Raw genomic sequence first — 575,501 nt, 5'->3', positions numbered from 1 at the left:
TTCTGCTCAGTTTTTTTCCAGTCCTCTTGTTATGCGTGTCTGTCAATTTATGTTGGAAAAATACAAATCCTTTAAACAGCCTTCAAACAGCCCAGCACTTGAAGGAATTCTTAGGAAATGATCACGTTAAGGTAAAGTTCATACCGCTAGTACCAGACGCTAAGCTGACATATTTCAGCCAGTTTGTATCCTTATTACAGGTATACATTATTATCATTCCTGTTACAGCTATTATTTCCAGATTATTTTGGATTGAAAACAAAGAGTTAGCAAAAATCTGGACTCCTTCCAAAGACTAGCTCAAAAGCTCAAAGGGGTTCAGTCACCTTGTCAATGTTCTGCTTTACGATCTTTAATTTTACGGGGTATAATACTAAAACCTCTCCCCAGCACCCCTCTGAGCACTTTTTGAGGAAGAGTTGAGTGATAAAAAAGAGGACTAAGAGCAGAAAGACAAAGATTTTATTTCCCTGATCATGGAAGCCTTTGTTTCTGTTTTTTAAATCCTTTCATTTATTTATATGGAATGGAACCACTATTAAACAAATAGTCCTGTTCTTAGTTACTGGCTGTATGTATTTGATAATCCACATGGTATAATCTTTAGTCGCATGTGTCTCAAATGCTCTACTTTGGAATCTTATTAGATGAAAAACAAAGGCTTTGAGTAATGATATGATGGATTATTGCACCTTTTGGAGCTAATCCAAATGATCAGGACATCAAAGCTTTAGAATTTTACTTTTTTTTCCTGTATTCCCCTCCGCTTGCTGCTCAACGGCAGACCTTTCATAAGCATCTCTCATTTGCTGGCTGCTCATCTTTATGACCTCCCTGTATTTCCTCCTAGCCCCTTCAAGGCACCAAGTTCAGCCACAAGCCCTTCAGTTGCATGCTGAAGAGAAATAGTTTGTAGTCTGCAATTTGCTCCACTTATTGTCTGATGATAAAGGCCCTAATCCCTTTCCTGGATCAGGACCTCCACCAGCTTCCTTTCATTGTGCACACGGGCAAACAGAGCAAGAAGAAAGATAATGCTCCGCTTTTTCAGCACAACTCCAGCACTTATTTTCTCTTTCATGTTTTAAGTCAATTTGATTGCTTGCAAAACCTGCCAGAAAAAGACAAGTCTGATCAGAAAGAGCATGAGCAGAGAAAGTCCAGTTTCCCAGGTACTTCATCTCAGGGACTATTTTCTACTGAGGACAGAGCATATTAATGGGCCCAGTAAGCCTTAACCTCTCACAAATCAAGCAAGCATTCCTGCATGTATGAACATCTAATAAAGATTTTGCAGTGAATACGTTGGTGCAACACACTATTTTCTTTTACTTAGTAGTTTGCTTATGGATTTTTTTTTTCCCCTGAATCTCCTCATGGTACAGAATAGCAATAACAAATTCAATTCATGTGTTTTATATACATTAAATAGTAGGAAATACATCTGTGTAGAAAATGTAGCTAGTTCCTGTGCTTGCAGAGTCTCTCTGGATTTACTGTATTAAAGCCAAATCTATTGTTAATCTGTTTAGCACTGATTGTATTCCTCAAATATGTTTGGTGTTTCCTTTCAGAACTGTCATATACATGTGAGTATTATACCTTCATGAAGTACTAGCACAGAATCACTAGAAACAGGTAATTGTAATCTTGCTGATAAAATACCTATAATCTCACTAATTCATTTTACTGAGTGACCGGTTGAATCATCGGTAACAATTTAGCAGGATGTCTGCTGAGATTTTTACCCTTTTTTGTCAGATGCTATGCACTGAACTGTTCCTCTTAATAGACAAGATACGTAGTAAAAGAAATCAGACCGGATAATTATAAGGCAATTCTACCTAAAGTTAGAAACATATACAAACATTCAGTTTAGGTCTTTCTTAAGAGTAATTTGCTTGCAACACAAAAAGAAATGCAGTAATCGTCTTTAAAAATGTTTCTAGGATATTATGTAGCAAGAATTAGGAGATGTATTCTCAAAAAGCTTTCTTAATTAATAGCACTTCTGAACAGGTTTCACTATCTTAAAGGACAGAATTAAATCACAGTGAGGTAACTGGGAATTATGGTCTAGTTAGTGAACTTTACCATGAAGCTAGTGGCAAGTTAAATCCTTATAATATGGAACAGTGCTTTTTGACGAAAACTGCTGGAAGTCGAGCAGTTTGAGAGCTACTGACTTCAAAGAGGTTAGAATTTCAGTCCCATTTCCAGAATTCTATAATCGTTATAATTGTAGCTGCATTTTCAGTCTGTTATGCATTCCTGCTCAAAGCATTAAAAGTGAGCAATCTGCATTTGATGCAAATAAGCAGGTTACAACAGAACACTGTGAATATAGGTTCAGACTTTTACACACACATGCACAAAAGCCCTGCTTCTGTAATCTAAATCTTTCACACCTCACAGTAACTGTGTCAACATTTTTAAAATTACACTCCGTTAGAAAGTAATAATTCAAGCAGTATTTTTATCAGCCTGACATTTTATATCTCACTTTTTCTTGTCTCATTTGAAAAATTATCATTGCTGTTTAAGAAATAATTTTAAAGGCTTGTATTTCTTCCACACAAGTCATGAAATATCTTAACATGGAAAAAATACTTAAGGGGCATGGAATAATAATAACACGAGTTGGAAACTTCAGAGTGTCTGTAGTAAAACATCAGCTACATTAAGCAAATAAAAAATGACACTTTCCTTAAGCGCATCCAACACACTACTAGATTTCAGTATGACAAAGAAAAGTCAGATAATTATAAATTAATTGCTAAGTCTTCATTACATTTGGTACAAGCAAATGAATTACAATATAATATCTCTATTTGGTGAGACAATTAGCTTTCACAAAGTTGATGGCCAGTGTGAATCAGTTCTTTGGTGAAAGTATTCAAGGAAAATTTTGAATGACAAATTTAGATTGCTAGAGAGCATTTTAATATCCATCTCAAAAAAAGCCCAGCAACTACCAAGAAGAAAACACCTACACTTTTGTTCAAAGTAATAAAATGACTTAGAAAGTACATGAAGGCTGATACTAAAACAAAAAAAAAAAAAACCAAAGAAACAAACAAAAAACAAAACAAACAAAAAAAGAAGCAGGGAAAAAGATAGTAATTAATGTAAATCAGAAGCTGGAAATTAAAAAGCATTGATAAAGAAAGCCAAAGATCACAAAGGGAAAACAGACATTAGGATAATACAAACTTGAAATACAAAATTGAAATTATATTATGAACAAAAAAATCTTAACAATTGCATTACTCCATTATTAAATCCAAATTACTTGGACTTTTTGTAATAGCTTTTTTATTTTGGGTATTCTAAAATAGTTTTCCTCTGTATTTGGGAAGAAAAATTCAAATGATGTATTCATATCAGATGATTATGATGAAGCTCTATTTCAGTAGTAGCACAGGAGAACGTTAAATAGCAGCTAATAAAACTAGACATTTTTAAAATCAGTAGACCTGAATAATTTGTACAGAGGTATTTTAATACATTTGGCAGAGAATCTGTCTGCACAGCTAGTGAGGATTTTTACATCTTTTTACATCTTGAAGAACTAGGGAAGTTCCATGGAACTATGCAAAAATTTTTGTTAATTCTTAAAAAGAATAAATGTGATGACTTAAATGTCTATAGGCATTTCAACCTCACATTGATCTCAAATAAGGAATGGTTTCTGGGAGTATCAGCTCATTTTAGTCAAAGCAGTGAAAACTGAAATGTATGGAAAATTATTATGCCAAGGTTAACTAGATGCCATTTAATAATAGTATATGTTTGGTAAGAGAAAGATAATTTCAGTAGTATTAAAAATGCAGAAGAGTACTGGAAAGACTTTTAGCTATTAATCATAATATTTTGACGTATAAAAATTTATTAAAATCAGTATTGAAGCTATTAAAAAAGATTCAAATCTGACTTTCACGTACTTGGGAAGGAGAGAATAATAATCAGTGAGGCTTATTTTAATAGTGTCCCACAAGTCTATGGCCCTGTTATTTTTTCCCCAACTTTGACCCTTCAATCAATAGTAAGAAAAAATATTTAGACAGTTTTCAGTTAAAATGATTGGAACATCAGTAAATAAGGAGAGAGCCACCATGGAACGTGGATTGCTCAAGAAACAGGCTAAGGCTAAACAAACTGCAAATTTCATTTCAGACAAATGTAAAACACTGTTTTATTAACAACTTCAAGTCACTGCTACAAGGGCAAGGGAGTTGTCCCACCGCCTGAAGTTGATCTAAAAAAGACTAGCATGGATAATGGGCTGGGAAGAGCTCTGAACACAGGAAGGTAGACGTGGGTCTGGTACAATCCATGCACACAGAACCAGAGAAATATACGGTATGGTTGTTACCTCTGTCCTTGGCACAGATGCAATCAGTTCTGGAATAGTGTGTCCACAACTCAAGAAAGATTGTTGTAAAACTGGAAAAGGTTCAGAGGAAAGCAATGAGACTGATGAAAGTACTGGAAAACGTTCCTTGTAATGAAAGACTCGAGGATCTTGATCTATTTAGGCTATCGGAGAAAAGTTTAAAAGGCTACCTGATCACAGCTTATAAATAACTATGTGAAAAAAAAAGAAATTTGATAACACTAGGCTTTTCAGTCTGGTGACAAAGGTATAACAGAAGCCAGTGGTTAGAAGATGAAGTTGGAGAAATACACTGGAAGGTTTATATCAAAATCAAATGCTTTTCTCCATTAAAATCTTTGCTACAGTTAAGCCCCTTTGTTTCTCCTCCTCCTCCCCCTCTTCCCTCTCCCCCCCCCCAAAAAAAAAGTAACGCGTAATTGAGAAAAGTTGCGGTGCCCTTCACACAGAGGGGCAGACAGAGCAGATGACCATAATAGCCTCTTAGCTTTATAGGCCAGGAATCGACGGCTTTGATTGCAGGCTTCGCTGTTCTATACTTTCTGACGCCATCACTGGGCAGATCCAACCAGCACATCGTTAATGGGAACCAGGTGGAGCCTCTTTGTGCCGCACAAGGGAGCTTCCCCCTGAAGCTACATTGGTTACCACCAGAATTTGACCACACTTTAGGAATTCATATAGTATGAAAAGCCTGTGTCGTTCGTATTGACACCCATCATTTCTAATTATTGCAAAATTCTTTGATATTTCAGTGGTTATAAAACTCTGTCTTCAGAGGTGAAATGTGGTAAATTTTATGTAAAGCGGATTTAACCCCCCCACAACACACACCTTATCAGTTCCAGAGAAAAGAAAGGAAAGGGAAAATTATGCACAAACACACACAGCTCTGCTAAAGTGAACCAGAGTTCTGGAGAGAGAGCTTACTTCTTCAGTCTGTTTTCTTTGTGCTCTTGAGAAGAGAGTAGGTCTGAACATTTTCCTTCAATCTCGGACAATTCTGAACTAGCATTCTAGTTAGGATACAGGTGGAGCAACAAAGGAAAGATAAATGCTAACAGGGAAAAAAAACCTAACACATATAAACAATGCAGGACACACACCATATGCCAGCCTCACTTTTTTCCCTCTCTCATGGTCCAATAATACCAAACATATAGAGAGTTATTTGCACTGTCTATGTTAGGCATCTGATGGAGGTGCTTTGAATAGCAACCACCCCTTACCCACTGTTTTCCATCTTTTTTTTTTTTTTTTTTTTTTTTTTTTAAATGATTGCTATGGACAAAAAATTAATTATTTAAATTTCAGAGGTATAAAAGTACAGGAAAGTTTACAAATTTATGGCCAGGTCCAAGCTGATACAGTTCATCTATTGGCATTCGAATAAACAGATTGATTCCCATTTGCCCCAGCAAAAGTGCAGCCTTCAAGTTGGTTTTATAAACCAAGTTGGCTATCTGATTCTGCTGAAAGCACAAACATTTTCATAAAATACAGAAAAGAACACTTTACAGTGTAAGTCCATTAAGAAAAGCCTCAGAGGAGGAAAAAGAAAAAAAAAAACAAAAACAAACAAAACAAAACAAAAACACAAAAAGAAAAAGTTGTGTAGGAAATGGCAGCTACTGCAGACTGCAGAAAATACTTCCCTTGTAAAAGCAGGGAAAAAGGGGTGAGAGATCAGCATCTACAACATTTGAAAATAATCTATTTTTCTGAGGAAGATTCTTACTTCCCTTCCTAAATAAACTGTCATTTTTCTTAAATAAAAAAAAAAAATAAAATAAAATAATAAAAAAAAAACAACACTGAATACTCTGCTGCTTCACATCAGCTAATAGATTCGCTATATACTTCACTTGTGCTGGGTGGGACTGCAACACTCCAAGCGAAGCAGAGCATGTGGATTGCAGCACACTGTAAAGCTGGGTGTTTCACAATAGCAGTAAGGGAACTTTGCATAAGTATTAATGAATGACAGTGAAGAGGAAATTCTGCATCTTCAGTGCAAGTTCTGTAATGCTAAGATATATCAAAATGTTCCCTATACTTCAGAACCTTTCTGCTAAAACGTCTCTAACTCTAGGGACACATTGTATAAGGCAGTTATGCACCATTTAAATGCAAAAAGTGCACACTTTACTTGGAAAAAGATGTGTGATGTGAAGTGTTTTTAAGAATAATTGAATGATTTTGTGATTCATTAAATGCTTTTTCCTCAGCAAGCAAGTAATGGCTTTTCCACTAAGCACCCAAAAGGTGAAAAGTCAAACAGTTAGAAGGAGTAAAGCGTCTTTGGGAAAAGGATCATTTACAGAGCTTTTTGTTTTATTTCTTATCTCTCTTTTTTTCTCTCTCTCTCTCTTTTTTTTTTTTTTCTTTCAAGAGGAATAAAACAATGAGGGAGGAAAAAAATGTGAATAATTCCATGTAGAAAATTTAAAAAGATTGAGTGCTAGGGACAAAAGTGTATGTGGCAGTTGTCTATTCTTTGGTTTAAGAGGAAATATAGAAAAACTGTGGCACCTAAGGCTTACTGAATATGGCTTCACATCCATATCCCTGCTGAGACCATGGGATCAGTTCTTTTATGGGAGGAAAAAAAGAGCTGTTTTCATATATCCAATATATCTGTAAGCTAAAGTGTAAATCTTTAGTTTCTTTCCCTTTCTTTTCTTTTTCTTTTTTCTTTTTCTCTTAAAAAAAAAAATAATAATAAATAGGGAAACAATACACACCTTGACTCCTGCAAAAAAGATCTTTGGCAAAATCACAAGACGCCTGCTTAAGTAATACCCAAAAGGTAACTCCATGCATTCCACTGGCCAGAAATAATTCACAGCACGATGAATCCACAAGAAAGTCAATAGGATATTATAACAATCTTAGGGGAGCTGTAGCCATAAGAGCAATGTGAGGCAATGCCTTAGCATGAGCTATCACTTTATATATGTGCTGTATACATGAGCATGAATTATATTACAACATTTGACACGCTCTGGCTTTTGATCTCATGTGACTTATGACCTCTGTCCTATTGTGACCTTTATACCTAAACCTGTAGAGAATAGTTCAAACAATAGAACATACATAATAGATGACACTTAGATAGAAGTGTATGAGGAATATAAACACTCATGCTCAGGGCAATAGCTAGACAAAAACTGCCAGAGGTTAGGAAGATACTTCCCCTGGTATATGATATAAAGAATTTTCTTGCACCTTCCTCTGAGGCATTTGGAGCCAGGATACTAGTCTAGATGGACCACTGTTCCGATTAGATATGGCAGTTCTAATATTTCTATGAACATATGCTAGTGTGGAAAAATACAGCTTATATGTTTAAGAGAAAGTTCTTCATAAAACAGGAAGGGCTCTTTGACCAGTGATAAAATCCTTGTGAGCACTTAGCTGAAAAGCCAGTTGAACTTTGTATAGATTCTGTTTCCACCCAGATCAACAGTGATTTCCAGCTGATTTCAGTTGGAGCAGGAGGAAAGCCGCAAAAAAGCCTCACATACTGTCTCATATGGGGTGAGCACTGAGATTTCCCACAAACAAATCAAAAATTAGCAACAGTCCCTGTACACTGGGGGTCTCATGAGATTTTCCAGGTAGCCAGCTTTATTTCCTTCTATGGGAGGAAGAATTTGAAGGTAGCCTTTTAGAGCTCATCTTTATCAGCCTCTGTTGCTGCTCTATTTTTCAACAGATCCTATTTGGTTAGCCTGTGCCAGCAGCTTTCCAGCTGCAGTCTTGGACTCTGAAGACCTGGCTTCCTGATCATCAACTACCTGGCTCCACATAATAGTCCAGGGAACAGACATTCATACGCAATTAAATTGCTCTCCAAAAGAAAACTGGAGAGCTAGAGGTACTGTTGGCATGCTGTAGAACAGCAGGAAGATGAAGAATCAACTGACAGTCTATATAGCAAAAAGCTGCAGTCTTTGGCTAAAACATAGAATTATACTGCATCTTGGAAAAAAAGCATGGACAGGAAAGCAGCCATGGAATGAAGGTATCCATAACACCTCGGCTGGAAAAGTTTTCAGCATTTTTCACCAGATGGATATAGGCACATTAGTAAAACTTTGCTCATAAATCATATTTTCAAGATTATTGTCGCAGCCTTAAGACCTGAAATTTACTATATATTTATAAACCAGAAAAGATATTGCTTGGCTGTGAGAGGTGTAAATATAAATTTATAAATTAATTTAGCTAAAGTGATTTAGAGATAAAGAGAATAGAGCAAGGATAGACTTCAGTTTTTGCTAAAACTGAATTTATAATTCAGTATATTTCAGCTTATTAGTTAAAATGAAAAAAAGCTGCTGAAACTGCAGCTGAGCCTTGTATAACAGTATTTTTATTTGTTCAAAACAAACTGTATATGGCTAGATTCTCTCATACTGTTGGCTGGGCTGTAGCTGTGTTGAAAATATAAGGAGTTTACCCCAAAGAAAACATGGTGTAGGACAGAAAGATACTCTATTAAGCAAGACCTAGAGATGGCAGACTGCCCATTCTGATGGAATATTTACATATATGCAAGCTATTAATACCATCTACTATGTGTAACAAAATAAACAACCCCTGGGTCAGCCAAATCTCAGGTAATACCTGCCATCTACAGATTAGATATTCCTGATGTGCTACTGGCAGTGTGATATGAAGTGGTGCTGGAAAGTGAGATGTTGCAAATTAGAATTTGGATGGACTGAATTTTGCTGTCCTCTTCTCATGATAACTGCTCTTATGGGGGATAGACACAAAGTTTGCTAACTTCCTCTGTCTTAAAATCATTATTACAGAAAATGGCCAACTGTAAATAAAGCCCATTTTCTAATTTATTACATTTCTCTTGATGTATTTCTGCTCTCAGAAGTAAAACTAGATATTGTTGTGCTGGTTAAATAATATAGAGGTTAAAAACAGGTTAAGTGGTGAAAAGATTAGGCATCCTGAACTGAGATTCACCTCATGTAACTTAAGCCATTTGTGGCATAGACGACAATAAGCAAACCTGCAGTTGGAAGAAGCAGACACTTCCAAGCACAGCTCGTCTGACTTACTGCAAATACCTACTTCACAGAGGTGCTCCCCAGGCTCTGCTGCCTAAATCTCCAAAGAGCTCATGGTAGCAGAAGCAGAGGCCGGTGAAGAGGTCAGCTCTTTCCACCCTGTTGCAGCAATACTGTTGTCTCCAGAGCCCCGAGAAAAGACAACACTTCTCTCACCGTTGCACTACTAGGAAGCAAATCTACAAATATGTGGATTGCATGATATCCTGTCAATAATATAGCTGAGCAGTTGAAGTGCACAGTTATCTAAATATATAAGAAAGCACATGGGTTGTAAAATAATAGGCTGTCAGCAGCACATGCCAATCTATTTAGCATGAATTGAGACAGAGAGGCATTACAGAGAGAAAGCTGACACCAGTGGAGTTTCTATTCCCCCTATGACACTGAGCATGAACCTTGCCTCCAGACCCTTTGTCTTCACACTTCTTTGACATTGTTCCTTTCCCTGTGTTCCTTCTGACTCTGCTTTCAAACTGTTCCTCAGACACCTGGGCTTTTTTGATAAATTTCCTAAGCAGTGCTTTGGAACTATGCATTTTTGATCTCACAGATGTATGAACTGAGACATCGTATTTAGTTTAAAGAAAATAAAATGTCAAAACTCAGTATATACTCAGAGCAGAATTGAATGATATAATTTGTTCCCTGGAAAGTAGTTACACTGAACAAATAACAGGGACTTTAAAAAAGAAAAATGAAACCTGAAAAAGTGCAAAACATTCTAGTTGTTCCAAAACACATTTCTATACTCTCTTACCCAATGTGACACAAAATACACAACATTCCATTGGTACAAAATAGTCTATTTTCATGGGTATGGGGAGAGGAGAGGAGAGGAGAGGAGAGGAGAGGAGAGGAGAGGAGAGGAGAGGAGAGGAGAGGAGAGGAGAGGAGAGGAGAGGAGAGGAGAGGAGAGGAGAGGAGAGGAGAGGAGAGGAGAGGAGAGGAGAGGAGAGGAGAGGAGAGGAGAGGAGAGGAGAGGAGAGGAGAGGAGAGGAGAGGAGAGGAGAGGAGAATCAAGGGCTATGATTCACAAAAAAGGAGGAGTATTCATACCTATTTTACACAGAATCAGGGCTGATGTTGTTGCCTGGGGAGAAGTTTTGATTCTCTTTTTGTCATGCTAACATGGTGCATCCCCTCTTAAAAATATCTTTGTACTGAAGGCAGAAAATGTGATATTAGATATTTAAAAGTAAGAGATGGAAGTGCAGTTCATTAAAATGATTCTATAGCAGGGAGATAAATAAAAGCTAGAATGAACAGAAAAAGTGGTGGATAAATGAACTGAAATTACACTGGGTGTTCCTTAAACAAATATGAGGATACAGATAAAGCTTACTTGCTTTTTGACAATGTGGTTCACTAAAACCTCTTTAAAAAGCCTAAACAGCCACATGAGAAGACAGGAAGTTTTGCACCTTATTCAATTAAAGGAAAGAGACAATTCACTGGTTAATTTTCAAACTGGGAGGAGGTCTTTGTCTGAGCCCTCAGAAATGCCACTACATAAATCTGTGCTGTCCCTAAATATTGCTTCCTGCATACAATTCCACTCATCTCAGTATATACATTTTCTGCTTGTCACTATCTGCAAGAAAAAGAGAGTAGCAACAGAAGATGAAGCTCATGGAAAAGCTACTGTGAAAGGCTGCTTAAAAGACTAAGACTTAGCTTGGAAAAGAGGCAACAAGGAAGCAGTATGACAGAGTTCTTGAAACGATAAGTGGTGCAGAAAGGGCTAATAAACAGTGACTGTCTCCTCCAACAAAGGAACTGCTGGGAATCAAATGCAGTAGGCAGTAACTCCAATATGATCAGAGGGAGGTAGTTTCTCATATAGATGGAACAGATGTTGTGGATGCTAAAAATCTGTAGGGATTCAAAGAGTCACCAGTGGAATTTACAGAAATAAGCAGTATGTGTATGTGTCCAAAGTGCCCCTTCATGGTCACAAAAGTACAGGGTTATCTGCAGGCTGTTACTTTCTTCACCATGGACACAGAGCAGATTTGGCACATTTGGATCTGGAGAAGTGGTTAGGTCAGGCATATTGCAGACATACTGATGTAGCAGCTGTATGGCCACTTCAAAAATTTTTATCTTTGATTGCTGGCAATCCAAAACATTACAACATCTCCAAAATAATTTTATGCATAGTAAAGGGGAAAAGTCCCTTGACTATCATACAGATATTCAAAAAAGCAGTAGAGTATGAGTTTTGTTTTTATATTTTTTAGAACAGCAGTTCCTCTTGTTTGATCAGTGTAGCTGATCCCAAAATCACATGTGGGCAAAGAGCAGAATGCCATCAGCACCACATCTTAAGCTATGTAAATGCTCACAAAATGGAGGAAATAGAAGTGATGAATTAAGTGAGAGGCTTTTGTTATGATTCTTTTAGGTTTTAAGGGTGAAAAATTGAGAATGGATCTCCTCAGAGAGGAAGGAGAGAGAATGGCACATCTAAAGGACGCAATTTATCATCCTGAACACTGGTGACATTTCCATAGGCAGCTGAAGACTAAATATGTCTGTTTTTTTCAACTTGTGCTGGTAAAAGAAAGGAGCCTTATGCTCTCATTTTTAAAAGGGATATCCACAATAAAGTGAGCATAAATCAGTATACAAACTACTAGTAGAGTTGTAGCTAGCATGCTTAGCTCCATAGCATTTTCCTGTATGGTTATTTTGGAACGAAAGGAATTTGTTTATTTTTGAGTGCATTTTTTATGCTTTTTATTTAAGAGGCCTGTGATGTGTTAGAAAGCATCATGCACACAGAGGAACTGCAGCTCTTCCTGTAAATTCAACGAACTGGTATTTGCTGAAAGAGACCTCTGAATGATTTACTTTTTTCACAAAGAGAGGTGAAGAGTAGAAGAGGGGTGGGAAAACAACAGATTTTTTAAATTATATTAACACTCACTACCTGCAAAAGCATTTGTAGAGAGTTACCCAAATCTCTTGTGGGCATTTCAGCATAAGTCCAATGCAGAAATGCACCAGAAATGAATGACTAGTTGATTGGGCTACGGGCCAATCTCAGCTACAACTGTATGGTATCATAAAACACCTTGGCCCCTTCCACAAGAAGAAATAATCAAGTCTCCAAGATACTGTGTTCCCAAGCAATGTGGTTTTTCCAGGTAATTCTCATTTTCTGAGTCACTGTTAATTTTCTTTAGACCAATGTACAGTTCACATTCCTGCTACAAAGGGCAACACCTTGAAAACGAACTGAGATGGTCAGAAAGCAATAGAAAAAGAATGCTAGGAGCAATTACTTCCTCCAAAGACACCAGGAGTCACTTGGGTGTTTTAAAAACATAGGTTAGATTCAACCAGGAGGCTCAGGAAGCCAACCTGGTTTCCTCCCCCTTAGTTTTCTCCCCATGTGGAGCCAGCAGTTCCCTGGACAAGCCCTGCCAGCAGCTTGCACCACTGCTCCACTCAAGCAGTCTCTGTCCTTCTCAAGACTCTGTCCAACTGGGAATGAATGGTGTTTTGTTACTAAAGTTATTGCATTAAGACTCACCACCATTGACAAGTCAGTAAAATTTTCTCCCTATAACTTATTTTAACCACACAAATCTATCAGAAAAAAAAAAAGAAAAAAAAAAAAAAAAGACCCACATGTTTCTATATAAAGTTGTTCCAGCAATTATTTTAATTAAATGATTATTATCTTCTCTATGTTATTAGAATACACAGTAGTAGCCCAATGCTTGCAAAGATTTACATTTGTGTTGGAATAATATTCATGAATTGGGAATTAAAAAGTCTCACTCAAACGTGCCTTCATACAGTGGGCCAAATAAAGCAAAGTTGTTCAACAAGGGACTTCTGTGTTAGAGACCTTGAAAATAATGACTTAACAGTATGCTAACTTGTTGAAAAGAATCTCATCAGAGGTCTCTCCAGCTATGACATGTTATGGATTTACTTTGGACTGAGCCAATGGCCTGAGGTATGCCATCACGATGAAGGAATACAACTTGAAAGATATATATGTCTGTTTTAAGTAGGAATGTTCATTCATTAGCTCACTGCTTCATTCACTAAGCTATGCACAAACTGCTACACAAATGAATGATTCAACACAGATGCCTACAGCACATAGCAGCAAGTAAGGAGCAAGGTGCTTGCCATCATGACTCTCCTGGTGAGACAGGGAAGCAATTTCTTTGTGACTGTGTTGCAAGACAGCAGCCTAAAATGGAAGAATACAAACTAGACCAGGTAAAGCATTTTTCAAACAAAAATGACCCACACATTTATAGGCTGTCAATCCCTCCTCACATGTCTTGGATGACATGAATTTATTGGGAAAGGGGAGCAGGGGGTAGAAGAGGAAAGTCATTTCAAGGTCCAGGCTGAGCAAAACTGCTCAAAATAGCAGCTCCAGGGGCCACTGAAATAATATACAAGCTTTCATGGTGCAAAGTATGCTAAAGTGAGCAATGCAATTTGTTTCCACATGTTCCCACCCTGAGAGTGTGTCATTTTCTAAATGATACAGATGAAATCTTTGAAAACTTTCTTTAGGGGGCCAAACTGTTCAAAAATGGACAAAAACTGTGCAGAATAATTTTCTAGGATGTAAAACCAAAAGAAACAAATAAAATCACATAGTCCTTGTATTTAGAATTTTCACTGTTAATATAATAATTTGTCAAAGCTTAGAGAGAATGCTCTTTTTCCTTGAAAGTTTCCAAGTTTAAGAAGTATTCTAGAGGAGAAATTTTAACAAATATCAAACACTGGCAGGAGAATCACAAGAGGAAGCAGAGAAAAGACCAAATGATGTAAATGATAAAAGTTTTCTAGAAAAGAACGGTGAAATGGCTGCCTATTTTGAAGAAACATTACATTTTACCTATTCTTTTGAAGGCATAAAGTGCTGTAAGACTATTAAGAACTCAGTTTGGTAACCGGCTCTAAAAGGTGTTTTAATAAGAGGGCTTAGAATATAAACAACTGCAAATTCTCAAAAGGAAGCAGTGCACAAATTCTGACTTTTTTATTTTTGTAACTAAAAAGAAATCTGCCTATTACAGTAGAAACAGTAGAAGGTGCATTAGATAATGTTATATAGAGATGTGAGCCAATAGAATTTTGATTTAGCCCGTAACTGTAGAACAGAAAACACGACTGACATTTTAACCTGTAGACCTTCCCAAAGATAGTGCTAGAGGACTTAGGTTTTCTAAAAGCATACATGTGCTATTGCAGCTTTATAGCGATTTTTCATCATGATTTTTCATCATAGTTTCTCTTAGGAAAAACAAACAAACAAGTCCCAGACTTTTAATGGCCTCCCCTAGCAAAATACTGTAACTGCTAATACTCCCGTTGAACAATGGAGTAGAATGAAGTGCCAGTGGAGGGCCTGATTTAAGAAGGACAGAAGATCATAAACACACATGCACTATATTTGTATACTTTTTCTTAGGCAGATCAATCTGTGGTCCAGCTCTTTTTTGAGTAGCTAAAGGAGAATTGCACCTCAGTATATACAACCATTGTACATTAAATCTAGTATTTTTTTTTGCAGTGGACACTGTGTTTGATATGCATGCTTTTAACTTAGCTCGGATACACCAGTCTAGACTGCACCAAACAAAAATGATTTGAATTGGAAAAAATAAGGAAGTCAGATGCACTCAGAAGCAAAAACACAACCTTTTGTTTGTGACAGATTAAAAACAGTCCTCCTTTCTTCTGTCATTTAACATGATTTTCCATTTTACTTTTTATTGTGACAGTGACATTCAGAGTCACTGTTGTCTTTCTTACCACAGTGTACCTTGGTTACTTTTTCTTTAGCCATATTATAAAGCCCAGAGATGGCTTTTAGCCCTCTAACTTGACCAACTGTAGAAATTAGAGAATGAGAAGCAACAATTTCCACATCAGCTAAAATACCTATCTTAGACTGGGTGTTCTTCTGAGAGATATGCTGCAGCTCAATTTAAGAATTGCAGCAGATGGAAAATCCAGCACATTGGTATGTCAGAATTTATTCCAGACATTAATTAGTATAACTTGATACTTCTGCTCTGTTTCCAGGCCAGAACTGTCAAAGTTAAATTTTCAGAAGTTCCGTTTTTATTATTAACTAGTTAATTATCAAGTGAGAATAATAACTGATATTTCAACTCAGTTGAAATATTTTATTACGTAACTAAAGAGAAATGATCAAGAACATCCTTCCGTGAAGGATAATGTGATAAAGTCTACAAACTTGAGTAAATCAGTTGAGTTTCTTTGGTGGCTCAGTACAGGGCACATTTTCCAGACCTCATTTTTTTTCTTCCAGCTTTCTTCTGAGCTCATTTCAGTTTGTCAGTGTCCTTCTCGAAGTGTAAATGCCAGAACTGGACAGAGTATTCCAAGAATGCTCTCTCTAATGACATAGACAGAGGGAATATCACCCTCTCCATCCACATGCTTAGACATGGAAAGACTGCATCTGACATTTTAATCACAGCATCACTCTGGTAGTTCAATTTCAAAGTACTATTTGAGTTTTTTCTAGAGTACCTGCTCTAGAAGATTCACACTACATAAATTCATGGTCCTTTGGCCTCAGATCTGGCTATGCAAATATATCTTGTTTTAATGAATCCACCCCAATGAGCACCACCGATTAGCTCATTCTTCTTTTGTCATCATTAGTTGTTTGTCTAATTATTATGTCACCTGTAAGTTTTGCTATTAACATTTCCACATTTTCCAGATTTTGCTAAAGGTACTGCACAGTATTGGACAAAGATCCGATCCTTCCAGGACTAAATTAGAAATACCCTGCATGGTTATCCCATATCTATTCTTATTTCTTTAGTGCCTCCATTTTAACTAGTCTTTTAACTTTTTAAGTACATTTCAATTGCAAATATCAGCATTAATATTTTCTAGTCCTTTGCCATTTCCCCAGTATTCTATAAATGAAAAAATGATCATTATGCTGAAATAAATCACCTTTGGCAACATCAAGGCTATTATCTGTTCCTTCCTATTGGAAAAAAAAAAAACAAAAACACAATAAAACAACTAGCATATGTGTTCAGCATTGCTTCCAGCTAGCAATGGGATAGAAAATGCTTATCACTAGCTTCAAGATAGAAATCAATCTTGGTGCCTTATTCTAGAATAAGAGATGTGTAAGTACATCTACCTTTTGCACACCGTGATCAATGATTTTACTTTTCTCTCTGAGTACTGGATTTTACCCATTACATCAGAATTTTTATATACTTAAAATATTGTTTCTTATTTTCTTCGGCCCTCTAAAGAGTTTTTCAAAGATACTTCCAGTTTCCTGTATCAATTGTTCATATTTCCCTAGAGCTGCTTTTAAGCTCACTGCTATTACTCTTGTTTTTACATTTGTGATTTTTTACTGCTGCCTTCATTTTTCTTCTCAATCAATAGCATATTTTTAGGCTGGAGATATCTTTTAGAGTATATTTTGACGCTGAATTTATCAAGTATGAATTATATTTCAGTTTCCTGTTTAAACGTTTCCTGTCACATAATTTTACTCACAGTTTTTCTCAATCTTGAGAAATCAGTTTTCTAAAAGGTCTAATATATACATTACTAGTAAAGTGTTGTCAAAGCAGATATTGGCGAATCATATAGATATTTCTTATGGGAAAAAAATAACAATGTCCTTCTTCTATTTCCAAAAACAAACACTGAAATAGGGATAACTGTAAAAATACCCTGGGTTTGTCTTTTTGTTTGTTTTGTTTTAGAATCTCTCACCAAATTAAATTAGTAATACCATGTGTCCTAAGAATTTATCAATTTAATTCATCAGCTTGCACTGATTTGTCCTACAGAAAGACATATAGTAATTTAGAAGTTTATCCTAATCACAAGATCCTTTACCCTGCTCTGATTGATGTTCTTTGTGATCTTGAAAACGTCATTCAGTCACTCTATGCCTCAATTTCCCATCAGTTAAGTGAAAATAACTGTTAATATTGCATACACATGCATAAAGTCAATCATACCAAGGATTTTCTATTTCCTTTCCTTATGTAGAAAGAGTTCAAAACATTACAGAAAAAAAAAAAAACAAACCCTCTGTATTAATATATTCTACAGAATTTTCAAAGGCTGTATTAGTAGCACTGTAGTTAATTTATGAATCTGTGGATTATTTGACTTTTCAGTGACTGTCACAGAAAGTAAGCTTAGACCTCGTTGTTTGGATCTTAAATTTGACTGAGTTGTGTTAAAAAGCTCATACAGCTAGGCATGTGACGGCCTCACTGAGTATGCTGAAGAGCATTACTTATTCCTTCCAAAATCAAGAGTAAACTGGCATTAGATTTTCCCTTTTTCCAATTAATAGCCCAGAAATAATTTATGTGCTTTGAAAAAAAAATAGAATCACTTGGGGCCAAACCCACACTGTCTCTTGGAGATTCACCAGTGAAATTGGAGAGAAAATAGACATAACTTTTACAGAATCATAGAAAAATGGTGAATGTAAATGTGAAATACTGCCTGTCATCAGTCCTCAGATTCTCAGTTTATGTTAGCTGATCTGACAAGCAACATTGTCTTTACACATTTAATTAAAATGTACATAGGACAAACACTAGCCGTTTCATACAGGCCACCAAATGTGTTTCTTGTTACCACAGCTTCAAAAGTGACTTGCTCAGATTTAGCTCCTATGTCAAGAGCTCTTTTTTGTTTTTTCCTTTGGATAGCAAACGCATATCCGGCATACAACCACTTCAATTTTCACAGGACAGATTTTGTCTTTTTTTCTACCAATTATTACAGATCTCAGCTCAAATCAGAGTACATCTGCCTTTAAAGTACACAAAGTTCAAACTCCAAACCCAAATATTTTAAATTTTAGCATCTGATGCAGATTTTGAATGCTGAAGAGTTGGCGTTTCCATTCTAGCTTGAAGTTTTATGCAATAAAATCAGGAACATCAGAGTTCACAGGTGTTCTTACATGTGTGTACACCTTTCACTGTGTTTAAATAAGCTTATATAATCAGGAACTCGGTTAATAATATCTCATTTATGAATTTGCCTATTTAGCTGAAAATACCCTATTAATTTTAGTTCTCTAAAACATAACCCAGCTGTAACTTGACCCATTTTGAGTAGCTATACTTAAACCAGTGTTATGTTTTTAGTACTAAAGACTGATAACTTGATAGCTCCCCAGGGTTTGTTGGTTACGGTTTAAGCACAGAGCTGACATTACATGCTATTTTTCTGAAAATCCCAGCAGTAATATTACTGATGAGATACTGGTATGTCAAAACATATTCAACAATAAAGTTGGAATGTGAATATCTTCAAACATGTAGCATCATTCTCCATCCTACAATTTAATTCATTTTTAGAGCTCTTTAATCCTATGAAAATGGAACTGTAAACCCTAACAAAAACAGTAGTTCAGGAGTGTTCTTTGGGCCAAGACAAAACCAGCCTGGATTTTGTCATCCTTACCAATGGTGAACAGTAAGTTACACTGTAAATAGTCCTCATTATTTCAGTATGAATAAAGGTCACAGAAAGCTGTGCTTAGGGATTACATAATAATTTTTCATCTGCATTTCCCAACGTGTTTAGCATGCATTATTCATTCATCCCTGCTTCTCAATTGGGAAGCTGATGTAAAGTTAGATCAAACGAGGTATCCTACGTTATTCAACAAGACAAAGGGAGCCAAGGACCTTATTTTTTCTTTTAAACTGACTTCAATAGAACAGGGTTGTATTCTATTAACATTTTTTTCTGCTTGACATATCCCAAAAGCTACATTTCAAAGAAAATAGAGGCCGCCATGTCTATCTTTATTACTGTCATTTCTCAGCACATCAATGAATGCAAGCAATGATGTTGCCTGATCATGACAAACACTTCAGTCCAAACACAGAAGAAAAAAATAACCATAGGTAGCAAATCTATGAATCTGAATGATTTAAGGCTTTCATTCAGATTAATGGAGGGTTTTATTCTATTTCCCAGAATTTATGTGTTTGTTTTTTCATATTAAAGGAAGTTTCTAGCTTCTGGTTGTGAAGATAGCCTTGACAATGTAAACCAACATACTTTCATCTTGTTGAGCCCTCATCCTTACCAGCTAAAACAATAGCATCAAGCACAGTTAACTTCCCCCATTCATCTTACTGGAGTGTCAGCCTTGAAGCATAAACATGCACACTTAAGTACCAACACTGTTAACCAATTCACTGCTTATTATAACATGAAAGATATCCAGTCAGCACAATGAGTGTCTGGATGTTTGTGATGTTCATCCCATGCTATCACTTAGAAATCTTTAACAAAGTAATGTATTCAAAATGAATATAGTGAAATAAGTATGCATATAGTGAAGCTTTAATAAAAAAGTAGAGAACATTCTACTAAGTCTAAGGTCTGTTTTTCTGCATAATGTTGCATACTAAAGCTTTGGCATGCTTTTCAAACAGCTCCTCCTGCATATCCAAAAGTCTCCAAGCAGTGATTCACCTACTCCCTACTTCTAACTCTTGCAGTCCATGATCAATTTCTTGACTTCCATAACAAAAAATGTCACTACACATATGTTTAACCTCTTCAAGAGAAGTATTCAATATTGGCCTGAAAGGACCTGAATACTCATTTATACTGAAATGGTTGAAAAAAAATATATATATATATATAAAATTAAGAGAGAAATCATAAAAAAAAACCACACCAACATCATCCTGGCAGTACTGAAGTATTGCAAAGATGATGAGGGAGACAAAGAGACTACAAGAAATTTGCCCCTTCTTCTTATTCAGTTATTATACATCAGAATCAGTTTTTCTCTTGAGAAACTGAAACACTTTAATGTGCCCAATTTACAGATGAAGAAAGTGAGGTTTTAACCTGAAAAGGTCATTCAACAGGAGAGCATTAACAGAGACTGTGAAGAATGCAAAATTCCAACACATCTGTCACTTTACTGAATCACTCTACCTCTGTTCAGGTGGAGTTTTGTGCATTCATTGCAAACTCTGTTAATATCTGATAGGAAAGAGGCTAAGCTGCCCTCTGGCCTCCTTACCTTCAATCTGTGAATTGTAACATGAACCCACAGCCACAGCATCAAACACAAATGCCAAATCTTGCTACCAGAAAGCAAGAAATATTTATGCTTTGCCAATACTGCCAGCCTGACAGAGGACAAGGCTGGTGGAGGAAATCAGCCTCTATTATGAAAACATTTCATGAGCTCCCCAAAACAATGGAAGTAAACTTTAACAGGAACCAAAAGCATATTCCTGATTCCTCTCTCTGTATTGTTCAGTGCTCAGACCAGGAACAAATTAATCTAATTAATACTCACTGTGTGTACCTGATTCCTGGATGCATATCTATGTTTCCCACTAGAGATTTTCCTTTTCTCCTTATCTGCATTCATTTCTGAACAGAAGTTTATAGGCAGCTTTTCACTAACCTTTTTGCTGCCCACATCTTTCCAACCCTGCTTCTTACATGAGGATACTTCAGATCAACATTCTTACACTGAAAATACAGTTAAGCACAGAATACATTTAAAACTGCTACAACATGAAGAAGTGGGGTGTATTTTTTATGTAAGAAAAGTGAAAAGCACCTGGAGTATGCATCTTTCAGGGGAAAAAAAATGTATTTTCAGGCATAGTCCTGAGAAGATATCTTGGCTGTTGATTTTATTGAACAACACCTGACATAAATTCATTCAACAGTCATCAGGATAGCACTGAAGTCAAGTTTGTATGGCCCTATGTGATTAGAAGCTTTAAAAACAGATTTCAAAAATTGTATTTACTTTCACTGGTTTAGCTCTTGCAGAAGGAATCTTTCAATCTAGTTTTTATTGAGAAGACACTTTTTGCTTTCAGCGCAGTTAACAGATCCAGTGAAGTACTACACGACTTGCACGATTATTTTGTTACTGCATTTCTAGTTAGGTATGCAGAGCAGCACACAGAACCGCAGTTTGTGTGGAGAACACGAACGAAGGAAAGAGAAAAAGATACCAGATTGGCAGCGATCCCAAGCTGCTCACACGCTGATGTTCAAGACAGCACATGTGTGTGCCACATGAGCAGGTGAAACTGTGATCCTACATGTGTGGAAGGGAGAATAGTAATTAAACAATCAGATGTGCTAAGTGCATCATGCTGGGACACCACTACGCTTCAGATGGGCTACGAGGGTTGAAACCTGACGCAATAACTCAGGAGGCAGCCAAGTTACAGTTATGATCATAAGGATTTCCATGAGGTCCCTGAAGTGAAACGATGCCTGTAGTGTCCTGACACACTCCCCAGCAGAAGCCAGACACTTCAGCTGCGAAGACGCTAGGATTTCACTCTGGATTCGTTCCACAGCTCCTCTCCTGCCTTAACGGGCTGCAGCCCTCCCCATTGAGATTCCCCATCGCTGCCTGCTCCCCAGGACTGTGACTTGCCCTAGCAAAGAGGCGAGTTCGACAGGCCGGGGCTTGGACCTGTCCCAGCGGGCTGAACGCTCTGCCCTCTGCCGGGCCAGAGCTGCGGTACCACAAGCCACGCACCGCTGGCTGGCGGCAATGGAGGGGCACAGGGAGCCCCCCGGCAAGGAGTTATTTCCTTCTGATTTTAATTGTGGCTGTCAAAAGGGTAGTGAAAGGGGTTGCAATACAGCCTGAGGAGTTAAAATCTGTGCTTGCTTTAACAGCTGTCAAAAACTTTCATTCCAGAGCAGCATGGATTTCTGCATCCTGGTTTGTACTTCCCTCTCCATTTGGACTGATAATATTTGCCCAGAATTTTTTTATTTTTTATTTTTAACTAGAATGTGATCATTATGTTAAAATAATTATTATCATTATTTCTTTTGATGTAGAGGCTATACTGTCTGGAGAACACGGGTTTAGGCTTTGCACTGTCACTGAACTATTAACCTAAACTGCATGGACACGCTATGCCAAATAGCCATGCATTTGTTCAGCTGGTCATGGCCCTTTTTAAAGCAAAACACGGGGATTTTCTCAAGAAGAGATACAGCAGAGGGTCACAGAGGGCACCTACCCCTCTGCTCCAGCCGTGACCTGAGGAGCACCACTGGGGCCCTGTTGTTTCTCCTGTCCGAAATTACACTCAGAGGTTGTTGAGCACCACAGCCCTGATCTCTTGCACCATCTCTGAGAACTGCTGTCATGTGAGTAATAAATGTCCATCAGTGAATATTTCTCTCCACTTTCTCTTGCTGAATGCAAGGCAGTTTGGAGCTTTGCCTCTTGTGATAGAAGCCTTGTGTACCATGAACCCAAGCTGAACACAGACTACCTGCCTTTTCTTAACTTTGCGTAGAATTGCCTACCAGGAATCCCAATATATTTTATATGTCATTAATGAAGTTAACATTTCTATTAAATACTTCTCCTTTCTGGGATTCTTACTCAACCTTGAGGATAATAATCAAGGAAAAAAAACTTTCTGTCAAACATTATTAAATGATTGAGTGCAACAGTATAGAAGACTCAGGTAGCACAATGCCACAATGGCATCTTTCCAGTATAGGAAATTTTTTCCATTCTTTTTTTTTTTTTTTTTTTTCCCCAAGTCAATACATTGCAAAACAGTTGCTTTCTTTAATATCACAGATTTATCCAGAGTTTACAATGCAATCACTGCTCCTTGCTATTGGAAATGATTTATTTAGCCAGTTTTGGCGTTCATTCCAAAAGGCTGAATGCCAAATCATTACAGTGTATCTGGTGTTCTGTTGTCAGAAAATATGATCTAGCATTAAGATACTACTCAGAGACTCTGAAAGCCAGAGAAAATAATTGTGGTAAATCAAAACCTCATAAATACTTTATAAAGTTGTTTTTAATGTCTGTCCTTATGTGTGACAAAAAAGTACCAGTTTACATGCAATGAGAATACATGAGTTTGGAGGCTTCATTTCCTATACTGTCTAAGTTTTAAAACCCTATTATAGTCAATCCCATATAGATGCAGAAGTTAGGCAGTTGTTGTCACATTATATTTTCTGGTACTACTGCATTTTAATAAGCCAAAAGACACTAAACTACTTTTCTAGATTTAACTCCAAATGATATATTTTCTTTTATCTTTTATCTTTTTTTCTTTTTTTAAAGAGAATACCAAGAGTATAAGAATTGTATATATGGCTCTGAAGTTGGGGCCACAACCATGCAAGCATATACACACAGTAAATGCTCAAGGCAGTTAAAGAAAAGCACATGCCAAAGACTTAGGAGCAGCTGGCCCCAAATTCTGGCCTCAACACACCATGTGAAATTGAACATGTGTGGACTAGGTTTGACTCCCTTCAGATGCCTCTGGAACACAATAATATCTCACTGGGTAAGAAATCTGTTCTGTCTTCCAAACTACTTATGCCAATAACTTAATATTTCTCCACCAAAAAATCCATAACAGTTTTCCTGTGCAGCACATCACTGTGATGGATCACGATGATTGCCGGAAGCTTGGAAATGGTAGTATATCGGGGATGGATATTAAATTGACTCTGTCTAGAGGCATGGGAATCATGAGGGAGAAACAGGCAGAATAATAAACTCAAGCAGAGATCATATCCAGATCTTGCTCTGTAAATATTCCACTTATTTTTGGAGAACCAGAAATCTATCGTTTACCTTTTATGGTTATAAAATTGCATTACCCACAAGAGAAGTGGGGGCCAGAGAAGTTGCTACCTCACATTGTATTGACTACAAATTCAGAAGCAACTAACTAATGCAATATGGAGAGGTGCTTTCTGCAAAAAGGAAACCACAGAGTCCAGGAGGGAACATTGTGTTGAGAAAGGGGGCTGGGCTTGGAGGTAGAGTTCAGCCTGATCTCACTCAGTTGACACTAACAGTTTAAACCATGGCTTCATTCCAAAGGAGGACAGAACTTGTTTGATCACACTCATGCATCACTCTGAAAGAAACAGAAGGCAATGAAAACACACAAATCTCTGATGTACTTGATAAGTTATAGAAGCAATAGCAATTTCACTCAGCTTTGTTTTTTTTGTTTGGTTGCATTATTGCTTTTTTGCTAGCGAGGAAAGAGACTGATCTATATGTTCCAGGGTGACCAATAACTTTGTGGTTCTGGCTCAAAAGAAACAAGAATCCTATTTCATAGATTGTAAGCAACTTTTATAAGTGTTTCATGCTGATCAGTCAGCTCCTGACACATTCAGAATCTTTAAACAATTTTGAAAATTCTGACCATCGTGTGGACTTCTTTCTAGCAAAAGTAGTAATTAGCATCTCACCAAGAAACCCAAAGTGAGGAAGAAGGAATGTGGGGACAACCATACAAACAACAGTATTTCTGCTTACAGTCTGCTATCAGAGTTTTTAATCTGTCCCGATTTCCTTGTACAACAATTTGTTTTCGAATAAGCCAGCCTCTCTACTGACTCTGCAATGACAGTCTCATTTCAAAAAAATTGAAATCACTAGCTTTAATAAATGTTGAATCAAAGCCCAACATTCCAGAAAAATGCTTGGCTTTGATCCACATATATCTTAAGATAACAGACCTGCAGAGTAAATTCCACTTTAGAAGACTGTAAATATGAATTACTCCCACTTTATTGGGATTGTGGAATAAGAACTTTTCAGTTGAAGACTGGTCTTCAACGGTCTTTCAGTGCCCTCAAAGTTTGATGATAAGTATGAAATGAAACACTAGCAGTGTAAAAGGGAAAACATGCATTATACAAGAAACAAGATTTTCTTCAGTTACATTCAACTTCTAAGAGATATAAATAAAGCTTTGTACCAACCAAAAATACTTTTCACTGAAATATCCTATTTAATCTCTTTCATTAGGCGATTGAACACTGTATTTACTTAATGTCTCTGTTTCATTGATGTTATTCTTAAGATAAGAAATAGTCATCATCCATATTCTTCTATAGAAGTATCAGAACAGCTTGGGTTGGAAGAGACCCGAAGGATCATTCAGTTCCAGCCCCCCTGCCATAGGTAGGGCTGCCGACCTCCAGATTTCATACTAGACCAGGTTATCCAGGGCTCCACCCAACCTGGTCTTGAACACCTCCAAGGACAGAGCACCCACAGATTCTCTGGGCAGCCTGTTCCAGCACCTCACCACTCTCTCTGTAAAGAACTTCCCCCTGACATTCAACCTAAACCTTCCCTCCTTGAGCTTAAAACCATTCGCCCTTGTCCTATCAACAGAGTTACAGGCATCAGCTAGATCTGGCAGACACAATTCACACAGTAGGCATGATTTTTAAAGTTCTACCTCAAAAGGTATTCTATTGTGTTTAAAATAACAGCCCCATTCAGTATAGCTACAATTTTAGGTGTTAAATAGTTCTGCAAATTAATTTGCCACAGACTCTGCCATCAGACACCCAAAACAAACAATACACAGTTACTGACTGTTTCTCAGAAGGCAGTTTTAGTAGTCTCCTGGTACCAACCCCAGGAAGCAGAAGTAGGAAGATAATATCAGGCATCATGAAGATGCTATACATGCAAGACTATTTTTCCATCTTCTGCAGTCCCTCAGTACAACTTCCAGGCTCTGCAACAAGTGAGAACTGTTGCTTTGCTACAGTATGCAAATTCAATCTTCTAACAAGTTCTGTCTGAATACTGACTTTTTTTTTTTTTTTTTTCTGCTGAAATAGGAGATAAACAGGCAAGCCAAACATTTCATAATTAAAGTTGCCTGAAGGGTTCAGGTTATCTCTGCATGTTCCATAGGAAATTCTGCAATTAAGAAATGAACATACCTCAAAAATCTGTATAAAAAAAATAAGCTTTTTGAAGCTAATCTGTTTTAATGATTCCAACTGTCTATAGTTTTTTATGTTACATTTTTTTTCAAAAAAAAAACAAAAAAAAAAACCACAAAGTGACAAGAATATTAAACATTTAATTCTGAAAACAAGATAACAAAGTCATGCAGCAGTATCAAAGGACCTTCTCTCCTCCCCTATTACCTAAGGAAATCTTTGAAATGGGCAGATATTAACATAAATTATCCTCAGCCAAGGTTATGACATAAGCAAAATTTTGAAAACTTTAAAAGCATTCTCTTAAGTTGCTCGTCTATATGTGATTTTCTACTTCTCTTAAAAATGCAAGCCATAAAATCAGAAGCAAAATGAAATTCTGTCAGATGGTGTTAGATTATCATCCATGTAGTTGGCAACAGGACTGGAACATTGAGATCTTTTGCAGACTAGATACTGATAGTTAATGGAGGAGCTAACAGCCAAAGGAATATTTATGTTTGGGTTTCATTTCCTGTCAAAGAAAAATTGGGATAACCAGGAACTCCAGACTCATAGAAAGTTTTACACTACTATAGTCTACAGTTATTCCATACTTTTTCATGATTTCTTGCTTGCATTTTCAGAATATGTAATTTGCTTGTGATTTCCCCTAAAGATCTATTTGAATTAAGAACTGTTTTGTGTTTATGAAGTACAGCAAGGCCAAGTGGAAGGTCCTGCACCTGGGTCAGGGCAGTCCCAACCATAAGTGCAGGCTAGGCAGAAAATGGATTGAGAGCATCCCTGGGGAGAAGGACTTAAGTGAGTTTGTTGATGGGAAGATCAACATAAGCCAGCAATGTGCTCTTGCACCCAGAAAATCAACAGTATTCTGGGCTGCATCAAAAGAAGTATAGCTAGCCGGTCAAGGGAAGGGATTCTCCCCATTTACTTTGCCCTTGCTTCTCATTTTTATTTCTCAGCATTGTGCTGCATGGTAAGAAATATCCTTTTGACCAGTTTGAGTCAGCTGTCTTGGTTCTGTCCCGTCCCAGCTTCTTCTGCACTCCCAGTTCCTTTACTGGCAGGGCAGTATAAGAAGCGAAAAATCCCTGACTTAGTGCAAGCACTACTCAGTAACAACATTGTGTGTGCTATCAACATTATTTTCATGCTAAATAAAAAAAAAAGATAGCACCATTACCTCTCACATTCCCAGTTTCTGTTGCAACCATGTGTTTTTGAGTTCTGAATTCTTTTTTACAGAAGTTTTGAGGAAATACTTATGATAACAACATTTTTTTTTCATTGTTAACTATCAGTGAATACTTCATGGGGAGAAGGGATAGTAAAGAAAAAAGCACGTTCAAAACAGGAAAAGAAATTTTCAGTGAATTTAGTTTTCTGATTTCAGCTGACAATATCTGAAACTCTTTACTAATTTTGTGCAAGATGATTGGATTACTAACAAGATGCTTTGAAATACTTTCTCTTGGTAAGGTTCTTAATTTTTAATCTCAGAGAAAGAAAAAGAAAAACATAGCAATATTCTCCCAAATACAATGCTCTCAATCCAGAAGAAAAATGAGTACTAGCACAGTAGGTGGTCGCCTTCCTGCTGAATCACTATCAATGCCTGCACCATCTGGATTTTCCTTGGAGACCTCCTATCCAAGAACTGACAAGACCAAACCTTACTTATTTATGTGACAAGATCATATGTATGCAAGCAAATAAAGTACCACTTGTTAAGTTTACAAATACTGGATGAGACAACTAGTGTGTAAGTAGGCTTTATGAAATTCTATGTCAGTGAAATTTTGTGTATTATTCAGTTTACATACTATTTGTAAGAAAAATGTACCCAGTAAATAAAATAAGATTTCATTTTTGTTGGAAAAAAATATTAAAAAATATTTTACTAAAAATGGATAATGTTTTGTAATTATTGCCTGTGCCCATTTTTTTCATCACGCAGAACATCCAAAAGCAGTAGGTCAAGTGGTAGCATAACAGCCTACAAAAAATGAGTTAAACAGAGCTTATACAATGAAATTAAATATTTTGTGTCCAAAAGCTTTAATTTATTAAGTAATTTAACTTTTTAACTGCAGCTTAATTTTATTTTGTTTAGAATTTGAGAAAAATGTATATCCATGTTTAAAGGATTTTAAAAAGAAAATTGTATTTTTTAAACTCTGAAACAATGCATATATGTTTTAGAAGAACCTAAATTACAAACAGAAATCTATAAAGAATTATGAATGATAAATGAGAGCAGCAAGCTTTTCAAATCTCTGAGCAATGTCGCCATCACAAATATCCCATATAACTCAGAATTAAATATTTCATTATGTACAGTTTTATACTAATATCCGAAAATAGGGAAGTAGTGGAAAATCAAGTTCAGAAGTTCATATCTAGGTTTAATACAAACTGAACAGAATTACAAGGCACTACAGTTCTGACCTCCTACTTGCTCATGAATCTTTCATGGAATCAAAAGACTTCTTCCCTCTTCTTTTATAGTTAGTAATCTGGCTACTTTCCCAAAGAAGTGTTTTTCTACTAATCTAAATGTTACCTACTAGTTTTTCTCTTTTCTTTTTTTTTATTTGCTATTTTTTCATTATCATTAATCTGATTTCTTTTACCCTTTTCCTCCTCTTATTAAAAAAAAAAAAAAAGAAACAAAAAACCATGAGATCAAGCAAACGGGCTTTGATAGTCTCCATTAATATTCAGTAAAGACATAAGAGATAAAACTCGTGTGGGATGGAACAGTTTGGGTGGAAGAGACCCTTACAGATCTTCTGGTCCAACATCCTGACAATTCAGGGCTGAGGAAAAGTTAAGGCATGTTACTGTGGGCAATATTCAGTGCCTAACAACGAACAATTTCTCATTTAATTTCCTGTCAAAATTAGAAATATATGTGGCTTCTGTAGACATACACTGGATAAATACTTTAGGTAACCAATTGAGGAGCAGCATCTCTGCATAAAGAGAGGCCAGAACAAGATTTCCTCCACTGCACCACTCAGGCTATCTAAATTAGAAGGCACTGTCTATAGATCTACAACTGCATGGTGATAAGGCGTTCCTAGAGTTGAACCAGGCCTCAAGTTAAGAGAAATAACTTTAATCCCTACTTGTTCAGTAGTACTAAGGATGATGTTGAGTCTGAATCTGAGAAATGAGGATCACTATGAGCTGCACTGCCAGCTGCTCTCAAACATGCTTGCTTTATAGCTCAAGCTGACCTCTGCATGCTGAAGTCAGCAGCTCTTATTATACCGCCGAAGAGACTCAGTATAGTTGAACTCAGTTGTGAAAGCACAATTTTTCACCTGCCTAAAGAATAAAGGGACATTTCTAGTCACTGCAATAGAGACAATAACAATTTCCATACTGTAGTTATACAGTACTCATAAATAGCCTTCCAAGATTGTTGATGACTATTGCCTTCTCTTCTACGTGGCAAGAACACTGCAACACAAATGATGCCTTCTTACAGACAATTCATTTCCTACAGATGGAACCCTGCAAAAATGAACAGATGTCTGCAAGAACATGACAACATGAGGCACAGACTTGTCAGTCATTCTGGCCCAGCTCAGCCACACATAATCTCTGAGCGTATCAGACAGTTAGTAGGGATTGCAGAGTTTGTCTGAAGCTTAGTCTTACAGGAATGCTTAACCTTGAGCTCTCACACATGAATTTTTGTCTAGATCCAACTCACTTGCTTCTTCCCTATTAGTACTGTGGACGCTTGCCTCTTCTGTTACATGCTCAGTTATTTATAAAATCATTTTCAAATGTTTTAATTGTCCATTTTCAAATCCTGAAGTATATCACAAACATTGTGCGGCCTTTTTTTTTTTTTTTTGTAAGAGGCCATTTAGAATTTAGGTGCTTAGTGGTTTAGTTAAGGGGGATGAGAAGTACCCACAGAGTAACAAACAAGCAAGAGCCAGTATACTTACTACTAGCAGATGTAGCTGGATGTTTTGTTTCTGACTTAAGGCTGTTGTATAAAAGGCGTGTTCATATTAGGAATCAAATTAAGGCTAATAAAGTAAGCCAAATAATATTTAAATAATTGAAGCCCTGTTTGTGCTAAAACACATTCTATTTTAAATTAATGATCATTAAGAGAAATAAAATTCAGACTTAAAGTATGCTTTCCCTTTGCATTCATACAAGCAAGCAGATAAGAACACAACTGAAGCTATGCCTTACAAAAGTATCATGACCTCCATTATTTAAAAATCACTAAGATAGAAAACAGAGTTCTGCTTCTTTCAGATGCTTTCTTTAGCTTAGAATCAATAATCAAATGTAAAACGCCTAGACATTTTAAATCAGTGAGATTTGTAAACACACAGCAAAAGATCATACAGATGTAACCATGCATTTTCAGAAACAGGTCTGAGCAAGAAGGATGTTCTGTTTCTGAGAAAGGAAAGCAAGAGATAAATACAGTATTCACTTTTTCATCTGTTACACAGTTACACAACCAGGTAGAGCATTTTGAAAAGCACAGAGTTATATTTATGTGAAAGCCCCCATTCCCTCTATTGAAAATATACTTATGAATCATGTGCTATCATATCTCAGTTGCAGAGACAACTGCAGTATGCAAATGCATATTCCTTCCTTTTGCTGCAGCCTCAGACTGAATCAGACATATGGTTTGCAGAATGCTTGCAACTGTCTCATTTTTGGCACTTCAAGTACAGGAAGCAATACGTTATTTGTATATTCTGTTAGGGACTAATACAACACAAAGCCTACTGAAACAGTTCAACTTTAGATCATACCTTTCAAGTCTCTCCTGGCTCGTCTACCCTGTTTCCTGAAAAGGACTCACTTAGATTTTTTTGTAAAGGTAGTTTGACATCTGCTCTAGTGGTCATCACTAAGCTTAAGGCTTCTTTTGCATTGTTCTCTGTTTATGCTGCATTTTGTTTCCATTGCCTCTGTATTAGGACCCAGACCTGAACTCAGTGAAGACAACAGAAATCTTTCCATTACTTTATGATAAAGGATTGGAAACCAAGTCTCCCTCTGGGATGAGAAGTGAATTGCATGATTTCCAACCAGAAAGGCTACAATCTGCATCAGAATGCTTGACTGTCCCACCGCACCCAAGTTTCTGAGTATTTGTACAAAAGCTACAGATTTGCTGTGTCAGCATGTTAGGCAGCAATGCTTCTAAAGACAAGAAATAAAATGTGTTTCTCTCATTCAGTGTCAACAGTATTTACATGTCAATACCAGTTACGTTTAATTTTAATATGGCTTAAATTGGAGTAATCCAATCACAATTTTATTTCTCCTGTGCTTGTTTTAGTACCAGAGAAGTTGCCTTTTTAAAAATCTGACTGATCACAGGGAGCACAATACAAATATTACACCTTAGTCTTTTTAAGCAGTGTACACACACATTGGTCATTAATTTGCCCATTAGTAAAAGGGTACTTATCAGTTGTGTCCTCTAAGATCTAGAGTAATGTCTTTTCTTTGAGGAAGAAAACAGGTTAATAAATAATCCAAATTCTGAGGTTTATTGGCCTTTTTTGTCATTCACTTCCAGTGGGAATTATAGCAAGGAACAGTTGCCCTTGTTAACCTGCAAACATTTTTCACTCAGTTAGGTCATTGCCTCTGGCTCAAGGGTCCAATTTTCCTTTCATTCATTAAGCACATTGGGAAGCGGAGTTCCTAACCCTTTCCAGTCTAAATGTGGAACAATCACATCCCCTCACAATCAAGTGCCCATGTGCTGGGACCTTTACGTTTCACCGTGATCTCTCAGTGACGCAAATTTTTAACAATTGAAGGATATTAAGTCAAAAAGTCGTTTTCTAATTGGAGGAGCTCAGGGGATTTCAAATAATGAACTCTTATAAACTGGAAGCTGGTACATGTGCCTTTTTAATTACTATATTTTTTTTTAAATTGGGGGAGAGGGCACTGCTAATCTCAGAAAGCAGATTCCAGAAGTTCTGCATAGGAATAAAGGAAGGCCATGAAGGATAACAGTTAAAAAACAGCATAAAAAAAATATTGTTTTCATGAGTTGAACTGACATATTCTCATATGACATTTTACTGGATGGTGTATCTGCTAGAAAACAACGCCATTTTAGTTTTTCAAAGTCCATGTGACATAACAAATTCAGATACTTTGGGGGTATTCATATAAAAGGGAGAATGTCTTCTTCCTATTGCTAAAAGACTTTACTACAGTGAGTCTCAATGGATGCAGAGATGGATAAATGATGATGCAGCCTTGTAACTGAGAGCTGAGCACTTGAGTTCTATTTAAATAGAGTTTTCCATGCATAGAATTGCCTGTGCCAAAATATAATAAATATCTTATCTCTGTAAGAATTGAGCAATAGTGTTTAAACAGAGCCAATGATAGTAAGATAAGCAGAAATAATCACTAGTCCTTCACAGCAGTATAATTGAAGACTTTGTAATGAAAAGACTTAGAAATGGGAAAAACTGCAAGGGGCACCTCCAAAAAATTGCTCAGAAGGAGCAATAAGGAGAAAGATAGTTGAATGAGAGAAACATGGAATGTCGAAAAGATTGAATCCAACATCTTCGTACTGATTTCTGATCATCCTGATTCCTCAGTAAAAGTACAGGAAGGATTCCTCATGAGCTGTATGTAATGACTTCACGGCACAGTGTGGAGGGGTAAACAGGGAATGAGATAAGCACAGTGTGAAGTTGAATTTTGACAATAGAAGACAGGGAAGGGCATGCAGACTAAGGACTGAACAGAGGGAAACAATATACAGAGATCTGTGTATTGTTTGGGATGTGTGGGATGCATGTAAATAACTCAGTTGCAGTCAGAGGAAGAGAAAAAGATTGATACAAACACTGATGTTAAATAGAAAAAAAAGAGCTGAGGATGGGAGGCTGGCAGAAGAAAAGCTGCTAAGGATCTTCAACTTCCAAATACTGAGCTTATTGTTGTCTATATAGAGATTTCCAGAAAAGACTGAAGATATGTCAGAGGAAGTAGAATTTTGTTCACTGGGGAAAGATGGAAAGGGAAATTTTGGAATTATGTGTTGGCCAATTGTGGAAGAAATTGGAACTGAGTCAGATTTTCAGAGAGATTCCCAAAGACAGGGAAAAGCAAATTTGGTGTTTTTCAAAAGCACACACAACCAGCTTCCTTCTTATTAGTACAACTTATGTCTCAGTGTCAACATTTTGCTATTTCTAGAAAAGAAGAAACATTTTGTGTGACCCAAGTGACTATCTACATGCAGACAGCAGAAGTGAAGAGCTCAGCTAGAAGACTAGCACAGACAATTTGTGTTCTTTCTGGAATAAATTACCAATGCAGGCAGGCTATTTAGAATTTCTTACATTCTCAGTGTTTCAGAGGAAGAGATTAATCAACCATAGAGTAAGTCAAAAAAATTTGGAAGAAATTTTTTTTCTTCATTTGGGTTTTGTCAAAATTAATTTTTTTACATTTATATATACAAAGGTCGCTCCCAAAGTAACGCCTCCTTCTTACTTCCATGGAAAATATAACATATACAAAGAGTACAATAACACTATATGATAAAGAAAATTATCAGCTAAGAAACACTATTTTTCAACATGTGCACCACCATTACTTACGCGTTTTTGCCTTCATGCCATACTCATAAAAATTTGCGTCAGCTGTGCATGGCTGTTTGGAACATGGCTTGTCTTTCACATTGCTGTTGCCACTGTTGAAACACAGTCTCTCTGTGCCCACGTTCACTGTTTGGTCTCCATAAATATTCATATCAATGGGTGCATTTTTTATTTTTTTTTTCATGGAGAAATACACTTCCACACCTTTGCTTCATATGCTAATCCATGTCAGATGCCATTTTTCCAGGCTTCTCCCTTTGCTGCCATCTGCTATCACACAGCAAAAAAAAATTTAATGGAATATTGGTGGGAAGGTTCACTCTCCACTTCCATACCACCAACATCCACCTCAGATGTCAGGGGCCAACATAATAAAATGGGAGGCATTACTTTTGGAGCAGCCCTCATATATTTATGTATGCACACTATGAGAAAGAAATAGTTTTACATTTATTATAGTTATAACTCTTTATTTGTCAATACTGTGCCAGATACCGGGTAGATTCTAGATGAGGATCTTTTCTCCTGTTCAACTATTTTTGCATCCAGTCATGCTGGTATAAATTGAGCCAAATCAGGGAGCCAAAAGAAAGAGCTGGAAAATCCTCATTATCCCCTAGGGTTCAGGGCAGGCAGATGTGGCTAGGAGACTGTGCTTCCTAAAGCTTCCAGCCTCCTACTTATTCCGGAACAATTTTTTTTTTTTTTTAATAAATATTAAAATCTTTTCCATACAGGAATGAAACAATGCTTGTAAAACTTGTGTGAGTGTGGCAGATTTATGCTGGGGGAATCCAACTGTCTCTCACTTAGTGGCTGTTACAAAGCTTTGGTCATCAGAGATTCAAATTCCTGTATGGACTATAGGGCATCAGAGATTCAAGTTCCTATAGGAGCTCTTTCTGTAAAGCATAGTTCTACTTCCACACAGCAAAGAGAATCTGAGTGGGACCCATCTCTTCTTCCCAACCTGGGCCATGAATATTTTTTTCTTTTACTGCCCTAAAAAGCAATGAAGCAAACACAACTCATTTCTGAAAGCTTCAATTTTGAGAAAACACTGCCTTTTTTTGGTCCATTGCAGTGGAGCTTTTTAATTACTTTACCCGAGCTCTTTGGAGTGCCTGAATGGCATTGTTACACCAATGCCACTTTCCATGTGGACTTCCTCTGAGTACAGATACCAAGTAAAACTGCCTGAAAATGAGTACATCTATTTCAAAGGGAAAGTGTAGACTTATTTTTGAATGAATAAAGATAAATTTAAAAATATCAAAATACTCTCTGAAATAGGATTGCTGCTTTCTGCCTAATTCTAGTAAAAAACACAGGTGTTACTAGAAGCTCAGACATCTCAGCTAAAGTGTAAAATGAATGATAGAGAAAGAATAATACTACTGTCAACTTTTTTCCCAAAACCAATGATGCTTTTGCTGCAGACAACAAACTTTCAAAGTCAGCAGTTATTTTAATTTTACTGCAATTCTACAGCTATTTGGAGGTGTTCATGAAAGCTCAGCTTCTGGAATCTTGCAGAGATGTGAATTTCTGTGTAATTTTCCCCTTTAAAATAGGTTTGTATTGGCTAGCTCTAAATTTTAACTCAAAATGCTCAACCATCACAAAGCAGATGGAAATACCTTTCTCTTCAATATAAATTTCTTAAAAGTTCATGAATTTTAAGGCAGTTCTCTGAAATTCTGGAGCTCAATTCATAAGCTTTGAGTTCTCATGCTTGGCAACACAAGATTTTTTCTTTGCCCACACACAAGCTGATGCAAGCAAATCATGAAAAAGGCTGAATACATCTTGTTGTAGTGTGCTGCCAAACCTTTGTTTGCTGACAAGAGAAGTATTTTGGAAAAGCCTGAGAAGTGCTGCAAATTTCTTTGCCAGCTTTAAAAAAAAACTGAAGTTGCACCTCTGTATTTCAGGCCACACAGACTGAAATCATTTCTGAAATTGAGATTACACAGGAAAGAATGTCCTCATATACATTTTTTAAAGGACTGAAGCCCAAATGCAATACTGACTCTTTACATAATAAGTCAAAGTTACAGGACAAACTAATTTTTGTGAGTGTGTATGGTAATAGCAACAGATTGTGCTAGTCTGTTCAGGAAGAAACACTTGTAGGTTAACTTCTTGATCGCATTGAGAAATTATTTAAGAAACACTGTTAAAGTTGTTTACACTTTCCATGTACTATACATAAATATTTGTTTATGGAGCAACTGTGTAGTGCTTTGCCTTTGTCAGCAACTGGAAATTGTTACTAATAACTACATCCAGGGTTTCAAATTCTATAACCTCTATCTGACTCCATGTAATACTTTCCAAGAAACTGCAAAGTGAGAACTCTGGCTTGGACTTCAAGGAAAAGTTATGCTGAGATACACAAAAGTGTTCTGTGAGAAACTTGTTAAGTATTTCCAATACTGCATATTACCCCCTATCTCCACAGCCATGTAGAGAAGTCCCTATATTCTTACACAAAATGTGTTTATAGTGTCAGACAGAAGTTTGAGCCCATTCTTAAAATCAGTCCGAAACCCTACAGTACGATATAGTATCACATCATTCCTTTCTTCTCTACCATCGAGTTTAAAAAGCTCCTTTTTTCTTTTTTCCATCTAAATAAGTCCCTGAACTGGCCAGCTCTGTAGGCTGGTATTTATACAACAGTAGACATATAAGTCCCAAACTTTCCCCTTCCATTTTATTTCCATCTTTTACTCTTTGGTAATTGGTTCAACACAGTGAATGTTTACTTCCTGTTATTACATGTTACACAAATAACAGAAGGTCTGAAGTGTGCTTTTGAAATTATCTTGTTTGTTTAGTTTTAAGACATCAGATCTTACTACATTACCTTGCTAACTTAAAGAGAAACTTTAGGTATCAAGACAGACAAATTAGCTGAGGAAAGCATACAAGGCATTCTGTTGTCCCCCTTCAAGAAGCACCATTCCCAGATTCCAAAAGCTATCCGAGATAAATTAATACAGTATTTGGCTCATTGTTAGCATTCTATCCTTAACAATATCTAGCATAGAACAATACCCAGTGGATTTTGTGGGTTCAGCTTTCTACAAAACTATTCTTTTCTTCATACCAAAAAGGACAAAAAAGAAGAAAACACAGAGGCATGGGAAAGTAAGTTAGGCAGGAAATTCACATTTGTTTTCCAAAAGAAAAGCATATTAAAAAAAAAAAAAAAAAAAAAGATACATACAGATATATACTTAAAAGTATAACTTTTTAGCATTTAATTACTATTTATTCAGAGTCCAGTGGGATAGAATTAATGACACATAACAGATCAGAAAGCTTTGAATATCCTTAAATTCACACTCATCAAGGTAAGAGCCAAAAACATTGGAATTGGGTATTCCTTCCAATTTTTTAACGTGCATTTAACCTAGGTTGTGATTTGAGAATAGAAAAGCATTAGGGAATTCATATCACGTAAGAATTCTTAGGAGAAGAGTTAATTTCACCTAATACTAGAAAAGCGGTTTCAGAGCAGTTCACTCTCTACTACTTAGAAAACTCAGGAAACAAATGATAGTCCATAGAGTTTGGGTACAGCATAATTAATTGATGTTCATTTCACATTCACGATACTTGTTGAAAACTGAAAGTATTCAGAATGTCACTGTATAGGAACTAAGAGCAGTCTGATGGAGTCGTGAAAAAAAAAACATTAAACAACTCACAAGCAGAATATATATATGTGAATAAAGCAAAACATCACTACCGTTAGACTCAACCAAGTTTCTTATTAGTTTCTTACTGGTAGGTGATTAAGCCCTAGAACTTTAGAAAATCCTTCAGTGACAAAACATTCAGATTTTTCTTCTCCAGCATCGAAGTCCCCAAAAGTCTTCGCAAGTTTCAGAAAACACACCTACTAACCACTGTCATGAAAATAAAAGGTGGAGAGATTCTCTATAGTACCTCCCTAAAATCCAAAGAGAGTTTATAATCTCCAACAGAGAGCATCATACCTATTGGCCAACCTTTCCCATTACTAAAACCTTATCTGCAACACTGTACATATTTCTCTTTATAAATTATCACTATCATCACTCAAAATCCCTTTTTTTAAATTTATGTTGTTCCAGATGGGAGAATACTGCTCGGTTCAGGCTGCATTTTGGAGCACCCATATCACACACTTAAGCTCTGGCTTGAATTTCCAGAAATCTTGTCTATATAGTCAGCTGCTGACAATGTACAAAACAGTTTCCGTACTTTTTGCACAAGCTGAAGTGTGCAAAGGGATTAAATACCGTGGCTGGATCAAGTAAAGTGGAGAAAGGGGGGCTGTGCACACACGCTCCAAACACATCATTATATTTCTGAGCAGTCCACTTTGCAGACTTTCTGGCTGGAAGAAGTTATAGCACAGATCCCACTATGCTGCGTGAAAAAATTGCAAGTGAGAAAAAGAGGTTTCTCTTCGTCACCCTCCAACATATATATGAAAAGAAAGGAGAAACAATTCCAATGAGGATCTGCTTTTTGAGATCACAGCAATACAACAAGATATTACTAAAATGGTACACTTGGTTCTAATAGCATAGCTAATTGTTAATTCTCAGAAGGATTTCTTTTCCTAGTATGGCTTTGCCAGTAGGAGGGTAGAACCATAAAGCTCAAAATATTTCCTGAGAAACATTAAAATTTAAAAATAAAAGACATTTTCAGGGCTATTTGATGCATTTTTCCATTCAAACAGACTTAAGTTTTGCAAACAACATTATTATCAGCTTAGAATCATATTCTATAATCCTGTGAAAGAGTGAAAGGGTGGAGATAGTGAGTTATTCTTTTATTGCTAAAATTTAAGTTCTCCACCTAATTCTGGACAAGTGGATGACAGAATTTTGGAAATCCAATTTCCTTCTGATTTTCCTTTTCTAAATACATTTGCATTAGCAAATTGTTTGACTCTTAAATTATATCTCAATTTCAGAAAGAACATGCATTCCTCTTATAAATCAATCTAACTCCTTTGAAGTGAGCCTGCTGTGTGAATAACAAAATCATTTTCATCATATTCCAGAGAGGATATCTAATTAATTAATTCCTAATTTTCACATGTTTTCTGAACGCACTTAGATTTCACCCTGAAGACATGCCCCATATGTCTATCTGTATTACCTTCAAAGGTGTCTTAGCAGGTTTTCCAATATCAGCTGTTTCAGAATTCCTCTCAAGAATATTTTTTTTATTGCTTTGATTCATATCATTCCAAAGGTCTGCATTTTTCCTTATTCTATTTCCCCTTCCAGCAGCTGTAAGCTACTTTGATCTGGGTATATAACTTGATAGACTAAGTTGCAGTGTTCTGGTTCCTCTCCCTAGAACCAAAAGGGTCAGTCAGCCACATGTGCTTACTTCTCAAATGCCCAAAGGTAAATAGCCATAATTTTGACAGTTACTGCCTGTATTATCTTTCTGCTCTTCAATCCTTGGTAAAGATTTTAGATAATATTATTTTTCTATTTAAAATGAAGAAACATTTTCTCACTGGTGTGTGACAACGCTCAGAATTAATTTTCTAAATTACTGTCACAAAAAGTTCATCGGTATTTCAGACTAAGAATCCAGACCCTCTTGAATACAGAAGACAAAAAGTATAAATGCTAATTTGTGAGTACAGTTATTTTTTATCCATAGACAACCGCATCCACAAATGTACACTTGTGAGGAGAGAACACAAGAATCAAATGTTAGTGTGACAATTTTTTAACACTGTCCTTTGGGGTCCATGGATCAATATCAGTTTTGAAACTAGACCTGAAGAGCAGGTTGGTACCTGCTCTTTGGAGCCTTCCTGACCACATCTTCTTTTTTCTTTCCTTTCTTTGTCAGACAAAAACTGAAGGTATTCTCTTCTCATTCCTAACCACTTGCCTCTTGTACAACATATTTATTTCTTGTCTTTCATGTTTGCATAAGAATCTTGTAGCACTCAAGTACACACATTGAACAATAAAGATTAATCACATAAACTGAGAACTCAGAAGAAAAGAATCAACTGAGCTAAAAATGTTTAAAGTTCTGCAAGGGTTTAAAGTTTACAAACTAAAAGGACAAGGGTTTCTGGAAGCAGACTTATGAGTAAACAACCTCACCATGACCTCATGCTCATATAAGGAGTGAAGAGGAGGAGATGGACCCGTCTGGCAGGAAGTTGCAAGAGATCTGCTGAGCTAAAAAACAGCAGATAAAATAATATATGAAGGTCTGCAGTTGAATCTGAAGAGGACAAATCTCCAAGGTCTAACTGGAAGAAGAAACTACATTACAACATTTTCCTGGCCTATAAGACTAAGTGAGGAAGTAAGCAAAGCCCAGACCCAGTGCCAGATCATTGGGATTCACTGAAACTTTCTGCCTGCCAGAACATCCTCCAAATTGAACAAGAGGGAAAAGAGGCAACAATGATTCTTTCTTCATAATCTTCATTAACTAGGAGCTGTAAAGCAGCAAAACCTAGGGAGATGGTCCACGTGAATCTCCTGAGCTGTCCACAGAAAGAAAATTCCCAGAACAATGAACAAAAGGGCTGAACTGAAAGAATTAGGATGTCTATCTAAACATAGAGAGTGAGGTTCAACTCTCCTACCAGACAGGATACCCAGTAATGTTTGAAAGGAATTTCTGCAAACTGACCTTATTATTTTTCTAGCATGAGAAAATATGCCAGGTACCTAACAAGTGAGGAGACAATACCAGTTCAAAGAGCATCTGACCTTAATATAATGTGACACCAGAAGCAATGCTGTGGAGAGAAAAGATTGGAATGGTAATCAGTACCTATTTATATTCAATCTAATTGGAAAAGAGGGCCAAGTAGCTAGTGAGGAAATGTGGTTAACTGGAAAAGCACTATGCTAAAGTCAAAAGGAAGTATGAAGGAAATATGAGGGTTAGGAAGGAACAGGAGCTAGGAAAAAATGTTGCAAGAATCCAGAAAGTGTTTATTTTAGGGAAAATGTAAGGAGTCAGGGCATGGAGATCCAGTAACAAATCCAGTTACTGTTTTAGGATGCAATGACATATGAACAGGTACATAATTAATACAATTAAATAAAATCAGCCTTCTCAGAGCAATGAACTGATTTCATATGGTAATTCAGATTCATAAAAGTAGATTTACTGAGTTCTGCCCAGAATAATCCACATGTTCATGTCATCCATTCCTTCAGTTTCAAATTTATCTCATTCAGAATATTTGCAATGTCATATATACCTGTGTTTTCCAAACTGAAATAAAAAGAAAGGAAGGAAAAAGTAGAAAAAGAAAGAAGAAGAAAAAGGGAAAAAAAGAAAATAAAAAGGAAAATGAAAAAAAAAAAGGAAAAAGAAGAACAAAAAAGGGGAGGAAAAAAAGATAAAAATATTCTTTTTTTTTTTATATATACATTTTCATATAATATAAATTTGTGGAAAAAAAATAGAACTTACAGAACACAGCGTGGAAGCATAGAAGCATTTCACACTACATATATTATCCTACTGACTTAGGATCCTGTCATCCTCCCTAATAATCCCAAACTGAGTAGAAAAAAACAAGCAGATCTCAGACAAATCAGAAGTGACCTCTAGATGAGACTGCATCACTCATTAGTATACATAAGGAGTTTGGAAAGGCTGATCTTTCAGGTTGGGTGCTTCAATTGAGTGCCCACTGTCAGACACGGCGTGACTGTCCTAGACCAACTGTCATCCCATTGGTCCAGAGACTAAGGCAGGACAAGGTTTCAGGAATCAACTTTCTATAAAATCTGATTTCCCAGACTCTGGCCTTTACTTCATATTGTAATAACGAAAAAGATGTCTGTACATACAGACTGCATAAGGTCAGCATTTATGTCCTGCCAACGAGTCCCTTAAAAATTCTCCTGTGCTCTTGAATCAGTTTGTGGAAGTATTTCTTCCACATGAACATTTGCCTCACCACACTTGTCCAAGCTTGTTACGTATTTCTTTGTTCAAAAGCTTGGCTTCTCATTTCATAGCAATTGTTAATGTAAAATACAAATATAAAAGCTACAGGGTATATTATGTATAACTGCTTCCCATTTTTGAGCTGCCAGGTTTTCCTCCACACATCGTTATGACAATCATTTAACAAAAAAGATAAAGAGAGAAATCATCTTCCTGGAACGTTGTAAATGTCACTGGTGCCAGTCAGTAAGAAGAATGGCCACTATGAGATAAGAGTGGAAAAACCTTGCAGAAGTGAAGCATGTGGAAGCTGAATGATGGAAATTCATAGCAGCAAGTTCAGAGAAGCTAAACAGGATGCAAGTGGGGTAGCAGGTAGGTACAGTATATAAAGGGAGTAGTGTGTGTGTGTGCGTGTGTGTGTACAGATACACATGCGTTTGTTTACTGTAGATGAAGGAAAAGAGTGAATTCAAAGCTTTATGACTCAAAATAAAAAGAGCTAAATTCATAACATGTATTTGTGTGGCAGCCTTTACCACACATGTCATATCTGCAATGGTCTGTGCTCCAGATGGCTGGATAATGAGAGCCCACTGGCCTGGCCTGGACGAGGTTCCCAAGTCTCTTCTTAAACATTAACTCAGGGTGCCAGTAGGCACACAGCTGCACAGGCCATATATATATATGCCTAAAACAAGTGCAACCTCTGTAAATTATACTACCTAGGGCAGGTAGGAATGCAATAACAAAGATCGGAATAACCTTCCTGTGGTGATGTTATGGTGAGGGACTTCACTAAAGGAAGACTAAGAAAACTGTGATTCTCAAGAAAATATGATCTAAATTTCAATAAATTTGTTTTCTATGAATTGCCAATAGTTGACTGCTCAGCAGTCAAAACTATGGGGAGCAACCATAAAAATTTCATATCAGTACTTGGGTACTTTAACCTCATTCATTCATTTTTAAAAGTGGTGTCAAGCTGTTGGCTCTATTACAAAAATTGTACGAGCTAAAGAAAGACATGTGAATTCAAGCCTGAAGCAGCATTTAAGGGGAAACAGACTACACAAAGTATTAAGGCTTGTGATGGTGATGGAGACACATGCACTCTAATTCAGAGTCTATTGGCTAGTCACAGTAAAGGAGTTTCTTGTAGGCAACATAAACTCCTGTCCTGTTATTAATATTAGTAATTCATTCTGGATGATCTTTTGTGCCAGCCCCACCTATCATTCACACTTTGTGGGTTGTCCAATTAAAAATACTAACAGCTGCCAGCTTTATAACGTTAAAAGCAAACAGTTGTTATTAAAATAGAAAATAACAGCAACACTTATCATCAGACCACCATAACATTGCACAGCTTGGCATAAGTCTTGAAGTCTCTGCTGTACTGAGGCCCAGTACAGACCACACACACAGCCTGAATTAGAACATAAATTTTAAAAAACAACAATAATGATAAAAATAAGACGGTATGTCTTAATCAGGATTTGCTATATATCCATCTGCTTTACCTAATCTGGAAGTGGCAGAGCTGCTCAAACATGAACTTTCCATCCCAGGGGAAAGTCTGATATTCTGATACTTACTTTTATAATTAACTGCAACAGAAGTTTAATATTTCTCTTCATTCTTTTTCAGCTATTTCAGCTGAATTATTTCAATATCTCTGAATCAACTTATTTTATCTGTCAAATCCAAACTGAAATAAAAGCATCTATTCTCTCTACTACGACGGATCCCCAGGGATTGACTGCCAGGCTGTATGGAAAACATAGTCCAGATGCACAGCATCTTTTCCATTTGAAAAAAGGGAGCATGAAAGATCCAAACAATTTATCTATGTCTTTGCTAAGCTTGTGCTCAGGCAGAAATTAAACACTGATTGATCTGAAATATTTCTTTCTCCTATGAAACTTTCCCTAAAAAATAAATAAATAAAAAAATCTATTTTGATAAAGCTGCTTTTACTAATATGTTAAATTCTGACTATATTTCATCCGCTCACATATTAAAATCACTGTAAATTCTAAACAAATGTAAATAAGAGACTCTTCAGGATGTGTACATATGGATCTAAAAACAACACCAAAAAACTACAGTAGGAACCTCATTCTGCCCATTTCAGAATCAAGCACACAACAGTTAAATCTGCAAATCAAACATGTTTGTATTACAGCTCTCTTGTGCTTGCACACTGTGATACAATCTTTAATCTTTATACAAACACTTAGTATTTTTTCTACAACCCCCCTCTATTTCATTCAGTGCACAGAGTGAAAGGTAATTCAGAAATGAATCAGTGTTCTGCAGTGAATGAACCCATTGTCTGTTGGTCCCTTGCCTCACTTGCTGCACAGCTTAGAAGGTGTCCGGTAAATGAGGCAAAGGGTTGCAGGAAGAGGATTGTTCATCCTGTGCTCAGTGTGCCTCCTAAAAGTATGTCTACAATTACACCATTAAACACAGTAATTGCAGTTCTCATGCACAACAAGCCCAACTTGATGTCATCTGTATAAACATCGTGATTGTTTTCTAACATTTGAAGAGCTAAATTTGTAATGTTCTTTATACACAGATCAGTAGGACTTCTGCACTTGATATCAGACTCTAGCTGGCTCAGACTTTCTGCAGAGAAAGGGACCATTCACTGAGAAACCTTAAGCCTAATTCACACACACACAAAAATAATAAAAAGGAGTGAGGGAAGATGTGAAATAAATTCCTATAATACTTGAACCAAAATTACTCAGCCTTCGAAAAAAAGTGAAATCCAGTTTGCAACACTACTTCTAAGAGGGCAACTGCTCATTTCAGTATCAGAAAGCTTGTTATGTTGTGTGAAACTGACATTGCTGAAGACTACCAAAGTGCTGATATGTGAACCTAATTTGGAGGATTTGCAAGCTGCGGAACTAGTAAGATCACAGATAACAGAGGGATGGATCTATTACAGACTTTCTCTGGTTTCATCATGACATAATGCTCCAAAAATCAGAAAGTAAAATACAGAGTTGGCTCCAGTCCAAGCATCCAAATATGTTAACTACAAACTTGGCTTAGTGGATGCAGTAGCCAATAGATTTCATTTTTTCACCATTTCGTTTTTAGAAAAATAAACACAATAAACATTACTGAAGACTATAAGAGACAAATCTGGTTTCTTCAAAGCAGAGGGCTGCAGTTTACATTCAGGACCGCTATAGTCCTCCCTTCTTTTCTTTTCCCCTCCAGTTAGCATCATTCAGCACACCACAGACTCTGGGTCACATACAGTCATATGGTTTGCAGAGCTCCACTCCTTGTTCCCCTCTACACATCACAACTGTGCTTACTCCCTGCCTTCTGCTGTAAAATACCTCCAGCCTGAACAGAAAAGATAATTTATATCATTAAGCAGGATATTCTGGCTCCAAGTCCATTCAGGCTTTGGCAGTTTTAGTAAAACTGTCAAAAAACAATGGAAATGCATTTGCATTTACTGTAACGATTTTTGTAAATACCTGGTGTTGATGGATCAGATATTTTTCATAGGCTGTATAGTGATTTTGATTGCTCATGGCTTTGGGCTTTGAACTTTGAACATCTTATCATCAGACTTTTTTACAGGATATATATTAGAAGCTGAGTGAGAAAGGATCCAGGATGTATTCATACACACACAAAACAAACAAAGCCTTTTTCCTATGCACTGTTCTGATGAAAAAGATAACTTTAAAGAACTTTGAGGGTGTACAGTAATAGAATGGGACAAGAATAACCAACATCCCAAGATGATATAAAAGAACCAGGCTCAAATCATCATCCTGAATCTGAAGCATCACAGGCTCAACATCTTTTTACCTACTCTGAGGAAGAAGCACCCCAGCCACTTGGCCAAATCACATCCAGGTCTTTTGGCTTGGGTTTCTCTTACTAAAAAATCCATACTGTACCTGCAAAGCCTCTCCTGAGAAAAAATTCATTGAAATTAGCATGCTTCCCTGCACAGTTTGATTTGGTTTCTGCAATTTCCAGTATAAATAATCATGCAAAAGTATGAATTACATTATAATTTGTATCTCATTAATTAACTTGGCACCTGAGTTACAAACAAATTTACTTGTAAGCATAAGAATCTCTCAACTCAACATACCAATTTCCTCAGCAGCCAACCTCCTGAGTTTTGTCTGATTTTAGGTCTTAAACCTGATGAGAAACAAGACATTTGGCTCCTATTTCCAGTTATATCACTGAGTCTGACTTGCAACTTGGATAAGTCATTTAACCTCTCTGTCCCACAGCTTCTTGATCCATTAAACAGATACAGCAGTATGCAATCTGAGAGTATTAAGACGCTAAATTAAAAGCATTAAACAAAGGTTTGTAAGTGTCATTTCCCACCCACCCCCCTCCTTTTTTTGCTTGTTATAAGATCAAAGTGAGAGGGAGTGCATTGTGTTTATAAGATGTGAACTTCTGATAAGATTTATAGTGGTTGCCTATATCACTGCAATGTTCTTTTAACCTAATGTCCCCTAATTACAAAATATATACATATAAATGGAATTATATATGAGAACAGAAGTGCAAAAGACTTTCCAAGGTGGAAAGTTACATTTATTCAAATTCCTTTAACTTTAGCGGGAGTGTGGCAATCACTACAAACCACAGTGGACTTTCCATTCCCCAGTGTTTTCTGAAGACTGACACCACACATGTTTTCAGTGTGGATGTAAACTTGTTATCAACCAACATCATTTGGCTTGATTCCACAGTTGTTTCTTGGATTCATTAATACCTCCCTGAAATTAAGACAAAATGGCAGAAAAATAAACACATTTCTTAAGTTCCAAACATAACTGTGCCATACCATACTGATACCACAGTTGTATATCAGATCTTGCAGTTATACGCACATACGGAATATAAGGAACATTACTACCAAATCTGCACAGTGTCACACAGTAAAAAATTGTTCTCATATACAGTTCAATCTCTGATTTAAATATTTGCCGTATGTCTTTACGGTGCATGTCAATAGAATCTAGGAACATACACTTATTCACACTGTCATCAGAACACTATCCCTTCAGAAATATTCATACTTTCACTGAAATAACTAAATGAAATAACCTTAAGTATGCTAGTCAGTACAAGTAACTTCTCTTATTCAGCACCGATACCTAATGAAAAAGCCTACATTTTTGTTTACTGTTGTAGGCACAGTATATCGTACAGTAGAATAAGTATTTAATTGTCTTCTACAATGTCGTTTCCTTCTGGGTTTCTCTTCCCCTTGCACTGTGCTTCCAGTGGAATTCCCCTATCTACATGCATTGTTTCCAAATTTTTCGTGTAACGATCTCTATCTTTTATCTAGCTATGCTGATCATTTGGACCTGGTTGGTTTTTTACAACTGCATGATTTTCCACAGATTCTAGCTTAGATACTGTGATATTTCAATTAGATCAACACTTTTCAATGATTTTACTTTTCCAAACATTTCTAAATTATTCTTGGAACAAGAGCCATCATTTTGCTAGTGGCATATAAGGACCTGAAGCTCTATCTTTGATCTAATAAGAATTTGCTTTGACCACCTGAATGTTACCTCAGCTTCTGTTATATTATTATGTCTCCAATTCTTGTAAAAATAGAAATTCCACCTTAATCCACAGCTTGGAACCACAGTTTGCAATATGAAATAGGCCTTCATTTCCTATGATGCTGAATAAATGAGATGATACTCTTCCAACTGAACTTATCATGATACCACACTCTCTCCCATATATTATACGTAGTTCAAACTGCCAAGAGCTGTCAACAGATGTAAATGCAGAAATACAAAACTAGACTCCATACATTTATCTTATGCCCTACTTGGGTCAAAAGAGACAAAGGCTGAAATTACTGCTGACTCATGAAATGTCCATTACCAGAAAACCACCTACTTCTTCAAGAATTAGATTTTCCAGTATAGTCCATATTATTTATACTTGGTAACATGAAAATAGGCTAAAGAGACTTTTTAAAACAAACAAACAAACAAACAAAAAGCTATAGATAATTAGATGATGAAGAAAGGCAAAAATTCACAAATTTTCTCAAACATTAAAACAATGTCTCAAAGAAGACAATACTATTCATTCTGAGAGCTGTATTTTGCACTCTTTTAATGCATGTATAAGGATCGATAAAGAAATTATCTGGTATATATATTGCTGAATTCACTTAGAGAATACTGGGAGACTGCAGTGTAAAGGACTAATATTGAAAAATGTTGCAAATAATGTTTTTTCTATCTTCACTGGTATTTTCATGACACTTATCCTGTCCAACGCCATCCTGTATCCTGTTACACTGATCTTATACCAACTGATTTTCAGCCTGAATACACAATGAAAATGCTGTCTTGATTGGAGATTCAGTTTAAGACAAGTTTCAGGCACAGAAAGTTATGCTGCCATGCTAAAACGTAAAGTGGTCATTGCAACAATCTCAGCCCTTCTATTCTAATATCCATGCCTCAGGGCACTAGCATCTATGAAACTACTTCAAATCTGGGATGAGGAATATACTTAGTAACTGTCTTACTCTGTAAAAGTGAAGCTCTCTATAGTAAAGTTTTTTCTAAACAAGTGATAGCAATTTCTCACAGACCTTTCAAAACTGAGTCCAGTTACCAAGTAACATCTTTAGAAATGTTACATCATTTTACTTGAGATCAAAGCACATTTCTCTGAGTTGCACTTGTATAACTGTATGTAGAAAAAGAGAACAAGTAAAAAAAAAAAAAAGTTCTACCAAAAGATATCTGAACATAATTTTCCCTATGAGAATAACAAGCAAATATCCCATGAAATAGTTCAGTCCCTTACTGAGAGTGCTCAGATACTGAATTCAGGAAGCTAGTAAAAGAACTAGGACTGAAAGTATACACATACAGTGGTAATCATGCAAGAAGAGCATCTCAAGGTGAAATATCCACAGATCAGAAATGCTCCCCATTTAACTATATTTATTGTTTGATCTCTCACCCCTAGGTCAAAGTTCAGAATACAGATTTAAAAGTTGCTAAACAAAACAATCCAATATAATGTAGAGAAGTACCTTTGCAAATGTTCTTACATAATTTTGCATGAATGTACTCATGGTTATTTTACTGGGAAAATCATATTCCTTTGATTTTAGCTATAATTCATCTTTTAAAGTTTATTTACCTATACAAGCATTTCTTTCTTTTTTTTTTTTTTTCTTTCATTTTTTGATGCATCTGGAATTTTCAGGGACGAGACATAGTATTTATTGTAAAAATCCTATGTCTACACTAGAAGAAATATAGTAAGCAAAGTTATTACATAATTTCTATTTGAAGATTCATATCAACTCTCACTAACATCATAAGCCCATCTGCTTTATTTGACTTTATCCCTTTGATTTTCTCTGATGGTGTTTTAAATCCCCTGTCATTTTCTGTTTTCAGCCACATGTCTACCATATGTATTGCATAAAAATAAAGGTTATTTTTTTACCACCCACCTATAAAGGCTATTTAGCTACTACTACTGAAAATTCTGCTTGGTACTTTAAACAGAAGATAATCAACCTGTGAAAAACCAGTCTATTATATACGATAATAATTCTAAAAGTTGACAAATGAAAGACAAACACTTGACCAAACAAACATGTTATTTATTACCTATCCTGGAATGAGAATCATGTCTCCAGAGATGAAGGACTAAGGCACTAAGCCCTGATTCTAGGGCTGGAAAAGCTATTTGCACATTGTTTACTGGTTTGAATCCTTTCTCTGTTTCACAGGAAATTCAAAACTCAAAGAACACTTCGGTTGTATTGAAGCCCTTTGGGTTGAATTGGAAGAGTTCTACTCATTGGATATGTCACACTTGCAAAGACTACTTTAAGACAGAAGATATCTTCATTCTACAGTTTTCCTACTGCAATCTAAGTTTGGAGGACACTCAAAAAAGCAGCACTGTGATCTCACATTTCCTTTCCATGCCTTACCTGAAACATTCATAGAAACACAGCATACAGTATTCCATGTGAAAGAAAGTTATGAGCTTTGATTTCTTAAAAGTGTCTATTGTTCATCGTAACTGTACTCAGAATACATTATTAAAATGTATAATTTCTGTGACTAAGCCAACTAAATAAATCTTTTATTTCTACCATGGTGCAGTGCTGCTCAGAAGCATGCAAAACAACAAACAGAACAAATTCTTTAAATAACAAATGTGTATATATATATATATATATATTTTGCTTATGTGGAGTTTTTAATGTCAAAAAACAATTTTCTTGCTTTCGCGAGATAAATCTGATGACACTTGAAATATATTTCTGCTGTATGTTTCTTTTATCTCCTTTGTAGCATTCTCTAATGTGACTGCCAGAATGCTGTTCTAATTTGGGGAATAATTTTCTATACAAGAACTGTCAAAATGAAAATAATTTCAAAGTTCCAGGAAATAATGAGTTCCCGATTACATGTCTGAATACTGTCAGCTCAAGGACTTTAGAGAGTTCAGAAATGGAGGACATCACTTTTCCTTTCAAAAAACAGGGAGCCCTGAGTTGATGGCACAGGGGGAAGGTTTCAAGCCGTTTTAAAACCTCTCCTGTTCTACATGAGAGTTATTTTGAGGTCATGTTTCTAGACTGCATAAGATTCTCTAGTAGAGACATCTGAGTCTTATCTGCCTATTTCTGGCTTTGTTTGAGAATGTTTATATTATTCAATGTGGGAGACTTGAACTCATGACAAGAAACATGATAAATTTTCTTAATCAAACTGGGTATCAAGAGGTGGTCTGTCATCATTTCCCTTTTGTTGCACTGTGAAAGAAAGCAAATAAGGAGCATCCAGTGAGATCCCCACTTCTGTTTTAAGTCTCCCCATCAAGTCATTAAACATTCCCTGGCCTTTGTCAACAGCCTGGTAAACATCCAGAGAAAGAATCAGAATAAAATAGTTTATTTAACATTCCTCTCCTCCAACTGCTGATTAGGATAAATAGTTTGTATAAAACGCCTATCTGATCCAAAAATCACAAAAAGAAAGGATTCAGCTATCAGTAAAGTTTAGATTTGGTTTCAAATATTTTTAAACAGCAAAAGAGTTTTCTGTGCTCTTTGATATTTTCTCCATCCTCAGCACATCATGTTAGCACCGTGTCAAAGCAAAACATCAACATCAAATGATCACTGGGTAAACTCCAGTGAACTTGAGTGAAAGGCTGGAGGCTGAAATTCCAAGCACAAAATAAAATTTGGAAAGAAGCCAGAATAGAGGTTTTTTTTTAACTGTCAAAAATGCTAAGGAATTGATACCTAGCAAATCCTTTCATTGACTTAAAGGTTTGGAAATTGTTAATCCTGGTCAGACTGATGAGTCCTTTAAGCCAAGATCATTTCCTTCGGCAGGAAAATGTGTCAAATGCTTCAAAGAAAAACAGAACCTTCTTCTTCCAACCACCGTTGTGCTTATCCATAATGAAAACAAAGCAACACCATGCACAAAAGACAGCATCTACCTACCATGTAGTGACCTGCAATCAACTCAGGAAATAAAACACTCCAAAATTCAGGATTGGCTTTTTATTTGTAACATGGAGAAAGAGATTTTGTACTCTAAATCTCCTTCCCTTAAAAAATTGAGGGGAAGGATATCCAGTAGTTAATTATGCACTGTGAAGATATTTATTTATATTAATATTTTCGCCATTTAGGTTTGCCAACTGTCCCGTTGCTTTTGTAATATTCTACAGTAAGCAAAAGAGCCAAATGATCTTAGCAGCATACAGAATAGCATTAGTTGCTTTGCCAGCGTAGATAAGAATAGCTCTACTCCGTTCAACCATCAAATCACCATTTACAGTACCGAATCACTGCACAAAGCTTAAATGATCCCTCTGTCTATGAGCTCTGTAAGAAGAAGCCAATCAGATTTTTTTTTTTTTCCTTTTTCAATTTTATATCTGATACATTTAATATTCTTTAAATTTTGGGTCAAACCACCAGCTAACATAAATCAGCAAAGTTGAAGTTACTGGATCAGTTTACAAAACTAGAATGTTGCCTGTGGCTTTCCCACAGTAATAAAGTTAGAACACATACTCACTTCAGCTGAAATATTTGAAAAAATCCAAAAAATCTGCTTGTTGGGTCCCTGAAACAGAATTGGGCCTAATCTTATCTATCTGTCTGATGGGTAATTTCCATTCATAAAGCACATATGCCCTGATGCACACACAGAAGAATGAGTGAAGGCAAGAAAATTCCACAAGTGAACACCACAAAGGAAGATTTTTATAAACACGGTCTTTCATTGAGAAATTCTAAACATGCAATTTGATTACATTTCTCAAATAAAGACTTCTGCTGAAAATAAAAATTGTGAACTCATTTCTAATTTTAAAATTATATGCTATTAAGTTTCTCTTGAGGACGAGTTACATAATGTTGGTACACTAAAAGATGCGTGGTTTAGATTTTGTGGTTAATATCCTACTAAATAGGATTAATAGAATAACTTTAATAAAACAAGCAGTTAAATATAGATCAATTATCGCTTTTGTTGGGTTTTTTTGTGAAATGAAAACTAAGATTAGTGTTTTCAAAATCCCTTTTAGGAAGTGGCTACAAGTCTGTACTACTGACTGAGTCAACCTCTGTACTTTGGCATTCAATTTCATAAAATACTCCATGACCTCTCTGAGACAGCTCAGCCCCAAGAAAAGGGCCCAGCACATCACAGAAGGCTGGCTTGGACTCGCACAAAGTGTGGAACTCCTGCTTCCAGTACACATCATTAGAGCTCAACTTACTGAGCAGGGAAAACAAATAGCAAATAGATAAGACTCAAATGAAATTAATAAAGAAAAAAAAAAAAAGTTATCTTATTCTGACAAACAGGAAAATAATGAAATTGAACTTGATTTCAGTATTTCTATCTTAACATTTTAATATTGCTTACTCATATTGGCCCTTACAATTAATAACACATTTTATCTGAATGTAAAAAGAAATTCCAATCTTTTTCTAACAGAGTATGGTTTGCTTGTATTTCTTCAGTTAGTTTCGTTCATAGTAGTGAATCTAACAGAAAAGAGTAGCTGTATACTGCCACTGAAAATGAGGTGTATCATGATACAAAAATAGTATGCAGATGGCAAAAAAATGAGAAGAAGCTAGCTATCATTTCTTAATTCTAATAGTGAGGCTGGAGCTGGAACTCCCTGAACACACACACACACTGACAAAAAAAAAAACCAAAAACAAAAACAAGCAACAACAACAACAACAACAACAACAAAAAAAAAAAAAAAAAAAAAAAAAAAAAAACAGGAAAAGCCCACAATAGCATGTTTTTTAAAATTTTTCTCCAAAAGGCAAGGCAATTTAAATACAAAATAAGCACTGGAACAGCAAAATATAAAGCACTAATTAAAAGGGATTACTTCAGTTTGGAATTCATAGTCCAGAAAAAATGTACTTCAAATTGTTGTATATTGTCTGTAAAATGATTCCTACGCATAAAACAACCTTGAGGAAAAAGGAAAGAGGGAAAAGAATTGACCAGTGGAATCCCTTGTGAAAGTATGTTTAAAAATACTGAGGTTTTACATAAACCAAAAAAAAAAAAAAAAAAAAAAAGCCAGGAAATTCTAACTAATCCTAACAACTCCATCCTGAACCCATGCTGCTGAGAAAAATAAAAGGAACAATGCTGAGATTTCAGAACAGCTCTGCAACTGAGTTTCCTGATTCCCCTCCATTTGTTAAACCGATTTAATGTTAACATTTAACATTTGAATAAATAATTACTGTATTTATAACTGCTCAGACTAAGTTTTGCAATGTTACTATAGGGTAGGTTCATTGGCAAAGCCCAAGCCACTGGGTTTAAGCACTTCTTATTACTGTGCAATTGTATCATTGTGCAAACAAACATCACTGAGGCTCTGTGAATATCCATTTTTAATGGCAACTTCTTCATATGGTGCTGTATCAAGATAAATGTGGCTTCTTCAGTTGGTCTTCTCTAGATAATGCAGTATTTTTCATTTTAATGTCTTTTAATAAAGTATTATTAGTTTATGATTTTATTTGTATGCCAAAATAATTATTCTTGACTATTATTTCTATGTTTACAGTAATGGATTTTGATTATTTGCTCCTATTATAAGTAATTAGTACACTGGTATTTTTTTACACTTATTTTGCTCTCTTATCCTGATGTTTGATCTTGGATATACTGTGAGCATATACATGCTTCTTCAGTGTGCTTATCTGTGATATTTAAATAATATTTCTGATAACTATGGTTATTTTGCACAAATTTGTTTGAAGATTATTTTACTGCCAGTCAACGCTTGGGGAAAGGAAAATTTCAAGCTTGTTCTACTAGAGGAAATTTAGTAATTTTAGTAATTTTAAAATTCTCCAAAAAAAGTGAGACCATTCCTGCTCATATTCTGATGTAGCATTAACATTCATCCAAGACCGAAACCCTACTATTCTGCCAGTCCACAATAAGCAATATTGTTATGCAAAACGAGTGTCGAAATTCAGACATCACACCACAACTTGGGTATTAGCTTATCAGCTAAATCCATTTATCTACACCTATAAAAGATCATATTGTATTGATCTATGGGTGTGCTGAAAGCAGAAAATTGACGAACAATATCTACTGAGTTATCTACCGAGTTTTCCTTTCTACTCTCACTGGCGACTGAACCTTTCCATCCAAACAAGGACTGCTTCAATAGATGTCTTGCTAAAGCACATGTCCAGACACACTGATTCCTAATCACTTCTTGATCAATACTTGAGCATCTGTCTAGCTTTATAAAAACATATTCCTTTGTTTCAGTCACTGATTTTTTAAAAACTTGTTTTTCTTCTAATTTGACCACCTGTTTGCTATTATGTTCAGTTCAGTGCATGTCTCAATAAAAACATTTCTGCTGTTGGCTGACCAAATGGACACTGATTATATAACAGCTGCATTTTGATAGATGCAAAAGATGAGCATGTGAAAAGTGTGGTAATGTGTTTTACATACTTAAAATAATAAAAAAGGAAAAATATATAAAACAATGCTTTGTTCAAAAGCAGGTACTCAGTCAAGATTGTTATGGTTATTTATGCTTCATTTTGGAAGGCAATATATGAATATTAAGCGTAAGTAAGTTATCCTAGAACAGAGAAGAATGCAGTATTGGGAGGCATACAACATTTCATGAACACAGACCTGAGCATCAAAAAGAAAGCAGAAAAGGTACAAATCAAAGAAGACAAGGGCATATGTGAAAAGACTCTCAGAGGATGGGAGGAAGCAGGAGAAATTTGGAGCTAACAGTCTATTTGCTTAGTGAGAGAACCTAGTGAAAAGCATGAAAAATTCAGCCAAAATTTTTGTTTGTTTTATTAGGTTTTCTTTGTCAGTAAGTATGAGCAAATGCTGCTGGAACTGCTATACTGGAGAATAAAAATATTTTTAGATACAAAAGCCTCACATATATCTGTTATACCTCCCGAGTGTGGAAAAATGTGATCCAAGGGTGGAACAAAGTTCCACAATGAGTGAGTAAAGAATAATTATACATTCCAGAAGTCTTTTAAAACATAGCAGTGGCATCTAGTGAGCAAGGCATCAATTTCTATTGGGAAGAAATTCAAAAGTGGTATTGAACACTGAATTAGCTAGAAAAACAACTCACAGGGATTAAAAACACCTCCAGTAATGACAGGATGAATCACAGTCCTAACCAGAAACTAAGAAAATACATCACATGAAAGATTAACTTGTAGGTTGCACCTTAATAAAGAATGGAAGAAATGGAACAGTCCTGAACCACATTACTGCACAAAGAAATGCAAACTCCATCTCCTCCAGATTCCCAGTGGTTTGCTTTAGTAACTTCTCTCTGCCTACTTAAAAAAAGAGGACTACATTTCACAGATAAAAATCAGCGACTCTCTTCTTCCAGGATTTGGTAACTGCTGCCCCATGTTGGAAGTTTTGGGAACTCTAACTTCAGCAAATTGTGCAAAATATGTTATATACAGCATAATTTATCTTGTAAAGTAACAAGACATTCAAGTGAAGGGAAATTATTCATGCAATAGTTTGGAGAACGTGCTAGAACAGCTGCAAGGACTGATTCAGATAGTTTTCTTGAAGTCCTTAAGTATCAGTAAAGACGTTTGCATCATCTTACAGCAGAACTCAAAACAATTCAGTAATTGTACAGTTTTCTTAAGAACTGTTACTGGAGCTGTAGAGTTGATCTTTTTCACATGAATATACAGAATAATTCCATGCCTATGTCCTACAACACACCATTTGAAAATGTGCTTTTCAGTCCCCACCTTACTGACATATGGACCAGTTAATGCACTAGGTGAGGATAAATAAAACAAACAAAAATATCCAAACAAACGTTCTGTGATGTGATAACAGAGTCTTACTGTAAAAAGTATGAAACTGTCAACAGGCTTTTAGGGCTTGCTTGAGGCAGAAATTACAAATAATTCCTTCCTATAATAAATTTCAAATGCATCTTGAACATGAAAGAATACAGCTTGGCTGTAGCAAAATACTATTAATTGATTCCTTTAATGAATTTAATCAGTGATTCTCCAGGTATTTATTAAACAATCTATCAGCTGCCCTTTACATTAAAAAAAAATCTAAGGCATACATTAGCTATTTCCTCAGACTCACAGCACAGTTTTGGCAAAGCTGGAATAAATTCCCGCTTTTACTTTCTCCTTTTGTACATCGGCATGAGAGTGGCTGTCCTAGCAGCTCATCCAAACTAGCCCTATCAAAACTTGATATTATTTTTCTAGCTTCTAGTTTTATGTTTTTCTTTCATCTACTCCGTTCCAGCCCTTCTTGCTTCTTAGAGAGGGAGAAAAGAAAGAAAGCAACTAATTAAAACAGAAAAAAAAAAAAACAACCAATGAAACTCCAAACATGTTAAGTTTACTCTCTGGTTTACATCACCCAAAGTGTTGTTATTGTGTTGAATGTGAAGAACCCACTTTTCTTTCAGCCCCAGGGTCATTACTGAAATAGAATGTACCCTTATGAGCAAACTGCACTTTAGGAAAGCTTGGAACACCTTGTCTGGAATTTCTCACTTCAATCTATCACAGTTTTCAAAATATAGATTATGAGATTGGCTGTAGCAAAAGAAACTCTAACAGGTGCAACATTGGACATGGAAAACTAATGACTTAGCTAACATCTAATTACTAAGGATGAAGTCTGTTCCTTATTGATATGGCTGGATTATTTTTCCCCAAAATATTTTTTCTCATATAGAATTCTGAAGAGTTGAATTTTGGTCCAATGCAATGACCAAAAAAATCCCCAAACTTTCTTTAGATGGGTAAAATTAGGAGTGTTAAGCTATGACAAGAAAGTAATCTCCACGTGCTGTTGCATTGTGCCTGTGCTCTGGGGAGGATATCAAGTATTGGAGTTCAAAGGAGAGTCACAGAAATTATATAAGGCATGGAAAGCAAGAATTCTCAATTAAAGCTAATAGCTTCTACAACTTAGCAAGCATAAGCTTGGTTGCAGACTACAGACACACATAGGGAAAAATTCTGATAATAAGATGCTTTTCAATATTGTTGACAAAGAATTTTGCAAGGTTCATTTTCTGGACACCAGCACAGTAAAATGCTATCCTTAAACATGGCAATGGCTTGTCAGCGAAGACAACTAAACATGGGAGTCAGAGAACATGATATAGACTTTCTAGGGTGAAACACTCTCTCTGTATTAAAATTTCAGTTTCATTGAGCTTCAGAGAAAATTTCTTTGGCCTGTCCTCTCCACTGATAAGTATGTTGATACATAGGCAAAGGAACAGTGAGGGGAAACTGGTCACATAGAACTGCAGCCTTTCCAAATACTATAACTGATAGATAATATTTCCTACATCCCCTCACTTTATATGCACTCATAAATATTACACCTCTGTTATGTTCCATGTTTGAAACTTCAAGATTTAAGTCTCTCATACAAAAGACAGGAAGACTTATTTCCTTTCTGCTTTACACAACACCACTTCCTTTTTTTTTCTTTTCTGTATTGTCATCTTTCCCTTCCACATCAGAAGGAGACCCAGTTGGGGATGGGTTGCTACAACAGAAAACAAAGAGAGCAATTTTTTGTGACTGTGGCTTGTTCATCTTGCTTGTAATCTCTTTCTGATCACAGACGTGGGTGCCAGGCCTATTAAGAGGCTGGGAGCTTCTCCAAAGATTTCCCAGGCATAAACAGGGCTGGGGCTGATGGGCAATATGGGGTATGGCAGCCAGGGGCCATCCTAACACCCCAGGGAGGCTGGAGATAACCAGACAGTCCTAGTCCCGGGCATCACACACTTCCCTGGGGATATGGATGGGCCAAGGTTAGGATGAGCCATTGGCCTGTAGGTGGGTTGGCCCAGTTTAGTAGCCAGTACCAAGTAGAGTATGGCTGAGCAGAGCTGGAGATCCAACCTACTATGACGCTGCCAGAGCAGAGGCTGATTGCTATGTGGGCTTTGGGAAGAGTGGAGGAGTCCTTTGGGTGCTGACAAGAGACAGTCAGGCCTGGCAATGTCCCCAGGTCCTGAGTGCTGAGTTGGGCGGTGATTTCTTGGGACACCCTGACAAGGACTGCTATGCATCATGTGATTGGATTGCTGGGATAATTTTAATGTTTTTAATTCAAACAATTGCCTATCATTTCTGGGTGACTGATATTTGCATAGCTGCTATTTCATACATCTTTGCTGTTAAGAACCAAAACATTTTGTGCAACTGTGTGGGGATAGGAGTGTGGATCACAGTAGCAGTCAGCACCAGTAGTGCAAGGGCAAAGGATACCTTTTGCCCTGATATGCTGTGAGTCATGCTCCACCTCTCATTTTTTAAATCTCTTCTGCTATACACAATAGCAGTTTCATTTTCAATGCTTAAGTCATTGAGCTAAATCCTGAGATCTTCTATGTGGATTAGCTATAACTTGTTGATATAAATGAGCAAAGTGCAATAGAGTTTATAGCACATGCACACACACACTTTTAGCAGAATTAAATGTAATTCTACAATTTGAAAAAAAGAAAATCTGCCTATGCAGCAGGAAAGTCAACAAGCAAGTTTAGCAGTGCAACTATGTTCAAACCAAGTAAAGACTTAGTGGAAGAATTGAAAACCCAGGCACCCCTGCTAGAGGTTAATGGAGAGTCAAGAAAAGAAGCAGAGCACTAAGCCCCTCCTGTACTAGCCAAAAGAATAGATTCTGGCTGGGAAAAGCAGTTCCTTTTCTCCATTGAATATATGATGCAAAATCCTTGCTCTGAAACACACTCTGCCAGAGTCCCCATTGAATTAAGAAGAAAGCTTTTGAACATACATTGATGTGCACTTCATCTCTCAGCTTAACATCAGCCAGGGTGCAGACCCCACTGTGCATCCTATCAGACAGAGAAATTGGACATAGCAAAGGTTATCCAAATCAGTTAATCTAAGTCTGTGAATAGAAGGCAACACTTCAACAGTTATTGAAAGGAAGTTGAATTGGTAGGGTCTAAATTATTTTATTGTGATACTAATGGCGGCCTATCAGTTCTTAGGCCAACTCTGTTCTAGTTTACAATGCCCAGGTAGGTCCAAAGGATGCAAGCCAATCAGTTCCCAGTGGGGCCATTTAGCTGCTTAAACTAAAAATAAATGAAAATAAAAATAAATTTTAAAAAAAATCCTCTTCCACTTCATGAAATCTCTGCTTTATCTTCAGCCCTGGGGAACTGAAGCTGCCAAGGGAAGTCTTATCCAGGTCCATCCACTGAGGCCAATTTGCAAACCTCTTTAGAAAGCAGCAGCTTTCCAGACATGTTCTGATTCTTCAAAGACTACCTGAAATCTCAGTAGTATTCCTCTCTTTCCATCCCAAGAAGACAGACTGATGAGCCTGATGATGTTCTGAGGGAACAACAGGAGGCTATCCAGGACTTCTTAAAAAGAAACTGTAAATGAGAAAGTACACACTAACTAGTAAGACAAACCAGCTTTAAGTTCTTTTCTGCCCATTGCAGTGTTTTTCCAGGCTACTGTTAGGCATCATGCAGATTTGTAATCTTTGTGCATAATCTAATACTTTACTACATGAAGTAAATTGCTTGGCAAAAGGAGACAGATTTCACAGTGGAAATACTGAAGTTTTTTTTTTTTTTTTTTTTTTTTTAATAATCTAATTTCCTTTGTTTCTTTAATAGTCTAAAAATCCAGAGGAAAAAGTTGTACAATTTAAGTGCACCATAATTTATAACATTTTGACAGCAATCACAAGGAGTCTCAGGAAAAGACTGGAAGCGCTGGTATCTGGAAAGATGCATAAAAATAATACATGCCATAAGATATCTCCTTCTACTACAACTCATTATTTAATTATTGTATGATATTCTCACTTATTGGACCACCTCCTTCCATTTTATAAAATCAGTAGCATAGGCCTCTCAAAAAATGTCAACTGGAAGCCAGGAAGGAGTGCACCAGACTGATCAAATCTAAGTTCCCCAACTATAGAAAGCACAGAAAAAAAGTCCTACCTACTGAAAAGCTTAATCACATTTTCTCTCAGTCTTCACATTTTTCTTCCTTCTTTCTTTCTCTCTCATCTATATTTCTTTTTTCAAAAGCAGCGAGAAACTTTTTAAGAATGCCATCCAAACCTAAGTTATTGATTTAAAAACATCAAATTTGAATCAGAAGGTAGAATTTGAAAGAAAACAAAGACAAAATAAAATATGTAATAGAAATCAGTTATTGAAACAGAATAAAAGTTCTTTCTTTTATTTAATAGAAAAATCTTGATTCTATTTCTCCACACTCATCTTTTCAGCACTGTACTAGTTCAGGAGGAGAAAATAAGGAATAAAATGAGGAAAAATAGAAACACAAGAGCAAACGTCAAATAATTCTCTTAGTTCATACAGGGAGAGAAAAGGTTGTGACAGACAAGCTCTGCAAGTTAAGATATAATTTAGCATGTTTAAGTACACTACAGTGTTTTTATCTTTAAGAGTCAATGGTCCTTTAAGGAATAAGGGAGTATTTTGATCCTAAGGATAAAATCACTAAGAAGTCTCCCTGTATAGTATGATGAATTAGATCTCTTTTAAAAAAGCAGTGGTTAGAATCAAGATTAAACTCCAGGACCAAACATGAAGCAATATCTTGTACTATTCCCTGCACTTCTAATGCATGGTGATGACAGTCTTTTCACAGATGTCTCACTTAGATGAAGTTCGAAGTGCCAGATCAGAATCAGAAAAAATTAAAGAATGAGTAAATCAGTGGCAATAAATTTTGATGCCCTTTGTTTCATGACAGTTACTCACAGATTTGAAAATACTAGGACTGTATCACCTTTTCCATGGATTGCTCCTGTTGTTTCCACTGACAGCTACAGCCTCAGGAATGTAACACAACATTCCTCCTGAAGGCCCGAGGTGACCAGAATCTACTGACAACTATGATGTCTTTTACAAGATCAAGTTTCTGAAGCATTTATTTTGCTTTTCAGCAGATTTCTGTGTAGACTGGTGTCAGTGAAGGTGATCATTTTGTTCACTAATGAGGGATAACTGAAGGATATATCATCCTATAAGTTAAAAGCAAGAAAAGAATCCAAAATGGTAATTTAGGAAAACTATTAAATAGCTCCTCATTTCAACACACACTTAAACCCAGCACTGTACTGGGATCCATGGAATCTCTAGTTTAATTCTGGCAAAAAAAACTTTGATTGCCTGAGATACTTGATCTATAAAATAGATGATGATAGGATATCTCTATAAAGTGTTTTGAGATTTCTAGGTCAGCGTTCTATATAAAGGAGACATTTCTTTTATAGACAGCCTTCAGAGGTGAAACATAATCTCTGCATAAATCAATCACAGTTTGCCAAACTTGCAAGATTTCATATTTGAGATTTACCGTATACGGAACAATGCTGTACTTGCAAGCTGGCCTGAACAAGAATTCTTTTTCTGGTGTGTAATTTCTATTGTTCACCTCTATTTATTATAAAGGAAATAGATCGTATTGTACCAGACCCAAAGGTGGTATTAACTAGTAGACGCCTTTGCTATTGAAGTAATAAATTATGAACTTTTCATATCAGGTTTACTAAAGAGCAACTCTACATTTATATGCTGAATAAATGGAGCATTGTTTCAGAGAAGAGATTTTGATTCAAAATGGATAACAAATTTCATTACACTGAACTGAAAACAAAAACTTTTCCCTCTTTGTTACATGATAACATACAACTACACTTAGAAAAAGTACACAGAGATAGGCAATCCCACTAGATTACTGATCTGAAACAAATAGGAAATAGTTGGAACCTCCACATTTATGTTATCATCAGCTTTCCACATTTCATCTGAATATAAATGTTCCTGTTGCTCTTACACTTAGACCCCTTAGCAGTGCAGTAGATGCAAAAAAAAAAAAAAAAAAAAAACCCACAACCTACGTCTTTTTGCACTGAAATGTCAAATTAAATCTGCTACACCTCTTACCCATTGACTGTGCTTCTTTTTTCCTCTCACTTTTTAGCCTATGTCATTTTATTTCCACGCAAAGAATTTGGCCCTATGGTGTATTACAGAGAATTCAAGGGACTAACCTTTTAGTGTTGGGAAACAGCTAATGTTCCTGCCAGTGAGCTAAAGCTGGAGTATCCCTTTGTCATGGCCAAATTTATGACATGGATCAAAAACTATAAAAAGCTGTGTTGCATCCTGCCATTAAAGAGAATTAATATTTTCAGTGGTATGTTAACCAAAGTTTTTCCAGTGTCTCTCGTTAAAAGCAGATTGTTGACTTTTCATCCTAGTGTGCCAAACATTTTCACTGAAACCCTAACAAGACTTTCATCTTACAACCATTATTTCTTAATGGACTTGGATAGGGGTAGTGTACAGGAATGGATTTCCTTTTCAGCTCAGCACAACGGCCTATCATTAGTGTGCTGGGTCTTGGAGAACCATTACACATGCAAACATTTAAAGTATTTCCAGGGTAACTACTTCTCTTTCCTGAAATGCAATTCATGTTTTATCTATTATATTTAAGCAACATTTGGTCACATTTTACCTTTCAAGTATCTCTAGTATGATCACTTCTCATTCTGCTATATAGTAAAAGTCATAATGAATGAGATCATACAAAAAAAACATTTTTTTATGGACTGGATTTTGTAGAACTTTCCCCTCATCTTAGGCAATAAATCCATCTCTAAAAACCGCAAAGCCCAAACATTGACCATTTGACAAGAATACTTTATGACAATATCACTTGCCACTTACTTCTTATTATTGAGTAGATTATACTCTTCATATTCAGACAAAAAAAGACAAAAAGAGAAAAAAGAACTACTGTTTGCCTTTTTGGTGCTTCTATTTTTAGCGATTTTCTGTTCATTCCTGTTTTACTACTGGCGGTGTCCTCAGATCTGTCGTGAAACAGCACTACTTACATAGCAAGAATGTTGTTTTGTTTTTTCTTTCCAACACAAGTGGTGTCAACTGCTTTCAAAACTGCCCATTCCTCCCGCTAAACCCGCTCATTCCTCATATGTATTTCTGAAGATTCCTTAACAATTACATACACAGATGCAGTTTTGGAAACTTTCAACCTTTGATGGTATTTTGAATCACAGCCCTATTGGCAGTGAACGAACTCAAAGTAACAACCCTGGAGTGTGATACCATCAGTTCTAAGAAGCTGTGTAATATTTATGTCTTCATTCAGACTTTATATCAAATGTAACAGGCTTTGCAACCTTCATTAAGAAAAGCTGGCACCCAGAGGTTACCATATGTTCCTCTTTTTAGGCTAGAGTTTAAGTGCAGATGTATATTTATTTTTCCACTCCGCAGTCCTCCTTGAACTGTTCTTACTGCAAAGCCAATGAAACCATTGCTTTAATCCCACTGGCCTTCAGGGTACATCATATGGTCCTTACTATTTAAGAATTCTTTTTAGTGTGCTTCCTATTTCTTTATTTCTGTAGTATTTATAATTTCCTGCTTTGTTTTTCTATGGGCATCGGAGAAACTGAAACCTTGGTAACACACTGAAGGTGTAACTAAAGCCAAATCTGCCTAACTCAGATGCAGAACAGTTCATTCCCCACTGCCCCCCATTCACCAACATCTTCTCAATTAGCTGAGCCATCCTGGATAGCCTTCATTAACAGACTTGTCAGCCATTTTTAAGTTGGGCTGCTCAAAGTTCCAATCTGAAACTCCTTCTTGTTTTTCAGTTATCGTTTATTTTCACAGCACAGTTACTGAAGACATCCGAATTCTGAGCCTAAGGTCATTACCTAAAGCTTTTTGATCGGCACTTGCCACCACATTTATGGTAGAAGGATGTATCAGAATTTTCTATTATTTCTCTTTCTGCCTTGTAACATTTTTACTTCAGGACTTCAAACGTTGTTTGAATTAGTGAAAGCATCACAAATATAGTGGGCTTTTTTTGCTTTTTTTTTTTTTTTTCCTGATGAGGAACATATTCCAGTTCACTGGAACTATGGGCTCCACCCCACAGCATTGATTCAGATATGTAACCTTTAGTCAGAATAGCAAATGTAGGGCATGCTGGAGGCCTTAAGGTCATTGCTGAAAATAGTGACTACAGATTTGGCCCCATTTTCTTCTTTTCCTTTCTGCATTGGATATTTTGCAAGAGAAGAATTCCTCTGTGCTTGATAGTAGTCTATAAGATTAGACTTTTATACTATACTTTATACTCCAGCAAATCCCACAGAACTCATTCTGTTTTATGTTTCTTCTTATAGGAGACTATTATATGTAAGCTGAATCTCTTAACTATATCAAATCCAATATAAACACCCTCTTTATAAGACGCACCTCACTCTAATGCTCAGTGTGGAACTCCTAACAAAAATTATAAATGGAGTGCTTTGTTCGGGCATTTAACTCTTTCATTCCTAATATCAAATCAAAATGTTTAAGCGGCTTTTATTTTGCACTTGAAAATAAATATAAAGGGAAGCCATAACTTAACCCATATGATGTGTTTGAGCAAATCTAGGAGAAGATTTTAACGAGAGACAAAAATTAAGATGTAACTTAGTCAAAGGTTTAAGTTGGTTTATTCTCATTTTTTTCTATAGGGGTGTCTGGGAATAATGGGGGGAAGGGGAACGTGCTAAAAGTTTGCTAATTGTTGGAGAATTCAAACCTGTTTTCATTTATTTGAAATTATTACATAATGGAAGCGGGACGCTATAATTCAACCCAAATGGACAACTTCAATAAGCGGGTGGAAATGATTCAATACATTAAAGAGAAGCTGTTTCAATAACAAATCTTTAATATAATCAGGAGTGAAGTGGTTAATTTAAGTTTTTACTGAAAAACAGGCTGGCAAAAATGTTTCCAGGGATGTGGGGATTTTTTTCCTTTTACTCAGAAGGGGTTTGGAGAGGAGGTTTGGAAGGGAAGGAGGGCTTTGGTTCCAGGATCCCCGCATTCCCACGAGTTCCATTAAGGAAGGGGGAAGGGCTTCCTGCTGAGGCAGCCATCTGCAGCTTTCTGTGAACAGCAGGAACCAAAGGCCTGGTAAAAGGAGTAAACCCAGGGTGACAATTTTGTCCACATTCAAAGGCAGAACGTGGCTGATTTTTTTAAAATTATTTTTATTAGTGGTAGTATTATTACTACTATTATTATTAAGGAGGAGGGAGGACTTCTCTGGCAGAATTAGCAGGTCTATAATGGAATATTAATTACAAGAGAACAATAGCAGTGCAGGCAGAAAAGCAGAGAGCACAAACACACCCTGACAGCCTCTCCTGGAATGCGCCGCCAACAGCAAGCTGGGATTGTCATCATCCAAGCTACTGTCGCTATGCTGCAAGCTATCTGGAGTCCATGGATTCATGGCTGAGGTCCCCTTAAGTTATTGCTTTCTAGGCTAGAGTAAATTAGACCTGGATTTTTGTAAAGTGCTGTCACTTAATACCTATTTTATTAAGGTTATTTTTATGCCCATAATTTGAGGCTAACACATCTGTTATTTCCTCCACTGCCTGGCTTTGGTGAACGTTGCCTATGGAAAGTAACAAAGAGTGACACTGGAAAAAATAACAAGGGTGTCTTAACTTCCAACATCTGGAGAAAACAATATTAAAAAAAACAGGAACAAATAGGTACAGTAGCCTACAAAGCAAAAGTCCACTTTTTAACAACAGTACATAGTTTATATGCTACAGTTGATTTTTATGATTTTAGTCTGGGCAATAAAAAAAAAAAAAGGTTGAAAATCTCATTAAAGAAGCAGCAGTTTGAGTTCTTGTTTAGGTCATCCTTGTGTCAAAAACCCAGGTATAAACAGAGCGAGAGAGAGAAACAAAGAGGTACTTATATTCCTTCCAGAAAAGAGTTTCAAAATTCCATCTCAAAAGCTTCCTGTTGTGTAGTTCTCAATAAAGTTTTATCACTACTACATATATGTCTCTGGCTGCTACCTACAGAGATGTAGATTATGCTGTATCATTTGAAACTTCAAAATCAAAATAAATATTCCTGTGGAGTGATAAATACCAAAATTAAGAGAGTGGTGGTAATTTTCCAATGGGAAAAAAAGGACAAATATAAAACATCTTAAAATTTGCATTCACATGTTTGACTATAGCAAAACAAAACAGAAAATGTATCAAGAAATCCTTTAAGGAAAGGGATGCATATAATATACAAACATCTATCTGGAAATACCACATTTCAATACCACTGTTTTTTCTTTTTAAATTTGATAGATTTATTTTTACAGTGTGCATTCCTAAACCCTCCCATTTGTTGTCTGAATTCCTGTTTGTGACCTTGGAATTCCAAATTTATGATGTCATCATCTGCCTTTTTTTTTTTTCCAAGGGTATTGTATTCGAAAATGAAAACAGTATGGAAATATTTCCCTATCCCTTCACACCCTCTCCTTTTCTCCTGTTAATAAACATAGCCTTGGCATCGATTTTAAAAGAAAAAGAAAAAAAGAAAGCAAATAATTTTATCAAGAAGGTAACTTATCCTTACCATACTCTGCAAAAAAGAAGGCCTATCTTTGACTCACAGACATCACAAATGCAGCTACTAATTTCTAGCTACTGTTTTGGAGTAAGGATAAGATTTCTGCTTTCATTTAGTATTTTCTTTTAAAGAAAACACCACACAATTCTGTGGAAAATTTTCTGTCTTTTTTTCCATTTAACTCTCCAAAGGACTCTGTTCCCAACAGCAAATGATTGTTTTAGCAGTTTTGCTCCTATGTATACTACATGTAAGTAAAATCTGTCTCTCGGCCAGTAATAAGAAGTAGATAAATGGTAGTTAATAACAGATGCTCCTAATGGCAGGACCATTTCTTGGGACAGCAAAAGCCAGAGGAAGTCATTACACACCTAACAGTGGATGTGCTTTTAGTTCACAGTACAAATAACATAGGCTACAGGTCAATAAAACTCTCCCGCATTTGAACACTTTTGGTTTCCATAGATTTGGCTTCCTTTAACTAAGCTATCTGTATAGCTCAGTGTTTTTCTGAGAAGTTTTACTGTCTGAATACATAACAGTGACTCCAGGCATGGGTGAACCAACATTTACTCTGTAGGCAGCAAAATGATAGCTTGAAGGCCATGAGAAACCTTACAATTCCAAATGATAACAGATAAAACCATAGTGCAACATGAAAGCAGAAAATGAATGACAGGCTAACCCAGAAAATCCTTTATATTCCAAAATATTTTACAAATGCTCAGCATCTCACAGGACTAAGTTCAAAGTTACCTGTACAAATAGCATTTCCTTCACAACTCTAAAATACTGATTTTCCTAAAGAAACTTTGAGGTCCAAAACTACATAAACCAAACTTAAAAATATCTATAATTGCCTTAAACACCACCAGCTGAGACCACAATGTTTGCACAGCAAACATTAAGAATACAAGAATGTTTTTCTATCTTTTCAATGTAAAATATTATTTTCCTCATACAAGTTTTTAAATGCAACACAGTATCCCAATGCCGAAATCAAAGAGCTGCAGCAACAGCTTTTTATGGAGAAAAAAAGAGAGAGAGGGAAGAGAGAGAGACAGAGAGAGAGAGAGAGAGAGAGAGAGAGAGAGAGAGAGAGAAAATTACAATTTTGTCTTAATAGCTTCACATTTTATAAGCTCAGAAGGCTGATGTGAGTATTCTGAAGCAAGAAACTCTTCCTGGCTGGCTTCATTGCTGAGCCCCACAGCAGCTTCCCCAAAGCTGCTAGTACTGAGATGTTTCCCTTCTGGAAAGGCACCAAACACTCTTACAGTGATATTTAAAGTCCATAATGTGAATTGGAATAAGAAACAATCCACATTGTGTATTGTGTATATGCTTATACCAACTTCTGTGATTGTTCTGTATTAGAACAGAAATTGTGATTCAGTAGATTGAAACTGATGAAAGATAAAGCATCTGTTTGAATAACATTTAGATGTTCTTCAGTTTGTTAATAGTGCAAGAGTTTTACTCAATAGAAATGGTTTACCTATGAGTAGCACCTCAGAGCAACATGCAGGTATAGTATATGCATTCACAAAGCAAGTAAAATTCAAAACGGAATATATAGGTATCAGGAGACCTTTCTATCACTGAGTCCTCAACGTAAGGCTCCAGTGGGATTTGAAAAATGCATGGGCTCTTTTCCAGCCCTGTGAGGTGAATTATATCCAGTGAGACTGCAGATATGTCTGCACAGACAGGTGCAGTCAGTTCTCTCAATTCCTCTGTGTCTCTGGTCCCAGCATGCTGCAATCCAGCTTCAACACAGAGGCTACACAGCCACATTTTCATGAGGGGTAGGATATGTTCCCTTGGGCAAAGTCAACTTTCAGACATACCAGCTAAGAATATACTAACTAATTCATGAAATGGATCTTCTTTTATGCAGAATGTTGCTTAGAAATCCAATTGCAGAAAGTGGTTTTTCAAAAATCATACAAATTAAATGTATCAATACAAATGGCTTTACCAAAGGTGTTCAAAATTGAGTATCAGTGAGCAATACATGACAATTTTAAAAAATATCCAGAGGGTTTATTTTTAAAGATATTCAGTCACATCCAATCTTCAATGCAAAAGAAATAAGGCTACGAGGCCAGCATTTCATTTAAATTGTAGTATCTTCCTCATTTATAATATGTGCCATAGAATGAGAGGGAAGAGGTAAATGAAGCAATGAACACCTAATAGTTTCACTTACAGCTTCTTTAGTGCCAGAAAAAACTACACTGTGTTTTTATTTATAATACTGGCAATTCACCAGCTCAAATATTGAACAATAACCCCAACTCAGTGAAGTATCTAGAGATGTTTTCAAGTATTCTTTGTGTGCAAAATAAAGCAAAAGCTTCAATTAAAGCATAGGCTTAAATTACAGTCCACATAAACTACAGATGCAAAGCAAGCAATCATACTAAAAATTACTCAAATTATTCTGAAAATCCATCACAGAAATCTGATTAATCTGTAATATGGGAAGTCAACAGGCAGACCAACATCTGTCAACTAGTGTTTGGAGCAAGATATCAATTCCCAAGTGGAGCAGGGTTAAAATGTTACAGCAACATGATCTTGCGTGACTTTCAAAAACTTACAAGTAAATGAAATACCCAAAGGAATACACTCAGGGAGCACTAGGCCACAGTTCTGAGAAGACTGGAGTTAAGTGTAAAACCCAGAGGAAATCAGAAAGAGAAAAATCAGATAGTTTTCAGCCCCCAGAAATCTGCCTAGGAATTTATAGACCAGATAAGTCTCCAGATTACCTGCACTTCAGGTCTGTCAGAAACTAACCTCTCCTTATTCTCCTTCCCTCTCCCCCCACCCAGCTCTCTCCCCTCTTCGTTACATTAATCATCAAGCTGTTACGTCTAGTCAAATATTTTGTATAGCAAATAATATTAATAACAATAATAATAATAAATAATAATGGACTTTATTCATCAGGAGGAGGCAGAGAAAATGTCAAAAATTCATCAACTCCTATTAGCCTTCCACTTCGATTTAGATAGAAAGTCATGTAGGTTAAGGGAAAACTTTTTTGAGCTCAGCCTCATGGGCTCAGCAAAAAATTGAGCAGACTTTGCAAGAGCTATTATAGATCTGAAGGAAGCGTGCAAAGCAAAAGGAACTGAGAATATTTGCTAATCCATTCATTGGCTGTTGCTCACTAGTGTACTCAACCAAGAAGCAATGATACCTCCTGCTTGGGTTCCAATGTGATAAGCACTCACAGAACAAACCACAGGAAAGGTAGGGATCATTAATTCTGTGCTTCTATTAGACCTTGTTTCTCCTTAATTTTAACATATGAACCTTGAAACAAATATCTATTTCCTTTGTACCATGGGAAGAGGTGCAGAACAAGTAATTGAAAAAAGCTATTTTCTGGCTTTAATAAGAAGTAAGCCAACACAATATAAAAAAGCCCTATGTTTTGCAACACCTGTCACAACTTCAAAGAACATAAAAAGTAGTTATTGTGCAAATAACAGGTGTCAGCTTAGAGATGTGAAGTCCAATATGTGGCAGAAGCAGAGCAGTTCAAAAAAAAAAAAAAAAACACACCACATAAAGCCCCTTAAAAAAAAAAAAAAAGAAAAACCAGCAAACTCCTTATGACACACAACAGTGGATATTGTTCAAACTCCACATTTCCATATTATCTCATAAGTAATATATCATTGAAGCATGCAAAGAGATTCAAGAATAGATTGGAACAGAACTGAGGTTGAGAAATCATGCATTCAGGGCCAGAAAAGAGAGAAATGAAGATCACTGTTTAATTTTGCTTCTAAAATATGGCTTTCTAAACGTTATAGGTGGATGAACTCAATGCAAAGTGGATCATCTGGGGAAAAAAAAAAAAGGAAAAATAGAGAAAAAGCTTGTATGATCTGAGAGATATAATCTCAGAATATTGTTTCCTTGTCATAAAGGACCTAAAGCAACACAAAGCTTCTAAACTGATCAATCCCTGATGCAGTCGTAAAACAGAATTGTCCAGTTAATCCAAATGAAAACAGCCTCAGTGACAGAAGCATTAACAACATTACAATTATTTGGTTCTAAAAACAAGTTACATATTAACTGCAAATAACATAGGAGGTGATGCTTTAAAATATACTGTGGACAAATGTATCGTAGCTGAATCTGAGGATGGCTCATTTATAATAATTTACTTGTAACGTCTTATTTTTGAGTCTACTGTCACTAAATCTCTGCTAAGGTCAAAAGTTAAAATTTCAGGGGTTAACAATATGAAATTTCCTTTTCTTTCTTTTTAACTACCCAAGAGGGACAGAGAGAGTAACATCCGCTTAGTAACAGCACTTCCTCTGTGATGCTAACTGTGAAATATGTAGCTGGCCCTGGGTATTAACAAGGAGTATGTGCTTGAAGCATAGAAACAGACTGGGTTGTCTGAAACATAGCAACAGACTCGGCTGCAGGGTCGTCCCTCACTGCTACCTAATTTGGCTTATTGAGGGATATTCATGGTCTGGGTCCCCTGAGGAACTGACACGATGACTCATCTGAGCTCCATATCTGGTGTGTTTATCATCGTGCTATTGTATATGAGAACAGGACTTGTTTTATGGAGAGGCAGATGTGTATTTGATGTAAGGTTTTCAGGAGTGCTTAAGCAACTTAGACATTCGCTCTAATCTTTCAAAAATGCTTCAAGTACCCAGGGAGCATGTTTAATGGTACAGCAAAGTCACTAGATACTTTGGAGTCCCTTACATTGGATTTAAAAAAAAAAAAAAACCATGAGTCTGTTCAGCAGTTAAACAACTGCTGCTTCCTACAAATAAAAGAGCAACTGAAACCAGTTCAAGCCACCAGCAATAGATCTCCTAGAATTAAGAGCATTTCTTATCATTTTTAGTGAGCCACCTTTTTCTCCTTCAGTACTATTCCTACATCTCTCAACAGATCTCTCTATGATTATGTTCTTTAAGCTCAAATTTCAAAATTCCCATTTTAACTAAATTTTCTCTCTTCAAACTGATGGGTTTGTATTTTGGGCAAATCAAATAAGGGGCATTCATCACTTTGTTTTGATTTCAGGAGGTGCAATGCTGATTGCCAATGGGATGAACAGTCCTGTCCAGTACTTCACTGATCTGTGCCTTGCAGATGAGAGCAGCTTTCACTTGCGACTGCTCCTTACTGAATACTACTTTAAATTCTCAGCCTGAGAGTATGTGAAGTTAATTTAAAGAGAATTTAAAGTGCCCAATTAATTCAGTTAATTGTGTCCCAAACGTTTAACAAACAACAGCAACAAAGGCTGCTATGAATTCTGTATTTGAGTCAAGGTAGTTAGAATATTATCTATACTATGCAGCATGGATATGCAATTCTAAAACTTCCCTCTCTAGTTTTAGTAGCTAATTAAAGCTAATTGTAAGTCAGTCATTAAGAAATTTAAAAATTAGAGAAAATGCTGCAAAAGTCCAATACGTAGTTCAAAAATAGATACATTTCCCAAATATCTATTTGGGACATGGAATCTGCAAAATGCAACTCCTGAACAAAAGTTCTGGGTTTAATTGCAGTAACCAATAAAAGTAACATTTCCTGATCCCTTGTGATGAATTCTCTGCATCACATGCAACTTTAACTTTTATCTAACAGTACCCCAGAAACTGTATGATATTGCAATCTGAATGAGTAAAAAAGAAAGACAAGGGAATAACTGAGGACAAGCTCTCTTCCCATCAGAGAAATAGCTATCAAAATTCTGTTTTACTCCTCTGGTGACTTCCTAACAAACTTCTCTATTTCTCTTACATGGATAAAGATGAAGATAAAGAGGAATGCTATTTCCATAGAGAAAGGAGAGCTACAGGGAGAAAACAAAAGCCCGCAGAACCAGATACTATAGTTGAAAAAACAAGCAATTCAAAAACTGTTATCTTAGTGCTGAACGTGAAATACTTCTCTCTACTGCAGAAAATTTTTGATGTTACGTTTTTGTTCATTCTCACAGAACTGCTAAACTCTGACTCAGTTGTATTCACTCCATAGGTCATGGAAAGTTTCAAGGATCTTTAATTTGCTATATATTTCTACAGAATCTATCAGAAGGATGTCTTTTTCCAAGCCTGAGTCACAAATTGTGCCCACTGACATATTTTCCTGCAATCTCTGATCCCTATTTTTTCTTAACGGCTACATCATAGATTGAAAATTATCACCTCTGCATGTTTTGTGAAGATTGTAATCAGCCTTCATAAACACTCACCTACAGTCTTCTCTTCTGTTGCAGACTGAAACAATATGGAACATGATCTTATCTTAGCTATCCTTTTATCATTCTGCAACGTTTCTCTGTTAGGACTCAAGCTAACTTGTATTAGTGGCAGAGTTCTTTGCCGTCTACCATACTTTAACAAGCAGTATATATATGTATGCCTAATCTTCAGCTTTTATTTAAAATAATTCCCATCACTTACAGATGAGAACTACAGGAAAATCTGTGCTCTTTATAAAATTTTGCTTTGCTGATTTCCTCATTTCCTCTTGTGCACATACCATCAGTTTTTGAATTGGAAGGAAGTGGAGAAACCACAGGTGGTGGTTTCTAAGCCTTAACAAATTAACCGGTCAAAACGTGCAATGTCCTCTGCATTGCAGCATTCACTACCTACATCATGATATCCATCACCCACCCTCTTCCTTCCTCCGCAGACTCTCTGAAGATTCACACTATATCCATTTCCAGAGTTCCTCTCAGATTCCCCAGGCAAATGCCAATCAAAGCTTCCTTTGTTGGTGCTATGTACATTCCTCCGTGAACTATAAAGGGTAAGAATGTTCTAACTTTCTACAGGCTATCATAGGCACGTGCAGTATTATTGTCCCATAGTTTATCTTACCATGCCCCAGAGAAATCTCATCATCCTGTTTTCTTTAAATGGACTGCAGATATCTTAGCCAAGCTTCCTCACCACTGAGTCACTGACCAAGACTGTTTACAACTTCATAATGAGTCACCTTCAGAATTTGGCTCATTGTCAGTACACGGGCTGATGGTTCAGCTAATCTGTTTTGTCTTATTATTCTTCATCTTGTCAATGTAATTGCACCTGTAGGAATTATGAACATAAAATGTCTCCCTCCTACTTTTCCTTTTATTTTCTTTGTGCTACTTCACGTAGACCAATGTCACTTTCTATAGCTAGATTGACTGCTGTTCCAAAACACTGACTTTCATGTCGTTTCAAGTTCCTGTGTCATAGGAAATCCAATTCAGATTTCTTTTTTTGCATCTAAGAGTATCAGATGATATTCAAAAGTGTTATATTTTTGGGCACATGTTAAACTATACTTAATATATCTTTCATCCCCCTCATTCTGTGAATATTGCAAATATCTAAGATACTTTACAAGTCATGTTGCCTTTTCCTGTATGATATCTTTTCACTTATTGGAATGTGTAAATGACTAAGAATTCTGTTTGCCCAATAAATTTCCTTTTCGCACTATCCATTGCCCTGAAGGTTCCTTTTATGAATGTTCTGTATTTATTAATTCTTTCCTTTTCTAATCACTATGTTTAGCATGTCCACTCAGCACCTAACTCCCTTTTAGATCTCTACTCCTTGCAATCAGTGGTTGGCTGGGATCCCAGAGTTAGTCACATTCGTTTTCTGTTTCACCTTCAGGCTTTCACATGCTGCTTCAGAGTTGTTATAGTTATGCTTCCAAACTAGGGCAATATTAATATTTTCATTATTTTCTAAATTTATCTTATAAATATGCTTTTATATTACTTTCTTTCCTTTAAATGTTGGGGTTGTTGTTTTTGTTTATATATATATAGTTTTTCACAAGTGCTTGATAAATTTCCTGTAGTTTTCCACAATTCATTTTTTCTAAAGTGGTGTTTGCTTTGTGGCACAAAAAAACCTCATAACAACAAAATTGGGACGAGAGGTAAAATACTGCTATGTATTAGGAAGAGGCTAAGAAACCAAAGCAAAGAGTCAGAATTAATCAGTATTCAAGAGAAAAGGTGAACTGTTTGCTAGGTGAAGGGAGAACGTAAGGATGCGATTAAAAATATTATTGTATTTCATTATTACTAACAATATAAATAAATCATACCTAAGTGCTGTGCAACTAAACCCATGGAAATCACACCCCCAAAAAATCTCTATATTTTCAGTCAGCAGCTTCCAACATAAACCTGATTTTAATTCACAGCCTCAACTTTTGTGGACAGAAAAACACTGCTATCTTGTTTTCAAATAGTAATCCAGTTACGTGACAGGCACATCTTTTAAGAACTACAAATCTTGTGTACACAAGACACAACTATTCTAAAAAGTGAATCCACTAATTAATTTTCAGATTTGTCTAATGGTCTTAGCTACAGATTCCTTGGCATTCCGAGTTTAACCAGAGTTGTTCTCCCACCCCAAAAATAAAGGATGTTTCTGTGTTTTCTGGTACCAGTTTAGACTAATGTGTAACTAGCCAGCACTATGATCCTGTTTATTTTTAAATCAATCTAGATAAACAAAACCTTCCATTTTTCATAGTTGTTTCTCTTTTTGTAATTAATCTTCTGAGAGGTTACACATTAAACAGTACTTACTCAATTGAAACAGAAAGTTCATATAATAGTTTCTTTCATAAAGAACAAATCACACGTAAATTCACATTTCTTGAATATGGAAGTAGTCATAGTGATGAAAGTTATACTTAATACACGTGGAATGCATGCTTCATTTTTTAAGTGTTGTTTTTTTCTTTCTACATATATATAAATATATATAACATATAGTTGTTTTTTAGTATTTTTATTATTATTATTTTATATTTCATATTATTATTATTGTGTATATATAAAAAACAACGATGCTAGTGAACTTCGAGATGATGAAAGTTTAATGGGCTCTGGAGCCTGCTCAGATCTAGCTGCTTCAATCCAAATGTGAATGTGCTTTCAGAACTGTAAGCAGCAAAATTCAGCCTGAAAGACTCATTGCCTTGGTGGGAAATATTATTTGTGCCAGTGAGAGGAGCCAGTGGCTGGTTTATGTGATTTAAGTATTGAGAACATTGGCCCACATGAGGTGTAACTCAGTTATGGACTGGATTCCGCTGTGAAACTCTCCCTGATTTTATGCTTGTCTTTAGACGAGGCCAAGAATAGTGGTTTGTATAGCCTAAGGTACAAATAGAGAGAGCAATAGACACTCACTGTGCTGAATAGCAGAGCTGAAGAATGAGCTAATAAGAACTTTTTGCTTTCAGATGCTGGACTCCACGTTGATGCTTTTCCGAGAGTAGTGCAGGGTAAGAGACCTGCAGTTATAGCCAACTAGTTGTTTGTACACTCTGACACACACAGCCATAAAAGAAAGCAGACACATTATGGATGCAACAGAGCCAAATATTCCAAGTTTGCTGGGGGGAGGGAGTACGATTAAATTGCTGTCATAAGGATCTTCATGCACTTCTGCCTTAAATGAAACAGAAATTTGTAACCTCATATACTTAACAAAAAAGAATTACATTCATAACAAGCAAGACAACATTTACCCTAGGCTTGTTTGATCAGACAGTATAGGACAAGATAATCTCAGTCATGAAGTCTAACTGAATGTTATACTATCCAACAAAATCTGGAATTATACATGATTGAAATGTAGAACATCTGCATGTCATTGAGAGTCTCAGCATAATTTTTAATTAGAAGATGTGTTTTGAATGTCTTCTCACTTAGTGGGCTAAATAAACAAGTATTTTTAAAAATACAAAACCCAAATTTATGGGCAAACTTATGGAATTCTCATTTCAGTACCAAAACAAAACCAGCATGAGTGCTGATCTCACCTCTGCTACTACAGATAATATGAAAACCAACTACCTAGACAAGTTGTAATAAGATGTCTGTTAATGGACTTCTCAATTATGTTCTAGACATCTGCCAAAGAAAATGATGCTGAGTTAGATTCTCTCCCCTGGTTCAATAACAGGGTGCACTCTCCAAATAAGCCGTATGTTAGCATGAAACCCCACACATAAAAATGGAGAGAGTAGTGAGTAAAATTGAAACAGAAAGGATCAGGCTGCTGGGGTTACTAACAGTTTCTCAAGATTTGCTACTGATTTTGTTTATTATTTTCATTAATGCCCTGGCACCAGAACATTGGAGTATGCTGAAAAAGTCTGCAGGCAACACAAAGATAACAGGCATTTGTCAGAGGAATGGATATTTGTGAAATGAAATGAGATGACATTCAGTGATGAGAATCACAAAACTTGTGTTGAAGGCTAAGAACTTTTTCTGAAAAGATTCTATAGGATCTGCCCTGGAAATACCAGAAGACTGCAGGAAGAGTACAAACTACAAAAATAATCCTTTATTAAGACAACACTAGAGGAATAGGATTAAATTCTTATGTACAATTGTGCAAACTTTGCAAGACCTCATCTGCAATACTGCATGCAACTTGTTTTCAAGGGAAATAATTTTAGCACTAGAAAAGTTGTAGAGATGTCATACTAGGACAGTCAGAGGAATTTATGTTTTATCTTCTGAGAAGAAAGTAAGAATTCAACTGATGTAAAAAAAAAAATTATTTCTTATATTTCTTAATAATTAAATAATTATTAATTTCCTTTACAAAATCATCAGGAAATCAGAATATATATATATATATATATATATATAAGTCAACAGCTAGTGCTGACACAATAATAAGACAGTGAGAAGCGATCACAAATTACATGAGGCTGGAAACTGAAAGATGATTTCTAGCTATTTAGAGTGGTAACCTCCTTATAGAAGATTTTTTCCAGAATAGATTAAAAAAAACCCTATTCTTGAGAAAAATTTAATAAACTGCAAAAATAGATCAGTAGCTATATCAAATAACTTGCAGAATACTTGCACATAGCACAGAAATTCACTTCCACTCCTACATTTCTCTCTAATGCACTCATCTAGAATTATAAATGCTCACCTGGACAGTTTTTTGTTCTAGATGCTCATTTTTTGTTCTGGAGGAGACAAACTATATTACAGAAGCAATATTTTTTTAATTGCAACAGTGAATTCTTAAGTGAGTTCTTACATAAATTAGAGGCAACAGCAGAAGAATATATAGGTTGACTATTTTCCATTGGATAACTATGCAGCCATCATCTTTAACGAAGAATATCATTTAATCCAAAAAGACGTAGGAAAAAGTAACCAGAATGAAATGATGTTCAAAATAGATTGCGCCAATGATAGAAATCATAACACAAGTCAATTCTTGATACTGCTAAAGGAGGGAAGAAAGGCTGTCTGATAACATGCTTGCACTGTACCATCTTAACATCTTTCTGTGTCTAATTAGTTCATTAAATTCAAGCAATAGGTTCCAACTGAAAGTTCCATACTTTCTTTAGAACTTCTGAAGAAATTTGCTACAGAAGAGCCCTTAGATCTTATTTTACTAAATTTAGGCCAAGTCAGAATTCTTTCAAGACCAGCAATCCTTCTCAAACAGGAAATAAAAATATAAATATTGGTTTATTTCTGATCTTCTGCATTGCTAAGATTTTGCTCTACATGCTCAGATCATTTATTCATTCAAAAAAAAATGCATGCTTAGTAACTGCTCAAAAAATGGATTGAATTCTTTAACACATTATTATTGTACTGACTCAATAAGCCCTTAGTTTACGAAAGAGGATATTTACTGTAAATATGGCACTAAAACCAGCTGCATCACATTTACACAAAAAGAAAACATACTGGATTGTTTAGAAAAAGAGGTATAATATAGTGGCAATTGCTTTTCCCTATACTTCTGAATTAAGAGTTTGAAATACTGTGCTTGAGATCCCATAAAGCTTGGTATGCCTTAGGAACAGCACTCCTAGCTTAATTTGGGCCAGGTTCATTTTTCCACTTTGAAGAAACAAAATGAGACTTTAACAGTTCCAGGAGCCTGTAGGTAAATGCAAATTGAGGACTGTAAAACATGCACATGGGCAGAGATCAATTCATAGAGTAAAGCATATTTGAGAGAGATTGAATTTGGAACAAGACTGATCTTTCTCCCCTCCTACCAATGCAGAAACAAAAAGAAATTAGCTTATTCTCTGTCTCCTTTTAAGAATTATGAAACCCTTCTTGACATAATATATGCAAGTGAGTTGCAATTATAACATTCATATCATTTAGGGAGTCAAATGGATTAAAGACAAGAAAAACAGTAAGCTTCATCATAAATTTTAGGAAGCCATGTAATATTTAGGTACAAAAGCTCCTTAGGTACAAACAGAATGGGAGCTCCCACTACTCATTTAATCCAAAAAATAATAGGCTTTCAAATCCCAGCATGGATCAGTTTCAGAGATACGCGTCATACAGAACTACGTAGCTTAAGGCTTTTAGCCAGGAAATTCAGCAAATTTGTCCTTAGGTTAAATGGTGCCATGCAACCCAATCACATTACAGCTCTACTTTGGATGCTTGCACTTGGCAAAGAATCTGGTTGAAGATGTCTTGTATTTTTTGGCTCCTGCAGAGTTTGTACTAGAAAAACATTTTGGTACAATTGGCATCTGCTGTTTACTCTCTTAAAAGGGCATGGAAATAAAATCCCTTTAATTACTCTTAGGTACGCACAGATCTTGAAATGCTGAATGCTAATTCCTATAACATGAAACAAATATACATCTTGGACTAACTTCTTGCCCAGTCAGGATGATCAAAGATGGGGAAGTAGAAAGAACGCAATAAAATTGCATCAGAAAAGAAGCATACTGTCTGGCATTGTTGTGTATGTGATAAAGACATGCCTAGACTATGATTTATAATATGCTTGAGGGAGTGTGTAGAAGCTGCAAGTAGTTGGTCAAGTGATGATAAACATAGCGACCACAGAACAAATTGTGAACTGAAAACTTAAACTTTGGGCAAATATTTAGGTGGCTAATCTACAGTGAACTCCAAACTGCCACAGGTAACACTTTGGTCACAGGATTTACATTCCTATCTTGCCATAAAGAGTAAAAAAATTCCCCACATGATTTTGTTCTAAGTATTTGAATTCAACAGTGGGAGGGAAATAGGTAACACAAAGGTGTTACTGCACTGCTTCATCTGAGACTATTTCATCAGTAAAACTAAACTTTTAAGTTTCCACAATACTTGTGTTTTTAGCAAATTCTCTACCATCTCTAATTTCTTGTTGCAGCTGCTGAGCAGTATATAAAACCCAGGCTGGAGCTTTACAAGTGAAATTTCAGAAGAGAGTTAGGCATGCTCTTCCTTACTTGACTGGACTCACAGACTGAAAAACAAACTTAAAAACCTAGAATAATAGCGTCTACTTGCTTCAACAGACCCACCCATGATTGTGTGCTTTAATTTTTCAACAAGATGTTGAGGTAGGGCCTGAGGAAACCCATAAAAATGTTTCATTTGGCTTTCTGGCAGTTTTCCTCAGCTAGAGGGCATGAAAAACACTAAAGATGCAAGACCTTGCTAAGTTTCCATAGAATGCCTGACTCAAACATTGCAGAACATTCTGTACAACCCAAAGCAGTGGACTCTATTACTCCATTCACCCTAGGGACAGCAACAAGCAGCAGCAGGTCATCAACTAGAAACTGGAAACCTGCCATCTTTTAATTAGCTGCTCTCTACTTCACAGTAATCATGTTTGAAATCCTTATAATGCAGGTCAGATTTGCTGTACAAGCTCAGATAATGCAAAGCCAAATTTTTAATTGTGTAATTAGCCAGCAACACCTTTTCAGATGTAATAAATATCATCTCCTCTTTAACATTAGGAAGCATGACATACAGCCAGGTTTTGTTCTTTCCTATTCTTAATCATTGTCCAGATAAACAAATGGGCTTCCCAACTGACTCTGAACTCAAGAACCACCCTTTTTTTTAATTATTATTATTATTTTTTTTTAACTGAAGACAACAGCTTTCTAGATCACTTAACTTGGATTTCATCATGAATTCCTTTCAGGAAGTCCTTCAGATACAAGGACCAAATTCTCAATTCTCTTACACCCAGTGCAAAGGTTATTTTAAGCCACTCCACTTTTCAGTGATTCCAAATAAACCGGTTTATGAGCAATCACTAGAAATACTGTAAAAGCAAATAACACTACCTCATACAAACTGCACACAAGACCTTAGAGCAGAAGATATCAAAGGCATCAAAGTCTTATCGTCATTTCACAGACTGTTGCTGAACTGAATAAGAAAGATTAAGTGTTACTTAGTCATACAGCAAATCAGTTCCTGATTCAGGAGCAGAACGCAGGTCTCCTGACTACCAATCCAATAGTACGAGGGCAAATGTCCTCATCTGGACCTAAAAGGAAGATTTCTCACATCTGGTCCCTTCTCCACTTCCAGCATCATACCGTGTTGCTACTTGTTCAGGGTGCTAGGTTGAAATGTGATTCTGACTGTGCATTAAAAAACAAAAATTCAAATTCAGAAGGTGGATTCATATTAATACAAATTAATAAGTTTCTTCTGTTAATACGCTGCAGTATATTGTGTAATATAATATAATCCTAGTAATATGAGCCCTTGCTACAGCTCTCTGCTATTAAATCATTGCCAAAAAGTGGGGAAAAACTGCCAACCTTATGTGCAAATTATGAAGTGTGCAGATTCACAAGATTCTGTGTTATTGACAAAAGTAAACTTTTTTTGAAATAGACTGATTTAGATAGCTGATTTCTTTAAATACATTTATTTTACCTCGCAGGCTTCATCCATTTGGGCAGGAAATTAACTTTTCAACCAGTGATCTTTTTCAAAACACCTCTTAAGGTGTTATTTTCATAACGAATGCTAGTAAGAATAGCTCTGTATGAACACACCCCAAAAATAAGTTTACAGCATCTGACAATACCCCAAATATTTTGGTAGGTGTATGCACTCAGGCACTCGGTCTTGAGTCAGAACTCAGTCCTAATTCACAAAAGAGCACAGAGGTGCACTCAGAATTTGGCAGGCCTGCAGCTTCAACTTTGCCCCAAACAGACAGACAGGCAAGCAGCCAACCTTTCAAGAACTACCTCAGGCTGCAATAGATCTCCCACCTCTCAGCCTAGACATTTCATCAACCACTGGATCATCCTTCCTCTCCAATGGATTCTGTTCTAATGAGATGTCTTGGGGAATTCCTCTTCACGCTATTCTCACTCTTTAATTCCAGTCCTCTCTGCATGATCCTGCTCTTCATCATTCATCCATTCAGGGGAAAAGAGATGAGCTTGAGGTTTCCCAGTCCTACAACAGGAGATTTCTTTCTTATACTTAAAATATTCAGGCCTGTTTATCTAACCTGCTGTGGCTTAACAACCATGACACATAGCATAAGTGTCGCCAGGGATCAGCAGCATTAGTAAATAGAGAGGAAAGGGAGCTTGTTACATTTTCCTAATGGATTCTCAGGTAGGGGCAAAATAGGAGCTGTTCTCCTACACCTGGAAATGATCACAAAACATGCTCTAGCTCATATCTTTGAATACGTCCTGTGCACTCACTGTAAAGTATATTTCTTGCTGCACAATCTGTGTCTATGTCAGAATCCTCTCAATTTTGAAACCAAAGAGTTCTCTGGAAAGGACTTATTTTTCCAATGAAATTTTTCCAATGATCAAATGGAATATGCTAATGGAAAGTCATTCTAGTGAAACGCCTGCCTCTTTCATTTGCCAAAAAACAGGAAGGTTTTGGTAAATGTCGTCAGTTGTTTGTTTTAGGAAAAAAAAGCTCTCTGCGTGTCATTTGAAAACCAAGATGCAGTTCGCATTCCAAAATTTTTGGGAAGTTTTGGGTACTTATTTCTCATAAAATCTTTGATATTTGTCTATACGCTCCCTCTTATTTCTCATTAATAATCAAAATCAATGACTTCAGAAATTGTTAGCTATTCCGTCCACAAGATCTTAATTTTTTTTTTTTTTATGTCTAAAGAAATAAAAAATGAATGAAAACCTTAACAGTACCCTACAATCTAAGTGAGAAAGCAGCTATACTGTGTTTTACCAGTGTCAATCGAGTTTTCACTTGTTCCACTTAGAAAAATAGATTTCTTTATTTGCTCTCAGTTTTCATCCACCCACCAAAAAAACATTCTCTTCATACTAGAAACTCACCTTCATTTTTCTTTTATAATGTACTGTACAAGAACTGTATTTTGCATCCTGAATTAGATTGCATTGAAGGTAAAGAACTCTATTAATTATTAAAAACTTGCCTTTTTTTTTTTTTTGTATATACAAAAAGATAAATGGCAATTTGTCTTACTAACAAGTGCAACAAGCATACACAATACGTCTGAACTGAAGTTAGAGAAATAAAGTGTCTAAATCAAACATTAGAGAAAGAAAGAGAAAAAATGAAATACGTAAGATGGCTGACAGGCCAAGAATGAGGCACAATGGGTGTATCTACACCAGTAAATTAGGTGTATCACTCCTGGCTGCTGTAAATAACAGGCATGCCCTGGCCCAAGACCTTGCTATTAAATTCTCCCATTCTCCAAGTACAAGGTACTTGCAGTGTACCACTTGGAAATGGTCACTGGTGCATGCTGTGTTCTGCACTGTCCCCAGAAATAAGTGGCCCAAACTAAGGTCATGCTGGGACTGTTGTTGCAATTTGCAGTACATCTGAACAAGTCTCAGCAGCCAAGAATATTGCCTTGACTTGTATACAGACAATGAAGAGATACTGATCACTGATATTGTGTGCACTTATCCTTCTGCTTCTCTGAAAGACACTAGCACTTCTTCAGACACGTGGCCTGCAGCATTACTAGCCCTACATTTTCTCTTCTTTGATAATTTCAAGGAAAAAGGCAAGTCAGTGGAAAGTGATCCAATGAATGATGGAACCTTTTGAAAGGACACAATAACCAAAGGAAGTAGAATTGAAACAAGATTTGAAGACATCACTTCTCATCTTTTTGCAGTTCTGACTTGGAAAACATTATTTTTAAAACTATCTTTGCAACCCTAAGTAGTACTTGCATACTTTTGCTGCCTTTCCATATATGTATGTATGTATATATTAGTACTGAAGAATAAAACATCTTTTTTCCTTTTAAGCTTATATCACAATGTAGATTTAGAAAAAGTCATTTCACTGGTTAGAAAAAAAAAAAGTAACATTGGATTTTAACTTATGGTTATATCATTAGGAATATATATTTCAGGCCTGTGACCTTACAGCTGCAAAATATAGAACTGGTTTTACTTCACAAGTTTTTGTCCAAACATTTTCTTTCATTTTGATCCAAATAGTTTCACACCCACTGAGTTAGACTTTGACTTTCAGATTTGAGCAAACTGAAAATTTCAATCAGTTCCTCAGTTAGAGTAAATTGGTATAGCTCCACAATGGAGCAAAAAAACCTGACTTCAATGGAACTACATCGATTAACACCGCGTGAGGATCAGATCCTGATCAAATTGAAACTCAATTGAAATTGCTGTGCTTCACCTGGTGTTTATTCGCACCTCACATCAAAACCATGCAATGCTATGAATTTTGCATGATTCTGATCCAAAGCCACACACTATATACGCTTAAAATTGAGTTCAGGTCATTCAGGAGTTCCACAACGCTAAGCAAATCTTTTGATAAATATGGTTTGTGTTACTAGTTTGTAACAAAACTCCACACCAGGTGACTTTTGTGTGGTCTGGTGTTTCATTGTGAACATTTTGCACTGCTCTAATGAAACTATTTCTAGGACAACTAAAGGATGAAAAAGTTTCAGTTCAGCGATTTAACCACAAGTTCCGTGATACACGCACAAACTGTGACCGCAGCATTAGGCTCCTGATGTCTAAAATTTGAAACATAATTCCCTGTTAAAACACCTAAATAACACTGGTGTGATCTTCTAGTGATTGTGTGCAGTGGAGTGCAGCTCTCATTATCAGTATAACTGCAAGCCAAAACACTTAGCCTTAAGACTTAGCATAGGCTAACATTTCATCAGAGGTTGTAAAGGAATTGAGAGGTTTTTCAGAGGTATTGATGCATAAAAATTCCTGAAAATACATATGGCCATCTAAGGCTGGATCCAGTGAAGGCACTCGACTCTTTAGATTGGGACAGGAAAGGTCCTGTGTGTGGAGTTCACCTAGTGATGGCTGAGAAGGAACTTACTGACAGGAGCCTTTTAGTTCTCTCTGGAATTTTCGTGGTAATCACAACTCTGAGCACAAAGGACCATGAAGCACGTAGAACACAAAGTTGTTAACCTAGACAAAAGTATTTGCATGCATTCATTATATGTACAGGAGGCTGCTGCCTTGCCTTTTGCATGCAGAAAATGCACATACCACACATACAATAGGCCATATAACTCCAAGAAGCTTTAAACTTTTTGCATTTGCCCTGAAGAATGTGATTTGTAGATTTGATATGTACGAACAAAATGCATGCCTGGGATTTCTGGATTGCTCCAGGCAAAGTCTACTTATAGACAAAGTAGATATATTCAGAAAAACTGTGACAAATGGCAGCCTTATGCTAGTAAGAATTGCAACGATGCTTAAAGATCTTTTCACTACACTTAACAGAACAACACAAAAACAAGACAAGGGCAAGTACTCCCATGCAGATGAGCCCACAACACGGTGGGCCACAATATATCCCTTCATAGGGGGTGAATATAGTACGTGACTCTAAGCTCTAGTCCTCTTGAAGGCCTACCATGCTTAGCCTTTCAGGAAAAAAAAAAAAAAAAAAATGACAAGAGGAGTGTACTATTTGAAGTTTCTAACCCAGCCTTGGAGAAAGTTGAGTACCCACCTCCTCAGAGTTAGACAGGCACAGCTATACAGACAACCAAAAGTGTAACCACAATTGAAAATTAAAGCCTACAGTGAGAGGACATCTGAATTCAGGCAGATCTAGCATTATATGGCACTAGGGTACTGTCTTCAGGTTTCATGCAACTCTGTTCCATACAACAAATTCCCTAATCTTTTACTGAATTTAGCCTATGACATATTATGCAGATTTAAGAACTATTAAGACACCTGCAGCTTCAGTAGGTAATTTTCACACAACCCTGGTTTTGTCACTGTGCCTCTCACAAAATGCTGCCATCTCATCATGGCTGAGCCACACAGTATCTGTTTGTACCTACATCTCACTGAGCCACTTCAGCTTAGCATTGCCCTCTATAACATTGTTTGGCACAAGACTGAACTCCTCATAAGTCACAGAGCTAAGATCATCACAAACTCATATTGTGAGACAAAGTGTCTTAGGTTTATACTAGGTTCCAGAAGCGCAGGACACCTTACCAAATCTGCAAGCCTCAAACATAGGTGTTCTATCTTTTAGCAAAGTGATCAGCTATGGAAATCCTGTGTATTCATCTCTCTTCATTTAAACATGTATCAACACCATATGACAACAGCAGTTTATGAAATAACAGCAAGAAAACAAAGAGCTGCATTACTCACTAGCTGCTAGTAAAGGTATACTTCTAGGAAAAGGTATACTTCTAGAAAAACCAAAGGAATGAGTCCATGGACCCCTGCTGCATGCTCTCCAGTGCCTTTCAAATAACTGCCACATAGCTCCTTTACTGTGATTTTCAAATGTGCTCTCTGCATCTTTGAGCACCTTCTCCTTAGCACCTGATTCCCATCACATTCTGGTGATCAATAATTTTAAAATGTGAGCAGTAACTTCCTGGTTTGTACAATGACTAGTTCAATGTTATTACAGTACTTTGACAATCTCCAACAGTGATCTGACCATTAAATCAAGCTGTAAATTAGACAGACTGCATTAACATTTTTCTATTGAGAAATAGCATGCTTCTTTACTCAGTATAAGGGCTTACTGCTGGCATGATTCTTCAGGCAGGAAGACAAGAATTTGTTTTACTGAACGATAGTACAAATTCTTGAAAAATACATTGTAATAGGTCACTCATTTCCCTTGGAAACATCTACTGCTCTTTGGACCTCAGCCACATTGGTACTTGACTCTAACTTTCACTGTCTTTCACAGAAGAATGTGATGCAGGAATTGGGAGACAAGAAGATAAAAACAGATAAGCTTTCCTCATTGAAATTTCAAAATATGAGCAAATGGAGAGAACGTTTCCTTGGGAAAATTAATCCTGTTATTCCTAGCACCAAAACCAACATCTTCTATTGTCTAATCTAAAATGCTTTCATGGGTCAAAACTACTTAATGAAAACTGTTTCCAAAGGCATTCTATTTTTGGGTCCTCAGTGTGCCCATTTACAGAGCAGCAGGGCCCTAGAATTTTTTGTGTAGCAGAGTGTTTAATTTTACTTATGCTACCATCCCTTCCCACTCCCATAAAAAGGTTTAGATACAATAGATCACAGAGACTATAAACTAAGGACAAAGACTTACACAATGCTGCTGAGGTAATCCTTTGTGCTCTGCACATACTGGTGCTGTATAATATTTGAGGAAAACCACTATAAACTATTTCAGACATCTGTTTTTAAGGTTGCAGAACATTACAATGTAAAAAACAGGCACTACAAGGACTCACATTTCCACCGACTTCAAATGATTCTGGATATTCAGCGGAAAGCACCAAACTGAGTAACTGCTCTCCCAACTGACAACAATAGCATGATGTTAAATGAGGCAGATACTCATGCTGCCACTGTGTTGTACTGTCATGGTTTCTTTGCTCTCCATATGATAAAATAGGTGTTAAGCAGAGTTTGACAACTGTGCATTTGCCTTATCATATTTGCTGTTAATTCCACTATTAGGTATTATATCAGATTTCAGTGTCCCATTACACAGAGCACAGCATCTGCTTACTAGAAGTTTCACTATTGTCTCTATTCAACAGACAGCATAAATTTTAAATAAAACTGCTTATTACATCTATAGTTCTGTGCTTCCTTCTAATACATAAACTACTTTATCCAAAACCAATTCAGGCATCATGTCATAATGAAGCTGAAACAAAGCAGCTTTTTGGGCAGCTGCTCAACATTTCTCCTTCTGCCTTGTTTTCTTTTCTGTAAACGAAAGGAAACAAAGGTTCCTGTTTGTTCTCTAAACCTCTGCCCGTAGCACAGTATCCTCCATAGGAAGCCAAAAGCACAGCAGCTGTCAGTGACATAGCTGAGCTTAGGTGAAAGCAAATACTTCACTAAGTACATTGATCCTTTCAGGGCAGTAAAAGAAATATATATGTTATATCACCTCCATAACTTTTAAGAATCACTCAGATTTTCTGTCATCTGAAGAAGGATGTTTAAAAAGTGTTCTTAAAGTCCAGGTCTTCAGATTCTAGAGAGCACAATGAGGTAAGGATGGCTTCCTTATTATTGACCCAAAGATGCCTGATTTTCCCTTAACGAATAGGAGAATTCTAAGCCTCTAGCTCCAACACACTTTCACAGTTTTTATTTATTTTTGTTTTTTTGTCTGCTTCAGCCTACTCTCCTTTTTTTTTTTTGTATACTCTTGATCCTTATTTTGATCAATCATCATGACAAACACTGCTGCAATGGACTCCAGAGTTTTGTGAAGACACTCTGCCACCTACAAAGGAACCGTAGTCTTCAGCTTCTTTGCAGTAAATTGTTCAGCAGTGGGCTTACTGCCAGAGCTCTGCATAGTGATCTTACAGCACTCCAGATCCCAGTATGAGTACATTTGGGAGGTTGCTGTTGTTAGCTTGTTTTGTTTTTTTCTTAGAGTCTCCTAAACTATACTCTTGAAAGAGTGTCTGGCTTATGTTTTCTATACTTAGAGGAATTATATAGGAAAAAAGAAAAAAAAAAAGCCAACACACAAAAACCTAGAAAAATAAAGCAGTAACCACTGTATATACCTAATCAAATGAAAAACATGTTGCATTTTCCTTCTTCTTAGTTATCAGTGAAAACTTGCCAGTATCTATGCTTGTACTATAAGATACCAGCCAACAGCTGTTAGCAAGCTAGCTTGTCAATAGCTAAGGTCCTACATATTGCATTTCTTCATGTGAGGACAGCATTTAATTATAGCCTAGGTAGCAATGCTAAAAATCTTTGCTTGACACACCCTTTCTCTCAAGCAGGTAAGCAAAAGTCCAATGTTTGGAATGAGCACAGACGGTGTCAATTACCCAGATAATTTTAGAGTAAGAACAGCCTATAACGTACATTCTAAGGGCCTGTCTTCTGGACCATTTGGTGACTTGTGACTTCATTAAAGACTTGTCTATGAGTTTTGATCCAATAGTATGCCTAACAAAATCCATATTCCATGACGATATTACAGCAGTACAGGGATAGATCTGGCTGCTCTCTTGTCCCTCATACTTCCTCCCATTCAGATACTCTCCTGGTGAAGCAAGATCTTAGAGGCACTGATGGCATATAAATTTTTTTTGAGCAAGCTTATCACTAGCGTAACCTCTTTTAATGAAAATGTGAGAATAACTCAGACATCAATTTAACTAGCCTGAAAAGGATTCAATGTCTTTATGACCAATTATGGTCAGAGAAGTTTTTGTTTTGATAATAGTGTGTTTGACGATATCTGTCCACAGAAGGAGGATGTAATGTTTCCTACTTGACATACCTTCTGTATTGTGTCTTGTTTTCCTGTGTTCTCATTTTTCCAGGTTCTATTTGCTTCTCTGTTTTTTCTTGGGTGACATCCCATTTTTGGTTCATTGTTTTTTATGCTTAGAATAGCAAACCATATACAATAAGCATTAGAAAAAAAGGAGAAAAAAAGGGTTCTGTATGTCTCCTGTGCTAAAAAAACACATGAATAAATTTACAAATTGGACAGAATTTGAATAAAGTCAAAAGTACCCTTTTAAATATCCAACTTCAAACAAACAAACAAACAAAAAAAACAACCATTAAAGGAACCTTAAATGTTTAGCACCAGGGCTTATCTTGCTTAGTAAATCTAGTTCTTTCCATGATTCATTATGGGTAGGGCATTCAAAGCTAAGATTTTCTTTGTTCTCTATTCTAGGTTTTTTGTTTTCATATAAGCTTTATCTACACAAAACAAAGACAAGAAAAAAGAGCACTCACCTACACATTCTTCAGGAGGAGGAAAGTCAAATACATTCAATTCCTGACAACTGAAGCCACTTCTGCTTTGCCCAAGAAGATGCACAGGTGCTACAGATTCAGTTTAACTGCTGAAATGATCATTACCACCTGGAAGAATTTAGCTACTCATAGTGGCATAGAATGGAGAAGAGTTTGGGCCCAGCAGCCAAACTGCGTGTAACTATCAAAGTGCCTCACTGCAGTTCTGTCTCTGCTGGTACACAAAACACACTCTGCCTGCAGACAAAAACGACAAGACAGCATAGAAATTAAGCCAATGTGCCCTACAGAGAAATAGGTAATTAGTACAGGCTCAGCAGAGCTAACGGAAAAAAGTGGTTTTTGGAGGAGAAATGAAAGGTTCCTCTTGAAGTCCATACTCAGTGATCTTAAAACTTCCTGCAACATATAGCACAGTTGCCTGCAACTGAGTGAGGAAAGGCAAACTCTTGTACATTCACAGGAGTGGAGGAGTGCAGTAAATGCATTTTAAACAGCTTGTCTGCTTTCACAGACACTTCAGCAGTTGAAGAAAATCTACATGGTTTAGGATGCCTTTCAAAATTAATGTGTCTTTGCTTTGGAAGAGTTTGATTTCTCTCCACATTACGAGTTCCTTAAAACACGTGACTTTTTAGTGCTGTGGAAGTGGTAAAGCAGAGAAAGCCTCTATATATGCAGAGAAAATGGCTGCACAGCCATAAGAATGCAGTCATGCAATGGGTCAGTTGTGCTGGACCTCCCATCAGTGTTTATGGACATATATCTATCTAAAAAGTCACTGCAATTAAACACGTGTCTGATCACAGTACAGCGTGGTCTTGAGTCAGCAAGGACCCTCATTTTTACAAAGCTGAAATCACAGATGATAACACTTGAAGGCAAATTTGGACATCTCAGCAAAGAATGATTTTTAAGCCATTAAATGTGGTTATATTCCTGTAACAATAATTGTTCGGCATGGAGCAGACTCACGGGGATAGGAACTGGTAGTTCACAGCTCTGATCTCTGTCTGAGAGCATGAATAAGTCAAGCAAGACTGTAGCAACACTTTTTGGTGCTCACACACCACTTCTCACCACTGCCTCAGCACCCTGCCCTCCCTTTCCTCTCAACATGGCCAGCTTTGCATTGGTACACTCTCCCTCTTGAACCACTGGCATCTTCTTCCAGATGTTTCCATCACAGCAGTCACATCAGAAACTTGGGCAGGACTGGTAGCACATGAGACTCAAGCATATTTGTACCCATGTGGCATCCTCTTCTGACTGCTTTTATTGAACACTCCTATATAAAGAACATACTTGTAAGAGATCAAGTTTCATTTCTGAATAATTACATATATGAAAATGAACTGAGTAATTGAATTCCAATGTATAATTCAAGCAGCTGTAATATTTGAATCTATAATCTGCTAGAGTGTTATATGATCTTATTTCCATTTGATTCCTGAGAGGAAGTGCCTTACAAGCACTGGTACATAAAGTTGTCTCTAAACACAGACACCATCCATCGTAAATGTTTAATGTCCAATCATGAATTACAGCACCTGTTTTAAGTGATCAGCTACTAAAGGATATATAAAAAAAAGAGGACGGAAATAGGGGTTTCTTTCAACGAAGATTATTTCCTGCTGTTGAATATCTACATCTTAATAAAGTGCCATATTCAGTCTTTGTTCTTGCAACATCTACTGTGCTTATAACTGAAAACTGAAACAAAGATCCTAGCATGGAATTTCAGTTACAACACCAAATATGTCAACTTAATTTTGCATGCACAATGATTTAAATCCTTTGTTACCTTTGTACACGTGATACGCTACAAAACAGGGCCCACAAAAATTTGTTCACTTCTTCAGTGATTTTTGCATCATGTTGTCTACTATTCCAATTGGTTTGTTTCTTTTCTTTAATATAACTGATAATTTGTAAAATGTCATTTTTATTTCAAGTGTTCGTATTCACCTGCAAAAAATACACTCTGTGGAGCCTCTAAAAATTTTCTTCTAATTAGGATGGTATCTTAAGAGTTAAGTGGCATGCAGAGAGTAATAAAGGATCAGCAATAAATGCTATAAGTCAGTGGCTTACTAAAAATAAATAAAATGTTTAAAAAAGTAAAAATGATGAGATATAATAGAGAATAAAAGGAGAAAGGTGTGGAGAAGAGGAGAAGCTCGCAGACTGTTTTGTAACGATTTGCATGCAGAAAATAGAGAAAAATACACAGTGGATCTGTTTCTCAGGATGTTTGGTCCAAGTGTCATTGGCAGGAGTTAAGGGGCAGACTTGAGAAACATGAGGCAAGGAGAAAGACATAAAAAAAAATTGAGTGAGGGGAAGGACTTTGTGCCACTTTTTCCTTTTGGCCTTTATGCTCTACACACATTTTCCTTACCCTTACTCATACTTGTATGTCTGGGGGAAATGTTGGGATTGGGAAGCGATCCACGAGAACGAAGCAGCTTGAAAAGCATTATATTAGTCTGTGGAATAAGTAATACTTCAACCAAGTGAAGTAATGGAAACCACTTCACCCAAGTCATTTAAAATTGGACTGAATAAGGCACTGGAGATTATGCTGAAGGGAACAATTCTACATTGGCAGGAATATGGACAAGATGACTTAATAGATCTAGTGTCCACATGCCAAATCCTGAGATCCGGATCCAGTTTTTATTACTCTATCATTACAAAAGTTGAACTTCCATTCACATTATTGGGAACTCAACCTGACACAAGAAAAAATAACCAGAAGCTTCAGGATTTATGCATAAGAACATGAATAAAAGTCTTCTCCATATAATTTAAATAATTAACTTGCTATATAAAAATTATAAATTTTCAGTGCAAAAGTTATGGATTTAAATGGAGCTCTCCAAATTGTTCCAATCACCCTTCCCAGGAAACTTGCAGAGTTTATAGAGTTTAATTTCTCAAAACTTAACAGAATGCTTGATCAGTGTGAACACTTCTTTTCACTTAAGGTAAGTTTTTTTGTGCACTATTTGTTCCTAAAATGGGTGAATATATCTGTGAATAAAATATTGTGATGAAAATTGAAGTTTACTTTGCTATGTAAATAAAGTGGGGAATATAGATGCAATCAGCAGCATTTTCCTTTTTGTTTGTACTGGTATGACTTCATTAAATACTGGTGGGGCATTTCAATGTAAATGATAATTTTATGCTAAATGGAGTCTGTTTTCCTTAGTGCAGAAATGCGTGTGAAAGAACTGAGATTGCTCAGAGATTGTGTTGAATCCTGATTTGTTTTAACTTTGAAACAAAACCTTACTAATTAAAGCAAAATAATTCCAGAAAATGCCATTAATATTTTTAAAATAAGAGACTGGAAAACAGTCAGTGGATAGAGATCTGTATGTCCCCATACATACAAGAGTTGAATGCAGTTAAATGATTCCAATTTTCACTTTGCTGCCATTCACACCAATAACTGTTGCCTATTAAGATTATTCCTGATACATAAAATGTTAACTAGTGCCCCATGGCTCACTATGGAATGATGATAGAAAAAAACAAAAGCCATATTGAGTATATTGGGAAAAAAATGTTCAGAAAGATAACATAGATAATTCTTTCTTTATTTTGTGATATGCAGAGAGGACACACACTTGATCTATTAAAGTTAAAACTTCCTAATATGAGCAGCAAGATTGAGAGCTATAGGACAGTGGAATTACTTCCTGTCTAATAAGAAAGCAATGCTAAAGGTTAGTTGGCATATTACAACAGATTTTTACATGATACAGAACATTTTCAGAGAAACTTCCTACATTTGACTTTTTATTCATTCTTATTTGTGCATCTTCTGAGCTCTAGTCTTCATAAGAAAGGGAAGAGATTATTTTCAAATCTTTCTGGAGTAGGGTTGTTTCCCAACACTATAAGGGTATGAGAAGTTGCATGCTTCCAGCATGAGTGCAAATCTTCTCTGGTTAATTCTTTTTCTCAGTTTTGGGTTGTTTTTTTTTTTTTTTTTTTTTTTTTCCTAGATCTATAAAACAAACCTAACATATCATCTTTAAAAATATCAGTAAATTAAAAAGAAACTCATTAATGAGCACATCCAGATATGGAAGAAAAAATGATGGTGATGAATTAACCTTGGAAGGATTTGCAGACAGATCTCAACCCCTACCCTGTCCTTTTCTAGAAGGAAAGGCTTAGCCAGCATTTCCAAGACTAAATAAAAAGATAGGTCTGTCAAGTCAGAGCGGTCAATGGGACTTGGGAATTGACTCTTCTTTTGCATGTCCCTGCAAGGCCACGTTTCACAGCACAGTTCAATGTTTTTCCCTTCATGGCCCCTTGCATCCACCTGGCAGGGGAACAGCATTATAGTCATGGTGTATAAAGAGAAAGGGGAAATAGTCCCTGCCCTGTTCCAAGCCAGGAGAAGACAATCCCCAGCTAGTTTAGTCTCAGCTGCACCTGCCCATAGGGGATACAGCTTCCTCCTTTCACAAACTACTTATCAAGATCGTCAGACATACTGAAAAATTGCCTTGTCCAGGACTGAAAGGTACTGAAGGAGCTAAAGAGAAAACACAGGTGGTCTGGCACTACTGGTCTAACAGATCAATTATTAGGCAGCTAGCATCAGCTGTGCAATTTCAAAGGACCACAGGTGCCATTTTAAGCTGCACCACCTACCTAAGAATCTTTGGTGTATCACAGGGATTGGGAGGACAAAAGACATTCAGAGATGGATGTTGTTAATGCTGTATTATTGCATTAGCACTTCAGTAAGACAAAAGCATGCATCAGATCCCACCATGTGCTCTTGAAGTATGAAAATTGTGTGAAATATTTAAGTATAAAATTGCTGGCTAGAGAGTTTATGTTCTATGCAATGACCAGAAATGCTGCAGTTCTCCCCAGCTTCAGCTATACCATACAGTTGCACCTGATTGCTTGGCCCATCATTATTTTTAAAGCCAAAAATAAAAAAGACTTCTGTTTCACATTTGAAAGGCATCACATCACTTTCACAGTATGCTTCATCTGGAACTGTATTTAAGTAAACTCAAGAGAGAATATTCTATGTAGGCAATGCAAAATCATGTGTGATTTTTTGTTGTTGCTTCAATAGACAGGACTTGAGTAATGTCGGGGTTTATGGCTTTTATTTTATTTGGAGGGACTACTTTTTAACGGAAGCAGGAAGCAGCCCTTGGACACAGTAAGTCACAATGTATAAATAGCTCTACTGAGAGTATAACAAAGGCTCTTTTGTGCTTTTTTTTTTTTCTCTTTTTACCAGCAGAGCCAATAATATATGCAACTTAGCAACATTAAAATACCTCATCCCTACTTATGACACCTCAACCTTATAAAAAAATTAAGACATCCACTCAGAATTTCTACCATAATCACATTACTTTCATACAATACTTAGGAGATATGATACACTATTTAAAAGTATTTGCTTTAATAATTGCAGAAAAAATTCAAAACATTTACTGTTGTCTGATTACTAAAGAGAACTTAGTTAATTCATTTTGAACTGGAATACACATGTGGAAATCTGCTTTTCCATATGGTTTCATATTTTTTCTGCAAGGTGAATACAGTGACAAGATTTCTTTTTAAAAATTAGACTATAGAAATTTTTTATTAAATCAAAAACAGTAGATTTGCTACTTAGCAAGCATTCTGGACCTCATTTTAAGCCATTTGAAGGAGTTCTGAAGTTTATTGGGTTTTAAATACTTCCTTTTTCCCCCCATCAAGGAGATTTTAAAGGATAGTTCAACCTGTCTAATTTACATTCATGAACTTCATCTTTTACATGCCAGGCTCTGGGACCATCAAATCCTTGGGCTTTTCATGCTTATCAAACATAATAAAGTGATCATATACAACCAGCAGAATATATATATTTTTATTTTTATCCAAATGCCATTTTCAAATCCAATTTAGGTCATATAGAATGCCAATTTTGCACAGTTAAGAAGCTAGACAAGTTTTCCAAAGAAAGATTAGCAGTAGTAAGTATAAACATATGTCAGTTCATTAACTCTTTAAAAATATCCAGCACATCAGGCTTCATTCCCTTCCACATTTTTAAATACTACAGGAGATCCTGTCCGAAGTTCTGTAATGTCTGATACAGATACTCCCAAAAGCAAAGGAAAGCTTTTGTTTTCCTAGTGGGGCTTGTGGTCAGGAAAACTTCAATACATCCAAACACATTATTGAGTGGGCTTGATCACATGTTGATATTTGGGACAGATAAGGGGCCCTTGCAGACCATTCTAGACACTGATTAGAACAGCTTCCAGTGAAATACTCTCCAGCTGCTCCATAACTTAAAGAATTATTATGTCCTACTTACAACCAGAGACAGAAGCTAATTGGCCTATTGTCAGTCAGTCATCCCCTCTCCCTCTCTTTTCTGCAAATGTAATACTCAACTTTTACCTTGTTAAAAATCAATACAGATTCTATAAAAGGTGTTGATTTGCCTCTCTTAATCAGTTTTTTTTTCCCCCTTGGCATTATGGTAGAGCTTCTCACTGTACTTTGAATAAGAAAGATTCTGTTATTTTCAACTTCAGGAGCAACCAAATCTAAATGCATGCAAATCCCTAAAGTCAAGTAAATTCAAGCAGCTCCTTAGAAATCGTGCTAATACTACCAATGACTTTCTTCCTCTGCTTAGCATGGTGCAAATTGATACAGACCAACGGGCTCGGTTTCCCTGTGCAAATCAACTAGTACACCAAAAATCAGTAATATGCCCAACTTGAATTATGTGCCAAGCATCTTACTCCTTGTATATACTGAATGTTTTAAGATTAATAATACAGTCATGTATTCCTTAGGCTTAGTGAAAAGTCATTGTTTAGTGGACCTTTGTATTCTAATAGGGGTAGATAGGGATTCTGCCATATTCAATACATCTCTCATTAACATAAACCAGATGAGCTACACTTTTAGCTATAGTTAAACAAAAGTTATGAGGTAGAATTTGTTATCTCATCTATCTACATATTTGGACAGAGATGACAATGCCTCCTTTCCTTGGTCTCCAAACAGAAGGAAAAGTTGATTGTGTACTGACTTCTTACAGGTTCTTCAAGCAATTACTACAGCATTAAATTGATATTTCAGATTTTTTCAGCCCATTCATTTTTCTGCAGCTAGCCAGCCATACAGAACTGATTCCCCCATGAAGCTAGTCAATCCTAGATTGTACCATAAGCTTTGTAGACTTATTTTTCTTTATTTTAAATTCAATGATATCTTAATAAAACTTACAGTGCAGTTCTCAGCACCCTTTCACAGGAATAGAGCACAACTTTCAGTCATTCAAACATTAAAAACCCAGTTCTGTACTTTTAAAGGAAAACATGAAGAACACTTCATAGGGCAAAGCCTGGGTGCCTGTGAGGTGCCTGCGTTCAAGGCACAACATAGCAGTCCTACACAAAAGTGACTAAGAAAAAGCAAGCAAGATTCAAAACGTTTTCCTGCCTCCTTTAATGAGTAATTAATCTACTCTCGGAACAGCTGACGTGAACATCTTCATGTGAGCTCATATATAGTAGGTGATCACTATGGTTGTCCAGCAAAATCCTTGCTTACCTCCTGTTGCTATAAGCCAAACTCTATATCTGATGACAGACACCTAAGGGAAGCGGGCATCCATGTCATGCTTACCTGCTATCACCTGGACGTACATGGAAGTGGGGAAGGCCTTCGTATTATTCCATCCCTATGTCTATCCAAGAATAAAGGTTGTTATGAATAGATAGCATTAAATACCCTTCAGAGGCTATGAACCAACGTACATCAAAGGTATCACAGTAAGTAAAAATATGATCTGGACCCATATTCATTTGTGTGGAGTCATCAGCATATATACAGTGCAACAAAAAGCTTTTCTTCAGGATATGAGCTGGGTCTTTTATATTGAACCTCCTAGGTAAAGCAGCATTTGACAAGACTTATAAAACTGAATACATGAGAGAAAGAAAATGCATAGGTTTAAAATCTTCTGGCCAAAAATCAGGTCAGACAGAGCGGAGGCTTGCTTGTGATCATATTAGGTAAGTATCCGTAGTTCCTGATTAAGTATGTTTCCAGCAGCTATCATTTAGGAAGTCTGCACCACCTCCACCAGAACAGAAAGTAAATATATAAATAAATAACCACTCCAATATCCTATAATATCCACACTTCCACCAGCAAGTAAATAAGATTCATTTTACATTCACACTTGAGTTATTGTTAAGCAGCCAACAAAAACAAAATACGAAGCCTTACTGAAGAGCAGTTTTAATTTGACAGCATTTCTGAAGCGTCTGGGGAAATCTGCTGTCTATGAATGCTACATAAATTCTGCCGTTGTTTTCTACAGTACTGCAAAAAGAGAACTTCCAAGTGTCGTTCACAGCAGGAAATGCCTTCAGCCTATTTCTACCCACAACCAATAATTCTTAAGTTAATATCTGGTGGGCCCCTCCAAGCATTTCTAAATAGCATGTTTTCTGCAGCGGGTTGTTAAGAACTGTATGACCTACAAAAACTGGTAGAATGATTTGTGCCATCTTGTACTGATGTATTCTCCTGACAGTTCTGTTTACTATATCACTGATGCAAGTTGCGATTAGAAAAGAAATGTAGCATATGGCAATTATGGGTTGGTTTTGCTTTTTTTGCACCTTTTTTCTTGCAAAATAGATATCTTACTCAGACCCTTGCTCTCTCTTCTCCACCCCTTCTCAAATCCCTCAGTAATAAGATGTTGATGTTCTTCAAAGTTTAGAATAAAGGAATGGGAGTTTTCATTAGACTTATCACTGCATTAAACTTGCTTCTATTTCATAAAAAATGATGCACTGTACCTATTAATGATGTCAGATTTAAAATATGTATTTCTTTACAAGTTTTGTATATGCCATAGGATTGAAAAAGTACTTACAGAGCATTCAGTAATAGTTAATGTGTAATATCAAAGACCGCATGGTTGACAATGAAAACTGCATTAATCATCTGATTTTCATCTTTCCACCAACTTTTTGCACCTTAAAGTGGGCCTATTTCAAATTCTAGCTACAGGTGTAATCAAAGTAACTTAATGACTGTGATAATTTATGCCAGCTGAGAAGCTGGCTGTAAACTTCTAGACACATCTCAATGAAAATTTTAAAAATACATGAACTACTGAATAAGACGCCACTGTTGTAAAAAACACACTAGGAAACTAAATTAGATCATTTTTAAAGAGTTTCATTTTTCCTTTGTTTTTTTTTTTTTTTTTTTTTAATAGAAGAGCATAATGGAAGATACTTTTTCAGTGAACTTTTTAAAGTTCAAATAGACAGCAACACAAAAACCACAGAGTAAAAAATAGAGCATTAAAATCATATTGTGGTGTGCACTAGTGTAATTTGGATGATAATGTGAAAAATGAATTTTCAAGCTACTTGTCCTGTACTTTCCATTTTAACCTTAGCTTCAGGATTATACATTTGAGAAGCAGACAATACCCACTCAGTTAGAAAGAGATTACCTTAAGTCTTCTTTATGAAAAAACAGGGAGAAGTAGGAACTTTAAGCTCACAGCTATGCCTGTTTTAGCTGCGTTGACCCCATTTGTATTCCAGTGCGCTGAGTTGAGAGCATTGCACTGATTTGAAAGCTCAGAGATTTGAGGAACTACTCCTCATGGACTGTTTTCTTGTTTCTGGCCATTTGATCATCGTACTTTTTAAACATTCATCAAATAGACCTGGGTTTTTAATTTTCAAAGTCTTTTTTTTTTTTTTTTTTTTTTTTTTTAGAAAAGAGAAAGTCAAATTCTTTAAATTCATAAGGCTAAAAAAGTCAAGCTGAAGTGCAAAAGTACAATTTCCCAGTGCATCTGTTGTATCCTTACTTGTTCCATTTTTGAGTGACTGAGTATTTGATTCAGCTCAGGCAGCCACCACTCCCAGTTCCTGAGCCCCAGCCAGGTCTCTCAGGCCCATTCACAATTCCAGCACTAACTTTCCATAATTATTTTATTTCCTTAATCTTCCCAATGGCTGGTTCAGCCCCAGGTGGGCCTCATTCCTCTCCAAGTTCAATAAGACAGTCTCTTACTCCCTCTGCTCTCCTGTCTCCTCCAATTTTGATTTTTGCTGGCAACCACACAGTATCTCCTCTGCTCTCCCTCTTCTACGCACACAAACACGCATAGGTACACCCACAGAATAACATGGGAAATGCTTCAACCATTTGAGAAGAAACTGCTATTTTCTACACTTTGAAAAGAATGAAAAAAATAGAAAACAGCATATCAGAGAAAAAAAGCAAGACAATAGCTCTTAAAAGAAAAGGGAAGGAAAAAAAGCAGAAAATTTAAATATAACAGCATAAAAAACACTGAAAAAATATTAGTCATAAATAAAACGATTATAAGAGATACTGAAAATGAACAGAAATGTAAAAACAAGAAAAAAAAAAAAAAAATCAAGCTCTACATAAGCCAAAGCTCTATGGAGCTAAAGTAATTTCTACCCATCTGCCTAAAGCATACCTCTAGAAGCATTTAAAGAAGTCCAAAGGAAAAAAAGCTTTTTTTTTTTTTTCCAGTTATTTTGCCTACAGAAGAGATTCTCTCAGTTTCGTTTTATCATACAGTATTACTGAGTATTATTGAGAATTTAAATGCTTAAGTCTTCCCTCAACTTTTTCCACATGTGAACCTGGAGTGCAATGCAATGCTGCATGCTACACCCTGCTGTAGCATCTAGCTGTGGTCTACAGAGACTTGTCTGTCAGCTGCAGCTTCATAACATATTTACGTACGTAGCTGATTTAAAGCTGTGGCCATGTCTACACCCTGCTGTAGCATCTAACTACAGTCTTCAGAGACTGGTCTGTTGATTGCAACTTAAGATATTTACATACAGGCTATGGATATGTCTAACCTGTGGAATCCAGGCATGCTTCCCAGCTCCTGCAGCCATGTGCATGTGTGCGTGCCCGGCTCCCTGTTAACTCCCTTCCTTCCTCCTCCCCCACACCCCTATTTCCAGCCCCACCAAGCCCCCCCAGACAATGAGGGACGCAATTATGGTGCACCCCCCACACTCCAGTCAGAGCCTTTGGGAGCACTCTCCACTGCCACTGCAGCAGCCTGAAGCGCAGCTTTAGCTAGCAGCAAATATTTTGTGAGCTAAGCTTTTTGAAGGTATCGTTCCCTAATAGTTTTGGTGTGAAAAAGCAAATCTTTCCTCACTCTCAAAAGCAGAAACAAGTTCAGTTCATATTTAAAAGAGATTACTTTAGCAGCTTGATGCAATATTTTGGTAAAGGAATATGAGCATTCAACTCAGCCAGCCTGGTAACAAAGGACACACAGACTTGGTATAAGTAAGCAGAACATTTTTGTGGCTAAATCGCAGTGCAGTGGAAGTGTATTCCTAGGTATCCCTAGTTCAGGTTTGGCCATCTGTATTTTGTCAACAATAGCAATTCACTTTTTAATGAATGTTTAAAATCTCAATTCCCCCAGGAGTAACAGCTATAGAGAGCATCAGCTATTGCTGAAAGAACAGGGATTCTAGGAATAAACAGAATATTGTAGAATGGCATAGAGGAACAGGTGACCTCATTATTCTGGAAAATGTCTCCTTCTGAACGACAAGGAAATCTGACAATTGAAAAGGTTAAGCCTTGAACAATGGAGTTTCACAGAGATAGAGTGAAAGCAAATTTGAACCCCTTGTGTACTTACAGCAGTTCTATATTATGTGCCATATATTATCATGTTGTGTTTGGCTTTACTGTTGTTGCGTCTTTATTAATGATGGGCCAGAAATAAAACCCAGATGTAAACATACCTGCACTTCCAAGGGTCTTGGCTTTAGCTAAGAATACAGCAGCTGAAAGCCATCCTGAGCACATTTTGTTCTAGAATGTTCATAGTCTTCTTTTAAAGAAAAACAAAAAAGAAAAAAAGAAAAATATTTGAAATAACAAGTAAATTTTCTGTTATAAAATAGCAATATATTATCTTGCTTGCCATAATTTAAATTAATCTGGCCATACTGATAGGTATAATGAACAAATCTGACTTTAAGAAGAAATGAAAGAGGATAGCAATTTTGCTCTCTAATATGCAGAATTGTAGGAACACAGGGTACACCATTTTCCTACAGTCAAGGATTTTCATTGTTTATTAGAGGAATTACAGACTGGTATTCTGCAGTCAGACACTGAGGTTTGCACTAGGTTATTGGGTTGTAGGACACAAAACCATATAAAGAAGGAGATGTCCTTATTCCAATTGCAATGGAAGAGAAAAATATCCACTGTTGACAGGCCTACTCACTCACAAGTCTATTGGTGTCAACATACATAGAAGTAGAGATAGAATAGCTTAGGAAAGAGTTTGTTACATCTGTTTAAAGGGAAGCGTAAGAGCTAAAGGGGACACTATATGTCAATATTTGCCCTACTGAGGAACAGCAGACATACTGTAAATGAAAGATAGCATACAAAAAGTAGTAAGTAACCACATTTATTATTTCAGCCTTGTACCCCAGCTGTAAAACATTATTTGAAGTTATTAGGTTATAATGGTTGCACAGCTGTGAGAAGGTGGGGGCCATCCATTTTACATACATATTCAAATTAAGAATGCAGGGCTGCTGGCATAGAGCACCATTCATGATGTGGCTCAAAGTTAGGAATGTGTAGAAAGACTGTCAAAAAAAAAAATCACTTGCCCTTTACTCATTTGGAGATGGCTGTGGACATTTTCATTCATCTCTTGGTTGTGCGTGGTTAGGTCTGAAGATGAGAAACAATGAGCAACCTGGAAATTTAAAGTGCAGGTGGAAACAAAATTCAGAAGCCTCAGACAAAAAACCCACATCCCAAAAGCCTTAATTTACACCAAATTCTAGTGGTACCTAGATCTCCTAGGTCTTTCTTGTTCAGTAATCAAATGAGTTTCTCAAAACCCACATCTGTCCATGGCCACAAGGGTGAACGACTGGCTCCCATTGAACTTCCTGTCAACCAAGTACAGTGGCTCTTTTCTGTAAAGCTGATTTACAGATGAGCAGATCCTAGTATATAGTGGTGCATGCAGGATGTTCTTCCCCAGGTGCAGGACTCTGTTCTTCCCCTGTTGAACTTAATGACATTCATCTTAGCCCATTTCTCTAGTATGTCAAGGTACCCCTGAAAGACAGTACAACTATCTGGTGTATCAACCGCTCTTTTATTCTTTCCGTTCGCAGGCTTGCTGAGGGTGCATGCAGCTCCATTACCCAGGTAATTAACAAAGCTGTTAAAGAGTACTGACCCCAGTATGAGGGCCTGAGGTGTCCCACCACTAGAGACCGCACTCCTGCTAGACTTCATGCATCTGATCATAATATTTTGATGGCAGTAGTTCAGTTAGTTTTCTGTCTACTTTGCTCTATCTTTCTAGCCCATACTTCATTATTTTCACTATGACAATGTTACAGGAGAAAGAGTTGAAAGCCTTGCTGAAAACTAGATGAGTGTATATGCCTGCCCTTTATCAAACACTGTCATTTCAGATGTAGGCTATCAGCTTGGTCAGTCATGATTTTCACCTTCACAAACACATGCTGACTGCTTGTGAGAAGAGTTATCTTTTCCTTCAAGTTTGGAAGTGTTTTCCAGAATTATTTGTTCCATCATCTACCCAGCATTTGAGGTGAGGTTGATCAGCCCACTACCTTCTTGCCCTTCTTGAATGGAAGAGTGGCAGTTGTCCTCCTGTTTGATCACTGTGCTCAGAATGAATCATGAGTGAATTCACTGTTAGTAAAAATCAGCCTTTTTCCTTATGGGATGTTCAGTTGCCTGTGTCAGGAAGTTAACCTCTATATACTCCAGCAAGCTCCTGGATTTCTTGTGCTCTGCTCTGGCGTCCCCTCAAGAAATATCAGGTAGTTCATATCATTCTCATGACGCTAAAGATCTTTTTATTGTCTCTGATACTATATGCAGGTCTCCTCCTGCAGAAGTTTTACTCTGCGACACAGGTCCTTCATCACTATATGCCTACTGCAGCTAGGAACAATATCACCACCAACCTCATTGAGGTATATTCCCTTCACCCATGGACCAGTAGAGCTCCATCCTGTTTCCAGAGTTCAGTTTGAGTTTATACTAAAGGAAACTTCATGAGTTGCTGTCTTGTGGCAAGTCATTACCATTAATGAGCATATGTACATCATCCCAGTTGCATTAGATTGTTTGGACTGCAATAGTGCTGTTCGTCTACTCATCTATTTGTTCAATTTGCTTGTCAGTTCTCCTTAAAACATTGCAAGGAATTAAGAGAACAAAATACAAGTCCAAACATATTCAAAGCAATTTTTTTTTCCTTAAAGTTGCATCACTAGGAAAGATATGATTCTCTCTCATAAGCTTCATGAGAAAAGATTATACTAGAGGTTGATGTAGGAATTGTAATTACACATGGTGTAATAAAAGTCACGGGTGCCCAATGTTTTGGTTTGCCTGGGCCACACTAAGTGAAAAGAAATTGTCTAGTGCCACATCTATGAATGTTGTTTCAGAAGTAATACCTCCTAATTATTTCCATAAAAATTGCAGCTGATAAAAAGAGCAACAATAACACTACTTAATAGAGCAAATGCTCAGCTACGAAGCACTCCTCAACACAGTCACCACCATTGACAAAGCATTTTCAGCAGTGATGAATGAGTGCCTGCATCCAGTTCTTGTAACAATCTGCACCAGCTAAGGTGACCTACTGTCACCCCTACTGAAACATACCACCCTCACTGTGCTCATACCCACTGTTCATACCCGTATGGAGGGTTCCCCACTTGCTGAGCATTGATGGAGAGTGAACAGTGCAGATTGTTGTTCCATATAGAGGAACCCTTCTTAGCAATGTTGTATTGCTATAATGCAATGGAAAGTACAGCAACGACAGCATAGCAACAAATTCCTAGGCTGTAGCAAGTGAGAACATTCAGCAGCCAGGGACATAGAAACACAGGAAAGAAACTACTTACCCTTAGAAGGGGGCTCAGGTACAAAGGAATCTCCACCAAGTGACTTGTCTTCACTGCCAGCCCTTAAATGAGGTCTGGGAAGGGGTGGATCATGGCTCCAACCCTTCCCAATCCTTCCATCACTCAGGTTCATTGCTTGCACCTGAGCACAACTGGGTTGGGCCTGCCTTCTCACCACGTGCTGAATTGCTGGTTCAAGCCCTGACTTAGCATTTCTGCTATGTATGGCAACAAAATGTAGTGGAGTATTGGTGGGAAGGTACAGCCTCTACTGTCATACCACCAACATCCACTTTTGACATCATGAGCCAACATAATAAAATAGGAGGCATTACTTTCAGAGCAGCCCTCATGAAATATAATATAATGTATATAAGAACAAAACTCATTTTAATTGTTAATGTTCTGGGTTTTTTTTTTTTTTAATTCAAGTATATAAAAAGAAACAAAGACATAAAACTAGCAGGATATTTGACCTTGTTTTTATGAAACTATCACATCAGGCTGGCTTGATGGAAATGGTTGCAGTTCTTAATGAGTTCTTATGACATTTATCAGAATTTTTAATGAAATCTTACTCTTCCTGTGCTTCATCCTTGAAAAAAGTTGTTCACAAATGTGCATACTGCCAAAAGCAACAATGAATAAGGTGTGATTGTGAAGTGAGCCATATTTTTCTCTGATATGAGAGGGCTGGTAAAGAGATACAATCAAATTTTAGATTGAAACTCTATGCATTCCATTTGAAAATTTGCAAGTAATGTATTTATGTTTGTCAACATTTTACTGGCTGGTTCAGCCCGGTTCCGTGACTAGCGGGACAGAGGGATTTTGCAAAATCTGTGCTTCCAGAAAAGGGTAACAGGGGACCCCAAAATAATTAAAAACAGTGGCAATGATCTGAGGAGAAACAAAGTAATTTACTGAATACAGTCAGAATGCAAGATAACACATTATAATACAATATAATTAGAATTGAAGCTAATAAATCAAATATAATGAGAGAGAGTGTCTGAAAGGTGGATAGGCCTCACCATAATGCTGAGGTGAGATGCGTAGTCTGGTTGAGCAGCAGGGAGGAGAGCCTGATGAAGAAGAGCACATCAGGTGACCTTGCCAGGGGTTATATCTCCTATCTGACCGCAAAGTCTCCTTTGTATGTAGTTCATCTTCTCTTCCGGACAGGTGCCCAGAACTGGAGCATTAACACTTTAACTCCCAGTGCCCACATGATATTATGATATGGAATACCGATAACCAAAAATCATAAAACCATGACAATGTTGACTGAAAATGAAGTTGCAAATAAAAAAAAATTCATGACATTTTGGCAGTCTTGAAACTTATTCTCAAATTCCTTTATCAAAACAGAAAGTACAGCTGCATATTTTTTGCTATTCACAGGACTGTGTTTAGCCAGTATACAAAAATCCATAAACTTATTTGTCTTAATTTTATCTGGCTCTGCACTGCACCCTCCCAGTGCCCTGGTTTCAGCCCAGATAGGTTTACCTTGTGTACCTTGGGCTGGGCCAGGCCGTGTGAGGCAGATCTGCTGCCATTATGGCTTGGGGCAGGGTGTAGTTGCAGTACAAACTGTGCTGAGGCTGCAGTTTGGACATGCCTATAATAAGAGATTAATCAAATCATAAAATAAAAGTGAATCTTAAAATAGTTTCATATTTCATTGTTAAAAAATAAATATAAAAGTATCTCAGTATATCTCACTGGATCTCTTTGATACTTCCTTGCCTGTGTTCAGTTGCAGTTGTTTGACTTCCCTACAATCTCTGCTTTGGTAACTTCTGAATTTCTTATTAGGATCAATAGGCTGTATTTATATATATGGAGATTATGTGGAAATAGCAGAAAATATGTCCAAAGGATATAGGAAGATCTAATTCTAGGCAAAGTCAAATGGGCCTAGGTATCCCTTGCTTTGAACACAGAGCTGACACCAAAAGAGGTGAGAAGCCAGAAGTCTTTAAAGGAAACAGTCAAGAGGGTAGCACAAGAAGAAATGGGGAGAATGGTTCTGGAGCATGGACCTGAGTATATCAAAAGTCAGGTATCAAAATATTGGCTATTTTTACTGTGCACATCCTTTACAGATAAACAGAATTGTACTTGCACTTCACTTTATCAAACTGAAGCAAATCTACTAGGCAGAGACAATATCAGAATAAAGGAAATGGTGAATGCAGCGTGATTGCCAAACACATTTATGTCATGCTATTTACAATGCCTGAAGATTTCCAGTCAGCTCATCAGACACTGCTCCAGAAAGACACAAGTCTTACTGCCAGCCCCACACAGCTGTCCCAGGTACCATATTGCATCTCAAATAGACTCATCATCTTTATTTAGGCAAATGAACGTAAGATGTTTGGACAGAATGTGTGTAATCTGTATAATCTTGTCCCACTTGTCATTGCAAGCTAGAACTGGCTATTTTGCAATCATATATTTATTTTCCTACATTCCTCAGCCCTCATGATTGGTTGGGATGTAACAAACAGTTTTCAAAGAGAAATCCAAAAGGAGAGAGAGGCCTCATAAATCATCCCAGACAAAAAAGAATAACCTGTTGATTCAGAAAACCCAGTGAGTCCTAAGATTTCTAATCACAAGCCAAATGCTCTTGGCTACAGAGGTTCAATCCTTCTTTATGGGCTATTTAAATAATGCTCTTCATTGTATTTAATAAGATCTTTTGAAGCACTGGAAGGAAGAGTCTGCCTATGCATTCTGCGATGGAGCATCTACCTTTTCTGAAACCAGATTGCAAATATCAGCTAATATTTAACTACCTATTCATGCCAGGAAAAAAAAAATAGCCCGAATTTAGACCATGCACATCTGCTATACAAAAGACTGGCATGGAATTGTTTCAGATAAATTTCAGTGGAAAAAGGTGTGGAATATTTTCTATGTGAAGAAGATTGGGCAGACCGGGACTGTTCTGCTTGGATAACAGACCACAGAAACAGTAATAAATGTCTATAAAAACACTGAATGGCAAGAAGAAAGTGGATAGGAATAACAGCTAATGGATTCTTCTACTGCAAGAACTATGAAATAAAAGTACTGGTTGGCAATATCAAAGTACGTTGAAGGAAGAGACTCATGTCATGCAAGGCACATGCAAGCTAAGTGAATCCTTTTTAAAAGGTGTTTCAGGAGATTAGATTTTATATTGTGTGAAAAGTGAGCAGAAATATTTGTGGTAAAATTATTAAACAATATTAATTACGCAGTTATATTGCACATAACTGATGGCAATTTGCATTAGGCAAAAATAACCCTTAGTAATTCACTACTGACTACTCTCAGACAGAAGCTCCTGGCCTGGAGAGGACACTAGTCTGCCTGGTGTGCCCATTCTCATGTCCCTTATATGCTGGAAGTAGAGCTGCACCTTGCAAACAGTGAACCCTGAGCTAACATCTGTCTCTGTGATTTTGAGCAGAAACATCATTGTGGAGTTCCAAAACTCCTTCTGAAACTTGTTCATATATTCCCAGCATTATCTGATGAAAAGAATAATAAAAAAGAACACTTTGTTTTAAAAGCCCCAACCAACTCCTCTGTTATCCAAACCAAAACTCCACACTTTCCTGAGGCTTCCTTGCCAGAACCACAAAAGCACTGGCGCTTTCTATAGGCTCAGGCACCAGGAAAATGCAATACATATCTAAAGAAGACAGATTGCCTGTCCTTACTGCAATGATTTTAAGGCCCAGTGCTCCGCAGGGGAGAGACAGAAGACAGCCAGGAAAGACATCACGAAAATAGACTATGAGCTTATAAATCATCAGTGCACTTCAGACACGGAAGCTAGAAAGATGACGTCTATTTTGAAGATTAACTATGATACATGCTAAAGCAAAGCAAGCAGATCTTTTTATATCAATAAAATGCAGAATACTCTACGGACAATAAAGGAACCTTACTTCTGCCTTCAATTGACAAAAAAAAAAAATAATAATAATCAAAAAGCTTTATTGAGACACACACTGGAATGGGTTATTTTTGCCCTGTACTGAAACATAACCTCCGGACCATAGGTGGGAGGAGGATTGGGGAACTTGCATGCAATTCAATCTAGTATGGAAAAAATATACGTTCTTATGATGATTTTCTAACACCAAAGAATTTGTCTATTTTAATAAGCCCAGAAAACCTAGGTGTCTGGTGATTTCTTGTCATAAATCAGGAGCTTGTTAAAATGAGAAAAGTATGAAAGGAAGGCTAAGATTTCTGGCAAGAGTCTTGAGAAAACAATTGAAAAGCATTTTTGAAGTTTCATACATTTTCATGCAATATGTGTAAAGGCCACAGCTCTAAGCACTAGTAGCTCTGAAGACTGCCAGCTAAGTACCTAATAGCTCCTAAACTTGCTGAATGTTGGACCATGGATTCAGTTTTCTGCTAGAGTCTGGATATTGCCTGCTTAGAGCGAAGTGCAAAGCTGTGGTTGTGGGAGGGAGGTACAGAAAGTCATGCTACCTGACCAGCAGGAAATTCAAAGTGCATCAATTGTATGAGTCCAAAGAGCTGTTGAAAAGTAAGATAAGGTTCAGAAGGGGATTACTGTGTCCTAAATGTGATATTTTTATTGAGAGGGCAGTGCTTAAATTACATTTTTATGAGCCAGCGTGGCATACCATCACTTTTTCATTTTACTGGGAAGCTTGCTGGGACTTCTCTGGTTCACAGCTGCAGAATGGATTAATTTTATCCTCCCTTGAATAAGACCTTCAGTCCCACTGTAGCTTCTAACTTGGAAACAATGTACAAGGATACTACAAGACATAAATGCTTACATCATCAGATTAGAAGAGAAATGGGAACAAAAATGGATTGTACACAGAGTTCAACTATGACTTGATTCAGTAAAAAATATTTATGTGCATGCTAGTTGTAAGCATCCATTTGGTAAAGCAGTAAAGTATGTTCTTGGGCTTAGCTGTAATTAGTGGAACTTACAGAGGTCCTGAAGATAGTCACATGCTACACTGCTTCATTAAGTGAAAATACAAATATCACAGAGCAAGGTTTATCCTCAGGGAATTCCACCTAAATACTGAGTGACATAAACCTATAAATCATGTTAAGGATATTTACTATTAAAATGCATGAACAAAAATGTGCTAAGGGAAGTGCAGATTGCACGAGAACTAAGCCTCAGAACAGCATTTTGTTTAACAAGATATCTGAGACATAAGACTTGCTTAAGTGTAAAATCAGAAGCACTAACAGTGAAACCAAGGCCAATGCAGCTGAGGTCAATATCGAACCCCAGAGAAAAAGCATGGGGGAGGGGGAGAAAAATGGAAAACAGGTCCCCAGAGAACGGGATAAATGATAATAAGTTAGGCAATATAGTTCTACTTCCAAAAGCCAGGCTTAATCCTTGCTTAGGAGTAGACACTGTGCCACGTATTTAATCTATCCCTTAGAGGGAGTCAAAGGGATCAAAAGCATCACACAGATATTTTAAGGGAAAGGTCATATTCCCATTGAGGACTAATGACTATATCCTTTTCTTCAAGCATGGAGATTTCTGGTATGGGAAGTAAAACTGCAATGTTTCCAGTGTTAACTCTGGCTGTAGGGTGTCTGCTGTCACATCAGCTTCTTGAATCCTTCCCCTTTACTCCAACTGCCCTCATGCTGGGAGCCTGCAGCTCCCTGTTTCTCCTTCAGCTTTTCCATACCTTTCAGCAAAGGGATTTCTTTAACAAAACGGAGCTCTGTGATCAGATCACCCGAAGCCACTGCTATGTCTCAAAACTACCAAAGCCTTTGTGGTTACAGAATAATTGTAGAGAGCTGCTATAATTTAAGAGCAGGGATTTTTTTTTCCACTGTAGTGGTTCAATGTGTGTTGTGTGCACACATGTGCTTCAGCACAGATGGAGATTCAAATGAATATCAGACCCTTTGGTGTGAGTTCAAATTTCCTGAAGGTGTTGGAATGTCTGTAAAACATCAGATGCCCTTTTGGTTGTTTTTTATAAATACATTTTAATTCTCTGCTGATTTGACATTTCACTTTATTTAGAAAAAATAGGGGAAAGAATGACAATATATTGAAAAATGTTGTCATAGGAAAAAAAAAAAAAAAAAGGAAAAAGGGAAGAGAAGAGGCTTGTACACCCTGGCAGCTACCTGCCTTTCTACAAAGCCACCTATGATTCTTCTACAACCACAAACAAGCCAGGTTTTCTTTGTGCTCAGTCCAGAAAGGAAGTTCAAAATATGTACATCTACTCCAAAGCTATTAATCTTTTTTACAAGATTATTGAGGGGAATAGAAAACCATTATCATCTTTCCCAAAATAAGTTTTCACAAAAGCTTCAGGATTCCCAAAAGTAAAGGTTTAATTTTCTCTTTTATGTCTTCTAGTCCATTTACCTCCTAAAAACAATTACTTTATGACAGATTTACTTTTGTATTAACTGTATCTTCAGGAAAAAAATAAAAAATAAAAGGAGAGGGAAAAAAAAAAAAAAAAAAGTAAATCTTTCTTATCTGTTGTGTTTAGTACAATCCAGAGGTGGCATTACCTTCAACTTACTACTGTCAGTCCAGTCCCTTAGGTGCACACCTCAAAGGCCAAAGGATGCATTGATTGCATGAACAGTTTCTAAATGGTCACAACACTTAAAAAAAGAAAAACAAGAAATCGTAAGCCATTAGAGTTTGCAAAATGGTTTCAGTTGCATATTAAAAGTAACATAAAGCAAAACAGCAACAGAAATCAGACTCGAGCTTCTAAACAAATGTCATCACTGCTTAGACTTCAATGACGATGTTAATTATTATCACAAAGTGAAGAAACCACAGAATTGTTGGACCAAACACAGGTTTCATGTGGAGAAAGTAATACAAACAAACCAAAAACATACATTATTTTCCATGGAGTTCAGAAAAGATCCATCTATTTATTCAACAAGCCTTAGAGATCCTCCTCCTGTACAAACTAACCTACTGCAATATAACTTGCATCCCAAAGCTATTACAGCCTCCCATACGCCTGTAATTTATTAACAATCTCAGCTATGAGATTACAACTGGAATTATTCTGAGTGCTGTTAAGAAAGAGTTTTTTACATGAAATCTACTTAGCTGTATTATGGTAGTAACATGGGAGGAGCAACTTTATCCCATGTGCTCACACTGCAATTCTTTAAGTCATATAAATTAAACTTAAGATACATAATTATTCTGCCTGGTTATGTGACATGGGATGAAACTACAGTATAAGTGTATATGCCATACCATACAGTTGAGCCATGCACCTGGTGAAAAACATGGAGTGCAATTATACCATAAGGAACAATGACACATAAAGTTCAAAACTTATCCCAGAGAAAAACCAGTACCAGGGACTTCACATTAGAAAGCCCACAGTAAGCAGCAGGTTTTGAAGAATTTAGGTGTCCTTTTCCCCCTTCAATTTCAAGATGATTTGTGACCTGAAGCTAGATAAAATGTAGCATACCCTAGTCTGTACTTAATGCTCTGTATTTATGGACAGAGTTAACAATAAAATTACATATAACATGCAGGGGAAAATAGAGATCAGGCAGTTCACTGATCTCTTCTCTCACAGTTTGAAGGATAGATCATTTCCCGGTATGAACTCACCAGTATGGACAACATTTAGAGCATTTCCTTGCTATGTACCGATATCATTTAGGATAAAAAAAAAAAAAAAAAAGCTATGCTGACAAATTTAGACTTTGGCCCTGTTACCACAACTGCCTGAATTATCATCTGACTGTCAGATCTTCTTTTTGGACTGGTAACAGGCAGCATTTTATATGTATAAACAATGGCTGTACTCTGGCTTAACAAGACAAAATACAGTTTGAATGAAGGCAATGGAAATTTGCAAGTGTCTTACAAAGGTGATTGAGCAAATTCCACAGAAATGAAGATTCAGGTCAACCACAATGAACCCTTGAAAATTCCTAGCAATACAAGACTAAAACCGACTAAGTACAATTGCTTTAGTTAAAGTAACTTTGAACTGTGGACAGTCCACATGAACAGTTTGAGACACCTCACTTAGTTTGACTTAAAAAAGATTTAATATAGTCTAGATTTTCATCAAATCTAAAACAATTCAATCTCTGTATTTTCAGCTGATGTATAAATTAATTTTTTTTAAATGCCTCATACTTAAAAATTTGCAAGCAAGCCAATGCTGCACAAACCACACCTTTTCTTGAATTTATTGCCATCTTTTTAGAAAGTTTATTTAAAAGAATATAACCCAAACATGTGCTTTGCTATGAAATGTACTTTTCAAGTTCATTTTGCCAGAGAAAATACTCATTTTCCAGAATGGCATATTTCATTTGCTACCAAAGAAGACTGACTGTAACATAAAGCTAGTGGCTCCTTTAGAAGAAAGAGAAACAATTTGACATGGTAGGTCTGGTATCCTTCTGCAATATCAAATGAAGCCCTACATTTTCAAACTGATGCATGGGAATTTAACCACGTGGTGCCCATTAAAGAAAATGCCAGTTCTCATAGTTTATGAGGTCACCAGAAGTCCTTGATGGAATTACACTCCCATCTTGCACGGCTGATTCTCTTGTATCACAGAGTCTGCACCAATGCTCGTAAAGTCAACAAAAGAATCTGCAGACATTTCAGTCACATTTGAATCAAGAATTTCCACTGGAACAAGAGAAATAAGAGAGAACTACACTACTGAACAATTGTTAATTTAACAGCATGGCACGGATCCTGTGTTGATACATATTCCTGTATAGTAGGAGGGAAATAATGTCTTCCTGTGATCGTGCTGGATGCATCTGATGGAAAGAGAAACACTGGGGAATATTCCTTGAAAAAACAAAGGACATCCTGTGAGAATTACAAAATAATCTTTAAGAATCCCTAGCTGCTGTTCTACAAAACATAAAACACAGTATACTTGAAAAATAAATATTCTTGGCTCTGTGCATCATCTGTATTTTAAGAATTTATTGTACTGGTGTACATCTCTCAATTTTCTGATTATGGGACTGAATCATTAATATCTATCACACACTAATAACATTCTCCTTCCAAATGTGAAACAATCTTTTTGTACAAAGACTTTGCAAGTTGTTTTATTTTAAAGCACAGTTTAAAAAAAGTCTACAATTTATTGGTATCTTGATTTTCATATTTTCTCAGTTGGAATATGAGGTTGCATTAGTGATAAACTGATATATTGATAGAATGCATTCCAGTTTGTTAGATTTCAGGTAGTGCCCTTTGGTTATATCAATAGAAGCACATGAACTCAATATAGAAGATCTCCTGGATCTGTGTATGTAAGATCTAATCATTTGATTCAGTAAATAGCTTTCTGTCAATCCATGAGATGATATTCAACAATAAAACAAGAAGTAGTAATTTTCTAGGAATTTGTGTGCATATCTAACATAGTCAAGATTAAATCACAGTAAGAAGTTCTTAACTAAAGAATTCTTAACTAGTTTAGTTAAGAATTTAGAGAGCAATTTGGCAATTTGTATGCATTAATACATACACACTTTGCAAACAAATGTCTAGAAAAAGGCAGACATGCTAATTGAAGGAGATCTGCACATAGCAAATTAATAATCTCTCTAAGAAAGCAACAAATTTGGAAGTATAACAGCAACAAGATTAAGATAATTGTTTCCGCAGGTGCTTGGTGTCTATGGTTTAGTTAAGTGGACAGTGCAATACTCATTTCACAGCAACTCACAAATCAGATCAGTCCAAGCAGTAAAATTCTGATGCTTCAATGTAGAAACTGAACTAGGAAATACATACAGTACAATAATAACTGTACTGCTTCTGAATTCTAATGTCTTCGTACTTATTGCCCTGTCTGTCCACAAGCTGGTTAGGTCACCTCTCAGATAAGTGTGAATTAACCATACAGAGAAAGTAGAGCAGTATCAAATGAATTTCTGAAGCAGCTGTGGAGGCTATGGCAAAGTTTCAGATCCTTTGAATAGCAAATCCCAGTGGTATCATGGCTTTTCATTTTCCAGGAAAGATTCTTTTAACAAGGCTCAAGTATATTTTCTTCTGTCTTTTGTTTTGGTCTCTGTTATTACTGTTCTTCAGAAATTTAAAAAAAAAAAAAAAGGCAGGGAAGTTCAGAGTATAGTACCTTTTTCATTACAAAGCATTGAATCACCCCGTAAAGGACAAAGTTTACAGCAGAAATCTGCGAAAGAAGAATTGTGTACCTATGTTCCCATCCAAACCTTATGATAAAGCCTGTAATATTTTACTTCTTGCAGCCAGACTGCCTTTGCCTGGCTGTGCTTAAATATGCATTCAGAATACACACAGCTGGCCTGGGTTATTCCCCTCTCCCATCATCTCTTCACTCCTCTAAACGTCAAGCTTCAGATAAATTTTACTGATTAAGATGATAATTTGCAGAAGGAAAAATATGCATTCTTCAAACTGTACAGCTGAACAGTGCTATTTCACTAATAAATAAGTCCAGGGCACCAACTTAAAAGCAGGAAAGGCAAGGGCTGGTGCGGTGGGTGGAAGTAGGAGAGGAGGGAGCCTGACGTGGCGGGCTGTGGAGGGGGACGTTTCAGACCTTGAGCTGGAGCCAATGCCAGTCACGCTACACCATTTAACCAGCACTGCCTCCAAAGTGCATGTTTATTTCTGCAAAGTGTCTGACTTCCATCAGAGGGTATTTTGTATGAGCTGAGAGGAAAGCTATCCTTTCTTTTTATAAACAACATAACTTAGGTAAGTATTTGACATGGATAAATAGTTTGCAAGCAGCATAGAACTATTAGTTTGGAATTTCCAATCTCTCAGTTTATGCTTACACTCTATTGCCCTGTTTTCAAGGAATAATTCATATCTGATACAAAGGATGGAGTATTACAACATCACAGAGTCTGGGCTTTTAAAATGATTTAAATATAGACTGCAAAGATTAAAATAAAATAAGTACTTTGAGGCTGTTATTCAGATTAAATGTTCAGTTCTTTTACCTTCATCATCTGCAGGGGCTACTCTAATGATATTGTCTCCATGTTTGCATGCATGCTCACCCATTGAGAGCTCCTCTTTTCTTCCCCACCACCTTTAATAGGCTGAAGCAACATAGCATCATTCTAACCCTCAATATTTCTTCTGTACTGCTTAGGGAAGAAACAGCCCATCACTCACAAAAGCAGATGTGTTCTAGCTCTTGGCCAAACTGAGCTAGAATCCTATGAAGAAGCAGCTTAGCTGAAACCAATAAATTGGGAGTTAAATGAGTTCTTTCTTCAGCCGTCAGCAGGCAGCAGTCTGTTGTCCCGGCTGCAGAGAGCCACTAGAGGGAGATGTGATTATCACCTTCAGGACGCATTGCAATTGCATCGTATTACAAGCGCCAAATGCATATGGAGCAAACGCTGCCATGTAGAGAACACAGAAAAAGAATTTTCTTCTTTTAATGGACAGTCCTGCAGTAAATACAATATGGAAAGTGTTAGTAAATCTCAATGTGGAGGACAGATTGGTTGCCATTTAAATCAAAATGATTTCAGGATAAAATCCAACACTCAGCCAACACATTTTGGATGAGAATGCAGAAACTTATGAAAGCCATTGTTGAGGATATCACATTTAAAAGCTAATTAAAACAACCCCTTCCATGCAAAATCTTCAGGTTGCAAATGGAGCGGCTATTAAGAACATTTGTTAGGAATTCAGCAGAGATCTAAAAGAAAAATACCTCTGTAATTCACAAGTAGCAGACAGACTTACTTTTCTCCTCCATTATAAACCCACGCTTCTTCCTAAAATGCAGCTACCTTTTTTTCTGACCCAATGTTTTTAGATTACAGTTATATTTCTTCTGCATCAAATAATTGACACGGAATGGATGCATGAAAACAGATTGATGTAATCTTTGAGATTACAGTCCTAGGGCTATAAAAATGGGGGGGGAAATGAATTAATTCTTCAGCAAAAAAAAATAATACATTCAAAAACTTATGATTTATTAGGAGTAAAAGCAACTCATGCTTTCCTGTTAAGTTATAGTATGAATGGTAGCATTTTGAACTCTTGGCCTAAAATAGTTATATTGAGCTTTGATCCTTAGGACGTTAACAGACGGGAAGCAGAGGAGTGAATTGGGGTGAATTTAATAGTATCCAGAGATAGAATAATTAACTCTTATGGTGCCTATTACTTAGCAGTTAGGATCCAGAGGAAAAGGATTCAGAAAAATAAAACCAGGAACAGAAAAAAGGCATTTCAGAGTACTCTTAGATACATACCTTATTGGAGAAAAAAAAAAATAACATCCTTCCTTAATGTGTGTGATGAAATGAAGGCCAAGATAGTTTTCTTTATCATCTACTAAAATGCATAACTGATTACAAATTGTCTAAAAGGTTGTAGGCCTCTGGTTATAGCCACTGCTCCCTCCTTCAGTTTTTGTTCCCTTCTTACACTGTTGAGTTTTTCACTCAAATTACTCTTTACAGCATACACATTTCTACATAGGATAACAAGACTTTCTATGAATTATCAACAGAGGCTCACTTTGATTTCCAACTTTGTTAATTAGATCTCTGGTCCTACTTGGATAACACATAAACTAGGTCTGTGTAGGTTGGACAGACAAACGACTTCACACTTTTATACTCCTTGATTTATTTCTAATTGTCTGCATCAGACCATACTCAGTGTAGCATGTCTTCCTTGTTATGGCAACAGCTTGAGCTCAGGCTATCTGTAAATGTCTTAGTGCCTTTTCAGAGGTGCTAATACCTTTCTGAAAAGGACTCTAAAAGTACCGTTTCTGTGCAGCAGAAATAGATCAGGCTTGGAAATAGTGTGTTGTCCATACCACAGATATGCTCAAAACACAAGGAGTCTGTACTCATGTGTATCTTCCCATTTACTTACTATGTTATATAATGATCTATTCCTATTAAAACAAACAAACAAACAACAACAAAAAACAGAAATATCAGAAAACAACATTCAGGACATATCGCATAGCTAACACAAAAACTACAGACTGAGAAGAAAAATAAAATGATTCCATAAGTATTGGAGAGATGCTCTTTACATCAAAAGAAGCATTTCGCTTTCCAAAGTCTGAAGCATCAGTACAGGTGACAATGTCTTTCAAAGTGAAGATATTAACCCACTTCACTAAAGCTATGTAAAAACTCAGAAAGATATACTTCACATGATTATGTATTATATACCGAAGGGAAAAGGGAGGAAGGAAGGAAGAAGAAATCTCCCCAGTCTTTTTGCAAATGTATACAATAGAAGTCATTGAAAAGACTCTCAGTATTTTGCAGTACTGGACAGTAAATCAATGTAATCTGCATTTCTGCAGTAGCAGGAAACTTTCCAAATGATCGCTATAAATGGAGCACATGTTTTACGTATAGGTTACTATTTTTGGCAGTCCATCAAACTCCTTTGATCTCTAGACAGTGGGGTTTCATCCAGCCAGCAAGACAAGAATAAAAGGCCAATATTCTTCCTGTGCCAAGATCCACTCAGAGTAGGAGATGGGGAGCCGGTTATGGTCACACAACTCGGCAGCTGCTCCCATGTCAGCCTGAGCCACAGCAGAACTTAGATAAGTTTATGCAGTTCAAGTACACCCAAACCAATCCCAGCTTCAGACCCCAAGATGTGCCCGTTAAGAATCAAGAGTGCTCTGCTCTGCTCCTGTGGGTCTCTCCATCACTCCCTGTGCCAGCACAAGAACTGGCACAAAGCTGTTAATGCTGCCTTGTATGGGCTAGAAGGCTCCCTTTGTAAGGACAATCCCCCAGTGGGAGGCAGTTAAGCCAGCGCTCTGCAGCACCTGCACTGCAGTGATGGAAACCAGTGGAGAGAACCTGGCCTGTGAGCCCACAAAATGAGTAAGTCAGATGAAAAAAAAAAAAAAAAAAAAAAACAACAAGCCTTGGGAAACCAGGCAGCACAGGGGGATTAGAAAGAAAAGAGCAGAAATAAATAAATAAATAAATAAATAAATAAAATGGAGCAGATCACTTCCTGACTGTAACAGAGCAGAACTTCAAAACAGATCCACACAGCCCAGAGAAAGCAGTGCATGAGTGTCCCCCTGTTCTTTGGATTCTCATTAGAGACAATGTCAATATTCATGTCTCCTCTTTTGAACAACTCTGGGAGTTTAAACTGGACCTTGGTCTATTACCCTATAAAACAGAGAGAGCAACAAAAAAAGAAGTATTTTGCCATGTGTGAACAATGCACTACAGGACACAATTAATATTCATGATTGTGTAGCTCTCAGAGTTGATCCTGACAATACAGAGAAGCCAGTGTTGACAAAAAGAATTACAAATCTCTAATTTGCCCACTACATTCCTTTTTTTTTTTTTTTACTCTGAAATTCATTACACCCCTGGTATATATATAAAATACACTTTCATTAGCCCGTCATCAAAGCACACAAATCTTAAAACCTCTCTGCTGTTCTGAGTGACATATTTCAGGAATAACTACTCAGGAATAACTGCTGTAGATGTGTCTGGCTGCTGAACATGAAAGTATGGGTGCTGCTCACTGCCTGGCAGCTGGCCCAGCATTTAACCCTGCTGTTTTAAAATGTCGTAAAATAAGCACAATTTAATCTTTTGAAACCTTTTGGTCAGTGACTGTGATTTCCGCAAAAAATGACTTCAAAGGAAAGACAGGCACCTTTTTTGATGCCTTTTTAAGCAGTCATGAGTTCCAAATTATTTTAAAAAAGGGAAGCAAAAACCTCAAAGTGTGTAACACCTCCTCAGGATTAGATGCTGAAGCGATATGTAAACTGGGCTGTAAAAATCGATCCTCCACTAGCGATGTGGCTTAGAAAGATATAATTAAAAGATAATGTCAATGGAAAAAGAATATCATCATAGACTAATGGGCTCCTCCTGACACATAAATGCCACAGCAAAGCCCCTTTTTAATGAAAAAATACCGCTAAGAAGCCAAGTGATTTTATTTTCAAAGCAGGATGTGTTGAAAATGTTCTATTTCTGTTGCTGTATGTCTACTTTGCCAAATGTCTGACATAGAGTTAACACTTCCACCTTGCAATGTTCATACAATGTACAGCATTTGTCCATGTCTTGGACACACTGTGCTGTACCTGCACAAAATACAGCTTACTTTTGCAAATAGCATTCCTTTATGCTAATACATTTTCATCTTAATATAGACTGAAGGTTTCCTTTCCGAACTTTAATGTGGGGAAAAATTTCCAAATTTAGTCACCTGACACAGATTCCATTCAACTTCATTCAGGGAATGTGGACTTTCTTAGGTCCAAGTCTACCTAGGGATAAAGATGACAGTTTTTCATCCCTCTCAAAGCTTTTTCAATGCTCTTTAAAGACAAAGGAGATAAAAAGAGACAGGTGAAGATAGCTTGAAATTTAAAAATATTTGGAAATTACAATGCATCACTTATTTTTTGTCTCAAAAAAAAAAAAATAATAATAATAACCTTTCTTGTGCTTTCAGGTTCATTTTGGAAGCAAAGCCTTTAGGTATTTTACTGTTAAATCAGAGTGATACAAAGAGCATTTGATCCATCAGTGTGTGCTAGGATGCCCTAAAGACGTCTACCAGATGTGGTCCACATAAGTCTTAGGCGTCTTCTGCTTAGTTCCTGGCTTTAGACCAGTGTGAGGAAAGACACAGCTGATGAGCTGCTCAGACCAGGCTAATCTGGTCATGATTTGGACAACTATTGTCACCTGCAGAAATTTAAAATCAAAAAGGGAGGTGCCTTGCAAGGCTAGGCGCCTCCAGGATTAGGCAGCAGCCAAGCACGGGTTTCTGGAGAGCACTTTTGGATACTGTTCCACCTACATCCTGCCTTAGGTGCCTAAGTCCTTTACTGGAGCTAGCCAGAAAGGCTGGCTTCCCATTGAAGTCAAGAGAAGGATTTACATTAATTTAAGTGGATTGGTTCAGGCCTTAAAATGAGAACCATGTGTGCATCCTTATGAAGAATCTGGTCCCTTCAGTTTATGCATTGTGACTTCTTGCTCTATTGAACCATTCACTTGCACTAAGCCACAAATAATAAGTCAAAAGAAGATTTGGAAAGTAAGAAACTTTTGGACTTTCATGTCCATAGTCTATACTGTTCTCAGTGGTTGTGGTAGCACAGCAGTCATCCTGGCTAAGTGGCCAGTCAAGTCACTTATAGTGCTCAGGTCATACATAAGCTCTAATTGTATTACTCATTTGGCTCATCAATACTTTTCCATGGAGCTGAAGGAAGGGAGGGCATATGGAATAGAGAAGCAGGAAAACTAATGAATAAGAGAATATAACTTTCAGGGTTCTGGCAATGTTTTCACATCCATTTTTTGCTCCACTCCCCTGAGGTCACGAAAGCAAATGGCATATTCATTTCCTTCCATCTGTGCTATTCTGAACAGCAAACGGGAACTAATATCTAAACTTTCCTAATAAGTAGGAGTGGGAGGAGAGCTGGGTAATAATTAGATACTGGCTAGCGATGCCTTGTAGATTATGTGACTCAGAGAGAAGTTCATTTTAAATGTATTTTTCTTCTTCCTTTTCCTATTTTGTAGCACAATGAACCTTCAAATTAAAAAAAAAAAAAAACCCTCCAAATTCTACACATCCCATACAAAGCACAGGAGTAGAACTGTGCAGAGCCAAGCCAGCCAGCTCAGCCCCCTTTTGTTTGAAAATGCTTGATGCAACCCTGCAAGCACTGGGATGTGACAGTTCACCAGAAAGACCCAGCAGCAGCAATGGCTCTCCTTCCCCAGAGAGCCCCCTCAGCTCAGCTGTAGCAGCCTCCTCCTGGCCTGCTCAGCAAGAGTGGCTGGCAAGATCTCCCCGACACCACACTACCCTAGCAGCTCACACCCCCTGCCCTAGGCCTCAGAAACCAGAATTTAGAGACCTGGCGATGCAACAAATAAACAAATGAACAGAGGTAGAGGTTTCTGGAGAGGGCTGTGGGCAGTGCTTCCCCGAGTAGAGGAGAGGAAAAGAGCTTCTGTAGGCGTCTGGCTGGCTGGGTTCCTGTCAGAATAATGATTTCAATGTTACCGTGATTTCACCAAGCGGAACACTGGGGCACCTAGAGTCTTGGTAAGCAATTTTTTACAACCATGAATGTAAATATGGTATTTAGTTAAATTAATCCCCTATTATACAGAGAAAATATAAGCTGTGAAGAAGCAGCATGCCTTGCTTCTTGAGTTTGTGCATTAGGGAGCAGGATGGGCCCTGTGAAAGAATGGGCCAGTGCTGGCCTATGTTTTTGCTTAAAAATGTGGTTCAGGTACAATAATTCTGCAGCTGGCATGGTTAACTTTCATCAAGGCTGCTCTATATCTTGATTCCCAGCCTGTAGAATGGGCATAATGATTGTACATTTACATGTGAACCAGAAACCATACTACATGATTTGAAAGTACATTAGACAGGAACCAGATTTCTGTGCCACAACAACATGCACAATTCTGAGGGGAAATAAAGATCATGTAAAAAAAGAACTTGAAAACCTGAGTTATTTTTTTAACTGAAAGTCTTTTTCAAAGCAACACTGTACTTATCTCTTCTGAAAGACTTCGTGTGAGACTATTCGCCTTTTTTTTTTCTATGCTTGAGTTGATTTGTTTTCCAAAATTCAAAGTAATTCCAAGCTAGGGAACAAGGACACTATTTTCTAAAGAGAATAGAAATGGAAATTTTGGGGCAATAAAAAATTCTTCCAGAGTTTTTGCAACAAAAAATGCATCCGAAGTCTTTTCTGTGGGAAGTTTCATTTTCAACCATCTGACATTTCTATCAAGATCCATTTCATTAAAAGTATTTCATCTAGCTGGATCCAGGAGTACTAATTGGCACCTGGGCACTGCCAAATCTCTGCTGTGCTTTATGATGTTGCCCAGTAAGCTGAGGTCAACCAGAAGGTTCTTTTTGGCTCCATGGGTATCTGTCCGATCCCTGATCCCCAAGAAAAAGCAGCATAGCACTATAGCAGAGCCTGCTGGAGTTTAAAATAAGGGTGGATCCTGACTTTGATTAGGTCACTTTTTTTTTTCTTCCTTTTTTTTAATTTTAAAAATGTTTTCCCTTTATTTTCATGGTAAAAGGTATTTTCAATATTTTACAAGAAAATACTGAATGTCCTTATTAGCTGTAGGCCATAAATGCCACAAAACAGATTTAAAAACTGGAATAAGCCCAACATAAATGCTTACTATTGGTGAATATAAGGGCATACAAAACAGGGCAGTAAAGTCACTATACAATATCAGGAAAACCATTAAAAAAATCTGGAAAAGCATCAAGATGGCTGGCCTCTTTGTAGTTTCAGCACAAAAATTGAGCCTTATTTCTAAATATTTTCCCTAGTGGGAAATAACAGCTTGAAAATAATCCCAGATGTATTCATTTGTGTAACGTTTTGCTGCTTGAAACATATAGGCATGGAAAAATTATTGAAGGTTTCAATTCTGGACTTGTATTTTAAAAATGTCAAGCTTTTGAAAAACAGCATCATTTTTCCTTAAAAGCCATTCATTTACCTGGAATGTTGGCCAGCAGGCCTACATTATGGACTTGGTTTAGTGAAGATTGAAAAACTGCCCAAAGGCAAAGGAGAAGTAGGCAATTTTTTGTGGCTTAGACTATACTAGCACAAAATGCAGCAGAGTTGATTTTTGCACTGGCATATAAAAGTTTTGCAAGTATGGGATCTTAAAAGTGATCAAAAGCTATATCAGGTTTTTAAAAGGCTCAAGGGTTTTTTTCTTGTTGTCTTCTTACAACCAAAATCTGTATTTTGAGGTATGGACAATTAGAAAGCCCTTATTAAATGGCTACTGAAAACAATAAAAATCCCTGCCCATAAGTAATAATTTCCAAAGGAGAGAAGATGAAAGTATGTTTCTGTTTGCTCTACAAAATAAGTTGTTTACTAAAATGTTCCCATTTGGGGTAGATAAATATAAAAATGCACACACTCAAAGCTACAGGAAGTTGTCTTGCTAAAAAAATGACAGTTTTCATTTACAACCTAGACCATTATCTTGAAAAGCTATTTTTCTAGACAATATTTACAGCCCAGTGTTTTCTGTGACTGGTTTTCTAAGTTATAAGTGGTGTTATCACCATGTAGGTGGCAACAAATTATTTTAATTTGTTGGACTTACCCATTTGTTTTTCAGGTTTTTTTAGCTTCTATGAAGTCTCTGGTCCACTAAGTCTTTTTGTGTGTTTGTTTGCACTGTAATAGAAAAATGAAGAAAAGTCAGTAGAAACGTAGGTGATTAAAATAGTCAAGAGCCAAAAACATGGATGTGTGAACAGACATTGTGAAAAAAGTAGTGGACATCAATCCTATAGCGCTAAGGAAAATGCATGTATTCTGAAAGGAGTAATAGGTACAAAAAAACAAGCTTGTGCTGAACTAGCCCGTTCTATGACCAGACTATTGCTGATGAATGTGTATTAGTGAATGCAACTAAGTAGTGTGGACGCAATGCCACATGTTCAGGGTTCCACTGACTCACAAAAGCCTTTCTCCACAGTACCATTATCTGGCCAGCTTGCCTGGATCCTGCCCAAGAAAGTCCTGTTAGACCCTGAGTGATGCAGTTTGTGTATGGTAAAGAGCATGGTGAACAGTGGACTTATCATCTATCCTATCCTCATGGGAATCATTGCCAAATCTTCTCTGATTTTCTGTTTAGGAGGAATCAAGTCTTAAAGCTACAATATAGAGGGTACCCTTCAGGAAATGTTGCCACTACATGGCTGGCAAAATTTATCTGGCTGGTTATTCCATGAAAAGTAATTGTCTTCCTGCTGGAGCAGCATCTTCTGCTACATTTGCAGTCTTCCTCAAATGCAGAACATTAGGAAGAGGTTCAGACAACCCAAGCTCTGCTAGAATGACGCAGAGAGCTCATGGTTCATGTCAGCTTTGCCCTGACAGTGAATGCCTGTACTCAGGTCATGTGTTCCAGTGGGAAGTGATGTAAGTGTAGTCTTTTCTTCAGTAAATGCAATACCTATCAATAACAGCAAGAAAAAGCTGTTTCTTGAATATCTCATGCTGCCCCTTGCATTGTCATATTAATAGTCCAGTAACTACGAGAAACTCAGCCATACCTCTTTCTCCCCACATGCTTCAAGAAAGATTTTAAATAGCCATTAAGACAAATTGGGAAGAGCAATTTCAGGAAGAGAGATTCTGTACATATAATACTCAACCTAGATTATATACCACAGCAAGATGTTTTGATATTTCTTTTAAGTTCTTTTCCTCTTACTGTACAGAACCACAGGTCAGTAAGAACTCTGAAGCAGAAAATGTGAATACGGTGATGGTTTTTTGCAAAAACATTTGCAAGCAGGTAAATCCTTCTGATGCCCAGAAGTGCAATCAGCCACAAAAGTGAGACTTGTATAAAAGCTGTACCCATGGCTCCCAGCTGCAGATAATTAGCATCTGAAAAACTGGATCAATAAATATTTCTTACTGCAATATAAAGAAAGAGAATCTGTGTAGACATCATTGTCATCCCCCTGTTGAGCAGCTGCAGACATCTTGGCAGATCAGGAGAAATCGGATGTGTGGCTTCTGGTTATATTCTAAGTATATAAATACTTATATAAATATAAATAAATTCTGGAATGGAGATAATCAAATAATTTGCTAGCAATTCCCTTGTTCAGGAATCTCATCACTAATACCAGGATTACAAGCAACAATTCCACCTGAAGAACAGGTTTTAATATGAGATCAAAGCTAATAGCAAACTTGCCTTCTGATAACACAGCTTCCTTCACACAAAACTGTGTATAATTCACATCTGAAGAAAATAAGTATATCTTCCTATGAAAGAATATATATTTAATTCTTAAATTAAAAAAAAAAAAAAAAAAAAGCAATAAAAAAATATTAATCTGGAAGATTGAAATAGCACCACCTGGTGACACCTGCCACACATTATGAGTGGTTGCATACTAGTATCCATGAAGGTACATTTGTTGTTTGAAGTTTTGTAGAACAGCCTGGTGTGTGACAGTAAAGACCCTTAAGAGAGAAATCAGCCCCTGCTTTTTTTTTCTATTGTGTTGCTATACCTTGCTGTAAAGACAACTGTAGACAGAAGTATGGATTCAGATACTTCATTCAGAAATTACCAGAGTAAATCAAGTTGTATTTGAGACTCACCTCACTCTAATTTATAGTTCAGCTCAGACCATTGAACTCAGAAGTAAAATTTATGGGGGAAGAGCTATAAATTAAATTGGATAGAAACATAATTTTAGTCCTCCAGTTACTTGTACAGTTCTATTTAACACATAAAAAATGGAGTATAATACTAACTTGTTAATAAAATGTGCACAGCGCTGACATGTAAAAACAGTTTTATAATTGGTTGGTCCACTCTGTTAGCCTTGTTGACAACACTAAATTTTCAAAACCTTACATTGGTAACATTGAGCTAACATTATAAATGCAGAAAGCTCATAAATGCATACAACAGAAATTCATTTGGCCTTTGATTTTTTTGGGGGTGTCTTTAAAGTGAAAACTGTAAAATTACCACATAATAAAAGCCAGTACGCTGAACACTAATTGCCCATTTATAAAAAGCTCTTTTCCTCCAATCACGTAGGTGTGAGGCATAAACTTCTTGGGTTTTACGGAGCTGCGATTTATATTTTCAGTCCTGTTTCTCTCTATTCCATTTCATCTTAAGCTTATAAAAGAAGAGCTGGATTTTATTAATCTGCATCAGCATTCATTGGACATTAAACCTACGAAGATCCCTACAGGGTTTTAATTGTGGCTGAATTGCCAACAATAATTGGGCCTCCTGCTAACCACGGAGAGCAGCCCACCCTCGCTGCCGGGCACAACTGCGAGCTCCAGCACCAGCCCCGATAGCCCACTTTGTCAGCCGCCCAAAGGGAAGTTGTCAAGTCTGGGACCCTGCTGCTTTATTCCTATAACTATGTTTTAGAAACACCTCACAAGTGGAATTGTGGTCGCCTCATCCAGAAAATGTGGAAAGGATTAATGTGGCATGTAAAACAAATCACTCCTGAGCTCAGCTGAGAAAGTGGGTATTAAAAGCACTCCAGTCAAAAGAGCTTTAGTGAAAGGGTCATGGTGATATACAGTCAGCACATGTTGGGCTGGTAAAGCTGCAGGGTGTTTGGGAATGGTAATGGTCCATGGGTGTAAATTCTTTCAAGACCTCTTAAAGGCACATGTGTTTCTTGAGCATGTTCTCCAAACAAGGACCTGTTATAGGTTAGATTCACTGGAGCTTTTAAACTTTATTGATTGGTTTGCGGTATTCCAGGTTCGCTTACTGTTGTTTTTTTTTTAATGCTGTTGATAAACACAGGAAAAGATCCTGGTTTAATCTAAATCTTATAAATCTATAAACTATGTGCTATGCAGCTTCATTGTAATATATTTCAGAATGTGTTATTTCTTTTCTTTATGCCAGTAATCACTGGCTTCACAAGAGTTAAGGGTCTACCAGTATTGCTTTTATGAATGCAGGTTGGTTAAAGCATCTTTACTTTTGAGGCTAAAAAATACAGACCTCTAACTGTTACAAAGCATTTAGTGTGTCTTTATATATGTTTGTAACATTTGTAATGTGATATTTCCTAAAGTTATTAAAAAGATGGCTCATGACAGCTTCTCTTGTAAAGCTGGGAAGACATTCAGTGCCTAGAGAAAGCTTTGTTTTACAAGATGCACTATTCCCTATTTTTTTTTCATTAAGAACTTCACTGTGATTTAGAACAAAGAATAAAAGTATGATAATACATATGACACATATAGCTATTTTCTGTCCAAAGAATTGCCACTGCAAGATGGAAATACCTAGGATTAGTTTTTAAGCAGCAGATTGCCTTGAATTCAGTCAGAAACATGAAAGTTCAGTAATTTTGTAAATTAAGCCTTCTGCGTAGGGATCACTTCATTTAAATTTGACAAGGAGACATTTCAGAGATGCATGTGTCAGGTGCTGAGCAGAACACAGCCACAGCTCCTCAGAAGAAGAATGCATCTAGTTGCTATAGCAATTGCCAGGATTTAATTAAATTTGCTAATAACTGCTTCCAACTCACACTATTTAACTGAGAACATATCCCTGCAGCAAGTGGCCTGTATTCAATTCTAAGGAAGACTGTGAGAGTCTTAGACCAAATGCCAAGATTTGGCCAGCAGTTTTGGTTACATACACTAGAGATTGGGAGCTTTCAGTCTTTTTTCTGATTGCAGCTGTTTTTATATAAGGCCACTGTTAATTATTTTCTCCAGTCATTTAACCTATACTCACTATAACAGTGTTGAAAGCAGAAGCACAGATTGCAGTTACATGATGTGGTAGGTGAAAATATTTGTTCTGAATAATAATATTTGATTGCAATCTGATTTAAAAGCACTGAGGAGTTCTTTTCTTACAAACCCACAGGACTGTTATGAACAGAGACCATGGTCAAATGATCAAAAACATACTTAGTGAAGCTAAAACAAACAAATAAAATAATATGTGACCTTGGGAAAGTTTGGGTTCTATGTAGGCTCTGGTTCAGTGCCTCTGACTTTGGCTCCAGCTACAACCATGACTACAAATATTTTTTCACAGGCTTCAGCAATGACACCATTTGTTACTTTTGCTTCGTGCAGCAGTAGTTAAAGTCAAGATCAATCGTTCTCCTGCAACATTTCCACCATGCAATGAAGTTCCATCCATAAAGAAAAGGGACACACAGTAGATATGATGTCATTGTCTGGCATCTTTATGAAAATCAGAAAACTTTGGCAATATTGAGCTTCAAACTAAGTTTCCTGTGCTCTTCCCCTTCAGGAAGGTGAAATGTGATGTGCCTTTTGCCTATCTTAAAAAAAGCTAGGTAAACAGCTGAGGAAACTGGACAAGACTCATTTCAGTGTTTTGCAAAAAGACATGTAGTCTGGAAAAAAAAAAAAAAAAAAAAAAAAAAGTAGACATAGATTGCTGTAATGTCATTGTTCCACATTGCAATAACGTGCAGGAAACTGGACAACATGGCAATCTGAAAACCAATTTGGGTGTTCTACTACCCAAGCATTTTAAAACCCAAACACCTGCAAAGACCAGCCAGACACTGAGCAGAAGACTAGTGCTTCAGTGATTTTTTTTTCTTAAAAAAAAAAAGAAAAAGAAAAAAGAGTAAATTTGCAGTTTAGGAAATGTTTATCTTTAAGCATTCTATTTCTATTATTTTATAATAGAGTCAGACTTCATAATATTCATACTAAAACCTCAAGTCATCTGTTTTGCTAGAAAACTGATTGTTTTAAGTCTTAACACTGTTAGCTTTTAAAATTAAATTCTTTATAGAACTGTCTGTAGAATTTTTCTTTTTGAGAAGAATCTGCTCTGACACAGATATAAAACTATAGATTCAGATTCAAAGGTTTTCATCAACAGAAATCTGCAAGTTAAGTAAAATTTGAAGGATGCACAAGATGAAATGAAAAAGAATATTGCAGAAGCTCTCCTTTTCTGTTGCTTTTTTTTTCAGTTTATTTTTAATTTAGTATAATGAATTTTAAACCCCAAATTTCCTTTCTGTTAGAAGATAATCCTAAAAACATCCGCAAAAGTTACACAAATAGTGAATAGGCTTAATAGAATGTCACTGGTTTATATCCTGAGGATGGACTCTTTCTTATCCAGAATCAACATTGTAGCTGCGGTAGGGCAATAACATTCAGGTATTGTCAGAAGAACAAAACCATTGGGCCTTAATCAGACATTACTCTGAATGAAAAATTGAATTTGGACAGTTCTGTTCATTAAAGCAGAAAAGAAGCACAGGGTATGTGCTTCTAATAAGCTCTCTGTGCAACTTAGTCAGCTGTCCTGGTTCTGACCCATCTCCACACACAAGAACCAGTTTAATCGAGAAAAGCAATCTCTAAAGTATGGACACCCCAGAATTACCCTTCCTTTACTCTGTTGTATTTCCTTGAATAGCAGTAAAAACTATGGTAATGCTAGGAGACATATGAATGCTAAGAAAATAAATATAATTGCTTTGAAGATTAGGTAAATGTAAGCTCTTCTAAAATCAGTCAGCTTATACTCTCCTAAGTAGGAAACCAGGTAAGAAGACAAAAAAAAAAAAAAAAAAAATCTAAAACCACAATAGTATTGTTTTTTTTTTCCCTCTCAAATTAGAAATAAAATCTTGTTCTCATTTGTATATAATGAGTACCGTTCAGTTCACTCAATGAAGCTTTGACATGGGCTGATCAAGTGTTAAGTCAAATTTTTGGTAGATCTGGGAGCAAAAATAATTGGTACAGGACAAAAAGGAAAAAAACAAAATGAAGCAGGGAGCATAAGAATGAGAGGGAGGAAGTTGTAACTGGATAAAAAGGAAAAAATATTTAGCAAAAATTCTGCTGATTAAATCATTTACGTTTGAAAAAGGGCATAATAGGAAACAAAAGAAATCATACTCTCCAACATGATTTTTTCTAATAAGAAATTAAAATATTATTGTAGTGAGGCCTGGTGCTTTATTTTAAACAGACAAAATACATGGGTATTTTACACATTTCATAACTTTGAATTTTAAATAGAAGATTTTTCATTTTACATTTATTTCTCCTTCATGTTTTCAAGAAGCAGAAAATAAAACGATAAACACTATGAAGCGGCATAGAAGACTTTATCTTAAACTGAAGCAACATCCTAAATTCAGAAAACCACACACTTTTTCCCCATTAAGTTGAACAAACATTTCTGAATCTTGGAAAAAAATGGAAAAGTGACAAATTTTGTACAATCAAAGATGCTACAATATGCAACACCTTTCTTACATTTCCTTCTGATGAAGGACTGTCCATATGCCTGCCATTGCGTGATGGGCATGGACACTGCCCAGTTACCTGTTCAAGGCAGAACTGAAGAAAAACAGGGAAGAAAGAGGCATAGCTCAGTTTTCTTTCCTCGGCTTTTGCTCATAAGCTGCTGCCAGTTCTCTCTTTCCAATTTGTTTTGTTGTTTTTTTTTTCTGTGTGGTATTCTTCACACTTTCCATGCACTTGACACATTTTACCCACAAAATCTCCACTATATTTCTCTGCAGAAAGTGTTCAATAAAGGGCATGAGCGCACATCATCTTAGAAATGGAGGCCAATAATGTAAATACACACATACATATATGTGTGTATATGTACTAAAAACATTTATCGGGGTCTTTCTGTGGCACTACTGCTTTCTTATTCATATACACCACTCATATAACTTCTACAGGCAAAATAAATTATTTGCAATTGAATGCTATTTTGATTGAATTGCATTGTTTATTCACACACTAAATTCATCAGTACAACATTTCATTTTATACAGCCAATAGGAAGTAGATTTTGCTATCGTAAGAAACAAAAACCTAGTAGATTATGAAAAGTCTAACCAGATGTTTTCTAAACAAAATAGAGTAGATACAGTAAGCAAGTGCCCTCCCTAACATCTTTAAACAGCAATTTTAAGGCAAACAAAAGGAAACACTTTTCATTATGATGCACAATTATATTATGGAACTTGTTACCACAGGATGCTGCAGAAGCCAAAAGTATAACAGGGTTCAAAAGGAGATTAGACTAATTCATGAAGGATATGTCTATCAGTGGCTATTAAGCACGATGATCCGGATGCACCTCTGGCAAAGGAAGTTCCTATTCCACTGACTACTGGAAGTTGGGAGGGATAATTTTCATGTTCATATATAGAAAAATATTATTTTAATTGTGCACCTTAGAGAATTGTTAAGTACACAATCTGTTCTTACTCCTGCTTGAATACTTAGATGTTTGTAATGGTCTACACTCAGAGCTCCCTTTTCAGGGACTTGAACATTAAGTCAGACTTTAGAGACAAAGCAGTAACATCTTTTAAGAGATTTACCTGATGTTATTCATCCAACTTGTAGAAATCTCTCTAGCTTTGTAAAGCTGCAACATAATTTCACAGAAACCTGGTAAGTATAACTGAAATAAAATGTGATATGTGCACACCTGTATAGCAGATGACTACATTAAAGTGATTAAATAGCATTTCTTTCGGTTTCATTTAATTTGAACCTTACTCCATTATACTGCATTTATTTGTAAGAAAATGTTAGAGCCTGGACTCCTCTGTGCAAACCTGTTTATAGAAGCTTAGGATGCAGCCCTTGATCTTACGAACTAAGCACAGATAAATGTTAAGCCTCGAAGAGCTCATCTTGTTTCTAATCTCTTACATTAACACTACTCTTCCAATGGCCTCCCCTTTGAAATACGTTTGGTGCCATTTATTGCAATTATAATCTAATAGGAGATACATTTGGAGTGTAAATACCCAGATTAAATATACCTTGAAAACTCAGACAGAATCAGGTTTATAGCCTAGAGGCAACTTGTGAATCCCATAAAGCACTGTTCAAGAGACCTGGTTAGTGTTCTGTACACCTGCTTAATGTTGTTTTTTTTTTTTTCCATAGTCACAAATGTCAAACTGCTCAGTAACGCATTGGGGTTTGAATGACAACCATGCACTTGAGCAACAGTTATGTTTTTTCACTACCAAATTGGACTATAAATGATGAAAAAGAGGTCAGAAAGGAAGTATGGAAGCATACAAATTTGAAAGGGGAAACTGCTAATAGTCATAAACCGCATGCAATCAAAGGACTGGCAAGTCATTGTGAATTACCTGCTCCATGAATAACAGATCTAACTGCATTATGATATGGAATTTTCTAACTCCTTTCATCTGTGGTGCAAGGGCTTCTAACAGCTCTCAGATCAAAAGCAAGTCTGCCAGTGAAATCTTGGAAAAAAACCCACAACACTGACTTTCATTATGAGCATTTATTTGTTAAACTTTTCTTAATATGTAGGCTTTGTTATTTATTGATTCACTGATTGTGTGTACTGTAAGTATGTCACCTACCAAATCTGAGGAAATAGCACAGAAATGATCAGCAGTGTGACGCCTAAGTACAAGTCAAAACTTGTAAGCATGTGCACATAAGCACTCATAGCTGTATGTTTCTCCACAGGTGGTAAAATGCCAAACAAACACAGGGTTTATATTACCTCCTTTTTCTTTTTACTCCAAATCTGAATATTTTACAATTAGTTACATATTAGAAGCTTTACTAATTGTATCAAGTTAATGAGACAATTAGCATTCACATGCCAATAGCACCAAAATGAAGACCCAGTCAATGCAAACATGAGCAATGATGAAATGATTGATGTCTGCAGGTGCTTTACATACACCCAAAACCAAAACTGATTCTAAGGTCAAGCTATAACCATACCAGCAAAGCTCAAGGCAATAAAGATATCAATGAAATCATATAAATATTTTTTTCAGTTGGATATAGAAATTTTTGTGTATTAGTGTTTGAAAAATGTTTTTAATTAATCACATTTCAATTGAATCACTTTTTAAGAATACCGAGAAAAATAGAGGTATTCCACACCTGAACTATTTTGTAATGTACTCTACTTATATATATACACATACACATATCCTGACATAACTTTTTGTTCTGTGTGTATCTGCTGAAGCAACTCCGAGTTTGGTCAAAGATGAAACATTGATTTCATTTCAACGCGATGACAGTCTGCACAGTGCATGTGTCCTTTTTTGTGCCTATCATAGAAAATAAATTCTTCAGGAATTTACAGCTGGGTCACAGTTTCAGTGTGAATGTACTTGATACTTTCCGCATAAGATCATACTTGTAAACATACAATGCACAAGCAAACACAATGCAAAGACTAGATCAGCCTGGAAAATAGGATTTCACTCCTGTAAAAAAGAGTGTTTTATAATTTTTCCTGAAGAATTCCTATTTTTGTAAAGGAAAGAAAATTTCCAAGGAAATGCTACTGCAGGAGAGCCTACCTGAGAGCAAGAGCTCCCTCTTCCATGCTTCTGTCAGCCAGCTATCCTGCACCAGAGGCTGGGCTGCGGTGCCTGAGAGCTGGGAGAGCAGCTGCCTGGGGAACAGAGGCCAGGGGATCCTGGCTGGCACGCAGCCATTAGCACAGCTTCCTGGACAGCCCACCTGCCTGCTTTCCATTGAAACTTTCAATGGAATCAACATGTTCCTGTAAAATGTTTAAACTCTATGAAATCAGCATTTTCCAACAGAGAAGTGCTCCACCAGAAAATGCTCAGCCAGTTCTAATAATCAGAGCATCTTTAATATCTCACGTAGAGATGGAGGAGTAGGACAGCGTTTCACTGACCTGAAAGACAGGCAGACAAAGTTCTGTCCCCACCTTCATCCTACATCACAGCAATGTATGTCACTATACAACTGCATATACTTACTCCATTTTTACAACATGAATAAAATGTCTGAAGAGCCGGCACCATGAATTTGATGTGGCCAGATGTAAGGTGGTAAGAAAGTCTCCTTGTGACATACTTGGAAAATGTCAGTAAGAAAGTGTCATTAAGCTTAATGAGTTTCAACTATCACAGGAATCACAAAGAACTTTTTTCCTCTCCAGTTATGATCAGGGTTTGTCTTGTGTTCATAGATATGTTGGAGCATATAAGTCTAAGTTTTAAAAATATCTTTTTGTGTCTGCACAATTTAGTTGATTTTAATATTTCCTGTAGGAAGTCAATACATAGACTTGTATAAAAGGTATGGATATTAATTATATGAAGATTTTGATCCAGAAAAGTTTCACAAGAATAACAAGAATATCCAGCAAAGTACAGAATCATTCTCACATGTTAATAGTTTCTAGCAGCTGTCAGTCAAACCACTGGCTAGAAATCTCTACTGAAGCTGAAGATTGCACCTCCCTATGTATCCTACTTTGTTTTACGTGAGACATTTCAGGAGCATTTTCTGTTAGAACAAGTTAAAAATTACAAAGTTCTACAAATACAAAATCAAGATAAACCATTTTTCAGACAATATTTTAAAGAATTAGATCTGAATGATAGTAAATTGATGCTCAAGTTTTCCTTGAGTGAGCATAATGGACCTAAATATGTTTCTTTACCACTAGAAGTACTTAAGAGAAAGATAAATGACATCTTTTCTGGTTGATATTGGATCTCTAAAAGACAATGCAGAAATTGTGTTAATCAAACTACATGATGGCAACCAGATCAAACCAGCTCTTTAATTTTTGTTTTATGACTCTTTTCATGAACCAGATTTACAGCTGTTGATGTACATCAGTTTGTTTTGTGCAGCTGTAATATTTAGGAACAAAACTCACTCATCTCACAACAAATCATGCACTAGATCAGAATCTTCTAGGGTGCAATTTCTCTTAGTCTAACTGTGACCGGATAATCTCAGGAAGAATGTGCCTATTTTGCTCTGGTAACTACAAAAGGAAGATATGGTGACAAACTTGGGGTAAACACCTACAGTGTCAATGATATAGGTTAGGCGAGATGAAACTAACCCAACTTTCTTTTAAGATAACTTTTCATGGAAAAGATTACTGGTCAAACATAGATTTTACATGACTTGTGATTATATTGATTTTAAGCTTTGCAAGAGTTTTATTAAACTGCATAGTGACTTCTGTGCTTTAAGATCTTGATTGAGGAAATTTTGAACAGACCAGACTGAGGCTCAATAAATATTTTACTACATGTGAACCCTTACAGGAGAAAAGTAAAGGGCAAAGGAAAATCTTTTTTTTTTTTTTTAAAAAAAAAAGGAAAAGGTAGGTATACACATACCTAAAAGAGGGGGAAAGATTTCCAAAACTTTTGTGACATAGGAGAATGCAAATAAACAACAGCAGATAAGCATCCCATCGTTACAGGAGGCTTCCCTAAAATAAAACTCCCAGTTTACAAAGCTCAGACTTTAAGACAGTTGAAACTGGAGTAATGCTTTGCCTCTGGCACGGCCTTGGATGCAGGACTGTGCCAAGCCCCAGACACAAATATTCCCTCAGGCACAACAGGGGCACCGGGTGCCTGGATCACCTCCAACCCAGCACCAGTTTTTCCAGGCACTCCTCATCCTGCAGACACACACAGGTTCTTATACACTGGAAGCCATATATAACATGCACGTCCAACATACACAGTAACTTTCCATTCAGTGCATTTCAGGGTCTTAAATTATTTTAAATTTTATGAAATCACGCATGCTATTCAAAAATTTCCAGCTAATGCCTCTCAAGTAGCCCCACCCCAATACACACACAAAGTAATTTATTGTAAATATATAAAGACTGAGAAGTGTAGCAACTTCGCTCTGCCTTGGGTGAAAGAGAACACTATGCACAGATAACTCAGGCTACATGGTGATTGCTGCTATCCCAGTAAGATTGGTTATAGGTCCAGGAGGGAGATATTTTAGAAAATATACCAAAGGCCAGCTATAGACCATGTAAAGATATACAGGTACAGGCAACACATAAGTACTCATAAATATATATTAATATGTATATTTCATACAAGCTGTGGGGAACTTGGGAAAGATCTCAAAACACTTACACATGAATTATACGTGAGTAATGGTGTATAAGTGGTAATGCAGGTAGATGTACTCCTCACGTGTACCCACAATGATTTGTATTTATGCTATTCTGGCATGGTTATGTCAGTGCCTGAGCCTAGAACAATACATGTCACCCTTGTGGGTAACATTTTATTATGAATTCAAGCATGCAAATATTTATGTCATAGCTGTCTACATATGCACTCCAGTTGAGAAACTGTAGTGACTTCAAGTTATGTAGCAACTGTTTTTACTCTCTCTTAAATGGTGTTTCTGTTATTTTTCTAACCTCTGCTTTCTTTCATTGTCTTTATTCTGTTCTTAAGATTTACTGCGTTTTCTTTGCCTAACTTCTGGGCAGTGATAAGAATGCATAGGAGGCACCTCCAAATTTCAATACAAAGGCAGCTGAAATTGTCTGTATCGAAACAGTCCCTTGCAGAGATACTGAGCATTTTCTTTGTCTACTCGAGCACTTTCAGGGAAGACATAACACAGCCCTATGAAGTTACCAGCGATCCTGCAGTAAGCACTTCCATTCTACTGTTGCAAAGGCTTTAAACTTTAACTTATGAATCTGACAGAATGAGGAAACCTCTTGTAGTTATATATAGTGTAGCTGAGTATGTGTGCTATGTTTGTGTGCTTCTCCAGGAAACTTAGGCAGTAATTACTTGGGTAGCTATGGGCCACAGACAGCTTGGAGAGACTGCAGTGACTGAACGTCTTCTTACCCACCATTGCAACAAAGCACTTTGAGGAGCTGTCCAGGATTGAATATGGGAGAGTACTGAGATCCTTCTAGGTAACTTCAACTGTGTCCAGACCACCTGATAAACACTAGTTGTGTACTTCAGCTAACACTCTGGGTGGAGTGCAGCAGCAGCCAGACTGCACATAGGAAACACGCTTACCAGTAGTTAGTAGAAACTGCTGCCACAGAAATGCTCTTATCCTTCTGGAGCGAGTTAAAGTACTAAGTAGATCAGGCACATCCAATCTATGGCCTGCGGGCATCATGCAGCCTGGCCCAGCCCACACTCTGGCCATCCCCTACCCCATGTCATCATGGCAGTGGCTCTGCCCCACATGGCCTGGCCCAGCACCAGGTGCACACACATCACTCAGCAGCAACTAAACATCTGTGTGCAATCAGCACTGTCTGAACTGAAACTGGGACATGGGAAGGGTGCAGTGCTAACTGAAGTTATAAATCATTTTATGCATTTTGATACATTGACTAAACATAGTCCTGTAAACAGTGAAAACTATTCATACTCTCTCTTTTTATACAGGAATGTGAAAATAGATTTCAAGACTGACAAAAAAAATTTGCAACTGCAATTGTCCAAATGGAATGTACAGAGTTGCAATCAGAGATTCAATTCAAAATTTTACTACATCTCTTTGGCACACATCTCTATGTTTTTAGAAGACCTCTCTCATTAGAGAAAAATATCACTTGCTTCACAATCGCACGTTATTGATCTCATCACTTTTTGGTAGTATATACATTTGTGAACAAATATTTTCAAGGATAACACACAAGAAGAGTAAAATTTCAATCAGATGTTCTGACAAACCTCTGAGAATTCACTGAGAATTGCAACCACACGTATTGAACCAGACTGATGTGTTAGTTTCACAAAAACAAAGACAATTCTATGTTTTTGTTGTTCTGCTATGTTTTAATAATAAATATTTCAAAATAAAATGTTTTGTTAGTCATATATGTTTACAGCCCAAAAGGCCAGTGGTATCCTAGGTACCATCGGAAGAAGAGTGGGCAACAGAGCAAGGGAGGTGAAATAGTGGTGTCCCCCACAGTTCTGCTCTTGTGAGGCCCCAGCTGGAGAATTGAGGCCAATTCTAGGGCCCCCAACACAGTAAAGATGTTTAAGACAGGCTGGAGAAATTAGACTTGTTCAGCTTGGAAAAGAGAAGGCTGCAGAGAGCCCTCATTGCAGCCTTGCAATTTTTAAAAGGTATTCATAAGCATGAGGTAAATCAACTTTTCACACAGGTAGATAGTGATAGGTCAAGGAGGAATGATTTTAAAACTAAAGAAGGGGAGATTTAGATTAGATATCAGTGGGAAGTTGTGGTTTTTTTTGTTTGTTTTGTTTTTGTTTTTAACTGAGAGAGTGATAAGGTGCTGGAACAGGCTGCCCAGAGAGGCTGTGGATGCTCCATCCCTGGAGGTGCATGAGGCGAAGTTGGATGAGGCCCAATATGATCTAGTACTTGATTTAACAGCTAACAACCCCACCATAGGCAGGGGTTGGAACTTAATCATCCTTGAGGTCCCTTCCAACCCAAGCTATTGGAATTATATTGTATATTTTACATGCAGCCCTAGAAAATTACTCTTCATTCAGTCACATAAGGCAGAGGATAAAGCTATCACTGACCAGTTTTCAGATCACCCAAGAAAGGTATCGGTTGCAATTAGGTAACAAAAAAAAAAATAGCTTACATCTTTCCAAGGATAAAGGCTCACTGGAAAACTCCCAGAGGAGGCAATCTCCAAGTAGAGACACTTCCCATTCAGCTGCTAGCCCTTAAATAAGTTAGAACACAAGATAGACCCAGGGTCCACCCCTTCCAGTCACACAGATGAATTGCTTGCACCTTTGCTCCCAGGGTTGGCCATGCCCCTTCACCAGGTGCTCAATCAGTGGTTCAGGTCATAACCTAGTAGTTCCCATACAGATATCCATTAAATAGATGTTCTGTGTAGTCTAATATAATCATTACCAACATATCAGGCATGTGCTGGCGGGGTCATATAGAATCACACTCCTTGCAATCTGAGTGTACTCACTTGATCCAGCTGAACACATCATCAACATCCAGAGATTTACCGTCTTGTTAGATATTCAATTCCCCACAATAATACAATACTATATATAGATGTTAACCTCAACTTTTTTTTTCCCCTCTCCTTTTCTTTAAAAAAACTGTCTAGATATACAACACTATTTAAATATACAAAAACTAAAAAAGAAATACAAGAAAAAAGTAAGAATTTATCTACACAAACGATCAACAGGAAAGCGTAGAATTCGCTAGAATTTAAGGAAAATAAGTATAATTGGCAAGATTCAAAAATAAGTCCACCTGTCTAAAGATGACTTCAACTGTAAACACTTTTGGGAACTCAAGCAGTTACCACCCACAGTGAAGAGAACTAAAGGAATCAAGATGAACATCAAAACAGACCTGACCCTGACTTCCCCCTGCCCTAGCACTCCCCTCACTTACTGTCTTAATTCACTTACCATTTTTTCTGAAGCCAATCAAAGAAAAGGGCACATGACGATGGCCTACACAACTTAACTGCTTGCTAAAATAGAAAAGAATAGTAATAATATCAGACTTTTTTTTTTAATAAGGATTAATAAGCATTAAGTTACTTGAAAGTTCATTTAAGGTTATTTCACTTCAAGCTAAAGGAGCTTGTGCAGAACAGATGAGAATAGAAGCAAGAATTCTCACGTTTCTTTTTACTAACATAAATTTGAAGCAACTCCATTTACCTCCAAGGAATTAAATGAAGCTCACTATTTTAAAAATGAGGTAAGAATTTGGCCCATATCATGTACAGAAACAGCCTCTTTTAACAAACTGACATTAAGATGACACTGATCAAATAAACACAGTTCTTTAGTGAACACTGGTAGTTAAAGGAAGGGTCTTCTACGAGCCTAAAAAAAAAAAAAAAGAGATATACATTCATAAACACTTATCTGTTGCAAAGTGACAGGGCAAATTGTATTTAGCCACGTCAGCAGCAAAGGCTCACATAAGGAACAGGAGAAGCAATAAAGTTCATACAGCTTGCTTTCATATATACACATACACACACATATATAGGTTTCTTATACCACGTGCCACACATTCACTTTGTAGGAATAAATACTTTAACTATGTTTTTTCTAACCGAAAACATTTTCCACATGTGAACAGACATAAAAGCACATTTAAAAAGAAGACTCAGTAATCAAATTTTAAACTTCAACTTTAAATTTGAAACAGAACTTGAAATAAGTCTTCAGGGATGTTCCTTTCTTTGAAGAAATGCACAATTCCCATTACCAGCTTCAAGCAATGTGTGGCAGTACTCAGTCACAAAAATGCAACAGAACTTCTTGGGAGTGGGAAAAGGCCAAACAAGAAATATTTTTTTTTAAAAAAAAAGTGTAAAAGCAAGCAAGATTTGGAAAAGGTTTTGAAATTTTAAACAATACCCTCAGGACATTCCTTCACTTATCAACCATTAGTTGTTTCCAGAGAAACGCTCTGGAAGTTCCCATTCCCCAGCTCCCAAACAAATGAAATGGTTACTACTAAAAATAACTTCTTTCAGAAATAGAGAATTGGTTTTCACCAAAGATATAGCCAATGAGGCAACACACAGAATGGATGGTGTTGGTCAGTTCTGTTTGTTCAGGACTGGCAGGCAACAGTACACAATAATGTCTGAATAGTGATCAGATGGCAAAAGAAAACAGCAGTTACACATCACTGGTTGTACCCTTAATTTATATTTGTGTGTGTGCGAGAAAGTCCTGCGTGAGGCACACAAGGAGGCAGGAAAGATGTATAAGGAATGGGAAGAAATGAAGCACGGAACCCTGGTCATCAGCTAGAGGGGAGTATTTTTCCTCTTCTGGAAGAATGCCTTTGCAGACCTATCTACAGTAGCAGCTTTATCTCATTTTCCCTTTAGCTTACATCTTACCACCACTCCTGGCTTTGCTAAGATGCAAGAACTTTCAGGAAAACCGCCTTCTGTTCACAGAAAAGTAGTGCAAAAAAAAAATGCAGAACATACTTTGAAGATCAACAGATGTTAGAGAAGTAGTTACTACTGCTAGAGTAGTAGTTCCCACTTGTAAGTATCATTCTGTTCTTTGCTGTGGTCTCTGCATACTCCCTGCTGCAGAAGCCTAGCTAGCAATAAAACACCAACAGAGATAGGTCCAACAATTTTAATAAGACAGCACAGGTACATACAGTTCACAAACTGAACAGGAGTAAGTGAAATCTTTTTCCATCAGTACACTGTTCAGACTGACCCCTCAAAATAAGTAACTAACTAAAAGGTAAAGAGGCCTTAGTATATCTTATCTAGGAAAATAGGCTAGGAAAACCAGCAGCAAATACATGAAGGACCTTATTTTCAAGCTCCCATTCAGGATGCCCCCACACACAGTAATTTACCTCTCTTTTCACACTAGTCCAGCCATATACTGCTGGTTTTCTTTGGCATTTAGGAACTGCCTCACATGTGCTCATGCCAGTAGCTCTGGGAAGAAGAACTCATGATAATTTCTAGAGATAACATATATACATGACAAAAGAACAAATCATTCTATTGCATCTGACTAAAGGTTCGTATGATCAAGTATCTTGTCTATAAGTATTAACACGGAGGGAGAATAAGACCAGAAGAATAAAGTTGGAATACTTCCCATGAGACATCTTTCTTGGATAATGCCTTTAAGGAAAAGGGAGAGTTTGTACCTTGCTATTTCACTGCCTTAACATACTACAACACTGAATCTCAAAGATTGATGGTGAAATGAGGTGTTATTATCGTCACTGATCTAACCAAGTGAAAATGTTGTGTCCACTTATTCTGTCATCTTCGATTGAACATCAATTGAATTAGTGCTTGTTTTTTTGCCTCTGTACAACAACAAAATACATAATTAGCAGAGTGCCATGGTTAGGCTGGTATTTTGCAGGTCATATAACTAGAAGGATTATAACAGTGGAAAGGAATAACTGAAAGTAAATGAAAATGCTCACCTATATCCTAGGCTCATAGAAAAATTCCAAAAGGAGCAATCTCCAAAAAGATATCCAGACTGGCAGTCAGCCCTTAAATGGGGTCTAGGAGAGGTGCAGCCAGGCTCCACCCCTTCTGGTCACACAGCTGAATTGCCTTCACCTGTGCTCCCATGGCTGACTCAGTGCTCACCTCAGGTGATCAATCAATGGTTCAGCCTCTAATAATTATATGTTGACAGATTTCTATAGGACACTTACAGATACTACAGACTTTGTGATTTCTATTTCATCTGTTCCTTTGCAAACAGGAGAGGAAGTGAGAGAAAAAAAAACAACCAAACAAATAAAAAAACATTGCATTGGCTTTTCTTATCATAATATGATACAGAGAATTATTATATACTCAGTTATTTGTAAAATGAACATTAAAATAATTTTTGAATCTTTACCATGTTAACATGAAACCAAACTACTGTTACTCTGGTTGGCTGTTATTGTTCAGTCCGTTTTTTTGCTGTTATTTAAGAGGAGGAGGGAGGTGGTGAAAAACAGGAATAAGCTACCAGAAAAATTCCAGTTAATGTTTTCTTAAAGGTAGTATTTATCTTGACTTCTAAAACACTTTTTTTCAAAACACTGCTGAACTGTATTGCTCTGAAGGGCACAAAACAGGCAACCTGAATGAATGCATAACTGGAGTATAGTGAAAATTTAAATAAAACAAATGCCCTTTGGGAATACATTCATATTGCAAATACCATAACAGCTGGCACTGTTTGATCCGCTTTTGGCAGTCACTGAAGCAACATCAAAGACGCAATGTTTCAAAGCAACTGATGAGTCAGCCGCAAAAAGTTGAGAGGTTTAGTTCAGAGAAGCCTATTTATTATATAATGAAATATTTCCGTAACATCCCATATTTGACATCCCATAAGAATACCAGTTACACACTAAGCTAATAAGACCACATATTACTGAAAATGTAATAGCATACCTCAGTATCTGACCCTCTTGCCAGCTGCATTTTAGGCTTGTAAATCTTTAACTATTTGGGGCTGTAATTTTTTTTTTTTTTTTCCTGTTTTTCTATGACCCATCTTTTTCTTTTTCCTTTTTCTTTTTTCTTTTTCCCAAACTAATTAAATATTGTGTTTCTTTCCAAGAAAATCTCTTGGGAGGAAATAAGTTGTTTTGTTCCTGTGAAGTAAGGCCTAATGAATTCTTTCAAGAATCTCTCTGATATTCATGCTTTGAAACAGGACTATGAAATTTGGGCTATTGGGAAGATTTGAGGAGGTTTTCATGCAACTCTCATTAAAGTATTTTATAATTAATCCAGGAATGGTTTTGAGCTTCCAGAACCAGTTCCTGACACCTGGAATGCTATTTGGACTTCATACAAAAAATCTTTGAAATAACATAAGCCATTTTAAAAATATTTCTTCCACAACAAACAAATATAAAAACAGTAAGGAGTCGAAAGGGGTAAAACACCTTCTGTAACATGAAGCATTTAATAAGAAAAGGAATTTCTTTTCATTATCTCTGCAATAAAAGTGGAAACATTTCTCTGTGTATCACACACAATATGCTTTGTGTGAATGTTTCCCACCATAATATGTTATGCGCTATGGAAGACAGGCGTGCATTCTATTGCTCTGACCTCTCACATTTACTGCATTTTCACTGGCTAGATACTTTCAGCCCTTTTCCTAAGCTGTCAATTAAAGCTTCATTTGCAGCTGTGCTCGTGAAGCTGGAGCTTCCATTGTATGATTTTAGAAGGTCTGGGATTTATTTGATCTATGGAATTGTAAAGTTCTGCTTTTGAGAACATAAAAAGTACATAAAATATTAAAAACATGAGAAGTAACTACTGCGGCTGGACAAAACCTATTGCCCCTCAGTGGGATGATGAACTGATGAACCAGCAAACACAAGGAAAGGAAGAGGAAGGCAAGCAATTGGGGTTTGTACATTTCTGGAAAGTTTGGCTTTCTAACTCAGAGTGCATGGAACAAGTTGCAGTGGAAAACGAAACTAGAGAGTATGCAAAGCTGGGAGATGAGATCATCTCCCCAAAACAATTCTTCAAATTCATAGACACTTCTGGATTCATGAGGTGAGAATAAGCAGCACTGAGGACTGTAAAACTCATTTGTAGCATTTGAATTTGTTAACATGCACTTGCAAGCTGTCTCCTCCTAGAAGCAGGGAGCAGGAGATGTCCTGGAAACCAATGACAGAGAAGCTTAACTGTTAAAAAAAAATCTTAAAATGAAAGTGACAGTAGTTTGCATCCAGACAGCCTCTCTGCTAACAGTCTACACCAATCCAATCAAGTGTCACAGCTACCTTTTAATTTTTTTTCAGCATATTATTTTGCAACAGCCCATTCCTGCAAATGGTTGTTCCCAAGTGCACAATTATTCACACACGGAGCCCACTGAAAACAATGGGTGTCAGTGCACGAGTAACTACCTGGAGGGCTGAGAGTCCTGAAATTGTTTCTGCACATGATAGGTGAGTTGCGTATTTGCAAAGGAATTTTCTTTCACTTGTGAATTCATGGTTTTGTTTCTAAAGCTAAAATGGAGATAGGCCCACATTAAAATAACCAGACAAAACCTTCTGAACTTCAACAGTGGATAGAGGCCAAACCTACAGCAAGTTCAAAATTTTGCATGTATAGTGGTTCTTTATAGTGGGCTGGATCCAAACCTCACATTGAAAAATATCCCCAAGGCAGTGGAACTTGGATCTACGCTTTCCGGTTTGAACCCAAACAGAAAGTGTTGCAAGAAATGTCTCATTAGTATATTCTGTAGCATTCATCTCCAGAAATCTGTCTTTGAACAAAGTCACATCAACATTTGGAAAGAAAAAAAAAGTAGTTATTTTTGGATAGGCTAAAGGTCCTCTAACTGTTGTAGCTCAGTATTTTTGGAAATCACAGTCTATTGCAGAGCTGTCTTAGATCTCTCTATTGGCGTAAGCAGGGCTGTGTTTTGCCACAAGAATATCAACATCACACTCAGGGTGGCCAAATTCGGTTTTCAAAGATAACAAAATGGATCCTCCTACAGAGTGAAGGTAGGGCAAAATGGAATTAATTAATCAGATTTGGGGTGACTGAAACTGAAAGCCATATGTCTTTCTTTTTCAACCCTCCTTTAAGATACGGTATTCCTCTGCCCCACTGTCATGACAGAAAGTCTGTCCTCTTCCTCCTGCATTGTCCATTTTCTCTCGGACCCTGGGAGGAGAAAGGCAGGGAGGGGACTGGGAGCAGAGAAGACTAAGAGGAAAAGTATTTCCTCCTCTGAGTTCATCTGAAGCAAAAACATATAGTGAAGCAATATAGGAGACACTGTCTCAAATTGGAAGACCTTTGAATAGTAATGAGTTTTCCACTAATTTCAACCAGCATTGGCCTTCATATTGACCCACAAATGTCTTAGCTTTTCTCCACTTGCTTTCACCATTTTCTTCTTTTTCTATGTGATTGTTTGTCTTCCTGCTTCCTATATGGAGCCAAAGTGGAAAACAAGAAACCAGTAAGGAAACGAGTACTGGGAAATTAAACAGTATTTATCTTTTACACTGTTGTGCAATTTTTGAAGCATAGACCTTGTCTTTCAGTCCAGAAATCTACTTTTTGAAAGAATATATGAAGGAATGCTGTTTGATCACACTGAATGCAGAGGGCTGATATTCTGATTCTGAAAGCATGTTGCATGAGGGGTTTCCTTGTTTCTGTTTGTTTGTTGTTGTTGTTTTGGTTGTTTGTTTGTTTTCTAATTTGAAAGAGAACCTTAAATAGACTTCTATAAAACATAAATTGTATTAAGTTTTGGCTTACTGCCTACAACTGTTTGTAACTTGTAAAAGGAAGTCATCTATCTTAACTAATGCAGGTCATATATATTTACCAAGTTAACTGGATGTATTGGATCTGATATGTCAATGGCAGTTTTTAATTTTTACCAGCAAAGAGATGTCTCTTTAACCTACACAATGCAAGTATAGCCTATCCCCAGCTAAATGTAATGAGTTTGGAAATTATAAAATCACAGGCACTAGTTCTGAGGCACAAGAGATTCTGGATGCTGACTTTCTCCATGGTTCTTACTTGCAATAATAGAAAACTAGAATTCTACAGAGTAATTATCACTAAATCCTAATTGCAATAATGTATGCATTCCGTAATTCTAACAAGATCAGTCCTCTGCATATAATCACCTTAAAAGGATGTATGGTTATTTTTGCTTTGACCCAGTGGAAATGTTCAAAATATCCCTGTGATTTTTGAAACAGTTATATGAAATTTTTGGTACTTTCCAGTATAGTACTGATTAACCCAGTAATAACCAAACATTTTTTAGAACACGTGCCTTTGGAATATTTCTGCATGTACTCTACTTTTAAGTCATTAGCTGCGTGATGAAGGGGATTTTTAAAATGTATTTTTGGAAGTGAAATCCCAGTGTTACCACAGCTGTTCTGAAATGTGTTGTGACAAAAAATATCCACAGAAAGTATTTTTAAAACACATTTTCCAGCTACCAGGGAAGAAGCTACTGGAGTAGTCTCCTGTGGACCAGTACATTTCACATAGCAACATACATCTGTTACCTTCTGATATTTCCATATTTATAGACATAAGCCTTTTTATATCCATATCTAGCACAGTGAAAATATAAACTACATGGACCCAAAACATAGCAGTCTTCTCAGAACTGCACTGTGGCAAATTCAATACTCAGCTCATCAGCCCAAGAAATCCCAACAAGTTGTATTGATGTGTCTGGTGTCTCAACCCGGTCCACCTCTGGAGCAGCTAGCTGTGCCTGGCCAAAGCTCAACTGTCATCAGCCCATCTGCAGTTGGTTCTCCCTCCACTCACACTGTCACTCTGGAAAGGTCAAAGCTTATCAAGCTGCAGCAGTGCCTCTAAGGCAGAATTAATGAACACAAAATGCTGTGTCCCTGGCACACTCCACACTGAATACTAAGGGTTTTCATTCAGAAGTCTTTAGGGATGTGAACTAAACACTGCTTTCAAAGACTCTCATCATAGTATATTCCTCTCCCAATTTTTCAAAGACTGCTGGCATGTTAGTCAAGAAATCATCAAAGCAAAATATCTCCCAAACATTTCTAAATGAGAAATCACTTACTGAAAGGAAACTGAGAGAATCGAGATGCACTCCAGATGCAAATAGGACTTCTGCTGGTCCTTCACACCTAGAAGTCTAATTCTATGACACCTTTGGCTTCAGTAACTTACTGTCATTACTGCTAACTTCTGTTACTTCTATTTTATACTAGTGTGAGCCTAAAAGAGCCAGAAAAACTGAATATTGTTACCAAGGGCAGAAAACCCTTCAACAGATGGGAAAATGATCCCACTTGGCAAGATTCAATGTTTGGTACTTAAAAAAAGGAAAAAGCTTTTGGATTTCAGCCACTAAATCCAGTCCCCATTCTTGGGCTGTGCAGAGTAATTCCCAGAGCTCAAAAAATGTAATGTACTGTTGTGGATCATCCATTAAACTGTCTATTGAATGAGGTATAATGCTAAACAGGCAGAGGAGAGTTTATCATTCAGATTAATGCAACTCCAACTCACAAAACCTTCAGAAATGGTTTTTGTAGGCAGGGCAACTTGGTGCTAAATAAGTTTGTTTGCTGTGAGAGCCAAAATGTTAGAGCATTAGAAGCCCAGAAGAATACAGCTATTTCTAGGGGTTGAGTCATGACACAAGTATGCAACAAAATGGAAACAGAATAAACATTAAGAAACAAAGAAAACTGCATGAATTTCTGCTTCCAGTAAAACCTCAGCAACAACATACCATGTCTTAAAAAAATGTCGCAGATTCTTGCTCTGAAGGCAATTTTTAAAGAGGTGGTTTTTGTCCAGTTAGTGGCCCTCTATGGAACCCGCTCCAATTCCACAACTCCTTTGGCAATAGTCTGAAATGTGTCATTTTCAGTTGCTGTCTGGATGAAGTTTTAAGCAGCCACTGAATGTGCTTCTAATATTGTCGTCACTGTATGAACATCGTACACATAGTACCATAAAAAACATCTTAAATGAGAGTGGAGAATATGGCTTTGCTTAAAAAGTAAGAAAAATTGTATGCAACTCAAGTTTATTGAGCATTTATGTACCAGAATGTTTTTATTTAAAAAGCAAACAAACAAAACAAACAAACAAAAAACACAACAGCTTAACATGTTGAAAAGAATAATCTTTTCTCCAAAGGACTTTAACTCACTTTGATTGAAATAAAACAGTGTTACCCTCATGCTTCGTTTTATAGGTGCCATAGGTATATAAATGTTAAAACATTCATGATGAGACAATGAATTAAGAGCTCAATTTCTCTACTGTTTATGTTGCTCATGCCCTCAAAATAAAAATGTCTTAGTTTATTTATTTTATTTATTTAAAATGTCTTAGTTTATTTATTTTATTTATTTAAAAATTAACTTTGAGTCATACAACTATCAGTATACATATAAATACTCAAAAGTCATTTTTCACTTATTCTTAGATGTTGACAGTCTGTAGCTAGGGAGGGAAGAAGGACAGGGAGAAGAATGCCAGAAATGTTGGCATTTTAAAGAGGCATCCTGATACGGGGCTATACATCAGCTACCTCAATCTCTCCATACCTCATGAACATTATTCTATTTCAATACAGCTTAAGGTATCTGGTTATTTGGTTTTGGTAAAACATATTGAAAATGAATGTATAGTAAGTGAGATTTCTGGCCTTAAATTCCTTCCTTAGAAATCAAAATTTGATGATGCTTAGTAGCATTGAGACACAAATTAGAATATCTGTGTAGCTTTGCCCTAGTTTAAGAAAATAGCATCAAAACAACCTGAACCAAACATGGACATAAGCTGCCTCAACCCCCAGTGGAGATTCTCATCAAGGTCATCTGTCAAATAAGCTGTAGTGAAGTACATGTGCAAACTGTTTCTTATGACATATGCCCTTTTCTGGCACTGCAAATAAGTGATCTTCATCAGACTGTGGGACAATTTGTTTTAAATTGCAGATAAGATAGATACAGTGAATTTAAAGTGATAGGTCAAAAACAGAAATAAAAGATCTTACAGGCATGATTTGTAGCTTAGCACAGCAAAGGGCTAATATAGAGACTGTTTCTTAACCAGCATGTGGAATCACTTACTTGAGACTCAGTTGTTTGCCTGAAATGGTAAGCAGCATCCCCCAGCTTTCTGAATTATATTCAAGTAGCAAAAGCATGTGTAAAGAAAGTAATGGACAATAAATGGACAAAATCTACACCTCTTCTTTCACCAACTTTTACACAAATACCTACCACTCTAGTGCAACAAAAGGATTCTACCATTACACATTCACATCAGAGATGAACAAGTAAAGGTAACAAGCAGTCTGTCCAGAAGCAAAGAATTTTGCCAAAAAACCTGACCCATCTCTCATGAGAGAAGTAAAGTAAAAACAGAATTTAGGGACCACATGAATTTATATGACTGTAAAGATCCTTCTGTTAGGATTGTACTCTACTGTTCTGCTCTAATATCAGGAGCATAATTTTACCAGTTATGTAGAAGACACAAAGAAAAAATCAGATAGGTTTTGTGGGGTTTTTTGTGTGTCTTCTTTTTTGTTTTGTTTTCTGTTAAATGATTGATACAAACATTAATATTGGCATTTCATAACTGCTCCTAAATAACACATTATGAGAAGCAGATCTCCAGATCTCTAACCAAGGAATATCTAGGGACCCCTAGGAGAAGATTTGAATAATAAAATACTCTCTTACATCTATTAAGACATTTTAAAAAATGTTTTCTTTTAAGACTCTTCCTCAAAAGGAATTTAGGATTTCAAGTGATTTAAGCATCATTAAAGTAAGCCTTGTATTTGTGCTCACAAAATTCAGCCTATGCTGTATGAAACTTTCTACCAGCTCTCCAAACAAAATAATAACCTTCTACCACTGAAAGCTACTTAACACTAAGGGAAAGAGCCTGGTTACTAAATACAGGTATCTAGTACCAATTTAACCATAAGATATCAAAGATGTCACTATCACAACAATCTATATAGCTAAAATGGCATTAAATACTTTTGTTTAGCTACCTAACTGCTTCCTACACACTCTAGGTCTGATTCCTACTGAAGGTCCATGACAGAGATGATTATCCACAATCTGTTTATAGCTTGTGGTGCATAGTAGTCTAAGGATGGATGCCTTTCTGGGTGACATAGCTCCGTCAGCCCAAGATAATTCCAGATGGCTTGGGATTCACAAGTGTAAAGCTGCCACTCCTGGGCCTCCATCAGAAGATGACTTAGGAGCAATATTTCATGTCCTCCAGCACATTTTACCAGCAAAAGCCAGTGGTGATGGTTTGATCTGGCTCAAAACTAGGCTTTGACCCAGCTGGACTAAGAAATTCAAGTCAAGCCTTGCAGAGCTAGAGGGACAAGAACCTTCAGTAATGTCTTGGTAACACACAGCTGGGTATAGTAACATCTTAAACTAACACAGCTGTCTGCAAAATGAACATCTGTCCATAAGCTAAGTATATAATAAATGGAATAAAACATACACTATGGACAACTTAAAAATGCAATTCTTATTAGTAGATGTTCTCTTAAATCTTACAAATTCCCAGGTATTTCTGCATTACAAATATGGAAACCTTCATTTGCCTAGTTTGTGTCATGATTCTCTGTCAGCTTAAAGAAAAAAGAAAGGAAATACAGAAATCCTACAAAGCTGGTCATATAGGACATTGCAGTCTTTAAAATCTGCATGGCTGTCTGCAATGCAGCATTTTTTTCATGTCACTTCTGCCACTGCCTGAAATGCACCCCTACCCTCTCACTGTGCTCACATCCACTCTTTAGTTTCCATAAACATTCAGCAAGAATGTCAATCAGTACAATTTTTCCAAATGGAGGAGTTCAGTTACGCACCTTTGTTTCATACACACTTTCAAGTCAGACACCATTTTGTCAGACTGTCCCTTTGCTGTCATCTGTCACATGACAACAAAATGTAATGGAATTGGTGAGAAAGTTCAACCAATATTGCTATACCAGCAATATCTGCCTCTGATATCGTGGGCCAATGCAATGAAATAGGAGGAATTACTTTTGGAGCATCCTTGAGTACATGTCATGTTTGTGTTGCTGAAACAAAATTATACTTTGTGCATTTGTCCCCCTTTGGTTACTTAAAAAAGCTTTTTAAGGATTTCCCAATAAATAATGTGTAATTTTAAAGCTAATACTCACTGATAATAGTAATTATTGTTAATAAAATTTCTGTTTTGGGAGCAGTTTGTACATGTCAGCTCTCACATCATTGTGAAATGGTTTTTCATGGCAGACTTGGCTAAACTTCTGCTTTGAAGGCAGATACGTGGCTTTGTGCTGCTGTGTCACACAGTCGCTCTACATGGTAAAGGTGCATACTTTTCTAACCAATGTGTCCATATAGACAGTGCATCTTCAGTTTATCTCCCTTGATGGTAACAGGAGCACAGCTGGAGTGTTTCTGTCCTTCAGAGTCTTACACACAAAATACAAAGTGGCTAAACTATCCACAGCTTTCCATATGAAGTAATAGCTTTACTAGAAAGCTATAGCAACATCAGATGGGGTCACTTTATATATATGAACTATTTCCTACAGCTTTTAATCTTTCCAAAACTTTGGAGAGATAAGAAGCTACCTTTATATTAAGGGTGGAAACTTAAAAATCAGACAGATACAGAGACCTACCTTCACATTATTCAGAAAAACAGCAGAAAAGCCAAAGATTACACCAGAGCATCCTCTGTCCTATTCTGTTATCACATACATCAGCTATCCTGGATTAGAAATCAAAAGAGGTGTTCAACAAAATCTGAAGCCCAGATTTACAGGACTAGCTGTTGCTCAGAGGAGAAAGTATGTTCCATTATTCTGACTTCATATGTTATTTCTTCTTTTCCTAATATCTACATTAAGCCATTTTCTTAGGGATTTTTCACACAGGCTATAATGACAGTGAGGGTGGTACATAAATGCAACGCATGGCCATTTTTGCGGCTGTGGCCTATGAGGGGCTGGTGTATTTGTAAACTACAATATTATCTCTATAGATTCTGCAATGCTTTGATTCAGAGCAAGTTGTATTATTTTGTCAGTATATACTAGCTTTATGTCCCTTACTGGCTCTGTTCCACTGACTTGAGCTGGCAGCAGAGCTTTCTGCCAGACACCTACTCACCAACCTGCAGAGCCTTCTGCTTTTCTGGGAAAGAAGGTCTTCAAGACTGCCCTTCAGAGGCTATGGAAAATTAGCTCAACTCAGCCAGAGGAAACTGCTGTCAGTACTCCGCTGTCATCTTCTCCATTTGATGCTGCCCTTCAGAATGGGGTGCTGAGTTTTGAGGGCTTCCCTTGATACAATTTTCTTCCAGAATTATTCAGCTTTCTCAAGACATATTCACTCATATCCTTCAGCATACAGCTATTTTGTTTTGTTTCAAATTACTCTCTGAGTTTTCAGAGGTCTGAGGCTACCAAACAGTTTCTTATGCAGTTGTGGAATAAAAATGCATAGTTTCACTGGTGTGAGTTGCTCTCAACCTTGACAAGCAGTCATGGGAACAATCTTAACATTTGAGAGCTCCATAGGGATTCTCATTCCTAACCCCTTGAGTAACCAGTTGAGGTTTAGATAGCTACTCCATACAACTCCTGTTAAACCATACAGCAGGTGCCTCCTGCAACAAGATTTCATCTTTCAGAGTTGGTACCTACATCCCTCACTCACCCCCAAGATCAGCCTTGCAAGATGGTAAGAATTACTTTGTAACAGTAGGCCTTCAAGAGAAGACAGAATGCTTGCACTGGACAGAAAAGCAGGATAGGGAATCTGTGTTTGATAAAGAAATACTCTGAGACAAATTATTTTGCTCTTTACTGTCCAGAAAAGTAAGGAGAATTATTATTTTTCCAACAGGAAATTATAGTGTGAGGAATAGAGTCCATTACAGTTCATGAGAAATATACCAATAGACTAAGGTGTAGGTGGATTTCATAATAGTACTCATCCTGAAAATATCCCATGAAATGGAGTAAGGGAGGCCAGTTACTGACAGGATCAAGCTTGGACATTTTTTAGTAAGAATTTGTACTTTCTCTAAAGAAAGGGATTGAGCATTGCTAGTTTTCTTGTCAACAGTTTTTCACTGTATACTTCCTCCACCTCCAGGAACCCATGCAAGCAACTGGATTAAAAAAAATAAGGATACAGAAATACAGAAGGGTTGTTGTAATTCAGTTCAGAATGATGTGGATAGTGATAGGACAAGGGGGAATGGTTTTAAACTGAGACAGGCGAGGTTTAGGTTAGATATTAGGAGGAAGTTTTTCACTCAGAGGGTGGTGATACACTGGAACAGGTTGCCCAAGGAGGTTGTGGACTCCCCATCCCTAGAGGCATTCAAGTCCAGGCTGGATGTGGCTCTGGGCAGCCCGGTCTGGTGGTTGGCGACCCTGCACATAGCAGGGGGGTTGAAAGTACATGGTCATTGTGGTCCTTTTCAACCCAGGCCATTCTATGATTCTATGATTCTATGATTCTATGATTCTATGATTCTATGATCTGTTACAGTTTTTTTGTTCAAACTCTGCAGCACTGGTTTTTTACTTGCATTTGTCACAGGACCCAAAAGCATACCTGAGACACACCGTGATAGTGATTGGTTATAGCCTATTAGCCTATAAACAGCATATTACTTATTTTGATAGCTATGAAATGAATGTACATTAAAATGCAAGATCTATGGCTCCCTTTCTTTCTAGTATTATACAATATATGTTTCCACTCACATGACAGAGAAATGTTCAGACAACTGAAACATTTCTCCCACATCCTATCTCTAGCTTATGTATGCAGTGTAACTGTATCCAGCCCTGGGATCTCCTATCACTGTTTTATTTTTCCTGTTTTAAAAGCAGAACAGATCATCTCTTTTAACTTATAAGGAGACTAAGAGAAAAAAAAATGTAAAAGGAAAAACAAAAACAAAAAAACAAACTTTTTGTAAACTTGGGGGGCAGCTTGTAAAGAGGAAGATACTGGAAGGTAGCTAAATCCAGAAGTGGGTGACATTGTCCAGTGCTTTAGGAATTGCACTTTTAATACAGTAGACTGACTAGAGTGTCGCTAGGCATAGATCAAAAAGTTCAACTGATGAAGACAAAGGGTAACCAGAGATTCTTCAAGTTTCTTGTAACACATAAATATGGTGGTTCAGCATACCACATTTTTGCTCTATTTAGGATCCAGCTATTAAAGGAAAACAGCAGATTAAGTAATTTTACCACTAGAAAACAGTATTCATTCCATGATAAATGTTAACCACTGTTCTAGCTGTGTTTTGTTCTTTCACGCTTTAGCATTACTGATTAATCAGAGGAACAGAAGAATCTTTGAGTACCAGACCAAATTGTCTGAAAGTCTTTCTAGCTTTCCCAAGCATGAATCCACACCAGAAACTATAAGGAAAAATATTTACAAGCTGGGAGGTAGGAGACACCTGAGTAGAATGAAATGGATAGTGGAAATAGAAGTATGACTTAGCCATGGTTAGAGGGAAAAGCTTACCCACAAAGTACAAATGATAAGCCATTAATAGAAACTATGCTCTTGAGATTCATTCCACAAGTATGATAGTACAGCAAGGAAACAGCATCAGCAATGTCAACTGGCAGCAAAACAGAAAAACAAACATCAGCAGGGTATTAGAAACTGATCTGAGAGAAAAAATGCCTTTTGCAGGTAAGATGTATTAGGTGAGATCTGTCCTGTGACTGCAGTTCTTTTACGCAGGGAAAAGGTTCAACCCATGAAAAGAGCCTCTAAAATCTCCAGATGCAACTGATGGAAGATTTCTTCTAGCAGCCATGAGGAAGGCTTTTGGCTGCTCCTCTAAAAGTCACCAGCAACCCCAGGCATTAAATAGGCCCCCCGTGGAGGAGGGGGCCAGAGAGCCAAACCACATGCATTTCAGACACATTGAGCAACACTGTCATCCACAGAGCACACAAGGCCACTGGGCTATGCAAATTCTGGAAAAATCTGAAGACAAACTTGGTGCCTGCAGCATCCTGGGCTAAAGAGGGTGCAGAATCTGACTAAAGCTGATTTAACCTCTCCCTCCCTTGGGTTAGAAGTTCTGCTCTCGTTAGCCCAGGCCATCAGCTCTTATCTTTTCTCACTAACATCAAGATCCAAAAAGAGATGCTTTTAAATTTAAGGACAGGCACCATTTTAAAAGAAAGAAGAGAGAATCATAAAGCCAGAAGATGCACTGGTGAAGGCCTACTCTGGTATCCCACAGGAACACTGTAGTGACCACAGTGCACATCATTACATCCCTAAAAGCTCTGAGGACTTGCTTCTGTGGGCTTAGCCCAAGCACACAGCTCCTTTCACAAGGGAAGGAGTGCTTCAGCCATCGTTTGGACAACACATTGTCATGGGCTTTAGAGGCTTTGGCCGCAGAAAGAAAAGGAACAATTTATGCACTACCTAAAAGTCTCATATTTAGACTTCGTTCATGTCAATTCCCATGACCATAAAACAAAGCCTAACTGGAATGAGGAGAAATAGAAGTATATTCTTATTCTAATGAAAAAATTAGTAGGCTCATAAGCCTGGAGAAGAACATGGGAAGATGTCATAAGCATTTCTTTGCTCTGAAAACTGCTTTAACAGTGAGAGCACCAGAGTAAAGCCCATCGGTGGCTTAAAAGGGAAAATCCCCAAACTGGCCACAGCATTCAAAGAAGTGTTCAGGTCTGAGTCAGCTGATAATTAGATAGTTTCACATGGCAGAAGCCATTTATGGGAAGCCATGATTTTGAAAAAAATAATTTTAAAAAAAAGATCCATCTCCATCTGGAATTATGGCAGGCCTCTGAATGTTAGAAGACGAAAAGAAGCAAAGAAAAAGCTTTAATGGTGGCCAGGAAATCTTTTTTTAACTCTTTATCACCTTTTCATTATCGTCTCCTCCATTGGTTTGCAGCTTATCTAAATACATTAGATTATGAAGTCATGCAGAATGACTCAGTCATTGAAGTAAGCTCTTTCTATCAAAAAAGGAATATGGTGGCAAATAAAATGTTTCATTAGAGTTCATAACAGTATGGGGTTGCAGGGCAGAGAACCACATGCTGTAAATGACAGCTTTGCAGTGATAACACTGTTTAAAACAAAATGTTGAGAAGATAAGTAGGGAGGATGATTCTGCAGCCTTCTGATTTCAAATTTACTGCTGCTGGTGTGATCTCATCATTCCAAAATACTGAATTATTTAAACAAACTCTCCTAAAATACAGTTGGTTTGATGGTTTCTTGCATTACGTTCGCTTGCATCTATTTTATTTTATTCCCATTCAATTTGTACAACAGACTCCCACAAGTATTTCCCAATAACTTTAAAATTTCTACAATTGCTGAGATAGTGTCTCAGACAAAGATCTATAGGTCTGAAACAAAAATAGTGAAGGGTTCAAGATGACATCATGTTTTATGAACACAAGACATGACCACAAATAACCTACAATAACCTTTAAAATTAGTTTTTTCCTGACTTCATAAAACAATATTTTATTTGGCAGCCCCTTATTGGCAAGCGCTCTGAACAGTTCTATTTGTTTTCTGTAACCAGGAAGACACAACCAGTGTTTTCACATAGGTTTCCTCAGGACTGTGGTTTTGCCATTTTCTGCCTCTTTATAGCTGCCTGCTGCTGTTGAATATTTTTCTTTGGGATGTTTATTAAGAACAAGGATATGAATTAAAAAAAAAAAAAAAAAAAAAGACCAAACCTTTCTTATAGCTGTGCTGGTGAATTTGTTCCACTGTAATATAACTGTATCAAACACACAGAAATAGATCAGGGTATCTAGAATGATCTGATTGCTTTATGTCTGAAGTTATGTAATAACATACAGCTGGCTGTATGTATATTATGAGAAACTGAAGGAAATCAGCCCATATGTCCTTTGATGCATTAACCAAGACCAAGATTTAGAAATCCACTATAACTTGTAACACCATATAAAAATGGAGAAACAGAGTTACCCAATCATTGAATTGAATTAAAAAAAAAAAAAAAAACCAACAATATCTAAGTGTTCGAGTTAAAGTAAATTAGAAATGAACATCACAGAGTGCAAGGAATGCTTCTGGCTTTGCACATATTACCTGTGATGAGTCGCTTTTTTGCGTCACCATTACCAGCTGTCCTGGTTGTGAGCTCCAGTTCGAGAGGTGTGTTTTCCACAGTGCCTCCTGCAACGAAACCAGATTGCTTGTTGTATTTTCAGCTGCTCAGAGTTCTGTTGTTTCGAATGGTGCTGTTGTGAAAAAATGGACTATTTTCTCACCACATCTGTAGAACTAGCTATGCTGCTCCCAGTGCCAGAAGTATGTATTTTTCATTGCTGTTTTTTATTATTTGGAAAAAAATCTCCATACGATTTTTATTCAATATATTTTGAGCTATGAGGCACACTTAGTCGGCAGTTCAAAATTCAGTAAATCCCAACTTTTCCCCAAAAATGTTTTGTATGTTTGAGAAGGGTCACGTAATTAACAGGGATGAGCTTTTCAACCTCTGTGCACAGTTTGGACTTCTTAGTAATCCCTCTTTCTTCTCTACAGTATGAAGCTTGAGTGAATAAGGAAACCTCCAATAATTAAACTTGCTCTATTGACCTAACCAAAATGAACTGGCTTTGCAACAATGTAGCTGTCCATGTAAAAACAGGAAGTCAGATTTCCCCAAGTAACCCTTATTCACCATGAGAAAAACAGCTGGTGCTCTCTCTTCACATGCAAGTGTGTGGGGCATGGATAAAAGATGTATACTTCTGATATCCTCTCTTTTAAAAGAGTGTGTGTTTTTTTGTTTTTTGTTTTTTTTTTTTCCAGTGGAAGTTTTCCAGCACTCAGTTCCTGAGAGGTAGGGCCCCAAGACAGTCTGGTCGAAATTGTTAGAATCATATCTTTGTAAGGAGAAGTCTGTGAAAATGAACAAAGAAGCCACATTAGTATAACATGAATAATCCTCCCTGACCTCCAAAGAGAAAAATAATAAAGGATTTATTACACTTTTTTTTTTCTCTCCCTAAGAAAGAGTAATACGAAAAGTCCTCCTTACAACAACAATAACCACTGTTTCAGAATCAGAGCTTTTGTGTCACTGTTTTTCAGTAGTTACGCTACATTTCTCCCAGTACACTGCTGGGATTTTTTATTTTTTATTTTGCTACACATGCTCGCACATCTGCTCCACATGTGTGATCAGCAACTGGATTTTCTGAGCTGAATGTCCTCTTAAATGGACAGAGTGGGCAGATCATTCCTTAGAGAGCAGAGAATCTGCCTCTGGTGGATTGCCGCCAAAGGCAGTGGTGTAATAAAGAAAAGAAAGCTGCTCATTCGAATTGCTCTGAAATGAACTGTGTCCTCTCCTAAAATACCATCTGGTTAGGATCCCTGGAGGCGCAGTCCAACACACCTAGGTCTGGCAAGTCTGTATGTTTGATGGCTGCGTAGGTTGGCTGGGGGGAGGTAAGATCATTAAGAATCAGAAGAGGTGAAACTGTTGTGACTTTGTCTCCTTTCACCCACCCAAACGAAACAGCACAAGAAGGCTGTGGAGGTGTTTGTGTTTTTGTTGCTGGAGTTAAAGCTAATCTTTAAAAAAGCTGTCTTGGGCTTTGCCTTTCTCTATAGGACAGGTTGTGTCTCTTCAGCTTGGGCCTTCGGTTCATTAATCAAGGATATAAGAGTAAACTGAGCAAAAGAGATTAAGCCTAATAGTATGTGTGCAAGGAAAGCCAGCTTCCAAAAATCAAATCACACCAGAGGCTGATAACAGATGCACAAAGTTAGAGAAGAAATTAACAGATGCTTTCCAGTTTTTGCCATTATCACCAATGAAATCCAGCTCATATGGTCCATAGATCACATTAAAGAGTCTACTTCAGTTGAATTCGGTTCTCTTCTGATGCTGGCAAAATTAAGATTGCAACTGTACCATACTGCATGTATCCTAGATACAAGTTGGCTTTTTCAAAGTGCTGTCAGTGCTACTAAAAGGATTCCTCTTGTTGTTTATCAGTTAAGTCTGCAACCAGACAAACAAATGCTATCGCACTGGATAAATCCATCCTTGTAATGGATGTGCTGCTAGCCAGGGAACATGACCATTTCATTCTCAACAAACAAAATCTTTCATTTTCTTCTCAGTTTGAATCTATCCTGGTGAATTAGACCGGGCCTGGGAACATTCCTGGGCACTGGATTATGATCATCTATGATGTTAAACAGTCGGGCAAGTCCCTAGCACCCGCAGGGCTGTTGCCAAGCACCTCCAAACCACTCCCAGGCATAAATCAGAAGCAGGGGATTTCCAGTACCGTTCTCAATTGACAATTTGCAAGTAGACACCAGTTCTGAAGTTTAAGAGTATTTACTAGAGCCCAGCTGGCTGCTTCTCACCAGTTGGCCTTGGTTCCTGGGAATACTGAGAATGTCTCAGAAGCCCATAGCCCTGGACAACACTTGCCAGCATGACTTTATTTTAAGCAAAGGCAGAGTCTACCAATTCTTGAGGTAGAAGTTTCTTTCTGCCTGGGGAGACCATTTTCTTTGTAAACAAGCCCAAGTTATGAAACTCTGGAGTTATTTTCAGGATGTCTTTCTGCAGATACCACTTAACAGGGTTTTGTTTCTGCAACTGCCCTGGAAGCTGTTGGGTGACTGATGGGGTGGATCTCACTGCCTCTAGCTAATGCAATCATTCTCTCCCTGTGAAACAACCCTAAAAATGTTTTGGTTTTCCTTTGTTTTTTTTTGTTTTTTGTTTTTTTGTTTTCCAAAGGTGTATTAAAAGAACTACTGCTGTTGGTTATACTATGAGCTCCTATTGTTCCTGTTTATCCATCTGCTTGTAATTACGCTGGCTTCAGGATGATTTTTTAGTTAATTTGAAATAATTAATTTGATTATTGCTTACCACCCAACAGAAAAATGACTCAAAGTCATGATTCTGCCTTTGGAGGACTTTTCAAGAACTTGAATTCAGTTCAAAGTCAAATTTATTATCATCATTTTTAAATTATCTTGAGCAAGACATTCAAAAAAATTGCTATAAAACAATGGCATAAAGCATATCCTAAAGAAACAACTGTCCTTTGGCTCCTGTAGCTGTTATTTTAGCAACTACAAAAACTGAGAAAATCATCAGTTTCACTAACAGCTAATATTGGCTCTGTTGGGCCACAGCAGGTATTCCAAGGAAAGCCTTTTGTTTAACTTGTATTTTCCGGGCTTCCCCACATGAAGCTACAATCTGTCAGGAATGTTCACTTGCAGTCCCAGGGGGAGTTTTGACTGAGCCCAACACTTCCAGGCTCAGCCCCAGTGTGCCAGCTGCAAAGAACAGGAGTTGAGGCTGGGACTGAAGGGCTTCCAGTCAGCTGGGAACTAACTCTGGTGCCCAAACTGGTCAAGCCAGCAGCTTCCATCACAGATCTCCAGACCTCTGCCCCAGCAACCTTGACTTTCCACAGCTTGGGGTTTCATGTTCAGCATTTTGGAATCAGTGAACCAACTTCCTTGCACTGACAGTTTCTATTAGATAATTTCTGATGGAAATTAATGGAATAAACATAGGGTAGGAAAGAAAGCAGTGAATTGAACTATTTATTAATTAATTACTATAATTAGCTAATGCTATGTAAAAAAAGCTGAAGTTTAAAATTGAGGGAAGGTTTTGCAGATTGGAAGCTGGAGGTGGCTAAGGAGCAGAATTAAATGTCTTTAGCCAGACTGGATTAGGTTCAGAATAAAACAGGATCAATTTAAGGAAATACTACTTGCAAAATAACACTGTTTGAGAAATATAAAGACTTCTCTCCTTGTTTCAAACAGAGATCCTATCATGATCAATTATTGTGTGCAAAAAGATGAGTTCACAAATAGTAGGCTGAAATGGTACAGGAGAGCCATCAATAAAATTTTTCAGTCATTATCTAAATCACTGTAGCAGGTTACTAAGTGATGAAAAGGTGAAGCCACTTTGATGATGAACTAGAAGTTTCCCAGAGCCCAGCACTTAAACTGAACCCAGTCTGAAGTTTGGTTATGTTCAGTTAAAGGTTTTCAGTGTTTTCTGGTTTTCTTCTTGCTTTTCTGAGTCCCAACCATTGCTCAGCCCTCTTCCCTTTTCCTGATGAGCTTACATCTCCCACTAGTGCAGCCCCTTCATTAATGACAATGGCATCTTGTGGCAGTGATACAGCTGTGGCTGTGAGTGGACCCGCTTACTCTACCTGTGCTACCAGGGGTCTGTGGCACCTCCGCAAATTGAACTTGCGATGGAGGAAAGAGGCCAAGGGTTGTTTGGAAGTGTACATGAGAAATACAGTGTTGGTTTGAGCAGAGGAGATCCTTTTTTGAGACTTTTCGTATTGGCACTTTTGTCCTGCACAACAATACTTTTTCTCGTTGTAAGAAAAAAAAACTACTGATTGTCTATAAAAAAGACTGAATTTGAGGCCAATAGTCTCTCCCACCTTGGGAACTGATTTGGAGATTGGGACTCTTTGTTAGAATGCCCCTAACCAAGCAAATCAAGCTTTAAGAAATCAAACCATTCTACACTTCATATTTCTACTGTAATACACCTAATAATAATTCAAATCTTAGCCATTCTATAGGGTCACATAAAGAGAGAGACAAGATATAAAGGAAGAGAATATGCAGGACATAGATACCTGCATCATCAATAGGTTATTTTAGCAAACAGTGGTACAAAAGCAGAATTCTTCAGACCATGCAATAAGCTATGACAACTACCTTCTACTGTGCCTGGTATATGGTTTTCTAGGTGTCACTGAGCTTAAGACAAGGAATCAGTCCTACAGTACTGTGCCATACCTTCTCACTTCACAAATATTCTGATGGCATTATGGGCTATTTAGAGAAAAAAATAGGAAAAGAATGTTTGCTAACTTTGTTCAGTGTTGTCAACACAGATTTTAATTGCTTCAGCAAGTTATCATTAGGTGAAAGATAACAGCCTGCCAAGTCTAGAGGGTAAACATTTTGTGTTGATCCTCCCACAAAGCATTCAAATAAGAAACTGGAGCTTATTCAGCGTAACTCAGATTTAACTATCTCATTTTCAAGATAGTTCATTCTTCATGACCTTTCAGATTCTCATCTCTTCATGTTTGTGCTCAGCCTTCTGAACCTTGCTGCCTGTTCTTTCATGTTTAACATATGGTTAATCAGATATAGGCTATCATAATATTTGTGAACAAGATGAAGGTGCCTCTTTATTACTCACCTGAAGCCTGATTTTAAATGTTACCATCTTAAATGTTGATAGGCTTTTTTCTTATTCTCCAAACTGCATATTGTTTACACATGTTCCTTCTAGGCATATAATATAGATATTAAAATGCAAACACACACACATATGAGGGCTACTCCAAAAGTAATTTTCTTCTATTTTTTTTATATTGGCCCATGATGCCAAGATTGGGTGTAGGTGATATGGCAGTAGAGGCTGAACCTCCCTGCCAATATTCAATTGTATATTGTTGCCATGAGACAGATGACAGCAGAGGGGCAGTCTGACAGAATGGCATCTGACATGGAAGTGTGTATGAAGCGAAAGTGTACGATCAAATTCCTCCATGCAGAAAAAAATGCATCACGGACATTCATCAATACTCATCAAATGTTTATGGAGACCAAACAGTCAGAGTGAGCACAGTGAGGCAATTGTTGGTGCATTTCTGCAGTTTTGACAACACCAGTGGGTCACTTGCACTAGTACAGATTTTTATGAGTGCACCATGCAGGCTCTTATTCATCACATGTGAAAATGCACGGCTAATGGTGGTGCCCATGCTGAAAAAGTAGTGTTTTGTAGCTGAGAATTTGCTCTATCGAATAGTGCAATTGTGTTCTTTGTATCTGTTGTAGTTTCCATGTGAATAAAGAGGAGGCATTACTTTCGGAGCAACCAATGCATGTGTAAATTTTTCATTCACGTGACATATACTGTACATACAAATAGAATGCACGCTACATGTAATACATGCAATCTATGCATTTATATTAAAATAGCACCTGTTAATGTATCTGCAAGATCACTTAACAATTCGAATTGGAGCAGCAAAGCAGTCCAAAGAACAGCTTGTATTTAAGTGCACTTTCCACATGTGGGTGTGGTAAGCAAGCAAGTGTTGGATGGAAGAGGATTACATTAAGAGAAGAAAATATTTACCCCTGATTTTATGAAGTAAGGATAAAAAAAATAAAATAAAGCGTGTAGAAGGCATTGCCCTAGGAAACAGAAGACGGAGTTTCCGGAGGAGGTTTCCAGTCTCATCTGGAAAATGGGTCAGTGAGAATTTCAGTCCAGAGAAGATAACAAAAAGTTAATCAGGGGTAAGAAAAAGTTCTGGAATGGGAAAAGCACTCTTGAAGCTCACAAAATAATGGAGCAGGAAGGGATGGATTTGCAGCTGACAACAATCTCTATATGAAGAGAAACTTTGCATCTGGTGTAGCAGAAAGGATTTTGGCCAGCAGGATCTGCAGCAGAGGCTGAGATACCATCTGAAATGTCAAAAGCTTTTACCATTCTGAGAAGTGTGTGCAGAGGTGAGTGCTGCCAGTGGGTTCTGCATTCTCTCTCCTTGGTAAGTTCCCTAGGAGCTACTGTTAGATTTTTCCTCTGAAATGTGTGCAAATCTGTAGAATATGCAAACCCCTACTATATGGCATGTCAACTGAAACAAACCATAAGCCTTTGTCTCAGAACTTTTTGCTTTTCTTATGCTAACCTACTTGAAGATTGGTATAGCTTGTATGTGAGACTTCAATCCTCATCTATTCAGAAAACAAGAGTGCAATATTTTTACTAAGCTATGTATTTTCTTGATCTCTATCCCTCAGGAGAAATCTTATAAAGTATCTTAGATGATTGGTCAAAACTTCTGCTCTTGTTATTCTTTTGGACCTGAGAAACTGGCCAAAGTTCAAGGTTTTGGGACTACTTCAAAGGGGAGGAAAAGCTGGCACAGGAATCAATACTTCTTTCAAATAATTTTATATATTTACAAGGAATGGATTGACCCTCTTTTCCTGAGGAGAAAAACCACAGTTATTCACCACATCAATGTCCTTCTGAGTTATCTCCCCATGAGGACTCTTTCAAACACAACTTTTCAGGGTTGTGCAACCAGCTGTTGTTCAAGTGTATTTTTTTATCTATCCTCCTTTTCCTTCTATACCACATGGAGGAACTCATGGCAGAGGGGTCACAAATAGTAGAAACTGGGCTAATAGAAAAATCAAACTAACACAGTTACATCAGACCTTTGTTGCACATGAACTAATAAAATTTGCAGAAGGTAGGGCTCATAAATGCAACCCAGTACAATATACAGGAATTTGGTTTGTTTGGAGGATATCTTTTACTATCTCCAGAAGCCAACACCTTGAACAGTATGAATGGATCACCCTGGGTTACTATTAGCTTGGGAATGTTTAGAAGTATTCTTTTTTTCCTCCATTTATTTCTCTTGTGCATTCAGTCCTTAATCCAAGTGACACTCTTTTCATCTTTCCACCCAAAATGTTAAGATCCTTCAGTTATTTTCAATACGTATTTGTTTTATTGCAAAAATCAGTGATAATACATGAAAGATGATTTTTAATTGAAGCCAACCTGTCAGACCTACCCAACTCTGAAGAGTTTCACTGTGTTGTCAATAAATGAAGAATTGGAAGAACATGTAGAAGTTGCAATTCAGCAATTGTTTTCTATGAATAGTAAATACAAAGACAAAGGTACAATGTGCACTGCTTAACATTTTAATCTGTAGTTACTTTTTATATTTTGTGTGAACAGTATGGATTTTAAATGGAGTATCTGTGATCCAAACTTAGTCATGCACCTAGCCAAATCCTTAAACCAGTCTTCTGTATAAATTTGCCAATATACATGGATACAGACATCACTTGGATGGGCCTCACTGAGAGGGGGATCACAGGAACAAGTTGTAAGGAAAGGTGGGATCAGAAGTAGTAGCAATTTTTGAGCATGTGCTTCTGTCTTGCAGGGGAGATGTAATTGTATGAATTCACTGTCAAGCCTGTGGGTAAATGGTGACAGAGAAATGATGTCTCTGCAGAGTGGGAACAGCTCTCCCTAGCTACAACACGTTGCATGCTGTCACCTTTAATGAATGTTTATAAAGTACTTGGGGACCTTTACATGCAAAGTGCTATGCACGAGCCACTGATAATTAAATGTTTTATGTTGTACTTGTTTTAGCCAATGCTAACAGTAACTAATGGAAAACTTCATGTCTGTGACTGAAAAAGGTCAGAATAATTGGAAAGAGATGACTGTCTGGGTGAAACGTGTGAAATCTGAAAAAAGTCTGTCTGAAGAGTGTAATGTGTTCTCACAAATGGGTGAAGAAAGGATTCTTTTTCATTTATCAGCAGTTGTATTCCATCTAATATGATAGAACAAGAACGCAGCAAGCTGATGGAGTCAGTATGTATTCTGTGTACATTGCACTGACATCAGGCAGCACTTAAACTGGATGCAGTACCAAAAGGATCTAGTGTCTAAATGATAATCAAACATATTACACATCAGTGGTCATTTTTCAATTTTAACATTAATGAAGGAGTCCAATCTCCTTGTTGGGAGTTATGACTCTTCTCTGAATTGGGGTGAGACGCTCATTATCCACACTACTAGTACTGCTGCTTAAGCCGAGAGGCAAGTGGCTGTAACAAACAGCATTACAAAATGAACAGGTAGGGGACAACTGAGAATAACACCAACCGGCCCACACGAGATTCAACAAGACTGAATGTGTGTGCTGATGCAACTCTGGACGTGCCCTTGTGCACATGTATGGCGTCTGGTTAAGCTCCTCATTCTCTGTTTAGCGCTGGCAGTACTGCTCGTTGCTCCCCAAAATCACACACCAGGTGCAGCTCCCTTGGCTCAGCACTGCCATTCACAACAGCCAGATTGGCTGACGAACATACTTCTTTCTCCACACGTTAACCTCGTGCAGCTACCTGTGGGCCCAGGCTGCCTGATTACCTCAGCAGGTGGAGGTCTTGCATTCCTGTGCCTCAGCTGAAAGTCCACAAAATTACCCTTGGCACAAATGGGGAGGCCTTCTTTTTTTCTTTTTTTCTTTTTTTCTTTTTTTCTTTTTTTCTTTTTTTCTTTTTTTCTTTTTTTCTTTTTTTCTTTTTTTCTTTTTCCCATTTCTACACTTTCACTTTCATAATAGCACAAATTGCATTTCATTAGCTAAGCCCATTAGCTAACCTCTAGCAGATACCTAGTAAGGTTAAGTGCCAAAGTGGCTCACCGGAGGAAAACTGCACTGTGCAAACGGCAGGGCTGAGGAGCGGTCCGGGGGAGTCCATTCCTGGTGTTATACTCCCTCTGCAGGGCACAGCCTGCTCAAGCCTCCTCCTCTTCCCCCCCCAACCCCTCTCTTTCTTCCAGGGAAATTCGCTTTCTACACCCTGCAATTATCCAGCGTATTCAGGGGCAAGTTACTCAGAGGAGTATCCCACAAAAAAGGCTATTAAGTAATAAGTAGAACCGTATGTTTACCACAGGAACAGCCTTAATTCCCCCCGTCATTTACTTTCTTTCCTCTTTCCCAGTATTTTAGAGGTTCTCCCCATCACTTCACATAACACAGGGCTTCTAGGGATCTTGTTTTCTGCATGCCCTCAGGAGAGCCCCTTTCTTTTCAGGTCGAGGCCCCATCCCCAAGTTCACATCTCCCTTGCACTGGAGCCTTGTGCTAAGAAGTGAGGTAAGAAATGAGGAACACACTGGGCATTTTTTATCCCTCTGTGAATTCTGGCATTTGAACCATTTCAACCTAATTCAAAGCCAGAAAGTGACATTTACATTTTTTTCCTTAGTATGAATACTGAGAGAAAAAGGAAATTTCGAAACATCTGGTTTAGTATTTTCGATCAAAGTAAAACATAGTTCAGCATCTAAGTGCTTTGCTTGCAGTTATGCAGCTGGTTTCAAATGCTTTTTGAAAAGCATTAAAATTATTATTTAAATTGCATTTTTCTATGCCCGTGTTTCCATTCCTTATGGAAGGAATATTTGGACGTTTAACACCATATCTTTCCCTACGGATTTCTCTCATTGGCCAAACATCTTTCACAGAGAGTTGTGTGAGTCTGGTGCTTAGTTCTGACATTAGCTAGAGGAAAACTTATGCTACCTTGCTGAGAGATGTCATCCTGCAAGGAGCCTGGCCAGAGGACAGCTCCAGACTGGAGACAAGGATCTGAACTGCTTTCCTCTGAAGTCAGTTCCGCGATGAAGAAATGCAAGACACTGGTTTTGGTGAAGCCATGTGTTCTATGCTGGTTTAAAGAAAAGAAAAAAAGCATATAAATATTCCAGTTTGGTTCCGTCATGATTTCAGCTTCATACATACTGTGTTTTCTTCCCAAAAATTCATTCAAGTAGAAGACTCCTACGTATTTCCCCCTCCTTGACCTGTCAAAAATCAGCCTCCCCATTGTCAAACAGAGCAGGTGAAGAGGAGCTGGTTCATGAAGACCATCTGGGGAAGCTCAAAGATGTGCCACCTCTGGCATCTGCATCCCTCAGCTCAGCAACTGTCTGAACCAGTAATTCATCAGACCAGGCTGAGGATCAAGAAGGAGCCTTAGCTGGCATGGCTCCTGGATTGCTCAGGGAGAATGTATGTCCCACAGCAGTCTCTTCACAAAGGGGAAAACTTGGCCTTCAGTGGGCCCCAGCTACCAGCAGAGGAGTCTGCTCCAGGCATGGTGGGTTTATGCGCATCCATTACTGCTTCCCTAGCAACGATGAGCATGGTAAAATAAGAAATGATACAGATGTTTTGGGGAATATCTGCTGAATTCTCAGTGACTTGCATCTGAGAACACCAAGAACTAGCCTGAACAACATACCCAGTTGTATAATATATTCACCATAATCCAACCCAACATCCTCAACTATCTTATACTGTCATCATTTGATCGACTCCATTTTCACATGCCATCTTCAAGCCACACAATTTTCAGGAAAGTTTGACATAAGTTGAAAGACCAAAAAAAACAAAAACAAACAAACAAAAAAAACAAAAAACCACCCTAATTCCTAATGGGCTAGTCACAGGTTAGCACGAGTGATAATTTCAGGTTTGTCACACTTTCATTGTCAGACAGCATTTTGTCACTTGAGCCTCTTCTGCTATCTGTTGCACAGCAACAAAATGTAATGGAATATTGGCGGGAAGGTTCAACCTGTATTGCCATACCTCCAACATCAGCTTCTGACATCTTGGGCTGAAACAAAAAAATAGGAGGCATTATGTTTGGAGCAGACCTCATAATTTCCATGGAAATAAATAGGAGGCATTACTTTCAGATCAAACTACTTATGTGCTGCAAGTCCATGCCAGAATCAGTAAGCAGATGTCACTCCTCAAAAATCACAAAAAGTATCATTAGGAAAAACTATCACACACCTTTGGTGCTTTAAAGAGCAGGTAATTCTCTCAGCACCAATGGTCTTTTATTTCATCTATTTATCATTGTTATTACTATTGCTGTTATTAATTTATTGGCTTAATTAAAGTTCAGGACTGACCTTCTCCGACACTGTAGGAATAAGAAAGAATACATTCCTCTATTTTCATGATAACTAACTTTTATTTTCATGCACATTATGCATTTCCATCAATAATGAGCATCACATGCTTTGTTATGTATATGCTAAAGTGATTTGCCAGAGTAGGACCTGCAAGAAAGGAATTTACAATACTCTTTTTAGTCTGAGTGACCATTTCTTCTTTCGTTCTATTTAATTTTAATGCAGTCTCACACATTTGCCTTCAAATATAAACAGAAAGGATATGATTCACTATATACAAATCTATGTCTGAAATTCAGACACCTCCTTGAAATCTCCTTGAAATGTTATCCAGTTGCAATCACTTGAAATGACACATTTCCTCACCTGTTTTTACAGCTGTTTTGAGCTTCATGTGTTTCTGTGCATAAATGTCTCTTAAAAAGATACAAAAAAAAAAAAAAAAAATGTTGCATGCAACTGATGAAACTCATTATTGCTTTAAAGTAGTTCATATGGTCATCTAAACATTTCTACCTTACAGCAAATATTTATGAGAATTTAAACCTGCATATATATGTTTGTATACATGAAGTGAAACTGTGTGCTCCAGCAAAGCTCTCACACTTGATTGCTGCTCTGTTTATTCTGTTCTTTCAATATTGCTATGAGTGGCATGATAAACACATAGGTTCATCCGCTTTATAGCATTGCTTGATAGTTGGGTGAGTAATAAAGGCCACAACATAGCATATGACAACCCCAAAAAACGTGGTATTGGACTTGATGATCTTTAAGGTCCTTTCCAACCTGAGCAATTCTATGATTCTATGATTACTGCTTTGCTGTTTATCATTTACCCTAGGGTGTACAGTTCAAAACAAGGAAAAACACGGTTTCAGTGCACAGATACAAAGCAGTGTTTTAACTGCAGAGGGCATGAAAGAGCTACTGAACAGCCTGGTGTTTTTCTTACAGGGTATCATTATTTGCAGAATGATTTTCTGCAGTTAGTTTGATCTACATTGAATAATTATCACTGCATTTTAGTCTTGAAAGATCCTCTAATGATCCATCTAGCGCAATTCTTGTTTTCTTGAGGAAGAACGCAAACCTAAAGAATGTGGATCATCAGGTTCATTGTCCACGATATCTTTTTATGATAATCAAGGACTACAGTTCATTCTGTCATGCTCACTGAGTCTAATGCCCATCACTTCATATTGAGATTATACTTCCCATTTTACCTCTTGCTTAAAATCTATTTTTTTTTTTTTTTTAACTTGCATACAAAGCTCCTATTGTAGTGTGGGCTGACAGTTTTCAGTTTCCCATTTGATTGCAGTTTAAAAATCCCCAATTTATTTTAGCCATTCACTAATACTCACTGGGATCACTGGCCATATCCAACACAGTACATGACAGCTAGTCTTTAAAATTAGCCAGAACTTGTCCATTCAGGCTGTATTTTAGGGTTTCCCTGCAACGGGAAACAAATGATACTGAAGGTATGCTTTAAGAGGAATGAGAAACCAGCATGAGCTCCCAAGTATCTAGCCTAAGGCAGGCACCTGTTGGCAGGAGTAGTCCCAGCAAATAAGAAGTGTTTTGCCACCCTCCACCCATGCAATCTGATTAGCACGATTCCCCATTTCCATTAGCCCACACTCCAAGTATGTTATCCAGCCTCCCGTTTAAGCTAGCTGCATCTTATTCTCTCGGTAGTCACTGAGGCGCACGTGGGGCCGGTGGCTGCACCATTCTGTGTACGGGAATCAGCGAAGACAGCAGAACACCGGCTATCCCGCTACTAGATGCTCGTCTCTTCACTCGGAGAGGATTCTTGTCACAATATCTATGGTCACCACCAGAGGGTGCATTGCTGCCGCTGTAATCCTTATTCTTACACTATAACGTGCTATTATGAAGCTTTGGACAAATCCTGTACCTTGCATTGACGTGGAGTTGCCTACACAAAGGTGTACAGTGGAAGGCAGGATTAAATACAGAAGTCAGCTGCTCTAAAGAAAAAAATAAATAAATAAAAAAATAATAATGAGTGATTCTATGAATTCTGTGCAGAGCACTCAAGGCATTTTGCAGCTTTTCTTGAAATATTCTTTCCTCTTTGATCTGCTGCTAGCAGCCACTCCCAGAAAGGGTGAGAGACACTTTGTTTCCTTCCTTCCTGGTCTTACCCTGACCTACCCTTGTGGAATGCAGTTCATCTCTGAGCATTTTCAGATGTATCATGCTCAGAGAGGCCTGCATGTCACAGTACACAGCCACTTCGCCACTTACAAAGTCTACAAATGATCGTCAAACAGAGGAGCCACACACAGTATCTGAACCTCTTGTACTTCACCTGCCTACATGCCCTTGTTGAAGAAGGGAGATAACAATGACAGAAGAACAAATACTCCCTTTGCTGTGAACTCAGGGAGGACCAGAGACTGCAAAGTTAAGAAACCAGTGCCCCAGGGATGCAGCTCAGGGTTTGTGCTGAGCTGTGCCTGCATGGCTGTGCTGTGTGCTCCTGGCCCAGTGCTTCCCAAAAGGACTCACAGCATCCCTCCTACCCCAAATCCATCCTACCTCACAACTCTGAAGAAAGCTATTCACTTCTCACACAGATATTTCCTACCAGAAAATGCTTAGTTTTTCATCTTTCTCTACCAACCTGCTGTACAGAAGCACAATCTTCAGTGCTAGTGAGCAGAAAGAGCGACAAAACACTGTCCAGAAGATGCTAGGACTTTTCCTAGCCTTGCAGGCTAGTTTAAACCAAGCATAGGACCAACCTTTTAGGCTTATTGTGCTGTTTCTGTACTCAGAATCTCTCAAAAAGAGATTTTAAACTCTGAAATACTATTTAGAAGTGCCCATCACCCACTAAACTACAGGCCTGTGAGTGCTTAGGTTGGAGATTGCAACTAAACTCCAAAACATATTTGTGATTAAACAAGACCATAATGTTCCCCCACCAAATGCTGAGGGAGTTCAGCACAACATAAATACACACTTTAAACTGCAGTACAATAAAAATAATAATAAAGAAGAAATGAGCATAACCAGCATGGTTATGCATGAAGTTAGCAGGAGATGGCCAAAGGGAGGAGATGCCACACATTCTTAGAAGCGCTGGGAGGAACTTACAGTCCCATTGACTTCAATGGGTTTTCAGTCAGGCTGTGTTTTTGCTGTGGAAAGGAACTGCTTAAAACAGCATTGTGGGGTGCCTTGTTTTTTGTCTCCGAGCAACTTCTGGCAAAGCCACTGCTTAGTAAGTGAAAACATACTTTTTCCAGTCACCAGGATGTCAAGCTGTACCTGAATTTGGCTTCTTTTCTTTCACTTTTTGCTGTTGCTGAGATTCTGATAGATTTGCAAATGTGGCTCCTTAACTTGGTGCTGACTTTACAAATCCAAGAGGGGCTCCCTGAGCCAGCGGGGGCTCTGACCTTGGAGCAGATCATTTCCCCTTCAAGCTTGCAGCTTGATGCCGGTTAATGAGCGGCATTGGGTGTCAGCCCAGCAGCTGCCATGCAGGAGGTCTGTCCCCACGGGCAGCTGCTGCTCATCTGCCTGCAACTGGCAGCGGAAATGACATCTGTTCTTGGTCCCAGCTGTGAGCAGCATAGAGGTGCCAAAGCCCCAGTGCCTCAGTTCTTGATCCAGCAGCGAGGAAGGGTTTCTGATGCCAGACCACGGCCTAGCTTTCAGGAGAAGGGAGGGGGATCATCTCCGTCAACGATGGTGGGCTGGGAGGAATGGAAAAGGAGTGACAAATAGAGAGAGCAAGAACAAGTAACAGAAATAGGGGAAAGGATTGGAGAAGACAGGATAATGGACTAAATGAAAAGGAAACGTGAAATTTGAAGTGACAGAGCTAGTCTGAGCAAGAAAATAAAAGGAAAGAGGCAGTGTAATGAAAAAGATGCAGAGCTAGCAACAAATGAGAATGAGAACCCACGAGAAACAATTGTCTGAAATGACTGCTGAATAGGAAAGCACTTTATTAAGCTCCAATCCCAGGCACTACCAAGCCTGGGAGGCTTTCTTCCCTACAGTTGTTCATGTTTCATGCCATTCAAGGGACTCCCCTGCAGATTTTGCTATCTGGAGGTGCTTTGGTATATTCTCTCTTGCCTCTTTACTGCTCCACGTAAAATCATGTTACATTTATTTGTCCAAATTTTTCTCTCATCTATCTTTGTAACTGTGTTATAACTCAGTGTTGTGCGATTCTACCGAGTTACAATTTCAGTTTTTGAGTGCAGGACTAAGGACAAGATCTGCTTCAGTCTAAAGAGTGAAAAACATATTTAAATTAATATGTAGGTAAGCATATTAAGAAATGTCACTTTCCTTCTCAGGTTGGTACAGGCAAGCCAAGTATATTCTATCATGAGAAGTATTTTCACAGCTGGGACTCTTTCCTCAACACAGGCACTGAAATTGTGTTTTTCTGATCTCAAAATCAATTGCGTATTCCTGGAAGAAATAACCAAGGAAAATGTATATTAGACAAGTGTTTTTAAGACCTGTCAATTAAAAACAACTCACATTGGGAAAAAAGGTGGTTTTAGTGATTGGTTTTTTTCCAGGGTAAAGCCAGAAACACAAGACAAACTGAATTGTGATAAACAAGTGGGTTGAGAAATAGGACAAGGAAAGCAAACACCATAAAAACTTACCAATTAAAGTTGAAGGGGCGGGTACTGTGGGCACAAAGATTGGAAATCATTTGGATGCTTGGTGTAGGTATCTTACTGAGGCTTACAGGGAAGGGCATTAGTCATCTAACTGGGTACAATTACAATTTATTATAAACCAGGTGCAAAAGATCAGATTGATTGAATGATTTGGACAGGAACAATGAAAGCAGGGTCGCATTTTTTCTTTCACATTTCTTAGAATTCAACTCTTCAAGATTGCCATTAAATATATTTGTATTTGGTCATTTTATATTAAAGTTATATATTTATATGTTAATGATGAGACAGATTTTTATATCTTAGTGTTTCATAACTGATTTTCACAATGAGAGACTGTAAAAAAAAATATATATATATATATATATTTTTTTGTAACAAGTCTCAGCATATCTCCCCTTTTCAGTGAAAATCAGATCTGGTTTTAATAATCTTCGGGGGAAAAAAAGAGGAAGTTCCTCTCAGTTGTATTTTTCATTATCGACAAAAAGAGAAAAATCTAACAGTTAGCAAACCACACATCTGAATTCAGTCTACTAACTTAAATAGTTTGGGTGTTGGGTTTTTGTTTTTTTTCCAGCCATACAGGACTAAGGGTAGAGCACCTATTATGTGGAGCAGAGAGAATAAGGCCAAGATACTACTAATACTCTGAAGGGCTACATACATTCCATAACTCTGCCTTCACGACTACAGCCATTTATTATGGCCCAGCCATCAGAGCAGCAGCCAGGTAGCACTAGCTCAGATTTCAGACTCCTATAGGAACACCTAACAAGAGCCATCCTTGAATCCTACAAACTTCCTTAACAGGAACGAGGGGAAAGCGGGGAAAGCAGAGATGGCAGAGACGAAATGTGAATGGGGTACCACAGTTACCTTGTCCCTACTAATGACTACATGGACATGCTTTACCTGACATCCTGGTGGTAACTTGGTAAGACGAACCAGCAGTTCCCAAAGTTATGGATGAAGAGGAAGGAGAAATGAGACAACAAATGCTTTCATGTATCTGGAAGTAAACATGCTTTTCTTCTGAAATAAAACCTGAACAGAAAGCCATGACTCGTATAATAGATGCCCAAAATTGAGAGAATAGAATCACAGAATCACCAAGGTTGGAAAAGACCTACAAGATCATCCAGTCCAACCAACCACCTATCACCAATAGTTCTCACTAAACCATATCCCTCAACACAACATCCAAACATTCCTTGAACACCTCCAGGGTCGGGTGACTCCACCACCTCTCTCGACATCAGAGAAAAATTATGACTCTTCCAGTTTCAGTGAGCTACAGACAGGAAAAGTTGCCATATCACTGGAAAGTACTAAGCAGTAATTGAGAACCAGACATTTCTTTGGAAACTTCTGTTTGGAGAGCACCTAGAACAGTACTGTGGAGATGAGGAGACAATGGTGCTGTATACAAATGAAAATCTGAACGCACTGCAGGCTTTAAAGCTCCCAGACATGCTTTTGTTCTGCAGCCTGTGTTAGTTACCAAGACAAACTGAAGTCCTCATATTCTGAAGTCAACTAGATTTATGCCACTGATTAGAACAGGGTCACATTCCACTTCATTTCTTTATGCTGTTGGTTTTTTTTAATTCAACTGTATTCAAACCTCTTCATTGTTTCAACAGCTTTCACAGAACCATCAGACCACTTTTTCAAGCTAGGCAACCTAGAAAACTAAAGAAAAACAGATTGTAGCTAGAAACTCTTCCATCACCTGATGTAAGACAAATGAAGTAATATAATGTCAGACATTGCCTGAAGTGAGTTAGTTTCAATATACAATTCTAATTCACTTAACTTTTCAACTATGAAAATCATTCTTAGGGCCAGATTCTGTATTCTCTTTCCTGGTGAACACTTTACTGGTGGAATATCAATTAGAGTGTTTGTGGTAAGCAAGGATGGCACGGTCTGAGTTTTTATTTACTCTATGTTATCTCTGTTCAAATGTTCAGAGCAATATGGGTGGTGACTGATTCACTAGCTAAATTCAAAACAGCTTGTGTGTACAAAAGGCTGCCAAGTTTCTTGTGTGTATAGCTATTTGTAAGAGGCTATGTGCAGAGAAAAACTAATCAATCAGTTTCTTAATTTCATTTTATATCTTTATTCCCATTGTAAGTATTAGCAATCATCCAAGAGAGCATTTAACTTTGGTTTGGATATACAATAGCATTACTTACAGTCCAGTTTCTTTTTTTTTTTTTTCTTTTTACTGCTGCTCTACTATCTTGTGATGTGTTCTAGTTGTTCTGCTAGTAGTGTTTGGCTTCCTGCAGATTGGATTTTTCAGAGATTGTAGATCATTTAAAATGATGGTTAAATTAAAAAAAAAACAAAAAACAAAAAAAAACCGTAATGTGATGATTAACAGTACATTAATGAACCTTTCAATGAGTTTAGTACTTAACATGTTTGAGGACCTGAAATGCACTTCTTAATGGGCATAATTTGTTCTCTTTTCACAAGAAGTTCATAAACAATCACGATATCATTTTCCATTGCAATGACATTTTAAATTCAATTTAAATCCTCTTAAGATAATGAGTTAAGTAAAACAATACAACAAAATAAAAGGTTCTGTTTAAGCAAATGACAATGTACACAAAATCCAGTGCTAAGAGTTTATTTCAATGTGTATATTAGAGTGGATGGAAAACAAAGGGTTTTTTTTAATTTACTTGCTAATTATAATGTGGGGAAAATACATCACAGATTGTAGTTAAGTCTTAATGCAAAGAATAAAAAAAAATATAGTCAAAGAAACATCTTCTATCACATCTTTAGAAGCCTATGAAACACATTCCTTCATAAAATTAATTCCTGTAAAAGTGAATTCAAAAAACTTATTTTTGAAAGTTGTCCTGTTAAATTATGGATACCAATAATAGAATATTTCCTCATTTATCTGACTGCTCTGCATATGAACAGGCATGAATATATATATGAATAAAACATGTCTTATTGTATGGCCACAAACTGACATTGTACAATGTCAGAAAAGGACAAATTACTAATCAAATAGGAGGTAGAAGAAAATCAAAAAAGGAAGCAGATGATGAGAACTGTGTTAGCAGAAGAAAATGTATGCTTTGGATACAGAACAGTCAGCTGCAACTACTGTAACAAAGAAAGTTTTGGATCAACATCAGCTTTGAAAAGTAATTTAAGATGGAGGTGTCTCAGCAGACACTACTAAACCATTTTTAGGCAGTTATTTAGAGATCTGGGGAAGAGGGGAGGGACAAAGTTCAAATCTGGATCATTCTATCCTCACAGTTTTGTCCGTACACAGAGGGACTGAAACCTGGTGGGAGTGCTGGGATCTCTTTCACCCAGTGCTGGCACTGGCAATCTCTGTTGTTGAATAACAGTCAGAGCTTTTCTCCTCTATCCTCTTGAATAGCTGAGCTACTTTCCACACCCAATGCTGAATAACGGAGAGGCAAATTCCTGAGTTGAAATCAGAAATCCTATTTGAGATGGATTTTCAAATGTTTACCTAACATGGGAAGGATCGATCCTGAATGCCACCCAAATTGACACTCTCCACTTGACCTACCCATTTCCTTTTCCTGGCTAAATTATGTTCTACATTTAGGATCCATGAGGATATTGCAAATTCTTTACAGTTTCCTTGTGTCTAGATATAAGAGACTGTACTCATGAAAGCACAGCAGTAAGCAGGTAGCTTACTCTCAGAGGGAGACTGGATGGACTTAAGACAGATGGAAGTGGACGTTCCCTGGACACTTCTGGTGTGGATAATACTGTACTCAGAAAAGCTATTGGAGCTAGTTCTTAATGATGGCACATGGGTACTGGAAGTAGTATTAATACTAAGGAGTGCTGCAGCCAGAGAACACCTGATCTAGAAAACCAGGCTACAGCACCTCAATGTTCCCATGCACATCTTTTTTGTGTGTGTCAAGGTTACCCTTTATTCCATGGAGGGCAGGCAGTTGACCTAACAAACACTTTTTGCAATGTGCATTTCCACTGATGTTAGTAAGGCCATGCAGTATATTAAATATTCATTAATACATATAGCAACAAACGCTAAATAATTTCATCTAAAGAACAAAAGCTGTGCTTTTGAATTAATTCATTAGGGCAAAATAACACACATGCATGGGTTAAAGACAGTTCTACATGAAGACTGAATATTTTGGTGTCCTTTGTGAACCTTTTTAAATGAGCAGTACCTCAGAAAAAATGTTTTGGTATCTTTCTTCAAAGCACATATCCAGTGCATCTCAGAATTAGTTTCATTTTACACTTTCTACATAACATCAGACTTGCATTTTAGGTATCAAAAATACGTTGTTTGAAGATCTTAGTAGTAAATGTCATAAATCCAGAGTTTTCATCAAAAATCCAATGATTCAAGACCTTTGGTGAATGAATGATAGCAAAGAAACATTTTCAAAAGTTGCGAATGATTTACGGCCTTATGCTACCACAAGCTGGCCAGTCAGCTCAGGGTTCCTGTCCTTTATTAGTGCCATGGTAAGAGCAGCAGCAGAATTTACTGTCTCCTGAAGTGGAAAATAGTCCTGGAAAAAAAAAAAAAGAAGGCAGCAGGGGAAGCAATACATTAAAAAAAGTGGAGAAAGTAAATATTAAACAACAATTTACAAGTATGCAATTAAAAAAAAAAAATTAAAACACTTATTTGCACTTATTAGTTGAAAAACTTTTATAACTTCTTTTTCTAAGGAAACACAATTATGTAACAATACTGATTTTTCAATCTCCACAATGATATAAAAAGTGAAAATAATTTTAGAAAGGAATATATTGCAATTGTTGGAATTAATACAATATATCCAGAGAAAAGGAAAACAGAAGCTTGATTATATCACTTCCTTTGTAACTGATTTTTAAGATCTAAAATGTAGTCAACATTTTGGCTCAAAAGCACTGAAACACAATGTATGATTTAATTAAGTAGCACAGTTAAAGACCCATATTTTCAGTACACACTGAATCTCACCTCAATTTTCCAATCTTCTTACAACTCACAGATTCAAAGCACTGGGACTTCAGTAGCTTACACTGAACTTCGTATCCCATAACCTTAATAAGTAGCCTGGTTTTGATAGGCAAGTAAACAGATTAACACAGGAAGAAAAAATAAAATGATGATAGGCTTCCAATTGAGCACTGCAGCAGACATTTCCAAAAAGTCCTTTGTCTAATTGGCACGTTTTCTTAATTGTACTGACAATAATAGGTTGGCCTCTTGCAACCAGTATCATTTTTCATTTGCACATTGGGAAAATACTGATAGGTGTAGTCAGGCACAGACACATTCTTGGATAGAAAAAAAAGGAGGGAACAATTAGTGTGAAGCAACAGACGAAAAGAAAGGTCTACAAAACTCTAGGGAAAATCTAGAAGAGTTTCAAATACAGAAAGTGAACCACAAAGAGAAAACAAGAGCTGTTCTCCATATCCACAGTGGATAATACTGGAAGCATCAGGCTTAGGGGAACTTGAACTGGGATATAAATTAGAAGTCAGGAGGAAAATTCAAAGGAACAGATTACTGGTCAGAGCAAGAAACTCCATCACTGGAGTCTTGTAAAACAACTTAGATACATATAAAGAGGGTACAGATGGAATAGTTTGATTCCAAATGTTTTCACCACTACTTCTCTAAGATGCTGTATTAAGGAAGAAATTGCAGTTGACATTTTGAAGAAAAGTTTTGTAGAGAAAGAATAAATGTCTTCAACAATTTATACAAAAACATAATGTTAATCACTGCTTTTTAAGGAATAAGGCTGCTGCTGGAAGGACCTATTTTATCAGCTAATACAAAGGGGAGCAGCAGTCTCAGAAGTTGGAGCTGAAGGAAAAACTGATGGAAGAAAGATATCTCAAAGACTATTACACAGAATTACATACCATAATGCTGTCATTAACTTTGTGCTTTACGTAAAAGCCAGTAACCATGACAAAGAAATAAATTGGTATACTGAGAAACAGCTGTTTTATACCTGATTTTTTCATTATTCTTGGAAAAAATATTTGTATTTGACCAGATTTGTATCCTAAAAATCATCAAAGAAGTAGTTACACTTTGTACCGTTGCCCCCTCCAAAGATTACACTCTTCACAAATTCATGTTATATATTCTAATATGCAATAAAATTAATTACTAGTGGTCTAAAAATTGTCTACTATTTACTGAGTGGTGCTTCCCCTCCATGCTATGCAATGCAGGGAAATTCAGTGAAACAAGGAGTGCAGAAGTGTACCTGCTTCTTCAGTACCTTTTGTCATGGACTGAAGGTACAAAAAAGAACTCTGAACCCACTATTCATGTTTGGTAGGGGTTTTCCCATCCTCTTTTCCCAGAGATACATGTTGTTATATCATGTACAAGGAGAGTGGAAACCATGTGCGTACGCCCATTCAGACCACAAACACTACAGTCACTGTCAAGATCTAGCAGCACATTTCTCACCATCCAGCAGTGCCAGCCTCTTTGCACCCCTCATCACCTTTTGTTCAGTTTGTGTTGAGAAGGAGCGCACAACTACACACTCTCTGCTTTCCAAATGGGCTTTCAGCCATCTCTGAAGTTGGCGGGAGGTGTGTATCTTTTTCCCCATTTCACAAAAAAAGAAAGAAAAAAATGCACCTGGCCAGGAATGCTCTTAATGTTTCTTCCAATAAATCTTTCCACATCCTCTGTTGGTTACTGGATTCAGTACGCATTCCTTTGCAGCAATAAATTATTTAAGTTTTTGAACATAAAAGGAAGCAAGAGAGAAATTTAGCTTCCACAAGAGAGACTGAAAATGACACCATAAGATTATTTTAAACTGAAAAAAAAAAAAGCTTTTTCTAAATCTAAACCTAAAACTAAGGCTTTACTGCTAACTTCTGTGTTCTGAAGGAAAGACATGAAAAGAAGTCTGAATAGTATTTGTAATCCATGCAATACAGCACAGCAATGGGTACAATAACTCCATTTAATAGAGCAAAGTCCACAAATCACTATTTTTCAGCATAGGCACCACCATGATATCTGCGTTTTCACCGGAGATGAACAAGAGCCTGCACGCCACACTCATAGAAATCCATACCAGTGGAGATGACCTACTGTTTCACAGCTGCTATGAGGGCATCGTTGTTAGGAAAATGCTGCCCACACACTTCATCTTTCACTGTGCTCACACATCCACTGTTTGGTCTCTACAAACTTTCAGCAAGTGTTGATGAATGTGAATTGGTGCCATTTTTTCCTGCACAGAGGAATTCAATTCTACACCCTTGTTACATATGCACTTATATGTCAGATGCTGGTGGTGAGGTACTGGAACAGATGCCTAGAGATGCAGTGGATGCCCCATCCCTGGAGACTTTCAAGGAAAGGCAGGCAATATGATCTAGCTGTGCATGTCCTTGTTCACTGCAGGGGAGTTGGACTGGATAAACTTCAAAGGTCCTTTCTAAGTCTAAGGATTCTATGATTCCATGCTATTCTGTCAGACTGCCTCTCCGCTACTATCTGTCGCACAGCAACAAAAGGTAAAGGAATATCGTCAGGAAAGTTCAACCTTTATTGCCATACCACCAATATCTGCCTCCAATATCATGGGCCAACAACAACAACAACAAAAGGCATATTATCCAATTTAAGACAACAAATGTAAGAGGAAACATATCCTTAACTCTTTACAATTACAACTGATGGTTAAAATTTATAACATATAATGTACTGATGCTTTCAGAAGGGCAAGAGATCATCAGACGGGTTACTACCATTTATATTTATACTGTTGCTCCTTCCTGATAACAGTCCCACACAGGCCCCAGGGCGAGCTATGCAAGTACTGAGGTGCAGTGCCTCCTGGCCAGCACTGGCACTGAGGCACATTGTTTGCTCATGCAGAAGTTAAGCATGTGCTAATCTGAGCCTGCTTTATTTTCACAGCCATCATGTTACTGGAAAGAAGCAGAAAATAGCCTGAAGAAGTGGACTCTTCCAGGAATTTCCAGATAATCGTATAAGCTCTTTCCTTCCGTGAATCAAAACTTGCTCTCATACTAGAAATCACTGTGGTAGTGTCTGTCATGGCCTGTACAGTATTATTTAACTTTGGATGACCATTTCTATTCTGTACAATCCATCAGAAAAGCAAACAGGAAAAGAAATTTTAGCAACTGAAAGAGAAAACATTGTTCAAAGTAAAAGGGAAAGACTTCCTGAGGCAATAGTTAAGTTGCATCTTCACTATTCTTTCCTCTCCTCTAAATCCTACAAAGAATTTATTTCATTTTTAGGCCTTCACTGTGCATTTAAACACATATTTTCAATGAGATTTCATTTTTTCTTAAGTAGTTACAGGTATTTCGGAAGCCAGCAGCGTTTATAAAGAATACAAAAAGCCTTTAGATGACAGGATTAAACAACGCAGGAAAGAAAAAGAATGTTGTGAATCTTTATTAATCTACACTTAAACAAATACATGAATACTTCAAGTCTCCTGGCTATACCCTTAAAACAACCATGTTTTTGACACTGCAGTGTTATTTCTGGCAATGGTGCTGATTACACCTGATGGTGCCTACAGGGAGGCTTCAATAAGGATGCCAGGACAAATCTAATCTACCACACCTAACTCCATTGCACATACAGGAATCCAAGCCTCTTTTATATTCAATGGCATAGTACTAAATCTTTCAAAAACCTCATTATTAGTTGCAGGAAGTCAAATAATCAAGCAGAACCAGGTCCTCACATGTCTAATTGCCTGACATGTTCAGATGTACTGTAACCACGATAAAAAGCAGGATGTAAGAAAAGAAGGAGCAATACAAAGGCTCGTGTAGCCCACAAGAGCGCTCACATTATTGCCCACCCACTGCTCAGTTTGGCGAACTCCAAGAGGAGAACATACTTCAGTGCACTAATCAGTGTGCATTATTCATGCACGCACTGGATGGATCAAACACAAATAGTTCTTTCACTCATCAACAAAATCTTTAAAAAAAGACCATGACCCTTAAATAAGACTCAGAGGCAGCAACAATTTTGATGACTGAAGTTCCACATGATCTACTAATGTGCTATGATCTCCCCTAAACTATTGTGATATTCATTGTCTATTCATTTCATCCATTTGACTTAAATGAGTCTCTTGTAAAAAAGGAAAACCAAAAACCTCTAACGTTTCTTGGCCATTAATAAATAGAATTTTTTTATTGTTTGAACAGATGATTAACTACATTTATAAGCTAAAAACAAAACTTTTACCACTTTATATTTATGTACTTTGGAATAGAAAGTACACAGAAACACTGCCAACCTTATAAACCATAAATCCACATAACAGCACAGCACTTTGATTCCAAAATAAAATATCCACTTTGTCTGTTATTAAACTGTAAAAGTATTCCAACATAACCATATTGTATGATGGCTGTAACTCACATTCAGAATTTATTTGATGTACAGTAGGGGTTTTCTAGTTGGCAGAATAAGACTGGAAATGGATACAGGGACAGAGTTAAAAGTTGTGTTTGGAGCACGCAACGTGATACTTTACAAATGTGCATTTATTTAAGAAACTGTGAGGGTATCTGCGTATTTATTGACATTCTCCTCACGATTCATTTCCTTGCTTCAATCTGTTCAGGATTTTTTTTTCCAGCTGTAACTTCATATACACACATTCCCATTTACATATGTACTAGTTCAATTTAAGCATAGCTCAAAAAGCACACAGCTCCCTTTTTAGCTCCAAAAATATCTCTGTAGGTATTACCTCCGCCTTTTACTGTACTGCTCCAAAAGAATAAAACAGCTGTATTCCATTACTTGCACTCCATTTTGCTGTAATGTTATTTGACTTCACCGTTAAAACTGTTTCTACAAATGAATAGGACTGCAATGTTAGCCCTGATCACTCAGCTGATAGGAAACCTGAAAACATGATTTAAAGATTGGGTTAAACTTAGGGCACATCAATGTGAATACAGCTGCATCTCCATCAGGAGAGGCAAGGGGCCAGAGCATTGCTGGCGCTGGCATGTCCTCGCCCTTGCTGTTCCATTGTGATACAGCTCTCTGGCACAGTTTTGGCTCCCGCCTGCTAGCATGTTCCCAGACAATGGCTGGGCATGGTTCAGGGGATAGCACAGGCCAGGAACTGCTCCCACGAGGCAGGCTAAATGAGGCCACCCTCTTTTGGGAAAAAGAGAGCTTCGCCATATGGGCATGAGACATGCTGTGTCTCTTAGCCCTAGGACATGACAACCATCCCTGGCCTGCCATTACAAATGTGTCCTAGGCAGCACTGTAAAGTAACAGCTGTGCCTTTCTCTCTCACCCTAAATGCATCAAGAATGCATAGACCAACAAAGAAATCTACCCCCCAGAACACAGTGCAAACACCACGTAGCTACGACATAAACACACATTTAAATTTATAAACAACAACAAACAAGCAAAAAACATGAACTGCTCTACGGCAATCTCTCCCTCTCAACAACTTCAGCATGACAAAGGGAAAGAGACAAATAACACTGCAAGACAGCACTCATGCTGTATCTCACATTCCTGCCACTGCATGGAAAATGCCAGAATCCAGCAGAGGATTCTTGATGAAGAACGCCCACTTCTCCCCTTCACAGAGTAGGCCTGTATGTACAGCAAGCACACCACAGGGCACAAGTAGAAAAGAAAATGGCTGAAAGGGCCTGTGTTCTGGCAAGCACATTGCAATAGCCACTCTGGCAGCACAAGAGCTGCCGGTAGTGTAAATCTCTACTCAGTGCCGCAAGTTACACTTCGGCCAAACCAGGTGCGTCTGCCTCATGACACAGACCAATATTGTTTTATCTGCACAGAAACCAAGATGTAAAACCAGCCTCAAAAGCCTCATCATTTGACATTTTATTCTTCTTTTCTTTTAATCTAAAATATGATATGAGAGGACTTATGTCATTTTCCACAATATAAAATGATTTGGCGTTCATTCAAATCTCAGTAGAGATTCATGAAGAAGCATTTTTTTTCTACTCAAGATATGTAGTGGCATGCATCCACAAATTAAGGCAATTTCCATCTGTGTAACAGTACAAATTAATCCCCTTCTTTTTCAAATGCTCCCACATCAGATTTTTTAGTCCATGTGCCAAAGGATCTATTGATAAGTGTGCTCTCATACATAATATCAATGCAACAATTTACCTCAATAAGCAGACAGCTATGCAGATCATCCTAAAAGATAAGAAAACTATTTCTCTGAATATTTTTAGCTTTCCTTTCAAGTAACAAAACAAATAAGCAAGCACTGGAGTTCAGATAGGTAGCTGGGTTCAAACATACTGCAGCAGGTCCACAACTCAACCTTTGCATCTACAGTCTTGCTTCTTTACTCAACTAAAGAAAATGCAATGGATTCTTCACCATCATTGGATAGAAACAGAAAATCCAAGTGTACTGCATGCAGTGGAGAACTGAGAAGTAGGTAGCACTAGAAAAACAAAGCTGTATGATAATGGAGCCAAGTTAATAATAACCTAATAGTATAAAGTCTGATACGTCTTAGTTTGCTGCAGTTAAACAGGTGCAAATGCATACTACAGTTTAGCCAAATCCAGACAAACTATACATAGATGTGTAGTGCTGCACTGTATCTCCTAGTCTGTCCTGCACTACTCATTACCTACACCTCCTATCTTTTACCACAAGAAAACAGAAAGCCATCAATGCATAAAATGACTGTATATTTACACTGATAGACAGGTGTTTTAAATCTTCTGTAGTCTGTAACAAATCCATCTCCAGTGCTACCACATATATCTTTTCACCTAAGATTCATAGATTTAAAACAGAAGGTAAATGGCACACATTTGTTTAGAACAAAGTAATAAACAAAAGCACAACATGGACAAAACTAATTACTTTCTGAAGAATGAACAGAATACACAGAATTCTCCTAAACGGGCAGTTTTAAAACATCTCCATTATCGTGTTCTGCAACATGTAGGTAACAAGGGTTTGGCTCAATTTCCTTTTTTGTCTCATTACTCCATCAACCTCCCCTCACACTTCTGGTGGGCTGAGGCTAAAATTCCTGTGGAGGGAGACTCATTTGAGGTAGACAGTGTATGCCTCAAGAGAAAGACGACAAAATTCCAGCCTAGATGCTAGTCCAGGTGCCTGAGGGGCAACAGCGAGCTGCTTTCTGTAACCCTTGCTTGGTTTTATACTTTTCATATAAAAAAAAGAGGATCAGCCTTGGAGCAGACTTAAGCCAGGTGCCCATGCCTCTATCATTTGCCTACCTAAGCACTGTATTTCCTTGTTCTTACCCTCTCCGAGGACTTTTTTTTTTCCTGTATGAAAAATTTTTAGCAGGATCATACAAAATAATTCATAAAATTCCTGGACCAAAAATTCTCTGAAAAGGTTGCTGCATATTCATATTCAGTCCCTGCAGCTTGAGCAAGTTTTCATTCAGCGCTTACCACTATCTGATCTGAGCTGTTGGCAATGGCGAGCATGCCAGCAGTGATAGCACAGCCAGCTACACTCCTCTACACTAGTAGAGTAGGTAGTTCAGAAAGCTACCTGATGCTTGAATTAGCAGCCAATTCTGCCACCTGTAGTTTTTAGGAGGAAGGGATAATTGCTTCTTACTATCATCACAGGAAAAATGAAATGCTCCTAGTGCACAAAAAACTGGCATTCTCCTCTGACAATCACCATTGTAAGCTGCTGAAAAGCTGAATGATGTTAACTGGCCAAGTCTTTCCTCTGGTTTCCAGTAAGCTCTGGAACAATCCAATAGCACTGACAAATTAATGTGGGAGTGGGATGCAAGTCTTCTTCCTCAAAGCAGCAGCAACATATGACACCCTTTCTGTGTACGTGGCAGATCTTCTGCTGCCTGTTGCACTGCGAGAGTCAGTAAATATATATTTTGATAGGCTGTGGCGATGAGTCCCGCAGGTGGCCAAGAATACACAGTAGACCCATCACACATGCATATGGAGAAACAGGTTGAGTAGTGCCAGCCCTCTGCAAATTATAACAGTCTAGTCATGCAAATCACTTGCAGACTGTTGGAGTGCACCAGCCACCAACCAAGAGTGGAGTAACTGCATCATGTATGAATGGATTTGACAGATGGGGTAGTAGCAGAGCAAAAGCAGAGTTTAAGCAGACTTTATGCCATTTTTATCCTATTACAAGCTGAGAAATACAGAACTTCTACACTCAGTGTCACTTGATGAGCAGCCCTAGGGAAGCTATAGGAAATCAGCTTCAGTATGTAGGAAGGAAAAAATGTAGGTTCAGAAAAAGCTGAGAGAAGTGGTGGGGAACAAGCTAGGAGAAAAGGTAGAAGAAACAGCAGAGGTGAAAGCAGAAGTCTGATACTTCATTCTTTGGAGAGCTTTTCCTTTAAGTTGAGCAATGCTTATATTTTGATACTTCAGTAGTCCACATTAAAATATTTTTCCCTTTCTTCCTAACTAACCTAAGGTAATTCCGTGGAAAGTTCTTTCTTTCCCATGTACTTTGAAGGCACAGAGTGATATTATGTTACTTGAATTAAAATACAAAAATGTTCCAGACATTTTCTAATGTGTGATTCATTTTCATACTCATCATCCTTTACCTTTTTCTCAGTAATTATGCTACCACTGAGAGAAAAGAAACATACTATTACGGGAATAACACAGTAATAAGTACATCATAATACTAGAATAAAAGAAAATACCTCTAGATAAATTACAATTTCAGATAATTTACAGTTTAGTAGGTCAATGGAGACCCGTGACTCTTCATCTTGACCTTCTGTTAGGATAACCCAGTACATCTCATTCAAAGTCTGTTTAGCAGTTCCTTTAGATTAAGTACACAACTATCTCAGTCCTCAAAAGACACGCCTTTGCTAAAGATCAGGAGATATTACTATCGATGCCAGAGGCTCTAGCTGATAGGAAAATTGTGTCATATACATCACGAAAGAAAAAAAAAAGTATTCAAAGAACCTAGTAGCACATTTCTACCCAGTGAGATCTGAGATCATCAGCGTAATCATAAAATTATAATCACAGAATCATAGACTCATATCAGTTGGGAGGAACATTTAAAGATCATCTAGTTCAACTCCCCTGCAAAGAACAGGGACATCTACATCTAGATTAAGTTACCCCGAGCCCAGTCTAGCCTGACCTTGCATGTCTCCAGAGACAGGGCATCCCATAAGTAAACATCACATATCTGAATGCTTCCCTTTACTGTTAGAGCACTATGCCATCCTTACTGACAAAAAACACCTAATAGGGAGAGAGAAAGCAACACAACACTTCATATTAATTTCTAATAAGAGCTAAAAGTACATCTTTTATGGCAAATTTAACACAGAACATTTCAAATTTATAGGCTTTTCCTTTCTACCCTATGTAATATTGAAAACATAGATTGCTTGTACCTTATTTCAAGAAAAAAAATGAATGCAGTAGTTGGCAACCATCTAAGTTGCTAATATGCAGCACAACACAGTAAATGCTTTAGTTATTGCAGATAATAAACTTCTGCAGGATGGGGGTTTACATAATTTGTAACATACTGTTTGTGACTGTGGTTAACAGAGATATAAAGAAAGACTGGACAACTTTTAATTGCTGTAACTGTAACAAAATGGAAAGGTCCTCAGAAAGAATGAGTGGTGCACTTGAATCCCTGGAGAGTGCTGAAAAACAGCGCAGAGGAAATCTAAGCATTTTTCCCATTCACTCAGTTAAAAGCACGTTTGTCCTCCTCCTCTAGGTGCTAAATTCATACAGAAAATAATGCATAATAGATATCCAGCCTCCAGAAGAAGCAGGGGCATGATTAAAACCATTTCAGTGTAAGTGTTCTGTTCAATCATTAAAATCTTCATTGTACAACTCCTACAGAGTGTGAATAATCTGAAATGCAAGCTCATGGCTGTGGTAACTATTGATTGGAAACATTTCTCTTGATTACAGATAATTAATTTGAGATGATTCAGAAGAAAAAAACTCTATAGCCTATTAAAAAACAAAGTTAAAACTTCTCCTTGAGGGAAGAAACAAAAACCAAGAGATTCTGAGGGTCAAAGTATGTGTACACATGTGCTGTGCTATTGTTCACATCCCAGCCTTGCGGCTTCCAAACTTTTCAGATGATAACATCAGTTCAGTGGGGTAAAGGCCACATTCCATTTTTTGGTTACAGAAAAAAATAAACCAAAGGAACTACACTGCTAGCAGTCCAGGGACTTTACAGAGAATGAAACTCAACTTTAGACTTCACATTTTGCTCTAGAAAACCTAATATGTAATTGCTTCTGAAATTCTGAGAGATCAGTTTAAAAGCAGCTTTACAGTAACTCAAATGACAGCGTTTACTAATGAGACAGTGAGAAGGGTTGGCTGTCCAGAAGTTCACTGACAGCAGATTTCCCTCATGTGATGTTCTTCACTGAATCTAGCAAGTTGCTTGCAAGAGATTCTCAAGCATCTTCTCAAGCTGCATCGTCTCATCACTATTTGACAGACTTAAAAAACTTCATTTTTAAGTTACACACTGAAATTTGAAAATACTCTTCAATTATATGTTAATACACAGAATTGAATATCCATCCCATGTATTTCAACTCGGCACTCAAATTCTACTTCTTTGAGAATATTCAAGTGACCTTTAGACATGACTCATCTCATTCAGGGAGGTGATTGTTCCCCTCTACTCTGCTCTTGTGAGGCCCCATCTGGAGTACTGTGTCCAGCTGTGGAGCCCCCAGTACAAGAAAGACAGAGAGCTGTTGGAGAGGGTCCAGAGGAGAGCCACAAAAATGATCAGGAGACTGGAGCACCTCCCCTATGAGGACAGGCTGAGGGAGCTGGGCTTGTTCAGCCTGGAGAAAAGAAGGCTGTGGGGTGACCTTATTGCAGCCTTTCAGTACCTAAAGGGAGCCTACAAACAGGAGGGGAGTCAAGTTTTTGATAGTAGCAGGACAAGGGGAAATGGTTTTAAGTTGAAGGAGGGAAGATTTAGGTTGGATGTCAGAGGGAATTCTTTACTGTGAGAATGGTAAGGTGCTGAAACAGGCTGCCCAGAGAGGTTGTGGATGCCCCGTCCCTGGAAGTGTTCAAGGCCAGGTTGGATGGGGCCCTGGGCAACCTGGTCTAGTATTAAATGGGGAGGTTGGTGGCAAGGAGGGGGGGGTGGTTTGAGATTCATGATCCTTGAGGTCCCTTCCAACCCAGGCTGTTCTGTGATTCTGTGCTTCACCTCTATTTTCTTTTCCTGGCTACTGCTGAGGTGTAGGGGTATGAACTGAATCCCTATATGGAATGTATAAGAAAATAACAATAATTCTAAAATACATTACCTGCTCTAAACTCTCCGTTTTTCCATTCTCTAGTTCTTTGTCTGTCTTCCATAGCTCATGGCCTAAAGTCAGTAAATAAAGAGCATGTGTGTGTGTTAAAGTGTTCAGCTAAGCAATGTGCCAAGCACATAAATTTTGAAAAAATAATCCTAAAGTAAAGATGGTATTTGAAGTATGGCATGAACAGAGGCACTGGGCTCAAGAAGCAGCTGCAAATATCCAGCATCATATCTAGCAGGCAGATTACAGAAGAATCATAAAAGCACACTGGGAAACCACTGTGGCAAAAGTGCTTTTGCATGCTGGCAAGACTGAAGAGCCCAGGACACAGGGTATCTTTTCATGGAATAATGAACAATAAATAAAGATGGGCAGGGCTTAGAGGAAGGAACACCATGATTCTTAACGATACAACTAGAGAGTCCTCAAGTTAGTTAAGTTATTGCAAGTTTGACGGGATCAGCATAAAACACATTGACCACAATGCACTTCCTCACTTTTCTCATGTGGTTTCTGTAGTCCATAGGTAGCTCATGCTGTAATGGCCCCAATCTGATCACATCTCCATAGCTCGAATGGCACATAGAGATCCCTCCTGCCCATGGCTGCTGATTAAACAATCACACAGCTGGAGGGGCTAATAGCCAAGTTCTAGAAGGAACTTTCTCTTTAGTATAAGCCCAGTAACAGGAAGGCAGAAGAGGGCCCATTATATGCCTTGTAGATTAAACACAGCAAACAGATAATGCAATTAGTACCATTCTTTAGGGTTTACAAAAAATATATATAATTTTAAAGGGGCAGATGTGCTTACTTTATGCTTCTTGTTTCCTTTTAGACTATGAGAGTCAAGCTACACCAAAAATATAGATCTTACAGATGTTCTCTTACATAAACTTGCAGTATGCCAAGATAGGCTTCTCTTTCTTTTTGCCTGGTAACAGAAGCGCAAAGCATGTAATACAATAGCCTCCCTATACATAAATAAAGGCACTCAAAATGAAAATATATCCAAGTGATAAAAGTTTTGTGAAGTAACAAAAATTTGGTTTTGTGTTTTTAGAAAAAAAAAAAAAAAGAAAAAGCTATTTTAAAGCCAGTCTCGCAATTCCTTATCTCCTGCTTAAAGACATAAAGGAACACAACCTGTGTTGCTTCAGCATAAAGATTAATGGTACTCCATAACTAAGATGCTTTATTAAAAATTAAAGAGATGAAATATTTTGGTAGTTATGAACACATCTCTTTTTATGAGATAAGCATTCAAGGTTGTCCTTCAAGTATCTGGCATCCTGAGTTGCATTACAGAACAGTCTGCTTTACCACCTTCAAGACTTTCAATTAAATTATTACCAAAGCTTCCTTTCAAAACATCCTAAGACCATCTTGTGCATACTTGCAACTTCAAATATGTCTTTGACTGCCTGTAAAGATAAGTTCAGACCTCTCTCATACTTTCTCATGATGCACATTAGATTAAGGAACTTTATTAAAGTTTGTATGGGCATGACTAAACATGATGTTACCACATCACTCTCATTACTTACTCCTCATTTTAAAATCTATATCATCTGTGCTACTTCCATGGTAAAGGGCATTCATCTTCCTCGTAAAAAAAGGTGATTGCCATTCTTCAAGACAGAAGACTAAAAGAGGCAATATCAGTGCCTTGTAGACTGCCTGCATGTGGAGTGCTTTTATTTTATGGCATTCCTTAGAAGATAGATATTCAGCTAAATAATACTAAATATAATACTAAATAATATAAATAACATAATACTAAATAATAAAACTAAACAACGCTATTGTCATTATTTACAAATGATGCAAGAACACATACGGGACACTAAATAAATATCTATATAATTCACTTGCAGGATCTCCAAAGCATTTTTAAAATATGAGCTGGTAGTAACATTAAAAACAGTCTTAGGAATAGTTCAGAAAGCTCAACAAAGTTTTTGAACCATTTTCTAAAAATAAATGTCAAAAATGAAAGCAAAGTAGAATAACTGTTTTCATCCTGATAGCAATTTTGACTTCAGTTAATCATTATAGATCTTGAATGTAAGTTTCAAGACTGAGGGTTTTTAAATTGGTTTTTAAAAGTCAATGCTTTCATTAAAAAAATAAAAAATAAAAAATAAAAAAGGTATTGTAATAACATTTATGTTTAAGGGAGACATAGTAGCTTAATTTAGTTAGGTTCTTGTATTTTTATTTGTATCCTCAGAAGAAATAACTCTCGTGAAATGGTAGAGTTGCCTTATCCATATTTAAAAATTAGTTTAGCCGCTCAAGTAAATAAGGCATTTGGTAAGAACAAACTTCTGGGTGCTTCAGCTAAAAAGCAAAACTTTTACTTTTTCTCTTTTCCTCACTTTTTTCCTTCCAACTTCAGCATTTGCTTCCACTTTCACAGTTGCATTTTTAACTTCATGTCTCTTTATTCATAAGCAATTATTTCACATTGTTCATCTCCTCAGCCTGTACTGATCAGATGAACGTGGCTCTTTGTGGCCATGCTTTAAAAGTTTCCTCCTAACAAAAGAAGCAATCTCAAACTCCATTTCCACTAATTCCTTTTTTTACTCAGTATCTCTTTTGTCTTCAACAAACTGAATTCCCTTGCGCCCACCCGGCCTCAGCTTTTAGTCTGTATGCTCTAGTTCCATAAACTCACTGTCTATTCAGTAAGCAGAACTGTGTTTACAGCGTTATGTACACTGTATGTACACGCCACAGCCTTGTCTCTTAACACTCCCAGTGTCCTCAGTCACAACATCTCCTTCACATTAACTACAAAGGCTAACGTCGTATAATTGTCTAGAAGTTTACACTTTAGGGATTTTTGTGAGATCTTTTGCTACTGAGTACCCTTACAAAGGCTCAAACACCGTTCCAGTCCAACAACTGTAAGAGAGTTATGCATTCTCTTCAAGGCTCATTAACAAAACACAAGTTGTCCTTTACATGAGACCAGCTTCAGTCCAATGATGGGACTTAAAAACCCACATTCTCTCAGTTACTGCTTTTTGATTATTTCCCACTGGTTTCCATATATCCTTTCCTTTAAGCATATCTGACATTAGCAGAAAAGATTTCCTGATTTTTTTTTAAACCTGATCTTCATGTGATAAAGTATTCTTGTCTTCAAGCCTCAGTTATTTCCTTCGTCTTATAATCTTAATGCTGCAGCAAATATTTTTATGTAAACTGTTAATAGAAACATATGCTAGATAAAAACTTCTGAGAAATTTGGGGCTGTTCAGCCTGGAAAACAGAAGGTTCTGGGGAGATCTGGTAGTGGCCTTTCAGTATCTAAAGAGGGCACTAAGAAAGAAGGGGACAGACTTTTTCACAAGATGTGTTGTGACAGGACAAGGGGAAGAAATTTCAAACTAAAATAGAGGAGATTTAGATTGGATATAAGAAAGAAGTATTTTACATTAATGGTAGTGAGGCGCTGGAACAGATTGCTCAGAGAAATGGTGGATGTCCCATCCCTTCCAAAGTAAGGCTGGACAGGGCTCTGTGCAACCTGATCTAGCGGTAGGTATCCCTATAGGGAAGCTGGAATAGATGGCCTTTAAATGTCCTTTCCAAATCAAATGATTCTATGACTAAAGAAGATCAACATTCACTAGAATTTGTTAAAATAAACTCAAAAGAATAAATGTGGTTGTATAAAATGGTAGGAAAAAAATGTGGTTTCCATTCGTATATCATAAATATCAATAAATATTAATAATTTTGCATTAGCATTTACCATTAATCAGGAAGTCTTTTACTTTAAAAATGCAAATCAATTATTTTAAAATGCAGACTAATTCATGAGAAAAAAATGTAATTAGGCCAAAATCATCCATCCAAAAACATTTCTAGATCACTCTGTGTAATTAGAATTCATATAGGGAAGTAAAGAATTCAAAGAGCTTTGTATAAGAATCCTTATTTCTTCAGCTGTTGAAGTAAATGTATTGAGTAAATACATGCAGTGGCTAAAACAGCTGTGTAATTCATGATCTGCCATCAGCAAATGCCAGGAGCTCTAAAGCCATGTTAGTCAAGCAATCCTTTAATATGTTTAATTGATAACGTTCTGAGAAAGTTGCCATGGGTCATATGATTTTCTAAGCCCAAGAGTTGACCACTGTAACGTTACTTTCTACTGCAACTTCAGTATGCGTTTAAAGGAACCAATACTGTATTTACACAATAGATAATACATAAACTTTAATAGGTTATGACAAGTATTGTATTTCAAAACAATTAAAAATTGCCTCTAGTAGGCATGAGACCAAATACCTACTGATTTTACCACACAAGAAGTATTGTTTTGAACAGAAATGCCTGGATTATATTACTGATATAAAATAAAAAAATAAACTCAGAAATGAAAAAAACAAGCCCACATATTTATTTGTGAATGATCTCATTGCACACCAACTCCAGCGCACTAATTTTATCAGGAACGCTGGAGCTATTTGTAATGGCAATTGCTATCAGTTTGCTTTCAATTTCTTAACAGATCAGACAAACAAAAACACAGTTCAGTTAAAAACAGCTATTAATCTCATAAACATTAAAAAGCAAAAATGTTGCATAATTATGAGATTCTGCCGGCACCCAAAATTTATATATCATGCATCCATATGGTCTCTATTATATTTGAAAATAACATTTCAAAAAGTTCAAAATTACAAAACAGTATTAATTTGTGATCAAAAGATCAAAATCCAAGATATGTATTCACATGGATTCAGTTAAAAAGCCAGTCTCTGAATCCTTAAATCTAAAGACGACTTTGCTAGATGCTACAAAATGTTGCTCTGAAAGAAACGCCTGGAAACTGTAGTTTCATGGAAACTACAACAGATACAAACAGCACAATAATGCCATTTGATAGAGCAAATCCTCAGGTACAGAACACTCTTTTTTTGACAGTCACCACCATGAACTCTGCATTCTTGCCAGCAAGAGCCTGCATGCTGCACTCATATAAATCTACACCAGCAGAGGTGACCCACCATTTCACAACATCTATGATGGCATCACTGCTAGGAAAATGTTGTCCATGCAGTCCAACTTTCACTACACTCACATCCAGTGTTTGGTCTCCTTAAGCGTTCAACTGTTAATTAATGTCAGTGGGTACAAATTTTTCCACATTAAGAATTTCAATTGCACACCTTTGCTTCATACACACTTCCATGTCAGACACCATTTTGTCAGACTGCCCCTCAGCTGCAATCCGTCACATAGCAACAAAACAAAGAAATACTGGTGGGAATGTTCAAACTCTACTTCCATACCACTAACATCTGCTTCTGACAGTATGGGCTGACACAATAAAATGGGAACATTACTTTTAGAGCAGAGCTCATTGTTTGCTATTCTTTTTAATGTTTGTTTTGTTTTTCTCCAAAAACCTCTAATTGCATAGGTTACTTTAATTGTGTAATTGAAACACTCAATGAAGCTAAACATTCAACAGAGTGAGTCAGCTTTGTGTTGTCTGGCACTAGCCATAGAAAAATATGGATATTTACAGATAGAAATAACTAAGTTTTTGCTATTTCTGCTTGCCTTCTAACAATCAGGCTCACTGAACTCTAAAGCCCAGTAATCACTTGCTGCTTTTGGCTTGAATGTTTTCTGAACAACGCCTCAGGATTACATTAGCTTTTAAATTCTTTTCTCCTATCACTAAGACAAAGGGGAATTTCAAGAAAGTGGTAGCATACCTGTAATCCCACTTACCCCACAGCACACAAGTTGCTTCATTTACTATATGGATTACCTTCCATAAAGAACACAAATTCTTACCTCTGGCACAGAGCTCACAGGCATCCTATGTGTGGGATAAGCAAAGTCACAAAGACTAAGTGCAAAGCAAAGTAAAAGAAAAGACAAGCTAAGAATTAACAAAATTCATTAGCTTTTCATTTTGCCTTCAATTTATCTTACAACTGGGTGCTTCCAATCTATGCCAGCAGGCAACAATGCTTTTGGAACACAAATGTCAAACAAGAGGCCAGGAAGGACAAGGCTTTGTCCTCTCTTTGTTATTGAGTCAGGAAGTGAATAAATTGCAAAAAAAAAAAAAAGATACTTCAGGTGACTCCCAGCTTCTAAGAAAATCCCAACCTGAGCAGAAAATTAACAAGTGATTTTGATTCCCTTCTCATGTAAGACTAAGCAGAAAATGATATTGTATGGCATACTTTTGTCATTTTGGCTTTGAGGTTCTGAGTTTTAACTACAGGCAATGAGGGCAGTGAACCTTCTTTCTGAATAAACGATCAGGAATGAGAGAAAACAGAGCAATGGGAACACAAGCCTTCTGGCTACCGACCATGTTCTCTCAGTTGCACATTGCTTCAGCTTTCCTTTCCTGATGTTTATTTGTCTCTGTTCTAACACAGATGACTTTTTGATGGCTAACTGAATTAAGCACTTTTGAATAAAGGCTAACTTCTGATTGCATTATGAAAAATGAAAAGCATCCTCAGTTTTTCTATCACGAACTGCATACAGAGAAATGCACATTCTGTTATGAACTAAAACATGGAAAACTAGATTGACACAACCCAAAGGAAATGAAGAACTGCAAGACCAAGCAATGAGGGAACAGTTCTTTATGTATGTACAAAAATTCACCCTTAAGTCAGATGACAGGTTCCAAAAACAGTTGAGATTTGGACACCAATTTGTAGAAGGGCTTGATTTTCATTCACTCTTGAAAAGAAAAATAGTGCCCCAGTCCAGAAGCATAACTTTCAATATTCAAAGAAACCAATGAGCAGTGCATGCATTTTTTACATCATAGTCCTCAGATATTCTAGTTATGCACCAGACTGCTAAAAAGTACAGGGCCTAAACCCTGCTAAATCTCTCTGTGTGCTTTCTCTAAGCTGTCTGGCTTACTCCAACCCAACAATACATACAAAAACTATGTATTAACAAAATCAGGATTTCTGTTTCTCCTTCACTCCCTTTACAGTCATAAAGGAATCTCTTCTTTCCTATGAAGTGATTTAAGATCAGGAGCCAACAACTTGTTTGAGCATTATAGTTGCATGTCCCAGTCAGGCGAATTTAGCATGGAAAGGAATGCATTTTGTTTCATTTCACATTCCATACAGCATTTTGCATCTGCTGCAGATGTGAAATAATTTACCTGAGAAAAATTCTTGTGTGGGAGACATTATTTTTAAAAAGGCATTTTAAAAAATCTCCTCTAAAGGAGAAAATAACTTGATGTGATATATAAGCAGAAAGACATTAAATGAAGACTCATGGATTTTTATTTTTCATAAATCACCACCTAATCTGATTTTGGCAGTGAAAGATAATTTGTGAAATTACTACTTGAATTGTCATTGAAACAATGTATTACAAAAAAACATTGTTCTATTAATAAACTATGTAACTCTGTATTTGCATTGGCTGTCTCCCCATGCACTGAGAATTACAATATAACTTGATAGATTTAAATTGTTACAAATTATACCTAAAAGATATTTTTTTTGTTTTTACCTTTGAAGAATTGTGACAGCTTCTCGCAGAAGGAAGTTCATCTTCCTCAACTCATTTCACGTCTTGCAGGTTTGTTTTCAATTCACTTTTACTTAATGTCTCTACTTATTTAGGGCAAAAGTGCTAAAGGTAAGTAACACATTTTCTTAAAGACTTTTCTTACAGTCTTCAATTGTCTTCAATTTAATTTTTACATTCTGAAATTTTGTATATCGTGCAAACCTAAGGAAATACTGTATGCCAGTCTACCTACCTCCAAGGGCATTCCATTGTCGCAAGGAAAGTCCCGCAAAATGAAGTGATAGATTTAAATATACAGTAGTTCATTATACCCAAAAAAGAGCATTCTTAGAGAAAATTTTGTATTTTTACAATGACATTCTGTTCTATTATAGTTACAAAATCTATAGACTAAAAATATGCAGAAATTTTTTAAACTCTGACATTTCATATCAAGCACAGTCCTACTTGTTTAAATTGAGGCACATATGTTATTTAAACACGATATATTCAGTGTAGATCATTGGAAATACAGTTGGAAATATCAGTGAACAATCAGCCTTCGGTAATCTCATTCTATATTACCACACAAAGACATTATTGTTGCCCCAATTAGTTTTTTCTATCTGTGATCATGTAAACATCATATGCTCCCAGTAACGTTGTTTCAGATGCTGTTGGGGTGGAGCAATAAGTGCCAAAGATTTTGGAGCTAGCAGCTCCCTCTGCAAGCTGGCATTCAACACAAAATACCATTTTAGATTTCCTGAAACAGTTGGCAGTGTGCTTAATCTGGACACAGGAATACTTTGTAAGGTATCTGCACACAACATTGTGGCAATAACTTAGTATTCCAGAAGTAAATCTTGTTCTGGCTAGATTTAAAACTAGCATTATACCATTGTTATACAGTTTTCAATTGATCATATATTGCTGAAGGCATGGGATCAAGCTCAAGGTCCCAAAGTTGCTCTTACTAACTTGATGCATTTTAAAACTCTGAGCAGTGCTCTCTAAACAACAGCACACGTAATGTTCAGCTTCACTAGTAAAGTTAACGTAGACATTGATGAACTTACTATAGCTTTGACTGTGGAGTGCAGTCCCCATTATAATGAAGTTTTAGCTATATTTTCAGTGTGATAGACCGAAACTCAAAGTTTAGGAGACTTTTATTGAGATGCTATTTAACAAATACCTGATAGATCGGACTATTCACAGATTAGGCTTATAAATGCTCATTAAATTAGAAAGGCAACAATCACTTAGCTCGTATATATTGTGAGATAGGTATTTAAAGTTAAAAGAAAAGCATTTAACGACATCTGATTATTAGAATCAAAAACCCTGTATAAAGCTATTCAAAATTGCTGCCCTCCTGCCCTAGCAACCACACCATAGACACGCAAAAGGCAGCTTGGGTCCATCCTGGCTGATTGGCTCAGTGTACAATATGAGCAGTGCTGAAACAGCCTCCAGCTGTGCTCTGGATTGCGCTACTCCTGGGTATGCTGTAGAATGTCTCCAGGTACCACACGTACACAGTGGAGAGCACTCAGTGCACTTTGGGAAATGTCAGGAAGTATTTCTAATTATCAGTATTTGAGCAATGCTACCTGTTCAGGCCAGCCTGCTCAGAATTTAGCATGGCTGATATTTTCTTTTGATGAAGGACATGAACAAAATAACATCTGAAGATATTTAACAGTTCCCTTCGCCTCCTAATAAATGAATGCCTGAGTTGATGATTCACTGCTGCAAATTTTCTAGTAACTGGCAACTTTCTGTTGCCAATTATTTAAATATCAAAATAATATATTTGCTCGAAGCAATGAAAAAAAAAGAAACAAAAGAAGAGCTGGAGGTTATTTCTTACATTATAAAAAGCTTGACTCAAACATTTCATCTAGTTAGCAAAATAGTAAATTAGCTAAAAGATACACTATGCAAAGTGTTTAATCCTGTTTTCTTTTACAGTGTGTTTTGCTTTCCATTCCAAACTAACTACTAGCAAGAGAGAAGGATCCATTTCACAAATCTTGCCAATTGGCACAGCATCCCTTGGAAGAGTAACTGTTTGAACACCAAATGCTTTCATGGGAGCGAGACCACATCTGTGAGGGGCATGGAGGGCAAAAGAACTAACAGATGAGGAGTTTACTGGTGAAGTACTGGAACAGGTTGCCCAGAGAAGCTGTGGATACCCCATCCCTGAAGGTGCTCAAGGTACTCAAAGCCAGGACTGGATGGGGCCCTGGGCAGACCTATTAGGTGGCAACCCTGTCCACAGCAGGGGAGCTGGACCTGGATGATCTTTAAGGTCCCTTCCAACAGAAGCCATTCTAAAATTTGATGATTTTTATTGGACTGGAAGATGTCTTCACCCAGGAGCAATCTCTGTACTAGCAGGATCAAAGCTTTTTAGGTTTCACTTATCTAAACACAACTCATTCCAGTCCCCCTCTACTCAGTACCAGTAGCCCAGAGGCACAGCAGTTCAGTGGGAATTTCTGAGTGAGGATAAGATGGAAAAGGAAATGAGTATAATTCGGAGTAAATAATAGAATGTAATAGGTGGTTTCACTGCTGAATGGATCATTGAAAGGCTCCATTTGCCTATCAGAAGGGCAATCCTGATGCTTTTCAAGGCAGGAGAGCACATGAATGCATGAAGCTCATGTGTACATGAAGCCCATGTACTCTGGTAGACTTGGATTGATATTTTGACAGAAAAAGAATACCTCTTGCAGCTTCCTAAAGCCAGATTTCTTCACTAAGTAGGTCATCACAACAGGAAAGGTCAATAGAACAATGCAGTTGCTGCTGAGTACCCTGCAGTCACACACTGCAGTTTTTGGGAATTCAGACCACTTCAAATCTGAGCCCCAGATCAAACACTCTTACTTCAGCAGTTCAGAGGAAAGCTATCTCACAAATCTTTGATTTCCAGACAGCAGGTATTTCACTTGGGTACTCTCAGAGGAACCACATCACCCTCTTGTCTGTCACATACAATAATGCTAGGCAGTGACATTTTCCTTACAGGCCTTGTATCTGGAGTCAAAGTCTTATTTTTGTTTCTCTTCCTACTTCTGCTCTGCGTCTTTCTATCTTTGCTTGCATAGAAGTGCCACCACGATGCCTTCAGGAGCCCCCTGCACAGTCTCTTTGCAATACTGTTTTGTCAATGACAAATATGGAAGGAATTGCAGTGCTACTTCTCCAGTCATGCTTGTTACTCCATGGGGATACCACTCCAGATGAACTGACTTCAGGCTTCTTGGAGGCACTTCAGTCTGGGGAGGAAGAAATATGTAATACAACTTCTAACAGTCTCTACCAGCAATCCTGCTTTGTCTCATCATCTGGAGGTGCCAGAAATATCTTTGGACATGAGATGGCAGATATGGTGTGCACAGAACTTCTGAGGCAGAGAGACACAGTCAAAGCATTCTGCTACCACCTTACTTCATGACATCGCCATACTATGAAATACCATTATGACTGACCCTCTATGATATACCATACTAGTTATCTTGTTCTAAAACTAGAAGTTTGCAGTAAAAATGACCAGAGAATTCCTACAGGAATATGTGCTGCTTATACTTTCCAGCAAAGCTACAATGCAGTTGGAGTTTTATAATCTTCACAGTTTTAAACAAGAGAATAGTCCCATTATTGCTTTTATACATTTTTACAATCTTGCAAAATGTTGTTAATATTAATAACAAACTCTCCACTGTCTTGCAAATAAAGAGTTTTACTTCGCTAATCTCATTTTTGCAGCAACATCAACCTGTGTTCAAAAGGTTTTCCTTTTAAAGAGAATATATCAGCATTGCTGCAGAGTTTTGTTAATTGACACTGAATTTTTTTCCCTTCTCATCTCAGATAATAATTAGGTCTCCACTGAACATCTTTATCAGTAACTGAGAAACACTTTTTAACATGCCTACTCTGTGAAGTACAATGAGCAGTATGGCACAATCATTTTTGTAATAGAGTAGCTGTTAGGAATTCATTTTCTTCAGCAGAAACATACAACTAGAGGAAATCTCCATGGTCTTCTAGTTCAAACTCTTGCTGCTGAAAAAACGGATATGATGCTCACTGCCATTCACAAATTGACAAAGCTTTTAAAATATTACTGAAATGAAACTAGTGAAAATGAAATCACAGGTCAGTTTATTACCTTTTATGCACTGAATTTAGACATTTTTCTTCAGTTACACAGTTCTTTTCAAAACTCATTACTTTTGCTCTAAGGTTTTATTTCTTCTTCACTAAATGAATCAAACACCTTAAAATAAGCTCTACCACAGCACAGCTTTACTAGAGCTATGCACAGACAAGCTTCTTGAAATACTAACGTACAATTAGTACAGCAACATGGATCTTAACACTGACTAAACACACTGCTTCTCCCAGCCATACACAGAGACAAACCCTTTACCCTTCTATGTTCCAAGTTCCTAACAGTCTAATTTAATTTAGCTTTCTTCCGCATTATTAACCAAAACTCACATGGTTTACATAGACTCACACATATTAGTATAAAGTACCAAAATCAATTCGGAAATACTGCACGATTACTCTGCATGCTACAGACGAGAACAGATTTTCAAATAAATGTTTTCTTTAAACACTACAATTGCAACATATCAAAATTATGCAATATATCTAACGAATACATTTAAAACAAACAAGAAAATCTTTAAAAACAAACTTCTCAGCCTAAAGATTTCAGCATGATATAGAACATATCCTCTATTTCAAGCTCAAGATGAAGAATTTCCCACCACTTTTTCTTTCTTCCAAATCTGATCATTTGTGTTCACTCCTCCCATGTCTTTTAACAAAAGATAATAGAGGCCAAGATCTGTATCTTCAGATCTGGCCAGACACAGCATTCCCCCACACAGAGCACAGCTTCAGTGGTCCTGTCATCAATCACTGATGCAGAGAAAGGAATATGAATACTTTCTAAACCTAATAGCTTGATGATACTTGAAAAGAGATAAATCACTCTACAACTATCTCATAAATATCATTCACTTGCAATGAAAGCAATAACAATTCCAATAGTATATATAAAAAGCTAAATAGAAGAAATATCTATCACAGATTATGGGCAGAATAAAAACATAGAATAAACAGTTAAAAATCTCTGAGAGGAACAAAATTTGTAGATAGGCAAAATAAACTTAAAAGCTATAAAACGTTGTTGGAGAAAAATGCAGAATCACACTAAGATCTTGTGAATTAAAGCTGAGAATCTGCATGCATTTCAATCCTGCAGACACTTGCCTTAGGCTACTATATTTCTGAGAGAGCATCTGTGTAAAGATTTACAAATTAACTGGAGTTTCAAGAACTGTTACTCATCATTGCATCTTGTTTTCAATGAAGACAGTTAAAAAACTTTAAATGCTTCATCTGAAGACTCTAAATATTTGCTAACTTGATACTAATTTTGATTCCAGAGCTGAGAAAAGACCAAAAATAAAGGAGCATGGTAGGCCAATTTCATGAGAATTTTGAAGAGAAAACTATTTTTTTCTGACTTTAAAATTCCTTTCCGCCACTTGAATTTCTATTAGAGCTCTTTCTATTTGGTTGTACTAAAAATATTGCATCCTAGTTTCTTCTCTAGTGAACAATGATGATAACCTCCAGCTAGTGGGAAAAAAAATAGCACAACTAGAACATAACCTGTATCACTGCTACTTCTATTTATATCTGACAGTTGCAGCAAAATAGAACAGTTTCCTAGTTGCTTCCACTTTACCCTTCAATATGTGATAATGACCAGATACCATTAACAATAATTAAGCATTCAATCCACCTAGGAAATAGCCATATCTGAAAAGTGAGAAGCTTGATGAATTTAACAAGTAGCCTGAACACATACATGGTGTTTCCTCGATACCGTATGCATTTCTAGCTCTTGGAAGGCCCTGAGTGTGCCTGCACGCATGAGCATGCGTAAGAATGTCTTGTTTCAAAATAAACATTAGAAACTTGGGTAATAAATATATAATTATCATCTGGATAAAATCAGATGCCTAAAATTCTATTGCCCCTGAGTATAATTACAGTAATAAAAATATTGCTGACTGATGAAGAAATGTACTATTTATGCTGCAGGGATTGCAAATCAGCACTTATTTTTTTTATACCCAGCCACTTAAAAAAAATGCTGTCTTCATTACAAAACTTCACCGATATATAAAACAATTCATCTCTTCTGGCTTTCTTCTTTCTGTGCTATCTTTCTTCCATGATTTATACTATTGCCATGATAATAAATTCATCAGTTCAACATAGTACTTGATGTTTACTGGATAAAACATGTTTACATAAAATGCATGTCCACTGTCCTAAATCATATTTTCTTAAAATATATTTTATATGTACTAAAATATTATCTCAGTAGATTAAAGCAAATATTTCCAAGTATGTCTACAAAGCACAGCTCTCAGAATTGTCCTATCTTATTTTAAAATCACATCTTTAATCTTATTATGCTCATAAATCCCTGGAGTGAATATTAAAAAGATGGTCTACTTTACAATTGCCAAATTGAGAAACATCATCTGAACTGCATACTTAAATTCAAATGCTTTAGATCTTCCAGAAAAATTAAAATGCTACTAGTGTTTTCATCTGTATTTATGAAGTACCTATTGATAAAGTTTCCAAGTTCTCTAAGTAGGGGTAGAAGTGCCCCTCTCATATTCAGAGACTGTGTGGATATTACAGTATCTTTTCTGTTCCCATTGGAAAAGTTTTGGGCATTAGTCTACATTTGATTGAGCCACCTCATGATTACTTTTACATTACATCACTTATCAAGAAAAGGGGATGAAATCTGCTGTGCTGTATGAATTTTCTATTATAAAATCCAAAGACTTCATTGAAGTGGTAGAACTCCAACAATTAAGGACAAGTGATTTCATACCACTGATGATTCACTTTTTCACTCCTGCAGGACCCACTGGGAAGAGCAAAGCACTGACAAATCAGATTGCTTACCTAGTGCTGAAGGCTACTGGGGCTAGTAAAATGACTGTGGACTCCCTAACCTATTCCACACTCAGTTATGTTCATTGCTGCTCTTCTACTCTCAGTTTTGTGTTTACTGCAATTCCCAGTTCTGCCTTGCCTTTATTCTCCATCTTCCAATAAAAACATTTAATCCTAAGTAACTAAGTACGTACAACAGAATGCATATATAGATGCATCACCTGGCTAAAACTGGATTCATTTGCAGGAAAAGATTCCCTTACATCACCTGGCTGGTGACCCTCCTTGCCAGAATGCAGTTTACTTTCAATATTAAGAAGAAAAAGGGAGGAAACGATTTTAAAATGAAGTTTTCTGCATTTACTGAATCTCCCAATCCATTTCCGAGCTCATAGGTCAGACAGGAGAGCATGGACTCTATTAAAGATCCTTGTAAAGGCCAAAAGCAGAGTAGCTGCACAAGTAGCGGTGATGATCTAACACACAAGAAACGATACTTAATAATCATAATAAATGTAAAAATAGGATTTTGGTCATTTTCCATTAAACACAGTGTTAGGAAAGTTTACAAGCATTTCCTAAGTCAGCGAACAAGCCACACAGCTGAAAACATCCCATATTTTAAAATTACTTTCATCTCCCATGAGAACCACGCAAATAAGAATATTCCTTTCCTAATTAGAGAACTGTCATTGTGCTTAGCTTGAATACTTTTCCAAAAGGTAAAGTTTATCAGTCTGTTTTGAACAGTTAATATTTTAGTAAGATGCTGTTGGGAACCTCAAAGGTTTACTAAATAGACACAATATTTTTTCATAGTCTCAGAATTTCCCTGAAAAAAAACAAACATAAATGGTCACGCTGGTGGCTCTCTTTATCATTCTGAAATGAACTGTAACTAGGAAAGCACACAAACAAAATAAGCACTGATATCAGTAGCAAAATCTCTATGGTTCAGGTAAAGTGCCTGTTGAGAATGAGACAGCAGGGTTGAAGTTCAAAGAACAGCTCTCTATCCAAAAAGCCACCAAAGCAAGCCAGTAAAAAGTGCTGAATATAGGGTAGGACTTCAGTTTTTCCCCTTAAAACTTAGGTAATCAACTTCATTTTGAGCCCTATGAATTTCTCCTAAATTTTTAAATATACATACTTTTTTTTTCTGTCAAAAAGAATTCACTGGTTTCAATTGGAGTGAGATAAATGCAAATTCAAATCTAATTTAGAAGAGAACTTTTTGTTCACATTTACAAAGGTGGTATTTGTCTACATTTTTTCTTCAGCTAGAAAGCAACTTCAGAATACATACCTATCAGGACTTTCTGCCTCCTATTTCATGAAGCTTTTGGAGCATAACTACTACTGTTGGTATAGATCATCAAAGACAGGTAATAGAGCCATGACAATTATATAATACTGCATATAATTTCTTGCACATAGGTAATTCTTGATCACAAGTCTGACAGGATTAGTTTACAATAGGACTACATACAATCAAAAAATTACTTCAGATAAAGCAGATGAAGTTTTACAGAAAAGAAAAAAAAAATATTAGGAAAAGTCAAATAAATTCATTACTATGCCTAAGAGATCAATAATGAACTGATGAGAAGTTAGCTCTTTGAACTCACAAGTAGCAAGGTACTTATTTCTTCGAGCTCAAGGATGCATCTCAGCAGTCTCACCAACGAGATGCCCAATAGTGTAGTTTAGAAAATCCATAATGCAGTCCTAATTACCTTTGTTCCAATTAGCCACTTAGCTCATTCACACGTATAGTCCATATTGCACATTAAAAAAGAGGTAGTTATTTTGACCTAAGGGAGCTTTCCCTAATCTTACCCAACTTGACCACTCTATATTTAAGTGAGAGTTGGTCAATTTTACAAGTATCTTGTATTTAGTTTAAGTTAAATGAAGCTGAAAGATAGAGATGACATAAATTGAAACACAACACATAAGGATATCAACTTGCTTACAGAGCACCATAAAGCTTACAGAAATAATAAACATGCTACTACTAATGATAAAATCATAGTAAAAAAAAAAACAAGCATATTGGATCAACATCATAGAACTGTACTAGTCAAGACTAATCAACACCAAAGTAGTCAGTGATAAAGCTTATGCTATAAATTAGCACCCTCAGAGTTATTTTTTCCAACATTCCTATCCCAAGTGAATCTGATCTTTCACATCCCTAATTATGCTGGCAAGTACTATCTTAAACACAGCTATTCTTCTAGAAAACAGTTCATACTTGCAACTCTTACATATCTACACAGCATGTGGGTTACAGCTGTGGTTATACCACTTTGATGGGTTCATCAGTGTTACTATACATGTTTAGGAAAAACACTATTTTAAAATAAATGTCCTCTTCATTCTTTTCCTGTAAATAAAAAAGTTGTCTTAAGTGTGCTACAATGCAGCGCTTTAGCCTATGATGGACTGATCTGAAGCAAGTGAGAGTGTCACTTTCAAAACACAATGTGAAGAAAGATCCTGACTTATGAAACAACGTGTAATTGTACATTAGTGTGATTCAGGCAGGCAACTGCAGGAAAAATAAGGTTGCTTTTTAATAAAAACCCTGAACATTTCAGTGTATCTCAGTACATATTTGAAAAGATACTGCTTATGTCTCTATTAACTGAAAATGAGTAGGCAATAATTAAGCACTGAGCCACTCAGCCTCCAAGCAATTTATCTTAACTTTGCAAGGTGAATTAGTACAAAACATATGCACTTGCTGTATAAAAGGGGAGAATGGCCTAGTTTGTAGCAGGAGTTAGATGAGGAAGATATCCAGAGTTAATTACATAATATTTCTTCGCCAAAGAAAAAAAATCAGGAATAGATTGGTACACCAAAAAAAGGGTGTTTTAGATGAGCTGTACTTGTCACTTGTGCAAGATGGACAAGAGTACTAAAACCAACACAGAAGGAGGGCAAAGATAAGAATGTTCACTTAAATTAATAATCCTGCATGTAGAGTGTGGATGATGAATCACATTTTTTCTCACTGTAATTTCTGAAGTTCTATATATGTTAGCCACTGATTCTGTTCAGCACCAAAATATGAAATCAAGCCCTTTTGGAACAGACCACTTCCAACCTCTCATAGACAGAGTAACAAGGAGCTGCTGGCACACAAAATCATACCTGCTCTTATACTATCTACACAAGCCCTACTAACAAAATAAGTACCACATACAGAACTAATAACTAGCCAGAACAGGCACACGTCTGCTATTTCTGTTTCTGCCACAACCTGTGAAAAGCTGTTAGAATAATGTTAGAATTTTCAGCAGCTACTTTCCTGTGTTCACTGAATTTTATCCCCTTTTAATTCCCCTGCTTACTGTTATAAATCTGCTAAATGTTAGTTCTCAGTTCAAAACTAAGCAATTATCAGATACAGACTACAACTTTCTGAACATGTCCAAGAATTACAAATCAGCGATTTTCACAGAAACTTCATCTTTGTTCTCTAAAAGAGTTTCTGAATTGCATGTCTATCACAGTATCAAAGTAATCACAGATGATCTACTTATTTCACACTCACAAGAAAAGGCATAGTTTCTATCAGACCAAACTTTCCCTGCCAGAGATAAGTATAGAAACTTAGAAGTGACCTACGGCGTCCCATAGTGACTGACCTAAAACCATGTTCTGCTTAGAGTCACATTTAGTTCAGGCTCTCCTGTGGGATTAAATATGTAAGTACAAATTTACCAGAATATACATATCACATTAATAATCTGTTTTATCTAACTTTGCATTATTTAAAATGTGCACACAATAAATTAGCATCCAGTACACTCAATTTCTCCTAAAAACGTGCTTTCAAGACAGCATAACAAAACAGACAAGTAGTTTGGGGGAAGACGCGCAACAAAATCCTTGCCTAAATGCATCTCCACTTTTAGACCTCTATTCCATAACAGAATTCCAATAACAGTAAGAGTCTTTCCTGTGGGATAATGTAATACTCACCCACATAAGGAATGCTTAAATGATGTTTTCACCATAAATATTTTGTCTGGGAGAAATACACTATGCCAATATAACTATAAAATAGTTTGCATTCAAACTTTTCACTGGAACCTTTTTCCATTCCAATTTTCAGATAATTAATCTTTTAACACCAATTACCATTGAACAGATTCTGAAATAAAAAAATCAGCAAGGTTTATTTGTAGTTGTACACATTTATTTGAATTTCAATAATTCAATCTCCTCGAATGAATGTAATTATTTTAGGCAATAATCATTGCAGTATGCCAACTATTTTTTCAGGAAGGAAAATAAGAGTTAAATTCCTGCCTAATGAAAGCATCTGGAGCATTTTATGGATGGCTTTGAAAATTCAAGAAATGAATGCAGACTCTGAAATGTCGCACATTTGATTCAAATTTTCTTCTGCCCAAACACCAAGTACAAATGGCAAACTCCTCTGCATTCCATCTCAGAAACAGATTCAGGAAATTTCATCACTAAATCTGGGCTACTACATCATGTTTTGTCCAGTTATCCCATGTCTTACATAACATCCCATGTCTTACATAACATCCCATGTCTTAAACCTCCAAGAGTTACATTACTATGCAACATACACAACTGGTAGTGGAGGGGAAACCTTTCCATTAAAATTTCTTATAAACAGAATTAGAACAAAATGTCCAAGAATTAGAACAAAATGTACCTTCACCGTTATTTTGACGGGATGGTCCTGAAAAGAAATAATTCACCTCATGCAGAAGGAACTGATGTTTTTTCTTTCAGCAGCAATACTACCAAAAGAGGGAGGAAGATTACTCACAACATCAGAGAGAAAAATGCAAATGATGTCACTTTTGACAAGAGCAACAATTTTAATTCACAAACTCCACAAGCTTTCAAAGACAGTCGATGACACAATTCCACAGACTAATCTTTGTGCTTTAAACACTGCAAGCACAAAGTACACTTTGAGGAGAAAAATCAAAAACTGAACTAAGGCACCAGAATGTGACCCAGCTCTAATGTCAGTTTCTCTCATTTTGGATAATGAAAGATCTTGCAGAACAGGAACAAGCTTCTAAGACTGCACAACTTGGGGACATAAAAGTTTTAGTGCAATCAGGCTTTAAAAAAAAAAAAAAAGCATACTTCAATTTACTGCTTTTTATGTAGGGATCATACATTATTTCTCTCTCAGATGTTTTCCTAAAAATTTTGCCTTCATAATTCAACACCTGGACTGATAAGTATAAGCACTGAACATTGGAATTAACTACACAAGTCAGAGATACTTACCACGTGTCATCCCTGGAATGGAAAAACTGAGTCAGTGACAAAGCTGAAGCAGAGGGTCTGCTGAAAGTGAGCATTCACGCTGCTGCCAGCACCATACAGGTCAAATCAAACTCAAATGTAAACAGTCATATTTTTTAAAAGATTCTGCTTGGTGGAATCTTCAGAGATCAAAACAGTTATAAATCAAGCAGACTTATTGAGTACACTGTGAAGCAATGGGTCTCCACCTCTCAAAAGAAAATAGGACTTTTCTGAGCTGGCTGGGAAATCACACTTGTAAGGTTTAGAATACAGTTAAAATATTATTTAGAAGGATGAATAAAAATTAACTCAGGAAAATAACAGTACAAAGATTGTTTTAAAACCAAATTTAATTAGCTCAGACTGCAAATGCTGGAGATTATAATACAGTGGTGACATTTTCCACCTCTTTCTAGTCAAAGAAAATTATAAGAAAATAAGTTTCAGAAAATACTTTGCAAAAAGAAGCTGAAATGAAAATTAATATCCATAGATATTTTCCTATGATCTTTCTCTGAACAACAGGGATATTTAATGAGATACATCAATATCTCATTCTACTTCTGCTAACCCTACCAAAAATTCTGCACTTCCATGTTTTAACAGAATTTTTACAGTAGAGTTTAATCTAATTTCAATTGCTACGCATCTTAGACTGTCTTGAAATATGAACATATCTCCATGCCCAGATGTTTCAAAACCAACTTAAATGAAAGCCCTAAATGTCTCACATTAGTGAGATGAAGATGCCACAAGGTTTGATTCTACTATATCTAAATGTTAAAAAGTAAATAACTCACAGCAAGCAGAAGCAGAATGCACTCAGAGCTGGTTTGGCCTTACTCTTGGGTGAAGAGACAACACATATTTATTGGCTGTAAGTGAATTTTTTTGCTAGTCTCTTGGTGGCTGGTCGGTTTACATTCTGTTTGCAAAGTCTGTAAGCTGCTTAGTATAAGTGTGGATAAACAATATTTGTACACTGAAACACAGTAACTAAACAGACAACATAAAGCAAAAGACTAAGCAAGAACCCATGGTCAACAAGGGCATGTGGGTACTAGGAGACATTCACTGACAGCAAGGGAGCTTCCATTAGATTTTTCCTCTGCCATTTCTCCATAAAGAGAGAAATACGTAGAAGAGAAAAACAATCACGTAGCAAAAAGAAACGCATACAGGTCCATGCTGTGCTAGAAATCTCAGAAAGCAAGATTCAGCCTGGATATGAGATTGAAGAAAGTTGAAAAATCATGTCCAAACAAGACAAAATTTTCAAATATCAGCTGAAAAACCTGTCCAGGGTGATAGGCCACAAGATAATCACAATGATGCAGAGAGAGTACCAAAAAAAGACAGAACAGAGAAAGAAAGAAAGAAAAAAAGAGGTAATACAAGAGAAATAATTGATGTCAGAAACATACTGAGATCTTCAACACTTTCAACAAAATACCATGCCAAATATTTTTATGAAAACTGAGATATCACAATAAAAGATACAAGTCCTGACATGGATATAAGCTTAAAATACAGAATAGAGAGGAGAGGAGTAAGTTATATACTCAGAACAGTAGCCACATAGAACAGGTGGAATCTATTACAGGATCTACATTGTTCAACACATCCATAAATGAACTGTAAAAATGAGTAAGCAACAACATGAGTTTGCTGGTGATACAAAGTTTGTTAAGGTACAGCTGACAAATTAAATGAAGAAACGTCTCAAAAAAAGTTACAGTTTTATTTGACGACAATGCTAAATAGGTGGTGGGAAAGATCTAGAAAGTGTAAGGAGTTTTAGCATTTCCTATTGTTTTTATCAGTAACTCTGAGTAAACAATACTTAAACTAAGCTGTAGAAGTTACTAATACTTTCCTAATAATTTTATTCCAAAATCTTGATATATATTACTTCTATTTTCCCAAACAATGTTAAGAATTAAAAAGTTCATCAATACCTGAAGGCTGTGCACGGGGATTAAAATGCATTTTTCATTCTTTAATTTATCGGGCTTTTGCCACCAAGATTATTACTATCACACATCATTTTTTTACACACTTCAGCACCCAGTAAGTTCCATAATGGATGATTTTCATACGATCAATCTGATTTAAGCAAAAACATCATGACCTGCTGCTTAGTAACTCAAACACGATAGAAATCTCAAGTGCTGATTCCAACCATTGTAAAGAAATACCCAAAATTCAGACTGGAACTGGATTTCTACTTATATAAACTATACTTATAATTTCCTCTTTCACCTCTCCCTCTACTTATAAGCATGCTTATAAGAGAGGTGAAAGAGGAAATTAACACTCTGATATAGACTTGATGGCCATTGTCTCCACTGTACAAATTTTAAGAGTTACCATACTTTGTCAACTGCAGCAAAAGACACAGAATGGCTTCAGTTACTAACACTGTACAGTTTGATGGGAATTTCTTTTGGGGTTTAAATGGCTGAAGAACTTCAAAAGATTTCCTGGTCAAATACAGTAACAAAAACCCTTATCCTACAGATTGTGTTGCGGGTTAATCCCAGGAAAGGAGACAAGCAACACACAGGTGTTCACTTGCTCCCCTCCAGGACCGAACCCGAAGTGACATGGGAAGAGGAAAAGAAAAGTAAAAGCAAAAAGAAAAAAAGAAGCTGTGGTTTGAGATAAAAATTGCTTAAAAAAGCAAAAGAGAAGTGAAAGAAAAGAGAAGCAAATTACGCAAAGGCAATTACTCACCATCTCCCATGGGTAGACAGATGTCCAGCTAGTTCCCAAGAGAAATACAGCTAACCTCCTCATACTCCTTTCTCTCCTTTTTTATTGCTAAGCATGAGATTATGTGGCATGCAATACCTCTTTGGTTAGCTGGCCATGCTCCTTCCCAGAGTCCTGCATCTCCCTTGAGCCTACTTGCCGGTGGGACACTATGCAAACACTATTCAGCAGTAACTAGAACGTGGGTGTGTTATCAGCATTGTTTTTGTCACAAATCTAAAACAGAACTACGTGAGCTGCTGTGAAGAAACTTAACTCCATCCCAGTCAGACCAGCTACACCAAGGAAGTTATATAGCGGAAGTTCACATGGCACAATAAAAAATTCTGAAGCGTAACAGATATCTTCGCCATTGGGTACAAGTAAACAAAGGAAGTAAAAATTGATGATCTTTGTTGTAGAAAATGTGGAATTGTTAGTCATCTTTGCCATATGATCAAATACAAAACTTGGAAGAGAACACATCTGTCAGAGAAGATGACTACAGTAAAATACTGAAACAGTATCAACATCAGTAGTCGAGCTAGCATTAACTCCATAAAATCCTATTTGTTTCATACTTCAGCTATAAAAATTAAACTTTGCATTGATACAATAAAGTCTCTGGGGAACAAAATAGCAACCTTCCAATAAAGATGAAAAGTCTCTTTATCAGGGAAGATAAAGTAGAGATAGGACATTCAGAGAATGGTGAGATTGGGGTTGCCCAGAGAAGCTGCGGATGTCCCATCCCTGAAGGCATTCAAGGCCCAGTTGGATGGGGCCTTGGGCAGTCTGATTTAGTAGGTGACAGTCTACTGCCCATAAGAGGGGGTTGGAATGAGATGATCTTTAAGGTCTCTTCTAAACCAAGCCATTCTACAAAATTAGGGAAAATATATATATATGAAAAATTTCTGCCATTTTTTTTTCCTTAGAGAAGTACAAATACAAAAAAAATGAAGAAATGAACCCAATAGCAAGCTTGTAACATTTTAAAAATGCCTCTTAAGCATACCTAACTTAAATAAGCTTTTTTTGTTGTTTTACTCTTCCATGTATTCAGAGCTAAAGCCAAAAAAAGCAGATGTATACATCTCTATAGGTGATTATTTTGGGCACCTGTTAAATGATGCCTTTGGGGAACAGCATGTAAGAAAAGTGAGAAGAATAATTTTTGATGCTCTAGGTCTGATGCCCAACTTACTCCAGGAGTAAAAAATGTAAGCACTGTTTTAAGTCAGGAATTGCAGCACTGTTCGCAAACAAATACAACGGACGTCACATGTTTTTATTAAGCAAGTTAGCAATGGAAAAAAAAAAGTTAAAAAGCAGTTTGTTTGCAAACAAAGCTGTATGTCAATATTCTTTTTTTTTTTTAAGTGCTTATATGCTTCCAACAAGAGATAGTAGGTCAACATCAAAGTTTTCTTAATATGGAAAAAATGTCAGATAACAGATAACTAATAACAGATTCAAAGATCAAACTCAGATTTGATACTCATAATATTTGTTTTTGCAAATGGTTCCAATTCAGTGTTTACTCCCTATCACACTGAAGTATCTGATACAATTAAACCATACAAAGTAGCAAGTTACATAAATGTGTATCTCCCCCAAGAGAACTTGCCATTTCCCCTTTCAAACCCATTTGTTCACTAAAATTTTACTCTATGCTTTTAAACTATTCTAGAGCAGTATTATTTTATACAATTAAAATATCCATAAAAAGAAATAACCAAGAGCCACTACTGACTAAAATCCCCAGAATGGTTTAACTGGGCTATGAAATCAAGGAAGTTTAAAGACCAATTTTACGAAGGCTAGATTTTTAAGGATAAGTTTAAGTGCCTTTGGCTGATATGGTGATGTCCAATTAAAAGTTCAGGAGTGAAATGAGTCTAAAAGGGTCATGTGTAAAAGGCATAAAACACTGATCTTGTCATATTCTGTGCCACTTGTTAAAATCCTTGAAGCTGTAAGAGCTGAGACTAATTAAGCAAGTTTCCAATCTTTCCCTGATAAAAACTCAGACAATTATTTAATGAAAACCCAAAAGATTACCAATTATTTTTCTAAAAAACTCTTCTTCTTCACACTGGGAATTTAGTACCGCACTGCAAAGTTAGCTTGCGGAAATGCTTTGAGTGCCTTTAATAAAATTGCACAGTTGTACTAAATCCATTAATTTATTACCTATTTTTGCTATGGGAGGATGAAGACTTTAGGGGAGACAAGGAAAAGAAAGTGAGAGAAATGACAGGGAAAGGTAGTAAGAGAAGCTCAGCAAGCAAGTATAAGAGCACCTAAGCACCCATTCAAGGTGGATAGACTTACTAATATCCTGAAAATCACAATGACAATTTGTTGACCAATATGATCATGCACCAGGCTTTGAGTACCTACTAAAACTAGCAGCATGCAGCTATGGTTCCTGCAATAGTACACACAAGAACATTTAAAGCAAAAGTAAGACTTCCAGGCTTTGCGTTAAATAATTTAACATAAGTGTTTATATTCTTTCCTGACTCAAAGTATTTATTTGGAACTGTGCAACCTTCTGTTTTGCAAGCATTAAATTTGGAACTCATTTTCTGTAAATAATGCAAATATTTCACTGACAGAAACAAATGTTCATCTAATGTAAAAAAACTATAGAAATGTGATAATATGCAGCTGTTACAAATAGTAAGTCTACATTTTAATACTGTGCTATTTCTGGGAATTCTTTTATATTTTTTTTTATGTGAGAAAGCCTGACAGACAAAATATTCTGATGATAAATCAACAAAATTGACTAATGTTTCGAATCACATACTTTCTGAAAAAAGTCCACTCAGATTTACACACATTCACACCACAAAATATAAGAATGAATGCTGATCCTGGAGAAAAAAAAAAATAAAGAGAATCATCAAGCTGGGTCTGAAAGTTATCTGTAATTTTTCATGCGTGTAAAAGTACTGATGGAGTGCAATGATTCTCCACCATGCATTATCTTCTTCATCAAAGCAAATGAATCCTTTTCAAAAAATCTCCACTGAACTAAAACAATTCTGATTTGAAGATAAGTTAGACATTACAGATGTTAACTATTTCTGTGTGAGCCATTCCCAAGGTAAATGGGTAGATTTATGTTTGATTTCTTAAGTATCACCTCAATACAGATCCACTGAATAGTTCTGTATCTTTCATTCATGGAAATTTCCTTCAAGAATTACCAATAGTTTTATTTAAAGGTCTGCCTGCAAACATTTCAATCGTATCAATTCTACCTATTGCAAAATATGGAGTTATGACTAATCTCAGACTGTAGTACATAATAATTAGCTATGAAGGATCAAATAGTGTCTCGTGTCCATAAACATCAATGAGTACTGGTGAATGACTTGCTTGGCCTTAGAAGCTTTAATAAGCTTTTAAATTTCAGTGAGGTTATTCTCACAGACAGTTTCAAGCTGGATTTAGTTTCCCTCTCTGTCCCACACACTTAACATTCCAGATCACTCTGGCACTTTCAGTTCATCTCTCACTTGCCCCATTTTCCTTGATGAAAGAATGAATAGTCTGCAAGATCATGCTACTTAAAAACTCAGTTTCTGGCTCTTGAAAATAAGACTTCTATGAATAGATTTAAGTTTTCCTATCCATTACAACATATTATGTCATTACAGCTGATAAGTAGAAACATAAAAAGCACTATCATGAAAACAGGGAGATTTCTCCAGCACCTGAATTGTTCTAATTTGATTGCAATCATCTGATCAAATTCTATATTGATTGTGAAATAAAATAAGCAGCATACAGGGGACATAGTTCAGCAAGTTATCAGCAGCTTGCTGATAACTGATTTTGACTTTATTTGTCCTTCAGCTACATTACTTAACTTCCAGTTACAAAGCATCTTCTTCTATGACATTTGGATGGTCTCATTTGTGTTTGTGCTTCTTTTTTTGGGAACCACAGCCTTAATGCCTACATATAATTTTAAGGGATCTTTTTTGCCATTTCAGTTTTACCAAACCAGACAAAAAAAAAAAAACCAAAACCATTTGGCACACAAAGTACTTCCTCAGTTACCAAGCACACTGTAACTCGGACCTCTCGTTTTCAGAAGTCTTCAACAAATACTTCAAAGACTACAACAAACATGCATTATTTTTGCAAAAGAAATTACTCACACTTCAGTTTATTTTGGTTTTAAACAACTTCATAACAACTATTCTATTACACCATTTGTCGCTTTGTAGGGTGTGGACTGTGAATTTTCTGACTATCTCAGTGAATAGTTTGTTTGCCTTAATCAAACAGGTATTTCAGAGACAAAAGTATTTGAGGTCACCTTGCCTAACCCAAGCAATTCTTAGCATGTATCCACTGTACTGACAAGATATTCTGTCAGTGCCTCTCTGAAGTAAGATTACTTAAAATTAACACAGTACTATAATGAACTTTCACATTTTTCAAGCTCTCTGTAGCTTCCTGTGTCCATCCATACACATAACTTTTTCTGAATTATATTTTTTCTTTTATTCTGTGTGAGAAGTAACAAAAGTATTACTGAAATTTTTAGACCAAAACTCTTATTTATTGCAACCTTAAAAAATATGCATTTCCATTTGAAGAAAGACTGCTTTTCTGTTTGTTTTTTTGACAAAAAGATCAGTGTGTTAACTGTTTTCTGTTATTCAGTCATTGGAGATTATTACTCTAATAATAATAGTAGTATATGGATTAACTAGTATTTTTTAAAGTTTAATTGACATACTTGAATATGAAACCATTAGCCATATAGTATATTAGAAAAATATATATAAAATAATAATGCACTTAAACTTTTGTGATATGAAGGCTCCATTTCAATATTATTCCATCATTCAGAACACAGAACTATCACATGCAGTTGAGGTTCCCTCTGAAATCTTGCAGTTTGGATGACATAAATCAGACATGGATATAATATTGTGACATTACCCATTGTATACTCTGGTTCATTAGAATTCTTCAAATAAAACTGTGTTTACTCAAGACTAATTCGGCTTCTTTTTATAGCTTTTCCTCCTAGTTTGCAGAACGAACTGTTACACATTATATTATACTGCTATTACAAAAGAATATTCAGATATAATATATAACAATACCATACCAGTCAATGTAGTTTTCAGACTAAGGTACTTGTACTAAACTCACTTGCAGCTTTGTCAACCTTGTCACCATCACAGACTACTACCTTCTATTAAAACTGGATTTGTCTCTCTCTTTTTATAATAATGTTTATGAGAAAAATAACTGTTTGTGTACAGACTGTGAACATGCATTCAGTTTGAGCAAATGGAAAGTAAAAAGGAGTTCTTTTAAACAGCATATTAAAGCCTTTTCCTTTAATTTTCCTGACTAACTGCTTGGAGTACAAAATATTCATTAAATTATTAAATATCTTTTTCTAAATATAAAATAACCACTGCATTTAACAAATGAAAATGAAGACACACTTTACCATCATATTGCTTCCAACCAAAAATGTACTCCTTGATTCCAAAACCATTTCACTTCCATTTCCTAAACATTATGTCTATACAAATACATAAAATGTATCTATCAATCTCAAAAGGATATATATCTCTCAGAAAGGATTTACTTCAACTATCTACTTTTCTAATGTAAAACTTAACCTTATTTCTCTCATATCAACATATCATCACACCTACCTATATATATATACCTTAGAAGTGTAAAATAATTTCACCTCAATATTTCAATAGTAATGCGTCTCAGTAAATTATTTGTCCCCTATATTTTACTCATTTAAAAACTAGTAAAAGTGCATATCAACTGTGCATGTTGTGATGATATAGTGATGAAATAACCTGGCGACTAGAGGGAAGCTCCATGAAGAAATCTGTCATCAATCTTCTTCCAAAATAATTCATATTTTTCAGGGACTTCCAGATAGTGAAGACTGACAGAAATTGCAACTACAGCCCAAGCATCCTGCATTACAACAGCTGGTGCTTTTTATGGTTTCACTTCCTATGGACTCCCCATCATGCCAATATTAAATTCACTGCTCCATTCTCAAGCACGCAACTCCTATAAGTGTGGCAGCATACACTCTAGCTAGCAAGCAGTGAACAGATACCATATCTAAAAGGATGGATATTTGTAATTACGAGTTTGCTGGAGAGTTAAATTCTTATCAAAATGTGACATTCATGAACTTTCACTTCAGTAAAAAACAAATTGAGGACTGACCTATTACCTAATGGGTTGCACTTGAAGTAAAATACATTGGTGACTTCTCAAATCATGCTCTGAAGTATGATTTGAAGTCTTTGTGAGCAGGACACATTTTAAAGCAGGCATGTCCAACCTCCAGCCCCCAAGCAACATGTGGCCCTGGAAAGCTAGTAATGTGACCACAAGTTCATAAACTTTCAACATTTAATGTGATTTTTAGTGATATTTTTCATGACTCAACTGTATGTAGCTGAAGCCCAGACTCTATAGATGAATAAGGAATGCTGTGTAGGGGAGGGCAAAGTGAAGTGCTAACACTGCCTCTCGCAATTGCCGCACATACTCAGTTGAATTAAAACTCACAAGTATTGCACATTACAATGGTGCTTTTCCTCCTCAGCAAGTAAAACGCAGTGATTGCCAATAATGATATTTCAGCCTACTTACACATGTGCATGCCTGTGAAGACGCATGCTTTTTTATTAAATAGACACGTAAGTTTTCTTATTTAATTACCAAACTTGTGCTTGTATTATTTAATAAAGTAATATAAGAAATTAACACAGAATTAACACAGAAGAAATAGTCAGAACGCATGTGATGCTTACAAATTTTGTAATGTTCAACTTCTCAAAAAGCTAAAAAATGTATAAAATAATTTGTGATATCTCTTTTTGGTGGACTTGACTGCTCATTTAAATGAGCTAAACATGTATCTGGGTGGCCTGGTCTAGTGACTGGCAAACCAGTGCACGGCAGGGGGTTGGAACTAGATCATCTTCAAAGTCCCTTCCAACATAAATCATTCTACAGTTCTATGATTATAAAAGATTTTCCATTCAATCAGCTTTATTAACTGCTGTTATGAGCTGATATGCATTTGGTCTATCTGCATACAAAACATAATACACTCCATTTAACAGGAAACAAATATACTTACACTCAGGTCATGTTTTTAATGTTGAATTATGACCATGATAAAGGGGATTTTTGACCTCTTAAAGCTACTTTTCAACAGTTATTCAAATGACTTTTGTCACAGGAAGACAGAATTCACCCTGGAAAAACTGAATTTTGAGAGCACCAGAAAGTCTGAAAATATATGTATGCTCTTTAATGTTCAACAAAAAAGAAAGGAACTATTATCATGTAATAACATCAGCCCCATACAAAATATTTATGTTAGCACCATAAGTTCTGTAAAAGCGTAAATTAATAGATATTGATACACATCTCTCTTAATAAAGCCAATAGAATTTGGGGGAAAATCTTGTTAGATATATTTTTGTCAGGTACACCTGTAGACAGCTTTCGTCAATTACATACAAAATCAAAACCACTTCTCAATTAAAAAAATATCTGGTAAGACTACATTTATCCTTCTATACTAAAATTTCCATTGAACATCTGACTTATTTCCTTGTTTGTTTTTGACTAAGTTGTAAAAATCTCTACATAAAGCAAAAAGTGTTTCTACACTGGATGCAAGGCAGTCTCTATCTTTCTGGTTGGCAGAATGCATTTCTCAGTCTAAATGGTTTACTTCAAACAGTTCCTATGAGTACAAGAGATGCTGGAGTGCCATTTCTTTTTCCCTGCAGCTGAAGCAATTGACTGTTATTGGAGACATGGATAGTGTTTGTTTCACCATCTCTTTGCTGTGCCCTTATTTTCACCTGAATTCCAAACACTGTCTTGATAGGGAGAGTAAAATTCATCAGAATCACTGATTAAAAATGCTTTCATTACTTTTTATAGGCTTCAAAGCAGAAAAGGAAAAAGAAAAAAGAGCTATGACTTTTCCACGTGTTTTTAAAAAGTGTTTGCCATTTGTTCTTCTCTAATCAAAATGCAAACATTTTTGCCTATAACTACAGGTCCTTCTCAATTTTGATCAAGAACAGGCAAGAATATTTCCTATAAATCTTTCCATGTCCTAATTAATCCCCTTTGATTTTCTTTTAGATGAAGATTCTATCATTAATCATATAAATCACAAAAATAGATACTTTGCAGGAAGAAAAAGAATTGCATACCTTATATTGGATAAGGAGACCATAAACCAAAATATTTTTCCTTTTCACTTCCCTTGCAAATTTCTTCATTTTAGTTAGTTCTTCCAAATCAATGCTGAAAGAAGCATTTTCTGAAGTATTCAAATGAACCTGCAAAAGAACAAATATGAAAAAAAAAATACACTTTTTCAAATTGTGTTATTTTAGACTAGCTTTTTTTAATATCTCATACCATTGTTACACATATGCAAGAACACAGGCAAGCCAAAGTTTCTCTTAGGTTCTATTCAGATTGAGTTCCACCACTCACATATTTAGTGACAAGTATTTCTTTTCAAAGAACTGTGAAATCAATACACCAGAACAAAGCAGAACACAATGTTGCAATTAAATAATAACTAAATTAGAAAACAAACATTCTTTTCTAAATTCTAATCTATCACAGATTTTTACTTATCAGGATAATGGAGAAATAAAGCTGTTTTTCTCAAGCATCTTAAAGGTTTTCCAAATGGAATTCCATTCTTCAAAGGTTTATTTCAAACTTACTAACTTCTCAGTGTAGCATATTTGTTGCCTAAATTGGTTTCTTTTAAGCTTCAATGCTTAAAAAATAGAAACTACTTATAAAATATGACTATCCTGAACTCCTGGGCAGGAAAAGGCAGGTCTCACACCCCATGGGGATGCTGCACAAACAACGTGGGTCTTAGCAAACCTAAGCTGGGAGGTAAGACCTAACTAGCTTAGGGTTCTCTCAACCATTTTCCAAGATTTAAGTATTCCCACAGCTCAATCAATTTACTTCACAAAGTTCCTGTTAACTACAGAAATCAAAATTAAGGTCAATAATTTGTACATGTAAAATTTAAGCATTTCTTAACAGTAGAAACTTTTTCCATTAAAATAAGAAAATGTATTTTCTGGCTGAATAGTTCACTCCATATAAAACTTATCTTTAAGTAATACAGAGAGGAAGAAACAGAGGTAGTTTGAAAGAGCTGTGATTACAAAACATATTTCAAGTTCCCTTTGTACTTTATGTTCAATTTATCCTGACAGATAATATGCATTTACTCATTTTCTCTTCCTACATTTTTTTAAAAGCTGTTGATTATGTGCATATTCACAAGTAGCAAAGCTGTCCTCTTCAAATACACAGGTAGAGATTAATTTCCAAACACTCACAGTTTTGATAAGGTTACTTTTGACAAAAAAGCAAAGCTTAGTATTGCTCCTCTATGGATATTTACAAGAAAATTCTAAGCCTGTTGTTTTGAGACAACATGCCCTAACTCATAAAGATTCCCTTTTACACCAAAGTGCAAATGATAGCAACTAAGAGCTGAAGTACTAGAATTCCTTTATTTCTGTACTACCAAAACCAGAATAGGATCACACCTATTCAGTTACATACTTGCATCTACAAACGTAAGCATAAATTATTATGAAAAGTAATATCAGTTTAAGTATGCTATTACTATGGGTATAGCAGGGTTGGATTGAATATTGGTGTGATGCAAACAAGAAGGCAAAGTAACTGTATGAAATTTATCAATGCACTTCCTATTTCTCCTATGACCAGACACAATAGTCCAGTTGTTGCTCCAGCTTACAGATGCTGCAAAAAGCTCCCTTAAGAACCAGTACAAAGGACAATCAATGCAAAGGAGGGAATATGGACTGAAGTCATTATTATGTCCAGTGCAAGATCATCCTTATACTAGGATCATTCTTCCCAAGCTGGTTTAACAGATAATTTAACACAATAGTAACACCTGTCATTTTTACATCCAAAAAAGTCAATCACTAGAAGGAAAGCTAAAACTGGTTCTCAATTATCAAAATGTTACAAAAAAGTTACAAGTATTCTGAAATCAAAAACAGACAAGAGCTTTCCGATTATGGAAAACTCTAAACTGTTCTTCAGGGCTGAAAACAAAATGTTATTGATTACAAGAATAGAATGGAAGCAGTTAGCTGCTTTCTTTTTTTATCCTTTCAATTCCTCACAAAAAGGAACCATTTTACTTTTGAGAGTAGATGTGAACAGTGCTTCCAGTACAGACAGTACCTAAAATATATGCATATAAATGTCATTATATTGCTTAAACTTCTGAGTCACTTTGTCTGAGAAATATTTATTTGCCCTTCTACAACAAAAGAGAAGTGACCCGTTAGTTGCTAACAGTACCTTCAGGTTCTATATTAAATTAAGTATGTGACAAAAAATAAAGCTGAGAATCCCACTTATAAGCCTTATTGAAGAGGACACTCAGCATTAATTAAAGACTGCTGAAAGAAGTTTCTATCTCCCAGACATAACATTTGTAATGAGTTTTAGGGATTGGAAGTTTAAAGGACTTAAATAGTTCCCAGTAATTAATATGAGACAATGATTTGTTTAGCTAATATTTTAGTTATTTAAAACATACTTTCCAGTCCACCTTCAACCCTTTCTTTCAAAAAGATAGCACATAATTGCACAAAATGGGTAAGTGTAGCACAAAATGTCTCTTTATAGTTATGATACTTCATTGTTTAGAGCTTATATTTAGAAATACACTTATCTGTGTTTTAAATGCTATCAACTGCTTCCACCTAATTGTAAGACTTTTCTCCCACTGACTAATTTTGGGAATTTCAAGCACTTGTTAGGAACAATAGAAGAATTATATTGTCTGGACAACAGCAAAGGAACTAAACATATCATTTCCTCTCGTAGAATCATTGAATTGTGAAGGTTGGAAAAGACTACTAAGACCACCTAGTCCAACCATCAATCCATCACCACCTTGTCCTTAAGTCTACACTTTTCTTGAGCACCTCCAGGGATGGTGACTTGAGATTATCCTAAAAGGTGTTCACTGAAGTAAGTTGTGCATGCAGCAGACTGCTCAAACAAGTACACTTTCATTTAAAATGGTGCTGGATACTACAGTGACTTTGAGATCTACTACATTAGGGATAAAACCAGAGGTTCACAGCGAGTACATTACCATCATTTCCATCCATGAAATGATGAAATATTATGCCGACAATATTATACCTGCAATCATTTAAACAAAGTCCCAACATTCCACACCTCACAGGAGATAGCTAATTTTAAGGTCCCTTCCAGGCCAAACCAACCTCTGATTCTACCATTTTAATTCATTAACAATTCTAACTTTAACTGCACACCCTTGAATTTTAACAAAGATAAATGTTTGTTGACATGATTGATGAAGGGCTAATGAAAATATTCTCAGTCCAGTACATTCTGCACATCTACTAGAGCTGTAAATGGGCAAAATAATTGAAGGCATGTCACTGAAAATTCAGTAAAATTAAAGATCCACCCTGAACTTCCTCAGAAAATAAGTCAGGAAAAAAAAAAAAAAAAGTAGTATAGAAATAAAATTCTGAATTTTAACATCATGGAATCACAGTATTTCAGTATATAAGATAACACACTCAATGATACCCATTTTTTCATTTGGAAAACACTTGATCTTCACTATTTCTCATTTATTTATTGGCCCAGTAATAAAATTTCAGAAAAAAAAAATCAGAAGTAAACTCTCAGTTTTGGCTCCAGATCACCAGACTATGCACTTTGGAAACCATTAAGGCTCCATGTAAAATTATTTGCCTGTTTTTCAAGGCTATTGCACAGGGAATTAGACTATAAAATCGTAACAGATTATTATACAATGTTGTTGGATAATGTAATACAGTCTAGAGGCATACTCCTTGGTGAGATATGGCATTAATGATGCTCGTTCAACCCAATGCTTCTTATCTCTATTTATTAAGCCAGAAAATATAATGACAGAATTGTAACTGGTTAGAGTGCAGAGACTTTCAAATCTCCATTTTAACACACTAAGTAAAATAAAAGTCACGTACACCTTCAGCTGTCATCTATGTGAAATGTTAGAATTATTCTGGCAACAATAGTCAAAGAATTTCAGTCAGTATACTTCAAAACTTTTGCCACATATCAGAATATATTTTTCAATCTTACAGCATTTTGATAAGTATGTTAGTTAAACTCCTATGTACTTCACAGTTCATTCTTAATATTTGATACAGAAAAGCAATAGTCATTTTTAAAATTTTTAAGAAACTACATAACAGAAAAATAAAGCCATTCAATTTTCTTTCTATTGAGCATTATAACAGAGGACACTATATGCAGCATCCCCTGGAGATGGAGAACAACAGAACAGCAAAGTTAGCAAGTCAATATGAACATCCATAGCAGATCTTTTACAGAACTATATAATAATTTACCTTTTGCTTGTGTTGGTTTATTCTCTGCCAGAATGCACTATTTTTGCTGAAATGCAAATGACACTCTTCACAGCTTAATTTACCGTTCAAATTTTAAATTCTATTCAGACACCGCAGTGTCTCTCAAAATAGTCTACACAGAGAATAACTGTTAAAGAACACCTCATTAGATACTTTCTACAGGAAATTATAGGAGTTACATACTGAAATAAGAACAACTGGATGTAAGAGAGGAATATTTGATTCTTCTAACATATCCACTAGCTGCTGGATTTCTTCAGTGGCATACTTTTTATCCTAAATGAACAAAAATGATCAGAATTACTGAAAACATCAAAAAATTATTAAATTCAAAAGGAATTCAAAGGTCCATTATTTACCAAAAAAGTTTTTTGGTTTATGTATTTTAATGCTTTTGTCAGATAAATTATGATTGTTTGAAAAAATTGGAGACTAAGAATATTACCTTTAAGAAACATATACAACAAGCTTAAGGATCTTGATGGATCTCAGATATAGTTGAACTAAAACACTTCTGTTCCCATGCAAGGGCCCTTATTTTGGCCATGCTGGCAATGCACAGTTAGATGACTACACACAAAATATTCTTTTTAAGACACTTCACTATAATCTCTACAAAAGAAAATTTTAAATCACTTTCAGTTGCACCTCCCTTGTTTACACATGGTTTAGGAATATACTAAAGGAAGTACAAAACCAGGAGAGAAAGAATGTAACAGTAGGTCAACAGTTGATTTTGATGTATATCAGAAAAAACAAATGTCAGTACAGATAAATCAAGGGGTTAGGAAAAAATGTATTATTCAAATATGTAATTCTTACTTGCTATTACTAGTAAGCTTTAGTGCAAACGATAAAAGCATACATCCTTCCTACTTACATTTATGCAAACAAAATTGTAGCACTGTCCTGAAAAGATGTTCTGCAGATGGTTATCTCGTTTGCTTAGAGATATTGATATAGTTTCAACCTGATTAAAAAAATACATATTATTACTTCATGAATTAGATTTATATCCATGAAAGTTTTTACAATCATCCAAGAGATCATTAATTCAAATGGCATAGAACTGGCAAATATTATTTCCAATATAAGAATTAAATACTGCTTAAACTTTTAGGTAACTCAACAGTGCAGCACAGAGTCCAACAGCCTGCAGAAGTTTTTGAGAATTTTTCCTTAAATGTGCTGCTAGAGGGAACCACTCCAAAATCACCCCTGAAAGTATCATATACACTAGAGCTACTGCCTGGATGAGGGTGTCTGACTGTTACCAGAGATGAAAGGCTGGTAATAGAGTAAGACAACCAAATTATTTCAGTTCTCTGATTCTGAGCAAATCTTTATGAAGTTCAACAAATACATATATATTGTCTTCATAAAAAAATAAAATAAATGATAAAGTATATATGAAGGAACTATTGCACAGGTATACTGAAATTTTGTTCACAAGAATTATTTAGAATTTCTCCTGAAAAGAGAATATTCATTTTATAACACCAACTACGAAATTGAACTTCTGCTGAAGTAAAATCAGAAATTCCAGATGTATTCACAATCTTCTACATAATGAAATGAACAGGAACATACTCTGCAAGACTTTTCAGAAGGTAAGTGGAACATGACCTAAAGAAGCAGTCCTACTTTTTCCCTAACATATGCACAATGCTTAAGCATTCCAGAACATTAAAAAATAACTAAGTGTATCATTTTTCATTTAACTTGAACAATTTGATAAAGTAGTACAGCAAGCTTTTGTTTTACAGCTGTATTATTCAGGAAAAATAAACAGAGAGGAATCAGATTCCTCTCTTGGAAAAGTAAGCATAGCTAGGACTACATTGTGTGAGGGGTGGAATCACAAAATGGTACCAAGACAAACATATATGAGTGGTATGTGTACATGCACACATCTCCTTCCACTGCTGGATTGTTCAACTAAAGAGCTTCTCAAATCTTCGTAAACGTACAATGCCTGTTAACTTTCAAAAAAACCCTACACATGAGATGCCAAATTCTGCCCCTTTCCTTATATCATTTCATTGAAACTATGCATGTGTTCTCAAATGAGCACAGGCTGACGCAGCACACATACTCCTCTAGTAACATGCAAACACGAAAATGAGTAGCTATATTCATGTTTTTTGCATATAACTTCACACATGTAATTTTTCTGGTAAACTAAGCGAATTCCAAACTAGTGAAGTCAGTTTGAATTCTATGAACCAAACTAATGCCTCTTTATATCATCATTTTTTACTTCATTCTGTTAGGTACTAGGAAAACAAATAATTGAACATGCCATTCTGCAAACAAATAATAATAATAAAAAAATTCTTAAACAAGAATATTTACACTCAATTCAAAAGAAACACATTAAAAAAAGAAGGAAGAAAGCCTTCTCTGGAAAGGCTTAGTAAAGTTACTTATCAATTTATTTGTTAAAAAGCAGACTATAGAACAACTGGGATTGTGCTAGTGTCTTTCCAAAGTTCTGAAAAGTTGTGAAAAATAAAATAATCATAACATGTATGCTACTATTTTTATTTCTCAGATCACTGGCCAGCATGGGCATGATTTTTCTTTTTCCAATGATGTGTAGAATCAGTATTTTTCATGCACTGTTTTTAAAGATTCACAGATCATTTCTGTCTTTTCTAGTTTTATCCCAGGTTTCTTGTTTAATGTTTTCAAGTTATAGAAGACATTATCAAGGATGATAACCCATGCTGTTATTCATCTCATTCAAATAATAACATAAATGTCATTAAGCAATGACCTGATCCCTGATAAAACGGTTCTCCAAACTAGTGTCCAAGGCAGCTTTTCAGCCACTCTGCCCCAGATCTCAAGTGAGGAATGGGGTTTCTGTAACAAAAATGCAGGACTCAGCACTAGGTGTTGTTAAAACTCATATACCTAGACTGAGGGGCCTTCATGCCCTCAAGGCAGATCAACACTTTCACTGAGTTTAGTGTCATCTGCTAACATAGTGAGGGTCCACTTAATCCCCTCATCCAGATAGTCCATAAGGATATTAAACAGGGCCACCCCCAGTACTGACCCCTGAGGAATCCCACTAGTAACTGGTCGCCAGCTGAATTTAACTTCATTCACCACCACTCTCTGGGCCCAGCCCTCCAGACAGTTCTTAACAAAGACTATACATGTCCAAGCCACGGGCTGCTAGCTTCTCTAGAAGAACACTGTGGGAGACAGTATCAAAGGCTTTGCTAAAGTCTGGGTAGATTACATCCACAGCCTTTCCCTCATCCACTAGGCAGGTCATTTGGTCATAGAAGGCAATTAGGTTGGTCAAGCAAGTCCTGCCTTTCATGAACACATACTGGCTAGACCTGATTCCCTGATTGTTCCATGCATGCTACATTATTGTAGTCAAGACAATTGAGGGGAGTTTATTCTGCTCCCCACCCCCAGACTTCCAGCTCAGGGGGCTGAGTAATCTGAGGACAATTGTCCTGACTATTAAAGACAGAAGCAAAGAAGGCATTGAGAACCTCAGCCTTTTCCTTGTCCTCAGTGATAACGTTCCCCAATACAAGGCAGGAGATTCTCCCTCCTCTTGTTTGTAATTTATTTGTAAAAACATATTTTATTATCTTTAACAACTGTGGCTAGATTAAGTCCTTGCTGGGCTTTTGTCTTTCTGATCTTTTCTCTGCATACCCTATTGATATCTTTATACTCTTCTCAAGTTGCCTGACCCTTCTTCCAAAGAGCATAAACTCTTTTTTTTTTCCTCTGATGTCTCAGCAAAAGCTCCCTGTTTAGACAGGCCTGTTTTCTTAAGTCATTGTTTAACGATAGGACTTTTTTTCTTAACATAGGAAAGTGGTGTCTTCCTACCAATTGCAGAACTGTTTAAAGAGAGAAAAAAAGGAAAACTAGTAATGGATATAGTCTCAGTGAAGTGGAAAAAGACTTCTGCTCCATCCCACAGCTACTCAGACAAGAAAAAAGAAATCTTACTGAACTCTACTAAGGTTTTACATTTTAAAATGTGCACATGCAATTGATAAAAACAATGATGTACCCTAATAAATACAATTGCTTCCAAATAAAAGCTGAAAGTACAATGTTAAGTTTCATTTCAAAATGTAGATCAGCCAGTTCAGTATACAAAAACATCCCATATTAACTGAGGAGAAAAAGCAGATCAACAGATGCAAAAAAATACATTATAAAACTACAATTACACAAATTGGGAAATCTATACTTTTGAACAGCTATTCCTGCTTTGTTTCTCTGTGTAAAAGAAAGATATGATCCCATCATATAATACATAATTAAGAATTACTCTATTATCAGTCGAGATATCTCTAATTACCAAATGTTAATCATAATTGGGAAATGAAAACTCGTGATAGCTCCATTAGTGGGAATAATGAACAAGGAAAAGACAGTTAAATGTCAGTGGAAAAGTCCATCCATATTCAGCAATGCTTCAATAAACATTCACCGTAAGAGAAATGCACCTCCTTAACTCTCTGCCAAAAGGCTGAATAACCACAGCTCGTTCCTTAATTGGTTTAGACTTTAATTCAGACTTCAAAGTAACAGAAGCATTTCTTCTGTAATGTATTTGTAACAATTTGGGCTCACTGAATTCATAAAATCTAAAATATGGCCTCTCTGCAGTCTGGATCCAATTTCTCCTCTAATCCAATAAATATATTTTAAAAAGCATCAGTAAGATCCCTCTCTACAGCATAATTAGGCAGGAGACGATTCTTGGTAACTTCTACACCTGGTGTTAATCCTTTTTATTAAATATTCAAGTGATGCAGGAGGTCTCAGAGTCTGTATTCAGAATTTAGATAATTTGTTATTAGTTACGAGGACAAGAAATTATACTTACTTTTATTTGGCTTCTTAGTGATTCATGAAGGAGAAAACCTACTTGCACAACAGCTTCCTTCACATCAGTAATAATACAAATTTGTTGTGATAAGCTGTCTGCAACCAAGAAAAAAAAAATACACTTATTTCATGCAAAAAATAAATAAGTTACTTATCTGTTAAACATTACCTTCAATACATATACTGCTGTCTCCTGGTAGAATTTTTTCATCAGCTGTACGTTTAATTTTAAGCCTCTTTCAAGGTACAATTAACATAAACACACAATTAATATATATCTGACTCTAAATGAACGTAAAATGAATTTATATTTTGTGATTTTTTTTACCATTTGAAAATATCATATTTAAGTAATGGGTATTTATGAAAAGATATTTGCTCAGATCCACATTACTGCCATTAGGTGACCACCAAGAAAATAACTATTTGAAATATTTATGCTGCTTATCAATTCAATGCCACAATGAATGTAGTATTAGCATCTTTGCCAAGAAGTTACTATTAGAAAATAAACAAAAAAAGTCCAGTAGACACCAAACAGTAGACCCCATCTTTGTCTGGGGCAGTCATCCTGTAATTAGCTAAAAATTTAACAACTGTGATTGAAGTCTAATTACATTTAAAGCAGGCTTCAGTAAGACTTCAGAGACAAACAAATACTGAATATCTCCACAAAATTAACTAGTAGTGAAAGATGTAAAGGAAATTATGAAACTACAACCTTAGAAAAAAGCCTCCTTAAAATTCAATAAATACACTTAAGATTATTTAAGCAAAACTCTCACATTTTATTGTAAACTCAAAGACCTTAAACAAACAAACAAACAAAAAAAAAAAAACAGATATATAGGCCTAAAGATTAATTTTAAAATGGATGCAGAGTTAGCATTATTGGAAAATGATTTGTGCTTTTTAAATGATTATTGTGAGCAGGAACAGTGAATTAACCACTGAGGATCTCAAAAGATAACTAGAATGATTCTGTGAATCATGGACACTTATTATGGCCACTATTTATAAAATATTTATAAAAATAATCGTAGCAAATCTCATGCATTATGTAAGCAAGAATGGGGCAGGAAGGAAAAAGAAATATAGGAAAAAAAAATAAACATCTGTGTATAAACCACCACAACCAGATGAAAGTGAGAAAACAAAAATGCATGATCAGCTCACACAGGACAAGAGATCACAGGATGCCACAACTGTGGGAGAAAGCTTTCCACAGATTCAGTGGGCAAACATATATACTGAAGATAAATCAGAGTTGGCTTGTAGCCAGCAGGGACAGGGAGGTGATTGTCTCTACTCTGCTCTTGTGAAGCCCATCTGGAATACTGCGTCCAAGTGTGGAGCCCCCAGTACAAAAAAAGACAGGGAGCTGTTGGAGAGGGTCCAGAGAAGGGCCACAGAGATGATCAGGGGACTGGAGCACCTCCCCTATGAGGACAGGCTGAGGGAGCTGGGCTTGTTCAGCCTGGAGAAAAGAAGGCTGTGGGGTGACCTCATTGAAGCATTTCAGTACCTAAAGGGAGCCTACAGACAGGAGGGGAATCAACTCTTTGAAAGGGTAGATAACAGCAGGACGAGGGGAAATGGTTTTAAGTTGAGGGAGGGGAGATTTAGGTGGGATGTCAGGGGGAAATTCTTTACAGAGAGAGTGGTGAGGTGCTGGAACAGGCTGCCCAGAGAGGTTGTGGATGCCCCATCCCTGGAAGTGTTCAACGCCAGATTGGATGGGGCCCTGGGCAGCCTGGTCTAGTATTAAATGAGGAGGTTGGTGGCCCTGCATGTGGCAGGGGGTTTGGAGATTCATGATCCTGGAGATCCCTTCCAACGCTGGCCATTCTGTGATTCTGTGAAAATACGGGTCAGTGGGAAAACCATACTGAATTAATTTCTTATCAGTAAAAAGCAACAAGTGGGTAGACTGAAATCAAAGAGCTAGAGCCACCTGAATTTAGTACTGGACATGAAATGCAGATAAAAGATGGATGTACATAATAAAACAGTGGCATTTAAGATTTCTGAAACTCAGATTCTTTGGAACTAATTTAATAAAGAAAGTAAGATTGGAGCTACTACAAAAATCCACATGTGGAAGAAGGCTGTGGAATCCAGAAAGGCACCACAACTTAAGACTGACAGTCCTTTTATAAAAGAAGTCAGCTATCAACAAGCAATGTCAAATGTATCCAGCAAGAGGCTGCTGAATGTCTGCAACTATAAAAGCCCATCTCACTCCCATCCCCCCCTAGACCTCTAACTTCCTGTAACATACATGAGAAAGAAGACAAGCACAAAAAGGGTAAGAAAGAGCTGCAGCTTGAATTTAATGAAGAAGAAAACACAATGAAGGATGAAAACATATTTTTAAATTGGAGGAAGAATGCAATGCTGGAGTATGAAAAAATGAAAGCAATGAAAATGCACTCATTAGAAAAATACTGAATGCTTTTAAAAGATCAAGACGAACATGAAAGAAGTCTGGGAAATCTTTTTTTGTTTACAAAAAAAATCAATCTAGCAAAGCAGCAGCTCCCTAGGTGAAGTTTAAAAGTCACTTTCAATTTAAACATCAACTCTATCAAGTAGTCAAAAAAAATTCTGTATGACAACTTAAATGGTCTGCACCTTTGCTGCATTATGGGAAAAAAGGCTGAGCACAGTCTTTCCCTTCAAGACTGCCTGTGTGCCAGCTCTGATAAGCTTACCCATCTAGCTGTTGCACAGCATTACCACAGTGAGCGCAGGAAGGCAGCAGGAGCACTGACTACAACTCCCTCTGAGTTCAGGAAGCCTGCTGGCTGAAGACAAACTATCTATGCAGTATTTCACTGCTGGTTTTTAGAAGTCTGTGTAGGTGAATCAAATTATTTTGTTCTGGAGAGCCATGTTAAAGCCAAGTCATCCATAATATTAACATTCAGCTAACAAAATTTTGTATCTAATCAGATCGAAAGGGACCTCAGCTGATCTCAGTTACAAACTTCTGCTCAAAGCCTATGAGGACAGTCGCTTAACCCCAAGGATCTTGAAATCCTCTGAGGACAGAGCCTGCACAACCTCTCCAGGGAACCTGCTCACTGCTTCACTGTCTTCATGTTCCTTTTATTGAATTGAACTCCTTTGTTCTAATTTTTTTTCCTTTTACCTCTCTACACACTGATACTTCATCTTCCCAATCTCTCCCCTCATATTATATTACCTACCAAAATGTCTATTACTTTGGCTTCTTCTTCCTCTATTATATTAAATTTATTGCCCTGGAAATCTTCTCTTCCCATCACCTGTTTCCCGCTGTCCCCTAACTTCTTCCCAGCTGTACCTGATTATGGAGTAACCCTCCCAACACTACCACACATTTAATATATATTTGGAGCATATTATGGCATAAAGTTAAAAATAGTTAAACTCTTTCACACTGCCAAATTCTGATCAGTTAAACATTATATGTCTTCGGGATGAAAGTAGGAGGCTTTTTAAAATTTTTTTTCATTAAAGATAAATCTGATACAGGATTTCAGAATTTATTCCATTTAAACTGCTTTCTCTCTACAGTAGACTCCTTCATGTTGCATCGGGCAACAAAGCAAAGATTCCCCCCTGGGATTTTACTTTCCCTACTTCAGGCAACCCTGGTGCAGACACACAGATCACCTTGTACATGCAATACAGAGGCATTTTTAGGAAGCAATCTATCTGGCACATTTCAGTTGTTCACTTTCAAATAAGATTAACTGCTCCCAAGGAGACACTGACTAGATCACCACCAGCTGTGATAGTAGGTACCAGATACTAGCCTAAGATATTAATACCTGATGTCAAAAATATGTACATCCTGTTACAGGAGTCCCAACTTCACAAACTTTTATTTTCTTCCTGCAGACTTTGGGTAGTTACCTCCCAATTTTACCATTAATTATCCTTTATTCTGAGCACCTCCTATACATGTTCTCTCCCCCATTAGTGGTACACATTAATTTCTTCCATAAACAGTTTTATTTTTGTAATTTTTTAGACAAAGCATTCCTGATCAAATTAAAGATTTCCTAACATTAGCTTCTAGTGACATAATATTGAAATATTACAATTAACCTGTTCAGATTTGTAAAGTAATTCAATTTGGTGGTCATCATTTTAGGAACATTGTTATTCCCCAGCAATAACTGTTTGTTCAATTCCCACATTCTACCAAAGTTCATGACAGTAAAATAAAGAATTCACATGCAGAAAACTGTAATTATATAGCGATGCTAAATATTTAAATTTTATACTCAATACACTAATACATAATGAAATTACAGGCACATATATTAAAAATTCCCCTTTCCTAACAGCCCTGCAAAAATGCCATTAATAAACTATGCATTAATTAGGAGTTTTGCTTGTATTACCTAAATATTTGGCTGAAATACAGGCCTCCTGGTTTCTCTGCCACAGTTACACCAATGTTAAGAAAATCTATAGTAGAAAACTATTTAATACAATAAAATTGTTCAGAGAAGCTGTGGATTTCCCATCCCAGGAGGTGTCCAGACTGTATGGAGCTCTGGGCATCCTGATGTAGGGCCTGATACAGTGGTTGGCAGCCTTGTTCAAAGCAGAGGGTTGGAGCTCAATGACCTTAAAGGTTCCATTCAACCCAAGCCATTCTATGATTATTCCAGTACAATGAGTGCAGATAGATTCCACCAGACTCATTTTTGAAGTGTCACAAAAAGATCAATGTAACCTATTTTTGCTAAGAGCAAAGCAGTAAACAACATAACTTGAAAAAGAGTTCTCTAAAATCTTCAGAAAAGTATAAGAGAATTTCAGTTAGGAAATGTGAACATTTTAAACTTTTGGAAATTAAAATGGAGAAAACATGCCTTAGCTTAAATGTATAGTTTAATTTTAAAGACAAAATTCTCTTAAACCAGAAAAAAGCTAGATTAAATATGAAATCTAATTTTAAATTATTCTACACCTTGTCTTGTCTGTTGAAAATACTAAATACAATACTGTTTTAGGTCACATTATTATTTAGTAATAACTGTTATGGTCTTTGTCTTAAGATCTCACTCAAAATTATAAATTAAAAGATATATATGTTAAAGAATTACCTTAGTTTCATAATGTATTAAGTCTAGCCTAGCAAATTACCAAGTTTACTCTAGAAAGCATGCCACAAATAAAGAGTAATTATAACACCACTGTTCGAATACAGATCATAAATATCATATTCTACTGATTTAATAGCATAAGAATAAAAATGCATCTGAATGGCACATAGGTTTCAGCCTAGAGACTTTTTTCTTCTAATTGCACATATCTGTATAATACATATGATTCTTTTTGTAAGCATATTTACATATCATTCCTATTCTTGGTCTGTCATTATAATTCCCATTGCTTTGGAAGTATACCCTGCTCACCAAATAGTTTTAAATTTTGCAATGATTTCAAAATAAGAAACCAGTTTATCAGAACTCAATTTTCACTTTCTACACAAAAATGGCTTGACAGCTCTGAAAGTTCTCCCTGGCATCTCCAGTCTGTCATAACAGATTTGTATCTATCACTATAAACACAAGAAAAAGGAATTAAGTATTGCCAATTATCTAGTTCATTCACATTTATCATGAGTTGAAACTGTTGCTTGTACAACACAGGTAACCAAAAATATCTAATAATTTTTGTTTACCCATTCCATATTTCTTTGTAGCCACAAAAACCAAAACCAAACTTGATACTGCACCTACAAATATTAACATAAAAATAAAGGAGAGGAATATTCAGTGATAGAAGATGAGGAAGAGGGTTATTTTCATCCAGCAATAACTATTCTGAGGAATACCTCTTCACCTGCTATTCTATTTCTTTGTCGCACTGTGAAGAACAGCCAATGGCTAATGGGCACTACTGCAGTGTACTCATAGGAGTGCAGCCTTTAGTATGATCTTTTGTTTGACAAAAAAAAAAAAGTGTCTTTTTTAATCGTGCAGATTCTTCATATAACACAAAACATTGTAGTTAGCTATAATACTTATAAAAAGTTCAGATGTATGAGCACTGCTCTGAAAGTAATATCTCCTATTTGATAACGTTGGCCCACAATGTCAGAGGCAGATGTTGGCAGTATGTCACTAGAGGTTGAACCTTTCCACCAGTATTCCTTTACATCATGTTGCCATGTGACAGATAGCAGCAGACGGGCAATCCAACCAAACGGCATGTGACGTGGAAGTGCATATGAAGTAAAGGTATGTCACTGAATTCCTCCATGTAGGAAAATGGCACCCACTGACATTCACTGAAGCTTACTGAATGTTTATGGACACAAAATGGTGGATGTGAGCACAGTGAAATTTCATCTGCATGGGCAACATTTTCCTAGCAATGATGCCATCATAGCAGCTGTCAAACAGTGAGTCACCTTCTCTGGTATGGATTTTTACAAGCACAGTATGCAGGCTCTTGTTCATTGCTGGTAAAAATGCACAGATAAGGGTGGTGACTATGTTGAAAAATAGTGTTTTGTAGCTGCAAATTTGCACTGTGAAACAGCGTTATTGTGCTTTTTATATCTGTTGCATTTTCCACAGAAATAAATAAGAAGCATTACTTGCAAAGTGACTTCTTTTTCTTCCAACTTGCAAAATTTAATTGTGTATACATCCATGGAAGCAGATATTCATGCAGCCAAATAGGAAGGCAAAGTATACAATCTGCAAGTGCACATCTGTTGAAAAGTCACTGCAGAATAAGGGCCCTTAAGAAAAACAAGGAGAAGGAAAGAGTCAAACTCTAAATTACTTTTAGTGTTACTGAGAAGAAACATTTAAAGTTTACATGTTGGAACTAGAGTTCAAAGATACTTGCCCTGAGGGCAGTAGTCATAATGGAAATATTTTTAGGATGTTTTGTATTGCCCTGATCTTAACTGCATTTCTAGATGAGTCACCCTTATTGTAAGATGATGTTTTCTTACTTCAAGACTATTAAAAGTAGGCATGTGCCACCTTGTCTGTATACTTTACAAGTTCATACCTGCTTAATTAAGAAGAGCACTAAGTTAATGTTTTAAAAAATTGTTAGGACTTCAAGATTTTCATAAGGTGGTTGTTTAAAAGAGACTAAAGGAAATAAGCAAATTACTAATACATTTTATGAAAAGTCTCAAAAGATAAGTAACAGTCCATTTACATTACTGAAGTATTTCACTTATTACCTTGAATGAAAATGACATATTTACTTATAAATATAAATCTGTAAAATACAATGCATGTATGCATGTACATTTTCCTTTCTTCTACTTGAGTCAAGTTTAACAAGCTGAAATTTGTCCATTATTACATCTAATTAGGCTAGCAGTTAAAAAGCTGGCTGTGCTTCTGCAAAACACTTGGGACTTGCTACTTTTTGTAATACATCTGACTAAAAAAGCAGTCTCATAATTATAGACGCATGATTAATTTTTGTTTTTTTTTCAGACATTTAATTGCCAGGTACTTGTTACCATAATCATTTTTCCTGTATTGGGTTAATTAAATAATTATAATTTAATATAGGGACAAAGAAATGCAAAAGTACCTCAAAGGAAAAAGAATAGCAAGTAGTAGTTCAAACTGAACCACAAATAACATATTCCTTAGCAAAACTGTTCACAGGCACAAGTTTAACCTTAATATTCCAGCATAAAAACATTTACATTAAAACATTAAACATTTGAAGATCAGTTGACCTAAGCTTAAAATTCAAAACAAGTCACTATTTAAAACCAGAAAGTGAACAGTTGACTAAAAATTCTCAAACAAGTACTTTAAATATAGCTTAAAAGGATTTTCTAAATAAAACAATCACATTAACAAAAAAGTATTCTGAAATTGAAGGAAATAGTAGTTTCAAGTCAGTGTTAAGTAAAAATGTGAATGATATGAAATTTGGAGCACTAATATCAAAGTTACATGTGTATATACATACTCTTCATCACTCCTAAATTCCTCCTGTGACAAAATGTGCATCTAGCAAAGTAAATTAGATCACTTATCACTAAAGAAGTGAGTTGTGAAGACACCCCAGCAGTGGGAAGCCAGTGTGAAGCCCATGCACTTAGTGCACTCCATTGCACCAGCCCACACATTTAGCTTTAGGGATTCATCCAGAGGAGGTTAACATCATGCTGTGTGGCATGTTCAGATGTAATACTTTGCAGCCCAGCCTGACAGCATCATACAGAATTGTGCTTTCAGGCATTCTACTCAGTCTGAACCTGAAGCCTGAATCCACTCAAGTATGTGATACAGGACCACATCCTCATCAAATACTCAACTCAAAGAACCATCAGCATGTAGATCACCATCCCACAAGTAACACCATTCATATCCAAATGATATTTAGTGTCAGGAACTGGCACCCATACAAACAGGGACATCCTAGTAGTACAGTGCTTCTGAGGCCTACCAGACCAAACAAAGGTCTGCCAGCTATGCTCAGCAAGGTTACAGACAAAACAGCAGCCAATTTCAAGCAAAAGCTTTTAGCAAGGCAAGAAATAGTAAACAGAAGATAGGTATTCCTGCTGTAAATATTCTTCCAGGGAGTTGCAATCATCATCCCGAAGACGGAAAAAGAAAAAGAAGAGGAATGTTTTCAAAAAACCCATCCGTGAGGATGTCTCTAAGGAGTAAGTGGAAATTCACAAGCGTGTGGGCCTCTTGCTAGCACAGTAGTATAGTTAGAATACTGGTGACTTCTACTAGCCAAATTTATATCTCTATGCAGGCTGGAGTCAGCAGAAGGCCTTTTCTCTCCCCAGGGACTGCTTCTGAAACTCTCAGAAGAAAGACTGCATAGCAACTGCTCCTTTCTTGCAGCGGTCACTTTCCCATCAGTCTCCATGAAACCTGCATGACTCTTATAGTTCCCTAACACAGGAGCTCATAAATAGGGGTGAGTTGCTACCACACAGCAGAAGGCTACCTAAGTCATGGGAGAAAACACAAAAGGGTAATGACAAGTAGGAACACTACATACTGAGCTGAGGGTTTTGCAGTCATGAGAGAGGCAGTCAGTGTTATACACCCAGCTATCCAGCTAGTAGGAAAAGCCTAACAACCCTCCCTCCTTAGCTTGCAGGATAGCTGCCATTCTGGAAGGTGACTTCTCCTTGAAGGTTTCCCACAGGTGCAACATAACAGAGCTGTCATGGTTTTATGTTTTTTGGTTTTCAGTATTCCACATCAAAACATCATGTACTGGAATTAAAGTTAATGCTCCAATTCTAGGTACCTATCCCTATACATTACGGAAGTCATGGCATCTGACCCTTCCGGGTGGGGTGGTCTCTTACTGCCTGGCAGTGGGTGCTAGAGGGTACTTTCCTAGCCGTTCCAAGTTTTTTGGTCTCAGGAACTCTCTGTCTCCTATCTTATTTGATTTATTAGTCTCAATTTCAATTAGATTGTATTATATTGTGTTATCTTGCATTCCGATATCATAGTTAGTAAAATAAGTTTTCCTCCATAAATTGTTGCCATTGTTTTTTTTTTCCTCCCTTCCTTCCTTCCCATTTTGTGGGGCCGGGGGGTGGGGGGACGGGGGCCTACTGCCCCCTGTCACAGGCATAGATTGATCTAGTTAACTCCGTAACAGATTTTTGTGGAGAATGCAGGCAGTAGGCTAATACATCTAATAATACAGCTAAAAATATTTCTTGTGTAAAACCATGGTTTCTTTATTAAACTCATTATCATTGTAACCACGTGACCACATGATGCAAAACCCAAGAGCAACAAGGTAATGCTCACTAGGTCTAAAACTAAAATCTTCCCTTAAATATATTTTCACTTTATTGTTGCATGAACTATGAATAAAATGCTTACCTAATTTTAATCTACATGGCTCAATTCTCTGCTACAAAACTAAGTCTTATTATATCAGCTGAAGATGTGGTATTCAAAGCATTTTCAAGGACACAGAAAAGATAAGGTACAGCTTTCAAAATGCAGATGTGGGCACTAACAGTGTCTGCTCAAAACTTCATTAAATATATTTAATTATTTAAGATTAATCCATTGAAGAGTGTTCTCATTAGCCAAGAGCTCTTATTTGCATAAAATGAACATGAGGTTTCCTCTTCCTTAATGCCTGCAACACTGTGAAAGCAAATCTAAACTTTAAGGAAATTAGTTTTTTCATACAGACCAGGCACAATGAAAGACTACGGCGGTTGCTGAAGCAAATATATTAAATAGTGCCACAGTAACAAAACGTATCAGTGAAGATCAAGCAAGAGATTAACCTGATTTACCACTGTGCAGGTCTTTATTTCTACTTAAAACCACATAAATCTTTTATCATAACCAACAGCTGAAAAAGATTGTACCACTTTTTGTGAAAGTAAAAAAAGTGATAACATGATGAAATACACGTGTCAAATATATATCTATGAACAGTATGAAAAAAAATGAGCATTTACAGCTTTCTTGCCCCAATTATAAATGCATAGGTCCCGCCAAAAGTAACACCTCCTGCTTATTTCTATGGAAACTACAACAGATGAACATGGTTCTACTTGATCCAGTAATAACTGAGTCTTGGTATTCAACAGCAAAGTAAATATGAAAGATATGTAGGAAAAGGAGAATGAGATCAAAATTAACACAGAAATATAAGTTTGCTGAGATTTACTCCAAGTTCAAGAGTGAACTTTTGCCAAGATATGATCAACATTTTACACGCGTTCAGTTGACTTATTACTTGCATCATTTTATGCTGACATGACTGGCTTCAAAAGACCTGAATAACAAAAAGCACAATTCTTGATAAATATTTTGAAATATTGTAATAAAACAATAAATTCAAGAAACTGTACCAGACTAATTTCCTTACTAATATTACAATTAGAGATAATTTTATTTTAAAGTCTCTACTATATAATTTTTTTAAGAATATAGATAATACTTCAAAGTTTAAAAGAATCTTTACTGTAAATGCATGCATAAACTATCTATCATAGTATACTATGAGCAGGAATTCATTGAGAATTCTCATACATGTATAGACAAATTAGTATATTGCTAGATAAAATGAACTGGATACTGCAGGTAAAAATAGGGTCTCAGAAGATTTATTTAATACTTCACTATTATTCTAGCTTAGTACTGACGACAAAAACTAATGATTTAACTGAAGTTAAGCCTGTGGAACAAATCAGATCCTTAGTTAGTTATGGACAAGTAATGACTGGTGGAATGGGATCTATAGTTAGACTGGAAAAAAAGAAGTCTTTTTTTTTTAATATAATTACTTTTGCAATTATCAAAGATTGGAGACTTTCCTCTGTTCCACTGAACCATTATTAAAGTATTACTTCTAATTCCCACTCATCAATGAGAGAAATTCATTTATTGATTCTATCTCATACTACACCATGAAATTCCTGTTTTCCACATTGATCCGTCCTATTAACTGTTTTTTTTCTTGCAACTCATTTTACTTATGACAGGCATAGCAACAGTATGCAAGCTTTCAAAATTTATAATCAAGCTGAGCTGTTTTATCAAGGAAAGATCAAATAAAATTAAGTGAAAACTACTACACAGTATTCCAAGAGCACACTGATTGAGAACATTAAAACATGCTTTGATAATCACTAGGTCAAGCCAAGAACTTCTATATTTTATTTGCAAAAATCTCTTACTGGCAGAAATAATTCTGATTGGATAATATTTGTAAACACCCAATACCATCTGCAGATATATATCAAGTGGGACAAATTGCAGAAAATGCATATTTTGAGAACATTTTCTATTTTAAGTCAGACCACACCCCCATTTTTCAAAGCTTTCCATAAGTTAAAAATACTGCTTGGAAAATATTAAGTAATTTATCTAACACAACAAGAGCTGATGATCTGAACAGGCTGGATTTCTGAGCTGAGGCCAATGGGAAGGAGTTCAACAAGAACAAGTGCCAGGTCCTGCACTTTGGCCACAACAATCCCAGGCAATACTATAGGCTCAGGGCAGACTGGCTGGAAGACTGTGTGGAAGAAACTGATTTGGGAGTGTTGATCAATGCTCAGCTAAACATGAGCCAGCAGTGTGCTCAGGTAGCCAAGAAGGCCAATACTATCTTGGCTTGTATCAGAAACAGTATTGCGAGCAGGACTAGGGAGGTAACTGTCTTTCTGTACTCAGCTCTGGTGAGGTTGCATCTCAAGTACTGTGTTCTGTTTTGGGCCCCTCACTACAAGAAGGACATCAAGGCCCTGGAGTGTGTCCAGAGAAGGGCAAGGATGCTAGTGAGAGGTCTGAAGCACTAGTCTAATGAAGTGCGGCTGAAGGAACTGGGATTGTTTATTCTGGTGGAGGCTCAGGGGAGACCATATTGCTCTCAACAATGACCTGAAAGGAGGTTATGGTGAGGTGGGAACTGACCTCTTCTCCTGTATAACTAGCCAGACCTCACTCTTGGTTCCTGGCAGTTCATACAGTTATCAGTCCTCTACACTGCCTACTTTTCTAATCTGTACTTGATCCGTTTTTTAATGAGGATGTTATGGGGCACAGTATCAAAAGCCTTCCTGAAATCAAAATAAGCAGTAGCCACTGCCCTCCTCTCAGCCACAAAATTAATCTTCTACAGCAAAATGACCATCGCCGTGGTCAGCTATAATTTTCCCTTTGAAAACTCATACTGACTACTCCCAGTCACATTCTCAGCTTTAATATGCTTAGAAATCTTAAATTTGAAAGCTAGAGGAGTCTGATACCTCTAGGAATCCTACTCAAAACAAGATCTTAGTTTCAGCAATGCATATATTAAAATTCAAGGAGGTATAGAGAAGCAGTATCAGCCATTCTGCACACCACAGAAACATCTGAGTTATGTTTAAGCTTTCTAGCTTGTTTGCACTGGCAGAGCTGTGCTCAGCATGTACTGTTTTACTCAAGCCAGTAGCTAAACTTACACCAGTTACTTTAACAACACTCAATCCATCAAAGTGACTCACCATACTCCTTTCTCTGGAAAGATATTTTTAACTTTAAGTCCCCTTTTCTTTATTAGTTTCTGGGTATTCGTTCCTCAGTTCTCAACAAAAAGTCAATCAAGAGTCACCTGAATCAGTGTCCTTCGGTTTAAAATAATTACTGTGTTCACTGTGAAGTACTTACAACTTCTTCCTTTCTAGAGTGTGTTAAATCTTGATTTTAGGCTGCTATTAAACCACTGTATCAGCACAGGAAAAGGTTAAAATCCAGTCAAAGTGGGTATATAGATATATACGTGTGCATATATACACACACTTTTAAAAAATATGTATTTATTGTAAGTGAATACATACATGATGTATCTACAACAGAAATATATATTTATAAATATTTTTATTATATATAAACATATGTATATATTTATTTTTATATATTTATATAATATAAATATATCTACTTAGTGGAATATTTCAAGATCATATAGTTGCTATAAGAAAACAGTAAAAAAAAACCCAAAGAGTTAACAGATGTTTCAGTCTACTACTTAGAAAGATGGAACACATTCAGAATTGAACTAGAATTAGAAAACAAATATTTGTTTAATGCTCATAAAGTCTTCCCAAATTAATCTCTATTTGCTATGTACACAGCTTTTTTATAAGATTTTCTGTTCTAAGAGTAATAAATAATAAAGGTCAAAAATGCATAATTTAAAATATCCCTGAAAACTAGGTAAAACAAGTTGCCTAAGCACATTTTAGTCATCTTAAAACTTTTCTTAAAGACATTTAAAACAACAGTGTAAAAAAAAACAAACTACAACAGACCTAGGAATACGCAAACTGGCAGCAATAAGGACAAATACATACCCTTAATAATTGATTCAGCTGCATACAGATCCCGCTTGTAGGTCACCTAAAGGACAGACAAACCTCATTAGATTTAACACAGCAGGAAGGAATGCAAAACCAATAAAACAATGCCTTGAAGGCAATTCTTTACATTTGGAATACCAAATGTAAAGAAATGATATTGTCAATTTCTTAATTATGATAAAATATCACTGGCAAGTCATGAGAACAGAAGTTGCAGATACTATTGGAGACCTGAAACATTTTTAAAAATGCTCAGACCTTATTAGAAATCATTTGAAATACACTTACTTTGAACCCTTTAAGAAATCACTGAACTATGATATTGCACCAATTTTCATACGTTCTTCATAATTTCTTAAAAAAGCATATTTCTGATCTGCAATTTCATCATGAAATAGATTCTTGTTGAAAGGACTTGTGAAGATTAAAAACCAGCCAGGTAGAAGCCAAGTTATTTCTTTTACTGATATAGGTAAATTTTTTCAGCACTGTAAAATTATTACTACTAATGAGAGTCTTGTTTCTTGTTTCCGTATCCACGGCTGACACAAGGTATTTTTGTCCACAATAAAAGCTTGCTAGCTACTATTAACCCTAAAGCACTTTCAAAGTCTCTGCTTTCCTAGAACAATTCTACAGGTGTGGCCTAAGGCTTGGGGGGGGGAGGGGGGGTTGTGTGTTTTTGTGTTTGGCTGAAATGAAATGCATACCTTTTGTTTACACTAGTTTACCAAACAATTCTTAGTTTATTTTTCATACTTTGCTTCTGATTAATTATCTTTGTATTTGTCACTCCATAAAACTTTATGTCCTTTGCAAAAAAAAAATTATAAGCAAAAATAGATCAATATTATGGAGTACAACAGCTTCTGCATGTGGTGAAAACTGTAGAAAACTATCAGTTATCTAATTTTTAATCTATTTAATGACTAGAGCAGTTATAGTCATCTTTTATTTTTAATCAAGATGCCATGTAGCAGAAGTGAAATTGCTGCCAATGAAGTACTACATCAACACTAGCATCTTATGAGCCAAGACTATAATCTTGTAAAACAGGCTTGGAGTCAATTTCACAAAATAAATACATTCCAAGTTGGTTATATTAATTACATTAGTCCACTAACTCTTTGATAATCAAATTCTGCCTGTAGCAATGTACTCCTTATACTGCTGATCAACATCAAATTTACATACTTTAAGTACTCAGATACTACATGTGACAACATTAATTTTCATACAGTCCACTCAAACATCCAGCATTTCAAGACATTCTTAATGCATTTGTTGTAGAACAGAAAATTGCTGTATCAAATACTAACACAAATAACTCACCAATGCAGAATATGAAACCAACACCTGTTTATTCCCCAAAGGCAAGCTAGTCTTAATTAGTAAACACCTCTCTACCATTTTGTGTTATAAACAAATTATTGTATCTATTTTATGAAATCCATTAATATATGCTATATTTGAAAAATCACAGAATTGTTGGAGAGGTGTTTGTTTGTTCTTTGATTCTGCGATACTAATAATTCTACCAGAGTACTGTCATTTCAAGAAAATAACAAATACATACAGAAACAATCTTCTCCAACAGCTTTGAGTTGTTTAATGCTACAGTTTGTGCACCTAATACATGAAGGTAGTGCTCCTATTTTGTTATGCTGGCCCATGACTTACGACAGCAAAGGTTGAACCTCCCTGCCAATACTCCATTACATTTTGTCTCCTTGCAACAGATGGCAGAAAAGGGGAAGTCTGACAAAATAGCACCTGAGACAGACATGCATATGAAGCAAAGCTGTATCACTGAATTCCTCTATGAGGAAAAAATGCACCCATTGATATTCACTGATATTTGCTGGACATTTATGGAAACAGTGAATGTGAGCACAGCGAAGTAGTGGGGTGATGTGTTTCAGCAGTGGGAACAAAGATGTGAAAGACCAGCCAATATTCCAAACAGCCATACACAGCTGTCATATCATGAAATAAAGAGCATTTCAGCTCATCTGTGAGAATCAGCAGATTACAACCAGAGAACCATGTACAGAGCTGAATATTGGCTTCAATGCACTGAAAACAATGGCAGCAATGTTGGAATATCACAGTGTTTGCACCAGATGGGTCCCATGATGCTTGCACAGGAACAGAAGATTATATACAAGTTTGTCTGAACCAAATGAATACAAGGCTGAAAGTGACAGTTTCCTGAGCTGAATCCTTACCAGTGATGAGACATGGTGGCATCACTATGAGCCAGAGTCCAAACAGCCTAGTTCATGGAGTGATTCTTCTGTATTTCCTAGAACCCTGCCATCAAATCTGACCACTACATTGCAACACTGACTAAACTGAAGGCTCAAACTTCCAGTGTTAGGATAGAGAAGGTGACAGCCTTTCTCTTGCAACACAATACTGTCAAGCCCCATGCCAGTTTGAAGACTGTGGAACGCACTGACAATCTTGGATGGATTGTCCTACCACACCCCCTTATAATCTGGATTTGGAGCCTTCTGACTTCCTCTATTTGGACCAACAAAAGATGGACTGTGTGGACAACATTTTCCTAGCAATGACACCATCATAGCAGGTGTAAGATAGTGGATCAAACAGAAAAAAATAGGAAACATCACCTTTATACAAACAGAATTCTTATAAATACCATATATGTACTTTAAAGATGCAAGGTCCACAGAGAATGAAAATTTTTTTAACACTTGGAATACACAAACTGTTCTCTACCTGTTAACTGACTGCAGTTATCCTGTTACACATACTCTGAAACCTCAAAAAATCTTTGAGGTATTACTATTTCAGTTCTCATCTATCTGCATGGAATATCCTTTTTCCTCTCACTGAAAAAAAGACAACCAGGCCATAGGAACATCATCAGTTCTTGGCATATATAATATTATTGTGCATCTCAGTATTGAAAATCTTCATAGAAAACAAACAACATATTATAAATCATGTAGTTATAAAAGCTATGGAAAGACAATCTTGCTTCTGAAAGATGGTCAGTAATAAACAGCTCCTAAATATTTCATAGATAGAAATAAATTGAGAAAACTAGCAGTCTTCTGAATTTCATCAAACTTTACAAACTGAGAAGTGTTCCCCTCTTTAATGCAACTGCCTCAAGTCACTTGCCAAACGCTGGCACAGAATGGCTAAACAGCATGGTATAGAGTGACCAACACAAGAGTGCTATTCAAACAGGAAGGAGCTATATGCCTCTGTAGCTTCTAAAATTTATGTGCATTTGCTGCAGAAAATTTATTTTACAAATCTCATCATTTTTATGACTTGAATGTCCTGACAAACTTTACAAATGTCATTGACTCTTCAATACAAAGGTAGGGAAAAGAACGTTAGTATGTATAAGTACTTTAAAGATATGGCACCAGTATACTTACATATCCTATGTAAAACAGATTGGCTGCTGTGCACAATGTGCAACACATAATTTGCACATAAATGGATGCTACTGTCATTGTCATGGACTACACACTTCTGTCAACACTGAAATTCTTTTTATCTGGTCCACAATATTTTCATCTTTTTGGGTGGAATCTCCTTCTCCATGATAATCACTAGCTAACAAACTTCTCTGTCCAAAATCTGTGTGGAGTATACTGAGGAGTCCAATCAACTGGGCTGTAATAAAGTAGATAGAACATAAATGGAAGTAATTATTTCCCTGTACTTGGTACTGTTGGAAAGACACCTGAGTGCTATTTCCAGTTTTGAACTCTTCAGTATCAAGCACTGGCAAAGTGGAGCAAGTCCAGAAGAGGGCTGCAAAGAACTTGGCTTGTTCAGTCCATAGAACAGAAGGTTAAATGTAGGAATGGGTCATATTACTGGTTACATAGTAAACTAAGCTTTTCTTGCAGGCTTTTCCTGTTCTCCTCTCATCCTTTCCCACTGCAAAAGGCAGCAAGGGAAATGCAGATCAGATCTTACGAAAATACAAGTCTGTATGTAAAGATGGATAATCACAGGAATTGTTTTTCCAGAGATTACATGAAATTTCTATTCTTGGATAGACTGAAAATTCACAGGGACAAAGCTTTCCCTGCACAGCCAGATTAATCTAACTAACCTGGCCCCTAGATGACATCCAGCTACTTCTTTCAATCTTAATTATTCTGTAAGTCTAGTTCGTAAGAATGCATGCTATCTACTGGGCACTAATAGCATCTACAGATAATAAAGAATCATAGGACGGCCTGGGTTGAAAAGGACCTTAACAATCATCTGGTTTTAACCCCTCTGCGGTGGGCAGGGAATCAAAACATTACAAAGAATGAATTGAACATTATGGATCTATTTCATCATTCACATAAGCATTATGATACCACATGGCAGAATCTGTCCTTTAGAAGACCAAAAAGGAAAGCAGACAATAATCTGTTTCAGAAAGATTATCTCCACAGAAAAAAAACCTGAAAGACTTTTAGGCAACCAATGTGTAAGTAAATTTTGCTGCTTAATGGCACAGGAAATTTGCAGCGCAGATTCAGGAAATTACCTTTCTGTTTAAGATTTATGTTCGTATTATTAGAAATCATGTCCCAGTGGAGAAAATTTACTGTCAGAGACAGATGGAGTGATTTGAGTTGCTTCCATATCCCTCAACACAGTAACGAGAAAAAAAAAAAGAAAAAGGAACACTTACTAATTGCATGACACAACAGCTACTGACAAAGAATAATGGATTACAATCCATAACAATTAAATGATAGATTTACTTAAAAACTACAGAGACATATTGTTTGGCACCTGAATACACACTTGTTTTGTTAGTTGTTAGGAACCCATAGACTGTCAGACCTTGATATTTACAAAAAAAAAAAAAAAAAAAAAAAACAACAGCTTGTTTGAAGAGGTCTTTTGAATGTAATGAACTGTTCAAAAATCAAACTGTTTCTAGCCAGGTATTTGACACCAGAGAACAAGAAATGTTTTCATAGAAAAAGCAGAGGAAAATAGGAAAAGTATTTAGAGGAAGCAGGGGAAAGTTAATTTCATAAAACAATATTCTTAATTTTATAGATTACACATACATAGTTTTACAGATTCTCAAACTATTCAAGTGCCTAGCTTGTTTTTCTAGTTCCAGATACATGCTGTTTTCATTAATTATCTCAGATAACATCTGCCCAAGTCTACCTACAATGATGAGCCCAAAACAGCTCATGATAATCCAAAACCAAAATGAACTTAGTAGGAATGTCAAAGTTATTATTAGCACAGTCTATGGTATATGAAAACAGCCTTGAGAAGCAAGACAATGTGAGTCAATAACTGATATTTTATTGACAATTATCAGAAATTTTAATAATATTAATAGCTAATAATACATTATTTCACAAATATTTTTGCATAAAATTCCAGTATAATTTATCTTCAGTAGTGATTATTTTATGGATAAAGAAATGATAGCAGGTTAAATAGACAAATCACCCAACCAAATTCACCCAACAGGTAATGCCAGAGGCAGTAACATAATCCAACTCAAGGTCAAAAGACTAAGTAAAGCAACACAGTTCTTTCAACTCTATATTTTGTAAAACTAGCTTTATTTCTTTCCAGAAGCTACAATATAAAATCGGAGTTTGGAACAGATGCTCTTCTTTTTGCATCTTGAAAGTCAAGCAAGCACGTGAAAGCTGCTACCAGAAACTTAATCCATGTTTTTAGTAATCAACTCTTGTGATGTGGCCTACAACCACATAGATGGATTTAAGAGAATATTAATTCCATAGTCATTATCAGCTACTGGCTGAAATACTCCTTAAAAAAATCCACTGTTCTCTCAATATACTAAATTTCAGAATAACCTCCATATATCTACTTGAAAATAGCTCTCCAAAGAGTAACTATTACTCTTTTCATTACAACAACATGAAAGTTCTGAGTTACAATACTGGGAGCAGTCAAAAATAACTCAGCTGTAATCAGAACTCTTCAAAGTATCTTGCAAATCCAGTTTCCCTTCCCCAGTTCTGAAAGATTGTCATAGACTATTATATTTCTTATTACCTGCTTTAGAACTGAATGTTGCAAAGGTTGAGAATCTCCATCATCAATACTCTGATATTTTTAAATTGGTTTCTAAAATTCAAGACAGTAAGACTACCACCAATCTGTATGAAGAACGGATTATCAAAGGATAAATGTATGAGCTTCACAAGCTTTTCAAAGTATGTTTTATTTATTTGAATATTCATAAAAAGAAAATTGACCTCTTAATTGTCAGAGAACATTCTTTTATTTTCAAAATCCTGAAACTTAGGAGAAAAAAGCATAACTATTACACTTCATACACATTTGCATTTTCATGGTTATAGGAAATCTATCCGAAATGCTGCCTTTATTAATTTCAACAAATGTATAAGAAAATAGAAATGTTTACACTCTTTACCTTCCAAAGGTCAGCTGTTCCTTCAACGAGCTTAGCATTTGTTTTACAGTATTTCATAGCCAGATGCAAACATTCTGTTCCATAATCCAGATCATAGTCTGTACACTGTTAGAATTTAAAAGAACATTTTATTAGTCTTAAAGAAATTGTGCTTTTTTTTGGTAATAAAAGTAATAAAACATTTTTCTCAGCAGTCCAGTCCATTTATAAAATCCCTTCTCAGCCTTCTTTTCCCCAGGCTGAACAGACCCAGGTTACTCAGCCTTTCCTCACACAAGAGATGCTCCAGGCCCTTTAAGTAGTACCACTACTTCCTATTCCAAATTATTTATGAATAAAATGAACGGCACAGGGCCCAGCACAACTCAAAAATTCAGTGTCTATTTCTTGCTTCTAAACTTGGTCATGTACTCTGTCTTCTTTCTTATCTTAAGAAATCATTTACTCAAATCCTTCCCTCTTATTCCACATACATTCAGCTTCATTATCAAGCCCTTGCTAAAGCATCTTAATACATAAGCACCATTAATAATTCAGCGTCCTCCAAGATTCCAAGTTGTTAAGAATGAAATGGTAAAGTGAGTTAAAGAAGACTGAAATAAGAGTGTGATAAATACAACTCACCTCTTCTTTTTAAATTTGCTCAATATGTTTTTAATAAGAATGAAAGACAAAAAAATTTAGTTTCTATTCTTGTTTTATAACACAGTAGTGAAATTCAAGGAATTAACCAACATGATACATCCAGATTTTATTATAATGCAGAGAAGTCTTAGAAAAATCATAGTTGCCACTTCTGCGTTATTTAAATTAGTAATTTCTGTCATTTTAGATCACTGTCATTACTGCAATCAAATGAGGACCCTTTTATACAATAAATTTTGAAAGAAAAGTTTAGCTGTTATCATTCTCTATGGAGGTTTTTAAGAGATTTCAGTACCAAATAAAAATTTTTTAAAATGAAGTAATTTTGAAAAGTAAGGAAACTTATTTTAGAACACTGAAAGAAAAAGTGTAACAAAAAGATGATTTCTAAATTATGCAGAAATTATTTGTATTCTTTAAATACTCAAGGGTTTTTTTGCATTTTTTTTTTTTTAAGGTAAATTTTAAGGTAAAATGTAAAATATTTTCTACTGAAGTGAATAACGTAAATTAAAGAGTGTTTTTCCTTTGCCTTATAGTTGAAGAAAGTTTCAGAAAAGCTGTTTATCTTTGAAATAAATTAATGCTAATTTTAATTAAGTTATATTTTTAAAAATATATTTATTACCAGGACTAGGCTAAGCAATTCCAACTTATTTGCAAAGTATTAATTACACATAATTAGTTGGGAGTGGAAAACATCTATAAATGATATTAAACATCATGAGGATATTGCTGACTTCAGAGAAAGAAATATGACACAAAGCAAAGTAATAATTAAAAACATATTTCACTAACACTTGTACATCGTGACATTTACCACTCTAATTGTCAGTAATCGCTTAAACATACTGCTATAGTGTACTTTCCTGCAAGTTAATATACTGATCTAAATGGAGAAAAATGAAGTACAACTATCAACTCAAGGCCAGCTTAATTTATATTTTATCCATACCTTCATGTGTTCTCCACACATGAAACTTAAATCCATATTTAAGATGCACAACTTAAAGTTTCTATATTGCTCTAAGAAATTCAGTTAATGAATTTAAGTGTTGTCAGGGAGTGCCTATACTAAGAATGGTACAATATCTAAGAGGAAAATTTTTACTGACTCAGGCGTGCAAAAATTAGCAAACTAAGTCTTCTCTTTTTATTTCATTGTACATCCTGAGCTGACTTACATTGCAATCACTTCTTTGAAAATATTATTATTCCTAAACTGCAGTTTTAACTGAAAAACTTTTTAAAAAGTTAGACACAGTGCAGTTAACCATACTTGTCATGTACACATAGCTTTGTGAAACAATGAACATAGTTTAAGCTTCAGACCACAAATTCGAAATGGTGAAAACAGCTGGAAATACTGGCACAAATCATATACACAAAGGAAAAAAAAAAAAAACAGATTAACTGAGCTTGGTGAATGACACAGAATGAAATATGTTATTTAAAAACACTTTTGGTCTGCTGAATATTCAAAGGCATTCTAATAGGTAGTTTGGGGGACAGACTTTTTTGTGGGTGCTTTTTTTCCAAGGAAAGATGTCTGAATAAAGTGCTATGCAGCAATTGAGATCTAGATTTCCACATTACATCAATTTTTCCTACCTCCAATCCCCACAGTGGTTCCAAAATATTTTGATAAATAATATGACTTCCTAAGAATGGAGCTACACTGTGGTTTCTGATCGTAAAACACAGAACATAACCTTCGAGGAAAGAGCAGTGCCTGGGAGGCACGAAAGTCCACAACCTAACTTGTTTCCAATATGAGACTTTGAACAGTTAAAATAATAGAGAAGCAGCATTTACAATAATAATAAAAAAAATTATATATTTAAATTATGATTATTTTACTCAGTACTTAACTGATGAAAGACTTTGGATACATGAGATCTGAAAACCATAAAGCAGAACTAAAACAGATAAATTACAATTTTTCATTACATCCTGGTCATTTTCTTACTATTTTCTAATTCTTGAGTTGTTACATGCTTACAAAATAAGGGAACAAAATTAATAATCTTCATGTATTAACTGAAAGAAAATCTTCAGACTTGCTCCTTTACATACATGCTTTTAAAGTGCAAGACAAAATTGGTCTTATTTCTGTAAGTGGTGGCTGTATCATCTTTGGTACTTCTTCCCTTTTCATCAGCAGTTAGTAACCCTACATTATAAACTGACTGCTATTCAATGTCAAGCACATTTAGTAAGTTTACACAATTGTGGAATCTGAACTTCTGTTTCTTTTTTTAATCACACTTCCCATGTTCATTACCTTGGAATGCAGAAAATGCTGAATTTAAACAGTCAACTGCATATACTATACACAAGAACTAACAAGAATGAAAGCAGCAAACATAAGGAAATAGGTGAATAAGAAAAGTGCAATAAAATTGAGTTGAAATAAGTTCATTCCTGAAGGATCTCCAACTGAAGTTAATTATTAGAATTGCTGCTCCATACATCCAGAAGAATCAGTGGCTCACTGTGACAAGAAAAACGATACAGTAATATACTCCAGAACAGAATTATGCAAGCCTGTTTTAGTACAGATCTGCAACCTACATCCCAGTGCTCCTCACTGCAGTAACTGCAAGACCCTCTCCAAACATGTCATGATTTCCAAAGTGAAATCATGCACAAGGGCACTAGCTGAAGTACATTCGCAGTGATAGCAGTCAGGCCTCTAGGCATACTTTGGAGGCCTGTATCTTGCAGTGTTCCCCAAGGGTTGATGCTGGGTCTGGTCTTGCTAAACATCTTTATCAGTGACCCTAATGAGGGGATAGTTTCCACTCAGCAAGTTTGCTGATGATATAAAGCTAGGAGGAATGGCTGACACACCAGAAGGCTGTGCTGCCATTCAGTGAAACCTGGACAGGCTGGAGAGTTGGGTGAGGAACCAGATGAGGTTTAACAAAACCAAGAGTAGAGATGCAGATTATTTAGATTACTCTAAGAAAATGTAAAGACATGATGATTCAGAGTCTCACAATTAAGGAATTTTTAAATAGATACCAAATTCTAAAATTAAGTAATCAACAACAGAATTTGATCAGGCTTAAAAACCGAAGATAGTCAAACTCCAACTAAGATAAAGTACATTTTTGTTATTAAATAACTGGAACAGAGAAGAATATTCAGCCTTAAAATAATTTACTAAGAGAATCACATCTTGAAGTTATGCACGATAATAAATAGTCCTTTTCCTTGCCTTTGGATACACCAAATTGTCAGTAGATGAAATTAAAAGTTCTAACATCACTACATTCTATTCTTCTTAGCTTTCTGAAGAGTAGATCATAATTCAGATGGGTGGTCTTCTGTCTGCTGGATACAGTGACTCTCATTCAGTATCTGGCATTTTCTGAGTCTCTTGCCAAATGGACGATTCTTACAGATACAGTATATTTTATCAGGGCAAGTACGACAACACTTTAAACAACACTCACAGTCCAGTTTAATTTCCAATTTTAATAATGTCTGTATGTCTCCACCAAGTTATATCTTTCACTACTACTAAGATGCCAGATTTCACCTAGGCTGTGGCAGTTTTGCACTGCTGCAAAGTTCTGAGCTTTGAGATTCAAAAGGATAAGGAGTGCCATAAAATGGAAGCAATTATTCCATTAGCAACTTTTTTTTTTTGTCTTTAAGCAAGGCATTAGAATTTCTCTAAGCATTCCTGTGGCAGAAATTAATTAGGGCAAGGTGGGGATTCATACAACATCCTGGCTCTACCATTATGCCAAAGAACTAATCAAGTACAGAGCTATCTAAGCTAGCATGGTTTTCTCAACAGACCACCAATCTAGCTGCAGGTTTTGAATAGATGAATGCTCTGTTGAACAAAATTCATGAAGTACATTTAACCTGAAAATAACTGAGTGGGTTTTATAGATAGGAAAACAGGAAAAAAGAAAAAACTTCCTATAAATCTCATGACTAAGCTGTTGGGATAAGGTGATGCTATATAAAGTAACAGTAAATCTCCATGGAAAACATCTTAAATATATAATCTAAAGACTGTACAAATTTCTAAATTCATTTATGTGAGGTTGACAACCATGTATTTAAGTGATAGTCTGAGTGCATCAGCCTGAAGTTGAATAGAGAAAAGCAAATTAAACCTTTTTTTAAAAAAAAAAAACCAAAGATTACAAATTACATTATTTCATTCATTTTCAATGTAAATTCATTACAAATTAGTTCCATTAAAATTTCACATTAAAACTAAAAAAAAATACCAACTCTCATCAGGAATTAAATGGAACAGAACTAAGATACTTCTAAAGCAGTCTTTTTAATTTTTGTTGTTGTTGTTGTTGTTTTAATGGGACTAAAATCAGACATTAAGTCCAAGCAGAAATGGACTACAGCAAAGAAAAGGATGTTAAACTAAAAACTTCTAATGTAAAGAGAAATGACATTTTCCATCATTTAAGGAATACACAGACTTCCCTGTCAAGTAATTAAATCTGCAATCCTAACGATCTACAGGCAAATCAGTAGAAAGACTTCCTTTGTTATTTCATAAGCTTAAACTGAAAAACTTAGATATTCTCAATTTTTAAAATATTATGCAGCTAATTAAAATCTATATTATCATTAAAGAAATTAAGAGTTGGAATTTTAACAAGCTGAAATAATCCATACTACTTCAGACAAGTACACTGCCTAGGACTAATCAAGTAAGTGACAATAGTAAAAGTATAATTATCTATTGCATTTCATGGGCAGATGGAAGTATGATATCTTTACGACTCCATATGAATAAAGAATCTGGCTTACAGTACTGTCCTAATACAATTTACAAAGGTAGCAGATTACTATTGTTTGTTTTAGGTAGCTCATCTAAATCACGTATCACATTTTGCTTCAGTATTTCAAAATACAGATGGGAAGGAACAAAACTGTCAGACAAAAAACGAAACATGGAAGTAGAAAAAATGCGATATAATGATACATGTCATACATATAGAAGACCTGAACATAAAATGTAGCTAAGCAACATAAGTGAGCAAGGTTGAAGAATGAGGTAAACTTATTTTCACAACAAAGCACAGTTAATGAAAGATGTCTGGCTCTTTTTAGAAAAAAGATGAAGGCCAAGACACAATCCTTTAGAGGTTATAATAGAATATACATATCTTACCTACTTACTGCCATTTGTTTTTAACAATTCTGATCTATTTTTCAGTGCCTTTCTACTACAAAAGCAAAACACTTCTAACCCATATCACGAATTCATCACTGACTGGTAAAGATTTCACATCAGGTAAAGATTTATATATCTTTTTTTCCTCTGAGTGGGCAACAACTTCAACACCTTGGTAAACATAATGTTTAATATCTACTCAACGTTAAGAAAGTTCTGATGCCCTGAAAATTCAGGTATCTTTAGTCTTAAGAGAGAGGTGTTATTTGTTTTGTGGGATTTTTTTTTTTTTTTTAAAGGATTTCAATGTTCGACTGAAATGGCCAAATTCTGCCTCACTTGCATTTTGACCTTTTAGTCCTTCTGCTGAGTCTGACCCTCTCTCTCAAAGTTACCAAGGCTTTAGTTAACAATTTGTCTGCTACTGTTCATTTAATCGTATGTTGCTTCTGGTAATGTTAATTTGAATGACACTGATTTCTTTAACAAAGAATAAACCCACAGGAGAATCCCCAAATCAGTCTAGACATTTTGCCTCGAAGGACTTGCCTGAGCTATGCCAAAATATTAACAAACTGCTACAGCTGACTCCACTTCCCTCTACAGAGGATACTGAAACGTTTCACACATGTTTGAAGAAGAATCCCAGTGATCTTGTACTCTTTCAAAAAGCACTTGAGAAGTTTACAAAATCCACATGGAATACACTCCCTGTTATTTACATACAGAGAAGACAATGCTTTGAGCAAATACTTCTACAATGGGCCTAACAACAGCCAACTTTCTTTCTTATTCTGACAAAATGCTGCTTCAACATTCTCAGAAGTTAGTTAGACAAGAAAAATTTCATGACTTCTGAAAAAAAATGAAGTCTTTTACTTCTACTGAGGATTTGTTTGGACAGCTTGCAGAATCTCTTTTCTTACCATAGTCCCATCTTGAAATGATTTTTTGGAAGAACATCTGCCTCCCAGAATTTAGCATCAAAGTATTTCCATGCTTCTCCTTGACACACTATTATTTTGTATCCTGACATTATTATGCTTATACATAGCAGTTCTCTCCTATGTAGGCAGATGCATATGCGACTCCCCTCATAAGCATATGCGACTACTTATTATCCAAGAAGCGGGTAAAGCTGGCTACACACAGGTGTATTAATGCAGCATCATTCCAAGAAGTACTATACTCTACCTAGTCTCTGCAGAATTTACATGGAAACTCTAAGGTTTGCATCCTCCTCGTGGTACTTTCTTTAAGGTACTTGAGATAAGCAGAGAAAAATCTCTAAACACCCTGCAAGTTTAGCCTCTTTTAATGAATATTCCTGCTTTTTCTTCTTTTTTGTTATGTCTGCTTCCTTGCCTTGAGTAGCTGAATATAAACTTTATAATCTACAGGTCTACTGTCAATAGATTAATAAACTAACTACACATACCCATCATTGATGCTGACAATCCTCTAACAATATATCATCCTCCCTAGGCTTTCGGTTACATCTTCAACACAGAAGCTATTCAGGGTCCTCTACATACCCCTCTTCTGCTTCCACTTTCAATTGTTCCTCTGCAAGATCAGGAAGTTGTTCCTTCTATCTTCCTTACACTGGCAAGATGCATTTAAGATACATCGTGATTTCTTGAAACTTCAGCTATTCTATATCATGGCTGCCTTTGTACACTAATGTGACAGCACATAAGATGCTTTGTACTGAAGACAAAGGATACCTGTGCATTCCACAATTCTGACAATATGTCAGAAGTATTAGAGAAATCACTCTTGGACCACACTGACTAAAGAAAAAAGAGGTAGTCTACCTAACTTCCTGATACTCTAATTCCTCATATGATACTGCTCCAGGGCAACACTTGACTTCTAGTAAGTCTTCCCCTCACCCTACTCCTCTTCCCAGGCTTACAAGATCCAACTCTGCATTTGCTAATATTTGATATAAAAAGATGAAACTACACAAAGAAAAAAAAAAAAAGTCTGGTCTAAGGAATTCAGCCTTTATTTGTTTTATTTGGAAAGGGTGTATTTTCAACTAGCACTTAAACTATACTGATATCCCCAGGGGCTGATAAGAATAGGTAAAAATGTTTCCAAAGAAGAGGAATTTAATTCTTGGTAGTTCAAAAAACAGGAAAACAGAGAGAGAGAGAGAAAGAGAGAGAGAAAACCAACTGGCTGGTTTTTGTACTGGGTAGCTAGGTGTGATTTTACAACCTTTTCACAAGTTTCACTAGTTATTAGGGACTTGCATTTTTTTATTCAGAGTACTTCAACTAATTCTCTACTAACGTTTGCTTAAGGTTAGTTCATTACATCTTACGAGAAAGAAGAAATCGCAAATCAAGAACAAATACCAGAACTAGGACAATATATTATGTTAAGTTTATTCCCTTAACATATGTATATGGCCTTTTATCCAACATCGTAGGCAAAAACCCTGATTAAGGTAAAGCATCATATTACTGCCTGTGTGATATCACATACATTATGAAGTTCTTACTCCTCTAGCAATTCTTTCCATCTGACATTTGTCCACCTTTCGCCAAACACACATTATACCACATAAAAACTTACATAACCTTAAGAGAACATAAGTAGTGCAGCACTTCATAAGGATATGAGCTGAGGAAGCACATACATGATAAATGACATCATAAGCATACATAATTCATCAATCTCTCTCTTCAGAACCATTTCAGTGCCAAAATCTAAAGTCCTATTACAATGCAGAGGCATCAGAATACTCCAATGTACCAGAAGTAAGCAGCCGTTTTCCCATGATTCATGTAACCAACAGAACAGAGACTTGCAACAGAAAGTGTTAGGCAGCATTAAATATAACAATAGGTGCCTCTATCTGTCAAAATCCCATTATACCTATTCATTTTATTATAACTAAGTGCTCGACCTAACGACACAAAAGACACAGTAGAATCATGGTCACAGTAATGATGCCTTTTAAGATCAAGACACCATTTTAGCTCCACTGTTTGAGTTTCAATATTGGTTTTAAATGTTTTTTAGTGCACCATTTACATGTCAGACATGCAACTGAAGAAGAAGGCACGTTCTAATAAGTTCTCAGTCATTAAAAATAGAAGTGCATGCAATTTTTTTGCAGTTAAATTTAAAAGGTTCCAAAAGCACTAGTATAAGTTGCAAAGGTAATATTTATGATGTCAGAAGTCTTGATCAGTCAGAGTTAGATTAGAAAGCAGCATATACCTGAGCACAGAAGATCTCTTTGGAATAGGTATATATTTTAGGTGACATAAAAGATATAAAACAGTGAAAAATAAGCTGAGATTCAGCATATAATAATGAGATGCAACACACACACAAAAAAATACACATACAAATAACCTGGCTGAATGTCTTTAAAAACCTGTGTTCATTTTTTGGCACCACAGGTAAAGGAAATTCACTGTAATAAATATATGTATACACATAAATATTTTATATTTTACTTTTATATAAAATATTATATATATATATATACACACACACACACACACTTTTTTTTTTTAAGTAACTTTTTTTCAACTAACTTTATGTACAAGGTATGTATTTCTTCCCAAATTACTGCCTTTTAAATCAAGCAAGAAATGGAAAAAATATTCCAAAGTTGTGATTTTTAATTTAAAAAAAAGTAAGAACATACAAAAGTAAAAGGGTATACCAGTCCACTCTGCTCAGACCTGTGTCAAACAAAAAAATCAAAAAGGACTGTAAATGGGAAGCCTGTAAGGGTGAGAGAACTGACATTTAATTAAATGTTGTAGCTTAGTGGTAAGATTCCCAGAGATCTTAAATTCATGAAAAAGCACAAATATGGAAGCAAATTCTCTAAATCTACTTATTCATACCATATGATGTATTTAAATAGAAAGAATTTAAAAGTGGTATTCCATATCACCCTCAATGCAACGTTACTTGAAGAAAAAATCAAAATGAATATCTTTCTAAGAAACACATGTTTGACTGCTGCTTTTCCCCCCACTGCTGTTGCATAAAGGTCACATCTGTATAAAATGCATGGGATCGTGGTCACAAATTAAATGAGCAAAACTGAATTGTTCCATTCAGAGCTGTGAGTCCTGTGAGGGACTTCCAATGTGGATAGCAACATTATACTTTTTATTCATCCAGACAACTATTTTACTGTGTCATTGTGGGAACTAATTATGGATATACTAATATCTATGAAGCACCATAAGCTGCACCCACTCCTATAGAAATCTGTCCTATAGCTGTAATAAGTTCTTAAGGACAGCGATTATCTTTTTTTGTTTGTTTGTAGCAGAACAATAAGGTCTTAATCCTTGAGTTGGACAGCTAGGCACCATTGAAACATAAATAATTAGCAAACAATATGAGTTGAGAGGTTTAGCAAAGTGTTATCCTTCCCACAGCTCCAAGGCACAGAGCATTTTAATGACCAGAATTTAGCCAATGCAAAGGGAACCGAGGACAAGCAACCATAGCCTTGGTTGCTTGCTAACAACTTTGGTGGCTTGTCCTTGAAAGAGCAAGGATACAAAAAGAGAACTGATGGAATTAATATGTGAGAAGACAGCACTATTCAGAGGAGCACGGGGATTACAAATATAGTTGCCTTTTGAGTAAGGCATTGAGAAGCAAAAGCTTCTTATGTATTTGCCAGTTCTACTGTATCTGCAAACTAAAATTGAGAAACGACAAACAAAGTAATGGTTGCATAACCAATATTCACTGTTGTCTCTTGATATGTGTTCTATTTATGTGTAACACTGCTCGCTACTTTTAAGATGGTGTACATGACATCTCTCTGCCTCATATTAGAAGCAAAATTGCTGGAGGTAGTCCAATCATTTAAATAGTTCTTCATCTTGGACAACACTCCATCTTCAGCATTTAAGAATAGCTTCAGGTGTCACACAAATAGGGTATGATACAGAAGTTCTGCAAATATTTCAAAGTATTCTTCATTGCTCATCCATGCATTCATTCTGTTCTTGGTGACTTCAAAGCTGTGTACTCTCTGAAGGTGACTATCAATAATTTGGTCATGTTTACTCTAAAAATGAAAGACTGATGGGAAGCATAACTGTCAGCATTAGCGGAGTGAAAAATAATTATTTTCCAAGAGACAAATGAAGAAATGCTCTGCTTCCAGTCAATCTGGAAAATACCTGGAGGACAGGCAATTTCCACAAGGTGATGAATGAAAAGGAAGTAGAATGCTGAGACGAAAGCCTGGAGTGTTTCCAGTAAACTGTGAATGCAGGGTGTGGCAAATGAAAGCACTCTTCAAGAGGAATAAACGCAAAAAAGCCAGGGTTTTATTATATGACCCACAATGTTTCTCTTAAGTGAAGATGAAGTTAACACACTGTATTAGAAAAATAATGAGTAATTACAACAATGTAAAATATTATTTTCACTAACTTAAGTATGTATGATCATTTATTATAATATAAGCAATACAAAACACTTCAACCATTTACCTGGGTATACAAAGGTAATATTATTCAAAATATTTTAAAATCACTTGGATCTTATCATATTCTTACCTAATGCCATCACTACACTACGTATACAAAAAATCTATTTGAAACTCTTTCAACAAAACATACCTAATAAATACCCAACTTTAAGCACATTAGCATCCTCATTTAAGTAATCAAATGTGCAACAAAAACCTAATCAGTCTTTCTGGTAGTTTAGACCCTTCACCTACCACCTTGTAGTTGTCAGCTTGATACTGCAGAACACTTAAATACAGTAATGATAAGGCACTGTCATCAAAATAGATAAACAATACAAATACAATCTGATGTGATCCAAAATAGATGCTGAATCGCATTTTTTGATTGGTTTGTTTTTAAACACTAAAATAAAGGTAAAATGTCTAATAAGAAAACTCAAAATCTTACCTGTTGGTATGCTTGATAGATTATGTCAAATAAAAAAGCCTGAGGCATTTCACTTGCTCTGTACTTGGTACGTTCCAATGAATGGTCTAAACATCCATCTGCAGCAGAGGCAATAACAGTAGAAACTAGAGGACGAATTGCTCCTGCTGCCTACAAAACAAAACACAAAGAAAACTAACTGTTAAGACTAATGTATATCAGATAGTCACTGTTAAAGGAAAAAAAAAAATCAGAGTTTTAAAGGAAGTTTTCTACTTACATTTCTCATAATACGTAAGTCATACTATTTATTCTATAAGAGACTTTTCACATCAATACAGCCATGGAGGAAAGTACTCAGCACATAATGGGGGTCAATTTTTGAAAAACACATGCACAAAAAAAAATTACACATCCTTCATAAACATCTATTGCAAGCATGTGCAGATCTGAAATGTCCTTTTTTCAGATCTACTTCTACATACATATCAGATGGTTTCTATGAGCGTGCACCTAATCTGATTCAGATTTAAAACAGCAGGAGGCACATGGAAGGCCGTAATCCACAACACCTATTGCTTTAACAGGTCTCAACTGCTCAGATATAAGCTACAACAAAAAATTCAGATTGAGCTCGTTCCTCCACATTGAATTATTACATCCCCATTTCAGTTACTGGGCATTTGGATTAAGGTATTTTGCTCTGCCATCATATTTTAATTGGTCACACAAAAAAAATTGTAAAATTAGAAGGTCATGGGAAAAGAGACATAGCAGCATGATAGCCACAGCTTTTCTGTAATTGGCTACGTCTTCTTTTTTTTCCTGAAACAGTTACCATTTCAGAAAACCAGTTAGAAAAAGGTTTTCTTAAGCGGATCCAATATTTTATTACCATTTTTAACAATCATGTCATGTTGCATTTTAAGCATAAAACAGGTCAACAGAATACAATGTGACTTGCATAACTAAGTCTCACAAATGAAACATGCACTCTGAGGAACAAAAAAACAAACTGCAATTCTAAATAAAATTGAAATACTCAAAACGATATTCTTAAAAGAACTCTGAAATGTATTGTTTTCTTGACATCTGGTTTATTGCACAATAAAAATTCAGCAATGTCTCTATCTTTGTGACAACAATGAACCACATCTGCTTTGCTTAGGCCTAGCACTTCCAGAAGATTCAGGAAGATCTCATTTCTAATAAATCCAAACATGTCATTTTTAAAGCCCCCAATTAACTTTCATATACTTGAGATGCTTTACAGCACTTAAGTTTTAACAAATGGAATTTTTTAACAATTGTAATTCTGCTTTATGTTACCCCAGAACTGAATCCAATGTGTCACCGTGAGGACTTCTCAGCTGCCTTCCATTTGTTTTCTGCCACAGGCCCTCTCAAACTATCCCTGAACTGACCGAAAACACAAAGTTTAATACAAAGAATAAGATTTATGACTAACTTTGTTTTCCTCAGTACTGGTTCACCTACTTGCAGGTCCTTCCTCTTCCTCAGCACACATGCACGTGGTCCCTCAACCAGACACTGTGACCCTACACTGCTGAGTTTATAATTTCAGTGATACATAGACTGCAGTTGTTCATGAGGCCATTTTCGTAATGGGAGAAAAAAGAGCAGAGCAAGGGAAGATCTGGCTTACGTATGCCTCATATAATTTTCATATGGGACAAGAGAGTTGAGTCCCTGGCACAGGAAGTCCCGCATCTGCAATACTTCTGACAACATTCACCACCTGGCATATGTCAGCATATGCTGACACAGCTGCTAAACCCACCTTGGTTTACACAGAACTCACCACACACATTTCAGGTTCCAAAATTGGCTCTTAGGTATCTTCATTCATGGTTTAAGCATAATATTTGGCACTACAAACAGCATAATTATGAATTTTGTTCTCACACACAGGCCAAAGAGGAACAAAAATGAAAATATATGCAGTATTTCCTTCTGGTCAAATCAAGGGTTCTCCGTATTCAGCACAGAGCCTTTTCTGAATTGTACTCCTAGCAGTCCTTCAATGAGTGGAACAGGGAAAAGGTCTGTAGATAACATTTTTCAGTTCAGAAATCTGAACATTAGAATATATCATAGCCAAGTATTTTTGTACTTGAAGGACCTTTTGACCTTTATAACTGTGGGATGCAAGTGAAGCACAATTATCCAGAAGCCTACATCCATTCATTTACAACACCAAATATTTTATTCTGAGAACTTTCCATGCTGATTTTTCAGTTATAAATCCATAACAGCAGAACTCTTTTTATGTTAGTAAAAAGAGTATATACACTGAATGTGAATTCTATTTGTTCTCATTTGAGAGGCTATTTATGTCAGGAATGTACAGGTACTTGGTGCAGCTCTCCCAGGCATAACCCAAAACATCTGAACTTGTTTAAAATTAGAAATACTTAATATGGCATTATAGTTTTACATATCTTTTTTAAACTCAGAATTAGTCTACCATAAAATTCTCTGAATCTGAAGGAAGTGTCTGAATCTTAACACTAACATTACCTTATGCAGAGATCCCATCTTCCAGTTTCTAATCATTTTGACCCAGACCTCAAGTGGATTATACATAAAATGCATCATACACAGTTCCTAAATATGAAGTGGATAGTTAACGGACAACTAAACAATTTCTTTAAACATCCACTTTACAGCCTTTGAGCCACTCCACTTCAAAGGCAAGTCAAGCACTAGATCGGCCATGAACAGGAGATGCATATACTTCTTCCTTCCTCCATATATTTTGTTCTATAGATTTGTTAAAGCATCAAAATATATGAGTAAGCTCCTGAAGTATCCTTTTGAGCATAAAAGACACTGAAACAAATATTGAGATGCTGAAACAAATACTGCTAATGGTTAATTTTCCTGAAGACAAAATACTGGGAGAAAAAAAAAAAAATCCACATCCATTTAAACTCAATTGTTTCTTTAAAACTGCTTTAAAATGTCACAACATACAAATCTACCAACTTCAGTGAAAGTTATGAAGCACTTTCTCCCAGAAGCAAGCTCTTTCATGCACCTGCTGAAAACCAAACCCATCTTCAGATAGTTTTAGAAACAGGAGGTGTCTCTTATAACTTACAGCACAAATGAAAAACATTTATGAACAAGTTCTCCATTTGTATCCAACTTTTTGCTTAACTGTATACAGCGTAACTACATATCACCACAAGTTCTTTAAATCTTGACTGTATTTTATAATACCTTATATACATTATATATATTGTATATTATAATACCTTATACCTTGTAAAAAAGGTATAGAATGAAGGGCATAGTACATTAAGTATTTTCAGTAGATTCAAGTAGTAGTCCGTCTTTGTACTTTGCAGCAGAACTGTATCCTTCCCTTTTTTTTTTTTAATCAGAGATGATTTAGATGGATGCAACCAGTGACTATTTACCCAGTGAGATTAGGGATCAGACAATTAAAGGACAGTAAAATCGAAGCAGTAGTCATGATTCCTCTTATTACAAAATAAACTATGAATGTTCAGGACACAGAAGCCTACACACACAATCGTAACTTGGCCAACACAACACAACTTCTTCTTGAATAATCATAAAAACTGACAATACTCATGCCACCTAAAAAAAAAATCTGAACCCACTAAAATTTCAAGAAGACCTGTCTGGAATGGGGCAGGTGAAGCTTATATGACATGCTAGAAATTGTCCAAGTTGCAAATATTCCTGATTTACTGCATTCAATAAAGAGTAACACTCCACATCCAGAATACAGCTTGCCAAGAACAAGTTATCAGAGTCAGAAGCTCCAAAACAGCGTGGAAAGCAACACACTCACACCACTGTTCTATTCCTTTTCGGTAACGAGAGACAAAATAGAACAAGACAAAATAATTACAAAACTCATTAAGTTAATTATGTGAACTAGGAAGCCGGAAAAGCAAAAACAACCTAATGGCACAAAATCCCTACAAAAAAAAATACCACAACAGCAATTAATTTTATTTTACAGCAGTGGGGCAACAAAGTCAGACCACAGGTACTGCAGCAAAAGAAGAATGCTATGCCTTTGCATGCCCCTCTCCCCAGCTGACCCCAAATGTTAATGCAGACCCGTAGATTTCACTTACATGGCTAATTCAACCCTAAACTTTAAGTTAGAAGGAATCCCAGCCTTAAACCTTCAGAAGTTAGTCCAAAATTGTCACTCTCCCAATCCTCCAGTATGATTCCCTTCTACTTTTTAATTACTCTACCACAACTTCTCCATTCATAGCTTCTCTCTACACTGCAACTCATTTTTGTCTATGTTTTCCACCTCCCCAGCTGCCTAGTAGTATAAAAGAAACGTAGATAGCAGTAGATTTAATGTTTTAAAGTTGCTTACAAATATACCTGGTATCATATACCTATAAAGCTTACAAATGCCATCTTTAAAAGAGTATCCCATTCTGACATTTTTACAGTTTCTCAATGCCCGTATTTCTTAATTCTAATTCTTTAATCAAAGATGTCATGGCAAACAAAATGGCTCTGAACTAAGACTAAATCAAAGGACTTAATCATACTGCCTTATTAAAAATAAATGTGTCTTGTGTATATACATTGGACTTAAGAAATCTGTTTTCATCATTTCAAGGTAGCTGATTTCTTTGAAATACACACTGGAGATTGTGGAGTTAATCACACTTAGTAAGACAAATACATGCATTCCAGAACTTCACTGAAGTCAATTATGTAAACATGAATTTGGTAAGCACACAATTCTATCTCACTCTTCCATAAAGACAAGATTAGGATTAAAACACTCTTCAACTATACGATAACAACAACAAATAACAATCTATGCAAACTTGTACAAGCTAGGCATCCAATAGTTTGAAAATACATCCTGGAGCGTCCCTTATTCAGTGAACGATTATTTATGTGTTACCAAACACGACCATCCCTTTACAAATTCCAGTCTGAATTAGGTCTGGCTATGAACCAGCAAAAGAAGCTCAGAACAACTATGATTAATTTCCTCTCACTTTCTTCCATCAAACCATTTCCACATGTTACTACAGAGCTAGTATTCTTACACACAAATCTAATTACTTGCCATGAAGGGCATTCACAGCCATCTACAGTATGAAAAAAATCAGAAATAAACAGTATTTGTGATGCATGAAACAGGTAGAAACACGCACTTCTATTCAGACATCTGCCGTCTAGCTGACTGTGCCTATCGTAACGAACATGCTTCAGCCGTCTTCAGTAATTGCCACTCAAGTTAGCAGAGTTGTCTTAACTAAAAAAATTACCATTTCAAATTTATCAAACAAAACCTTCAAAGAAAAATAAAAACTCAGTTATAAGGTTAAAATATTCCACATATTTAAGTGGACCTTTTCACATTTTTTATATTGTAAAACAGAAGCGGGGAATATCTAATAAAACAAAGTCATAGAACTATCTAAAGTTTTTTTCCAATGTCCATCCAAAGCAGTTCACAGAAATAAGACAACACATTTTTTTTTCCTTCTCTACAGTTTATATCCAGCTGTTGTCTCGAGCTACACTTCATCTTCTCTATTACCAAAAGTTGTAATCTATAGGAAACCTTTTAAGTCCACAGCAGAGATGGAAGACAGAATATTTCTTCATATCCACTCCACTTATCCTACCTGACACAAAAATTCTATTTGGACAAAGACTGGACAAACTAATGACACAAATGATAAGTCCTATATGGAAGAACAGCTGCAAACTACAGTTTAGCTATACCTATACAGTTTTTGAAAACTTGAACAAGTTTTGTAAAACATATTTGGAAGTTTGGCTGGTTTGGGCTGGAACAAGTCTGCGCCCAGCCTACAGTTCTGAGCCTCATTCTGCACCCAGAACCCACCTACTTGCTGCACAGCAAGACAAGGCAACATTTTGAAAGATCCCCATAAAACAGTACCTCAGCTGCACACTCTTCCCTTAAGTGCAAGATGTTGCATGAAGACAAGACTACAGCGCATCTAAGATGACTGAGTAAAGAATATGAGGCCACAAAAAACACAGAAGTACTCTCATTATCATTAGGAAACACAGGTTCAGGGTCTATTACACTTACATACACACTCAGACTTCACTATGTAACATAAACAACTTGTGTGGCAGTTCTGCAGTTGGCACAGCAATTCTATCAACTAGCACAATTCATAATTTTGGTTGTACACCCATTAGAGACCAGGGCTTGCTGGGTTATAAAGAGCAAGAGTAAATCTTAATTACTTTATTTAGAATTTTACTGAAAAAAAAAATAAAATAAAACTGAAGTTACTATGATCACACCATCTCTTTGATTCTCCTTAAGGAGAGGTACCCCGATGTTCCTTCAGTGCAGATAGTATCACCAAACAGACCAATTCCAGTTGCCTCAATGTTTGTACTGGTAGATTTTAATTGCCTAAGGACAGCACTGGTTGAAATGTTAAACAAGCCTGGTGTAACACAGATACTAAACTTAATCATCAGCCAGACAAAAAGAAAGCTAATTTGAACATGTGTGTTAAACACTATGAAAAGGGTTCATATGCTAAACTTCACTTAATTTCCTTCAAGTCTGTTTATCCAGCTGGCTAGGAATAACAGCAGAACTCACTAAAGTTGGAGACGTTAATCTTAAACCAACACCAGGAAGGAAGAAGTTATAATTGTGTTTATTTCTAGCTGCAAAAGACGGGATGTTTAATCAGAAATTTAATACATACTTTGAACCAATGTTAATGAGCTGACACTATATTGTACATTGAACTGACTTCAAAGAGACAGGATTCCTTAAACAAATGTAATGTATATTTATGACCCTCCTTAAGGAAAAGAAAACACTTCTCCTAATGAGGTCACCTTTATCAGTACATATTATCTGTGCAACAGGGGACAGTACATGTTTATCAGGACATGTCAGAGCCACAGTTAGCTTTAAAAAAAAAAAAAAAAAAAAAGAAGATTACTGATAGCTGAAATTGTTCCTCAGAAATTAAGATTGCACATGTTAATTTCCATTCTTTCATATTTAAAGCATTTACTTTTACAAATATCAGTAAATATTGCTTTTACCTAATCAACAACATGCTAAATTCCAAACATTACTCTGAGGGAAAAGTAAGATTTCTGAAAGAAAATCAAAGAGATTCCCTTCAAAAAGACAGAACAAGGGGAATATCCTACTGAAATTACACAATTTCTTGGAAACAGAAGGATAACCACAGAACAAGTTTAGGAAACTATAACAGCATACGAAACTTGACTTTCAGAAACTTTGTTTAATACATGGGGCAGATATTGCCCTTGTATCAACCATCCAGATATTGAACTTGGACAAAAATGCAGCTGGGGACTTCTGGATAAAAACCTCAGTATTTGGTGAAAAACAGAAATCCAGAGAGGTGTGCATGCCTAATCCTTATCAGGAGAAATATGGCTGAGAATCTCTTTCAGATTCTGGCACATGTAAATGGCCAGAATGATCTCTGTTAAAGTGCTTATTTTTATGATACAAAGAGGACAATTACAGATCATTTAGGCAAGACAGATCTCAAAACACTGATAAACTGATATGCTGATAAAACGGAAGCTCCAATCAGAATCCTTCCTAGCAGACAATTTCCAAAACCATCATAAAATAAATACCTGACATTTCCTACCCGTTAATCTAGCTTATGCAGAATGAAAGATAAAAGTGATTTAGAATACTGATTTTATTATTAATGAAATCAACAGAAACACCTCAAACAGTAGGATCATTATTTAATTACATCATATAACCATTTGGCTAGTTTTACACTAAATTTGGTATTTCTTTTTGCTAATTATGATGCTTGGACTAGATGATCTCAGTGGTCTTTTCCAACCTTAATGATTTTATGATATGGCAACTATAGATTTAAATAATTCTGCCACAACATACACTCAAATTCTTCATTTTCAGCACTAGTGCGAGCAATTTACATATACAAGCATATGAATAATATGTAGATGAAACACATAAATAGATAAATCTTTAAAATATAGAAAGAGATGTCCTATATTGTTTTAGTGAAAAAATGAATTAATATTTACACATTTACGGTAAAAATAAAATGATCTTAAATAACCTAGACAGCTTTATGAAGACATCTTGCATTTAAAATGGGCCTCTGGATGAATCTATACTTAATGGAATTATTTCTTCCATTCAACACATATTCAAAGATTCTATATGAAAGGATCAGTTTTCTATTTACTATTGTTCTATTACATTTTTAATTTTATGTGAATTTCTTAAATGAAATAGTTGTGGAAGTGAATGAGCTGACTTTTTTTTCTTACTAAAAATTACACTAATAGATTAAGAAGCCATAATTTTCATTGTGTCTGAATGGCAGTATAAGATTTCACTATACAAACCTCTAGATGTCAGATTATTCCATCTATAATAAGACCCCAGTTTCCTCAAGGAATAAGGTAAAACAATCAATTCAAATGATCATAAATGATAGGTTAGAATACAGAACAATGATTAGTACTTTTTTATTTTATCCTCTTTCATTTACTCTTACATATATCTTTTGCAGTCTCACTATACAGGGATTGTGTGCCCCTTCTGAAGAAAAAAAGAAGTACATATTCCACCTTCTACTCCGTTCAGTTTTACAGGAACTCATTTTGCATGTTATTTTAAAGTGGGCCATGAAAGGGTTCTAAATTGTAACTGTAATTCACCACTAGCAGACTTTTTTTTGTTAACATTGCAGTCAATTGAACAGAATTATAAACGCTACTATAAAAAGCAACAGTTCATCTACAGCAAATTATAATGAACAGTTATTATACCATTTAACATCCAAGCTTGTTCTTGTGCTAAGCTCTTGGCATACACTCTGCTAAGGAAAAGAAATTCAGAGGAGGCCTTAATTCAGCTCCTCATGCATAACTGACCAGTTGAGATCCCCCTGCTCAGACTCTATATAGACACTTGAGATCCATTCCCATCAGTTTTTCATTAGTCTCAGATAATAACAGTGGCACATAGACAGTATCTCTAAATGTAAAGGAGGTAGACGTTAAAGATGTCATGTATACATGATCTCAGCATTTTAGTAGAGAAAGTTACATTTGAAATTTATTTCCAGGATAACTTAATCCTACCTAAAAGAAAGGTAAAAATTACTGTAGCCTTCCAGAAGCTAAAAACTGTGGGATTAAATCACCTTTTTAAAAAAGATTAAACATTAGGCACAGTTATTCTGGCTCTGTTAGTACAATGCAGAAGTGTAAGAAAGAAAGGGAGGTTGCAATTTATGTTCTGTTCCTGACTATGATTCATTCATACATTTCAGTTGGTTCAGTTGCACTTTTCCTAATAAATGCAATGACTCATTTAAGCCATTGAAATTGAACTGGCAAATGACAGTTGTTTCTCTCCTTACCAATTCTTTCCCACTGCCAAACAATACAGTCTGCTAGGACAAAGACTTGAAGTAATTTGCTAACAGTACATTAGGCTCCATTCAACAGAGAAACAAATAAAGGCTTTACTGAGGAGGTTCTAACTTCCTATGGGGCCAATAATGCCAAAAGCAATGGAAACATCAGTTGCTTCTGACAGTTATCCATTACTACAGACTTGTAAAAAGAAGAATATACTATAGAACTATTTTCCATGCAGCAGCAAAACCACACTAAGACTAGCTAGGGAAAAAAAAAATAATCCAAATGGCTTAAGCATAAACACTGTATCATCATTTCAAGCCTCACATTAACATTGTGAGGCTGTTGTGATTCTATAAAAACTACCTGTACGCTTGTGGCTCCACATCATTGTATCACTTACATGTAGGAGTCTGGAATTGAAGCATTCTGCCTTTTAACAAAGTTAAATTTATATCAACTGCACCTCTGCTGAGGGCACACACACAACTTCAAGGAGAAGTGAAAAGCCCTGCCCCTGAGAAGGAACTAAACCACAAACCAGGGCATGCAGGAACCACCCAGTTGGAAAGCAGCTTCACAGAAGACAACCAAGTTGCAAGTTAGGAACGTGCCCTGACAGCAAAGAAGACCAACAGTATCTCAGGATGTATTGAGAGTACTGCAAGCATGTCAAGAGGTGATCCTTCTCCTCTACTGAGGACTGATGACTCCACATCTGAAGTGCTGTGTTAGTTCTGGGCTCCCTAGCACAAGAGAGAAATGGGCATACTAGAGAGGGTCCAGAGAAGGGCCACAGAGATTAAGGTACTGAAGCATCTTACCTGTACAGAAAAGCTAAGAAAGCTGGGACTGCCTAAGAAAGGGAAGGCTCAAGGATGATCTCATCAATTTATATAAATACATGAATGGAGGATGGACAGAAAGAGCCAGCCTTTCTTCAGTGGTGCTAGTGCCAGGACAAGAGGCAACAGCCACATATTGGAACACAGGAGGTTCTCTCTGAACATTAGGAAGCAGAACTCTACTGTGAAAGTGCCTCAGCACAGGTACAGGGTACCCAAAGTTGTTGTGAAGTTTTTCCTCTTTAAAGATCTTTGGACAGTTGGAAGAGTAGCATGGTTAGGATGGTACTTAACAGGTGTTACACTTGGAAAGATTACCATGGTGAAGAAGAAACAATCAAGGAAGAAATGCTTACCCGTATCTGAGGATCCAGGCTCACAGTAGAAAAACTCCAAAGGAAGCAACCTCCAGAAAGAGATCCTTTCCCTGTCAGCTCTTAAATGGGGCCTAGGAGAGATGCAGCCAGGCTCCACCCCTTCCAGTCAAACAGCTGAGTTGCTTTCATCTGTGCTCCCACAGCTGACCCAGTCCTTGCCTCAGGTGATCAATCAGTGGTTCAGGCCGTGACCCAACATTCCCATACAATCTTCAATAGCTCTATGTGTTCAGTATGTATAAACCCCAAACTAAAAACATGCCACTTTCTCTCAGAAACTTCTGACTGTTAGTACTCATCCCTTTAAATGGTGAGAAATATTTCATTCTCATTTTCCATTGGTTCCTGAAGAACAGCTTTCCAAATCTAATTTATTTTTTTTTTATAAAATAGATATATACACTCTAAAGGGCTTCCTTTATATTCTGCAGTTGTATCTCAGTCTTTTATTATTTTCGTACAATAAATGAGAATTCATGCACAGAGCTGCAGTAGCAAGTTCATACTTAAGTCTTACATCTAGAAACAGTTAATTATTCTATAATCATATCATAATTCTTCAACTGCTAAGAATTCACTTATTTTAATCATATTGATTATATCCATTCACATGTCTATCTTTCAGCAGGAAAGTTCTCCTTGAATAAAGAGACCTAGACATATTAAAGAAAGCTGTTACATATTTTATTTAGCCTAAAAGAACCATTTCAAGTCTTTTGGAAACATATAACCAATAAATAAAAGTATATCTAAGTAAGTAACTTCTCAAATAATAAACTGTGTCTTCTAGTAACTTACACAAATGACATGGCAGAAAATTACATCTTTATAGTCAGTGTTTGTCTCATCATATCCTCATTTTTCTTAAAAGATTTTGACAGTTAAAGAATATGCTTGTTCCTTTTTTCTACCTGTGAAGAGGTATCAGATTCCAATGCCAGTTTCTGGAAAATCAAAATGTGTATTTCCTGCAAAAACATGGACTCACAGAATACTGGAGATTGGAAGGGACCTCTGGTGGTCATCTGGTCCAACTCCCTCGCTCAAGCAGGGTTTCTACAGCCTGGGAGTTTATCCAGATGGCTTCTGAATATCTCCAAGGAGGAAAACAAACTCAGAAAACTGCTCTCAATCACTAACTAAAACCAAACAGGAAAACAAAAACAAGAATTGAAAACAATAATACATAGCATAAAAATAATAGCCAAACTTTTCAAGAGATGTTTTCTTCTAAAATTTTTTATATAAGATATCTAATATTCCTTAATACACATTTTTGCATGGCATACGTCAGAGGTTCCTAAACTATAGAACTCCACCAATGGAATATAAACCACATAAATGTTAACATGATGTCATTAGTTCTTGACTCTCCTTTCACACAAGTGCCTGACAGGTCAGAAGGAGATTCCAAAGTACAAGGAAAATGAAATAACACCAATAGACAATGACTTCAGATGCCCTAGCATGTAAATATGATTCAAATGCAGTACATCAGATACTGATGCAGCCTTTAGAGGTGGATAAAACTAGTCTTTGATTACAAAATGGACAAATAAAGTGTAAAATACTTCATACGTGATGAAAACCGAGTACATATCAAGAAAAGAAAAAAGTGATTGCTTTTAAAAGAACAAAGGAAGAACAGAGTAGAACTACTCCATCAGTGCACTACTGACGTAAGTATACTAAACTAGATCAGCCTCATTACTTATTCACATGCTCCTTTATTTTTGGTGGAGAAAAAGCTGTTTTTTTGGTTTGCCTCTCACCATACTCTGCTAATGCAAATTTTATTTTGCTGTCTAACTGGGTGAAAGACAAGCATGCGTATTTTCTACTCCAGTCTTCCAATACATCAAGACTGCTAACCACAGCACTCACTGTAACTAAACTCAGAGATTTGTATTGACATTTATGCTTTGTTCAGACCCTTGATAAATCTGAGAATGACATCTAACAGTTTCCAGAATCCAACTTTTAAGAATGTCATTTGGAGTCCGCTCTTTCACTCCAAGTGAGTTATGTATACTTTACTATACTTCTATACTTTCAAATTTAGTTTCTTAAATACAGTCTTTAAGTCATGCTATTGAGAGTTTTTAAAAAAAAATGACTGACAGGTTCCTGTTAGTCTCTGCCTTCCTGTTTTTTTCCTTGTAAGCACTTTTTTTTCAGTTGTTTAAAATGCAATGCTGGCAATGAGCTATTGCTAGAGGCTTTGGACTGATGCCTTCTGATGCTTCCACTTTTCTCAACTTTTACTTGCAATAAAGATTTTTTTTCTAGAAACATTTAATTTTAATTACAAAATTACCCAAAAACATAAATGGAATATAATTGGTTACAAAGTAATATTTTCAAATAATGGATTTGTTGTTTGGGCTATTTAAGGCATAATTTATTAGTTCTGGAGAGGTTGCACATTTGAATTCCTACAGGCAAATAACAAACTGATTAGTAAAAGTAATAAAGCAATTTATTTGTCTGACAATTGGCAGCTAGAAGTGCAATAATTTACTTGATCAATTGCCATTTTCAAGAACATTAAAGCTTCTCATAATTATGTTATCTATATGGTATGCAGATGCTCAACAATACAGCATTATCCCTATTACATTGGTGATTTAATATGATGCTTCTGCCAGGTTTTGTACCTTTCTACATAAAGCAAAAGGAAGTAATTACTTTTTTGTACTGAAAGATTAAGGAATTTATCCTCTTCTAGACATGCAAAGAATTTGATTATAGAAATAATTAAAGATGCTAGCTTCCCTTCATCAAAATCTTTTTGATATTCAGAACCATGCATGGAAGTTTGGAGAACAAATCTTAGCTTTCCAGTCATGTAACTCTACAAAATTCTATACTTGTCAAGCAAATATAACCACCTCACTTTTCTGATGGGAAGCTTTGCCTTTTGTTTTTGTAATTTTTTTTATTTTATTTTTTTTTCATAAGATGAAGTTCTCCTCATGCTCCCCGATACAATTTTGTTATTGGGTAACATCAGCAGCTAACAGATTATGGAGTCCAGTCCTCCAAACGCCTAGCTTCACTGCATTCAGTGACTTTAAGCCAGCACAGGAAGCCACGGCAGAGACAGTAAATACTACACACATTTCTAACACTGTACAATGGAAAAGAAGATTAAGAAAAATGCATAAGAACATTTTCATAAGATAAGTGATGCCTCAACAATCTGGGTGAAGAAATATTTATTAGTCAGAAGTTCAGATGTACTAAAATATACTGCCTTGAGAATGTCAATTGAGATTGCCTTGATTCCCTATTGTTTTACTAAAAATATCTTATACCCAATTAAGAAGAAAAACAGGAAAAAATATTACATTAAAATTACAAGTTCAAGAAAAATCAAACAAGCATATTTTTATAGTTTCCACTAAAAAGTTAAAAAAAAAAAACAATGCTCAATGGGATACCACATACCATGCATGCATGTAGACACCTAAACACACACACACACACACTCTCAAAAAAAAGTTATTCTCATTTCAACTCATCATCAGTAAAATTAACCCCATTTTTCTATTATAGATTTACGAAGGGGATCTATGTATTATATAGTCTTTGGCAGATAATTTTGGAAAGCTATTCTGTGCTAAATGAGAAAGGTCAGGAATCTTGTTAAGGTTCTACCAGAATTAAAACTGTAATGACTGGAAACTTACACTCTATATCACTGAAAACTCTTCTATTTTTATTTACATTTCTAATGAAGCCAACTTACAAAAGTACAAACCAACTGCATACAAAATATATTTAGATTTCTAACAACGTTCTGTGAGACCTTACCTAATTTAATTCTCATAATAAATATTTTAACAAGTGGTACATTCCCCTTTTACACTGTGAACTTTCAAAAAAAACTGTACTGCCAATGTTGCAAATCATCTGTCAACTTATATTTTACTTCATTTCCTGAAAGTGACTAGCAGTGGTAGATTTTCATACCTTTCTAATACTCAAACACTTTTACCTTATTTATTTATTATAAATCTTTTCAGTTCTAAGGGATATTTAAAGGTCATCTAGTCCAACTCCTTTGCAATGCACAGGGGCACCTACAACTAGATTAGGTTGCTCAGTGCCCTGTTGAGCCTGCCCTTGAACCTCTCCGCAGATGGGGCTTCCACTACCTCTGGGCAACTTGTTCCAGTGCCTCAACCACACTTACTGTAAAAAACTTCTTCCTTACATACAATCTAAATCTCCCATTTCCTTTGTCGTACCATAGCCAAACCTTGTGAAATAGTCTGCCCCCTTCTTTCTCATAGCCCCCCTTTAGATACTGAAAGGTCATGATCAGATCTCCCTGAAGCCTTCTCTTCTCCAGGCTGAAAAGCCCCAACTCTCTCAGCCTGTCTTTGTCTGAGAGTTGTTCCATCCCCTGGATCATTTTTGTGGCCCTCCTCTGGATGCATTCCAACAGGTCCTCCCCTGTACCAACATTTAGCCACCATACTCTAGGTGAGATCTCACCAGTGCAGCCTTGAGGGACAGGATCACCTCCCTCGACCTGCTGGCCATGCTTTTGATGCATCTCAGAATATGATCAGCTTTCTTTTCTGCAAGGACACATTGCTGGCTCGTGTTCAGTTTACCATCCACCAGTACCTCTACATTCTTCTCGGCAGAGCTGTGCTGTATCCTTTTGTCCCCCAGCTAGTATGATAGTAGGGTATTGCCACAACTCAGTTGAACTTTCAGGCTTTGTTGAACTTCATGAAGTTATCTGCTCAAGCCTTTTGTAACATGACAGAAAGTGCAGCAATGACAGCAGAGTAGCAAGGCTAGGCTGCAGCAAGTGAAAGTCTGCTCAAATGCAACCGCTGTGGACACAGAAATAAATGAAAGAAGCTGCTTACCTTCAGAAGGCCTTAGGCATGCAGGGCTCTCCAGCAAGATACCCTTGCCTCCACTGCCAACTCTTAAGTGAGGTCTGGGAAGAAGTGGACCCTGGCTCCACCCTTCCAGTCACTTAAGTGCACTGCATGCAACTGAGCTCCTCTGGGCTGGCCCTGCCTTCCTACCAGGTGCTCAATCACAGTTCAGATCATGACTTAGCATTCTAGTACACCTTTCTAGGTCTCTCTGAACAGCATCCTGTCCTTCAGGCACATCACCTGCACCACACAGCTTGGTGTTACACACAAGCTTCCTGATGGGGCACTCAACTCCATTATCAATGTCATCGATGGAGATATTTAACAGCACTGGTCCCAGAACAGAACTCTTATCACTGATGTCTATTCAGACACTGACCATTCACTCTTTGGGTGTGATTGAGGTGCAAGATCTTGCATTTGGATTTGTTGAACATCATGAGTTTTACTTAGGCCTGCTGCTCAAGCCTGTCTAGGTCCCTCTGGATGGCATCCCATCCCTCTGGTGTCAACTGCACCCCACAGCTTGGCATCATCAGCAAACTTGCTGAGGTTTCACTTGACCCCGCTGTCAATATCATTGATGGAGATATTCAAGAGTATTGGCACCCACATCAACTCTTGGGGAACACCACTCGTCACTGATCTCCATTCAGACACTGAACCATTGACCACCGCTCTCTGGACTCAATCCTCCAGCAAGCTAATAACAAATTGTATAAATAATGCTGTGGCTAAGTCATGAGTTATATCTATCTGTTCTCATCAGCCAGTTAATTCACTGAGTCCTCTTCCTGGTAATGCCTTTAACAATTTTCCCATTCTACTTGCATAACAACTCCTACAAATTATTGATTAATTCAATAATTTATCCTACTACAGTATCCTACTGATAGTCTATGACAATAATTATTTCTCCATGACAGGTAATCTTTGAGGCATTTAAAAATGTCATCCCCTTCCCATCTCATTTCTCTGCATAACAAGGATTCTGAATCTAAAATGTATATTACATAACACACTAATACAATTCCAAGATAAATCCTTACTTTACTATCATGAGTTTATGCTGTATATTACATAAGAGCCTCGCAGAATTGCTTTGCTGTATAGTACATACCCCGTGTTCTTTAGCAGCCATCACGACTTTCAGAAGAATATCTTCTTCAACAAATGGTCTCACAGCATCATGGATAACCACTACTTCTGGTTTTTGGAGCAGATGGTTTGAAAATTTATTCTCTGAAAATAATTTCAGTCCATTGAAAATTGATCGGTGACGAGTTATTCCTCCTTCTGTAACTGTAACTCTTTTGTGACCATATTTTTCAATGATAGACTTCATTGTTTCAATATTTTCAGGAGAGACCACCACAATAATGTCAGATATCCAGCTCACCCTAGAAGAAACAGTATAAAAACAGAGAGAATTAATGACTGAAGACATCTCCATGAGATAAAGAAATTCATATTGCAAGAAATTGACGCTGGCTAAATAATCTCTCAATATTCTCAAGTAGAACCCCTAAAGAGAGAGCAGAGCTACATGAGAGGATCTCTACTGATACATGAATGTCAACGAAAGGAATTCTGGGGAGGACTTCCTTTCAACAAGCAGTTTGCAGAAATAAAAACTTCAGACAACTCTTTGAAAAGACTTCAAAAAAGCTCTTATTCAAGCCTCACTGCTAGCCTCAAGTTTTACTTCTAAATCAATCACCTATAGTCTTTTACTTCAGTTCCCTCTGAAATACAGTCTCAGATGAATTGGTCGAAATCTTGGGATTTCGAATATTCTGAGTTCTAATGTTGAGTACATATGTACAACTGAATAAGAAGAAGGAAGCAAGAGGTTCAAGGAAAACTCTGGAACAAAGGTCAATATAAAGACAGGAATGACCAAGAATAGATAGATTGCAAATAATCAAAATTATAACACTTGAGTATTGACACAAAACACACTGATAGTTTGAGAATATGTATATGTGCAAAGGTTTCCACTCTTCAAAGCTACCAAAATGTGAAAACACTTATGATAGATACCACTACCATAACATAAAAGCATGTTTTTAAAATCAAGCTCCTAATGATAGCATCAGCCTAGCCTTTAAACAGGTGTGAAGAATCCACAAGATTAAAACCAATCATAGCTGAAGTTAGGCTGAAATCATACTTGTGTCTGAGTACCTAAGAATACAAAGTAAAGTCACGTGCATCATATCATACATCAAAGTACTGCAAATATCACCATTCAAATGCAGCTATTTGATTATTTTATGTACTGAATAATATGTAGAAGGCATCAAAAAAAGGATTTCAAATTATTTCTTTCTCCATAGAGAACAGTGTAAGTTTTTGTTCGTTTTTTTCTTTTTTATTATGGCTGACAAGAAATTCATCAGGTGAACAATGATTTCAAAAACAATGCACTATCTTCACAATGCAGTATCACAATACTTATGGGGAGCCTACACATCCAGCTCTGAAGGAGGAGAAATAGTTATGATATATTCTTACAAGTAAAACTAGTAAAGCTATTGAGATTAATTTTACAGACACAAGATGCACCTACGCACTAAATACTTCAAGTATTTAACAATAGTGAAAAATACATTGTTCTTTAGGAATACAAATGCTCAATCCATTGTTTTCTGCAATAAAGCCCAAGAAAGCAATATCTAGGAACTACCTTTATTCCAAAAGCAAAGTCATCTGTGATACAAACCACTTTCCTGGAATTAGTGAAACAACGCAGCATCTTCAACCTTTTGTACATTTTGGGGGGGGGGGGAGGGGGGTTGGGAATAATAGAATTCCATGAAAAATTATTTTAATGAAATTTAAAATACTACTAAAATAAAAACTGCAGTGTTGTTAGACTTTTTTAAAAGAAAAGTACTTGTTCTTACATTCATTTTATTATAACAAAGGCAGAAAATACAGCCAAACCAACATATTCTCAGCATTTCTTAAGTACTGAAGTTGTGTAAATGTAAAACACAAAGTCATATGGTTTCAAGTTTCATTTCAACTTGTCACTCACCACAGGTTCATCAAAAGGTTTGCGACTCTCTGAAATGAATACTGGCAGAGTCCTACACTGAGCCACAAAATTTAACACTTCTGCATGACTTCAACTCCAGACTAGGGCAGACTAATTGAATTCATCTCAGTTCATCTTTTGAATATAGAGAATCAGGAATTTAAACATAGCAAGCTCAATAAGAGCTATTTCACACTAACCAGAAATCAGAGCTGTGAACTCCTCTTTGCAGAACAGCCATAGAACAGCAAAGTAGAGTAGGCAATCTGCACATTCACCAGTGATTGCGGAAGGACACTGACATTTCCATTCTGGACTCAAATAAAACAGATTGTAGTGCAACTGAGCAGTATATAGCATCTTCCGAGAGCTACAAAGGTTAGCCTGTGATAGATTATCTGTGCACAGAGGGACTGGAATGACTCAAGGCCTTCAGTGGTACAGTACACTGGGAACTGACAGGATGCGGTCAGAGCTCCACCCTGTGTCTGCATAAACACATTTATAAACCCAAGCCTGTCCTCAAATTCATTCTGAAATAATATCCTAACATTAGATCTAGGATTTAGAGACGCGACATATTCCTCTACAAGTACACAGGAATCCTCTGGATTGATTAGATGGAAAAATAGTTTGTGCTCTGAAGCCTAAAGTGTCCCATCAAAACTGACTTACAAAATTCATGAAACATACTAATACAGTAAGATATGCTAGAAATTTAACATGCATGATTACTGTGTATCACACCACAATGTTTACACCTGTCAAGATACACCTTGTGATCTAATGAAGTAGAAAGACATCAGTCCAGAGGCAATCTGACAGCAAAACGATCTTTCTTCCCATTAATTTCACACCATTCTCTTCATAAAGATTTCATACTAAAATAACGAGCTCAAAACCCACTGAAAAGGTAAATGCCTTTTCTGTCTTATAGCTGTAATATAAAAACATGAAAAAATCTGCAGCCTGATAAAACAAGCTTTAAAGACAATCAGCACAAGGCATGGAAGAGATCAAAATAAGGTATCCATTGACAAACAACAAATACAGGACTGTAATGCTTCCACACAGCATAAGCTGTACTTCTAAAGGGGAAACCTGCATCACATCAAATGAAACAAAAGTAACAACTTCAGATGTAACCACTTTATAACTGTCTCGAGAGGACCTCAATATTACCACAAGGAGAGAAAACGGAAGGAAAAAAGGATTTATGTTTGTCTCCTGAGACTGTTCTTCTGGTCATCACCTACTGAAGTCTAAAAGATCAGTCATGCCAGCTGCTTAGGGGAAAAGAGCGTTGCTTCAGTAAATTACAAACAATATGTACTCATACTAGCTGATCTAGAATTCAAACTATAGGAGCTCCTCAACTCAGCAACAGTTTGAGCTATTACACGGTTTTGCAACAGTCCACAGAGTTACTCTATAAGCAGCAGGGCTCAGATACAAAAGTGACTTTGAGGTTTAAACCTTTGTTAATTTACTCAGATATAAACCAGTGCTGAGAGCCTTAAATCCTCAACCTTACTGCAACTCCAGATAGTAGCAAGTCACTTCACACCAAACCTCATGAGATGGGCAGCTGTGTCAGAGAAACAAGGCCGGAGCCAGGCAGTCACTGCTGAGATGGTTCTAGGACTTACAATACAATCTTCCACTACAATAAAAACTCTTCAGATGCAGAAGACAACTATTATGTTACTTCTGCTGATCTTACTACTTAAGCATCAAATGAGAAAAAGAGCTTTCAGGAACAGAACACACATGGAGAATGAAAGCACTTTTTTTTTTTTCCCTCTCCCCCTTTTTTCCCCAAATCTTCCTAAGTTTTATTATAACTTTACTGATAGAGGAAAAATATATGCATTTTTACAGTCCAAAATGGAAGCAAGAAGAACTTTAAAGCATGAGAAATTTCATGGACACAAGAAAATTTTAAGTATTTTGTATGAAGTTGATACCCACTGTTTTCCTGAAGGACTAAACTGGCATTTCTTATTGTCCGGGACAGATAAAGACATGTTTTCAAAGTGCTTAAATAACTGGACTATTTGCTATCTTTTTTTTTTTTTTTTTTATCATAAGCAATTTCAAGAGTAACTTGAACAAACAGTTATATCAAGCTAGATATATTTAACAAAAAAATGCAGTTGTGTGACCTGGAGAGACAGGCAGCGTACACCAGCCAAGCAGAAAAAAAATACTTGGCAAACAAACTATAGAAGACACTTCCGAAGAGGTGATTATTTTGAAACTTCCCTCAGGTGATGGTTTTTTGACATCAAGCCACCTGCTTTATGAGACTACATTGCAACAAACAAAGCTGTCTGAAACCCTTATGGAAAAATTTTATTCTGACAGTAAATATGTTAACTCTGCTTTCCTCTTTCATAACTTCTCACTGTACTTCCAGTGACTGGTGAATTATGAGCATAGCAAGAATAAGTGCAGCTTACTTGTCCCACAGTTTTATATCAACCTTTAGCCCACTCTTTTTTTCTTCTCTGTAGCTTTAGTAAAATTCCTCAATAGTGCACACACAGAGATGAGATTCCTCCCTGCATTAGGAAAGGAACTGGGAATGTTCTACTCCAAAAAAAAAAAAAAAAAAAAAAAAAAAAAATCCACAAGAAAATTAAAACAAAGGAAGAATATATACAGAAGCAGAAAGGAGACCACAGTCCTGTTGGATTTCATGCAAAAGCCTGGTATAGTTCAACAGAAGCAGAAACAAATTCAATGGGAAAAAAAAAACCCAAACATTTCCCAAATGCACTTAATCTTTTTATCCCCAGGGTAGGACCTTACCTTCCTACCAATGCCACTGTATAGTTAATAAAAAACAATCCTTCCTCCTTACACAGTTTTTTTCTCATCTTCTCTTCCTAAGGGCATTATCTTTGATTATTATTGGCAAGCCAACCTTTTACATTCCATGATTTTATACAACAGGAAGCAATACTTAGTTATTCATTCGTGTCTGCTCTTGTCAGACAGTTTTCCTACATCAATATTGAAGATGGTTTCTCCTTTGACCTGTGTAAAAATCTTTTTTCTCAGAATTCTTAAAAAGGGCATGAAAATCAGCTGGAAACTCTTGTTTTGCTCATGTATTTCTGTCTGTACATTGTTGTTTAAATGCTTAAAAATAGCTACAGTAGCTGAGACAACCAGAAGTTCAAAAAACAGTTATTATATGTTAATGAATAAATGATTTATTCAATTACAACAGGTAAACAATAGACAGCAGGAGATAGCATCAAGCTAAACACAGAAAATCTGCTTCTTCCAGGTTATGTGACAAATTGCAGTTCCTCAGTGTTACTTTTTTGTGCTCCATTCACAGAGTAAGAAAGAAGTACCTCCTTCGCAGTTTCAGAGTCAGAAACAACTGAGCAGAAAATGAGTCATTCCAAGCTTTAGATTGTATCTGTTCCCAACTCCCCATACACACACCAGGCAACGCTCTAATTCAGAGCAGAGATGGCAGAAAGCTCTGCCTAAGACAGAACTGGCACCAGTTACTACACACTTAAAGCCAGGAGAAAGCACTACATTATTACACACACAAGTTTGGATCACGTTCCTGGTTTGACTGTACAATTGAATTCTCTCTAATTTTTTGCAGCTTTAGGACATAAATATAATAGTGTTGCTCAAAGAATTATTATTTTCCCAGAGCTTACTGGCAGAAAAAGGTTTTTTGTTTTTTGGGTTTTTTTTTTTGTTTTTTTGAATAAATGAATGTTTTATCTTCCTATGAATATTGTTTCCTTCCCAAACCACCACACTGTTCTCTTTTCCAGGTCTCCAGTATACAGGGTATTCTTCTTCTCTGTAGATTTCCATGATGTTTTGGCAGAAGCTACAGCTCTGACAAGCCTTGGACTGAAAGTTTTGCTTTCTGATGTGTTTAGCTTTGTGACTGAGTGCTATTGAAAATTAAAGAAAACAAGCAATATTTCTTTCATAAAGTAACAAATGACCCAAGGGAAGCCTCCCTGTGTGGGAATGGAAAAAAAGTCCCAGTTTTGATGTTCCACAAGCTTCCATAAGTTCATAACTCTGGGAGATGTCAGCAATTCCATTTCTTTTCACCACCTTCCCCTCCTCCCTACTTCTTCCGTCTAAAAACAAAAGGTTTGTTTTCTTACAAGTTACTGCAAAACATCCAGAATACATTTGACACTCCACTATCTGCAGTGTTTCAAATGACTCTAGATACATGACTTAACTATGTTGACATTTAACAATATATTAACTGTCAGCCCCGTACCTAGAACTCAGTCTCTTTTTTTTTTTTTTTTAAAGTAAGACTGGATTGCTGAGATATCCTATTGCTTGATATCTCTGCTCCAGCGTAGACACAGAAAAGTCACACAGGCAGCCTCCTACTATGGGTACCAACTTCTAGCCTAGTGACTGTAACTGCCAGAGACACAGTTCAGTCCCTGCTGGTCAGGGCATTGCACCACAGAATGTGATGGAGAAGTGCAATGATACAGACAGTGGCCTATTTATCAGTTTGTTCCACTGTGAAAAATTGATGTTTTTCAAGGCCTTTGGATTATACTGATCCCACCTGCAATAGATGAAGTAGCTGAGACCTTTCGTTAACAGAGACTCTGGAAAGCAGTGAGACCATGTCCAAGTGCCATGGTAGGTTTGCAGCTCATCAAACTGGCCAATGCAGTCGCAGAAGCCAAGCCTCAAGGCTGAGTGCATTAAACAGCTTCTTCAGCAGCTGAAGAACGCTGTGCAGCTTCAGGGTGACAGTGCAGGGGACCATACCACATATACTGCACTTCAGTACTTCGGAGGCCTCACCAGGCCCAGGAAGCACAGCTCTCCTCAGCTGAGCCCGCCCGCTGTCAGCTCAGAACAGCCACGTGCACGCCAGCCCGGGTGCTTTCAGTCGCTCTATAGTTTACTGCGCATTGTAGCAGGACAAGGAGGAAGGCAGACGCTACCGAAACGCAAAAGCAAAGCCTCCGAGGGGCAGACCCCAGTGAGGCCGGGCTGCGCGGCCGCCCACGGCTGCCTGCAGGAGTCTGGGAAGAGCCGGCGGTCAGGCCTGAAGGGAGGGAGCCGGGGGAAGGAGAGAGAAGGCCCGCAGGGCGCGGGAAGGGACGGCGCTGCGCCCGCCTCATTACCTCTCCACGGCCCGCACCGTGTAGCTGACGAGCGGCCTCCCCTGCACGGTGCAGAACTGCTTGGGGGTGGCACCGCCCAGGCGCTCACCGCTCCCGCCCGCCGGCAGCACCGCCGCCACCGCCTTCACCGTGGGCCCGGCGTCGCAGCCTCCGGGCTCCATCGCCGCTCCTCGCCCCTCCGCCCGCCCCCCAGCAGCGAGAACTCGGCCGGCACGGCGCGACCGCCCGCGTCGTTTATTTGTCCGCGACGCCCGCAATCCAAAGAATCTAGCGCGCGCCCGCCCGCCTCCAGCGGCGACCCGGCCCTACTCCTCGCCCACCCCGCGTTACGCGAGCCCAGCCCCGCAGTGCGCACCTCGGGCTCGGTGCGGGGAAAGCAAGAAAGGCGCCCGCCCGCACCGGCACGCTAAAAAGGTGCAGATAGCATAAGGCAAGCATAGTGGCCGTTGCCCCTTTAAATGCGCAGCGAGTGGGTAGCTCCCCGCGGCGCATGCGCGGCCGGGCTGCTCCCACCTGCGGCGGCCCCGGTGGGCGGTGCTGGCTGCTAGGAAGGCGCCTCGCCCGCGGGCTTTAGATGGTGCGGCAGCAAATGGCGGGAAGCGTCTGCGCGGCCCAGTCGGGCCAGCTCTGCTTCTGCCAGGGCATGAGCGCAGGGCACCAAGCTCTTATGTTTAGACGTTACAGGAAATATGTGTATATATATATATATATATATATATATATATATGCAGGCAATACCAAAAAAATAGCCAGAGGCTTTAGAGTTTGTAGGTCTGTTTTGATCTAACCTTTGTATTTTTGAGGTGTTACCTTGCTGGCAGCTTTTCATGTTTCTCTGAGTTGTGTCAAGAGGAACCTAAGTAGAACATAGATGGAGACTTCTGTGAGGAAAGTCAGGCTGAGCAGTCTGGGGAAAAAAAGAAGAAGAAAAAAAAAACAGCATAAATTGTGATATGCCAGGTGGGCTGCTTTGCCAGAGTCATATTTGAGCTGGGGTAAAATGATGGTATGAGATTGCAGAGGCGTCATAAGCAGAAGTCATTCAGTGGAAATGAAGTGATGCCTCTTGGCAAGAGGAGAATTCACTGTAGTTTTTGGTACCTACAGTAGTAGGAGGGTCATGAAAAATTGTACAATGCAATGGAAACATAACATGCTTTGCATGCAGAGCTGTTTTGACAGCTGAGGCAGTGAACAGAAATCACGTCAACTAGCACCATGCAATGGAACATGGGAGGGACTGATGGCAAACAAAGAAAATAGACGTATAAAAGAAGGGAAGGAATGTGTGTGCTGAATAACTTCTGGAATAGGGACCCCCTGTGTCGCTGAAAACATTAACTGAAAGCTGAACTGACAACCAACTTCTAGTCTCATCTTCAGGACTGTTACTCCTAGGGGATTTTAGAAAATCCTTAGCTGAGGAACTGTAATCACCTGTTGCTTTTCATTTTTGGTGGGTCTCATATTTTCTCATCTTTGAAAATGTCTTTCTCTACTTCTAATGCTGAAGTGATTACATCTGTTTATATGTTTTCTTTTACAGAACTTTGGAATTTGTTTTGACTCTTCTCCTCTGTGCAGATTGCCGAGCATTCAGCATCACTTCTTTGTTACCAGATAGCCCAAATGAAATTTTCTTCTTGAGGTAGGCTCATCCAGTATTTACGATCATCACATAGATACATTATTATGAATTCTTCTCTTGTAGCCTTTGTATACAAACACATTTATGGCAGGTTTTTATGCAACATTCCCATTTTTCTCTCTTTTTTTTTTTTTATAGCAGACATTCTGAATTCCTGACCCATGTCTTCTCCTTCAGTTTATGAAGAGCACAGTTGTTACTCTAGGCAGGTGTAGCTTATCTAGCAGATTTTTTTCTTGTTTGTGTTGCTGTCATCAGCAAAGTAAGCTCATGACTTCTTGAAATTATGATTTTAAACTTTTTCCTCTATTCCAACAGTCTGTTTTATTTTGTCTTGCCCAGGTAGTTTTCCCCCGTTTTGTTTCTTTCATATATGTTAATTTATTCTGTCAGAGTTAAAGAGCCAATAGAAATTCAGGATAGAAGACCATATGTAAAAGTTGGTTCTGTTCTTGTTCTGAAGCCCATTTTCTTTATTATGTTAAGTGGGTGAGGCTTGATCTGTCCTGAAGAAATTATCTCTTGTGCAGGGAAAGAGTTTATATGTTCATTTTCTAACGTGTATTTTTTAACTTCTCTGGGTAGCTTGTTAAGTATGAAACCTCTCTGCTTCTACCTTTCAAACCTTCACACAATTGTGCTATTCTAGTAGTGAAAAAAACCTCCTCTCCTCATCCTTGGCTCAGAAATAGTTGTGACAAAGAACATGTACCTTAGATGTAATGTCAAAATTGTAGGAGACGGAAATGCTAAATAAATTAGTGCCTTGGATGTTGGCTTTAATATTCTGGTCTGAGAGGTACCTCAGATTTTTTTGTAATCAGGAATTAGTACTTTTTTTCTGGATTGACAGCGCAATCCAGAACAATTTCTTCAGTAAACCCTTCAGTACATAGATTCCCATGGTCTTGGTTAGACAAACCATTTTACTGCTATTTTTCCTTGAATTTTCTGTTTTCTTACACAATGACTAAGAAGGAAGACTTTATTTGATATTCTTATCAATTTATACAGCCGTAGCAAAGTTAGAAAATTTAGATTTTATTTTTACATGTTTTTAATACTCATTTGATAGTAACATGCAATGAAACACAATAATATTTTGTGATTACATAATTTGCTTGAATGCCATTCTATTTTACATTTTTATTAATTTAATCATATGGTTACTGTGTCCAATGCAGACTCATATATAAGCGTTTGAAGTGGGATAGAAGGTAAATTGGTGGATATTGAGAGAACAACTTTATACTTTTTTTTTTTTCTGTCCCAATACAGAGAAATGAAGGCAATTTTTTTTGACTTACAGCCAATAAAGAGCAGTTTAATCCGTTGTTTTTGTGCCGGGATATAACAGCTGAAACCACAATGCTAGTTTGCAATTAAGCGCTATATTTGCCATTTATTTGAAAAGGTTTTATTCCTTTTCTATTGAAGAAAGAAAATACATGCAAATTGAAATGAAATGACAGAGGAGAAATTAGCTTGAAAATGTGAAAATGTTTCTGTGACTGAAACTCATTATAGTGTTTATGAGGGATGTTAAATGAGAATTAAATTATTGGACAGGTAGAATGATTTTTTTTTATAAGAAATGATGTTCAAAACCTGCAAGTGAGTCCTCTGTAGGTGTGACATAAATTAACTGAGAAATTGTCTCTTTTTTTAAAGCTCTAAGCTCTTAAAGCGTTTTGTTTCTATTGCAGTCCAAGTTGGATGAATTTACCTTTTTTTCTCCAGCAGCAAGGTTCACAACTGTGTGTTTCAGTGGGAGTTCATGCAGTAGGGGAATATTTAAATTCCAATTAAAGTGAATTGTGATAGCAAAATTAGGAAAACCCCACACCATTATATATTGCACTTCTATAGTATAGAAGTGCAAGATTTATAAAAGACAACATGAAACTAAAAATACTTACATTCTGAGACCCATTCTTGCAGCAAATTTATCTGAAGCATTCTGAGCAGTGAGCAGTGTAGGATCTTAGCCAGAACTTTGTGTTTGCCCAATTGTTTTTCACTGATTTTATACAGATATGTAACAGTTATTAATTTTATGGTGGCTTGCCATAAGATACAAGTTGAGTACTGTAAGCAAGTTCTCTCTAGAGAGCTCTTCCATTTAAGTAGAATAGCAATCTTAGGCTTCTTTAAGTCACTAATCACTGTCTGCAATTGTTGGAGCCACTGTTCACAAAGAAAAGACATGGTTTTTTGTTTTTTTTTTTTTGCATATTTGAAGAGATTAGAACAACGTTAGAAAGAAATGTATTTCTGGGCAGTATTTCTGGGCTTACCTTGCATGTCTGTTGCTATCTGTAGCTCTTTACACCAGATCTCAAAGTTACAGCTTCATCATCATTTCTATATCTGTATAGTTTGTATATTAAAAAAAAAAAAAAAAAAAAAAGAGAGAGAGAGAGAAAATATAATGTCTGGGCAGGCATTTTATTTCCAGATATTTCATTTCAGTTCTGTTTGATCACTATAAAAAATGATCATGTAAAGTTGTCTTTTATGTCCTTCACAATCTTCCACTTGCTGCCTGCAACTGAGGCCTAATCAGCCCTGAAGTTTATCCTTTTAAACTGACTTGCTACTTCACTGTTGCAGTCCTAGTTGCTTAGGAGCTGTCTCAGAGTGTTTCTTCCGGGGTGTCAGTGTTTCCCAAGGCACGGTGTTACAGGAGCTTTGCTTGAGGCAGTGCAACAGTGAGGGAAAAGTTGAAAAAGGCAATACAATTTTCCCTCCAAATCATAATTAGCAAGTTGGAATTTTTACCTTATTCATATTGGCATATTTCTACATGTGTATTTTTACAAATGCCATTGCAAAGAGTTATTTCTTGCTTTTAGATTCTTTTGTGAAAGATGCTATAGATATGCAGAATATTTGCATAAACTTTATGCTATTTATTTCCTTCTATTGCTATGTAAAGTCGAGATCAAAACAACATTAGCAAGGGAGTTACACATGTACATAACATGAATGATGTAAATAGGTGGCTATCAAATATCAAAGAGTGCTTATATGCCTAATATACAGTGTACATAGATCTGATCTGTGAAGGAAATTTTAAGTGCTATTGCCTTCAGATCTGTGAAGGAAATTTTAGGTGCTATTGCCTTCATGCACAGGTCTGCAAAGTGTTATTGATGTATGGTTTGATCTTTCACAAAATGGTATAAATCATAGAATCATAGAATGGCCTGGGTTGAAAAGGACCACAATGATCATCTAGTTTCAACCCCCCTGCTATGTGCAGGGTCGCCAACCACCAGACCAGGCTGCCCAGAGCCACTTCCAGCCTGGCCTTGAATGCGCCCAGGGATGGGGCATCCACAACCTCCTTGGGCAACCTGTTCCAGTGTGTCACCACTCTGTGTGAAAAACTTCCTCTTAATATCTAACCTAAACCTCCCCTTCCTCAGTTTAAAACCATTCCACCTTGTCCTATTACTATCCACCCTTGAAAATAGGGTGATTGGTATAATGAGCTGCAAGTTTTAGTTGATGAGGTGAAAGTGCTCCATGATTTTTAGATAGTTAATCATTGAAGCATTTGTAGAGAATATGACAGTTATGAATGTAAAGAAAACGTGGTTTCTGCACACAGTGGAGTATTTCCATACTTGCACTTAGTTGTATTTTATTGTTGAAAAGCGTATTTTGATTTTAACCTGCTGTATTATCTGTGTTTTATGTCACACTTTTGGCATTGTTTTACATGATTCTGGAAGGTACATTTCTTCTAGAGCCTATACATATTTGATGCACAGAGAAAGCATAAAAGCACATTCTGAGCAAGTGCTAGAGGAAAAAAAATGGAAGGGATTTAATTTGATGTTAGACACTTTTAAAGCTTCGGCCTAAGATATTATATTTCCAGTGGCGTGTTTATCCCTTCTCCACTGAATAATCCTTTAGAGTATTTCTTTGGGATATGGAAAGTTAATTCAAGAGCTAAGCTCAGGTACATTGTGTATGCAAAGTAAAAGAATTTAAACAGAAGAAATTACTCTGTAGTATCTCATCCAATAATTTGCAAGGGTGAGAGTCCCTGACTGCAATAGTTTTTGTGAAATTCAAAACGATTAAAGGACTTCAAGAAAGTCTCCTACTGCCTTCAGGAGTGCAGTGGCAAGTGGAGGAACATGAGGTGGAAGTCTCATGTAATTTTTATTAGAAATTATTCTCTCTAATCTTAAACACTTGGCTCCTGGATGATCTTCATGGCTTGTAGGTGCTTTGATCAAATGCTAAGTAATGCCACGGTTGGGTAGGCTTAAATTCTCAGCTTCAGCATCACCACTGTACTTGTACTAACTTATGGAAATTGTGTATTGGGGCATCAGACCACCTGAGTGCAATGTATGGTGGCCCTAATAAGGGTGAAGATGTGGAAGTTGAGGGACAGAAAATCCAGAGACTGTTTTCCACTGTCATTGTGACTTAACAGCTGCCACTAGTTGTTAAAACAGTATGCTATCATCTTGGTTATAAAAAAAAAAAACAAAAAACAAAAAAAAAAAAAAAAACAGGCTTCCAATCATGGCAGAGTTCAAGATGTTCAAGGCCACGTTGTATGGAGCCCTGGGGAACATGGGCAACCTGATCTTCTTCCTTATTTTGTGATTTCCAGTGGGGGGGAAAAAAATTACAGCTTTACATTTTAGAAATAGTCAGGCCTCTGTTCTTCATCCCAGTTTAATGGCCATAGGGAATCTAGAAGAGCTTTCTTCAACCCATCCCAAAAATAAATGAATAAATAAGTAAATAAATTAAATAATAATCTAACAAGCAACAGATGTTTAAACTTGTTTCAGCTGCAATTAAAACAGTCTTTGTGCTACAGAATCTGTTTTACAACTTTGCATAGTCCCACCATTTCTGAGTCGGTTCATGCATTAGGGCTGGATGTGTACTTCCTCTTCTTCTTAGGCCCCCTCCATGAACTCTCCTCTGTTTTATATAAAAGAACCTTAGTGAATGTGCCTGGTTAGCTCTTCTCTGCTTCACCAAAGCATCAGATTCTACCAGCTGGTCTCTGCTTTTGTTAAGTTTGGTTTTTTTTTGTTTTGCAATTTCCCTGCTGAGTAACTTCTCAGCAAGTCTATCAAAACAAATCAAATGTGAAAGTTCTGCATCAAGGCAAAGCATGAACTTTCCTCTGAGTAGTCAAAAATAATGTATTATTGTCTCACTATTAAAACTGTTAGCTGTTTTGAACTATATTTGCACCAGCACAATTGCTTTTTGGTACAGAACTATTTTCAATCTCTTTTTGGAATGCCTGTATGTGTTAGTTTTTAATTTTGATTACTATAAACAAAGCAAGGGACAAGAAATTGACAAAGTGTTCAACAAAACATTTTTGGATGACTTGTTATTTTTTAATTTACTACTAAGTAGATAGTAACAACTTTCTCTGCTCAATAATGTATGTTGTCTTTAAGGTTTGCTAAATGTTATTATTTTTTATTATTTTTACAGTATAAATTTTAATTTTTATAAAGATAAATTTTATTATTTTTACAGTAAATTCTGATTTAGGCCTCCTAAGGATCTGATTTTTTAAAAATTTCCTTTTATGTTCATGGAGTACCATATTCCACAAACAGCCATAGTAAATGGTCCTGATTTTCATTTATATTAAGAGGTCGTCTGTATTTCTTTTTTATTGTGTAGAGGCATTCAGAAGGCCTGAATTCCAGCTACATGGTGTAACGTTACTTCATTCACTATGATATGTTGTCAAACCAAAGTGAAGGAACCAGAAACACACTCTCCAAAGTAGAATTACAATCCCGTGTTTGTAGATACTTTTGTCAGCAATTAATAGAGCCTAATTATTTTCATGGCATCTAGCTTGACCATTATACAAAATAAAAGCATTTACTTGTCACAGGAGTACTGAGGAGGGTAGTTATTTGCATATTAACTCAGTGGTAGGCAATATCACATTTTTCTAGTGTGCCAGTGCACATATCTCATATGACAAGTGAACTGAAAGTCTGGATGTCTTTCAGAAAGATGGAGGGCCTGGCTTTTTATTGTGAGGGAAACGTCTGGGTAAAATTAACAAATCCACTGATAGAATGTCTGTTTAACTCATAAATCTCTAGAGAAAATTCAGTTTTAGCCTGAAGCTATGTTTATATGTATGTCAACAAAATTAGAATCAAAGCCCCTTGCCTGGCCTAAGGGGTTGGAAATGCATCATGAGAATAGGACACTTTCCAACACTAGGGATTCCTTATAATTTTCCAGTGAACACCTCCAGGTTAATATTGTAGCAACAGGACTCCCACAGTGGAATGTTGAGCCATCCTTTCTTGCTAAGTGCTACACTTCTAGAGGAAGGATATAAAGGTTAAGGTTAGGAGGACTACAGTGATTTACTGGCAGAAATCACTGCCAGTTAGGTGTTTTGAATGGTGTGTTATTCAAATGTCTGCTTTATTTCCAAACAATTGACTGAACTGTTTTTGATTCCAGGGTTGCTGGAAAGAAGGGATTCATTACTGTTGCTAAAAAATGCATAAATAAACTTCTCAGTGGGCTTTTCTAGTCTGAACTTCAAATGCCAAGCCATTGTGACCTCCATGATTGATAATGCCTTAATGGCACCTGTTATCTACCACTGCCTCTTTTCAGTGTGCTTCTGAGTGCTACCACGCTAGCAAAACAATCAGCATCAGTCAAGTTTATATCTAGTGATATCTGCAGAAAATTGATTTTTATTCATTATAAAACAATTTACCTCTTAGCTAGGAACAATTTTCATCAAAGGGAAAGTAAAGAAATAATGATGGCAGGCTAATAGACTATTTCTGATGTATGCACTTTTAGTTTTCTAAAGCAATTATGAGAATTTATAAAACTCCTCAGTTCTTTTTAAGATGTTTAAATACACATTTTTAAAAAATCACTATTTTTTCTCAAATGTTAAATTGGAGAAAATTCACATTTTGTGGAAGTGAAGATTGTCTTCCTTTTTTTGAGACTGATTGTCCATCTACCAAGAAGGATATCACAAATATTTCTTTCCTTGATGAAGATGAGGCAGTAAGATGAGTGAGCTTAATCTACATTGCAGGATAAAATTACATTCACTATTAAGAAATTCTTGCTTAAGAATTCCCTAGATGTAGTGCTCTCCTCATAAGCTGGAATATTATCAAGAAAGTCAACTTCTGTCTACTCTCATTGCAATAAATCTGGACTATTTCATGATCCAATCTGTGCAAATACTACCTACCAGATCTGCCTCTACAGTGTACTTTTTCAAAACATTTATATGCTTACCGCATCTATATGGCTTAATACTTTAGGTGAAAACTAAGAAAAATCTAGCATGTCCTTCCTTTTTAACTCTGAAACAAACATAAGAAGGTATATCATATGCTTCATTATTTCAGTTTAAACAGTACTGTTTTTCTCATTGAAGCTTTGGCAAGATTCTCCACTGTAGACATAAGACCAATGGTCTATGTACTACTGACAACTTTACATGTTGGAGATGCTCAATGTTGAAGGAACTAGTTGGATATTCTTATATAATGCCTGTTTTCTGGACCCTTGTATGGGCCCATATGAATTCAAATCTAACAGGATGAAATACAAGGCAGATTGTGTGGGAAATAAGTGACAATATGTCACCTCTTAATGCCTTAAGAAAATTAATCAAGGCAAACCTCTTTCTGACTCTGCTTTCCTGTTCGTCTCCCATGCAAAAGGCCAAAGTCCTGCCCAAAGAAAGAGCCTAGCTACCTCAGGTGGCAGTTTGAAGTTAAATCACTACAAATGTGTAAGGCTTCTGCTGGCTTCCCTATAGAGAATTCTCGAGGAAAAATCATCAAATTTTGTACATAAAAGTTAGGATTCAGTAAGCCAAGCAGTAGCAATGGTTTTCAAACAGTTTCTGTTGACACAACCAAGGAGGATCTCAGCTGAGAACTTCACAATGAATCTTTTGAAATTAAAGCGTGAGGTGGAATGAGAAAACAAAGAGGAGGTTAAAGAGAGCTTGTGCGATGCCTTATTAGGCAAGAGTTCTCCATTACACTGTTCTTGTCTTATCTTTGGATGCAAATAGGGTATAAAAGTTAATAATTTATGAACCTTGGTGAAATCTTATCCATATTATCTCAATATAGTTTGAAAGATAAGGACATGATTCCTGGACTTTGAGCTGAGAGGTGAATTGGTTCGATTTCCAAATATGTCCTGTAATATCTGCAGATAATGCTGAACACTACACTGGAAAGATTAAGTGGTCTGTTATTTTTGCCATTTGTTGTTGAATTGATCATCATCTTTATTGTAAGAAAAACAGTGATGTTTTACTAGCTTGTAAAACTTCCCAAATACACACTTCTCCTGCAATATACAGCTTGACAATTGGTTCATATGAACCTGGCGTGGACTGTTAATGAGCACCATCTGTTAATCCATCAGATAAGATTTTTACATCTCAAAAGAATCTGCAGAAATATTATTTTGTATTAAATCTCGTGGATAGATAATTTGGACCAAATAATGATTGTTTTCCCACTTTTTAAGATTAAGCATTGTAACTGATTAAAATGTGTATATTTTTGTACATAGAGACAGACAATACAGTTTCTTAGCAGTGTTTATTTTTTGTACAAAAAAAAAAAAAAAGAAAGAAACCAATGAATTTGAAAGGAAGTCATATCTGTCTTTTGATTGCACACTTTTAAACAAAAATAATATGAAGTGGAGAATGAAAAAACAAATTTTTATATTGGTAGTTCAAAATAACACCTAAGTCTATCAATGTTCAAAATGAAAATATATATACCAAGAATGCTAGAACATCTATTTTACATTATCTACAAAATGTATGTTCTAATCCAGCCACAAATCATAGCAGAATACTTTGATACATGAGAAAAGCTATAAACACAAGAACATTTTGGAGGGAAATAACACATACAAAAGCTCATTAAATAATTACAACAACAAATAAATAGTTTGTTCAGCTTTACTTTTTGAATGCTGCCATGCATTTTCATTTTTGGTATACTGAGACAGGAGAAAGATTAGCATGCAAGGCATTCTTTTTTTAGAATGAATCTGGAAGCAGATACTTGGTGTAGCATTTGTAAGCTGTTGTCAGAAGTTCATAAAACATGATAGAGAAGGCAGTAGGCGTGATAATAAACTGTTGTTGTGAAGACATACAACAAAGCATCATTTTACAAAACAGGCTTCCGTGAATATTCATGGCAACTTTTCTTTGCCTCCATGGCTGGAGGGAACATAAAACTTTGAAGTGAGGGTTTGGAAGGTTTGTGTTACTGCCCATCTTGAGCTTTTGGAAAATCACCCGAAAAGGTCCATATGCTGAGAATGCCCCTTTTGATTTTGGTCAAAACAATAAGCGTGCAGTATCATCTGAGAACAAAGCAATGGCAGACTTGTCTTTAAGCAGTCAGAACTGTAAAGCAAATGATTACAGGTGAGTTCAGTTTTGGCAGGAAGAGCAGGAGAGGAGAGAACCTCTGACTTCTAACTTGTACTAAGTTTGCTGGATTTACTGGCTCTTTTTCTCTCTTTGTGATGCTGGACAGGCTTTGCTTGAGAGGTTCCCTCGAAGTTGTGGCTGGATTCATTGTGCTGCCTGGTGTATCGCTTGCACTTGCAGGCCGTGACCACAGTTATTTTGTAGGTTCTTATACTTCCATCCTGGCACTGCAGCTGGATTCTCTGGGTGCGAGTTTTGTCATTGACACATCTCCACTCTTGCGAGCTCCGTCTGCTCCAGTACTTGGTTCCATAACCTCCTCCAATCCAGTTGGGCAGAAGCGGCAAAGGGAGACATTCACCAGCACACACCAGCTCCTTCAGGGGATTGATGCTGGTGCACTGGCCATCTGAAATGTACTTGGTGGATCGCAGTTCCCGGCAGCCAACTTGAACGCGATCTGCAGAATGCACACAATAATAAAAAATGAGATTCAGAACACAAAGATTTCCTTAACCGGTCATTTTCCCCCTAACAAGCTACATTTTGCAGTAGTTGAAGTAGGCTAGGATATCTTTTTAATGTTGTGACCCCCAACACAAGGGCCTTGAGCACTGATGGTATCTCTGAGTATTACCACAGTATAAAGAAATGGTAATTATATGCGCTTCAGCAGTTGTGGTAGAAGAGGCAATTTTATTCTCTGTTCTTCTCAGGGACATACCTTTTGGAAGAGAAAAAATGCCCCAAGGGAAGAAATGTTTCCTCCTTGTTCTCAGTCTAGGGAACTTGCTCTGTGATGTTTACAACAATAATGTTGTATCATTAGCGAGTGGGAAACAGTGCTTTGGAAACTGTTTATATGCTTTTAAATTAATTTTAAATAGTGCTTCTTCTCATTCCATAGTTTCAGCAGACTGAGTCTCCCATGAGCACTATTGCTCTGAACACAGATACTGTAAAAGTGACAACAGCTGAAGTTCCTGGGGAATGGTGTTTTGCATACAGTTTGAATGGTTAGCAGCAGTGATTTCAGTGTGACCAACATGCCCACAGGGAAACACCATCTTTCTATTTGTAGTAGTCTTTTTATTATAGGTAACATAGAGGATCCTGCAAATTCTCTCAGGCAATCGACAGAGAAGCAAAATGCAGAGCTTCTAATACAGGCAAGTTTGTACCCGTCTGTATGTGCAGCTCTGCACCCTGCAATAAACACAACTGTTTATTTCAGTAATTACACTTTGAAATAAACGCCCACAGCGCACTTAATTGTAATAAGCAATTTTTACTGGCTATGCTCTCCCTCTTTCCGAAGGACAATTATGGCACAAATTCTACACACAATGCAATTAACTAACGCCTTTAAAATAGGAGTAATTACTAGAAACATTTCAGAGTGAATCATAAAACTCTTTGAAGGTACATCTACATATCACTGCTACAGGCTGCTTCTGTTTCTACTTGGATTTTTGTAAGCAGGTTCTGAACTAGGGCACAGAGCTGAGGTTATGAGTTTACTTCACCCTGGCCTGTGTCTCAGGATGGGCAGACTGTGGGGACTGCAGGCTGAGCTGAGGGGCCATTTGCAGCAGTGGCCTCCTGTCTGACTCACAGAAGAAATTCATGCTTGCCTTCCTGCAGCTGCACTCAGGAATGTACCTGGAAGCAGCTAGTAAGAGATTTGAGTTTGTCTCTCCTGTTTTTATGCCTTTACTGGCTCAGCTTTTCTCTAGTGACAGCTCATTGACAGTGAATGCCTACTGGGCTGCTCCAGTAATCTCATAATGATGAGATGTTTCCTGTGCACTTAAACCCTTAGCATTCATAGAAGCTGACACACCTGGCTTAGCTGAAAGGTATCCGTGTCACTTTTTACCTTCACTTTCCAGGGATGACGCTATTTTTAATCAAATCGTTGTGGGTGGGTGTGTGTCTGTTTGGATATCTTTCATTTTAAGGAGGCAGGCAGGGAAGGGAACAGAAAGCAGAATGTTTCCAGATCCCCATGTATCTAACATACAGACATAAACTCACCGGGAAAGGACCAGAAACAAAAAGGCAAGTTAAAGCAGAGCTCATAGGTAAATGATGAGCTGATTTGTTTACTTTTGCTGGAGGTGTTAAGCAGTGAGTGCTACAGCAGGAAGTAAAACTAAACGGCGGGAACAAAATTCAGAGTTTATTTATTGCATTTGAGAAGTAGCCCAGACACCTCCCCTGCCCGCAGCGGGAGGGCGAGTTAGGAAAGCGAGCGCTTTGGAAGTGCCTCCCGCTCCTTTCCCTTTATCTCTCTTCCCTGCCGGATAACCCACCAAACCTGGCTGAACTTCCCTGGGGAAGCAACCTGCCCGAGAGCCGGTCCTACAGGACTTGCAGGGGCCGGCGTGCTCGGGGGCGAGACGGAGCAGAGCCACTGGCAGCAGCATCTTCCCTCGGCCCGCTCCCCGGGGCGCTGCGCTCGGAGGGCTCCGGGGCCGGGGACCAGAAGCCGCGGTGGAGGGGCCGCCGGTGGGATACTCACTGTGACGGTCGGAGCCCGTGCCGGCGTAGTGCCTTCCTCCGTTCCTGGCTTGATTCAACGTGCTGTTGCTGCTCGGGCTCGCGGGGGCAGGCTTAACAACGTGGGAATAAAGTATCTCCGTGGCATCGTTCTTGAAAGCCGAGTAGCTTCTAGTGAAGGTGCAAGCTAGGAGTAAGCCGTAGAAGTGAATGGCGGGGAGAAGCATGGTTGGTTCGGTCTCTGTCTGACGGAGCCGGATGAAATGTTTTTCTTCTGCTTGTTCTCGGTAACTCTGAAATTGCTCTTCGAGGTTTCCTTTATATATTCAGAAAGGCTTGGCATTCATTCAGGTGTAAAGTTGTGGATAGCTTCAGAATGAAAACCCACAAAAGGGGTGGGATCCCCACATGAGCCTGGAAGACCTTTTACCAATGGGAGAGAAGCTTGCAGTAAAGGAGGAGTTAGATGCGCTAATTGCAGGATTCCTGCCTGGGGCTTTTGAGGGTATCGGGAAGCTGTCGCGAACCGCACGGGAACGCTGGGTCTGGGACCGAGAGGCTCTGCCCCGCCGTCCCGTGTCGCCTTGCATGCGCAGCATCTCTGTGCGATGTGACTAACACGAAGTGGCAGAATGGGTCCCTTCGGCTACTGTTGTGCAAAGTGACTTCCCTTCTTTTCGAATGTGCCTTTCAGAAAACTCGACGGTTCTGTAAGGATGCCAGAGTTTACAGAACTTACAGGAAACTGCTGGTAACCCAAAAGCTGTCTGCTATATACCAAGATCACTCACAAAAAATGTATTGTGAATAATTTAAAGTTGCCTCTAGCTGCTTTAAATTATGCAGCTTTGATCAACAAGGAGCACTGCTAGAGAAACTCCTTGTTTTAGGGGAATATTCTTTCCCTGGTGTGCGCAGTTGCAAGTATGCAGTTCTGTATCACCACGCATAAAAAGCATCTCCTCTAGGCTCTAGTGCAAACATATCCATATTCATAGCCTCACGCTATGCTCATTCACCAAACTCATCTTTTTTTCGTTTTGTACATTGCCTAGAGCATTGTTGTATATTGTATAATAATGTATTATTTCATGTAAAAAAGGAAAACAAAGAGGAAAGAATAGTCCTTATTTTGACATGTGATTTTACTATGTCACACACTTATTTGATTTTCCATGAAATTTCATGGCCCAAATCCAAACACTGGTGTAAGCTGAGATGCTGTCAGTAGGCCAATGCTTGTTTGCTTGTTTGCATCAGTGGTGAATGTTCTATAGATTTTCATTATAAATAAAACAACTGTGATCAACACTGAAAGCTGTAGTGTTCTAAATAAACGGAAACTTTTTTCTCTGCAAAAAGCATAACTGTGCAATAGTCAACATCATATAAAGATTAGCATCTAATCTCACTGCTATCTATAGAGTCATCCTGTATTTTATTAGCTGTAATGAAAGCAGAACTGGAACACAGATCAGTTACCTCTACTGCCAGGATCAAAACCCTAGAAATTCAAAGACAAGTTTGTTTCTTCCTAGTCACAAGCAAACATTCATCTGCATCAGCACCATGTTCCTCTTGCATCACTACAGAAGTTACCATGGCTTTCATCAGGAGTAAGGACAGATCTAGTCAGTACCAAATTGCTTTTGCTTAGAAGGCACGAGAAAAACAGGAGTGTTGCACGGTGAAGTGAGTTTTACTGGTGGAGCTGTGTGTGGGGAAGTGAGTTGATTGCCTGCATCTATTATGACTAGCCCAACCCAGTTCTGGAATAACAAGAATGTTGCAAGGCAGACATCCTTCAGCAGGGCAGTGTGTGGAGGAGTGGGATCACTGCTAAATCCTAACAATGCACTGGTCTCATGGAACATCTTATTTAGCCCCAAAGTGAAGGTATAAATGTTACCTTTCCTCTAAACTATGTAGAAAATGAAAGATTCCTTAAACAAATTGTCAAAGAATTACATTACAGAACCATTAATATTTGTTCATTATTTATCTTAAGCAACAGCTAACCAAAGATCTGCTATGTGTATGTTCACATTCTACTTCATTTTTTCTCATGTTCACAGAGCTTCACATATCTCACCTTCTCTGTAGGATAGTCTCTGTGCTGAACTGACACAATATAATTAAAAACATGGAATTCATTTTCAGGTTTTTGCAGTACCTGTGGATACCAGCCAGGGGACCTCTTCCTAGTTAGAAAGCTTTTCCCACGTTACGCAGGACTTGGGAAAGTCAGAAGTTTCCTTGATAGTTGTGTTGTTTGAAATAAGGCATATAATCTTCTTCCAGGAAAAAAAGTGTGGGAACTTGGATTGCTCGTAGGACTGCATCTGCAAGGACTGCATCTTGCTACAGCTTAACATTTTTAGCTTTCTCTTTCATCCTTTCAGATTTGGGTTAAAAACAAGCATAAAGTTTGTCACGTGCTTATCTTGCTCTTATTACTTAGAGAAGGAAGACCTCAAGACAGCCTTTGTAAAAAGCATTTTTCTATGCACAAGTTGGCTGCAGATATTATTTTAATTTCTTCTGTACTTTCCACTTAGTACAAATACTGTACAAAATCCCATGATTCCACTGCCCATGTCGGTACTGTTAGTCTGCCTCTTTGAGAAGTGAGCAGGCTACTGAGGAGTTTGTCAGTTCACTGACTTTGTACATTGTGTTGTCAAACCTTGAGTTTGAAGCCCTTCATTTTGTCTGTTTTCCTGAAAGAGATCAGAAGTCGCATGAGGGGAATAAATGCTGGACTGTCAAATTGTAATGCTCTTCCTTAGCAAAACCCATGATCAAAAGGTGTTTCTTAACTCAGCTGACTTAGCTCAGCTGACGAACATTTCCTAGATTTAAAGCAATTTTTTCTATCTTTATTTAGGTAATTGGGATGAGGTGAAGGCTCTAAGTTACCTATGCCTTTGTAGCCTCCAAAAAAAAAAAAAAAAAAAAAAACGACTAATACAATGCATAGTCTGTCCTTATTCCAGTCAGATTCATGTAGAACATTGCTGTGTGCTTAATCTGTAATACTGGCCATGAGGAATATATTACACAAGGTCTTTGAAGTCTGTACTGGCTTCCTTTTTGCCTCCGGGCATAGCTCAGGATGTTCTTATTGATCTATAAAACCTATATGCTTTGAGTCCTAGGCAATAAATTCTCTCTTCTTTATCTGTCATTATGACACTTAAGATCAGCCAGGGCACAGTGGCTGTATCTGCATCGGGAGGGATGAATGCTCAGAGTAAAGGGCACAGAAGGCTGGATTTCACAGCTCTTAAAGATCCATGAGTGCTCCCTTCTGCTGCTCGGCGTGGCGTAAAGCCTGGTGTTTACTCAGATCCTGGAAAGGTGGCTGTGGGGAAGGCTTCCCACCTGCTAACTGGATTAATGTAAATGTTTGTACATGTACCAGGGATAAAGAGGTACACCTTATCTATGTGGGTTTTTTTTTTCTACTTAACTGCTTCTTGTATCTTAACAGCCTGGCTTCTCATGGATCTGAATAGAGCGGTAAAATAATTCATCATTCTTACAGAGAATAAGATCCAGAGTTATTCACACCTTAAATCTTGTGTTTGTCATTTTCTGTGACAGAAAAACACATACTTCTCTCTACTTATGTAGAATACATGACACACAATACATGTGTTCTGCTAACATACCCAAAGAGAATTCCCTTCTGCATAGATGACTCCATGGTCATTTGTAAGCCTGACAGGGTGCTATCCTCCACGTCTCTTAGGCACTGTAACGATGTCTGAAGGGCAAAGTTTTGTGCAGAGCGCACACACCTGTCTGGCAGCGTAGAAGAGCCACAGGGAATAGCAGAGGATGCACTGACATGACAAACGACTACCGGAGAGCCTCATCTTTGCAACTCGTGCAGAGAACATGCACAAAAGAAGAAGGAATTCACAGTTTTTCAGTAATTTGGACCTGCCTTATACTAACAGTGGCATGGAATGGTAAGGATTAGAATGAAGGCTGCATGAGAAAAGAAGGAATAAAATTCATTTTTGTGTTTTTATCATTAAACCCACAGAGAAGACAATTAGAGCATTGCAATTCTGACTTGTTTCCAAAATGCAGGCTCAAAAAACAGACTGACATTTATTATTTTGCACCTTAAAACAGAGATGACTGTCAGGCTATTTTCTGTTAAGCAATAAGCATATTAGTAACAGACTTCAAAGTAGTGTAAAATGTGATTTGGAGCATGATAAGAGAGCTTGTCTGAAAGTGAGGTAAAATTGTAATAAATGTAACTGTTGAGAACTTGTAAGCTGTTGTGAAACAAGTTAGCATACTTTAAAGCTCACGCAGAAAACATGTTAGAGGAGGAGGAGAACCCCCGCAAATTCCCAAACCAAAGATTTTTTGAATACTGACTTTTTTTTCAGAATTAAATGTCTCTTTTTAATTTTCTCAGTAAATTACATTTGAGAGATTCAACAGAAAGCACAACATATATTTTCATTAATGAGAGTGGTTAATTAGTTCTGATTTATGTCTTTTTCCGCTCCTGAACATTTTGCTTTTCAGTTTTATTTATTTCCACTTTCTCTTATACATAATGTAGACAGAATAATTTAGGTCAGGCTTTGGCTTCAAAGGAAGCGATTCATCACTTCCATCAAAAAAAGATGAGAAATATAGACTAAAAAAGGGGAAATATTTGAGTTTATTTGGAAATTATCAGAAAATGTAAAGTAGATTTTATTACCAGACTGAAGACAGTGTGGCTTACTGTTCCCCAAAGCATGTTCTGTGATTTTCTGCCTACACTGAGGAGGAAATAAAAACAAAAGAGGGTTTTACAAGTTGTAAAGCTATGAGAGAAATAACTTGTCTATTTGGGATAACACTGGGGTAACTCAGATGGCACTGAAATGTCATGTGTTTTTCTTTATTATTATTTTTATTTTTAAGATATTTGAGGCAGTAAGGAGGTATTTTTTGATATACATAGACCTTGAAGTAAACTGGACTTTGGTGTCTACATACTTTCTAAAATGTTGCCCTAAGGAGTAAAAGTCCTATAGATTTTCACTGAGCCAGTCACTTAAATGCTTTTGAAAATTTTACCCTCAGGTTAAAATTCTAAACTCCTACTCAGTGTTAAGCAGGCAAAGTCCCATCAACATGCCCCAGTTGCAAATAAAATAGCAACTGCGTAAAGGTTTTGAAGTTTATCCTGTTTCTTTACATGTAATTAACTGAACTCTTAATATATCACTATGTTTCAGTAAACTGCTTTGTGTTTCTAATTACGTGGTCTGAAATGATTACAGTGTATTTTAAAAATGCACACTCTACAACAAACCAGCAAAGAAAACCTGGCATAGTTTCAGCATTTGCTAAGCAAACACTTGCCAAACCTGTTGTTAGATCCGAAGATGTAATTTAAAAACAAGCCTACAAGGGATCTGGAAGAAGATCCTTCTTTCCTTCCTTCTGCTCCATCTCCCACTCCCTTACAAGGAAATCGCTTTACCTTATCAAAACAGAGCAGTTACTGACATTTGTCTCCTGATAGGAATCCTATCCCTGCTGTATTCAGATTTTAGGTTTGGCTGGTGCATATTCTTGTGAAAGAATAAAAGAATGTTAATGTCCAAATTCTTCAATCAGATAAATATGCACGACTCCTCCTGAAATTAAGGAAGTACCTGAGGGCAAAACCTGGCCCCAAATTAGAATTTTAATAATTGTAATACTGTGTAATCTGTTCCCTGCCAAGAGACAGAAATGGCCCATTCTGCACAACGCATTCACAGACTTACCACGCATGTGGTAACAGGGTTTCACTCATAACACACAAACCAGAAAATAATTGAACAGAGTATATGCAGCTTATTTTATTAAAATGAGCCTATCCATTATCCCAGTGCGTTTGTACAGTACTGAAAATCTGTTTGTTGCACTTGTAGGAGCTTCCATAATCTGGAGAATGTTTCCCCATTTTCACCCCAAATGCTTTTTAAACACGGGGAACCTGAGGTAAGCAGTGTTTAAGTGAGGGTTTCACTTTGTCTCTCTCTCAAAGAATAAGAATATATATATATAAGTCTATAAGAATGTCATTTCAGCAAGTTGTTTTTTTATTCTCTTTTACTGACATGTCCATCCCACCTGAACTTGATTTCAGTTACCTCAATAAGTCCCTAACTGTTCCATCCAATGAATGAGTGGGTCAGGTCAGGCTGAATGAAATGAAGACACAGAACTAAGTATCCCTTGTCTACACAGACACTACAGCCCATTCCAGATTTCCATTCCAGCAATTTTAAGGGCCCTGAGTCCACAAGTAAAAGAAAATCAAGCAGGAAAAAAGCTAATAGAACCTTGTCAGTAGAAGATCTGTTATCTGAAATGCTCTAGGATCTGTCTTAAATAAATGAAATTGCGTTTTTACTGGTGTGTGACTGCAGCACAGCCTTGGCTAATGAGATGGCAGAATCCACACCGAGAGTCAAGACTGCAGAATCTTGAGCTAAAACTTAACACTTACCCGTTTTTTAAGCTTTTTTATGGCGAGAACATGTTGTAGTTGCTGTTGACTCACTTACACAAATAAAATATACAGAAACACATACACACTCAGTTTGGCTAGGAGTGTTGAAAATGCTATTGCCATGAAGTTGAGTGATGGGAATGAATATCCAATACAGTCCACCCATTCTCTACGTTGCACATAAAATCTACTACCAAAACTCTTCAGGGAAGGACAAAGCATGGAAATTCTTTGCAGCAGTTGGTGACGAGATTTCAATTTTTTTTTTCCAACCCAAGTCAGAAAAAAACCAAAACACTTTCTTAGCCTCCTTACAGAAAAATTCCAAAGATAAAAAGAAAATCTTACCAGATGTTACTGCTCAGTGGTGATTTTTTCCTTTGATTAATCTTGACTTTTTGAATTTAGTATAATGGCAGTTTAACAGCAGCAAGATAATCCCTGCCTTAAGCATGACATTAGGTTTTAAAGGATTATTTATCTTATCTTATCTAAGCCTAGAATTCTCTCAGTATATCTTTATGGTAATAAACAGATATTAGCTGTACTTGCCTAATCACAGAGTTTTAAGCAAAACCATCTTCTAGCCTGAAGTGCAGTGGATTGTTCGTTCTTCTTCTTATTTATCTATATGATCACAATAGATTAGCATTTAGAATTAAAGTGTAGTTAAAGCAATATAGTTACAAAACAACGAGGTCCCTGTCAGCGAAGATAATCAGCAGTGATGAATTTAAAATGGCTCCTTCTCCAAAGATTAAGCTTTGTCCATGCTGACCATAACAGCAGTTCTTGTCACTATTATTGCACATGGCATCAATAATAAGAAGGCAGATAGGCTCCATAACATGTGTTACCCCCATTTAAAGCTTTACCACTGTTTATGCCTGTAATCTTAAGGCAATTAAGACATTAATTTTCCAAAGCAAGACATGGTTGTCGTGAGACAGATTTGTTTGGAGATTTCAGTCTTCGTTTGGAATTACAAGCTGGTTTAAATAATATATTAACATTGTTCAAAAAAGGAAATTTCAGAACATTCTGTTTGCTCACTTGGCCTCTCTGCAATTCCTCAAAGCTTTTCTCAGGGTTCCTTTTCTAAAATGGGTCCTCTCATGGAAACACTGTACAAATAAAGCCTTCATAACTGTCAACATCTGAATTGTTTTTTAGGAGGGGTATTTCCAGTAAATTTTCACTCAAAAAAAAAACAAAAAACAAAAACAGAGTAGTGTCCTCCCTTCTGGTAGTTTTCATTTAAAACATAGCTCTGATCTCACACACTCGTGCCTGCCTGATAAGAATAACACAATAATTTTTGCAGGATGGAAAATCCTGCAAGTGAAAAATCCCCAGGCATGATTCTTCCCTGCTGAGTGCCAGACTGCCTCCTGCAAATCCAGAGGATACATTGTCCTTCTTAAAGTTGGATGTAACATCCAGCTTTGTATCAGACATCCAGTATTAGTGGTGTTTTGGTATCTGCTTCTGACTTAAATAATTTTTGTTTTTTCTCTTGCCCTGCTACCTCTTGTAGCTGACTGGGTGGACAGCACCATAAAATCCTGCCTTCCAGGTTCCCTATGGGGTTTTGCATCACAGAAGCTCATCTCCATTCACTTGTTGTGGATGTCACATGCTGACTCCATCCTATGTCCATTGCAGGCTATTGGAATGTAAGAGGTGTGATGACTGCTGGGCATTTCCATGTCTGCCTGCTGGGCTTCTCTGCACAGGAAGCACCTTCAGTAATGAACAGTATTGTGAGGGCATCTCTCTTGAGATTATTTTTTATTATTATTTTAATTCTTTTTTTGTACAGTCAGCATTATTATGAGGTCTGTTAAAAAGGAAAAAAAAAATGGAACTACTGGAAATAATTTACTAATAGGACTTTCTGTTCTTAAATGAAGTGAGGAAAGCGGTTATTTTATTACCATTCATTTAGTCAACAAGTATTAAAAAAATGAATGAATATGATGGATATGGGCAGTGGTATATATGGCCATGAAATACTTCTTTTCATTGTATGTTCTAGGTAACTTGCTGTCAAGAAGTGTTTGACAATAAGCTGTTAAAATAGATCTTTTATATAAATAAATAATTAAGAGGAAGAACAATGCATGCTTTTCCTACAGCATTGAATTATGGTCAAATTCAAACCTCATTGAAGTCTGTGGAAATCTTTCAATTCTCTAAAAGGGAATTGTATTTTGAGTCTCCATGCAGTAAAACAATCACAGAGACTTACTGGCAGTGTGCCTATAATCTCTGTTCACAGTGTGCACATTAAATTAACTTAAAACATCTGTCCAGTAGGTGGCATATGAGATCTCATGGTCAGGAACGTAATAAAGCAATGGCATGTCACCACCAACCCAGGAAAATGATATTTCATCAGTTACATCCAAAGGACCAACTATAAGGGTCTATATGCAGAAACCAATGTGGTCTTTTTATTAGCTTTTATTTAATTTGCATTATTAGTTTCACATTTCCATGTTAAAAAGAACTTGTCACATTTATGAATAGCAGTTATAAAATATTTGACTTACCCACCTAGTTAAAAATAGTTCACATTTTTCAGTTTCTCCATTACTTAATGTTTATTACTAATTGTCAGCACGCTTATGTTTATAATATGGTGGCAGTCCTTCCCAAATCTTTATTCCAAATGTATAATGGAGGACTGGAACAGGCTCCCCAGAGCAGTGGTCATTGCTCCAAGCCTGCCAGAGTTCAAGACAATGTTCTCAGACACAAGGGTTGAATTTGGAGTGACCCTGTGTAGAGCCAGGAGTTGGACTCCACGATTCTTGTGGGCCCCTTCCAGCTTGAGATATCCTATCCTATGCTATCCTAGCCTAGCCTATCCTATCCTATCCTATTCTACCCTGACTTTTTTTGATTCTTCCTGACAAAAAGGTTAGTCTGCTTAGATGTCTTTAGTGAATGCAGTCCTTTTTTTTCTTAAAAGCACCTTTCCTCTCCAAGATGCACTGCTTCCTATGGACATTCAGCATCAAGACTCTGATTTTAATCTCATGCCATACAGTAATGCCAGTGTAAGAAATCTGAGGGCTTCCTTGAAAGGGAGACTTGGGAATCCTCCAGTCCCATTTGATTCCTTTTTGTATCACTAACCATTCTTTATTTTGATACAATAGGTAATGTAACTGTGAATTGATACCACAGCACCACAGAAGACTTAACGCTACTTTGTGAAACTACCATGCCTGAAAGAACTTCAAAATATCTAATTATCCCACACACAAAGATTAAAGGAAGGAAGGTAGTCCCAGAAATACAGAGGATGCTTAATGTAATCATACTTCAGGATTTTTCTTGGTTATTAAGGTCTTTTTTGGCTAGGAATTTTGCAGAGGATTGAAGTCACTCATAGTTTGCTTTATTACCTTCAGCAAAACATCTGAGAAGAAGGAGCACTGAGTTTGTCCTTCAAATTCAGCTTTCAGCTTTGTGGTGCACATAATCTTTTCATGGTAAAAGTTCAGGCCATATCCCAAACCTTAATTGGTTTGGGCCCCAGCATCAAATGTTGGTGGTGTGCTTGAAAACATCTCATTAATCTAATCTTGTGACTTTGGGGCCATTACGATGGTTTTTATGTCTAGGATTTGCATTTGTACTGTCAAGCATGTGTGGATCTCAGAATATTCTCAAGACCTAACTCTCCCATAATTCACACCACAAACCCTTAAACTAATAGCAAGGCATTATTCTAGCATAAGTGCCAGAAGGTGGAAAAACACTTACAATACTCAGAAACACTGATTTCACTCAGTGGTTTTGTGTGGGCCTGGCTTTTGTTCAGGCAAGCTACCTGGACTTCACCCAGGCAAAATCAATCATAATAATGGTTCATCAGTTAGTATTGGGAGGTGGTTTTTCCTTATAGAGTGTAGATTATTTAAAACCAGGCTGTGAGTGGGCTACATACAAATGTACAGATGGAAAATTTGTGGGACCTATGGCTGAGTGTGCGCATGTCTGCAATCAAACCCACTTTTCAGTTTGTAGTCTAGACATGGCCTTATGGCTTGGATTTGGAAACACTGAACCTCACAGAGATGAAAGTAGGGTTTGATACCCTAAGGCAGATGAGCTGGAATGTGGAGAAAGCCTAATAATGCAGGTTACTTTAAAGTCTGAAGTATGACTGTGGTCAATCCTGCTCTTCTGAATAGGGAAGGGGGAGTTTCATCTCATCAAAATTTGGCAGGTACAATTCAAGATAAATAGTTTGAATCTCTAGTGACTGTGGTTTGGAAACAAAATTAAACTTGCAATAAATTTCTGTAAATGTTCTGTCTGAATATTCTGCTTAACACAACTTCTCTCTTGGAGGCAGCTGTAATAATACAATATTTTATATTTATAAAGTGCTTTTCATCCTGAAAAATCCCAACAGGCTTTGCAGTCTGCATTCATTCACCATCACCTAAATGTGACTGAATTGCATGGGGAACAACAGCCAGACATGGAGGTATATTGCACACAATGGGCTATGGAAGTTTTGACTGAAAACACTGTACTAAAATCTCATTACTGTTGAAAAGCCTAGATATTTTTATCTGCATGAAATGTGCAGGACCCTGAATTTTTCAAATCACTCAGCTGACTGTAAACATCACTAGTCCATTAAGTACTTGGGAAGGTAAAAACATATAAGGATTTGGTTGGACTGGAATAGTTATAGATGGGGTGTCTTAAAAATACTGTATTTGGCTTTCCTTGTTGGATATCTCTGGATATTTGTTCCAGCTCTTTACGTTGTTGCATGCAGATGAATTAGTTTTCAGGTACAAAACTGTAGTGAGGGTGCAGACAAACAGAAACATTTCCCTGCAAGATGGTGACAGACAGAAAGTTACCAGCAATCATTTCCCAAACTGGCAAGCTTCTTTAAAAACAGAGGACACTACACATAGCAGTAATTTAGAAAGAAAAGAACTGTATGCAAGCAACTAAGGCAAGTAATATGTTAGCTGAATGTTTACATTAAGAACATGGGCTTTTTCATTACAGTGGAAAGAAAATGGAGGATATAGTGAATGCTCATTTTGTTAGCTTACAAAACTGTCATATAGCGTTATGTTTTGGCATCTTGCATGTTGAAAGGTCCAAAAATGCTCAATACAAGTTAGAACTCAAATGTCTACTTTTTTAAAGGAAAATGCTCAACTAGAGTTCAACAGAAATTTGCCTTTGTGAGGCAGGATCTAGCTTGTTGAAGAGTAGCTGCGTCATTCACTAAAATGCAGTTATTAAAGACTGGAAAAAGAATGGATTTAGTATGTAGCATTAAAGATATTAAATCAAATTGAAACTGCACTTACTACACTGAGAAAGAAGTCTCAACGAATAAAAATTTGTTTCACCAGAAGAAATAGATTACAGAATCTTGTTTTAAGTTATCCGTGCTACTTCATTCTTGCCAAATGGTCAATCCTTGTCCAAGTATTTTAGTTAAATTATCAATAGAACATTTGTATACAAAGTATAACTCATATGGTACAGATACGTTTTTTTATATAAACAAAATATTTTAAATATACATTTGTCTTTTTTTTTTGTAATAGTTGACTATAATCCACAGTCTATCCATTTCTTGTGTATGAGGTTTTAGAAGAAGTCTCTTAAAATAGGACTATTTTAATTTTTAAAAAGTCATTATAACAATTGATGTTGCTTCCTAGGATCTGTTGTTCATATAAATCTTTTTGTTTCTCTTCCACACAAAGTCTACTGGCCAAGCTGTGTGTTCTCTGCCACAGGCTATAAAGTCTTTTATATAGAATTTCTTTGTTTCAAAGATATCTGTTTAGAAAAACAGAAGGAAAGCACTCTGTTTCTTTTTCTTTGGAAGGAATGCAAACTTTTTTTTTTTCCTCAAACTGTGTTGGAGGAGAAGCATGAATGAAAAGAAAAACTGATTTTTGCTACAGTTTTTAAAAGAGACAAGATTAGTTGTCTTCTCCATCTGGTTCTCCAGGATGGTTTAGTTTCTATCAGCCTTACACTTGTATAAATGACAGCTGCTAAATCAAGACACTGTTTTTAGTTAGATCCCAATAGTCTGAGGCTATGGAAGCCACACAGAAATATGCAATCATCTGGAAGCTCAGATGAGGCAAAATTATGTACATGATAAAAGTATTTAGAACATTATTCGTTACTCTTTTTAAATGGAATAATTACCAGAGCATAGATCCAATTTTATTGCATTTCCCAAGGATTTTTTAAAGGCCAGAGGAGATTGTTAGACCATTATGTTCAATATGTTAAGGAAATTATGTGCAGCACATCCAGGTTGCACATCCACTTTTCTATGGAACTTCCTAAACGTGTAATTGACGAGCATTTGTTTCATTGTGGCACTGAAATTTGAAAGACTTCACCAAATCCAAAATCCATCTCTTCTGTTCAGTTGGACATTTACTCCTGCCATTAAGCATGTATATCTCACTTATATTCGAAAAGTTTAAGCTTTCATCTTTTGGCCCATAAAATATTTTGCCTTGCAAATGTACAGACATACTAGATTTCGGTAATCTCTAAGTCTTCTTTTACTTCTCTCTTCTTTATCACCATTCAGTCTCTAAAGAGTTCCCAAGCTACTCAGCTGAACACAAAGGAATTATTTTTATCTCTAAAATATGGTAGAAGGCCTACTGTATACAGAGCACAAAACATTAAGGTATTCATGACAAAAATGTGATTTAAGAACAATGCTGTCAACTTCTCAGCAGTATCAAAGTGAATCATTGCTCAATGATAACAGTTATATGTGCCCCCAGCTTTTACAAGCATTGCTTTATCATGCAGATAGATTCTGATGGAAAATTACTTACTTGATTAAAGTGGAACCCAACCTCCCTTGCCCCTGTTTTTGAAAGTTCCCTATAATAAAGTTTATATAACAAGAAATGTGCCCTTTTCAGGCTGCTTGATGATTTTGCATTGGATACTGGCTGTTTATGTTTGCTCAATCCAATTATGCATTCTCTTTAGAAACATCTTACAGCAGAAATTCCAGAGTCTTTACATTGGTTTTATTGAAATGTTCTGGTTTATGAATAAATAATGCAGATGTTGTCTTTGATTCTTAGAAGACTTTGAAAAAGAATGAGTCTAAAGCTATACATAAATCAGGAGACTGGTTCTTTCATGGACATGTAACTAATGTGTTTCTTGAACTTATGGGTTGAAGGCTAGTGACATTTAATATGAACAGAGGTTAAATGTTTGGGTGAGTTCAGGATTACACACCAAATTTTCCATTTGCTAGAGGCATGTTCCTTATGTATTCCATCAGGGCAAACCCTTGTATCTGAAGAAGGCCTTAAAAATTATGTGGATTGCAGTGGAGTGCTACAGCCCAGGTGCATACCACAGAATAAAAGTAGTAAAATGTTGACATTTTAGGCTACCTAGGGGTACATATATTTCTAATTTTGTGGCTTTCCATTTCTTTTAGTCTGTCACGTTTCCTTTCCCTATTGTTACTACAGACTCCACGGGATATCCTAAGTGAAAATTCACCAAAATTCTCCATTGTAAGATCTTTCTTTTGTGCTGACTTTTGTCCTGGCAGGATATAAAGCATCTCTTTCAGTTTGTCTGGGACACAGATGGGTATGTGCAAGTTTTTTCAACAACAGAGTCATTAATCAAAACAACTTTTTCTACTTTCTAATAGTCTCCATCTTACAAAATTTTGATACTTGGTGGAAAGTTGAATATTTTCTATTTATGTGTGCCCAACCTTTTCCCAAACCAGCCCAAATAGATTAGTTTAGTGTCAGTATTTTCTAAATCATGTAGTTTTCCTATACTTTCAATAAAATATGGATACTTAACAGCTTTCTGCCTCTGTGACTCATTGAAAGATAAAAATGGTCAAAATGTACTGTAACATTGAAGAGTGATTTTTTACAGATATGGCATTTGGGTGAAATTTAACATTTGCCCTTGAACATTCAAGTATTGAAAAATATTTCTGAGTTCCACAAATCTATTGCTGGTAACTGTGGAACCATTCATCATTATTTCATGCAGCTCCTGAACGTTATGTTGTGGGACACCATCTGGTGGATAAATGTAGCTAAAGCAAATACTTTTGCAAATAAGTTGATTTTTTGGTTCTGTGCAGATTGGCAATTTCCTTAGCCTTATCCAATCTCATAATAAAGGGAGGTTAAAGAACAATTCAGATGCAAATCCTTCACCAGCATGGTGTCTTCAAAAAGCAACCATGAATGAGCTTTGTGCTTTAAGTACTGAACTACAACACATTTTGAATGTTGAGATACCCACGGGTCCATTTTGGCATCAGCATCATAGCATGTACTTGTGGAGTTATTTACTGTGCTTTTATTTACATCAAGGAGCATTCCCAAAGCAGAGAAACTAGATTTCTTTAGTATGAGATTAAAATAGAAGATATGCTCCAAAAGTATACTTAATGCATTCCAGCCACAGGACCAGGCCTTTTTGTGTTGTGGATGTTGGGCTCTCAGCACAATCTCTTTCATGCCACAGATCCTTCCTTATTAGCCTACATAATTTGCTAAAGTAGATGTTGTTCACATGATTCACCAGGACCTACCTACCTAGAACAGAGCCTATGTAGATGGGCTTTATGGATCTGACTAGAAACTTCAGTCCATCACAAAATGAACTTCAAAATGGAGACGGGGCAAGCTTCTATATGCTTGAAGATTCATAACATGGCTCTAAGACATGTAATTTGGTAGCTGAGCAAAACTTCCCAGATCAAACCTTTTCTCCTTAGTCAGAGTCCAAAGAATTCATTTTAGAACATGCTTTTTTTTTTTTTTTTTTTTTGTGTGTGTGTGTGTGTGTCTGTGTGTGTGTGTGTGATGCAATAGGATGAATTTGTTGAGAGATTTCCTTTGAATCCGGGGTTATTTTACTGAATTTCTTATTATTTGGAAGACAACATTCTGATAGATGTTACATATTCACTTGAAAAAAATGCTTTTTATAACTTCATTTCTCATAAAGCGACCAAATTAAAAGATAGGGTATCTTTTCTAAGAATAAAAATGGTGGAGGAAGAAAGAGAAAGAATCATGTCTGTGAATTATGATGGTTAATGTGCTAAAAATGGACTGATCTTTTTAAAGTTCATCTCAGCAAAACCTCACAGTCACCCCATTTTTATGCCAAAAATCCAGATATTTTATAGTCTGGACTTTTCTACAGCATAAATATAAAAATAAAATAATGTCTTATTGATGGTAAATATTATTTGCACCAACTATATTTCTGATGAATTGTAATAAATGTATGCTAGTTACTAAGTTAAAGCTGGCTGTAAATTTGTAAGTGCATGTAACCATGTAGTATTTCACCTTGTGTGATATAATATTGAACCTTAAAATCTACAAGCCATATATTTAAAATGAAGTAAGCACAAATTCTTAAAATTAAGAAATCAGCAGTATTCCTGTAAAGGGAGGCATTATTTACTGGGATAGTTTTACTAGGCATACCTAGCTGTGACATTTATGAGGCCAAGATAAGTAACATTGAATTATTAACAAAGTTACTTTAAGAACAAATTCAAATATGCAAGCTTTACATTCACTTTTAGGATTAGTAATGCCTATCAGATTGGTGCGTGCATTGCAATTTAGCTCTTAATTTTATATTAAGAACATGAGAAAGATCTGACAGGGTCAGGCCAATGGTCTAACCAGCTCAGTTTTCAGTCTTCAGTACTAAATATAGGAGACTTTATTCACAGGGAATAATGAACCCCATGGTTTTCAGTCATCTGTTCCTCATCACTTTCCATTATTATGTTAGGGACACAAGATGTACATCCCCACCTTATGGCAATGCCCATTTATTTCTATTTTGAACCTGCTGTTACAGTTTGACTCTTCAATCTCATATGATAGCAAGTTCCAGAAGCCCACTAACTAATGTTTAAAGAAATGCTTCATTTTATCTTTTAAACTCCCTTCTATTATTTTCATCAAATTTTCATATTACGGGATGCAGTCCTTTCACCTTATCTTGTATTTCCATCACTTTTCTCCCCAGTCTTCTTCTTTCCCTACTGAGTCTTTTTTAGTCTTCCTCAGAAGATAGCAACTCAATTCCGCATTCATTTCAGCTGCCCTTAGAGCTGTACATTGTTATGCAGAATGCCAACACTTTTTAAATATTTCTGAGAACTTTTCAAAATATTTGGGGATCCAATTGTTTTATTGCTGAAAAAAATAGTGACAATTTCTATATTATCAATGTGATATTTGCTTTATAGTAAGAGAAGTTACCTTTCTTTATTGCTTATCCATAAGGGTTGACTCGAGTTTATACTGAGGAGTATAGTTTGATTTTCTCCTTGCTATTTTCAAGCTACTATTTTATATTCAACGTTATTTATTAACTTCAAATTTAAAATTTTGAGGAGTACCTTATTGTTACTATAGCAAGCTAATATATTTTGCTGTGATTCAGTAATATGCTTTCCTCTTACATGCTATTCGATTATTCCTTTAAAGTACTTATGTTTCTAAAGCACTTTCAATTATGTTAGGCTTTTCTGGAATGTCTTTAAAGTTTTCCTCAAAGACTGTGAATCTGCCTTTTCTGATACTCAGTATCTCTCCTGCTCTAACAAATTATGCTGAACACTGGTTTTGAAATGTTTCATTTTCTCTCTCATTAGAGCGGTGTTTCTTCAATGTAAGGAGTTAGATCAGCGTATTATCTAAAAGTGCAGAAGCTTCTGGCCAAAGATAGCTACCTTCTTTTCTCCCAGGAGAAAAATACAAGCATTGTGTTGACTGTTTTTGATTTATAGAATACAGAGACTTCATTCATTCTGATTTCAAGGTCATGGCTATGTGATCTTGACAAGTTTGAACATCTTGCAGATAAACATCAAGAAGTCCTCATGAATAACAATGACTGAACTGTCAAGATAGTAGTATGATTGAAGGGAGCATCTTCTAAATGCAATATATAGTAAGGAATGTGGAGAAAACTTCTAAGCCTTACTGTTGTGATAAAACGGCATGTGCCATTTTTAATGTAATGGTGAACTGGATTACTGACTGCAATCAAGAAAAAATGAACTGGCCTATTTAGCCAAGAGGAGAGGGATTTTTACAATTTTGTATAAAGCAGAATGATGTGTAAAATGCTCAGAGAATATGACAAGGCCTTTGACATGGTCCTCAACCACATCTTTATCTCTAAATTGGAGAGATGAGGATATGAAGGGTGAACTATTCAGTGGATGAAAAATTGGTTAGATATTCACAGCCAACACAGAGAGTTGTGGTCGATGGATCTTTGTCCAGGCAGAGGCTGGTGGTGAGTGGTGTCCCCCAGGGATGTCTTGGAACCAGTGCTCTTCACCATTTTTATCAATGACACAGACAATGGGATTGAGTGCACACACTCAGCAAGTTTGCAGATGACACCAGGCTGAGTAGTGCAGTTGATAAAATAGAAGGAGGGGATACCATCTTGCCAGGCTTGAAAAGTGGGCCCATGTAAATATAATGAAGTTCATTAAGGCCAAGTGCCAGGTATAGCACTTGATTTGAGGCAATCCCAGATATGTGTACAGACTGGGAGAAGAACTCACTGAGAGCATCTCTGTGGAGAAGGGCTTGGGGGTCGTGTTAGAAGAAAAGCTTGACATAAGCCAACAGTGTTTGCTTGCAACTCGGAAAGCCAACAGTATCCTGGGCCACATGAAAAGGAAGGTGGCCTGCAGGATGAGGGTGGTGATTGTTCCCCTCCCCTGAATGTTTACATGGTCTGATAATGATATGACAATGGTTTTCAAGTTAAAGAGAGGAGACTTAGATTAGATGTTGGAAGGAAAATTTTTGCTCAGAGGGTGGTGAGGCAATGAACAGGGTGCACAGAGAAGCTGCAGATATTTCATCTCTGGAGGTGTTCAAGGCCAGATTGGATGGGGCCCTGGGCAGACTGATGTAATGGGTGGCAACCCTGACCACAGCAGAGGGGTTGGAAGGGTCTTAAAGGTTTCCTCCAACCCAAGCCGGTTCTGTAATTCTGTGATTTTATGATATCTTTCTCTGACTCTGTCTTCTATGGAAGGCCATTTTACAGCATTCAAGAAAATTCCTTAATGCTGCTGAGTTCCACATGAGGAGACTGACAGGATGCAGAGTTTGGCACAGTTGTCTTCTTTCTGTTCAGGACTGCAAATACCAGTGGTGGCAAAGATCCAAACTGACCTATGCTGACAAAATAATTCAAGAAATTCTTCAGGGAATCTGAACACAAACACATTTAGCCCTTTACTTTCATATGGAATTCAAAGCTCTGCAAAAACCCTGTTGTATGCTGGTTTTATGGTTTTAATTTTATGAATGGTTTTACGGTTTTCATCGATATTCCGCATCATAACATCATGCAGTACACTGAGAGTTAAAAAGTTAATGCTGCAGTTCCAGACAGTTGATACTTCTAGTCTCTTGGTCTCAGAAGAGAAGTATGAACTATAGCTCCCAGACTTCATTTTTCCATTTCTGTTTTCCATTTTGAGGAAAAGATAAAAGTGACTGGAAATCATGAGTCTTTCCTTTTTTGCTCCCTGGTCATTGCTCCTACAGCACTAGAGTAAGGACTTCAGTTTTAGAAACTCTCTTTCCAAAAGATTTTATTTGATTTACGAGCTTCAATTACAGTCATATTGTATTATTTTGTATCATCTCACATTACACTGCTATATTTAGTAAATTAAGTTTTTCTCTTATCTCGTTGCCACTGTTTTCCTTGTGTAGGCCCATCTCCCTACCTTTTTTACATCTCTGCTCCCTGACATTTCCAGGACATGGATCCATGTCTCCCTTCTCTCCCTTGTCATAGAACCAGGCCAAACCAGGCTAAACTGTGACAACCTTGCAGTTGTGGATTCTGTGCTACTTCTGTGATTCATTCTGTGCTGCTTCTGTGATTCATTAACGTCTTGGTGCAGTACCACATGAGACTGACACAAGGAGATACATCCAACAAGGTTCTAAAGAGTGATAAATAAATTGGGTACATTAAATTCCTAGATAAATTTCATAGAAGTAGGACATGTGAAAATTGAGTGGTTAAGATTCCCATGCCCAGTGTGACTAGGGATGCCATGTATGTTAATTAAGCAAACAGAAACAAGAAAGTAGTTTGTATGTATTTTGAGGTGCATACAATTCACAATATAACAGGTTTATAGTCTCAGTGCCAGATTAACCTAGCCAGAAAGGATAATTGATTGGCTTTATGCATCATTGCACGGTGTCTAAAGGCACTCATAATCTATGGTTGACTGCATTTTGAGTATTGCCAAAATGAATACAATCCCTTCACTGTTGAGTTAGATCATAATATTTATATTGACAATAGAGAACTTTGAATAATACATAATTCCATTATGTCTTTTCTATAAGGTTAAGATTCTTTTGTGTCCAAAAAAAAAAAACAGATTGCACAACCCAAATAGATAGGATCTTGTTGGCATTTTTCCAATAAAATTGCTTATTTGTCTAAGTCTTTATCATATAGATATGAAAATATATTCTTACAGTATGGACTTGGATTTAATTCAACTCCCTGTCTTTTTTGTATATATCCTCCCAAAATAAGATACAAAGGATATAAAGGAAATTGTCTTTCTAGTTTACGAGGCTGAGAAAATGCAGCAATGTTCCCATTCAAAAATTGTTTTGAAAGGTAGTAATAAACGTCAAGAATGATCAGATTCACTCTGACCAACAACAGCCTGAATCTCAGAATCCTAGAATGGTATCGGTTGGAAGGCACCTCTACAGATCATTAAGTCCAACCCCCTGCTAAAGCAGGTTCCTTACAGCAGTGCACAGATAGGCACTCAGATGAGACTTGAATATATCCAGAGAAAGGAGACTGCACAACCTCCCTGGGCAATCCATTCCAGTGACAGTGAAGAAGTTCTTCCTTGTGTTAATATGGAACTACTTCTCTGTCTGAAAACCAGAGAGACAAAATTTGGAATAAAAAAGTATTTAAATTTTTTTGATGTAACATTTGAGTGTCTCTGTCAAGAATGTAGGAGAACTTTTAATAGAGTAATTTCCAGACACTGAATATTTTTCTTCAAAAAATTCTGCTCAAGCTTCATTGGTTGCATTTTAAAAGTTTATAAAAGCACATTATAAAGATTTCTCTAAATCATTTGTTTTTTTCTTTCTAATTGCAAGGAGCCCTATTATTTTAGCATAGAATTGAGTCAGTCACTGCTATTTTGTGCTTTTAGAATTTTGTGCTTTGAATTCTCCATGAGTAAAACAAGGATAAAAATAACTTCCTTTGTATAAAGCTTCAGGATTTATTGATGAAAGCATCTTTTTGAACAAAGTATGACATTAATTTGATTGCTGGGCTTATAGGAATCTTTAAGGCACCTAAGTACTCTAGAACAGTTGGGAGAAGGGAACAGTGTTACAAGTTTTTACCTAAGTGGAACAGCCTCACCATTTCAGTGGGTAGTTACATTACACTCATTGAAGGTTCTGATTGAAATTCCTGAAGCAAAGTGGGCAGCGGAGTGACTGGCAGCCTTCTGCAGTCAATGGAGTTAGGGTATAGAAAGAAGACCTTCTCAGGATTAAGTGCAGACAAAAAGAACAATGCTACTGGCATGTTGTGGTGATGCTGAACAGTCTCAGAGACAGAAAGAGAGCACAGTGTCCCTGGCCAGAAATTCTCTCTGAATGTTCTCTTCTTCATTCCTCACAGGCCGAGGAAAAGAGCATCAGGCTGGTTTGGGCATTTCACTCCCACAGAAGTCACAGCTACAAACGGCATTTTCTGTTGCCTAGCTGAGCTCACACTCTGCCCTGCAAACTGATCTCAATTAATCCCCTCCCATATCCCTGAATTTTCCAAAGCTTTGTGCATAACAAACTCACTGGAAATTCTGAGCTTCTCTGAGCGAGTGTGGTTTCCAGAAGTCAGGCACAGCATTACAAAGTTTCATTACTCACGTACTGTCCTTTTAAATCTAGCGTAAGGTCTTCTGCTTGTGAGTGTTAAATAAAAAGGACAGAATCTTTCCTAGATGAAAAATGGCACTGAAGCAAGGCCTTCCTTTCCTCTTGCTTTCACAGAGTTTGGTTGTTGAAAGTTTTGCAGAGTTTGGTGGGATTGTTAAGAGAGGAGCACGTATTTCTAATTATTTTTCTAAGCCTCATGATTTTGTGAGTTCCCATCTAAAATTTTTCTTACTTTGTGTCTACCATTTCTCCACTATTCTTGTGACACAAAATGACATAGGCTGTACAGCAGAAGTGACACAGGGTCAGTGATACAAATGCATCTGTGCAAAATGGTCACAAAACAAAGTAGAATCATAAAATCATAGAATGGGTAGGAAAGGACCTTAGAGATTATCAAGTTCCAACCCAGCTGCCGTGGGCTGGGTTGCCACCTACTAGATCAGGCTTCCTAGGGAAAGAATGATGTAAAGAGTAAGTATGTTGAAATAAATGATACATCCCAACTTTGCTGATTGAGAGGTAATACTGAGGAGTGTATCTGTCTGAACGGTTCTCCATAAGGTCTCTCACAATTGTCTGATGGTCTTTATCCTCCAGAGAAGAATTCAGATGTCGTCAGGTTGAAGCTGGCTTTGAATGTACTATTTCATGCACATCATGCAGGCTCCTGGAACTATTCTGCCTAAGGCTGTGTGTGGACTGTTTTGCTTTATTCCCTTAATATTGTGCAATACATATCAATTTATATTGCACATAATACTGGAAAAACAAACAAACAAAAAAACGTATTTCTTGTTTCCCAGGCAATAGTCTATCCATTCAAATTAATCACCAATTTCAAACTGAAAATAGCCTGAGTTAGCACTGCACTGAGCCCTCCCCCCGTCCTGGTTTCAGCCCAGACGACATTAATACCACAATGATGGTTTGATTGCTGCTGAGTGATGGCTGTGTGCCTGGCACCCTTGGCAGCAGGCAGGCTGCATTACAAGCCTGTTGGACCACAGGCTGGACATGCCTCCTCTAACTGGTTCATATCTGCAAAGCGCTATGTCCAAATTCTATAATTTTGACAAAAAAAAATCCATCCTTCTTTCTAGACTTTTGTTAAGAACTATGACAATATCTGGTTCTAAATGAGAGACATTTTTAACAAAACACTAGCTTTGTTCACTTTTGTGATTTGTTGTTGTTGTTTTTCTTAAAGCCATAGCACTGGAGTTGAGCAATATCATGGAAATCCCAGTTGCTGTTTGGAAAAGTAGGAGGTAATTGCTGTCCCTGGGGGCAGTGGAGCAAGTCCTGAGGACTCAAAACTGTCAAGAAAAGAAAAAAGGTGGAAAAAAGCATTATGTATATATTTTTTTTCAAATGGTCAGAGTGAATAGGGAATTTTAAGAAAAACAAGGGCCAGATTCTGCACCAGGGAAGGGGCAACCCTGGCAATATACATACACTGGAGAGTAAGACACAGGAGAACAACCCTGCTGAAAGAGATTTGGAGGTTTTGGTTGACAGCAAGTTGCAAATGAATCAACAGTGTGCTCAGACAGCCAGGAAGGCCAGGGTATTGTGGGGTACATCAAGCATGGCATGGCTAGCCAGTCAAGGGAAGGGACTGTCCCACTCTACACTGCACTGGTGCAGCTTCACCTTGAGCGAGTGCTGTGTGTAGTTCTGGTACACAATACACAGTGATGATGGGTGTTATTCAGCTGAATAACGTAATTGTGCTTTTCAAATAAAGTGCTGTACACATTCATATGTTCAGTGATGTGACACATAGCAGTTACTAGTAGTTTTTCACTCAGTAAAAAAGTGGCTTTGCTTTATATTTATTATTCCTTAATGGTAAAGAATTGTTAATAGCTTCCCCGCCAGACAGTGTTTATGGATCTGACGAAACTTCATTGCTCTTCTTCTGTTTTTCACTGTAACAAAGATTTATCAGTTTTTCAATTTCAGGAGGTACTGTATCACATTTGGAAACTGTGCTATGCTTATTCTGCCTTTCTACACATTACTTAATTCCATGCACGGTTCTTTGAGACGGTTTCCTGTATTTTAAAAATGATGAGTAATGGACTCTTAACCTGTTCCTCACTATAAACACTTTGTTTCTTCCCAAAACAATCTGACCAGTGTATGTCTTGCACTCAGCACTTCTTTAAGAGTTTCCTATAAATTAATTATTTTTTTTTTCCTTGCTTTGAACATCTGAGATGTGAGATGCTCTGTGTCTTGAAACTTAACAGAGAAGTCACCTACTCAGTGTAAGCTCTGGACAGCCTTCACTTTACTCACATTCATTTTAATTCCCAAGACAGCCACAAATATTCCCTGTATTTTATTTCAGTGCCTTGTTACTATTAGCTGACTTTGCCCTGTGGAACTTTCCCAAGTCTATGACTATTTATCAGCATTTGAATTATAGTAGCACCTCGATTTAATGTGGGAGAGGTGGCCACTAACATTCAGACTGGATAGCAAATGTGAGCTTATTGTCATGTACCCTTGTTCAAAATTTTAAAGGCCTTTGGTACTCTATTGCTTAATCTTCCAGCTATTCATTTACACCTACAAAACTAGGAAGCCATGATGTCCAGTTCCATTTGTTTCCTGGCATAGGTAATCTCTTACAGTGCACTAATTTCACTTACCATGGCATGTCTGGTGCAGATAACTGATAATCCAGTTTGGGAATAATCTCGTGTTCCAACCTGTTCCACTCATTAATCAAGTGATGAAGCCCTATTTACTTTCTTAAAGAAAGACTGAGATGTAACAAACCTAGCAGAAGCATTTAATGCATTCAAACTGGGTGGCCAAATTTCTGTATGTAGATTGCAAGCCTGCAATCAACTTTTTCTGTAATGTTTTTCACAGACTTAAAAACATGGTGGTTTTTTGGTTTTTTGTTTGTTTGTTTGTTTTTTTTTTTTTTTTTTTGGACTTTTTATTCCAAATTGCTCCTTTCAATCTAATGATAATGGCATGCAGGAAAAGAAAAAATCTCTAAGGAGATACTCAAAAAGTAAGTGCTACTTGCTTTATTTGTTAGCCATGAGTAGCAGTAAATTTTCAGTTCTGAAAAAAGGACAGAATTCACAGAGCTCTGAAGGTGTAAGGGGGAAGTGTCAAGAAAACAGCTGGTGAAAACTGACTGTGAAACCTTTTGTAAGGAAATATGGGAACTGAAACTTTCAGTGTGTTTGACTACAGAGAGATAAGCATTATGTTAGTTGGCATTAGTTTATCTAAGAAAATTTGCCTTGAGTAGGATTTCAAAATCTAATACTCATTTAGTAGCTCAGATCTGAGTTGTCCCATATAAAGTAGTCAAGACAAAATAGTTTTTATATCAGACTAACTAATCCAAAGTCTGAAGACACAGCTCAGTTGCCTAAAATCAAACTAACGTTAATGATTTGTAGCTGGAGCTTGGCAGTATGTGACAAAATTGGCCTAGACCTCAATGTATTATCATTAGAGAAACATGAGTTACATCTTCTGTTTATTGAGGGCCGTGCTTGCTTTATTAGCACTATCATGACTGGCTGGTTTCTGATTGTGGAAATAAACTTATGAATCTATTGCCTCTTCCAGGACCAGAAGAGGGAGAAAACAGCAAGGGCAGATACAGCAATCCCAACTGCTTTGTCAATAACACAGATACTTTTTTAAAAAATTTCTCTTAAAAGCAGACTGATAACTTCCCAGCCTGCTTAAGATGTGGTCTGTCTTGCAGTGGGATTCAACATTGGCAGCACGTTGAGCAATCAGTCAACAGTGCTTCCAGGCAGCCAGGAAGGTCAACTGTATCCTGTGGTGCATCATGGAAGGCATGGATAGGAGGCTGAAGGAAGGGATTGTACCACCCTACACTGCACTGGTACTCACCTTGAATATTGTGTGCAGCTTTGGGTACCACAGTACAAAAGGGAGGGCTACAAAGAAGGGTCTAGAGGGGAAGACATAAGAGGAGCAGCTGAAGTCCTTTGGATTGTTCAGAAGAGGATGCTGAGGAGAGACCTCATGGCAGCTACAGCTCCTCAAGAGGAGAGTGGAGGAGCAGTGCTGATCTCTGCTCTCTGGTGACAGCAACCTGAGGAAACGGCATGGGGAAAGTGATGTCAGATATCTGGAAAAGGTCTTTCACTGGGGGTGGTCAGGCACTGGAACAGGCTCCCAGGGCAGTGGTCATGGTGCCAAACTGCCAGAGTTCAAGAAGCATCTGGACAGTGCTCTCAGACACATCATCTGATTTTTGGGTGGTCCTGTGTGAGCTAGGAGTTGGACTCAATGATCTTTGTGGATCCCTTCCAACCTGGGATAATACCATGTTTCTGTTAACTTTTTAAAAATAGGGTCAAGCTCTTAGTATTTATTGAGAAATAATTGTTCTCCCACAGTTCTGCTTCTGAAGTTGTTAAGGTCACTGAGATATCATCAGTGCTATCAATAAGATTAATAGTGTGATTCAAATCACACAAATGCCTGAATGCTTTAGTGTGGAGTATCTGAAACATCTGCATGGGGCTTGCAGCTACTGGGCTTGTGGGAGACCTGTGCTTTTCTGGAGCTATAGCTGGAATGCAGGTGGGATATCCTACTGATCTTTCCTCAGTCTTCCAGGTTTCACCTGATAAACACTGATAAAATATTTCCGGTAACAAGAAGAAAAAAGGAAATATGCATTAATCTACAAGATATTGAATTTACTTCACACCTTTTCAAGTGACTTTTTTTTACAACCTCAAAAGCGATTTAATTGCATAATAGTCTGTGCATAGCATTGCTGTAACATGGACAATTTAAAATTTGTACCAATTACTAAATTGCAGATAATTTTCTTATTGTTTATGGATGTTCGGTTAACATGCAGAACTGTACAAACATGGGATTGAAAGTAAATAATAGGATCTGCTTTGACTGGGGAGTTGGATTATATGAACTCAAGATCCTTCCAACAAAAATTACTAGATTCTATAAAATGCAGGTGCAATTTTAAAAAATATATTTTGTGAAAAAGCCATACACCATAGTACCTTTGATAATAAGTATTTAATTGTAGATGATAATAAATGAAAGAACTGTGCAAGCACTGTGATATAATGATGTATGTTGCACTGATTTCTTTTTAAAAGTGGTGAGTGCAATCTCACTGTTTTATTCTTCAGTATTTATTTTTACACTAAGATACATTTGTAAAAAGGCAGCTTCATCAGGAAGATGTAATGAAACATAATTAAATCAGAGGTCAAGACTACAAAGATGAGACTAGCATGCAAATATGTTAAGTTACTTATGTGAAAACCTAAATAGATTTTACTTATAAACATTCCACTAAATTCTATTTATAAAAAAAAAATCTTGCTAGTATAATGAGTATAGGAATGTAGACCTATGTAGAATGTAGACCACAACATACGTAGACCTGTAAAATTATACAGAAACTGAAAATAAAACCTGAAAAATACAGAGCATTATCTAATAATATGGCAGGCATAAAAAAATAAATTTTGAATATTTTATGCTTTGGCAATTTAAAATGTTATTTACCAGACACTGTTATTTGCATTTTGCATCTTTCATACCTACTGAACAGTACGTTAAATTACAAAGTTGCATTCTGCTCTCAGCTTTTCAATACACTATCAAAATCAGAACTAAAAAAACTGAATGGCTTAGTCCATCATTTAGTAAATGTTTGAGTGTTACCTGCTAGATGAACCTCATGAAGAATGAGGTTTCCTGGCACAGGTAATCTCTTACAGTGAACTAATTTCACTTACCATGGCATGTCTGGTGCAGATAACTGATAATCCAGCTTGGGAATAATCTCATGAATAATCTTGGGAATAATCTCTCTGAAGCATATGACAGGGTCATTCGAGTGACTACAGGCCATTAAAACAAATAATTTGGGGAAAAAAAATAGGATGGCAGCATAGCTTGTTCTCTGGTGGAATAATTAAGCTCAAGCAAAGACATAAGAATCCTTTCTATAATCCATGTAATATCTATCTCTACCAAGCAGTAATTGCGAAGTAGCTAGATTTAGGTAACACTTCAGCTCCAAAACTTACATGTTGGCTATGTAAATCACACCATGAAGAAGAATGTTTAGGCTTTTGGAGACAGAAATGTTAGAGAGCCTGCTGTTTTATTGCTAGAAAAGACGAGTGTTTGGTATAAGATTCTCTCTTTGTTTGCTGTACATATTAACAATTCCCACTGTACTGTAAGTTTTACAGGGACATAGCATAAGATCAAAAAAAACAAACAAAAAAAAAACCCATGTTTTTTTTCAGTATATTCAACTCACAAATAGTAGGATTTCCATAAGAAGACATCATGCATAATTCTTGTTTTAACAGTTTTTCATCATAAAGCATTTAGTTTTGTCAGAATTCTGATAAACCCAAAACTTGAGATTTAGACAACAGCACTACATTTCTATCCACATTATGTATCAAAATATAGCTTTTTCTTCTTGCTGTATTGAGAAGGAAAAAAAGGTGGCTGGTGAATTTGGTAGCTGAAATAGAATTCCTAAAGAAACTTATCATGGTCACTTCCAGAAAGCATGTTGTCTTTTCTTTATTTGGAGAATACCTGGCATACTCTAGATGCAAGCAGAATTAAGTAAATGCCATGAATTGAGAAAGAAAATCAAAATACTTCCATAGTTACTGGTAAAGTGAGAGTTTGGGACCATCTCTTGCGGGCTAATTAGGCTAAACCTTACTACATTTTGTAACCTACACCATCTCCAAAACCATTGAGGTTACATGACACTGGTGCATATGCTGTCAGTCTGGAAATCAGACTCACTCACTAAGGCTGAACTTGGTAGAGTTCCCCTCCCCACTACTTGAAAGCAGGGCAGAGATTGTTTTCATTTGCAGGAAGGAAGTAGTCTTGGAAACTATCTGAGCTCTGGGAAGAAGTCTTTTCCCTCCCCAGCTCCTGGGATGAATGTCCTTTATCATTTAATACTCTCTCCACTGCATCTTCCCCAGATAAGATGGAGAATGTGGGAAACTGGATTAGGGGACGTCAAAGCCCATATGCAGGGTTGCAGCGATATATATAGAAATGGGTTTTGTTCTAAACCATGTTTAACCTGAACTTCATTATCCAAAGCAAACATGTTTCTGTAATGTGGTCTCTACAGCAACGCAATGGCAATCCCCCTTAGCCATGGCGTGGGCTTGAATCACAGTCATATTTATGTACCCAATAACGCCTCTGAGATACCTCAGGGAACACACAGTGTAACTCTGTGGGTCAGATGAACTGCAGTACCTGCAGTTTGGGTGGTTCATAAAATGAACAATTTCCAGAGCTGGCCTACCACCTTTGCCAGTGAAAACAAGATGTGTGCTTTCCCTCTTTTCATGTTCTGTTATCATATCTGTAAGATCACATTGTCTTGTTGTGACTCTACACCTGCATATAAGCAAATAAAGTATTTTTAGCATAGAAATATAACGGGGATTTTTTGGCAAAATGTGTATAGTAAGTCAGTCATTACTGTGAATATCCAGAAGAGTAAGTGATCATCTATTCATTTTATGCACAGCCATCCAGGAGTAAGATTAAATAGGTTATAGGTCATATGTTTCGGGAAAGAACAACATGTGGTAGCAGAAAGTATGCTGATAGCTCAATCTGAATCCAAAAATTTTCCACCCAAATTTCTTTAAACATAGTGGAGATTTTAGGTGTCAATAGGCAGAAGGAAAAATAAAAAAGATTAACTTTAAACAAACTTCATACATTTGGGCATACTTAGTTTTATACATGTAGGCATCCAGACTAAGTACCAATCAGTTATTAATAATGAGAAGCATCTCAACAGAAGAAATGAAAACAAACCTCAGCCAATGGATGTCACACTGGAATGCAACAAAATACCTCCTGGAGGTTCCCTTGCTCTTCATACCTAAACATGGTGTGACAAGCAAATTCAGATCTGGCTACTTGATAAAACAATGTTAATATTAAGGTTGACTTTTTCGTTAATAAATAACCGCCTCACCTTCCAAAATCCAAAGATTCCAATGCAACACAAGAACTACAGATCTGTGTACAAGTTTCTACATCTCCAGCACATTTCCTCTTCTTTTTTTGTTAACACCCGAGGGATATTTTTAGGAGTTAAAATAAGTGATTAAAGACATTTCTGTTGCCAGTTTTCTACCTTTAAGATGTCAAGCCTTTCTTATTTGAGGTTGCTACTTTTTAAATCTAACTAGCTGAAATGGAAGCCACCCACACCATTTTTCTATGAAAATGAGATATTTGCAATATAATACTTGCACTGCAGCTCCATTCCTCCATCATTCACACTCCATCGATGTCATTTCAGCGGTCTGAACAAGCAAAGGCACGCACATAATTAATTCCATGAGGGACAGCTTATCCGTATACTTGCGCACGCAGCTCTTGCTCTTTGTCTATCAGTTGCACGTAATTTACAATGGCTATTTCTGCTAATTGGAGTGTTCTCTGTTATTATGTCTAAATGTCTTTATGTCTAAATAAAGCTCCATGTTTTCAGACTTTTTTATTTTGTAGTTCAATCAAACGTTTTCCATTGTCCTACACGCACATCAGCACACACACGCACCCTGGAAAAAGCTTTTTCTATTCTTCAGCTTGTGCTGTGCATAAAATGGTTTTTAAAATAACAACACGGCAACAATTGCTTGCACATGTGGATGTCATAAACATTGCTCCGGGCGCCCCTTCCCTCGCTCCGGTCGCCTAGGAACGCGACTCTAAAATGGCGGCGGCTGCCGACGCTGCCGGCAGGCAGGTGAGCGGAGCCGCGGCGCTCCCGTCTGCCAGCGGCGCCCGCAGCCGCAGCGGACGGCATCGCCGCTGCCGCCCCCGGCGCGGCCCCTCGGAGCCGCCCGCCGCCATAGCCCTCTCGCCTCGCCCCTCCGCTCTGCTGGGGCGGCGGCGCGGAGGCAGGAAGGGAGTTAGCTCGGCAGCGCGTTGCGGGTGGCGGTGTGCCGCGGTCGAGCTGGGAGCTTCGCTGGGACGGCGTGGCAGAGGGCCGGGGCCCGGCTGGGGAAGGAGAAGGGGAAAGCTCAGCTAGTGCTCGGAAGAGCGGCTGCCTTCGGGCACTGCCCTTTCCCTTAAGCACGGCTGTTGAGCTGGGGGTTCCATTTTGGAGGTAGGAGTGCTCCCGTCTGCACGCCTGGCAGCTGCTCCCCTTTGCTTTCCCCAGGAACAGGCAGTGGTGTTCCTGGCACTGATGTACAGCTGCCTTCCTCTAGGCAGCTTTTCCTTTTCCATTGGCAGACTGTATGGGCCATTTGTTCAGGACTTTCCCTGCCTGACAGCTGCAGTCACGCTGCAGCCATATCAGGTTTTGGACAAATGGCCATGTCCGGCCATGTCAGCTGGCTGTGCTGAGTCAGTATGCACCATAGGCCCTGCTGGATCCCCTGGGAAAGTACCACATGTTTCATGCACTTGTGTTTGCACCCAAAGCTATCATGCTCCAGAACACGCTGCACGGACTCATCATGCAGCTAGTACAGGCTGCTCCAATCATACCATCAGTACTTGGAAGCTGTTTTGTATTTGCAAAAATATTTCGTAGAGTCATAGAATCACAGAATGGCTTGGGTTGGAAGGGACCTCAAAGCTCCAACCTTCTGCCATGGGCAGGGTTGCCACTTACTAGATAGGCTGCCCAGGGTCCCATCCAACCTGGCCTTGAAGTCCTCCAGAGATGGGGCATCCACAACCTCGCTGGGCAGTCTGTGCCAAGTCCTTCTCACTGTCTGAGTAAAGAATTACTTCCTAACATATAACCTAAATCTCCCCTCTTTTACTTTAAAACCATTCCCCCTTGTCCTATTGCTATTAGACCGTGTAAAAAAACCACTCCCCTTCCTGATTGTAAGTTCCCCTCAAGTACTGGAAGGCTGCAGGGAGATCTCCCAGGGACCTTCTCTTATCCAAACTAAATAAGCTCAACAGTTTGCAATTTTGTGTAAGCAAAAATGATCTTACTGATGCTGGGCGTAGTACGTCATTTACTAACCCCATGTTGTTCTGTGGAGACATCTTACTTTATTAATTGCTGTAACTGAGATCTCTAATACTCATGTTGAAAGAATTGCCTTTACAAATTATGGCATATCACTAATATGCTCTGAACATTTCATTTACTTCTACATTTTTCAAAGTTCAGTATACAGAGTTTTCTAATGCATAATTTTAAAAAATCATATGCATAAAATAAATCTGCAAATGTATTGCAAGTTAAGTTGTTCTCCTGGTGGTCAGCTGTGCAGTTTACCTGACATGAGCTGAGGAGCCTCTTCTTTGAATAACCATCTCATATCTATGAACTATGATTCTCAACAGGAAAAAAAATACTAAAAAACCCACAAAAATCCAGAGTGAGTGTAACATAATTGTTGATGTCTTTTTTTATCAGTTTAAAGTAGAAACTATTAATTTAATATCTCTTTGTTTTTTATTTTGCTATAGTTTGTGAGGGGCCATGATTCATGTTAACTTTGGCGTGTGTATTAATTTAGAGTCTGAATATGTATGTGTTACAATGTAATGACTTATGCAGGATCTTGTGCTTAAAAATGTACTGTGTACTGTCAGGCAGTAGAGAAACAGCTGAAGATCTGTGGCTTCAAGAGGAATGTGGATGTCTTGGTGTTGTATCTGGCTAGACAGTAAGTAGAATGTTTCTCAGACTTTTACTAGAACACACAGTATACATGCTAACCATTGTGCTTTCTGTAACAGTCCCTGAACATCATTTATATGTGAAATACCATCTTTATACCTAGTCTGTGCATGTTGTGCAAAAAGAAATGGCAAAGAAATATAGGGACGCAGGGAGCAGAGCTGCAAGAGCTGTGAAGCAGTTAAATGCTTCAGCCCTAGGCACGCAGTCCTTCTTAGCAACCCAGCATTGCTTGAGGGTCTGTAAGTTCACAGAGTTTTGCATGAACTTCTACCACTGGGAACAGAGACATGAAGCTTAATGGGCTGATCTCTACCTGTTCTAACTGGCTTGTAAGTCTGGGTGGAAAGAGTATCAAAACAGCAAATGAAAGAACACAGGACCTGCCCAGTCTGAGAACTGCCAAATTTCTGACCTCCCTGAAGAAATCTGTTGTTGCAATAGCAAAACTGAATGGTAACACCTTTGATATTACTTGCATCTTGGCTGTTAAGAACTGAAGAGAGGGCAGAGCAACATGAAGTGAGTACAGGAGCTGTTTGAGGCAGGGAGCACTGATCAGAGAACTGATCTCTGGGAGCTTGTGAAGCAGCTGAAGAGATGGGGCAGATGAGGAGAAGAAACCATGCAAAGGGAATGAAGGCAAAGCTTTCATGAACCTGTGGGTGATCTGGGTTGATAGAGCTGTGGCGTGAACATGCTGAGAGGCTACCAGAGAGAGATGGATACATGACAGGACATACTTTCAAGTTTTTGAAAAGCATACTTTGAATTTCTGGCCAGGGCACAATTCCAAGTGTTGCATACCTGTCTGCAGCCTCACAACTCTGTCTAGAGTTTGTTCTGTTGATATAGTGTAAAGAACTAACATAGTGTAATAATTCAGGCACAAGGCCTTCAAGGTCTTTAAGTCCTATGAATGCAAAAAACAAACAAACAAACAAAACCAAAAAAAAAAAAACAAAAAACAAAAAACAAAAAACAGGTGTTAGGGGATTTGAGGATTATTTAGTTTGCTTTTCATGGAAATTAGGTGGCCTTGAAAGTCTCAGTGTATCCCCTTAGCACATCTGATTAACACCAGGAAGGAATTCAAGACTCTGGAAAGAAAGTATGAAACATCTGGTCACTGTTATAACATTTATTTTAGAAAGAAGAAAGCATTGAAAATCTTAGTAAGTAAGATATTTACATACTGAAATAGTGTGTACAGTCTTAATAAGTGTATTTTCTGATGTTAAATACTTAAAAGTATATTCTCGCTGGCTTTGAAATACTCCTTGCTATGGAATAAAGAAAGAATAAAAGAATAAAGAGAAACAATCAGAAGGCAGATATAGAGGTGATCTGTCTTCCCATGAAACCATTTTGAGAAAGGTGATGCAAGCTTGTTTCTTTGATGATTGAAGAGAACCAATTTTCTTTTATTCTATCCCAAATTACCTTGAACCTCAGCCAATCTCAGTATCAGAATATGCTTTCTTAAGTGTTAATTTGACATAATTTTCTACTGGCTAAAGTAGGAAAAAAATTTAAAAAAAAAAAATTAAAGTCAATCAAATTTGAGGGAATCAAATTTTACTTTTAAACCACTACTGTTAAAGGCATGTGAAAAAGTGTACATTTGGTCACTGAAAGCTGTCATCCTAGGAAAACTGATTAACTTAGCAGTAGGTAGGATAAGAAGGCTGGAGGCCAGAAAGTATCAGTTTGTAAGAGACATGCAAAGCCTGGAAGGCATACAGAAAGGGACATGCTCCTCTAAAATGTTAGAGGAATTAAGCTTTCCCTCGGGCAAATTAAATGCCTTAATACTGCAAAGAAAAAAAAAACACAACAGATTAGGACTTGGAGATAGACAGCCTCATCTTGGCTGTTACAATGGAGTAAAGCCAATTAAAATGTAAACCTGTGTAGAATGGCAGTGACAGAATATTGGGAAATTTTGGTTTTGCTATCTGAAACATGATTTGGCAGTATGCAGGTAAAAGTCTACTGAAAAAAAAAAAAAAGAAAAAAAAAAGAAAAATCGCTCTGCGTTTCCCGTCAGCTCCCATGCACTTATCTTTGTTACCTGCAGAAATGTATTTGCTTGTGGCAACAAAATAAATACATACTTGCAGGCTTAGTTTTTAGGGATGATTTGAGGAGACCAAATAACCAGTTGAACAGAGTAGCTGCTTGGGATAAGCTCATACTCAGAAATGCATCAATTAAAATACAGCACATCAATTTTGTGGTGTTTGCTCCTGGTATTTTTTTTTTTTTTTTTCCAAATGCAAGATAGAAAGGTACCCACTCCCTGGTATCTGGAAGGGTTCCTGGAGAAAAAACACAAAACAAATGGGAAGAGGGACTTGGCTTCACAGCTGGAACACAAGCAGAGCAGATTAGGCTGATGGTGTGAGTTTAATTCCTACCAATCCAGTTAATTCTTTCTGAAACACTGGCCCTGGTCATGCAGAATGTTCAAAACTGACATGAAAATTTTATTATATCAATTAAAATTGTAAAGGTCATCTACAATTATTTGAGAGGAAATCAAGAACGTTTATTTAAAGCAGTGAAAAACAGCAACAATTAGTGAAAATTACTCAACGGCTCACCCATATTCACTGGTTAGTAGGTAATTTGTTATTTAGAGCACACCAGCAAGCTCAGCTTCCAAGTGCAAGGTACACAATTAAATTGAAATCCCTACAAGCACGTGGGAGAGAGATCCAACCTCAGTCAAGGTATTCATTTAAAACAAGACTGCTAATGAATATGAATACTAAGTTTATACAAGAAAAATGTTGAAGAAGGGCAAAAGATTTCACAACATGCATTAATACAAAATATAAGAAATTGACATCGATGTGCTTGTTGTCTGCCTGCTCTTAGCATCTCTGGCACCATGGCCAAAGAATCCATACTGTGCTTTCACAACATTTTTCCTTTATGTTTGTGTTCTTCAGAATGCAAAAATCCTCCTTCTGTGTTCTCAATAGAATTTCCACCATCTGCAAAGTAGATGAAATATTGTACTCACTGAAAATTATATGCTTTTATGGAAGAATAAATTAATGTATAACTGAGTTTTCTTTACCATTTCTTTACCTTTTGCTGCTCTGTTATGCTTTTATGTGTTTATCATGCAATTGTACTGTCTTTTTGCTATGTTTTCCACAGAATTGTTGCTTTTTAGTGCTTACATAATATTAGTTACCAGAAATCAAACTGCTTATGAAGTGATTAAGCACCACTTTATTTTCTTCCTCTAGAGGACTAAGAAGTATTCCAAGTCTGTCACTGTTTCGTAGGTTGAGGTATTTGTGGATTAACAACAATAAGGTAATGTAATAAAGCTGTAATGCCACCTAAATATGTTTGAATTAAGGGACATTCCCAGGAGAGTGTTTAGTATGACAATGTCCACATTAAGTGGACATTAAAACAATTCCACAAGCCATGTGCTGCACTTGCTCCACCTGTTTCAGTCTAGATGATCATATTTACAATGTCCTGTATGAGTTCTAAGATGATGCTCTGTAAAAATAGCCTAACACTACAGTTTTCAACCAAGTCTGAGCATGTTGTATTTTAGAGAAAATCAGCTACTTAGATTAGGAGGATTATGTGATTTAGAAATCTGCAAATATTTAGCCAACAATTACCAAGTGTCTTAGTGAATCCAAACCTTACTAAGAAGGGGAAATTTATAAAAGACACTATTTTCTAACCTGCTTTTAAATACCTTACTATACAGTAATTTACATGACTTTCACAAAGGATATGAATTCTTAAAACACCAGAAATGCTCGCTCAGGTCAGTAAGTAGCTCCGTGAGGAGAGAAAAAAATAAATTTACATTCCATGTAATTGAGGAGTATATGCATATCTACTGCCCCAGGCTAACATCAATTATATAGCATCTTATGTCAATTTTATTGAAAGACCTGTGGTTATCCAACTGTTCTCAAAGAAAAGCATAACTATGGATATGCTAAGAGGTTGAACTAAAATCACAGTATAGGGCTTTCCATTTTACTTCTAAAAGGCACTAAAGAGTAAGGAGAAATGGCCTGTTGACTGTGAATATGACAAAGATGGAGAAATACCATGCTGTATTACAGGTGTGTGTGTGTGCATAACCACACTAGAAAAGGTACAATAATCACTGCAAAGTATGTGACTGTTTTCAGAGTGCTATTTTCACTCAACCATGTTTTTCTGAATCTTAAAGTAACTTTTAATTTCCTACAGGAAAACTTACTTTGTCTCTTCCTTTCAACTTTAAGAAAATACATAGAGCAAAACACATTTGTCTTAAAGGCAGATATAATTCAAGATCTAAAATCACTAGCAAATTACATTACAGAAATCAAATTCTATTTGTGGTCCTTGTGTTTAAACTGTAAGGATAATCAGCTGTGCAACATTAATGCTCTCAGCTGTTTCAAGGGCCAGATTGGCACCCCCATTCATAGACTGCAAGATTAAATACTTACTATAAGAAAACAGTTTTTAAAAGACTGTGTTCTCTAACGTTAAATTTATGTTGTTACATGATAGTTTTTCTAACTCTAATTTCAGATCCAAGATTTAAGTTTCTTGGAGAAAAACTACTGTTTGACTGAGCTCTACCTCAACAACAATGAACTCACAGATATATCAGGTATCAATCTTCCCTTTTCAGACTGCTCAGCTGTACTTTCTTTTTTGTGTATTGGCATTCAAATATATAGCAGTGAATGACAGCCAGTAACTTAATGGTTGAAAGCTCACATATCTGTGTAAATGTTAATTATTTTCTTAGGGATTTGATTTGTTCCAGTATACTTGAGTGGCAGTAAACTGCGAGTTCACATCAAGCTTATGCTGATTCGAGGGTAATGAAATATCATACACTTTAATATCAGGCAATTGCAAAATATTTTGAATCCAGCATGACCATATCTTATATTCTAAATGAACATTTGAAGTTGTTTTTCTATCGGATTATTTGCAGTCCTCTTGCTGACCAGACATTGCAGAAGCAGATAGAAGAATCTCCTGGGAGCCATTCATATTTACACGATGAAAAACTGTAGTGCTGATAGATTTAGCATGAAAATGAAAGAGAATTAATTAATAAGTTGTCTCATTTCCTGTGCTTTCTTCATTATGTAGTAACGCTTTTAATCAGAAGTGTTTTGCAGAAAAACATTTTTATTGTAAAGTTCCATTTTTTACTTATATATCTGTATATATTTAGCTTGTTCTTGTAGATTAAGGTAGTTGTGCCATGCCACTGAATTTCTGAATGAAGAGGCCAAAGCATATTAATACATTTGTGGATTTTAGATGTTTGAAATATTAATATTTTACTTATATCAGTTCCTATAAAATATTAAAATGAGAAATTGTGTTGATTAGTTTCTTTGAGATCTTGTGGAAAAATGAATGTTTGAAAGAAAAATATTCAGGCAGAAGAGATGTTACAGTAGACACCAACATAGGGGTTTAACAAAGCGTGAGTGTCATTAGCAGAGAAATGTGGATGAGAAAAACTGTAGAAATTGGAAAATGAGCTATTGAAACCGGTTGTGGTACAACAATGTGAACATGTAGTTTGGGTCAGCTACAACAGTGCTTGGAATAACTTCTTAATACATTAATAATAACTTGAAATGGAACTACTTTCTATAGATATAATCTATGAATTGCTTGAAAGGCAAAGGCAATGTTAGGTAAGGATAAAAGGAAGTGGAGTTAAAGATTGCTGGGGTATAGAAGTCTATGGGAACTTTTGGGTCATGGCCTGAGCCACTGATTGATCACCTGAAGTGAGGACTGAGCTAGCCATGGGAGCACAGGTGAAGGCAATTCACCTGTATGATTGGAAAGGGTGGAGCCTGGCTGCACCTCTCCTACACCCCATTTAAGGGCTGACTGCCACTAGGGAAAGATCTCCTTCTGGAGATTGTTCCTTTTGGAGTTTTCTACTGTAAGTCTAGGATATAGGTGAGCATTTCATTTTTGTTTTTTTGTTTTTTTGTTTTTTTTCTATCACAATAATCTTTCTAACTGTAAAATACTATCCTAACCGTGCTGCTCTTCTAGCTGTATTTTTCTTAATTGTACAAGGAGAAAGGAAGGGATGAAGAAGGGAGCTGGTACAGATGTTTTGGGTCAAGAAAGATTAAGAGAAATGAAAAGAACTAGGGTCAAAATAAAAGTGCGTTGCATTCAAACAGTATGACCAGGAATGCAACAGGGATATTAAAATCTCTGATAGATTTTTTTTATTATTATTATTCTCATGGAGGGTGCTTTAAAAATGTAGACCTGGGTATATAACAAGAACGTGAAATTCAGTGTGCAATGTGACAAAATAATTATCTAGATAAATGCAATGAAATATAATGAGAATAATTATTTTTCATTTCAGGTGCTCTGAAAAACTTGCATTCATTACAGATTCTGTTGCTTCACAACAACCAGTTAAAACACCTTGGTGAAACGGTGAAGGAATTAAAAGGAATAATAAGCTTGCGGACCCTAAGTAATACCTTATTTTTGTTTTGCAGAACAGTGAGCAGTAGTTCTTAAGAATATCTTACCAGGATATGTTTCTTGTCTGTTTGTGTATCATTTGCCAATAGCTTCTGAAGCTAATTATCAATTTCAACCTAATTTGACGGAAGTGACCTGTAACACATGGAAATTCTGTAGAGACTACTGTTACTAAGCTTTTGGCTGCTGGCTAACCAGTCTTTTGCTTAAGTAGCTTGAAGGCAGTTAAAGCCATGTGCTGCTCCCTGTTTGTAAGGGGAAATGGGAGAGTGTTGATATTATCACAGAGGTGATGGGAGATGAGAAACTAGTGTCACTGTTCTTGAGAGTGCAGGGAAGATTATAGGTTATAGAACACAAATTCCTGTCTTGTTAATCATATTCTTTGTGGAACTTAGGATCTGCCCAGAAAGATGCAGAAAATATAGGCTTTTAGAGCCTAAGAATAAACATACTCTGTTATAACAAATAGTATCAAAGTGGCATGATTTTGGTATACTAGATGGGAATGAAGTTTCAAATTAAATTATACAAGATGGTGCTGGCACCACTAAGCTAGCAGCCTGCAGGAAAGTAGAATTCAATGCTATTAAGCTATTGGAAGTATAGGCAGTCTTTGTGCGTGGTTCCTGAGAGAATGTTGTCATAGATTGGCATGACCTATCGGTACATTGAGAACACAGGAAACAAGTTTCTTGTCTCTCTATCACGATCACCAAAGGTGAATATCATCAAACCATACCTCCTTAAGCATTCACAAATTGACTGTCTTGATCACAGGAAAGGAAAAAATGGCTTGCAAAGTACAATTTTAATTGAACTTTATGTTGGTCTGAAATTCACAAACAAATCAAGTGTTTAGGAAGACAATGTGCTGGCAAAAATTTTTTTTTCATTATGTGCAAGAATGAAAAATAGCGCACATAAGAATGCAGTTGTTTGAAGTGATGAGACAAAGCCTGGACAGATTCAGACATCATATGTATGAATGGTGCTGTCACTTGAATTTAATGTTATAGCTCTACCAATTAATATGGAGCTTCGTAAAGCACAGGGAGTTTGTGCTTGTTGCAGTTATCTGTGGGAAATTGAGAGAAATAGCAGGTAGTTATAGTGCTGCTGAGTCATCATGAGTGACGTTCACAAAAACTCTGTGAAAACTGAATGAAAACTGGACTGGCCACCATTATAGAACAGCAATTATTTAAAATAACTTTTTTAAAAAGGCTCTTCAGTTCAAAGATATGACAGTAAATCAGTAGGAGAAATGTAATATTCTACTTTACGGTCATTCCCTGCTAACCTTTACAGTCCTTCGACAAAACTTCGATGCCTTTATTTTAAAGAAATTTAATATAAAGGAGTTTCCAAATTACCAGGAGTCAATTAGTTTAATGAAATGCCTCATCACATTTGAAGTACAGGTCAGCAATAAATGAACAAAATGCATTTTAAAAGTGATTTCTATCAAAATATTACTATAGCATCTACTTGCCTGCTTGCAGTATTCAGAACTGGGAAGTGAGTGCAGCATTTCAGCTGTGTGAGTTCAGAAAGGCCTGTGCCCATAATTCATCTTTATAAAATAAAAAATGTTTTGGACATGGGAAAGTCCTCACTGTTGTGAGGCAGGTTTTTTTTTTTTTTTTTTTTTTTTTAATTTATTTATTTTATTACTGGAAAATTTGATTTTCAAAAAATCTTGCAAAGCATTAATAGAATTTCTGGATACATATAATAATGTTTTATTATTCTGTAGCTCCTGTGAACTGTTACAATGAGGCAGAGTGATACACTATTATTGTTCACTTTGGGAGCAATATTCAGCTACCAAAATGTTGCATTTCTTTTTTCTTACGGCTCTCCTGTGATTTTTAGCCACTGCACCGCTATGGATTTGGAGCATAACACCATTTTTCATCATGCATTTACTGAAGACAGTCAGCTTCTAAAGATTTACTGGATAGATTGCTCACAACTGCAGACTTTTGGGAGATACAGAGGGTTTCTTTATAGGCTACCTTGTTCTCACATCTCTTGGAATCCAAGATTTCTGCGTACTCTGCACATTACCTCAACTGATTTATTGTCCACATCTGATAACATCTTCCTGCTCAAAAAATTTGTTTTGTCTTTCACTATGTTTCTGTCACAATAGTTCCTTTCTACCCCATATAGGGTAGGCATGCTCTTTTCCTACGTTCTGAATTGGGAAAACAGACAAACCTGTGGAGGAAGAAAGCATTATCCGCATTATCCTAATTTGTAGAAGGAAAATTATCTTATCTTGACTAGAAAGCAGAGCCAAAAAGCGATTCCAGATGTTTTGTTAAATAAGACCATCTTGATCTATATAGGGGCTGGATTTACTTTAAGATCAAGCAGCAGAAAAATTTGTGCACTGTTAAAAATCAGTGCTGGTAATCAGGAACATGATCCAAACAGCAGAAGAACTTAGAATCAGCTCCTCCTGTTGTCTTGGAAAAATCTCTCTTTGAGTCATTGTTCTAGTACTACTCAAAACAACGAACTTACCTGCTTTTAGAGAAGGTCTAAGAAGTTTTTCTCTGTGGAATGCTACAGTGTATTTTCTTGGCTCAAGAACATGCTCATCAGACAAATACATGATATTATTTCTGGTTAAAGCTTCCTAGAAAAAAATGGCTATATAGTCTTGGGTGCAGTAAAAACACAAAATTTTCTTTTGCTGCCACCTTGTGGGCTGCTTACAACTCCAGGATATGGCAGTTTTGTTGAAAATTCATTACATTAGAACATTTTCTGTTCTCTGAATACCTGAGCAGGCGTTTTTCCACATACGAGATCCCAGTTACCACTCCAGCCTTATTGAACCTCCAAACATTCAGGTGGTAGCACTGAATGCTGAGTACTCTGTGAAATTCAAATGTAGCCTGGTGAACAAAATATGAAATCCTGTGGTTCACAAGCCATTGTAGAGTATTTCTCAATCTTTTTCATCTTTTAGTATCTCTGAAATATAAGAGCTCTTATTTGCCATTCCCCTTGCCACCCTTACCTGTTAAGATTAGGTAAACCAGGAGATTTTTTTTGCCCTTCAGGAAATATTGGCTACAGCCTCTTTAAAAACAGACTGCTGTAGGTCTTGGTAGAAATTGTCAAAATTGTTAACTTTATTTTTTTGCCTGCTGTGATCTTAAAGTATCCTGACTTTTTTTTCTGTACTGTTGATGAAAAACAGTATTTCTTTAAGGAGAAAAATAGCTTTATTTTGTTTTTAATTTAGAACACAAACTTTTTACACTCTGTTTTCTGATCTGGGGATGAGCCAATTTCTACTTTAATCAACTTTAGATGTCATTCACACGAACAAAACCAAGTCTGACGTGTGAGTTGGGTGGGTGCTTCACATTTGCCAAAGCAGTAACAGAGGACTGATGCTTGTCTGTGTTGCAAAGGTTTGGTTATTCAGGGAATGTGAACCTGAGCATAGTAAGTATTTCAGTCAAGTTACTAGTGGGCTTTTAGAGCTTAGGGCCTTATAACTTAATGAAAGTGTGTGGCACTCCGTTTCCTGAAGCATAGGTACTTTTACACATTTTAATCTTCAAGTTTTTCACTTTTCAAACTCATAATCCATAGAGAAATCAGAAAATGCAGTATTTTTATTTTATATTGCCTCTGTGGGATAAAACCTTGATATCAGCTCTGATAAAGCCTTAGGAGTTCTAAAGCTCATCTTTTTTTAATTAACTCTCTCCTGCTGCAAATTTTGTCTTATCATTAAGCCATCAGACTTAAAAAAAAAAAAAAAAAAAAAAAAAAAAACTGCTACAATTTAAAGTAGGCATCACCAAAAATACATAAGGAAATCAAAAGCGAGTATTTAGTGGTTTTGTCTGTATATCTTAAAAAAATACAAAAAAGACTTCAAAGGTTCTGAGTGCACAATGATGTCTTTCCTTAAACCTTGCCTGTGGTATTTTGCATGCTCTGCAATAAGCAAGTTCCTTGCAGTCTGTCTTCAATTGAGTGATTTTGTGAGTATAAAGGAACCAAGCTTTGTTTACCTAGTGTAAAAATAATTTGAAGTTAAAAATATTTTCTACAAAATCTTTGTCTACTTGTGCTCTTTAATTTTCCTGTCTTGCTGAGTTTGTTACTTTTCTTTGTAGTTTTGGTGATGGCATTGTTTTGTATATATTTTGCAGACCTGTTTTACAACCCTCTGGCATATGATGCAGGCTACCGTCTCTATGTGATACACAGCCTCCCCTCAGTACAGCTCCTGGACAGGAAGCGTAAGGATTGATTTTTCTCTTTTCACAAAGCATTGACTGTTGCTTTTGATTTTAATAAGTTTGGAAAAATATGTGGATTATTCTTGTCTGCTTTCTTACATACATTTGTTAATATCAGCTTGTTAGGACTTTTGCCTATAACCATTTTTGAAAGTTTTGTTTGGCATAAACTTCTTAGTTCACCCAGTGCTGTTAAGTTCTGTCTTTTTCTGTTTAAATTGTGTATGGTTATCTTGTAGTTAGTCTATATATTGTTGCGTAAGAGATATAAGCCTGCATTTAGAAACATGTACCTCTATTTGGTGTGATATTCTCAGATATCTGTGTGTTTCTGTGCGTTTCAAGAATATACGCACATCCATGCTAACCAAGTTGTCAGATGGAAATCTTCACAAATCATCAGATCTTTCACAACTTGTCATCTTAAAAGAAAAGAATTATATTGAGAACAGATATAGATATGTATCATTAAATATATTGAAGACAAACCAATTTAATAAACAAGCCACAGTGGAGCCAGAAAATCAGCCTTTAGTGATTGTGTCTTTGATGTTTGGTGAGCTATGTGATACACAGAAGGATTGAACATTACTGTGAAGTGCTGAGAAAGGTATTGATTTGTACCTTACTTTCTCCTCATGGGAAAACAGTGAGGAGAAACTGTCATCTTGGAAACCTGCTCCGAGCCTGTGGGAGAAACAGTACAGGAATTGAGAAGGCAGCCTCAGGACAACTGTTTGGCTGCAGGTTATGCAGCCCTGTCATGAAGGAGAGCTGGCAGATGGGCATGGTCTGTGTTAGGGGTTACTGAGCTTCTGGGTTGACCACGTGGCCATCTGCCAATGGCTGTACATTCATTTCCTATACTGGAAAGTGAAACACCTTTCCTGTGTACCTCCAGGCTCTTCAGTACTTGGTCTGGGGCAATTCAGACTGTTTTATTAACAGTCACTTTTGGCTGTCTGAAGCTAAATCTACTGGGATTACACACTGCCTTTACAGTTCTAAAAACAATTCCACAGAACTTCATGGACTCTTGTCTTCAATACAGTTATACTGTGTTCAGCTCTGGAGCAGGACTTAGAGCATTAATTTCTATGAAGCTGTACCCTGGGCGTTCTATTTAGTGAACTGTTTATATAATGTTACAAAGATTGTGATGTGAAATTAAATATTTCCTCTTTCAATCTTGAATGGAAAACGTTCCATCTGTGGAACATTCCAACAGCTTTGGCCTGGCTGGCTTCTTTATGCAGGACACGTGCTCACACTTTGTTACCTCCAGACATGGACGCTGCAGCTCCTTTCTAATGAGTCCCCCAGATACCACAACTTAGAAACTCCCCTGAATTTTAAATGTTTCTGCCGGAGTTAGGTTCTAAACCTACAGCTCTCTTTCTTTTCCCTATCTGAAGTTTTAGATTAGTATGCAGGTCGTATCATTAGTTAAAATCCCTTATTTAACTTACAGTCTCAAAATCTTTCTTTAAAATGTAAAGTTATTTTTGAAATCAAGCACAAAACAAGAAAGTGTGAAGCTTTTCTTTTTACTGCACTCCTTTGGTTTCCTCCATAATTGAGCAATGGGAATTAAACTGACCTTGAAGTGGGATTTGTTCACACTGTTCATAAAGAAACTTCCAAGTTTTCACTGACTTCTGCAATAGATCTCATTTGTATGGTAACAAAGAGCCTTGTCTGGTAGTTTCTTCATTTAAAACTCCTGATCCTACTGCATCCAAAGAAATACTTTGAGAGGGCTGTACCCCAGAGCTGTAGCAAGCATCGCTCTGTGATCCTCTTCTGAATCTCTGTGAAATTATGCAGATTTACATCACTGTTGTTATAAAACTGCACAGAATGAAGTTTGCATGCAAGTAGTTAGTACCAGGCTTTTTGGTTGATAGAGGAAATATTTTTTTATATCTCTTTTAACAGCAGTTACACAAAGAGAAAGGGAGTTGGCATTTTCTGTCTATTACTGTGAAAGGTCCAGCGCTGTGGGGTCAATTGCTTTCAGAAGGAGAGTGGACACGCTGCCAGGCACTGCCATCAGGCACAGCAGGGGCCCTCGGCCAGACAGGAGACTGATGGTGCCCCCAGGTATTCATAACCATAAGAGCAAAAGCAACCATTTGGAGGTGATTTCAATTGAAATTCTTTTGGTTCATCCAATAAAAACTTGGTGTCCGAAGTAGTAAAATATCAATGCATTGGGAACTCAACCAAACTGCTCTGCGAAGCCAGGAGAAGTGTTCAGAACAGCAGATGAATGAATCCTCAACTGAGTGCATTATGACAAATATGTTCATAGACTCACAAAATCATAAAGGTTAGAAGAGACCACTACAATCATCTAGTCCAACTGTAGTTCTTGCTACACCCTGCACTTAAACAAGTGCTTTAAGGTAGCTGAACAAACAGCATTTTATTTTTTCAACATATATCGCATTGTTATTTTTTAAATTTTATTTAAGAGCATTTCAGTACACCATAATGGTGATTCAGTGATCAGCATCCTTGAGTTTTGATGCCCTCTAGTGCTTTTATAAAATAATCTCTTGAAGAAAATATTTTCTCCTACTGTTGTAAATTTTGCACATCTTGCCTAGTTTTGTAAGCAGATTCCTTTTTATTCTTTCCAAGCTGAGAATGTTTTCATGACATCTGATAACAGCATATAAAGTCATTTTTTAAAGAGTCCTTAAAACATTTACTGCTGTGAGACAGCATGGTGAGTACCCATAACCTTGTGACTGCCCTGTCATGTGGCAATCCAGAGCAAACCACAATACTTTTTGGATGTACTTGTATGAAAAAAACCCACAAACAAATGCATGGAAAAGTTTGTCTAGGTACATGAGTAACGTGAGTAACTGAATTAAAAAAGACTTTGCATGTATCAAATCTGCTGATTTTTAGCTCATTTGAGCAAGTAATTTGTGTTCAGTATGGTAATACTCAGCTCATCAAAATGCCGCATGTGCATTAATGTTTTAATTTGAACTTTTTATTACAGGTTGGGAATTCGGAAATCACACAAATAAGTAAGTGTTTCTCTGGGCTTTCCATTCTTGGTTTTGTTGTGGGTTTGTATGTTTGTTTCTTCTTTCTTTCTTTTTTTCTTTTTTTTTTTTTTTTTTTTTCGGTGTGTGTGTGTGTTTTTTTCAGAAAAAAAACAGTAAAAATTTCTTGACACAGTTGAAAAGTTGAAACTGTATCATTCTGATAAGACAGCCAACCCACTGTTGTTTTAATTCTGACATGAAAAGGTATTCCAGTTGTATAAAAATGCTATTTATTTTATAAAAGCACTGTTTGTTTTATAAGATCAAATAGCAATAACTATAAAAAGTGTGCTTGAAGCATTAGAGCATCAGTATAGCTGTTCTGTATTGTGGCACAGACAGCATTTTGCTTGCTGGCTGCTCAGAAGAATGTACTCTCTACATTACTGAGCTATAGAACAAAATGTTTTAAGTCTGTAGTTAACTTTTATTCTGTTAAAATTCCAACATCAGAAATAAATGGAAAAGCTTATTTCTGTGACGTCTGCCTGGATTGAGGTGGCATAAAGTTTACATTTTAATGTGTTGACATCTTTAGATGCTATCTTTATAAGATATTTAAAATCTTAAGATATCAGACTTTTGAGTTTCACGTATGAAAATAGTGCCAGATTTATTAAAAGAAATAATAAAATCCTATATATGATGATTTCCTTTAAAAATTTGATTTTTATATAGTTATTCATTTTCAGTACAGAACTTTACAGTCAATTTTATGTTTATAAACGATTTTCCTATTTTCAGTGGAGCACATTCATTGATACAATGGATGTGCAGCTTCCACTCCATCTTATTTGTGTAGGTACTTAGAGTTTGTGAGGTACCCAAATATTTGACAGTGTGTGCTATACTCAGTGGGACAGTCACGTGGTTTATGTTAGTTTCCTAACATCCGTGTGTCACATAGAGCTACACCTCTATGGAATAAGTTCTTATAAATTCAGGTTTTAATATTTAACTTTCTATCTGAGCTTAAAGTTTTGGTTGTCGATTTGGAACTGATATTGCAAGTCTGCCGCTTCTCTCTCACAAATAGCAGGATACAGGAACAACGTCAACTGAGATTTCTGGATTCAGTGCCCTGGATTCTTGCATGGTCACTATTTAAAAGACGCACACTGAAATAAATTTTGCATTTACGTTAATGGATATCAAATCAATATGAAATTCATACATACACAGTTTTATGATTTCCACTGGATATTTGTAAGAATAAGAACATAGAAATGGGCAACAGTGCTTTAAACACAATTTAAATAATTTACTGCTTGTTTTTTTCCTTAGAATCTTGGAATGCTGACCTTTTCAGGTTTTCTTTTGCTTTCTAAAATTTGGTAACAGAAGGAAGCCTCCCAAAAATTTACAGTTTTCAAATTCTCACTCTTAAGTGACTTCTAACTTCATTAACTACAGAAAGCACACTTAGTAAAATAAGTCCAAAGTATTTTGAAAACATTCTGATAATGTACTTTTTGTTTGTTTGTTTGTTTGTGTTTGTTTGTTTGTTTTTTGCAGAGTTCCATTTGAGAACCCAGAAGATGCTGTTTTACTACGGGCAATGACAAGATCTATAATGGAATTTTCCTCTATTGACTGGAACAAAATACCCTCCTGTCAAGAAAGACGGCTTAAACACAAAGCAGAAGAATCCCCTGAGAAGCTGACAATCCAATTTAGATGACTTCTTTCTTCCTTAAGAAAAACACTGCTCCTCTGTCTAAAGTGGATAGAAGCATCTTACGTAAGTTACTATCTCTATAATGCAACTACACTAAAACATGCAGCTAATTAAATGATCTTCCAGGAAAAAAAAAAAAATAGTATTAGTGTAACATTCTTTTATCATCAAATATATAATAGGTAGGGTCAACAAATTAAGAAATCAAATGCTGACAGTGGTGATGTTATAATAAAAAATGTTTGAAATGCAATTCTTACTGTACTTTTTATCACAAATTAAAGCCAAACTATAAGATATACTTTTTAAGAAATTAAGGATACATTATTTCATTCTTTATAGTTTCTACTGCATAATTAGACTTATGATGTTCACTACCAGTAATATATCTTCCTCCTTCAAAATAAGGATATGAGATAAATACCATTCTTATTTCTTAGAGAAGTTCCAATTTGGTAATTTTGTGTGCTACACTAATGTACTGGAATCTCTTAGTTTTATGACACTACTGCACTGTGTCTCACTACCCACAGAAGTACAAGCAAGTAGGGGTGCTGCAGTCTGGTTCCTGTCCGTGGCTGCCTATACTCTCCATGATGTGTCTTGCTTACTGGTGCTTATGGAGAGACGAGATGTGCCATACAGAATGCACTGTGTCAGGACTGCTGACAGCATTGTGGCACTGCACCTGACACTTCTGGCTTCTAAAGCCAGTTACCACTGAAGGATGTAGCAGATCTGTACATAAATGGAAAGGAATACATTTCTTCACAACTTTCTCTCTCCATTCTGCCAAAGGCTTAGTTTCAGTCAGTGCTATTTGGTATATCAAAGTCCTTCAGCAGCCTGGGGCTCGTCTTCTGAGTTCCTTCTTTTTTCTCCTGTTAGCACTGAGTCATGAAACAGTCTAGGCTGGCAGGGATTGCTGGAGTTTATCTAGCCCAACTACTGTTGAAAGCCTGAGATAAGGTTATCCAGCGCTCTGTCAAGGCAAGTCAAATATTTCCAGTGAGGGAGAGACGACCACTTCTTGGCAACCTCCTTCATTGCTTAATTGCACTCCAGAGCAATTTTCTTATATCCAGATGGAATTTTGCCTGCAACAACTGGAGCCTGTTGGCTCTTGTCCTGTCACCGTGCAGCTCTGTGAAGATAGCTCATCTGCTCTATAGCAACCTCTAGGTACTGTAAGTCTGTGATTAGATCTGAGCTTCTCTCTGAGCTAATGAGCTCACTTCCTCCAACTCTCTGATCATCATGATGGCACCTTGGCTGGAACCTCTTCTGATTTTTTTGTCTCTCTTGAGTCAGGTTGACCAAAGCTGGATGCTGTATTCCAGGCATGGCCAAACAAGTGCCAAGCCAAATGAGATAATTACATCTTTGATCTGCTGATTATACTCCTGTCTTTACCTTCAGTGCTGCCAGGGCATTCCTCTGGCTCAAGGTCAACTTGCTGCCCACCAAGACTCCTGGGTCTTTTTCATCAGACCTAGACAGATCCCAGCCTGTACTGCTGCTTAATATTGTTCCATCCCAGATATGTGACTTCATAAACCTTGTAATTCCTTTCACCTTTTCAAAGTTAGATCTCTTTTTTTTTTTTTTTTTAATTTCAACTTTCCTAATTTTCTTGCTTAGAATTGTCATATTGTAAATGCCCTGAAGTCATTGTCATCAGCATGGTTTTAAGAGAGAGATCAACACCTTGGTAGGTTTCAAGACAAGCCAGATCAAATTAAACTGTGGCTAACGTTTTTTCTTAAAGCAGTCCTGTCTAAATTAAGATCCATAAGGATTCACTAAGTGTATGCAATCCCTAGTTTACTTAACTTTTTTGTGCTTTTACAGCTGACTGTTCTCACGGAGGTAGTCTACGATGTAACAATCTCAGCTGAGGAAGGCTGAAGTGGAGCACTGAGATCCTCATTTAGATTGCACTTGTTCTCTTCTGAGATTCACTGCAAAAAGAATTGTGGCATCCTCTGTTCATGGTTCTGAAGCCTTTTGAAGTTAGAATGAGGACAAATGCAAGCACAATCTCCACTGGGTAGCCTGTACTTCACAACTACTTCCAATTTTCAAACTTTACCTTGTTGCTTAAGGCTTTTCTCACCAAGAAGAGGTGGTGGCTGGCGGAATGAAATCAGAATTTGTGTGGTCAATTTTATGACACTTCTGAGAACCTGAATTGCTTGTCCCAAAAAAAACAGCATTATCAGAAAAGCACTGAAGAGAAATATATTCCAGTCAGACCCTGCTATGTAGAGAACTGAGAACCAGCAGCACTTTTCCACTCCCAGCTCCCAGTATCATGACTCTGTATCTGTGTTCCAGACATGCATCCCTTGCTTTCTGCCCTCTACTTGTACATTTGAGCTACAGGAAGCCCATAGATCTCAAGTGGGAACATCACAATGACCTGGTAGGCATTAAAGATGCAATAATTGCCACTCAGCTCTCATCTTTGAAAACTTTCCCTTTATTATTCATATTTTATTCTTCTAATTCTTGAAATGAAAATGCTCTTGATCATACAAAAGGTACATTCCCTGCATTTATGCATCCTCTTAAAATTTTAAGAATAATAAACAAAAATGTTCAATATATTAAATAGTAAAAAATTAATAGCATTTTTCCTCTATATGGAAGATGGTTTAATTATTCCTCTATGTTGAAGGACATTGCTGTATTCCAAACACATTATTCATCCAACAACTGAAGAATATAAAATTCTACCATCTTTATGCAGCAAGTAGTATTTTAGGTCATGACATTCCCTTCTTTCATGAGAAAATGTAAAACTGAGTGAAAACAGAACAGTTAAGGGATGCTGCTTTTTACGTTATAGTATTCAGTTGAAAGCCAATGTGAAACATCAATAGTATCAATAAATGACCTTGATACAATTTATCAATTGTAGTTTATAAATGGTCCCATTTAATTGTGATCAGGTTCAGCGTGTAAAATATTAAACATCTCATATGTTTATGAAATCATTCATATACATCCCAGTGTGCTCTAAGGCATCTTTACCAGAAAGCAGAGATCTAGAAACCATTATTTGTAACGTTCAAAATAGTTAAAATCCTTCTGGTGTTCCCTTCATTTAACTTTGATAAGCTTGGAATATATTTGAGCAAATAAATAATGAAATTAATCTCTTGAAACACACACATTTCACAGTCACTCTGAGACTTATAAAACAGCTGTATCACTTAATGAAATTGCCACCAAACAGACACTATTGTTGCGTACTTACTAGTCAAAAATATTTACAGTAATTTCAAGAAAATTTGAGAATTCAGATGAGTATATTCAGAAGCTTAACTGCTACTGAATTCTTTTAAATAAAGAATCATAAAGGGGTTCTGGCTTCCCAATACTTTTAGCTGTAGTTCTGTGTACTCACAGAAAAAAAAAGTCTTAAAAATTATACTTAAAATAATTTTCAGGTTCTGAAACCATGAATGCTCCCAAACTTAAGTGGCTGTTTGACCAGACACTCATAGATTTTACTACGCTTACAGTTGGTATACATATAGCTGGATTTATGTCACTCTAGTTTTCATCAGATAATAAATATCTATTTTTACAATCTACAACAGAACCTGAAGACAAACTAGCCAGTATTTCATCTCAAGATGAACAAAGCTATGCTGTCATTTACAGGAAGCCTTGCAAAAGCCATGCTGTAAAGAACTCAGACATGGTCAGCATAAAAAAATTCTTTGACTGCTAGGGTAGAAGGACTTGACCAGAACACTCAGCCCCTTCCCAGCTTTCCTATTCCTCAGAATCCTGAATTTTTTGAAGAGCAATGTCAGCTAAGCCAGTCTCACTTTCCAGTGGGCTGTCAGGACATGGAGCTCGTGCTTCTGCCTCTTTGGTAAGTTCAGTTTCTTCTGTTTGGTCAGTCTGGATCCACAGATTTGGATCTGCTTCTTTGGTAGCATCTGGGCCAGGAGCTGACTGTTCTTCACTTGTAGAACCAGCCTCTTCTAGTTGTGCTTCATCTAGACAAAAGAGAAAACTCATCACCAGTAAACACAGAACTCACTGGCAAGTAAACCATTTTTTCCTCTGAAAGAATAATAAACGCTAAGAAACTGCATCAGTTACAGAAGTGATTAGCTTAAGCAAGCTTCAACAAAAAAAGGCCAAAGATGTAAGAGTTCTGCTTAAACTTCTGTAAGATTATTCTGAAATTAACCCTACACAAAGCTCTCATTAATTTCTCCACAATTTTGCCACAGTTCTTTTTAATACATAAAGGAGCAGAGTAGGACTCTATTTCAACTTCCAATTCAAATATGCTTTACTGACACTGTGGTTAGCCTTTCAAAGAATGGCTGCAGGCTAATTAAATGGGGAATACAGGTGTTCTGTAAGAAAAAAAGGTATTTATGTGATTATGTAAGAAGTACTTATGCACATAACAGATTGAAGAAATTCTTTACTAATTAACAGTTGACCACAATGAACTTTAGCTTAAATGAGTCATCCCAGATTTTCTAACCTGACTGTACAGAAAAGAATCAGCAATTACAACTTTATTTCTCAGGTAACTTCTTTTTTTAGAAAAAAAGTGTTAAATGACTTTTTGCTCGCATTCTGCTAAGTAGGGCTTGGGTCATAGCAATTCTGGAAGGAAAGAGGCCTTGTTGAAAGCCAAAGATATCTACTGAAATTACTAATTTTTGTTTCTTATTTTCTCGTATGACTGATAACCAGCTGTAAATACTATCATAACCAGCCACAGCCCAGCCAAAACCTACCATGGTCCCAATTGTCTATGGAGCTAACAACCTCCTTAGCACAGACTTCCTTAACACCTATCCTTCAAAATACACAAAACATTTAACTTTATACTATGATTCTGAAGAAGAAACTATTAAAGGAGAATTAATCTTTCCATTAGCCTTCACAACTGGAAAGAAAAATCTGCTGTTGTATTATCCAACTTGTCCTAATATCTCCAACAAAATTGATTAGCATGAAACTTTGATTAAAAATTTGGATTTTGAAACAGTGCAGTGTAATTCAGCATCTCCAATCTGAAAGAGTAGAATTCCAGCAAATGCAAGTATGTTGTTATGTCACAACAAAAATATTTCAACTGTTACAGATTTTAAGGTTTGTTACTGTTGTTCCTTTTGATACAGTTCACGCCACATTAGTGTCAGCAAGGAAACTAAAAATCCTAACCTTTCTTTTGCTTTTTTTCTTGTTTCCTTTTTTCTTTGGCAGCTTCTAGTTCTTGTTTCTCATGAATTTCCTTCAAGGTCTTGCAGACTTTTTTGTGGGTAAACCAGTGTATTTTCTGGCAGTTCTGGTCACAGTACATCACCTGAAAGTTACCACAGTCATCAATTTGTCATCATGTATTAGATAAATATACACTACTCCTAAATTTTTAGTGCAACAAGTTAAATCTCTATGTATACTTCTTAATATATTTGTAAGCCATTTGTCAGGTCATACAGGGATTCCAACCTATATAAAACTATAGAAGAACAGTTTGTTTTGCTTAACTCTGAACATACAGAAATTTTATTCTTTCTTCATCCTTAAACATACACACATGAAATGCAGGAAATGCAAGTACTCCCATTTGTGAACTGCAGCCATCTCTCCTAGAAGTAGGTGACATGCACATTTTCAGCATAGGCATGTGTGAAATTCCTCATAAATCTACACAGTAAGTAGTCAAACATTCAAAATCCTCATCACCTCAATGCCACTAATTCTTTTGTTTTAATTGTTTGTATTAATTGTTATAACAATTCATGGTTCCTTACCATTTTACACACTGAACATCTTTTGTCTGCTCCCTTTTCCCCACATGTGGTACAGAATTCAGCATCCACAAAACCCACTTGGCCAGTGATAGCTTGTGTAAGTACAGAAAAAGCGGTAGGGTCAGAACCCTGAAAGACAAGAAAAGGTAAAAAGAATAATTTTGTAAAACACAGGAAATACCACTATTATACAGTATGTTTCAGGTTAAAATAGAAGTACTATCACAAAGAGGGACAACAGGAGAAAAACAACAAAAGGCAATTCATGCTTCCATGTAGCCAGCTGTGGTCTCACTCAAGATGCTGTAGCAGCACAATATAAAACTATAACATACAACTTCAAGTAACGTGCACAGCTTTGTAAGTACACATTTATATACATTTTGTATACAAAGTGAACTTAGAGCTTAGCTCCTGTAGAAAGGAAGATAAAAATTTTCATTTTTTTATTCTATAAAATGAGTCCCATTTGAAGGTAACTAGCTCTCAGCTTGTGAACACGTGCTTACATTTTGAAGAATCATGGCTGCACAGAATGTCTTCTCATTCTGTAGCTTTGTTCTGAATCAAAACCACAAGCACAGAGCAATGAAACTAAAATCTGAAGGCGAAGATACTAGCAATTTTTAATAACTGCATATTGTGGGATTAGTCGCAAAGTCCATTATAAAGAGTTTACCCCTTCCTTAACTGAATGAATACTAACATTTAAAAAAAATGATTTTGGAAGAATGTGTTGTTATTGCACGACTAACACAGCACCACCTAACACATAAGCAGTGATTCATTTAATGGGTGGTCCCAAGTAACAGCTAAATGATACACTAACTGCTGGGTTGAGGTACAACAGACAGAAATTTCAATGCAACAAATATAGTATGATACAAAGTGCCTGTCTAAGTCTGTATATCCAAATAACTGTTATTTTCCTGGATAGACAAACTAGATAATATAAAGTGTAAATATTCCCCACTGATGTCACTGCATTTGGGCAATAGATTCCCATTCAGTGAATAGGCTCTACTTTTAATGCTCTGGCAAATCCTGAAGATAATTGCGTAAGTTGTAAGTCTGGATCTCCAAATTAAGCATTTAGTCACATTAAAACATGGAAAAAAAGCTCAGAAGCTTTGTACCTTCTGAGGTTCACAAATATATTACTGATAGCTGTACTTCCCTCATTTTCATCTGAAATAACACCTGAAACATACACAGTTATTTCAGCTCTCACTCAACTCTCACTGTTGTGCTGTCTGTTCTTTGGGAATATTCCACAGCCTTTGTTGTCGTATTTGAATGTCACTGTAATGTGTCTGTTGAGTGAATTGATGACCTGTTCTTAATACTATAATTAATGCTATTAATGAATACTCAATCCCATTCAAGAGCTCAGTGGTCTTTTCAAAGTCACCCACTTGTAGATCCTATGCAGCAGGTTTTTGCAAATTAGTCTTTGTGCTGGCACACAGTTACATCTTTAAAAAGGTTTTTTATTTAGCACTGATACACAGTTGTACTCAGTGTACTTAGAATACAGACCAAACAGTCAGAACTTGGAATTTTCAAGACAATTATCATCATATTAGATATTATTTACAGTATCCTTCCAAACAACACAAGCAATAAGATTTACTATATTTTACTGGTAAACATAAACTAAGGATTATTTTGATGTAAACAACAAAGGAAGAAAATGTCAGGTTGCCTTGGCTCTAAATAAATCCTTAAGCAGTTAGACCAGCAGAAACATGCAGAGTTATAATGACTGCAGCAACACTCAGATGCCCAGACTGAATCCAAGTAATTGTACGTGCTAAAGGTAAATGGTTCCAGGAAATTCAATCTTTATTGCATATCCTTTCTAGTGTAATGGACAGAAATACAGTTTAACAAAAGGAAGAAAGCAGAAAAGACTGCAAGCTCTTCTAAAAAGAAACAGGAAAGAAAACGCTTACTCTAAAGCAACTCTTAATGCATCATGAAAGTCTGTTTTCACACTGTGTTTATTTTTCTGGCTTAGACAAACAGGAGGGATTGCATTAAGCCTCAGGACATTTTCATTCACTGGAGCCACTTAAGATGGAGGCTATTTTTAACTCACTCAGCGTAATCCAAGTATGAGACAAAACTGTGCCTTTCTCAAAGTGTTCGAATGTACAATATCTTGCTCTTGGGGACCAGAGAGAACATATTAAAAAATTTAAAAATGTTAAAAAAAAAATAGAACAAAAGTTCTTGTGTAAGATTTACTGTAAACTAAGGAAAGCTATTGAACACTGAGTTAGCAAAGAGGAAAAGCTGAAGTTATTTTACTTGTAATTAGGATTTTCTAATTCAGATACACATTGTACAGTAGATGGCATTGTCTTGTCTCTCCCTCTGATAAAGGGAGCTTCACAGAATGTTCTACCATGTATTACCAATTTCTCCATATACACTATAAATAATTAATGTATTAAACTAGGAAATGACTCAGCTCAGGCATTAAACATTCAGTATCAGCATGGGAAAAAACCTACTAGGTTGAAATTAGAGAATTTTCCTGCAACATGTAAAATAAAATTCCAGCTTATCAGAAAGTTCAGGGACATCCAAAACCTTTGCTTAATATAAAACATCAAAGAATCTGAGAGAAAGTAAGAAGCTTATTTTAAGCTGAATTTACTATGCAAATTGTTAGAAAATATTATCTTGATAGAAAAAAAACTTACCAGTTCAACAGGTGCAATACTCCTCACAAGCTGCTGGAGCAATGTAGCTTCACAGTAAGGAAATTTTCGGATACTTTCTCGAATTAGCTTTTCTTGATATACAGGGAAACCATCTTTATCTCTCCCTTTCAAGAGACTAAATTTTTTGAAAACAAAGAAGAATAAGAAATCACACAGTAATTGCTCAGGGACAAGGACAAACACACAGCATCCAGTACTTTGCCCTCCTCACTCTGTTCTATCCCACATATAACTAAAAGAACGCTCTGAAAAGACTACTTACAGATTCCATTACCCAGTGAAAGAGAACCAGCTATAGGTGGACAAGTAGCAAAGCTCTTTGCTGTATTTAAAAATGAACGTTGTGAAAGTAAACGGTAAAGAATAGACAACAATACTTTAAAATATAAACTCTGCTTTATTTACATTTAGTAACAAGCTATAGTCCTGATGCTTCTATATTTATTTGGTTGGCTCCTGTGGTTCACTGATGAACAATTTGATTTCAGTATATGAAAACTGACTTTATGATTTATTTTCAGTATCACCTAAAAATCCACAGGGCTCTGATATGACCTTTCTACAAGTCAGGCCACTTACTTTAAGATCGGGCAGCTAGTTTTGTAACTCTGACTGTGTTCTGAGTTTCTGTCTACATGATTTAAGAGCCCAAGTCTCATCTAAAGCCAGTGGGATTTTGCAGCTCTCACTTGCTTAAGTGTTTTTGAAGAGAAATCTCACTGTCTCACTGCTAGAGAGCAAAACAGCAAAAGAAGTATTCCCAGATGACCCATACTGGACTCTGAGAAATACATTTTTTCAAGTCTATCACTCCTCCTATTTTTCCACCCATGGAACTCTCTGCTACTTCACAGTGTATGTGGGATTGCCAAGTTCTAACCAGTTTTAGCACAGAGCTGAGACCCAAGAATTGTTTCCTTCGTACCCCAGGAAAGGACAATACCACTGGGGAAAAAAAAAAAAAAGAGTCAGTGCAACCCTGAAGTGACTGCTATGGGAATTATTTCAAAGTCTACTTGGCAGAGCTTTTACTAGAGACAGTCCAACTACTATGATTATTCCAGTTGCCTTTTTCTGGTATCTGTAAAGTTAGTTCATACTACACCTTCACACCTTTCTGCAGAAATACATACCTTTTGATAAATCCATCTAATTTATCCTCTCGCTCTTTTAAGAACGTAACACATTTCTGGAAGATGCAACTGATGTAGTGCATTTTCATAGCAAGTACTTCATTCATATCTTTCTGCTTCATGCATTTCTCACAAATTAGATCCAAAACCCTGTAACATTTCTGCAGTGCTTCTACTTCGGCCAATAGAGGGTTCTCTTTTACCAGCAACACAATCTATGAGAAAAAATGTAATCCAATTCAGAGCTAGTATTTTTAAACTTGTTACCCATTAAAAGTTAGATAAATCTTTGTAGCCAAATTTCAGTGGAGTTTTTACTATTCCTCTGCTGCCATCTTATGCTGTCTTCCCCTTCTTTTGTGAGTATCATTATTTAGTATTTTGTAGTTCCTATACATGAAACGCTCAAAATTAAGACTGGTATTAAAATTTATATCTAAGAAATAGAGATACCTGAAGAATTAAAAGCATGTTAAAAGAAACATTTAGATTTTAGGACTGTATTGTAGTTTCTCTATTTCCTTTTTGAAAACTAAATAAACTGGAACTGCATAATTTAAGTGGCTTCAAAGAACACACCAACCTCACATATACTTGGAATGCTTTAAGTAGACTAATAACACACTGAGCTAACCATTTTCAAAAGAGACTGTACACTCACTAAATTAGCTGCCAGTTTGTACATGCTGCAGATACTTGGTTGGCAACCACTGACAAATTCCCAACTTTGGACAGCAAGCTCAAGGAACCTGTCTTTGAAACTAGATGTATTAATTTCTCTGAACTACACAGGAGGAAAAATCCTAAAAAAAAAAAATTTTAGCAGCAAATATACTTGGAAGTAAAAATAAACATCTCGTGCATATACTGCCAGAAACAGCAACAGCTGTTACTATGGTGAAACAGTGATTAAGGTAGAAAGATGCATGCTGAGACAAGTATGGAGAGAACACTGACAACTTGTCAAGGTCAGGGATTGTCTTATGTTTCTATTTCAAGTAAGGCTAGGAAAAAATAAATCCAGAAAAGAAAACAATTTATGTTTTTCTATGTTAAAAATAATCTCTCTGATTAATTGCATTATTTTGAAATTCTGACTTATACGAACACTGAAATTGCTTCATTTTTGAATCATGTCTAGACATTAGGTCTGATTCTACGTCATTCTCAGGAGTATCTGAGTTACAGGATAATGCTTTTCATCTTAACTGGACTCACTGAAGAACTGAGTGCCTTTTGACATAAAAATAAAACTAGTTCCCACGCCAACAAACACATTCAATTTGCATATCACTCTACCTTAACAGGATGCATATTTGTAGTAGTAATAATTTTATGGAGCGGCCCAGCTAACTTTACTGGCAGTTTTGGTTCTTTATCCAAGCCTTGTGGTTTAGTATAGTAGTCCAGCCTTTCACGTGGAAAGAAATTGTTGATGATGGTCACACAGTCATGCTGACCTAGAAATACATGAGGAAAAAGAAAAAATCATGTAACCATAACATGAAAGAGAAAAAAAAAAAACAAGACCTGAAACCCAACCTAATATAAGCAACACAGGTGAGCTTTACGCACAAGGAAGCTAAGCATCACATGATTTGCACTGGTAACAAGCAATTCTTGTTTTTCTTCTGTAAAGCGTGTGACTTTTTGGCTTCTGGAAGGAAACAATTTCATGACATTTCATTTTACAAATTCCACCCCTTCACGCATATTTTCTCCCTGTCAAGCCAGAATTAAAATAAGTGTTTATCAAAGTCATTTACTGTATTCAAAATCAAGCCATAAAAAAAGTCAGTATTTTGACTCTGAGGTACAACTATCCTAATAGCATCTCACAGGTGTTAAAATTTCTCAAGAGTTTTGTCCACTTTGTAGTCTGAAAAAAATTGTACTGTGACTTCTTATACATTTCAGACAGAGAGCAGTGTATTCATCAGAAGAACAGAAGGTGTAGAAAATATTCTAAAAAAACAAAAAACAAAAAAAGGACTGTGATGAAATAGGATGAGAAAAGTTACATCCTCTTCTTGTTTTCTGTATCTGACAAAATGATGGATTACTAGGCTGAAAGAAAATAGCATTTAGTTCCTGTACTTCAGGGCCACATTCTTTAAATTGACAGATTTATCTTGGCACTAATTCCCTTTATCAGCAGCAGAAGACAACCAACCAAATTCCAGCATTTAAAATCCTTACGTGTTTTAGAAGAGACCATCCTAAGGTAACAGAGCACAGTGTCAAACAAATGATGGGGGAAGTATCCTCACTTCCCACGCAAAGACAGGTGACTTAAAGTTGACTGGATAGAGAATAAAGAGAATGAATTCCAATGCTCAGCCTATCTCAGTGTGTGTGGAAATACTTACAGAGGTGATGCAATGAGTTTTTAAAGAATTCTCGAAAATTATGTTGGAGTTATCATTACCCATTCACCAATTCAAAAACATTCAAAAACAATATCCATTCTCCAAATTCCAAGTATAATTATTAGAAGTGGACTTCTTCAGCATATTAAGTACATAGTTAAGGATTTGCTGCTTGAAACTCAAGTGTGAGTACTGGCAATCTTTTTCTCCAAAAAGGAATAAAAGCAGATATGATCTAAATTTAAATCTCAATAACTCACTGTTACAGGAAGCAAATGTAAATGTCAAGGTGAGCTTCTCCTGGAACACCTAATGGACTTCTGAGAGAGTTCTCAGACATTTAAAGAATGAGATATTCATATTTTTTCAAATATGAAATGAACATAGATGTTCATTTTTAGTTGCTGGGGAGGTCATCTGGAAAGCAATAGTTGATTTTTGAAAAAGATACTGTTTTTCCTTGTTATATTTTATCACACAACTTTGCTGGAAATAGATAAGAAGTACTACATTTGGGGTAAATTTGGGAATATTAAGCCAGGAATCTCCCAGCATTGTGCCAAGATTGGTAAAGAAAAAGGAGTTTAGAAAAAAAGAAAAGAAAAAAGAGCCACAACAACAGAAAGAAGCCTGGCTGCATGTTTTGCTCCGATCACTTAGCACACCGCAATGACAACGCTTTCTTTATTCCAACCAAGTTTTGATCAATAAGTGCCAACCTATCTAAGAACAGGTCCTGAGATTTCTCCCTCACACACGCAGAGGGAGAAGAGCAGGAGGTGACTAACCACAAATGTAACATTTCCTCTGACTGTTTCAAAAGTGATGACACTGCATAAACTTGCACACTTGGAGAACACCAGCCTTTGTTCTTATAGATACCATCACTTGGGTATTTATGAAACACAAACTGACTCTGTTAACAGGATGAGATGTGAAAAAGAAAATGATGAACAATGGTGTTAGTTCAAAACAGGTCATTAAACAATGTTTCTCCAATAAAAAGCACCAAAATCTGACTTTTTACTTCAAGGATTTAGGAAAAGATGCTACACTTTGAGCTTACCAACAAAAGCAGCCATCTGAGCTGCTGTCCTTCCCACAGAATTGACAACATCAGTCTCAGCTCCGGCCTCTAACATCATCCAGGTGATTTCTTTGTTTCCTGTATTTGGGGGGGGGGAGGATATAGAAAATTAGGCAGGACAAACTAGAACTTGTATTTCTTCATGTAAGAGCAAAATCAAACTTTTACTAAGACCTAATTACAGTGTAACAGCAAGGAAAAATAATAATTTTAAGTACATTAAGAATTAACTAAGAGAAATACACATTGCTGCCACCTTCTTTACAGTCCCAAAAGGTTACATCAAAGTAAAAACTAAATTCGCACAGGGTAAAACTCTGCCCTCTGTAAGACACATTCAGCTCCCTGTAGAGCTTATGGGAGTCACATGTATACAATTGTACTAACAATTGGTCCCCCTGGATAGCAGTACAGAAGCAAATTCTACTAATCTCGTTTGACAGTTCAACTAAACATTTGCTATTCTAAGAATAAAAAACTCAGTACTGCTATGTAGCAGGAGCTTAGAGAAGGGAACAGATTGTTCCTTTCTCCTCAGCAGGAACTGGGTGTTCAGACTGGGCTAAATACCAAATAAAACGAAGCTAAAATTTGATGGGAAGATTATATGACATAATTGGTGCCCTTAGAGGCTATTAAGGACACTTGTCACCACTTGTGCTGGTTCTGTTTTCAAAGGTATTTTTGCTTTAACAGTTGTTGTACACATGCTAACTGAAAAGAAAAACTGAATATAGAAAAAGAAGGGGAAGAAGGGGCTGGTAGATAAAATATTTCTGATTTTAAAACAAAGGCTTTGTACATGAGTATTATTGACACCTTTTGCACTCACAGGTAACAGATCTTAAAGTCAACATTAAGAAGCATTAAAATCCAGGATGGCAGGTTAAAATCACAGCTGGAAGAAAATGGTAAAAATCCTGCAATTTCAATAAAGCTGCAGGCATTTAACAGCCTCTGACAGTTTGTTCCTATTTACTTGCTGCACTTTGGATATTGCTCAATGCCACAAAATGCTGAAATCTTTTTACCAAAGTTTGAGCAGCCTCATGAGCCAGTTAAGGCATCAAAGTTTTTTCTTCTTCTTTTCTTCTAAATTTACAATGAAAGAAAGCAAAGTTTAAACTCTACCTGATAACAAATGTTACATCTTCCCAAAAAGGAGATTCTAGGGAAGTAAGTGGCCTAATAGAAAAGATACTTAAAGTAATATAAAATTTCCAATTCTAACTCTTATTCTGGAAGGAACATTGTTTTTATGTAATGCCTTTTCCTCACTCGAGAAAATTATTGTTCTTTGCATCAGGAACACAAGAACAGCAAGAACAACACTGCAAAGCTCCACTGAAACTGGGAGAAAATATATATAACTATAAGCACTCTCATGAAAAAGGAAAAAGGAAAAAGGAAAAAGGAAAAAGGAAAAAGGAAAAAGGAAAAAGGAAAAAGGAAAAAGGAAAAAGGAAAAAGGAAAAAGGAAAAAGGAAAAAGGAAAAAGGAAAAAGGAAAAAGGAAAAAGGAAAAAGGAAAAAGGAAAAAGGAAAAAGGAAAAAGGAAAAAGGAAAAAGGAAAAAGGAAAAAGGAAAAAGGAAAAAGGAAAAACCATATTTTTAAAACATTAAATAAATTTGCATAATCTCACAACATAGTTGCAAAAATAATGCAGAAGAGAGGCAATGTTTGAAAAATATTTGATTGATTGGACAAGCTTTGTGTATCACGAAAAGCTACTAATGCAAAGTCCTAAAGAAGGCAGTATGGTACAGTATCCTTTCCAGTGTAACAGAATATAATTAAACAGTGTATCCTACTGTACACTAAAATGGTCACCAGAGTGAATTTAGACATGTGATCAAACAGAACTAAGTACAGATATGCTATAAGCCTCACAAAGCTGAACAAAGAAAAATTTTGTGTGAAAAAAAACAGCAACTCCTCTATTCCACTGTCCTGATGATTCTCAACACGCTAACATGAGCCATGTAAATAATAAGCCTGAATCATACCAAGGTGCCAACACATTCCTTCAACTTATTAAGTCAAACTGTATACATCAATATCACAAAATTCAGTGAGATAAATTTCGTAACGTTACCTGAAAGCCCAGCAAACATCAAGGCAGTGTATCCATGTTCGTGTTCATTGCAGTTGACATCAGCTCCATGTCGCAAGAGCAACCTGCACATGTCCACTTTCCCTTTGTAGGCTGCATGCATTAGAGGAGTCATGCCATGCTAAAAAGAGGAAGGAAGAAGCACGCAAAATAAATTAGTTCTCTCGTTTCTCATGCCACTGATAATTTTCACTTGCTTACACATACTGAATGTACCTGCCAAAGCACGTGTAGCATTAGAGAGCAAGAATTAAAAAGGTCACAAAATGTCAGTGAAGAAATGTGGTTACTAACATGCAGTATTATTTCCATTTTCCAGTGTCACTGTTTTCTGATGATACTGTTACATATGTGAAAACAGGCAGGTCTTTAAAAAATGAAAACCATTTCCCACAAATTAAACATTAGTCTTCTTTGTAAAACATGAGCAATATAGTCAACTAGTGCTTGTCATAGCAGTAGAAGCTTGTTTTAGAAAATGTCACACTCCTAAGCTGTTATTTTTCCCCCTGCATTAAATAAGTAAAATTAGGAATAGGGTCTTATTGTTTTTGCCACTAAAAAGATTTATGGTTTCTAAAACGCACCTTGTTTAGTCATGCTTATTGGTAATTATACTGTCCTGACTCCCACTTATCTTCCCAGTGGCAGTGTGTTCATAGTTATGCATCAGCCAGAGCCCTAAATGCCTTTTATAAAGCAGCTCCAACTAGACCTTAACAACCACACAGCCTCAATTCTTGCCTTTTGATAAACCACACCAGAGCAAAAATGATTAGGTTGAGCAGGAAAGGCCATAAGTCATACGAACTGCACTAGTGTAATTACCAATGCAAAGGTAGGCAATTCCTAGGAGAAATTTTCCGAACAGTGAAGAATGGCTAATACAGACTTTCTCACTCTCAAAGAGCAGAGAGCATCTTCTTGAGCTCTTTTTGAGAAAACTGAATCACATTCAAGTTCTTCAATTTTGATAAACTTTTTTTCCAATATGCTTTTATTTTCACTTAACGCCAAGTCAGGATGTAAGTTATCAGCCAAGACATAGTAACTGCCTAAAAACTTTCTCCAGCACTGAATACACGGACGTGTCATTTGGTCTGTCCCATAAGGAAATCAAACTGACATTTCCTTCTGTTTTTACAGGTCAGGGTAATGTGCACAGCTACACTCACATACACCATTAGTGCAGCTCCATAAATGCAGGGTGATGTTCTGAAACAGTCAGTTTGAGCTTTAATGTATTTTTGTTTCCATAGAACAAAACTAAAGTTACATTTTTAATTATTTTCAAAATATATATATATATACACATATATATATATATATATATATAAAATAAATCCTAGAGGTGAAATTGAGCAAGTTAAAATACAATTTTCAGTATAATTTCATTAATCCCTACTCTAAATGAAAACACTACAAAAAATTCTTGCAGCACTTTATTTTAGTAATCTGAAATATTTTCACATGCTGCAATATAAACAGCTATTAAAGAAACTAGAGACATTCATGAAACAAATTTGTGACTGTTTTTGTTAGGTTTCATTTGTGGTCCTGTAATGGAAATGTAATGGAAAGAAAAGCATTCTATGTCACTGTGCATAATATATTACAAACAGCAACTTTTTAGAGGCCAGTTTGGAGACATCCAGTTTAGCTAGATACTTGAATTAAATTGTAAAAATGCCTCTGACTTAACAGAAATAGTACTAAAAGCTGCTTGTCCAGTGTCCTGGTTTTGGCAAGTATATGACTGGAACTTTCATTCAACGAAAGCCTTTAGAATTTCCAGGCTTAAAGCTTTTGAGTAAGATCATCCTTATCCACTTAAATATGCTGCAAGCTGGATTTGGAAAGCAGTCAGTACATATATGAATGAATAATTCTATCTACAGTTTAAGTATGAACTAATTCTAATATGAAATACTGTTCACTGAGTGCAGATATCTCTCACAGTCTTCCTCCTCTGTATTACGGTTCTGAACAACCTTAACATTATTTTAAACATGGAAAAAGCATGAAGCCTATTCAGGTCAAACCCCTCTGGAAAGGGGTAGGAAAAGAGCTATGAGAGCTCGATTACAGGATGACAAATAACTTTAGGTATGATATTTTGAAAGTCAATGTACTAAAGGTACTGAAATCTGACTTGGCCCTTGTCTAAAGATACATAGAGAAAAGACTGTTGATTGTCAGTAATTTTAGATCTAAAAGAAAGTAGACCTGAGCAGTTGGAATACAAGCCTAGAAACATTCAAACAAGAAGTTAACAGGACACTGTCTTTCGTATTCATATATATTTTTTAAAATCAATGAGTGAGTTATGAGCATGAAATTAATAAATTGTGTTTGCATGTTTGCAGTAAATCCAAACAGAAAATTGCTCTGAAACTGCTCATTTTGTGGACTCTCTCATGTAAAAAAGAACTTTGAGGAAGGAAATGAATTCCTAGCTTCCAACTAGATTATGCTATCCTTTTAGTATCTAAGCATTTGATTGTCAAGGCTCCAATTCCTCACTTATTAAATTAATAAAAGTGAATAAAAAACAGTAATAATGTGAAGTTCAGGATAAAGCTAAGGCAGTGGAGGAAGAAAATAAGACCTGATGCATTCAGAGCAGTCTCCAGTTGTGGCGACCTTGGATAACAGACAAAGCTAATGTTCAATTGGTGTTTCATACACTACTTATGTACATTTACTAGAATAACACATTACAGGCAAAATAATTTGTAACAAAAAAAATTTAAAGCTGACATGAGACAACTGCTGGATTGAAAATCCTAAATAAATCTGAACATGCATCATTAGATTTATCACCGCTGGGGAAGAAGGAGACTGAAATAAGGCCATGGCATGAGCTGTTTAAATATACCCAAGGCACATACTGTTTCTTCTTTAACAATATCCTGAGGCATAACTCAGCTATGGTGCCTATTAATAAACCATATCCTCTCAGCAGTAATCCTACTTGTTGCACTAATAATGCATCATGGGTGCACTAGTTCAGCAACTGCACAAAAATAAATGCTTTGTAAATTCATAAATTAAAAACACACAAACATATTTATCTTGGATTCCTAAAGTTTACTGTAAATCTGAGCATGATTAGTTTGTCAGAAGCTTTTGAAATTCATAAATATTTAAAACTTAATTTCTAAATTGTATTTAAAAACAATCAGAAAATGGATCTGTCAGCAGTACAAGAAATGCTAATAGTATCCCAGGAACATAACCAATATATGATACTGGTGATCACTGTAATGAAGAGATCATTTCCCTGTACTCAGCACTCATGAGACCCTATCCTAAATACTTTTTGCAGTTTCAGGCCCTTCACTACAACAAAGGCAGGGATAACTGCAGCAAGTGCAGCAGAGTTACCACCTAGAGCTCCCAGGTTGGGAGCTGGAGCATTTGTGAAGAGAGGCTGAGAGAACTGGGTTAGGTCAGCTGGAGAGCAGATGGCTTTGTGGGGACCTAAAAGCAGCCTGACTCTTCACTTACAGTGGTGAGAAGGCAAGAGACAATGAGATTAAGCTCCGAGGTCCTTTTAGCCTAAACTCATTGGTGATCTTCTGAAGTGGTAAGGTCAGGAAAAGCACAAAATGATATGAAGTACCTAATCAAGAACAGACACAAGCCATTGGAAGTTTAAATTTAATAAACTACTCAGGGATCCAACATGCATACAGGACAACTACATTTTTGCTTTCATGTTACATTTTTCACTAATGTTGCATGCTTTAGAACAACATCGTAAAAAGAAAGAAGAGGAAATAGACATGAACCTGCCACAAGAGACTTTTCTTCAAGAATTTCCTCCCATCTTTGTGTCACATTTAAGAATTATGTCTTTTACACAGCTATCACCTCTGTCTCTGCAAAAGACAGTGTTTTCCACTTCTGACCTAGCTGTTTAGCCTTTCTGTTTATGGTTCTGCAAAGATGAGGTGCGAACGAGAGATGGGTAAAAAATAAGGACAGCTACTCTTTATTCACACTGCCTGCTGTTCTACAAACAGATGGGCTGCACAGTTAGGCAGGGGGTGACAAGAAGCCAGGCATGCCCCCATGTATCTCGTTGCAGTGTTCAACTTACCTTATAGACACAAAAGCTCATGTAGTAACTCTAGAGAAAATACACAGCATGCACTACACAAAGTAACATTAAACTTCCTTTAAAAAAAAGCTTAGAGCTCTTCAAAGGTTCATTATTCAGCTGCAGGCTGGAAACATCAGAGGAATTCTGACTTCCAAGAGTCTGCATTGCAAAGTTATTTAACACCAGGCAGGCCTTTGGACCTAGTCTTTTAATTGCTAAACCCAGTACAACGCTTGCACAGTTGTGTCATACCTCATCCAAGCAATTGACATGGACGTTCTTGCTGCCCAGCAGCCTTCCAGCCTCTTCAACATTCCCTTTAATTAAAAAGAAAGAAAAGGGAATGAGAACAAGAAATCAAGAATTAGGGGGAAAAGAACAGTTTTATTCCCAGTTAGAATAAAAACCTTTGTAACTAAGCATCAATAAATCCATCACACCCGGTGAAGAGGCATAGGAATGAACAGTATTATTTTCTAGAAGTTAAAGGCCAAAGTCTCAATTTAAAAAAGTAGTCTGAAAGAGTGCACTATGAGTAAGCAGTCATTTTTCTGAAGTAACTGATCTACATACACACAAAAACAGGACATCTCTCTTCATAAACTGCATCAGAACAACTGAATAAAATGATACTGAGTATTTTAACACATTCTGTATTTCTGGAGACTCTTAAATCTAAAAGAAGGAAATTATCACATTTCACTTTTTTGGTCTGAATGAAATATGCTTTAAAGTTCAATCTCCCTTAGTGCTTAAATTCAGGATTTGCAACTTCCCACCTCACAAGTCCATTAATGTAGATGAAATTTGCTTATAGTAACACAGAATAAAGGCAAGAAGTGAGTACAAGGACCATGGTAACTTGATCACTGACATTTCAAAAAAGAAAACAAAAACAAATGCATACGTACATTGAAGTCTGAAAAATCTGTACAAGGAAAAAGAATAGGCCATACCTTGTTTGATTTACTACAAAAACCTTTTCAGCTACAGATGTAAGAACCTCAGTCAAAGCCCACTGACATTACTGAAGAGGCCTACAACACCTCTTCAGTATGCATCAGACATTCAAGCAAATAGAAATTAAGGAACACTGAGTCTCAAACTGGGAAATTTAATTTATTGGCAATTGACAGACAATTCTGATCAGTCAAGTAAAACTATTTTAACAGTAGCTTGCATAATAAAAATAAGTCTCATATCTCTCATTTAATGAAGGACTTCACATTTAACTTCACTACATCACCAGAAGGTAATCATTCAGCAACTTTTCAGCAAAGCAGTTTTTGCAATCTCGGTTTTACTCCTATTTGAAAATGAATTATTTTGAGGGAAAAGAGCCAGTAATCTGGGTTACCTCGATGACAATCCAGCAAAAAACAATGCCAGAAGGTGAGGGCACTGCCAATTAGCCTGCTCCCTGTATAATCAATGAAAATTATATAAAGGAATATTATATAATTTAATAATATTAAGATATCATAATAATGAAATAAGCAAGAGAGTTAGGCACAGCGAGACAAAGAGAATAAACAGGAGGCTTATCCGTGTCGTGGGCTTGCTCAGGAAACTCCAGTGGAGTGGATCTTCCCAAGAGAGAGAGAACCTTCCCCGCTGGTAGTCAGCTCTTAAATGGGTCTAGGAGAGGTGGAGCCAGGCTCCACCCCTTCCTGCAGCACAGGTGAATTGCTTTCACCTGTGCTCCCAGGGCTGACTCATTGCTCGCCTCAGGTGACTAATCAGAGGTTCAGGCCGTGACTCAGCAGTTCCCATATACTCCCCCAAACAATTTTTTCCTTAACGTACAAGAAGCTTCTTAGGGCCTGACGTAGTTTTCAGAAGAATGGGCTGGTGTTTGCTAGAGCATATCCTCAAGAAATGATTGTCAAAGTATACTTTTAGGCAGACAATGCAAAGCAAAATTGCATTTACAAATTCAGAGCTCTGTATGACAAATCACCTGAGGATTTCCAAACAGGGCACTAAACTTTGGCAAATGTCAAAGTTTCAGAGTTGGCTAGCTCTGGAAGTTGGAGCCCAGCTGTTCCTAATGCTGTGTGATAGGAGGACAAAAGGCAATAAGCAGAATTTGAAAGAAAGAGAGGTTCACTCTAGACATGAGGGTCTAGACTTTTAAGAGTCCCTTTCAACTCTAAGGATTCTATGATTCTACGTAGCTATAAGTGTCCCTGTTCACTGCAGGAAAGTTGGACTGGATGACCTTTAAGGATCCCATCCAACTCAAACAACAGTATGATTCTATAAGGAAAAACATTTAACTACAAGCCCAGGAGGAAGAGGTTGCCCAGAGAGATGGTGCAGTCGCCATCCTTTGAGGGTTTCAAGGCCTGGTCACCTACAGCCCTGAGCAACCTATGATGGACTCACAGCTGGACAGCTTTTAGCAGGAGGCTGGACAGGAGACTCCTGATGTCCCTTCCAACCTGAACTCCTCTATGACCTTAATTATAAGCATGTGGTAAGATGTTTGCAAGACTAAGGTTTCAGATTGGTTATTATGAGTCAATCAGTTGATCCTGAACCACATTAAGTTCATCACTGACCGTCCTAAGTTTGTCTCTGACACAAAGGCACATGTGAACAAGACTGGCTCAGAACTGCACACGCAAGTGCACGTAACATGGGTGTCTTCAGTGTACCTGCAGCTAACAGCTCTCACAACTTCCAGAATAGCATTCTGATTACAAATGTTCAAACAGGGCTGTACATGATTTGTGTGGGCCCATGAAATCCAACATGAGAAAAACCCTCCCAGCAATAACAATGTGGGCAGCGTGATGTGGGGAAACAGCAACTCGTGTGTGAAGCACAAAATAAAACTACGTCAGCGATAAGAGCTGCGGGACACCTCGGACGAGCACAAGTTCTGTTAATCTAAGTAGGCTCTGCCCGCAGAGACGTCCTGTATGCGGGGTGACAGGCTAGAGACAGGCAGATCTTCAGCAAGACGCTTTCTCAGCACACGCGAGCCACGCCGACACACGACTCACGCCAACAGACACACGACGCGAGGTTTCCCAGCACAGCCGGGCCCGGCCCGAGCCGCTCCGCGCAGGCGGGCGCAGGGAGCCGCGGCCCGCCCTTCGCCCGCCGGCGGGGAACGGCCGCACGGCGCCGCCGAGGCCCGCAGCAGCGCGGGGCGGCGCGCAGAGCCCAGGGCCCGGGGAGAGCGAGCCGCGAGCGCCGGGCCGGGCTCACCTTTAGCGATCACTCCCAGCAAATCCCTCTCCTCCGGGCTCAGCTCGCCCTTCCGCGGAGGAGCCATGGCGGTGCCCTAGCCCTCAGGGCAGGCTCGGGGCGGCGCCGCCCAAGCAGGCGAGCTCGGCACGGCCCGGCCGCACCTCAAACCCCGGCCCGGCCGCCGCCGCCCGCCCCGCCGGGTTCCGGCCCTGGGCCGCACTACGCGTCCCGCCGTGCGGGGGGAGCCGCTCCCGCTTTCCCGCTCTGCCCGCGTCCCGACTCGGCGCGGCCGAGAGAACAGCCCGCGTCCCTCTTCTGTGCCGCTACAGAAGCCGAACGGCCGGCTTTCCTCTTCGTTTCGCCCTTTCCTTCGGGTCTCCTCGCCGCCCGCTCTGCCGCGTCCCCCCGCGAGCAGCCGGCAGTGGCACGGCCGGGCGGAGGGGGCGGCCGCAGCGGCGCCGTGTGTCAATGTGTCCGTCCTTCACTCCTCCATTGTCTGACGCCGCCAGTGCCGCCGCCGCGCCTGCCCTCCCGGAGCGCGCACCCACCCGACAGGTGCGGGGGGCCCGCGGGCAGCGCGTCGCCCCGCGGCCGGGCACGGTGCTGGGCGGGGGGCGGCGGGGGAGCGCGGGGGCGGCGCGGCCGCCGTGGCAGGTGTGGGGAAGCGCGCCCGGGCGGCCTCGTGGCCTCGTCCCGCGGCCTCGTGCGGGCGCTGCGGGCGTCCCACGCGGGAGCGGCCCCTCGCCCCGCTGCCGGAGCGGCGGGGACGCGGAAAGGACGCGGGCTCGCGCGAATCTCGAAGGGAAATGGCGTGTCGGCAGCGCTCCGCGCCGCGCCCTTTGTTAGCACCTTTCTAAAATCCGAGCCCCGAGGAGCGGCGCGCTTTGTTTCGGCTCCGACTTTCCGCTCCTCGGCCGGGGCGCGGCGTCCCGCGGGGCTGAGGGCGGCCTGCCCCGCTCCTCGCCCTGCGCTTCTGGCCCCGCTCTTCTGGGGAACCTCGTCTTCCTGCCGGTGGCTTTCGGAGGCGTGCGTCCTCCTCACCCACCTGACCGGCGCTTGCGGGTTATCTCCCGGCCGCTTATTTCGTGTTTATTTGTGGAATATGTCTGACAGCCCGCTCTTGTTCTCTATTTCACGTTTGCCTGTGCCTCGGCGTGTGTCAGAAGCGGTGCTGACCGGTGCTCTGCGTCCTGACCCGCAGCCGAGCACGCTTTCTGCTCTGCCGTATCTTCGCGGCCGTTCCGCGCAGCGTGACTTTAACAAAGCGGCTGAGCTCCGCGTGCTTTTAAAATCGAGGGAAGACGGGGACGGCGCTGTCAGCGAGTGGCATTGAATCAACACGTGTCACTGAGCGGGGGCTGCGTGCTTACGCCGGGGCTCCGGGTTTTACAGGTTCCTTTGGCTTCTTGTGGGAGACCAAAAATACTCCGAAGGAAATGCCCTCGGCGCAGAAGCGCTTTCTATACTCCGGTCCAGAAAGATCTCCGTGTGCTGTTAGACAGATGGCTGTCACCGGCTCACCGTGAGGGCTGAATTTAGGGTTTAAGTAGTCTTTTGTCAGCTCGCTGTAGGGTGTTGATTTTACCTTCTGTGAACAAATTTTGTGATATTACTGTGCTCTGATAATCTACTACTAAACAACAAGAGCGTGCTGGCTTCCTTTCGTATACCGTTAATGACCCGTGTGCAGAAATATAGGAATGTGTTCTCATGGTGCTGTACTGTTCTTACAGTCGTAGCGCCTTCGTTCACAGGGTGAACAGGCAAATGAAGTTCTTCTTTCCTGGAGTTCATTGGGTGGCTGAGGCTGGGAGGTGCTCTGTCTGTAAGAGGAAATGACATAATATGAAGGCTGCTCTGAAAATAATGCCTCCTATTTTGTTATGTTGGCCTACGACGTCAGATGTAAATGTGTGGCAGTAGATGGAACCTTCCTGCCAGTATTCCATTACACCGTATTGCTGTGTGACAGATGGCAGCAGAGGGACAGTCTGACAAAATGGCGTCAGATATGGAAGCGTGCATGAAGCAAAGGTCTGGAATTGAATTCCTCCATGTAAAAACAGTTTTTTACGCTCATGGACACTTGTTGAACGTTTATAGAGACAAAAGAATAGATGTGAGCGCAGTGAGGCAGTAGGTGGTGCAATACCATGAAACAGTGGGTCACCTCCTCTGGATGCCTAGGAGTGTGGCATTCAGGCCCTTGTTCATCACATGTGAAAATGTGCAGCTAATGGTGCTGTCTGTGTGGAAAAAGTGCTCTGTAGCTGAGAATTTGCTTTATCAAATAGTGCTGTTTTGCTCTTTGTATCTGTTGTGGTTTCCATGGAAATAAATAGGAGGCATTACTTCCAGAGCAACCTGAGTAACTTAGAATGTTTCTTTCTATTACCTATCGAAGGTTTCTCTGTGACCTCCAGTCCAGTGGTAAGCAGATATTTCACAATCTTCTGTTTATTCTTGCAATATCCTGCTGAGGAAATGAAGTGCTCCTGCCTCCATTTTATGCACATTTTATTTGAAGCGTGGGGACATCAAATGACTGTTCCACAGCAGTACAGGAAGTCTGTGTCAGGGCAGGGAACTGGAACCTGAAAATGTAAGCTTTGAACACTTGCTTTTTACTGCTTAATGTATTTTCTTTTAGATACTTTGTCGGTTTTTTACATAACATAGAAGTTGTAGGTATTGTGTAAATAATATAATAATTTCATGTTGAGAATTACAGAGGGGGAAGGAAATGTTATCAGTGCAACCTTTTGTTGTTTAGGTTTCAAACAAATACCATATATAAGAAATTCTGTATTCCCTCAGCAGGTTATTCGTATGTCTAATGCTTTTGGTTTGTGAAGCAGGCACAAATGGTGACATGTTTTCCCCCTCTGCTTTGCTGCTTCTGATGTGTGCATTTCTGCTCACAGGTGGTGTGTATGATGGTTATTGTAATGAATGCATATGTGATCCTAAACACCTGATGCTTTCTGCAGCTGTGAAGAGTGAGGTTAATGCAAGAAAATAACAAGGATTTCTTTGGTTGAGTATTAGTCACGTTCTATTTTGATATACAACAATTTTGGGGGGATCAGGGTAGGGCAGAAGAAGCTGTTCTGTGCCTTGGAGAACATGCTGTGAAATGGCTGTAGGATGTGAAAGAGAAAAAGGAGATGCTGAACTCATTTCACTGGTTTCAAGCTTTCTTCCATTCTGTCAAGTGACTGTCACTTGTGCCTTGGCTTGCTTGAATTCTGATGATTGTCCTCTCTTGCTCTCCTGCTGGCTCAGAGATTGTATACCCTCTCTCTGTGCCAGATGATCAGAAACTTGCTCTGGCCCACTTCATTTTATCTAGGGAAAAATACAAGAACAAGTCAAACAAGTATTCCCACAGCTTATTCTCCTAGCTTCCATCCTGCTGGGTCATAGCTAAGGACCATCTAAACACAGGGCGGTATCTTTGTTTTTGCCTTTGTACTTGATAGCCTGCAGTTGTGGGTTGTTGTGTTTTTTGGGTGTTATTTTTAATGTATGTAAACTTTGCATCTGCAGCATCCTTTTATAGTTGCATGGAAAAAAAAAAGTAAAAATTCCCTTTTATTTGTTTTTAAACCGGTCACTTTTTGCCTTTTTTGTTTTCTTTTTTCCCCTGTCCTAGTTCCTCTTTTGAGAGTTTATGGAAAAAATTATTCTCTATTCATCCTTGATGGGCAGTCATGGCTTGAAAGACATGTATCATCCCACACCACTGTTTTTTTTTTTGCTTTTTTTTTTTTGCCAACCTGAAGTGTGAAGTCTATGTAGTCATTCCTATGTGAACTGTTTCACATGGCTCTCGTGTCCGCTTTTATAAAATGGATCCACTTTTTGCACATCCTGTGCTGTGGGGAATCTCCTTAAAGTAGGGCTGATCCTATGAGACAGATCTCTGCTGAGTTCTGGACCTACTGACTCCAATCCTGATAATGATATCCTGCCAAAGAGAACAGTATCTAACAGGATTATTCATTTAGATCATTTCAAGTTCATGCAAGTTCAAGGCTTTTTTTTTTTTTTTTTTTTGGCTAGAAATATCCTCTAAATATCCTCTGGTTTTTCCTCTCTAATATCTTTGGATATGTTACTTTTTTTTCCTACTTGATTGGCACTGTTCAACTTCCTTAAATATTTTTGTTTGATTGTAAATGCTTTTAATTTAGGTTTCTTCTGTATTTGTATCTTGTGACAACTGCTGAATCTGCTCTGATCTGTTAATGCTGCTAAGACTTATTTGGTACCCAAGGTAGATTATGAAACTACCTCAAAGGAACAACTGACAGCTGCTATGGGCTGGGATGCATGATACGTACTCAAACACAATGGCTAGATCTTTGAAGGGCAGCACATTCCTATAGCTGGGGTGTACCCAGAGATGTGGACAGAGATGTCTGCCTGCTACCAGTTCCCTGTGGCACCTTGCACGAAGTTAGACCTTCTGTACACTTAGAAATTTAGGAGCAAATCCCAGCACTTAAATCTAGCTGTATCCAAAACGTGGCAAGATGAGACTGGCACTTGCTTGATCTTGTCTTGAACACCAACTGTTGGAAAGGATTCTCAAGCACGTGGAACAGAAGGAAACAAAAATGTGCTAACAGACCTTCTGATCCAAACTATTGGATGTGTTTTCCAGCTGGAAATACAGGACAGAGCACTGCAAAAGGATCAGGTTGAGACGTGAAGGTTCATGTACTGGTATAATCCCTTTGACAGGGCGCATTATTCTGACTTGGTGAGTCTGGTGGTGGTTTGCCCTTAGACCTGATGTGGCTGAGCAGAGCCAGCTCTGGTGTTTTTTGCTCCCAGAATACAGGTAGCATAGCTGCCATCTTTATCGAGGTTTCTTTTGGAAAAACTTCTCTCAAGTTTGCTTGCGTTGGCCATGAAATGCATTTTTTTTTAATATATGCTTTTATTTCTTGGTGTATCTGTAATTGCAAATCATACAAGGGCAGCCCATGTAGTCTTCCCTGGGTAGGGAGTGTGCATAGAAAGAATTTTGAGATGCACAACTGTGGTGATGATGAGGGCAATGTGTGTCTCTTGGATAAATGTATGCTTTTACTGCCTGGATAAAAGATTCTTATAAAAAATAATCAAAATTACTTTCAGTTATGTGTACCTCCTACTGCATTTATATAATCAACAATTATATAATGGACAGTCAACAATTGTTTGGCATTATATCAAACTAATTTCTCTACTTTGGATTGACTCAGTTGTTTCTTCTGGGTGGTCCTGATGTAAACAGTTTGCTCAGATAATATATCACTTTTTAATTTTTATTATCCAACTTTTTAAGGTGTTTTTTTTTTGTAGGTTTTTTTTTTAAGAGAAAGTCAGCCTTTAAGTTGTTTCATATATATGTATATATATGTTATTTCCCCAGGTGGGTAGAGTCTTTAATTTTATTCCATGTGTAACAGAACAAATGGTGTTCAAGCAGCTTTGTGCTGAAAAGCTCTGAAGTGCCTATGAGGGTTATGTATATCAGACAGCCAGCAAAGCACCTTTTGTAAAACTAAGTTCTTTCCCACTTAAGCTTTACACCTGATGCCTTGTGAAGTGATTATGGGTTACCACGGCTTCTGTAGGAATAGATTTGTGATGCCTTTTCACATTAGTGCTGCTAAAATAAATTCAGACTTCTAGAGATTTAAAGTACAATTATGTAAAACTGAAATACATTTCCGTGTAGAAGAACACTGAAGAACAAAGTCCTTGGAACCTCTGTGTGCATGCAGGTGCAGGGTGGAGACTCCCAAGTTATTTTCTCTCAATCACCTTTTATGTGATGAAGAATGGTGATGATGGAGGCATCAGAGACTGTTAAATGTCTCTAATTAGATGTAATCTAGAAATAAATTTTTAGCTAAGATTATTTGAAGTCTGCTTACGTATTAGTCATCTGTAGAGAGCTGCACCTGTTCGCAGACCTGAGGTGACTGTTTAGGATAGATGAGCAAAATTATGTATTGAATAGGTACATGCTATTGAGTTCTGATTACTTTGAGAGACCTTCATTTCTCAGTTTTTCTATCCTCATTTGTAGTGGAATTGCTAAGTCACAGCTTGAAGCAGTGATTGAGCACCTCATGTGAAGGCAGGGCCAACCCAGGGCAGCTCAGGTGCATGGAGTATTACTTGTGAGTGACCAGAAGGAGTGGAGCCAGGATTCAGCCCCTTCCCCAACCTCATGTAAGGGTTGGCAGTAGAGGCAAGGGTATCTCACTGGTGATTGTTGCATACCTAAGGCTTTCCAAGGGTTAGCAGATTCTTTTCCTTGTCTCTATGTCCATGGCTGCTGTACTGAGCATAACCTTACTTGTTGCAGCCTAGGCCTTTGCTATTCTTCTGTCATGCCTGCACTTTCCCATTGCATTATAAGTGATGCATTATTCTTCCCTTTCAAATTTAAGAATTCTTATGTTTGTGTTGCATGTCTGGTAATAAGCTGCTGTTATGTCTGTCTCGCTGCCCAACCCTAGAGGTAAAATAAAATTTCATTCTGATTATGTCATCTCTAGTGAATTTTACCTGTGAACTGTCCTGGTTACCTAGTAAAGATTGGATTTGATTACTGATACCATTTCTTTTTCCACGTGATCCATTGTGATTAAATACGAGTTCTCCACTCAACTGTTACAATACGTTCTTGCGTTCTTTGTTATTTTAAATTAAAATCATCTCTTCAGGGATAATTAAAATACTCAAGGTTCACTTAGTGGTAATTCTGGTATGTCAAAAGAAAATTGACAAATGGGAAAGTCTATTGCTTTTCCCTATAGAAAACAGTACGTGGAGTGCGATGTCTGAAAAGCCTTTTGGCCTCACTGTGCCATGCTTAAATCAAAGCATAGATCTTGTAGAAGGCTGCAGAGGTCAAAGCTAGTCTAAAGTAAAACAAGAGCCCAGCAACCAGAGCATAAGTGCAGTGGTGTTGTGCTTGTATTTAAAGCAGCATAATGTATGTGGAGTCTCCTGTATGCCATAAAGCTGAGAGCAGAGTGAAATACTCAGATTTCAAGGAAAAAGTATTAATTGACAAGAAGTATTGACATTGACTGGCGTAACAGCTCTGATCATCTGTGAAGTGCAGCTGCATGCTGTAAAAATGGGGCAGACCTGTTTGTAGGTAGCAGAAGAATTTATCGGGTCACAGTTTTGGCATGGGGTGGATAAGGCCAGGGCATCCCTGGTGCACCTCCTAGGCTGAGGGAAGCAGCTGGGAGGTGAGTGGGGCATGAGCAAGCATGGAAGCTGGAATGTGGGTAAGGGCTGATATGTATGGTAGGTAGCAGCTTTGTTTCTGTTGTCTAGTTCCCACTCAGTCTCCAGGAATGCCTTTATCACCAAGACTGTTCTAATATAACCGAAAAGCTTCCTCTGTATAAAATACATTATATCTTTTTTTTTTTTTAAGTTATGTTTTGTTTTTCAAATTCCTAGAAAGCAGGAAAACATTTCCAAGAAATATCTTGGTGGTAGTAATTCCTATCATAACAGTGACTCTGTAACAGCTGTTTGTTTCTATGCTTCATAGAGCTTTTAAATTAAAAATGTGGTTTAGGAGCAGTGTTTGCATTGAGGTTGTTCTGTGGAGTATTTTAAATTGATTATTTCATATGTAGGCATGTTTTGGAGTCTTGTAGAAGCATTTGCACTGTGTTGAGTTATTCCTAATGTCAGCTGCAGACGTTTTGTACAGCAATTGTTTGCAGTTATTGCAGACTCATAGTAGCAGACAAGATTATTGCTTTCAGCCAGCTGTAAGAAGGATGGATTATCTCTGGTGAGCATTAGAATTGAGGACAGACAGGACGTGCAAGGAAAAATGCTCAACACAGTCTGGGACAGAAAGGTCAATTGGGGGAAGAGGCAGGAAACCTCTGATGTCTTAAATCGCAGAGGGCTACACCCTTCTGCAACTTCTTCAGCTACTCCAGATGAAACAATTAAATACAGCTTTGGTGTTGCAGTTCCTTGTAATAACCACTATTTAATGTGCTTTGGTGTTTTTTTGTTCTTTTTGAGGTATGTTTTCATGCAGAAAAAGAGGTCTAAGCAGCTCAGCAGTTTGTAATTTGCAGGCTTAAATGATCTCTTTGTTTTAGCTTTTGTTTCTATGAATGAAGTCCTCTGCTTCCCTAGAAATGATCCACTGAAGTTATTCTTCTGATAAGGCACGGGATGTGAAATCTTAGCAGCATGTTATTGAGCAGTGGTAGGCAGAGGGCTACTCACTTGTTTGCCTTTAAAGCTAGATAAAGAAAATGTATTTGTTGTTTTAAATAGTTGAGGAGAGCCCTTTAGAAAAGATGTGGAAATGCTGCTCGGTCTGCAGCCTTTTCTGTGTTAGCCAACATAGATAAAATTAGTTTGGTCAGAAGATCAGCTTGGGCGTTTAATGCCCTCTGTGGGTTGCCTCTACCTCCTGGGTGCGGCTCCTTTCCCCATTTCCCCGTGTTTTGTGTTAAACAGCTGCTGACAAGTTCTTTGATCAAAATAGGTTTGCATTATGATCTGGTATTTGTCAGGGGTACAAAGGTGGTGTTGTGGCATGAGGAGACTGTCTTCATGACTGAACGGGTCTACATTTTGGGGATTTTAGCATCATTCACTTTTTAAAATTAGAAAAGTCTCCTTTGTCTTTTTTTCCTCTCCCTCACAGTGCAATTGATGCAGTAGCTGTTAACTGTTTGGCTTTTTTTTTGTTTGTTTTGGAGAAGCTTCTGTTTTTTTCATTAAGTCCTGAGGTATAGCATCAAAATGTGGTGTGTGCTTGTTTTTCCTTTAAAGTTAATGTAATTCATAGGAACTTTTCTAGATGTCTGAAATCCATGTTGAGGGGCCCGGGGTTAATTGGTCTGTATTTATGAAGTCCTCAAAGAAACAAACCAAGCCTTTCGTCATCTTTTTTCAGTTCAAGGCAAGAAATCCTTTAGCTGTCTCATTAAGAAACCTTCTAAATTCTTAGTGTCATGCATTCCTGTAGGAAATCAGCTGTACAAATCTAACCTAACTTTTATTCACATTCACTTCCATGTGCATTTCAGAGGGCTGGAGCACCTCTCCTATGAAGAAAGGTTGAGAGAATTGGGATTGTTTAGCTTGGAGAAGAGAAGGCTCTGGGGAGACCTCCTTGTGGCCTTCCAATACTTGAAGGAAGCATGTAAACAGGAGGGGGAATGGCTGTTTACGAGGGTGGATCGTGATAGGACAAGGGGGAATGGTTTTAAACTGAGACAGGGGAGGTTTAGGTTAGATATTCGGAGGAATTTTTTCACACACAGGGTGGTGACACACTGGAACAGGTTGCCCAAGGAGGCTGTGGATGCCATTCAAGGCCAGGCTGAATGTGGCTCTGGGCAGTCTGGTCTGGTGGTTGGCGACCCTGCACATAGCAGGGGGGTTGAAACTAGATGATCATTGTGGTCCTTTTCAACCCAGGCCATTCTATGATTCATTTTCATGTATATGCCTACAGACATAGATCCAGTGGAACATTTTATTATGCCATCTGCAGAAGTAGGTTGCCGATATTGGTCTTTCTACTGCATGAAGAATGATGCTCCAAACAATACAATAGATTTCCCTATTAATAGTGTCAAGTACCATTGTGCTGAACTGACACTGATACAGGTCAAACAACTGCAGGCCGGATGCACGCTGCTGCTGGAGGAAGCAGTGCTGGCTAGCGTGGTTTGTGCTCATTCAAAAAGTTATTAAACCTGTTCCGGTGATTGTGATGCAGGGGTTAGAAATGAGTAACTCTTGTGCGAGCTGTTGGTGGCAGGAAAGTGAGCTGGGTGTGGGTGGGTGCTTGTGGTCTCACACTGAGCCATTCACTGGGAATGTTTGTGGTGAAGTGGTTGTGAAACTTCTTAGCACACAGTGGAAGTTCTGTGAATCACGTAAGAAATACAAGCAATGAAGTCTACTGATTTACCTATAGAAGTGAGAGTATGCTATTAGCAATTGCACTGTTGTTAACCTTGACTGTACACTGAAACTCCAGCTCTGAGATGCTTTTACCTGTCACTGAGCTATGGATTTTCTCACGGACTGTAAATGGACAGATGTGAACTTCTGTAGTGCTGTAGAGGCAGATGAAAGAAGCTGGAAACTTACGGCCTAGTCTCTTTGATCCAGTTCAAAAAGCTGAAGCCTGTTTACGGAGGACACTGATTAGATCTTACTTGAAGATGGACAAGCAAAATATTTTAGACAAACTGTTTTCTATAAATGTTTACTTTTTCTACTGATAGTGAACAGAGCCAAGGGTTGCAAGGTCACATTTAGGTGTCCATTCTTGGTTATTTTTTGGCTTTTGAGGTCTGACAGTTGGCTGCTCAGTCAGGAAAGTGGGTATGGGTTTGGTGCTGCTGACTGCATGGTGAGGTGACCTACAGTGAAGTAGGTGCTGGTCCTCACACATAATGGCATTTATTTCCTTGTGTTTTGCTCCAAGCAGAGTTGACAGCTGTGGTGTGTGGACGTAAAGCCTTTCAGGAGCAGCTGCAGTGTCATTGTTCCTGTCCTCAGCTGGGATTTTCTGTGTATATGGTGGAATGGGGTTTTGTATCTGACAGCATGCTGGTTCATGGGTGGAAATCCCTAGCTGGCTCAGTGTGGAATTTGTGTGAAGCCAGGATGAGTAGAGTAGGATTGATTTGTAGAGTACTATTTGATTGAGCAGAATTGATTATTTCTTCCCAACACTTCAGGTGCAGTTTGGAGAGCTATTTCACAGTCAGAACTCTAAATTCATACTGTGTAGAGCAGCCACTGCTTTGTGACTGCACTTAATTCTAAAGTAACTCTAAGACACTGCCTGCAGCTTTGAATCACCTGATTGTAATTACTAACAATGTCTCATGAACACATCTTTTTGAGGAGGAAAACTATCAAGGCACATAGCATTCATAGTCATTATAATGCTGTTTTTATACATAGACTGAATTCTTTGGGACAGTGTGATGCTCAGGCTGCCCAGAGAGGTTGTGAATGCCCCATCCCTAGAGTGTTCAAGGCCAGATTGGATAGGGCCCTCGGCAGCCTGGTCTAGTATTAAATGTGGAGGTTGGTGGCCCTGCATGTGGAATGAGGGTTGGAGATTCATGATCCTTGAGGTGACTTCCAACCTTGGCCATTCTATGATTCTGTGATTGATGTTCAAGTCTCCTGAATATTGAAGGGGTAGAAGATCAGATTACCAATACAGACATGTTCTTGGTTTTATACATATGTATTATCACATAAGCATTGCATTTAGTGATCTTTATGTCCAGATACAGTGTGGAAAAAATTTGAAAGGGAAATCTGAACTCTTAAATGAGAGAAGATGAGGTGCCAAGACAGACCTCCATCTGTTCTGATGTGTGAGCAGTCGGTGTAGGTGTGCATATTTGTGTTTTTAGTGAAGGTAGAAACATAACTGAATTGCTCTGACTTCTCATTATGTTGTTTTCTACTTTAAAAAGAGCTCTTGCCATAGATATTCATCATTTGAATGCCCAATACCAGAGGTCTTCTGGGGGGGGGAAAAAGAATTCTGAAGCATCGGTAGGAAGCCTATCCATCTCTGTATGTACTCAGCCTTTCTCTCTAATTTGAAAGCTTGAGAGGTTGCTTGAATTTGGTTTTTCTTTAGATTGGTTTGGCATATTTTTTGTTTTGAGTTTGTTTTTGCTCTTTAATCTTTATATAGTCTTGTAATGCTGACATCAATTCTGAAAATTCAGATGTCACAATGCTAAGACTGACATCACATGGAACAGTAGGAGGAAGAGGAACTAGAGTAAAGCTGCCTGCAAGTATGTATTTAATATTGGTATGCTTCTGCTTTTTTCAAAATGAAAACAACCATTTAAAATGTGTTCCCTCTTAAAAGAAACAAGTTTATATCCTCTTAACAAAATTAGTAATACAACATGCTGACTTATGTCAGTTCTCAGCATGGGAGCAGGTTGCCCAGCATGGTGGTGGATGTCCCATCTCTGGAGACATTCAAACTCTGAGCAACCTGATCTAGCTGTAGGTGTCCCTGTTCTTTGCAAGGGAGTTGGACTAGATGACTTTTAAAGAATCCTTCCAACTTAATTGATTTTATGATTGGCTTGTAATTTTTGTTGTTTTTCCTCTCTCCCTGGCCTTATTGGTTTGTCACCTAGCTCACTGTGCTTTTGACATAGTACTCTCAAGTGGATTATTCTGCAGTGGGGGTTTAACTCTTGCCCTGTGCCTCTGTGGGTTTAAGGGACAGCCTTTCTTGGAGTAATGTTATGGAGCTATGTAGAATAGATTATGCCTGTAACTTTCCTGACAATGCTTGATTTACAAACTAAGACAAGTTGGCCTTTGTTCCAGAGTCTGGTCTCTGAAAGTGGCCTATGGTAGGTGGATAGGGTGAGTAGTTTTGCTGGTTTTTGTTGTTTTTACTAAATATCATGTATAGAAATAAACAAATAGAAGTGCTACTTGTTTTTAATTTATATATTTGTCACACTTTCAGCAATTTTCAGTGTAGGAGGTTCTATCATCCTTGTGCTTGATAGCCTATCTCTTGAATGGCCTCCTCCATGAATTCATCTTAAGAGCATTAGAGTTTCTGCACAAAGCAGAAGAAATTATGTTCTGAAGTAAGACTGAGAGCTCTCAGTTGGCTGCCAACTTTTGTAGGGTAGCCTGCTGTGACCCTCTCTACTTGGTCAGTTTCTTCTGTCATTTTTCTGACCTGCCAAGGGTAACGGGGTTATATAGGCTCTATACCACACATTGCTGGATGACATTGCCATAGAATTAGCTTAGCTAAGGCTGCAAGGAATTGTATCAGTCTGCCTAAAAGCCAGTTATCTGTCTTCATATGGAAGATGCCTGGATGTTTAGTACTTGCATCACCCATTTAGGAGTTCAGTGATCCATTCAATAGCCATGTGCTGTAAGTGTGGTCAGTCAGCTAGGAGAAGGAGGAAGTACCCCAGGGAGCAGGAGGCTTTGGGGATGCAGTGATGCAAGTCAGTTATAGGCTTATTTGCTGTCCAAGTGAATGCTGCTAACAGCATTAGTTGCTGTGTTTGGAATAGCTGACATGGTGCAAAGCGTTGTGCGTTTCTCCTGCTGGCTCTTGGTGCCACCTCTTTTTAGCAAGAAATACCAGAATTCATGTATCTGAAAGCTAATTCATTACCCAAAGTCTTGTGTTAACTTGGTGAACTACTTTTCTTCTGAAAACTTTGAAGAAATAGTTAGGGAATTATATATTAAAACTTGATTTCAGTTGTCACTGAAGCTGAGGCCTTTACCACTTGCAAGTCTGTAAGAGGTGCCGGCTATTAATACATCCTTCCTCCGATTACTGTATTTAGTCCATGAAATACTATACTGTTAGCAGCTGGGAGGCATGGCTTTCTGCAGAATTGACACTTGGCATTTATTTATTTATTTAATTCCAGCGCTTATTGTGTTGACAGCAGCTTTGGAGTTTTCAAATCCTGCAGTGCTGTATGTTGCAGGTGCTGATGGGCTCTCACTGCTGCTCAGAACTGTAAGACAGCAAGAGAGAGAGAACCACCACAGCTCTGATTTTACTGTTGGTGATTGTTGAACTGTATGAGTAGGGTTGACATGGAAAATTCAGCTGTCAGCATGCACTAAAAAAGAGAAACAGGGTGGACTTGTGGAGGATTGGCTCCGCACGTGACAAATCTGCTCTTTTTGGACTTGTATTCATTACCAAGCTGTTCTTACATTGTCTTGTGTCTGATGAACCTCATGCTAGCAATGAAGCTTCTCTGATAATTTTTGACATGATTTCTGCTGTATACTTGTATATTTTGGTTTGTTGCAAATTAGACTGTTGGTGCAAAGGAATAGAATAAAGTGGCTCCAGTGAATGGTTGTTTCTCAGTGTATTGTGAACAGCAATACAGCTTTCTCTACTAGACATTGGAGAATTGAGCTAATGTGTGGCAGCACTGCCTTTGTAGCTGTATTTTTGCAGAACTTCAACTGGGTTATCTTTCCTTCAGCAAAGTCCTTACAATGACTATTAAGATGATTCCGTTTCTCCAAGACAAATAGCACAGTTAATGCTTCTCTGAGTTAATCAGTCCTGTTTTAACATCTACTCAGTCCATTGAAAATGGGATCTTGCTTTAAAATAAACAAAATACTTGTTAACTTTGGAGAAGTATTACGTTCTACTCATTTTCTATGTAAGCCTGATCCTAATCTCTGCCAATCCTTTTTTATCCTCTATTTTTCTGCTGGCAAGCTTTGAGTTGGACGACTACCATCATCTTAAAATTGGTATTCAGATCCAAAGTGATCTGTAGCAATACATCATCTCCGTTTTCTTGGGAGTACTTGAGTTACAAGTGCAGCAGTGGCAGAGAGCTCTCAACTGAAAAGCTCCCATTAATACCTTACCCTCTCAGAACTGTATCTAACTCATAGCTGCTGAACAGGGCTTCTGAAAGATAACTTTTTTTGTGTATGTCAACCCAAGTGTATGATTTCATTTGCTTGACTTGTATTTTTACCTGTCAATGATTAAGAATCCTTTTCTGTTCTTTTTGACTGTGCCATGACTTGTGCATATTACATTTTGCTGCTGATGTGACACAAACCATTTTCTTAGTGGTTCAATTTGCAGTTCTCTGACTTTGTGGAGTACTTCGGGAGTGCTTCACTGTGGGAGGCTTCTACTTTGTTTTCCCCTCTTTATTCAGCTGAGCAGCTGCTTTAGACATTCTTGGTTAGTGACTGAATAAAAGCCTGCAATACATGCATTGGATACATGCATTGTGTTGTGTATTTAATTCAGTCTGTGATTGTGAGTTAATTAGCAGCTGTGGGGCTCTTTGGGTTTTTTTCTCTGAGAAGGATATTCCTGTGTATCCCAGTTTAGCAATTAGGTGATGTGATTTATGTAAATTCCAGTGAGTTTTGTCTTCTCATTTTTGCCTGCACTTCTGTAGTTCTCAGCTGGGTAACTAATAACAGATCACACAGAATTCTTGGCTGGACTATTTTTTGCATGAGTGCAATTCTTTGCTTTTTTCTTTTAATGTGATTTCATTCTGTTCTGATACATGTTTTCTACTAGTTGAGTACTTGCTACAGAATGAAACAAGTTCCAGTTGCTCTTTATTAAGTCTAATGGGAGGGAGGAAACAAAGAAGAAACAAGTGCGTTTGTTTTAGTGGGTGCTTACTCTGGTGTGGAAAAATACTGTGATTTAAAATTAAAACAACAACAACAAAAAAAAAAAACCAAAAACCAAAAAACAAACAAAAAAAAAAAAACAGGGCAAGTCTTCAGAGCTTCTGGAAAGCTCTTTTGGGAAAGGCAGAGTGCACTCAGTGCTCTTGTAGAATACCTGCTACAACTCTATATTAAGAATGCCAAACATGATATCTGCTGTTAACTATGGCATGCTTCCAAGTATGAGATTAAAGGTCAGAATCTGGTTGCTTCAACCGCTGTAATATCATAAGCAAAAATAATCCGTAACAGAAGATGTATTTTCCTGCAATAAACATATGGATTAACAGTGTTGTTTTACAAATAAATACTGAAACAGGAGGTCGATAAGCAGTCACACAACTGTAAGTTAATTATTAATCCCAGCCTGTAGCCATTGAGATCATACTTGGAGTAAAGCTGTGGGGGAATTTTGAACTGGCTGGGGCCTGGCTCCTGCTTTCCTGGCTCTTTGTAATGAGTGAGGTCCTTGGGATAAAGGCTTCCTCGATGCTGTGACTTTAGTGGTGGTCTTTGCAGGCAAAGTATCAAGATAAAGCTTGCAGCTCCCAGCATGGCGCTCTCACGTCATGGTTGAAGTTGCAGCCCTTCTGAAAAAGAAAATTATGTTTTAAGAGTGGAGGCCAAGAGTAGGAAAATGATCATGAAACAGTACTAGTCAGCCCAAATCAAGAGAACTTGTGGCAAGGCAGCAAGTGCCCCATCCTTAGGGCTGAGCCATGATTGTGATTAACAAGGGAAAAGAGGGTGAGGAGATTTCTGTATCCCATCTTCTCCCACATCCTCAGCACGTGGGATCTTGGAAACAGCAGACAGAGCCTTTTATTTCCTTACTGTGACAGTGTGAATTTCAGAAGAGTATTGCTGCTGCTGTGTTCCTGGCAAGCTGCCATTTGGGCTCAGGTGTGAGCATGAAGAAGCTCAGTGCTTCTTCATGCTGACTACATCCAGGATACGTGGGCTGCCAAGGTGAATTTCTCACAAGGGTGACAACCATATTAGAGCAGTGAAGGCGCTGCGGTGGTGAGGTGAGCACATGGGCTGTGGGATTGGTGTTATGTGCTCCCACCCTCCTCTGCCACCTGCAACTGCTGTGAAACACTTGCAGAGAGAGATCTCATCAGGGGCTGAGCATCACAGTGGAAAGTAGGAAGCCTGACAAGGATTTGGCAAGACCCTGTGACTGCATCGTATCCCTCTGTCCTAATGTCCCCTTACGTGCTTTGTTCCTCTGCACTGGTGATGATTTATGGGCTTTCTACCTTCAGGTTCTGTTAGCTCACACTCCTGCTGCCTTCCCAGCAGTGAAGGGAGCTGCTTGTTTTGAGCAGGAGTGGCAGCCCTTCTACCCTGCTGCTGGAGTGAGGTATTTAACTGGCTTTTAATGTATCCTTTGTCTTGTTGCTGAAAGAAGAAAACCCCAGATCTAAGCCTGAGACTTAATGATGAGAAGGTGAAAGTGCATAATTGCTTTCCTGGATGAAAAAGACCCAGTAAACCTCTTAATGTCCTGTTTGGAAAGGCTTGACCGTAGTTGTTTTTATTATTGTTGTTTGTTTTGTTGTTGTTTTGCATAGAAAAATATTATCTTTGTGGTTTTTTTGCTGATGTGTGGCATGATGTCTGTCGGGGAAGTTTCACTGCTACGAAGCAACTGATTTTGAATTCATGATGAATGTGTTCACATTTGAAGAATCTCAAGTGATTCTGAAATTTTTGTTCAGATGTGAAGTGATGCTTAGAAAAATAGATTTAGTTTGGATAAAAGTTCCCAGTATTTATACATTCAACTTGAGGTATGTATTTCCAAGACCAAACGTTTTCAGTATTACAGATTGGCAGAAACATCAGCCCTATCGAGGCTTTAAATAATTGAGGAGTTAATCATCATAAGAATTTCCCTGTGACATTGATTAAAAAGAAATGCATTTTTCTAATTTTTCAGCAACTTTGAATTTGCTGAAAGCTTTGCACTTTGTTGATGTTTTTGTTTTATTAGTTAAAACTGGTTTTATTGACTACTAAAACTTCTAATTGCGTTGCAGGGGTTGTTCAGTTATTAAAACTTCTGTCTCACCAACTCTTGCAACTTGAGCGCTTCTTATGTATGAATCTGTTTTGTAGGAGGCTCTCAAGGAAAGTGGGAGTTCAGTTTGAGAAACTGTTTAAAGTCAAATCATTTTTAATTTTTTGATTGACTTTTATAGCTGCAAGTCAGTTACCAGCAGTCACAGACCCATTCTGACTGGTACCAGGCTGTCTGATGGCAACGCTATCAAAGCATCCTGCTTCTTAAGCACTGGGAAGCTGGATGTGCAGTTTGAACATGAATTTTCTGCTGGAGGTTTTCTAGATACAAAAGAGAGAATGAACAGTGAAATGGCTTTTGCTGAGCTTCTCCCATCTGCTGTAGCAGAGTGGAGTCTGTAAGAAGTATAGTAAGGAGCTGTCATTTTCACATCTCTTGCTCTATTTCCTGCTAGCAACTCATACAAAACATAGAGGATGTTGGACTTCAGAACATTAGAATGAGTATTTGAGGTTATCTTTTTGGCGATGTTTCCATCCTACCTTTACCCATTCTTATTGCCTTTATGCCTCAGAAACCATTCTTAATTAGCCAGGGCATTTCAAAACTTGCCTTTGCTTTGAGCTATCCTGTATCTTTCAAGAAGTAAAACATATGTAGAATTTCAAGGTTTCTGATTGCAAGGTTTGAGAACTATATGGCATCTGATAGACATGCTTAATGTGGTACTATCAAATGCAATGCTCTGTGCAAATTTTACGCTGCCGTGCTGAACTTACAGCTTTCAGTCATCGCTTCAGAGTTGGTTGTCAGTGCATTCTTGGTTATTCGTTTTTTCACTGCATTCACTTCAAGTTTTAAATGATCATCCAAGCACCTGTTCTGGTGGCAGCAGCACTTCAGAAGTTGCTTGCAGTACCTGGTGCCATTTGCACTGGAGATTGGTCCTAGGCTTGTAGAGATCACTGGGTTCGTTTTGCTCAGGCTCATGTTCCTGCAGCCTCTTGGTGACTGTGCCTTTGCTCTTGTTGGGCCAGTGCCTTAGGGAGTGCCTTATAAAGCCTGACCCTCACTCGAACGGATTAAAGCGCAGTGTATTTAAAACTAAATATAGAAGGTAGAGCTCTCGTTCCTAGTAATTAACTGTTCAAGAGTCTCTTCTGTTGCACTGACTTCTAGTCATTTAGTCTGCCGCAAGTGGCAACTCTTACATTAACTGCTTTTTCCTTTTTCTCTCTCTTTTCCAGATGTCCTAAAGGTCATATTTTATATTATTTTAAACATGAACAGTTTTAAAATCTGATAGCCTATCTTAAGCTGTGTACTACTTTTCAAACAGTTTAAAAATACTCCGCATCAGAAGTGGTTGAGAAGGCCAGTGGCATCCTGGCTTGTCTCAGGAGTAGTGTTGCCAGCAGGAGCAGAGAGGTGATCCATCCTCACCTCAACCCTGGTTGCCAGCAGGAGCAGGGAGGTATTCCATCCCCCTGTACTCAAACCTGGTGAGGCCACACCTTGAGTACTGCATTCAGTTTGGGCCCTCACTACAAGTAAGACACTGAGATCCTGGAGCATGTTCAGAGAAGGGGAATGATGCTGGTGAGTGGTCTGGAACACAGGTCTTATGAGGAGGTGCTGAAGAAGCTAGGATTGTTTAGTCTGGTGAAGAAGGAGACCTTGTATCTCTCTTCAACTACCTGAAAGGAGGCTATAGTGAGGTGGGGGTTGGCCTCTTCTCCTGTGTAACTAATGATGGGATGAAAGGGAATAGCCTTTAGTTGCACAAGGGGAGATTTGGGTTTGATATTAGGGAAAAATTTCTTCTCTGAAATTGTGGTAATCATTGGAGCGGGCTGCCCAAGGGGTGGTGGAGTTGCTGTCCCTAGAGGTGTTGAAGAAATGTGGATGTGGCTCCGAGAGGTGTGACTTAGTGTGTGGTGATGAAGGGTCAGTGGTTGGACTTGAGATCTTAGGGATCTTTCCAGTCTTAACAATTCTATGGAGGAAATCTAACATTAGAAATTTAGCATATGCATTTCTGTCTTATATAGTAAGTATTCCTAGGCTGAGGTCAGATGCCTTTGTTCTGTTCTTTGCTCTCAAAGCTGCATTTTTTTTTTCACTAAAGAAGTAGACAGTGCTGTTACAAGTCCAGTGGCTGCAAGAACTGAGGATTGGTTCATGTCTGCTGTGCAGCTTGCTCAAAACTGTCTAAAGGGCTCAAGGGCTGAGGCGTCAGAGGGCAAAACAAACCCAGTGAGAAATACCTGGGAGAACATTATATTTTGTACTCTCATCGTCTATGAACAATGGTCACAAAGACAAAGTCGGTAAGTGTCGCATCTGGTTGGTCCATGGCTGAAGGCTGGCCTGTTGGTCAGGGCTGTGGTGTATTTCCTGAGCACACCTCCTACTTCTCAGCCTCTGAGGCAGCTGCGTGGGGGGAAAGAGATGTCTGAGCTCCCTTGTGAAGAGGGGCTGGGATTTGACAGCACTTCAAAAGATCCTGCGGTATTGCAGTATGATGTTTTTTCTCTCCTTGCAGATGTGTGGGAGCATTTTCCAGAAGGCAGTGTAGTGTGGTGGTTGTTCTGAAGAATTCTGTTAAGACAGTAGCTTTAAATCACAGTTATGAATGTCGGCCTCTCAGTATAACTGGCTTGGTTGCTATTTTTCATATGACTTGTAGGAAGCAAAACCAGTCTTGACTGTGGACTTGGCACATTCCAGTGCATGCTGGCGCTTTTTGACTGCTGATAAATCACAGAGCTACCCTAGAGAGTAGTGGTTTGCCAAGCTACACATCTGAAGCACTACTGAAGTGGCTCGTTGGTGCTGCAACTAGGAGAGAGTGGTGAATGGGAACAGTGTTACTTAGAGCACTGCTAACTGCTGTGTAAGCTTTTGAGGAGGGGACACCATTGCTTAGGTAATAACACGTGGTTGATGGTATCTTTCTAGCCAGTGAGTTTGAGTTTCTCTTCTTACATGGTAGCAAGTGCTTGCAAAGGAACATACTTTTGAACTGGGCTTGCAGCAACATTAGGTTCCATGTTGAAATTTGTGTTGGAGGAGTCCATGATGGAGAAACAGAAATAGTACAGATTTATGTAAAACCAAATTTCTTAATAGAATACGTCCAAAGGATGAAGCTTCTTGTATGGTAGAGCTCAGCTCTGGATGAGCAAACTGTCCATGCGAGCAACCTGAAGACCTGCAAAGTGTGCAGCAGTGACTGGCAGGGCCTAGCAGTGATACAGGGCCAGGATTATTGGGACACACCGTAGGGCTTTGCAATATATGGCTCTTTCTGTTTGGCTGTCAGTTTGGTGGCTCCTTTCATCAGTTGCAACTCCAGTGATGGTACCAACTCTATCCCAGCACTCTGGGCTAGCAGGGTGCCTGCAGAGGCTCCTTCCTTCCTATTCCTGCTTGGATTTGAACTGTTTCTCACGTGGGGAGAGGTGGATTTGCTGACCATCTCTTTGGTTTTCTTGTTTGGCTTTTTTTTTTGTTTGTTTGTTTTGGAAGACAAGAGATAGAGGCAGAGGAACAGGTGCAGTAGTTATTAATGGGCCGTAATGCTCTTATTATTCAAAAAACTATCAAAGATTATGAATTATTCTTTAAACATCAAGAACTTGTTTTCCCTTTCATGTACCAGGATTTTATAACATTGAATGTTTTGGGGTTTGGTGGTGGTGGTGTTTTTTTGCCTTTAGGTAAACTGTTGTTTGTAATTATCATTGTAAAAATCTTTTTTTTTTTTCTCCAGAAATTTTATGAATAAGAATCAGAAGCCGGTGCTAACAGGCCAGCGGTTCAAAACTAGGAAGAGGGGTATGTTATGTTGCATTTTGTTACTTTTCTACACATGGAAATGAATAGAAACAATAGGTGCAAGGTCTGATATTTAATAAGATGAAGATTTTTCTCCTCTTCCCCTTGCTACCTTAAGAATGTAGATGTTATTTGTAACTTATTTGTAAGGTTTTGGATATTTTGTTTATGTTTCAGGACTTCATTGATACTTTCAAGTTTGGATTTCTTTGCTGTTAAATCTTGTAGAGATTTTTAAAGAATTAGGTTTTGAGTTTATAGTAAGTTTTCTTCATAATACATAAGCCTACTAAATATTTATCTTAGCTATTTCTTAATGTGTCCCTTTTGACTAAGAAAGCAAACTATGAGCTTTTATTTGAAGATTATGTAAATTACCTGCTGTTCTTGTTTTTATGCATATTTCTTTATGCCATCTCTGAACCTTTCACTTCTAAAAAGGAAACTCTTTTCCATTATAACATCAAATAATCTCATTGGGCCCATTTGCTTTCACAGAAAGCTCTTTTCAAAAACAACAGTAGAGAACAAAAGCAAACAAAAAACCAAATGTTTTTCTACTCTGTTAGTGTAGTATGATTCTTACTGTTAAAACACTTAATTGCCATGACATGAACCACGTTTTTGTAATAGATACTGATTTTTCTACAAAAATGGCTAGTGGTCTATATATAAATAGTCAATTTTTAAAGGAGACAGATAGTACTGATTGTACTGATCATGCAAGTATCCCATATAGCAAGAATCACTGTATTGTAAGGGTTGGAAGGGACTTCTGGAGATGGAATACCTTTTCCCAACCCCACACCCGTTCCTCTAAAGCAAGTTTCCTAGAATAGGTTACACAGGAAAGTGTCCAGGTGGGTTTTGAACATTATGTCTGGTTTGTGAAATGAAGATTTCAGTGTTTTGCTGTTGCAGTAGCTGATTATTTTAGTATGCACAGATCGAGTTCCTATCTGTCATGTAACAGACTTTTTCCATCTTGACTTTCCTGTTTCCCATTAAAAGCTGTCACCTTATTTGAGTTTGTTGTGACAGATAATGTGAATAAGAGCATTTTCTCACTGTGGATGGAAGAAACAAAAAGAGTTTGTAGCCTTCCTCAGGAAGCTGCAAATTCTACCATGAATCTGAAGAGTTGAGTGAATGTATTAAGATCTAGGAAAGTCATGAAGCTTGGGTGAGAATTGTGAAATAGCTTTTTTTTGTAATTCTGTTAAAGAGCAGTTTCAGGTTTCTCAACTTTCCTCCCTTGCACTCATTGCTTCCTCTGTTACCTTAACTGGCACAGTTCATACAAGTGAATGGATTCTCTTCAGTTGAAAATATCCTTTTTATTTATGCACATACAATGTCTACAGGTATAACTAATTTGAAAAAGAAACCTTTGGTGTTTGTAAATCAATGTTATAGTGCTCCAGTAATTAATAAGATTAACTTTCTGTCAGTGTGGTCCGGAACAGCATTTGCTAGCAACAGCAGAGGTATAGTTAGAGCAATGGAATTAACAGTCCCTAAAGAGTAATGCTGTCAAATCAACCAGAGGTATGTGTACTGTTGGATTGATTATACATATTGTTTAGTCTAATTCAATCAGTTCTGGTAGTTATTTTACTTACTAAAATTGTCTCAGAACATTCTCTCTTTTAATAGGACATTCTTTATAGTCCATGTTTGGCATTGTGTGTAGCATAATGAGGTCCTGACTCTGATTTGGTACTCTAACTCTTATTACTTATAATTATTAGTGACAGTTAATTTTTTTTTTTAACTGAACTGTATGGAAGGAAAAGACTTGGAGCAATGGCCAGAAGACTGAGGGAGGTGTTTGTTTTCTACTTTAAGAGATTACTTATATGAAATTTGGATTATAGAACTCTTAATATGCAGATGCTTAGAGCATCTTCTAGTCTAAATCCTGGTTGTTTCTATTCTGACTTCCAATATATCAGAGACTCATTAAGTTTTTCTCTGATGTGACTGAGCATCTTGAGTGTGGTTTGACTCTGGCATTTCAGTCATCAGAGACTTTCTGGTGTATGCGATAGGCAGACTGTTAAGAAGGTCTGAAGCATGCAGATGCTGAAGGAAACTGGTTGAATTATGGATAATGCTTCTTGCCAGTTGATTTGTCTCAGGATGCTACTTTTCTCCTTCTGCAGCTCTCAAGAATACTGCTATCTGAGGAGAAAGTGAGCTGTGACATGGTGGTCAGGCATTTAATAAAAAATACGTGTCACTATGAAGTTCATTGCTGCTCAGCTAGCTGCAACTAGTATACAGATGTGAATGATTTCTGAGCTTTCAAAAGGCAATAAACAAAGATGACAATGTTTGTTTTTTTCCTTTAAATTTTGAAAAGGTATTTAGAGACTAAAATGTTTTTAAAAGAGAGCAGCCTGAAATAGCAACTTTTAAATCCCCCTCCTTTCATTTCTGTCAGTTGACCTAATAAGAGTTACAGAATCATAGAATGTATATTTTATATATATATTATAAATATATGTAATACATATAATACAGGTATTATAAAGCTTTTCTGAAGTATACATGCAGTGGCACGTATTAAAATCACTTTCCAAGATGTGAAAGAAGAAAACTTATGTTGTAAAGGGAAGAACCTCTGAGGCAGATCCTTATCAGGTTTCTGTCAGTCTAGATAAAGATGGTAGTTTGCTTAGTGCCAGGTATAATCTGTAGACCTGTCAGTTACGAGACTTTTGATGAGGGTCAGCAGTAGTTGACATCTGGCCACGATTTGTGCTTGAGGTGCAGGTAAGTGGGAAATGTTGACCACACTGTAGTTGCATGCATGCACATTCATTTCATCTTGTTTGTGTAGTCTGAAGTAGAAAAGGAGGAAATAGGAGTAACAAAAGTGGCAGTGGTTAGTGAGGAAAGTGTACATATCCAAGCAGTTGACAAATACCTAAGGACAAAAACTGTCATTAAATGTTAATGGAAACAACCAGTGAGTATTGTTTATAGTAAGCTGACAGACATTACCTGGTAGCCATGTTTGTCCCCATGGTGTAGATATCACAGAGCTAATAACAACTGAAAAACTGTGCAAAAACATAAATGGTGGCATAAGAAGAAGCTAAACTAAGCTGTGCATTTTAGTTCCTTTTGTGACGGAAAATTATTAAGTTAGTATTATGATGAAGTCAGAAAAGGGACCAAATAGGGCAGCTCATTTATCTTCCTTAGAAAAAGAGCTGTGGGCTTTCTCTTGAAGAGCTGGAACAAATTCTTAAGGAGGGAGGTACAAATGTACTTTGCGATTTCCTTACAAGGAAATAAGGGACCTGATGAAAATGAAAAGCTATGTATAGCACTGCTGCCTTGAATATTGTATGCAGTGCATCTGCAAGCTACACCTGCCGTTGCTAGCCCTGATTGAAACTGTGCTTGTTCAGTAATTATATACTTGACAGATCAGCATACTGTCACCACTTCTTGATGATGGCTTCTTACTCATCCTGTTGTACTACATCAGTGTATTCTTCAATGCATTAGTTTGGTAGAAAAATGCTTCAGTAAAATTATAAACCATTTTTCATGCAGCAAGTTCACCTCCTCTCCCCGTGTAAATTTTTAGATTGATAGACAAGAAAATAGAAGGGTAAACCAAATGAGAGGAGTGCTTCTGGGGCAGGAGAGTGTTCTTTTTAAGTAGCAAGAAATATTAATTATGGTGTTTGTTTTTACTGAGGACTGAGTACCCATGGTGCAAAACACATAATGTTTCAGTTTAAGCATAAGCATCTTAAATATTTTGACAAAATACAGTGTAAGTAAAATAGCAATTATTTAACTTATCTCTTAAGACAAAATTGTCATCTATCTTATGAGTCATCAAGCTTTTTAACTCTATAAATACTGCATATGTGGTAGCCCATAAAAGAACTATTTTCAGATCCATATTTATAGGTGGAGCTGTGTGCAGATAAAACTGCCTGAGGTAGACATGCTAAAGTACTTACACTTAGATAAAAAGCTTGTTTGTGGGTTGGCTGGTAAGTTGTTTAGTATTTCATATTAGAAGAGAGCTGCTAGTATTTGGTAACTGGCCTGATAGCTCCAATTGGATTCCCAGGAGTGTTTACCTATGCACAGTTTCCCAGAGCAGAGACGTGTCCTTTAGTTTCCCTTCCTATGTGATTTATCCACAGTGGGCAGAACCAGCAGCAGAGTTATGTGACTATGGCAGACGCTAAGTCTTCATCACAGCTGGAAAATGAGGCAACACAATGAAAAGCTCTGAAGATCTCAAAGTCTGGGGGGAAGTAAAAGCTACTTTCAGTCCAGTGGAGAAGTTTACAGTGTGGTGATGATGAGAGTGTAGTAGGAGAGAGGCTAGGATGGTACTGTGATGGTGTTCATTGCTACATGACAAACTGGAGTTGGGAACAGGTAACTGCCATGGGTGTGAGTATCCATGGAGTTGAGAGAGCCTCAGCTATTTCCAATTTCATTAGAACATGTTTAGACAGAAATTTTACCTAGTTGTCTTAGTAACTAAAATCTCTACTTGTATTTGTTTCAGGATACATTAAGTGTAGGTTTTTTAAAAAAAATTTTAATCCATGCTTATTAGCAAGTGGTAACAGAGTATGTTCTTGATAGTGTTCTTGAGTGTTACGGAGGAATTTCTGGTTGTGTTTTTGAAGTTCAAATTTATTTTAATGCTAACGAATGTTTCATGTGTGCCCTCATGTAAAGTCAGGACCTGTTTTACTCAGAAGCTTCAGGTGTATGTTGTAATTATTTTTCTGCAAGGAATAGTATCAGGGGATATGTATAACATCTGTAACATCTAGCTTTACCTGGAGGTTGTGATTGCATCTGTTGGGAGCGATGGCTTTGACATTAGGGATGTTGTCTGGGTTTCAGAATGTTCCTTAACTGAGTTCAACCAGGAACAACTGTAGAAAGTGTGGTGTTAGCACTGCATTTGTTTCCTTAGAGCTCAGGTCGATGAATAAAAGATAAATTCTTGGTTAAACCGTGTGGTAGAATACTAAATATTTACAGAACAGCTGTTTTCATTAGTAGCTTGTTGTCTTTTCCCGAAGGGTGTCCCTTTGAAAACATTTTAGATATGTAACTGTAATTATTTAAAGGAAAATATGAGCAATTAAATAATCTCACTGTAGGTATACTACTTACACAAAACTGACATATTATGTATTCTGATACCAGATTTAACAACATATAGTGGCACACATGTTTAGTAATATCTCCAATAAGAATACAAAATTGGAAAGCAATTTCAATATTTCCTTTTTCCCTCTTATATTTATTATTTATCCCTGTTTGCTCACATGTGTCTTGGTATTTTCAGGCTATGAAGGAGAGAGGAAAGTGAGGGTAAACGCAGCAAGACTTCCAAAGGCAATAAAAGCCAACTGAATGTTCTTTTGTGCGCTGAACTGACCAGAATAGGAAGAACACACTTAGGTGCTGTGGTCATTTTGAGTCACTGGCTGATAAAGGATTTTAAAACTCTCTCTCCTTTTCATTATCCCTCCTGTTCCAGATGAAAAAGAGAAATTTGAACCCACAGTCTTCAGGGATACTATTGTCCAAGGTCTCAATGAAGCTGGGAGTGACCTGGAGGCCATAGCCAAGTTCCTGGATTCAGCAGGCTCACGGCTTGATTATCGCCGATATGCTGACACTCTCTTTGATATTTTGGTAGCGGGCAGCATGCTTGGTAAGTTGCAGTGTACCTGATGCAGAATTTTGAGGATTAGCCTTGCTTCTTTGAAGATGCTTTCTTCCTTTACGAAGTGGAAATTATAAACTGCATTAGAATGGTACTTGTCTAAATACTTTTTGAATATAATGTCATAGACTACTCTATTGTTTGTTGCACCAAAATACCTGGGGCATCCTGCCTATATAACAAAAAATGTGTAGTGGTCTGTGAAGCCTTAAGGCTGAGCTGAAAGAGCATATAAAAGCAATAGCAAACAAAATGGGAGACGTTGACTATGGGAAACGGGAATGTATGAGCTTAAGGAGGTGTCATACAGCACTCCAGGTTATTAGCTGCTGCAAAGTTTGCTTTGTAGACCTTATAACACAAGCTAGCTAAAGGAACTGAAGGATAACAAGTAGTGCTTTGTGGAAGTCTATAGGGAATTTTCCCCAGGCATCAGTGGCAGCATGGGAAAATTCCCTAACTTGTGCCTTCCCCTGAATTTTGGATAACTTGGCTCTTTCTACCGGTTGCATTGGTTTGATTACTGCTTCCTGCTCTTTGTTTTGTTAGAAGGAAAAATATTTTTGAAAGTCTTAAGATAACGCAGGAAACAAAAGCCAATGGAAGTTCTGGTTTTTTTTTTTAAAAAAAAAAAAAAAGCTCCGAACAAAATAACCCAGGAGGAGGCTTTTGTGGCACTGCTTGAATGTTTTCATGGAGTTAGGAAAATGTTCTAAGTCCTTAATTTAGTAACAGAGAGTTAATTCTTTTATCTTTGGAAGTTATTTACATTATTATGGTGTTTAAAGTAGCACTTGAAGCATAATTCTTGCATTTACTTTAACCTACACTTTCTTGATCCTGCTCATTGCTTTCAAAAGCAGCTGACATTCTTTAGTGTGACCTGAATTTCTCAGTTCTTTAAGGTCTGTGATCTCAGATGCAGCGTCAGTCAGCTGTCCTTTCTGTCAGGTGGCATTATAGCTCCGTAACACTTGTGTAGGATTCTCTCTCATTCATTCTTTTTAACTTAATTGTACTGATACTTTTTGCATTTGCTTTCTTCTAGCTCCTGGAGGCACACGCATAGATGACAATGACAAGACCAAGATGACCCGTCACTGTGTATTTTTTGCAGAAGAAGATCACGATGCCATCCGAAACTATGCTCAGGTCAGGATAAGAAAGGGCCGGTTGATTAATGTTTTCTGTTTATGAACCAAGAGAGATAATAGTGGTTGGTTTGGCTGGTTTCGGGATAATTGAAAGTTCAGTTAACCAGTAGTCTGCCCTAACATAACTTTTTAGTAACAGAATAAGATGCCTAAGATTTTCTGATCACACCTGTGAGCTCTTTCTTCTATGGAAAACAGTCTTACTTTTTTTTCAGTTCATACTTGGGTTCAGTATTATTTTAGACATCATTCTTACTAGTTTTGTTGGCCTTTTCTACATACAGCCTTAAAGATTTGCAGAAACGTATTTTTAGAAACACATGAAGTGTGAATGAAAAAAATACACATCTCTAGCCTCTAACACATAGTTGTATGGCTAGTTAGGAATTGGGCAAATGTTGAAAAAATGCTCTCTGAGAACTTTAATTTCTCCTACGTACATGCTGTACAATTTTTTTTCAAATTAAAACATGGCTTGCACAAATTGGTGTATATGAAATTAATATAAATAGTGTATTCTAAAGCATTATTGAACAGAAATTAATGTTTCATTACATTAGGAGATGTACATGAAAAAATACAGTAAGAATTGGAAGTTTTAAGCCAGTGTACAATTCTGAATACGGGTAGGATTGCAAAAAAAAAAAAAAATTTACCATTGAAAATCCAATATCAGAAGTACGTTCTTTCTAAATAACAAATTGCTATTGGGATGTTGAAGATAGTAAGCAAAAGCATAAAGGCTACTATCCCTGTAAAGGTATTGAGAGTGACAAGTGGCTGAATGGCTGCATGGTTGTTCTAAAGGATGCTAGGATCAGAATCTGCATCAGTAACAAAGACTTGCTAAATAACAAAGTTCCTTTAAAAACACATCCTTGATAGTCTGGAGAAGTGAAATATGCAAACTTCTGGGAAGGAAATCATTACATTCACTGTATTACTTTTATCATCTCTTAAAAATAGGGTATTCTGCTCTAGGAAAGACTGTTATTAATAACGGCATTGATTCTGTTTACTTCAGTTTTAGTGTTTTAACTTCTTGATAATAAAAATTGGCGGTACAAGGTCTCTAGGGACAAATTTAATATTAAAATATTGACTGTTGGGAAACAGAAAGGCTTCAGGATCTGAAGCACTAGAATTTTGAATGTATTTTCTGTATTTTGAACCAGAGGTCACCAACGGTCAGTATGTTGTAATTAATGCCTGAAAGGATGTGTCTTTTTATATACTTTGTCAATTTTCATGCATATTGGAAATAGAGCTCGTATTGCGTTATGAAAAATCGAAGTTAGGCTAAAATGCTGTTCAGAGCTTCTTACTTTCCTAATCTGTCTTCCTATGAGCTAGTAGAGTGGCTGCTCCTTGTGTTTCTAGTTGTGGAAACAAATCAAAGATAGAAAAGTTTTTAAGAGAAGAGCAAGGATAGTGATGATGCATTAGCAGATTATTTGCTTATAACATGTATTTTGATAAGTCCTTCTAAATGACCTAAGTACATGTTATTGGAAAATATGAACAAAATCCTGGCTTACATTTTTGTCTCTTCCATCTTATTTTATTAGACTTCTGTTTGTCTTTACTTTTTACTATGGTTGCAATTTGATATTTCATTTCAGTTTTCATTGTTCAGAGCCAAAACAGTACCTTTTAGGATGTCTCAGTGTATTTTACATTCTCTGAAAAACAACTTAAAACTTTGTTTCCCCTTTTACTTCCCCCATCCAGCTTGATGATAATGTCATATTTTTCCTCATACAAATCTTTTTCCATGTGTCAGTGAGTCATATTTTTGTGCCCTTTGTACAGTAGTGAGAGCAGTTACTTGCTTATTTAATTTCTTATCTCTCACTTCTTCTATCTGAATGCAGCCTGCACCTGTGCTGCTTCTGCTTTCATAATCTGTGGTCACAAGATGAGGAACAAGTGGTGAAAACTGGAGAACAAGTGTTTCCAAGAACATAGTAGTTGTAAAAGCTTTGTGGAAGCTTCTTTCTTTTTCCCTGGCAGTAGTGAGATTTATTTTAAGCCTTCATGTCAGTGGATTTAATAGAGATCCTGTCTGCAATGAAGATAACCAGCAGTACTGCCTGACCCCCTCACACCATTGATGTGACAGCTTCCTCAGAGAGAGCTGCATTATCAAAAGAAAGGGACAAAGTACAAATTTTCTGTATTAGTTAGCCTCTTCCTCCTCCCACTTTCTTCTGTTTCTGATCTATGGATAAGGGTGCAAAGGAGAGTGGGAATAATATTTTGAGAAGTAAGAAGAAGAAAAGTTTCACGTTGTAGTAAATTCTGTGATTCAGGCATTTTTCTGTATATCAGAATTGCAAATTTCATTTTTTTTTCGCTTTTGAGAATGTTTCATGGCAAGTCATGCGTTGTACAGTGTAGTAGATGATGGCAGAAATATACTGCTGGCTACTTATTTCCTAGAAACAAAGTCTTTATTAATGTCTAAAGGAACATTAGCCTGTGTTACTTTCTCCTCTCCTGCTGTGGAGACATTAAAATGAAAAGAAGTCTCATCATGGTTTGGCCATGGACATTTTTCTTGGATTCAGCAGTGGCAGACTTGTTTCTTTTTGCTTTTTTGGGCTAAGTTGTGGTTTTTTTTTGTTTTTTTGTTTTTGTTTTTTACATTTTAAAAAATTATCTCATGTTCTTGTTTTAGGTCTTCAACAAGCTTATCAGGAGATACAAATATCTGGAGAAAGCATTTGAAGATGAAATCAAAAAGGTAATATTGGTGACAGTTTCTTTGAGAGTTACTGTTTGTGTTGCTTTGTGTTTTTTTACTCTAATATAATTGTGTATGTAAGTTTTGCTCTGTTGTGTATTTTATTTAGCTTTGCTGGAAAAGAGAGTGGAATCTATAGTTGGCAGGGGTGGCAGCTTTAGTCTGCAACTTTAGCTCCGTGGGAATGCTGCTGGTAGTGTTTGACCTAGAGTAGTTCTGAATTAATGCTTCCTTTGGTTGCTTTGACTAAACTAACTTTATTCTAGGCTTTTCTATGCAGGATTTGGTTATAGTTCTTAATGAGAGAAAGTATTACTGTCCTGCTAATAGATAATGTGTCTGTATTGGTGTTTTTTTCCCCTATAGAATAAATGCAGATGTGCTGTGCAAATGGCACTTGATGTATGAGTATTGAATTGCTTCTGTGTTACAGAATGTGTTCTAACCACTAGTTTCAGTATTTGAGGCCACAGATGTGTACAAGAAAAGTCATCACTGTGCTGGTAGAGCTCTCAGGATTTGCCCATTATGGTTGAGTGGATGTAGTGGGTGTAGATTCTGTTCTGTGGGTTTGAATTCTAAGGAAACAGGAGAAACATATGTAAAAATATTTGAAAGAAGAAATATGTATTTAGAGTGTTTTAAATTCTTAGTAACAGATGTAAATACTTTCTTTATTCTATTTTTAATTTGGCCTGAGTAAATGATAAACTGTGCTGTGTTGTAAGTTAACAAGCGCACTGGTATTGCCAGAACCTGTCTTGTGACTGAAGTGCCCTGTTTGTTAAAAGTATATTTTCCTACAATCTGAACATCAGTAGGATCACTGCAGGGGTCAATTGAGGATAAGTCTGGAGTGTGATGCCTCACCACCACCTCCTGTGGCTGAATGAATTTGGCTGTTATTTATACATTCTTGCTCATGCAGGAAATTATTTTTGCACTTGTGACCAGCATGCCTTTTAACTGATTCTGATTGCTCAATACATCATTCTGAAGACCTAAATTTACCTCCATTCCCACACAAATCTAATGTTCTTGCTCTTAATTACTATAATCATTGACATGAGAAACGCTGACTCACAGCATTCAAGTTTCAGAATGTTCTGCATATTAAACAAATGTCATGTCAATTCAGGCCGCCTCCTCGCTCTCCTGTAACCAGCTTGATTTTTGAATCCTTTGAGTTGCTGAGAATTCACTTTGCACAGTAGTGACAAGATGAAACCATGCTCAGTGTATAATAATTCAACTCTTCAACTGAGGAACAAATGTCAATAATCTAAAAATTAACTGTATGCTAGTTATAAGGCAAAGCAGTAATTTGAGATACAGTTTGGCTGGAGTCCTGAAACCTGATGTAAAGCTGATGGAAGGATCCTGGCCCTGACAGCGTGGGGCCCAGAGAGGGCTTGTTCAGCTTGCAGGCTGCAAGTGTCAGTGTTACATACACACTTTGTATATGATTTTGAGTATCAGATTACATCTTGTGCAGCAGACCACATGAGTGGGTTTGCACACTGGTCCTGTTAGAAAAATACAGCCCATTATGCCTTTCCTTCAGTTGCCATCCTTAGCTCTGTGCTCTTGCGCAAATCTCAGCTTGGCTTCTGAGCACTTTGACTTTGGACATGGTGCTGTTTAGCTGCCATTGCTGAGGATGGAGAGGGGAAGAGTCCTTTAATACTCCGTGTTGCAGAATTAAAAACTCGGAAGGTCATAGTGTAGTTTTTGGGCTTGTGTAATACCCCTTCACTGTCATTGGCTTAAAACTCATAAATGTTATTTGTAGTTGCCTTATCTTCTTCCTCCCTCTTTTTTTTGTGAACCCATACTTAAAGTGTCCATCTCCTGATGATGGTACTGGATTTTTACCTGATTAGTGCTTTAATCAACATTTGCACTAATGTACATGAGTAGTTGCCCATAAAGAGGGTTATATGGTAGATGTATTAATAGTTCTGGGAGGGATTTCTACACCTTCAGAAGCCTTGACAGCTCTTAGAAAAGCAAAAGTGACTACTAGATGTTGTTCCCATGGTCACTGTCCCAGCAATGATTTGTTTTTTCTGGCAGATTCATTAGACAGGTTGAGCGTTTGGAGGGAAATTAGTCTTCTCACAGGAAAAAGTTGTGCTAAAAACAAGGCCATACCAACAGTTTCAGTCTGAAGCAGATGGTATCAGTGGGATGACATTCAGGAGGGATCGTCTTAAATGGCAGTATTTACAGTATTTACTTCTGGTTCATAATTTTATCTTTAGGACAGCGTTATTTCCCAGTTCCTTTTGTGCCTGCTTCTAGCTTTCAGCTACTTTTTTTCTGAATTCTCTTCCCTCACAACTGTAAATTGTTCCTTCTTCTAATGACATAAGCAAACTGTATATCCAAATGTTTATTTCGTAATTACTTAATTATCAAAATTAAGCAATTTCAACAGAAGGAGGTGATATTTAAGCGTGTTGCTCACCTGCTATTTTTTAATGTAGCCATCTTACATATGAGTTCTGTTCAGCCTCTGTTCCTGCGTAGACCTCTGACAGTGTTTTACAAAACTTAAGTAAAATTGATGGCTCCAAATTTGTGTTCATCTTTTCTGTAAATTTCTGTTCAGATCAGTAGATGAAGTCTGCAGTATTATTGGCTGTCTATTTAGGCATTTTCAAGAAGAATTCGGTATAGTTCTTGCTTTTATGAAAATTGTGGTAATGTATGGGTAAGTATTTTTTGGTCTTAGCACTGGTAAATATGTAGGCTACTCTGAAAGTAATGCCTCCTGTTTATTTCCATGAAAACTACAACAGATCCAAAGAGCACAGTTACACTACTTGATGGAGCAAATTCTTGGTTAAAAAATGCTCTTTTTCAACATGGGCAGCACCATTGGCAATAGCAATGAACAAGAGCCTGCATGCCATGCTCGTATGAATCTGCACTAGTGAAGGTGACCTGTTCTAGTGTTTCACCACCCGCTGCCTCACTACTCTGTCATCTACTGGTTGCTCTCCAAAAAGTGTTCAGCAGACATCAATGAATGTCAGTGGGTGCAATTGTGTTCACATGGAGGATTTCACTTCCACACCTTTGCTTCATACACGCTTCCATGGCAGGTGCCATTCTGTCAGACTGTTCCTCTGTCACACAGCAACAAAATGTAATAGGATATTGGCAGGAAGGCTGAACCTCTATTGCCATACCACCAGCATCTGCCTTTGATATTGTAGGCCAGCATAATAAAATAGGAGGCATTACTCTTGCAGCAGCCCTTGTACTATTTGAGTTACATTGGGATATCCAAAGAACTGGGAGAGATGAGGTTCGTTCTTTGTGTTCCTGTTTTCCTAATGAAAGTAAACATAAATAGATTTGGAAAAGGAAGATAACATTTTGATACCAAATGTGGAGTAAATATAGAGGCTTCTAGCCAGCAAAAAGTCGATCATCAGGTATGTACTATGATGTTAGATGCCTTCCCATTGCTGACAATTGCTGTCAAGACTGTCTACAGCTGCAACAAACTGTCAAACACAAAAGCAACAGACCACTTCAGATAATGATAATAAAAAAAGGTATCTTGTTTGCTGTGTGCCTAGAATTCCTTAATTTTCACTATCAAGATTGTAATACTGCAAGAGAAGAGTAAAAACACCATTTTTTTGTTATATGCATACCTTTACTTGTGTGTAATTTTTATGCTTAGAATTTGTGACTAATAGACTTCTCTGTAAAAGAAAAAATAACACAGAGTGCATATAAAGTCTAGTCTTGTGCTTATTAGGTATTCTAAACTTCCACTAAAATAGGCAGGAGTTCTTATAACTATGCCAGAAATATAGAACTGTGGGCCAGAATCGTGCATTTCATGCTTAGAATCAATCTGTAACGAAAGCAGTAATACCAGTACTTGTGTAATAGCAGGGAAGTATCAGCCTGGAACATTTTGTGGGTGGTTTGCTACTGTTCTGAGGTAACTTGAATGCTTTGTGATTTTCCTGTGCAGGTTTTAATAGTGATGGTAAAAGAAGAGCTCTTAATCAGTAATAAAAACCTGTAACAGCAGCATTGAGCTAAGTGTTCTGTTTTTTGAGATGATTTCTGAAGGGGTCATTTAAAGGCTTTGATTTGTCCCAGAACTCAGTCTTCCCCTAAATTACTTGAAAGTATGGAATAATATCCTTGAACAGCAGAAAATGGCACATATTAGTTTAATAGAGCTGCTTTTCAAAAATAGTAGAACAAATTATGTTGGTAGCACCAACAGTACTTAAAGCATTGAGGGACCTATGGAAGGCCTTGTTCCTGCTCAGAAGATATTGCAGCTGGGTAAAGTTCAAAGAACATCATAATTTAAATTCATTCTAAGACTTGCTGGAAGCACGATTCAACGAAAAGGGAAGAGGAGGAGGCTGTGGACTTCATAAATTTCATATCTTCCAGGTCATTTGAACAATTACAGATTTCTCAAAACTGGAGTGGATAAATTGTTCTTCTGTTGGGATATTCTTGCACCTTGTGTGGCATATCTCGCTTTGCAGTTGGATTTACTGGTGCTACTGTTTTCATAATCTGACATAAATTGGTACAACTCTGTTCATGGTCTGCTTGTTACTGCCACAGTCCAATGTAGGTTATGCATCAGGAATTAATCAGGACCTGATTTATGGCATTAAAGTAGCCCGTGTGACCACTAATCCAAATCTTTATCTGTTGCTTGTATGGGAGCAGAAGTAGTAAGAGTTAAGTGGGCTATACAAAACTGTGAAGTTGTTCCCTCTTCAGTCAGTCTTGTTATCAGTGCTTACAGTAAAGATCAGAAGGTCTAATTAAATATTTTTTTTCTCATGCAGTCATCTTTTTGGTCCAGTGCTGCTGATCACAGCTTGTGTAAAGAAAACTTGAGTTCCTGAGCTTCCAGTTATCTTTTTTGTTGTTGTTGTTAGGTTTACTTTGAATTTCAGTGGAAATTATGTTGATTTTTTCCCATTCAGAGTAGCCCCATTATTGTACACGGAATTAATTTCTACATTTGAAAATACAGCATAGTGCCCGCTTCTCATCTTTGTATTTAAAAATAACAGTTCAATTTGTCTGCACCCCTTCTTTTGATTGAGTTACAGTTTGTTGAAATAAAATTGCACTTTAAGATTTTATCTTTTTATATTTCTTCTTTTGGGCTAAAACTATTGCAATCATTTGGCTGCATCCCACTTAAAAAGCCAACTGACAAGTCTGTGACTGAATCATTCAGCCTCGTGTAAGCTATAATTTAAAACTGATATTATGTAAGTACTGCCACATGAATAAGAAGAGCTTTTCTGTTTTGTTTGCTGGTACAGAGCAGAGTTGTTCATACAACATCATGTGTCTTTTTAGAACTCACTTCATTAGTTACATGGATCTTTTAAAATATTGCACTCAAATATTTACAGTTAATGATGGACTCTTTGGGTATCTTGGAGAAGAGCTGTCACTGTCTGTAGTAACATACAAGTACAGGGACATATCTGATATTCTGTCTTTTCTATGCATAGGTATTACTAATGAGGTACAGTTAATGTGGGAACTGGGTGCAGTTTTCCCATCAAAATGAGCTCCTGTGCTTTGATTGCATCTTGCCTTCTGGAGAAGGAAAAAAGGTGTGGTGACAAATGGAATTAGCAGAGTAAATTCATCTTTAAGTCCAGAAATGTGCTGTGTTCCCTTCTCCGAAGGAAGAATGTGGAACTTTCTCATATTGTTATTTGCATGAGTAATAACGTAGTTCCTTCTGTTCCAAAATCTAATGATGTGAATGGGCAGGCTCCTGTCATCCTGTTGAAATCAGCAAACCTGTGTTTCTGAGTTTAATTTCAGTGAGCGTTAAGCCTTTAGCAAGCATTTTTATTTAACCACGTATGTAACACTTATTTGCTGAAGACAGACCTTGTGTCACTGAGTAAGGCAGTATTCCACATGCTTGTATCCTTATGGAAATTCTAATTAGTCAGTGGAATGGCACTGTAGTGCTTCAGGACAGATTTTGATGTGATTGCTTGAAGTTACAGTGGGACTTGTTAAGAAACAAAAAATTAACTAGCCATGAATATTCATCTCTACCTGTTACTGTTGCCAATGGCTCAAGTGTATCTGTTTTATCTTGTCTAACCCACAGCTCCTGCTGTTCCTTAAAGCCTTCTCTGAAACAGAACAGACAAAATTGGCGATGCTTTCTGGAATCCTTTTAGCCAATGGGACTCTTCCTGCTACCATTTTAACAAGCCTCTTCACTGACAACATAGTCAAAGAAGGTAATTTTCTAAATGAACTTTTATCTCATAGTAGTTTTAATTGGAGACGTATTCTGTTGTGCCATATTTTGTATGTTGGAAGCCTGTCGCTGTTCAGTAAGTGAGATTATAAAGCAGAAGCACATAAAGACAGCAAAGGCCAGTGTACTTTCTGAGATCTAACGAGGGCAGTGGAAAGTAGTATGACAACAACAAAAAGCAAAACCAACGCAAATACAAGCATGAAATGTAATATCTGTTCCTTAGATAAGCTACTGCTGTTTTTTTTTGTTTACAAGTGTTGCTAATGTCCTGTGAGTGTGAAGTGGAACAGAGCACAGATAGCCCAAATGGACATTGCAGAAAGGAAGAGTTAAAGCCCTCAGTTTTGCCAAGTAATGGTTGCTTGATAGCTTCTCCCGTGGACTCATCTTTACCATGTGATGAGTAATAAATCTTTCAATCTTAGGATACTAATGCCTTTTTGCAACAAGGTTTTTTTTTGTTTGTTTTTGTTTTTTGGTGTTGAGAGCAAGGGGGGGGACTGGGTGAGTTGTTTCATTGCAGGCTTTTTTGAATAGGGGAGTGGATGGTGTTTCCTTGCTTTGGAAGGTTTCTGTTATTCATCTATAGTCTTCTACTTTGGAGTCTTTATCAGACAAACATTTGAAAAATAATAATTCTTGTCAATTCCTGACTGCTTAGAATAATTGCAGATGCACTGTCAGTGTTGCACAGTTTTCATGAAATCTTTTTTGAAAGTTACTTATTAGTTAAATCTAATCTAAAAAAGATTCTAACTTCCCATTCTTGCATGCAGTATGCATTTGTTTTCTAAATGCTGCAGAAAGAAAAGCCACAGCTGCTGTTTTGCTCTGTCATCATTCACAGCTTTTGGGAGCAGAATTAAAGTAGGAGAAAAATTCAAACAAAAGTACTAATCACATCTTAGTGTGACGGGAGTGCCATGTTTTTAGATCAAATTCTGTTTATAAATATGGCAACACAAAATGCATCTGGAAACTCAAATTTTTAATACTCAAGTAACTGGTTGTATTTTATACTTGATATTTCATGCAAGAATGCTAGAAAAACTGCATTCATATTGTGAAATGGTATTTTTCGGAGCTCTAAACATTTGCCAGAATTTAATCGTCTTTGTCTGTGTATCTAAGTGTACATTCACACTAATGCAAATGAAAAAACGCACTGGGGATAAACAATAAAATGAATGGATGAAGTTGCTTTCTACCAGTGGGATAGATAATGGATTAAAAAAAAAAAAAAGCCCTGAAAAAACAGCACAGCTATTTTAAAGGAAAAGACAGTGGCAACATGTGAATAGTCTAGAAAATGACTTGAAAAAGGACATAGGGCACAGGTATTTGGTGGCAAAGACAGTTCCATTTGATTTGGTCACCATCCCAGTGGTCTGAGAATGAGTGCTTTTCTGTTACTGGCATGCTCTTCTGCAGCTGGTTGTATTTCTTGCTGTTCCATGCTTCCTTTCATAAGAAAGTAGCATGTGACCTAAAAAGCTGTAGTGTAGATATTACTGAGATCTAGTAAGTGTTTCAAGCCAAAATCCAACATGTGTGCTACTAGGCACTGCTTGCTGAGAGGTGCTGCTTTGGGGGCATTTTGTTTGCATTATCTGCCCTCTGATATGAAGAGGTTATATTGTCACAGCTTTACAAGTACTGTGTAGTACATATAGGCTGTGGATAACGATTTCTAGCTACAAATGCCTTTATTTTCATCAAGTTCGCCCACAGCTCTGGAATGCAAATGTTCATTTCAGGTAGGCTGAATGGTGTTTGCAGGTTAGAATTGCAGGTGAACTTTATTCTTAGGTTCCTTCATAGTCAAACAGGCTTTGTCAATCTTGACTAGTTGCTCATAGCTTTTATCACGCTCCTTTCGTTTGGAATCTTCTGCACAATATGTGAATGAGCCAAAGTGGCATTTTTAGCTGTTCTTTAATGTCATCACACATCAGAGTTTCATGTAGTACTTCTCCAAGGATCGTGCCTCACTACTGAGCTCTTGAAATAAGGTTGGCAAAACTGTCATAACAGTCAAGATCCGTAATGGATGTTAATGAAGTTAGTGCTGCCTGGGGATTAATCAATTCCATTTTTGTTTAGTGACTCATTTAGTCAGTGTATCCTAAGAATAAAAAGAATGGTTATCAATCAGTTAAGTGGGTAAGAGTGACTAAGCTACTTTGCATCAGGGGGAACTGTGCAGCTCACAGAGTTTCAGGACTTTTTGGAGGCAAAACAAAAAATTATCAGGACTGCTCTCAGTAGTACTGTAAATGTTAATGTGAATGTGGTATGGAGAAGCATAACTGGCCTACAGGAGACCACATCATTAGGGGGGGAACTGTGTCTCCAGTTCCACAGCACTGCAGCTCCCTTTCAACTGGCTTGCAGCTGAGAAGCTGGAACAGAGCTGTGGAGGTGCATGAGAAATACACGTTGAAAAGAGGCAGGAGGTGTGGGGCTGGTGCTTAGCTTAGGTTCCTCTGGGAAAGCTACAGGTTGTGGAAATGAAGATGTGGTCGTGGTGGTTTTTCTTACGATTTCATACAGAAAATGTTAAGTTGTGCCTTGAGGAAAGGAATTTTTCTTCTTTAAAATAGTATTTGTGCCTGGTCCAACCAGCTATTAAATACTGTGTGGGAGGATGTGGTACAATCAGCTGCCTTGAAGTTGTGAAGTTGTTTCTTACTCCTGCCTGTCCTTTGTTATTACGTGCCTTCGTTTCCTAGCTGATTTAACATAGAAAACTTTCTGTTTTTTTAAACATCATCTGTAAGATGCAGAAGTAGAGAAATTAATTGCAGGCAAAGTCTTTCCACAGTTAAATTTGGATAGGTAAAAAAAGCTTTTAAGGCAGTGCAACATACTCGGAAAATTAGTGCTGCATTAAAGAAAAAAAAGTGCACTTTAGTTCCACATGTTTAGTCCTGTTGTGATAAGTGTATTTTCATTCCATAATGGATTGCTGTAACAATTTCTCATTTGTGTTGAAAGTTGCTGAAACATGTTTTGTGTACTTTTTCAAACAGGGATTGCAGCTTCTTTTGCTGTAAAACTTTTTAAAGCATGGATGGCAGAGAAAGATGCCAATTCTGTTACCTCTGCTTTAAGAAAAGCCAACCTTGATAAGAGATTGCTAGTAAGTATAATATCTTTTCATTAATCTTTTTCTCCTATTGAGGAAGGGAGGGAAATAAAATGCAGGTGATAGTTTTCTTTAAGCATGTTTACTCCCCCTAGACTACCTTAGTATTTTCAAAATATATTGAATCACAACAGTGTTGTTATGGCTGTGTTGCACTGGAACATGTTCAGGAGCATTAAATACTGCATATCTACCTTTTGTCTGTTTTTCCTGTAGTTAAATGCCTTCCAAAAGGCTGAATGTGTGGGGCTTGGGAACTGTTTCTTTCTAAACCACTGCTAACAAAACACACCACCAGCAACTGCGTGAAGGTTTTTTCTTTTCTTCTTGTAATTTTTTTTCCACCATGGTAAATAAGAAACAAGATGCAAGAAGCTTGTTTAATCAGAAAATGATTCATATATAGCTTTCCAAGGTGATGGTGTTTGAATAGTATAAAGACAGCAGAGTAAGCCAGCAGCCCTTTGGTAGCATAAGTGGTCCTGCAGTGCTGACAGCAGAACTAGTGGAAGCAGCACAGGGAAAGCTTTCCAACCTTTTGTCTCAAAACCTGCGTTCTGGGTTTGTAGCAGTGGTCTGAAGTGTTTAGTGTGTGTGAAATGGAGCAGTGTCATGTGCCTTTCCCTGCTAGTGTGTTTCTGAAGATCAGTAGTTTTAATCTTCAGAAAGGTTGCTGTGATAATCCGATCAGACGTGCTGTATCCTGTGTGGTACTGCCTAGAGAATTTCAGCGCTATTTCCTGTTTCTATGGCAGTAATGTGTGATTAAGCAAGAATCTTTCAAAAGCAGAGCAGCCTCCCACACCCCTTGCTTTCTTCAGTTTGTATCTGATTTTCAGTCCAAATGATAAATAAATTGCAGCAAAGCTGGAAAATGGGCTAATTACACCATTTATTAGAGAGGAAGGAGAAAAGCCAATTGTCTTATTTCTATTTTGAAATTTAGTGAGTAAAGCATTCAGCTGCTGGCTCTCATTCCGCTGCTGTATTAAAGAACTGTCAAGTGTCAGTTGCTGTTGCCTAGCATAGATGCCTTGAGGAAGTTTCTTCCTAAACTGCTTTTCAGTAAACAAATAGAGGGTCTCTAGTCCCCTGCAGGGGGAGAAGAACAGACAGCTGTTCATTCCACAAGAGTTACAATGTAAGCAAATACCTTTGAATCCTTGTCAAGATAGGGGCATGCTCTAGCAGTTTTTAAGCAACATTTTAATTTTTCAAAGTAGCTGGACTTAACAAATCATAGATACACTGTTTATTTGAGTCTGAAATGTGATGATAAGGTAATGTTAACAGTGTACCTAATAGATACAGTGATCTTTACCTGATGCATTAGTGGTAATCATTGCTCAGCAGAATAGCAGTATTTAGGCTAGCGTGCCTGGGCAAGTTGAGTATTGCTGAGAGTGAACGTGTGTGATCCCTGGGAGGACACAGTAAATGTGCTTAGCATATAATGGCTTTTTCATTATTCATTTGTGCTTTCACTACAAGATTCAGAGTTTGGAAAATGCTCAACTGTTTTGGGCGCCATCTTAAGCTGATGGCTCTTTGTAAGTAGGTGCCCTTAACGTAGAACAGGTGTTGGGTTGTTATTTTTTGTTTTGGGTTTTTTTTGTATAACTGACCATAATTTCTTTCCTCTGCTATAACGATACAGTAATGTGAATGGAGTGTTGACTTTTCTACTGCTAATAGAACAGTAACTGATGATTCAGTGTTCACTCTTTGAAATTGTTCCTTCCATTTTGTCAAGAGCCCTCATTCATGGCTTATTTAACACAGAGTATTCCTGTACTTCTAGGAGCTATTTCCTGCCAACCGGCAGAATGTGGATCATTTTGCCAAGTATTTCACTGAAGCAGGTCTAAAAGAGCTCTCAGATTTTCTTAGAGTTCAGCAGTCACTGGGGACTCGTAAAGAACTTCAAAAAGAGCTACAAGAACGTCTCTCTCAGGAATGCCCAATTAAGGAGGTAAGGAGTGTTTTACAACTTCTGTTTATATAAACATAGTCCAAGACGTAAATACACAGTAAGTAGAGAGGAACAGATGTGGATACCTCAAAGTCTACTTCTATTTTTCTTTAAATTAATTTATTGATAAATTCAGTCAGTGGTTTCAACAGATGAAGGCAAGAAAACACCCTGTGGGTTTACAAATGCAGTTAGCGATGTTTTTATGTTTAGTTCTGCTTGATGAGAAAGTAATTCATCTAACTGTTAACTGTCAGCTTGGGCAGGAAGGAGAAAACTTATACTCCATTAATAGTAATGTTGCTGAGGATAGACATTCTCAGTGCTTCATTTTTATTCTTGTTCTAAATTTGATTCTTGTTATTTCTATACCAATTTGCCGTTTGTACTTGTGTGCAGAGTACTTGTGCAAGTACTTAATAAGGCAGATTTTCTACTGGTTGACTGGAAACATTGCTAAAGCCAGCACTGTATTTCATGCTTCAGATGGTGCTTTATGTAAAAGAGGAAATGAAAAGAAATGAGCTGCCTGAGCCAGCAGTGATTGGTCTCCTGTGGACCTGTGTAATGAATGCTGTGGAATGGAACAAGAAAGAAGAGCTGGTTGCGGAGCAAGCCCTCAAACATCTAAAGGTACATGCATGAATGAAGAGGGGAAAGGCCTGCTATGAAATAACAAAATACATTCTATAGCTGCCAAGTTTTACCTGTTTAAATACAGGAAATTTGGTCTTCAGGGCTAACTGATACCGCACAGTGTCATGTCCCTTCTTCAGTCACAGGAATGCAAAAATGAGGTTGTTCAAATTCTGAGTTGCTGTACTATGTCTCCTAAGTTTAGAGAACCAGGGCAAACTGAGGTGGTTGTAGCTTGAGTGCCTCTGCAATGTGTTCTCAGTGTGCTGAGGCTCTTTGCCTGGGGCTTGGTTCTGAACAATTGCTGAGACTCTGAGCTGCGCTGACCTGACTAGTAAGCCTACTGGAATTATTTTTGCAATGTCTTTGCCGGAAGGAAAGATATTTTGGGAGGCGTGATGAAGAGACACCTGTCTTTGAACAAAGCTGGTTAGATCCATGCAAGACTGCTGAGTTCAGAACCTATGAAATGTGTCTAGCTGGTGTTGACCCTGGGAGCTGGGTAGGTACTTCTAAACTAATAAGACAGGAACTGACTTGAGAGTTTCTGCACTGTATTGTACTCTCTGTAGAGTTACTCTCTAAGTGAGGCACTCTGGATAAGAGAACTGAATGTACGGAAAGCCAGATGACGGATTGCAGTATCAGTTATTTATTGATACAAAAGCTCTTATGACCTTGGGAAGAAGGGAGGTGGGTGTGGAACCATAGCAGTGACTGATTACTCTGTATTCATGGTTCTTCAGTCAAATCTGAAAGAATTGCAGTGCAAGAGACTTGAAATCAGAACAAGGGAAGAGAAGATCTTCAGCAAATTTAGTCCATTTAAGCTGTTAAGCTATGAACAAAAGAGTGCTCCTTCATATCCAGAACTGCAAATGTTTACCCAAAGACAGAAACCATCGGAGCAATGAGTACCTTTATTCTTATGGCAGCATGGATCTTAAGCTCGATAGAATTCCTCCTCTTTGTACTGATGGATTTCTACATCTGAACCATGTTCCCATGTTGGTTTGGCCCCTGCACTTATTGTCCTTTCATATGAATTTGGTTTTTCAAGAGCAACAGTCATGCTAGAAATGTAGTCACTTGAGATTTTGTGTAGTCTTTGATGGTAAAATTGAATGCCCTGTAGTCTTCTCCAGCCACAGTGACTCAAGTAATAGTGGGAAGAATAAGAGTTTGCAGAAGAGAGAGATTCTTTTGTTCTTTTGATGTAACGATGGATCATATGTCTTGAGCTGTAAGAAAGTATCTATTGATTGCTATCTAGTACTGCAGGGCAAATTACAAACGTTTGTTATTGGAATATTTGAATACTGGGAAGAGAAACATTGCTGGCTTTGTATAAATATTATTAACCTCTAGGCCACTTCTGATTTGGAGAAAAGACATTCTCATGGATGGGAGAGTTCTCTAGACACTTTCAGACTACAGATGCAGTTGTGGTCTCAGCATTGTGGCACTGAAGCTGCTGACCCGTTGCAGCATAACTTGAGGCAAATGGAAGATAATGCAGCTTCCCTTAGTCAGTGATAAGAGGAATATAATTTTATGCTGCTTTAGTTATTTAGACACTTCTGACACTTTCAATTGTATGTCTATACCAGTTATCGAGTTACAAAAGAATGTGAAGCAAGTCAATCAAATGTGGCAATATGAAGAATTCTTATTTCTAAACTGAAAAGTTAGGATTTTTTTTACAGGCAGTTGCAGATCACAGATCTGTGAATGGAATTGGGCTCTGTTGATGCTACTGAATAGACATAAACTGCAGTGTATATTGCCCTGCCTTCCTACAAGTTGATCAGATAACAGCTGGATGAGTAAAGAGCCAAAAGGGGAAAAGGAGGAGGCTTGCCTAAAGCCTCCATGAATGTGACCATGTTTTTTTCAAAATAATAAATTGTTTCTGAAAATATACATATACCTGTCTGAAATGGAAGAACTCAATCTGTGGTGTTAGCTATGTTCTAGTCACATTTGTTGGGAGCCCTAATATTATAGATCTGCCCCATTATATCAAGCCATTGCAAATCCAGCTGAAAAATGCCAAACTTCGTTTCTGAAAACAAAGAAGGACTGATCTGATCAGTGTAAGAACATTTTAAATAGTACCGTTAGCATATATTTGGTCAGTGGATCTGAAGATTAAAGGTAATTTATCTTCCCTTCAATTCTGAAAAATGCTTTTCATGTTGTCTTAAACATAACATGCATTTTGTCTTACCTTGTCCTCCTTTCAGCAATATGCCCCCCTGCTTGCTGTCTTCAGCACTCAAGGCCAGTCGGAGTTAATCCTTCTCCAGAAAGTGCAGGAGTACTGTTATGACAACATCCACTTCATGAAAGCCTTTCAGAAGATAGTGGTACTCTTTTATAAAGGTAAAAGTATATATGTGCTACTATATACTTTGCATGGACATTGGACCTGGCACTGACTTGACCACATTGTACTAAGTTATTAAGCACACTATGGACGTGCATGACAGGCAGGAATGAACTGTTAGAAGCAGTTAATCAGAAAGAGATCCCTTGAATATCTCCTTTGTAGGTAGACCTTAATTTTGCCCTCATAAGTCATTATCCAGTGGCATAGTTACTCTTTATGCCGACTGCTCACCTGTGATGTAAAAGGAAATGGTATTCTGTAGATAACTGCATGCTCAATGATTATGTTGAACTCTAAAATATTGTATGCTTTCTTAGTTGAAAGGTGCATGTGGCAGCAGGAAAAGTCAAATCGAGCCTTTCTTTTTCTATTGCATTTTTATTGCAGTGAGGTAGCATGAGCAGGATCTCAGCAGTGTCTGCAGTCTGAGTGGGCTTTTGTCCTAATGGAAAACTAGGTCTATGAAAAAATTCAATTTCTGGCAGCTGTAAAAGTAATAGTAAAATAAAATAAGACATAAAAATATTGAAGCTTGCTTTTAAGAAATTTAGGAGGAGTTAAATCCTCTTTTCAGGAAGATCTTTCAGATTATTTTATTACCTCTGCCAGAATATAGCTTTCCTTATGCTTTTACTTTTCCATTTTCTTCTTGCAGGTGTCATAGTGAGGGATTTATTTTTTAATTGTGAAATTGACTTTCTTAGCAAGTCTATTCAGATCAGGTTGTCAGAGTCTAATGATTTTGTACTGTGTATAATGGGTGAGTGCTGAACAGTTTGTTCTGACATTCTTGCTATAAATACTTGAAGGAGAAAAATCAGCAGGAGTAGCAGCCCAGTATTGATCTTAGTTCACTCTGTTGTGTCCAGTACACATTCAAGGCAAACAAGTTCAGATTGTTAAAATAATTTAATGGCTTCAGAAGGTGTAGCAAGTGAATGAGAGAGGTTTATTTCAATCCTTGTGTCAATATCCTGTGGCCTCAGTGATCGAGTGCAACCTGCTGCAAGTACTTAATATTGAGCTCTCTTTGGAAAAGAGAATTTACTTTGTGCTTTGCAAATGAGCACTGCAGTGGCTGTGCATTTGAACAGTGAGTGATGGTAGAAACAAATAATTTCGTATAAGACTCCTTTCAGAATTGTTTTGTAAGTTTTTTCAAAGTTATTTTATCTGCCTGATTGGTAGATATACTGTTCCTACTAGCAGTTGTGAGCTTGATGTTACAGCCAATAGCAGTGGGATCTCTCTGAGCCTGGACAGAGTGAGAAAGTCATCAGCTCCATCTGTTTTAGGGCAGCTTTAGAATCAAGCAAGCTGTGTACATTAGGTCAGGACATGCTTCTGAATTAACCAGGAAAGATTCTGGGAACACTAGTCATCCCACTCTTATTTCTCCCCCATCTATCATGCTTTCGCTGCTCATGATTGGTTTGTTGAGAGCTATAAGGAAGATATCAGTCAGAAATGGGGACTGAAGCCTGCCTCTGCTTCATTTTGGTGCTGGTGATTCTCACCCTTTCCTTCTCCTGGCTCCGACCTACCAACTAGAAACAAGCCATCCAGTTCCTTTAGAGAGACATGCTTTACCACAGATTCTTTGCTGATGATAGCATATCTTATGTTTCATGTTAGCTTTTAGGGGCTTCCTTGACTATTAATAGTTATGCTGGCAGTGAGGGAACAGCAGATGCTTGTGTTGCCCTTCCTGTTCTGCTTCAATGGTGACTTGTGTAGGATCTGGAGAGGTTTCAGAGTACCTTGTGACTTTTTTCTAGTGACAAATGGAGGCATCTGGAGTATCTGTGGATGGATAGCAGAAGTGCAGCTATTTACCAGCAGGCATGTGGACAGTTTATTGCCTATTACTCATCACGAGTGAGTGTTTCCTGGGCATAAAGATGATCATCAGTGATGTTAGGCACTAAATGTCACCCATGCTTTGACAAATTTAGTTCTATGACTATTCTTAAGAGTGCGTTCAACATCTTCCATTTCAATCCTTCCAGTTTTCCATCATGAAAGATGCAGACTTTCTTGAATAGTAGGAATCTTACACTTAAAAGAACTGAATATTCAAGTTCCACTTGACAGACAGGCTTTGGTAGGTTTTTTTGGAATAAAATTATCTTTAGTCTTCATTATTCAAATACCATTTCTTGATACCAAGTACAAAATTTTCCCAGGGGGAAAAAAAAAAATAAAGACTATAACTGTACAGCGGGTGACATTTCTTGTACTGAAAGAGCTCTTGCTTTAAGACTGTCCTGCAGGATGAGTTATCTGCAGTAGAGGAGCTGAAATTTGTGAATTGTGTTGGCAGCTGAAAGCATGCAGCTATGTAGTTAAAAACAGAAGTGCATTCACACTGGGTGATTTAGTTCAAAGTCATGACCTAAACTTCAAGTAATGTTCCACTTAACTTCTGGGCTCTCTTGAGTCTCTGCTCTGCAACTGTGCCTTTCAAGATGGCTGTGCCTGAAGGCTTTGGCAGTGGATGACTTGAGTGGTAGTTGGCTGCATGTGCGGGAGAACCACCTGGGACTGCAGTGAAACTGGGGTGCACATGCCCACAAACCACAGGAGTTCAGGTTCAGCTGTTAAAAATCTATCTATAATCAAGTTTGATAAGAAACTTTCCACCTTCCATCCCCCTCAGTGTTCCTATTGCTTCATAGAAACCTAGAGGTACGATTAACTCATCTCGTTGCTTGATTGTTTAGTTGAGCATCTCAGTGCTGACAGGAGTGCTTATTTGAGCACTGGAGGCATGAATGTAGTTCAGATAATACTGCTCAGTAATGAAAGGAGAGTTGCATTTGCCCTTTTTGTAATTGAAAACTTTCTCCTCCATTAGTGTAGGAGGCTTATTGCTATGGAGTTGTTATATACAGGCAAATTCTTCATCCACCTGACTGAGATTGTTTTAATCCTCAAGGCACGTTGGGAGATTGTATGCTGCTGTTATCAGATTGGGTTTGAGCAGGGGGAAGAGGTAAGTTTTCTTCTTCCTCTTTGGCAGCATACCCTTAAAGCTCATAGGCTGTAAATCAAGAAAAGGATTTACATAGAGGGATTAAGTTCCAGCTTCACAGGAGACCTTGTGAAATGCATTCTAAGCTTGCTCAATGAAAATCTGGCTTTCTTAAATGCCATAATGCTTTTGAGATGCTGTTAAAGATGGCTGGCAAGTATTTAATGCAAAGTAAAAACCTTTCTTAGTTCCAGTGTTTCTTTTAATGTTGAGGAAAACTTCACTGTGTTGGGATTTCAGAAAGGTTTGTGTCACTCTTAGAGTTCTCTAAGTGCGCAGCTGATGTAGTGAAAAACAACAGCTGGTGCAGTCTTGCTTTCCTTGTATTTTCAGCTTATTGTCAATTACAGCAAACTGCAGAAGAGATTTTATTTTGGAAAAGTGTCTGAGGGATGAGGTAACTTACAGTTGCATGCACTGACTGAAATCCAAATTTTCAGGGAGGTGTTTTGTGTTCAGTTATTGTGGGATGTCTTAGGTTAGTTTTGATGAAGTTCAAATGTATCCCAGGTTGCTTCCATCTGTTTGTTATTCAACAGCACATGTGCTATTGAATACTACTACTCTCAGTCCAATTCAGTCAGATGCTTTGGAGTTTTGGTGTCACTTATGTCAGTTTGCCGCATTATCTTCACGGCAACATCTGTTGTAACCTGTTGTAGGTTACAGAGAAATTGGTGGTCAGGGTCCACGTTTAAGCAAACGAATGCCAAATTGGTGGGATGATACCAAAGAGTTTGAGGAAACAGGAAAGCATTCAAAATAAATGTATTGATTTTGCAGAGCAAAGAAGGGTAATTTTCTTCAAAGACAAGAAGAATGGAAATTTTAATGAGATGCAGAAAGCTGTCTTTTTATAGAACAAATACAGTTTGATTTTTTTTTTTTTGGTCTTCCCCTGCATTTTGTAACTGCCAAAATGCCATTGTGGATCCCAGATTTTGTCTCCACAGCCATAAATTACTGAGATATTTGGCTTGGCTGGATCACAGAAGCTTTGTTCTCGAGGCTAAAGGTCTGTTGCTAGACCTAAATTTACATCTGTTGGAAACAATAAGTGTCCTTGCTGTTTGTTAGGATTTCTTTATTTTGAATTTTACTCAGTCTCACGTTCCCTCATTGATAGTTATGTTGTTGTTGATACTTGACAAAAATGTCAGCTGAGCAGTTCCTTAAAATGGGCAGTCTAAATGGTGGTCTTACTCTTTTTGGGTAATGCATTTTATAAAGCTTTAGGTGATAATGATGTCAAAAATCCCTATTAGTTCTCTAAATTGTGCAATCAGGTGGTGTCTGTTACTTCAGATTTCTAAAACTGTGCACAAGTCTGTGATCCAGCAGCAAGAAAAAAGATTGTATTCTTGTGGTGACTTCTAATATGTGCAGGCTGTTTTCTGACATTTCTAATCAACCATCTTCTGTGGTACACTTAAAGCAGATAAGCACAGAACTTTCCTTTATGGAAGCATAATATCTGGTACTTGATTTTAAGTCTAACACATTTTGCTGCATTTGGAATCCCTAATGTCCATCAAATACTCTGTAGTTGAAGCCTAATGCTAAGCTTGTTCCATTGGGATCATATTAGCTTATTTTTTGCTGCCTTTGAAAAACAAAACCAAACAAAATCAACAAAAAAAAAAAAAAAAAACCAAACCAACAATCAGTGTCTTTCTTCCACCATCTCCTAACTTCTAAAATACATATTGACTGTATAAATGCTTATCTCTATTTCAGCTGATGTTCTGAGTGAAGAAGCAATTCTCAAGTGGTATAAAGAAGCACATGTTGCTAAAGGCAAAAGCGTCTTTCTTGACCAGATGAAGAAGTTTGTTGAGTGGCTGCAAAATGCTGAAGAAGGTATGGATATGTTTAAAGAAATGTGGTAGTCTCCTGGCAAATCAAATGTGAGATTTTTTCCAGATTTGAGTTGTGCTAGGCATATGAAGTATGCAGACTTGGAATGGAAAGCAGCAGACATGTCTGCTCCATGTTGTTTGCAGTCATGCTGAAGCCTAACAACACTTGCTGCCTGTTAATTCAAGTTGTTCTTTTAACTCCTTAAATCATCAGCACTGGTTGTCAGTAGATATATTCTTAAAGCTTCTACAGGAAGGAAAGAATATTTAGCTATATCTACATAACCGAATGACCATGCAAGTGTGGAATGTGCTGATGTACTTGTGCTGCCTCACTATGGCTAGCACTCTTCTCTATCAATACCTGTTTTGCTATTATCACTTGTACTGACTGCACAAACAGAAGTCTGCCCATACAACTGCAGTTGAAATTTCTTCTATCTGAAAGCTTAGGCTAAGATATATGATCTGTGTTTACTGCCTTAAAGCAGTTACTGGGGAGAGTAGCTGCTTTCTCTGGTCCATAACTGTTTTTCGGCTCCTTTCACATTTTGGACTACCAATCTTGGTCACATTAAGCATTTTTCCCCTTCTGTTTGTATGTCTTTCTCTTCCTCTTTATTTTTACACTTTTTTGCATAGCTCATCTCACAGATGGACTTAATTACGAAGCCCAGTACTACTAAAAACGAAGTGTTGTATTTAGAACATGCAGATCATATTTGCTTTGAGAAATCTGATCTCACATGTTATGTTTGTGTCTAAGGCCCTTTCCTGTCAGGTGAATGCACAGAAATACAGTATGATGCAAAGTAGCTTTTGGAGACAAAAACACTGTGTGTTCATACTTATAAGTTGCTTTTAATGCTGTATTACATAAGATATCTGTACAGCAGGAAATCTGTATTTCCTGGTGTAGACTAATACTTTGTGTGATTATAATGACTGATATTTGCAGAGCAAATAGTTAAAGGGGTAGCAGTAGAGTTTACTTGGAGAAGTTAAAAGAGTGAGAAAATAATGCTGATTCTTTATTCAGTTCTGCTCAGATATTCGTTGGCTGTGTCTGCAGATGAGGAACAGAATAATTCATAGTGAGTTAAAATCAAAGAATCACGGAATAGGAATCCTAAATTGGAAGGAATGTAACTTGTAACAATCAGGAACTACCCTATAGAGTTTAACAGTGTAGAACCCGACCTTCAGGCTCTTTTTTTGGCTTATCCTGTGTAATCTGTTAACTTTCCCTACGAGGTACTAGATGTGATAAAAACTTTCATTGGAATTTTGGAAGGATATTTGGTTATTTTTTTTATAGAACTGCATCACTATTGTTGTGCAACCCACATGAAATACCTTTCTTTTCTTCTAGAATCAGAATCTGAAGGGGAGGAGAACTAAGAAGGTTCAACAAGCACAGACTCAATCTAGGTTAATGCCAAATGCACTTGGGAATGCCATAATGTTCAAGCAAAGAGGCTTTACTTCAGTGTCATACAGAAAATTTTAGGCTAGGCTTTCCTTTTGTTTAGAAGAATAAAGGTTTTTAATGGAGCCCTGAGGCATTAGATGCTTTTCTTGGGACTCTACCTCTGGCTCATTGTACTCTAACTTAGGCAAAGACATTCATCAAGGAGCCATATAAGAAAAGTGAAATGAAATACTTATGGACTCCTTTTTATTAACGGTCTTTTTCAGGTACTATGGTAATGAACACTCCAATTTCTGTTTATAGAACTGTTTGGTCTGTGTTTGTAGCTCAATATTGGCTTGTGTATGTGATTTGACACCACCGCATTTTTTTGAATAAATGGCTTTTATATCTTAGTTCTGTGGTGTTGGTGTGTTACATATTCACCAAACTTTTACAATTCCTCAAGTGAAAATTACACACAAGAGTGTTAAGAAATGGTTTTCATACTTATTCACAAAATGAAGATCAATAGTTACTTGGCATCAGTAGACAAATGAGTGAGATTCCATAGCAATTGCTGATATATTCAATTAATTGCAGCAGTACAAAGAAACAAATCTCTGCAGTCTTAATTTTGCTTGTAAAAAAAAAAAAAATTATGCAAATAAGTAGAATAATACGGTGTTTTCAGGACAAACTGCACTCAGGTATTGATGATAGCTAAGTTTTGTGAGAAAAAGCATCTGATTTTAGAAGCATTAATTTGAAAATGTGCGTGACTAGAAGACAGTGTGTGAAATCAGACATACTCATACCTGTGTGATGTTACAGGTTACAAGACATTTGACTGAAATATGCAAATGAATGTATAGACTTCTCAAGAGATCCATCCTGCTTTCTTTAATATTCCCTTATGCCTTGATGTGATGTCATTTACATCTCCAGTGCCTGGGACCTGGCTAGGATGTTGTTTACACAAAGCCAATGCACAGTGTTGTACACACATGCAAGCCTCAAGCCCAGAGTTGGAGATCTGACATTGAGGGAATGCTCACTTGATACTCCATCAGAGCTGCTTGTGTTCACGGATGTGAGCTGAGCAGTGATGTCCTGTGTAGCTCAGTCTCCCAGTTTGCACTCTTGTCATACAGCAGTCCATCAGGTGGCAGTTGCTGCCATTTCACTTTTCACGGGCCAGGTTACTCTGCATAGTCATCTTCTGCCTTGCTCCTCCCTCTGCTGTGCCCAGAATGATTGGGGCAGTGAATTAGTTTGCCTGCATCAAGCCATTCCACTTCATCTTCTCTTGAGGAACGTGTTATTTAAAATGCTCTGTGTCATTCCCTTTATGATAAATGAGCGATTGGATTGGTAAGGACTACAGAGAGGTTTATGTATTTACGGGGGGGAGCATGAAAGCATAATTAATTAGTGAAATGGTGTATCTTGTAATTAGAAACCAATAAGCTATCCAACAGTGTAGATTTTTCTGATGGGAAAAGTCAGCACATGATAAACCACAGATCATGTGGCTTTAAATAAGCATCTGGTTTTACAGGAAGCAGCATACATTAAGCAGAAATGAAGTGCTGCTGAATGCCAGCTTTCCATCTAGAACAATATTTATTTTTGTACAGGTATTGATTTTGGAAAGAGGAAATACATTATGTGGATCTTTCCGGTAACTTGTAGCAGTGCTGGGCAGACAGTAGGGCAGTCGTATTAAAAGTAGAATTGATGAATTAACTGGATGCTTTCCAGTTCAGTCTTTTTTTATTACAGAAAATAAATCTGCCAGGCACTGCTGACCTGGGATGATCTCTTCAGTGCAGCTGCAATGTGATAGCATCGATTTGTTAATGATAGAGAGCCGCTATTGCTGGGAATGTTTTGCTTTCAGAATTGTTCTTTTCAAAGGTAGCATGAAGATTCAGTTCGGTGTATGTAAAATTACATTTCCATGTAATTTAAAACTCAGGCTCAGTTCAAAGGAGCCAACCTAGACTAATGCACAAAGGACACAATAACATACACCTGTGGGTGAGGTCACCATGGGCTGCTGCGACGTGCTTGGCTGTGGGCTGCCTGAGCCATCTGCTGGAAAGGAAAAACATTGCTAGCAAATGCTGCTTTCTGGCAGGGCTTGGTTGGTTGTGAATGCATCTGTGCCTCCAGTGTATGGCAGGCACAGACAAAGTTCTCCGCTGCACTCAGCAGGGTGTGCTTCAGTGAAGCTTTGATCCTAGGAGCCAGGCACTCATCACAGCTGCGGGATGTGATTTTCTCCATCTCTTTGTGGTTGGGTCAGAGATAAATGGGTACTTTCAGGATGGCACCACTGACCACGTTGAGACCTGTGTTTCAGGCCGGGAGGAGGAGCCATGTGCAGCACTACACTAGCAGTCAGCATAGACTTCACTGGGGTCAGAAAGGACCTATGTCAGATGGAGTTGTCAAGTTCTCAGCCATACAGGTCTCAATACCCCACATCTCCAGTGTTCATGTCTACGTCTGAAGCTTAGCTACTGAAAGTTCCTTTCAGCTTGCCCACCCCCAGCAAAGCATATTGTAGTTTTGCTTGGGCTGTATTTCTATTTTTCAGCAGTTTTCCCAACTTAATGTTTGAGGTAAGTTTACTTGTGGACTTGTGTATTTTCAAATTGTATTTAGAATATATGCTGGAAGGTCAACTAGGAAGGTGTAACTACAAACAGAACTACTACCATCAGACTGAATTTCAGTACAAATACGTGTGATGATTGGGCTTTGCAAAAAACCAGAAACAGGATCTGGGTAGAGGTGGTGCTAAACTTCTCAGGTGAAGCATCCTTATATAAGAGCCTTCACAGAGTCCAAATCTCAATTTAAAAAATCCCAATGCTAAGCAGTTCTTCAACACTAACCTTAGGTTAGTATTTCTCTGCTAGGGAAAAGTTATCTAGTAATTCTAGAGAAGTCATCATTAAATGTATTATTCAAAGCTGAAGTTAAAATAAAAATAACTTTATAGAAAATGTTTTTCACGTGACATACAGCATTTAATTTTGAAATGTCAGTGGAATCAGAATTGTAAGGATTTCTTTTACTCAGCAATAAATTGCAATAGAATGCACTTTAAAATTGAGATCGTTGAGTTTGAAGGTGATTCCCCCCCTTCTGGTCTTCTCTTCTGAGACCATACTGAGTTATGAAAGCAAAAAGCCATTGGTAGTGCTTTAAAACAATCTTCCACAATACAAGTGCTCTGCAGGAGAGGGAATGTATTCTATCTGCACTCATTGAGTCAGGTTTTGTGGTCTTCACAGTTAAAGCCCTGCTTAGAGATCTGGGAGTCATTGATATAGTATTTCTGCTTCTGTGTAACTGCACCACAGCCTTACACAGAGTGGGTTCCTCCTCCACCTTGGTAGTATTGTTTTAAAAAAAAAAAAAAGCACAGCTTGCAATTGAGTTAATCCATCTTAATCCACTGGTTATATATTGAAATAATGGCCTGCTACACTGTTAATATTTAACAGTTTATGAACACAGGAGATATTTGTGAAGGGGCACATATGTTCCGTTACTAGATACCTGAAGTCTAATTTATTTCTGATTAATGCCCTGACCATTAATGGTCCGGTCGAAATACTTGAAAATGGGGAACTATTTTTGAACACTACTTTGAAAGATAAATAAAATACATAATTCTTAAAAACGCTTACTCTGTATTCAGTATATAGGACATGTCTGCACCTTGGCAGAGACCCTGTTGTCCGCCCCAGATTCCACCATCTCCCAGTCAGGAGGAAGAAAGAGGCTGGCACTGTGGCCACTGATCTGACACAGCCGTAGGCTGACAGCAGCATTTTGGTACTTGAATCTGTCACATGGCTTCTGGGTGCCAAAAGCTCATTCACCTCCACCTAAGTATCTCATTTAACAGTTCAACATTAACAACTGCCCCTGAATCCTGCACCCTGCACCAGTACTTCAATTGGTGGCATTACAGGACTTGAGAATTTGCTTTCCTACCACCCAGCACAATTCAGCCTATGGGGCTGCAAAGAAACTGCAAACTCAGGAGTTGCTGTGGGAAAAATTAACCTGGTTTATTTCTCTGACATTCTCTGATTTTTGAGTGTATACAACAATAAATAAATAAAATTAAAACAACCCAGAACAGATAAATGACAACACCATGGCTACTTTGTAGTGATAACATACATTTGTGTTGCACTCCTTCAGTATATCAGCTGCCTGAGATGTTTCTATTTATTTTTCCCTGATGAAGCTTTCTGACAGCTTCATCATTTTCTCCATATCATTACTAATTATTGCTGAGATATTTGCATAATGCTGACAACCATACATTTTAGCAGAAGGAGTAATAAAACAGTATTGTTGATGTATCCAAGGATACGGCCTCTGTCTCTTCAAATAAAATAAGATCAACCATAGAAGAACAAATCAAGTATGAAGCATCCTTTGCTCCCAGTCAGATCAATTCTCATCTATGGTAACTCTTGTAACTCAACCTCCCAGGTTGGCCCACATTTCCAAAAAGGCTTGGAGCACGTTGTCCTTCAGCCCAGGTTCTGGCTCTGCCAGCTGCTGGGAGGACTGAGGCAGGAGCACTGCCTTGGCCTCTCCTTGGTGTCCCTGTAGCATGCACACAGGGCCCAGGGGAAGCTAAGCACACAGACCACATCTGTTGGCACACTTTGTCCCTTGCTTGGAAAATCTGTGTCAAACACAAAAATACCCTCAGTGATCAGATTTGTATGGATACATCCTCTAGAGATTCCAAATAGGGCTGTGTCTTCTCAGGGGAAAAGTCAACTCCAGGAAACACTGCCAAATGAGAGAGAGAAGGAGCACCCAGCGTTAGTCATGTGAGCAGCATAGGACACAGTAAGAAGAAGAGAAATAATTTGGAAGAGCTGTGTAAATCGAGGTGATGGGCTGTCCCTTATTCACCACGTGGGTTCACTCGTGCTGCTTTTATAGTTATGCTACAGAGCACTGTTACAGTACCTTTATCTCTGTTTATTTCCTTTTGTTTCAGTTTTCAATGTCTTTTGTCCATATTCAGATTCAGTTTCCTTTACATGTTTCCTTGGCTTTGTTTGTTGGGTAGTTGTATTATTTTTGCAATAACTGGTTATAGTCGAGTGATTTATGTAACATGTGTCATTGTATCTATGTGATGACTTGGTGGCTGTCACTGTACCTGAAATCTTTTTTTTTTAGAGAATCCATCCTGAAACAGCAGCTGATGGTGCTCTTTTAGCTGAAGAGTTCTAAGGGCAAAATACAGATCAAATGTTAGAGGCACAAGCCGGAGTGATTCATTTAAGCCTAAATGACACTGTCCTCCCCTAAAAGCCTAGAAAACCAAAAAGCACTTGTTTATGTTCTGCCTGGGTTCAAAATCACCTTTGTACACTTCTAAATTTAAATAGGATAGAGGAAAGGCAAGAATCAGACATGGGCAAGAAAGATCAGCATGGATAAATCAAAGGTGTGTGAATTTCTGTACTAAAGAAGTGCTGCAGCAACTGGTTCTTGTGAGCCCAGAATCCAAATGGTTTCCACAGAGCCCAGAAGAGATCTGTATCCACTGACAGCTTTCAGGCTACTGACTGAAAAGGAACACAGGGTGGTGCTGATGCTGCAAAACAACACTGACTTTGAATATGAAAAAGGCACAAAGGAAAAGCATGGCCTTCTTGGGAATACTAATCCTTGGAGAGAAAGAAAAGTACAACTTTGTCCCGCATCAAGGGAAGAATCATGAAGGGCAAATTCAGTTTCTCTAAAAGTAAACTCAGGGAAAGCACAGAAGCTCCACAGACATGAAGGAGAAAGTGACAGCAGAAGAACAGCCTTCCAATTGAAGTTTTCCAACAATGGGAGGGTCTGAACTGTGCTGTAGGTCATATTTAAATGTGATTTTGTTTGTATGATAAAATTCATGCTTGCTGCTCTCTCAAGAAATCACTTACTATATCAGAAACACAGAGACATCCTGGAATTCTCAAGAATACTTATTCTACCCCATGAAATGGGAATGATGGGAAACCATATATTCCCCCAGGATGCAGAAACTCTTCCAGTTTGGGAGAAGTTACTGACCTCTAATTATGCTAACTCACTGCTCAGCAGCTGTCTTTCCCTCCTATGTTAGCCTGTAATGTGCAGAGGTACACATTGTACACTACTGAGAAGCATCTCAACAGTGAAGAAAGTTTGAAATAAGTGCAAGACCTTGCAGTTTCATCCCCAAACGCTGGGTGTCAGCAGATGCTCCAAGTAGCAAATTGCAAGTTGTGTTTTCTTCTCTTTGGTAGTTTCTAGGCACTTAGCACACTATTAACCTCATCTGCTTGCAAGAAGACCACTGAAAGCTGTGCTAACAGATGACCATACTCCTGAGCACTTTTGTTACAGTATGTCTATTAGAGCCACATACTCATTCAGTACTTTCAAGGGAGAAGACCAGATGATGGAACTGCTTCCCAGCTTGCACACAGATGATGTGTGGATATTAAGCAGAACTGGCTGGCAGCAGCAGATTGTTTGGGTAACGAGGGGAAACAGCCGTCACTTTTTTCTATATGCTCCATATGCATACTTAAAAGTACTGTGTTCAGCTTATTAGCAGCACATGGCTGTAGGTCTCCTCTTTGCAAGAAAAGAAGCTCAGTGGCTCTATTAAGGAGGTATTCTAAGGAAAGATGAGCTGCAAGGGGCAGAGACCAAGTATTTATTACTGTATTGATTGCTTCAAAATGTGCAAGTGTCTAAATGAGTAATGGCACTAGCTTAAGACTGATATTATGAAGGAAATTGGGTTCTTTAAATTTACCTTCTGAATTCTGAGCCAGTTGCTGCTCATATTTTCAAGATTTTGTTCACAACAATGCTGTTTTTTTTTCCTGTTTCTGAGAGATTCTCACGTCATCACAGTGTGACAGCAGCTAACTCTAATGTAAGTAAGCCAAGGTAATGGAGCAGGGTGAGCATGCTGACTGTGCCTTGCAGAAATCAAAGGAAAACAGAACACGGGTAACACTATGATTTCTCATTCAGTCCTTCTATTCTCCCTGTGAATTTCCTTCATCTGGTGATTGCTGTTTGGGCCAAGCAACTCCATTCTCTCACAAGTGATCTATTCCACTTGAGCAGAAAGTAAAAAAAAAAAAAATAAAAATCAATCAATCAATCAATCAATCAGCACATGAAGGCATTGGGGGGGGGGAAGGCTGCTCTGCCTTCTGAATGCATGATATATATATAGGGCTTGTATGGGAACTGCTGAGTCACGGCCTGAACCTCTGATTAGTCACCTGAGGCGAGCAATGAGTCAGCCCTGAGAGCACAGGTGAAAGCAATTCACCTGTGCTGCAGGAAGGGGTGGAGCCTGGCTCCACCTCTCCTAGACCCATTTAAGAGCTGACTACCAGTGGGGAAGAATCTTTCTCTCTCTTGGGAAGATTCACTACAGTGGTCTTTCCTGAGCAAGCCCACGACATGGGTAAGCCTCCTGTTTATTCTCTTTGTCTTGCTGTGCCTAACTCTCTTGCTTATTTAGTTATTATAACATCTTAATATTATTAAATTATATAATATTCCTTTATATAATTTTCATTGATTATACAGGGCTGCACATCTTCCTGTGCATTGCCTGCCTTCTCCTTTTCTAGCTTGTTATGACCCTGATTAAAAAAAAAAAAAAAAAAAAATACATTCACTGATTATTATTAAGCAAATGGCCTTGTGCTAGGGAAAAACACAGCATTCACAACACACAGCATTCACAGCACAGCATTCAAAACACAGCTTGTGCCCTTGAGAAATTAAGAATCAGTTGAGTGTGTTTTGGAATGAACTTGCTTATCTGGAACATGACGCAGAGCAGCTGAAAGAATGAAGTGAAGCTGAAGTGCAATGGCTGCTTTTTTTTCCACCAAAACCAAATACATGCATTTCTTAGACTAAGGATTCAATTTGGTTTTTTATTATCTACACCTTTAAGTTGTGACATTGGCCTAGAGAAGGCCTGTCACAATGTTTCATCCTAAGAGTTATCCCTACTTTGAGCAGCAGTTTGAATGTGATGATCTATGGGGTCCCTTCCAACCTGTATTTCTCATGGTTTTGTGGCAGGCACAGCAACAAGCATGGACAGGGACACAGCCAACAGACAGACCCAATGACAAGCACTTACACAGCTTACATCAAGTGTACATGCTGGAATTTTCATTTGAGATGTAAAGCTTTTCCCCCCATCCATCTGCTCACGTAGCACAAAGCCTTTTGCTCAGGCCTTCCTGCTTTTCCATATCCCCATAAATGTTTTAGATTTCTACTCCTTAGCATATGATCCTTGATTACTTAAAGATTTCCCCAGGAATGCTCCTGGGGAATCACCTGGGAAGGCAGGCAGTGCATGGTACTCATTTTCCTCTTCAAACCAAATCTGGTGGTGATGGTTTCCACCTGAAGCTGATAAAGTGGAAATCTTTAGGATGTGATGATAATGAGAACCTGCAGCAGACATAACATAAAACCAATAAAAATTGCAATTATTTGAAAACTGCTTATATTCCCCACCGCTTCCACCCTACTGTTAGTCCTAGGCAATTACTCGTCTTATTGACCTCAGAGGTCTTGTCTTATGTTTAGTACTGAAGTTTGCTGGTTTTATCTCCAACCTGAAGAACAGAATGTCATAGGGATTTGGTGCCAGCACACCACGCTGTTCTGAATGATTCCCCCCACCTCCTGCTGGTGCTGAGCAGAAAGAGCACTGTCTCCAAGAGGCAGCCTTTGCAGCAAGCCTGCACCTGCAGAGAGGCACACAAATACCGTATGCTTAAGGGCACCCAGAAGTTTCTGATCTGGCTGCAGGAAGCATTACACCATTCAGCTGCCTGGGTCTAGAATTCTGCCTCTTTCTCTTCCACGCTTAACTGAAATCAGCCTGTTCTGGGATGTCCCTGAATTCTTTCCTCAGACAAAAGGAATGAGTTTAGGATCAAGCCTTTGAAGTGTTACTATTCACAATGCTGTTACGCTGCTATTTTCAGTCTCTGGTTACTTGTTTCTTTAATACATTAGCAGCAACAAACTATCCTTGTCCTAATTCTCTATCATCTTAATTCAGAATGGATTTTAAATGTGCTGAAAAAGGCAATTCTTACAATTAAGATAAGAGCTTAGGACTCCCTAGGACTGTTTATAAATCCATTAGATGAGTATTTGCCTCTTTTAATACTTTCAGAAGGCTGACCTCTAAAACACACTTTCCCTTTAAAATCAGATTCCTGGAGTTATTCCTTTCATTCTTTTTCTTTCCTTCAAATCTCACCTGTCCATACATGTAACAGGGACAAACTTCACCAAATCCATCTTTTGTCTGGAAAGCACCATTTGTGGGATAATTCAAAAGAAATGGGTATCAGCTGAATTAACAAGCAGACATGGTATCGTTACACTCAAATGTTATTTTCCCCCACTGCATGGTAGGTCATGGAATTTTAAAGAAAGGCTTAGACAGCAAGTCTGGACACCCAGTGGCTCAGTCCCATACCATGGCTTCATGCCTGCCTGTCACTGTTTCTCTTGCAAAAAGGCTCCAGTCTAAGGAGCTTTCTAATGGTGATTCAACTGTCCAGGCTTAACTTAAGAGCTTTATGCCATTGTGATTTTGGTCAGAAAGTTTCTCAAAGAATACCCCTAGCATCTGCCAGTCGAAGGAGACTGAACTGTTATTTCATTGTTTGTCATTTGTAACCACTTGCCAGAGTTACTAAACCCAGAACCTGCTACACCTTTGTGCTTTAGGAGGAGCTGATTTCTGACCTAGTTGTGTGTTGCTGTAACCGTTGGACTACAGTGGCACATTTTCCTGTCCTAATTTCCCTTTCTCTGTCTACAATGTTTCACTAGAAATAAATAAGGGTCCCAAAGAGCTTTATCTTCTTTTCCATTCCAAAAAACATAAGCAATTTCATTCTATATGCTAGATTTGAGCTTCCCTTGCCTCTGGCTTGTAATGCCCATTACTGCAAGGACCTCTGCAACACCTTGTGTGTCTGTGCCTGGCACCCCCAACACAGCACAGGTTGCTCTGACATGCAAGCTTTGCCTATGTGGTCCTTCCCTGCCTGGTGCCAGAAAGGGCTGCCTTGAGGCCAGGGTGGAATGGCACCAGTGCTGTAGTGCTGCCAGGAAACTGGTTTTATTCCAGGAAGAAACTCACGACTGCATGCCAGTGCCTATTGTGACACAATGAATTCCTTGCAAAACAATACAGTAAATAACTAGGATGTGGACACCGGACACTGGCACTGGATTCAGCTCTTTAGAATTGTTTTGCTGCAGACAACATTTTAAGTGCATGCTTTATTGATTCCATATACTTCTCCTGCTGCTTTATTGAAAACCAAGGTGACTAATTGACATGACTGAACAATTGAGGTGGTTCAGGTGACCAAGATGACTCAAACATCCTCTAACAGTGATGAGAAATGGCCAGGCATAGGGACCTGCTGCTTTCCGTGGTGAGGCACTATTGAACTCGCACAGATTATACACATCATTTTCCTTTGCAGGCTTTTGTTGACCATAACACAGGCCCCACTTACCCACAAACTACAGGCACACTTCTGTGCCAAGCACAGGGACATGCTTTCATGGCCAGCTGCCAAGGCAGGATAAGCCCTTTGCATATCCCATGATAAGCTAGCTGGAAGCTCATCCCCCTTGATCATGTGTGCACCTTAAAACTAACAATTTAAGATATCAGCTGCATACAATAAATATTAGGAATACAACTTAGACTGCAGATGCTTGTCTTCTTCTTAGGCTGATGCAGAAAGCCTTAAAAACAATCCTATAGAACCACTGTGTGTGTATAAAAGGAATATGGGAAATTTTCAAGATACTGCATCATCATGGAGACAAATGTGACATTACTGTTTGTAACATTATCAGCTGCAGTTGTCCTGTAGTCCCTCAAAGGAACCCCAAAGACTGATGTTAGGCTTAATACAAATAAAACAAGAAGAAACCACACAACAAAGCAAACAGAAATACTTTGGCAAACACAGCTGGAAAAGAAAAAAAAAATTGCTCAAGGGGCATTTCATGTTCCTTAAAAATCCCAATGGAATTAGCAATGGTTTTTAACAAGCCTGATTGTCTTGCAGCACAACTGATATCGTTTAGACTCACTGTGTGTTTTTCCTACTATCACTGGCCCTTTGTTTACACATTTTAGAAGAGAAAGTCAAACTGAATGCTAACTGATACTAATTACAGTACAGATATCACATGCAACATTCCTACTCCAGCAAACACCTGGCTCACTTTACCCAGCTTTTCCCCTCCCTGATTTTGATGTGCATGAGAGACTTTATACAAACAACAGGGGAAGAAAAATGACTGCAAGACAAAGAGAGAAAGGAACCACTCAGAGTTCTGTCAAGTACTCATTGTAAACCTGGGGAAAATAAAGCGATAAAAATCAATTTCTGCAAACAATGTTTCACTTGTAATGTTTTAGGTACTCCGTAATAGCAGGGAGCAAGAGAAAGGGTCACCATGTTTTAAGTCAATGGTATGTAGTTTAAGACACTCTTGTGCCTCTGCATTTCATACGTGTACCTCAGAAGTGACACAGATCTTAAGATTTCACACACGCATAGTAAGTAAAATAAAGCAGCAACAAGAACACGGGATTGCAGTAGAAACAGAAGAGGTTTTTCCCTAAGGGCTCAGTACTCACTGAGTTTCAGCAGAAGGCCCCAAGCAGGAAACCTCCCTGAAATTACCACAGTCTATAATAGAAACAGACAGTGAACTACCAAAGCATCTCTGCTTGAAGCTCTGCTCAACTGCAAGAAGTGTGCTGGCATTGAGCCCCGGTAGCAATGCAGAATCCCTCCCCCTCCCCTCCAGGAGCACTACTTTTTGTCCCATCTGTGAGGACTGCAGCATCACAAGTGTGCGGTGCACAATCCCCTATTGCAGTTTCCCATGAAAGAACAGCCAATTCACACTGCTTGTCGCTCCTCCTGTTGCCAGCAGTGGCATTGAAAGGCAGCAAAGAAGGGCAGGAGAACAAAGAGAGTGCAAGGAAGTGGAGAATAGGCATCAGAAACGTGGGGGAAGAGCAGGAAAGGGCAAACTGCTCTTGGATGTTTCAGGCAGCTCTGGGTTATTGTAGCATGGGAGTGCAGCATTTGTCCCCTATAAAGAAAAAGGGTGGAGAGACAAATACTCAGAGTCCTCATTTGGAGCAGCTGTTTAAATAACTAAGCTTTAAAAAGATAAAATCAAGCAAAAGTTTTCTACAAAGAAGGAAAGATTCCTCCCCAGCTGCAGAAGAGCCCTTTTGTAACTAACAATGTGAAATTATCCATTTAAAAAAAATTAAGACAGTCTTGTTCCAGCCAGAGCCAGAATGTGAACAAAGTTTCAGCCTGATAGGAACAGCACTACTGACCAGCACCAGAAGTGACAGCACTTAGCACCACTTAGTGATGGAACAGCAAGTTGAATGCTAAATCTAAACGTGCTGTTCCAAGTTTGTTCTATAACTTGTGAACAGAATCGGAGAGGTGAGGGGAGAAAAAGCCCAGACCCAGGCTACGTTCATTTGTCACAGCTCTATTTACTTGATTGAAGCCTGTGATGACCTGTACCAGATGTGATGTGCTCTGCAGAGTTTGTAACTGCCCCAAATGGGTACAAACCAAGCTGCAGAGGATATGGTTGGATGCCTACTTGGATCTGAAGAAGTAATCTTGTACTAGGCAGCACTGTATGAGCTGTGTCCCTTAGTAGAAATACTGCCATTAATTAACAATGTGGAGGTGCATCTTTTAATAATTAATAGGGAAAGAGATCTTCTTAGAAGAAGGGCAGTGGGTGATAGTATTGAATAATTCCCGATAACAAAAGGAACAATGGTACAGTAACTTTATACCTGGGTATTTGCAACAAAATCCAACAAAAACATTTGATATGCTGATGACTTCTTGTGTTTAGGAAAGGGTATACATTTGAGGTACTGTTTCCTATTGAGAAGACAACAAACTATTTCTGAAATTGGTCTTTGCAACAAAATTAAAGGGAAACTGCATCCAAGAAAGTGATTTTTTTCTCCTGGCTTTGCCTTCTGCTGGGTTTGGGCCCAAAAGAACAGAATGGTGGCCCAATAAGGCCAGTAACTCAAGTCAGTAAATGTGTACCCTCAGTAAGCCCAATTGCCTGCAAAATCAAAGCAGCTTAATTAGCAAGGGAAAAAGAAAACATAAAGTATTTTTCACTCAACCCATCACCTTGCAAAGCTCCAGCAGCAGAGACAGGCTGTGTCTGACAAGTTTAGAAACAGACAGAAAGCTTCAGCAGCTGTTGCACATTCAGATTTAATTTGTGGTCACAAACACTGGAGAATTTTTAATTTGTTGTCTGGCTAGCAGCTGAGAGATAGATGTACATCAGCAAAAGAGCCACCAGTCTTCATCATTGCATGGGGGGGAGGAGGGGGGGAAGTGTTTTATTTAATTGCAGAAGTCTGGCAAAATATCAAAGAGCATGGGGAAAAAAAGATGCTTCCAAAAAAGATCTGAGTGACAGTCCAGGAAAGACAAAGGCTGCTGCTGTTCAGCCTCTCTGTCTCACTGCTGGCAGGGACCGATAGCTTGCTGTGGCTTTCCTTAGCAGGTGGCTGCCAGCCAAATTACAAAGAACAAAATGTTTTTGGAATTTCCTTCTTAAATTGTTTTGATGACAAGTTCCTATTAAGTATCGCTGTGAATTCACCAGAAAGAGATGCAGCTTTCACTGCTGACCAGGAACCAACCATCACCAGCAACTTCTCTAGAACCAAACCCTGATGGAGTGAGACTGCAGTACTGTGGACTGGCACAAACATCACAAGTGATCCTGGCTGGAGGAGGCCTATGCTCTTTTTGAAACCCAGCAAAAAAGATAAGAATATGTCTTGGACCCTAATCTTGCAAGGGTGTAGACACAGAAGCAGTTTGTAATAATTGCTGAAAGGAGATTGAGGTGAGGGTTGGCCTCTTCCCCCAGGTAACAGCAATAGGATGAGGGGTAACGGCTTTTAGTTGCACCAGGAGAGGTTAAGGCTGAATATTAGGAAAAAATTATTATCTGAAAGAGCAGCGATGTGTTGGAACAGGCTGCCCAATGGAGTCGGGGGTCTCTGTTTGCAGGGGTGCTAAAGACCATGTAGATGTGGCACTGAGGGACACAGGGACATGGTCACTGAGAATGGCGGGGATGGGCTGACTGTTGGACTAGACGACCTTGGAGATCTTTTCCAGCCCTAGTGATTCTATGATTCCACAGCAGGCACAAGCTTTTGGAGAGTGCCAGTGAGCAGGGGCAGCAATCCAGTCCATTGGAAAGAGCATTAGAACATTGGTAAGACTGTTAGGAAGCAATAGAGACAGATCATTGTTTGACTACCTGCAATAAGAAAGTATTTAATTCTCAAGGGAAGGAAATACACACAGGTGAACTTGTTAAAAAAAAAAAAAAAAAGTAAAACACAGGAAAAAAAATCAATAATAATTTTAATTAGAAATATACAGACAAACTGCTTGTAATACTGAAATGCCCTGGAAAAACAAATCCCCGAGTAATTATTTTTGATTACACAAGGAATTAAGCCATCAGAGGTAGATATGGAAAAGGAAGGGAGGAATCTCCAGTTTCCCAAACAACAAAATGGCTGAGGAGATGCCAGACCTCCCCCCATCGCCCCCAGGTACCCGAGATCCTCCCTTCGCCCCTCTGAGGGCGCACCTCCCCACCACCCCCCTCCCAGGTCCCGCCGCGGGGGCTGAGCCCCGTCAGCCGGGCTGGAGGTGGGTGGGCGGGCGGCAGAGCCCAGCCCCGCAGAGAGCCGCCGCCTCCCAGCCCGCTCCTCGCGTCATTTCCATCTCTTTACCTTTACCCGGGAGCGGCCAACCAGCGGGCGCGGCGCCGGGCCCCGCTCACCTGCTGCCGGCGGCGGGGGCGGAGCGGCGGCGGGCTCCCGCGGTGAGGCTCCCGGCGGCGGCACGATGGTGTGCGGCGGCTTCGCCTGCTCCAAGAACTGCCTGTGCGCCCTCAACCTGCTCTACACGGTGCGTGGGTCGGGGTAGGAAGGGAGGCGGCCGCCTCGGGTTTGTCGCCGCGGGGACGCGGCTCTCCGGGATCGAAATCCAGAGCTCAGCCCAGGCCGGGCGGCCTCCAGCCCGCCAGGCCCCGTTTGGCTCTGCAGAGAGGAATCCCGGCGTGAGCGAGCGGGATTGGCTCCGTTGTTCCGACGGTGCTTGGAACAAGTGCTTCTCTGCGGGAGCCCCGTGTGGGCGCGCCGAGCCGCACAAAGGGGCTGAGCGGGGTCAGGGCGCGCCTTGCAGCGGGAGGTGGGCGCCGTGCCGGCCCGCCTCGCTGCCGTGAGCTGACATAGCACATCTTCTGGGAAGCTCCCGCCCGAAGGTAGATGGCTGCTTTCTTCGGGGCGAGTTTCAGGGTGTATTTTCAGTAGAAAGCTGTAAAATCTCCAACTGCAGAGTAGGCTTTTTTTTTTTTTTTTTCTTTTTCTCCTTATCTATTTTCAAATGACACAGAAATAGAAAGAATCGGGGCTATGTGTAATGGCTTCCTCTTGCAGCACTTCTAGAAAGGTAATATGTCCTCTGATGGTTCCTGTTGGCAGCCCGGTGTTGGACAGCCGTGCCTGGAGGTGATGCACAGCACTGAAATTGGGCGAGCCGGGGCTGGCAGGCAGTGCCTGTGCTTTCCTGATAACAGCCTGATCCCTTCGTGAAAATAAGGCAGGAGAGCAGGCAGGTTTTATCACTGCTCATCAGAACAAACCGTTCTCGTGGACAGAAGTCATTGGACCTGATGGCAGTCCCTAGGACAGAGCATGAGTGGATGTAGAAGTGCCTGTGTTGAAGCCAGAATTGTTTATTAATGAGCATCACCTTGTATTTTAAATACATTACTTTGGAAAAGAGCAGAACAAAATCCTTTAGCATTGGAGAGTCTGTGCTGTTGCATGTGTTACTTAGAGGAGCTTGCAGAGCAGAGGATGTCCCTAAAAAAGTCTCTGGAGCATGCATGGTGTGCCCTGCTGGAAGTCACTCAGGATGTCTGTGACGCTGTGCATTGCCCATGCCAGCCCTCAGCAGAGCAGAGGGAACAGGTAGGCATGGCCTCGTTTGCCATCCTCGCTTGCAGGTAAGCATAGCATATGTAGACTCCTCAAGGTGAAGGATTGCTCCACCCTGATTTTTCAAACAAACCAGAGATAATGCAAAAGGCTTCTTTTTTTTTTTTTTCTTTTCTTTTTCTTTTTTTTTTTTTTTATGGTACTTCTTGAGTGATAGAAGGTTGAAAGAAATCCAGATGGTTCTTTTTAACATAATGCATACACAAATCTCATTTTGAAATGTTGTGGTCAGTGGGTATTGTTTTTTCTGAAGATATCATCGCTTATTCTTATAGCCAAAAATTAACCAGATCAAAAGGAGCTGGTAGGTCTCCTGAGCATATTTAGCCTCAAAAAGGGGTGATCTGATCCCTGAGACCTCCATACTTCTTTTTGTAATACCTGCACAGTGCACCTACAACCTGAATCTTGATGTCTCTGAGCAGAATTTACTTTGTGGGTGTCACTTGATATTTTTCCATGCATATAACATATGCTTTTCCAAAAGGAAAGAATGACTTTGAATCAGCGTAACTAGAACATCCACCTGTTATTTCTTGTGTCACCTTTTAAGGATAGGCAAATTCAAGATGAACACTTTTCATTTCTGAGTTGCAGAAATAACATGAAATGTTTAGTAAGCCTGGAGGAATTGATCTTGAAGACCTCTCTGCTTCTGGGCTAAATAAAATCCTGACAATGCAGCGATTGGGTTTTTCCTAACAGGAAAAACATGTGGAAGACCACCAGAACAAAAGTTAATCTTTTTAAACAATAGTAATTCACAGCAATAATTGGTGGGAGGGCCAGTGAAGGAGATAGAAACTCGATTAGGTAATGCTTGAATGTTTTTCTGCTAGCATTGATTTGTGTCTGCATCACATGCTTGGAATAAATTATCCCTCAGAACTAATGTCAGGAATTGCAATTTATAGTGTTTTTTTTTTTGTTGTTTTTTTTAAGTACTCCTAGAGTATCTTGGATTTTAAAACAACAAATTAGGATATAGGAGCCTGATCTTGTTGCTGATGCTGTCTTGATCTACTTTTTATGGTAGTGCACCAAGGAAAATAGATGTTCTGGCAGTAATCAGTTACTGGTTTAAGGCAAGAAACCAGAAACCAACTAACCTAATTGCTCACTTTCCTTTCAGATGATTTTTGCTGGCTGATGCCTTTTGGTTCTTCTCTGGTCTAAATAGGCTCAGATTCCATTTTTAAATTTGTCTTGTATGAACACGTTTGGTATCTATGTTGAGTCTTGCTGACTTCATATGGTTCCTCATGTGTACAACAAGATTACAGAAAAATAACTGAGGCTCTTGACTTAGTATGCATAAAGTGAAATATATTTCTGGAATTAAGTTTGAAGTGAAAGAGCTGTTTGTCTAATACAAGTACTAGTTTTGGGTATATGACCAATTTTATCTTTATGTGATTGATCATATTCTTGTTTCCCTTTGAGCAGCAGACTGGTAGAAATTGTTCAGAATGGCTGCCCACAGAGTTCAGCAGCTTTCAAGGATACACACATAACTGAAGCCTTCTTATCTCTCTCCTATTTGTTGACACAGTAGAGGGGACAGATGCCATCCAGAGGGACCTGGACATAATCAAAAAGTGGGCAGACAAGAACCTAATGAGTTTTAACCAAGGCAATGTGCAAGGTGTTACACTTGGGTTGAAGCAATCCGAGATAGGAGTACAGACTGGGAGAACTCGCTGAGGGCAGTCTTGCAGAGAAGGACTTGAGTGTCCTGATGACAAAAAGCTGGACTTGAGCCAGCAGTGTGTGCTTGCAGCCCGGAAGGCCAAAAGTATCCTTGGCTGCATGAAAAGAGCAGCGACCAGCAGGGTGAGGGAGGTGAGCGTCCCGCTCTACTCTGCCCTTGTAAGGCCTCACCCAGAGTACTGAGCCTGGGGCCCTCAGTACAGGAGGGATGTGGAACTGTTGTAGCAGGTCCAGAGGAAGGCCATGAAGATGATCAGAGGACTGGAGCACCTCTCCTGTAAAGAAAGGTTGAGGGAGTTGGGTTTGTTAAGCTTGGAGAAGAGAAGGCTCTGAGGAGACAACATTGCAATCTTCCAGTACTTGAGGGGCACTTACAAGCAGGATGGGGACTGACTTGCTACGTGGTCTGATAATGATTGGACAAGAGGGAATGGCTTTAATCTAAAAGAGGGGAGTTTTATCTTAGGTGTTAGAGAGAAATCCTTTACTCAGAGGGTGGTGAGGCCCTGGTTCAGGCTCTCTGGAGAAGCTGTGGATGCCCCATCCCTGGTGGAGTACAAGGCCAATTTGGATGGAATCCTTGGCAGCCTGAGCTGGTAGACGGCAGCCCTATCCACGTCAGGGGGTTTGGAAGTAGGTAGTCTTTAAGGTCTCCTCCAATCTAAGCCATTCTATGATTATCTTCCAGGTATAAGAACCCTGGTGGTTGCTGGCCTCACCAATATTTGCTCACTTTATTCAGACAAGGATTTCCGTAAGCAGACAGTGTTCCTCCCAAGGAAGACTTGAGTAATTCTGTTCAAGTGTGAACAGTTGATATCTTATTTCAAATCAGATTCTCAGAAGGGAAAGGGAAATTCCCATGTCTTGGCAAGGGATGAAACATGGAAATGGTAGCTGGGCAACAAGATTAAATGTATTCAAATTAAAGATAAAAAAAAAATTACTGACAGTTCATTTGGTTGGTAGGTGCTGCTTTTATCACCTGAGCAGCCACTCAATTCTTCCTGCAGCAGCAAACATCACACATATTCCTTTGTTTTGATGAGCAGGCTTCCAGTTCTTCTTAAACCTAGAAGTGGCTATTTGATTTAAAGTAAAACATATATACAGAATTTTAATGATAAACTATTTTTAGTTAACATGCTCAGATGTGCTGTGTGTCAGTTGGTGTCCAAAATGACAGCCATTTGTGGCAGCATGGTTGGAAATTAGACGTGTTGGATTTCTAGATCAAGTGTGAGCGGTATTTGTATTTACACTTGCCTTGTACAGAGTGCTGCAGCTGGAACCAGGGAGGCTGAGCTTGCTTAATGACAGAACTGGAGAATGGCAGGTTGCAGAAGGAGAAGGTTACATGGAACATGGCATGGCTTGATATCACTGATATTTTTAGCTATTCTAGCAGTGCAAGTAGACGCTATTATAATTTAAAACAAGCATGGATTAGAGAAGCACTTAGACTGTTCAGAAGTAGCCTTAAATCATTAATAGCTTAAATCATTGATCGTCTACTGCTATTTTCAGGTTGAGGGAGAACCGTGTTTGGAAGAAGGATCTGTCAGATCACTGGGCTTCCTGAAAATGTTTCCCACCTCAAAGTAAATAAGTAAACATTGTGGCCGATAAGTGTTCCTGCCACACAGTTTCAAGGTTTCAATTTCTAAAACCTATAGGGTACAAAATGGGTAAAATCTCATTGCTATTTTAATATTAAAGAAGCTTGTTATGTGATCAACAGTTATTTGATAATAATTGTTGGCCAGTAGCATGAAGAACTCTGTACTCAAAGGAACTGGGTTCTGAGATAAGAGACAGGAATGTTGCCTTTCACATAAATGTCTTGCTCCACATCACGTCCTTTCAGCTGTTCAGTAACCAGGCTACTGATTGTTCCCCACTTAAATAAGTCTCAGAAAGGTGAAAGATTCTGCTTTCTGTTGGAAGTATTTTGGAAGATGCTCAGCCCCAGCTTTGCTTTTGATAAAGCTGAAGAAGTACTGCGAGGAGGTAAAGTTGCTTACGGATTGGATAGCTTGCAATTCTGATAGAAATCAGTCTCACTTAGTCATATTTTGTTAGAGATTAACATTGTGCTGCATGCTATATTAATAGATGAAGTGCAGGGGACCAGAGCAATTGTCTTCTAGATTCTCTATTGTTGTGCAGAAATGATTGAGGAAGTTGAAGTGGAGCGTGGTAGAAATCTGACTTCAAAATCAATACCAATAGAGGTTTAAATTCTGAAGCTCCCTTAAAATGGGTGTTGTGAATATGAATTCACATACGTAGAGAGAGGTTAGGCAGGCTGGCTATCTATGTGTGTAACCTGTCTGATTTTAGTTCCTGTTTTCCGTATGCAGCCTGACTGTTCTCCTCTAAATATTTCCTTTGCTGATAGCAGTGTGAATGCTTTATAATCTCTTTACCCAGAAGTACTGAGGCCATATTTCTTGACCTTTAGGTTCCAAGATGTAGTTTTTACTAACATCTTTTTGGGCTGAGACTACAAGGAAACACTGCGAGCACTAAATTCTGTGGATGACTTGCTTTCTAACAAGCAAGTAGTTCAAGCTAGATGAAATGCTGAAAAGTTGCTAATCAGTCAAAATAGCAGATTTGTTTATGGCATGCCATTGAAGGAAGGAGGAACTGTTTTGGGCATCGGAATTGTTTGTTGGTGTGGTCAAGTGAAGTCATTTCTCTGTATCTTGGTTTCTTTTTGTAACATGGAGTATAACCTTCTGGAGAAGTACACAAGGGATAAACATGATGAGAAATACACTTATCCAGTGTAGTAGTGGGGTAAATGAGCAACTGCGTGTGCAGGAGGACTTGAACATCAGAGATATTGCGAAATAATAGCTTATAGATGAAGAAGAAATTCTTTGTGACAGAAGCTGAAGTCATCATGGGTTTGCTGGTCCTCTTCTCCAGTTAACTTACTGTTAACACAATCAAGCATTAGCCTTTATAATATTTGTAAGGGAAAAGGAAACCCAGACAACTCAATAAATTACTATTTTAAACCCATCTAAAAGTGAAGATGACATTCTCATAACTTGCAATATCCTTTAAGTGTGACATATATGTATATATGTGTACATATAACTAAAAAAAACCTCACATTAATATGTAATGGAAGATGCTTAAAATGGAATCTGATCCCTTACACTGATCTTGAACTTACAGTCCCTAAAGCCTCTCCTATGGAGATGCTGACATGAGAGTAACATTTCATCTATAGGCAATATGCTTTGTTCTCTTAATTATCATTTTCAGACTCTAGAAAAAGTATTTGGCCTCATAGTGAAAACTACTGCACTTCTCTTAGGACTCATGCTGCCTCGAGGTCTGCTCAGGGAAAGCATTTACTTAATTTCAAATGAATGAGTGATATATTGGATTATGCTAAGCCTGTGCCTGTGTGTGCGTTTTTAAACAAGGTTGCTGGAGTTTGTATTGGTGAAGTTACCAATAGTTACAGTTATAGCAAATGAGGGTTTGCAATTCACAGTGCTGCTGTTAACTATCCACACATGCACATGCTTTCTCTGGCTCTGTTTTCTCCAGTCTGAGGACAGTATGTGCCTGTAGCATCCTTGTGAGACAGCTTTCACTAGTTTGAGATTGTAATACATTCTTCTGCTCTTAATGCCTGTTTACTCCCTGTGTAAACTTGCCTTAAGTGGATGGGATCATTTACATCTCTGTGTAAGTACTTCTGAAGAATCATTCATTTCTCTTTTATTGAGGGCAGCTTATAAGAAGAGAAAAGGATAGGAAATGACTGCAGTCTCTATTTAAGTGGTTCAGAGAAGTCCTTGGTCAGTGCTAAACCTGGCCCCTGGTAAGACTTCATTTTTTAGTGAGGAGAGTGGCAAGGTTTCTGTGTTGGAGCAGCCAGTGGTGGTGTGGGACTGTTGGCTGGGGGCAACTTTGGAGCTTATCTGCTCTGGGCAGGACTGTGAGCAATGCTGGATTGATAGCCTTTATCTACCTGAGTCTTGAGAACCTTTGAGAAGCACCAGACCAACTTGCAGATGTTTGTTGGTTTTTTGTTTTTTTTTCTGATGTCCAGAACCTTTCAAGCCATTACCTTGTGGCTGTTGCACTTGTTTTGCTGTCAGTAAGTCCTCAAAAGTCTCCATTGGTTTTGCAATGGTCCTTCATTTTCAGCTGCTATTAGGTTATCCTTGAACTACTACCTCTTCGTCAGACTGAACAAACCCAGCTCCATCCCATGATTTTCAGACATCACTCTCAAGGCTTCAGGCCACTTGGTGACCCTTTCCAGGTTCTCCCATTCCTTTTCTACCTAGGAGGTTTGAAATAGAACTCAGTACTTAATGCTGGTGAAGCTGCAGTGTGAGTTTCCTTTGATCCCACTCCTCTTGACTTTCCCTTTGTGGCAAGAACAGACTCTTGGCTCCCATTCCACTTGGCAGTCTGTGTGATCTGCAGCTCTATCTCAGCAAGGCTGCTCAGCCAGTCTGTTCCAAAGATGCACAGATGCAATCCTGGTGCAGAATTTTGCTCTTTGTGAGATTTCTCCTGGCTCACTCCTCAAGTTCATCAGGTCTGTCTGAACTGAACCTCTGCTACTTGAAGAGTTGGTTGCTCTTTCTTTTTCAGTATCATCCACTGATTTTCTGAGGATTCACTCCATCTCACTGCTCAAGTTGTCTATAAAGATACTGCATAATATCAGCCCCTCTATGAGCCCCCTTACCAGCTTCCAGCTAGATGCTGAGCCATCCAGTACTAGCCTTTGACTCAGCAGTCCATCCAGTCTCCATTCAGTTGTACAGTTCACTCCATTTTTCCAATCTACACTTGTTCGGCTTACTAATGAGAATACTGTGGGAAAAATGGATTCTGTTTGTATTCAGTAGAAACTGGACTGTGATTTGATCTATTTTTAGTAGATTGATTAAGCAAATATTTGAAACACCAGTAACGAAGATTAGTTTTACATAACCAAAGATTTATGTAAATGAAACTGCATTTCATCTACATTGGAAATATAGATCGGCAAACTTATTGGAAACTTATGTTTCTGATTTCCAAGGATGGCATTATTTTCTCTGGGAGTAAGCTCCCAAAGCTGCTGCTGTGAAACAAACACTATGAAACTACATATCTGTATTGTTCATTCTGTTAAGCAATGAATAACAGAGAAAAAACGCTTTATCCTTCTGGGGTGAGCCTTGGGAACAAAAGAGTTGAAATGCTTTATTTACAAGATGGAGTTTATTTCTTGAAGATCTGCATCTGAGCAATTAATTACACCTGCAGCCCAAACTGGTAACTGCTGACCTGCATGTCTGATATTTCCTTGGCAGCCACCTGTTGACCAGGTAATGAGAAACCAGAAGGGATGATTCTGAGTGTCAAAATGAAAGAATAACAACCATTTATTTCATCTGTCTTTCAACATGCAGAAGGAGGCATGAGCTTAATCCTAAATCTGTTTTGAAAAATGGCTTTCTGTCTCCATTTCAGTTTTAAAATGCAAGGTCAATTTTGCACGTTCTCAAGTGGCCAGAAGAAGAGTAGTTGATAGTGGCTTTCATCCACACGATGTGTGACTGATTGGATGAAGTACTTTTACATTGCTTGCCAGCCAGAGCCCAGTGACACGGACCTGTGATCATAATGAATTTCCAGATATTGTAAGGAACAATTAGCTTCCTATAGGAATAGAAAATTACTGTTCTTGAAGAGAATGTAAAACCTTTTTTTTTTCTTTTTTTTTTTTCTGACTAATTCTTGAACATTTGAGGTTCAACAACAGATTTTAAGCCTGAAATATTTTCTCTATTGAAAACTGTGGCAGTTTTAGATTTAGTATATAACTCTTAATACCAGAAAAGTTTTTTGGGCAAGTAAGTCACAGTAGTAACTTCTAGTGTCACACAGCTTAATTTCACGTACATGTCTTTTGAGTAATGGAAGGTGAGGGAATTAACAGCAGCAAGAACTGTGTACACTGCTGCTCCAACACTGCATGTATCTAACACATATTTTAAGCACAGATTTTGATTTTGATGCTTGTAGGAATAATATTGATTAAATCATTTTAGACTTGACAAATAACTGACAAAGATCTGAACAGATAAATATTTTCAAGCATAGCTGAGGCAGCAGAAAGAAGCCTTGATAAAAATGATTAGGAGATGCTTTTACTACTTTTTCTGCTCTTCTTTGTGAAACAAATTGAAATGTGACACATTTTGAGATTCTTCTTGAGACAACACCTTCAAGAGCTGTGTGGTGGCAATGTGAGTTCAGTGCTTTGGAGCTGATGCGGAGTACAGGTTGTAGAATTACAGAAACGTTTGGGATGGAAGGGACATATAGAGGTCATCTGGTCTAACCCTCCTGCAATGAATGGGGATATCTGCAGCTAAATCTGGTTGCTCAGAGCCCCAGCCAGCTTGACTCAGCCATTTCTGATTGGAAATTGAGTTATGTGATTTCTTTTGTTGTTCACTTCTGATGTTTATGTAGTAAGATAACTCTTCCCAGTGGTATTAGGCAATGCAATAAAGTGAATGGGCATAGATCAGGATGGATAGATCTTAACTGATTAGCAAAGCTAATTTTTAGCAGTAACATTATGCAGTTCATAGCCCTGTGCTGCATGCAATCAGAAAATCTGTCTGTGTCGGAGCCAAGGCTTTTATGTTGTTTTCTTTCCTCTTCCCTGTAGTTTAGATTCATAACAACTTGGCACAGTGTTTTGGTTTTAACTTAATGTGATGATTAAGGCTTTTTGTTTAGGAGAAACAAAACTAATGTAAATTAATCCTAAAACTATACTTATTATTGAAAAATTTCCTTGACTTTGATACCATTCTTTTGTCTCTCCACGTGGTGAAAGGAAGATGTAGGTATGCAAATCCTCGTATTCTTTTGGCCTGTCTTAAATTTCTCCTGAGGATTACTGGCTTTTTGTAAAAACTTTTCTGAGGCATTGTCCTCTTTGAACACAAGTGGAAGAAAACACCCACCATGTTTTGATCTTGGTGAGCATCACAACTTGTTTTACAACTTCCTTGATGTTCTGTAAGATTACATGTTTCAAAAGCATCATTACACAGACAAGCCTTCTGAAAAAGCCTAGCTGAAAAATACATCTTCACCTGTTTTGTGTTGAAACCAAGAAAAGTGCCCTGCTTTAGGGCAAACACACTGAAATGATGGCTAAGCTGGAAATTTACTTTTTTTAAAAAGAATCCCTCTGGGTAAGCAGTAAATGTCATAATACATCTTGTTTGGACAGAAACCAGCGAGCAAGCGTAAATGCTTGCTCTTTATTTGCTGTGGTGTAAGATAATGGAGTTGGACTAAACTGAGCACATACTGTCTTGATAATGATATGTTTTCTGGTGAGGGCAAGCTTATGTAAATTTTAAACTCCCAAGTTGAATTGATGCTATATAACAGAATGTAATAGATAATGTTATGCATGAGTCTGACAGGTTTGGATGGGAGCATTAGGCATCTTGTGTATTGGTCATCTGGGTTGGCTTTGTCTGCTGCTTACCTCCTGCTGTAACTCACTGCAAGTTTCTCTGTAGCCTTTTATGTTGGATTTTTTTTTTTTTTTTTTTTTTTTTTGACGTTCTGTGTTTTTGGCATGGAAACAGGAAAGGCTGGAGCTTCCTGCTTGCATAAACAATAAATTCCAGTAAAGTAACGGAGACAGATTCCACTTACCTTCCCTGAATACCATCTTTTAAAGGAAGGAAATAGCATAAGAGTGCTTTGGGCATTGAAATAGGGTTGACTTCATAGTGGAGCTGTTTTCCTGACTAATTATGAAGCAAAGACAGGACACCTTTATTGTTTCATGACATGCAGTCCTTGAGATACAGATCTGAAAAATATATTTGTGTGACCTTGTTAACTATTGTCTTATATCATGTATATATATGTATATATATATATATATATATATATATATATATATATATATGTGTGTGTGTGTGTGTGTGTGTGTGTATAAATAAATAATAAATAAATATATAAATAAATATATATAAACTATACATAATCTTCTGTAATAAATTAATGCAACTGTATTTCTGATTACAGTAAATTATGGCAGTGTGCTCTCTTCCACGTCCAGAGCTGTGCAACCATGCTTTCTTTAGCTACAGTATATTTCAGAAAACATCTGCGATTTTCATTCTTCTGTTCTATGAATTAAAGCTGATGATTTTTATCTTATTTGTTAATTCTGTTATAATCCACACAAATTCAGTATTTCTAGTCAATCAGTGGTACGCAACACAGCTCGTCTTGCAGGTATTAAGTTAGAACAAGTCCACGTTGACAGTGTTGAAGAATATGTGTGCCTTAAAACATCTGGTACTTAAGTCACCTTTAGGATCAAGTGGAGAATTGGTTTGTTGAGAATTGTGCTGCTTCTCGTTGTGCTGGAAAGAATCATACCTTTCTGATAACAGCTTTAACATAAAGAATGTAGTTGTGTGTAGATTGAGCCTCTTCTACATGCAGACTAACTCTTTGTTTTCTCTTCCCTCCAGCTGGTGAGCCTGCTGCTGATTGGAATTGCAGCATGGGGAATTGGCTTTGGCCTCATCTCTAGTTTCAGAGTTGTTGGAGTGGCAATTGCTGTAGGCATCTTCCTCTTCTTCATTGCCTTAGTTGGATTGATTGGTGCAGTGAAACATCACCAAGTGTTGCTGTTCTTTGTATCCTTCAATGTATTACTTGGATTACAGCTTGGTTCAAGTTACATGAACAATCTGCTCTGGCGGGCAAAGACTCTTGTGGAAGGCAGAAATTCAGTCTTGTTTTGGTCTAATGCAGTCTAAAATGAATTCCCAGCTTTATCCTTCTTTTTTCACTTTGAGGATGGAAATATTCACTTCCCTTTCTAAAAATTTTGAAATACATTAATTTTTTCAGAGCTTTTAAGGTGAGGCACTGTATCATAAATCCTTCTCACTGTGTGCTTAACCCTAAAGCAACCTAGAGTATGTGAACTACTAATGTGATTTAACAGTGGAGGACAATGATATAGACAGTGAAATGATTGGAGCTGGCAGAGGAATGCATATTCATATGCTGCCAATAAGCACTTTCTTTTCATACCTACTTTTTAATTGTGAACTCAGATTAGAAATGAGCACAGGCCTTCTCAGCACGGTGCTTTGCTGTCCATTTTTGTGTTACCAACACTGCATAAGCAGTCTGCTTTGCATAACAAACTAGTTCTGTGTAGATGAGAGAAAAGATTAAATCGGATAATATTCTTATTTTTCTGGTTGTGGACTCCAAATAAATAACATTCTCTGCTTTGATACAATTTAATTTTTTCCACATCTAGTCAGAATTCATCTGTAGATTTTTGTTTCAGATGACCTGATGTAATCCAATAATTATGTATTCTATAAGCAAAATTTTTGAGAATGCATCTTTAACTACTGCTTACAGTACATGATTATTCTTTTGCTAGTCTTCATCGTCCAGTTTTCTGTCTCCTGTGCCTGTCTGGCACTGAACAAGGAACAGCAGGTAAGAAATACTTCCTTATTTCTCAGTTAATCTATAGTATAACATTATTTCTTATTACACACACACACGTGTGCATGCATGCATATATTTATATGTAGCCTTCCTCTAAATGAAGAGCGTGAGCGTATATTTTAAGAAAATCTGCCTTCAAAAAACAGTCATCTAGTTTGGAAAAGATCTTCAGGATCATTAAGTCCAGCCACCAACCTGACCGACTGAGTCCCATTACTAATCCACATCTCATAGTGGCTTGTTCACATATCTCTTAAATCCCTGCCTTTCAGCTGTCCTTTAAAAATTATTCTAATTTTAAAGTTTCTGTCTAGGTTTTTGGTCACAAGTGTAGCAGCATAGTATCTTGATCATATCATGTCTTCATGAGTTCCAAATAAGCTGATGCAATCTACTGTAATCATAATGTAAAACTTATAAAAACTACTGAATTGTTCTCACGTAATTGAAAAGGTGATGACTGTATTAGGTACAGACTAGATCTGTGGGAAAGAAAGACAACTTCTGTGGGGTATGGAGAATAATCCTTAATGTGTAAAGAAGGGACAAGACAAAATGACCTACTTCCTCTACGTGTAACAGAGTGATTTGTTTAAAGTCTGAGCAGTCAGATTAGTCACGTGTCCCATTACTAGTGCTCTTATCAGGTTTAGGAAAAAGACTGGAAGAAAATGAGTTATGACCATTTATGACCAAACTTGCTGCTGGTAGGTGTCGCAATCTCATTTGCTACCCAGACTGTTTGAATGTTAAAGTCATTTTTTTTTTTAATATATTATCCTGTTAGACATGGGGATCTGAAGGTTTTCATTGTAAAATGTTATGTAATTGGTGGAGCAAAACTGGGTAAGCACAACAGTTTCTGTTTGGTGACATCTTTCCATTGAATAGACAGACATAAATAAGGTTTGTGTTTGAGATATATTTGGAAAACTCCTGTTTTGACTCTTGTGAGGATAGCAAAAAAGGATCATCTACTTTGCCTGGTATATTGGTTTCCATTGAGATAGAAAACAGTTCAATTAATATGTGTTTTTGCTTATACCTTCCAGAGTCAACTTCTAGAGGTGGGATGGAATAACACTAAAAGTGCAAGAACAGACCTTGAGAGAAATCTGAATTGCTGTGGATTCAGATTTTTTGATCCAAATGAAACTTGCTCCTCTGTAAGTTCTTTCTCTCATCCTGTTTGTTTCAAAATGTGTAATTTCTTTCCTAGTTGAAGGCAGGGGTTTTTAACAAATCTGTAAATTAGTTGTCACAACAGTCCTAAGGTCCTTCCTTAACTTACTGGAAACCTTATTGCAGAGCACTCTTTAAAGGTTGTATTCTGTTGTCTTTTCTGTATTTTAAACCTAACGAGCTAACTTGTTTGCTTTATTGATATTGTACCCAAAAGTAATGGACATGCTGTCGCTTTTAGTTTGTTTGCTTGGTCTTTGGGCTCCATATTGCTTTTCTGGAGTATTAAAATTCCCAAAGTTTTGTGCATGGTTTGCAGTCTGCTGCAGAGCTAACAAAATAGTGTCAATCGGTGAAGCACCATCAGAAAACGGGATGCAATTTTCTGCTTATATCTATTACAGGATTGTTTTAGAAGTCACCATTGTCAACCATGTGCACCAATAATAGAAGAATATTCGGGAATGGTGCTCAGATTTGTTGGAGGCATAGGACTTTTCTTCAGTTTCACAGAGGTAAATGAATAGATTAGAAAATAGTGTGTTTTCCTCTCACCATATTTAAAACAAACAAACAAAAAATCTTAAAGTTTAGGGGTTTTATTACAGGAACTCCCAGTATTGTCTCATGTCTCAGGAGTCAAATCTAATAAGGTCAAAATTTTTCAGGCTGTCAGCTTGTTGAAGTCTGACAAAAACAGGGTTGAGAGTATTTACAGCTTTCTGTTATTTACACTACAAACCATTGAGTAGATACCTCATTGAAATGTGGTGCTGTAGATTCTGCAGAAAGCTAACTCATTAGGTTTATTGTTATTGTACCCAAAAGTAATGGACATGCTGTCGCTTTTGGTTTGTTTGCTTGGTCTTTGGGCTCCACATCCTGTCCTTCCAAGCTCTTTGTTTTAGGTTGCTTTTGTGGTTTTTTTTTGGGGGGTTGGTGAAGGAAGGGATTTTCTTTGGTGCCCCATGCATTGCATGGAGACAGTTTGATGATGACTGAATATTTTATGTATGAGTTTTAAAATGTATAAATCTATATATTTGCTTTATCAATCAGTGAATAAAAATCCTCAGAGCAGATCTTTCATAACATGTTAAAATTCTGCTTCTGCTGTGTAGTGCGGTTTTCAGACCATAACTATTACATCAGCGAGAGATACAGCACGTAAAGCAGAACTCATCTCTTACTTCTGCCCACATTTATTTACTAAAAATTTGTGGGCTCTCTACCTGAGGTGTGGAGCTGAAGAGTGAAAAGGACGGAATTTGAAAATGCACTGGAAAAATAGCCTTATTCTTAAGCTGTAGCTTTAAAATGTAAAAAGTTTTTGAAGGATATTACTTTATCATTATCCTAAAAAGAGGTTTACAAATATTTCTCATCTAAAGAGGGGAAAGAATAGTAATTGATGCTCCTGTAAATACTTTTCTAGCATTTTTGGATACAGTTTTGTCCTTTCTGTGTTGTTAGATAGATCTTCCTGAGAAAGGTGCATTCTTTTTCTAATTAAGGAAGTTGTGTGGGGTCATGCAATTCTAGCAATAGTAAAATATCCTACACTCGTGCTGTAAATTCATTATCAGAATTTTACATTTAAAATAAGTTTTGTAAAACTGTTGAAGGATAAGGGAGAGACCCTCTGCTTAATAATATCTTTGTGTTTTCCTTTCAGATTCTGGGAGTCTGGCTGACCTATAGATACAGGAACCAAAAGGATCCCCGTGCAAACCCTAGTGCTTTTCTTTGATAAGTTTATAAAAGACTGAATCTTCTTTCTGCATCCTCTACTTCAGAATACTAGATTTCCATAGTTTAGTGTTTCTCTATAGTAGGAATACTCTGTGTACCAGAAGGAAAATTTACCTTCCATGAGTTTGCAGTTTTCATCTTTAAATATTCACTGTTTTTCTTATGAGAATCACTATCTTGAAGTAGATTGGCGTATTCAGTAGCTGGGCAAAATCAGAATGCTGTTCTGAGCTGATAATTTTTTGTTAAAGACTTTGGTAGTTGGTGTGGTGAACTCTATTCAGTGAGTTTTGAAGCACTACTAGCTTCTCTGATGTCCAAAAAAAAAAAAAAAAAAAAAAAAACAACAACAACAAAAAAACAACCCCAAGTGTTTTCTGCTGTATTGATTAATTACAAAAATTCACCTAATTTCTCATTAAAATGACAAAAATAAATGGTGGGTGTTTAATGCTTGTTTGATTGTATGATTTGATTAGGATTTAGGATGAGTTCTAGTTGCATTCTGTGTCTAAATAATGGTCTCACTCTCTTGTTAAGGTTATAAAAAAGCTGAAGATGTTGTTTTGTTATTTTCTGTACTGCACATAAGTGACTACTGTAATCTTCACCCTTTCCCTTCCCCATTTGCTGTGGCTATATGATAGATTTAGATTTCTTTTTGAAAATAAAAGTACTTTATTTTTTACTGGATATTTTCACGATGAGAACAGTGAATGAATGTAATCTGCAGCTAATCAACTTGAACCTGTTTTTTTCTTTGACATCAAAATGGAGTTTGGTATTTGCACAGCATCAGAGCTGGTAGTGGTCTGTCATCTTCTTTGTGTAAGAAACTTGACTTGGTGTTTGGAAAGTTGTACAAATATTTTTACAGATGGTGTAAAATTATTCTTGCAGTAATTCAGCAGTATTTATTCCTCTGTTGTCCACCTAAAAGTCTTGATTTGATGAGAGAGATTGAACACCAGAGGTGGGGGGTAACTAATTGTATTTTCCACTAATTTGTTTTAAAAAGAGAAAAGAATTAAAGTTAAAATGTGCATCATTCATGTGCTGAGTGCTGTCTGAGCAGAAAGAAAGTGTAGTCCCTGGTCCAGCCTCTAACAGAAGTGAGGGATGAGCTGGAAGATGTCAACAGAGGTGTCAACACCAGAGGTGCACAATGTTCCAGTTATTTCTAATCACAGTGAATCACAGGCCTGCACAGTACCTTTTCTTCATTAAGATGCTGCCTCTGGCACGGTAGGTAGCTGCTGTAGCCCTGAAAAAGACAGCTCTGTAGGAGGAGAAAGTGAGGCTTATTAATTTAAACTGCCAAATAATACAGCATCTGAGTGTGGAGGAAAGAGAGGGCGGCAGTGAATGTTAATAGTGGTAGCTCTCAAAGGGCTCTCCCTTTGCTGGGAAGGTACCTTCTTGCTTTGGGAAAGGAGCCAGAAAGAAGATGAAATATATGCTTATCAGAACACTTTGAGACTGCTGTGTGCCTAGGGCTGCTCAAGAAGGAATTGTCATGAGGTTTCAAAGGGAAGTGTTGAACCTGAACAGATCATCCCAAAGCTGTCCTTAGCAGCAGTTAATTTTCCTTGTATTTTGTGCGTTAATATAATAAATTAGAGAAGTATTAAGAAGTTGTAAGAAGGTTGAAATAATATTCTGTGGCTGCTTCAATTTTGATTCTTCTTTCTTTTTATTGATTTATTTACAGCTTCGTTTTGGGGCAGGTCTGGTTTCATTAATATAGTAGGTGATACTGGAATGTAATTTTGCATTTCTAAGAAAATAGTGAAAATGTGATCATGTTAGAGCTGTCACATCTCAGAACATTCAGTGTGAGTTTGCTTTAGTGTTCAAAAGACAGGTGGTAGAGTGTAGAGTTTGATTAAAGTTTTTCTATTGTATATGTAACACTGTCTTTTGAAGATTGTGATTTAAAAAAAAAAAAAAACAAAACCAAAACCAACAACAAAAGCAAACCCAAACAACTACAAACCTTGAAATTCACATCAGTGATAGATTCATTTTCTTAAGGTGGGGGGAGGGACACAATAAAACAGATTTATTCTGACTTTGGAACTTGGAAAGAAATTTGCTTTAGAGGCCTAACTTGCATATCAGTATACAAGAGATGCTGTACTCTACTAATGTATTTAGATGGAACTTTTAATTTATTTATTATTTTTTGTGGGGTTGTCTTTTTTTTTTTCTTTTCCTGTCTTTCCTCTTGAGAAAACAGTTTTGGACATACAACATTTTCATTCTTGCTATTTTCTGCAGAGGTGCATTAATTTTTCTGACTGCTTTAGAGTTTGACTTAATTGTGACCAAATCTTATAGAAGCTTATTAACAGTAGCAGAATATCAGAATATCAAGGCAGTTTGGGAGCTTATATTATATTCAGTGCTTATATTAAATGCTTTTTGACCTTAATTATGTTGAAATGCTTTTATAAAGCCCGTTATTCTAGAAGAAGCAGAAATTGTCTTCTCTTTCTTTAAGATATCTACAGATTAATAACTGCCTAAAGACAAAGCCATATAATTCTAAATTGTTACTTAGTGTAGCAGAAATGCTGGTCACAGCTTGAACCAGTGATTGAGCACCTGGTGTGAAGGCAGGGCCAACCCAGAGGAGCTCAGGGGCATGCAATGCTTCTCCAGGATCTGCCCCTTCTCAGACCTCATGTAAGGGTTGGCAGTGGAGGTGAGGGTGTCTCATCTGGAGATCCGTGCCTGCTGGAGGCCTACTAAGGGTAAGCACTTTTTCTCCCTTTGTTTCTGTGGCTGCTGCACTGGGGCTTGTTCTCATTTGCTGTAGCCTGGGATTGTGCCAACTTGCTACAATTGCTGTACTTTCCATCACATTACATCATAATGCTTAGACACTTCAAGTCTTTAAATAGTTAGGCCTAGTGGAAAGGCCTAGAGGACCCGCAGAAATCCCACGTGTAGAATCATAGAATTACTCAGGTTGGAAGGAACCTCAAGGATCATCAAGTCCAACCGCAGCCTAACCATAGTACCCTAACAACCCTCTGCTAAATCATATCTCTGAGCACCACATCCAAAAGGCTCTTAAACACATCCAGGGAAACCCTGTTCATTCTGTGCACTTCAAGTTACTGAGCGCATACGCTTCAGAAATAATTTCCCAGATTTTCCTAAGAGATTGAGTTTTATTTTAAGTAACTTGGATTGGAGCCTCTGTAAATAATTTGTATTCAGAGGAGGCCTGAGCCTTAAGGTGGTACCAACTTGCATGGTGTTAACTGCAGGGTTTATTTGTTTAAATCTGTCGTCCATTTTGGGCTTGTAAATAAGCAATCCCAAGCCATAAAGTGATCTGGGAACTGTGTGCACCAAATATAATTTCTCTTGTTATTAGTCTCAAGGCTCTACTGAATTCCAGTATGATCCAAGATCTTCTAAGAGAAGCTGTTTTTAACTTCTTTCTAAAAATAGCCTTATGTAGAAATGGCGAACCTCCAATCACTTCAGAGGCAGCCAGTTTTAAAAACAGTATCACACATAGACAATCACATCCTCTTATCTCAGATGATTGAAAATGTTTTGAAAATGTGTTCCCCTTCTTAAAGGCTCAGGCATTAGGCATGTTACCACACAATTAACTGTAAGCATAGAAAGGTTTTGTAAAAGATCTGCACTTCTTATCTAACTGTAAAGAAAGGACTGGTAATGAGAGCTGGACATAGGGTCCTGTTACAAGAAAATGAATGAAGAGAAAGCGTGCTGAGGAATGGAGCTTTAGTAGCTGCTAAAACTGCAGACAAAAAGCTGCTTGGATAGAACATAGCAAGCTGTGGAAGTAAGTAATGCTGATTTTACTCCAATAGTGATAGATAATAGGGAGGAATAAAGAACACAGCAACATTTTGTATGTAAACATTTGAAATGAATTTATTAAAAAAAATCATTTGTACAATTGGGTCATACAGTGTTCTCCTGTATGTCTTAAATTAAAAGCCTCCAGCTTTTAAAAATGCTGCCCTGTACAGAAGTGCTAACATAAAACTAGTGTTTATGTTCATAAACCAGCACTATACATTACTAAATATCACTAAATAGTCTCTTCAGCAGTGTGAACGAGTGGAGAAGAGGTAAAAACCAGACTTAGTGGTCTTTCAGGGCATCCTCCTCCTCATTACAGCTCAGTCTTCAGCAGCTTCAGTGCTTTCTGCATATTTGAATACACTAGAAATGAAATATTCATGCATGTTATTTTTGTTGCAACTTCCTCTGCCAGTGACCAGTTACTGTAAAGAAATGTCATTATTATTAAAGCTGTGTTCAAAAGCCAACAGCTATAATGAATTTGATGCACTGTGCATCTTATGAACTCTGGTAACCTGGAGATGTAGGGCTTTATAATGGTTTTTTAAACACCTCATAAAATGAATATAAAGACAGATCTATATTTTTCTGAGCTTGAGCCCCCTGCACTTGTCCTCAAAGGACTTGTAAAGCCAAGCATATAACAGGACAAGCTGATGCAGTAAGTCGTGCAGTTACACCCTTCCCAAACCTACCCTACTGGCAGATAATGGTCTTTCAGCAAGCACTAGGTGCACGTGGGTAATGCCTGGTGCTATCCAGGAAAAGATGTGACTGCTTTGAGAACATGTAACTTACACAGAGAAATGTCAGAGGGCTCATATGCATAGAGACGGTTTGAGTATCTTCCAGTAATATCCGCTCTCACAGTCAGGGAAGGATCTGGAAAAGAGGAAGAGAAAAGTTGCAGAGCAGAAGAGGAATCTTGAAAGGAAATCTTCCTGATCTTCTGCTTGCTTCCTAAGTTTTCCTGCAAGACAAATCTGCTTCCACTAACAACCAACTCACCTTCATTCTATGAAGTAACTGAACTTCTATGTTAAGCATTTTGTTTGCAGTTTTGTTAGGAAGTAGGTTTGGTTCTGATCTGTGTTTGATCAGCCTTAGACCCATGTCACTGCATAGTGCATGAGTTAACTCCATATGCTGAGACTGCTTTCAGCCTACAGATCTTATTAAGAAAGAATCAAAAGAAGGAAGAAAATAGCAGTTGCTGTGGTCTACTGAAAATGATCCTTGTGACCTAGGTTTATAGGGATATGTTAGTGATAGGTGTACCTGAATACAGGGGGGCTGTCATCTGAGAAGTACTCACCAATGAACAAAATCCGAGGGACGTACTGGCCGTCAGGTGCAAGGTTCTTGTCTGTGGTTTCGTACTGGAAGAAAGCAGATGAGGTTCTAGGTCAAGATTGCAAGACAGCATGTAACATGGATGTTTTCTTATTCTTTATGCTTGGCATAATGCAGGCTAAGCAATACATTAACAATTTCAGAAATCCACTGCCTGGGATACAATCTTTAAACTGCTAGAGCTGAGAATTGATGATAACAATTAATGACAGTATTACATTAAAATTTAAATTCCTTCCTATTTAGTAGTTATGGGAGCTGGAGTTGAAAGAGCTTTGTGACTAAATCTATTATGCTCCAGCACTGAGCATTTTTCCTAGCCAATCCCAGCTGTAAAAGTGCCTACTTAGAGCTAGAAGAGCCATAATCAAAAATAAAGCTTTATTGCTTTCACCTGAAGTATGAAAGGGACACTTACCACAAGGTTCAGGAGAATGAATTTTTCAGCCAATTTCTGTATTTCCTTATGTTCAGCAAAGACCTTCTTGAGTGCTAGAATGAAAGCAGTGAAGAATAATTTTTTTTTAAAGGCCTGTAATATTGCCCTAGAGAAGAAAATTCAAACAAACTGATAGAATGAACATGAGAACATGCAGTTTACAGTTAGAGCAAATAAAAATTTTATGTCTATTGCACTGACAGATGATTAACTCCGTTTTATTCTTTATTCTGTGGTGAAGAGTGAGCGTGGTGGTACTTTTTTTTTTTTTCCGTGCCGAATTCTTACCTTGGCTGTGTGGGCAGTCATCCAGGTGGTGGATAATCATCAGGGGCTTATTGCTGGGGGAGAGGAAGGAGCCCGGTTAGCGGAGCGGTGCGCGGGGCGGCCGGTAGGGGGCGCGGTAGCGCGGGGGCGCCCTACCTGTTCTTGGAGCGGAAGAGGGCTTCCTCGTACGTCTGCGTCCAGATGAGCTGGTCCCCCCAGCCTGCCCAGGGGAAAGGAGAGGGTAGGAAAAACTCACATACATACACGTGAGATCTGTACTATCTATGTGTTTTTACCTCTGGAGAGTGTTTGAGGCAGTTTTGGTTTAGTGCTAGTCTCCTTCGTCTCCTTCTTGCCTATATCTTTTGCCAGAACGCAGGAGATGGCCACGAGCAGCAGGAACACGGACACGTAGCTCTTCTCCATGGCTGCCCCTGGGATGAGGAAGAGAGTCTTCATCTCCCCGTGCCTCTGTGCTGCTGGTTCTGAGGTGCAGCCGGAGGCACCGCCGTGGTCAGGTATGCAGCTGAGTGAGTCAGCTAACTGCTCCAGGTGGGGGCTCCAGGGAGTGTAAGAGAAGGGAGAGGTTTGCTCTGCAGAGAGTCATGAAGGATTTGGCTGCTTTCTGCTGTGTTCCTGCCATTGACCTGTGGTCCTCTTAAGGTGCGCACCTGTGTTAAGTTTCTCTCTCTTCCTTTTTCATACATTGAGTTTGCTCAGTGAAACAACAATTTTGTCGATTTCAAAAGTACTTCTAAGTCCTCATGAACTCCTATCTCATTCTGGATCTCCCACTGATAAAGTTACTGGGCAGTTTAACAGCATGGGCATTGACAAATTAACTCATGTCAGCTCTTCATCCCTTTTGCAGCAAGAGCAACTCAGATGAGATGTAGAAGTCTAAGCTGGGTTTAATAGTGATCCATTAGCATAGACACAGCCTAATGCTGCTGTTGAAACTGTAAACTGTCCTGTCTCCTCTAATTAGCATCATCTAATCCTGAAAAGCAGTAGCATCTATAATAGAATGAGTGGGGAACAGTGAGAACTGAAGTGCATTTTGTCATTATAAGCAGCACAAAGCAAATTGCTTGTCCTGCACCTGTCTGAGGCATGGGGGTGGAGATGAGGCATGACTGATGGAAGCTCCTCAGCATTTCAGCTGGGATGCTTTGAAGGGGGAAAACGCTTTAGCATGACCCTGTTTTCTCATTAAACTTATTCCTAAAACTGAAATACCAGTATATTGGGTACTGTAGAAAGATGTAAGGAATTCCAAAACCAATACAGAAAATTCGAAACATTCATGCAAAAATTTAAACAGACAGCTTTTAAAATTCAGACAATGAAAATGAGGAGTCTGGGAAAATAGAGTCTTTTCTCTGGTTAAGAACTGCAGGAGGAGGCATTAGCTGAATCTGCATCAGTGATACGATGTTCTTAACTGCTGGGTGTCCAATAGACCTCTAAGCATCCACAGAGTGGATTTCAAGAGCATGAAATAGGATTTTGCAGGAGACTACCTGTCCCAAGAAAAGTCTCCTTGGCTAGGAAGAAAACTGAGTAAATTTACATTAAATATAATGGATTTTCAAGGCTGCCTTGAGTTGTTTTAGCTGTAGCCATGTCAAGGAAGTAATGCTTACTGAAAGGAGAAAACATAAATAAATAAAGGTATTGGATGACAAGGAAGTCAAAGACCAGGCAAAGTTTACGCTGTTGCTGGTGCAGAAAGCCAAGGCAGAAACATTAAACCTCCTCTTTGAAATCTTCCCCTTTGGGAGGCTGTGTGCACTTCTGCATAGCTTTTTGCCCGATAAAGCCCCTTCTCTCCTGCGTCTTGTAACTTGCAAAGAAATCGTATCTCTGTGTGTCCTTATGGCTAGGAGCTGTGCTGTGCCCACACTGCTGCCTCTCCCTCCCCTTGCTGCAGCCCCAGTTAGCCCAGTGTTATGCAGGCAGTTCAGAAGAGTGAGCGCTGCCTTACCGTGTGCGTTCAGCCAGGTGCTTGCCGGGGTGTGAAGGTGTTCCTGGTCACAGTGAGAGCACCACGCTCCCTCCTGCCTATTTATGCACCTTTGCACTCCCCGTCTCCACCCATGAGCTTTGAATTTGAATACTATTCCCAAAGAGATACACTTGCCAATCTTTCCCATACCAAAGCATTCAGGGTTAATTTTGTTATGAATTAATACCACACTTTCCTGCTGTGCACCGACTGTAAAGCTCAGAGATGTTTCTGGGGGCTTTTTAGAACATTTAGGAAAGTGATTTAAAAATGCTGGCAAAGATCCAAGTCCAGGTAAGCTTAAGTTGAGACTCCTGATTTGCCTGAGGAGTGATTTGTCTTTTTTTGATTGGCTGGAAAACGCACATGGGTCACTGTTCCTTTATTCCTCTGAAAAAGTTAAATTGGTGACTCAGAGCTCCAGAAGTTAATTAGGTAATTATACATGTATGTATACAAGCACAAATAACACCACACGAGAAAAGTTTAATGAAATGTAAGAGAACAGTTATTAAGCTCTTGGCAGGGAGGTATTTTGTAGCTACAGGAACTGTGCTTACAAGCTGAGGCTTAAATAAGAGTTTAACTCAAATTCCAAGTTTAATCAGTTGTGTGGACACATACACAGTGAAAACCATCCCTTTTAGATTTCAGACTCTCATATAATGAGGCAGCTCTCTCCCATGTGTCCATCTTGGTGCTACAGGGCCTACCCTAATCCTTCCTCAGTGCAGTGAAAGGGTCTTTGCACAACTGGCTGAAACAAAAATGTGTTCTCCTAGGTGCAGGCCTCCTGTGTTCTAGTGTGATTGAAACTACAGATTTACAGTGAGGGCTGAGCATTACTCAGCTGGATGAGCAAAATCCATCCGATACATAGGTTTACTCTCTGAGATCTATAGTGTTCCTCTGATGGCTGTTCATGACATGCATGTTTTTTGAATATACTTAAGAGCAAATAGTACTTTGGATCACTTTAAGAGAATCTTTTGTAAAGATTAATTGGGAAAATGGGGTAAGAAGTGAGATGTTGAACTCAAACAAGGAAACAGCTGCTTTTGTTTTCATGTGTGCAGCAGTGCCATGCTTTGCTTAGGTGCTTGACATATGAAAAGGGTGAAATCCAACTCCCAGGGAGGTCAGTCACTGTAATGTCTGTTTTTGTATGGTTTATTTTATCTACAGTCTGTCAAGGAATAAAATGAGAGAGCATATGAATTCATGTTTCTGCTCTGGTCCTCCTGTCTGAGGAACTGGAGATGTATTTTGTTAGGTTCAACATCATGTATTCAAAGCGCATCCATGCAGTTTCCTCTAAAACACTCATTAAAATAAGTTTATGGGATCCACATGTGGATGTGTGAGTACTCGCTTTGGACAGTCTGGTTACATCCTTAATCTCAGTGCACATATATGAGTCAAAGATTGGGTACTCGTGTCTGAAATCTTGGTCTTAGACAATCAGAACTTAGTGTACTGTTAGTGATTGCCATCTCAGGCTGCACCTGGTACCATCTGGCAGTTTTAAGCCTGTAATGGAAGTTGTTGTTATTCCCTGGTTAAGTAAGCTAATGAGCAGGTAGGCTTCTACTCACACACTTGGAGTAAAAATGAATGTTGCCTAAAACTGCATTCTCAAGACTGAATGCATATACACACCTTGACTTCAGCCTTAAGTGAATTTCTACTTATTTTGTACCCTTGCTTTCTTCTGTTTTCAGAAGATGCACTTTTGCCCACTTTTGCATAGCTTTATCCTGATTTTTAAGAGTAGCTGCCTACTGGAAGTTCAGTCATTGAAACACAGTTTTCACAAGGTCTGTACTGTCATCTCAAGCCTGGTGGTCTCAAAGGAGTTGGTTAAACAGATCTCTAAACCAGCCTTGTGCTGGGTTAATGAAGAGAGAGGGGTCCTCAGCCTTCTCCACAGCTCCCTGCCTGGGACTGAGGCTGCACCAGGCTGCTTGATGTGTGTTGGTAATCAAATCCTACCCTAAGTGTTCTAGGAGAACTTGAAACAAAGCAGGAATAGAAGGCCCAGAAGGTTTTCCTCTTTTGCTATGTAGACCCCAATACTGCTGATGTTTAACATCTTTATAAAGCTAGTAAATGGATTTTTCCTTTGGTTTTCATTCCTTTGTTCTTTAGGTTGCCTTGCTCATCATGTTACACAGAAATAATCACGCTCGGCACTGGTATTATAGCCCTTTTAATGTCATTTTATGTAGCTGATTTTTTTTCTTCTGTAATAAGCTTTAGACCTCACACAGAAGCACAGGGAATTTGGTTCAGCTGCTTTTCCTAATTTCATTAAAAATACATGCTTTCAAGTTATATCTATCGCTCAGAATAAAAGCAAATGCTTTACGCAGGAGGAATTTAAGCAGAGAATGAAATGACAGTAACAATCTAGAAATACTCCAAGTTGAAGCCAGAGAATGGTGTATCTGGGAGTCAGTGAGCTTCCAGTGCTGCCAGAGCAGTGGCACACTGTTAGACACAGTGACTGAAAGTAGAATACATTAATTTGAGAACTGGTCAAACCTCTTTTGCCACTGCTTTAACCATGTTGACTGAATAGTGTGTGTGTATATGTATATATACACACATTTCACCACATTAACTGAATAGCATATATATATATATATATATTTACACACATATTTCACTTGAAAACTGCTTGAATGAAATTTGCCTTATAGTTTTTCTGGAAAACCTTTAACCCTACATTTTAAAAGCTCTAACACCTCTGAATGAATTTCTCTATTGACTTGGAGTACTTACTGTTTATTAGTAGTACTTACAAAATTGGATAGCAGAAGAAATTATTAGGATTTAAAATATTGTGTTCTTATAAGTGCCTGGTCTTTTGATCACTGCTTTAAAAACAAAATATCATTCTGCAAGGATTTTGATGACATTCTTTCTCATTTGTGTATGCAAGTTTATAATACAAGTCAGCATCACTTGGTATAAATCAGTCTGGAATAAGCCATCTTCAACATAACCTTGGATAAACACGAGGATTTATCATGTAACCAGTTCTTACATTTTTACTCTGTTTTGAGCTGTGAAATCCTGGAATATCTGGAAGGCATTGCTGAATGATGTGTTAAAATCTGTAAGTGGTTTGAACAGCCATAGCAAATACACCTGCTCTGGTATTGTTCAGTGCCCTTTCTCACAACAGTAAGGAAGCTATCAAGATCTGTGACCAGACAGGCTCAAGACTTTCAGTATACATGGAACTTAATTGTTCACCTTGTATTTAGTAAGAGAAACTCTTAGATTTGACTCTGAAACGAGATATTCAGTGAAGGATGAGGAAGGGTTCTTTGCTAGAACGGATTGTCATGAGGAGGTACCTCAGCCTATGGAAAGGACTGCTTATCTAGTTGTCTTAGCTAGGCTAGTTAATTATAACTGAAAAGGCTTCATGCCTGAATTCTTGTACTTGGTTATAAGTAAATGCATTTTAGTTAGTTTAAATAATTAGCTGTGTTTAAAACAAAAAATAAATTCTGTACTTGGGGTTAAAGCCAATGTTTTCAGTTTGAATAACTGATTTTCGGTTTTTCAGAATTGCTTGAATCTGTAAGCCTACGGTTTTCTACTTTTACTGTTCTGTAATGCATGTGGATGGAGGGGGGACTTTGGGGTATTGAACAGCTTAATTCTGCACCTGGTATCACATGGAGGGTTTTAATTAATGTTTTTCTGCTAATCTAAATTGTTTTTAAAACCTGCCTCCCCTGCCCATTGACGGATAAGCTCTGTTATAAGGAAAGCAGCTGGAGCTGCCCCCTTACTGTGATTGGTGTTTGCTGCCTTGTATTCAGTGTTCTTATTTTGAATTTATGTTTGGTTATTTGTAGCCCAGACATAGAGTATTCAGTTTTCCTAGTGGTTTACTTCAAAGATGAGGAGTTTTTTTGACTTCTAGTAAGTACCAGTGCTCTGTGCACTGATAAAAATTTCTGTTTTTTTTTCGTTGGAACATTTCAGATGCCAAACCCATCTATAAATCAATTGAAAAAAAATAAGTCTTTCTTGCAACGGATGCAACCCTGTACCAGTATGTGCTCTGCATTTCTATAAGTGCCTGACAGGTGGTCAGGTGCAATAAGAAACACGGGATGCTGGCTCTGACTCCCAGAATTGGTCTCCAAGTTGTAATGGAGAGGAATCTCTCTATTCTTAAATGAAGCTTTCCCTCCTCATTTACTTTTTTTATTTTAATGTATATCCACACTGATTTGTAAATTTGTCTGCCCCACGGTGCTTTGTGCCAGTAGCGATACTGCTGACATAAGGACACAATTTTCAGCCTCACTACTACTTGCATGCTAATCTCACGTGATTAAATATTACTTTTGTGTTCAAGCTAATATCCTAATAAGCATTCTCTATGCAATGGAGCACAGTTCTTCTCTGTTGTTGGTGCTGCTGCTTGTTTTCTTCAAGCTCTGCAGGCTGTAGTGGTGTTGGCAATACTGGCTGGCATGATGTGATCCACAGCAGCCTCTGTCTTCTGCCAAACTTTTGACATTGCCCTGGCTTGTGCATCCAACACAGAATGTAAAGTGCTATCAATCACTTGGATTGCTTAGAGTCTAAGGGACTCCTTAGAGGTTCAGCAGGTAGCAGTGGATGATAAAACAGTGTATGAGCTGTAGCTTGGGAGATTCATAGTGGACATCAGGAAGATCATTTTCATGAGAAGGATTGTGTAGCAGTGGCACAGGTTATCCAGAGAAGTGGGAGGACATCTTTGCTGTCAGATTTCCAAGAGCTGGCTCAATGAATTTGGATCTTATCATTATTCAGTGATCGTACAGAGGGAGGGGGTTGGAAAGAGGATCTTCAACATGCTTCTGACTTTCAACAGTTTAACAGTTTATAACGTGAACCTTGCAATTACACAGCAGTCGGTTCCATCTGGCTCATGCTACTAGGCAGTTCCTACTGCTTCTGAAGGCTTCTTGCTACAATTCTTGTTGTCAAATATTGACATAATATACTTTATTTATACAGTATCTTAATGACATGTCATAGACCACTGGTTTGGCTTCCCATTGAGAAAAGTCATTCTGTTGTACAATGCTTCAAGCTTCTTTTTTTTTTTTTTTTTTTTTCCTCACCTAAATACATACTAAAAATTAGCTATATATCTGTGCTGTTTTCTAAAATCTCATATTTGCCAATACAGCAGGAACATTCAGGACACACACTTTAAAATGGTCTTAAGAAAAAAATCCTTAGAAATCCTTGTAGAGCTACAAATTCTGACAACACCAATGACAGAATTCTTCCCCTTTTTTTGAATTATCTGATTGTATGAATGTCTTTTTTTTCCCCTGGATTTTCACTACTCTTCATGCCTAAATGCCACTTAGTGGATCACAGGAAAAAGAGTCTTACTCTCTGTTCCTTTGCAGAGTAGCTCTTTATTGCCAGTAATCTCCTAGCACACTTTACCAGTATTAGTATTATGTGTTTCTTGCTAAGGAAGGAGAATTCGTGCAATATGCTGGCATAAAAGCAGGATCAGTGATGGTGGTTTCTCAAAGATCATCCATTGTGAGGGAAGTTTGAGCCATTCCCTCAGTCAAAAACATCAAAATGCAGTTAACTTGGGTGAGAGATGTAGGATGTTTCTGCAATAACACCCCCACAATAAAAGTGATAAAACAAGGACTGAGAAGAGAGTGATGTGGACCAGAACCTGGCTGAACTGCCTGTCCTAAAGGGCTGTGATCATCACGAAGTCCACCTTTAGGTCTGTTGCTAATGGTGTACCCTAGAGGTCAGTACCCAATGTAATTTAACATCTTCATTAATGGATGGAAAAAATGAATCCTTAACAAGTCTGCAGGTGATACAAAGCTGGGAGGAGTGACTGATAGACCAGATGGTTGTGCTACCCTGCAGAGGAACATTCACAGGCTGGAGAAACCTGTGGGCTGATGGGAACTTCATTAAGTTCGACATAGAGCACTGCAATGCCCTGCACCTGGGGATTTTAACCAGCTGGAGAGCAGCTTTGCCAAAAATGATTTGGAGGTCCTGGTGGGCAAAAGTTGGACAGCATCAGGCCCTTGCAGGAAGGGCTGCCAACAGCCGTGTTAGGCAGAACATTGCCAGCATGTTGAGGAAGATGAGGCCACATCTAGAGCTCTGTCATGCTCCATGCTGCAGCAGAGATATGGACATACTGTAGGAAATATAGAAAATGGCTTTAAATGTGGTGAATTAGCTGGAACTTTTCAACCTGTAGAAGAGGAGGCTCAGAGGTCTCTTATTAATCAATATTGATGGGTAGAAGTAAAGATAGAGAAGATAGAGAAGAATCTGGGTCTGTCAAGTGAGAGATTAAGAGGAAATGGGCCCAATTGAAATTTAGGAACTTCAATACAAATGCAAGAGAAATCTTTGTTTGTTTGTTAATTTTACTATTAAGATGGTTAGACAATGGAACAGGTAATCACAGAGGTTGTGGAGTCTCTAACCTTGGGCTGGAGGGTCAGTCAGAAACTCAACCAGATATGGCCTGAGCTGCTCCACCTGATCAGATGGAATTGGAGTATGTGATTCCCAGAGATGCCTTTCAAATAAAAAAATTATGTGATTTTATGATTGTGCAGTCACAGATAGGATGCTATTGCTGGAACAGTAATGACTACTTATTCAATTTTACACAAGAGATGCTCATGTTTCACTACTGTGTGGGTCATATATTAAAGAAATGTTGTTATATGATCCCTATCAGAATATTTAGCTGGCTAATTAAGCCAATTAGAATGACTTAAGGATACGTGTACTTAAAGTCTTGTTTAAAAGTTTTTGCCTGGAAATGGCAAGCACACTCCCTCAGGTGGTGACACTAAACAAGCAGTATCAGTCACAGGGAACTGATAGGAGAATGGGTGTTGCCACACTCCTGCTGGCCCCATTCCAGCTGGTCTCATGAGGCTCTATCTTCTGTTCAAATGCGTTCATACCTTCAACCGAAAGTGGCTAAAATAGAAGTGAGCTTAAGCAACGTGGTCTTCTCCATCCACCTCTTTCCTGTATCCAGCTGCACCATTGAGAGATTCCGTAAGAGACAGGATCAAGTCTCAGGTGGTCACGCCACCAATGAAATTGAGTGGAAAAGATGGAGAAGGGAAAATGATCTGAAAGCAGAGCATTTAAAGACTCACAAGGAGCTATGTGTATGTAAAATTGTGCGTATTATAGATGGCCTGATTTGGTCCACTTGTGCTTTTAACTGAATAGAAAAGATGAAATCTGGTGCCATTCTTGTTTTCTGGTGAAAAGCGTGTAGCTATCCTACCTGAATTACAGTTGAATGCAAGAGCCCTTTCTGAACAGCAGCAGGCTGGGACTTCAGTTCCTGCTCTCCTGCTGCACGCTGTGCAGCTGCTGGAGCTTCAGAGCAAACAAGCAGGGGCTGGCTGGTACCGGCCTCCTGCTGTGCTCCACAGTGGCACCAGTGGAAATAACCTGTGCTCTGCTTCCTGCCATGGTGAGGGTGTGGAAATCAGCAGCACGGGGAATATACCTGGCAGTGGTTGATTGGTCTTTGCTTAGTGTGGTGTTGGTTTGGTGGATTAGCTAGCAGTGCTGGGATACAAGATACTCATTTAATGCAGACTGCTGCTCCCTTCACTGCTTGAGAGTTTTCAGTGCCAAATACCTTACTAAAAAGCAAAAACTCCAAACAAACTGAAGGCATTGAATGGCTGACTCAAGGACACGATGTCAGTTGTCCCAGAGAGAAGCAGAGAGTAGAGGTTACGCTTTTCAGTAATACACAACATGGGTACTACATGCTTCTGCCAACAGACCATAGGCACGGAGGCCTGTAATGGGCTATTCTTGTTTGCTCTCAGCCTGCTGGTGTGTCTGTGTTCATCAGTTCTCTCATCCGTAAGCCAAAAATGGTGAATATTAGATATTTTCATTAGAATCTTATAGGACAGATATAGCTTTCACTTTTCTTCTGTGATTATCAAATAACCTGCATACAGTTGGTAGGCTCTGCCACCTGTTCTAGCTCCTTACATGTTCTGTTTTAAAATAGACACAAAGATGTCACACAGGAGCCCAAAATAACTTGCAGCTTTAGATGAGCTTGATGTGAACGCTCGGGTGTTGCAAATGTCATCCCTGTGTACATGAGAGGCTGTGCCTATGGCTAGGAGTCACAGCCTCTGGCATGTTCTGTAAAACCTTTCTCTTCTCTCCTCATATAGAAGATGACAGTCTATTAAGACTGTGCATGCAGCTAAATGCCTTCACTGTTGTTTTGTTAAACAGCAGTTCATTCCACTCATGTTTCTTCTTTCTATCAACCAATAGGGTTGTAGCACCTGTACTTCCCTGTGAACTTCCTGGTTGATGTGTGCAATGTATCAGCATCTGTGCAGGGAGCAGTCCCACTTTCTGCTCTTACTGTGGTGGCCGAGCACCGGAAGTAAATAAATAACTTTCTTATTACTAGTATTAAAGTAGAATCATCTGAAAAGCCTAAGCGCCTAGTGAACTGCAGGAAGCTACGTCTTGAACTAGGATACTGTCCTCCTGATGATTATCACTGTTCTGCCCATGAAACTTAGGTGCTAATGCACTGTAATAATAGGAATTTCCCAACTGTATCTCTGAAGCAAGCCAGTTGATTTTGAAAGAAAACCAGCAATTAGGAACTTAAATCTCATAATGCAAGCAGCTATACCTTTTAACTGTTTTCTTGCAGTCTGTAAGAATTTCTGAGAGTGTATGTGCATGTGCTAGTGCCTGTGCAGTGAAAATGTTTTGTGTTACAGATATTGTGGGGTGCTCAGATAATTCAACAGGACCAATTCCCACATATGCATACACTTAACAAAGTGAAGGCCTAGCTACTCACAGGCTTTTTAGTTCCTTTTATTCTGGAAAATAAGAAAAAATGGCTTGATTTAATAAATCTTTTCCAAATAACTATGTGCCTTGGAATATACTTAAATTCCAGCTTCTCTATGCAACTCTCTTCCATCTATCTTAATGTAATTTCTAAAAGTTATGATGTTAAACCCAAACTTTGTTATTGACCACATATCAGTTCCTTTTTATAACGGAATCCTACTGTGATGGTCTGTTAGGGATCTCTGAGCCTAAAAATGTACAGGGCAGCCAGCGCTGAGTCAGTCTGAAACTGAACAACCCCTGCTTTTCCTGAGAGCATCAGCAGGTCTAATAAAATAATTCTCCTTCCCTTACAACTGGTTTCTATAGAAACTTTCCTTGGTGGAACATTTTGACATGGAAGATGCGTCATGGCAGGAACTAAATTCTGTAAACCCACCTAGTCAAGCACATGAAAATGCTTCTCCAGTTTTCTTTGTTTCACTGACTTCTACCTTGTGAATCTTGCCTACAATGACTTGCAGGGCTTGTGAGCAGGAATCTGGCACAGCAGAGCTCTGGGTGTTGGCTCTCTGCTCTGTAGCACCATAGCAATTTGGGAGTGGCTTTGTTTAGTTAATAATCAAAATACACTTCCTGCTTTTAGTTTTATTAGGGAAGGCTAGAGAGAGCAGCTGTGGCTGGTAGTAGTAATGAGATTTAAGTATTATGAGAGATGAATGACAGGTTCATTTCTGTTCATGAAGGATGATATTATTTTCTATTTGTGTGTATTTACGAAGGATGGTATTGCATTCTGAACATATTGGACAACCATCCTCATGCAGTTCTCAGGTAGAAAATCTTAGACGACTATAAGTTAATGCTGGGTTTATTGTGCTAGTTAAACAGTAGCTTGCAGCTGAGTTATCCAAAGAATGTGGCTGCAGTTTTACTAACAAGATTTGAATTGCGTATAACACTAAATGCAAATAAAAGCTCCACCTATTTTAGTTTTGTTGTATCTTTCTCCACATTTTAAGATTGCATTATTCTCTAGTTCATGCTAAGTCAATGTCAAAATCTCTTATGAAAGACCTAGCAATGCTGCTTTCCTCATTAGCTGTAGGCACCAATGCTGAAAACTCAGTGTGCATCTGGGGGCTCTAATAATAGCACTAATTCTTTGTTTTAGTGAAGGTGCTCCCTCTCTGCCAACAGCCTGTTCAGAGCTTCTGCACCATGCATATCTCCAAATAACAGTGGAATCAGATTTAGGGCACTGCCATTCATTCATTTTTTCATTTCATTCAAACTTTTGCAAAGCTATGACTTACTCAACCCTTTGGAATGGACAAACTGACAATCCAGAGAATTGTTTGCTGTCAACAAATGCCTTTAGAACTACCAGTATAAAAAAATCTTAATGAAGTTTCCCTACAGGTTAATTTGCAGTAGAGCTGCAACTCTGAAACACAAAGGCTTTACAGTGATATAAATAGAAAGTTTTGGAAAATGTTGATTTATTTGAGCCTGATATTTGAGGTACAGATCAAAAGATAGGATTTTTGCTTATCAAAAGTTTTTCAAAAAAACTTTTTGGGAATAGAGTCTGTTCAAAATTTCTCACACAGAAGAAATGAAAATTGTCTAGAAAATTATTTGGGTTTCCCTTCCCCACATGAAATTGTGTTGCAGGGCATTGCCCGTGCTGTCTCTAAGTCCTGGAGATCTGTTTAGATCTGGAAGCATGATGAATGTTTTAAGCGAAGAGAATGAATCATTCACAAAGTCAGTGCTTTACAAAGGATTTAATTAGATAGGTAGTCTGGTGGGAGATCAGCTAGATGAAATAAATCATAAGAAGGTGGTGGGCAAAATCATGGCACAACAGATGAAATGGTAGAAGTACTTCTTCATAGGAGCCTTCTGCTCTTGGTAGAAAATAGGACAGCAGAACTTTGCCTAGAGTAAAATTGAGTTTTAGTGCTCCTCCAAGTGCAGTAAAGTTTTTGATGATATGAGAGCAAAAGATTTGTATTTTTTGAACTTCTGATTCGTTCCAACTGGAACTCGAGGACAAAACATCAGGGATCCCTGAGAAATTTTGGACTTAGTACTTGGATCCACAAACCAGTTCTGCAGCTGAGTCTTAATATTACTGTGTGTACACAGGATTGTGTTACCCGTGCTGGGGCTGCCGGAGCAGAGTGGTGTTGTATGTGCACACTTTAGTGCATGTTGGGGTATCACCAGGTCACAGCACAGACACATAAATGTTTGGTAAAGCTTCACTCTTGGAATTAGAAATCTTAGCTTACACAATATGACACCAGGATATATTTTAATCCCTGAAGAAATAAAATCAGCCTGTTTAACATTGAGGTTATGGTGGGAGATAGCAGAGTTGATACTGTCTTTTTGACAGGTGAAGTGCATCAGATTCTTAATTACAGATGTCTGTTAATTTCATAGCCAGGTGCTTTCATGCCTATCCATCACTTCTGCTGAGTCACTGGAGAACATACTCTTTATTCTTGGATGAGCTTTGTTATATTGCTGGGTACCCCTTCAGGCTACACAAAGAGTTTTACTTCTGCTAGATGTGGTGTTAAGGTTAAGCCAGCAGAGGTATGCCTGTGGGTCATGTGTAAGTGCTCAGTTCTGTCCTGGTTCCAGGCCAATTTCTGTAACAGAGCCGAGTCACCAGCCAAGGGTGAGATTTTATCCCACACCCTGAATTACGTGAGGGTGTGACAGTATATGTATGATTACAAGTCTTAGTTTTAAGATGATGTGGCAAGGCAAACTTCTTATTACTTACCTCACATATTTTAATTCCTTACTGTTTTTAATTTTTCTGGAGAGTGAAGATGCCAACAACCTTTGAAAAGCTCTTCTTGTGGCACGGAATGTGGATGTTAATTTATGCAAGCGATGGAGCATCTATGTATTTATGCATCCTGATACAGGATGTGATGCAGAAGTGTCCTGGAACCACCTTCCTCTTAATTCCTCATTTTAGCTGTCTTGAAAAGTTAATTGGATAGAGTTTCTCAGTTTAAGCTGTAGCTTGGCTTGTGTTTCAGCTTGGTTTAATGACCAGTCTTCTTCCAGTCTATATATATATCTAATCAGGAGATGACCTAGGTCAAATAAAATGTCTGCTGCAAATTTTGTTCTATTTGCGGTGTGTTTTGTTAAATTGATAGCAAATCTGTTCAGAACTCCTGTTGTGCAAACCCCTTTCAAAACACTTCTACCAAAGAAGTGATTTTGTCTTAGAATGTGAATGAGTGCCTCCCTATTTCTTATTGTCTCATTGTTCTCAAGTACAGTTTCAGGGCTAATGTATAGCCTTTCTATATATATCGGTGAAGGCTTCTGTTTCTCAAGCAGCTACTAATTTAAGTTTCAGAGAACTTCCTTTTGTATTAAGCAGTTATTTATAGGCTTAGATTTAAATAACTTACTCTAAATTTCAGGACTGTCCAAAATCTTGTTAACGCCTATTCCTGTTCCCTTTCCTGTTTCTAACCAATGCAAATCCACGTGTATCATTAACACCTACTCTTAGAGTTTCAAATTACTGCATCTGTCTGTTGGATCTGCTTTTTATTTTTTTTTTAATATCAATCTGAGTGTAATTATCCATGTGAAGACTGAGCAGAAAGGTCAAGGGGTCCTGCTGAAGCGTGGTACAGTAGGCCTCCTTCAGTTAATGCTCAGGAATGGGAAACAAACTTTCTTCATGGCCATTTCAAACATTTGATATCTGTTAACTTCTCTGCTGGCTGTAGCAAACTTGGAAAGCATCGCCAGCTTTGTTGATTGCTTTGTGCATAGTGATGTTAGCACTGTTCAACTGGGAGTCTTTTCACTGCTGTCAACAGCCAACTTTGAGTGCTAACAAGAAACAGTGCCATCAGTGATGCTACCCTGAAAAAAAGTGACAAAGAAGAGTGAATACCTGCTCACCCACGGGTAAATCTACTCCAAACAGATAAGCTGTGCCAGAGAAGTGGGCTACTGAATAGAATGAATCTGCATGCTAACAAAGCATGTGTTATCCTCAGCGGGTGGCAAAGCCTCCTATGGCCATTCATTGTGCAAGGTTCATGACATGGCCAGGAGTCCAAGAAGATGGCTGCTGTTCTGGCTGAGGGGTGCCTCACTACCTGCCCTGCTGCTGAGGGGCCCAGAAAGGTGAGAGCAGGTTGTGCTGAGCTGATACTTAGGGGGAAATGTGGGGAGGTTTTTCAAGAAAGAGCCTGGTCAGCAAAGACCTTAAACATGCCTGTGCGGGGAAAAGGTGTTGTTCTGACCCTAGCTATTTTTTACTTTTCTGTTTGTTTGAGATTAATATGATGTGTTTCCCTTCCACCACATAATATTATAGGTTCGAAGGGAACACAAGAATCATCACATCTTGTCAGATAAAATGGCAGAGAATGGCTGCTGAATGCTTGGTTGCTCTTATTGTATTGTTTGCAGGCTCTCTTGCATTGCAACGATTAAGGAGGGCTTTGGTCCCTCATCTGGTCGTGTCAAGTTCAGTGATGAAGGTGAGGCCCTGCTGGGCACTCAGTGGAGTTACTGTGTGTGAAAAATAATCAAGGGGCAGTCCCTCCTGCACAGACTGCTTTGTGTAAACTGGCCTGGAAAGAGAGAGCAATTGTCAGTGCATCCCGTGTCTCTGCTTCTGCAGAGGGAGGAGGCTGGATTTGCCTATCTGTGTGGGTTCCCTGAGACAAAGGGAGGATGAGCAGAACCCTGCTGTGCATAGGATCATTGATGAAGTTGTGATGATTGCTGACAGCTCTTTCTGTTTCTTCCATACTGGAGTATGCTGGAGGAAGAAACATGGTCGGGATGGTGATCCATGCACACATATGGTGTGAACTTCCTGCAGTGCAGGAAAGGATGCTGTTATTTCCTGCAAGCCTCACAGAAGCAGCTGCAGCCAGACTTGACATGAGTAACCTTGAGCAATTGCTCAGTGCAGTCTGCAGTGAATAACTGCATTGTGAAGGGGTTTGGCTTGCTTGTGTTCTGACTGATGCTTCAAAAAGAAGGCTCTGAAGGTAAACAAAGATAAATAGAATCAGTAACATAATTGCCAGAGAGTGACAAACAAATGTTCAGCAACAATTGAAACTGTTTACAGGGATCAGAAGTTTACCCTCAATGATACATGCCCATGTTTTTGCTATTCCATTTAATATATGAGATTGAATATATTATTTTCTATGGCTTTTTTTTTTTTTTATGATTGTGAAAATTCCTTTAGTTTATTATCAATAAAAAATATTTGTCCCAGTGATGAAATAATACTAGGTTTACTATTGAAAAGATAACAGCTGGGAAAGTACTTCATAATTTGCACCCCTGGACAGTACGAACTGCCCGTCTAAGCTTCATTTACTAGTTAAATTAATGCAAGAGGCCTTTATTTGGCTGTGGCCATAGTTCTTTTTTGTCTTGGTCCTGAGAAGGTCAGGCATACCCAGCCTGTATGAGGAAGTTGCATTGTCTGGTGATGTGGGAGGGAGCAAACCCTGACTGTGTTAATGAGGCCAAACTTCCAAGCTCCTCCCTAGCAAATCTGCATTGTAGCTTCTTCATTGTTCCTATACAGTCTCTCAAATTCAATCTTACCTCTGACATTACTGTCTTCTTATTTTTCCTCACTAATTATGTAAGGATGCAAAGTTTAAGCGGTCAGACAAGGCTACAGTGACCAAGAGGGTTGAGATATGAGTGCTCTTTATTAAAATGAAAGAAGAAACGCACCACTTATTTGTGTTAATATCCAATACTTTGCAGTAAATTAACTAAAATAACAGCTTAATGATATGGGTTACGAAATAATTTATCTTGCATGTCTCTAGTCTCTCTTGCTGTGTTATCCAAAGAATGGGCTGAAATGGAAAGTTGAATTTTAGGCTTGTGTGATAAATGTGGTTTTGTCAAGACAAAAGGAAAAAAAAAAAACATCTGTAGAAAGAGACCCCTTTTTTTTTTCAAATTTAGCTTGTGTAGCTTGGCTGTTCCCTTTGATTTTACGTAGTATTGTAATTTGTGTCGCAGAGCAATGTGGCAATGTGAAATACTGTAGGAGTTCACGTGGTTGCCTGAATCTCCTCATGGTGCAACTGTCAGCTTATTGCTTATTAAGGGAAGCAGTTATTGCCATCTTTTCTGCTGAGGCAATACAACATTAGCAGATATATTTGATGCATTTGATTGCTGTCTCCTGGTTAGGCCTACTTTCTTGTCATTCGCTGAAAAATATATTTGCCTACTTGATATATTTAATCTACAGTGTGGGCTTTTATACTGGGTTTAGTTAAGCTCTTTTAACATGTACGTGAAGAGATCTCACTAGCCAGACCAGTGTCCAGATTGTCTTAATGTCATCCCAGATGTCTTGGACTTAGAACAGATTCTTTAAATCTAGAGGAATCACTAAAACTAGGGTGAGGATATTCAGCCCTTTGAACAGAAGACTAAGATGATTTGTACTTTCCAGTAAAAGCTTTGAACAGTTGTCAAAGATTCTTTAGTTACCTCTTATCTACGGCATTTTGTATCTAAAAGAAATCTCTACTCTAATTCAGCATCTACTCTCACCTAGTTATGACTTCAACTTTGTAAGCTGACCTTTTCTATTTAATGAGCTAATCCCTATCTTCTTTTTTATTCTGGTTCCATAAAGCCTAACTTATGCAGGAGATGAGTTTGAATTTTTTTTGTAATCATCTTGGTAAGTACATGTAAAATTGAAGATAAATTTTGTTCTGCTGAAAGATGTATAAAGAAGTAATTAAAAGTAACATTTATCAGGAGGATGTGGCCTTTCTATATCAGGTTTTTTATCAGTAGAGATTATAACTACTCCCACAATTTAACTGCAGAAACATATGTAGAATGTGCTCAGTGAATGTGCAAGCACAGTTTTATGCTTTAAATTTTATGGGCAGTAAAATCAGTAATTCAGTATACTACCACCCACTGCGGAAGAGAAAACATTACAAGTATGTGCCTAAATTGAATTGAGAAGTGCCTAAAAATATTTGATGTGCAGGTAATTCCCTGAGGCACATTGCTTGCCTGGTCCTTCTATGCTCATGTACACCCACCTTCAGAAAAATATGTGCACATCAATGCATTTGTCCTAATTCAGACGCTATATGCAAGTAATTTTCTGACTTTAGAGTAATAGTATTAATCTAGCAGAAGAAAACTTGTAAGAAATCCTCATGACTTGGATGGTAACTAGCTGCACACTGAAGACCAAAGCCCTTCTCTGAGTCAAACACTGTTCTCCAAACAGAATTTAGCTTCATGTGTGTGATAGGGGTTGATGTGTCCACAGTTGGACTAGATAATTTTAGAGGTCTTTTACAACCTTAATTATTCTGTGATATAGTACTGTCTCTTTAGTCCTGTAGCCAGCTGTGAGCTGTAGTGAATACTATGGCTTTAAACTTAAGCCTTTTCTTGAATTTGGACAAGGCCAACTAGCATTCATCTAAGCAGAGCCAATATCATTTACTAGGATAGATATATTTTACTTATACTAGTATATACAGTGTGAGTTGTATAATTCTAAAAAAGGGGAAATGTGTTCATCAGTCTAACTGCTGCTGTTGTGGACATATTCATTTTTTTCTAGTGGACAGAAGATCAGCACAGTTCTCATGGAGGGAAGCCTTTGTCCAGCATGTGTTTTTAATATGACTGCCTAGATCAGCCAGAGAGAATAAGATTTCATGCAGTTTCCCATTTTCAGGGCTGTCTTTACCCAGAATGATGCTTGGGGAACATTTTGATGTCAGAGGCACTTTCCAGAGTGAAGTAAAAGAGTCTCAAAACTGCATCATTTGCTGCACTTCTGATCCCTTGGCAGCAGCCCCAAAGCTTGGATCTGGGATTCTCTGTTTGCATCTGTTCTGTTCCCCATCCTTCAGACAAAGTTTTGCTCTTGTCTGATAGGACTGTCAGCTCACTGTACTCCCACAGCAGATTTGAGCCATTTCATCACAAAACACTGAATGGAAAATGTCATTTATTTAAAATGAAAGGATTACAGAGACCATTTGATATATAAATTTGTTATGTATAATAACCAGCTGCATTGGAGGCAACAGTTGCATCTGAAAGTTGCAGAATATATGTAGCTGGGAGGGACCCTCTGGAGACCTAGGTTAACCTACCCTGCTAACCACTGAATTTGTGATTCAGGTCCTCCACCACAAGGACCAGACCCATAACGGTGCCATATCAGCACCCATTCTCTGCATGCATACCCTTGGGGTGAGCTCCTTCATCCCTTTTTGTTGGTTTGTAAGTCCCTCACTTGTCCATCTCACCCAACAAGAACATACATCAATGAAAATGGTATTAGTATTCAAAATTAATTGTGGCATGCGGAAGAATCTGAAGTGTTATTGGTAATATGTTATAAAGAAACTAACTTTTATAAGAGACACATTAAGGTGAGGAGAAGGGCTATTTTTGGAAGCGCATGATGTCCAAATAGTTTCTGCTGATAATATTAAGCAGGAGTCTTAAAGAGCAACAATCATTTTTTTCCCCGTGTAACAGCATGCAAAGCAATCAGTACTTCTACATATGAAATACCCTTGGAGTAATATGTTTTTAGTTTTATGTTTTATTGTTGTGATTAGCCAATGCATTCAGAGTTTTTATATATGCAAAGATTAATTTTTTTTCTTTACTGCTTTAAATTATTCTTATGGAAGATTTTACTTGTTTTTCAACTTCACTGCTTTAAAATTAGGTTATCAACCTGATGTCTTTTTTGGAAACTTGCCTCTGTCTTTACAGTGTAGTTTGAACATTTCAGTGATTTAGCAGCATATAGTCACAAACACATTGAATCTACATTACTGTAGTGTCAGATAATTTACTGGCACTGGCAGTGTTTAATATTGTCAGCCTTGGAACCACACGTGTCTTCTTTAATTATAGCTTTACCTGGAGAAATGACATCTACTTTAAGATCTCTAGCACTGTGGAACTATCTGTTTACTACAAATATTTCTGGAATTTACTCTTTCTCAAGGACATTGTTACTTCTAGGTTTGTTTATGGCTCAGCAGAGCATGTCATGAAATTATATAGCATGGGGAGAATTTTCTTTAGCTTTCTTGGTGAGTCATTCTTTCTCCAACAGAAGGACACGTATCCTTTGGTTTGCTTCAGTAAGAAGGAAGTGCTTTATGCTTTAAGGCATTTGTTATAAAATTGAGGTTCCTGTCTTGTTTACCTTAGCACAGTGTCTTTTTCCCCTTTTTACAAGAGTTCAAATGACCACAGTGAGAAAGAAGCTGTGCGAATTACTTTGGGCTTATTTTCATTCTTATCAACTCGATAAATGCACCTTCAGTTCTTTGCCCTCCTACATGCCTTTTGTGTGATCTTAACCTGCCTATGTTTTAGTTCCTTATGTACAAAAGCATGGATAACTAAACATCCTTGGCTCTTGGGACTCTTTTCAGGGTAAATAACTAAAAGTTCCGTCAGTCTCTTGAATGCTACTCACTTATCATAGGGAACCTTCAGGCATACTAGTCTGTGGGTAACAGTCATGCCTAATGTTTAAGCTGTCTAGTCCTTTGTCCTTCAGAGATGCCCTGTAGCTATACTTGGAGTGGTACAAGTTCAGCACACCACCTGTACAGTCAACACATTTGGGCAGGAAAGGCAGCCTTGAGGAATCCGTGAGAGTTATGCTAGTGTTAATGTAGTGGATACCACATAAGTACCTGGGGTGCTTATTTGCTTTGTAGCATTCTGGAAATATATCATGAAAAATACTTATTCAGAATCTTCACTAGACATCAACAGTGTTGTTTCTTGACTCTTCAAAATAAGAAACAACAAAACAGCCTCTAATGCTTTCCTTCTTTTTAAAGGAATTCTTCCATATCCAATGTCTTTAGATGAAGAAAGCAGAACAACCTGAAATATGTTTTCATTGGAATGTGGTTTTCTATGTATTAATTTGTTTAGTTAGTAAATAAGAAAGGGCATTCTTCCAACAAAGTAAAGATCAGGTTTCCAGATCTAGTGAAACTGCTGGGCTGATTCTGTGAAGTCATTGAAGCCTGTGAGAGGTTATTCATGTGATCTAGGCATTTTTGTCACTTCTCATTAAGGACAAGAGTATACAAATTAATGAGAACTAAAGTCACTTAGGCCATAAGGGAATGGTTATTCCAATTAGGTTAAGGTTACTCCTCAGGAGCTTGTATGGTGAGAATATTTGATAATGATGAGGTATACTGTATGTGGAATTGTATTCCAAGTGAAGTGGTGGATATCAGTTCCATGATTTGCTTGTAGAAATGTTTTAGAACTGTGTGAAAATCACAGCTCTGGCAGACAGGGCATACAAAACAGTAATGAGTGACCCTCAATATGCATGGAAAAGTATCAGAAGATATGACTGATCTTTTAAAAGTATTTTTAGGCTGTTTCCTGAAGCAAAATCAAGTCTAAGCACATAAAAACAAACATGGAGGAAAGCTGTCTTGAGCATTATATTCTTGAAAAAATTGTTATGTATGACATCTTCTCTCTTTCCTGCTGGTCATGTATAGACAAGAGTTGATTTGATGAAAAGCTATTTAAGAATAGTTGGAATTGGAATTACATGGAAATTTGGAAATGTAGTTCTTGATATGAGTGTTTGAACAGAAGAATCTGAGATGGTAAGTGATGAATATCATGAGCAGCCTGAACAGCAAGGAAAAGGTATGAATATTTAAATTGTTAATTCTGAGATTTTTGTAGTGGAAGAAAAAATATTCCTCTATGTCTCATTGGTGTTAGTGGACTTATGAATTTCCATGGAGATTTTGTCTCCTTTTCACTCATACTGTGGCACTGTAGAAAGCAAGGGAAAAAAGAAATGGAAGCACAGCAATGACTTGGTCGAATGTGTGAAGGACACCTCAGCGTTTGGAAATTTCTCTGTGTCAGCCTTTGGCAAGAACACATATAATACATGAAACAATCCAAAGTATATTGGCTTTATTTTGCAGGATCACATTTCTTTTGCTGTGTAAGTGCTGAGGTGTCCCACAGTCTCTCGTCTCCATGGTACATAAAGGTATGGTGGCTTTTCTTTTGTTCTGGTCCACTGCAAATATTTGCACACTGGGAAATGTTTTAGCTCTGCAGACCAATACATCAGCCATCTGCCTAGAAAAACCCACGCCTTTCTGCTTTGAGACGGATACATAGAGGGAGGATCCTGTTCTGTAGGCTCCCAGATTCTTGTGCCTCACCTCTCTGACGTTAAGTCCACGTTTGTTTGACTACGCTTTGTCTGATTACAACAGATAAGTCCCAACGGTGAAATAGGTATGAATATGTGAGCAGGTGGCAATAGAGTTTGTTTTCCAGAATATACTGTGGTCGGAGTAAAGGGATAACTTAGAAGTATTTCACACAATACATTTGCTTCCATTATGTATATATGTTACTACTGGGATCCATAGGTGTATTATACAAGGTCTGTAGAGTACGTAATCTACACAGGTAGGCTTTCTCAGCAATAGATGCTTATATAATGACTGAATGATTCTTTGTATAAATAACTGCTGCTCTCACGCAGAAGTTTTCTGTCTTTTCCTCTCCTTCTTTAGCTCTAAGCTGAACAGCAGTAGTCAAATAAAGCTGGTGGTTGTAGATCTAGTTAACCAAGAAACAAAAGGAACAATTTTCCAACCAATATGAAGAGGTGGAAGCAAAGCGTGTGAATAAAGATCTGCCCACTATTATTGTGACTGTTGTTGCGTGCCAGCAGAGAAGAAGAGAAGGGAATAGCATCTCATGCCATTCACTTTAGAAGAAAAAAGGAGGAAAGAATAATGTTGGGCCTGCACAGGCTACAAATATTTTATCTTGTCCCTGACCAGAAAGACTTTAATCTGAGGTCTGTGTTTATGTGCCGTCAGGAGAAATATTACCTAGCAAAGAGGAGAGGGTAGAAATATAGTAGCAACTGTCAAATTAAGGATGAATGTTAAGCTAAGCTGTGAACAGAGAAAGTATTGAGCAACATCCACAGTGTTTTCTACCTGAATATCTAGCTCCACCAAAAGGACTGGATCTGAATCTTTAAATATCACAAAGATTTAATCCCATTTCTTGAGACTACAACTGAGAACAGATTTCAGCCTGATACCTATAAGGATCTGAGAAGTGAAAGAAGAGAAATCCCATTTTTCATTTAAGCCTGTGATAAAGAATTCTCTAAAAGCAGCTCAGTTATGATTTCAACTAAATGGTCCCACTGAATTGTGACTGCTGAGTTACCATATTGTGTGTCTATGTATGCTGTGTCTTCCCTCCCTTTAGTATAGTAATGTAATTTGAGTCTGATCAGTGGCCAGCAATCAGCACAAAAATTATGTCAAAAATGATATATTCATGCTGCAGATATGTGCATTTGTCTGTTCTTCAAATGAGAAACAAGTTAAAATGCTCATCCACTGTACAATCCCAAAGGAGCCCATAGCATATTCATATTCTTTAGCTTTTTTATGTGTGATGTTGCCCTTCCTACACTGGAAAGCTAATGGAGTACGAATGCAGCCTTCCCTTAAATATCCACTTAAAGCCTGGAACCTTCATATTTTGGATCTTAAATAGACGAAGGAGACACTGGCTTATAGTATAAATAGCTCACATTTTATTTCCTACCCAAGTTAGAATAGGAGTTGTTTCAAGTCAGTGTTTTTCATGACCTCGTCCAATAACCTTGAAAGCGAAGAGAGGAAAAATCTGCAAAAGAATAAGAACTTTCTACCCACTTTTTGGTCATATTCTGAATCTACCATACTTCAGTGTTTCAGAAGTTGTTCTGTCCTGTGCTTCTCTCCAAAGTAAATCTTCTCTTGACCCTATTTTGCAAATGCTGCCATAGCTATCCTGTGTCATCTGTGGCAGCTTGCTCACTTCCTTTTCTCCTGAACATCTCTGACATGCTCAAGACAGGGCGTGCCCACAAGTCTGGGAAGTGTTGTCAAATCTGGAATAGATATGAACATAAATGAGTAGAGATAAACACAGAGGGGATGTAATTACTAGTTTAATTTTGTTTCCAACATTTCCCCTTAATTATCAAGAAAATAAACTGCTAAGACAAATATATTTTTTTTCTTTTATTATTTGTTCCACAGGTCATTTATCACCCCTATGTTGGAGTATACATTCAAATTTCACATAGCTATGAAAACAGGCACAATATATATTTCTTTTATGACACATTAATACTCAGTATTGTAAGTTAATATAGTTGTTCTGCAGAGGATTATCCTTCGTATTTCATATATGTGTTTAGGTGACATCAAAGAAAATGGTAGGTAACAGAGATAAGTGACTCTTGTGCCTTGCACAGAACATCACACTGTTGCTCTTTCTCCAGATGGATGACTTACTACTTTGCTCTAGTGAAGGAGCATATCACTGGTGTAGGAAAATATTTCAACTGACTCAAGCTTGTTACTTAAAATAGATGTCTACCCTTCCATATGGTGATCTTGGGAAACTTTGTGTAAAAGAGTTTGTATATGCAGATTCCGTCACTATGCTTCCACTATGATGTTTGTATTGGGAGCTACAGAAGAAGGAAAGACCATTTGAAAGTGCCATTTAAAAGAAAAGAGCTAGGAAAAGCTTACTAATTTTTCCCACACCAGACTTTACAAGCATGACTAGCCTCAGGTGTAGAGTTCTAGAATTATCTCCTTCCATGTCTCTTGCGTCACTGCATTTTTATCATGGCAAAACCTGTAGTTGCTATTTGATGACTATCACCTTACAGAAACCCCATGTTCAACATGAAATATGTTCTGTTTTCAGCCATCAGAATAATAACTAAAGAATGATACAGAAGAAAGCAAACCCTGGATCTGAGTTTTTTTTTCTCTATTAGGTATTCCAACATCTACAGCAAGAGCCTTCCTGTCTGATTTGCCAGCAATATTCCTTTAATGAGAAATAAGCACATAAAGTTGTGTCATACTAAAGATTTACAAGCTACATGAGATAAAAAATCGGAGGTGAGATGTAGCTAATAACTTACATCATTGTACTGTAAATAGACATCAAGTATTGGCTATAGCTTTTGATTGGAAGTTGTAGCTAACAATAAAGCTACAGTTCAATTGATAATATACAGCTCAAAGTTGCATGCACCTTAAACTATCACTTTCAATTATTCAGGTAGCAAACTCCACTTCAAAGTGTTTGATAGATTTCTTCTCTGTTTCCCAAATGGTAATGATAGCCTCCTATATTTCCTCTTCAAATCATACGTACAACTTTCTCATGAAATCTGGTTTACCTGGTTGGTAAGAGTTCAGAGAGATAGCAGAGAAAGAAGCTAAACAAAATGCTTTAAAATGTTGGAATTCTTGGCGCAGCTTCACCTTCTAGAGGCTATGAACATTTCACTGTAGCTTACAATTCTGTCTGAATGAGGCGTAGTGCTTTCTTCATGTTCTCTATTACTGAAAGAAAAGTAAGTAAAAACTATAAAATATACTCAATGCATTTTGATTAGTACATTCTTCACATTGAAATTAATGCAGGATTATATATTTTAGTGCTTCCTATAGTAAATATTCTGGCATTGATACTAAAGTTGAAGGCAAAAAGTGCTGTGAATCAAAACGTTTAACTTAAGGAGTTGAGTATTGTCAAATCCTTTTTGCTTCAGCAATCATGATAATCAGATGTGACATGCATATTTGTTGTGAGATACTGCACGGGTCTCAGATAGATGGTACAGAGTACTAGTTCAACCTGAAAAATCACATTCCTTTTTGAAATATGGGTAACAAGCATTTTTTTTTTTTTTTTTTTTTTTTTCCCAGTCCCCTCCCACTACTGCCTATTAACATTGTGTAGTTGGATACCTTTGAGCATAGACTTTCACCATTCACCAACAAACAGCTCAGGTCTTGGTCCTGAAATTTCTCATCCGTGATCTTTCAACTCATATCACCTGAGTAGACCCAATAAATTCACTGGGACAATAGATGTGCTTAAGTGTTTGCTAGAATAGGTTAGAAGACTGTAAATTATTGTTAAGTGCTCACACATTCTTTATTCATTACTTAGAGATCTTAACTGATTCTCAAACACAGACGTTTGGCATGGCATGTATCTGGCTGCTTACAATATGAAATGCAGAGTTAACACAACAAAATAGGCACTTACAGAACGGTATGTCTTGTGGTTCATAAGTGTACAGCCGATTAGAGTATCTTCCTGTGATATCAGCTCTCACTGTGAGAGATGGGTCTGAAAAAGAAACTGTGTTAATCGTTGCTTTCCATAACAGCAGAGGGCGATGCCCATAGCACAGCCCTGTTTTTGAGGTGTTCTGATTTTGCCAGCCACAAACTGTGAGGCTGTTACACTCTGTTCCAACCAACTGCTTTTTATGTGGAGAAATCTTAAACAAAAACGAATACTCAGTTTTATATTGCACAGCAATTTTTAAGAGATTGATTACACATACGTTTTGTCCATACTTGAAGAAAACCATCCTGTTTTACAAGTTCTGGGGTTACTCTGGGAGAGGCAGTTTGACTGGATGCACAAATATGAGGGTCATGCATAATTAATGCAACATTATCATGGCTTACCTAGAGACCAGGACTAAGGTCTTGTGATTCTTATTGTTTCCATTACAGGTGAAAATGGTTGTAAATACTGAACTGGTTCCCCATTCCAAGCTTTTCCAACTAATCCCCTGACTCCTTTTACTACCTTGCTCTGAGCAGGGGCTTCATCTCACCTACCTTTGAGTACAGCCTGTACAGTCAGTGAAAGGGAACAGGAATTGTGGGGCATGATTTACTTGATATATTTCAAAAGTCAACTTTACAATGCAGTAGATCATTGCTTAGATTCTGTTGACTATTGACTTGCTCTATAGTAAGGTCTGCACTGTAGACATCTACATTCAGTCAGATATTTGACAGCTCTCTCTAAACTTTGTTCCTAACTGCACTTGCAAAAGCACAGAGAGCTAATAGGGGCTGACAGATACTAACAGATATTTAAGCACCTTGCTCCCAAATGCATATGAGGTACCCTCCAGAACATATCTATAACGTGATGAAAAGTTTACAGGGGCTGAAGCCTGTAACAGAATGAGAACTGAACTCGGGTATGCCAAATTCCATGCTATTGCCATGGTAAAGACAAATCCTGAGCTATTTTCTTTTTGCAAAATAATTTGTCTTGATATTTCTGGAGAACGACACTGGCATAGATTCAGAGATCACATCTTCAGAAGATTCGTAGTACTGTACATACCTATGAACATGATTCGAGGCACGTATTGTCCGTCAGGTGACAGGTTTTTATCTGTGGTTTCATGCTGGCAGAGAAATTAAAGCAAATTATTAAAATATTCCTATAAATTTAGCTGAAGTAGCATCACTTGTGAACAGTCTTGTACCAGAAGACAAAAGTACAGAAGGTATATATATACACATAAACGCATATATGAGGGCTGCTCTGAAAGTGATGCTTCCTATTTTATTATGTTGGACCATGACATCAAAGATGTATGCTGGTGATGTGGCAGAAGAAGCTAAACCTTCCCGCCAGTGTTCCATTACATTTTGTTGCCATGCAACAGATGGCAGTAGAGACAGAATGGCATCTGTTGTGGAAGTGCATGTGAGGCAAAGGTGTGTCATTCCATGCAGAAAAAATTATACTTCTTGACATTCATTAACGCTTGCTGAACTGTTATGGACAGAAATAGTGGATGTGAGCACAGTGAGACATCAGGTGGTGCATTTCAGCAGTGGCAACAAAAGTATGAAAGACAAGCTATGGTCTGGAAAGCCATGCAGATTTTATGGGTTTGGCATGCAGGCTCTTGTTTATTGCTGGTGAAAATGCATAGCTAATGGTGGTGACTACGTTGAGAAATAGTTGTTTTTAGCAGAGAATTTAACAGTGTAATCGTACCTTTTGTATTGTTGTAATGTCCATGGAAATAAACGGGAGGCATTACTTTCAGAGCCACCTACATACGTATGTTTAACTGAAATGCCAGATATGCTTAGCTAAAATATCATGAAAAAGTAAGACAAAGAAAACATAGACCAAAAACAGCTACCAGACAGACCTCCCCAAACCCTTCCTACCATGAGATTCAGCATAATGAAGCTATCTTGGGCCATTTCTTGTATCTCTTCATTTTCAGCAAAAGCTTTCTTCAGTGCTAGAAAACACAGGAATATTCTTAAGTCCATCATAGATGTTGCCTTTCCTTCAGTGTTTAGGCACCAAAGACTGGTCCCATCATTCCTGCCTCTGCTCATTCACATTCCTAGGAGACACTTTTGGGATCTATCATGGCTTTATGGTTTTTGATCTGTGTGTCAGTGCAACATTCTAGCTATGAAAATGGAAGCTCTTTTGTGTCATTTATGAAGCCTGTAGTTTTAGCAGACAGTGTCTCAGTTTGACAAAAGTACATTATTCTCAGAAAATTCTTATTAGATCAATTTCAGTGGTCTTGTCCTTATCTCCTTCTCAAGTTACCAGTTCAGATAACATTGTTAAATATGTTCAATGAGTCAGTAGCAAATATGTGTCACTTAATTTAAATTGGCAGGTGTTTAATCAGGGATAGCAGGACATTAGCTCTAAGCATTTTTCATATTCATTTTTTGAGTAGATTTACAGTGACTTTTTTGTAAATAACAAACTCTTAGTTTTTCAACTACACTTTCATGGACTTACTTAAGTAATTTTGAGTAAATTCAACAAATATATAAATAGTTGTGTCTTCTTAAAAAGATGTTTACAAAAATTTAACACTGAAAAAATCAAAATTACCTTGGCAGTATTGACAGTCTTCCAAATGATGAATGACCATCAGTGGCTTGTTACTTTATTAATAATAATAAAACATGTAGTTAGTTTATTTGAAAAGAATGAAAATAAGTGATTTTGCTAGTAGATTGGAAAAGACAAATTGCATTTCATTTGCTGTTAAATCTCAGTGAAACCTAACAGGCATTCTGTGAGGGATGACAGACATTTCTGTGCAAGAGAAAAGGGATGCTAGAGAAAGAAATAGAGAAGTGGAGTTCCCTTGTCTAGATAGCTTTTCTAAAGTAAAAGAGTGGTAGAGTGGTCTGCAGATCAGTTGTAACAGTGTTTTTTTTTTATTTCACTACAGTATATTGAGGGGTGACAATATAATTAATAGAACTGTCTTTCAAAACTATTTTTTAATCTCTTACCTTTTTTTTGCTTGATAAAGCCCTTCTTCATAAGTTTGTACCCATGTTATTTCATCTCCCCAACCTACAAATATAATAAAATGATTAACTCTTGGCTAGGTAAGTAATTCATAAGAAACTACATTTTCTACCTTGGTCAGTAGCTGTACAGAAACAGATTTTTGTTCAAAGCTTACCAAGCATTGTAGATATATTAATCCTACATCTGCTAATAGGTGTATCAGAATATTAAAAAATAAACCAGCAAAACAAACAAAAACAATCAGAATACCTCAGCTGATTGACTACCCAGTTCAAGTCCTTTGACACACTCAATAGAACTCTTTCTGAATAGTCAGAGCTCCCTAAATTCTTTATATCTTCATATTTTCTCTTCATGTTGTCTGCTCTGTATTTCATTTTGATGCTGGGGCTTTAAGAGAAAGCTGGCTTAAAAAAATGAGAGAGAAAAATTAAATACAACAAATGAAATAAGATCAACTTTAATGTGACTGTTCTTAAAAGAGTTTTAAGCCTGACTCCTAAGTCAAGAATTTCAGTCTGTGGAGTTGCAAGTACTTCAGTTAATTAAATAATTTAATTAAAGAAAGACTGTTAGATAAAAATCTCCATCAAGATAAAATCCTAATGAGTCTTCAGCTTCACTGCTCATCCACTGAACTCAAAAAACAGATTGTCTTGTTGGTTCCATGCCTTCAGACCCCAAAGATGCCAGCCCCTGTGAAGTAGCTCCCCATCTTCTTGTCAGTGGGACATTTGATTGGGATGCTTTAGATCATCCCTTCTTTCAGGACTTATTTCATTTTTGTATCTGTCTGATTGTTGATGGGGTTCTAGCTTGTTTGACCAGTGGGTTGCCTGGCTGAAATCAACTGTTGACATAGGCAGTGGCAGAGAGGAGTCAGCTAGGTTCATTTTACAGCAGGATGAAGTATTCCCTCTCAATCTGTTATAATTGCAGGTTCTGAGTGGGAAAATTAATTCTGATCTAGTCAAGACAGGCAATAGATGCCAGACTGGATATAAAGTTTCTCCACGGGTGCCACTTATGGAAAGTGATTTGACATTTCTCTTTGTTTTGTCCAGGGATTAGACAATTTTGTATTGTATATACAATGGGTTTCATATGGAAAAGCACTTATCCTTGTTTTTGCTATTTTACGAAGCCTTTTGACTTCTCTGTTATTATATATATATATATCATATGGAATAATGTCAAACTTCACTAAAACTACACTTCCTACAACTGATCTGTTTCAGTGCTTCTGTTTGCTACCTAAATGCCCCTCAAGTAACTGGCCTCAGATAGGGCTTTTGTGAATGCAGGGCTTTGTCAAGACTTCATTTGGGAGGAACTCAGAGGTGAGCCATGGAGTCTGTATGCTTTGCACAACTTGCAGGGGAGTTCAGGAAAACAGCTGGAGATATTTTGAGGTGATTAGGTCTGAAAAGAGAGGGAAGGCTGAGAAGAAGGAAAGAGCTATTTTTCTATACAATTTTCTTGTTCAGACATAAAAATGTTAGAATACAGTCTTTAACATCCAGGTGGAAAACTATGCACCACTACGGAAGTGTGAGTGTGAGTATTTGAGAAGAGGGAAAAGAAAAAGAAATTAAGGACCATTCAGTAAATAAATAAATATCCCTAATGGTTGAGACTGGTATTCTGTGGATAAAAATGGATCTGTAGAAAAAAATTTCATTTGAGACCGAAGTTATGAAATTGTGTTTCAGTAGCTATAAGTTACCATCTCAAGCTAACAGGTGTGTGAAAAAATATTTTTCACTGAGAGTTCTTCAAGAGCAGCTAAGTTCCAGAGAATCAATTTGAGTTATTTGATTCTAACAGATCACTGTGACTGACATAAATTAGAAAGATTATCTGAAGCCCTCAGCCATATTCTTAAGAACAAACTGATGGAGTGAAATGAGAGGGAGGAAAAAGATGCACTACTTAATGTGTGACTAAATGCTGAAGAATCACGCCTCAGTAAGCACATATATGCTTTCAGTAACATACATGGTAAGATAAGGGGGTAACTACGTAAAATACCTCTTGATAATGTCTGAGGTGCTTTTCTTTCCTTTTTGATTGCCATAGCAAGGTTGGATGAGACTGCAATTAGCAGGAGAGACAAAGCCAATGTTGAATGGAGCATTATTTTTCTAAAAAGTTCCTTTTCAGTGCAACAAGGAAACTGGAAAACAAAGCAACAGCTTTAGTTATATGGATTCATTACCTAGTGTAGTGTAAATCAGCTTGTCAGTGACATTCTAATGGTCTATGCTATGGACAGTTTGGGTAGTTTATATAAAAAAATTTGTTGATTTTTTTTTTATAGCAGTAAAAATAGATAATCTTATTATGCAGCACTGCTTAGAGCAATCAAACTTCAGAGACAAGAGAGTTCACTTTACTCTATGATCAGGGGAACAAAATTTCTACTTTTGGTCATCCACCATTTCATCCTCATGAACCACTACAATATTTTAATATGGGATCATGAAAATTTCAGGACAGTGCTACTATTTTTTTGCCCTTTTATTTTTAATTACTGTAAACCATAACAGCATGGGTTTATTTTACATATAGTAGGTTTTTTGGTCTAAAAATGTCCTGTGATAAAGCCCTTAAGAAAATTATTTTTATTTTAAATTGCTAGCAAAAATTGATAGCTTAATTTTGTGAACTAGAATGTTAAAATAGTGAGATAAATTTCAAACAAATGCTCTGATTTCCAAATGTTTCTTACAGTGAAAACTCATTTTTTCTCTTCTTTATGGCTTTTAAAAATTGATTTCTAGCTCAAATCCTGCTTAAAAAAACCAACCCACCCATGTCCCAGTCTGCTTTTGTGTTCTAAAGGTGTTTACTTTTCTTCCTGATAAAAAGCATTCTAAGAAGTTCAGTAACTTCTGTTCTTGATGAAAGTCAGAGAACAAAAGTTAACAATTGAGGAAAGATAATGCAAAGCCAAATACATCCAATTTTTGCCCAGTACAATAATATTCAGACAATTAAAACTCCAGTTTTCAGATGATTTGCACTGAATTTGAAAATGTAACGCACAAAGCCCAGGATATCACTCAGCCAGCTTGCTGATTCTCTGGAGATTCATTTTTCAGAGGCTGAGCTATAGGAGTTACCAAGATGACCTATGGAGAAAGGCCTTTGACTTAAACACACAAAAATTCAAATCTTCCTCCAAAGCACGTTAGCCTGTATTTATGACAAATTTTTCACATTGAATTTAGAAGTGACATCCAGTGTGCAATTATAGCCTTAAGTGCTGGCAAAAGTGAATTCATGCTTCGTATGGCAGAGGCATGAAAAGTGCAGTAGATTTTATCTTTGCTTTAGTGAAATTCTTAACACTACTAAAATCACTGTTAGCTGTTTAATTTCTGATGAACAAATTCAAAGGCTGCTTTCAATAACTCAGCAAAAGATAAGTATTCTGTTCAAATAACTGGAGAAAAAAAATGCACTTTAAAAAGCAGAAAAAATGAAGTACCACCATATTGCTGCAATTCTGTATTTCTGAAGAATTTTCTTTGGGTTATAATAAATTCATTAATTATAATACTTTTGCTCCTCAGTTTGGATCATCATCGTTCTCTTTCCCCCCACCTTACATCACAGCTCTAGAGCTGTTCTTTGTTTCACATAATTTCCTCCTTAGGCTTGATCATCTTATCTGTTGTTGACTGAGTTTAGAAAGTATCTCCTTCGGGCTTTGTAAATCTGCACATTAATATGATGTTTGGAGATGACGGAATTCTAATAAAGAGATGTCAGTTCCCAGTGTTTCATAAGGAGAGACTATTACTTTTAGGTAAGCTTGGAAACTGAGAAATTTTTGAGAATAGGAATTCCATTCAAATTTCCCCCATGTTGCTGCAAACTACTAACTTCAGTCAGCAAAATCAGATCATGGTCCCCCACTACTTTACTTCTGATAAATCAATTTTTATAGCAGCTCTCTGTGAAGCTTAGTGACTATTCTTAGCTTTAGTTTACCTGTCCAATGTTAATAATAAAATACAGCATTTATATCGTATCAAAACTCCATTTAAGCATTAATAGTTATGGCTTTGAAATCACACCAAATATGTCACTAAATCAGTATGGAATGAGTGAATCAGTTCTGTCTTCTGTGGTATATTAATAAAAAATCAAAGTGCAAATCTCTTCAAGTCACACAGTTATTAAACTGAAGCTTAAACAATTGATTATCATCATATTGAAAACCCACAGAGTTTTGGAGAGATAATTTACAGAGATGCAACTGAATGAAATTCAGTATTCTAAATTTTTGATGTTATGTTCTCCAATGATAGTTGATTGAGTAAAGAAAAAAAATACAGCCAGCACCATAAATGTTGCCTTTATCAGAACAAACATTCTAACTAATGTCTTAGCAGTTATCATTTGTCTGTTTTATATTACTTGCTACATGTTTATCAAACAAAACTCATTTCTGTATTAAAGTTGAGAATAAGAAATGTTTTCTCACCAGCAGTGGTTAGTTCTCTTGATGGAAAGTCTTTTTCCTGAAATTAGGTAAAAGTCAGCGTGGTTTACACACCTGAACTACCCAGGTCTCTCTGTAACAACAGCAACCTGGGAAAAATGAGAGAGATCTTTTAGGTGGAGACCAAGTTAATGCATTTGCACCCTCCCCCTTCCTTTTCTGAGATCCCTCCAACTATCACTCTTGTGGTTCCCATACTTGTACACTGAATCCTTGGATTTCTCTTCATCTTGGCTTGTATCAGGTGTCTTGTATGAGGATTGAAAAGAAATAGTGGCTTATGTGTGTCTGTTGCTTCCCCCCTTAGACAGTTTGTGTCTGGCTTACGCCCAATGAAAAAAGAAACCACCAATGAAAGGTGGAACTGTAGGGGCTTTTGTTTCCAGTGAATGGCTGGGTTCACTGGTGCCTGAAGATAGGTATGAAGCTAATAGGAAGACACAAGGGTTACTTTGTGTAGAGGAATGTAATTAACAAATAAAAGTAACTTATTTTTGAGGGAGAAATAAAATACTTTATTTAAAGGGTATGGTTTAGTTGTTGTTTTTGCAAGTTGTGCTTTAAAAATGGTTTCATACTTTGGAAGTGATGCTTGATACAATTTTGACCTATCTTGATAAATATGGGAAAAACCCTTTAATTCATTCTCTTTGCACAGAGAAGGAATTACCTGAATCACTTTTCTCCTCTTCCTTGGATAACCTTTGTGCAGTTTATAGGGACTGTAACTTTAAAGTTTTTCCTCCTTCTTTTCACGTGAAGCCAGCCTTCTTTTGTTCAACTTGGAAGCTTTAATCTATTGATGTTTGTTGTCACTTACACACGTGATTATTTATGTGTACTTCTTGTGTTATATTTTTCTATTCAAAAAACCTTTTCAGCCAGGCCTCTGAAATTTGAGCACAAAACGTTACCTTTTCAGATGATATCTGTGATTCTCTCCTTTCTTCCTCATAAAGATTTGCTGCTACAAAAGATCAGCTTTTTGTATCCAAACAGGCAAAATGTGACCTTTTATATTTTTGGTGCTAAATTATAATTCCATTTTTTGATAGAAAATTCAAACTAATGCTTCCAGTTAACTGGAAGCTAGGCAAAATGCAAGAACTCTGCTTTGTGGGCACAAATACAGACAGTGCTGGCCTCACTTAATGTGATAATCATGTCAGATCTGTTAACTGGGGGAAATTTGTCCATTCCTTTAGCTGAATAGAAATCTGAATTTGTTTAGTGCTTTGTATGAGAATTCATAGTACGAGAATAAAAGATAAAAGAGGCAATTAAGCACCCAAGGAAATTTCTATGAAAAAGAGATGCCCCGGTGACAATCTTCACACTGTTTGTTTTGTCATAGGTTATAGCTTCTACTCACAAGGGTAGGTGTGGAATCTTGGGAATTACAGCAGACTCAGAAGAGGTAGTTCATAAGTAAAAGAAAGTATATCCAATCCATTTGAGAAATAACATTTTCTGTTTTGATGGTTTAAAATGTCTTCTCTGAGTGCCTGCAGAATTGAAACCTCCTGTCTGGTGCTCCAGTATCTTTGGGTTCCATGGAGATGGATTTCTTCCCGGGCTCCAGGGCAGGTATGAAAAGGATGATGTGGTGATGCACACCGCTGCTGCAGTAATGAAAGAGAGTATTCAGGCTCTTTAAAAATCTGTTTTCTCTTTCAGCTTCTATGATTTAGACACTATTATGGGTCTACCAGTTAAGAAACCCTAAATTTGAAAATTTTCTTTAAAATGAAAATGCAGTTTGATCACATTAAGCCCTGACTGCCTTTCTTAAGCACATGAAAACAAATGGTTTGACCCTTTGTTTTGTAAACCAGGCAGTGTCAGCTTTCTCCATTATGACAGAAAGACAAAAGGTTCCAGGGCTAAAAAGAGAAGCAAAAGTGCTCAAACGTCACTGAAGGAAGAAAGAAAAGAGAATGAAGGAAAAAGGCTGTGACAAATTGCTCAAAGATTCTCTTCCCTGTTCTCCCAGTGAGTTGATTCTTTAAGGTCCTAATATCAATTTTGATAGTGCTGTTGCTTTTTATGATTGAAAAAAAACCATCCTGAAAGTTTGGAGTGAAGTGCCCAGCCCTGATTGCATGAATCCTGGAACATTTAATTATTATAGTGCTTTTTTAGGATGTGATATTATAATATATTTGTTCACATATTCCCTTTCAAACCACTTGACCCCTTCAGATGAAGTACAGACCTGAGCACTGTCTAGCAAATGATGTTGCCAAGCTTGGCAGTGTAACACAGCTAAATCTGCAGGGCCAGGGACAAATCCTAATTGGAAAGCTGTCCAATACTTCTGCAGTTTGGAATAGCATGTCTGTAAATATAAATGTAGTTCTTAAATGAAATGCCCATTCAGGAGAGTGTGAATAGGCAGCCTAAAATAATAATCATTGAAAAAAGTAGGATTAATTAGTGTGAGTCCTTGGATATGTCTTACCTAAAGATGGTAGCTCCAGCCAGTGCTGGCTGGCAGTGAGGCTGAGCACTGTGGGCTGATACGGAATGTTAAACATGAGCAGTTGATCTGCTTCTGCAGAAAGGAAAGCTGCAGAAAGGAAAGATGAAGGTCTTACACTGTTCAATTCTAGCATAGCTCTTACATGTGTAAGGAATGAGAGCACAGCTCCTGTGACATCTGTAGTTCAGCATTGTTTCTGCAACTTCCATCTATATCTCCATGAAAGGCTTACACATGCCTAGGGTGTCTTTGTAGATGAATATAAAATTAATTAGGGGATTACGATGACACAATTCACAAGCAAATTTTACAGTAAACTGCAGGAGAAAGCTTCACAGAGCACGTAGTTTTGTGGCTGAGAAGTACATCTGGATCCCACTAACACAGGTCTGGATCTCAGGGTGCAATCAAAGAGCAAATAGTGATAGAGATGAGAACTGTGCTTCAGGCTCAGAGTGCTGAGCATTAACTTTCACTGCCGAACAGAAATGTGAATAAATGGAAAAAACCTTGCAAGTGTCCACTAGGCTTAGGTTTTAACTGACAGCTAAAAACTGTTCATAGAGAAATTTCTGATTCATTTCAACAAAGCCATTAAAAGAAATCTAGATAGGACATGCTGCTTTGTTTCTGGGTGTGTCTTTCAAAATTGTAGAAATGTCACTTCTGGTATTACAGGATGATTCACAACAGATGCCTTTTTTTTTTTTTTTCTTTTCCCAGTTAAAAGCAGAGCTCTACGTAATAGATGAGCAACTCCATTTTTCCTGAGCCCCAGTGTTTCACTTCAATGAACCACTGTGCTTTTCATCTTTGTATTCCTGTAAAGATGTTGTTATGGAACATAACCATAATAATATAACTGGAAAAACATTTATTAAATTACTTTTTACAGTGGTTTATACTAGCTGCAAGCTGTATTCTCTGCTTCCCACGCCAATGCTTATGCTTTCACTTCTAAGCCTTCATCTCATTCCAGTGCTGTCACCTCCAGACAACTCCAGTGTTTCCTCTCTTTTAGGATGCTCTGACTCTTCCAGCCTTCAACTGTCCAGTGGTACAGCCCCAGGCAAAGTTGGATATTTGTCAGGGAAAAATCTATTATTTTTCATTATTTTTGCTGAGATTTACAGAATAAATGTGTTTGGGTAAATAGAAGGAGGCACCTCCCTCCAACCCTGAAGCACAAAATGTTCTGTACTGTGTGTTTATTTATGCTGTGTAAGCTCCAACAGGCAGAGCTTGCTCTTTCACCAATAGACCTTTCAGTGGAACTGCATTTCAAACTGTGGACAATCCTCTAGACTACTACCAGAAGTTCAGATGTCTCTCTGTCTGAAGATCAGGGCAGAGATGTGGGGAACTTCTGGAACGCATTTTGGTTGTGCAAGCTCCTGGAATGTGTGAGATGCACACTGTCAGCTATCTGCCTCAGGAAGGGCACAGTGTGTGCACGTGTGGTGCACGCATCACACCATCCAAGCATGGTGGATCCTCAGGTGCCTTGGTTTTCTCCTGACTAATAGCCTGCTCATGCACTGGTTATGTTTGATATGGTGACATGGTAGTGGAGGAACCATGGGAAAGGGTGCAGCTAAGATAAGTATCCCTAGGGCTTTGTTGAAGTGACAGGAGGAGGCACAAAGATCTACAGAAGGTCTCTATACCACTCTGCTCCAATCCCTCTTGCCAGATGTCTGGCAGCTGCACACTGCTGTGCCCCGACACCATGGGCACAGGAAACTAGCAATAGAATGGGAAAAAAATGGCTTTAAATTGTACCAGAGGAGTTTCAGGTTGGATATTAGAAAAAAATCCTCTTCTCAGAAAGAGTGGAGCGGTGTTGGAATAGTCTGCCAAGGGGAGGAGTGGAGTCGTCACCCCTGGAGGTGTTTGAGAACTGTGGAGGTGTGGCACTGATAAATATGGTTAGTGGGCATGGTGGGGGTGGGTGGATGGTTGGATAAGATGATCTTGGTGGTCTTTTCCAATGTTAATGATTCTAAGATTCTATGATAGGCACTGAAGGGGCCACCAAGCAGGCATCTGCTCTGTGAGGCCACCACAAGAACCTGGAGGTGTCTTTCCAAAGGTTGTTGACTGGCTTAGTATTCTATTAGAATTTCTTTGAAGAAATTTGAGATCGGACTTGATTCTATTTCAGTTTCGGGACTGTAATTTTTAATAGAGTAATAGTATTTGTGGCATTTGTATTCAACAAACAATTTCCTGAAGAAACAAAATTTAAAGAAAATTAAATGCAAACACTGCTGTATTTGGAGACCCTGGGTGGGATTTCTGCAGGGCAAACATAATCTTTCTATATTTATAGTTATACAATGTATTGATATAGTTTAAATGTACTGATGTAGTCCAGAAGACAAGAATTTGATCATTCCCAATGCCTCTAGTTGGCAGTGTTGCATTACTAATAGCTGAAGGACAACTTTTTGTTTTATCCAGTGGTAAGTTCAGAATATGAATCATTTAGATATACAATTAATTACATATAAATTTCAAAAAGCTTGGAAAAAACAGTTAAAATCAATTTTGAAAAATGAGTGTTTTTTTTTTTTTTTTAATAAATAACTTTAATTTTGTAATTTATGTGCATATAAAGTAATTTGAGAAGGGACGGGGTAAAAACCCAGACCAGATTTTAAGGAAGAGAGCCAGGAAATTCAGCATGTGTTTTGGAAGATACTGAGAGCTCAGAAATATTCAATGAAACTTTCTGACTGCCACAAGAAATGAAAAGCGGCTGCACTCCCCTCCAGTCAGAGTATCCCAATAAAGACTTCACAAACAAGAACGTTCTCCAGAAACACATTGCACTACTTTGGTGCAGCTGTGAGAGTGAGTCAAGCAGGCATCTGTTGAAAGAGAAGCTTGTTTGCTGCAATGTTTTTGCGATGTTTTCCTGCAGTGACATCACTATATCTGCTTTAAAATGTAATACTGTATAACAATGTAAAGACACTGTATGCTGTAAAAACGAGTGTTTACAGTATCTTTTAGTGTTTCAGTTTTCTGTAGGTGTTCCTTTAACTTTTATTGTAACAGGGGGTTTATCCCAGTGCTTGCTTCCACTGTGGACTGACACAAGAGGGCATGAGAGTAACTCAGTATCTCTCATCTTTTGTCTCCCTTCTTACTCTCTGTTCTTCAGCCAAACCTTGATCCTGCAAGTTTCTGAGCCCTTGGCCCTATTCCAGCACAGCACTTGATGCATATTTAACTTCAGGCACATTAGCAACACTATTGATGTCTATAGGACAGCTCATATGCTTAAAGTTAAGTATGTTCTCAAGTGTTTATACTGAATCAGAGAATATGGGATGGAGTTTGCTGGCATGTCTCCAGGAAGGCTTCTCCTGAAGAAGCCAGACAAGTTTCTCTTCTGTTGGGGACCTGTCTATGTGCAGTGGTGTTTATCCCCAACATCCAGTTACTAAGAAAGAGCTCTTGCTGATCATTTTTTATGGACTGCGAAGACCAGTAGAAAGTTTTCATGTCTGCTGAGTGATTTGTGGATCAGCAGTCAGAGGCCCCTGCAATACCCTCTTTGGTGGTGCTTATCCATTATGCTAAGTAGGAGCTCATTCACTGCAGTTGATCCATGGAGCTGTCATTCCATCATCATCAATCTGTTGTTGATGATGAGCAATATGGAGCATTTTTCATTCGGTCTATAAAATACAAAGCGGCTTTCACATCTACTATCCTTCATAATATGTATCCATATGCAGAATATTCAGAAAACTTGAACTGGAAATTAAAAAAAAAAAAAAAAAAAAAGAAACAACAAAAACCATCAAAACTTTTATGAAATACTATAGCCTCCTTTTATTTCACTTCACACCAAAGATGCAGGACAAAGATAGTAGTATCTGATTAAAAGCAATTTCACTTAGAGTAAAGTGACAGAAATAGAAGGAGGGACATGTGAAAGACGGGAGTAACTTGAAATGTTGCTAGATACTCCAGGTATTCTTTTTCTCCATGACCACAAAGTAACACTTCACTTCCAGTATTGGGGTGTATTTTTGACCTGCCCCAATGTAATTCTTTGCTATTTTGTTGTTATATTTATAGCACACATAGAAGATACAGGAACATCTTTACCTTCAGATTAGCTTCCAGCTGTAGTATTTTCTTCCTGAGGATTTTTAAAGTCCAGGATTAATAGGAGACAAACAGAAACATAGGAGTGAATCATCAATTACTAACCACCATCCCTGTAGACAGCCACACTGTGATATTCTGCTTACAGGTGTACTGAACTATCACGAAATTACTTGAGAATTTTGTCCCATTCTTCTTTTAAAAAACTGCTTTTTAAACTCTCTCCTTTGAGAGAAACTCTTGTTTAGCCAGCCTAGACTTAACTTTGAGAAATTCTTATCAAGTGCTCTTCTTCTTAACATTTCTGCAGTGATATCATGTCTCAGTTTAGCCTTCTTTCTTCTGGACTGAACCAAAAAGGGTCTTTTAACTTCTCATTGTAAGTAAACTTCTGTATCCATCAAACCTGTTGTCCTTTTCTACATCTGCTCTAGCAGGAGTTCAGCTTTCCTGAACAGTGCACATCAGTTTTACAGTTATGCTCCTACTAGTGACTGCAACTTGAAATATGTTGTCATATACCTGAGTGTCACATATGCCTCTTTGAGGGTTCTTCTGTATGTGTTACTAATGGTCAGTCATAGTATGATCACTCCTGTGGCTGATCACGAGTATACACCTGCATCTTTATCTTCCATGATATTTTCCAATTGACAGTTGTCAAACTCTGAGACAAAATGTCTGCCAGCACTGCTAGTAGAAATACTTTTTTATCAGAATGCTTTTTCCATCTTCAGAAATCTTTGTAAGACCAATGGGCTAGCCACTACTGTAAGGGAAACTAACCACTTGTGTTTCTCCTTGTAGGAGTATTCATTCAGTATACGCCTAGCCTGAAGATGTCAGTCTACTCAAAGATGCTCCTTTATGCAATGGGGATGAAAATAGATGAATTCAAACATATAGGTTAAGTCTATCACCATCTGGAGGAACCAGATGGGACCTGGATGAGAGGTGTCAAATGAGGAGACCGTAACAGTTTGGCTCCCACCAACTGATCCCATTAGGTACCCATACAGTCCCTTGGAAGATCTCATTATATCTGCATTCTCCTTTAGGATGTACAAAAAAATAAATGATGTTAGATCTCTAATCTTAACAGACTTCAAGACCCAAGACTGAGATATGTTAAACACTAAAGTCTGCTGCTGGTACTCATTAACTTTAATGAGTCTATTATGATCCATAGCTATCAGCATACACCTGTTTAAATGATATTCTGATGACAGTAGTTTACAAGGCCTTTGTAACAGCTTCCAGATGTGCACACTCTCATTAATATATATATATTTTGAAAATACAGGATGATCCTCAGATTGACATTGTGAAATGTTTTGGAAAGCCAGTATAACTTGGCAGTTCTGCATTATCAATGTTGGTGGTGTTGCACAAAAGATGGTGTAAGATATTGCAGTGACTATCTTTTCCCCTTTCTTTAATAAGAAATTTGTTATTCTTGCACATACATACATTTTGCTGCAACTGGGATTTGGCTGAAGAATTATGGTGTAGAGTTTAAAGATGTATGTCATGTGGTGAGTTGGGGCTCTGCTTGGGGCTCTGCTCAGGTTCTGCACCTCTAAAGCACTTCTAAGGGAGATTCCTTAGACTCACTGTAAACACCTTATTTTGCATTATATGTTGCCAATCAGAAACAAGCTTTTGGGAAAACACATGATCCCAAAATATATAGGGAAACATAGATCATTGGAAAGCATGTAGTCTTGTAGTTACCTTATGTACCAACGTTACCCAGTATTTTGGGACTGTTTTCCACACCTTTCTTTCATTTCAACAACAGCAGCAACAACAAAAAAAAAGAGCAAAATCTGTATTCCATTGTTCTCATAAAGAACTTTCCTTTTTTTGTTGATGGAGCTGTGATGTCACCTGCAGTTGTCTTTTTCTTTGTAGATGAGATGGTATGCCAATCTTTTGACCATCTCACCCAGGAAATTTCCTAATTGTTTTGATAACAATAAAAGCATATAATTGTTTTTAAAATTTGCTTTCTGTCAAGTTTTTCCTAAAGGATGACAAATTCTTATTTTAACTATAGTAGTTCAGAATATTATATAAAAACCATTCTTATATTGACCAAAAAAAAACCAGCAGAACTGGCTGAAGGTTTTTGTTTTGGTTTGATTTTGTATGTTTGTTTGTTTTTTTTTTACTTTTGGGGAAGACCATAAATGACAGAGAAGAGAATAATTTTCATAAGTAGTTGGGTTTACAGGGCTGGCAGTTAAAGCAATGTGAGAAAAGTTTTTTACTTATGAACTGAGAAAACTGTTCAGAATTTGTTGTTTGAGAGGTATGCTCTCTCACATTTCTTGAGGGATGAGGATAGGGATAATTACACAGTTTGCATCAATGCTTGTAAGATTTCAGTGGTGAGATTCATAAAAAGAATCAAAAGTAGAAAGGAATCTAAAAGCTATCTCTTGGTTTAATTCAGCAGTTCACAATTAAATATTTAAAGCTAAAGCCTATAAGTTTATATCCACAAAAATAATATTTTCACAACCAAGTCCTAAAGGAAGGAAAAGTTCTTGGGCATGAGAAGAACCAAACTGTTTTTCTCTTTTGACACAATCTGTAAATAAGTCTTAAAAATACCTTTGATAAACTTGTAATCACAGAATCACAGAATGGCCAGGGTTGAAAGGGACCTCCAGGATCATGAGTCTCCAACATCCCTGCCACATGCAGGGCCACCAACCTCCTTATTTAATGCTAGACCAGGCTGCCCCGGGCCCCATCCAATCTGGCCTTGAACACCTCTAGGGACGGGGCATCCACAACCTCTCTGGGCAGCCTGTTCCAGTACCTCACCACTCTCTCTGTAAAGAATTTCCCCCTGACGTCCAACCTAAATCTCCCCTCCCTTAACTTAAAACCATTTCCCCTCATCCTGCAGTATACTGTGGATGCAGTATACTCATAGAACCATCAGGAAAAATGGGATTTGGAAATATATATACCAAAATTTATTCCAGAGCTGAATCTCAAAAGCATTTTTAACCTGCCAAAGGACAGGAAAACTTGGGAAAAAATTGTCCCAGCAGGCATAATCAAAACTTGTAGACTGTGCTGAAACAAATGGCATTGCAAGTGCATAAACATAGGTATTAAACAAAACAAAACAAAGAGCTAACTATTTGAGACTATTCTAAGCATTCAGTATATGTATTTGAGTAACTAGTATCTTTCTAGGCATCTTTGCCTACTGCCTACTGCAGTTGTTCCACTGCTTTTTGATTCTGACTTCTGCTTTTTATCAAGATACTGTACATAATGTCTTTGATGAGTGGTGTGTCTGGCGTATTAATTCATGCAATAGCAACAATAATGTAACTTGATCTCTAATTCCTTAATCATTGCACCCAACAAACAGTATTTTCCCAATTACTGAGGAATTTTATTAATGAAAAATAAACAAGGGAACATTTGAACAGCTATAGTATGATGAAAACAGCACAAAAAATAAGAGGTGAAAGTAGAAAAGGAGAGCAAAAATGTCTAATACCTCAAGCCAAATATGACATTACATAGTGCTTCACTGCCAGACACTCCTAAATAATGCAGAAAATAAATTCATGATCTATAATGTAGACTTCAAACAACAGAACTCTTATGTTTCTTCACAAATTGAAGTAATTCATCCTGAACATAACTGGTTATCTTGACTCAGGATATCCAATCCAAAATGCACTAAAAAAAACGTCAGAAATACAAAAAGCTTTCTATATGCTCTCTTAGGTGTCACGTTATTTTATGTACAACACTTTCCTAACTCGGCTGTTTATGATGCCACAGTACCAAAACATAACATGAAATTAGTGTTCTCCAGTCTCTAGCCATGTCCTGTTTCTTTCAGTATGAGTTTTGTCCTACACCAGTGAAATCAACTTTGACACGGAGAAGGCCTTAAGCTGGTGATTGATGAAGTACACATAGTACTTACGGTTTGCTCCACATCACAAGTATTGGTATAAACCACTGCAGAGCTGGCGGTATAAGGAAAGGACATGTGATGCAGTTAATTGCACAACAGGCAAAGATTAGGCTCCACATTTCCTTTGTCACTGGGCATGATGGGGAGGGAGAGTATTTTTTATTATGAATCCTGAAAGACAGCTGTATAAACTTGTGTGATAAGAATAAAATAAAAACTTTTGTATCTTTTTTGGTTTTTTTTTTATGATCAACTTATGATCAACTTCTATTAAAAAATGAATTTAAAAAATCACGTGGCTTGCTTTCAACTCCTATGCTATTCCCTTTCAGGATTTGTTTCAATACATTTTATCACATTTACTTCACATGTATACTGCCTGACATTTCTCAGTCTTTGTCTTTGACTTAAGTATTTTCCTTTCCAATAATTTGTTAAATCTGTCATTTTTTGTCTTTCAATTTGACTACTGATCAGTAATCCAAAGTCATTCCTATTGATATCTCTGGATATATATTGTTGTATAATATTGACTTGAATATTTTCCCCTGGGTTTGACTGAGCTATACTTTCTGTGATTGTCATAACATCCATTGGTCATACTCATAGTGAGTCTCAGGAGCTGCATTTCCCTTTGCTTTTGAACTATCATTTTTATACATGACTTTGGGAAGCCTCATTTCTGTGTTTAATGTCACAGCAGTTTTGTTGTGTTTGTGCTCTTGGGAAATGTAGTATAGTGTGTTAAAATGATACATTCTATCAGTTCTAGTTGTAGGTATTTATACCTTATAGTGCTATGCCTATCAGAGCTTTCTCTGACACAGAGATGTAAAGTCCACTTCAGCTTTCATAGAACATTTTAATGTAGTCCAGCTGCAGGACGGGCAAAGAGGTGACTACTGGAAAGATGAAAAAAATCATCAGCAGTGTTTTCATTATTCCTGCTCTTACTGTAATTAACATAAACAAAAGAACAGTAATAGAAGTTTTTCATGTAAAGTTTTTAATTGCTTTGTTACTCATCATGTGAATGCTTTATTCTGAACTGCTGTAGGTTGTGCTAGAAACACTTCTTTAAATATGAGCAGTATAAAGAGATGAGCTTCTAGAAAACAATGGAGGTGATGAACAATATAAGAAGACAATACATTGATGAGGTGGAGATTAATTAGCAAAAAAAAAAAAAAAAAAAGCAAGAAATCTCTGAAAAAATAGTTACCTTAATCTGGAATTTTGATGTGCAGCTTAGCTTGTTGTGCCTCTGCTCAGCTAGCAGTATACTTCCTACCGCAAAAAAATAAGTTGTTTGAAACTTTTTATAACAGTTTTTGCTTCATTCGTCTTCAGTTTGTAGAACAGGATGTGCAAGAGAAGCAGGATAGACCACTACCTGTATCAGCCAAACTACTTTTACCACAACGAGACCTAAATCTTTTTTTCACAGATTAATGAAGTGTAGATATGTCTAAAAATGTCTAGACATGACTTCCTTTTCAGAACTTTTGTAGTATTGTGATACAAAGTAAAATTTTGATGTTCTTTTTAAAAATTTCATATTTTGGAAAAGGAAGGAAAATTTAAACTTTTAATTAAAGTGTTTAAAGTTTGAGTTGCTGTGTTAAAGGCAATCAATTATTGGCAGTTCTCCTACATTGTTTCCACACTTGGTCCCCTCGTATTGTAGCTGCTTAACGTGCTTGTTCATAGGGAGAGCTGCTTTAAGGTACATGCATAGGAAGAGGCCTACCTGCTCCTGTGGGACACATTTTGGTGTAACTGAAAACACCTTGAATTATGGCAGGATGGGAAAGAGAATTCTGGAAATAGGCCATGAGGAAATCTGCTTTTCGGGTTCTTCAAGTAACGTGAAGTCTATGGTGGGTCTATGGAGATTATACATTTGAGTAACCAAGACCGCCTTTATTCATGGACTCCCTTGGTTATGCTATAGATAGGGAAGAGAGTTTTACATCCTTTATTACCACCTCACCAGCAAGCTTTGAAGAGGAACTCAGCTCAGTTTTATAGAAGGTATTTAAATTCATGATTTGACACGCGTTAAATAATATAAACCCATGCCTGCCTCACAGATTTGGTTTATATCATGTACCACAGCACTAGTCCAATCTCCAAATAACTGTTGCTTTTGAAAATGATAGCTTACTTAAAACAAAAAAGCAAAAAACAAGCAAAAAAACACCACAAAAATCTTGTTTTGTACACAGCCATCTGCAAGGCTTCCTGCTTACATTTTCTTTAAATTCTTGGCTGAACAACAGAAAACAATAACCTCATCCAAATTCTTGTCCTTTAGAGCCTTTCTACAGGCTTTAGGTGTTGCCTTTGGCTATGGTGAAACAACATCTATTAATACTTACCTTTGCTGGGAATGTTGGCGATACATAACAGTAGATCTTGTGCAGCTTTGGCCACAGCGGTCAATGAAACAACCAAATAAAACAATCCAGTACAAACATATTCCTCACAAGACTTCGATCCTTTCAGTGATAGCCTGTGTATCAGAAGTAATTCTTTCTATGAGATGCTGTTTTGTATATGCAGTCTGTTCTTCTTTTCCTTTTGAGGCTTACACATATAGGAAGTTTCAATGATTGTGAAGCCTGGCTTTTGGTGAGTAATGTGACTCAAGCAGCTACGCTTTAAGTAAGAGGTTACGATTGAAAAGGCATCTTCATAAAGCAAGTAATTGAAACTATCTGATCTCATACTAGAAAGTTATGCTAGCATATAGGATTTTTGTAGGTGTATGGGAACTGTTGGGTCACGGCCTGAACCACTGATTGATCACCTGAGGCGAGGACTGAATCAGCCATGGGAGCACAGGTGAAGGCAATTCAGCTGTGTGACCGGAAGGGGTGGAGCCTGGCTGCACCTCTCCTAGACCCACTTAAGGGCTGACTGCCACTGGGAAGGTTTTCTTTCTGGAGATCCTTCCTTTTGGAACTTTCTGTAATGAGCCTAGGACATCGGTGAGCATTTCATTTTTATTGTCTCTTTCCACCACAATAATCTTTCTAACTATAAACCTGTAAAATACTCTCCTAACCTCACCACTCTTCTAACTGTACATTTGTTAGTTGTACAGTAGGAAACATGAGGGGATTCCAGAAAATATTTTCAGATGTAGTTATGGACCTCTGAATGTATTTAGAGGAAAAACAGAGTTCACGGAGTTCCTGCATATTGAAAACAAGCATATTTTTCTACGTATTTCTGTATAAGTGGAAAGTATAATGGATTTTATGTCTTCTTCAAGTGGCATTATTCAGGAAACATAATGCTACAATGTTGAATAACTGCAGAGAATTGTAGTTAACGCCAGTATAAGATCCATTGATTCATTTGAGCTCAAGATATCTGTGTCCTAAGCTTCGGTGCTTACTTTAAGAGATAATAGAAACCTTGTGCTAACCAGTAGCTCTGTGTTAGTTTGGATAGAGTGTTATTTCTCCCCAAATTAAATTAAGGATTGTTAGAGTGCTAAGGAGGGAAGAAATGAAAGAGTGACAGATACAAGAGATAAAGGATGTAATGGATAGCAGTTAGCTGGGTAACTGTCCTGATGATTTGTTAGCAAAAGACAAGATATGTATGCAAATGTGTAACTGGTGTATGGTGTATGACAATACTGGATAAAAAAAACCACAAATCGAAGGTTTGTTCTGTGTCTGATTGTTACTTGAACCTCTGTGTGCATTTTGTGTCTATGTAATGCTAGGAGCTAGTGTAGTTGAAATAGACTTATTTATGCAGGCCATAGCAGTGGGTGATATGCCTGACATTAAGTATGGTCACTTTTGATCTTCCAACATGAATAACCAGGTAGATATTTCTTACTTGGATTACTAGCCTTGAAGTGTGAGGCTCTAACTCAAGCTCTTAGTTCTTACAGTGAGACTTACTCTGCTAAGTGAGCTTCAAAACACTGCAAATTGAAAGAGTAACATCTTGAATGTGGTAAAGTAGCATAGAATCTGCCTGTTCTGCTTAACCTGTTTTCCTTGGTTATAACACTGCAGACTGACAGTTTCCCAACACTCATCTCAGTTAAGGATTTCTGTTACAGAGGCCTGACAGCAGAGAGCCAAGACAATCTGTGCAGCAGTAGTTAGAAAAACAAAAAAGATACTTGAATGCAGAAAATCGTGGCCATGGGAAAAAAAAAAAAAAACAGAGAAAGTGTTATGGACCTAAGTAACATTAATTTGTGCGCTGACATGCAGTAAATCTCTTCTTAAGGCTCAAAGATTTTGCTAATTAAAACACATTTTAAGAAAAAAAAAAGCAGATGGACTGTTACTCCAGACTTCAGTAATGCTAAACATAAGGCTGAAGGCTGTTATTGACAGAATAGTAAGATAATGGGAAATATGTGCAACTCTGTAAGAATCAAAATAAGAAAGGAAAAAATGATGTTAGTAGTGTGTTTTTTAATATATAGTCTTACCATTAAGTCTGGCAGAGACTGAGAAGGGGCCTGTATGATTGAAATATCTTTTGTATATGCACTCATAGTTTAGCTGAAGATTTGAGACATCAGTGCAACCTAAATGATAGTAGCAACAGGACAGAATTGTGGTGGGTTGATTCTGATCAGCAGTCCAGCACTTATCCAGATGCTCCTGGGAAGCAGAATGAGAGGAAAATAGGATGTAAATTTTGTGAGTTAATTACAAGGAGATGACTTCAAAACATCATGGACAATACAGACTTGAAATGGGGGAAATTTGTTTCAGTTAAAATAGATAGTGAAAAAGAAAAGGAAAAATTAAAATGCCTTTTGTTGGTTCCTTCCTTATTTTTATGTGAAAGCTTATCAAGGTGATCTTCCAGGTGTTATGGTTGAACATGGAGATTTGCTGTATTTTAGTGTTCTTCAGGAAACTGAATGGACAGATGAAGGAAGAATCATTAAAAAGAACTCCGCAGATCATCACGCAGACCATATGTGGTCCCAATATACCCTGAGCTGTCCAAGAAACAGATTGTTTTCTGTTTCTGTTCAGCATTTATTTGAAATTTATCAGTTCTGCCAGCATATTTTAAGACTCTCTGAAAATTTTTCTTAGATTCCATGCAGTACCATTTTTGTTTTGCACACTGATTAAAGAAACATCAAAAAAGACAAAGGAAAAAGAAGTTATTTGTTGGGACAACTAAGAAAGTGAAAGAACTGTCCAAGCTGCTGGCCTCTGTGTTAATTCATCCCTATAGTATTCCAGATAAGCCTGTTCCCTTGTGTGACCATTGCGATGCCTTCTTGAGCCTTTTGCCCTCTTATGCTGCCTCTCATTTGTTGTTGTTTTTTTTTCATTGAAAAAGACAGAAAGGAAGTTTAAAAGTTTTGGGAATTAGTGAGATGAAAAACATGTTATTTATGTTCAGTTTGCTTCACCAAGGATAGAAAAGTAGGTAAATGAAAACAAATGGCCTCATGAGAATTTCACCGTTGTTAGTAAGCTATTTTTCATTTAAAAAGAAAAAAAGAATTGCAGATGTTTAATTGTGCTTTAGTTGATTTCAAAGAATCTTCTCTAGCCAACTGGGAGTTTTCCTACTGATTTCACTGATTTTTTGGATGGGGTCTCTCATGAGCTAACGATGTGTTGTTGATTTGGTGTTTGTTGAAAGGGAAGCCAGAATGTTCTGAAATTTTTCCTCAGACTCATTATCCTCTGCTAAATTTTGTTTCTGCATTTCTTAGAGGAATGTATGTATGACATCAAAAGGGACAAGGGAGAAACGAGTATGAGTTTACATTTCCCTTTCCCAGAACTTGCATGGTAACTTCATTTGTTGTCTGTTGTTTTAATGTGTAGCAGGCCGGTGTCCACATTGCTTTCAAGATGGAAGTGGAAATTTTCTTTATTCTATAGAAAGTGTTTTCACAGCAGGATCCTTTGAACATTTTCCTTCCCAGACTAATGGAGAATACAAAAAAAGCCATAGGATACCATTAGAAAACCTGATTTCATAACATCTTGAAAAGAAGGCTGTCGTCTTTTTAATCAGTTTTCTAGGGATCCTGCTGAGGACCCCTCCTGACAGTTTGTCAGCTTGTCAGAAGTAAATTTTCTTTTGCCTTTGCTTCGATAAAGATGGAGCCTGTTTTACAGATGGTTTGGTAAAAAATGAGTAGGAACCCAGAAAGAGATGATTATTCATGAATGACATTTCTAGTTTCTGTGGATTTTCTTGAACAGAGGAGTCACTTTAGCATTTGGTTGTAATGAGAGGAAAGGCTCTTCTTGTATCTGTTTTATCTCCTGGGAGTGTGTACACTCCCACTTTACTTTCAACTCTTCAAGTAATTTTTTAAAATTTTTTTTAAATCCAAAATGCATTTTACTTTGTTTTGGTATTTAGCTCCCATCAGTATCCAGAACCTGGTTACATGAAAACAATTGCACTTAGCTGTCTCATAAACCTTTCACAATAACCTGCAGAAGCACATTGTTTTACTGATATCATTTCTTTAGGTTGATCTGTGTTGGGTGTGAAGCATTAGGTCACACTATGTTTATTTTCAATCCCAGGAGGTGTTTGGGAGGAAGTGTTCCCATCTGGGGCTGAATAAAGTAGACACGCAATCCTGGCAAAATGGCCAGCATGAGTCACAGGTGAGAAATTGTTGTGGTACTGAGGAATTTGACTGTAGCCACTGTCAGTATTACCTCTGTTTCAGGAGGTTTCCTCTACCCATGCTGTACTGTTCATATCTGACTCAACCCCACTCAGACAGACCCAAGGAGGCTGTTGATCTAAAGGAAAGAACACTTTACATTTCTAGGGGTGTGCAGCTCCCAGGAAGTAGTGGATTTCTTTTCTACTTCAAGATGTGTGCAGCCAAATTAGAGCAGCAGGAAGTGGATCAATTAAGTAAGGCTATAACTTTTGGGCTTTGATCATATATTGCATTGACTACAAACAAGCTGCATTTGGAGCAGCCAGGGGAGTCCTTGCAGTCAGGGCAGCTTCTCTGTCAGTGAGAATGGGCCTCCTCTTTTGCCTCATTGAAAATCCTAGCTTTCTTCTTTCAGCATACTCTCCACAAATGGGTTGAGGATGTTCTAACACTGGATGATGAGTAAGTCACTCCCCCTTTTCTCCTTCCTTTAAAGGAAATGCAGTCTTCAACATTAAATGACTCAATGGCAGCTACACAAAGGGGAATTTCCTTACTTTCTTTTGTTCGAGGAACCCAGAGAAGTCATGTGAAAAACCTTGCTTACCTAGCAGACCCAGCAGAGTCTTGAAAGTTTCCAGAAGTAGTTTGAAAATTACAGGCAGTAGTCTACTGAAGAACCGTGGGGAAAATGAATACAGTTCTATGTACCTAAAACACTTTGAAAGAAAACCACAGAGACATCATTGCTGCTAATTTTGAAGGGGAACTCAAGCAGAACAAAAGAGAAATGGCCACTTCTCCATTTAAAGACTGTGATTCATTTAACATTTCTTTTCTGCGTTGTCCTTATATTATCCCAATGTCTTAGGGAAATTGTTTCTTCCTTAAACACAGTTCCACTCAATAATTTGCTGTATCCACTAAACTGTGAATTTATTTTGGTCTAATTGCTGAACTCAAGATATCTAAAATGTTCTATTCTCCTTATTAAAAATATTCTTTTGCTACATAAAGAATCCGTAGGCTTCAATTCGTGAAGTATATTCCTTGGTGACAAAAAGCATACAAAGTGTTGTGCTAAATGGTGCTCTGCCATTTGTATTTGATGAAAACAGATCAGAACAGTTTTTAAGGAAGTGGGTATAGCTGAAAAATAAAGGAATCATGAGCTACATTATCTCTGTGAGAAAGAGGATTTTCATCACTTCCAAAGCCAGCTTCCTATAGCATGTGTGATCAGCACCTGCCAAGCACATGGAGCATGCATGAAGGGAGAGCTTTTTTTAGTATTTAGTGAATAAGCCACTTGTGAAAGGAGACACAACAAAAAGACGTGGCAAAGGCGATGACATGGCAAATGTCCCTATTCCTCCAGTCTACTTAACCCATAAAGAATGCTCTTCACTGCTATGGCAGAGAGATGCATTTTACTTCACCTGTCTATGCCAATCAGGTAAATGCCACATTCCCTGGCTTTAAGGAAATTGAGCTGTAAGAGGTTGGGCTCTGCCCACAATCACACTTCTCATAAATTACTGCATTCCTAACAAATGCAATTCACTTCTGGCATGAGACAAATATGTATCAGTAACCTGAAGTTGGATATCACAGCATTTGGTTTAAAATTAGACATCACAAAGTACGTTCAAGATAAGGCACTCTATCCACTTTTTTGTTTGTTTGAATGAATATTTTTTTAAACATTTCTAAAACAACAAAAATATACTTACTCTGTTCACAAGATAATTTCTCTGGCCTAAGTAACGATGTGACTGTGCACTAAGCTCATTGACATGGATGCAGTGATCAGCAGATCTGAATTCTAGTTTTGCTGCTGGTAGTTCCCAAGAGCTCCTATCTCCAGCAGCCTGACCAGAGTGCTCTGGTAAACTTTCCCGGTAAACATCCGAGACTGTGCGCTGTGTTATGCTTAGTAAAAGATGTAGCCAGCAGAGGGCAACGGAGGTCAGATTTTGGTGCGATTACATAGAACTGTCCGAGTGGTAGAAAATGTAGAGCAAAAAGGTCAAACAAAAGCATGTTGTGCACTGTTGCTATAGATCCACTTCTATTAATTATTTGAGACCTGAATGAACCCTTGTGGTCATGAGATCTATAAACCTCCTTTTTAACAGCTGTATTAAACAATGTAATGCCTTATTTATGACGATATAGTTAAATAACCTTTTCAGCAGGGGGATAAACCCTAATTAAAATGATGCTCTCCTAAAATAGGACAAAAAGCTTAAGCCAATGGCCAATAAAACTGTAACTCTTCCTATAAATCCTGTTTTATTGGTCTGTTCTGGAGAGTAGTTGTTTTGTTTAACTTGATAAACAAGTCATTTTTTCCCAAGATAATTAGGTGCCTGAAAGAAAGAGAGGGAGGACTGGAGAAGTCAGCTCGTGCTCAGTTCACAGAAGAAAAGCTGCTTTTTTTTTTTTTTTTTCAGTCAGATGCAAATCTTTTTCAACACAGATTCTACCCAACGTGCTGGAAATAATGTGAGCTTACGGTAGAGAACAAAATTTTTTAACTTGGGTGACATCTGCTAGGGGACATAACTCATATCTATGCACTCAGGCAAGCAGTTGGTGCCAAGAAAGAGCAAGATGCACGTATTATTCACCTCTAACAATATGGATGTCCTCTTTTTGTGCCTAATTGTTGCTCTGTGTGGCGAATACTTTAAAACTGATCTCTTGGCATTGCTGTGTTAACCAGTGAACAGCTTAATAGAAGGAAATGCCTGGAGTTTTAGTGGGAAACTGTATTTATTTATTCTGTAGAAGAGTCTGAAGGAGCCCTTCAGCACTGGGACCATGTTGCAGCTCTGTTGTACTGCACATGTGCAGTGTACATGTGCATAGTAGATCTGGGTTTTACTGCTACATGTCACCCCTACTCAATGATCTAGGGTATGTCAACTGAATTTTTTTGCTGAGCTTCCTATTTCAAAAGTGCATTAGTAATTCTGCTTTTCTGTAGCTAAGGAATATAGAAGCTAGGTTGTGTTTTGATGTAGTATAGGAGAGAAAAAAAAATCTATTTTATGAATTTAAGTCCTAAAGAAAAATGCTGGAGTATTTCTCTGAAAATTGCTGGGGTACTTGATTAGCTCCCAGAATTTCAGCAGAAGGCTGGCAGCTGTTTTTTAGAGCAGTTCCTGCCTGACCACTGAGAGACTGAGCCTGGTATGAAAGCTATGAAACCCCAAATAAGAAAGAAAACACTCATTTCAAAGAGTTAGAAATGAAAAGCAAAACTAATGATGGTACAGGCTTGGAGTGCTCAGGAGAAACAGAAGCACAGTTCCAGAGGAAGTGGAGGGGTGAGGGACTCACCTGTGTGCCTAGAGAAGCTTCCTGGGAGGGGACAGACAGCTGGTGGTAAGTGCTGAGTGTTCCTGGCCATTAGTACCATCATTACAGCTAAGGTTCTCAGTACCTGTATGTGCTTAATTCAGAAAGAACTCAGGACATGTTACACAGCGTCAGACCCAATAAGGAGATGTTAATAAGTACCTGTTTGCATGTGAGGCAACTGCTGCTGCTGAACTTTTATGATGTCTTGTCAGCTAACAGTGAGGAGCCCTGCTGGCGCCACTGGGACGTGAGGTGGGACCTGCCTGCAGTGATGGCAAATATTTGGCTTGGTGCTAATGGGTGAGATTCAGCCATTTTCACTCCACCAAGTGAATCATGGTGGAGGTAGCAGAAGTGCTTGAACCCTGGTGATCCCTGTTTAATAGCAGCTGACTTTTGACTTTCACCACTTTGTCTGACTGGGTGCCAGGCAGCCTAATGGAGGGTGTGAGAGCAGTTGTGTGGCCATCACTCGGAACTCCGTGCCCACGATGGGTGGAGGAAGTGCAATCAGAGAGCACAGGAACTGTAGGCAAGTGCCAAATAAATCATATGCATAGACTTTAAATATTGTATTATTTCTTTTAGGCCAAGGGAGTCCAGTCAATACTTCCATCCTATGTGTTCCACCTATGTGACAAAGGGAACAGAAATGAATGATAGAGAAAACAACTGAAGGCATGTCAATATTTGCCTTTGTTTCAACAACCATTATAAAGCATTTGTGAGAGCGCAACTGAAGTGCAATCACAGAATGGCTCTGCTCTGAGCTCTGTGACTGCTTCCTTGAGAGCAAAGAGAAGCTGTGCCCCCAGGGATGGCATCCCAGGAGGAGACCACAGGAGGATGACAGTGTGTTCCCTGGCATAGGGGCTCACTATATCTTTTTTCCCAAATACAGGCCCCCAGGTGTGCAGTGGAGGGCAGCCTGCTTCTACTTCCCTTCTTCTAGGGCTGGTTCTCTCCTGAGTCATCAGGGCCAGCTGAGGATTTGATAAACATAAGGTTGCCCCAGTTAGCTGCAGCACAGCGTTTTAATGGAGTCAGGGCACTGTAATGCAGCAGCACTCTGCCTGGCTGATGTACTCCGCCAGTGCAGATTAATTGAAATCAGTGAGCACAAGAGTTGTAGGCAAACTGCAAATAAATTATATTCAGAGGCTTTAAATATTTCATTTAGAGGCTAAAGGAGTTTGGTAATTCAGTCTCCTATGTCCCAGTCACAGCAGAGACTTGCCTGGCTACTCCTACCCCTTTGAGGACCACTTGTAGACCTTAAAGAAAATCCCTGATATTCATTGCTATCCACTCAGTTGTTCAAAATAAAAATTCCTCACTCCTCACCCTTTAAATCAATCATCAGAGAATTTTCTTTCACTTTCCTGTCTTGAACTGTATGGGGAAGAAGAAAATGCTGATTTTTATTTTCTTTTTCCCTTAGCTGTTCATATATTAGAGCAAAGATGAAAGCACTCCTCAAGGAAGGGCCAACTTTCTTTAGTGTACCTTCCCTCAGACCTGTTTCTTTCATGGTGGCTGTTATCTGGAGTTGAGTATACCTTAGGAATCAGGACTGGAGGGTCTCTCCAGTGCACATTTCATAATTCTGTTGCAGTTAAGTGATGAACAAAAGCTTGAAATCCTGTGAATTTATGAGAAAAGTGTTGAAAGCATTGGGAAGCATATTCAGAAGAAAGTGAAAGTTTGATTTTTTCAAGAAAAGTAAGATTTAAAGTTTCAAAACTTGTGACAGAATCGCAAATGCTTGAAGTTTATTCCTTTCTCTCCTGTTTTTGCTTTGGCCTCACTGAATCCCAGTTACTTTTATTTTTAGATGTGGGGAGTAATTTCTAGTGCCCTTTTATACCCAATGAGAAAACTCATACTCTTAGTACTCTTATTCCCTCTGAAATATCTGATTTTAGGATTCTTGGCTCATAAGATCAGAGTTACGCATTTTAAATGGTGGAGCAGAAAGTAACTGAATCAGTAATAGAATATCACAAATGAAATGAAGTGTTGATATTTTTTTTTTTATTCAAGGATCTGAAAGTGAAAAATAATTTTGAGCTGTTTTTTGCTGCTGCAGCTCCAGTAAATGGCCTTTAATTGAATAAAGTAGAACTATGAAAAGAAAAAAAGAAGAGTTGGTTGTAGAGGTGAATGGCATTTGTGTTTTATACAGTAAAGAAATAGGATGTTGACAGTGGTGAAGGAAGCTGTCTTGAGGGAGCAGATTTTTGGAACTTTGAATATGTTTTGCACTCTTAAAATGCTTGCTGCTGTAGGGGAATCAGCTACAGCATTGTTGCAGCTTTCAACAAGGAAGTTGTGCAGTTTGTGGCTGGAGAAAGCAAGACTTGGAGGGGTAAAAATATTTTGTAACCATAGCACAGTACAGAAGTAGGAAATGAATTCGAGTTTTTTAAACCTAGAAATACTTAGATGCAAAAAATGCCAATTTGTTTGCAAGTAATAGGAATTTGTTTATAAAATTCCCTGTGATCTGATAAAGAAACCACCAATGCACGCACTCCTAAAAACCAAATTGTGTGCTCTTAATAGTGTTAGGCTTATTTTGTCTTATGGTGCATTTTTACACTGAAGATTTTCATGTTTTTTTACAGTGAATTAGCTCCTGGCTGCAAGGACATACTCTTTCCCTTCTTCTTACTAAAATTCAAAAATAGACTGGACATTTCAATTTTTGAGAGCCTTATACCAAAAATTGGAGGGATGTGGTAATGAAAAATGTACATTGAAGTCATATGCTCTCAGCCAGTTCTGTTCTGCACTGATCCTCTTTCTTCTCTTTCCTCCCCTTTCCCATCTGTGACAGGCTGCTCTCTCCTTTCCCGTCTTTTTCTTCTTTCCTGATCTTCATTGCTCCAACCATAAAGATGGCCAGATATGAAATGCTGCCAGTCAGGATTCCCAAGCTTCAAAGGGACCTCTCATCGGCTGAGACAAAGCCTCTTTGTGAAACTCTTGGAGAGTGGCACTGGCTGCTTCTGTACAGTCAGGGAACTTTGGAGCGTCTCTTCCTTCCAGCCTCTCACTGTACCATCTGGAGGGATGATTTCTGCATGTTTTCCCCAAGGCTGCAGGTGAAGTATAATTTCAGTTAGTGCAGTGTTCTGCAGGGACGCAGCATTCTGCGTGACTGGATACAAACCAACCAGCCTTTGCATTTTTTTGGTGAGGAAGTCTCTCCCCAAAAGGTATGCTTGGCCTTGTTTTGTTAGCTACAGGAAACAATTGCCAAGGCTGTACTGGAAATTCCTTACCAAATGGAGTTCAGTGCCACCCTCTGCATTTAGAAATAGCCTTTCCAAAATGGGTACAGTAACAGAAAAACTGTGAAAAAGAAAATAACAGAAGTAATACTAAAATCTTTTAAATATGATTCTAATGGAATTCCAGAGCTCAGGAAATACTACTATGCTTTCTGAATGGTATATAGAATTTTATACGAGATTTTACAGGAACTGTCAGCTCAATTTCACAGGGCTTTGCTCTAACTTTCAGTGTTCTGCTCAGCGAAAATGTGAGTGCAAAGTTCTGCTGTGCTGACAGGTCAGGTTAATACCCACTTACCTAGGTGCAAACAATGTGCCAAGTGCGAGTGCCAGGAGGAGGTGACTTTTCTTTGAAGAAGTGATATGAGATGGGTGAGGAGGCAGAGTAAGAGCAGCCATAGTGAGTCATGTCTGTGCTCCTTTGAACTCAGTATTTTATCAGCTAGAGCAGCTAGCTGGGAGTATTTAGCTAGAATATAAAAAAAAAAAAACTGTGGGAATCTTTCTGTCAGACAGTCCATGCAATGCAATGTGGGATCCATTTTCCTAAAATTTAAAGGAAAACTCAACAAGGTGTACTGTGAGTCACCTTTTAAAAATACCATCAGATGCTCTAAGGAAATGCTCCTGGAACACTTGACCATTGAAAAAAGTCCTACTTTTGTCCTACTAACCTTTTTACACTTTGTAGATGAAAAGGGGGATACAAAGATAAGTAAGGGCAGAGCTGGGGAGTGAGGAGGAGAGACTTTTGCTGACTTAGTGTTGTGCAGTGGCTACAGAATGGTGCAGTTCTTTGTCATTCACTGGGCAAAACTCTATAGCACAGAGCATCTTTTATTCAGCATTTAACAGGACCATGACTGCAGTTCTGGATGCTGCCAGTCTAACACTACCTTGCAGCAGAAATGCTCTAAGGATAACACAAGCTTACCGTGTGATAATGGGAAATCCTTTTGCAGGCTGGAGAGTAAAACACTCAAACAGAAGAGATGCTCTGGCCCCAAGGTGATGTCTCCCAGAGCAGACAGAGGTGAATGCACAATGGCAGCAGTATTTTACAATAATTTACGTGAGAAGTAACAATGACAGAACATGCAGCTACAGTGAAAACAGATGAAAACATTTTTTTTCTAGTGCTAATGACAGTGGAATTTTCTCTCTAAGAAATTGATTGGAGTTGTGTTTAGGGATGAAAAAAATGCCTGGTTTTATCCATTCTTTGTCTTTACTTTTTTTCTTTAGCCATCATTAACTTCTCCCTAAAAGGCAGAGCTGATTCAGAAATAGAGGGTACTGAAGACCTATTAATTTTCCTTACAGTACATCTCACTGTCCAAAGTGACAGTAAGCTTTTCCCTCTTGCTTTTTCTGTGACAGATAAAGGGCAAATGCTGCAGTATGCTACCTTTGTATTGTAAAAGGGCCAAGGACTGTTGTGAAGGTCACAACGTGTAATGTGTTGCTCAGCAACACTTTGAAGCCTAGGTGTCTCTCACACTGACTCAGCTAGTCCTGGGCATGTGCCTTCGGCAGCTCCCAGCTTTGCAGCAGGACCAGGGCATGCACCAGCCCCACAAGCTGTACCTGCTTGCTGTAGGGAGCAGAGGTTGGGAGGGCACCATGGCTGTTGTGTGCCGCCTAAGCAGCTTGAAGCAGGAACAGACAGTAGGTATGGAGGGAGATGTGTGTACAGAGTGCGAGTTAGATGCAGTCTCCTCATGTGTTTGATTTTGTTATTGCAGCCAAACTAACTAAGCATCACTGTACAGAAAAGGCAGAGACATACAAGTGGTTCCCAGCAAGTGGGATTAGAGTCTCCAAACAGTATTATTTTCTTCACCTTCCCTCAGAAAATATGAAGTTATTTCCAGGTAACATAACATTCATAACATTGCCAGGTAGGGGAGTTTCAAATACCCACAGGACCTCTGTTACCCAGAATGGTGTGGCCCAGTACAGCTGTCTGCGATACCTCTGGGGGGCACCACAGGAAGGAGGTATAGCACAGCTGTAGGGCCCCAACACGTATGACCTTCTTCTATGTTTACAGATGGCCTGCGAGAAAGGAACAAAAGCCTTTGCTGCTTTTGCCTCCATATTAAGGGAATGGAGTGGGAGGCTGGAGGCATGTAATATCTGATTCACGTGGCGCTCAGTGCAGAGGAGCCAGGAGTTATTACCATCCTCATGACCTAGGGCAGCAGAGGGATCTTCTGGGAACTGGTGGCAGTGGCTGCTGTGGTGAAGCTATTCAGATTTAGACATGGCAAGAATGTTCCTGTAGTGCACAGTGTTTTAATCCAGATCTGTAGGTCTTTCCTATGCTGACCTACAGATCTCTATCACAACTAACGCAAGTCCTTTCAGCTCTCGGTGCAAAAGGTAACTCCATAACCTCCTGCCACAGTGTTGCTCTTTATTACAGGAGTAATTGCCCTGACCTAGCAATTCTGATGCCTTTGTGTTTGCTCAGGTTTTGCACACTTGAATGATAATGCAAACTCAAGCAAAAAGAGATAAACCACTGAGCCTCCTGTATTACAAACATCATGTCATCTTGCTGTCTGATTTTTTGCTCTAATTTGTGGGACTCCTTGTCCCACAAAGGCCTATGAATCTGACCTTGGAGATATTTGCCTCAGGTCTCTTGTGGTGTTTTTATTGTTATGTTCACAATGACAGAGCCCCTTTCAAGACTCAGTCTGAACTGGTGACTCCTTTTGCTTGCAATATTCCAGCTGCTTTGTAAAGGCTGACTTCAGGGACCTGACATGATCTCACTAGAGGCATTCCTCTGTGTGTCTGCAGTTCCTCAGTGTAATTAACATAGTCCCCCTTGTCTCAGCCACAAAACTGATTGTTTGGATTGAAGTCTGACACTGAAGTTTTTCTAGGTTTTGTGGCAAAAAGCTCATCTCCACAAATACAAAGGAGTATGATGGCAGGTGGGAGAGCCTCATGTCCCAGTCAGAAGAAAGGATGTGGCCTCAGTCAGGGCTGTCCCAGCGGTGCCATTGGCCCTACATGTGGAGGGTGATATCCAGTACTGGTGCTTGTTGCTCCCCTTTGGTCTGAGAGAGTCACTGCCTGGGGTATGGGGCAAATTAAGCATGAGGCTTAGAATGGGATGCATGCAGAAGGAAGCAAAGGTAGGAAAAAGAAGGAATCAGTGTATTCATCTCCATGTCTAATTGTTTTTCTGGCTGAGGAGACTTCAGTCACCTTCTATTTGATTTGTAGATGGTGGTCTGTCTACTCTTGTGTATGGAGATGTGTGTACACAGAGTTAGTATGCACTGATGCCAACAACTAGAGTCAGACCACAATGGTTTGTGGCCTGTGTGCCAGCAATCACAGCGAGTAAGAATACATGTGCTGGTGTGTGATGGCTAGCAAATACTGAGCTGGACTAGCCAGCAAGTAGGGTAATTGTCTTAGGATCCAAATTTCAAAGCAGTTGGCGTATAATTGTCTGTTTGTCAGATCTTGGCTACTGCAGAGGTAGCCCAGGGCTACCTCTATTGGAGGGTTGCCCAGGGCAACTGCTGCAATGGTGCCTGGGGTCAAATGAAAGTTCTGTGTGATGTGTGTGCAAATTTTCTATACTGTAATTTTGTAACTAATATTCTCTTGTTAACCATGATCTTATAAAAATATGCTTTGACAGGCAACATTGTAAACAAAAAGCTTACTTCCCCTTGTGACTCCTCCATGTTTTACAGTCATCCACTGTTAGCAGTAAAATCTTATATTCTTACTCAAATGTTGACATCGTTTCAGTGTTTAACATAGCTTTCCAGTATTTTCGTAGCCAATTTGGTCCTGAGAAGAGGTGTTGATCAGCCAACAGTTAGACCTCAAATGTAAGAGGAAGGCTTGTTGCATGCACACCTATAAGCATTGCTTAAGTTCTGCGTGAGGCAGAAAGTGTTTCTAACTGGCTTACATGAAAGCTTAAGAACACAGCTATTCAAAAGCTGCTGTTTTTGCCTAGTAGGGTTGTTTTTTTTTTGGTGGAGCAGGTCCGGGATAAAACACAATTAAAGCCTGTCATACATCAATCACTTCAAGGCAAATAATCCAGGTAGGTACTTTGGTTTTACTAGCAGGTAAGTGGGTAAGCTTGGCATTTCTGTGTCATGATTCAAATTTATGGCAGCAGACTAATTTGTAGGCCAGATCTTGTACAGAAAACAGTAAGTTTGGTGCCACAGCTTTACTTGAAGGATGATTCATATCAGACTTATAAACATATTATCACATCAGATGATGTCTAATATCTATCTGCCTTTCTTAGAAACGAACAAGAGCAGTGAGATAAGGACTGTAACAGAATACCACTGATTTCAGGAAATCAGCTCTTTTTCACTGGAAACCAAAAACTAGGGTTTTTTTTAAGCTTATAGTTACTGAAGATCTGAAGATACTGAAGATCTATCAGGAAATTATTCTTGTACCACGTTTCACATTTTATGTGGTTTTTGGAAGCAATATACTGTGGTGTTGACCTGTCATACCTAAATGGAAACACTGAAAAGACATAACTACAGAACTCTTTTATCTAAGGGATAGATGACAGGTGAATGCCATAAAACTAGTCAGGTACTGAGTGGGAGTTAAAGTACAGACCTGAAAAACAGCTAGAACATTACTGAGAGATCAAATCAAACATAACCTTGATTCAACAGAATTGACTCATCGCCAGGCAGATGCAAGTTATGAAGACAATACAGACTGACATAATTTCTGAAACTGAACAGATTCTATCCAGCTTGTGATAAGAGAACATTGAAAGAGGGAAGCTATTTTGATTTATTTTGACTTTTACTTGAAGCACTGCCGTTCATACAATTTTTTTATCCTAATCAGACTGTTTCCAACTTCATATACGCATAGAATGTTATACGGAAGAACACAGTCACAATTTGACTTTGCTGTTCAGCATTGCCTTTGTCACCACGTTTTTATGGGAGATGAAATTATTTATTCTGTCATAGGATTTTGTTATGTTACATTTCGCAAAGTGGTTTCATAGAAAGAGGCCAGATTCAGATAACTTTATCTGTACTCTCTGTGCTTCCAAATGCTTGACTTTGCTGTTATCATCTGTGGATATGACTGTGCCTGAGTAAAAGTTTCAGGAAGCAGAAAAAATGAGGTTGCCCTTGAAGGGATCTGGAGCTAGAAGCCCTTGTTGGGTGATGCCCTCATGGGCAGGACTCAGACCGGAAGAACAGGAGACAGAGTTGGAGACTGACATCATACAGCATCACTGTGTCAGAGACTGAAGACCCTGGGCTGAGCTGAAATGAGACTCCTAGCCCTTGGCCAGGGATGGGAAGGATAATCAGATGAGGCTAGTAGGGCCAGTCAGGCACTCAGGGCTCTACAGTAATTTTTTTTTCTAACATTGAATGGGCAAATAAATAACATCTAAACTTTGCTGTTTAACCGTACATGGAATTGAAATGTTTAAATTTGTCCATGGACCTATGACAGAGGAAGTGATGGAAGGAGCAAGTTGTCATAGACTGGAGGAAGATAGGTAAATTGCAAGAAGCATTTCCATGAAGCAGATCTGTATTCAGCCCTGATCTCCAGAATGTCCTAGGAAACCTGGATTTTTCTTTTTTTACTCAAATTCAACCAGTTCTTCTGTGTTCTTTTTAACTAGTGCACAGTCTAATTTTTATGCTTGCACACTAAATCTCCCTTCTACTTGCCTGTTCTTAGCTGGCCAAGATGATTCATTTTCGCAAAAACAAATGTTCACACCAAGGCATCTTGTAGCCATCCCATTCTTATACAGCATGTCTGAAGGTAGCCTGCCCAACTTTTTCATCTCAGTCTGCTTTCAGACACCTTCCTCATCTCTTCTCTAGTCCCTTGCTCTGAGTTCAGTTGCCTAGCTAGTCCTTTCTCTTCCATTCCTGATTTTTTTTTTGGACTGGACACTTCTATCCTTGTTCTTCATTTTCATTGGGTATCAACAAGTGCCCTGTTTGTATCCATGACAACTCTAGCTATGCCTAAAGTAACATTTATTACACAATATACAGCTGTATCCAACTCAACTACAGTATTAAAATATCAGAATAAGGAATTCATTACTGTAATTGAGAGAAAATGGTCATCAAGGTAGACTGAATGCCAGTTTATTGGATGAATTATTTATTAGATGTGCCACATAAATTCTTTCCTAAGATGGAGAGTCAAAACAGATGGAAAACTTTGTAGTGTTGATTTGTTGATTCATCTTTACAGAACAGGGAGGAAACCTGGAGCAGATTTCCTAATATCTACTGCAATTAGAACTTGTCTTCTTAGATTGACATTTTATTATTTGCTGTTAAACTGTCCCTAGACATATTTCCTCCTTCTCCTTCATCTTCTTCTTTTCTTTTTCTGCAACCATGAGCCATGCAACTGAAGTTGCAAGCAAAGCAGAAGTTCAAATTACTCTTCAAACTTTTCATGCTTTCTTATTACTCTCAGAATATATAGTCTAAAATTATTCCCATCCCTGGAAATTCTTTTTTTTCCAGATGTTTTAAATAAGATCATTGAATCTTCTATTCAGAAAGCTGATGAACTAATAGGACAAACTCCACTGCAGAATGCTAGCTCAGTCTTGTGTTGTCCTTGAGTGCTTTCACAAATTACACTGACTTGTGTTTAAAAGGATAAGTAGGAGTTTTGTCTGAGTAAAGGCTTCATCTAAGTAAAGACTTCAGTTGAAGGCTTTAGACCTCCAATTAGAAGCATCTGTTTCAATGTAAAGCTAACATGATTATTGCAGAAACCTTTGATGAACAAAAATTCTCAAGCCTAAAATAAAATTAGTCTTAAACAAATTTGGTTTGCTGCCCAGAGTATAGCTGAGCAATCAGATTTCAAATGATTGGTCTAACTCTTTATTCAGCTTGAATAATTGGGGGGATTTAAAGGCTAACAACTTTAAACTAAAACATTAAGTTTACACTATTCATGATTATGGGAGGATTGGGTAGTTACAAAAGATTTTTGGTACCTGAAGTTCTGCTGAGTATTATCTCTGTCTTCTGAACCTCAGGAATATGGATATTTCTATTTCCTACACAATATGGCTTATCACCATAACGATGTAAAGAGGAGTTATTTTCAGAATGAAATGAGCAGGAACGATAAGATTAGTCTGCTCACTATTAACTGCTGAACAATATACATAGTATTTCTGCAACAAAATTATTTTCAGGATAAGTTTTTGACATTTTAATAACATTTCCAGTATTTCAGAGAGCAAAATAAATATTTTTTCTATTGAGGTAGTTTCAAAAATCCTTGATTTGATTAGTCCTTGTTATACCGCCTGAGGGCTCATCAAATAAGCAAGGAGGGAAAACAGTCCAAATACATTCAAAGGGATTTTAAACATGCAGATCTTGAATGACATTTAATGCCTTGTCTCTGAAGTACTGTCTTGCTAGCTAGACAGCCTGGGTACATGCAGTTTCAGTGTCATGTGTTTTGTATGTTTGCAGCATTTAAGTATTTGTTCTTTCTCTTCAATCTGAAAATATTTCTGACAAAATCAGGACAGTCTCACTGTTCGTCAAGGATGAATGGTGATGCTAGGTTTGACTATAATGTAAAGTTTGATTTGTTTCTTATTATACTGTATATCAATTTAAAAAAGGATAATATACTCAGAATTTTGTGAATTATTATAATAATAAAGAATATAATCCCTTGACAAAAGTGTGAGAAATGATCAGGAGAGTAGAAGAATTGTGTTGATGTAATTCAGTACATATCATTTCCAGCCAACAGAGGATGTAAACCTGTTGCCTATCCATTACAGTGCCCTGAGAATTGTCCTTGACAAAGTTCAGTCCCATTTCATGTTCTCTTTACATATTTATATCTCACCCCAAATCCACTAACTAGTCTTGGAGAGTTTCTGTGCTTGGCTGTATTAGGGCAGATGTCTGAGCTGGTGGAGTTATCTGGTGCCAGCGTTAGTTGTTGCTGTGTTTCTGCTATGACTGGAGCTTGACTGCATGAGTATCCTTCCTCAGTTGCCTTACAGGGCTGAGTGGTGGGTATGCTGTGGAAGACATGGACCTTAGGGTTTGGTTGAAGCTCTTCTAAACATGAGCCCAGGTAGCCAAGAAGGCCATTGCCATCCTGGCTTATATCAGAAATAGTGTTGCCATTAGGGCTAGGGAGGTGATTGTCCCACTGTACTGAACTCCAGTGTGGTCACACCTCGAGTACTGTGCTTAGTTTTGAGCCCCTCACTGCAAGAAAGGCAGCAAGGCCCTGGAACATGCCCAGAGAAGGGCAGTAAAGCTGGTGAAGAATCTGAAGCACAAGTCTTATGGGGACCATCTGAAGGAACTGGGATTGTTTAGTCTGTAGAGAAGGCTCAGAAGAGAACTACTCTCTTCAGCTATCTGAAAGAAGTTTGTGGTGAGGTAGTAGTTGGCCTCTTCTCCTGCACAACTAGTGATAGGACTAGAGGGAACAGCTTCAAGTTGCTCCATAGGAGATTCAGGTTGGATGTTAGGAAAAATCTATTCTCCAAAAGAGCGGTCAGATGCTGGAACAGGCTGCACAGGGAGGTGGTTGAGTCACTGTTCCCGGAGGTGCTCAAGAAACGTTTAGCTGTTCATAGAATTGTAGAATCATAGAATGGCCAGATTGAAAAGGACCTCAAAGATCATCTAGTTTCAATCTCCCTGCCGTGGGCAGGGTTGCCAACCACTAGGCAGGGCTATCCAGAGCCACATCCAGCTTGGCCTTGAATGCCTCCAGGGATGGGGCATCCACAACTTCTCTGGACAACCTGTTCTAGTGCGTCACAACCCTCTGAGTGAAAAACTTCCTCCTAATATCTAACCTAAATCTCCTCTGCCTCAGTTTCAAACCCCTTGTCCTATCACTATCAACCCATGTAAACAGTCACTGTAGTAAGAGACTTAGCTTAGTGGGGAAATATTGGTGATAGGTGGATGGTTGGGCTGGATGATCTTGAAGAACTTTTCCAATCTTGGTGATTCTACAGTTCTATGCTATGAGATGGAACCTGGGCTAAGCTACATGTATATTTGGTTCACAGCAAGAGATGGTCACCAATAAGATGCTTTTCAGATTGTAATAAGTGAACTGGTTGCATGAGCTTCTGTCCTTTCTGCATTTAGGAGGAAGCTTAGCCTTCACAATCCACAAGGATTGTGAAGCAGGAGATGTCAAAGTGTGGGTCAAGAAGGCTGGCAGTCTGAATGGTCCAAAGATCAGGGCTCAGCCTGACTAGCCTAGGCACAAGCCTATCTTAACTGGTAAGCAGAATTATCTCCACTGTCACATTTATTTATATTTGGGCAAATTCTGTCGAGCATTCTAAACCAACATCTTATACTTGCCTCTGGGAAGACGTTGAAAGCTTTCAACTCCCATTAAACTCATGTTTTGCATAGGTATGGTTAAACCTTTAGTGCACTTTTTTTACTTCCTCAGTCTTAGGACAACAGGGAATAAATTTTCTGTGGTCTGCTGAAGTATGATGATTTGTTACGCTTTGTCTGGGACTTGGAGCCCAGGCATGCTCACCAACTTGTAGGTTTTAATGAGTGCTCACAGCCTTCCTGCTGTGCACCTTTGTTTCCATGAGGAAGGAGCCCAGATGTAGTGGGCATACCCAGGCTTTTCACCTGAAGCAACAGCAATTGGATGTAAAACACATACCTACCCTGTAGTCCAAGGGACCATTATAGCAGGGTACAAATGACCGACACATTCATTATACTCTTCAGCCACGCTTTTGTTCTTGCCTATTTTTCTGAATTTTCTGTTCTTCATTGTTCTGAAGCTACAGATTAAGTTCCCTGATAATTGCCTTTAATGCAGCTTTCTGCAACATGCAATGGAAATTGTATTCATTCTTCTTCATATCTGGTGTACACTGTGATTTTCTTGGTGATGCCTGTAGGCATGGAGAAACAAGAGCAAGTTTGTAGAATTTGTGTAGTTATGTTTGGGTGTAGCCTAGCGGATTTTCTGTGCACAAATTTGGATATGGAACCATTAGATCAGAGAGAAAAAGCTCTGAGCAGGTTGTGTTTTCTACATTAATCATCATTGCCATCCACATCATTAAAAACATTCTGCAAAACTTTGTAAGATAAAACTATATGTGGCTAAGATACAAATTCCTAAATTCATGGTTGTAAATAAAGAACTATATATATGTATTATGTTGTTAGTCATGACTAGCTGTTTTAGAGCTGTTAAATTGTAGTGAAATGCCCAATGAAACAAAATGGCTTTTCTTTAAATACTGTCTCTTTTTATTCTTTTAAAAAAATTAAGATTAGGAGAGAGAATGTCGTAATAGCAAGCACACTCAAAAGGGACTTTTTGCACAAGGAAGAAGCATGGCTGGCTTATTTTGTTGATTAATGACAAGTTGACAGCTCAGTTACAAATGGTATGTGATATTGAAATGGTCATTTGTCTTTTTCCTTTTTTCTTCTTTTTCCATTTGTGCTATTATACTGGTTAACTGGCATTTGGAATTAACCGGAAGGGGGAAAAAGATCTACAAAGGAAAGAAAAAAAAATGCAGTTCCATTGAAAATTTCCATCTGCTTTCTAATTTTCTAATCCGAATGAATTTATGTATGATCAGTATTAGAAACTGTGTCAACCATGTCAACCAGACATGAAGTTACACTGCTACATATGAAAATATCTACACAAAATCTCTCTCAACTCAAAATAGTTGTAATTCATTTATTTCTTTTGCCTAAGCTGATAAAAGACTACATATGCTGTATTTTTCTGAGGAACAGCTCCCACTGAAAACATTTGTTCCAAGTGCTGGGGACACTGCCACAATTCCCTTTGGGGAGATACACCTTTTCATTTCCAGCAATTGGGCAAATAGGAAAGCTGCTCCTTCAAAATGGAGTTAGTAATTACAAATCTCACATTCTGCTATCTAGATCTGAAGAAGTTGTTTCCTCACTAAAATTTAATGAAGGGCTAACTTCTGTGGTGAATTTCTATTTCCTATGCTGCTTGAATGATACTCCCGTTTCCTCAGTTTTTTTCTACAACATTCTACAACAGAGTATAACATGGGAACCTAGGCAGAAGTGATAACTGTATTTGATTAGAAATACTTTAACGCTCAACTGTTGCAGAATCTCTGCCTTTTCTTCTCTTTCAAAAGAGACCTACAGTGTACTATAGATTTGTATTTTGTTATTGTTCATGTTTTTGAATGAAAGCATAATTTTCTTTATGTGAGATATGAGGAACATAATTCTCAGTTTGAAATCTATTTCAGAAATGAAGCTAGGAGATTCTTCTTCTGATGTTTGTTACACAGTTCCTCCTTGTGACACAGTACTCTGCTTTCCTGCTGGTCCAGCTCATTTGAATGACGATAATCTTACAGACTTTTGTGGAAATCTCTATTAACTTAGGAAGTATTCTTCTCAGGCCTTATTTTATAGTTTCCTACTTATGTCTTTTAGTTTTTGACTCATTAAAATTTCCTGGAGTACACTGCAGATAGATGCACTATCTAGTCCAACCGCACAGAACTTTCGTAAGTACTCTAAAGCTGTTTATGCAATACCCTTGCACAGTATCATTCAGCTATCTTCTCTTTTGATGTGCATAGTACATTAGAAGATGCTGAGTAAATAATTTCAGCTCTTTGAAGTGCTAGACGTATTTCCATTCTGCAGATGGAAATCACTGGAGCATAACAGAGAAGCACTCAATTACAGCACAGCACTACTTAGCATTGAAATTTGTCTGAGATAGTACTGTATCGCTGTGCATGTCCTTGGTGCAGTTGAGGCCTTGGAGCACACTCACATAAGTAGTGTGACGTGTGGAGAATATACCCACACCATACTTCCACTGTTTTTTTTGTTGTGTCTTAACTGAAGAAGGCAAAGTTTAGCAACATTTTTTCAAGGTAAGGGAAGGTCTTTGTTTTAACAAAGCAACACTATTAATCTTGGAAGTGTTTTATATATATTTTCTAGTTGTAAGTTGTTATAAGGTGAATTTTCCCTGTGTTTACAGTACTGTAAGACCATAGTTTGAGAGAGGTCTGCGTGCTTGTTATGATTAGGAGGAAGTTACCTGGGAATAACCAAATGTGACACTAGTCTAACTGGCTGCTTTTGTTGTCCATGATTTTCATTACCCTGAATGGATTACCCTGAATGGCATCCGGATCATTCTCCAACTGCCATGGTCATTTGCTTGGGAACCTCACTTACAACCTCTTCAGTTACTTTTCAAACATGTAAATTGTTCGGCTAAGAGTTTTCCAGCTGCTTGAAGCTGAAAAAAATCCTGGCACCATATATCTACCAGAATCATTAATCACTGCTGGGGGAAAAAAAAAAGAAAAAAGGACCATGAATACAGTGCTAAATCCTTGTTTGGCTACATCAGATATTTATGTAATGGGTGTATATTGGGCTTTATCAAAGCACAGAGCTCTGAGCTTTGCTTCAACGTATAGATGTAAAATGATTCAAACACTAAAAAAAAAAAGTGTGAGTCATTGTGTTACCAAATGCTTCTCTTTATTCCCATCTCCATGGAAGTTCTGAATTAAACTACAAGCTGTTGCTACTAAATGGTGAACACATCTGCTCAGTCCAGAAGAGCCCTTCTGCATCTATGGTCTCTCCTTTGTGATAACTGCCACAATATTACAGTCTGTTCTTGCAGCAGCAGGAAATGGTACTCAAATTTTGCCTTTCTGCTTGGCCCACATAGATATTTACTCAGAGATAATAAGAAAATACTTCACAATAATGCTAGCTGACAGTCTATTATCCCTTCAAATCCATAGTCTCTGCAGAAAGAAAAGCTGGAAGAAGTATTTCAGTCATTTAGGGTATATGTTTCTCTGGCACACTCATAATCTGACCGAAGTCATTATTTGGAAGTCATTTGCACTCAATCATTTTCCCTGTTAATGAGGAGTTACTGAATCCCCCAAACATTAATCCCATTTAGGAAAACACAAAGGCAATCTGTACCTTGTATCAAGCAATTATGATTGCATTGAGCTTGAGGAATTCAGTCATTTGTTGGAGGTTGTTTCTCCCACAACAGACCCTCTAAATAGAATTACCAAGTCTTTCAAATGTTAATTTGTTAAGAAAAATATAATGGCTAATAAAGACAATTAGGTTTGTATTGTAAATACTGGACTGCTGGACCAAAGCTGCCTTGGCTCGAGAAGAGAGCGCGGCAGGAGTCTGTGCAATGACTGAGGCTGGAAATTGTCTTCCCTACCAGAATAAAGAATTATTAGCATATATTAACAATGTTCTATTATGGTTGGTCCCCAAAATAGATGTTATTCAAGTTAAATATAATGCAGGGGCAAATAAAATGAACCCTGGTTTGATTTCTTTTCCCTTTGCAAAAATGAAGGTTATGTAAGTAATACTGAAGGTGTGAGGTTGCTAATGGAAGAGTAATATATGCTCTTGGAAAAAAAGAGAGATAAGAGCATCATATATATATATAAGATTAGTTCTTATAACTCTACACAGTTCTGCCTGTGCCTCAGCAAGATTACCTTGTTCATTACTGGATCCCAGACTTCCAGGTATAGGTAGACGTTCAAGGATGTAGCACAGAGAAGACCAGTAGAAATATGTTTAGAAAACATTAGTTTTGAGGAAAAGTCTGAAAAAGACTAAAAGGCAGTGCTAGGTAGTGTAGGACATGTTGGATGTGAGGAAAAATTTCTTCTCTGAAAGAGTGGTCAGACACTGGAACGTGCTGCCCAGGGAGGTGGTGAAGTCACCGTCCCTAGAGTGTTCAGTAAACATTTAGATGTTGTACTGAGGGACGTGGTTTAGTGAGAAATATTGGTGATAGGTGAATGGTTGGACTAGATGATCTTGGAATCATTTTCTAACCTTGGTGATTCTATGATTTGGTACATGAAGGGTGCTTTTAGGAAGATCAAATTATTATTTTACACTATAAGAGAAAAAGAAAAAACAATCATTAATTTTTAGCTAAAAGGATATTAGTGATAGATTTGTTTTGAAAATCCTTGCTAAAAGGTAATGAAGAGTGAAAGAGGAACCAAAGAATACTTGGAGACCTGTTTCACTTGGTGTTTTTACAAACTGCTTGGAAATACATTTTTGAGGGTTATCATAATATTTTTTACTTGTCTATGTCCGGAAAGAAATTATACAGTCTTTTGAAGGTTCTTCTAGCAAATTTCTTTTTAATTCATTTTTATTATCTCTGCTTGCTAGAAAAAAAATCCAGACTGAGTTTTCCTGGTTTTATTAAAATGGTATTCTGTCATTGCTCTCTTTGTAACAACCATTTATTCCCCCAAGAGAAACCCTCATTAAACAACCTAAACAAACCAGAGAAATCCATGAAACCATTTAGGAACAAATTTAGGTCTATGACTAGATCTCATTTTAGGAGCTCAGTGTCCCAGGTAATATGGAAAACTACAAGCAATTTTTTTTTTTTTTCCATTAGAAGCTGGATAGATATTTATAACACCTGAATATGTCAGGGGAGTTATTCATTCTTCAGCTGCTTGATAAATTATTGCAAGGACTTTTTCTTAGAGTAGTTTATTCATACAGGTCATTCAGCAATGCTTTTCTGGGTTTTGGTCATGAATATCAAATAATGTTCTCTGTCTTTCCTCCTACCCTTTTTTTTATAAACTTTATTCTATTATTATTTACCATGCAATCTGTTGTACCGGTTTTACTTTATTATCTACACATCTATACATGCTCATGTCCTCAGCTGGTTCAGAGGTTTTTCCGTGCAATTCTTGTGCAGCTGTGGTGCTTAAATTCTTACCCACCAGATTTAAACAGCCAGACTATGTTTAAAAGTTTAAAAAAAAAAAAAAGGCAAAATTCATAGATTTTTACTTCTGAGTTAAGGGATGTCCATGTATGTTTTGGGAGGGAAATGAGAGACTGATACATTTTCTTCTTAAAAAAATAAATAAATAAATAAAAATTGGCCATTGGTTTTGATTTATTCCTTTTTTATATTTTTCATTCAGAAGACAAATATGGTTTATATAATCATAGAGAAGATGTTAAATGTAATACACAGTTTATAAATCATACAGCCCTTGATGTCTACAAGTGTATACTCATATTCATAACTTGTCTAGTTACATTTGTGTTGCCAGAGAAATTGTTTACTTTTCCTTAGTGTGCAAAACTGGACAGAAAATTTCCAGTGCTCACTCCTTCCGTTTCAACCAGAAATACTGTGCAAAAAGTTCTCTATTGTTTCAACACTTCCTCTTTCAATTTCATTTGAAACTGAGGAGTAGAGGGAAGTGAGCAAATGAAATATTAGAGAAGAAAAAAATCACTGAATTTCTCTGAGTTTTTGAAAAATCAGAAAAAGGCTTTTTTTTTTTCTTTCTGTTTAGGCATTATGGGAAATCTGTTTAACTGAGCCATACTTGTATTTCAGCTGTTTGTAGTATAATTGGAGAGAATAGGAGAGGGGGAGCAGCATCTGTAGAGGAAAGTAGTGCACCCTATAGTAAGGGTTGAGAAGATATGTGGTCCCTTGGTCTCTCCTGTGACTGTAGAGGAACATTTGTCTGTCTGTCAGACAGAGAAAGTGAATTAAGCTGAACTCCTTTCCTTCTGGTCCCCGCAGCACCTCTAAGTACAGGATGACTATTATGACTTCTGTAAAACTGGATTTCACTGCAAGTAACCACCTATCAGTAGTTATTTCTACTCTCTTCCTGTATGTATTCTTAGATCACTGTGTTGCTTGTTTCCAGGTTTTTCTTTACAAATAACCTGTTAATAGTCTTACTTCCACTTGTTTGCTGTTGTAACAAATCTCAATTACGTATGATACGGAAATGTCATGGAGTGATGATATGAAATATATATATGTCTACTCATTTATCAGGGTGCTTTTACAAATGTAACATAGTTTGCTACTACTGAAGCGCTATTTTTCCCAGTTCCTAACACTGCTGTTTAGGAAATATGCAGTGTTATAATCTGTTATATCTTAGTACAATACGTACTCTGGAAGAAGACCTACAGCCTACAGCTACTGCCATCCCTGCAGAGCTGTTGAATTCAGCAGTCTGTCTTGACTCATGTTTTTGGCATTATTGAAAAGAAAATTTTACAAATTTGTGTGTAAGTATTTGACTCAGGATGATACTATGCCTGTGTTATTATAGGCTTGTCAGTAGGTATTATGCCCTGTTAACTAGGTTTTAATTGGCTAAAAAATTAATTCTGCAGATAAGACCTTTGGCAGAGAAATTGAGATATAAATATGATCTTCAGTGTTGAAGATGATGTTTGGCCTGTTTTTGTTTCTTCTTCACTGCAAAAGATATTTTTAGCTTCAGCATAGTCTTTTTTTTTTTTAAGGAAAGAAAATAAGTAACAGAGTTCTAGTTCAGCTGTCACTAATCTCAGGGCAATGTCCAATGTCACTCATTAATGCTCTGTAACAAAAAGGTTGTACCAACTCTTCTGAAGAGCAGCTGTGCTGCTGTCTTTGAAGAGACAGACTTCAGTCCGTTCTCTCTCTCTGATGCTGGGTAACATGGCCGGTTTGTATCTATGTCTGAGTGCCTTCCCTGTACCCCGAGTGTGATACTGGCATCTGAAATGCCTGCAGGAAATGTCCCCATGGCATGGGCCAGGGCTGGGAACTGTGTGTGGACCTTGCTTGTGAATGTTTGTGCAAGCCAAAGCCATGCCCAAGACTGTTGGTTGAACGCTTCAGATGATCTGGACTAGAGCTTGACTTTGTGCCCTGGACCAGCCTTATTTGTTAGTAAAGGCACATCTGACACATAAGCCACATAAGACCAAAGTATTGGAGCAGTTTCCCAGAGGCACTCAAAGCATGAGATAAATGTTTCTGCTCAAGTAACGTGTTCAACAGAATTATATCTCTCCAACAATTTAAGCATGTTGCTCCTATTTCTGCTGCCTCCAGAGACAACATAGCACAGGGCTGGAAAGGATGATCTGTTCCTTCACTAAAATAACACAAGGAGAAAATCTGAAAATGCTGTGCTTGCACAGCAGTTAGAAGGGCATACTGTGTTTCACAGGTTCTTTAAAAACACAAATGTGAAACTTTTTAAATAGATAACCAGCGTAGCTAAAGATTTTAAATGCAAATATATAGAATTTCAGGGCTTGCGGTTCAAATTTAATTTAAAGATCACATAATTCTATATGGAACAATTACATGAAACATCAAAGAAGGTGCATGACATGAAAAGAACTCAGATAGAACTGTTCATAGGTTATAGCAAGAAATGGTCCTGCGAAATCTGATTGGCTGCGCAGGGACTGCATGGTCTCAATTTTAAGAATTTGGAGTGACCAAGAAGTGGGAAAAGGCCTTTCAAATTCTGCATGACCTCAGATGTTAGCAAAGAAGTGTGTTTTCATTGAGTCGCTGAAGTTATAGGAGCTGTAGTCTCAGCTGATGGGATTCATTATTTTAATTGTGTCAGGAAGCCATACTATTTCCGTTTCATGGTTCCTCTCATACTACATTTTTGGGTTCTGTTTTGTGAAATTATTTGTGCTTATTATGGCAGTGATTGAGGGTGACCAGGGTAGAAATGCTGCGGTAGTCACATGTAAACAGAGACTGTGAAAGCTGAAGAGATTTACCTGATGAAAAAATACCATTAAAATGTCACATGTGCGTCAGTGATTTGTTGGTTGCTGCGCTCATCAAGCAGAGGTCAGGGATGTTGTCACGTGAGCACTGTGATTAGTGAGGCGGCCCATGGACCAGCTTTGTGCCTGGGAGATTCCATGAACACTGTGTGTGGTGGTCAGTGAGAAACCTTGCCCTGCAGGCAAGAAGCATTGTAGGCCCTTTCTTATTGCCTGCTTTACCCTTTCTCCTGGCTGTAGGGAGAAGGACTTTACCATTTCTGATTCATAGCCTGGGCTTCTCTCCTTTATATAAAGGTCTTACTTTGCTGCTTTTGAGGAAGTGTGGTAGTGTTGATTTTTCTTTCAATACAGTTTAGAATTTGGGGTGACTATAGTGTGATTTGGCTTGAGTGGAAATCCTGGTCTCCATAATTCCTTTGATCAAAGATTGTACCCTACACATTCTATACATCCCAGAAAGAAGACTAAAACTTTACCAAAGGTTCTGTTCCTATTGTTGAAACAGGACTTTGCACTAAAAGGAGGGTAAAGCAGTCTCTGATTGGAGATGTTTAAAAGAAAGTGCTGGTTCTTGTGGTATTTTGTCTGTTATTGCACTAGCTGCATGAGCAGTGCATGTGCTAAACCCAGGGTGATCCCTCTCAACACGTCTGTCTGGATGAGTATCTGGTTTCTGGGGTGGAGTACAAGAGTAGGGTCGAATGACTGGATCTCTTCAAACTGAGGTACTTTGGAGCTTGACTGAGAGCAAGTCCTGTAGGCAGGTGGGAAACTTCAAAATAAATAATAATAATAATAAAAGGAAGGAAACAAACAAAAAAAATCAGCAAGTGCTTAACTAGAATACATCTAATTCTAGACTGTGCTGTGTTGTTTTTAAGAAAGTGAAATGGGAAACAGTGGTACATGGTACAGAAGGAAATGTGAATAGATTCTTAGACAATTCCTGAAATTTCTGGATTAGAAAACATTTTCAGGTGCCGAGGTGCAAATAATTACTGGATGAATATGGTAAATCACTGTTGGTTATTGGTGATTCTAGTAAACTGAAGAAATTGAGGAACTGCTATAGAGGTCATATTTCTGGTCAGAAATTCAGGAAAATGTACCCTTGGTAAGTCAGAATATGGTGACAGTCCCTAAGGGGGAAGTGGCTGCTTCTTGCAAGCTGCCTGATTTTTACCTTCTTTTTTACAATTAGCTCCTTCTAGCAATCTTACAAGTGCAGAATAAAAGTGTGATTTCCTGTGATCTACTTTTTTTTTCTTTTTTTTCCATCTCTCCAGTTTTAATAGACCTTGTTTTACTTTCATTGCTGATGCTGGACAAAAAACAAAAACAAAAAGAACCAACTCACATACATTCATCTTCTATTGCACAAGGAAACTAGGAATATTTCTGCAGCAGAGTCATCACTTGGCTCCAAACAACAAAAGAATATTTATTCAGCCTTGGGGCATAATAGAATCTAAAGAGGGACAAGTGATATTTCAGGAGGTAAGACTTCTGTCTCCCAAATTTCTGCTTCTAATTAACTGTAACTCAATGTTAAGGTTCTTTTCATTTCCTTTCCTCTCTTTTTCCTGTCAGTCTGGGAGGATTGCATACTGCACCAGAGCTGAGGAAGAAGCTGTTTGTCATCAGCCTTTGCAGAATGTTGCCATTAAGTCTGATAACATTGGCAAATTTATCACACTTGGCAAATTCCTCCTGTCACCACTGGATACCATTCACCTTGATTTTAATGTGTTCTTTTCACTCTAAATAAACATAACATCAGTTTCAAGATGCTGCTTTTCTTGTTAAGAAAAATATGACCCAATTACACCTCTGTAGAAATACCTGGAATACCTTTGACAAAGACACCTATGTTTGTCAGAGGGATTACCATCTTCCAGTAAAAATTATTTCAAAGCCATAGCAGAAAGTTTAGTCTAGTTGACTTTACTTATAGAAAGTATTTAGTGAAATGGCAAATTAAAAGGTCCTTTATTACATGCATTGGGTCTGGGCTTTCTTGTGGTTTTCCAGAGTATTCATTAGCTGGGGAGATAAGATTTACAGAGAAATCTTGGAACTAACGGAAATAATATTTATTGTGGATGGACTAAAAAGTTAGCACTGTCTGATGGGTTACTGAATTATCTCTACCTTTTTCCTATCTGTATTTGTTAGGTGATGATTCCAGCTAAGGCGTGCACATTCATTTCAGACTATGTAGGTGAGAGCTGATGTTACCATGATTGGTGAAGAGACAGCCGATAAACTCTTGTGATTACATGCCCCTTGTAATTTATTTCTTTTTTCTTGGGAATGAGTTGGGAAAAGTTCTCCCACAATTCACTGTGTCAGAAGTATTGGGGCACGTGTTCCCAATGGCAGCAGGGCTGAGGAGACAGGTGGAGGTGTTGCTGCAGGGACCCTGCCCCAGATGTGGGCCTCCCTGGGCAGCTGCAGCATGGAAAGCAGCTTTACTATCCAAGGTTTTTTATGGAGCTGAGAGTGCTGGGTATTGCCTGTAGGCTATGTCTCTGAGTCCTACCAGCACAGCTAAGCAGTTACACCTTTGATTTTGTCTTGCTTTTGGCTTCTAATTCTTGCTGTTAAGCTTCCAGGCCTTGGATGCTCCTTCCAAGTCATGATTGCTTGTAAAGTATTTCATGGTAACAGTAGATAGGTGCACACACAAAAGTGACTGTGGAACCAAATATCTTATGATGATCTGTGGAAAAAAAATAACTTTTAACAATGACTACAAGACTTCAGCTTAAAATATAAATTAGATTGTGGATCTCAAGAAAAGTTTGATTCTTCCACACCATCATGCCACTTACTTTTTCTTTGTGTTGATCAGAAGCAGAAGTACAATAGTGATATTTGGAAATAAATGTTTTTCTGAAACTTTTTTTCCCCATCTTAATACAGATAAGGAAGTACCACTTTCATTTGGAAGTCAACTGTTGCAAAATTTCTAGCAGACGAAGGAGATTAAAATAGAGAAGTTACAGATGAAACACTGTTGTTTGGGTGCTTATACAAGCACAGGGCTTGTAAACATATCCAGTACTAGATAATGTATTTTAATGCTTAATTTTTGGAAGTTCAACTGAACCCCCACAAGATTTTTGAAACTGAGAAAAGACCTTTCGAGCTTCTAAAGACCTTAGCTGTTGAAGACAGTATCTCTTTCTCAAAAATATTTGTGCAGCTACCACTCATCTTCATAATATATGAATAGTTGGAATAATTGCTACTCATGGAGGTATGACAGTATGAAAACTCTGACTGAATCTGAGTTTTATTTTGCACTCAATCACCACAATGATAGCAATAAAAGAAAAGGTACTAAATAAGTTTACCATTTTAAACAATGTTAAAGTATTGCTGCCAAAATTTCTGTTAGCCAGAGAAAAAGATAGGTACAATGAAGTGCTAAAGAGCAACAGATTAACATGCTCTATCTCTGTGAAACTTCCTAAAAAAACTGCTAACGCAAATTGATTTTATCATTCTTAGTGTAAAATCATAGTGTCTCTAGCATAATGCGTAGCAAAGCTGACAAAATGGTATTACTAACCTCATGGCAAATACTTCTGCCTTCATTACACATTAAATTTATTTAAGAAAAAGTGAAATGTGATACCCAATGCTGTGAAAATATTTTAGCTGTTGTGGGGTTTCCAGTGACACCTTATCAATTATTTCTCAATTCAAATGAGTAGTGTCTTATTTTTTATTCCAAAACATACTTTTTTGTTGTTCTGAATAATTCTGAACACTACTAGAATTCCAGTTGCTGAACAATTCATAGAGGATCAGTGGTTAACCCTATGTCAGACTTTGCAGGGCCTTTGTGCTATAGCTATATCCCTGCATGCAAATGCCATTTACATGCTGGAGGATAGGGCTGTGATGAATAGTGTATGCAAACGTCTAGTTAACGTGTGTCTGGTGTAAATTATTTTTAAATTACGTCTTTCATAGCAAAAAACGGGTTATCTAAGAAAGAAGGATAGTGATATAACTTAAAGCTTGTTATAATGACTTATTTCCTGGTAGATTCTGTCTTTGTGTGTCCTACTATTATTTCTGTCCACAAATACTGTATATTATTAGCTTTTCATCATAGCAAGTGTGGGAAGTGCTTTACTGACAGAGAGGTTTGCATAGAAGTCCCATTGTTTAAGAGGTAAAACAGAGAACAAACTAAAATATCCCCCTAAAAGACAGGAATTCAGCAAGAAGTTGTTCCTTGGGCAAGAGGAAGAGAGGGAAAGAGGATAGAAAGGAAATATCAATCCAGCTGAAAGATGGAAAGATAAATAATGAAAAGTTCAAATAAAAGACAAGGAACCATTACACTAATTCTTGATTGCTTTTTTATTGGGAAGATCTGGTCTAGAAAGAAATTGCTCATGTATGAGGTTGGTAGCATGATTAGTTCTGAATGACTCACATGCACAAACAGTGATGCTACTGTCTAGTTGTGTAAGAAATAGTTTGCTGGCCTTCAGCCTCACCAGATAATTTAGTCTCTTTTAGTGCTCATCATCCCATTTTTTGATGGGTTGCTGTGGGTATTGGAGATAGAGACTCTGACAGGGTAGTAGCAGCCCTTTGTGTCCCTCATGTGGGTAGGAAAAACTAGAGCTGCGTATCTTTGGAATGGGAACTGTTAGGGTTCTACCTTTGGGGAAGGTAGACAGGTCCCAGCTTTGCTGAGTTACATCTTTCTTGGTGTCGTATGAAGAATGAGCTCTGGAATTCATGGAATTAAGTAGCATTTTGTTCTTTGTGGAGAGAAGGTAGAAGTCATCTGTGTTATGCACCTGTATTCTGTGAGATTAAACAATTGTGGTGAATCGAGCTGAACCCCTGAAAAACCTCAGCTGCTGAAACTTTGCTTATCATCCATTGGAATGCTGGTGCTAAACAATGAATGGGGAAAAAAATAAAGCTTATTTGTCTTATCTACAGTATATAGCCTCCTTTTCCAAGTAAAAATCCTACTGAAGTTGGCTTGCAGGTTATTATTAATGGCACCTATACAGAGATGAGTACACTCTGTATTTGTGAAGTTTCTACTTCCTTGCTGAGTCCTCTAATTAAACAGCTGTGCAGGGAAGAAGGAAAGAGATCACATTTCATTAACATTGGCTTTGACATGCTTGGAGCTAGACAGAGAGCTAAAATGGTACATGTCACCAATTTAAGAGAGCTAGGAGTGAAGTACAGTATTTCTATCTTTCACTCCATCTGGGATATAGAATGATGAGGAACAGATTTAGACACAATCATCTCTTTATCCTATTCTTACTTGAGTGCAGTTGTGGATCTGTGCCTTTCAGTACTCTCTTAAAGGTGTGCTTTTGATGTTAGACAGCACTGCTCAGCAAATAAGCAGTATGTTGATATTGGCACTGTACACAGACTGTTAAACTTTCCATATACAAGGAGCAACACAGGCATTTTCAGCTTAGTCACCGTACTTCCCTTAATGTGAGGGGAGAAATAAAATATGTGATGGTTAAAAATGTTTATTCTCTATCTTGAGTACCTTAGAGATTTCTTCAGATGAAGTATTTCTTATGTAAGTAATGCAATACACAGAGTCAAAGTCCAGTTATGTAGTCCTTGTCCATGAAATATGGTGTCTTCTGTGTTCTAGATTATAAGAATTAGAGTGTTGAGAAAATACTGCTATAAATGAGAAAGCAATTTTTTGACCTTTTATCTTCATTAAACATACTTACTGCGCATTGTATTTTCAAGGACAGACTTTTGTGCATATCTCAGATGTTATATGATTTTTATGTCTATTATTTTATAGAAGTGGAAGTCAAGAGATGGGTGATGTTGTTTGTCTTACTGATCATAAAATGCTTGTACAAGAGGTATCAGTACTTGCTGAATTATCCAAGAAAGTTTACAGGATACATTTTTGCTCCCAGTCCCAGTTTAGTAAACAAACCTGCTTTCATTTTGAGGGGTGTGTATGCGTGTGTAAACAGAAAGGAAATGTTCTGAAGCCTCATGGCTTTGTCTGAGTCACTGCAGTGTACTCTGCAGCAGCAGAAAGCAATTGTTGCAAACAACTCTGGTGAAAGCTTTTAATAGACACTTGGCTGGGTAAGAAAGGAACTGAGTTTTAGAATGTCATCTGTGGTGGTGATCAATAATTTGCGCTTTCTGTCTTTTTCTTGTGTTTTGGATGAAACATCAGACACAATTTCTTATGATACTCCATTACTTTCAAAGATTAGAGGAGTTAGCTTTAGAGCCCTGGGCAAGTTCCAGTTGGCACAGCACAGTCTGACACTGCACTCTCAAATAGGCAAATGATTCCTTCCTGATTCTCTGTTCTATACTTCTCTTCTGTGAAATGCTGTTCCAGAGGTTTCATTGAGAAGTGACATGATCCTTCTGGTACACAGTTTATAAGTCACTTTGTAAAATGTGGTGAGTGCCTTGATTCTCTCTGGATTAGAGGTGACCTGCAAATAACCATGCTCATTAATAATTCTTAATAACTCTTTAACTTTTTATTTATTTATTTATTTATTTATTTAATAATTTCACAGCCAGCACTCACTTTGTGAAATTAGTGTCTTTATAGCCTGCTATTTTGCCATGCCATATCTGAGCATGGAAGTCATCCAAGTCTGGTGGTGAGCTTCCTCTGTGGACAGCAAACATAGTGTGCAGCTACATTAACAGTGGCAGGGCACCAGGGAGCAATAAAATGCATTAGATCTGTATTACATGATACTATGGTAATTCTTGTAATTTTCTTATTTAGTGTATTTCCTTTTTTGCTCTTGTAGCTTAAGTATTATGCCTTCCCATATTCTGTGAGCGATTTATACTCATTTGTCACTAGTACTGTTTTTTCTTTTTAATTTCTCATTGCTGAAAGACAGTTCTTAGGATTATAGTGACCTAATTGTCAGTGTCTAACAACTTTTTTATTTCCTCATGTTAATCTTTCCATATTTCTGGGAATGTCTGCACCACCTGTTCTGAATATTAGGCAACCACATAGACTCAGAAAATTACAAATTGTTTTTTTAAATGTAGAGCATAGCCTTATTTTATAGACTGTGAGTATTGTGATGCTTCTCAAACCATTAGAGCCACCACATAAAATTATACGTTTTCAGTGAGATAGGCAGTACTAGTCTAAGACATAAAATGTGGAGAATGGTCAGAGGAGACATAAATAGAATGTGAGGAATGATCAGGTGGGGGTCTAATCTTTCAGGTTGTGTAGACTTAGCGCACTGAATGCTCCCTGTCTCTAACAGATTAACATTAACATTGCCAGGAAATGTGTGTGTTAAGAAGGAATTGAGTGAATGCTATTACTCTTCAGGGGAAAAATACTGAAAGATTACCTAAAAAAAAAGGTGATGTGACAGAAGCCTAAAGACACAAATGAAAGGAAGATATAAAAAGATACTGAGAAATGTGTGCTCAAGAAGACTGGGTACAGGAATTAGGAAAATATAAAAATGTGGAAAATTAATACAATTCCACTGTTCAGAATAGTATCAGGAAGTCTTGATATTTAAGCAATCATAACATCAATGGGGACAAATCTCTGTCACTCCAAGATCTGGGTCAGAATTACTGTGTGAAATCACAGACAGATTATTAAATATGACCAAAAAAACAACAGCAACAACACACCAAAAGAAAGTATTGCAACATTTCCTTCTCGTCAAATGCTGTATGTATGCATATATGCATATTTGGAAGTCTGTCTAGCCTGGAAAAGTATGTCAGTAGTTGGTCTAAAGTACCTGTTTTCTTTCTGAATTTTCCCAAGACATAAAGCTTTTTACTGCAGCATGAGTAAGACTCTTTGCAAGGTTTTATCCATAAAATCATTTTAGTTCACCAAATCTATCTATTTTCTAGCATCTTTTTCTTCACACTGCTTTCTGTACTAGAATTTGTTGATAACTACTACTAAACTTGGAAGACCACCTACATTGCTGCCATGCCTTCCAGCAGCAGCAGCTTTCCAAGAAATGCATTCACTAATTTATGAACACTAAATAGTAGCCTATTGTATCTGCATGAACACTCCCATTTTCCTTCTAACAAAGCACCTATTTTCAACATATGATTCTCAGTATGGCCATTTTCAACTTTGGCATTTGTAAAAGAAAAATTGTCCACTGAGAGGATAGATGGTCACAAAAAATTAAGCCCCATTGTTTTAAAAATGGTTCAATACACAGGGATTAATTTGTATAGCTTTATTAATCTGTGTAGCTGTATGAACTGTGATTGAATCAGCTACATGATACAACATATGGCTTTTTTATAAAAAATATAATTCAGTAGTCTCTATTTTATGTTCTTCTCCCATGTTTTGCTGCTTGCAGCCAACAGCAGTGCTAGAATTTGTATCATCAATAGGCTTTGTTGCAGGGTTCACAGATCCCTAAGAGAAATGGACCGATCTAAACGGAGTCAATAAATAGGGAAATGTTTCAGTGTTCTTTTCAGTGAAGTGCTGTCTTTCTCTTAGCATACTTCAGTACCACAGTCTGTCAAGTCATTCAGTCAAATATGAAAATCCAGTCTTGACAAAATTCCTGCATTACTGTTCCATGAGGAGAGCTGTTAAAATAGTTCCCACAGTTCTTGCTTCTGGCTTTGAACCTTAGGCTCCCAGTTCAGCAGAGCATGGCTATATTCTTGGAGCATGTGGCTGGAAGCAGACAGCAGTAGCATTAAGTTGCTGATAATTACTTTAATCATCAAGGAAAAGCATAATAAGGATGAATTTTGAAGAAGAACATGAGGTATATGTTGCTGAAATGTTTTCGAGAAGCATTCAATTAAGACTGCTTTTCAGTTTTCAGAACAAAACAAAATAAAAAAACTCAGAAGTTGTGGAATTTGTATTTTTGTTAAATTATATAACAAAACATAGACAATGCTGGGAAAGGGAGCTTCAGCAGTCTTTCAAGCCTCCCATACCACGTGGTGTTGCCCTAAGGCAACTCCAAGCAGCAGTAAATAAATGAGAGTCCTTGTCAGAAAGAGTTTATAATCTGTGGGCCTTCTCCAGAGCGGATCAAATGCAATCAGAATCTAACCAGGAGCTCAGAAGGATTTGTGAGAGAACGCCAGGCTCAAAATGTTCTGAATTAAAACTGAATGAATGATTGATTTTTTTTTATTTTTTTTTTTTCCCCTTTTGGTTCACTGGCAGCTAAAAGAAGAAAGAGAAGTAATTTCATACAGGTTTATACTACTCTCTGGGTATATATGGGCAGGAGAAATTTTGAGCTATTTTTACAGCTGGTATAACCCTATCAAGTAATAGCCAAACATCGGATTCCTCTTTTTTTTTTTTTTAAGGCAAATAGAAGGTTAAAAATATCTCCTGATCAAACAAACGAAACAGAAGGACATAAAAAAAAGCATATTTTATTGAAAAAAATCAGAGTGCTTATCTTATAAAAGTGTTGAAATGGAATATTTTGACTTCCGAAACTTTTTTTTTGCTATTCTTTCCCCCCACCTCCACAAAGTGCAAATCATGCAATGTAGCAAGGGTGGCATAATCAGAAAGCTTTACACCACCTCTGCATCTGATGTTTGCAATGAAGGAATGTAGCTTGTAACTTAGAAAAACCACTTTCTTAAGAAATTGAATGACTTCCAAATTACTGATCTAAAACTCATTTTTTGTTTGTTTGTTTGTTTTTGGAATTGTATTCTCAGCATTTGTTTGGGTGTTTATCTCTTTCCTCCTCTCTACTTTTTGATGTTGGAGAACCAGTTTGTGACTCACACACCCTGTTCCTTTTTCTGTTGCCAGCTTTTGCCTCATCTGATATATTTGTCTTCTCCACTATTTCCTGTGTTCCCGTTGTTTTGGTCTCAGCATTGCACATTTGTTGTCTTACCCATCCTTGACCTATGATCATCACCATTCACACTTGCTTTCTGATGTGACATACAACTCTCACATTTCCTGCTATTCTTGTGCCCTTCCTCCCAGCAGCCCTATTCTAGTCCCATCATCTCAGCTGAGAGACCTGAAAGGCAGCTGAAGCAGGGTGACACTTGCCCTGCAGGACCTGTCCTGCCTCTTGGCTTTTGGACTTTGTTAAAAGAAGTTACACGTTACTGTTAGCACTGCCAGAACTGAGGTGTGTCTCTTATATTTATTAGGACATTATTTGCAGGGAGTGTAGGTGAGAGAAGAAAAGCAGCTTTCAGTTTAAAATTTGCACTGCTTTGACATCCTGATTCATCTTGCGGGATGATAGTTGCTGTCACTGTCTTTTCATTCCAGAGTCATTTCTGACTGTGATTTGCTTGCTGAATTCAGTTAATTTTGGGCCCTTACACATTCCCCATGTGTTCCATGAATACACAAATATATCTTCATTTTTAGTATTTGGTATTGAAAATACCGTTTATTGGTTTGTATAATCAGTATTAGCAGTACACTCTGGTTTATTTACTTACATATAAATTATGTGAAGTCTTCCAGGAGCAGATGACCTCAACTTAACTGCTGCAGTTGCTGTACTGTGAGAAGATTAAAGCACTTTAATGTGGGCTATTGTCTACTGTCTGTGTTCTAATAAATGTATGTATTTGTTTCAGCACTTAATATTACAGGACTGGGGGGTTTGTGAGATCATTCTAAGTAGCCAGTGCTTGTACCACGCAATTGTTCACTCATTCCCATCTTCCCAGTGGGAAGGGGGAGAGAATTGGAAGAAAAAAGTAAAAAAAAAAAAAAAGTAGAACTCATGGGTTAAGATAAAACTATTTGCTAAAAGGGAAATATTATATATATATATATATATATGTATATATATATACACACATATAACAGTGTATATAACAAGTGATGCACAAACAATTGCTAACCACTCCCTGACCGATGCCCAGCTAGCCTCCCAAGCTACAGGAGAGAGCAGAGATTAAAATGGTGCAGATGGGCTGTTTGTGTCTGGGCAGATATCCATGTGATTATCCAGGAGAAATATAGGAAAAGCCACTGTAAATATGACTTTTTAAGTTCAAAAAGCACCTCTCTCCTCTAATCATCCTTTGCCCATCTAATCATCACTTATCACTATACAGGTTGTGCTTTGGTCATTCCCATGAGGGAGCTGATACTGCATACTGAAGGGAAACAATATTTCAGAAAGAACATTTATACATTTTGATTTCTCTGCCTAGACATAGGCACTAACACTCATAGATGTATAACTCTCTGTGAATTATAGGCCCTTTCTAAATTTGTCCCTGACTCTGTATTATCACTTCATGTAATTGATGACCTTCTATTTGAGCAACCAACGTGAATGTGAGGCTTTTTTGTTAGGTGGCTAGTTAGTTTGTTAAGTATGATCTTTCCTACCTTACATTGCAAAGTAATGTGATGCAGTGTGTGACTTTAGAAGACAGTTAACAGACCTAAACTTTTTGGTCCTGCTCTCCAAATTGAGCTATAATAAAGAGCATGCAACCCTCAAAATATTTTCTTTCCAATATACATATAAAGCCACTAGAGTATTTTAACATTTTACCTCTAGCTTTAGCCAGTATTAAATGAAATATATCTTGGCCACCACAGAGCCAACAGGAAAAGGCTTAGTTTACACTTTAAAAAAAGTTGGAAAGTAACATTTTGGAAACTGGTCTTTGTAATATGAACACATCAAACACATTTCACAACATTAAGACTGCTATCACTGGAAAATGTTAGCTTAACAGATGTGTTTATTTAGGTGATTTTCAACATAGTTCATGAATTTAGATCGCAAGTCCAAGAAGAGTGGTACAGATAATATTTTGCTTTTGTTTAGTTTATTTTGACATTTCTCATCTCTAATTAGTGGTGAATCAGTTGAGAACAGGAACTCATGGAAAGCTAAAGGAAAATCTTTGACTAATGCATTTTTTTTTCTATTTTTTTTTCTGGTTATCTTGAATTCTTATAGTCATTGTGGTAGCTGCTCTCTTTAATCCAGCCTGTTTTCTTATTCTAGGTACAGAACTGGCTTAATGCTGGCATATAGTCCAGTAGTTTCAAGAACCTTGCAATTTTTTTTCTAGGAATCGGGATTTTTATATTTGTTTTTCTTGTCTTACTGCTGGTTAGAACTTGACCAGATTTAAAAAAAAAAAATCTTAGAGAAAAAAATATTCTTGCTTTTTTGGACAGTGACAGAATCACAGAATGGCCAGGGTTGGAAGGGACCTCAAGGATCACGAATCTCCAGACCCACGCCACATGCAGGGCCACCAACCTCCCCATTTAATGCTAGACCAGGCTGCCCAGGGCCCCATCCAACCTGGCCTTGAACACCTCCAGGGACGGGGCATCCACAACCTCTCTGGGCAGCCTGTTCCAGCACCTCACCACTCTCTCTGTAAAGAATTTCCCCCTGACGTCCCACCTACATCTCCCCTCCCTCAACTTAAAACCATTTCCCCTTGTCCTGCAGTTATCAGCCCTTTCAAAGAGTTGATTTCCCTCCTGTTTGTAGGCTCCCTTTAGGTACTGAAAGGCTGCAATGAGGTCACCCCGCAGCCTTCTTTTCTCCAGGCTGAACAGGCCCAGCTCCCTGAGCCTGTCCTCATAGGGGAGGTGCTCCAGTCCCCTGATCATCTTTGTGGCCCTTCTCTGGACCCTCTCCAACAGCTCCCTGTCTTTTTTGTACAGGGGACTTGACACACTATTCCAGATGGGGCCTCACAAGAGCAGAGTAGAGGGGAACAATCACCTCCCTGTCCCTGCTGGCCACCCCTCTTTTGATGGAGCCCAGTAAGGACTTAAGAAAAGCTGTTTCATGATGATGCACTCTTTTGTGCAGGACACTGGCCCCATTGCACTGATGAAATTTATGAGCCTCTGTGCACACATCCGGTCTCCTCGTAACCTAGATTTGTGACAAGGCAAAAAGCCATGAGGAGCAATGAGTATTACCTAGTCTATTTATCTGTGATGTGGGAATCCTTCATCCTGATAGGAGCCATCATAGTCAATGTTTGTGTCTAATATTTCACTTATGTGTATTCTCTGAATAAGGCATTATTGGCAATTGGCATTTCTTAGCTACTGTGGCTAGAAGCTGTAAACCCTGGACTTTTCATAACAAGATGTGTGAAGGGACTCTGAATAGCCTTAATTAAGCATTTTCCAATAACTCTAGGGAAAGAGCTGATTTAATTTTCCTTGTTCAAATATGCTAAAACATGGGATAAACATAATTGTTCCTTGGGGAAATGGGGAGAGGAGAAAAGACAGGGATGGGGTTACATGAATACCCTCCCCCAATACTGTTTTTATGGTGTTCATTGTTTCCTTCCATTTTTTACCCTGTAAATCTGCAGCTAAATTGCTTGTAGTCAGCTATTATCATTAATTGTCATCATAGACCCAGAGAAAGACAACTACAGAGGAAATGGAATTAGACCCAAACAGCGCTAAAAAAAGAGTATAAACTTATGTTTGTTCCTCTACGGTGCCTGGAAGCAAAGTAGTAATATCCATTATACTCTACATTCATTATGTCACCATCTTTTGAAGCCAGGCTTTTTTTATGTTTGAGGCTGAAGGTAATGAGGATAATTGAAGTAGCTTTTAATTATTTGCAAGCCAAAGCTAAGTTAGCAACTGTAGAGTTAAAACAAAGAAACCGGGTTAAGTACTGAAAGACTCTGCACAGCCTATAGTTTTTCTTACAGCTTTACTCCAGTGATTTGTTGTCTCCATCCGGTAAAAAGCCAGACTACCATGGTTCTTGCAAATTCTGATTTACAGAGGCTGTAATTTGATAATGAATATGCTGCATGCTAAAACTTGAAACTGGGTCCTACAGGCTCCAAGCTGTAAACCAGTGTGGGTTTCTTCTTCCTCTTTCCTTTCCAGAAAGTTGTGAAAAATTTTCCAGGCAATGTGTATCATTTGAAGTCGTCTGAAAATTACCTTAGATTCTCAAATGTGAACTAATGTGCAAGTTGAAAGGCAAAGCTTACTTCAAAGCAGGTGTTAAATCCTTTGCTGAAACAGAGACTCAAGAGTGTATTGTAGCAGAATATCTTTCTCAATTCTAGAGAATTAAACTTGGGCAGAACTCTTGCAAGCTCTAAAAAGTTCCCTAAATTACTACAGTGGCATCAAAATGCCATCAGGTTGTTACACTCCAAATTATAAATAGGTAATGTGATGCAAGAGTTGTCTGTCTCTGACCAGAGATAGACCAGTATTTCCTAGTAATTATGTTGAACTATAAAGTACACTTAAATTAAGCTTGTTCTCACTTAAGTTTTTAAGTCATTAAATCAGCCACCCCACAAGCACAGTGTTATCCCTTCCTCACAAAAAAATAAATAGCTTTTTGTCCTTTATTTTTATTTATTTATTTTTCCTGCCCATCTGCAGGATCTTGACTGTCTTCCTCATCAGCCGTTGTGCTGACCAGGGCTGAAAGTGGGAATGCTTTCTCTGTGGATTACCATACAGAATGGCTGCCCAATGCGTGCAGCCCCAAGCCCATTCTCTTAGGCGATCCTTCAAAACTAGAGATGTGGTGGGAAGGCACCACCCTACGATTGCCTCAAGGGCTGGATGGGTGTGCAACCTTGTGATGAAGAAAATTGCAGCCTTCATCGTTTGTATTCAGTGGCTCCATATTGTAAGAAATCCCTTCTTGTGCATTGACTAAAAGAGCATAGGAAGCTAAATTATAGCTCCTGAAACTCATGTTGCCCTTGAGCTGTTTCAGAGCAGTTCCTCACCCCTGCAAGAGTACACTGTGTTCCTGGAAGCAGGGCTGCAGGGGGAAGGAAGCATAAAAGATGTCTGAGACACAGTTCCTGAACTTCCCTGGGATATAGAAGCTTGCTCCATGAGCCGTGGAGGACAGCTGAAGAAAGATTTTCACTTTTTGCCATTTTAATTCTCCCTCAGAGTCCCCCCTCCCCCAGAGTCCCCCCTACTGAAATTTTAAGGTTTGTAGTATGCATCATGGGGCTTTGAGCCTTGTAAACATTTTTTATATGAATCTCAGCATTGAGTTGGCTGATCATCCTGGAGTTAGAGAGCTGTGTGTTGGCTTGATTCTGACTGTGAATGCAGATATTTCCTGCCTGTGACAAAATGGGAGAGATTTTGCTGAGGTGTTGTACAGACTTTAGTTCTAGCCTGATAGAATCATAGAATCATTAGAGTTGGAAAAGACCTTTAGGATCATCTAGTCCAACTGTCAGCTCATCCCCATCATGCCCACTTAGCCGTGTCCCTCAGTGCCACATCTATATGATTCTTGAACACCTTCAGGAACAGTGACTCCACCACTTTCCTGGGCAGCCTGTTCCTATGGCTCACCATTATTTCTGAGTGTCCAGCCCCCAGACCACAGCCCAGGTATTTCAGTGTCCTCTAACACCAACAACTTCTCAGACTTTTATATGGTCTTCTTCAAAGGACCCCAGCAGTTCAACAGCACTATGCATCATGTGAGCATCGCATCCACAAAGGCATGGAAGTCCTTCAGAATTGGCCGAAAATCAGTTTATTTTCACTGACACAGTAAAATGCATGTGTAAAGGCTTGTGTCAAATTTCAGTCTTCTCCTAAATGTTTGTGTTAAAGGATTGCTCTGAAACAAGAAAATGTGGATTAATTTACATAAGGAATGGAAAGGATTCTATGCAAGAACTGAAGAACTCTATTTCCTACCAAAGTTGTCAGATACATCACTGGTTTGTGATGATTCTGAAGCATTCAGACTCATGTGTTTCACCAGTAAGCATTGCTGAGAATTTATGGCCTCTGTATTTGTAGCTTAGACAGCTTCCTTGGGTCATGGGAAATTTTCAAGGAGAGACAAAATGATTTTTTCCAATTTTCTGCTTCTTCCACCTTTCTGCCTCCTCCTACTTCAATGATATGACAACAGAAATTTATATCATTGCAGCCTTGTCTTCTGCAGGTGGTCAGGTCAGCAGGCCTGCTCTGGAGACTGCTACTTTCATTTCCTAATTCCACGCGTGCAGGGGCAGCAGTGTGAGACCTCCTTTTTCAGAAGAGCACAATATGCAGGACTCCATGTAACATACTGCAGTTTCTAGGCTCTTGGTACCTCTTAAGAGCCAATATAAGAAATTTTATTACTGAAGGTTCAAACAGAGAAGTCCTTATAGAAAATAACAGTTCTTGTCTTTCTAAGTGAGATACTGCCAGTTCTTATACAATCATCATGATGATGAATTCAGTCATTTTTTACCTGCTTTAGGAATCTCAGAAGGTTTAATAATAATTCATCATTTTTGAAACTCTGGTATATATTTTAACATGGTGTTTGACAGGCTTGCATAATGTATGATTAATCAATTAGAAGTTTTGTACATATGCATGACAGTACGTGGATATTCCTCTGATCTTTCTCCAACTCTCTTGTAGACACAGAGCTCTGTACAGTAGTTAGAAAAAAGGTAACTTTCTCTTCATTCAGCTCCCACCTATAAACAGCTCCAAAAAGAAGTTTTATGTACTAATAAAGGAAAAAACACTGTCTGTCGGGAAATCTGATATCTGTTACATTTGCTAAATCCCCTTTCAGTGAAACGAATTAAGTGACCTCATAGAAAAAATGTAAGTGAAAAAGTATGATAATAAACTACATGCTTTAAATAGAAGGTAGGACTATGATGATTGCTGTAGAAAAAAAAGATGGGAGCTTTCAAATAGTTAAATGTTGTTACTTTGACTTGATGTGTACTACTATTCTGATGTGACGTTTCAGTGGACAGAGTTTACCCTTCATTCTTTGTAATGCAGATGAACTTCAGATGCCATCAGTGACATTTGGAACTGTATACTGGTTGGCAGGAACTACATATGAAAACTCTTATTTTATGAGTTATTAGTCATAATCTACTGGTAAGATTCTAGATGAGAAAAGGTCCAAAAACTAGAAGCATTCAAAATGGTTATGTGTATTCAAGCTCTTTTATCTTTTTGATGAAGTGAACTAAAATTTGTATACTAGATCTTAGAAAACAAAACAGAAGCTTTTCTGTTATGAATCCTCCTTACGCATTTCACCTTGGCATGGATGGAGTTGCGAAAGAAAATGACTTATCTGATACTAGTTCTTGTGTAATAGCATAGCTCAAGATGATTGACCGAAGACCAGCTAATGGAAAAAGGAATTTGTAATTTGTTGACAAATACTTCAGTTAACATAAGTGTATGCTTATGCATCCCAATTTAGTGGCCTCAGTGGTCAGTTTGAAGGATGAAAGGAAATAGTGGTGAAATTAATCATTCTGACGCCTGATTGTCTGATATTTTTGGCACATTGTAGAATACTAACTACAATGAAATTTGGCAAGGAATTCCAATTTTCAATGAAATGGTCTGTTTTGTAATATACTCTCGACTATCTTATGATTCCTTGGCAAGTAACGCAGTTGGAGATTATAGGGTCAGATTAAAATAGTCATTAGTCACCTACAAATGGTTATGGTCTCTGACAGGGAAGAAATCAAGTCACAGAAATCCCTTTCAATGCAGGCTGTGAAAAGCTGGACTTGGTGCCAAGTGTGGGACTGGTCAGACCTATGTTTAGAAACCCACGATAACTTCTAAACACAGTTTGATGAAAACCTGATGCAAGTCTCTCCTTTCCTTGTCATCTGCTGACATTAAACTGTGAAGCTGACTGTGATGTCAGCTCAGAATTATTCCCTCTTGACTGCTGACTCAAAGGCTGGATGCTAATGGAGAAATGAGATTTTTAAGGATCATCAGAGAAGGCATTAAACATCTGAAATATATGCATATCTCTGCGTGCTCACACTGTATGCTTTTCTGTGCTCTGTTAACTCTTCTTTAACAGAAGTTTTGTTGGTGTTTTTTTTTGGGGGGGGAGGAGGGAGGGGGTGATTGTCTTTTCTTCCTCCCTGTTCCACACACTAAGGCTCATATCTTTTTATTCTTGTCTTTTTGCTCTGTCCATGAGGAAAGATTATTTGCATGGACAAAGAAATTCCTTGCTTGAATATGAAAGTTTGAGGGAAATTTCACGTAGGAAAGACACTAGTCACTATACGCTAATGAGAAATCTTAAAAGGGACATTCATTTTCTTTATGAAACTTTGGAGTATTTAAAATATTCAGAGGAACATGTCAACTGAAGCTATGAGATTTTGCTCTTGAATTGGCTCAAGCAGAAATCTGTCACTGCAAAATAGCCTTGAAGACACAAGTGCTTATCTTTAGCTCCATGGGCTGCTCACTTCATTGAAGTCTTAGATCTTTGTAATCATGGTGGAGTCCAAAACAGATCCAGGCTGGTGGTTGGGGCTTGACTTCTTCAAACATCCAAAGGGTATCTTAGTATCAGTTTGGTTTAAAGAATAATTCTCTTACTTGAGGATATGCTCCTTTTAGAACTGCTTTTTCTTGTCCTGCTATTGCGTCTAAACAGTTTTTCACTGTTGAGAAAGACTTTTCAGTACCTCTTTTTTTTTTTTTTCTGTCTAAGTTGTTCTTTCCTGCAAATAAACAAAACCAATCTGTCTCCCAGTAACTTTTTCATTGAGCAGGTCAGCATTCAGCATTCTTAATCATTACAGGGCAGCTCCAAAAGCTGTTCATGTTCAACTCACGCTTTTCAATTTTGGCATGTTGTCTTAATGCTGGAAGTGTTTCACAGATATCAGCTGGTTATACTTTCCAAGAAATATGGTGCAGTTAAAATAGTATACTTTCCATTCAAAATAAACTTTCATCTTTTTTTTTTTAATTTTCTTTTTTTAATTTCTCTTTGTTATTAGAGGAGGTGGCACTCTGTGAAAGTTCGAGTACAGATGTAATGTAATTCTGATTGAGGGATACCTCTTTATGACTTTTGAGAGTTGCTTGGAAACTCTTGCTTGTACTGTGATGGCAGTGATAAAGTAGAAAAGATATTGGAATAAAACTCAGAATGAGAAATCGGCCTTTGGAGAAAACTGGAGAGCTGAATGAGGGGGAGGAAGAGAAGAAACAGAGATGCAAAGAAAATTATCAACTAGGAAACAAAGTGCTGCATAACTATGAGAACAGACCCAAATCCTGGGAATTGTAACAGCATGAGAAAAGAGAATAGTAATCCAATTATGCACAGTAATATGCAGAAGAAGTACAGAGATAGAACAGAAGTTGTCAGACTTTAGAGAGCAACAGGAGCAGGAGATGAATGAAGTAGGAAGGAGTAAATTAAAACCAACGCACACAATCAGTTTGAAATTCAACTGTCTCTCTGGTAGTTATAGGAATGCATCCATAAAGCTCACAGAATATGTAGGATGCCATAGGATTATTGCTGAACTTTGTGATGCTTGCATTAGTATTGTATATCTGCCTAACAGAGGAAGTCTTGGATTCAGAGAGAAAGAAATTGTATAAGTGATCCATTACTGATTTTCAGCGTGGTAAGAAGCCAAAAGTGGAGACTTTCCATTCTCTTTTTCAGACTCTGCGTGCAAGTAAGATCCAAACTTCCCTGGCTAATGTTGATAGAAGGAAACAAAACTTGACAGCCTTTTTTGTAAAATCTAAATTGTCCTTGTTTTCTCATTATGCAGCTAACACAAACTGAAACCTCATTCAACATCTTGAACATTTCCAGTCCATCTAATGATAGATTTTTCAAAAAGTAAAATTAAACTATGATCTTTTTGGATTATCTCTGATTAAGGTTGAGGCATTTCTTGACAGTAGTCTGTGGTGGAGAAAAGTATGTGTGGCTGTTGTTACCCACCCAACATAAATCTCAGTCCTCAGCATATTGAGATACTGCCTTTGGCAAAAGTGCCCAAGAGTGGTGCCAGTCTTCCTGGATGAGGCTGCAGATGCCCATTTATCTGTAGTAGCAGGAGTGGAGTCAGGACTCCCCAGGTCTTCATTTGTCTAAGCTTTTTCTTCAGAAGTAACCAACTCCACTCCAAGTTCAAGCCAGTATGCAAAACACACAGGTACTGCTTACAATTAGCAAGCTTCACTCCAAGTCCTGCTCTGATTTGATGTATCCAAATATATCTTTCATTCCTGACTGTTTACATTGGCTCAACGAAGCCATGCACACATTGGCTGCGATTTCAAACAAAACAACATTTAATCAAATATACTGTAGAATAAGATGGTTGGACAGAGCAAGCTTCTGGTGAAGATCCATTCAAAGAATTGCACCAGGGGAAATTAAGTTCAGGGTCTCGCTGTATTACAGACAGCTGCTGCAGAGCTGAGCCTTGAAAAAGAGGGAAGAAAGGTTCTCAACATCTAGAAAAACTGGCTTTTACTTAAGGACTAGATGTAATGCTTATTGAGGTCAACAGGATTCTTTCAGTTAATATCAAACATCTCTGGATCAGAAAAGCACCCAATGTTTATTTAGAGACTAAACAAAAATAAAAATTTATGATGTGCTGATGGGCAAACCTTACCTCTTCCTATTCCACTGCTGTCAGGGCAAGCTGCCTTTAGCAGCTATTTTATTTGCTGCTTTAAAAGTGTAATAAAATTGCACCTATTGGTCCAGAATCTAATGGTTATTTCCATCCTGACTGCCATGTATCACTTGCAAAAGGCTTCAGTTTTAATGGTTACTTTCTTTTTGTTATTATAGTGTGGCGGCTTTTTAATGAGATACGCATAGAGCTTTTATGAAAAGACTGACATGTCATAATTGTCGTGTGTTCACATAGAAATACAGCTCAATTTTTGACATTTTTCAGGACTCTCTGTTGTTAGATCTTTGAAACTCTGTATATCCAGACTCTATGTAAACAAACTCATTCTACTAGGAACTGGCCTGGCATTTTAAGCATTTTTATGGAACAAAAATAGGATAGCATTTTACCAAAAAAATAGAGGTTTAGTATTTTTCTGATAGTAGTGTCATTTGGTGCAATGATTGTTGTCTGGATGTATATTATTCACAGCTATAAACAGGATATTTTTAAAATAAGCCATAGTTTACACTGAATGCCTGAAACTCATATTAACCTTCACATCAGTAAAGACATAAATCTGCTATTTATAACCTTAAAGGCTATATTTCAGCAGAATCTGAACTATACACTTGAATTCAGAACATTAATAACTTTAGTAATCATTCACACCAGATTCCTGTTTTTGTTTTATTGGTTAGGCAAAATTATGAAGATTGCACTGAAGTATAAAATTAAGGGTTAGATATTTTAAGAATTTTGAATATTTTACAGTGTGTTTATAACGAACCATGCAGAATTTAAAAGCTTTCAAAAGGTGCGATAATTTATTCCCAAACTGGGAGAGCAAATCCAAAGGTGCACATAGCCATAGGAAGCCAGAGGCTCTCTTTTTTGTGGTTTCAGGAAAAATGGTGATGCCAGAGCCATGGTGCACTTGATACATAGTGATGTCTCAAATTTGATGTTCTCTTGCATCCCAGGACAAAAATGGAACTTCTTAAAGTGGAACATATTGAAGACCTGAAAAAATGTTTCCACATTCATGTCCAGTCTCAGATTTTAATATCATATGCTAATATTTCTAACTTTCTTGCCAAGAATGCATTTAAAAGCTGCAAAATATGCACTGAAAATCAATGCCAGATTATGGGCAGCTGGACTATTTTCAATGAAGAACAATGTTTAAGCCATCATTTATGTCATAAACAAACCATAGCAGAAAATGTGGTCAGTCTTTCAAGACAGTAAAAAAATCTCTGCAGTCAATTTGTTAGTTTATAGGCAGATAATCTTGGGGAATTGGTCTTAAAGTCCCAAATTATGTTGCCTTATAGCTCTTGTATTGATAAATTAAATTATGTGTGCATTTAGAAAAATTATGTATTTGGGCAGCTGACAAAAAGACCTCAGTGACCAGTCTTCATCACAGATACATTCAAGTCTTAAAAGTATGGGAAAGGGTAGACAATGTGCTTTTGCTTCCTGTTGTTGTTGTGGCATTTTTCTGCAAGGCTGATTGTGAAACAGGTTGGCACAAGTGATGTGGCAAAAATGTTTCCTTTTTTTTTGCTGCATTGGAGTAGTGTGTTTTTAAACAAGCAACTGGAGGAATTTTTATTGACTGGAAGCCAGTATTTGCTTAACTTTCTCAATTAAAGAGAAATGTTCCCTTCAAAACTAAGTACCTGGCTTGTCTGGTACCTTCAAGAATATTGCTTGAAAGTCTTCTACTGAATTACACCTATTATCCCTACTTGTTACAGGTGACAAAGAAGAAATTCTAATTGCCCGGGAGAGATTTCAGCTGGCAAATAAGCTATAACACAGCTGGCATAAATAGTGTAATCAATACAAAATAGCCTTTCCTTGCAAATGTTGTTGAGGTTTTGCCTTAAATTACAGTTGGACAGTACCATGATGCTCAGCTCTCTGGAGGCTCAGGAATGGCTGACATGTTCCAACAGCCCTTTGAGCTTCATCACAGAGAAGATATGGGCCAAAATTCAGAACTTTGTTTAGTGTCCTTGCCTTTGGGCTCTTAGGTGTTTTCTTTGGTCGCATTCTAGGACTTTTTATTCAGCTAGGGATGAAAAGAAGAGCTTTTAATTTTTTGCTGTTTGTTGAAGGACTGCTTGGTCATATTCCATTGGCCTGTGTATGAAGTGTAATCGATAAATCAGGACTAACTCCACAGCTTCTTCTGTAGCGTGAGGTGTCCAGTGATTCACTCTGATACTGATTCCATTAATGGTAAGGAAAATGCCAAGTATACAATGAAGGAAAGCTGTCTTCATGGAGCTGCCATGAAACCACACTTAGAGACTATGGCTCTTGAGTTAGCCTATTGCAAACTTCACTCCAGTCTGCATAACTGAGCCTTTGATGTAACAGCAAGCCAGGTCCCTCTGAAATCTTCAGCAATTTTCTCCATATCTACCTGTTTTATGCATAGGTGAAAATAACAATGAAAGAGTACACTGCAGTTGTGTGGAGCCCTGTGGGCTGTGGTATTGGCATGCTTTTATCAGCAACCCAATCTGGTGAAGAGTTCCTGAAAGTCTATATTATAGGAAGGAATTAAGCTCTGCAGCAAATAAATGTGTGTTCTGTCTAAGTCTAAAAGTGGAAAAGGAAACAGAAATCCAAGTCACTCCTCTGTATAGCACATTTCCTCCCAGGCCTCCAAATCAACAGCTGACATAAAGAAAATCCAAGCATACTAATACATTGTCATGACAGTTCCAGAAAGGAAAGGACATTTATTTGGAGTTTGCCTAGCTCACGCTGCTTTGCTGAATGACAAATGAAAAGCAGGGAAGAGTTAGTTTTGTTAAACATTTTAACTGAACATTGGAGCATATTGAATTACATTCTTACATAACAGTTCCTTCCAAAGTTAAGTTTATCAGAGCAGCATCATTGCAGCCTCCTAGGCAGAAGTGGCCAAGAGGGGGCCTTTATATGAGTTACGAGCAGTGTGAATGATGGAAGAGACTGGCCTTGGGCAGAAGAACAGCTCTTTTTGTGCTGCCAGTAACCTGGATGTATGTGGAAATCTTACCAATATATTTATTTACTCTTTATCAATACCTATTACCATTATTTCTTTCTGAACACCTTGGAGCATTGGGTCACTGTGTTGTTAGGGCTCCATCAATGTATTCAATCTAGCTATACAGTGAAAGGAATTAAATGTCTTTGTGTGTGGACTCAGATGAAACATGTTCCTTTGAATTTTACAGAAGTAAATAAAGTGAAATATTAGAAAGTCAGTAAACCAATACAAGGTCAGAGATCTGGGGAAGTGATTCTGTTGTTTAGGGAACTGAAGTTGAAAAAAACCCTAATTCCAAGGCACAGGAGGAGTAAGTGTGGTGATAACACTTATCAGAAAAAAAATCTCACTTAAAATATACATATATAGATAGATATACACGCACATATATATGTACACATATAGCTATAGGTCATATGACATAGACAGCCTTTTGTATTATTTGGCTATTTCCAATTTTTTGAACTATTATTTCCTTAAGATGCCAGGATAATTCACAAGCCTTGACAGAGTGTCTGCTGTTCTGCTTGTGACTGGTATTTTATTGCAGCTGTTGATGATGTATGTGAATTCACAAATATAGGCATCTGAATAATTATTAAATGCTAATGCTGGAAATACATACAATGGTAAGATGTCTTTCTGGCATGCTGTGCCACTCAAAAAAGGAAAAATTTGTTTTCTCAGGGAAAATGTAATTAAATGTATAGCTGTTGAACATGCCACTTAAAATAGCAGGGTTTTTTTTATTTTTTAAAATCAAAGGATTAAATCCCCATTCACCCAAAAACTTTGTGAAAAGGCAGCAATGCACTGGGATTTGTATTGCTAGATCAAAACATTTGAATTTGAGTTTGGATGATATAAATAAAATTTGCATCCCATTGACTTTAAGCTTTAAATGCAAAGTCCATACTAAGTCTAAAAGAGCTCTTGGTTGGAAAGTTCCTTATATCAAGCTGAAACCAGTGTAAACCTCATTGCAAGTAAGCAAGTAAGTGAGAACAGTAAAAAAGTATTTCCATTACAAGTCAGTTGAGGTAGAGTCTTGTTTATCTGTATATTTGCAAAACTTGAGTTTGTCTTGGTTATGATAGATAACCCAATGAAGCGCTTGAAGATTTCCCAGCGAGTTATCTGATGGTCTACTGCTGGAGTGTTGCTAGCACAGTGTTCTCCATTGCCCACCTCATTGGAACAGTCAACATTTCCCCTGGTCCCATCAACTCAGCATTTCAAATATTACCACCCTACTGATTACCTGGTGAATTTTTCACTCACCGGGAAGGTGTAGTCCTGACTGCCTATGTAATACCTGAATCGTGTTATTTCCATTCTCCAATTCAGCAGTCTCCCCGAGGATTCTATTTCTTCCCAGAAAATTAGCTTCCAATTATTTCATAATTTGAACACTTATCAGGCTGTGCCAAGGTAGAGGAGAACTTGGAGCAAAGTTTGTGACTCATCTCTCTTTGCATCAGCAGAACGTGAACCTTCTTTTTTGTTTGACTGGATGGTCTCTGGATTAAGCAAATGTGGTTTAGTGGTGCCTTGTACTACCGGCTCAGTGCCAGTAACTGACTCCATCTTCGTCTCATCAGAATAAAGAGCTGATTATTATCATGTCACTGGTCTCTTGGAAACTGCACTTCTAGTGTTCACTTAGGAAAGGCTTGTGGAGGAAATTGAAGGGAAGGGAGAACAGTTAAGAAAGAGATAAATAATACCTAGCATCAATAGCTAAAGGTGCTGCAATTCTAGATAGAAAAGCTCAGTTCTGCTGGCAGTAGTACTGCAGAGCTTATGAAAAGCCATTTCCTAAAGTGGTTGAATCAGATGGAGATCTGAACAACACTTCCTTCAGGTTCCTAGTTTGCATCTTACTGTGGTAAAATGGTAAACAGTAACTTTACATAACTGCCCCCATACTGTAATAATATATTATTTGTACACTTTGCAGTAAACTCATGGTATCACTGTCCTGGATCAACTTGCTATAAAATCTCATCTGAATAGCAGCCTAGCACACGTTTTTAAGTATTACCCATAAACTAGAAACTGCTTCATTAAACTCTGAAACTTGTGATTGATTCAGAAAATTATTCAGCACTGAAGCAATGATTCATGCAAATCCTTTTTTTTTTTTTTTTTTTGCTGGGTAAAATTCTGATTAATAACGTGATTACTAAAAATTTGGTGAGACCACAGCCAGCACTGGATGCCCCCAGCCCTGCTAATACAGCAGAGGCTGTCAGCAGGAGGAACGTACTCACCCCATTCCTGCAACCAGAACAGTTTTCCCACTGATGGGCTGTTGTACACAACACACAGCTATCATAGAAGCAGCTGCCCCTTAGTACCAGCTGCATTTGATTTAGTAGACCACTGAACTGACAATTAGATGTTTGCTGTAGCCCTGCCCTGCTGTACCTGGAAGGAAGCACCATCAGAGAAAAGTCTGCCCTGAGAAGAGCTGAGCTGTGTAGGCTGGCACTTGCTTTGGCATGCCCCTGAAAATGACGAGTAGACTTGATTCTTGCTGTGCAAACATGTCAGTGACAGCATAAAATCTGAGTAAAATATTTATCTGCTAGATTCAGTGTATGCTTGTCAGTATGAATTAAAAAAAAATAGAACTTGTAGAAACATATCTGAAAGGAGGAGACATTTTGCCTACTCCTCATTCACCTGGAATATGCTGTCCTTTCATATCTGTCACTAATTTTAAAAATATTTCCTCTCACATTTGTCAGTGAACTTTTGGACAAATCTCATTCCCTTTCTTTTGTCATTGTGACGAGGTCAGAAATGTTGATGCTTCCCAGAATGAATAGATTTGAGTACTTTTTTTTCTTGAATATTGTAGCAGAGATGGAGATCACCTATGCTGGGATTTTTGGCAATCCAGGTTTCAGCAGCTAACAAACTTTTCACTTTTGAGAAGCTACTCATAATAGAACCTAAGAAATGCTCAGTCCTAAAGAAATTGCTCAGCAGCTCATTTCAAGAGTCTCATGATGCAGCAGAGGAAGGCCACACTCTAGTCTTCCACTCAGCTGAAGAGCCTATTTGAAGAGTTTACACACCATAATGACTACAAGTGAATATAAATAAGAATATAAATTAATTGAACTTACAGGACATGAAAACTGAGACATTCATAACCATCTGTGACAGCATTCAGACATCTGCCCTCAGAACAGGGCTATGGCACAAGGCTTCTGAGTGCAGCAATCTAAAACTCTAAGAGAAAGCTGGAAGAGAAATTAAGTAAAGCAGGTATAGCTGTTTGTATAAAAACCAGTTATATGGCCTGTTTTTGTGACAAATCTTGTTTTATCTATTTACTTATTCTGCAACTGCACATAAAAGTAATTATTTGTCAGTTTATTAGGGCAGAATATCACTGAGAGTATAATTTTGGCATAATATTTTTCCTTCCAGGCAATTTAATACATTCTAATTTATCTGAGCCTAGAATAAAATAAAAAGTAGCAAAACTTTACTGACTGTGTTAAATTTTAATTTGCAGCATTACCAGTGTAATAGGTCAGTCAAAGAATGCCAAATCACAGTCACTATCATTGATCTGTATCTTAGCTTCCTCTCAACCCAATTAGCATTTCACAACTGTCATTACTTGGTACCACCTGGAACTGTTCTCTCCCACTCTCCAGGTGCTTGGCAGAGGTCTTTGCATTCTTTCCCTTCTCCACTGCTCTTTAGGTGAGTTCTACTGCAAAGAAGGTTTTGTAGTGCTAGTGGTGCTGACTAGCTTTGTGATAAAACTGAGCAGACAATAAAGAGCTTCACTGAACACTGTCTGAGGAACCACATGTTTGTAGCCTGTGCTGGTGATGTAAGACGTGTTAGATGATCCTAACTGGATATGAGCAGCCTTTATTTGATATTTATCTATCTGAGGCACTGAGCCACGCTTGGAGCAGACAGAGGTTTTTGGGAGGAATGGTTTTCACCCTGTATCAGCTCTACGGCTGAGCACAGAGCTATTCACACATTGTGTCTCTGGCAGGGTTGGTGATACAGGAGCAGGCTGATGCTACTGCAGCCTGTGATGTTTGCCTTTCTATTCAAACGCCACCATGCCAGTTATGCTATGCAGATGTCAATGTACGTTAAGATGTCGTGTTAGAGAGGCTTCAAGGATTACCACTGAGCCAATGCTAAATAAACACCTAAAATTTCACTGTAAGTCTTCAAGCTAAAAGGAGAAGTTAGCATTGTCTGAGAACAGTATGCATTGGATGAAAATCTAAAGGCCAAAAAAACAGATTAGAAACTGTCAAATTAGGTATTAAGTAGCACTTGCCAGACTACGTGAGATTCTCTGCTTTATTGTCTGAGAGTAGTTTTATACTAGAACGTTTATACAGCATCATTTCCTACCTTAAAAATGGCAACTTGAAGTAGGGAAAAGAGCTGAAGCAGCCATAGTTAAGCAACTGAAGCTTCTTCAGGACAGTATATTTTCTCTGCAGCTGTCACACACGATTAAATTTGGAAGTAAATTTAGGTCAATATTTGCTGCAGTGTTTTGGAGTGGGGTATTCGGTAAATGTCTATTATAAATATGCATTAAAAAAAAAGAAAAGAAACCAAAGTGCAGGTGCCACAGTGATAGCATAAGTCGGACAGCCAGGCCAAAGTACTTACTGTAACACCACTGAACAAAGATTTCAAAAATATATAGCAGATTTAAGTGCTCTCTTAAAACAACATAGATTAGAGTAATGTTGGCAAACTCAAACTCCTCACGTCACTAACTTTGAAAATCAGATTATCTGTCAAGCAGGGTCCAAAAGTCGTACCTGATCTTTAAAATTACATTTCCTATTGTGTAAATTAAAAAAAAAAAAAACTTATGTTCTCACAGAATGTTAAGAAAATAATCAGCTAGTATTGTGATGCCTCGATTCTCATCTTAACAGAGAAGGGAGAGGGAGAAAATTTCATCTCTGCTAAGTGGCTGATGATGATGTCTTGTAAGATCCAAGTTAATTCAAAATCAGTGATAATTACGATCAAAAGTTATTATTTTTCTTTCAAAATAATAATAAAAAAATCATAAGTTGGAATTGTGAATAGCATTGAAAAGTCAGAGCTGTTTCTGAAGGACAGGCAGATATGCTCTCATCAGTATAATTTGTGACAGATAAATTAAACCCTTTCTCACTTAGAGTCTTAAGCTGTTATTTTGTGGAGTTCTTGATTGTTTTTCAGAATTCAGAAAACAATTCAGAAACAAAGTATAAAGTTCTGGAAATTTCACAGTATAACTCTATCTTGAAATAGTATTTTTTTGCAATAAATGGGATTTTGTTTGTGTTGGAAACTTGGTAAAGGTAAAAGAAAAAGATTCTACTGCTTTCTCATCTGTAAATTTCCCCTTTCCAACCCAAGAAAACCCAACAAAACAAAAAACAGGAAAAGAAAAATAAGAGAAAATGAATGTCTAGAAAAATAAAGTTAAATAATGCCTAAGAAAAAATATCCTATTTTTCACACTGCACTGAGTCAGAATAGCTCAACTTACCTAACTAGAATTATGTTCATCTTAGAGAAAGGAAAAAAAACATGGCCTCTATGCCCTAGCTTTGAACAGACTGTGCGATAGCCATTTTTCAGTTTAAGCTCTTTGTCTTAATGTATTAAATCTAGCATTTCCTTTCTATCTACTATGATGTCATACGTTAGAGAGTAATGGGTGAGACACAGATGTCTGGATCTTGCATTCCCTTGTGTTTTGAGTTCATTCAACAAGGCCCGATGTTCTCTCCAAAGGCTTTCCTGCCTTCTTGGCTAGCTCTACACCACATTTGAAGCCCAGACCATGCTTCATTTAGCACAGACCTTGACCCTCAACTGGAGGAGTGGACATGCTGTGCCTGGTTCTGATGCCTGCTTATTTTGTTTTTACTGCTGTCACAATATTATGACAGCAGAAATCTCCCTTCAAGTGTAGATGCATGTATCTGAGCTTTAAGTTTTTGGCAAGCAGTAACATGGACTATGCTTCTGGCTGCATGGTTGAACATCATGAGGCTGCTGGCTGATCAAGGAGGCTGCTCAGCTGCTGGTTGGTAGCCAGAGGGAAGCTGGTTATGCTCAGAACTGCCAGTTCTTGTAGGCTAGTCCATAGTTACTGAAGCATAGTCACAACCTGGGATTGATACCTGGAAAATATAATGGGTCTTGGCTTAGAATAGTTAATTCTTTACCAAGATTGATAATAATTTTGATACTAGGCAAGTGTTTTGGGGAGACTCCTGACTTGATTTCAGACAGCTTCTGTTTATGACCCAGCCTTCTGCTCAGCCAAGGGCTATAGTGTAGCAGAGATGGTATGGACTTTCCCCTGCAGTTACATGCATGCATATGCTATGGAAACGGGTGGCAGTTGCTCATGAGTATCAGCAGACGTAGTTTGGGTTGATGCATCCAACCGTGCTGCCAAAAGCAGAGCTGAAACAATGAGTTGAAATCTCCTCAGTTCAGCACACAACAGATTGATGTGAATATGGCAGCTTTTCCTAACAGCTGGTGTTTTATGCACTCATGCTTTGTGCCTCTTGTTATTTGCTATAGCCTCCAATGTGACAAGATGTTAGCAGAGCTGATTTTAAGGTCACACAGGAACTTGCAGTCACACAGAGAGCTTGCCTTGCCCTTTATAAATAAGTAATGTGCAACTCACTGTGTTCAGAAACCTGGCCATTCCCACTCATCCCAAGCAATGTTCTGTTGCTGACTGAGGACTTGAGATTTGTCTGCGTCCACTCTACTGGCTTGTCATCCAGTCTGTAGATTGTGATATCGTTCTCCATTTGCTTGAAATCTTTCAGTCTTGTTTTTCAATTTCAGCTTTATTTCTTATTTTAAAATTGATAACAGAAATTCATCTCCTCACATCTGACCTGAAAACTTTCTGGAAGCTGTCTGTGCAGCTGAATCCCATAGTAGCTTTATAACCATTCCATCCTTGCTTGGTTGGTCTCCACAAACGTCTTTATTAAAAAAAAAAAAAAAAAAAAAAAAAAGGCCATACTTTGCTCCAAATGTGAATGGCTCTATCTCAGAATATCTTCTATGGCTAAAGCAAATTGGGGGAGGAGGGAAAAAGAAATCATGGTTTTCTCCCACTCACTCTCTTCTGAATTGCTCACCAAAACCGAATGTAAAAGCAGTGCATTTTTTCACTTATATTTGCTACAGACTAGGATTTATGATCTATAAGAGGTGCTTGGTTGAGGCTGTTATGGTCCACAGAATAGTAGCTATGGTTTATTTTTAGAAAAGGAAGAAATCCAGATGAAGGAGACAGGTGATAGTGAGGTTATCTTCCAAGGTCCAAACAAAAATGGCTGGAAGAAAGGAAGACCTGTTATCATCTGAAGAGAAAAGCCTATTCTACATAGTTTGAAAGACTCTGAATTTCACTGTGAAAGGTCCCGAAGACTGGCAAGTGGCTGAAATTGACAGAATTGTTTGCATGTTGTGCTATCTGCTCTGCAATTACTGGCATTTCTGAAGAACTGGCCTTCCTTCTGGGGTTTAGTAAGTTTTATTGTGGTCTATACCACATCATTTCTCTCAAGAATGGAAAAAAATAATAAAAAGAGAAAAGGAAAAACACCTGTGCTTTTAGATTACATTTAGCAACCACCAAGCAACATAAAGACCTACTTACATGTACATAACAGAATGAAAGAATGAAAACCCATGTTGATTTATCTTCAACTTACTGTTTCTTTTTAAGGCTATGCAAAATTGCATGTGCTTCGATTAGTTTTTTTTCCCCTTCAAGGCAGTGCAGCTACATCTCTCTGCTATGAAACATTCTTCCCACAAACCACTTCCTGCAGGGTCTATAATGCCAGCATATGAGAACATAAAAGCATAGATAAAAGGAAGTACGAGGGTAAAGCACGCTGTTTGGGGACAAGGTTTTTATGGCAGAATTCCTCAACTCTCTAGCAATTTTATTTATTTTTACCTAGTTCAGAAGTTGTGGAAAAGATGTGTTCCTGTATTTAAATAAATGAGCTGCTCTGGCTGAGGTTCTAGAACATAAAACATTCTCTTGTCTTTGCAGTACTACAGTTATTGTCAACGGATGAAAAATTCCATGTAAAATTTCCTAAATATGTTGATATGTTGCTGATCAGGACAGGTGATCTGACGCAGTCGGAAGAGAACAGTTCTTTTCCAGTGCCCTATCTGTACTTTTCAGGGACAGAACGGATAGACTGAAGACTGAATAGAATTTGAATTAGTATAAACTAGCTTGTTGACTATAGACATAAGTTGTTCTCATGGGAAGATGAGATCTTGTTCTGCAGTGAGATGAATGTGGGACAGAGGGCTGTTTATCAGTTCTTGTAAAAACTTGGCTTTACTTTTCCTAGTTTACACTTGACAACTTCAGAGTCTTGGACAAATTTTAAAAAGAAATTGACAAGAAAGTGCTATGAGAATTTCAGTTCAAGCGTGTTAACTTTTGTAGTCTTGCTGTGGTGGAATGTTGTAGAATAACAGAATCATTCAGGTTGGGAAAGACCTCTAGGATCTAGTTCAGTCATCCACCTACCACCAGTATTACTCACTAACCATGTCCCTTTGTACTACACTATTTACATTATTATTTTTAAGTAAGATTTCTGCAGGTTTTTTTTTTTTTTTTTTCAATTTCTATCCCTTACTCCTCTCTTTTTATGCTTATGGTACACTGGGTATCACTGCACAGTCAAATTGCTTGGTATAACTAATACCAGTACATTACACTAATATCTCAGTGACTGAACAACAAGGCATGTTACATCACTGATTCAGATTATTAGGGATGCTTTATGTACTGCCATGGCTTTTAAAGTGAAGTAAATTGTCTCAAGGTGTCTGTTAGGAGCAGGACTTCGATATGAATCCTCTCCCAAAGAAAAGCCTAGAAGTCTGGCACCCTGAATTCTACCGTTAGCTAGTGAAAACAGTGGGAAATAGGTGAGAGAAACAAATCTTAAAGTGAAATGTGCAGTAAAGAACCAGCAAGGGAGACAGTGCAGATGACATGGAAAGCATCTTTTTTTTTTTTTTTTTTTTTTTTTAACTTTTTATCTGAGGGAGGATACAACTTGAATAGAAGGAAGCAGAAGGAAGCATATACACTTTTCAAAGCTTTTGAAAAATTAGTGAGGCGAATGCTTATACTGCAACAGAGGTAGAGAAAGTTCTTTCCCAGTCTTGCTGTCTAGTCAGAGAATTCATCTCAGTGCTGACAGCAGCAGAGCAGGGAGGTGAACATGAGCCAATTGCTCCAATCAGTGTTCTCTCCTCAGTCTATATGAATTACTATTAATAAAACATGAAATGCCTTCAAGAATAGTATAGCCAAGAGCCTAGTGTCAAGTTGAAGCTTGTTCACTTTCATAAAAAGAGCTGATTTAGAAGAAATGGCATTTTCAAGCAAGAACTCACTTTACAGAAGACCTCTCAGCCAGCTTTATTTTAAACACAATACAGTCTGTGAAAAAGGAACAAGAAGTGATCTTAACAGAAGAATGTCTGTTTCCAAGTTCAGCTTCAGTGGGTCTAGTTTCACTGATATCAGTAAATTTCAGTTTAGATCTATGAAACAGAGCACTTAGAACCTGTAAAGCAGTAGGAAAACCTTTGGATTTCCTTGGCTCTTACAGTGTTGTTTCCCTTAAGCACATCACTTTATCTTTGTCCCTTCTTCTCTTTGTTCCTTGTTTTCCTTCCTACTTTGTATCTATTATTTGTATCTACAAAATAATTGTATTTTTAATGAGGGCTTTTTGTTACTCCAGTTATGCAGCACTACTTAATTCAGTGACAGATGGTCACAATTCCAAGAAATAATACAGTATATATATTTATATATGCTTTGGCAACAGTATTTATTTATATATGCTTTGGCAACACTTTCTCTGGGTAGATACTGCAAGGGTGGGACATGAATATAGGCATTTGCTTCTTCCTGGCCTCAACCAGTAGTTGGCCTTTTTATGTTCTGTTCATTGCCAATGCTGTACTTTCATTTCCTTCTCCATTGTCTAAGTCTTGTTACCTATACCACAGTGAATAATGCTGACATTCAGATTAAAATCTGACAGAGACAAGCAAAGGCATGCTGTTAATTTTATCTATGCGAAGAAAAGTGAAAGGGAGAATCAAGTCACAACCAGAAATGAGGACCCCACCAAAGTCTGAGCCCACACAGCTGGTCTGAACTTGATCATGCTCAGAGATCAAAAGAGATGAAGAAGATGGCTGTTGGAATAAGCGGAGGTTCAAGGGAAAAGGGGCAGCACTGGGTTGGAGCAATGTATGTGGGGACAGGTTATAGAATGTGTTTAGAAACAAGCTAAGGTTTCATCCTCAACAAAAATGTTTCAGAAAAGATCTGGCATCCTGTAACTCACATTAGTTCTTGCTTTTCTTTTCATCTAGATACTGCAAGGGTGGGACTTCTCAGTTGCCAGGTATAACTTAACTCCTCCCTGCAAGGCAGATTCTATTTCAGCTAAACCAGAAAACCTCTTGTGATTTTAACAGATGCAAAATGTCATAAAAAGATTTCAGCTGAACTACTTCTGCAGAATTAGGAAGCATATAGAGAAGTGAAGTTAACTGGTTTCTTTTTTATTATGTAGTCTTCTTCTGTCAGTTTTGCTTGTGTATTTCAGCCCCAGAAGTGTCAAATCCTAACCTGAACTATAACAGTATAATTCCCTTGCGATCATTAGTAACAGCCTAAATTTAGAACCTGGTTCATTTTTGTTAGGAAAGTAGTTTCCAGATTTATAATTTACATGTTTTTCTTAATTAAATGCTATCCTTACAGAGGCCGTAGATTTGTGGCTTGTGTTGCACTTCAAAGATGAAGAGTAATACAGGAATGACTCTGTATCTTCTGCTGCCTTTAAAAATGTAAAAAAAAAAATGTGAAGACACTGGAAGATACTTCTTAAGTCAATTATAAAAGATATGCTTAGCAAGTTTGGACTTGCATGCTTTGTATTGTAAATCTTCGTAATGTGCTAAAAACATGTGGGAAGCTTCCTTCCAACTACTTGTCTTTAAAGTTCTCCAAAGATATGGGGCTGTTGAGGCACCCAAAGCTGTATGACACAAGTGAGATTGTTTATTACAGATCTCCCAGGAAGAATGTTGGAAATCTGGGGGTTTTCTCTGCCCATATAATTGCTTAGGACCTTCAGATACTAGCCTAAGCGATGTATTTCATTTAGTTTTAGATAAGAAACAATGTATGTTGAAAACATACCAGAAATGAATACTCCTTTTTCCTATGTTCTGTGTCTGGCCCTGATGCTACTAAAATACACATGTAGTATCTTCTCTGCTTCACATCCATATGGAGATTAGTCATTCTATGGATCTTAAAGCTTACTTAGCATCCGAGGATGCAAGCCCTGGGACATTGTGAGTGCCTCAAGCTGAAAGCCATCTCTCTTTTCTTTCCGCACTGGCTATCATGGCAACTTCCAAGCTCTACAGGCACTCTCTGGGGGACTAAGTAGAGCTTGTGCTTCTTTTTTCTGTGTTGTCAGTTGAAGAGACAAAACAGAACTGAGCCATAATTTCCATCTCTCTGCAGAGTTCTTAATGTTTTAAAGATGGAAAATCTGTTTTGTGAAAGGCCATTGGATATCAGTGTTTCTATTTGGTTCCACTTGGAACAAATGCTCCATAATCCAAAATTCCTTATGTGGTGGGGACAGGGGAAACCAAACAAATAAAAGATAGTTTCCATTGTGTTGTATAATATGAATAATTACCTTTACCTCCTGTTTAGGAGAAAGCAGCATTTTATGTCAGACATTTCATTCTTTAACTAAAATGCACTCATTTTGATATTTGTCAGAGCCCATTTCTGTTTCAGTAAAAGAAATTATAGTTGGAGTAGTCATGATTACAGGAAGCATTTGACTTCTGATGCCAAACAGCTCCATCAAAGCCTTCTCAAGGAGTACTGGTTATATGACTGAGTAGTATTGCTTCTGCCCTACGCTAAAGTGAATGGGTTGTGGCTCAGCCTAACAATGAAGATGTAAGACCCTGACAAGGCTCTTTACAGCATGGAGTCATTACAGCAGCATGTACTGGGTGGGGCGCAGGAAAGAGAATATACCCTCTGCTCTTCACCCAAATGACAAGGGCCTTCCCATCAGGAGATAGAGACAGAGATAGAGATTCAGCTCAACTTTTCTCTCTTTGAAGTGTTATAATTAGAGCTGATCTGCTATGAGAAGATAAGTGTTGTAAATCTAGTTCAGAATGTATTAGCTTGCTTCTTGTGGAAACTAGAAAGACATTTTATGATACAATATTAGAAACCTTTCTTGGGTCTTCTCTGCGAGTGACATGAACCGTTCGTTACTCAACCGTTCGTAAATACCCTCACCAGTCCAAGTCAACCCTTTTACTACTTTTAATCCATATTTTCTAGAGCTACAATAAAACATGAAAAATGCCTATTCCCTAGGATGAACTGGAAAGGCTCCTAGAGGACTTAATTGGTGATAACTTATGCTGCAAATGCCTGCTTGAAACAGTGTTTATAAATATCCCACTTCATGGAAAAAAAATTATGAGTGGTGATAGAAATCTGTCTGGCAGAAAATAACATGTTATCTGCCAGCAGGAACAGATTCCCAGTACAATACATTGCTGGCCCAGCTGTGTTAAAAAGCCATATATTAAGGATAATTAAAATATTATAAATCACCACTCAGAATGGTTTACTCCAGAGGTAGTCTTCTGAGTCAATTGCTACTGAAACTTGGGAGGAAACTACAAGTCCAAAATAAGAGGTTGAAATCAGAGAAAAGAACTCAAATGGTTTCTTCTGGGAATAATTATTTTCTTTAAACTTTTTTCTTAAAAGCACTGATTCTCTCCGCTAATGAAAGGATAAAGTCAATGCCTGAGGGTGATTAATGTCATCGAAAGAGCATTTTCAGCCAATTCATAAGCAGTCTAACACAATTTTAGTAGAAAACTCTGTCTTCCTACATATTCAAAACTTCTCCAGAAAGTCTACTTGCCTATACTAAGATCAGTGTAGTGCTATTGATTTCTTCTAAAAATCAAGCCCCATTAGTAATTTAATTTTGTTCTAATTTGTTTACTTTTATGTGTACACATATGTATTTACCAATAAAAGGGAGACTAGCACTAACTGAAACATATTCTCAATGTCTTGGCTTACAAGATCAACTATAACTGAGTACTCAAAGGGAGAGAAAAAATATCTCATGGCAAGAAACGCTTTTGTATGACATTTGATATGCAACATTATGCACTATAAACTGCAGTCAAAAAGAAAAAAATCAGCTTGATGACATACACTGCATCTGGGTCATGGGCAGCTTGACAGTGTTTTTGCCTTGAGCTATGGCCATGTCAGCTTTAATGTGACATTTAACATATTTAACCATGAACATATGACACATCTTTAGAAATCTTTATTGTATAAATAGCCTATTTTTACATGCATAATTGCCAACAACAGTAAATAAAATTCAGCGTGAAGTGACATTTTGTAAGACCTTATCAGCTTTGTCCTGTGGCATTAGTCTAGCATATGTTATAGAACATGAGACATGTCGTGGATTGTTTTTCTTTAAATCCTGCACATCGACATTATATTTAAGACTCAGTGCTATTAGTAACAAGAAATGTGAACTTTATATGGATCTAATCTGTCTGTTTGTATTTGCAGGGCCTTCAGACAACAGTGTAAAATGCATGTGACAGATTGCTGTATTTTATGACAAGGACCAGGGCAACTTACCTTGGTAGGTATCAGAAACTTCATGCAGCGTCACTGCGTAGTGCATATCAGTACTTAGTAGTAGATAATGCATCTGGTGATGCTTAAGCCTCTGATGCTCTGTAATAAACAGTTTGACATAAAGTACCTTTAAAGTTAATTATTTCATACAATTTAGAGTAGTGTCATTCGGCTTCTCTGAAGAGAATGGAACAATGTTTTTTTTAGTTTATGACATTGATTCTAAATTTGAAGTGAGACAGATCTTCCAAGGTATCAAGCTTAGCAATGTTTTGATAAAAGGTGTAATTGCTATGTATTTTGTTTCAGTGTCTCGTATTCCTGTTTATCATCAATCTTCCATGTTTGTTCAGGATATACTCCTCTGTAAAAAAATAAAAAAACAAAAAAAAACAAAAACAAAACAAACAGGGCTTAGTGAAGGAAGAACTTCTTGCTAAACTGAGCTGTTTAGTCTTTGGAAAGTGACAAAAGTTTATGCCAGCAAAGGCTTTAATGATGGAGATTCAGGAATTTACATCTTCTTGATCAAAAACATACATAGTCATATAGGTTGAACTTTGTGCAATGAAGGTATCTGAGTGCAATATCTATGTGTACCTCAATGTGGGGAGTTTAGTAAACATTTATGACAGAGCTGTTGCAACATGCACCAGTCTTTAGTGCAGACAATATCATAGATAAATGCACAGCAATGCTAGCAATAAAAAAATTAAATCAATCTTTCCATCCTTATGCTTCTTGTGTTCTCTGCATTAAAAATGGCATACTTTATTTGCACAAAATTTAAAAATCTTGCCTGTAACTACAAAGAGCAGAGTGGTGCACATTACAATAACAGTAGCAGGTGATAAAGTGCTAACATACATACACCATCAAGATTTTTTGTGTTATGCTTTGTGTGATTTGGAACTTCTTCATCCTGCTGTAAATTCAGGTTTTGAAATATCTTGAACACATATGAGTTCTTACATAATTATTTTTGTGATGTCCTGCCAAAAATGCATCTGTTGCTACAGAAACTTATTTTTTCTTTTAGTCACAAGAAGCATTTCCTCCCCATGCAAGTTTGAGGAATGACTAGCTGATGATTGTTTTGTTCCCAAACTAGTTTGTTTTTGATATTCCTCCTGCTCAGATTGGCAGTGCCTCCCAAGTCCAGCTTTACAAAGACAGCAGAAATTCTGTTAATTACTGATTCACATTTTTTTGAACAAATATCTATAGTGTACTTTCTCCTCAATTTTGGTTTAAGAGATCTTTGGAAGAAACTCTATGTGCATGTTTCAAAAAATGATTTCTCGCCTGACTGAGTGATGAGCTTTCTGCAAAAGCAAAGCTAAAATGCTGCAACAAGACTATGGGACAGCAAGTTAAATGATCTTTATGGTACACCGTGGGCTGGTAAAAAGAATTTTTTTGGAGAATAAGAAGAGGAAAAAAATCCATTAAGTAACCATACTTCCTTAACTAGTCTTAAGCTAGAGGATCAGTTAACTGTGGTACACCTCAACACTGCAGTCATGTCAGTACTCTATAAATACTGTTACTCAAAAAGTACCTGGTAAATTTTACACTACTGAAGTGATTGTGCTCTGAAGTTTGATCTACCTTTTTGAACCACTGATGAAGTTTACAGTTAAGTTTTGAATAATATAAAACCAGAAGCTTTTCAGCCATAACTATGTGCTAAAATTGGTATTAATTAGAAAGAACTGAGATTTCTTTAGTGGTGTCTGTAACATGTTTGTGTTAAGAAAAACAAGTATGGAAAATTAGACTATCTGATCTAACTGAACCAAGACAGAGCAGACTTTATTCTTTTTCGGAAGAATTTAAGAGTTTCCAAAGAAATCTAAAAATAAGTTATACTAAATGATTTTTTTGGTTCCATGATATATGTGTCTTACACATCTGATCCTCCCCCTTACACATCTTATCCTCCCCCTCTACTCTGCCCTGGTAAGGCCTCATCTGGAGTACTGTGTCCAGTTCTGGGCTCCCCAGTACAAAAAAGACAGGGATCTCTTGGAAAGAGTCCAGCGGAGAGCCACAAAGATGGTGAAGGGCCTGGAGCATCTCCCCTATGAGGAAAGGCTAAGTGAGCTGGGTCTGTTTAGCCTTGAGAAGAGAAGACTGAGAGGGGACCTGATCCAGGTCTATAAATATCTAAGGTGTGGGGGGCAAAGTGGCGAGGCCAGACTCTTTTCAGCAGTGTGCGGAGACAGGACAAGGGGAAATGGCCAGAAGCTGGAGCATAGGAAGTTCCGCACCAATGTGCGCAAGAACTTCTTTACGGTGAGGGTGACGGAGCACTGGAACAGGCTGCCCAGGGAGGTTGTGGAGTCTCCTTCTCTGGAGATATTCAAGACCCGCCTGGACGCCTACCTGTGCGACCTGGTGTAGGGATCCTGCTTTGGCAGGGGGGTTGGACTCGATGATCTCTGGAGGTCCCTTCCAACCCCTACGATTCTGTGATTCTGTGATTCTGTGATTCTGATTGCATGACTGAATAGTACTTACATGCTGGGAGCAGTCATTTTCTAGGATAACTAATAAAAGTAGTCTCACGTGCAACAGGAGCAAAATATATGCTATAAATTGTTTCTGTTTTCTTCATTGGGATTTCTTGGATTTTTTTTGGTGAAAGATTTCTATGGTCAGATGGAAAGTTTTGGCTGACATGTTAAAATTATGAATTGTTTCAATGTGTTGAGAGATGCCGTGAGTTGATTAAGGCTTTAGAAAATATCTGCTAACGCAAAAGCCCCAGTCATGCTGGGAGTTTAAACGTGAGCAGTACTAACTGAAGCTGAGCAACATGATTCCTCTGTATATATATGTATACATTAAAAAAAAAAAAAGACAAGGAGAGTTGAAAATCTATGGCAAGATCAAAAGATCATAACTGCCAAAGTGAGACATTTTCAAAAAGTTTAAAAACAGTTTAGACCTTTCAGAAGAAGAAAAACTGATGAACTGAAAGGAGAAACAGAGGGATATGTTTAAATAATAGGAAGGACTTATTTAGCTGCTGGATCTACTGTCAAAGGAAATCTATGTAGAACAGGGAGGAAAAAAGAGGCATAAGAAGGCAAATTCATGCACTCCTTGATTAGGTAGGGAGATCCAGGGAGGACAGGGGAGGGCTAGGATGGTTTGCTCCTAGAATAGCCGTTCTGCTGGCTGGCACTGTGGCTGCTGGTAGGCTCGCAGAGAGTCATAACTTAGCACAGCAGGAAATGTTTCAAAGCTGCTGAGGAAAGGAAAATTTGGCTCCCTTCTCTTCTCATCCCTACCATGCTGAGCTTCATTTCCCCAGGTTTAGAATGAGAGTAATGATGTTTGCTTAACTATATAAACAAAAGGTTGGAAATTGTATTTTCTGAGTGTCACCATTACAGTGTGTGCTTGCCTGCATTTGGTTTTGGATTGTAGAAAACATTTTTTGTCTTAGCTTACAGGAGCATTTGAGGGTTTTATTATGCACCGTTAATTTCTTAATTCTTAATTTGTAATAGAGATTGAGCGTATACTTGTAAATCTCATCTACATCCTGCCCTTGTACTCAGTATTGGTGAGGCCTCACCTTGAGTGCTATGTTCAGTTTGGGCACCTCAGAACAGAAAGGACACTGAGGTGCTGGAGCAGGTCCAGAGAAGGGCAACAAGGCTTGTGAAGGGCTTGGAGAATATGCCCTATGAGGAGAGACTGAAGGAACTGGGGCTATTCAGTTTGGGGAAAAGGAGGCTGAGGGGAGACGTTATTGCTCACTTCCAATATCTGACAGGTGCTTACGGCGAGAGGGGGTTGGTCTCTTCTCACTGGTGGCAAGTGACAGGACGACGGTAAATGGCCTCAAGTTGTGCCAAGGTAAGTTTAGGTTGGATTTCAGGAAACACTTCTTTACAGAAGGAGTTGTTAAGCACTAGAATAGGATCCCCAGGGAGGTGGTTGACTCACCATCCCTGGACATGTTTAAAAACTGTTCGGAAGTGGTGCTCAGGGGCATGATTTAGTGGAGGGTTGTTAGGGTAGTATGGTTAGGTCATGTTTGAACTCGATGATCTTTAAGGTCTTTTCCAACCTGAGCTATTCTATGATTCTATGATTCTATGATTCTATGATTCTCGGCTATGTTACCTATTTTCCTTTGTCTGGCTATTTTTAAATTTTGATGTTTTCTGTAACTATATGCTCAAGAAAGAGAGAAACAATAAGAAGCAAGAAATTCATTTGCTTTTTAGAGTTAACTTTATTACATCACTTCTGTTTGT

General features: G+C 37.6%; 8 protein-coding genes and 2 long non-coding RNA genes across 22 annotated transcripts; 5 read left to right on the top strand and 5 right to left on the bottom strand.

Moving 5' to 3' along the window:
- Positions 1-174,725: 174,725 nt before the first annotated feature.
- Positions 174,726-286,916, bottom strand: CRPPA (CDP-L-ribitol pyrophosphorylase A). Of its 4 annotated transcripts, none has more exons than XM_031590052.2 (10): positions 286,441-286,786; positions 279,359-279,638; positions 262,678-262,827; positions 250,939-251,043; positions 244,500-244,545; positions 230,646-230,743; positions 226,647-226,736; positions 225,950-226,042; positions 221,489-221,617; positions 174,726-178,736 (listed from the first exon to the last, which is right to left on the bottom strand). In XM_031590052.2, the coding sequence occupies exons 1-10, from the start codon at positions 286,599-286,601 to the stop codon at positions 178,632-178,634; spliced, it is 1,257 nt and encodes a 418-aa protein (XP_031445912.2). In that variant the 5' UTR covers positions 286,602-286,786; the 3' UTR covers positions 174,726-178,631. The 4 variants fall into 4 exon arrangements, with proteins under 4 accessions (XP_031445912.2, XP_089998850.1, XP_089998849.1 ...); XM_090142724.1 differs by lacking the exons at positions 174,726-178,736; positions 286,441-286,786 and adding exons at positions 218,066-221,146; positions 286,796-286,916; XM_090142723.1 differs by lacking the exon at positions 174,726-178,736 and adding an exon at positions 218,066-221,146.
- A 9,868-nt stretch (positions 286,917-296,784) lies between these two features.
- Positions 296,785-301,154, bottom strand: SOSTDC1 (sclerostin domain containing 1). The gene is made up of 2 exons (XM_031590003.2): positions 300,106-301,154; positions 296,785-298,041 (listed from the first exon to the last, which is right to left on the bottom strand). Exons 1-2 carry the CDS (start codon positions 300,308-300,310, stop codon positions 297,626-297,628), a joined length of 621 nt encoding a protein of 206 aa, XP_031445863.1. The 5' UTR covers positions 300,311-301,154; the 3' UTR covers positions 296,785-297,625.
- A 29,280-nt stretch (positions 301,155-330,434) lies between these two features.
- LRRC72 (leucine rich repeat containing 72) lies at positions 330,435-361,055 on the top strand. Of its 6 annotated transcripts, none has more exons than XR_016467762.1 (10): positions 330,435-330,501; positions 332,322-332,395; positions 335,673-335,742; positions 336,985-337,066; positions 338,822-338,935; positions 343,137-343,226; positions 345,165-345,329; positions 346,246-346,273; positions 347,810-348,035; positions 361,041-361,055. XR_016467762.1 is itself a non-coding variant. In XM_031590058.2 (9 exons), exons 1-9 carry the CDS (start codon positions 330,469-330,471, stop codon positions 347,973-347,975), a joined length of 819 nt encoding a protein of 272 aa, XP_031445918.1. In that variant the 5' UTR covers positions 330,435-330,468; the 3' UTR covers positions 347,976-348,425. The 6 variants fall into 6 exon arrangements, 4 of the variants coding, with proteins under 4 accessions (XP_031445918.1, XP_031445917.1, XP_031445919.1 ...); XR_004166467.2 differs by lacking the exon at positions 361,041-361,055 and adding an exon at positions 349,824-349,962; XM_031590058.2 differs by lacking the exon at positions 361,041-361,055 and having other exon boundaries at positions 345,168-345,329; positions 347,810-348,425.
- On the bottom strand, positions 350,038-370,840 carry ANKMY2 (ankyrin repeat and MYND domain containing 2). The gene is made up of 10 exons (XM_031590053.2): positions 370,535-370,840; positions 367,568-367,632; positions 363,190-363,328; positions 361,074-361,172; positions 358,938-359,098; positions 357,639-357,853; positions 356,485-356,620; positions 353,774-353,902; positions 353,181-353,322; positions 350,038-351,988 (listed from the first exon to the last, which is right to left on the bottom strand). The coding sequence occupies exons 1-10, from the start codon at positions 370,599-370,601 to the stop codon at positions 351,759-351,761; spliced, it is 1,383 nt and encodes a 460-aa protein (XP_031445913.1). The 5' UTR covers positions 370,602-370,840; the 3' UTR covers positions 350,038-351,758.
- A 98-nt stretch (positions 370,841-370,938) lies between these two features.
- Positions 370,939-422,500, top strand: BZW2 (basic leucine zipper and W2 domains 2). 2 transcript variants are annotated; one of them, XM_031590055.2, is made up of 12 exons: positions 370,939-371,071; positions 391,624-391,688; positions 397,234-397,410; positions 398,471-398,574; positions 401,257-401,322; positions 407,474-407,609; positions 410,665-410,774; positions 412,582-412,752; positions 413,239-413,385; positions 415,635-415,773; positions 420,552-420,674; positions 422,046-422,500. In XM_031590055.2, the coding sequence occupies exons 2-12, from the start codon at positions 391,631-391,633 to the stop codon at positions 422,072-422,074; spliced, it is 1,260 nt and encodes a 419-aa protein (XP_031445915.1). In that variant the 5' UTR covers positions 370,939-371,071; positions 391,624-391,630; the 3' UTR covers positions 422,075-422,500. The 2 variants fall into 2 exon arrangements, with proteins under 2 accessions (XP_031445915.1, XP_031445914.1); XM_031590054.2 differs by lacking the exon at positions 370,939-371,071 and adding an exon at positions 382,303-382,368.
- Positions 422,501-436,876: 14,376 nt separating this feature from the next.
- TSPAN13 (tetraspanin 13) lies at positions 436,877-453,590 on the top strand. Its single transcript, XM_031590060.2, has 6 exons — positions 436,877-437,239; positions 448,602-448,769; positions 449,515-449,595; positions 450,660-450,773; positions 451,194-451,304; positions 452,465-453,590. The coding sequence occupies exons 1-6, from the start codon at positions 437,177-437,179 to the stop codon at positions 452,537-452,539; spliced, it is 612 nt and encodes a 203-aa protein (XP_031445920.1). The 5' UTR covers positions 436,877-437,176; the 3' UTR covers positions 452,540-453,590.
- Positions 453,591-456,002: 2,412 nt separating this feature from the next.
- Positions 456,003-460,511, bottom strand: AGR2 (anterior gradient 2, protein disulphide isomerase family member). Of its 2 annotated transcripts, XM_031590005.2 has the most exons (8): positions 460,443-460,511; positions 458,752-458,889; positions 458,612-458,675; positions 458,477-458,529; positions 458,168-458,241; positions 457,712-457,775; positions 457,195-457,278; positions 456,003-456,756 (listed from the first exon to the last, which is right to left on the bottom strand). In XM_031590005.2, exons 2-8 carry the CDS (start codon positions 458,879-458,881, stop codon positions 456,707-456,709), a joined length of 519 nt encoding a protein of 172 aa, XP_031445865.1. In that variant the 5' UTR covers positions 458,882-458,889; positions 460,443-460,511; the 3' UTR covers positions 456,003-456,706. The 2 variants fall into 2 exon arrangements, with proteins under 2 accessions (XP_031445865.1, XP_031445864.1); XM_031590004.2 differs by lacking the exon at positions 460,443-460,511 and having other exon boundaries at positions 458,752-458,914.
- Positions 458,623-575,237, top strand: LOC149917501 (uncharacterized). Its single transcript, XR_016467496.1, has 4 exons — positions 458,623-458,696; positions 458,828-458,973; positions 571,153-571,228; positions 575,015-575,237. It is a non-coding gene; the product is annotated as an uncharacterized LOC149917501 (long non-coding RNA).
- On the bottom strand, positions 481,677-489,831 carry AGR3 (anterior gradient 3, protein disulphide isomerase family member). Of its 2 annotated transcripts, XM_090142154.1 has the most exons (8): positions 489,726-489,831; positions 487,673-487,736; positions 487,263-487,315; positions 486,566-486,642; positions 485,721-485,784; positions 484,614-484,697; positions 483,821-483,901; positions 481,677-482,418 (listed from the first exon to the last, which is right to left on the bottom strand). In XM_090142154.1, the coding sequence occupies exons 1-7, from the start codon at positions 489,829-489,831 to the stop codon at positions 483,852-483,854; spliced, it is 498 nt and encodes a 165-aa protein (XP_089998280.1). In that variant the 3' UTR covers positions 481,677-482,418; positions 483,821-483,851. The 2 variants fall into 2 exon arrangements, with proteins under 2 accessions (XP_089998280.1, XP_031445866.1); XM_031590006.2 differs by lacking the exon at positions 481,677-482,418 and having other exon boundaries at positions 483,384-483,901.
- On the top strand, positions 505,726-510,888 carry LOC149917502 (uncharacterized). 2 transcript variants are annotated; one of them, XR_016467495.1, is made up of 5 exons: positions 505,726-505,765; positions 509,333-509,416; positions 509,587-509,675; positions 509,837-509,883; positions 509,994-510,888. It is a non-coding gene; the product is annotated as an uncharacterized LOC149917502 (long non-coding RNA). The 2 variants fall into 2 exon arrangements; XR_016467494.1 differs by lacking the exon at positions 509,837-509,883 and having other exon boundaries at positions 509,918-510,888.
- Positions 575,238-575,501: the final 264 nt, after the last annotated feature.

The sequence above is a fragment of the Phasianus colchicus genome, chromosome 6, assembly GCF_987193195.1.
Source record: "Phasianus colchicus chromosome 6, bPhaCol1.hap1.1, whole genome shotgun sequence".
NCBI lineage: Eukaryota > Metazoa > Chordata > Aves > Galliformes > Phasianidae > Phasianus > Phasianus colchicus.
This window is presented reverse-complemented; position numbering and strand designations above follow the sequence as displayed.

Coding starts and splice junctions, on each gene's coding strand:
- TSPAN13 (XM_031590060.2), top strand. CDS start 437,177: ATGGTGTGCGGCGGCTTCGCCTGCTCCAAGAACTGCCTGTGCGCCCTC. Junction 449,596..450,659: donor CACTGAACAAGGAACAGCAG/GTAAGAAATACT, acceptor TATACCTTCCAG/AGTCAACTTCTAGAGGTGGG. Junction 450,774..451,193: donor CAAATGAAACTTGCTCCTCT/GTAAGTTCTTTC, acceptor TATCTATTACAG/GATTGTTTTAGAAGTCACCA.
- SOSTDC1 (XM_031590003.2), bottom strand. CDS start 300,310: ATGCTTCTCCCCGCCATTCACTTCTACGGCTTACTCCTAGCTTGCACC. Junction 298,042..300,105: donor CACGGGCTCCGACCGTCACA/GTGAGTATCCCA, acceptor TGCATTCTGCAG/ATCGCGTTCAAGTTGGCTGC.
- BZW2 (XM_031590055.2), top strand. CDS start 391,631: ATGAATAAGAATCAGAAGCCGGTGCTAACAGGCCAGCGGTTCAAAACT. Junction 413,386..415,634: donor AAGCCCTCAAACATCTAAAG/GTACATGCATGA, acceptor TCCTCCTTTCAG/CAATATGCCCCCCTGCTTGC. Junction 415,774..420,551: donor AGTGGTACTCTTTTATAAAG/GTAAAAGTATAT, acceptor TCTCTATTTCAG/CTGATGTTCTGAGTGAAGAA.
- AGR2 (XM_031590004.2), bottom strand. CDS start 458,914: ATGAAGACTCTCTTCCTCATCCCAGGGGCAGCCATGGAGAAGAGCTAC. Junction 458,242..458,476: donor TGACTGCCCACACAGCCAAG/GTAAGAATTCGG, acceptor CTTTCATTCTAG/CACTCAAGAAGGTCTTTGCT. Junction 457,279..457,711: donor CCCTCGGATTTTGTTCATTG/GTGAGTACTTCT, acceptor CCTCTTTTCCAG/ATCCTTCCCTGACTGTGAGA.
- CRPPA (XM_090142723.1), bottom strand. CDS start 286,601: ATGGAGCCCGGAGGCTGCGACGCCGGGCCCACGGTGAAGGCGGTGGCG. Junction 226,043..226,646: donor ACAATTTTGTTTGCATAAAT/GTAAGTAGGAAG, acceptor TTGTTCATTTAG/GATAAAAAGTATGCCACTGA. Junction 221,147..221,488: donor GTCTCCTTATCCAATATAAG/GTATGCAATTCT, acceptor CTCCCTATCAAG/ACAGTGTTTGGAATTCAGGT.
- LRRC72 (XM_031590057.2), top strand. CDS start 330,469: ATGGCGGCGGCTGCCGACGCTGCCGGCAGGCAG. Junction 330,502..332,321: donor CCGACGCTGCCGGCAGGCAG/GTGAGCGGAGCC, acceptor GTGTACTGTCAG/GCAGTAGAGAAACAGCTGAA. Junction 346,274..347,809: donor TTCGGAAATCACACAAATAA/GTAAGTGTTTCT, acceptor TGTTTTTTGCAG/AGTTCCATTTGAGAACCCAG.
- AGR3 (XM_090142154.1), bottom strand. CDS start 489,831: ATGCTCCATTCAACATTGGCTTTGTCTCTCCTGCTAATTGCAGTCTCA. Junction 487,737..489,725: donor ACCTCAGACATTATCAAGAG/GTATTTTACGTA, acceptor TTATATTTGTAG/GTTGGGGAGATGAAATAACA. Junction 485,785..486,565: donor TCATTATGCTGAATCTCATG/GTAGGAAGGGTT, acceptor TTTCTCTGCCAG/CATGAAACCACAGATAAAAA.
- ANKMY2 (XM_031590053.2), bottom strand. CDS start 370,601: ATGGCTCCTCCGCGGAAGGGCGAGCTGAGCCCGGAGGAGAGGGATTTG. Junction 361,173..363,189: donor GATGTTTGCTGGGCTTTCAG/GTAACGTTACGA, acceptor CCCCAAATACAG/GAAACAAAGAAATCACCTGG. Junction 353,323..353,773: donor GATGTTCAGTGTGTAAAATG/GTAAGGAACCAT, acceptor GGTAACTTTCAG/GTGATGTACTGTGACCAGAA.